The sequence below is a fragment of the Schistocerca cancellata genome, chromosome 7 (genome assembly GCF_023864275.1).
Source record: "Schistocerca cancellata isolate TAMUIC-IGC-003103 chromosome 7, iqSchCanc2.1, whole genome shotgun sequence".
In the NCBI taxonomy this organism is placed as follows: Eukaryota; Metazoa; Arthropoda; class Insecta; order Orthoptera; family Acrididae; genus Schistocerca; species Schistocerca cancellata.
The window spans coordinates 105,460,076-106,036,791 of record NC_064632.1 but is presented as its reverse complement, the minus strand read 5'-3'; the positions used below and the strand labels follow the sequence as shown (position 1 = coordinate 106,036,791).

General features: G+C 40.5%; 2 protein-coding genes across 9 annotated transcripts; one reads left to right on the top strand and one right to left on the bottom strand.

Annotated features, from left to right (window-relative positions):
• The first annotated feature begins 91,346 nt into the window (after window positions 1-91,346).
• Window positions 91,347-492,425, top strand: LOC126091976 (ral GTPase-activating protein subunit beta). 6 transcript variants are annotated; one of them, XM_049907336.1, is made up of 28 exons: window positions 91,347-91,647; window positions 112,538-112,759; window positions 119,790-119,991; window positions 120,637-120,663; window positions 136,424-136,588; window positions 158,562-158,795; window positions 163,418-163,678; window positions 183,746-183,913; window positions 196,551-196,655; window positions 221,308-221,457; window positions 230,270-230,529; window positions 252,622-252,767; window positions 257,880-257,964; window positions 288,391-288,532; window positions 291,922-292,032; window positions 306,650-306,787; window positions 311,651-311,791; window positions 336,970-337,196; window positions 353,128-353,235; window positions 388,145-388,340; window positions 424,552-424,765; window positions 432,638-432,881; window positions 441,169-441,339; window positions 441,936-442,071; window positions 454,837-455,016; window positions 464,907-465,122; window positions 472,618-472,864; window positions 491,732-492,425. In XM_049907336.1, exons 1-28 carry the CDS (start codon window positions 91,606-91,608, stop codon window positions 491,847-491,849), a joined length of 4,656 nt encoding a protein of 1,551 aa, XP_049763293.1. In that variant the 5' UTR covers window positions 91,347-91,605; the 3' UTR covers window positions 491,850-492,425. The 6 variants fall into 6 exon arrangements, with proteins under 6 accessions (XP_049763293.1, XP_049763292.1, XP_049763295.1 ...); XM_049907335.1 differs by having other exon boundaries at window positions 454,837-455,022; XM_049907338.1 differs by lacking the exon at window positions 306,650-306,787 and having other exon boundaries at window positions 454,837-455,022.
• A 30,901-nt stretch (window positions 492,426-523,326) lies between these two features.
• Window positions 523,327-575,604, bottom strand: LOC126092429 (innexin inx3-like). 3 transcript variants are annotated; one of them, XM_049908024.1, is made up of 7 exons: window positions 575,547-575,604; window positions 569,553-569,727; window positions 555,253-555,467; window positions 549,927-550,145; window positions 539,522-539,681; window positions 539,177-539,403; window positions 523,327-525,063 (listed from the first exon to the last, which is right to left on the bottom strand). In XM_049908024.1, exons 2-7 carry the CDS (start codon window positions 569,710-569,712, stop codon window positions 524,887-524,889), a joined length of 1,158 nt encoding a protein of 385 aa, XP_049763981.1. In that variant the 5' UTR covers window positions 569,713-569,727; window positions 575,547-575,604; the 3' UTR covers window positions 523,327-524,886. The 3 variants fall into 3 exon arrangements, with proteins under 3 accessions (XP_049763981.1, XP_049763982.1, XP_049763984.1); XM_049908025.1 differs by having other exon boundaries at window positions 575,459-575,593; XM_049908027.1 differs by having other exon boundaries at window positions 575,455-575,562.
• Window positions 575,605-576,716: the final 1,112 nt, after the last annotated feature.

Here is a 576,716-nt window from a genome sequence, read left to right as displayed (position 1 = left end):
ATAAGATTGCCTTCTAGTAGAGGCAATTGAAGGTTTTATTCCGGGGAAGGGCAGAAGAAGATACTAGATGCTGGATGACTTCCAGTAAACCACAAGGAGAGTACCAAAGAATTGAGAGGAAAGTAAAGAACAGAGAAGCATGGAGGGTTATAAAATCTAAACCTGCCACAAGACAGATAACCAAAGGATAATTCGAAAGATATGTGGTTATGGTATCTACTTTATGCAGTATTATTACTGTTTGATTCTGCTACAAAATTATATTTTTTTACTTATTGTCTGAAACAGAAGAAAAATTAATGGGCAGTGCAACTGTCAGATTGAAATGATAGAGAAGTTAATAAATATGAAGCAATGATTTAGATATAACTATGTATAAGTTACTGAACTATAACATTGCCTCCTTCTGAAATGACATATTTCTACATTGTAATGGGGCATGTGTTGCGATGAAGGTATGTGATATATTAAAATTGTGTGCTGTACTGAGATTAAATCTATATGTCTGCCTTTGGAGGGTGCATGGCCCATTGCAGCATCCATGCATGCCTTATTATTTCAGCAATGCTTAATATGCTTACAATTAAATTGCAGTGAAGTATGGGCACACATTCACATACTATTATCCGGATGATTTAATGACTCGTCTTATACTTTTGTGATAATTATGTTCCCGACTGGAAACAGTATACAGAGATGAGTATGTGTACCTACTCTACTGCACATAGGCACATTTATAAATTACATTAATATAATAATAGAACAGCAACTTCTTATCTCATTTTAATGTACAAATATGCACTGTGGATTATATAAAACAGTTTTAAGTATTTTTTATGAAACTGTGTTCTCATTTCTTCTTTTGAAGTAAAAGAATCAGACCAGGAGAGAGAATTTGGAACACAATCTGTACTGCAAGAGCATGTAACACCAGAAATGCATATCATCCTATTTCCATCTATTGTACTATAAATTTGTTTTTCTTATTTTTGTTACCTGAATATATGACATTTCTGTGTCTTTACATATTGTAATTGTTTTACTATTTGTATAAATATATTTATGCATTTATGTCGATGTATAATTGGTTTGTTTCGTAAATATTATTTGTATTTTTACGCTGGGTCTTGCCTAGGGAAAACTGCTATCGAACGATTACATCGATAGGTCGTGTGAAGAATCAAAGTGTGTAGGACCTTTGGTAGTGTTAACTCTGTCGCGTTGAGCGCGGAGAGAGAGAGAGGGAGTCTGGCTGGAGTAGCGAGTGGAGCAGGTGTGTTGTGTGAAGCTCCCGCGAGTTGCCGCGCTTTCGGGGTTTGCCAGCATGTAATTGCGCTCGACTTGTGATGATAGTTTCTGACATGGTGTCGCGGACGGGAAGCATTAGCTGGCACACATCAAGAGCCCGTTTCATCTGGTGACTGTGTCGAGAAGAAGGCGTGCCAACATCCAGCTTCTGCAACAGCGACGGCCGACAATGAGTGACTGTCGCCACCTCCTCGACTGACGGCTTCAAACCTTCAATCAACCAACAAGGAAGACAGGAAGCACGTAAAGTTTTAGAACTGTATGGCAGACCCCAGCTTTTCCAACTTTAAAATTGTTGCATCACAAAATTACAGCTACTTAGCATGAACCTTTGTTGCTCATTGTCCTAATCGCATTACCAAGCAGGGTCCCTTCCTTTTCCGGAATGAACCCGAGTGTCATTGAAATTCAAACACCAGCATTAAAGTAATATTATAGCATGTCACGGCTTTAATTTCAAAGTTCAGTTAAAGTATTCATAGCTGGCTACAATATTTAGATTACACAAGCATGAATTAAGAGTGCGAGTTTTGTTACCGTATTTTAGTTTACTTGTGACTGCAGTTCAGCTTGGTACGTACTAAAATTTACTATTGTTAATTGTTCAGAATCATTTAATTCAAGTTCAAAGTTAAATCTCTTACTTCTAAATTGCGTAGATTCAAGTAGCTTTTGAAATGATTGTTGAGGTAGTCTAAGACTAACCGTATTTTACTGAATTTCGATGTGCTTCAGAAAGAAAGCTCACTATTAACTTCAGTCACTAAATTAACTTTTGATTTTCCAGTTTTATTTGCTAAATTAAGTCAGAGTGTAGCGAAATTTATTACTTCTGACAAACTTTCAGTTTTCACACTACACTTGTCAACCTTCAGTTGCCACGCTTCTAGTGCTAATTATATGGGTAATAATCTTTCTTTTTCAGTTATTATAGTAATTGTCCTTAGGACTGGCGACCATAATTTCTCCCAAATCTCAAATATCTAATTACCGCTAGCTGATTGTTAACGTAACGGCCGCACATTTACTTTCTTTATTAACTTTACCCCTATTTCAAAATTAATTTCCACCAGTTTCATTAGCATTTTTCCTTTCATTTAGATGTAACCCTTTCCTCCCTCTTTACCGACAAATTAACCTCGGTGATGATTGCTTTTCCCAAATTTCCATTAGGTACACGCGCTTTAATTTTTCACTGTCATTAAGGTCGATAAGTGAGGGGGAGGTTACAAGCATATAGTACATACACAAGTTGTAGTTTCTGAACTGAACTGAACTGATTACAAACTTGTGAGTCACACTACAAATAGGCACAATTATTTTTGTTTCCATGCACTATAACAAATTGTAAATGTAACCTATTACTTCAGAATGTAATGAAACTGTTTACCATAATGCCTCTATTTACAGCTGAGAAAATATAGTAGTAATGATAAATGTTTTCTTTCAGGCTTGGAATATATAATGTGCAAATAAACAATTTTCGAAAAGCAAAAGAAAATTTCCTTGAAGCGTGTCTCAGTTCTCCAACCCCAAGAGCGTGGTTAGGTTATGGTTCTGCTTGTTTCATGGTAAGAGAATGTTACAAATATTGACACATTAATTGTACAAGGGTCACTACAAAATAAATGCACACTATTTTTGTAAAAATACAGTTTTCATTCTGCATATGTGAAAGTTTTACACTTTGTAGATACATCCTTCCTGCTTGTTTTCAGACTTAGTTCAACCTGTTCCCGTGAGTGGTGCCATCACAGCATGTCTTCAAGATGGCTGTTACACTTGACATTTGTCAGAAGCAATGTGCTGTCATAGAATTCCTGTGCTGTGAAAATGAGACAGTGGAAAACATCCACAAGAGGTTGAAAAAGGTGTATGGAGATGCTGCTGTCGATCGCACTACAGTTAGTCGGTGACAAGCAGGTTATGTGATGAAAGCGGGCATGGCAATATTGAGGATTGTCCCCACAGTGGCAGGCCTCATACTGCACACACTCCAAACAATGTGCAAAGAGTTAATGAACTGGTGACTGCTGACAGATGCATCACAGTGAACGAATGGTCACGCTTCATTGGAATAGGGGAAGGAAGTGTTTGCAGAATACTGAAAGTGTTGGCGCTACAAAAGGTTTGTGCCAGGTGGGTTCCCAGGATGTTGACAGTGGCTCACAAAGAAACAAGAAAAACAGTATGCAGTGAACTTTTGGAACAGTATGAGAGTGGTGGAGATGAATTTCTTGGAAGAATTGTGACAGGTGATGAAACATGGCTCCATCATTTTTCACCAGAGATGAAGAGGCAATCAATGGAGTGGCATCATGCAAATTCACCCAAGAAAAAAAAATTCAAAACCACACCCTCTGCTGGAAAAGTTATGGCTATGGTGTTTTTCAATTCTGAAGGACTCTTGCTTGTGGACATCATGCCAAGTGGAACCACCATAAATTCTGATGCATATGTGATGACACTGAAGAAACTTCAAGCTCGACTGAGTTGTGTTCGACCACATTGGCAAAAGCAGGGTGTTTTGCTTGTGCATGACAATGCACGGCTGCATGTCAGTCAAAAAACTTTGGAAGTGATCACAAAACTCAGATGGACAACACTGAAACACCTGCCTTACAGTCCTGACCTGGCTCCATGTGTCTATCATCTCTTTGCGAAACTGAAAGACTCTCTTTGTGGAACAAGGTTTGAAGATGATAACTCCCTTGTGCATGCTGCCAAACAGTCACTGCAACAGCTTGTTCCAGAATTTTACTGTGCGGGTATACAGGCGCTGGTTCCAAGATGGCATAAGGCAGTTGAGAGAAATGGAAATTATGTGAAGAAATGAAAATATTGTTCCGAAGGATGTATCTACACAGTGCAAAACTTTCAAACATGTAGAATAAAAGATGGATTTAAAAAATATATAGTGTGCATTTCTTTTGGAGTGACCCTCATATTCTATGCAAAATTTTTGCTGATAAACAGAATGAAGTAAAATTTGTGCACTCGGGCTTTGCAGCATGATTCCTCACATACTAATAATGCAAAATGTCTCATAGAATTCCATTCTGTGCATATTTCTGGCAGTAAATGGATGTTAAAGACTGGCAAACTGGTAACACTGTAATCACATGTACGGTAACTTCTTCAGTCAGCATGTAGGAGTAGTGCTGTGCAGTTGGAGCAGTGGATAGCATTTTTATGTTAGCATGCAGGAGGTTGAGGGTTTAATTCTGGGTCTGGGAATATTTGCTTTTATTTGCTAAATGTGGTCTGCATGGTACAGTATCTGGCATCTTAATCATCATACAGTGATTAACGTGGGTCTTCTACAAAATGAATTGTTTTGCACCATTGCATCTACTAGATTCCAACCCTATTTTCTGTGTAGCCTCCCCAAGGTCCCACTGATTAATACCTACCATTATTCTTCTCACATTCAGGTCCATTACATTTCAAAGCTCAGTTATCATTTGTATGTATTATCACCATGAAACCACTACTTAAGTCCTTCAACATTGAGTGTATATGCACATGCTGTTTAGTAAGTAACTCCATGCATTACTATTATTGTTATTATTATAATTGAGGGAAATGTGGAAACATAACGTCCATTACCATTAACGAAACAGTGTAATTCGAAAACAAACATTTCACAGTTAGCAGTGTCATGATGAATCATGCAGAACAAAAGCTATAAGAGAGGTGACACATGTTAGATGGAACAGCCAGCTGTGATTAATGATGTGTTTATACTGTTATGTGCTGTTCACCAAACAAGGACCAGTTGATAGTGGTGGGGTAAGGTGCTCCTGACAGACTCTATGTATATTTGTACACATATAATATTTTCTTCTTCTGTTATTCCAATGCAGTGTGGCAGACATATGACATATACAAACAACGAATATGTGGATATGCTTCTGGTCCTTAGTGCATCTGATAACCAGGCTGGTGTCACTGCTCATGAATATGCTGCTAGATATCCTGGATGATGTCATCCAGATAAAAATATGTTTTGTCATCTGGAGCTTCATTTTCTGGGCACAGGTCCTCTCCCTCCATCATCGCATGACAGAGGTCATCCACAGACTCACCGTACTCCAGCTACTGAGGAAGCTATTCTGGAGGTCATACACGAAGTACCCCAGTAAAGTACACATAGCGTAGCAAGGTTGCTGGGTGTCTCACAACGCACAGTCATTGACATGCTGCACAAGAATGGGCTGCACCCCTATCATTATTCTTTAATGCAACACCTGCATCCTGCAGACTTCCGTCTGCGGATGCAATTCTGTGAATAGTTACAACAACAGGAAGCCTATGACAACTTAATAAACACAGTAATACGGACAGGTGAAGCAGTGTTCACTTTTGAGGCTGTCTTCAATATGCGCAGTGCCAACCATTGGTGTGACATTAACCTGCACTTCACCTGCGACTGTGGATATCAAGTTTACTTTGGCATCAACATCTGGTCCAGAATATTACAAGACAGGAGTGTAGATCCCTACTTGTTGCCTGACCTGTTGACTACTGCAGGACAATACCGTGCATTCCTCTCAAACTATTTGCCTGACACACTGGAAGATGTTCCACTTTATGTTCACAGAGGTTATGGTTCCAACACATGGTGCACCCCCAGTCTTTGAAATTAATGTGTGACGGTATTTAGACAGATCATTTCCAGAAAAATGGCTTGGATGGTGAGGTCCAGTAGTATGGCCTTCGCAATCACCTGACTGAAATACCCTGGATTTCTTCCTGTGGGGATGCTTTAAGGCACATGTGTATTCTACTCTGTCAACACATGTGGAAAAACTGATAGTGCATTTTCATGCTGCTCTTGTATCTGTGTATGCAGTCATGTTGCAAAGAGTCTAGAGCTGTATAAACCAGCACATTGCACAATGCTTGGGCATGCAAAGGGCCCACGTTGACCATTTAAGTACAATGTATTCTTTTGTGAATGTCATGCAGTCATTAATATGGAAATTATTAATGTCAGTGATTGCTATTGTGTTACATCTGATGTTTGAGTGGACAAACTGCATGTAGTATAAATGAACAGTAGATGTTGAGTTATTTAACTGTGCAGTCACCTTTAGCATCTTGAAATTGATATTGTTTTTGTAGTTATTCTGTCCTATGACATGTCATTTGTTTCGCTGTATTTCTAACTTGTCTGACAACATTTTTGTTATGCACCTTTACAAAACACGCTATCCATTGCACCAGCTGTGCAGCACTACTACTACATCGTGACAGAGGTAGTTACCATATATGTGATTACTGTGTTGCCAGACAGCCAATCTTCAATGTCACTTTATTGTGGGAAAGACGTGCAGGACGAAATTTTGTGAGATACTTTTTTGTATTGCTAGTAGGTGAGGAATCGCATTGCAAAATCCAAGTGTGCCAAATTTTCTTCATGCTGTATAATAGGGAAATTGACACTTGCTTGGCACTATTGCATTTTCCTTTATTTCTCTTATGACACCTTGCCTTTATTTTAATGTTATTTCTGCTGCCCAGCAGCATTGTCAGAAATATTTAGAAATATTTCTGTTTCATTTGTTTTATAGGCTACTGGTATATAATTTCATCCAGAACTTTTTAATTAGATGCAAATAAAATCTCTAAGAATACACAGAATTGAAATTGAGACAAAACATGAACATGTGCTCAGGAGCTTGTGAAAAGAAGCAACTGAAGTTTGGTTGGCAGGGAAAAATTAAAAATATAATTATTTAGTATCTAGGTTTCTTTAAGCAGCTTTTTATGAGGTAAACTAAGAGTGCAAGCATACAAATAGCAGAATAAGATGTGTAGGCATTAGACGGAAGAAAATTATTCCAATCCTGACTCATAAGAGGTATGAGGTGCAGGAAAAAATACAGTAGTATTAATACACAGACTACTGATCATGAAATTCCAGAAGTACAATTTGTAGAGTTTAGCTCAAGAGATAATACTGAAGTGAAAACCAAATAAAAGCAGGAAATAATAGAGGAGAACAGAGATGATTATAGTTGTTGTCGTTGTGGTCTTCAGTCTGAAATTCTGCTGGATCCAGCACTCCACACTAGTCTGTTCTGTACCAGCCTCTCCATCTCTGAACAACTACTGCAACCTACATCCACTAGAACCTGCTGACTATGTTCAACCCATGGATGTCTAATTTATTTATTTATTTTTTTTTTAACTCCCCCCATGCTTCCCTTCAGTACCTAACTGAAAATTCTTTGATGTTTCAGAAAGTGTCTTAACAACCCATCCCTTCATTTAGCCAAGTTGTGTTATAAATTTCTTTTCTCTTCAATTCTATTCAGTACCCACTAATTAGTTATGCTATCTACCCACCTAATCTTCAGCATTCTTCTGTAGCACAACATTTTAAAAGCATCTATTCTCTTCTTAATTGAACAGCTTATTTTACACTTTTCCCTTCCATACAAGGCTGTACTGCAGGCAAATACCTTCACAAAAGACTTCCTAATACTTAAATTGCTATTTAATGTTAACAAATGTTCCTTTTTAAGAAATTCTTTCCTTGTTATAGCCAGTCTGCATTTTATATTCTCTTTACTTTGGCCACCAACAGTTATTTTGCTGTGCAAATAAGAACACTCATCTGTTCCTTTTAGTGTCCCACTTCCTAATCTAATTCACGTAGCATTACCTGAATTAATTCAACTAATTTCCATATTCCATTGCCTTTGTTTTACTTCTTTGTTGATGCTCATCTGATAATCTGTTTTCAAGACACAATACATTCTGTTCACCTGTCAGTATTGCTTCACATGTTTCTCCATTTCTCTGGAACCCAAACTGATCTTCCCTGAGGCTACCTTCTACCAGTTTTTCCATTCTTCTGTAAATAATTCCTGTCAGTATTTTGCATGCATGACAAATGAAACTGACAGTTTGGTAAAATTCACACTTGTCAGCACTTGCCTTCTTTGGAGTTGGGATGATTACATTCTTCTTGAAGACTGAGGGTATATGCTTTCTCATATATCTTGCACATCAGGTGAATAGTTTTGTCATGACTGACTCTCTGGGGATTATAATGATTCAGGCAGAATGTCATCTGTTCCAGAGGTCTGCTTTTGACTTTCAGTGCTCCATAAAATTCTTCTCGCTGTAACATATCCCCCCATCTCATCTTTATCTACTTCCTCTTCCATTTCTATAACATTATCTTCAAGTTCATTTTCCTTGCAGAGTCCCTCTACATTTTCCTTCCACTTTACAACTTTCCCTTCTTTGCTTAGTGCTGGCTTGTCCTCTAAGCTCTTGATATTCATAAAGTCACTTTGCTTTTCTCAGAAGGTCTCTTTAATCTTCTTATAAGTGGTATCTATATTACTCCTAGTTATACATGCTTCAACAGCCTTGCATTAGCCAATTTGTAGTTCCTGCCACGCACATTTTATACATCATCCTTTTCCATACCCATTGTGAAACAAGTTGGGTTGGAGTTGTTTTGGTGGAAGAGACCAAACAGCGAGGTCATCGGTCTGTGAAACAAGTATTTGGGCAGATTGAATTCACATGTTCTAAAAAGTTGTTCAAATTCTCACTGCCATGGGGCCAAACAACGAAAGTATTGTCTGCATATCTGAAAAAAAAACATGCAGGTTTCTAAGCTGATGACTCCAAGGCATGTTCCTCAAAGTCTTCCATAAACAAATTGACAAAAATAGGTGACAATGGGCTTCCCATCACAACTCCACCTGTCTACTTACGCTTCTGGTCATTGAATGAAAAGTAAGTGAAAGTCAACACATGTCAAAAATGGTTTATTATTTCAACACCAAGCCTAAATTCAGTCAACTGCTATGAATCAGACAGAGGAACATGAGTGTAGAGAGAGACCACATTAAAATTGCTAGAACATCAGACTCATTCAAATGCATTCCCTCTAAGTGATATAAGAAGTCTACCAGGTTCTTAATGTGATGCTCACATGGACCTACTAGCAGAGTAGCAAGTTGTTTTGCTGCACAATATGTTGGAGCACCAGTGTTACTCACAATGGACATGAGATGAACCCCTTCCTTGTGGACCTTTGGGAGACCATACAACCTACAGGGAACTGCACAATAAGAATTAAAACACTTGATAGTCTCCTGTGACAAGCAACTTTTCTTCACAAGGTTTTTAAATCTTTCTCTCAACACTATTTGTGGGATCAGCACTGATACTGCGATGTGCTGAATCACACAAAAAAAACTGCTCTTTTGAGCATAATCTTGCTTGTCCAAAGCAACTGTAGAGTTGCCCCCATCTGCAGGTGAAATAACAATATCCAGATCAACTCAAAGTGAATGTAAAGCAGCCCTTTCAGCTGTTGTTATATTACCCTTGGGTGGAAAATATTCACCCTTTGCCAAGTGAGGGTGTGTGTAAACCGAAGTTTTAAATTCCCTCACATCACTTACTTGCTGCAGTTCTGCCTTGAGAATGACAGGGTGTGCTACTGTAAAAATATCAACAGTTGCTGATGATGTCACCTATATGCATTCCCATAAATTATTTGAACATTGTATATGTTGGGAGAAACTTAGGTCTCACATATTATCTACATTTTTTACAGAAACAAGGCTGCTGCCATAAAACATAAAAGGAAGACAGTAGTTGAGAAGAGAGTGCAGCAGAGCTGTACCCTATCACCCATGTTATTCAATCTGCAAACATATCAAACATTAAAGATAACTATGGGGATGATTCTAGAACTATGGGGATATTTGTAAAGGGAATAAAATTCCAGGAGACAAAAAAAATTAAGGTTTGCTGTTAATATTATAGTTATGTAAGAGATGGAAATGGACACACAGAATCAGTTGAATGAAATTGATAATGTCATGAAAAGACATAGCCTACCTCTGAATGGCTTCAATATCTTCCTTTAATCTGACCTGTTTGGGATCTCACATATTAAGCTGCACTCAAGAATCAGTCCCACTAGTGTTCCACACACAATCTCCTTTACAGATGAATCATACTTCCCCAATAAACTGAAGTCGACCGTTCACCTTCCCAACTACCAACCTCACATGCTCATTCTATTTCATATCCCTTTGCAGTGTTATGACTAGATTTTTAATCGACATGACTGTGTCAAGCAGCACACTGCTCATGTTTTATTCCAATATTATAGGATTGTTTTCATACTAACTAGATAATTTGTCTAAGTAATCTTACATCCTCCTACAGTCATTCAATGATGGCACCTTTGTGTACAATACAGTGTCATCATCAAACAGCTGCTGATTGCTGCTCACCCTGTCCGTCAGATCATTTATACATGTAGAGAACAAGAGTGGTCATGTCACACTTCCCTGGTGCATTCCTGATGATACATCTGTCTCTGGTGATTCCTTGCTGTGCAGGACAACCCACTGGGTTCTAGTACTAAAGAAGTCTTTGAGCCACTTGTGTACCTGGGAAGCAGTACCTTTGATAACAGTCTGCAGTGGGGTACCATGTTGAACACTTTCCAGAAGTCTAGGAATATGGATCTGCCTGCTGTGCTTCATCCATGGTTCACAAGATATCATGTGAGAAAAGGGAAAAGTGAATTTCACATGACCAATGCTTCCTAAAACTGTAACAGAAACTGACAAAATGTCACACTTGATGAAAGGGGTCACAGAAGACATATGCCAAGCTCTTCTGGAACAGAATGTAACATCAACATGGCAACTTAAGGGGTCGGCAGAAAAAGTGCTAACTCTCACTTCAGTTATAATTGGAATGATCACTTTACCTGTTGTGTTTTTGAATACATCAAATGATAGTAACTCATAATTCCATACATATAGCTAGAAAGGACTGTCTATTATATAAATTGTTTTATCTTACTGCTTTTGCCTTTGAATTTAACTGAACATATAGATCTTGTAGGTGAGCACTCACTTCTGTTGACCCCCTTCACTTTATCAAGTGGTACCAGCACATCAAGCAATTTTATGGTAGTCATAAATGTTGGACTGAGTGCACAAGAGAGATCAGCCATGATTTTTGACCAGTACATCATGAGAATGTTGAAAAAGAGCTGTAGTGATCTTCAGTACCTGCCATCACTGAAATACACCATGAAATATGGAGTTGGCCAACTTGGATTCATGCCACAGCCATCAAAAAACATTCCAGCACCTGACCAATTGAAGTACAACCATCTCCTCTCCCATTAAAGAGCAGACATTTGGAGGGTGAATGGCAACATACCTGTATGTTTCAACTGCGGACATACTTTATGCTACTGTTGAGAAAAAAAAAGTGTTGAGTGAGTGTTATGCCTGAAGATACCAGCCATTACAGCAGTCCTATTCATGTGTCAATTGCAGAGAGTTATAATCAACAAATGGAACAAATCCTGTCACCTTACCCTGGATGAGATTACTCCCCAAATGCCGTAGCCATTCTCTGTCACTGTAAACAGGTCCCAGCCACTCATCTCACTGGCAAAGTCAGGAATACTAAGCAAGACAACCATCTAGGGAGGTGAGGCTGCCACAGATGGAAATCCTCCATGTATGACAGTCTTGTAAAGATGCCAGGAAATCTCATCAACATCTTCGTCATTTATGGCCAATCTGTCCAGGTGCATCACCCTGGAGTATCTCCATTACTTCCTCACATGTTTGAAGTTAATTGAATCTAGTCTTTTTGGTGATAATTGCAACAAAACACATTGGCTTACATCAAAAGAAAATAATTGTCCAAATCCTAACCAACAAGGCGCTATTGAACAAACTGACTGAAGCGGGAGGGGAGGCCTAACAGAATTGTGTGACTCAGTTGCAATGTAAACCTACCTGTTGGTACCTGCACTTTTGAATTCCAACTGCACATCCTCATCCTCTTAAACTGCCTAGTTTTTATTTCACAGCAACAATCCTAGTCTTATGCACTTTCACAAATCTAACCCTACTCTGGTGTTTGATGCATCTCAGTCCATAATTTACCAACAGCATGAAATATTATGATTTCTCACCTTACTATTACTCTCGAGCTATATGCTACTCAGTCTGTTTTCTTAGCTTACTGCACAATATTTACAGATTATTCAGCTGTCATTGTCACAAGGCACTTGTCTCCTTAAAACTAAACCTTTCCCTCATACGTACTCTACATTTCAAACTGATACTTCATTTCCAAAATTATTTCCTACATACTTAGACTTCATTAAATCTTTTTAGCTTAAACCATTTGAACATTATTCAGGTGTCAATATCTTTGACCATAACTCCCAGATCCTGTTTTAGCCAGAATAATGACTAGTTTCTATCTTATCTTAACTCTGTTCATTTCCCTATATTTCAAACTTTTTTTCTCACTGAGCTAACTGGAATACTTCAGTTTTCTCATGCTACCTTCCCACCATTCTACATCCACCTTTTATTTGCTTGGCATATTTTCTTGCCATTTCAAGAATTTCATGGAAATATCTCCTTTGCCTAAAAACCACTAGGAAGAAAAACAAAATTTGCTCACTGATGAGGAATAGATCAGAACAAGAAATGGAAAATTTTTTCTATACAGCACAGGTGCACTGTGAAGCTTCCCAAAGCACAGGAAATCCCCTACACTTATATCAATACGATACTTACTGAATGTACCTTTTTAGGTCCAGAAAATTCCTTACACCACCCACCCAGGTAATTCTACATGTTACAGTGCAGCTTCCAGGACCAGGAGGTGTTCTGGCCCTGGACCAAATCAACGTATCAGATTAACAACAATGGTCAGTGTGCTGCCTAGCATGGATGTGGTTCTTAAATTACTTCCAACAACCCACTAGGTGAATATTGGGCTGGTACCCAGGTCCCACCTCAGTTACATGATTTGTATTTTGAAACATTTCTTTCACTTTAACATGAATAACACTACACTCAGACAGCTAGGTACACATATTCCATCCATGGAGGGTTATGTGATGACAACAGGAAGGACATCCGGTCACCCCTTAAACTGACCATGCTAAATTCATTAACAACAATGCCGACACTGTGTTGAAGCAGGACAAAGGCACAAGAAAAAGAAGAACATTCCTTAGTTGAAAAACTCTTCTAGATTTTGGGTAGACCAGGTGATAAGGATTGGTATGTGGTGAACACTGCACAAATAATGGTCCATGATACATTAGTAGAACTCTTTGATTTCTTGTGACACTTTCTTTGACCTCTCTTTTGTCTTTACCAACACCAAGTCCCCTGGATTATTAGCAGTTGGCTTGGGCTTGAGCAGCTCCCTCTTGGCACAGCCAATGGACCAAACAGATCCACAGTGATTAATTGTCTGGTGCTTCCACTTGAATGCTTTGAATAAAGTGCTCAATTGGTATAGAAGCAGCTTATACTTTTTGACCTGATCACATGCATTGATCCACTTCTGCACCCACATTCACATGATCTTAAAAATCAGTCTCTCTTGTAATTATGCTATACACTTGGGACCAGAATAATGACCATAGCTTTTGTGAATCAGATTATTCAGAGCATCAACATGTTGACTCAGAAACCACTACTTCCAGTCTTCCTGATTTCTCTTTTTCCAATGAAAGAATACCACTTTGTGTATTTTATAATATACCTTCATTTTTGGGTGTTTTTGCAAGTCCAAACTGTGTTTTAAATGCTACAAATGATCATGCCTATTCTGTTCCCTCTAATTTCTTGACAGATTCATCAAATGTCTCTACCAACACAATACTTGTTCCAACTAGTAACAATGCTTTTCGCGGTGGGTGTGCCTAACAATACATCATCAACATAAACTGACAGTTCCTTCATTAGCTCCAGACTCTGTAGCAACACTGGGGCTCATCGACCAATTAGCCAGTACTCATATAGCTTGTCACCTGCTGAATGACAGATAATCTGAGAGGAAGTGGAGAAGATGCTGCAAGATGTCTTCATTGAACATTCAGACAGTTGTTGGTCCTCTCCTGTGATCCTTGTAAAGAACAACTGTACATGACAAAAAAATTAAGAAAAAGAAGTCTGCCACACATTGATGTATGCCAGGCTGCTTGAAAGAAGCATAGTTTTTTTCAACTTAAGACATGCACCAGGGCTACTGGCAAATCAAGGTCGATGAGGTGATGGAAAAAATGCCTTCATAGCTCATGACAGCCTCTATGAGTTCAAAGTTGTGCTGTTTGGACTATGCAGTGCTCCATCAACCTTCAAAGGTATGACGAATGACTTGCTTCAACACTTTAAAAGGCCAATGTGTCTTTGTTATCTGGATGACATCATCAATTTTTGACAATGTTTGAAAACCTTCTAAGCTGTCTAAAAACCATGTTGAAGTGTGTTCAGATACAGGCCTCAACCTGAATCTGAAAAAGTGTCTCTTCATCACACAAGGAAGGAAAAAAAAGCTTGTAGCACCTAATGAATAGCAAAGGAGTCTGCCACAATCCAGAGATAGTTAGATCAGTCAGAGATTTTCCAACTTCTTGGCACATTCATGGCGTGAGAAGTTTTCTCAGAATGTGCTCATACTACCAGTGATTCATAAAGGATTTCTGTACCAAATCCCATCTCTTGCAAGAACTACTGCAAGACAATGCTGAATTTTCAAGGAACAAGGTACGAGAAGATCTTTCCTTGTCCTTAAGAAGGCACTAATATGTTCTCCAGTCCTAGCATTGTATAATGAGAATGTGGAGATAGAACTTCACATTGAAATGATTATGGGATAGGTGCAATTCTAGCACCAATTCAAGAAAGTGCTGAAATGGTGATGACTTATGTTTCCAGAGTGCTCTCCAAGACTGCGATGAACTACTCTACAACGGAAAAGAGTGTCTTGTGGTTATTTGGACCAACAGCAAGTTCCAGACATCTTTATTTGGCAAACAATTCTTTGGTGTGACAGATCACCTTCCTCTGCACTATCTTACAAGCCTGAAGGGTTTGTTAGGTCTATATCTACATAAATTCTCCACAAGCCATCTCATGGTGTGTGTCAGATGGTACCCTGTACCACTAGTTGTCCTTTCCTTTTCTATTCCACCCGCAAATAGAGTGAGGGAGAAATGACTGTCTATGTACAATGTGTGTTGGCAGCAGTAGAATCATTCAGCAGTCAGCTTCAAATGCCAGTTCTCCAAATTTTCTCTGTAGCTTTTCTCAACAACAAAAAATTGCCTTCTCTCGAGGGATTCCCGTTTGAACTCCCGAAGCATCTCCATAACACTTATATGTTGTTAGAACCTACCAGGAACAAATCTAGCAGCCCGCTTCTGAATTGCCTCATTGTCTTTCTTCAAACCAACTTGGTACAGATCCCAAACACTCAAGCAGTACTCAAGAACAGGTTGCACCAGCATCCTATATATGGTCTCCCTTACAGGTGAACCATTCTTTCCTAAAGTTCTCTCAATAATTGAAAGTCGACCATTCACTTTCCCTCAGTTCTCGCAAGCTTGTTCCACCTCATATCACTTTGCAGTGTTATGGCCAGATATTTAAATGACTTGACTGTGTCAAGCAGGACACTAATAATACTGTATCTGAACATTACAGGTCTGATCTTCCTACTTACCCACAATAACTTACATTTTTCCATGGTTAGAGCTAGCTGTCATTTATTACACCAAATGGACATTTTGTCTATGCCATCTTGTGTCTTCCATTAGTCACTCAACTTTGACACTTTACCGTAGACCACGGCATCATCAGCACACAACTGCCGATTGCTGCCGACCCTGTTTGCCAAATCATTTATGTATATAGAGAACAACAGCAGTCTTATCACACTGCCCTGGGGCACTCCTGGTGATACCCTTGTCTCTGATGAACACTCATCATTGAGGACAACATACTGAGTTCTATTATTTAAAAAGTCTTTGAGACACTCAGATATCTATGAACTTATTCCATATGCTCGTACCTTTGTTAACAGCCTGCACTAGCACACTGTGTGAAATGCCTTCTGAAAATCTAGAAATATGCTATCTGCCTGTTGCCCTTCATCCATTGTTTGCAGTATATCAAGTGAGAAAACGGCAAGCTTAGTTTCACAAGGGCAATGATTTCTAAAACCATGCTGATTTGTGGACATAAGCTACTCAGTCTCAAGAAAGTTTATTATATTCGAACTGAAAATATGTCCAAGGATTTTGCAGCAAACAGAAGTTAGGGATATTGGTCTGTAGTTTTGTGGGTACGTTCATGTACCCTTCTTATGTACTGGAGTCACCTGCACTTTTTTTCCAGTTGCTTGGGACTTTGTGCTGTGCGAGAGATTCATGATAAATCCAAGCTAGGTAAAGGGCCAATGCCGTACAGTACTCTTTGTAAAATCTAACTGGGATTCCAACCGGACCTGGTCATTTGTTTGCTTTTATATCTTTCAGTTGTTTCTCTATGCAAGGTATGCTTATTACTATGTTGTCCATATAGGAGCTGTCTAATGGTCAAACGATGGTATGCTTGTACGATTCTCCTGTGTGAATTATTTCTTCAACGTGAAATTTAAAACTTAAGCATATGTTTTGCTATCTTCAACTGCTGCATCAGACTGGTCAGCAAAGGATGAATGGAAGCCTTGGACCCGCTTAGAGATTTTACGTAAGACCAGAATTTTCTTGGGTTCTCTGCCAGGTCTTTCACTAAGGTGTGATGGTGGTCGTTGTTGTACACTTCGTGCACAGATGTTTCCACAGATGCATGTATCTATATTAACCTTCACTTGTCATCATTTGTTGATTCCTTTTTGAAATGAGAGTGAAACAACCACTGCTTTCTCAGTAACTGCCTAATTTTGTTATTAAACCATGGTGAGTATTTTCTATCCTTTATCCACTTACTGGGCACATAACTCTCCAGATCATGACTTACAATCTGCTTATCTGCTCTATCTAGCAGAAACACTCTCCTAGCCTTCTTGACTGATTTATTAATTTTCATAATCATAATTGCTATAATGACATCATTATCACTAACCCTGTTTCTATAATGACATTGTCGATATGGTCAGGCCTATTTGTAGCTACAAGGTCTAAGCTATTTCCATTGCTTATGGAATGCCGAGCTAGCTGCTCAAGACAATTTTCAGAAAAAGTGTGCAATAGTATTTCACATAACTTTCTGGCTGTACCACCCCTCCCACAATGAACGCATAGACATCCCAGGCTAAAGTTGCCTCTAACTAGTATTTATGCGCTACTGACCGTACACCTATTTTGAATGACTATATAACTGCCACAGTGGAATCAGGTGGCTGGTAAAAACATCCAACGATGAACTAGGTTTCACCTACACCTGTTATAAGCAACCAGATGACTTCACTGTCACACTCAGCTTCGACCTCAATAGAGATAATATTTTTGTAAAATACAATGAACACTCCCACTCCTATGGCCACTAATCTGTCTTTCTGATATATGTTCCACAATTCCCTAAATGTCTCAGAGCTTTACACTTTAGGTTTTAGCCAGCTCTCAGTCCAAAGAATAATTTGAATGCAAGAATTTTCCTGGAGGGCAGTAAATTCAGGAACTTTATTACGAATACTTTGACAGCTTACTGATAAAATTTTGATGGTCAAAGTTTCTTTATTCTGAACACTGACTTCCCTTGCTGCGCATCGAATGGTAAGTTTTCATCAGAGCACCTAAAACTACTGCCTAGCCTAAAAAACCCTCATGTGCACTCCACAAGTACTCTGCTACCCACGTAGTTGCTTCCTTTGTGTAGTGCACACCTGATCTATCAAGGGGAGTCCTACAAATCTCCACATGATAATGCAGGCCTAAAAATCTGCTGCCAAGACCGTCACAGAGTCAACAAAGCCTTTGGTTGAAACCCTCCACTCAACTCCAAATGAAAGGACCCTGCTTAACTCTGTGAATGATGCTGTAAATTGTGAGTTGTGCTTGCAGCCTGTGCACAAGACCAGCAGTCTTCATCACCTCTGACAGCCGCCTATGCGAAATGAAGATTGTCTCAGAACCCATGTGACAGATGTTTTTGGTGCCAACATGACCCACAACATGCAGATGACTGCACCCTGCTCCCTCGATAGCCACAGGCAAGGCCACTTCCACATCTCATATGACCCCCCCCCCCCCCAGTAGACATACTGAGTGAACATTGGTTTCATTTCCAGCCCTGAACACTATCTGTCTAAGGGAGTCCGTAACATGCCAAAGTTTGGGGCTCCCAATAACTAGAAACCCCCCCATGTGCCTGGTTGGCCATTGGCCCTCCACCTTGAGTGATGCGAATGCATTACCACACGCCACTCACCCTGCTGTGAGGGCGGATCCACCACATTCGATGCACTGGGAGGTGCCTCAGAAGCAGAGCCCCTGTGCAAAACAAGTGACACCTGAGATGTTCCATATGATGCACCAGATTCTCTGCCACTGCTACACCCTGAGGCAGCAGCCTGAAGGTGACTGACCATAGCCAAAAGCACATTCAGCTGTTTGTGAACTGTGGCCAGCTCCTCCTGCATCTGCTCACAGCACGCACACATCCTAGCCATTCTAGCAAGACTAACTGAAGAGGTGAACAAGTAAAGCAGACAGTTTAGAAATGCAATTAGCTATCCTCCTGATGTGTCACCAGTGGATGCTGAAATGTTAATGAGCTACATAGCTGGCTGTTCAGTGAGCAACCATTGTGCTAGAGACTGAATGAATTTATACTTACAAAAATGTGATATTAAACCTCTTAAACAGGGAAACATGCACAAAATTTAATAAATATGCTACGAGGAAAACACACAAAATGTTGAACACTCAATTTGCTGCTCTGTAGTTATACTCATACAGCTACCCAGAGTTGGAGCCTGACTGGCATGATGGGCACTGAGACTTCAGAGATATGACATCACAGTGATATACAAAACTAAACACAAATACAAGGACATTGACTGCCTTTCAAGGAATCCTCAGGCAGAACACAGCAGTATGGGTAAAATTTGTCATTGTTGCATTAAATGGCATTGCTGCTGGACAGACACGAGATACAGCACTGCTGAAAACCATAGAAGCCTTGAAGACAGAGGAACTGACCAAACAACAATTCCAATTAATAAAGGGAACACTGTACAAGAGAAATGGTGCTTGCAATTCCAGTTCTTCTATGACCAGTTATCCTGAAGTTTTCCTACAGCACACCAACATCTGGTCACCTGGGATTCATGAAGCCTCTAGACAGGATCAGATATAGTTATCATAATATAGTCAAAGATATGGAAGTGGTATATGTAGGTGGATATAAGCGTTCAGCACATGTAAGGAGAGACACTATGGAGAGAGTAGGAGTTGCCATATATGTTAAAATCAGTCATAGTGTGAAAAATTTGGAAACTAAAAATATTTTGTATAGGGAAACACATAGAAGCATGTGCATGTGAGCTTAAACTAAATAAAGGCATTTTTATAATTGTAGCTGTGTATAGGTCCCCATTGGGAAATTTTCAAGTATTTTTGAAAAACTTCGATTCTTTGTTGTGCCACCTGTCAGACAAAGGAAAGCAAATTATTGTTTGTGGGGATTTCAATGTAGATTTTCTGAAAGAGTCAGATAGAAAGCTTGACCTTGAAGTATTACTTGGTTCTTTCAGTTTGAGATCAGTTATTGATTTTCCTACTCGGTTGGTACAGGAAAGCAGCACACTGATAGATAACGTTTTCATGGACCAAGATAAATTCAATCAAATAAAAACTTTTCCTGTTAAGAATGGTCTGTCTGATCAAGATGCACAGCTAGTTACAGTATATTATGTAGCTCCATACAGTAATGGAAAACAGTCCTAAAAAATAGTGCATTCCATTAATGATTTAACACTTCAAAATTTTAGGGAAAGCTTGCAACAGTTAAACTGGGATGAGGTGTACAGGGAACATGATGCTAATTTAAAATTTAACCTATTTCATGATACCTTTGGGAGTATATTTGAAAAGAGTGGCCCTAAGAAAACATTGAAATATAATTGTAAGAAACCATGTAAAAAGCTGTGGCTAAGGGATAAAAATATCTTGTAAACAGAAAAGGGAAATGAAACATTATAAAACATTATAAAAACTATTGAACTGTATTAAGAAAAGTTATTAAAAGGTCCAGAAGTATGTGCATTATGTCTGAGATTAGCACATCTGATAATAAAGTTAAAATAATTTGGAATATTGTGAAAAGGGAAACAGGGCATCTGAGAGGACAGGAAGACTGTATTTCTATCAAACACAATGAAAAGTTTGTTAACAAGAAGTCATAAGTGGAAAGCATTTTTAATAATCATTTTTTAAGTGTTGTAGAGAAAATAGGTTCCAGCTATTTATTAGAAAATGCAGGGCAGTATGTGGAAGAGGCAGTATATACACAATTTGATAAAATTGAAATTCAATCCACCTCTCCTACTGAAATTAGGAAAATAATAAATTCACTCAAAAGTGAAAGCTCACATGGAATTGATGGCATTTCCAACAGAGTACTAAAAGCTTGTTCCCAACAAATAAGTAGAATTCTCAGCCACATATGTAATAGCTCACTGAAACAGGGATTTTTTCCAGATAGACTGAAAGATGCTATAGTTAAAATATTGCATAAAAAAGGGGCTAGATCTGATGCTGACAACTACCACCCAATCTCACTTCTGACAGATTTCTCCAAACTTCTTGAAAAAGTAATGTATTCAAGAGTAGCATCACATATATGTAAATATGAAGTACTAACAAAATGTCAATTTGGTTTTCAGAAAGGCTTTTCAACAGAAAATGCTATTACGCTTTCACTGATCAAATATTAAATGCAATGAATAACCAAACATCATCCATTGGGATATTTTGTGATCTCTCAAAGGCTTTTGATTGCGTGAATCATGAAATTATTATAGATAAGCTTAAGTATTGTGGTATGAGTGGCACAGTGCACAAATGGTTTAATTCATATTTAACTGGAAGAATGCAGAAGGTTGAAATTAACAGTACAGATAGTCTACAAAAACCAGCAGAGTGCTCTAACTGGGGAGGTACCAAGAATGGTGTCCCACAGGGTTCAGTCTTGGGTCCCTTATTGTTCTTAATATACACTACTGGCCATTAAAATTGCTACACCACGAAGATGACGTGCTACAGATGCGAAATTTAACAGACAGGAAGAAGATGCTGTCATATGCAAATGACTAGCTTTTCAGAGCATTCACACGAAGTTGGCGCCAGTGGCGACACCTACAACATGCTGACATGAGGAAAGTTTCCAACCAATTTCTCATACACAAACAGCAGTTCACTGGCATTGCCTGGTGAAATGTTGTTGTGATGCCTCGTGTAAGGAGGAGAAATGCGTACCATCACGTTCCTGACTTTGATAAAGGTCGGATTGTAGACTATCGCGATTGCAGTTTATCGTATCGCGACATTGCTGCTCGCGTTGGTCAAGAGCCAATGACTGTTAGCAGAATATGGAATCGGTGGGTTCAAGAGGGTAATACGGAACGCCGTGCTGGATCCCAACGGCCTCGTATCAATAGCAGTCGAGATGACAAGCATCTTATCCCCATGGTTGTAACTGATCATGCAGCCATGTCTCGATACCTGAGTCAACAGATGGGGACATTTGCAAGACAACAACCATCTGCACGAACAGTTCGACAACGGTTGCAGCAGCATGGACTATCAGCTCGGAGACCATGGCTGCGGTTACCCTTGATGTTGCACCACAGACAGGAGCGCCTGCGATGGTGTACTCAATGACAAACCTGGGTGCACGAATGGCAAATCGTCATTTTTTTTTATGAATCCAGGTTCTGTTTACGGCATCAAGATTGTTGCATCTGTGTTTGGCGACATTGCAGTGATCGCACATTGGAAGCATGTATTCATCATCGCCATACTGGCGTATCACCCGGCGTGATGGTATGGGGTGCCATTGGTTACACGTCTCGGTCACCTCTTGTTCGCACTAACAGCACTTTGAACAGTGGACGTTACATTTCAGATGTGTTACGACCCGTGCGTCTACCCTTCATTCGATCCCTGCGAAACCCTACATTTCAGCTGGATAATGCACGACCGCATGTTGCATGTCCTGCACGGGCCTTTCTGGATAAAGAAAATGTTTGACTGATGCCCTGGCCAGCACATTCTCCAGATCTCTTACTAATTGAAAACGTCTGGTCAATGGTGGCCGAGCAACTGGCTCGACACAATACGCCAGTCTCTACTCTTGATGAACTGTAGTATCGTGTTGAAGCTGCATGGGCAGCTGTACCTGTACACGCCATCCAAGCTCTGTTTGACTCAATGCCCAGGCGTATCAAGGCCGTTATTACGGCCAGAGATGGTTTTTCTGGGTACTGATTTCTCAGGATCTATGCACCTAAATTGCGTGAAACTGTAATCACATGTCAGTTCTAGCATAATATATTTGTCCAAAGAATACCCGTTTATCATCTGCATTTCTTCTTGGTGTAGCAGTTTTAATGGCCAGTAGTGTATATTAACGACTTGCCACTCTATATTCATGAAGATGCAAAGTTAATTCTTTTTGCTGATAATACAAGTATAGTAAGCACACCCAAGAAGCAAGAATCGGCTGAGTAAATTGGAAATAATGTCTTTCAGAAAATTATCAAGTGGTTCTCTGCAAAAGGGCTCTCACTAAATTTTGAGAAAACACAGTTTATCCAATTCTGTACAGTAAATGGCATAACACCATTGATAAATATAGACTATGAACAGAAGTCTCTTGCTAAGCTAGAATACTCAAAATTTCTGGGTGTGTGCATTGATGAGAAATTGAATTGGAAGAAACACATTGATGATCTGCTGAAGCGATTAGGTTCAGCTACTTATGCTATTATGGTTATTGTAAATTTTGGTGATAAACATATCAGTAAATTAACCTACTATGCCTATTTTCATTCACTGCTTTCATCTGGTACCATATTTTGAGGCAATTCATCATTAAGAGAGAACATATTCATTGCACAAAAGCGTGTAATCAGAATAATAGTTGGAGCCCACCCAAGATAACCTTGCAGACATTTGTTTAAGGAACAGATTATTCACAGTACCTTCGCAATACATATATTCACTTATGCAATTTGTCATTAATAACCCTCATAAATTCAAAAATAACAGTGAAGTGCATACCTACAACACTAGAAGAAAGGATGATATTCACTATTCTGGATTAAATCTCACTTTGGCAGAGATAGAGGTGAATTACGCTGCCACAAAAATCTTTGGTCATTTGCCAAATAGTATTAAAAGTTTGACAGATAGCCACCCAACATTTAAAAGCAAATTAAAAGAATTTCTGAACGACAACTCCTTCTCCTCAGTAGATGAATTCTTAGATATGAAGTAGCAACTGTAAAAAAAAATATTTTGTGTAAAGAAAACTTATGTTAAAGTGACATGTTCCACATCATTATGAAATGTTGTATTCATGATCTATGGAACAAGGATTAATGTATGGATGTATGGCCAGCAGCTCTACTAATCCTTTACACACTGTGTGAGCCGCAGTAAGGAATCCCAATGGTGGAACACAAGCTGCATTTACCTCCAGGCATCTGGTACCAATCCCACCCACAGCAGCACCATTTCATTGAATTGGAGATGATTTGTTCCCAACGCCATCAGGATTTTATGGATAATAGTCTGCATTGACTACCTCACCCACTATTCTGTCACAAAAGCTGCGCCAAATGCCAGAGCTCCAGAAATAGCAAAGTTTCTTGAAGAAGACATCACTTTGAAGCATGTAGCACACAGTATGATGATTTCTGATTTTTTCCTGTTGAGACTAGTATCAGAGATAATGTCATATCGTGCAATCCCGATGAATGTGCTCACAGTAGGCTTTAATAAAGTGCTGACAGATATGCTGCTGATGTAAATTGACACTATACAGAGCGATTGGGATACAACACTGCCCCTAGTGACATTCGCATACAACACAGTGAAGCAAAACACTACAGGTTTCACACCATTCTTTCTGCTCCCCAATTGAGGCCAAAATGACAGTGGGTAAACTGTTTCTGTTTCAGCCAGGAACATTTAATTAATGCGTGTAGGATAAAATTCTAGATGCAACTCTGTTTCTTTCATTCTTTTTTTTTTTTTTTTTTTTTTACTGCCAAACAGAAAGGTTTTTGGTTCTCGTTGAATTTTTATATGATGACTGGTTTTTGAGACAAATATGGCCCACTGCTTATTGTTCCAAGAGAAGGATTTTGTAGCTGAAAGAAACTAGAAATTTTCCAAAGTTAAGTAACAAGGGATCTAATAATGTTGTCTAAAATTTATGATCACCAATATGAACAGAAAAATTTGGGATATTTTATGGTATTTTTACTCTCTAATTAAGAGTTAATGACAAATAACATTGTCTTGATCTTGTTATAATGCAATAACCATGCTCAGCTCAGTAAATGAGAACTCAGTTTAGAGATACTATTAGCAGGCTACCATTTCGACTTTAAGTATGGGTTGCTGCTGGATATTAGCAAAACAGTGCACATTTTATTCTATACACCCAGACAATACTTGACCCACATACTGACTGTAGAAATAGAAGACAGTAAAATCAAGCAAGTGTCACCACTAAATTCTTAGGTGTATGGACTGATAACTAATTGCAATGGGGAAAAATAGAGAAAAACTGCTAAAGAAATTAAACAGCCGTTTCTATGTTATCAGAATTCCTAGTCAATCCTGCAACATTAATACAGCAAAAACAGCATACCATAGTTTGGTACAATCTGTATTTAATGTGGCAACCCTTTCAGAGAGGAGGAGGGCAGTGTTAATATCAGAAAAAAAAATTCTTAATGGAAAAAATAAGTAAAGAAAATTAAAAATCATTAATTGTCTGGTTCCACATACTATAACCAAACCAACTTTTAAGGAATCAAACATATTGCCATTTTCTTTATTTATTTGCTCCACTATAAGATAGAACAAAAGTACATTTAGAAAAAGTGTCAAAAAAAGAATAACTCACAAAAAATATTTTCCACACTGTTGATGAGTGTAAGTGCATGAAGGCAAACCTACACTAGTCATTGACATTATTATCATTATAATAACAAGGAAGGGAGGAGGGTGGCAAGCATAATACCTTTCAGTTATGTGTTTTTAAGACTTTAAACGTTTGATTAGCTGATAAAACCTCTTCCCCAATTTGAATCTGTCCTTAAATTATATAATAAAAGGAAAAACATTTTTGTGTGTTTATTTTCTCTTATGTAACCTATATATTGTGTTTATCATGTATTCTGTATTTACATGACAATGTCTTATATCATGCACATTTTGTACATTGCGATAGGCATGGGACTAATGTGTGAATATGAACCGCACTTCCATGACATACTTAAAGCTGTTAAGGATTAGATTCCTCACTGTCTTTATGAATTTATGAATTTCAAACTTAGCTACTTATGGCTCTTATATGTCAATGTCAGCCCTGAGTATGAAAGATATACATTACTATTATTTCTAATATTACTGACATGCACTTTGGATCTGAAGTTAAAATTCTTTACCATATATTAAACAAATGTAGGTATACCTCCTAGGCAATGTCATTACCTTATGTACTTCAATGTGATTTCTGCAGCTTTGTCTTTGTGCTAGACCTAATTTACATCTAATTGCTTTCTTCTGCCACTTGAATATGGTACAGGAACCCAGTGAGTTACTCCAAAGTAGTACTGTACTCTGTATGAAATCATAATTATCATGATCATGTAAGTAAATCTTTCCTTCTTCTAGGCAGGTGACGTGGAAGAAGCAGAGAAAGCATTTACTGAGGCTAATATGCTAGATCCACAGTGTCCCAATATCTGGGCATACCTTTGCCTTGTCAATCTTCACTTAGACAGAGAAGAGGAGTACAGTCAGTGCTACAGGCAATTATTAAAGGTATTACATTGCACAGACAAAAATTACAACTAATATTTCTCATTTGTGCTAGCAAGTATAAACAAATGCAGAGCTACTAAAAAGAAGAAATATACATCTATACTCTGAAAACCTTTATGAAGAGCATGATAGGAGATACATCCCACTTTACAAGTTATCACCGTTTGCCCCATTCCATTCATGTATGGAATGTGGGAATAATGACTATTGAAATGCCCCCATTTGTGCTGTACTTAATTTAATCTTGCACTCATAATCCCTACAGGAGTAATATGTAAAGGGATGGGGAAGTCTAGTATATTCCTAGTCATCATTTAAAGCCAGTTATTGAAATTATGTAAATAGGCTTTGTAGGGATAATTTACATGATCTTCAAGAGACTGCCAGTTCAGTTTCTTCAGCATCTCTATAACACTCTCCCATGAGTCAAAGAAACTTGTGCCCATTCATGCTGTCCTTCTGTGCATATGTTCAGTAAACCCTATTAGTCCTATTTTGTATGGATTCCACTCACTTGAGCAGTATTCTAGGATGGACATTATTATTAAGTCATGTCTTGCAGCTCTCAATTATTGAAGAAAAGGTATTTTTTAATGTTTAACACCAAAGCTGTTGTTTATTTACTGGCTGACTAGCTTTGGTCTTTCTCCATTTTCATAATACATCTTCGTTATCCAGAATCATGTGACCCATGTGACGATGATATTTTATATACAATGGAGAATTTGTTCTTATTGGGTTACATTGTGTGTCAAAGCTGGCTTATTTATTGTGTGCATTTTCGTAATTTTGACAGATATTGATGCAAAGAATTTTTTTTTCTCTTCATATGAAATACATTTAAATTTGACTACTTTCTTACATATTGACATTAATTTTATATAGCTATGCAGAATTAAGATTTATATGTTATACTGACAAATGATATTTTCACAGAATCAAAATATTACTGATGATAAAGAAGAAACACGTCGTCATATGGATCCCATTTAAAAAAAGGACAACAATGTGATATGTAACATAGCAAAAGACAGAAAACTCAACACTATCTCAAGCTTAAAGTGGTGTAATACTTGCAGGAATCATGTAGTTTGATAAGCATATTAAATTAATATTGAAAAAATAGAAACTCAAAATTTTCATTCATTTTGCAACAGCCATGTAACTACTGCATTACATAGCCATCAACCACCATAAATAATTTTTCAGAAAATCATTCTCAGCAAACTAAGATCCAAATGTTATTTATGACTTATTATGCCATGAGTTGGTGCATCTTTAGCATGAAGTAATTTGTACAGTACAGTAGTGCCAACCTGAGGCAGTGGCAAGAAGCATACTCAGCAGCAGTTAGGACAGTCAGTATCATTGAGCAGTATGAGACAGATGGAATGGACTTCTAACAAAGGAGTCATCTCAGTTGGTTGTCAGATATCCCACCCAAGCAGTGTGAGTTTTGCTGGATAATACTGTTTCCTGTGGTTTGTAAGGGAAAGCTGTCCAGCCTGCACTCAATGTTGACATTACCATTGATATATGCTTGTGGGACTGCACGAAGACTGGATCTGCTCAATTGAATGATGCAGTCGGACACTGTGTCGAAACAGTAAGTGAACTCTCTTAAACAGAATTCATGGCAGAAGAACACACCTTCTATTAGTTTTCTGTTTTAGGCAGAGTACAATACACTGTGTTTATAAATGGTATGTAGCAGAGATATTTGACTAATGTAACTTGAATTAATATGTACTGTGTTATGTTGCTGTGATAAGAAGGTGTTATCAGCATGGCGGTTGTGTCCACACAACTGTTGTGCTCTGTAGGTGCTAAAACAAAGTGCATCCTTACTGTACATTGCATTACTCTTGCAGATGTATCAAGTTACACTGCGCTCAGATCTAATATAATGGGTGCACTTCAGGAGAATGTTACAAGCACTGCTGTATTTGAAAGGGCATGCTACTTTAATTGTAAATATTATCAAGTCTTTTAGAATAGTGTAAGATTAAAATTGTATGCTACCTGCTTGCTTAAATGGCACTATGGCTAGAGTTGGTATTCATGCTAATGATGACAGAAGTTATTAAGATTTTGGGGGACTATTTAAAGTGTTAAAGTGCGTTAAAATTGTGGCCATTTTGCTACAAGTATGTGTTAGATAAGTGCCGGCACTACAGTCAGTGGGTGTAGGTGGTCACTGATAGTATAACAAGACATTTCTTTGTGGATGAGCATATAGTGAGCATCTACATTGTGATTAACTTGGGTACCACCCTGCTGCGGCAAAGCCGAGACCTGAAGCATTTTGTATACTGACCAAGGGACCAGATTGTGATGTTATATAAGTGAGCCAGCTTGCTGTTTGGTGGACAGAATATAGAATATTTTGTTTGGCCAACCTATTTTTAATGTAAACAGATGAAATTAGATTGCACTAATGAACTTTGATCTGATAGATGTTTTTTAAATCATACATTGTTCTTTGTTATTTTTTTTATTTATTTATTTATTTATCTCTTGTTCCGGTGATCCATGTTGTGACAGTATCACAGGATATGGAACGTGTCAATTTTACAAGCTTTTGGCCAGAATTTATGGTAATACATAAAACAAAACAAAAACAGTAAACAGTAACTTAGGTCCCACTACAAAAAAAAAATACATTTTAGATATAGATAGAAATTATAAAACAAAAAACAGTGAACAGTAACTTAGGTTCCACTACAAAAATACGTTTTAGAGAGAGATAAAGATTACAAAATAATAAGTGTTACAAAGAAATAAATATTGCAAAATATATGTTTACAATAAAAATGTTCGGTATTACAAATACAAATTTGGGCATACATTTGCAATTTACAATACAAGAGATGTTAAACACTGTAGTTCAGGAACTCTTCTAATGTATAAAATGATCCTTGCAATAGGAACTGCCTTAAGGTTTTTTTAAACAGGAGATCATCATCTATCTAACACTTAATTCTTGAAGGGAGGGCATTAAAAATCTTACAGCCACTGAAATGGACTCCTTTCTGCACCATACTTAGATTTGGCTGTTCATAGTGGATATCATGTTTCCTTCTAGTATTGTGACTGCGATATGCACTATTCAGCTTAAAGATGGATTTTTCTTTCCTTATGAAGCACATCAATGAGAATATATATTGCGCAGTGGATGTAAGTATTTCAAGCTTCTTAAAAAGAAGCATGTTCAAACTGTCACTCTGAACTACTTGCATCCAAAGCCTGCTCCAAACCATCCAATGATACAGTCATTATTAAAGCTGCAACATAAAATCAGAGGTAAAGAGAAAACAGCAGGTCACATTAGCAAATGATTTATTTATTTATTTATTCTTTGCCCATGGACTCCAGTTGAAAATCCAGCTGAGAGTATTGGATGTGTCATACAATAGGCTATTAACATCAAACTTGATTTCATTATACATAAATGAATCAAATAATGAAACAGAAATAGTCGATAAGCATACAAAGGTATTACATGTTTCACATTATATATACACACAAATCCAAACAACATACAGAAATGATAATTTTTAAAGGTACATTTCAGTAATGATATAACATATTTAAACACCATCTTAGTATTCACTCAAACTGTATATACATTTCTCTGTGAGATATAATTTCAAATGATTTTTAAAACATTTTAGGCCTGTTTCTTTTTTAATGATTTTGGGGAGTTCATTAACAAACCTTTTGCCTTCTTCTTCAGGGGCAGTCATAGACAGTTTTAGATTTCTGTTTATCATGTAGTAATTTTCATTTCCTCCTGTACCGTGTTTGTGTACATCTTTATTTAGGAGGTGTTTATCGCTTGACCTTACCGCCATTATGCTTTGGTATATGTACAGTAAATATACTGTCATAATATTATAGGGACAAAAGCTTGCATACAGGTCTGTCTTGGTGGTATTTTTGCAATGCATCTCACTGCCCTTTTCTGAATTGTGAATATTCTTTTTAAGTAGCCAGCTTGTGCACTTCCCCATATATCAACTGAATAAGACAAATGTGGGAAGACAAGACCATAATACATTGATCTGAGGACTTTATCATCCACAGTCTTAGCTGTTTTATGCATGATGAAGATCTGTTTGTTTATCTTTTTACTCGTACACAGTGCTTCTATGTGCTCCCCCCATGCCAAATGTTTGTCTATTATAGTTCCTAGAAAATTCGTGCTGGTTACTTCTTTAATAGTCTTTCCATTTATATTAACATTTATTATATAATTTTCACTATGCTTGGTCTGAAATACTACATTCATTGTTTTAGACTGATTCATAAACAGGTTGTTTTGTGTTAAATATTTATTTGCATTTTCAATATTCGGGAGTGCTTCCTTCTCAAGCTCCTCCTTTGTGTCAGCTGTGCCAATGATTGTTGTGTCATCAGCATACATTATAAGTTTCTGATTTATATAGCTAGAGAAGTCATTTACGTAGAGTATAAATAGCATTGGCCCAAGCACAGACCCTTGTGGCACACTGTGTTTAACTGTTTGCAATTCTGATCTGTAGTTTGTTATATTTCCCCCACTAGTATGTCTGATTGCTGTGCATTGTTTCCTATTTGTAATGTATGATTTAAGTATGTCGTAGCATTTTCCTCTAATTCCACACTGATATAATTTCATCATTAATTTTGAGTGGTTCACACAATCAAATGCCTTAGATAGGTCCATAAAAATCCCACAAGTCTTTTGTTGCCTGTCAAGTAAATTAAGAATGTGCTCAATTATATCTGTTGATGCTGTTTTTGTTGACTTCCCTTCTCTGAAACCATGTTGTGATGAATGCAGTATATTGTACTTTGTTATAAAACTTACAATTCTATTCTTTATTATCATTTCATAGATTTTAGCAAATGTTGAGATCAATGATATTGGCCTGTAATTTCCTAATTCATCCCTGTTCCCTTTCTTAAATATTGGATTCACTTTACTTACTTTCAGTGAATCTGGAAATATACCTTCTCCTATCGCAGCATTCAGCATGTGTGTCAATCCATCCCTGCTCTCGCCTTGTCACATGACCAGACATCTAAAGTCTTCTCAATATTATTCTTACTCTACAACATTTTTTTTAAAAAATAAGATCTAATTACACCTCCCACCGCACCTAACCTCACACCCGTCCCACAATCAACATACGCATACGTACTCAACCCTATCTTGACACTCATATATCACCCCACAAACCATGCCCATCAATCAATTTACCATTCTCATCCCCACTTTTCGGATTACAAACGTAGCCTCTATCTAAACACCAATCTACTCATCATTCTCGAACTTTCAACAGTAAAATTAATTTTACACACACCCAGAAATACCAAACGCAATTAAAGAGTCAAACTTTTATACAGAGCATCAAGCACATACGACACTCACACCAATATTCAAAGCCTGGTCCATATTTACCACCTCCACCTTGAATTAAATATTATTACCATTGCCGCAACATTCTGCCAGCGCTCGATTTGTACCTATTTTTTCCGCTCTTAACTGTTGTCACTAGCGGTCGAATATCACTATCTATAGATTGCATAAATTTCCACATAAAAAATATGTCGCCCCGCTGTTTAGAGACTCCTATATCCGAAGACATAGCATCATTCAACACCTATCACTTGCTCTTATCTAATAACTCATCCATCAGATCTGGGGGCAGGGTCACCCCTTTCTTTCTTTCTTTCTTTCTTTCAGCAGCAGACAGCTATTTTTTTAACAGTGGTAGCTAAATTTCGCCATCAACTTAACATCACCATTCGCAAAACATACTTCAAATACATAAACACACTTACTCAATTACACAGCGGTCCCGCTGAGGACATGACCTTCAATATTACAGTTCTTAATCCAATAACCAGCGAAACAAGTACTAAATGCTCAAACTAATCCCATAGCGCCTTACAAATCGAGCGTCCGAGCGCCGGCGGCGGCATGTCAAAGAGACATAGCTGTCCATCCAAACAGCCATCCACTCAGCCCCCAGGACCAGAATGCTGAAGTGGGCTCTCTCTATACCTGCTCTCCAGCTATTGTCTAACGACATACACTGCACAAATGGATTCCTGAATAGTGCAGATCTCTATCTCCCCCTTGCATCTCTAACAGGACATGTAAACAGTGTCTCCCCCAGCCAGCGAACCCGATGTCATTCACCCTTCACTGACAATTTCCACTCACAAATCTTAAACACGCGCATATATAAAACCATATTCACTCCTGCCAAAATGAACTTAATAATAAAAAAGCATTCTCCCTTTCTAAGTATAGATGAGTATGCATTTATCTTCACCCATCTGATCTGTGCAATTTAAGTCGGAGAAAGACATATCTACACTCCTGGAAATGGAAAAAAGAACACATTGACACCGGTGTGTCAGACCCACCATACTTGCTCCGGACACTGCGAGAGGGCTGTACAAGCAATGATCACACGAACGGCACAGCGGACACACCAGGAACCGCGGTGTTGGCCGTCGAATGGCGCTAGCTGCGCAGCATTTGTGCACCGCCGCCGTCAGTGTCAGCCAGTTTGCCGTGGCATACGGAGCTCCATCGCAGTCTTTAACACTGGTAGCATGCCGCGACAGCGTGGACGTGAACCGTATGTGCAGTTGACGGACTTTGAGCAAGGGCGTATAGTGGGCATGCAGGAGGCCGGGTGGACATACCGCCGAATTGCTCAACACGTGGGGCGTGAGGTCTCCACAGTACATCGATGTTGTCGCCAGTGGTCGGTGGAAGGTGCACGTGCCCGTCGACCTGGGACCGGACCGCAGCGACACACGGATGCACGCCAAGACCGTAGGATCCTACGCAGTGCCGTAGGGGACCGCACCGCCACTTCCCAGCAAATTAGGGACACTGTTGCTCCTGGGGTATCGGCGAGGACCATTCGCAACCGTCTCCATGAAACTGGGCTACGGTCCCGCACACCGTTAGGCCGTCTTCCACTCACGCCCCAACATCGTGCAGCCCGCCTCCAGTGGTGTCGCGACAGGCGTGAATGGAGGGACGAATGGACACGTGTCGTCTTCAGCGATGAGAGTCGCTTCTGCCTTGGTGCCAATGATGGTCGTATGCGTGTTTGGCGCCGTGCAGGTGAGCGCCACAATCAGGACTGCATACGACCGAAGCACACAGGGCCAACACCCGGCATCATGGTGTGGGGAGCGATCTCCTACACTGGCCGTACACCACTGGTGTTCGTCGAGGGGACACTGAATAGTGCACGGTACATCCAAACCTTCATCGAACCTATCGTTCTACCATTCCTAGACCGGCAAGGGAACTTGCTGTTCCAACAGGACAATGCACGTCCGCATGTATCCCGTGCCACCCAACGTGCTCTAGAAGGTGTAAGTCAACTACCCTGGCCAGCAAGATCTCCAGATCTGTCCCCCATTGAGCATGTTTGGGACTGGATGAAGCGTCGTCTCACGCAGTCTGCACGTCCAGCACGAACGCTGGTCCAACTGAGGCACTAGGTGGAAATGGCATGGCAAGCCGTTCCACAGGACTACATCCAGCATCTCTACGATCGTCTCCATGGGAGAACAACAGCCTGCATTGCTGCGAAAGGTGGATATACACTGTACTAGTGCCGACATTGTGCATGCTCTGTTGCCTGTGTCTATGTGCCTGTGGTTCTGTCAGTGTGATCATGTGATGTATCTGACCCCAGGAATGTGTCAATAAAGTTTCCCCTTCCTGGGACAATGAATTCACGGTGTTCTTATTTCAATTTCCAGGAGTGTATTACCTTCTGCAGCCTGTCTATAAACAGAACGATCTCAGTTACAACAACAGGACCTTGTTTTGACCATTCGCCGAAAATGCGCGCAATGTTGTACGCCTCAACCTAGGTACAAGTACAACAGATCCTCAACACCCTTTCATCTTTATCCTCTACCATCAAACAGTGAAAAAGTCACGAAGGCACCAATGCGATCTACCCCCAGCACGGACAAACGGAATTCACAATACTCCCCCCGAATCACTCAGAGTGCGACCATCCAAGAATTCCTAACTGCTCGCCAAGTCCGACACCTCAAACTACAGATGCCTATATGAACAAGATCATATTAAATATACACACGCTGCAGAGAGCCCTTTAAGGTCTGATCACCCATACTCTAAGCGAATGAGAAGCTGCCTCTGGCCCTTGTTCAAACGGTGTTTTCTAACACGCTTTTGCACACTGCCGAGCATTTCGTCTTTCTGCCGCGACTTCGAAGTCAGTGTCTGATTCTAAACAGACATTAACACGGACTGATGCACAGCCTCTCACAGGAAACTATACCTTGCACCTTGTATATCATATTCCTACAGTCGATAGTATAACATTGAATGATTTTAAATAAAGGACAGCCCCAACACAAGGAAACTAGAAGGGCCTGCTGGCGTTGTAGCGACTTCCCTCGAAAGTGATTGACCACCTCTACATTTAAACTCATATGTCGCAGTGACCGAATAATTTATAACTCTGCATTCCATTTCTAGTGATTGGTCATTTTTGCACACAAGTTCAGGATCACCGTTTACGGTGCTAGCAACCCCGGAAGTTGTGGTCCATCAACCAAAATTTGTTCCCCAACTCAAGCAAGCATTGTCAGTCAATCATTATGTCGTACCCAATGCACAGATGCGATGGATAAGATACCACCGATCTACTGTAATATTATCCATCACAGCTGATAACTCGCGGCGGATCCACATTCGAACGTTAACCTTACTCTACCACCGGTCCTGGGAGCCTTCCGCGAGGCGTGCATGTACATAGAGATACAGAAAACAGAGCAAGCGCTCTCCGAATGTTGAGGTGACTGGATACGCCTTGGTTACATTTACACGCAATTTTAGAACACATAACGATAACTTATGTCGCGCTCGCATGGATGGATCTGATATAAAATCGAAAGAAATGCGAAAACTGATTACCGCATAGATATAAACTAACCTAATATACACCGAAATGCGGTGAAAATGAGAATGTACTTGCTTATCTTCTGGTTCGCAGGGGGTGATTTGTACATGGAGTCAAGTATGCGGCAACAAGAGGAATGCAGGAAAACAGTGACATCGAAGCGAGCGGAATAAGGAAGGCAGTCAATTTTTTCTCGTTGAGTTCGTATTATAGTGTATGTCTACTGAGGTAGCAGTGATACACGCGAGCCGAATACTGTATTTGATGCTTTTCAGGAGGACAGAGAATCATTCACGTCTAAACTTACTCACATCAGTGTTAAATGATAACAGATGTACGGGATGATCGATTGAGACAGAGCTGCAACTAGGTACGATTCAAACGTTGACTCATTTATTCTAGAGAAGGACAAGTTGCTGAAGGTAGATTTTTTTCCCAGTATTCTATTTGGATGCTTTAGTCATGTGATATAACCAGCGTTCTAGTCGTATGCGGCTACGTGTTCGGTATGTGGCTTAAAGCACTGTCTACTTGCGATCGTTAATGGTGAACCCGTCGGTCATCAGAGGACTTCCATCTCATGTGTGATGAAAGTTGACACATTCCTCTAAACGCGCTTTGATTTACGCGACCTCCACCCTGTCGCATGCTTGGTGTAAAATCGAGACTTCAGCGTCATAACTAAGGTAGCTGTGGGCATTTGTGAGGGGCTGTGATCAGTGTGTACACACTTACCCGACGGATGGGTGTTTACAGAGTTGGTGACGGGATGACTTGTAATTTTCACATGTTGGACGCTGCTGTTATGCGTATCTGTTTGCTTGTAGGATGTACCGGCTCCTAATAACTATCATTTTTATATAGACCTAATGGAGTAATACTATTATTTCTGACTCGTGATCTGGTGTGATCATTGGGCACTGGACGTGTCCGCAGGGCTATATTGGGCTCGTATCGTCGAAAGGAAAAGTTTTACGGTTGGGGTAGACATAGCTCAGCGTAGGGTGACCGGGGAGAAGGATGTATGTCTGACAGGACGGAAAAGTAAGCGATCTAAGGTTATTGCCCGTTTTTAAGTGCTGAGCATTCTAGTCTTAGGAGGGTGTATGTGTGTTTATGTTCTCTCTCTCTCTCTCTCTCTCTCTCTCTCTCTCTCTCTCTCTCTCCTACCGGAACCTTCGATGCACTGATCATGGACTCTAGAACAAAACTTTACACATGATAGATTGGATGATTTACTTAAAAATATATCGAACTACGTTGTGTATAAATATCGCTCCGTTCTTGTGCTTCTTAACTGTGTGCTATTAAATTAAGGCACTTTGAGATCTGCTACTATAGATCGATATGGTGTGCTAAGCTCCAACACTTGGTTACATTTCGAGAAATGTGGTGCACTTGGAGGGGTTAGGACTAGGAAAGCTCTATTCAGTCAAGAGAGGTGGAGTGTAGCTGTATTCATCTGCTCCGTTGAGGAATAATTGGGTAGCGATGTTGCGGGGTAGGTTGGTCAATGCCGAGGTGAGGACGGTCTTTTAATGTAAGAGGACTAGATAGCTCTGTGACCGCCATACGCAGAGAGATTGATCGAGTACTATGCGCGACATCTTAGAAATATGTATAGCGTTGTCTGGTATAATTTTATCGTCTTTATGTGTTCGAGAATTAAGTTGAATGGACGTGCTGAGCAGTCATCTATGAATGTTCGCAATGATACTTGCAAAGTAGAGGATGTATGGTTTAGCTATGATTCTGAAATTAAGAAAACAAGCTGTCACATGATTGGCCAGTGTTGGACTTAACTGTAAAATTTTTCGCGATATCAGCTGTGATGGATAATATTACAGTAGATTGGTGGTATCTTATCCATCGCATCTGTGCATTGGGTACGACATAATGATTGACTGACAATGCTTGCTTGAGTTGGGGAACAAATTTTGGTTGATGGACCACAACTTCCGGGGTTGCTAGCACCGTAAACGGTGATCCTGAACTTGTGTGCAAAAATGACCAATCACTAGAAATGGAATGCAGAGTTATAAATTATTCGGTCACTGCGACATATGAGTTTAAATGTAGAGGTGGTCAATCACTTTCGAGGGAAGTCGCTACAACGCCAGCAGGCCCTTCTAGTTTCCTTGTGTTGGGGCTGTCCTTTATTTAAAATCATTCAATGTTATACTATCGACTGTAGGAATATGATATACAAGGTGCAAGGTATAGTTTCCTGTGAGAGGCTGTGCATCAGTCCGTGTTAATGTCTGTTTAGAATCAGACACTGACTTCGAAGTCGCGGCAGAAAGACGAAATGCTCGGCAGTGTGCAAAAGCGTGTTAGAAAACACCGTTTGAACAAGGGCCAGAGGCAGCTTCTCATTCGCTTAGAGTATGGGTGATCAGACCTTAAAGGGCTCTCTGCAGCGTGTGTATATTTAATATGATCTTGTTCATATAGGCATCTGTAGTTTGAGGTGTCGGACTTGGCGAGCAGTTAGGAATTCTTGGATGGTCGCACTCTGAGTGATTCGGGGGGAGTATTGTGAATTCCGTTTGTCCGTGCTGGGGGTAGATCGCATTGGTGCCTTCGTGACTTTTTCACTGTTTGATGGTAGAGGATAAAGATGAAAGGGTGTTGAGGATCTGTTGTACTTGTACCTAGGTTGAGGCGTACAACATTGCGCGCATTTTCGGCGAATGGTCAAAACAAGGTCCTGTTGTTGTAACTGAGATCGTTCTGTTTATAGACAGGCTGCAGAAGGTAATAGATATGTCTTTCTCCGACTTAAATTGCACAGATCAGATGGGTGATGATAAATGCATACTCATCTATGCTTAGAAAGGGAGAATGCTTTTTTATTATTAAGTGCGTTTTGGCAGGAGTGAATATGGTTTTATATATGCGCGTGTTTAATATTTGTGAGTGGAAATTGTCAGTGAAGGGTGAATGACATCGGGTTCGCTGGCTGGGGGAGACACTGTTTACATGTCCTGTTAGAGATGCAAGGGGGAGATAGAGATCTGCACTATTCAGGAATCCATTTGTGCAGTGTGTGTCGTTAGACAATAGCTGGAGAGCAGGTATAGAGAGAGCACACTTCAGCATTCTGGTCCTGGGGGCTGAGTGGATGGCTGTTTAGATGGACAGCTATGTCGCTTTGACATGCCGCCGCCGGCGCTCGGACGCTCGATTTGTAAGGCGCTATGGGATTAGTTTGAGCATTTAGTACTTGTTTCGCTGGTTATTGGATTAAGAACTGTAATATTGAAGGTCATGTCCTCAGCGGGACCGCTGTGTAATTGAGTAAGTGTGTTTACGTATTTGAAGATATGTTTTGCGAATGGTGATGTTAAGTTGATGGCGAAATGTAGCTACCACTGTAAAAAAAATAGTTGTCTGCTGCTGAAAGAAAGAAAGAAAAAAAGAAAGGGGTGACCCTGCCCCCAGACCTGATGGATGAGTTATTAGATAAGAGCAAGTGATAGGTGTTGAATGATGCTATGTGTTCGGATATAGGAGTCTCTAAACGGCGGGGCGACATTTGCTTTATGTGGAAATTTATGCAATCTATAGATAGTGATATTCGACCGCTAGTGACAACAGTTAAGAGCGGAAAAAATAGGTACAAATCGAGCGCTGGCAGAATGTTGCGGCAATGGTAATAATATTTAATTCAAGGTAGAGGTGGTAAATATGGACCAGGCTTTGAATATTGGTGTGAGTGTCGTATGTGCTTGATGCTCTGTATAAAAGTTTGACTCTTTAATTGCGTTTGGTATTTCTTGGTGTGTGTAAAATTAATTTTACTGTTGAAAGTGCGAGAAAGATGAGTAGATCGGTGCTTAGATAGAGGCTACGTCTGTAATTCGAAAAGAGGGGGTGAGAATGGTAAATTGATTGATGGGCATGGTTTGTGGGGTGATATATGAGTGTCAAGATAGGGTTGAGTACATCTGCATATGTTGATTGTGGGACGGGTGTGAGGTTTTTTTTTAAAAAATGTTGTAAAGTAAGAATAATAATGAGAAGGCTTTAGATGGCTGGTCATGTGACAAGACGAGAGCAGGGATGTGTAGTTATGTTTAGTTGAAGGGCCGTGTAATGTCGTGTGAGGAGCAATGCGCAGTGTGCTACAGGGTCATTTTTTTTTCTTTATTAAAACAACCATATATGTACATAAGCACAAAAACAAAATATTGAAGTGCTGGAACTGATTCAACACGAATTGTGTCCTACAATAGACTGAAGAACACATTTCAATATAGTGCCATTTGTAAGCTTACAAAATAGAACATAAATAGTAGCCTCTTCAGTCCAGACAGAGACATAGATCCGTAACGCAAACATATATATATAATTAATTGTCTTAACTGAAATGACAGTTCTGTCATTTGATTCATAACCGTCCAAACTCAAAGTCATTTGGAGCACACAATCGGATAACAAGAGATGCACAGGTACATAAATTAATGAAAACGTCATAATGAAGTTAACTACACCATTGAGAAGTCGGGAGTAGTCCTAGGAACTGGTATAACCCCTTACTCGTTGTGTATTTTGTTCGCTACATAGTCTTGCATGTGATTTGTGCCATTTCCGGCATCGATAATTACCCTACGCCTTGTTTTTCAAAAATTATGTCCAACATGTTAGCAAACATCTTCCTGAAATTTGGGTAACGTTTCACCTTCCAGCGTGCCGTTCTCATGTAAGCCTCGAAACTAATGAGATTATCTTCACTATTGTGGATGATGATATATGTCACAAACTGTCCTAACATTCACGTCACGGTGTTGTTCTTGGTAGCGGGAAAATGTTTCGCGTCCGGCCAGAGCAGGATGTCGGTGCAGTGGCTGGCTGGGCTGCTGCGGGTAATCAGGCCCAGCCTCTGCTGCACCCATTTCCAGTTAATGAGATGACCGCCACAAGTGAAGCGATGGCGTAAGGTGTCGAACAGGCCACAGCGGACGCATTTATCACTGTCACTTAAACCGATTCTATGCAACCTTTCATTAGTGGGTATAACATCGTTTACCACTTTATACCATGTGGACGCCACTTCAGCAGTGTGGACGGTTAAACTTATGTTGTCCCAAACTGCCTTCCAATGAACACTCGGGTATTTAAGTTCAATAGGATTTCGGACTATTGGAGATGTCCATCTTTTTAATAACAGGTGCGTCGTCGGTAAATCCTGCGTGAAATAATGGCCATCAATATAGCTTACTTCAAGAAAAAACTGCTTGACATGTCGTAGTTTGTAATGTATTTTACCTACATCAATGGGTGGATGCGTATCGGTGGGTTGTAAGGTTCGGAATAGCCAACTGGTTACGCTGAGAGGTTCCTTGTCCAGCAAATGGGTGATTCGTTTAATATATAACGCAGTACACTTTCGGTTAATGTCAGGCATGTTTAGTCCGCCGGCCTGTCTGGAAGACGTCAGCGTGGTGTATTTCACTTTGAACAGATGCCCTTGCCAGATAAATCTATTAGAGAGTTTCATCACGTGTTTGGCCTGCATCTTGGGGACTGGAAATAGTTGGGCCATATAGTACGCTTTACTGAATATATAACTGCTGAGGAGTCGTATGCGTTGGAGAATGTTAACGGACCGCCAATTGTTTTCATAGATGGCACCTTGCATTTTATTGGTGACCTGCTTCCAATTTTTTGCATTCATTTTTAGCGGGCATTTGTCGATAATCATCCCCAGAGTGGTGTGGTTTTCGACACGCTTCGCCCAAGGTATAATAACTGCGTCGAATCCTCGAATGTTGACAAAGGTGCATTTACCGGCATTGATTTTAGCACCGGAAGCACGACAGTACTCGTCTACCGCGGTCTTGAGGGTTGATACGTCTCCGTCGTTGCGCAGTAACACTCCGACGTCGTCGGCGTAAGCACGAACCACGAAGGACGTCCCGGCGATCGAAAGGCCTGCAAGTTTGTCATGAATAGATCGTAAGAGCGGCTCGAGTGATAAAACAAATAACATCATGGAGAGAGGGCTCCCCTGCGGCACTCCTCTTTGGACCTCGATGGGTTGAGTAAGCTGTCCATTTACACTGATTCTGGTTGTAATGCCCGTGACGAAATGTTGCACGACATTTATAACCCGTTGCTCAAAACCACACCGCTGCAGTAGCTGTAGGAGGTACTCGTGGCGGACGCGATCAAAAGCCTTGCAAAAGTCGATAAACAGCAATGCGAGTTCCACGTTAGTGACTGACGCTATGGCTATTACATCTCTATATTCCGCAAGGGGCGTCATAATAGTGCGACCAGGGATGCATGATTGATGGTTGTGAATCACTTGCTTCATTAACGGAGACAATCTGCTGTTGAGTGCTCTGGCGAAGGTTTTGTAATCAAAATTGAGTAAAGTAATAGGTCGGAAGTTATCTAAGGTTTTTCGGTGTTTGCTTTTTGGTATCAATACAATCCGGCCTTCCTTCATTTCGGCCGGCACGTCACTCCCTCGCATCACTTCATTGAGAACATCTGTAAATGCGTGTCCGATTATGGGCCAGAAGCGCACATAAAATTCCAGTGGCAGACCATCAGGGCCAGGGGATTTATTTGATGGCGAGCCAGAAATCAGTTCAAGGACTTCGTCTGGAGCAAAATCGTGTACGACCGCCAAGTTGTCCGCAGGCGTGACTACGGTGGGCAGAGCACTCACGATATCGCCGCCGTCATCACCATATGTATCGCATTGCGAGTACAGATCCGTGAAGTACCGGTAAACTGCAGTAAGAATATCACTCTGTCGGGTCAAACGGAGTCCATCATCTGTGTCCAGCTCCCCGATAAAAGCTCGCTTGCGATGGGCACGATGTTTTATGAGGTGATACAGCGATGCAAGTTCGTCCTCTTGAAGCGATTTTGCTTTAGATCTGATCTTCAGTCCTTCAAGCTGCGTTCGCTTTATGCCTATAAGCTTCGCCTTTATTTGTTTGATGGTCGTCAGCTGTGTGTTGGTGGGCGTCGTAGTCGCATACAACTCTCGCAGAACTGTTTGATAAAAATCAATCGTGCGTTTGACATCTTGCGCCCGTTGCCAACTGTAGTTCCTTAAAGATAATCGCATTTTCCGTTTGACCACAGCATTCCACCAGGGTATCTTGCTCGGATATCTGCAGCATTGCTTGAGACAATCCGCCCATGTCGTGGAGATGACATCTTGTAGCAAGGCATCGGCGAGAATAGAAACATTTAGGCTCCACGGAATCCTATGCCATTTAGTATGCTGTTTGTCCAGATTTATTGTGACACAGAGGGCGCAGTGGTCGGAGAAGCTAGCCGGAATGACATCGACGTCCAGAACATGTTGGCAAATGTTCTCAGAGATGTACAAACGGTCTAGACGGCTACATGCGGTGGTGGTCAGGTACGTGTACTTTACCAGGGTAGGAAATTTTAGTTCCCACGCATCCTTCAGCTGCAGGTGACGCACCAGATCATGTAGTTCCCTACAGTAATTAAAGTTTGGCGATTGGTCTTTCCTGTGGATCACACAGTTGAAATCACCACTAATTATCAACTGGGTTGGGTTGCGGCGTAGCAAGTATATGATGTCTTGTTTAAAGAAGTTTGCTCTTTCTGATTTTAAGGTCGTTCCAGATGGAGCATAGATATTGACGAGGGTGACATCAAAAATTTGGCAAGCTATGCCTCTACCGGAGTCCAACATTTCGATATTGCTCACTGGGATTCCGTCTCGTGATAGAATGGCCGTACCTGTACCCCCGTCCGCCACGGTGTTTACGATTGTTGCAAATCCTGATACATGAAAACTTAAGATGGACACTTCCTGTAACAGGACTATATCAGCTTCGGACTCGTAGATAAACTGCCGTAGCATTGCTAATTTTAAATCTGTCCTAACTCTATTAATGTTCAGGGACAAAAACTTATAAACTTGACTCATGATCGTCCGAGACTTGTGGGTGATGGGAAGCGTAGGAAGCCCAGTCCATCTCACCGTCGGACTTCGAACCTACATCCGCAGGTTTTGTACCAGTTTTTGCGCTGACTTTACTTTTTGAGTTACTTCGAGCCACGGAGTCCTTTGTTTTAACTTTATTTTGCCGTCGCAAAGGCGTCCGAAGTGTCATTGAAGACGGCGGAGTCGGCGAGTCATGGCTGTAAGCAGTATGTGAAAGTCCTTGCTTCGGAACGGGTGACGGCAAGTCCGAAGACGCGGCGTCAGTAGGCTCACTGTGTTTGTTTGGAGCCGCACTGGCTGTTTGTATACAGCAGTCCGGGTCCTCGTGTTGTGTGGAAGCAGTTTCGAGGTGGCGGCTGTTTATGTTATGCTCTATACCGCGTGCTTCATCCGCCGTGTTAACGGGTTGCATTTGACTGACTGCCGCCACTTGTGTGTTGGCCACCTGCGGCGAGTCGGCAAGCGGCATCGGAACGGATTGCTGTAAACACTCGGCTGCACTCGTATTGACAGTTTCTGCGTCGGGCGGTTGAATGGGAATTTGGCGGGTCGTAACTGAGCCATCCGACACATGCGTGTCCTGTGTGGAGGCCCGTGGCTCCGCGTCATCGGTTTGATTTTTTACTGCCTGTTCGCCGGAACCACTACCGTCACTTATAGTACGTCGTCGTTTGTTACCGACAGATAATGCAACACCGGTGGCTAAGGGGTGACTGGCCACGGGTTTTTGAGGCAAGGGTGGGAAGGTGCCGTTGCCGAGATCGTTGTCCTCTGACACAGATGCACTCGGTTGGGAGTCAGTCACAGAAGGCGTCTGATTTTGAGTTAGGACATCAGCCAATGTTAATCTCTGTCGTTGTTGCAGATTGTTTCGAAGTACGACAACTCGCCGTGGGCAATCCTCTCGTAAATGGCCACTCGTGTTACAGATGAAACAAGTACCTACTTGCCCCTCGTAAATGACATGAGCCTTATAACCACAAACCATTATATAGGATGGGATATTGACTTTAACGGCCATGTCAACTGAGCGAATCCCACTATAACATTGGAGTTTGTGGCGGCTCGACCATTTTTCGTTTCTAATCTGTCGGATGTCACCGTATTTGGCGAGGACATCTCTAAGAAAACAATTCTCAACCTCAGGTGGCAAATTGAACACTCGCACTTGTTTATACTCAAAGTCAGCGTTAGTTATTGAAACTGTACTCACCGACTGATCACGATGTCGGAACTCTGCTTTCCCACCAGTATTCACCAAAATTTTCTCCAGTTGTATCTGGTCCATAAACTTCACAAAGAAACAGTATTCCGCCATGTCATAATATGCTGTGTGGACCTGATCGGATGTGATGCCAATAATATCTACTATCCAGTCATGGATTTCTAGAGAACTCGGTTGCACATTCCTGGAAGATTTCTCAAATGCAAAACACAGGGTATTTTTACGTGGTACACTGGGAGCCATAACTGCACTATATGCGCGGTCGGAACCGCTGTGAGTAAATTAAGAAGCTTGTGTACGACGGTAGTGAAGAAGCACTGAGAATATCACAGGTCACAATCCTAGAATTATTATAAACACGGCTTGCGGCGCTACGACTACGCGGAAGTACCGACACGTCCGATCGCTGTCGCGTCCCAAGCGGAACTGAGTCATAGGTGGTAAAGACATGTGCTGCTATGATATGTCTAGCGTATGGAGGCTGCACTTTGATAATTATGCTACGTTGATATAAAGTTGACCTTCACACGCGTTCGACGGTAGCGGCTCGTGGTTGTGAGGGATTGCGGTCCTGGACGGACGTATGTGTGTGCTTTGACCGTTGACGAGCGCGTTGACAGCGCCAACTCACGCTTGCGGAAGCTGAGCAGGGGCTGTGCGTGGTCTGAAATCAGACGAATGGGTGACTTCACGATCCTGTGGGCAGGGTGCGGAGTGGGCGGGTACCTGCTCTGCTATGCGGTATTAGGATAGTTTACCAGTACTGAGCCTATGTACACATCTGCGTGAGGTATAATTTAGTAGCAGTTTGCTGCAGTGTATAGTGAAACTATGATTAGGTACGTGTCTGTGGGCTGGGCAACATGGCCCAGGGCACATTTGGGTGATAGCGTGATGGATATACTGCATAGTTAAATAAGTTGTTCGAGAAAATAAATAGTGTGTTCTCAATGATTACACGTGCCTGCAGCCCAGATCCGTCACCGTCTCGGTTGCATGTGAGTAGTAAATGTTTTCCCGGCCGCGTTAATTGTGTGTGTCAACGAATTATGGGCTATTCTGACAATAGACGTGAAGGCAGGTCCAGACCTGAGACACCGGCGGTATACGTGAGAAGAACAAAGCAGCTTTGACATGTGTCGGAGGAGAGTGCCCTTTCTGGTCGGCTGTCAGGAGCGCTCGGAAGCTGAGCTTGAGTGAAGGCTCTGGAACGCCCTCCCCCAGCCGACAGCGCGCGCGCGCGGCCTGGGCCTACCTTGAAGCATAATCTAAGGCGCATAGGCGATATCAATTTCTCCGGTGTTACGCGCGAATGCGACTGTGTTGAGGTCATGTTTGGGGGGAGGCCGAGCAGAGACTTTTGGTCGGTTTGGCAGCTGTGGGTGTTTGGGCGCGTCTGTTTCACAATTTTGCGAGCATGTCTGTGCACTGGGCTGTGCTTTATTTGGAGAGTTTAAGAGTACAGAGCTCTTTTGCTGATATTGTGTACTGCATTATTTAAGAGCTGTTTGCTATTATGTTGTGAAATTAGGAGCTGCTTACGTGTTTGTGACCTATGTCAGATGACCACAGTCGGATCAGTGCCGGTGTTTTGTGACAAATATACTCCACTACTAAATAAAAGGGCTTGAAATAAATAGAGTGCTGTCCTTCCTTACTTCCCCAAACAGCACAGTGCAGTCTTAGCTGTTTTTGCGCAATAACGGCAATCTGGTCAGACTGTGAGTGAGTCGACAAAATAACTGGACACATTTATCTGTAGAGGAGTTACAGGTCTGGATTGGAATGAATATCTTGATGGGTGTGGTTGTGTTGCCAAGTGTAGTGCACTACTGGAGTTCAAAACATGCCTTAGGTCAGCCTTACATATCGAAACCTATGAGAAGCAAAAGTTTCAAAAAAATATGTCGCAAATAAATAAAGTACACTCATTCCTCCTTCCATCAGCCTATGCACTGAAATTATTTCCGAAAATTAGCAGTTGTTTGGTTATTTGGACATAAATGTTTTGCATTATTTATGAGTGGTTCGCATGTCTGTAGGCTGTGCTATGAGTTATTTTTAACTGTTTACAATTAGCAAGCGTGTGTCTAGAGCATTATAAATGAATTATGTAGGAGTGTTTTGCAGGTCTGTATGGTGTGGAACATGTACGTGTGATACATATACTCCATTCGTAAATAAAGTAAATTGGTTCCCCCATCCATGGACCTAGTGCAGGGTGAGTCCTTTTACCTGAAACGTGTACGAAGAGGTTGAGTGCTGGTGGCTTAGTTTAGCGGTGATGAGCTTGGTTTGTAACAATTTTCTTAGGTTGGTGGCGGAAGCGCCAGTGAGCTTTGTTTAATGGCAGATTTCAAACTTGGCGCTGGTTCCTAGGAGGAAGTGGCGGTCGGGTGGCTGAGGTTAGTACAAGTGCCCTTTCTTTCCAACAATTTTGTTAGGTTGGTAGAGAAAGCAGAGGTGACCTTTCTTTACTGCCAGAATTCAAACTCGGCGCTGGTTCCTACGGAGAGGTGGCTGTCTGGTCCTCGAAAAGTAGTTGAAATTAGGTAGTTGAACACCTTAGCATACGCATATGAAATTGTAAATTGAATTATTTAATATGATTAAAAACGAAACGGAATTAAGTACTTAGGTATTTACAGAAGACTATGTCCGTCGCTTGTATGGAGGGTATGTGACGTAAGCAAGAAGACGGTGCAGCGATTGTACAGATATTACGCGTGCGTGAGAGAGAGTCAATTAGCGAGCGTTCTAGTGCAGACCAAACATGCTGTTATATAGTCATGGAGGATTCTACTGTCGAGCAAACTTTGCCGCCAAAAGTGTAACACTGCCTTCTCGCTCGCTCGCACAAGAACAAGTGGTGGACACAGTGAGCGGTTGGCATCTACAGGTTTGAACGTGCCCAGGAAAACAACTTTGGCGCCAAAAGTGGGGTAGAGAACGGCTGACCCTTGTGTGATTCAGCTCCGAGGCAAACAATTTTGGCGGGAAACGTGCGGAGGCGACAAATACACGTGGTGAGTGGACAAGGTACCGCTGTGACGTCAAACTCAATAAGTTCCAGCCTGTCCAGCGAAAACATGTTTACGACGTGGGAGCGATCGCTGGGCTCGCCCCCTGCGTACCGGCAGTTCAGCGCGAGTGGCCGGCCGCCTCACGTGACAGGCATCGGCAGTGTCCCCGTCGTGCGCTGGCCATGGGGTGGCGAGGATTTTAACTAATTCAGTTGGAGCGCAGACGTCGTGGTGACTGCACTGCGATATCAAAGATGTGTGTGCTGACTGTTGGAGAACAAGTGATGACCGTACTGCTTGAAATAAAGTCTTCAGTCCCTTCCCCCCTGAAAAATCAAAGGACGCGACTTACGTTACTATAATGCAGTTTATTATTTGATGCAATTATGAGAGGCTACCAGTGAAAAAGATAAGTGATGGAGAAAGTTCGTACGTGTGATCAATTATGGTGTTGGGATTTGAACTTGTGATAGATTTTTGTTATGGATGTAAGGAAAATGGCTTTCTCGCCGAGAAAATCGGACATCTTGAATAAATAGTAAATGATAATAATAAATAGAAGTACAGTTTTCGAGACATTATCGTTCTGGAATTTGAATTTGACACAATTTTCTAGTGAAGGTAGGCCTATAATAATAAATGACAATGAATGATAATGAATGTTAATAAATGATAATGAATAATAATACACAAAAGTAAGGTTTTGCAGCCATTATCATGTTGGAATTTGAATTTGGAGGGAATTTTCTAGTGGAGGCAGGTCAATAATAATAAATAATAATAAATGAAAATAAATGATAATGAATGTTAATAAACGATAAGCAATAATAATAAAGACAAGTACAGTTTTTGCATGCATTATCCTGTTGGAATTCAAACTTCCCGCCATTTTTCCCTCTGGAGGCTTAGGTTAGTGGACGTAGTCCAATTGGTCTATTTTCCCACCAAAATGCAAAATTACCGCCATTTTTTCTGGTGGTTAGGTTAGTGTACATAGCACAATTGGCCTATTTTCCCGCCAAAAGCCGCCATCTTGGATGATGTCATGCACTGTTGCCAAGTCTATATGCCGCCATCTTGGATGACGATAGCCCCGCCATCTTGAATAAATTTGGCAACAATGCAGCGTGTCGTGACCTGAAGGTTGTCCCTCTACTCCTAAGGACTGAAGAAAAGTATACTGTCTTGCTTGTCTCTTGTCCTATCCTGGTTTTATGTATCATATAGTTGGTTTTATGTCAAGCAAAAGAGAAATATATTGCCTGATAGTCAATAAAGAGCTCAAATTTTCTGAGTTGTTCTCCCGATTACAAGTAATCCCATCAACTATTAATTGGGAGGTTTTTTTAAGAGGTGCAGGATGTCAAACCGGCCGACTCGGAGCAGGAGAGGTACCACAGGACATTTTAATTTCCATCGTCCTGAATATAATATGATGGCATCCATTACAAAATATATGCATTATAATTCCACAGACGAACTACAATGACGTGTGATAGAAGAATAATGTGTGAAGAGGCGTGGCTCTGCACTTTGGCACACATCTAATAACGAGCTTTACATTTCCTCGCGCTCTTGTGTTTTATGTATCAGACTCTTCAGAAAGATGTGCGCTACAAATTAACATATTTTTTAAAATTCTACTTTTTTAAATTTTTGACATCTTATTTCAAACGCTCGATAGAGGATGGCGTGGGGGGGGGGGGGCAGTCGCCACTATCTATTATTGCCCAGGTGCAGAAATATCGTTGATCCAGAGCTGATGTGCAGAGCAGTCTGAATTATTGTGGGGACATGTGTAGTCTCAACAGGACCCATGTTTACATTTAGTGATTTTGCTGTTTCCTCTTCGTTTACTGCTCTCTTGTCAAATGAAAACAAAGCGGATTTCTGAGGCCGGGAGCTATCGAGTGAATTAAAATAGATTCACATAATTACAGAAGGCTAAAATATAATATTTGTTTCAGATTTTATTTTATTTCCACCTTTCAGACAGTCAAGCATTAATCGCCTTGCAGAACAATGAAGTTATTTTTGTCGGTTTGCTACAGAAATTTGGCTTTTATTAATCTTTCCCTCTGAGGCAGTCAATGTATTTGAAACGAAGTGTTTAATTGCAAGCTATTGGCTAGTTTCAACTGTTCGCTGCATTTCAAGTTATTTTCTTCTTCTAGCACGTATGGCATTATGCCATAATAAAGAACCAAACATGAGACAATACAGTACTGGTACTCCAAGAAAATTTACATCCGGAAAACCACACTGAAAAGCTTAATATCAGGTCGAGGCCTACTTCATTGGGAACCTGGACATACGAATGTGCACTTTAAATACGCAACTTAAATGTGTACACTTGAATATGGTTCACGAAATTCCGAGGCTTTTGGAGTATCCACTTATATCTTGTTTCTTTTATGTCATAATGTAAGAACTTTTAATGTTTTACACATACAAACATACGGGCTTCCTGCATCAATGCAGCTGCACAATCACGGTGGCGTCTGTTATCTGGCACTCACTGACAAGTTCAAAATGGTTCAAATGGCTCTGAGCACTATGGGACCTAACTTCTGAGGTCATCAGTCCCCTTGAACTTAACTACTTAAACCTAACTAACCTAAGGACATCACACACACCCATGCCCGAGGCAGGATTCGAACCTGCGACCGTAGCGGTCGCGCGGTTCCAGACTGTAGCGCCTAGAACCGCTCGGCCACCTCGGCATCTGTGACAAGTACTAGAGCGAACCTGTTTCTAACATGTCGCGGGAAAATATTGCGAATGGTGGTTTGAAAAGCGTTACTTTAAAAGTAAATTTCCTTTTACACAAGTTGGACTATGTGCGAGAATGTACAATGAATTTCTTAAATCACAGAGCGTTTGTCTCTCATTTAAACATTAACTCCTTGGTGATGAGCCATTTAGAGGAATTTCGAGCCCAGATCAGACATCTATGTTGTTATTATGATCAAATTGATGTAGTACTACGGGATCCCACTCTCCTCTCTGGTAACTAATTTTTTTGTGGAAAATCTTGGAGGCCGGCCGGAGTGGCCGTGCGGTTCTGGGCGCTACAGTCTGGAACCGCGCGACCGCTACGGTCGCAGGTTCGAATCCTGCCTCGGGCATGGATGTGTGTGATGTCCTTAGGTTAGTTAGGTTTAATTAGTTCTAAGTTCTAGTCGACTGACGACCTCAGAAGTTAAGTCGCATAGTGCTCAGAGCCATTTGAAAACTTCGAGGACAAGTCACTGGACTTGGCTAAAAATTTTGCTGACACGTTTGTGTCATATATCCTAAAGTGTAATGTGGACAAAAAAGATCAACATTATATATGAAAGCTTAGCTTCTCTTGCAGTATGTGAAAGCTTTGCTTTTCTAGTAGCAACACTACGTATATTAATTTAAAACATTAACTTTTCCTGTTTGAGTATTTGCGCTACTTAACAGTGATTGGCTGAGTACATCATGTGTTGTGTGGTCTGAATATCCGCTGTCATAAGCTGGCGAGATCACGTGATGTGAGCTGTGACTGGCTTTACAAAAGCGCATCGCTGTCTCGATTTCAGTGGTTGGGAAAGTAATATGCGGTGTTTGGTGGAATTCGAATTTAATACGAAAATATGCAGCATACATGTAGCCTCCCATCAAAGTTGTTTCCAAAATGTTTTTTTCCCCCTGAGTTTCGTTTTCTAAAGTGTCGGGAAATTTTACGCCCATGTATAAAAACATAACAAGGCATTTATAAGTTTTACAATTCCGAGGGAAAATTGTCATGTAGCATGGAAAAAATGTGTATTCACCCGGGGAATCTGTATTTTTAACCTGAAAATCCGGGGAAAAATCCGAGAATTCTTTTCCTTGTCCGTGTATACACCCAGTTATTGCTACAACTTATTGAAAAACACAACAACAATTACAAAAAACTTAGTGAACAGATTACAGCCGTTGGTGTGCAATCTCATGATAACAATTGCTGTGCAATGTCATGATACCAAAGAACAGTTATTTTAGGAAATTAAGGTTTGTGCTAGGAATCGTAGTGAAGAAATTAGATCCGTTGCACAAGAAATACGTAATACACGTGCAGCCACAACAAAATTACTTACAGATGAAATCAGTGCAGTTGCTAAACAAAGTTCAGGAAACGCGACGACTTTAATGTCAGCAGAACTTTCACATACTCTGGATGTTAAAGTCGACAAGAAATTTGGACAACAGATCAGCCAAATTGACGAATGTTTTAATCACCACCTACAAAACAGTGAAACGCGTTACTGTAAATTCATACAGGAACAGAACAAAGTAAAGAAACAAGTCATGGAAACAATTACTACCCAGAGACAGGAAGACAAGCGTAAGTTGTTTACAAAAGCAAAAACATACGTAGACACTAACATTGCTACAGTATCAGACGAAATCAATACTAGAATGAAATCAATACTATCAAACAGTTTAATACTGAACTGCATGGTGAAATCTCCGATCTAAAAACAAAAACAGACACTAATATTCAGACTTTGGAAAATAAATACACAGTAGAATTTCAGACAGTGACCAGCAGATTTGAACAATTGGATTTAATACAGGATCCCAATGCCATTAAAGGAGACGTTAAGAAATTAACCAAAACACAAGTAAAATGCAAAAACAAATTGATGCCACTGGCTCTAAAAATGAAGATCGGGTAAAAGCAATGACTGAAAAATTTGATGAAATGGCCAGTCGTATTGACGTTATCGAAAATAACAATGATACCAAATCAGACGATACATCACCAGTTTTGTTCATTCAAACAACCGAATTCCAAAATATACAGCTGACAATCAGTGAGATAGGTACCTCCAATAATACATTGTTGTTGTTGTTGTGATCTTCAGTCCTCAGACTGGTTTGGTGCAGCTCTCCATGCTACTCTATCCTGTGCAAGCTTCTTCATCTCCCAGTACGTACTGCAGCCTACATCCTTCTGAATCTGCTTCGTGTAGTCATTTCTTTGTCTCCATCTACGATTTTTACCCTCCACGCTGCCCTCCAATACTAAATTGGTGATCCCTCGATGTCTCATAACATGTCCTACCAACCGATCCCTTCTTCTAGTCAAGCTGTGCCACAGGCTCCTCTTCTCCCCAATTCTATTCAATACCTCCTCATTAGTTATGTGATCTACCCATCTTATCTTCAGCATTCTTCTGTAGCACCACATTTCGAAAGCTTCTACTCTCTTCTTGTCTGAACTATTTATCGTCCAAATTTCACTTCCATACACGGCTACACTCCATACAAATACTTTCAGAAACGACTTCCTGACACTTAAATCTAAACTCGATGTTAACAAATTTCTCTTCTTCAGAAACGCTTTCCTTGCCATTGCCAGTCTACATTTTATATCCTCTCTACTTCCCCCATCATCAGTTATTTTGCTCCCCAAATAGCAAAACTCATTTACTACTTTAAGTGTCTCATTTCCTAATCTAATTCCATCAGCATCACCCGACTTAATTCGACTACATTCCATTATCCTCGTTTTGCTTTTGTTGATGTTCATCTTATACCCTCCTTTCAAGACACTGTCCATTCCGTTCAACTGCTCTTCCAAAGTCCTTTGCTGTCTCAGACAGAATTACAATGTCATCGGCAAACCTCAAAGTTTTTATTTCTTCGCCATGGATTTTAATACCTTCTCCGAACTTTTCTTTTGTTTCCTTTATTGCTTGCTCAATATACAGATTGAATAACATCGGGGATAGGCTACAAACCTGTCTCACTCCCTTCCCAACCACTGCTTCCCTTTCAAGCCCCTCAACTCTTATAACTGCCATCTGGTTTCCGTACAAATTGTAAATAGCCTTTCGCCCCCTGTATTTTACCCCTGCCACCTTTAGAATTTGAAAGAGAATATTCCATTCATCATTGTCAAAAGCCTTCGCTAAGTCTACAAATGCTAGAAATGTAGGTTTGCTTTTCCTTAATCTTTCTTCCAAGATAAGTCGTAGGGTCAGTATTGCCTCACGTGTTCCAACACTTCTACGGAATTCAAACTGATGTTCCCTGAGGTCAGCTTCTATCAGTTTTTCCATTCGTCTGTAAAGAATTCATGTTAGTATTTTGCAGCTGTGACTTATTAAACTGATAGTTCGGTAATTTTCACATCTGTCAACACCTGCTTTCTTTGGGATTGGAATTATTATATTTTTCTTGAAGTCTGAGGGTATTTCGCCCGTCTCATACGTCTTGGCTACCAGATGGTAGAGATTTGTCAGGACTGGCTCTCCCAAGGCTGTCAGTAATTCTAATGGTATGTTGTCTACTCCGGGGACATTGTTTCGACTTAGGTCTTTCAGTGCTCTGTCAAACTCTTCACGCAGTATCGTATCTCCCATTTCATCTTCATCTACATCCTCTTCCATTTCCATAACATTGTCTTCAAGTACATCGCCCTTGTATCGACCCTCTATATACTCCTTCCACCTTTCTGCTTTTCCTTCTTTGCTTAGAACTGGGTTCCCATCAAAGCTCTTGCTATTCATGCAAGTGGTTCTCCTTTCTCCAAAGGTCTCTTTAATTTTCATGTAGGCAGTATCTATCTTACCTCTAGTGAGATAAGCCTCTACATCCTTACATTTGTCCTCTAGCCGTCCCTGCTCAGCCATTTTGCACTGCCTGTCGATCTCATTTTTGAGACGTTTGTATTCCTTTTTGCATGCTTCATTTACTGCATTTTTATATTTTCTCCTTTCATCAATTAAATTCAATATCTCTTCTGTTACCCAAGGGTTTCTACTAGCCCTCGTCTTTTTACCTATTTGATCGTCTGCTGCCTTCACTATTTCATCCCTTAAAGCCACCCATTCTTCTTCTACTGTATTTCGTTCCCCCATTCGTGACAATTGTTCCCTTATGCTCTCCCTGAAACTCTGCACAACCTCTGGTTCTTTCAGTTTATCCAGGTCCCATCTCCTTAAATTCCCACCCTTTTGCAGTTTCTTCAGTTTTAATCTACAGTTCATAACTAATAGATTGTGGTCAGAGTCCACATCTGCCCCTGGAAATGTATTACAATTTAAAACCTGGTTCCTAAGTCTCTGCCTTTCCATTATATAATCTATCAGATACCTTTTATTATCTCCAGGGTTCTTCCATTGTCATCTTTACAGCAAGAAGTGACAGAAATGAAAAATGTTTCATACTCTAACATTTCACAGCATACGCCACATTCTGAACATTTGTCACACTCACACAGCCGGTATAATTTAGGTAATTTACAGGGAGTACGTGACTTAGATTCCCAGCAGACACAGACAAACAGATTCTCATACAATCCTGAACCTGCTCGGACATTCAGAGACGATAATTTTGATTACAAGCACTTTCTATCCGTTAGGAAATTTAAGGTATTTAAAAATGATAGAACACAGATTCACCCCTTGGATTTGATACAACATTTAGTTTTGCTTTTCCATCAACTTGGCCCATAACCCACAAACGTGAATTTATTTACAGTTAAAGGCGAACCGGCAACTCGTACGAGACCGATCGCGAGACAGTGTTACTCGGGTCGAAGACGACACAGCGCGGAATGAAGGATCAGTTAATAAGCTTACCGAATTATGAGAATTCAAATTTTTCCAGTGTCACGCAATTTTTAGAATACATGGTATAGCAAAACCAATATTTATTTGAGTCATACAGTGAGTGAGTACTAATCCAATTATGTATTTCAAAATTACCATGATCGTTTGAGTGTCACTTTTAACGGGACAGCTGAAAGAAAATATTTCTGCATTTAGAGACCTGCTACGGCTTTTGGAAATTCAGCAATCAGATTATTCCTTCACAAACAAAAATTTTTCACAGCATAACCAAGGCCAACACTCATACAATAATTATAATCAGCCACACTATTTTAATAGCGAAGGTGATAGATGCTCCAGGAATGACAACCACCAGAACTTTAATACCAGACAAAATTTTAATTATCAGTATCGTCAAAATTATCAGCAACAGCAAACACATTTTTCGACAATAGAGGCTTTTCCCACAACAACAACAAAACCAGGTGGTTAGCATACTTAACCAACAATGTAATGTGCAACGTCAACCAAGCTTTAATGTTTCGCCGCCTACACGTATAGCGTCGGCTCCGCCAAATAGTAACCCACAGCAACAAGGAAATCACTACGTACAGAAGACACGTTTCAACTCCTATCGCGTCGCGCCGTATAGTAATGACTATCATGACAGACGTAAAAATAATGAGCATTTTTTCAGCGCATATTTAATCACAGCAGGCTTTGTCAGCAGCAGAATCATTCACAACCACAGATTATCATGAATGAACAAGATAGTCGATATCATCCACAACCTAATACGTCAGGACGAAGTAACCCTCCCGCAAATATCAGCACGTCAGAAAGAATTTGACTAGATACAGTACAGGTTGCATCTTCCAGCAACCTAAGCAATACTTTTGATACACAGAATCTTGTTCACGAATATGTTATTACTTTTGACGACATCCGAGACACTTTTACATGAAAAACCAGTTGTACAAAAAACAATTTCCCACCCTGTTATTTAAGCAAATATTGGATCATCCACATTTTCAGCAGTAATCGATTCTGGATCACATATGTCAGTTACAAAAGAAAAAAACTTTCAATGAATGTAGAAAAAAGAACACATATCCTACGTTACCATTAGGCAAAACTAAAGTAAAAGGAGCAGTATCTGGTACAGGAGTAGATATAAAATTACGGGACACACTTATCATTTTGTATTGTAGGTCATACGTTCCACACATACTTTTGGATTGTTCCCTTATTGACAACAGACGTTATTTTAGGTACGAATTGTTTGGTACAACACGACGCAATTATTAACTTTCGAAGTTCCTATGTAATGTTAAAGGATGAAAAATTACAACTGGCATTAGAATTTAAGCACGCTTTATCAGCAGAAGAACAGTCAATTCATCGGACAGAGGTCATTTCTACATCGCGTAACACAGACGGTCATTCCACATTGTTCACAGATACGTATGTACACAACTACGATACACTAGACGAAGCCGACTATGACGTTACGCGTATGATTTCTGAGAAAGTAAAACAGAGCAGTGCAAATACAGATGACGAACGTACTCAACTACGCAATATTCTTTTACAGCAGGCTCCAGTTTTTGACAACATCCCTGATACTATGTCCGATTTTATGTATGAATTTTAAATTAAACGGCATGACACATTTAAAGCCAAACATTTTCCCATTCCATCTATCCACAGAGAACAAGTCAAGAAAGAATTGCAATTTATGTTTGACAAAGGTATTATTGGACCGGCAGTTGATCCGTATATAAACCCGCTCCGTATTGTTAAGGAAAAGGACGGCTCACTTCGCTTCGTACTTGATTCGCGTCATGTCAACGGCATTATTATTAATGAAACAGATCGCCCACAGACACTAGGCGAACTTATACAGAAATTTCATGGTACTGCTATTTATTCCAAATCAGATTTAAAATTGGGATTTTGGCAAATTCAGTTCCATCCGAACTGCACAAAGTACACAGCATTTCTGTTTTGGTGATTGTTACAAATTTTGCAAATGACCGTTCGGTCTAGCGAATTCTTCAGCAGCATTTATTCGCGGTTTGAATACTATACTTCCGTCAGAACTTAAAGACAGAATCACAACGTATGGAGACGACATCCTTATTGCAGAAACTGACTGGTCTGAACACAATTTGATTCTGCAACAACTGTTGCAAACTTTTCGTGCACAAGGACTCACAGTAAATCTTAGCTAATCACACTTTGACAAAACTTCCATAACATTTCTTGGACATGTAATTTCAGCAGAAGGCATTGCGCCTGACCCGGAAAAACTTCAAGCTTTACGTGACATTACTGTTCCAACGACGAAGAAACAACTACGCGGCTTTCTGAGATTAATTAACTTTTTCCGTAAATTTATTGATTACTCTGCTTTAGACACCCTTAGATTATGCCAGTTGACGGGTAGAAACGCTATTTGGTCCTGGCCAAGCACAGTCTGACTTCGTTAATCTGAAACATGCCTTGTTGAACGCACCACTTTTATCACACTCAGATCCTACCAGAAATTTTTCCATTGTCACCGACAGTGCTAACACCGCTCTAGGCGTGCACATTTTCCAGGAAATTGAAGAAGACAGTACTTCAGTAATTAAAAACATCGCCTTTGCAAGTCGCATTCTGTCACCTGCTGAACGCAATTATTCTGTTACAGAGCTTGAAACATTATGTGTTGTATGGGCATTTACCAGATTTAGGCATTTTCTTTATGGAAGACATACTACCGTTTATACAGATCATAGAGCTATACAGTTTTTACTTTCCGCTAAATTTACACATGACAGGTTAAGCACATGGAAGCTTTATTTACAGGAATTTAATTTTTTATTGTTCACATTCCCGGTACACAAAATATTGTAGCAGACGCACTATCCCGTTCTCTCAGCAACAATCAGCAAGACATCGCAACCGACTTCTGCCAAGCAAATTTTAGCCTCGAGCAAGGACAACATATGGAAAGAAATTAAACATCTTTTGGCAACATAGGAATATCGTTACCATTAGAAACAATTATACTGTACGCAACAACATTTTGTTTCGCCGCTCTTACCTTGACAGCAACAACTGGTTTTTATGCATTCCTGACGAGCTTGTTAACAAATTAATTTGGTACACTCACGTAAGTTACGCATATTATGGAGCCAGAAAATGCTTTCTTATACTGAGACCGAACTGTTATTTTGCCAACATCCGACGAGTTTTAGCGTCATGTAAAATCTGCCAGAAAGCTAAATCAGACACGACTTCTCATATTTCTCCGTTACAACCCATTGTACCCATTAAATTGAGTCACATGGCCACTGTGGACGTTTTTGGACCCATTCCCAAATCTAATAGAGGTTTTTGTTACATCTTTGTCACTGTTGAACTCACTTCGAAATTTGTTACCTGCACTCCGTTACGCAAAGCGATTGCTAAATCTATTTCGAATGCATTTGTAAAACATTTTCTATTTCATCAAGGACATGTATTGAAAGTAATTTTCGACAATGGACCACAATTTCGATCTCCGATATGGACATGTATGTTACGAACTAGATACATTTCTCTGATCTATATGTCCAGGTATCGCGCATCTTCGAACACTTCTGAACGATTGACGAAAGAAATTGGTAAACTATGTAGAATATACTGCCATAAGACATACTGATTGGGACACCCACATACTCTCATTCCAGGATGTAATTAACTCCATACCAAATGAATCTACTATGCTATCTCCGACTGTTATAATGAAAAATGTTGAACCACCCAACCAAATTAAAGAATTAGTATCTTTTCCTACATCTCGTCGACTACGCCACCGTGAAATTATTGACATTGCGCTCAACAACATCAAACGTGGCGCAGAGCGCCGCAGAAGACAGCAAAGACAGGTTTGTGCACGCCGTGAATTTCACATAGGACAGAAGATATTAGTACGCACACACCATTTATCCAACAGAGGAAAGAGTAGATGCAGTAAATTTGAGCTTCTATACTCTGGTCCATATAGAATTCGCAGCATTCCTCACCCCAATGTAGTACATGTCGAAACTCCGAGAACCAGAAAAACCAAGGCAGTCACTATATTTCCAAGATTAAACCCTTTATTGAATGAACATACTTTATGATTTATCACACTGTAATGCCATTTCCACATATTTATATGACAACTTATTGATGATGATCATATTTTTTCTTGGCAAGTGCCCGGCAAGATAATGTTAGCAGGTCGCTTTTCTTGTCGTTATGTATCAGACTGTGCACCTTTTCCATTTCTTTGATGTATATACGATGGTTTCCCTATCGAAAGTAGAATTTTCTCTGTATGCACTATGAAATCTTTAAGATATAACAAACACCAGTTGACTTTGACATTTTGCCTTATGATATCCCAATATCTTGACTATTCTACATTTTTTGCTACTACATTATGATACTGTGTGTACATTTCTGCACTTGAAAATTGTCTATGGTTTTGACCTAATACGTTTTCTGTCACGCTATGCTGTATGCTTAGTCATATCACTAGAAACGTGTTTCCATTTAATAGGTATATGATTTAAATGCAAGATATTAATCCATATTCATCATTTTCAGAAAGCAATACAGTGTACAAGAAATAAATTAAACAACCACAGTGGTTTACTATGAAACGGAAATTTCACCATCGGAATGAACGAAAGAAAATGCAATACCGTGTCATGAAGAGTAAATGGATCAGTATTAACAAAGATTACCAAAATTTGATATTTGCACCGCATGATAGCAACCTTGACTAATTACTTTTCTTTCTGAGTATGACGCAATTGCGGCAGACCATATGTTGATTGTAGTGATGAAGTATGCTAGAAGTAAGAAACTTCGTAATATATGAATTGGTGATGCTGATGAATGATGCTGATAAATAAAATAATGAATAATGAACTATTTTTGCAGACGATAAGAAGTGATGGTGTCTAGTTATATGAAGAAAATGGTAATGAATAATGAGGTTTTTTTCTTTTTCGCAGATGAGGATAATGATGAAGTTTATGTAGTTATTTAAATATTTGTTGTAGTTCTATTTGACAGTATGTCGTATATCACATAGTATAATGATTGAATGTTTTGTAAAGTACATGCATTTTAAGCAGATATATTAATTAGAAGTTTACCACTTTTCAGCATAATACACATTTCTTCTTTCAGCTCAATAATTCACTTTGTATTTCTTCCAGGAAAAGCTTTTCATGACATTAAAATGATTTCTGAATTATGTCGTTATGTTACATGCTACAAGCACGTAGTTATTAAACATGTTCTAGTATTTGAATTTTTTTTAACCAGTTGTCGCTAATCATTCATGAATGCGATCACATATACTCTGATGTGTATCTTGAAGTTTTCCCGGCGTATTGATTGGTCCATCATATTTCGGGCTTGCAGCCGGATCACGTTGACATCTTGGCACTATATTTCGGCTAACAAACATGCAGCCATCTTCAGGTGAGTACGAGACTCAAGATTACTGGTGCGCGTCGTTCTACACTCCTGGAAATTGAAATAAGAACACCGTGAATTCATTGTCCCAGGAAGGGGAAACTTTATTGACACATTCCTGGGGTCAGATACATCACATGATCACACTGACAGAACCACAGGCACATAGACACAGGCAACAGAGCATGCACAATGTCGGCACTAGTACAGTGTATATCCACCTTTCGCAGCAATGCAGGCTGCTATTCTCCCATGGAGACGATCGTAGAGATGCTGGATGTAGTCCTGTGGAACGGCTTGCCATGCCATTTCCACCTGGCGCCTCAGTTGGACCAGCGTTCGTGCTGGACGTGCAGACCGCGTGAGACGACGCTTCATCCAGTCCCAAACATGCTCAATGGGGGACAGATCCGGAGATCTTGCTGGCCAGGGTAGTTGACTTACACCTTCTAGAGCACGTTGGGTGGCACGGGATACATGCGGACGTGCATTGTCCTGTTGGAACAGCAAGTTCCCTTGCCGGTCTAGGAATGGTAGAACGATGGGTTCGATGACGGTTTGGATGTACCGTGCACTATTCAGTGTCCCCTCGACGATCACCAGTGGTGTACGGCCAGTGTAGGAGATCGCTCCCCACACCATGATGCCGGGTGTTGGCCCTGTGTGCCTCGGTCGTATGCAGTCCTGATTGTGGCGCTCACCTGCACGGCGCCAAACACGCATACGACCATCATTGGCACCAAGGCAGAAGCGACTCTCATCGCTGAAGACGACACGCCTCCATTCGTCCCTCCATTCACGCCTGTCACGACACCACTGGAGGCGGGCTGCACGATGTTGGGGCGTGAGCGGAAGACGGCCTAACGGTGTGCGGGACCGTAGCCCAGCTTCATGGAGACGGTTGCGAATGGTCCTCGCCGATACCCCAGGAGCAACAGTGTCCTTAATTTGCTGGGAAGTGGCGGTGCGGTCCCCTACGGCACTGCGTAGGATCCTACGGTCTTGGCGTGCATCCGTGCGTCGCTGCGGTCCGGTCCCAGGTCGACTGGCACGTGCACCTTCCGCCGACCACTGGCGACAACATCGATGTACTGTGGAGACCTCACGCCCCACGTGTTGAGCAATTCGGCGGTACGTCCACCCGGCCTCCCGCATGCCCACTATACGCCCTCGCTCAAAGTCCGTCAACTGCACATACGGTTCACGTCCACGCTGTCGCGGCATGCTACCAGTGTTAAAGACTGCGATGGAGCTCCGTATGCCACGGCAAACTGGCTGACACTGACGGTGGCGGTGCACAAATGCTGCGCAGCTAGCGCCATTCGACGGCCAACACCGCTGTGCCGTGCGTGTGATCATTGCTTGTACAGCCCTCTCGCAGTGTCCGGAGCAAGTATGGTGGGTCTGACACACCGGTGTCAATGTGTTCTTTTTTCCATTTCCAGGAGTGTATATATACCGAAAATTGGTGCGGCGGCGCCTGCGCGGTGGAGAAGGCTAATACCGCGCCCCCTATCTAATTTGGCGCGCTCTGCAGCAGAAGCGGGCCGCGCATGCGTAGTGGTGTACCTACATTTGCGCTATCTGTCGTAAAGCGCCTTCACGCAGCTGAGGCGCGGTAGTCGAAAGTATAAAATCAATTTTCGTCAGCCGTCGCACTAGATGCAGACCAATGTCTCAGTGAAGCGATTAAAGAAATTACAGGATCCCATGCTTTATCCATCTCTGCTTGTTTGATAACCTTGCTACAGCTGACGCATGACGAATGGCGTTAATAATCCTTATTTCCATCAATAAGTCAAAAGCAAATATTTTCATCCACAGCAATTGACTATTGATCCCAACTATAATATAATAAAATAATGGAATAGATGATAATAAAATGCGTGGCTTTTTAAAATGTATTGAATTAATGAGATTAATTTTTCGGCATGAATGACAAGCACAATAAGCTGAGCTATGCCTGGAAATAAGTTCGTATTAGTTCATATTATTTTGCAGGACGAAGTAGTTTCTTTCTCCGCTGTAGATTTGTGCTTACCATTCTTTATAATGCTACGTTTGGTCGCCGTGTTCACCTTTGAAGTCTTGACCGTGTTCCCATTAAGCTTATCGGATCTTCGTAATTTTCCAAAGTACACAGGTGGGCTTCAGTTCTTGTAATTATCGTACTATTTGAAATAACAACTCACACGACGTTTCTGTTAATAAAGCAATACTGTATTTTTCTAAACGGTGCACATAGGAAATATATACTCCTCACTTATTCATAGCGACCCCAAAATGGCGGTCTACAATTACTCGCTAAAAATGGCGTGCTTCTCACTCGTTCACTAGCTGAGCGCGAATCCTTCCTTCCTCCTACTGGTACCAGAAAAAATCCTCTGTTTTTTAACAACTGAAAGTCAAAAAATACATGACGGTAGGCATAGGCTCTATGATGGGCTACCGCTTCATCTTCTCTCTTTGCCTTTAAAGAAGACGAAAACATAAAGGAAATGCAAAAGGTTTATCACACAACGCAATGCATTGCTAGCACAAAAAAATTATTACTAGTCCCAACCATTACCAGTACACAACTAAATAATGCTACCAGTTCAAGATATATTGATAGTCCTAAAAATAATGCAAAATTTTCTGATGTATTGATTCCATTATGTCTATGTATTATTGGACCAAACACCTTGACTACTAGGTCCAATGTCTTAGATTTTAAATGTGTCTTGTTGTGACGCTACAACGCAGTCCTTGCTATGAATTTTTTCGCTTACTTAACACGTGAAACTGTTTGTATACTATGTATTGTCTAGTGTAAATATGTATTGTAAATACTATGTTTAAATTATGTAATATTTAACACTGGCAAATCAGGGCATATTTAGTCAACGTTGAAGTCACGGGAGATTGTTTTGTCGCGGGAGCGCGCCAGCGGGCAGTAGTAGCAGTGACGCCGTGCTCGGAGTAAGACGTACAGTCGAGTGCTGCTATTCCTAGCTGTATTACATCTAACGGCTAGTGTGTGGATCTAAGTACGACGGGAAAGCAATGGTCGGTATATCTGGAAGCATGGCCGGGCAAGTTATTATGGATTATTGGGCATAGTGCTGAAGAAACGAGGGCTTAAATGTGAAGCGCACTGTGGGCCCAAGTCGCAACAGTAAAAGCCCGCTGCCACATTGTGTCGCCGCCGTGGACTTCCGTCGATCCACTGACAATGAGGGAAGTAAGATCTACATAATTTTCGTAGGATAAAATTGTAGAAGGCTTGCCAGTGACTGTGCTTTTCTCTGAAGTTGAACAATTAATAACAAGCTTAATTCCTTCGGATTCGGATGCCTTATCCTGACACGGGTCGAAATTCATAATTCACGGTCATTGCTAACTTGTAATTTCGCAAATCCTGGGAAGCAAGGGGGTGTTATATTATGTCACTTTCATGATATCAAATATACTCACTAGCAGCTTGTTGCTACACACAATAACTCCTGTTCTGATTCGTGACTTCTATGTCATTTGTAATGCTGAATAATGTTTTGTAATACTACACAAATGCTTTGTAACTGGCCAATGTGTGCCAATAATTATTGAAATAGATGACTTCTGAATAATGTTTTGTAGTACTACATAAATGCTTTGTAACTGGCCAACAAATGCCAATAATTACTGCAACGAGATGACTTCTGAATAATGTTTTGTAATACTCCGTAAATGCTTTGTAACTGTCCAATGAGTGCCGATAATTATTCAAATTGGATGATACACTAGTGAAGTTCTGAATAATGACCAACATGAGATTTAATGTTTCGTCACCTTCTGACCTAATTACCACCAGTTACTGCGATATCCGTATGTCCTGTCCATCCTCATGGTCATGGAGCACTCTGTTTGGTTTTTGCACTAATGCTACATTGGTGTAAGATTATGGATTCTACAAGAATGTGTTGTTGATGTATCAAGCTGTCCACCACTCTGACCGACAGAGAAGTCATTATGGTCCTACTGTTTGGTGTACCTACTGTACTACCAAAAGGATAACATGCAGTCTTAATTCTACATTTCAGTGTCTTGGCTACATTAATAAATACTTCAGGGAAAAAATTTTGAGATTATCGCACTTGGTGTTGTGCTTCTGTGAAAAGCTATAGACTTTTGAGTAGCGATGTGTAACCCACTGTGCTTCAACCATGAAGCTATCCTTCCCATTCCTTTCCTAATTCTAGTAAAATTTGCGAAGACTGATATAATGCGTATGCACTCTATTTCATTTCTTAATGTGTTCTATACACAGTACATGTGCATTTTACGTCATTTTTAGTACATTCTCTAATTATATTATTTATCGATATATATATATATATATATATATATATATATATATATATTCTGTGACTGTAGACTTCGTAAGCTAAATAGGTTATAGAAAAATTTGTTGCTCATGGCAAGTCCAATTGACTCACCATCACTGCCAAATTCTTACCCCCCAGTGGAGGGCTATGTAAGAGGTCCATGACTAACGAATTTATTGATAGCGCACTTGAGCAGATGTAACTTCGATGGACTGCACACGCGCTGCCTGTGATATGTAAGCTACAATAGAATCGCAGACCAGAGAGCAGTGTCGTTAGCAATAGTAGTGGTAGCTCGCAGTCGGGTGGTTGGATCAGGTCACTCATAGAGAGCAGTTGTCGAGTTGTGTAGCTCCCAGAGAGCACTTGTGGGAGTTCAGACAGTGCAGTCCAGTAGTGGTATTTTGTAGCTGGAGAAGAGCAGTAGAAATATGGAATTACCAAGGCCGGTCGTGGAGAACGATGGCGGTGTCTGAGTGATTTGGTAAAAGCAAAATATTATTGTTCTTTATTGCCACGCACATATCTTAATTGCTACAACTGATTTTTGTACTACTGTTATATCAAAGTCCCATGTAAATGTTTTAAAAAGTCTTTCAATGATAATCTTTCTTATAAAGATAACTTTTCAGTCATTCATCTGAATTTAAAGTTTTTACTTATTTCTCCTATCTGTAGTCATGCCGATTATCGCAAAGAAAATCAGTTGTTTCTCATACATAACAAAAGCTAGTGGTCAACATTGCACTGGGCTGTGCCAGAGAAATTTGTTACAGGAGCAGATATATACGCGTTATTCCGTGACATCATTGAGGTAAGAATTTTCAGTTTATTCAGAATGATTTTTCAGGGCCATGACGCAGCACTGCTGACGTCTAGATTTACCAGTTTAGATTCACAGTCAGTTAATTATTGAAAGGTTACATTATGAGATTCCTTTTGAAAGGTTATATATGAGTCATTTTTATTGAGAGGTAAGTCATCTTTTTATTGCGAGGTTACAGAATTTATCTGTTGGGAGGTTACAAGGTAGACCTACCATTTGTGCTCTGTACTCCAGAATAAAATGTTGACCATCATCATGGAGTGTCATCAGAGTTTTACCACTTACAGGCAGAAAAAACTGACTTGCACACTTGATTGTAAGCACTGAATAATTTCTCTCTCTCAATGTTAATTATTTGTTGTGTTTGTTTGTGTAGTTTTTCATCATTTTCTTTTATTTATAATAGCCGCCTTGCATGTCCGATGCAAAGCCTGATACATTTTAGCAGCAGCAGATATCAAGCTAGCACACAGAATGCTCCCTGATGTAGCTCCTGACATGTTGGAGTGGAAATCAAGTCAATATGCAGCAATATATCCATCACCTGCACCACTAAGTCAGCACATAGACTAACTAAAGTGCCTGATATGTCAGAGTTGGATACAGAATTGTTTCCAGAGTTTGAGTTTCCTATATATCCAACATATACACCGATTGCCGAGCCACCAGCATTGTGTAGTGCATCTGAAACATCAGAGCAGAACTCAATTCAGCATGAGAAATAGTTTCCAGTAGAGGTGGCAAAAAATAACGTAACTGATAGAAATAACCGGTTACTGAAAACTAACGGTTACTGCGATAACCGTTCCTCTGATACAGGCAGTTATTTCAATAACTGTCTAATGTCAACAGTGCCTCGTACCATCTGTTGACTGAAGATCGTACTACGCTTTCCCGTCAACTCATCGGAGAACTGGCTAGGAACTAGGGAGAGGATAGACCATTTGGAAGGCGTTCTATAGGCCATGGGAATAACTGTGAGACTGCGCGCCATCTGTTGATAAGAACTGTGTACTATATCGTGCGCCTTCGTTACTTTTAGCACAAACAATTAAATAAGATTAATGTCCGAGCGGTGGAGCTGCAGTACAGGCAGTAACAAGTATGGTCGTTCCCTTAAGCCACCGCCTCATATGTCAATTTAGCTTGGACGGGTTGTATAAAGAGAGGTACCATAAGGAATTCGAGCGACTATGGAAATAACTGTCAGAGATAGGTATTTTCCTCTGGCAGTTATCGTTATTGGCTCACAGTTCTCGCTCTCTGGCAGTTATCGCACTACCATTACAAGTAATCTGGAAGTTGGTAACGGAATAACTGTGTGTCTGTGTTCCTGATACAGTGACTCCAGTCTTAGACCCCGGTGATATTACAGAGACGATAGTTACTGGAGCGAACAAATATTTACGTACTTTTTCGGAAATAGCCGCTGGCCGTCGCGAATGACAAATAACATGGCAGAACGTATAACATAATACAGTGGAATATAATAACTATTATCCTCATCATTTGTCAGGAGATTGTCAAAATATGTGAATATATCACAGTAACTGCTAATATTTACAGAATTGATACACTGTCAGAATAAAACACAGATACGCACTTTCAATAAATTTATCATACACAGAATACCCGATCTTGACTGTTGCAACCAAGTGCTGTCAAAACTGAAATATAGCAGAATTTTTACCTAAGTTGGTCTATCAGTCTCTGTTACGATATTCATCTACAGAGTAGAAGGAGCAGTCAATGGAAGCGTCTGATTCCACCCATCTGCTTCGACGTAAAGGTGTTGTGGTGTGTGAATGTCATTACGGCACGGTGTTTATGAGTTGGTTTTTGTGTGTGTCGATCTAGGTTGCAGTGCCGGAATTTGCTGGTGGTAATTATTATTATTTTTCTAGCTGTGATGTTTTATGTATTTATGAAGTATTGAATGTGATTTAATTTATGTAGGGATGATTGATTTGTGGACTTTTGCGATTGTGGTTTTATTTTTCGCAGTTGTAGGTGTTGGTTTTTTGGCATCAGTAGCTGTGGTGGACCTATATAGGTCACCGGAAATAACTGATTCCCATTTTCATAATTGTATGTGCTGATGTTTTAGTATCGTCATCTGAGGTTGACCTATGTAGGTCAAGGAAAATGTCCGATTCCAATTTTCGTACTTTTAGTTGTGGGTATTGGTGTTTTGGTATGGTCACCTATGGTTGACCTATATTGTTCAAGGGAAGTGTCCGATTCCTGCAGATTTTTGTTGGTGTAGCAGAATGCTGTATTTTTTTTCTTTTTGTTCTTCATTTTGTGTTTTGGGATCATGGTGTGTTTTTTTTACTAGCTTGCCCTCACTCTAAAACCCCCAACTTCCCGCAGTTGTCCCGTTGGTTTGATTGTATTTTTGGTGGGAAATGTTATTGTATTATTTATATGTATCTTCGTGTTTGTTGCCATGTGTATGTAGTAACGTCATGGACACACTTAAAATAGATATTTCCGGCATATTGATGACGGGTGGAATCAGACACTTCTGTATCAAATAGTCTTTCAAACACATTGTAAACCGCGCTTTATCTGAAACCAAGTTTTTAATGGTTGCTGACTTGCTGGCAGTTTATTGAAAATGCATGTTCCTGAATATTGGAGCCCTTTTGGACCAAGGTAAGTGATTTTAGGTCTTTATGTAGATTGCTGTTCCCATTTCTAGTACTGATATTATGTATTAAGCTATTGGTTGGAAATACTTGTAACAAATTTCATTAAGGAATAAATATACTAAGAAACAGTAGTTAGAATACAAAGTTCCTTGAACAGGTTCCTACATGATGTTCTTGAATTGATATCACAAACGATTTTTATTACACGCTTTTACATGCGAAAAACTTTTGCTACGTTTGATAAGTTACCACAGAATATGCTCCCTTATGAAATAATAGAATGAAAAAATGTGGTATGCCCTTCCCAACTGAATTTATTATCGAGTTGTAGTCCCAGAAATGTAATACTGTCAACCTTTTCGATCTGCATGTCTTCATATGTTATAAACATGCTGTAGCTGGAGAAATCGAGCAGTTTTCAAATCTGACATAAAACTTGGATTAGCGTAATCACACTTTCCCCAATAGAACTAGCTTTTACTGCACAAGAGTAAACGAATCTGTCACATTACGCATATTTTTTGTTGTATTACAAGGCTGCACACTTTATTCTATCATGTGAGCAGCACAAGAAATTAAGCTTCGAATTTAATCTACAGTACTCAGTTTACATATTACTTCATACTTAAAAACGCACGTTGTTAACATTTCACTTAAACAGTGCTTTGGCGAAGTTCCGCGTACTTTCTGTCGCAGCTGCGAAGATAATATTTCTAATAGCGACCGATAACCTACAAACATTTAATCTGAAACACTAATAATCGTTCTAACATCAACTAAAATGTACCCGGAGTTAATAAGCTGAGGTTATGACACGATTCATACGACATTCCTGCTATTTCACACTACTCGCAGTTATACTGATAACTAAACTGATGGATTCCAACTATGTCGTTATTTAACTGTCGGAGTTATCGGTATTCGCTAGCGAAAAATAACTTGGCAGTTATTAATAACCGTTAACGATAACGGTTATCAAAGAATAACTGGAACTGTGATAACGGTTACTCCAGAATAACCAATTGGCCCACCTCTAGTTTCCAGACTGAGTTTCCACTATCAGCACCATCTGAACCACTCATCAAGCCACTACCAATGTTTAATGTATCTACAAAAGTGGTGTTATTCAGTGCGACGTAGAAGCTGAATGCGAATGATAATAAATGTGTAGTTGCAGGCATCTCCTCAAATCATGAGTTAGACATAATGGTGATTTTTGAAAATCCACCATTTAGTGAGAGGAAATAAATGCTTTCAGATTATGAATGGTATCAATTATGTCAGAATTCAACACTAATAAATGCTATGTTCGACTCTCAAATGCTGTCAGTGTTACTATATCGTCATACAATATGTTTTGGTAACAATCCAAGAAAATTTACATCAAGAATACCACACAGTGCATCCACTTTCTACAATCAGAAATTTAATGTGTACTAGCTCAACCATCCTTAGTGTGCTGTATGGCCATGTCAAATGGTGCCTATATGTATACAGACTTTTTGGAAATGTCTGCCAAGCACTTACCAATCTTACACGTCAGAACACTTCAGAGCAAGTCTTTGCCACAAATTTTGATGCATGCTGTGGCTCAGTACGCAGCATGTAGAATGCATCTGTATCATCACCACCTGACTTTACTAGAGCATTATGTGCATATTTACATTTATTTATGTATCCTTTACGTTAAACCAAATTTTAAAAAAGTGAAAATAAATGAGAATTTCTCATCCTAAACTATGCTTTGTTCATCAAAAACCTCAAACATGCTGAATAAAATATATAGTTCATATCACTAAAATACAAATAACAACAATGTTTATGTGGTCTGAGGCTTTCCTGGCGAATGTGCTGTATCACAACAACACTTTGCGTTTTCAGTAATATAGCTATATTTCATAAGGATGAACTGGAAACATTTACCTATGGACAGCAGCACATAGAAGAACTGTAGCTCAAGTGTAAGTGCATAGTTGTACAAACACAGGATACATATCTAGTACAATAGTTTTACGTATGAGGGGGACACAGGTTTGCAGTCCAGTTATTCCTTTATCAAAGTGACTTACCACATGAAATGAAACTCTGCTCAACTGTTGCAGCATCAGAGAAATGCTTAAAAGTTCATACATGTCCTGTTGTAACCGTTACGTTAGGGTCAAAGTTAAAAGTTTGTTATTAGAAGAAGCGAAATGGGGGTGGAGTGAGGTAGCTCAAAAATTAAAGTATGTACAGGTGAATTGTGCATATTGTATGTGGGACTGAGGCAGGGAGGAAGGAAGGCTTATCTCCTCACAAGAATGAACTGTTAGGTATCACTCTGAGATTGCAACAGCTGGACTATTATTTGTTGTAACAAGCATAAGACTACACCAGGAGAGGGACTTAACACCTCTTTGGGTGCAAAATTTCATTGATATTGCTACAGTATTCACTGTTTCTACCCAAATATGGTGCGAAACTTCGATAGTTTGAATTATGGCCAAGAAAATGTTCCAGAAATAGAATGTGGCTAATAACAGGGCAGTGGAGACTCACATCCTCAATTGATAGCAAGATACTGTGGTGGTGGTGGTGCTGTTGCTGGAGACTCTTGACTGCATACTACATTAAGTAAGTAGATGGTGATAGCAGTTCAGTTTTTGTTCTTGAAATATGGTGTTAGTTAGTTGGTTGCGTGTTCCACTGATCAGTCGCACGGTATGGTAGCCATTATGATGTGGAATGTGTCAAGTGCACAAGCAATGCACATATGAAACAAGATTTTTTAATATATACAGGGTGGCTGCCGGTCCAACTCGTTATCCGAAAACCAGCAGGGGGGAATAATGCGTCGGCCAAATCGGGAGTAGCAGATAGGGAGAGGAGGTAGGGTGTGAGCATGCCTTCCCCAAATGCAGACTGAGCCATCGAAGAAATGAAATCTCAAACACATGACAGGTCGCACTCTTTGTGGGAGGGACAAGCTGTGTACTATCTTGATGTTGAGTTCCTCAGTGAGGGTCGGGTCCGTGCTGTCGGCGAGCAGTACAAGCACTCGATTATCTAACACCATAATCGACATATCGTTGATGCGGTCAGGTGGCTTCTGGCAGTACAAAACGGGGCGTCCACGTCTCTAGTACCTGAAATGTCGTCAAAACCTGTGAATGGGGGTGATGATGACATGACTGAGGAACTCGCGAATTATGGTGGTGGATCTTTGTATGGAGAAAACCCAACTGTAGGTTGAATGGACTAGTTAGCGGGTTTGTCAAAAGAACATGAGCTCAGGCAGTCCGACTGGGACGGCAGAGGGGTGTCGGAGTCTACGAAGGCAGGCTTGAGCCTGTGTAGAGAAACGGTTTGCGAGCGATCTTTTATCATAATGTCGAACGTTGTCTCGCCCCTCCGGAGTACTTCGAAGGGGCCGTGGTAAGGGGGTTGTAAGGGTTATCTGACAGAGTCGTCCCTGAGCATGACTTGTGAGCAAGAGCTGAGCGTCGTTGGCACATAAGTGTCAGGTGGGGAATGGCTAACAGGTGGGTGTAGCCGGGTGTTTCTAAAGTGTGCACGCATCCTTCTGATAAAGTCTGGGAAGGAGGGGGAATCCCCGGGATCTTGGGGAAGAATGAGTTCTCTAGGTAAAACCGGGTTTTCGCCGAAAACGAATTCGGAAATCGTCCCATATCAATCTGGTTTAACTTTAGAACGTAGGCCCAACAACACCCAAAGTAGTGCCTCAGACCAGAGACAGTTGTGGCACCTGAGTGCAGTTTTAAGGGTGCGGTGTCATCGTTCCACCAACCAATTGCTTTGCGGGTTGTAAGCTGTCTTATGGATATTTTTAATACTGCAAAGATTACAGAGAATCGTAAAAAGTGCAGATTCTAACTGTCGACCCTAGTCGGTTGTGATGGTGGATGGACGGTCGAAGCTAGTGATCCAAGAAGAAACGAATCCTTTGGCCACAGTTTCTGCTGTGATGTTGGGTAAGGGCACGGGTTCCACCCAATGAGACATTCGGTCTATTGTGGACAGGATATACCTGTGGCCCTCCAACCTAGGCAGGGGACCAATAAGGTCGATATGTAGATGAAGGAAACGTCCCTTAGGGATGTCAAACTTGCTGAATGGTGGAGAGGTGTGACGTCCTATATTGATTCATTGTCAGGAAATACAGCTACGTGCCCATGTTTGACAGTCCTGTTTCACAGCTTTCTAAACGAAACGCTCGGTGACGAGGTGAGTGGTGGCTCACGAGATTAAGCAAGGTGTCAAAAGCTTGTCGGCGCAGTGTGGGCGAGAGCAAAGGCCGCAGAATGCCCGTAGAAGAGTCGCACCACACTTCGTCCGAAATGCCAGGGAACTTAGCCTTGGTAAACACGAGCGAAGACTGCGGGTCCATGAGCAGATGCTGAGTGTTCTCGTCCGAAGCCTGTAGAGCGTCGAAGTCGGAGAAATCGACGATATTTGAAATGGCATTGATCCGTGAGAAGAAATCAGTGGGGATGTTCTCCATGCCTTTGATGTAGCATACGTCCGTAGTAAATTGAGAGACCAGGTCGAAGTGGTGAAAACGTCGGGGGGGAGGGGGGGGGGGAAAGGAGGATCCTCTGGCGGGTTGCAGAAGGCGTCATGTCAGTGCAGAAATGTTTGACGGTTTCATACACCACCAGAAGCTCTCTATCAAAAGCGGAATATTTGTTTTGTGCTGTAGACAGTTTTTTGGAGAAGAAATGAAGTGGTGAAACTGTGTCGCCTTTGCTCTGTTGTAATACTGCCCCGACCGCGATGTCGCTGGCGTCTGTAGTGATGAATAAATCTGCAAATGCATAAGGGTGGGCGAGTACGACTGCATGAGCTAAAGCTCTTTTAAGAGCCCTAAAGCCTCTAGCATGGGTTCAGTCTAACGGACTGGTTTAACGTTCGAAGTTTGTTTGCCAGAGAGCGAGCCCGTCAGCAGGGCCTGCACGGCGGCAGCAGAAGGTAGATGACGGCGGTAGTAATTTACAGTACGTAGGAAACGTCTGAGTTCTTTGTACGTAGCTGGGTTTGGCAATGACGTGATAACCTGCACACAGGATTTGGGAGGCTGTATTCCGTCTGCACAGAGAGTGCAACCCAGAAATGTCACAGAGGACTGACGCAATTGGAATTTTTCTTTGTTGACCTCAATACCATTGGATACCAAAGTCTGGACGACCAGGGATAAATGATCTTCGTGGTTTTCAGTCGATTTGCTGAAAATGAGTATGTCATCCAGGTATGCGAAGCAGAACTCTAATCGTCATAAGATTGAGTCAATGAAACATTGCCACATTTGTGGCGCAATCTTTAAACTGAATGGCATGAAGTTGTACTGGAACAAACCGAGTGGCGTGATGATCCTAGTCTTTGGAATGTCTTCTGGCGCTATGGGAAGCTGGTGATAAGCACGTTTGCAGTCAATCACACTGAAGATTGTGGCGTCCGATAACATGTGAGTGAAATCATTTATGTTTGGCACGGGGAAATTGTCCACGACAGTGCGAGGATTTAAACGTCTGTGATCACCACACATTCGAAAAGAACAGTCGTGTTTGGTGACGAGGTCAATTGGTGAAGACCAATTGCTGTCCAATGGCTGTAGGATGCCTGCCTCCAGAAGTTCGTTAATTTGCTGCCGGGTCGCGTGCAACTTAATGGGGTTGAGTTGTCTAACCTTGTCTCTAATAGGGGGCTGGCAGTGGTAATTGTCTTGTGTGTCGTTCCGTCAGTGATGGAAGAGATCGAGAACTGCACACGAGGCTGAGCAACGTGTTGACGTGGAGTTTTGGGATGAGTGGGGCACGATGAGGCGTAGGCGTTAGCGCAAGTGGGAAAAGGCAGCACGAAAGTCACATGCCTATTACGTGAGCGTGGTGTGTGCTTGTTTGTAGAGGTCAGTTGTGCGTGCAGCATGGAGCGGAGTGGGGTGTGCAGCGAGTGTCTGTTGTTAACTTTGCCTTGGATAACCGGCGCGGGCGAGAGAAGCGCTGGCGTCGCGCGAGGGACAGCGATGGCTGCCGAGTTGCTCAGCTGATGCGAGGGAGAGGGGGAATGATTATCAACAAGCGGGGTGGCTGCCTGCATCATAGTGGGCGTGGTTGTGCTGCCCGAGCGACTGTTGTTAGAGACACTGTTTGAAACACGAGACACTGCGTCTTGTGGGCGCTTGGGCGGTGCGAAGGTCACTGAACACGAATCATCACACGTAATGAATGTTTCTGAACTAACCTGATGAGTGTTTGAACTGATGCTTGGCGATGAAGTTAGAACCACTGAAGGAATTGCGGATTGCAGTTTCAACAGCGAGATGCGGGCCACAGCGAACGCATTGTAAATGTGAGCAATGCATTGTTTCAACTCGTCGTTCTCCCAGTGGAAGTGCACTGCTGAGTCGTATTCTGAAAGTAGGTTAGTGACGCAGGTCACAATCTTGTCCACGAGGGTGGAACACTCGCGAATTAAATCCCATGTTGCGGTGAAAACCGAACTTGGAGTATGGGTGCCAGAGAATGGTATCTGAGTGTTAGACGGATGATGTAACACTGAACACTGGACTACATTTGCGGAGAGCTTTTAATGGGACAAAAAATCCATACTGAAAATTGGTTCGTCGATGTCGGTGATGTAGAAGTGTACCTGGTAGGTGTAGCTGGTAGGAGAGACTTCGTCGGTGAAAAATCGGTAGGAGCCAATGATCGAGGTATGACAGACATGTCAGCGCCAGTGTCAATTAGGTAGACAAACTGCGATGAAATGTCTGTCACATATAAACGACCGCTCGGCCGACGGGACAACTGGACGGAGTGCAATGTTAGGGGACGCCTGTGAAGTTCCCTGCAGTACTCGGCGTCACATAGTTCCTGCAGTCGGCGTTTGGTTGTTGGCAAGGTAATTTGCACTTCTTGGCCTCAGCCCCAAATATCTTGTGGTACCAACAGTACGGATGAGCCGGATGTGGCGGTTGCGGTGACTATGATAGCGGGGCAGGCTTGTCCTCATTGCTCTGTTCTGGGACGTACCGAGGGCGGAAGAGTCATGAGTGCTTAGAAAGAGGAGAGAGAGCAAACGAATACTGCCTGGCGACGCAGAAGGCGTGGAAGTGGAACGGTACCTGCCCCTGCCTGGAGACGGCCGGTAAACAGGAGGTGCAGTGCCACAAAGCGACGGGGGATTAGCTGCGTGTTTCTGGCTCAGGAGTGCATACAGCTGATCTGCAAAGCGTAGGCGAGAACCGATAGACTCGAAAGAGTGTATCTGTAGGTCGCTAGGTAACTTGGCAGACCGTACCGCCCACAGAGTGATATGTGGCATCGTGTGTTCACTCACGAGTAACCTGAGGCAGCGCCAAAGTTGTGACGGAGTGCGGCTCCCCAGGTGCACCTCATACAGAATCTTGATTATCAATTCCTGTGGCGAACAGGCAGGTCGGTCCAATATAGTTTTCTTGGCGAACTCGTACTTCGGTGGCGGTGGAGGCGAAAGTAGGAGGTCACAAATTAAATCCGAGTGGTCGTGAAGGTGTGTGACCAAACATAGTAACTTGGAGTTGTCATCAGTCACTTGATGCAGCTCGAAGAGGTGCTCCACCAGTGCGAATCATTAAACTGGATTGTCCTCGTATAGGGGAGGTAGCTTGGGTTGGCGGCCTGGAGGTGCTGGGATCCGGCATCACCGGAGCGGAAATGTTACTAGAACACGCGTTCGGAACAGCGGCTGGCTGTAATGTCTCTGAAGACGCCCAGAAACACGACGCGGCAGGCACAGTCGGTACCGTGGGAGCGAACGGGCGAGTGGCGCGTAATGAGGGCCCGTAAACTGGACCGGAAATTGCAGGAATAGCACTGACATCGTCCAACTCGGAAATGACGCGGAAGGCCAGCGCGGCAGACGCAGACGAAACTGCGGAAGGAGCGATCGGTTGTATGGTGGGAATCGAGGCCCCCCGTGGGTGAGGGAGATAGTGGGGGGGGGGGGGTGGCGGCCTGGAGCTTAAAGTGGCAACAACGAGAGTTCTACGCACACACTGGCCATGCACCCTTCATGGTGGGACCATAAAACACTGGTGAACCCTGTTGGCGGTCGCACTGTCGTAGTACAACGTTGCTGGGTGAAGAGGCTATGTTGGGTGCACTTGTACTGGTCGCGAAACTGAGCCGCCGATCCGGTGGTTTGTTGTGGTGAACTGGATGCATAAAAGTGTCTGTTACTGATTTGTGAAGAATGCTTGGTAATAGTTCATTGCGTGTGCGTTTTGCACAAATGGCGGCGTTGCAGACTGCACTACTGTAACCGACGTCGTGGCGCATAGGGGATCAGAGCGCATGTGCGAATTTCGGTCCCTTTGAACTTCATATGAGTGATCGATCATTACACAATTTAGTAAACCGTCCACTTCACTTTTCACTTGTTGTTATGCATAATCCGGCGAAACAAAGCCTGAGTCCATTGTTTGAGATAACTGCGTAACACTCGGCCACTGTGGAGTTGCTAAAGTAGAAGTTATCCTCGTCGAAGATCATGATCTGTTAGCTGCGAAATAACCGATGGCGGAAGGTTGTGTTGGCCTGGTCATAAGAGCTGGGCCTCCAAATCTTCGTAAACAATGTTCGGTGATGTAGCCATGGCGTCGGACGTGAAACCTGTTGATTCTATACAACCGGCGCGGAAGACTTTTTTGTCTGGGGTCACCAATACAGGATTCTGGATACGGATCGTAATATGCGTAATAAACAGTTCCCAATATTTTACCATAAAGACTGATACACATGAACACTGCATGAAGTACAAAGGCGGACTGAATTAAACATGGCGGCTCGTCAGAGCAGTTAATATTCCAAAGGTTGTAATTTGTGTGGGCGATGTGACCTATCCACGCCACAACACTAAGAGCTCATCTACTTTATTTTTTTATTCCCCTGATATTTTGATGAAGTAAGTTGATACCGCCCTTAGCTTTACCCCTATTTACTGTACATGAAGTTTCTTTTGTTCTATTTATCTTGATTGTCATCTATCTGGACTTTGGCTTTAACCTAAAAAAACCTGTCTGCCTGGACCCATAAACCACAGGGATCACACCCTACAGTTTCTGCTAATAGAGAAGTTAGCTTATTTTCCCCTACCCTATTCAGGTGCAGGCTACGTGTAGTGTATCCCCACCTACCAATAGCATTTACTGGAACAACATTTATGTGAGATTTTGCCAGTGTATGGAGCATATTGTTCAGCTCAGTGTTAACATGCCTTACAATTTTGTTTACCCAGGGCTGATCATGGCGCCGAAAGACCTCCACAAAACCCACATTTGTGTGCTCAGTTTCTGCTCCTATTTTATCCAGGTCACTCCTAATACTGTATCTTGGATCCATAGCCAGACTGTTTCCTGCTCCCCCATCTATAATTACCTGATCTTCCTTCTCAAAGTCCCTGCATAACTGACCTAAGTTTTTTGTCACCTGGCTAAGGCTAGCACTTGGTTTCACGAAACTAGTGACCTGGTACCCTGCACCTAATTTCTACTGAAGCTGCTGGCCCACACCCCTCCCATGACTGCTGCCTGTAAGCAGAATTCTTCTTTTCTTATCCTGGTTTGATCCAAACCTGTCTTTTTTCATTAAGCTAATATTCTACTTCACTCTACTTTCAACAACATCCTGATGAGGCCCTTCCTCCACTTCAGATAGCAAGCCAAATTGATTTACTAATTGAATTTCTGAGTTTTTTCAAGTGTTTCCCTTTTCGCCCTTGGCTTGCTACCTTTTCCCAGTTCCCAGTCTCTTTTTCCCCTCTTAACCTACATAATTCCAAGTTCGCGTTTTCTAATTCAGCCTTAAGGGCACAAATTTTTGACTTCTGTTCAGCGATTTTTCTGTCCTTTCTACATAACCTACAAATGGGTATTGAGCACTACTGTCATAGGAAACATCATACCGTCCCTCATAAGAATTTCCCTCATTTTTGAGGGATATAATTCGACTTGCAAGTTAGTATAAGTGTCTTTCACTCTCAAGTGTTGTTGCTACAAGGCTGCTGATTATAAGAACGACGAGTTTATAGCAGCACTGAAGTGGCTGGGTATGTTACTGCCAATGAAACAGTCGTCATCCACTCTATACACTAAATTATTTTGGCGTCTTTTACAAGTGTAGTAGTGTAACTTTGTTTTTCCTTTCTTTTCTTCAGAGAGAGCGCACAAGTACCCCCCATCACCATCAGTAGGACGAATGCGCTCTCTTGATTTCTCAGTTTCCATGCAGACTGAATGTATGTGTGAGTTGCAGGTTATTTTCACCTTATGTGGATTTTTAATTTCTGCAGTTCTGGTTAAAATGCAAGTGTGCTTCTTGTACTTTTCATGTTTCCCATCATTTTAACTCAAGTCATACGGAATCTGGCTGAAGTACAGTCACATCAGCATATTAGCACTGGGAATCAGAACTTCTATACTCGATTTCATGTTAGGTTATTGAATTGGTAGTATGCGTGTATTCTCTCCCTGTATGGAGCTATCAACAATGGATGGTGGTACGGTACTAGATGAGTGGACTCAGACCTGCAAGGCCTGCAAGGCTCACCATAAACAGGGACAGTTGTCAACAACTGGTTGTGGTGCGATTCCAGGCTAATGGTGTGCTGAACTGTTAGGTGGTTGGAGCATGTTGAGTGCAATGAAATTGAAGGGAGGCCAGCGAGTGGGACTCAGCGCTCCAAGCTCTCCATGACTCACTGCAAATGCGACCAGCAGTCATCTGCTGGTAGCGAGGTGACTCCCTGCTAATAGTGTGCCACACTAAGAGGAGATAGCAGCATGCCAAGTGGAAGGAAACTTAAGACAGGGCCACTTCAAACTTAATTGTTTAAACTACACTCCAGGAAATTGAAATAAGAACACCGTGAATTCATTGTCCCAGGAAGGGGAAACTTTATTGACACATTCCTGGGGTCATATACATCACATGATCACACTGACAGAACCACAGGCACATAGACACAGGCAACAGAGCATGCACAATGTCGGCACTAGTACAGTGTATATCCACCTTTCGCAGCAATGCAGGCCGCTATTCTCCCATGGAGACGATCGTAGAGATGCTGGATGTAGTCCTGTGGAACGGCTTGCCATGCCATTTCCACCTGGCGCCTCAGTTGGACCAGCGTTCGTGCTGGACGTGCAGACCGCGTGAGACGACGCTTCATCCAGTCCCAAACATGCTCAATGGGGGACAGATCCGGAGATCTTGCTGGCCTGGGTAGTTGACTTACACCTTCTAGAGCACGTTGGGTGGCACAGGATACATGCGGACGTGCATTGTCCTGTTGGAACAGCAAGTTCCCTTGCCGGTCTAGGAATGGTAGAACGATGGATTCGATGACGGTTTGGATGTACCGTGCACTATTCAGTGTCCCCTCGACGATCACCAGTGGTGTACGGCCAGTGTAGGAGATCGCTTCCCACACCATGATGCCGGGTGTTGGCCCTGTGTGCCTCGGTCGTATGCAGTCCTGATTGTGGCGCTCACCTGCACGGCGCCAAACACGCATACGACCATCATTGGCACCAAGGCAGAAGCGACTCTCATCGCTGAAGACGACACGTCTCCATTCTTCCCTCCATTCACGCCTGTCGCGACACCACTGGAGGCGAGCTGCACGATGTTGGGGCGTGAGCGGAAGACGGCCTAACGGTGTGCGAGACCGTAGTTCAGCTTCATGGAGACGGTTGCGAATGGTCCTCGCCGATACCCCAGGAGCAACAGTGTCCCTAATTTGCTGGGAAGTGGCGGTGCGGTCCCCTGCGGCATTGCGTAGGATCCTACGGTCTTGGCGTGCATCCGTGCGTCGCTGCGGTCCGGTCCCAGGTCGACGGGCACGTGCACCTTCCGCCGACCACTGGCGACAACATCGATGTACTGTGGAGACCTCACGCCCCACGTGTTGAGCAATTCGGCGGTACGTCCACCCGGCCTCCCGTATGCCCACTATACGCCCTCGCTCAAAATCCGTCAACTGCACATACGGTTCACGTCCACGCTGTCGCGGCTTGCTACCAGTGTTAAAGACTGCGATGGAGCTCCGTATGCCACGGCAAACTGGCTGACACTGACGGCGGCGGTGCACAAATGCTGCGCAGCTAGCGCCATTCGACGGCCAACACCGCGGTTCCTGGTGTGTCCGCTGTGCCGTGCGTGTGATCATTGCTTGTACAGCCCTCTCGCAGTGTCCGGAGCAAGTATGGTGGGTCTGACACACCGGTGTCAATGTGTTCTTTTTTCCATTTCCAGGAGTGTATGATGTCACAGGCGTGGGGGAATTGTTTAAGCTTTAGACAGTTGCATTTTAACTTTGGACAAGTGGTGACTAACGTCAGGGGCGAATCTGGTGCCCATTTCGAATTCCATACCTGGAACAGGTGATCTGACAGCTGATACTGCCAGCCGCTATTTGTCTGAGGTGAGTGAACAAGACAGTCATCTTTTGTCTAACAGACAGACTTACACCTGCAGGGGGAATGAACATCGTTTGTCTCAGGGGGATCTGTTGTCATAGTGCCAGTATTATAGGTCCTTGATTCTGACTTCATAAAGCCAGTGCCAGTATTCCAAATCTTGGGTTCTGACATCATGGATCGCCATCTTGAATTCTGAGCTCATAGAGTATGTGCTATCTTAATTCAGTATAGCAATGTGTGCTCTTGGACTTCGGAATTTTATGCTAATTTATACCATCCAAAATTTGAATTTGCCATCAAATTTGAATTACCCCCTCCATTTTGTACATAGGGCAACTGGCCTTTGTCAGAAGGAAATCTGATAATGTTAGTGACGACATCATAAATGACCTACGTTCTGCCAGAACCCACACTGTGTACCTACTATTGTGCTTCTGATAATAAAGTTTTTATGTAGTACACAGTCAAAAGGTTTTCGAAAATCGAGAAATACTGGGCCACCTGACTGCTTTGATCTATGTCTTTCAGTAAGTCATGTGAAAAATGTGTGAGTTGAGTTTCACATCATCGATATTTTCGGAATTAATGCTGGTTCATATGGAGGTCCTTCTGTTCATGGTGCATCACTACATTTGAGGTCAGAATATGTTCGAAACCCTATAACAAAAGGACGTCAAGGATATTGGATGTAAGTTTTATGTATCACTTCTGATGCCCCACTTGGATACAGGTGTGAACTGTGTGATATGTCTGCGTAAGCAGAAGAAACTAACGATCAAAGTCCGAAACAATTTATGGGACTGTTCAATTAACGAAAACAAATTCTCCAAGTATAACACCAACACAAAACAGTGATCCCTCTTCGAATCACAACTACATAAAAGAATAAGATAGAAAACAACTGAAATAATTTCCTACTAGTCTCCACCAGAGACTTCTCCAATATACCAAGCCTAATCCAGAGATCAGCGAGAAGATCGAAGCCGGGCTGCCGGGGGGGGGGGGGGGGGGGGGCAGCTAGCCAAGTCTACTAGCGGTCGAACTGCCGATGTGCGTTTTTTTTTTCTTTATTGAATTTCAATTCCCCTCGAAGGGAGCGGGCTGGCAGCAGCTTAGTATGCCGCTCTTCAGCCTACAGACTTTGTTAGAAAGATGAAGAGAATAAACAATAAAAACAGGCGATAAAATAGGAGACTTAAAGAGTAACATGGCGAAAAGAAATCGTGGAACTTAAAACAATGAACAGAGGGATGATGATGCTAATAAAATACATACGAAGCAGACAGGTAAAATACACAGACAATTAAAAAAACACGGCGATAGTCTGGTTTCTGTTCGCAAAAGACATAAAATTCACACCTAGCGACAGCATGGTTTCTGTTCGCAACACGAGAAAGACGAACAACACTGAATAGTCACGGGAACACTGCACTAAAAAGTTGGCAAATGTGACATACCACAGCCGAGAGCAGGTGGGGGGAAACTGGACAGATGATGGGAAAATAAAAAAGGGGGGAAAGGAGAGTAAAAGCGAAGGTGGGGGGGGGGAGCCGGGAAAGGAGCTGATGGAGGATGAGGACCCATAAGAGGGGTAGGGGGCGCTGGGCAGACGCGACAGGGAGTGGGGTAGGCAGAGGAGGGGAATACAAAAGGACTCAGGGGGGGGGGGAGAAGGGAGGTAGGGAGAGGTTTAGTGGGGAGAAACCGATGTGCGGCCGAGCGCCGGCCTTTATAGCGCTTCGGCGGATCAATACCTCGGAACTATTTTTCATCACGTGGTTGAATTGTGAAAATAGTTCCGGGATCTGCAGCGACCTCTTCCTTATGTTTATGAGGGCCGGTAGTGGCCCCTGGTGGCCGCTGGTGTCTTTGCTGTGGAGTAGTTGTTGCGGTTGTTGCTGTGGCCGTTCATCAATATTGCCTGTCGGTTGTGTAGTGCTTCGGTGTGCCTGCGATGGCGGGCAACCCGCGGCTGCAGGCTGTCAGTTTGGTTGCTGATACTCTAGGCGCCGTGATGTCTGGTGGAGAAAGCCACAGCACTGTGCTATCTCCCAACAACTGCAAATGATTTTTATTTGAGAGATCTACCATAGATTACATCTAAAATAATGCCTAACTCGGTCGCACTTAAACCTAATACGGTTGTGTTGGACCCTGGAACTTAGTTTCGTTTTAAGGACTTCAGTTGTTTCTTAAAGCCACTGACACTCATGTTTATTTCACTTATTTTTAAGTGATACGACAATTAAATTGAGGCTGTGCTTTTCTTTGTAAAGAATCAGTTGTTAACAGTTAAATATTGCTGCTTTTGCTTTGATACTCTCAGTTTTCGTTCCTCTCTCGTCCGTGAGTGACTGGATGCTTTGGTGCCACTAGCAGCCTTTACAAATGACCAAAATTTCTTTGGTTTTGTAAAAATATTTCAAAAATATTCTGCCACAGTAGTCATTGAAGGCTTCATTCATTGCTCTCTTGACAGCCGACCATGTTCCTTTCAGCATCTATCCATCTGTATTGCTATTCTGTGTTTACGTCTATTATGCAGTAATCTGTATTTAGAAGATTTTTTTACAGTGAGTGTATATCAAGGAATATTCCTTCCACCATATACTGTTTTTCTGCCCTCTCCATTTGGTGCTTTGCTTTACTGTGTCCCTCCATTAAGAGTTTCACTTCTTCACACACATCCTAAGTTGCCTTTGCATTAGCAGTTTGACCAAGTGTTCTAACGAGAAACACCAGGAAATTTAACAGTATCATCATGTATTTTATTTTTCTTACTGGTTAATTCTGTAGATTATAAAGACAGGGTGATGCTACTGTCATCTGCATCCATAAAATTGTTGTTGATTTGCAAATGGAATCGGAAACCAAATATCTAGTGAAACTTCCTGGCAGATTAAAACTGTGTGCCCGACCGAGACTCGAACTCGGGACCTTTGCCTTTCGCGGGCAAGTGCTCTACCAACTGAGCTACAGAAGCACGACTCACGGCCGGTATTCACAGCTTTACTTCTGCCAGTACCTCGTCTCCTACCTTCCAAACTTTACAGAAGCTCTCCTGCGAACCTTGCAGAACTAGCACTCCTGAAAGAAAGGGTATTGCGGAGACATGGCTTAGCCACAGCCTGGGGGATGTTTCCAGAATCTCATTCTGGAAACATCCCCCAGGCTGTGGCTAAGCCATGTCTCCGCAATACCCTTTCTTTCAGGAGTGCTAGTTCTGCAAGGTTCGCAGGAGAGCTTCTGTAAAGTTTGGAAGGTAGGAGACGAGGTACTGGCAGAAGTAAAGCTGTGAGTAGCGGGCGTGAGTCGTGCTTCGGTAGCTCAGTTGGTAGAGCACTTGCCCGCGAAAGGCAAAGGTCCCGAGTTCGAGTCTCGGTCGGGCACACAGTTTTAATCTGCCAGGAAGTTTCATATCAGTGCACACTCCGCTGCAGAGTGAAAATCTTATTCTGCAAATATCTAGTGTCTGGTATTTCCTCATTAGCCACCAACCATTCCTTGTATGTCACAGATCCTTAAGGACTTTAAAGCATGCTGATTTAATAATTGTTACTTTTTCTTAATTAAAGCTTTCTCCTGTTCAGGATTGATCATTATTATTACACAGTTTGTAAGATAAATAAAATACACATAATGTTATATTCCTGATCTGTTCATTGCAAATCTTAAGGATCTAGCAAGTGTTTTATTCCTCATAATAGCATAACTAATGAGGTGGTATTGAACAGAATTGGGGAGAAGAGAAATTTGTGGCACAACTTTACTATAAGAAGGGATCAGTTGATAGGACATGTTCTGAGGCATCAAGGGACCACCAATTTAGCATTGGAGGGCAGCATGGAGGGTAAAAATCGTAGAGGGAGACCAAGAAATAAATACACTAAGCAGATTCAGAAGGATGTAGGTTGCAGTAGGTACTGGGAGATGAAGAAACTTGCAGAGGATAGAGTAGCATGGAGAGCTGCATCAAACCAGTCTCTGGACTGAAGACCACAACAACAACAACAGTAAGCTTTATATGTAACGTGGCTTTCAGCCTGCCTACAGGCAGTGTTCACACTGACAGATTGTCTGCACTGAGCTGGCAACATTCAGAATATGTAATACTTATGGCGTGAGCTGACATCTAATGCAAGCCAGTGGAGTTACGCTTCAGCATCTACAGTAAATGTGTTAGGTGTCTAATGTCTGTTTGCATCCAAAGGGTCATTGCAGAAGTATCTTTTTTTTAAGAATGGAGAATTTATTTCACACTTCAAAGTTGTTAAGAAAAAATTGCAAGTATTGTAGTGATACTAGCAAAGTTCTTTGCTCAGGTTTGACATTAAAATTGACATATACATCGTGCATCAGTTTTCATGTTTTTGTAGCAATGGGAATCCAAAGGGTCATATTATCTTACATACTTTCACCATTACAGCAGTTATAATGGTGAACTCAAAGTGGAAACACCTCAGGGAGAGTTACAGAAAAAAAATTTAAGAAAACACAGAAAAGTGAGATTAGGTGACGCAAGGAAAATACAATTCTACTTGTCTTTGGTTTCATCAGATACATTCTTTAAAAGATGTTGTAATTCCAAGATGTCTGTAATTTTACTTTTCAATCTCTGTATCACAAGATGAAGATAATCCTAAAAGGTCGTTACTAGCTCCAGTTGATGAACCATCGCCATTTACGAGTACTGCCTCACTAAAATGATGGAGAAAAATGTAGAAAAATATTGACAAATGGTTTTGGCATCTCAAGAAGGACAAATTAGCTTTGATAAATGACAGCAAGTTGCCATCCAAAATTATGACACTTGATGCAAAAAACACCTTTCTTCTTCAAAGGCAAATATTTTTAACACTTAAAATACAAGAGATTCTGCATAATGAATATGATGAAGTGAACTCTATGCAAAGTTTTCCTTCAAAAAATTGTGCAATAATTCATCTTACTTTATCATTGTACGACATTCCTTCTGCTATTTTACTCCTGCAACAATTTGTTGTCTTGAAATTTTTTTTCAGTGTTCTGGAGCAGACACTCAAATGTAGTATGGTTCATTCAGTATTATGAATAATCTTTCTCATGAAAGTTTTTAGGTTCTTCATGTGAGGAAATATATTCCAAAATGCTGGTCAATATTTACGGGATGAGTCCATAACCACCTATTTCTTCTGCACTTCAAAACTCGATGAGTCAATGTACTGTCAAAAATCACCAATAAAGCTAAAATTAACTAAACTCCATCCAAACAGGCGTTGAAAGGCCCAACAGTACTGACAGACCTTTGTGTTATCCCCAGCCAATAGGAGTGACTGAATACAGATATGGAGGGGCATATGGTCAGCGCTTTGCTTCCCTGGCCCTTGTCAGCTTTCAGGACCAGAGCCGCTACTTCTCAGCCAAGTAGCTGACATCACAAGGGCTGAGTGCACATCGCTTGCTGGTTGAGCTGGCCAAGCTCGACAGCCATTAACTTCGTTGATTTGATGGGAACTGGTGTTATCATTGTGGCAGGGCTGTTGGTTGCCGGTAAAACAATGAAATCGTTTTTCTGTAAGGTGGCTCTGACACGATGGCAGTGAACAACTTGTGGCTGCACATGTGTATCTATGACCATGTGGGTCATCTGTTGGAGAGTGGGAGTTCTTTAATCTGTGCCAGTCAGCCAGTCAATGACAAAACACAACAACATAAAAGCAACACAAAAAGGCAAGCATTTCTCGCACTTTAAACTGATTTGAACTGCACAAAGATACAATAATAGACCTGTGTCAATTGACAGTAATTCTTTTACCATGCCTACAGTGTTTGAGGCTATGTTGAACCCAACTATTATTCTTTCTGTTAAAATAGAAAAATCAAAATGGGAACTCCTTAGAGGCAGAGAGAAGAATTTAAATTTTTGGCAAAATGAGGTCAGGTGAGCCAAGAGAAGGTCCATTAAAACGAATCTACTTCATCTTGGGTTCATCATGTGAATTATCTAAAAGAAATATTGTTGCTAAAAGCTGTGTACAGTCCTTTGAAAAATAAGATAAGGTAATTATTACAACATGTGGTACTGGAGTGTCCCAGAAATACGAAAGCGAAAATGTCAAACACGAAAATTTTGTGTATTAATTACTATAGACTCTGTGGATCCATCGTGGATCTAATTTTTGCTGTAAGGTACCTGCAGGAAGAGCATTATGAATATGAAATAGATCTACTAATGACCTTTCTAGACATTGAAAAAGCGTATGATAGTGTGTGTGGAAGCAAAGTGTGGAAAGCCCTGGAGAACGGAGGAGTAGTAAAACAGATTATTTGGAGGATAATGGAAATGTACCATGGAAGTGTGACACACGTCAACGTGACATAGTGCTTCAATGCTGTTGCAGATAGAGCTCACAGCAGAATGGTTCTGCTGGCGTGCACTGCCCGCCTATATAGCTGACGAGTGACCTAAATTACGTAAAGCGCTGATAACGGGCTTAGACTCTGCAGGCACCAGCCGGAATGGCTTATCCCGTACGCGCGTTGTAGCCGTACTAGCTTTTGTTGGTGCGCCGGCATGCCGCTGAGCCAAGTCGGTGAGGGGGGGGGGGGGGGTTTGCGTCACCAACTCGTTAGGCGCGTAGCGGGCAGTGCGGCACAATGGTTTCGAATTTTTTCAAACTGTTGCATCCTTCAGCCCCCGGTTCGTGATGTACGCTCCCCGGTTGCTAATGTCAGGGATCACACTTTATTAATAATTATAGTACAAATTAATAGCTCCAGTTACAGTTACATTTTCAGCAAATACACCAAGACCTTTCATCCATACATAAATTTTTTCATCACTGCTAACTTTTCTACGGGAGTGTGTATACAATGTAAATTGCATGTTACTTGTAGTGGACTGACCCGACAGCCAATCCACTATGACTTGTAGCCGAATAGCACGCGTTAAGCTCACGCAGACTGGCGTGAGGTCTGGAACAATTAAAGGAGTTGAGTCTAATAAAGTCTAATAAAGTACGTAGTTGATGTAATACTTAACTTTAATCCATAATTGGTGTACATCAGTCTGATGGTTCATGCTTCATTAGATACATAGCAAAGGATAAATGGCGCCTTGCTAGGTCGTAGCAAATGACGTAGCTGAAGGCTATGCTAACTATCGTCTCGGCAAATGAGAGCGTATTTGTCAGTGTAGCATCGCTAGCAAAGTCGTCTGTACAACTGGGGCGAGTGCTATGAAGTCTCTCTAGACCTGCCGTGTGGCGGCGCTCGGTCTGCAATCACTGACAGTGGCGACACGCGGGTCCGACGTATACTAGTGGACCGCGGCCGATTTAAAGGCTACCACCTAGCAAGTGTGGTGTCTGGCGGTGACACCACATTACTATAAACATAGTTAGGTCTACTTTGAGTCTTTGGATCAATACCACAATGCCACGTCTTGTAAGCGATGACATCTCGATCGGTGAAATATTCCAGTCCAGGAAGGGAGGCGTTTTCACAACAAACGATGGCTAGCGTGAACCAACCACTATGGAGGCCCAAGGATGCAACAGTTTGAAAAAATTTGAAAACATAGTTCCGCACTGCCCGCTGAGCGCCTAGCGAGTTGGTGACGCAACCCGCCCGACTTGGCTTGGCGCCATGCCAGCGCACCAGCAGAAGCGCGCTGCTAGTATGGCTACAGCGCGTGTATGGGATAAGCTATTCCGGCTGGTGCTTGCAGAGTCTAAATCCGTTATCAGCGGCTTACATAATCAATGTCACTTGTCTGCTACATAAGCAGGCAGTGCATGACAGTGCAACCATTCCGCTGTGAGCTCTATCTGCAACAGCACAGAAGAATGTCTTGATGCAGCTAAGTGCACTACCTTCACGATTACTCTTTACTGTAGTGATGGATGGTGATATAATGAGCACAGTAACACAAGTAATTTGTGAAGGAAAGATGAAAGTTATGGTGTTGCAGATCTGATGATTTGGGGAATAAGGAGGAGGAAGTACAAGGGCAATTGGATGTGTGGGAACGAGCAGTACAAGAATATGGGATGAAATTTAGTATAAGTAAGAATGAGATGAAGGAGAGAGGAACAATTGGAATAACAGTTGGTGGGGAACGTTTGAGGAGAGTGGAGAGTTTCAAGTACCTAGGAAGCCTGATGCAGGAAGATGGAGAAAAACGACAGAGTAATAAACGAGAGTGGCAGAAAAGTAGAAGCATTTCAGAAGAGTGCCAGAAGCCTGATATGGAGCAAGGATGTACCCCAAATCTGTAAAAATGTTCTATACCGGTCATACTATGTCCTGATTGTAACATATACATCTGAAACCCGGGTTATGAAAGGAAGAGAGAAAAGCAAAGTACAAGCCAGTGAAATGAAATTCTTGAGGAGCAGTGTTGGAGTGACAAAGATAGACAGGTTAAGAAATGAGAAGATAAGAGATTTAACGAAGGTGAAACCGTTACAGGAGGAGATAGATAAATCAAGGCTGAGATGGTATGGATGTGTTAAGCAAATGGAGGAGAAGAGAATACCCAGGAGGATACATGAAATGAAACTGGAGGGAAAGAGACCAAGGGGGAGACCAAGATGGCTGAAAGGAGTGTAGGAATGTGTCCAGAACAAGGGAGAAGACTGGATCAAGGTGAAGATGGAGAGATGGTGGCAAGACAGAAGACGATGGACAGGCTTATGTTCCAAACAGACCCAGCCAGAGGCTGGAAACTGTAAGATGATGATGATGATGATGAATTACTTTATACGCAGAAATTTCTATAAATGTACATGATATCTTTCGTTTTTTTATATCCATTCAGAAAGCAAATAAACAGAATGTCATAATATTTTATTAGTCAGTGCACAGAAAAGTCTCGGCTAACAGTTATTTATTCTCCTACTGGTTTGTATCCCAAATTATCAGCTCACTTTATTGTAAGATATGGATAAAAGTTAACTGCTTGCCTTTTGCGAGTATGATGTAATGTGTGGGCTAATGAAAGACCATAGAAGATTACTATCATGTCATCTGTTATCGTCAAGGAAAAATTCGTATATATTTAGTGTTTTCTGAATATGGATGATAAAAATCACACTAGTGTTCGATACTAGGTCTGCATTAATCACTAGTAATTCGTTTCTCTGTCCTGCAGTCTTTGACACTACATTAAATCTTCCTGAACTCCATTGGCCTGCTCTCGCACATAGATGCCATTCAATAACTCACATCATAAGACAGAAATCAGTGTCATCACCATTTCAAAAACTCTTTTGTACTTTTTGGTATCTTTCACTCGCAGTAATGTATGGTCTGAAACTCAACGAATAGTAAGCTAGACGCTATCATACTTTTTCAATAGAAGATTTTTAAATCAAGAGTGGAAAAATACCTCCAAAGTAACATGAAGGACATGTATAATGTGGGAGAAAGCCATAATTACTAGTAAATAAGGGTACCATAAATGTGTAATCATAATACACTTTACATTCATATAAAATCTAACTCTACCATACACATAACGTGAAACTAGAAAAACGTGTGTACTCCTGTAATTAATATGCAGATATATAATGGAAGAATGACGTGTTTATCCGTGTATGTCCATGTAAGTATGTATCGAGATATACTACAATGTGAATTATGTAATGAAAATTGCCAATTTATAAATATGTAGAAAATTATATGTGTTACACTAAAAGTGCACGTACATGTCTAACCTTAATTGACAAAGCCAACTGCAAGGAAAAGTTGATGATAGGATAATAAATAGACGTCTAAATAGCATCATTTCATGGTGATTGTTATGAATTATGAAAAAATAAATGATTTGTTAAGAAGCTAAAATTCCACACTATCCCGTTGGGAAAGAAAATCAGATATTTAAACCGAATACTTTCTTTAAAATGGATGGAGAAACGCTACACATCGTTACACGTTTTTTAATAGGGAAGTAAAACTTGTGACGAGAAAACGAGTTCAGAAAACGATGTGGCGTAGTATTATGTACTATCAAGTGGCATAAAGGCGTTACAATCGGAAAATCGGTTTTACCCTTCTTCAAGCAGTCGGCCAATTGTCCAGTGTGAATAGAGGTGTGATTGTGATCACTGGTGCGCACATGTTGAGAAAGAGATATACACTTCCATGCTTCGCTCTGCTTGTGTGTGAGGCAAGCACAGACACACGGCGAAAAGGTCCAAGACGCATAGGTATAAGTGTACCTTCACAGTCTAATGTTGTGAGCTGAAAGTTGCAATTTCCTGGTTGACTACCTTTACTCTGTTTCTTCATCTACTGCTTTCAAGCAAATAAGTTGATCGTTCATTCATTACACCGTGCTGATCACCTGTCCAATCCTCGTAAAAACATATGTATAGAGTCCGTGTTCTTGTATATTTTTGAGCTATTTATTTTAATTGTATTACGATGAAAAATCCTATATCATTGTGAGACGTTCCCTGGATGAACAAATAACTAAATAAAAATAAATATTCTATTTGTGCTTATACTTGCTATGAACGAGCACATTTTTCGTCGTTCAAAATAATGTATTGAGCGCTTGTTGTAATTAAAAGTGGCGCCAGCTATCATGTCTTTCTGAAGATCTTTGCAGTGGAGTTATAGGTTTTTATTTTCAAGTGGATGGGTACAAGCTTTGGCTGTATGATTGTTTTGCAGACTTCGACTCCTGTCAAATTTAGAGTTTATGTCTTAAAACCTGGGTGATGTAGTGACACGCGGAATTACTGAAGCACGTATTGTGGACGATGGACGTCATTCAACACAGTTCATACCTCGTGCCTTTAACGATGTTTACTAAGTAAAAAGTTAACATCAACACAAGGAAATAAATATTTATTCAGTTTCAGCTACATACTTCAGCATAAACATTTCCATATGAATTTAGGTGTCTTCAATCGAGTTAACTATAATATCAAGGTACGTTAATATCGCTAAGTACTAAAAACAAGGCTGTCTTATGCTGGTGTCATGAATAAACATAATATTCAAGCCCAAACTTATATAAATTTTCCAGTTGGTTGTTTTGTTTATTTATATTTGACTGTTTACATCGTTTATGTACAGAAATCGTCCTGTGGGTAATACATTTCAGATCTGTTATTCATTCATTATGCATTCCTTCATTTACACTCCTCATGGTTCCAAGAATCCTATTGTTAACAATACTTGTCGTCCGATATTGTATGTTAAGTGATATCTGTATCTGATACAATTACTAATAAGACTTACTCATTTGCAGTAGCAGGCTTTTCTGTTTTTAATTGATTCGTCAAACACAAATCTGCCAACCATAACCAGATGTAGGGAGGGATTCTAGAAAACTTGGTTCTAGTAGGTTACTGAAAATAAATTGTTTTAACAGCTGTTTATTCGGTTTATGCTATTCATTTGGAACATATCATTTTGTAGATACTGAAAATTATGTATATTCTGTAGGCATGTTTGTTATTGTTGACTTATTTGCCATATGTCATTATCTGTTGTACACTGATGTGATGAAAGCCATGGTATACCTCCTAACATTGTGTCGGACCTCCTTTTGCCTGGCACAGTGCAGCAACTTAACATGGTATGGGCTCAACATGTCATTGGAACTCCTGCAGAAATACTGCGCCATGATGCCTCTGTAGCTGTCGAGAATTGTGAAAGTGTTGTCAGATCAGGATTTTGGGCATGATCTGACCTCCCGATTATGTCCCATAAGTGAACTGGGTGGTAAATCATTAACTCAAATTTTCTAGAATGTGCTTCGAACCATGATTATGGTGCAGCGACATGGCACATTGTCATCCATAAAGCTGCCATTGTTATTTGAGAACTATGATGTCCAAAAATGGCTGCAAATAATCACCAAGCACTGAACATAATAATTTCTAGTTAATGATTAATTAGGTGGACCAGAGGACCCATCAATTCCATGTAAACCGGCTTGTACTATTATGGAGGCCACCACCAGCTTGGAGAGTGTCTTGTTGACAATGGTTTCGTGCCTGCCCCCGGAAACTGAATGGTAGACGTGACAGATAGTCAATTCTCTGGGCCCATTTTCGATTCCCGGCTGGGTCGGGGAATTTTCTCCACCCAGGTACTAGGTGTTGTGCTGTACTTGTCATCATCCTCATCAACTGCAGGTCGCCAAAGTGGCGTCAGATTGAAAGACCAGCACCCGGTGATTGGTCTGCCTGATGGGGGACCCTAGCCATACGATTAAATAAATAAATAAATGGTTTCATGGTGTCTGTGTCACAGTCAGTTCTTACCAACTGAAACCAGGACTCAACTGACCAGGCTGTGGTTTTCCAGTCATCTAGGGTCCAACTGATATGGTCAAAAGTCCAGGAGAGGTGCTGCAGGCGATATCATGCTGTTAAAAGGTTTTCAGAAAATTACTGCAACCAGTCGCCTTTTATGTAGATGTATTTTATTTAACCATGACCGGTTTCGAGCTGCCTAGCAACTCATCATCAGATGGTATATACATTTAGTGCTTTTTTTGTACCCATTGTGTGGGTGGTTGAGTATCTGTGGAGATAAATCTTTCTGCAGGTATATATATCTCTTTTAGGACGTATTTTTGAAACCATTGTGTCTTGTTTTTCACAATTACACAAGTTAAAACTTTCACTAGATGTATATTACTTTTATGAGGCACTGTTGGAAACATATATCTTGTTTTTCATAAACATCGCTGAACACACTTAGCCACAGATACGAATACAGGAAAAATGGCTGGCTCTCCCAAGGCTGTCGGTAGCTCTAATGGAATGTTGTCTACACCCAGGGCCTTGTTTCAACTTAAGTCTTTCAGTACTTTTTCACATTCTTCATGCATTATCTCCCTTCTCATCTGCATCTACATCCTTTTTCATTTTCATAATATTGCTCTCAAGTTCATCTCCTTGTATAGACCCTCTATGTACTCCTTCCTACTTTTCTCTTTTCCCTTCTCTGCTTAGGACTGGTTTTCCATCTGAGCTCATGGTATTCATACAAGTAAGTTCTCTTTACTCCAAAGGTCTCTTTAATTTTCCTTTAGACAGCATCCATCTTACCCCTAGTGATAGCCTATATGCTTCTACATCCTTACATTTGTCCACCAGCCATTCCTGCTTAGCAATTTTGTACTTAACTATCGATCTCACTTTTTAGATGTTTGTATTCCCTTTCACCTGTCTCAATTATTGCATTTTTATATTTTCTCCTTTCATTGATTAAATTCAATATCTCTTGTGTTACCCAATGATTTCTACCTACTTGATCCTCTTCTACATTCATTATTGCATCTCCCAAATTTACCCATTCTTCTTATACTGTCTTCCTTTCCCCTATTCTAGTCAATAGTTCACTAATTCTCCCTCTGAAACCCTCTATAACCTCTGATTCTTTCAGTTTATCCACATCCAATCTTCTTAGAATCTTGCCTTTTTGCAGTTTCTTCTATTTTAATCTGCACTTCATAATCAATAAACTGTAGTCAGGGCCCACATTTGCCCCTGGAAATGTCTTACTATTTAAAACCTGGTTCCAAAATCTCTGTCTTATCATTATATAATCAATCTGAAACTTTCCAGTGTCTCCAGGTGTCTTGCACATATACAACCTTGTTTCATGATTCTTGAACCAAGTGTTAGTTATTATTAAACTACAATCTGTGCTTATTTCTACCTGGCGGCTTCCTCTTTCTTTCCTTTCCCCCAGTCCATATTCACCTAGGCCTACTACGTTTCCTTCTCTTCCTTTTCCTACTGTCGGATTCTGGTCCCCCATGACTATTAAATTTTTGCCTCCCTTAACCATATAAATAATTTCTTTTATCTCATCATGTATTTCCTCAATCTCCTCCTCATCTGCGGAGGTAGTTGGCAGATAAACTTGTACTACTGTGGTGGGTGTGGACTTCATGTCTATCTTGGGTGCAGTAATGTGTTCACTATGCTGTTCATAGTGGCTTATCTGAGTTCCTATTTTTTTTACTCCTGCATTACCTCTATTTGAGTTTGTATTTATAACCTGACCAGAAATCCTGCTTCTCATGCCGCCAAACTTCACTAATTCCCGCTATATCTAACTTTAACCTGTCCATTCTCCTTTTTAAATTTTCTAAACTACTTGCCCAATTAAGGAATCTGACATACCACGCTACAATCCATAGAATGCCAGTTTTGTTTCTCCTGATAACGACGTCCCCCAGAGTACACCCAACCCACAGATCCGAATGGGGACTATTTTACCTCTGGAATATTTTACCCAAGAGGATGCCATCATCATTTAGCCATACAGTAGAGCTGCAAGCCCTCAGGAAAAATTATGGCTGTAGTTCCCCTTGCTTTCAGCCATTTGCAGCACCAGCACAGCAAGGCTGTTTTGGTTAATGTTACAAGGCCAGATCAGTCAATCATCCAGATTGTTGCCCCTGCAACTACTGAAAGGGCTGCTGCCCTTCTTCAGCAATCACACATTTGTCTGGCCTCTCAACAGATACCTCTCCGTTGTGGTTGCACCTACAATACAGCTATCTGCATCGCAGAGGCACGCAAGACTCTCCCCACCCCCCAACAGCAAGGTTCATGGTTCATTGGGAGGTGGGACCAACAATATAAATACAAAATCTTGATTATGGTGGAATACTGATCTATTGAGTAGCTAGAGGCATAGGCTAGCCTCATAGGCAACAGTTTGGTTGTGAGTTGGCAAAACTGTATTGAAGATTTCACTTGATCTGCTTCCCTAAAAATACTCAGGCACCACTCTTGTAACACAGTACCACTCTGCCAAGGGGATAGCTTTCTTAAGTGTAGGTGTGGATCCAGGGTTTTACACACACACACACACACACACACACACACAAACACACACACACATACACACACACACACACACACACACACACACACACACACAAAATCAAAATGCATTACCAAAAAAAATTTAAATGTATATATATCATTGCTTTGTACACCACTTTAGAATATGTTAGAAAAAATTTCCATTTGGAGAGCTGCAGCTTTTCAAAAATAATGTCATAATCTGGACAATATAAAATCATAGTATGGACTCAGCATTAGTGTTGTTTCACATTGGACTGTATTGTGAAAATTCTTCTTCAACCTAAGACTTTGGAACTTTTGAATGTGGAAATGTTGTTTCTTTCTTGTGAAGTTTTTTCCACCTATGTTCATGAAGTTAGTTTTTCTGTTATTTTTGGTTTTAGTGAAAGGTTTTTCATTTTCAGTCATACCTTACTCAAGTTACTTGTTCTGTCTGTGGACTCACAATCCTTATTGGGTTTGTTGTTGGCAGCGAGTACAGTTGTCCTCTGAATGTGTGCCTTTTCCTTGCAATAATGGTCTTGCAAGTGGTCACGCTCTAGTCCATCCATCATGGAAGCAACTGAAAAGGGTCCTGTGTCAAACTTGGTTTGTAATATCTAGGATTCCTTGACATTTTTGAGACTTAATTTTCAGTCTGTTTTCTTTTTCAAAATTTGGTTGGGAAACGAGAAAATTTTACACCTAGGGAAACTGTGTAACATTCCCAGACCATTAGTCCTATCTCAAGGTTGCTACCTTTGTAATCATTCCCAGTATAAATACTATCCCCATGCACCCACATACCATCGTATCTTACTCCAGTCCCACCACTGGCAATTCCTACATCATCGCAGACTGTGTGATGTGTTCGCTGCGTGACTTCGTATGTAAGAACTTGATGATTACCTGGCTTTGACCTGTTACTTAATCATTGTACCCATACCACACACCCACATCTGTCAGTCACTTGTCACAATGGTTCTCATCAATGACGTAGCAACCCCAAATTCAACAGATTCTTAAATGTCGTGGCCTGACACTAAGTAAGGCAAGTTGCCGGTGTGTGTGTGTGTGTGTGTGTGTGTGTGTGTGTGTGTGTGTGTGTGTGTGTGGAACACAAGATTGATGCTAAGTAAATAGTCGAAAATGCTGTAGAGAAAAAATGCTATGACTGCAGGTAATGCGAGACTGAATTAATTCGAGTGAACAGAACAAAAATCTTGTTGTCTTTCCTAGTAAGTTGAGCTGATATAGAGTTCTCAAGCTTCCAATTGGTTGAAATCATCTGATGTTTCAAAGAGGAGAAGAAGATTTTCAGATAGTTTTACCATTGGTGTTTACAATAGATATGACCAACTGTCAGAGTCTAGTGGAGAGGAATCTCTAGTAGCTGTAGATGTAGGAAGTATGCAGCAGACCTCAGTAGTTACTGTGCCTAGAACAGTTGCAAAGTCGAAGAGGAAGAAGAAGGTTCTGCTGTTAGGTAGTTCTCATGGCAGAGGTGTAGGCCAGCAGTTGCAGGAAGTGCTGGGGAGTGAGTACCAGGTCACCAGCATTGTGAAGCCTAATGCAGGGTTGGCTCAGGTGACTGTTAACATGTGGGGATTATGTAGGGATTTTACTAAAGAGGATCAGGTAGTGATTGTGGGTGGGGCTGGTAATAGTATTGATAGGGATGGGGAGTATAACATAGATGGTGACCTGGAAAAGATAGCCACTCAGACTGGCAACACGAATGTGCATTTCGTGGAATTGTTTCAGCGTCACGATCGGCCTCATTTTAATACAGCCGTCAGGCGTAATAACATGAGACTTGGGGGTGCGCTGACGACAGAAGGCATGGGTCACATTTCAGTGGTGTCGGTGGAGTCTATCAGCAGGACGGGTTTCACTAGACATGGCCTACACCTCAACAGGTATGGGAAGGGGAGGTTGGCAAAGCTGATAGGTGACAGCATAGGTGGGGTTGGTGGGATCACTCATGGGAAAATTCCTGCAGTAGTGGGTGTTAAGAGCTGCACATTTTTTAGATTGAAGTCAGCTGATAGGTATTCCTGCTTAAGGGAAGTCTTTCTAACAAGGGAATCACTTTTGACAAAGCTTAGGTATCCGAGTAATGAGGGAATTAGTATATTTCATCAAAATATACAAGGTATTAGAGATAAAGTTAGTGAACTGCTTATAGATGTTGACTCTGAAATTATTGGTATATCTGAACACTTCTTAAATAAGGAGATAATTCAGAGGCTTCCTTTACCAGGATACAGGTTGGCTGGCAGCTTTTCGAGGAGCTCTTTGCGGTGTGGGGGAGTAGCCATGTATGTGAAAAACGGCATCCCATTTTGAGTCAATTGATGTTTCAAAGTACTGCAGTGAAAAGGTGTTTGAATGTTGTGCTGGTGTGGTTAAATTTAACGGAGCTAAACTTCTAACTGTTGTTATTTATAGATCCCCAGACTCCGATTTCACAACATTTTTGCTAAAGCTAGAAGAGGTTCTTGGTTCACTTTATAGGAAATACAAAAAGTTACCGTAGTTGTATGTGGTGACTTCAATATTAATTGTATAAGTGATTGTGCAAGGAAGCGGATGCTGGTAGACCTCTTTAATTCATATAATCTTATGCAAACCATATTCTTTCCAACGAGAGTGCAAGGGAACAGTAGAACAACCATAGACAACATTTTTGTTCATTTCTCATAACTAGAAGGGCATTCTGTTAGCAAAAAGGTGAATGGCCTTTCAAATCATGATGCACAAATTTTAACTTTAAAAGATTTTTGTGCTGCAACACGTGTTAAATATAGTCATCAGCTGTTTAGGAAAGCTGATCCAGTTGCTGTAGAGACCTTTGTAAACCTTATAAAGGAACAAGAGTGGCAAGATGTTTATAGCGCTGATACAGTAGACGATAAATATAATGCTTTTCTCAAGACTTTTCTCATGCTCTTTGAAAGTCGCTTTCCATTGGAACGTTTAAAACAGGGTACTAGCACAAACAGGCAGCCTGGGTGGCTGACTAGAGGGATAAGAATATCTTGTAGAACAAAGTGGCAATTATATCAAAACGTTAGAAACAGTCAAAATCTAAATGCAGCAGCCCATTACAAACAGTATTGTAAGGTGCTTAAAAATGTTATTAGGAAGGCAAAAAGTATGTGGTATGCAGATAGAATAGCTAAGTCTCAGGATAAAATTAAAACCATATGGTCAGTCGTAAAGGAAGTTGCTGGTCTGCAGAGACAGGTCGAGGATATAGAATCAACGCGTAGTGGGAATGTCCGTGTTACTAATAAGTCGCATACATGTACAGTATTTAATAATCACTTTCTGCATATAGCAGGTGAACTAAATAGAAACCTAGTCCCAGCAGGGAATCATATAGCGCTCTTAGAAAAAAGTGTTCCGAGACTGTTACCTGAAATGCTCCTCCATGATACTGACAAGAGGGAGATTGAGTTAATAATTAAATCACTAAAAACCAAGAACTCTCATGGATATGACGGGGTATGTAGCAGAATACTGAAGTATTGTTCTATGTATGTTAGCCCAGTTCTCAGCCATATCTGTAACTTTTCCTTTAGGAGTGGTCAGTTTCCTGACTGATTAAAGTACTCGGTAGTGAAGCCACTTTATAAAAAGGTAGACATTGATAATGTTGACAATTTTAGACCTATTTCTATGCCATCGATGTTTGCTAAAGTTATCGAGAAGGTTGTATATACAAGGTTACTGGAGCATTTAAATTCACATAATTTGCTGTCAAATGTCCAGTTTGGTTTTAGAAATGGTTTAACAACTGAAAATGCTATATTCTCTTTTCTCTGTGAGGTTTTGGATGGATTAAATAGAAGGTTCCGAATGCTAGGTGTTTTCTTTGATTTAACAAAGGCTTTTGACTGAGTTGACCACAAAATATTACTGCAGAAGTTGGACCATTATGGAGTAAGGGGAGTAGCTTACAATTGGTTCGCCTCTTACTTTAAGAACAGAAAGCAGAGGGTAATTCTCCGCAATATTGAGAGTGGTAGTGATGTTCAGTCCCAGTGGGCACTGTTAAGTGGGGCGTTCCCCAAGGGTCGGTGCTGGGGCCACTGCTGTTTCTTATTTATATAAATGATATGCCTTCTAGTATTACAGGTGATTCAAAAATATTTCTGTTTGCTGATGACACCAGCTTGATAGTGAAGGATCTTGTGTGTAATATTGAAACAGTAACAAATAATGTAGTTCATGAAATAAGTTCGTGGCTTGTGGAAAATAATTTGATGCTAAATCACAGTAAGACTCAGTTTTTACAGTTCTAACTCACAATTCAACAAGAACCGATATTTTGATCAGACAGAATGAGCATATTATAAACGAGACGGAACAGTTCAACTTCCTAGGCGTTCGGATAGATAGTAAGCTGTTGTGGAAAGCCCATGTCCAGGATCTTGTTCAGAAACTAAATGCTGCTTTATTTGCCATTAGAACATTATCTGAAATAAGTGCACTTCAACACGGAAAGTAGTCTACTTCGCATATTTTCATACGCTTATGTCATATGGTATTATTTTTTGGGGTGATTCTTCTGATTCAAAAAGGGTATTTTTGGCTCAAAAACAGGCTGTTCGAGCTATATGTGGTGTAAGTTCGAGAACCTCTTGTCGACCCCTATTCAAAAATCTGGGAATTCTGACATTGCCCTCACAGTATATATTTTCTTTAATGTCATTTGTTGTTAGCATGATTAGCGTATTCCCAAGAGTTAGCAGCTTTCACTCGGTTAATACTAGGCAGTAATCAAATCTGCATGTAGAATGCACTTCCTTGACTCTTGTGCAGAAAGGAGTGCAGTATTCTGCTGCATCCATTTTCAATAAGCTACCACAAGAACTCAAAAATCTTAGCAGTAGCCCAAACTCTTTTAAGTCTAAACTGAAGAGTTTCCTCATGGCTCACTCCTTCTATTCTGTCGAGGAGCTCCTGGAAGAGCTAAAAAATTAAGCAAATTCCAGTGTTACATTGTTGATTTTCTTCATTTAAACTTACGACTTGTCACCTGAATATGTTTTTTTATATTTCATTTTATCTGTTTCTAATATTGTGTTATAATTTCATGTATTGACTCGTTCCATGACCATGGAGACTTCTCCTTAATTTGGTCCCACGGAACAATAAATAAATAAATAAATAAATAAAAATAAAAGTGTCATTCCCATCATTGTCACCTCAGGGACTTCTTCTGCTGGCAGGAGTTGCACTTCAGTTAGTGAGGACAGTGGTACAACCTCCAGGGGACCTCATAGTTATCGCCTATATTGGAGGTCATACACATACCTCACCACAACTTGAGGAGAGGAACTTTTGTGAGTAGTATGTTGGATTCTTGGAGGTTGTGGTCAAGACATGGGGCAGCTCTGAGAGACATAGCTATCTGCAATCACAGTCTCTGGTGGTTGCTTGGGTCCCTCATGATATCATATTGAGCACTTAAGAGCATCCAACTTCCTCAGTTGGAGCTAATCGCACTGTCACAGGAGGTGCTTTTGTTTGACTACTACATAAAATGAACAATGCTACATATGATCTGTGATGAATCCTTAATTTCACATAGCTATATAACTTAATATGAGAGCCCAGACTAGCGAGCCCATAATTTGTGTTGCCTGAATATTGGGCTCACTGATTAAGGTGTATAAGATCAAAAAGGGTACCTCCCTTTGGGATTATGGTACTATCCTTTGGGTTTGACCCATGATATCATCAAGGTGGTGGACATTAATTTTAAACTGATGCAATATGGCAACCATGATGCCACACTTTACACACAAGAACAGACACAAGAAATATAAAAAAAAATTAATTGCAGAAATAACATGAAGCTAATCTGACAACCACAGGAATTATGGGGTTTCAGTTGGAGACAAACTAAATATATGACAATCCTAATAATGAAGTCATATCAAAACAAATACAAATTCCTCAACAGTGACAAAACACCAATAAAAGTACCTTAAGAAACTGGTATTTGAATTTTACTTGAGTTATATTGCTTAAAGAAAGTCCACGATAACACCTGGTACTGGAAATACAAGATGTCCCAGGAGCAATTGTCAGTATTCAGGCATATGACAAGAATGATCATTAGAAGCAAAAAGGTCTAGCAAAAATTGGCTGTAAAATGCATACCGTAACAGCTCTGAGCAGTTGTTCATCTTCACTGCTTGAAACACATCTCTTGTACTGAACAAGTGCTCATAGCTTGGAAGGTATGCATTTTAGAGCCCCTGTTTACTAGACAATTGTTTCTTGTTTTGATCCATACTACCTCGTCCCAAAATATAGAAAGCAAAGAGCTTGCAGTAGAAGAGATTTTGTCCACAGTATCAAAGAAGTGCTCATACCTCTTAAGACATGCATTATAGAGCCCATTTTACTAGACTTTCTTGCTTTGAGTGATCATTGCTGTTATATCCCTGAATATTGACCATTCCTCCTGGGACACCGTGTATAGCTCAAAAGAGATCCACTATGCCACATAACAGTACACAGCTTGACAAAGCCAGTATCAAACACTTCACCTGACCTATACAGCTAAAATGATGTCGGTGCATCCACACCATCGAAACTCACTCATATCTAATATTGAAAATGTAACCTCCTTAATATAGATAAAACAAACTCCACATATCTTCCAGTCACAGTCCAAATAATTACCTACAGTGAACAACACAACATAAGAATACACACTACAGTGATCAACCAAGTGGAGCTGACACCACCTAGGTTGTCCCCCTCCCCCCCTCCTGCCACCACCCAACACTCACACACACACACACACACACTCTCTCTCTCTCTCTCTCTCTCTCTCTCTCTCTCTCTCTCTCTCTCTCTCTCTCTCTCTCACGCACACACACACACACACACACACACACGAGAGAGAGAGAGAGAGAGAGAGAGAGAGAGAGAGAGAGAGAGAGAGAGAGAGAGAGAGAACGAAAACCATAAATGTCAGCCATTCTTCCCAACACAATTACGACGCTGTCATCTGTCTCACGCGTGACAGCTAAAATAATACATCATTAACACAATTTCTCGAATGGCCACCATAGAATTCTCGAACCAGAAACCACATGTGTCTTGTTGACAATGCCACATATACTGATCCCGGGTCTGAGATGCAGCAGCTCCACAAAAGTGACCGAACAACTGTAGGAATTTAATCATATTTAACATGTCATCTGCCATTGCTACATGCACTGTCCTACTCCTGAACTTCATTGTCATACCCATAGCTAACAAAAAACAAAACATAAAATTAAATCTCTGGCCATAAAGAGCACACTGCATTAGTAATTCCAAACCCAAAAACCGTGCGACCGCTACCGCCACAGGTTCGAATCCTGCCTCAGGCATGGAGGTGTGTGATGTCCTTAGGTTAGTTAGGTTTAAGTAGTTCTAAGTCTAGGGGACTGATGATCTCAGAAGTTAAGTCCCATAGTGCTCAGAGCCATTTGAACCAAACCCAAAAACAAATCTATTCCCGTAACTGCCAGCATTAAAATAACCGACTAACAAACTGCCACAATACTTCCAATATTATTCTTACAAATAGCACAAAAGCAGTCTAGTGGATCACTATCACTCACAAACAATCTAGAAACATAATCATCCAACACCAGAGAATGCCATTGCATACTCCAACACACCCCCTGGAAAGTATAAACCATTTCAAATATGCTGTGCCACTGTGTTGCCTCACAGCACAGTTACATTGGGAATCAAAGCAAATGGATGATACTGCAAACTTTAATTGACCCCCATGCATCATCACTACTGGCCACAGCTGTGTACAGGAGTCAATCTGTATGATACAAGAAAATAGGTCTGACTTTCCTCAGAGGTCACTGTCACCATTAGTTTGTCCATTTGTGCCTTGTTCGTATTGATCAACCTCTATCTTCAGAGTTTAGTGCAGAATAAAACTGAGTGCTGGTCAGATATGATATACCGTTCCTTTGGCAGAAAGAACAGATCTCAACTGATCTGAAATGTAGACTGTTGTTGGATACAGTGATGTGTAATGCCCATCAGTGGTGAAGATCATCACTATTGCACAGATTGTAAGTGCTCATGTCATTGACAACACCTGGGCAATGTATGGGAAATTACTGAGGGTGTCTATGATAAGTAACCATATAGCCTCTTTCAAAGACCCCCAAAGTCAATGTACTGAGCGAGTTGACACAGTGGTTATCACACTGGATGCTCATTCAGGAGGATGATGGTCAAAAACCATGTCCAGCCATCCAGATTTAGGTTTTCCGTGATTTTCTTAAATTGCTTCAGGCTACGGCTGGATGGTTCCTTTGAAAGCGTACAGCCGATTTCCTTCCCTATCCTTGATACAATCCAAGCTTGTGCTCCATCTGTAATGACCTTGATATTAATGGGACGTTGAACCCTGTCTTTCTTTCTTTCCTTCTTCCTTCAAAGTCGATGTATGCATGGTCCCATGGATAACTGTGTGAAAACCAGTGGAAGAAATTTTGCATTGGATGCGAGTGCTTTTATGCATGCTTGGTAGACTCAGACCAGAAGTTTGACTTCCACATCAATACTCAACCAAAATATGTAACACCTTGACAATGCATACATCCTAGATGTATGACAATGTTTCTCATGACATAGTCTGAGGATGAGAGGCTGCAACATAAGTTAGATCAGAACTCGACGCTTTGACTCTCCTGTGGCCAGTAAAACTATATCCTGATTAATGTTGAATTGGGTGTATTGAGACATAGTTCCATTTCAGTAGTGTAGGGAAGGCGTATACTGGAGAAGATATAGACTCATATCACAATATAGTAGTGATGAAGAGTAGGCTGAAGTTTGAAGACATTAGTCAGGAGGAATTAATATACAAAGAAGTGGGATATGGAAGTACTAAGGAATGACGAGATACCCTTGAAGTTCTCTAAGGCTATAAATGCAGCAGTAAGCGATAGTCCAATAGGCAGTACAGTTGAAGAGGAATGGACATCTCTAAAAAGGGCAGCCACAGAAGGTGGAGAGAAAAACGTAGGCACAAAGAAGGTAACTGTAAAGAAACCATGGCTAACAGAAGAAATACTTCAGCTGATTGATGAAAGAAGGAAGTACAAAAATGTTCAGGGAAATTTAGGAATACAGAAATGCAAGTCATTGAGGAACGAAATAAATAGGAAGTGCAGGGAAACCAAGGTGAAATGGCTGTGTGAAAAATGTGAAGAAATCGAAAAAGAAATGATTGTCAGAAGGACAGATTCAGCATACAGGAAAGTCAAAACAACCTTCGGTGACATTAAAAGCAAGAATGGTAACATTTAGAGTGCAACAGGAATTCCACTGTTAAATGCAGAGGAGAGAGCGGATAGATGGAAAGAATGCATTGAAAGCCTCTATGAGGGGGAACATTTGTCTGATGTGACAGAAGAAGAAACAGGAGTCAAGGAGAATTTAAAAGAGCTCTGGAGGACTTAAGATCAAATAAGGCAGAAGGGATCGATAACATGCCGTCAGAATTTATAAAATCGTTGGGGGAAGTGGCAATGAAACAACTTTTCACGTTAGTGTTTTGAATGTATGAGTCTGATGACATACCATCTGACTTTGGAAAAATATCATCCACAAAATTCTGAAGACTGTAAGGGCTGACAAGGGCAAGAATTATCGCACAGTCAGCTTAACAGCTCATGCATCCAAATTTCTGACAAGAATAATACACAGAAGAATGGAAAAGAAAATTGAGGATGCGCTAGATGATGATAAGTTTGGCGTTAGAAAAGGTAAAAGCACAAGAGAGGCAGTTCTGACGTTGCAGTTGACAATGGAAGCACAACTGAAGAAAAATCAAGACATGTTCGTAGGATTTGTTGACCTGGAAAAAGCATTTGAGAGTGTAAATTGGTGCAAGATGTTTGAAATTCTGGGAAAAATGGTGGAAAGCTATAGGGAGAGAGGGGTAATATACAATATGTGTAAGAGCAAAGAGGGATTAATAAGAGTGGCCGACCAAGAACAAAGTGCTCAGATTATAAAGGGTGTAAGACAGGAATGTAGTCTCTCACCCCTACTATTCAATATGTGTATCCAAAAACAACGATGGAAATAAGAAAGGCTTAGGAGTGGAATTAAAATTCAAAGTGAAAGGATATCAGTGATATGATTCACTGATGACATTGCTGTCCTGAGTGAAAGTGAAGAAGAATTACATGATCTGCTGAATTGAATGGACAATCCAATGATTATAGAATATGGATTGAGAGTAAATCAAAGAAAGTTTAAAGTAATGAGAAGTAGCAAAAATGAGGAGAGCAAGAAACTTAACATCAGGATTGATGGTCACGAAGTAGATGAAGGTAAGGAATGCTGCTATCTAGGCAGTAAAATAACCAGTGACGGATGGAGTAAGGAGGCCATCAAAAGCAGATTAGCAATGGCAAAAAGGACATTCTTGGCCAAGAGAAGTCTACTAGTATCAAACATAGGGCTTAACTTGAGGAAGAAATTTCTGAGGATGTACATCTGGAGTATAGCATTGTATGGTAGTGAAACATGGACTGTGGGAAAACCAGAACAGAAGAGAGTCGATGTGTTTGAGATGTGGTGCTACAGACAAATGTTGAAAATTAGGTGGTCTGATAAGGTAAGGAATGAGGAGTTTCCGTGCTGAATCGGAGAGGAAAGGAATATGTGGAAAACACTGATAAAGAGAAGGGACAGGATGATAGGACATCATGTTAAGACATGAGGGAATGACTTCCATGGTACTAGAGGGAGCTATAGAGGGCAAAAAATGTGGAGGAAGACAGAGATTGGAATACATTCAGCAAATAATTGAGGATGTAGGTTGCAAGTGCTACTCTGAGATGAAGAGTTTGGTGGCATAGGAGAGGAATTCGTGGTGGGCTGCATAAAACTAGTTAGAAGACTAATAATGACGCCAGAAACAAGGGGGGAGGGGGGCAGTTGCTCTGATCAGCCAGGATAAGCATGGCACGCTATCCAGTGGAATGTGAGATCCTGATGTGTGAGTCTAGCCACTTCCTGGACTGTGACAGTTAATTTTTCATTGCGTCCCTAATAATTTCATCGAGCTGGAAATAAAGTCTCTCTTGTTTACCTCACTCATAATTAGAAGCCATTGGTATATGCTTCGGGTCACTGACATGTTGAACAATGGAATGGTAGTGTGTCTTATAATTGCAGTTGTTCAGGAACAGTGTCCATCACTGTAATCATTTGCCAAGGGGCCAAAGAATTCAATCAGTGGCTTTTGGGCCATGTTAAGATGGAACTTTCTTCTGTGTAGGAAGACGTGGAATTTCTTGGTATCATAATAAAATAAGCAGTATCTCCTTCTCTATTTTACTGTAAACATCTGTGCTGCTTTTAATATTTTAGGCTTATAAGCAGTTGATTGTGCCGTGCCATCATGTGACTTACGTGACAGCATGGTGTCTCTCTATGTGAAGCATCTGTTGCCAGGTGTAAACTGTATGCATGATATAAATGTGACCTGACAGAGAGTAGACTTAAAACACGTTTTTAGCTTTAATAATACTTCTTTACTCATGGCATACCAGTGACATTAGATGCCCCTTTTGTGAAGATAGTTGAGATGGTGATATATTTCCGAAGAGTTCAGTATAGATTTGCTGAAATAATTTGCTGTATGCAACTGGAGCTTCTTCAAATCTTTGTGTGCAGGGAGATTGTCATTTGCTTTGATGTGGGCCCGAAACCATCTTTTTCACAACATGATCAAGATACTGATGTTGCATTTGAGAAAAAGTTACATTTATTTAATTTGTATTTGATCCCACTACTTCTAATTTTATCTGTTTTAAGTTGTTGAAGTGTTGCTTTTGTGTAGACTCAATGACTTTTATGTCATCTAGATAAATTTGCGACATACGTTCCTCCATGCATAAACTTCTACAAGTAGTTTTGAAATATTGTTGCAGATTTTGCAACTGCAAGGGGTAATATTTTATACTGATACAGCCTGAAATGTATATTGTTGACTGTAAAATTCTTTGATTTTACATCTAAGAATAAATGCAGGTAAGCATCTGCTAAATCATCATAGAATAGAACTGGCCCACCAATAACTTAGCAAGTAGCTCTTACGCTCATACAGTCATATAATCATCTACATTAAATTAAGTGTCGATAGGGGTTTTTTAAGCATCACAGCTCTGTAGTGTACCATTAGACTTCTTAGTTACAACCATCGATGTCACCCATCGACTAACTGCGGCTGTTATCACAACCCATGATGATGCCTGTAAACAACAGTGTTCCCCTTTAATTACTTCCTCCGTAGCAAAAGGCATATGTCTGTCCCAGAAAAAAAGAAGAATGGTATGAAGTGTTAACTGTGTTGTGCTTCAGAGTTTTGTGTGTGACCCATTTAGTTTTAAAGAAATCACAGTGCTCCTCACATAAAGCGTCCAAATCATTTAAACATAATACTATTAGAGTTTATTGTTAACTATACTATGATTAATGCTACTGCAACTACTATCTACTACTACTTGAATTTCTATCTACACCACATAGCATTCGAGGATGTGCACAATTTTTGCTTGAGTCAGTGTTGACGAGGAGTTTCTAATTACATTCCTAATTGCCTTTCTTGACCTTTTCTATGATGGGAACAATGGGATCTGTAGATAATTACATTGCCTTTTCATCGTTTGATTTCAGGGAATAACATTTTGTAGGATGTACTTTAGCCATACGAAAGTCAACACCAGATGCACATTGTGTGGGTGATGCTCTTTCAGATGACAGGGCTGTGTGATGAACCTTGCTTAAAATAGTGTCAGAATTTCTCAGAGCGTTAGCCTAAACTTCTTGCTGAGAAGCGACATGCACATTGCTGGAGACATTTCAGAGTTTGGATTACGTGTCATTACTTCCCTAACCGTTCTCCATAAATAGGGATATCTTACCCTACAGTACTTTTCTCTATATATTACACTACTATGTGTACTAAGTTTGGTTGAAATTTCACCATGCAATCCAGAGTTATTATAGCATATAACATGTCACCATAATCCCCTACATCCCCCCCCCCTTCCTCCACTATCACCACCGTGTCTAGGAGTGCTAATGATGTCCTGGTTCCACCGTATTTCTGTGTATTTCATATTTGTACACACCTTGGTTGAAAGGGTATTGAGTGTTCCAGAGTTACACTTTACATGTGATATCTTCTTATTCCCAACCCGACCTCGGGGTTAAAGGACCTTGAGTTTGTCACTAATTGCCCCAAAAATGTCAAAAATTATAGATTTGGCACTAACATAGTTCATTCCTGATTTTTTTTTTAACACTCTTTACACCCCACATACTCCTAACAGTGCTAGTAATGTGTTACCATGTTACTTCCATGAAATCCAGATAAGGGAACTTGCTATATGGTGCATCTTCACATCTCACCAACCTTTGGACTTAAACTCTATTAACCAAAGCCCCCCTTCCCTTTAGTAGATTTCCATTATTTAATCAATTTTGCAATATGTTTCTTGTAATTGCCTTTTCATCTTAATCTTTTCTTCCCCCACTCCCACCTTTTCGCTTATTCTTTTTTGTTTTCCTCTGTCTCCTTTCCTCCTTCATCTCTTCTTAATTGTACTATTCAATCCATGGCTCGTATAGCTTTTTGTTATTCCATCATTATATATCTCACTGTCCTAATGGAAGGAGTGAAAGTAAGAACTGAACTGTATAGTTGATTGGGTCCATAAAGATGACAGAAACGTTGCTAAGTATTCACAGGATGTCCTCCTTCAGAGATAACTAGTGCACAATTCACATACCAGTGCTGTAGCACAGTGCAATCTACATCAATATCTGCTTCTAAATACATACTCCTCACACACCGTATGGTGTTAGCAGAGGGTACACTGTACCACTGCTAATCATTTCCTTTCCTCTTTGACTTGAAAGTAGACTGAGGGAAGAAAGACTTTCTATATGCCTCCGTAATAGCCCTTATTTGCCTTCATGGTCCTTACGTTAAATGTACCTCGGTGGAGTAGACAGCTACAGTCAGCATCAGATGCTGATTCTCTAAGTTTTCTCAATAATCTGCAAAACAAACTTCATCTTCCCTCAATGGATTCCCGTGAGTTCACAAAGACTCTCCATAATACTCACATGTTGAGTGAGGCTGCTGGTAACAAATCTAGGAGCCCGCCTCAGAATTTCGTCATTGTCTTCCTTTGATCTGACATGTTAGGAATACCAAACACTCAAGCAGTACCCAAGAATGGGTCACACTATTCTTCCAATGTAGTCTCCTTTACAAGTGAACCGAAGTTGATCATTTGCCTTCCCTACTACTGTTCGTATGTGCTTAGTTCATTTCATTTGGCTTTGCAGCATTATGCTTAGATATTTAATCGACATGACTGTATTGAGCAATTCATCACTAGTGCTGTAATCGAACATTGTAGTAATGTTTTTCTTACTCATCTGCCATTAACTTGCAGTTCTCTACATTTAGAGCAAACTGCCATTTCACACACCAAGTAGAAATTTTGTCTACCAAGTTGTCTTGTACCCTCCAACAGTCATGTAATGACAAAACTTTCCCATAAAACTCTGTTCCACTCCCTCTCTTCACACCTCCTACTGCCCCCCCCCCCCCTCCCCATCCCCCTCAACTCTATAGTCTAATAGCTTCGGCCTGTCCCGTGACTTTTGGCATGTGTTGTTTCCAGTTCTCCAAGTCTCCAGGCCATCAGTCACAGTTACTCTTTGTCATGACTTTCTCTCTGACACACTGCCCACTCAGTTGTCCCTCTCTGGGTATTAGGTCATGTGGGTGTCACAGGGAATGAATCAGCTGACCGTTTAGCTAAAGAAATGATTGCTCATCCCACACTTGATTTGATGATCCCAGATTCTGATTTGCGGGTGAATATATGGTCTCCTGCTCACTTGGAGATGGAGCAACATATGGTGGAGTACTGCCCCTTCTAATAAACTCTGCACCATCAGAGAGTCTGCTGCTGCATGACAGTCCTCCTTCCATTCCTCCTGGAAGGAATCCTTCATCCTGTGTCACTTACGCATTGATCATACTAGACTAACCAAAGTTTTATTTTGTGTAATGAGCCATGCCAATACTATGATTGTGGAGCCTTGTAGATAGTTGCTCTTATCCTGGTGTGCTGCCCACTACTCCTGGCCTTCCACACTAAACATGGTCTTCTGAATTCTTTGCCTTTGATATTATTGGATGATTCATGAACAGCTGAATTGTTTCTCCATTTTCTCTGCAAATGTGGTTTATCTACTGAGATATAAAGTTTTAACCATCTTCGTGTTGGGGGGGCAGGGTGATTGGGTTTGGCTCATTTCCTGCTTCTTGCTGGGTCTGGGGGCTCCTTGATCTTACAGTCTTTGTCAGCTGCCTCTTCTGTCTCTCTTTTACTCTGTTTTAATTGCTTTTAAGTGAGATTTGCCTCTTGTTCTGTTGCATCTTTTTTTTCCATTTTAGGGGTAGCACTCTGTTGAATAGTGGGTACCCTGTAACACTGTAACAGATCTGTGGTGGGACTGCTCCCATCAGCTGTTGAGCACTGGATTAACCAAGCTGTTGCCTTATTTATCTCTCTCATCCTTTTTTTATGTATTGGTGGTAATAACATTTTTAGCCTTCTCACCTTTTCTGTTCTGAATCTCCTGACTAGAATGCATTCTTTGCTCTTTAACTGTCTTTCCCCTTAATCAGGTTGGAAGGGGTTGGATGCTTGTGGGGCTTCTGTCACCATGGATGAGCCTTTGGAGATCCCTTGTCTGCTCTGACCTACATATTGGCCCAATCTATGTACTTCTCCAAAAATGGTTTCTCAGCTCTGGCAACAGTATTGGCTTTAATGCCCCAATTTTACCACTCCTACGTACATTCGTCATCAGAATACATTCCTGGCAGATGTCGCTAACTCCAGATGAACAATTCCTGGATGAGGAATTGATAACCATGCTTTTCATCTCATAATCCCCAATGGCAGCTTGCTCTAAATGTAGAAATGTGTTAGTTAATGGTTGATGAGTAGGAAAAAAACCTTTAATGCTATAATACACCATTAGTAGTGTACTGTTTGGCATGGTCACATCAATTAAATATCCAGACGTAATGTTGCAAAGCTGTATGAAATGCAACAAGCACCTAATAATGGTAGTAGGAAAGGTGAATGATAGACTTTGGTTTATTGGGAGAATTTTAGTAAACTGTGGCTCTTCATTAAAGGAAACCTCATATAGAGCACTGGTCAAACTCATTCTTGAGTACTGTTTGAATGTTTGGGATCCCCACCAGGTCAAATTAAAAGTAGTCATCAAAGCAATTCAGTGGTGGGCTGCTAGATTTGTTACCTGTAGGTTCGATCTACATGCAAGTATTACAGAGGTGCTTTGTGAAGTTCGTTGGGAATCCCTGAAGGAAAGACAATGTTCTTTTTGCAGGACATTATTGGAGAAATTTAGAGGACCAGTATTTGAAGCTGACTGCAGAACAATTCTACTGTTACCAATGTACGTTTTGCATAAGGACTCTGAAGATGAGATGAGAGAAATTAAGGCTCGTATGGAGGCATATTGACAGTCACTTTTTCCCCCGCTCTGTTTGCGACTGGAACAGAAAATGAAATGATATGACTAATATTGGGACAAGGTACCCTCCACTAAGCACCATACAGTGGCTTGCAGAATATGTTTGTACATGTAGATGTACAGCCAACCAGTCAATACCACAATGATTCTGGATGAAGGCATTAGGATGAGTGGCGTAGAAGATAATTGGTGACGTCTACTTTTTCTCTCCAAGCCCCATAGTATTCCCTTACACTTATCTGTACCCATAGGTGGCGAATACTGTGACATTAATTTTACAGTGACACAGTAAATGGAAAAATTGTGTGACAAAAAGTTTGCCGTTGTTTGTTTTTCAGGACACAGAGGGTGGTGGAATGTATTCAGAGTGGGCTTCTCTGACATCTCTTGTTCAGCATGGAAATGAAGAAAGCCAAAGTGTTCTGGCCAAGTTTCCCATGTCTGCAGGCAAAGATGTTGCAGTTGCAGTTGTCAAACAGCTTGCATCAAATCTTGGCCTCACTCAAGCTGCAGAGCCAAGCCCACTTACAACTGACAAAGAGGTTATGTGGTGTATGGAGGTAAGTTTTCATGAGATACAAAACTTGTGTTGTAGCTATTGTTTGAAAGTGAGACATTTTAATTTGGAGCTTCAATTGATAATTTATCAGGTCATTCTGAAAGACACATTTCAAAATTCATCCAGCAAAATATGCCCTACACGTCTTCTCACATGCAAATAGGTGCACATCTGTAGAATGAACTGTATAGGATCTTGTGATCTGACTGGAAAAATGTGCAGTCCTACTGCCCCCTTAATGTTAGAGAGCAAAATGTGTAAAATTCTAGGGGCAAAAAGTTGAATGAAGTAGATCTGGTACACAGTTTTGTATCATATGTGAGATTAAACATTGTAACTCTCCTCAGGGAAAGAGAGGCCTCTTATTGAATGATAAGCTAGATTTAAAATCTGTCATTTCTGTGGACAATTTGAGTTTTCTGTGTATGGATAGATGCAGCATACAGTAGTGTACAGAGGAGTATTTGTTAGATGTGAACTGCTTCATGCATGTTTTGAAGAAATTGTACATAATGGTTTTGCTCCAAGGAGAAATTGAAAATTAGCCACAGATATTTTCATTGTAATATCAGTTGAACATAACAGGTTATGCTAACAGGTTGATCTGGATGCTAACTGTTTTGTCATTAATCCCATTTATTGACCTAACCTTCATTTTGTACCACATGATGTGTCAGTGCTGACATATTTTCAATTTGTTTCTATTTCGTTGATGTTTTTAACATAAAAGTAATGACTACATAGCTTTGCTTGTGCACTACTTGTGTAAATTATATCACCAAGAGTCATATATATACCAAAAGTCATAATTTCTAATTCTCCTCACTGGTTCAGGTCAATAAAACTTCATTCATTGTATTTCAGAAGTCACATCATGAAGGAGAGCCTTCAGAGATGTGGAAACAATCACTCTTTGCATTAACAGGCAGAAGCAGCCGCTGCAAGCTAATTGTGTACAATATGCTAACAACTAATTATGACTAGCCTGTCTGGCTAGCCGCATGGTCTAACGCGCTGCTTCCCGAGCAGGAAGGTGTGCCAGTCCCTGGCACTATTCTGCCTGGCGGATTAGTGTCAATGTCCAGTGTGCCGGCCAGCCTGTGGATGGTTTTTTAGGCGGTTTTCCATCTGCCTCGGTGAATGCAGACTGGTTTCCCTTATTCCACCTCACTTACACTATGTTGGCAATTGCTGTGCAAACACTGTCTCCATGTATGCATAATTACTCTACCACGCAAACATTTGGGGTTACACTTGTCTGGTATGAGACATTCCCGAGGGGGTCCACTGGGGGCCGAACTGCACAATAACCCTGGGTTTGGTGTGGGGCAGCAGTGGGGTGGGTGGACCTGCTGTGGCCTGTGTGGGCTGCTGTGGCCTGTTGTAGGGTTGTGAACCACTGAGCACTGAGGGCTACGGCAGGACAAAGCCTCACCATCGTTTCTAGGTCCCCAGTTTAATACACAATACACAGTTATGACTAATGCTGCTAAGGTCCTTGGACTGATAATAATGTAAATTACCTCTAAGTTACTTTGCATGAATTTGTATGGTGGTAGAAAGAAACAGCCTTTTGGGAAAAAAAAAAAACCTCTGCCGCTCCTCTTAAACGATCTATCTGATGTTTTTATCTAATACGTTAAACAAAGCATTTATATGACCTTACACAGAATCCTACCAACAGTCTATATACTTCCAAAGTTAAAACTCGTTATATGCAAACACTAGTATGGAGTGCAATTTACGTTTAGGAGTGCTGATATTCTGAAAACTTATAGAAGAAATGTGTACTAAGGTACTCTTCTAATATGCCCTTGAGTAACTGGGGATTTTCAATCCTCTGCTTGATGTCGTCTGGCAGCCTGTTGTAGCTTCCTGCACCACCCAAAATATAAAATTCCATTCTGAAGCATCAATAGTCATGTTTTATTGCCATGGAAATCATTTTTGCTTTTACTATTGTGATTGTGAATTCCACAGTTCACTCTAAATTCACTCTTGTTATTAATCACAAATGCAGTTAGGCAGCAGATGTATTGCCACCGAAGCACAAGACTCCATAGGTCTACATCACATCTACGTACTCCACAAGCCACCATTATGTGCATGGCAGAGGGTACATTGTACCAATATTAGTTGTTTCCTTTCCTGTTCCATTCGCAAATAGAACAAAGGAAAAGCAGCTGTTTATATACCTCAGTATGAACCCTAATTTCTCTTGTCTTATGTTTGTGGCCCTTATTTGAAATGTGCGTTGGCAGCAGTACAATTGTTCTGGAGACAGGTTCAAATGCTGGTTCTCTAAATTATCTCAATAGCATTCCTGAAAAAAAAGCGTTACCTCCCACCAGGGATTTGCATTTCAGTTCCTGAAGCATCTCTGCAATACGTGTGTATTGACTGAACCTACCACTAGCCAATCCAGCACCCCGCCTCTGAATTCCTTCAATGTCTTCCTGTAATCTGGCCTGGTGTGGATCCCAAACACTTGAGTGGTACTCAAGGATGGGTTACACTAATGTGTTCTATATGCAGTCTCCTTTACAAATGAACCACGCTGTTCTAAAACTCTCTCAATAAACTGAAGTCAACCATTCACCTTTCGCACTGCAATCCATAAATGATCATGCCATTTCCTATTGCTTTGCAACATTACAATGAGAAATTTAGCTTTCACCTGCATTAACTTACATTTTTCTACATTTAAAGGTAGCTTCCATTCGCCACACTAACTAGATATTTTGTCTAAGTCACCTTGTATCCTCCCACAGTCACTTGATGACGACACCTTCTGCACACCACATCAGCAAACAGCCATAAACTGCTGCTCACCCTGTCAGTCATATCCCTCATGTATATAAAAAGTAATAGCTGCTTTATCGCACTTTCCTGAGGCACACCTGATGAAAGCCCTGTCTCTGATAAACACTTGCCATCAAGGGAAATGTACTGGGCCGTATTACTTAAGAAGTCTATGAGCCACTTACATATCTGGGAACCAGTTCTGTATGCTTGTACCTTCATAAATAATCTGCTGTGGGGCGCTATGTCAAATTATTTTAGAAAATCTAGGAATATGGAATCTGCCTGTTGCCCTTCATCTGTAGTTCCCAGGATATCATTGAGAAAAGGACCAGCTGAATTTTGCCTGAGTGATACTTTTTAAAACCATGCTGATTTTTGGACTTAAGCCTTTCCATCTCAAGATACTTTATTATATAATGGGCATTCAAATTAAACCCAGTCACTAGTGTAAAGTAACGGGAACGATTTTATTAACTCAAAAGTGTAGTTATACACAGTACACATACTCAGAAATAGTTGCCAAAACTGTTGGCACATTTATCCCATTGCAGCACTAGTCGGTCGATTCCATCCTTGAAGAAGCTACTAGGCTGCTGTCGGATCCACGCCTGGGCTCAGTCACACACTTTGTCGTTTGCTGCGAATCGCTGTCCATGAATAGCTTGTTTTTGAGCACCAAACACATGAAAGTGACACAGTGAAAGGTTGGGACTGTATGGTGGATGTTCCAGTGTTTCCCACCGAAACTGCTGCAATGTTGTCTTCGCACTGCATTGGCTGTGGGCGGGCATTATCATGCAGGAGGATAACACCATTGGACAACATGCCTCAGCATTTTGACTTTTGTCTAAGGTTCTGTAAAGTGGCTTGATATTGCTGGGCATTGGTGGTGGTTTCCCATTCCGGGGACTCGACAAGCAGTGGGCCCTTGTGGACATCATGACCTTACCAGAACTGGTGTGCATGACCTTTGAGTTCTTGGGAGCTGGTAAAGTTGCATGTTTCCACTTCTTGCTCTGATGCTTGCTTCCTGGTTCAAAAACGCGACAGCATGTTTTGTCACGTGTAACAATACATGACAGAAAGCTGTATTCCTTGTCATGATATCATTGCAGATGACTCAAAGATAGCGCCATTTGAGTATTGCACTGTTTGGCAGTCAGTTGGTGGGGAACCACCCACTACTCACAGATTTTTTGAAAGTTCAAGTGTTGATGAATTGTGGTGTGGGCGGTGCCCACACTAATACCTAGCAACTGATGGATCTCGTCCACAGTGATTCTGCAGTTGTCCAAGACTAAAGAATTCACTTCTGCAACTATTTCCAGTGTGATGACACGATGAGCCCATCCAGGATGAGCATTATCTTCCAGTGACATGTGCACCCTTTAGTGAATCGTTTGCGTCATTCCACAACACTTGAACAGCTCAGACTGTACTCACTGTACAAAGCCTTCATCAGCCAATACCTTTCACAGCCTTCAACTTCCTGTGCTACCAAAAATTGAATCACTCCTCGTTGATCCAGCCTGCATGTCCTTTAGTGGACAATAACGTGTGTGACCATCTTCTCTTCAGTGTGAAACAACACTGGCACTATGCAACATCAAATGGTGCGCAAGCATCAGTCTCTCTACCAATAGATGGTGCCACCATACCCGCAGTTAGGTGTTACCACCTTACATGTAAGGCAAAGCTGGAGCCACTGATGAGGTTTCATTTGAATGAACCTCGTAATTGAATTGAGAGTATGTTCAAGAATTCTGCAACATACAATGTTAAGGATATTTGTTTGTAATTTAGTGGGTCAGTTCTTTTATGCTTCCTATGTACGAGAGTCCACAGAGAAGCTTCTGCAAGATGTTTTGTTATCAACTTCACATGTTGTTACTACTGTACACTTCTATAGGATAAATATTTCTGTGACCTTAGCTATATTTTCCCAGTATATTATGCCACAAGACAGAATTGTGTGAAAGAATGCAAAATATGCTAGCAATCTTGTATTTAGGTCAATACAGTGAAACAGACTTCTAACTGCAAAACAGGAGGAATCGAGCTTTTTGGTTAAGTCATTTTTGTTGGGAATTATATATGTGAGTATTTGATTAAACATTGTGGTTGTAAAAAGCTCTACAGTGTCTGTGGGACATCATTTGCATGGATCACAAACAGGACCAAGCACCAATCATTCCAAGACACCATGTTTAATGTCTCCCCATCCCCCCTCCACCCCACCCCCCCCAAATTTGTCGTATTCTGGTGGTATCATTTGTTAATTTGACTCTCTATCTTTTGTTGTTAAGATGTCCATGGAAGGGAAATGCCTTAAACACTGTACCATTTTATTTTGCCTTGTGGGGTTTTATGATCTACACAGTATGGTGCTTGAAACCTTTTTAGCAGTTCATAGAGACCCTATGTAAGGTTCATACATATTTTTCAAATGTATCTTTTTCCACTGCCATTCAGTTTCAGTAAGACAGAACAGCTTTGTGTATCATGTGAGAATGATGTGGATAAAGACTTTGGTATGAGTAAATCACATTATATTGGTCTCAATCATTTCTTCCTACATGTACTGTTGCCTTTGATGCAACACTCCAAGGTACAAGTGCCCCTGGTTTGAGTGGTTCGCCACTGACTTTTTACTCATGTTAAATTACAGTATATTTACTTGTATGGAGAATCAATTGCCAGTTATTGTGTTGATTCTCTATAGAGCTTTTCAGTTTACTGTTGATAGTACCCCTCTTTATGTAGATATAGTACACAGTTATCAAAAATTTTCCAATCTTTGGTTCACACTCCTGTTTATAAAGAAAAAGCTGATTGTATTTTATCGCCCTCTAGAGTTGATAACAATCTATCACAATTTCTTTAAACATATTAATCCTGTTGATGAGAAAAAAAAAATTATTACTATTACTTTTTTTTAAAAAATAAAAAATTCACATTGATGATCACAGACAGTATTACATTACAAAGTTGGTCCCCGAGATAATGTGATTGTCTGTGTGTTGTTATAGAAGTTTATTTCATTTCTTATGTTATAGCTACATTTAGCTTTTCAGATCTTGTTGCTCAGTCTTTTGGAATAAAATTTACCATACACGTTCTTGTTTTGAAAGTTACTTCCATAAAAGTTGCATTATAAAGATGTCCTTATATGAGCCTTGAAATCTGATAGTAAAATGTACACTTAAATATTTGTATTAAGCTGTCCACCTGGGTAAAACAGCCTGATCTCCAAAACATATGTGTGTTGTCGTAAGTATTTTGCCATATAATTTCTTCTGTACAAGAACACAGTTCACCATATACAACAAACTAGTGTTGTACAACAAACTAGTGTTCTCGCTATCCGCCAGGCCTCAATCTCCGCTAATTTCTAATTTCAATCTGCCGCCGCTCATACCTCACCTGTGTTTCAACATCATCTTTGCCTCTGTACTTCCGTCCTGGCTGACATCTCTGCCCAAACTCTTTGCCTTTACAAATGTCTGCTTGTGTCTGTGTATATGCGGATGGATATGTGTGTGTGTGCGCGAGTGTATACCTGTCCTTTTTTCCCCCTAAGGTAAGTCTTTCCGCTCCCGGGATTGGAATGACTCCTTACCCTCTCCCTTAAAACCCATATCCTTTTGTCTTTCCTTCTCCTTCCCTCTTTCCTGACGAGGCAACCGTTGGTTGCGAAAGCTAGAATTTTGTGTGTATGTTTGTGTTTGTTTGTGTGTCTATCGACCTGCCAGCGCTTTTGTTTGGTAAGTCTCATCATCTTTCTTTTTAAATATATTTTTCCCACATGGAATGTTTCCCTCTATTATATTCAAACTAGTGTGTAGTATATCTTTGGTTCTGGATCATTGTATTTATTGTGCACTACACAGTACAGGGCAGACAGTTAACTGTACCACAACTGGTGATTCAGTTTTGTGCCGTTGGCAAAATGAGCCAGGGAAAAATTGTTGTGTATATCCATACACCTTCTAACTCTTTCTGTCTCATCCATCTGATTTTGGCACAAAATATGGAGCGTATACAGTAAAATATTCTTAAAGTTGACATTGAATGTTGATTCTCTATGCTGACTTGGTATTTGCACTTTTGGAGTGGTATTGAATTGTTGTTAGAACAAGAGTAAATTATAGTTGATGTTTACTGAGTCTGCAACATATCTGAACTGACTGTTTTTATGTTTAACATTAGCACTGCATCTGTTTCAGGTCATTTGCTTTGGAATGAGTTTGCCACTTAGTGAACATGACACTATAAGGGATTGTGTAAGTGTGTACTGTGAGTGGCTGTCTGCCTTGCTTCCAGTTCCAAAAGTGTGTGTTCCAAAGCCTGTTTGTGAGGATCCCAATCTGTATGCTCGTAAAATGATAACACACTTTCATAATTTATTCATTCCACGAAAAGGGGAAGGTATGTGTAAGTTTTTTTTCTGCATGTTTTTCAGACCTGTGTAAAAAAAAAAATGTCGTACTGTTATTGCTGATGTAAGCAATTCTGTGATGCAAACTGTGATTTAATGCAGTTTCTTTCAAAACTTTTTTGTAGTACTGATGGTAATTTTAAATGTTTCTAAGTAGGTATTTTTCTGTAATGTGTGATGAGTCTACATGAATAATGAGCTATAGATGAATCATTCCAATGATTGTGTTAGAGAAAAAAAGATGAACTGAAATTTCATGGGTTGCTTTGAATTCACACATTTCTGGTGATAAGCAAGAAATAAGATAGTAAGTATGTATTTTTAGGATACTCAATGATAAATCTTCACATTTTTCACACAGATGCTCCCCCCCCCCCAAAGCATTCTCTCTCTCTCTCTCTCTCTCTCTCTCTCTCTCTCTCTCTCTGTGTGTGTGTGTGTGTGTGTGTGTGTGTGTGTGTGTGTGTGTGTCAGTCACTATCAGAAATTATTTTTTATTTATCTACACAGAACTATAATAATAACATATTATATGCAATAAGTTGGGATATGCAAAAAAAATATGCACTCCTATTCCAATAGACATTGGTTGTACTTCTCCAGGTGCTAATTTTCTAATTTGTTTATTTTTCAAGTCTGGCCATTTCCATATTTGGATATAAGTAAGTATAAGGATAGAATTGTTGCATATATTCTGTCATATTTTTTTCTGTAGTTAATATTTGTTGATATGAAATTAATCTTTGAGTCTTTTATACCTCCTACCCGCCTCAGCATATATCCACATAAAAATATTTTTACATGCTGACTAGAATAAACCAGAACTCCTAGTGGCGACATAAGATATAACATCCATCCATATATGATGATTTGTTTCTCTAGGTTCCCTCCTCCTTTCCTTAAAGTTGTGAGTTATTTATTTTGATAAACTAGATGCCATCCTCCATCTGATTGTACCTTTTACTAATATTTCCCTTTCTATGTAATTGCTATGCTAAACTTCCTGTAAAATCTGTTTTGCATATTCTACTTGCACTGTGGTCTGTGATATTTGAATTCTCCCCCTCCCCCCTAACCCTAATGTTCCTCCTAGTGTCAAGTGAAGTGTCTCAGAATGCAATAGCAGATTGTGAGAGTTCACTCAATATGCATGTTACTAATAAATTACACATCTGTTCTATAGTAGTCATCGAACTTCTGACTAGATGAAATCATCCTAAACCTTGATTTGATATCGACTACTAAATCAGTATTCTGATAACTTTAGGTTATAAAAGCACTTTATTATACAGTGACTATGCATCAGAGAAGAGATTAGTCATTAGCATGAGGCTTTATGTTAAGCTGACATCCAGTTCAGACCCTAACGTTCAACCAACTAAATAAAATGTTATCACAAAAAGATTCAACACATGTTGACTTTTTGCGATATATCATGTTCAGGTTGTTAATATTCCTTGGAGCTGTGTATGGTGCAGCAGTCTTTGCTGCCCTTGTGATGACCTCAGTTGTAGTGCTACAGTTGTCATTGTTACATGAATCCCATACGGAGTACCTCAGGCAAATAAATAGAACAACCAAGACACAATTTGAAACACTTGAACATGATGTCTGCTAGATTGAAAGGAGATGGTGAAGCAAAGGCAAAAAGAAAATATTTACTGACTTAGTAGACCTCAAGAAAGATAGATTGAAAACAAAAAGAGTATCATGACCACAAACAAATCCTTGGTTGCAGAGACTGAGACAGACACCCAAGGCTGCCAAAATCATATCAAACATAAAATTAATGTAGGTCCTTAATTGCATGGCTTTACAAAGGAGATGTCCAAGAATCATAATGTACAATACTGTCCTTTCTTTCCAAGACTGAGTGAATGGCTGCATTATTCAAGTAGAATTTGATGAACAAGATGAGCAAAGAAGAAGTGAACGAAGAAGTCAGATATTGCTTCAGGACAGGATGGTGCAATAACGAAGCTCTCCATCATGTGAATGATATCACTCCTCAGTTAAGAAACAATCTGCTCAACATAAAAAGATCATACATTGGTTTTTGAGTTATTTCATTCAAAGATTCTCTGGTACTTTCCATGTTTCAGTTGACAGATTTTTGGAACACTTTGCAGCACCTTGCAAAGAAAGAGTGATGGGATGTGCAGATTGTGGTGAGTGCAATTACCAGAAAAAAACTGTCCAAATTTAAATCAGCTACCAAAATGCATTCCATATGCAGCCAGAGAGGAAACATGTTCAAATCTGGGAAAAGAATGCCTGACTTACAAAATGCCTTTGTTGGGATAAATGAGTGAACCGGTTATGTCCAGTGAGGAATGTACAGAAACCGTAGAGCAGAAAGTAAACACAACTGACCAACAAAGATAGACTGAAGAGATGGGTAACGTTTGAAGGAAAACGAAATCACTCTACACATGGCTGATACTGGAGGAAGACCTTTGCATGGATAAAAATGTTAAGACAGCATCTAACTCGTACTGCAATACAAATGCAGCAGAAAGTCATGAATTTGACTCCAACGTGTACTCTGCAAAATAGCTTCATCAAATTGAATGTGAGTGAGCAAAACACAGCATTCAAGTTTTGAAGACAGCAACAAGAAAAATGTGTGATCAACACCCTCCACAAGGTGCTTTAATCGTTAATAGAAAGAGTATAACACATGAAAGAGCATGTGTTCACAGGTTATTACATAATACAGAAGGCAGCATAAGTTCTCCCTTGAACATGGACACAAAGAAAATGGTGAATCAGAACGAAGCCTTGACATAAATAATATTGGATAAAATGAATTTTATATGATGGCTTGAGGGTATGTTTTATAAGGTGTGAAGTGTAGTAAGTGTGAGATAGATCCTAGATTGTACAGATAATTTGAGGACTACATGATGTTAACCAAACTTTAATAAATGAAACTCTTGCTTGTTGCCTTCAAGTATTGTCAGATTGGTGCATCTCAATAGGAGGACAATTGTATTCTCAGTACCAGAGGCATTTGACATTTATTTATAAGGGGCGTTCAAAAATAAACAAGCTGGAGGCATAATTACAGAAACCAGTACCTGTATGTTAGAAGTATTGACCCTGGCTCTTGTGACACTTGACCCACTGTGACTCAAGGTGATGAATGGCTGTCTCATAAAATTCCCGAGGCTGTAATGTTAACCAGTTCCGCACGTAGAACTGGGTGTCATCGTCCGAGGTGAAGGTTATGCTGACGTTCTTCTTTGACCAAGATGATCCCCTTCTGATTCACTTCCAGCAGCATGTGACAACAGTAAATGCCCAGTGTTACTCACAAACCTTGACCACCCTTCACCAAGCGATCAAATGAAAAGGAACAGGTAATCTCACCAGTGGAGTCATTCTGCTCCACGACAATGCAAAGCCTTGTATGGCCAACACAGTCGCGGCACTACTGCAGATATTCAAAGGGTATGTTCTCGGCCACCCTCCATACAGTCTGGACCTATCTCCCTGTGATTACGACATGTTTGGTCCCCTTAAAAAGTCTCTGAGGATCAAACGATTCACCTCAGATGATGACGTCCAGCTGTATGTGCAGAACTGGTTAACATCACAACCCTGGAAATGTTATGAGACAGCCATTCACCGCCTTGTGTCACAGTGGGACAAGTGTCTCAATAGCCAGGGTCAATAATTCTAACATACAGGTACTGGTTTTTGTAATTATACCTCCACCTCATTTCTTTTTGAATGCCCCTTACATTAGGCAACCATGATGGAGAGGAAGTTGGTGAAGGTGGCACAAATAAATGCTGTATGAAGCAGAGTTGCCATGACATGGATAAGGATAGTGGTAGAAGAGCTAGACTTGGGTATAGTGTGCAGCCGCATAACATAAAAATAACTACTCTGTAAATAGTAATCACTTACAATGATACAGTGCAAACTACCATTATCTTCTGTGATTCCTTTTTGTTATAACTATTGTAAATATGTATCAGCAAGATCCAATTTTGAAATGTATTTTCCACCTGAAAATATTGACAGTAATTCTTCAGCTATTGGTACCGGGCATGTTTCTATTGTTGATTGAGAATTTATAGCTACCTTAAAGTGTCCACAGAGCCTTAAAGATCCGTTGGGTTATTTAATTACTAGCCAAAAACCTGGCAGTGCCTGGGTATTCAGTTTGCCAACTTTGTACAACAAACAAAATGTTCTATATACTCCCGCAGCAAAATCAGTATGAGATTATCCTGGACAGTTTCTGTATACCGGATGCAACTGCTTTGCATGTCTACAACACGATTTTGTATATGTCTCTTTGGCAACACCTCATCATAGCTCTGTAGATGGCTTTTGATTTCGCTTACAGGCATTTACATTTCACAGTTGAAAGCTGTCAAAAACACTGCTGGTGTCAAGGATTTCCTGAAGTTAACTCAATTGTAGGAATGTCTTAGTAGTAAAGGGTAAACGATGCAGCACTTTTTATGCATCTCAGTGTTGATGACATCATATCTCATGAACTGTGTGTTGTACAATCATATGTTTCTGTAGGTACATTCACCTGCAAACGTGGATGCTGTTTGATAAATATGTTGCAATTAGAGTTAGTACCAAAGAAGCAATAACTTCAAACAGCGTTCACAATGTGGCAGTTTTTCACTCAACTCGGTGTTTATGATGGCATATCTACAGAACTATTATAGTTATATTAAAAACAAAGATTCCATGAATTACCAAACAGGAAAGTGCTGGTAGATAGGCACAATAAAAAACACACACACAAAATTTCGAGCTTTCGCAACCCCCGGTTGCTTCGTCAGGAAAGAGGGAAGGAGAGGGAAAGATGAAAGGATGTGGGTTTTAAGGGAGAGGGCAAGGAGTCATTCCAATCCCGGGAGTGGAAAGACTTACCTTAGGGGGAAAAAAGGACAGGTATACACTCGCACACACACACGTTCATCCACACATATACAGACACAAGCAGACATATTTAAAGACAAAGAGTTTGGGCAGAGATGTCAGTCGAGGCGGAAGTGCAGAGGCAAAGATGTTGTTGAATGACAGATGAGGTATGAGTGGCGGCAACTTGAAATTAGCGGAGATAGAGGCCTGGTGGATAACGGGAAGAGAGGATATATTGAAGGGCAAGTTCCCATCTCTGGAGTTCGGATAGGTTGGTGTTAGTGGGAAGTATCCAGATAACCCGGACGGTGTAACACTGTGCCAAGATGTGCTGGCCGTGCACCAAGGCATGTTTAGCCACAGGGTGATCCTCATTACCAACAAACACTGTCTGCCTGTGTCCATTCATGCGAATGGACAGTTTGTTGCTGGTCATTCCCACATACAAAGCATCACAGTGTAGGTAGTAGGTCATATGGTAAATCACGTGGGTGCTTTCACACGTGGCTCTGCCTTTGATCGTGTACATCTTCCGGGTTACAGGACTGAAGTAGGTGGTGGTGGGAGGGTGCATGGGACAGGTTTTACACTGGGGGCGGTTACAAGGGTAGGAGCCAGAGGGTAGGGAAGGTGGTTTGGGGATTTCATAGGGATGAACCAAGAGGTTACGAAGGTTAGGTGGATGGCGGAAAGACACTCTTGGTGGAGTGGGGAGGATTTCATGAAGGATGGATCTCATTTCGGGGCAGGATTTGAGGAAGTCGTATCCCTGCTGGAGAGCCACATTCAGAGTGTGATCCAGTCCCGGGAAGTATCCTGTCACAAGTGGGGCACTTTTGGGGTTCTTGTGTGAGAGGTTCTGGGTTTGAGGGGATGAGGAAGTGGCTCTGGTTATTTGCTTCTGTACCAGGTCGGGAGGGTAGTTGCGGGATGCGAAAGCTGTTTTCAGGTTGTTGGTGTAATGGTTCAGGGATTCAGGACTGGAGCAGATTCGTTTGCCATGAAGGCCTAGGCTGTAGGGAAGGGACCTTTTGATATGGAATGGGTGGCAGCTGTCATAATGGAGGTACTGTTGCTTGTTGGTGGGTTTGATGTGGACGGATGTGTGAAGCTGGCCATTGGACAGATGGAGGTCAACGTCAAGGAAAGTGGCATGGCATTTGGAGTAGGACCAGGTGAATCTGATGGAACCAAAGGAGTTGAGGTTGGAGAGGAAATTCTGGAGTTCTTCTTCACTGTGAGTCCAGCTCATGAAGATGTCATCAATAAATCTGTACCAAACTTTGGGTTGGCAGGCTTGGGTAACCAAGAAGGCTTCCTCTAAGTGACCCATAAATAGGTTGGCAGACGAAGGGGCCATCCTGGTACCCATGGCTGTTCCCTTTCATCAATAAATCTGTACCAAACTTTGGGTTGGCAGGCTTGGGTAACCAAGAAGGCTTACTCTAAGCGACCCATAAATAGGTTGGCATACAAAGGGGCCATCCTGGTACCCATGGCTGTTCCCTTTCATCAATAAATCTGTACCAACCTCCACCTCAAAAAACTATCCAATCTCCTGGTTTCCCACCTCCAGAAAGGCAACTCACTCACCCTCCACAACCTTTCCAACAAACCTCAACCTCCTCTCATTGCACACAGACCCAGTCTCTCCCATCTACTCAATCTCCCACTTCCAGCTCCACTCCCCCCAACACTTCAAAATTCTAGCCAACACAATGTGGAACCACAACACCCCAATTCAGTAGTTAACCTTTCCTCCAAACCTCTCTCCCAATCTGAAACCTCTATCCTATCCAAAGGCCTCACCTTCAGCCCCACTCCCAGATTCAACCAAACTGCCCTTGTCAAAGATTTACTGTCCTATACTCATAGTCTCCGCTGGAAATATCACTTTGCCACGAAGAAAAATAATCCTGATCCCACTCCTAATGATCCAACTCCCCAAGACACTATCCAAATTGAACCCTGCCTGGAACAGTTCCATCCTCCGTCACAGCGGGACCCACCTCCTCTTCCTCAAAATCGCCCTCTCCAAACCTTCCAGGAATTCCTCACTTCCAGCCTTGCCTCTCAATCTTTCTTGAAAAACCTTGATCCTACTCCCAACATCACCACAGCCGAAGCCCATGCTATCCGTGATCTGAAAGCTGACCGATCCATCATCATTCTTCCGGCTGACAAGGGTTCCACGACCGTGGTACTTGATCGTCGGGAGTATGTGGCTGAGGGACTGCGTCAGCTTTCAGACAACACTACATACAAAGTTTGACAAGGTAATCCCATTCCTGATGTCCAGGCGGAGCTTCAAGGAATCCTCAGAACCTTAAGCCCCCTACAAAACCTTTCACCTGACTCCATCAATCTCCTGACCCCACAGACACCTCGCACTCCTACCTTCTACCTACTTCCTAAAATTCACAAACCCAAACATCCCGGCCGCCCCGTTGTAGCTGGTTACCAAGCCCCCACAGAACGTATCTCTGCCTATGTAGATCAACACCTTCAACCCATTACATGTAGTCTCCCATCCTTCATCAAAGACACCAACCACTTTCTCGAATGCCTGGAATCCTTACCCAGTCTGTTACTTCCGGAAACCATCCTTGTAACCATTGATGCCACTTCCCTATACACAAATATCCCGCACGTCCAGGGCCTCGCTGCAATGGAGCACTTCCTTTCACGCCGATCACCTGCCACCCTACCTAAAACCTCTTTCCTCATCACCTTAGCCAGCTTTATCCTGACTCACAACTTCTTCACTTTTGAAGGCCAGACATACCAACAATTAAAGGGAACAGCCATGGGTACCAGGATGGCCCCTTCGTATGCCAACCTATTTATGGGTCGCTTAGAGGAAGCCTTCTTGGTTACCCAAGCCTGCCAACCCAAAGTTTGGTACAGATTTATTGATGACATCTTCATGATCTGGACTCACAGTGAAGAAGAACTCCAGAATTTCCTCTCCAACCTCAACTCCTTTGGTTCCATCAGATTCACCTGGTCCTACTCCAAATCCCATGCCACTTTCCTTGACGTTGACCTCCATCTGTCCAATGGCCAGCTTCACACATCCGTCCACATCAAACCCACCAACAAGCAACAGTACCTCCATTATGACAGCTGCCACCCATTCCATATCAAAAGGGCCCTTCCCTACAGCCTAGGCCTTCGTGGCAAACGAATCTGCTCCAGTCCTGAATCCCTGAACCATTACACCAACTACCTGAAAACAGCTTTCGCATCCCGCAACTACCCTCCCGACCTGGTACAGAAGCAAATAACCAGAGCCACTTCCTCATCCCCTCAAACCCAGAACCTCTCACACAAGAACCCCAAAAGTGCCCCACTTGTGACAGGATACTTCCCGGGACTGGATCACACTCTGAATGTGGCTCTCCAGCAGGGATACGACTTCCTCAAATCCTGCCCTGAAATGAGACCCATCCTTCATGAAATCCTCCCCACTCCACCAAGAGTGTCTTTCCGCCGTCCACCTAACCTTCGTAACCTCTTGGTTCATCCCTATGAAATCCCCAAACCACCTTCCCTACCCTCTGGCTCCTTCCCTTGTAACCGCCCCCGGTGTAAAACCTGTCCCATGCACCCTCCCACCACCACCTACTTCAGTCCTGTAACCCGGAAGATGTACACGATCAAAGGCAGAGCCACATGTGAAAGCACCCACGTGATTTACCAACTGACCTACTACCTACACCGTGATGCTTTGTATGTGGGAATGACCAGCAACAAACTGCCCATTCGCATGAATGGACACAGGCAGACAGTGTTTGTTGGTAATGAGGATCACCCTGTGGCTAAACATGCCTTGGTGCACGGCCAGCACATCTTGGCACAGTGTTACACCGTCCGGGTTATCTGGATACTTCCCACTAACACCAACCTATCCGAACTCCGGAGATGGGAACTTGCCCTTCAATATATCCTCTCTTCCCGTTATCCACCAGGCCTCAATCTCCGCTAATTTCAAGTTGCCGCCACTCATACCTCACCTGTCATTCAACAACATCTTTGCCTCTGCACTTCCGCCTCGACTGACATCACTGCCCAAACTCTTTGTCTTTAAATATGTCTGCTTGTGTCTGTATATGTGTGGATGAACGTGTGTGTGTGTGCGAGTGTATACCTGTCCTTTTTTCCCCCTAAGGTAAGTCTTTCCACTCCCGGGATTGGAATGACTCCTTGCCCTCTCCCTTAAAACCCACATCCTTTCATCTTTCCCTCTCCTTCCCTCTTTCCTGACGAAGCAACCGGGGGTTGCGAAAGCTCGAAATTTTGCGTGTGTGTTTTTTATTGTGCCTATCTACCAGCACTTTCCCGTTTGGTAAGTCATGGAATCTTTGTTTTTAATATATTTTTCCCATGTGGAATGTTTCATTCTATTTTATTGAACTATTATAGTTAGATGGTTTTTTACCCCCACAATGATTATTGCCTGACTGCAAGGGATTTGTGTAACAAGTTTGGTTGAAATCAGTGCAGTGGTTTAGGAGTAGATGTGGAACATACATACATGCACACATACATACGTAGATTTTTATAATACATTTGGATTACAAATGAAGGAACGTAACACTACTGAAAGTGATAGTTACCATACTTGCCACTAAACACAATTGTGTTATTCTTGCTTAATTTCATACCTGAATGTGAACAGAATCATTTGGAGTATATGAAATTTTGGGGTCTGTTGTTGGTTTTAACGTGGGCCTCAACCATCTCTCTCACTTCCCATCTCTTAGGCAGCAGGGGGCTAGTGCTTGGGTGTGTATGCATGTATGAATGTCTATATGATGACAAAGAATTACATTAGAAAACAAGACACTAATGGTAGTAGGTGAGTTTTGGTATTTGGGCAGCAAAATAGCTGGTAATGGATAAAGTTGAGAGGATATAAAATGTAGACTGGCAATGGCAAGAAAACAATTTTTGAAGAAGATAAATTTGTTGACAATGAGTATAGATTTAAGTATCAGGAAGTATTTTGTGAAGATATTTGTCTGTAGTGTAGCTATGTATGGACGTGAAACGTGTGATAAACAGTTAAGACAAAAATAGAATAGAAACTTTTGAAATGTAATTCTACATGAGAATACTGAAGATCACATAACTAATGAAGAGACAAGAGATTTGTGACATGACTAGACCAACAGCAGAGTTTGGTTTATAGGACACAGTCTGAGACACCGAAAGCTCACCAGTTTAGTACTGGAAGGAGGGGGGAGGGGGAAGTGTAGAGGGAGGCCAGCAGATGAATACAGTAAGCAGATTCAGAAGGATGTTGGCTGCAGTAATTATTTGGAGATGAAGAGGCTTGCACAAGATACAGTAGCATGATGAAGGGCTACATCGAACCAGTCTTTGGACTGAAGGCCACAACAACACATATATTTGTATGATGTGTATGTAACCACAACAATACATATATGTGTGTTATGTGTGTGTATATGTATGTGTACACTAGCTTGAAAAAGGGTTCATCCAAGAGCTAGCAAAGTTCTCAGTTTTGTTTATGTGTCTTTCAACTCAATGTCTCTGCTATTTAGCGATGCGACTTGAACTTCTAAATTATTTGCATTCCACCAACACTTTCTGTCCTATTTATATTACACATATTCTCTGATTTTCCTAGCCATTCAGTATGTTTTCCTGTGCTTCAGATGAGTTCCTGGATGTTTGATTTATATACTGATGTTGTTGAAACAATGTTACTGTTCCTTTTATTTGAACACGAAATCTGGTTACATGTTTTGTGTAAATAAAGAGTTCAGATCACAACACACCGTCTGGCTGGTGATGGTTATGCGAAGAATCATCACTGTGAAGTACTGCTAATCCATTAAATAAGCCAGAGTCTTTGATGAGCCTGCAAAGCACTCTCAGCAGACAATGAGAATGGCAGTGTCAGAAGGAGCAAGGGACCACTTCATGGTACCTGCAAAGTTGCAGCAGAACCAAGGCAGCTGCTGCTGGCGCAGCTGCTGCGGTGGCAGTGGAGGAGTAGTGGAGGACCACCCCATGGTCTCTTTGGGGTGATGGTAACAAATATGTATTCCTGCAGTGGTTGCTGCTGCTGCTGAGGTGGTGGTGGTGGTTGAAGGGTGAAGAGGAGGTTGCGGATGATGCCTCTGGAGCTCTCACTGTAGGTTGTAGGGAGGTGGTTGGCCTGGTTGAAGGCCAGTGCCACAGTTGTTTTGATGGTGATCATTCTGCCAGTGGAATCTGTCAGTATCCACATTGTAAGGATGCCTGCCATGGGCACCTGTATGGTCATGGTGGGGGAGGGGGGAGGGCATCCATGTGCTATCCAAATGTCTGCTCCTGTATTTAGACTTCTCTGTGGAAGCTTTTGTGGTACAATGGATGCTGCTGGTGTTGTTCAAGGGGCAAATGGAGGACATTTCCACTGGACTGTATTTACTCAAAACATGGTTAGAGCATCTTTCCTAGAAGAAGACTGAATCACCACCTTTATCTTTTCTTTGAAGGAGCAGTCCATCTGCTGTGCCTCTCTCTCTGTTAGAGGACATGAAGGAGCAGTGAAGAGATGCTGAACAGCCATGTTGAGTGCAATACTCTACAAAGGGAGCAGATTCAAACTGGGGGCCATTATCTATCACCATGGCCCGTAGGAGGCTTTCAGACATGAAAATCTGTATGAGTGCCTTAATTGTCTCTTTGTGTTGTATTGGAGTACATACTGACAGTGTAAGGAAACTTTGTAAAAGTGTCTATGATGGTTGTCACATTGAGTTGAGAAAAGGACCTGTGAAGTCTACATGAATTTGGTCTCAAAGAACAGCAGGCTGAAGCCAGGATGAAAAAACTTTTGGAAGAGATACCTGCTGGGGTCACAGTCAGGACATGAGTGAGTGAATGCCTCAATGTTTTCGTTAATTACTGGCCCATAAACATAATGGTGGGCCAAGATCTTCATTTGTGTGATGCCCCAGTGGCTGTTGTGAAGCAGGACGAGGACCAGAGAGTAGACTGAGGGTGGTATCAGCACCCAGAGGCATTCTTTCTCCTTAGTGAGTCAGAGGACCCCGTCCTTTGCTGACAGCCGATATTACAAAGAAAAGTAGCATTGTAATGTTGGGTCCTATCTCAGAGGGAGGTGCTCCATCCAGCCTGACTTCACACACTTAGAAAAGTGGTGGATAATGGTGTCTTACCGTAGTTATGTTGCAATTGTGAGTGTTGTGACTAGAAAATTGTTTAAAGTGAAAAGAGCCTCTGAGTGAATGTGGAAGCACATGACCTCTTGTTGGTAAAATTCTGCATCAGTACTAACTGGTAGCGGGGAAAATGCTTCTGCATTTGTGTGCTGGCATATTGGTTAGTATGTGATGTATGACTAATGTGAAGGAAAACAAAGTAGCCAGGAACCCACCCCTGTCAGCATTATGCCCTGTTGTCAGGCAATGATGATAGAGAGCCAAATAAAGCAAGCAAAGCCTTGTGACTGCTAACTTGCTAAAATTTCAGATAATAGAGGTATGTGTGAAATTTGCACATTGCATAAATGATGGCAAGGTTCTCTTTCTCGACCTGGACGTAGTTGTGTTAGGCCTTATTCAATGTTTTGAAGGTGAAAGGTATTGGATGTTTTGATACATTGGCTTCCTGATGTGAAAAGACAGTGTTTTTACTGTGCTGTGAAAAATTTGTGGCAAGGATCAAAAGTTTTCAAGGAGTAAGGAACTAAACAAGGTGCCTTTTGTAGGGCACACTTAAGAGTGCGGAACACATTGTCGCATTTGGGCAATCGAACAAACTCAGCCCAATGCTTGTGGAGAGCATTAATAGGTTGTGCAATCTGCACCATGTTCACTATAAATTTCCTTTGCTCACAAAAGTGTTAGTTGTTTTAAGTTCCAATGTGGGTGCTGTAGTGTCCTTTATACAATTTTTACGGACAGTGTGTGTGCAATAAATATAAAAATAGTGAATAACATAAAATAGACAAGACTTAAAAGGCATTTGTGAAGAACTATATTAGTAATATTTATGAAGACCTGTAACGTAAATACTCTGGTGCGAAAAGGACTTTATCGCTGATGATTAATATCGTAGTGAAAAATATATTGAAATCAAATATTTGTACCTTTGTGTAATTATATATGCGATGGACAGAACAAATCCTTTTCTTCTGCTTCTTTTGTTCATTAGAGATTGTGGGTAGTGCTTAATGCTTTCAGATGTTCATATTGTTTTCTCTCCTAGACGATGTTAAGGTGTGTATGTAAAGTATTACTTAAATTATATGCATAAAAACTATCTCTTGTTACTATTTCAAGGTAATATAAGCACCTCATCGCAATGTTTCACTTGCAGAGAAAGATTAATTAGTATTTTTCAGCTGCTAAAGCCTTTATTGCTGATGGGCAACAATTGGCTGCCATTGTGCGGGAGATTCAAATATCAAGTTATTTTGCAGATGTCATTCATAGCAGTGGCTACTAAATCATTTTTAATCATTATTTACTTTGAGTTTGAGGATTTCAGTAATTTGCATTTACAAGGGTTCATCTAAAATAAAATCAAGCATTTAGAGCATTAATGGGTTGTGCAATCTGCACCATGTTCACTATAAATTTCTTTTGCTCATGAAAGTTTGTAGATGTTTTAAGTTCCATTGTGGGCGCACATCTTCAGTGGCCTGCATATGGTGCTTGGTCAGTAGCACCCCATTTCTGTTTATAATGAAACCCAAGAACTTGATTTTCTGTTGAAAAAAAAAAATGACGCTTTTTGAGATTACACTTTAGGCTGGTGTTCTGTAAGGCAAAAAAAGCGAATGTAAGTTCTCAAGCTACTCACAGTTGTTAGATTACATGATGATTATATTCCTGAGATATTACCACATGATGAAATCTCGTGGATCAGGTGTTCTAAGTTCTTTGGAAAACTGCAGGCTCAAGAGAAATGTCATAAGGAAGCCATCGATAGGTCAAGTTTTAATGGTATGCTCAAAACGAGACTGGAGTCTTGATGCAAAGGTAGTTGCAAGTAAGTCTCTGACAGATCTCTCTCTTAATCTCGACCGGTTGAAGGGGTGGCTGGATGCCCTTCCTGTCACAACCCCGTACAGCCCCCCCCCCTCCCCTCTGGTACAGAATAAATGTACCCCAATTGTGTGCATATAGTGTAATCCATGGAATAGTGCGAACGTGTTTCAAATGCCTGCAAGTTGTGTAACTGAGACGGAACATGGGGACCAGCCCAGTATTCACCTTGCAGGATATGGAAAACCGCCTAAAAACCACATCCAGGCTGGCCGGCCCACCGGCCCTTGTTGTTAGTGTGCCGGGCGGATTCAATCCGGGGCCGGCGTGCCTACTCGGGTCCAGGAACCAGCGCGTTAGCGCTCTCAGCTACCCTGGCAGGTCTAAGTCTCTGACAGGTTGAATTCAGAAAAATATTCTCCATATTTCAGTTCTGAAAAAAAAAGGTCTTTGAAATGTAGAATTGAATAGGTATCAAACCTCACTTAGGAATTAACAGCTTTACAGTCCCCACACAGTATGAGGGAGCTATTCAGTTTGTGAACGACAACTAAAGTGGATGCCTATGTACCAGACATGATAGGCATGATCACTTCATGTTACTGGAGATGATCTAGCTCTTTTTCTAACAGCCTTCACAGAATGTGGGGTAAAGGACATACCATTGCAAAAAGGGGAACCACATCAGGTTGGAAGTGTATTGCGGTCTATGAATTGGTGGCACAATCTAGCCCTGGAGAGAGTAACTCTGAAAACTGCATGACAGCAGTTTGTTTTATTTATTGAGTCATGGTGGTCTCTTGCAATCATTCTGTGGAGGAAGAATTTGCAGACACTGCTGTATTTATGACCTGAAAAATGCTGTTTGTCACACCTGGGACATTGTTGACGGGGGTGACACCTCAGACAATCTGGACAAGATGACTGCTGCCATTATTGGTAAACTGCCATGGAAAGAGAGCTAGCATCAGATGAGAATGACCTAGATTTCGAACAGTGTTGCTTGGGGGGGGGGGGGGGGGTGCTGTTTGTGTATGCCGCTGTGAATCTTGCTGGTGGCAGGATTATTTACAAGTGATGAAGTGTACTGGCTGCATTATTACTGAGCAAGCTGGTTGTTCATCTATCACTGCTGAGTCAAATTTGGAAACTGCAGGCTGTGTGTGCCAGTATTGTTGAATTTCATATGGAAATTTGAAACTTTGTGTATTGTGAAGACTTCTTCTAAAAAAGGATATGACTTTTTAAAGCCTGCATGCAAACCTCAGTATCTAGACACATTGAATAAAACAGTCCCAAATAAGAGACAGTGTAAGATCATTTACATGTCTCATTTGCTTATACAAAGTTACCATGCTGACGTAAACTTCTGAGTTCTGCAATCTATTCCTGTTTGGGACATTCCAGGAAATGACAGTCTATCTGAGTCATCTAATGCATGGAACTTACAAAGTAAACACATAACATCTTTATGTTACCATGACAAAAGGAGATACTTTTGAATGTCTGGAACACTGACCTTAAATGCTGTGATGTGGTTGTTCAGCCATCAGGACACATCCCAATCATCATTGGCATCTTTGGAAAATGGGAATGGAGGCATAGCTGGTGCCACCGATGCTAAACGTGCTGTTAACTGTTATTGTATCAGAGTGACGAGTTGCTGTAGGCGTTGTTCCCCTACTGCAGTTTCGTGGTGAGCAGCTGTTGATGTCATTCTTCATGGTGTCTTTTCTCCCGAGATTTGAGGAATTGTAAGAATCTGGAATCCATCGTATGATGCTATGAGTATGTAGACTATTGGTATGATACCATCGTTCTCTTTATTTGAACACTAAATCTGCTTACAAGTTTAGTACAAGTAAAGAATTCGGATCATAACACACATGGCTTATGGCTAGCAGTGGTTACTCAAATAATCAACACAGTGAAATACTGAACACAGTGAAATACTGCAAGTCTGTGGAATAAGCCAAAGTCCATCAAGCGCTATGAGAATTCCAGTTCGAATCAAACACTGGACAGGACAAAGTCTGCAGTATGTGTTGCCAACAGGGACAAAGCTGTATGCATCTGGTAATCATGCAGTTAGAATACTAGAGTGACATGCTGTTGCTGTGTGGGCTACTTTATCTCGCTATGGAGATCATGGGTTCATACCACATGATGTGACAGGATGATGGGAAGTGTCTCCATCCAGCTGCTGTGTGCTCACTATCAGCTGTGAACACATGGTGACACCATTTGTGAAAACAAGTAGATAGTCTTGCTCTCTGAGTTGATGTAGGCATCACTGGATATGGCAGGCACTACACTCTTTTTGTTACAGTGCAACAGCATTGTGGTGGTCCTTAAGTTTCTTTTTATCATTAGATTTTCTTGTTAATACAAAGTTTGCAGAGACTCATTGATCATTTATTAAGCCAGCATTCTGAGAAATCTATTTAAAATTGTTAGTTTGGTATTTTATTTAGTGTCATGCCTTTTGTTGCAGGCGCTGATACTATCAATCGTCAAGCTGTTCTGTGCCACCGAGTACTCCGCACTCTCCAACATCTAGCCCACCAGTCATCACGTCTTGACCGACATACTTGGGAAGCACTGTTACTTTTTCTCCTTGCAATAAATGATACACTATTGTCTCCTCCAACAATCAAAGGTAAAATTATTCCTCCCAAAATTTGTGTAGCACAGTTTTAAAAAAAATATGTTGTAATTTAATTGGTGAGTGATAAACGGATAATGTGACAGACCACTGAGGTATGCAAAATAACAGAAAATATGTGAGGAGTTAGAAAAATAATGAGAATTCCTATGCTGCAGGTGGAGGGGGAGTATTGACTGTTGTCCCAATAGGTACCTCTGCTACTAACTATTCAGCTGGCCAGCTGTCACCTGTGGGGAAGCATCAGTGGAGTGCTTGTATTCCTAAATATCGTTTCGCATGTTCGGTGATTTTACAGTTAGGGATATAATGTAACAATGAGTGTAGATCAAGTTATTTCGTGGTTAGGAAAAATCTTCTGCAGAAAATGGTCACCACAAATTTGTTCCCCAAGGTACCACAATTATTTAAGTACTAAAATGAGTAGATGAGGCATTTAAAAGAAGAAGAAGAAGAAGAAGAAGAAGAAGAAATGCAGCCTACATCATAGCCATCCAAAGATTGATACCTTGACCTTGATAACACTTTGGGGTGCACTGTTGTTGAGTCTTAGCCAGTCTCTAACCAAAAACCAAATGGCAATAGATTTGCACCCACCCAGTTCAGTGGATGTATCCTTGCAGCGACATTCTCCTGTTCTCTAGATAGAGAAAATGCCCTGAACGGGACTTATTTTCAGAACATAGGAGGCATGAAACAAAAATCACTAAGGCCACTACATGGCTTAACTTTGAACAAATTTATGAATTTATCCACCAGTGGGTGAAACATTTGGACAAGTGCATTAGGTCTGACAGTCATTATTTCAAAAGCGATTAATAATGTAATTTTTTGTGGAATATAAAATGTGTTACTGAATAATGTTTATCGCTACTGAGTCCTATCTTCTTGCTGTGTAGCAGTTTGATCTCCATCCAACTGTACCACCTAACGGGGTAGTCAGCTCAGTCATGGTCAGGTTCTGGAACATTGCTACACAAGTTAGTTATTGCAGTAGAGATTTAGGAACCAGGTTTTAAATTGTAAGACATTTCCTGGGGCAGATGTGGATTCTGACCACAATCTATTGGTTATGAACTGCAGATTGAAACTGAAGAAACTGCAAAAAGGTTGGAATTTAAGGAGATGGGACCTGGATAAACTGAAAGAACCAGAGGTTGTAGAGAGTTTCAGGGAGAGCATAAGGGAACAATTGACAGGAATGGGGGAAAGATATACAGTAGAAGAAGAATGGGTAGCTCTGAGGGATGAAGTGGTGAAGGCAGCAGACGATCAGGTAGGTAAAAAGACGAGGGCTAATAGAAATCCTTGGGTAACAGAAGAAATATTGAATTTAATTGATGAAAGGAGAAAATATAAAAATGCAGTAAATGAAGCAGGCAAAAAGGAACACAAACGTCTCAAAAATGAGATCAACAGGAAGTGCAAAATGGCTAAGCAGGGATGGCTAGAGGACAAATGTAAGGATGTAGAGGCTTGTCTCACTAGGGGTAAGATAGATACTGCCTACAGGAAAATTAAAGAGACCTTTGGAGAGAAGAGAACCACTTGTATGAATATCAAGAGATCAGATGGCAACCCAGTTCTAAGCAAAGAAGGGAAAGCAGGAAGGTGGAAGGAGTATATAGAGGGTTTATACAAGGGCGATGTACTTGAGGACAATATTATGGAAATGGAAGAGGATGTAGATGAAGACGAAATGGGAGATAAGATACTGCGTGAAGAGTTTGACAGAGCACTGAAAGACCTGAGTCAAAACAAGGCCCCGGGAGTAGACAACATTCCATTAGAACTACTGATGGCCTCGGGAGAGCCAGTCATGACAAAACTCTACCATCTGGTGAGCACGATGTATGAGACAGGCTAATACCCTCAGACTTCAAGAAGAATATAATAATTCCAATCCCAAAGGAAGCAGGTGTTGACAGATGTGAAAATTACCGAACTATCAGTTTAATAAGTCACAGCTGCAAAATACTAACGCGAATTCTTTACAGGCGAATGGAAAAACTGGTAGAAGCCGACCTCGGGGAAGATCAGTTTGGATTCCGTAGAAATGTTGGAACACGTGAGGCAATACTGACCTTACGACTTATCTTGGAAGAAAGATTAAGAAAAGGCAAACCTACGTTTCTAGCATTTGTAGACTTAGAGAAAGCTTTTGACAATGTTGACTGGAATACTCTCTTTCAAATTCTGAAGGTGGCAGGGGTAAAATACAGGGAGCAAAAGGCTATTTACAATTTGTACAGAAACCAGATGGCAGTTACAAGAGTTGAGGGGCATGAAAGGGAAGCAGTGGTTGGGAAAGGAGTGAGACAGGGTTGTAGCCTCTCCACGATGTTATTCAATCTGTATATTGAGCAAGCAGTAAAGGAAACAAAAGAAAAATTCGGAGTAGGTATTAAAATTCATGGAGAAGAAGTAAAAACCTTGAGGTTCGCCGATGACATTGTAATTCTGTCAGAGACAGCAAAGGACTTGGAAGAGCAGTTGAACGGAATGGACAGTGTCTTGAAAGGAGGGTATAAGATGAACATCAACAAAAGCAAAACGAGGATAATGGAATGTAGTCAAATTAAGTCGGGTGACGCTGAGAGAATTAGATTAGGAAATGAGACACTTAAAGTAGTAAAGGAGTTTTGCTATTTGGGGAGTAAAATAACCGATGATGGTCGAAGTAGAGAGGATATAAAATGTAGACTGGCAATGGCAAGGAAAGCGTTTCTCAAGAAGAGAAATTTGTTAACTTCGAATATAGATTTAGGTGTCAGGAAGTCGTTTCTGAAAGTATTTGTATGGAGTGTAGCCATGTATGGAAGTGAGACATGGACGATAACTAGTTTGGACAAGAAGAGAATAGAAGCTTTCGAAATGTGGTGCTACAGAAGAATGCTGAAGATAAGGTGGGTAGATCACGTAACTAATGAGGAGGTATTGAATAGAATTGGGGAGAAGAGAAGTTTGTGGCACAACTTGACTAGAAGAAGGGATTGGTTGGTAGGACATGTTCTGAGGCATTGAGGGATCACAAATTTAGCATTGGAGGGCAGCATGGAGGGTAAAAATCGTAGAGGGAGACCAAGAGATCAATACACTAAGCAGATTCAGAAGGATGTAGGTTGCAGTAGGTACTGGGAGATGAAGAAGCTTGCACAGGATAGAGTAGCATGGAGAGCTGCATCAAACCAGTCTCAGGACTGAAGACCACAACAACAACAACAATAGAACACTTACTTATTGCAACACCTGTGAACCATAATATCCAGTTTTGTGTTTGACACATATATTAATCTGTCCAGGCTGAGAACTAAATCCTCTAACAGAACTGTCACTTTCAGAAATAAGCACCCATCTGGAGGTTGTCAGTTACCAACTCACTGTGGCAAGGGCTGTGGTGGTTGTTATTCTTGTTGGCTGAGTGCTAGGACTGGCTGAGTCCAGACTGGCGGCTGCTCTCTTCAGGCTGCTGCTAAGCCCGAACTCCTGACTGCATACTAGATGCACCCGTGATGAACTCATGATGAATTCTTGGCTGCAGTGAATGATGAACTCTTGGTGCTACTGGTGAGGCATTGCTGATGACTTAAGCTGTAAAGCTGCATGGACATATGCTTGTTGGCTGTCCAAGTGGGATGGTGTCATTATCTTTCCCAATTTGTGCTCATGATGAGGCATGGTGAAATAGTGCAGCCATCGCTGTTGACTTCTGTGAACAGATGTATGCATGCTGTGATGCCGCCATGATGGAAGGGTGAACTGCCTGCTAGGGGGTAATGGTGTGGGGCATAACACCTCTATTTATCAATCTGGAGCGTGCGCAATACTTCACTGTTGAAATGAACTGCTAAGCCATTGGAAAGTATATATAATGTAGAGATGATATTGCTTTACAAGGCTCAAAACTTTCTTTCTTCTTCTTCAGAAAGTATTTTTAACTAGATGCTAAAAAGGAATAGAAGGTGGGACTGAGAATAGAGGGGAAAAAGATAGATGAATAGCAAAAAAAGGTGCAGAATTTGTGGAGGGAGGGGGGAGGGAGGGGACCAAAATATAAATGAAGTAAGTGTGGGTGCATTCAGTTAGATGGAAAAGGAAGGATGGGAGAATGAAAGAGAAAAGAAAAGTTGAAATCAATAAGTGAGAATAAATCAAAAATGGAATTAAATGAATCAACCCAGCTGGAAAGAGAAGCATATCAGCAAGTGAAAAGGATGTGGTGATAGGAGAGCAGGGGCAGCAAATGATAAAAGGGGCCTGAGGCAAGCAAATGTGATGTTGAGCAGTGCATGTGGTGTACATAGAGGAAGTCAAAGATGGTAGTAGGTGAGGACTAAGGTGATGGAAGGACAACAGAGGAAGAAATTAGAAATACAGGGCTAAAGATAGCAAGTCCAGGAACAGGCAGCATTAGTTGCAAGTTTCCCATTGGGATAAACTTGAACATTAATACAGACAAAAGCAAAGCTGGGAACTCTATCTAGTGTCAGTGTAAACACCTCTTCCAGAAAATGGACAGACTAACACAAGTGATAGGCTATTGTCATGCAGCAAACTTGTGTTCAAAAGTGAAAAGTGATAGAATACTGTCAATGTTTATTTTGCGTTGATATTATTTTCTAGGGTGAAGGTGTTGGTGATAGATTGATCTATAGCATAGCTGGAGGCCTAGGTTAGGTTTAAAGGTGATGATTGTTTATTGGCAAGGACAACAAATTTAAACACAAAATGTTGGTTAGGTGACAGATTGACCTCTAGTCTAACCCAAAGCATAGGTAAGATAGTTGATGATTTGATTGTGAGCTTGTGAGGCCAACAAATGTGATATAGTTAGCTAATAAAAGTTTTATGTATGTGTGACAAGAAGTCACTTACATTTTGCATCACTCTGATTCATTTCTTTTGCTTTAGATGCAGTACAGTAAAATTTCTTGTCAGTGCTTGATTTGTGATAGTATGCATTTGTTCACCATACTGGTACCTGTGACGAGAAGAAACCAGGACCACAGGTTTCCAGATGTGCTTCTGCCATAGTTGGAATGATATATAAAACAAATGTTGTATGCACATTTTTAAAATACGCAGAAAAGTGTTAAAATAATGTTTGAAGAAGTCTAAATTTGAGAAACATGTCCTGGAAAGTCACAGTACTGGAACCTCTTTTTTTACAATTTGAGCACTGTTTTTTGTATAAGTGTGTATCTTAGTAGCTGTTTTTATTGCAACTCTGCATTTGTTTCGTGTTTGATTCTGGTAGCTTCACAATGAAGTATACTGGATGCAGTTCTGTAATTGGTTCCACTGTTTTTTGTAGTTAAATATTATAATATGTTGACAATTGCCACTCCATGTATTGTAAATGATTAATGGAAAATCTCATATAGAGATGTGAAACAAATACTAACAAAGAGATAGAGGGGCTGGCCAGTACTTACCTCAGCTCAGTACAGCCGATAGATACACACAAAACAAAACTGAAAATTTTATGTTCCTAGCTTTCGGAACAAATGTTCCTTCATCAGGGTGGAGAGAGGGGAAAGAAAGGGAAGAAGGGAAAGGAGATTCAGTTACTCACAACCCAGGTTATGAAGCAACAGGGAAAGGAAAATAGGGAGGGTAGCAAGGATGGAGGCATGGTTGTCAGAGGGAAGCCAAAGATATTCTACTGTAAGTACTGTGCCAGCTTCAAACCAAAGAGGATGCATACAGAAGTAAAGAGGTATATAGTATAAAGATAAACACAACTATGCAGGATGAAAAGATGCGTGAATGGCTAAGAGGAAAGGGAAAGAGGAGAAGACTGAAGAGGAAATGGGAGTGAGGTTGTTTAACGTAGGTTCAGTCCAGGGGGATTGCGGGATGAAAGGATGTGTTGGAGTGCAAGTTCCCGTCTCCGCAGTTCAGAGGGACTGGTGTTGGGTGGGAGAAGCCAAATGGCACATACGGTGTAGCAGGTTCCTAGGTCCCTAGAATTATGCTGCAGGGCATGCTCCGCTACTGGGTATTGGGCATCTCCTAGGCGGACAGTTCGTCTGTGTCCGTTCATGCGCTCAGCCAGTTTAGTTGTTGTCATGCCGATGTAAAAGGCTGTGCAGTGCAGGCATGTCAGTTGATAAATGACGTGTGTAGTTTCACATGTGGCCCTGCCTTGAATTGTGTACGTTTTACCAGTAGCGGGGCTGGAGTAAGTGGTTGTGGGGGGATGCATGGGGCAGGTTTTGCAGCGGGGTCGGTTACAGGGGTAGGAACCGCTGGGTAGAGAAGGTAGTCTGGGAATATTGTAGGGTTTAACAAGGATGTTACGGAGGTTAGGGGGCCGACGAAAGGAAACTCTGGGTGGTGTGGGGAGAATTTTGTCAAGGGATGATCTCATTTCAGGGGTTGACTTGAGAAAATCATATCCCTGGCGGAGTAATTTGTTGATGTTTTCGAGGCCAGGATAATATTGGGTGACAAGGGGGATGCTTCTGTGTGGTCTGGGGGTAGGAACATTGTTGTTGGACGGGGAGGAATGTATTGCTCGAGAGATCTGTTTGTGGACAAGGTCTGCAGGATAGTTGCGGGAGAGGAAAGCACTGGTCAGGTTATTGGTGTAATTGTTGAGGGATTCGTCACTGGAGCAGATACGTTTGCCACGAATACCTAGGCTGTAGGGAAGGGAGCGTTTGATGTGGAATGGATGGCAGCTATCAAAGTGAAGGTACTGTTGTTTGTTTGTGGGTTTGATATGGACAGAGGTGTGGATGTGAGCTTCAACAAGATGAAGGTCAACATCCAGGAAGGTGGCTTGGGTTTTGGAGAAGGACCAGGTGAAATTCAGATTCGAAAAGGAGTTGAGGTTATGGAGGAAATTAAGGAGTGTTTCTTCACCATGAGTCCAGACCACAAAGATGTCATCTATAAACCTATACCAGGCCAGGGGAAGCAGCTGTTGGGTCTTCAGGAAAGCCTCCTCCATGCGGCCCATGAAGAGGTTGGCATAGGACGGAGCCATCCTGGTTCCCATGGCCGTTCCCCTGATTTGTTTGTAGGTCTGGCCTTCAAAAGTGAAGTAATTATGGGTGAGGATGAAGTTGGTAAGTGTGATGAGGAACGAGGTTTTTGGAAGATCTTCGGGTGGGCGTTGGGAGAGGTAGTGCTCAAGGGCAGAGAGACCATGGGTATGTGGGATGTTTGTGTAAAGGGATGTAGCATCTATGGTGACAAGAAAGGTTTCAGGTGGGAGAGGAGTGGGAATGGATTTGAGGCGTTCTAGGAAGTGGTTTGTGTCTTTGATGTAGGATGGGAGTCTGCGGGTGATAGGTTGGAGGTGCTGGTCTACCAGAGCTGAGATACGTTCGGTTGGGGCTTTGAAGCCTGCTACAATGGGACGGCCAGGATGGTTCTCTTTGTGGATTTTGGGTAATAGGTAGAAGGTAGGGGTACGTGGCTCAGGTGGAGTGAGTAATTCTATGGAAGCCGTTGTGAGGCCTTGTGAGGGACCTTGGATTCTTAGGATTTTTTGCAGCTCAGTCTGGATGGAGGGAATGGGATCCTGGGTAACAGCTTTGTAGGTTGAGGTGTCGGAGAGTTGACGCAGTCCTTCTGCCACATACTCCACACGGTCAAGTACGACAGTTGTGGAGCCTTTATCCGCCGGGAGGATGACAATAGAGCGGTCTATTTTCAGCTCCTTAATGGCACGGGATTCAGCTGGGGTGATGTTGGGGGTTGTCGGGATGTTCTTCAAGAAGTACTGGGAGGCAACACTGGATGTGAGGAATTCCTGAAATGTCTGCAAGGGATGGTTTTGGGGGAGGGGAGGAGGATCCCTTTGAGAAGGCAGTCGGAACTGTTCTAGACAGGGTTCAACACTGGGTCTAGTATTTGGGGGCTGTGTTTGGGTAGTGAAGTGGTATTTCCAGTTGAGGTTCCGGGTGAATGAGAGGAGATCTTTAACCAGGGCAGTGTGGTTGAATTTAGGCGTGGGGCTAAAGGTTAAGCGTTTTGACAGAACAGATGTCTCTGGAGGAGAGAGGGATCTGGATGAGAGGTTTAGGACTGAATTGGGACTGGCGATATGTGGCATTTGACTGTGGTTATAGTTGAGATTTGGTCTGTGTGGGGTATGTGCTGGGATGGGGAGATTGAATAGGGTAGGCTAGGTTTGTTGGCTATGAGGGGGGTTTGTTGAAGGTTCTGTTGTGGTTGGTGTTTGTGAGGGATAGGGAGAGGGACCCCACTTCTTAGGTGTTGCACTAGCACTGTGGATAGTTTTTTCAGGTGTTGTGTGGCATGGAACTCAAGTTTGCAGCTGGCTTCTAAGATGATGTTCTTGAGTGTGTTCTCCAAGCAAGGGTTTGAGAGGTGGAGGACTTTGAAGAGAGATAGGAGCTGTTGGGAGTGGTGGTTACATGAAGTAGTGTAGAGATTCAGGACAAGTTGGGTAAGGGCTAAGGATTGAAGGTCCTGGAAGTCCAGGAGAGACTGGTGGAAGGAGGAATTGCACCCGGAGATGGGAACTTTTAAGGTAAGCCCTTTAGGGGTAATTCCAAAGGTTAAGCAGGACCGGAGGAAAAGTATGTGGGATTGCAATTTGGCTACGGTGAATGCATGTTTCCGGAATGAATGTAAATAATGTGGTATAGGATTAGGGTACATAGTGGGTAACTGGTGGGTAGGGAAATTAAATAACTAAAATTGAAATAGTAATCATAAGAAGGAATAAAATGCGGAGGGAAGGACGAGAAAGAAAGAAATTGTGTTGGTAATCTTCAATACCAAAGGAAGACCACTAAATAAGAAAAATACGGAAAAAGTTGACCAGACCAAGCAAGTATGTCCAGATCAGGGGAAAAGAACACACGTTGCTCAAAAACAGAGATAGCGAGTGGCGAAAAAAGGATCGCGCGTGCTGCAAAAGATATCGCGCGTACCGCAAAAGCGATCGCGCGTACCGCAAAAGCGATCGCGCGTGCCGCAAAAAAGATCGCGCGTGCCGCAAAAAAGATCGCGCGTGCCGCAAAAAGATCGCGCGTGCCGCAAAAAGATCGCGCGTGCCGCAAAAAAGATCGCGCGTGCCGCAAAAATGTCCCAAAAAAAATTTTCTTGTGGCAGAGAAAGATAGCCAATGGCACAAAAATATCGCCAGCAACAAGAAATCGACGGAAATGGATGATACTGGTAGGTGTGGAAGAGATTGTTGGCAGTGATTGTTGGCTGGAAAACAGTGAATAACGAATGTTAAAACTATGGAATATTGAATAAATAAATCAATAAATAAAAAAGAGAAGAGGACTATAAACGGAACAAGATAATAGGAGGAAGATGAAACTAGCACAGTTGGTGACGAAAATATTTGTTTATGGATATATAAAACACTGAAGAAGAGAAAATGTTAAGATGACAGACGTAAGTGATAGCTAATAAAAGGGACAAAACAATGAAGGATGTGGACCATATAGGTGATCTAAATGATTAATGGAAAATCTCATATAGAGATGTGAAACAAATACTAACAAAGAGATAGAGGGGCTGGCCAGTACTTACCTCAGCTCAGTACAGCCGATAGATACACACAAAACAAAACCGAAAATTTTATGTTCCTAGCTTTCGGAACAAATGTTCCTTCATCAGGGAGGAGAGAGGGGAAAGAAAGGGAAGAAGGGAAAGGAGATTCAGTTACTCACAACCCAGGTTATGAAGCAACAGGGAAAGGAAAATAGGGAGGGTAGCAAGGATGGAGGCATGGTTGTCAGAGGGAAGCCAAAGATATTCTACTGTAAGTACTGTGCCAGCTTCAAATCAAAGAGGATGCATACAGAAGTAAAGAGGTATATAGTATAAAGATAAACACAACTATGCAGGATGAAAAGATGCGTGAATGGCTAAGAGGAAAGGGAAAGAGGAGAAGACTGAAGAGGAAATGGGAGTGAGCTTGTTTAACGTAGGTTCAGTCCAGGGGGATGGCGGGATGAAAGGATGTGTTGGAGTGCAAGTTCCCATCTCCGCAGTTCAGAGGGACTGGTGTTGGGTGGGAGAAGCCAAATGGCACATACGGTGTAGCAGGTTCCTAGGTCCCTAGAATTATGCTGCAGGGCATGCTCCGCTACTGGGTATTGGGCATCTCCTAGGCGGACAGTTCGTCTGTGTCCGTTCATGCGCTCAGCCAGTTTAGTTGTTGTCATGCCGATGTAAAAGGCTGTGCAGTGCAGGCATGTCAGTTGATAAATGACATGTGTAGTTTCACATGTGGCCCTGCCTTGAATTGTGTACGTTTTACCAGTAGCGGGGCTGGAGTAAGTGGTTGTGGGGGGATGCATGGGGCAGGTTTTGCAGTGGGGTCGGTTACAGGGGTAGGAACCGCTGGGTAGAGAAGGTAGTCTGGGAATATTGTAGGGTTTAACAAGGATGTTACGGAGGTTAGGGGGCCGACGAAAGGAAACTCTGGGTGGTGTGGGGAGAATTTTGTCAAGGGATGATCTCATTTCAGGGGTTGACTTGAGAAAATCATATCCCTGGCGGAGTAATTTGTTGATGTTTTCGAGGCCAGTAACTGAATCTCCTTTCCCTTCTTCCCTTTCTTTCCCCTCTCTCCTCCCTGATGAAGGAACATTTGTTCCGAAAGCTAGGAACATAAAATTTTCGGTTTTGTTTTGTGTGTATCTATCGGCTGTACTGAGCTGAGGTAAGTACTGGCCAGCCCCTCTATCACTCCGTGTATTGTGTATTTTTCCAACAAAATTTTTTTTTGAGTGTGCTATGATACATGATATTGTTTCAAATAATAAGTGCACCTCTTCTCTACTTTACAGTGTCATATTCTGTAAATATGTCTATACTTTGAAATCGATTCTGGGTTTATTCTCAAGTTTTAGGTGTCACTGGTGTATAGAGGGTAAGTAAGTAGGTTTGAGGATTTGTGAGAGGTAAGATAAGGAAAATCACGAAGAAAATAGCATTAAGGTATGTGTATATTAAAGCGAGAAGAGGAAGTGAAGAGAAGAAAGTATGATGGTGTGGCGCATCAAGTAAAATTTATAGGTGGATTGAGGATATCTTGGTGAGGTGTATGTGGCATGACATCTTTAATGAAGAGTCTTGATCAGATGTAGAAGCAAGTTCAGATGTTCCTTGGCTGAGTGTGTTGTGACCCTCACTGTTCATGTTTTATATTAATGACCTTGCAGAGAATATTAATAGTAACCCCAGACTTTTCACAGATGATGCGATTTTATAGGATGAAATATGGTCTGAAAGAAGCTATACAAGTATTCATTGAGATCTTGATAAGTCTTCAAAGTGATACAGAGATTGGCGTCGTACTTCAGATGTTCAGAAATGCCAAATTTTTCACTTCACAAAATGGAGGGAACCTAGTATCTTGTGATTACAATATGAATGAGTCACAGTTGGAATCAGTCAACTCATACAAATATTGAGGCATAACAATTTGTGGAGATATGAAATGGAACAATCACATAGGCACAGTCATAGATAAAGCAAATGGCAGACTTCAGTTCATTTGTAGAACACTAATGAAATGCAATTAGTCTGAAAAGGACAGTGCCTACAAGACACTCATGTGACACATCTTAGACTATTGCTCAAATGTATGGGACATGTACCAAATAGGACTAACAGAGGATGTGGAATATGTACAAAGAACGGCAGCACAAGTAGTCACAGGTTTGTTTGGCACATAGAGGAGTGGCACAGAGATGCTGAAGATAAACACATTATCCCTTGAAAACCTACTTAGTAAGTTTCAAGAACAACTTAAAGTGATGAATCTAGGAATATATTACAACACCCTGTGTATCACTTCTGTAGGGATCCGGGAACAAAATTACAGCTTGCACAGAGTTTTTAAACTATCATTCATTCCGCTTTTCATACTTGAGTGGAATGGGATTAAGCTCGAATAACTGGTAAAATGAGAAGTACCCTTGGTCATGGACTTCTGATTGGTTTGCAGCGTATAGATGTAGATGTAGATATGGGGTGGGACTGGGGACAAACATAGATAGCGGCAGAGAAATTGTATTGATTGAGGCTACGGTGATTGTGGGACAAATATATGATGTGGAGTGCCAGTTCCCTCTTGCACTTTTCAGTAAAGCTGGTGACTTTAGGGGAGGGTGGGGGCAGTGAAAGATAGTCGTGACCTTGGCATAGGATATGTGTCAGCTGTTAAGTGTCCAGGGCAGTACTCTTTAATTGGAGGCAGGGATGCAAGAGATTACCCATTCATTTTCAGGAGCATGGGAAGGAAAGGGCATGGGAAATTTGTTTGTTAGCCAGGATGAGAGTGTAATACGTTATCTATAAGGTCTGAGCAGAGAGTTAAATAAATTTGGAGAATGATTGCTCATCAGTGTGGATGCACTATGCACAGGTGGGAAAAGTGTATAAAGAGAGATGTTTTCTCCCTTGCCAGTTATTCTGTCTGAGATTGTGCTCCGATCTCAATGATCTTGTTCACAGGATTCTTTTATAGACTTGATTTGGTAGTTGATCCACTTTTTGATGAACCCATCAGGGGAATGCAGCTGGACATCCAAGAAAATGGCTCGCTAAGCAGAAGCTGACCAAGCAAATTGGATTGAAGGAATGGAGATTGAGGATGAAACGTGACGAATATCAATGTAAGATTCACTAATGACATTGCTGTCCTCAGTAAAAGCAAGAAAGATATTGCGGGACATACTGAACAAAATAAACAGTCTGCTGAGCTTAGAATATAGACAGAGAATAAACTGAAGATAGATGAAAGTACTGAAGAGTAGTGGAAATGAGATTAGTAATAAAATTAACATGAACAGTTGGGACCATGAAGTATACAGAATTAAGAAGTTGTTCTACCTTGGAAGAGAAGACCATATGATAAACAAAGCAAGGAGGATATAAAGATCAGACTAGCACAGGCAAACAAGGCATTCCTGGCTAGAAGACGTTTACTAGTATCAGACATTGGCATTAAATCGTGGAAGAAATTTCTGTGTGAATGTATGTCTGGAGCACAGCATTGTATGGAGGTGAATCAAGGATATTGGGGAAACCTGAAAAGATGAAAATTGACTTTTTTAAGACCTAGTGCTACTGTAAAAGTGTGCTGAAAATTAGGTGAACTGGTAAGAAATGAAGAGGTACTCCACAGAATTGGCAAGGGAGAAATATGTGGAAAATGTTGGAACGAATAAGTGCCAGGATGACAGGACCTGTAAAAGGGGATAGCTTTAAGCGAAGATGGAGACCGGAATGTATCCAAGAAGTAATTGAGACTACATGAAATATATTATCAGTTGTGAATTTGAACTACCATCACTTGTATAACAGAATGACGACAATGAAAATTTGTGCCGGACCGGTACTCAAAAATAGATTTCCTGCGTATCGCGAGCGGTTGCCTTATCATTTGATTATCCAAGCATGACTCATGGCCAGTCCCAAACTTCCATATGTTGTCAACCATGTGTCTGCAACCTGTATTCGTACACCTGTTGTGTATATTCCCATATATGGGAGACACTTTAGTTGAAAGTCAGTTGCCCAGTTTTGGCAGATAAATACAATATTGCAGTTCCTCTGTTATTCTGAATTATTATGTAATGTTCCTTCAGATGTGCATGCATGTCCAAAAGAACATTCAATCATATGTCTGAACAATAGAGGGATGAAATATCGTATTTATTTGCTGACACTGGGCAAGCTAATTTCAATTAAAATGTCTCCCCTGTACAGGAATATACACAATGCATGACAAGTACAGGCTGTAGACACATGGTTGGCAACATATGGAAGCTTGGGTCTGGCCTTTAGTTGTGCTCGGATAGCCAAGGTGACTACTTGCAATAAGCGGGAAATTCTGGTTCGAGTCCCAGTCCGGCACAAATTTTTATTGTCATTGTTCCATTATACAGCTAATAGTGGTCCATATTTACAGCTGTGAAAACATTTAATGTATTACATGACAGCTGTAGTTGCTGCAGTGCCTGTTTCTTCAAACACACATGCACGTAACTGCATCGTAATTCGCAATAACACAGGCACTGCAATATTGTGTAGTAATTGAGAACATTGGGTGCAAGTGCTTGTCTGAGGTTGGTACAGGAGATGAAGTTTTGTTGGGGCACATTGAACCATTCATATGACTAATGCCAAAAAAGTGAGCTCCCAAGACAGTGCCATGGATTTTTTGTATATATTTTGTTAAAATGAAAAAAAAATAAATGATAAGTGCAGAGAATGAGGCAAGAGGGTTGGAACCAGTGGGAGACATGTAAAGCATGTTATTGACAATGATAAACAAAGATCTTGGTAATAACGGGAAAGCAACTGTGAAGAAGTGGTGGAGAAAGTTTTTTGGTGTTTTTATTGGTCAGTGGGCTGGAGATACTGGTTGCCTGGGGCAGAAATCCTCTCAGTGAGAATACATTAACCATCGACAATGGGCCATCTAAGAGGGCAAGGAGATGTATGTTTATTTGATTTTAGGGATACACAGGAAGAGGTCACCTCAAGGAAGTTGACCAGTTTTGGCTGTATACAGATCTGGAGAACCAAGATTTGTTGAAGTGTCACCAGGTCTAATTTACTATAAACTCTGGACCCTGCCACATATCAGTCATGTTAGGCTTGCCTGAGTATGTTGGACAGACTGCTTGAGCAGACTATATTACATACAAATGGAATCCATAGATCATTCCATAAACACATCTGTTAGTTTGTTTGGGCTGTTGGGTAGTATTAACAGGAGAGTAGGCATCCTGACAATGCATCAGTGGTGAACCATTGAACTGATCACACTGAGTGTAACAGATGGAAATTACCTTCAAAACAAAATGTTTACAGGAAGTTTGTCCTCGTCTACAAGAAAAGAATGTATTACAGTGTGTCTCCTAGACACTCTTGAACTGTGTGATACACATGCATTATTTGGCTATGCTGTCCACAGGAAAAATGACTTCAAAGGAGAAATGGTGTAAAGAAAGTAACTTTGTTCACAACTCTTCCTAAACCATCATACTCCAAACTGTGTATTGCTACTACCTATGCATCATGTCATTTGGTTTGGTATACTTACGACCTGCTGTATGGTTGGACGACAAGGATCTTAGAGACTATGCCAACTGGTTCCTACAGCTATTTCTCCTATATGAGACTACAAAACACAATGTGTGCTATGGAAGAACAGCAGGAGTATTTTCAACACAACATCAGGGGCACCTCTTGTTGTTTATCTTTCACTGATATTGTTCATTGAAATTGATGAATGACTTCCACTTTAGTGATCTCTTCCAGTCCATCTCCACTTCTCTAAAAACTGGACCACAAAATGGATCTTTGGTAAAGCAAACTGGATTGTGCACAACCAAGTGGCTATAACTGAAGAACAAGAGCATTTGCTATTGGGTGGAACACATAACCAATATAATCCTCAAAATCATGGGGGTGTTATATTGAAATCATTTACATGCCTAAGAGCAAAGCCTATCTCTTGGTGGAATGAATAGTTTCCCATTTCAGAAGGGTCAGACAGCCATTGTTGTGAAAATTCAGGTACAGCTCATCTAGAGAGACCACTTGAAGCCTTTTGAGAAGCAAGAGCTAAATGTCACAGCTTAACCAGAGAGAACGAAAAGAGTCAAGAGCTGCTTATTGCCATTGACAGCTCCTCCTCATCCACTAAAATATGGGAATAAAAAAAAAAAAGATTTCAGGAAAGCACAAGGCGTTCTAACTAATGGATATATTTAGCAACAGACCACTCATGAAGACATTGCAAGAGAGAACGCAGATGACAGTAAAATATTTCCACAGGAAATACCTTTACAGAGCCAGAGTTTGTTCTGTTAGTGCCTATCATTAAGCCATGAAGAAGATGAAATACAAAATCGCCTAATAAATGGTGACATCTTTAATCATCCCAACTAGATATAGGAACTTCATGGTGCACAGGTTACTTCACAGGAATATCTCAGTGCTGAACATGGCATTACACAATATTTAAAGTCTTATGTGCTTCATCCAAGGAAATTCTCTTTGCCTTTAACTTAATTTTGTTTGAGGGTCAAGTCTCCAGTCTGCAGAGAGAACCTATATGATCATTCATTAAGAAACAGAAAATGATAATGTATATGCAAGTAATCATTGTAGTTAATCTTCCAATAGCTTCCTCAGAAATATAGTTCAGTGTATGGTTAACATTTACCTGAACTGGTAATTGGAACCAAGTAATCGTAGCAGTCCCTTCCAGTATGAATGCAAACTTAGACAATAAGTCACAACTGGAGTCAGTGGTATAGGACTCATATCAGTGCGAACAGTATTGCAGTAAGCTGTGGTGCATGCTGTCTAGTGTAGCGGTTACCATGGCTGGATGGTGTGCTGTGGGTTGCCGGGTCAAACCCGACCACCAGTAGTTATGAAGGTGGTTTGAAAAGTTCTCAGAATGGAATAGAAAAAAAGTACTTACATCAGTGAAACTTTTTTTTATTTTTCAATGTAGTCTCCTTGTAGATTAATGCACTTGGTCCACCGATGCTCCAGTCCCTTGATCCCATCTCGAAAATGAGTTTCCTCCAGGCCTGCAAAATCGTTGTCAAATCTGGCTATCAAGTCTTCGTTTGAAGTGAATCTTTGTCCACCAAGAAAGATTTTCAGTTTTGGTAAGAGATGGAAGTCTGACGGAGCCATACCAGGTGAATAAGGCAAGTGTGGCAACAACTTATACTTTAGTTCGTGTAATTTGGCATGGCGACAGCACGTGTGTGGGCGCACATTTTCTTGATGGGAGATGACTTTCTTCCTTGCTAAATCTGGCCTTTTTTGTGAATCTTTTGTTGCAATTTGTCCAGGAGGTTAGCATAGTATTATCCAGTAATGGTTTGCCCAATGGGGAGATAATCTACAAACAGAATCTCTTCCGCATCCCAGAACGCTGATGCCATAAACTTTCCCGCCGAAGGAATTGTCTTTGCTTTCTTTGGTGGCAGAGAATCAGCATGTTTCCACTGCTTTGACTGTTGTTTTGTCTATGGGGTATAGTAGTGCACCCAAGTTTCATCTGTAGCCATAAACCGACGCAAAAAAATCTTGTTTGTTTCTTCTAAAATGGGCCAAAAATTGTTACGATACGTCAATTCTCATGCTTCTTTGATCCAGCGTCAAGAACTGTGGCACTCATCTTACAGATAATTTTTTTCATTTCTAATTCTTCAGTTAAAATGTGATATACCCTTTCAGATGGCATCTGGCAGCTGTGAGTAATTTTGTGCACTTTCAATCAGCGATCCTCCATGACCATTTTGTGCACTTTTGCAATGATTTCTGGAGTAGTGACACACCTTGGCTGACTACTGTGTGCTTCACCACCTAAGCTCTCCCGACCAAATTTAAATTCATTTGTTCACTTGGCAACAGTTGAACATGAAGGAGCAAAGTCCCACAGTGTATTCTCAAAATCGGCATGAATGTCCATTGCTTTCATACCTTTCTTTATGAAGTACTGAATCACTGCTCGAATCTCGATTTTTTTTCCATCTTCACAAATCACCATGCAGGAACAACAACAGAGCTATGTCATCACCACAGCTCTCTTCCAAGAGTACTGACGTGGCACATGTTTACAGACAACAGTCCAATGAATATTATGTGAACAACTGTTGTGCTAGCACTGATTTTTCAAACCACCCTTGTATTTGTTGTTCAGTATTGATCATTTCTGGAAGGTTCTTAAAATATCTTATTTTTGTATATTCTGGAATATTCAAAGTTTGTATAAATATGAGAATTCTGGAGTATTCGAAGATTGTATAAATACCAGAATTCTGGAATATTCTGTGTTTGTCTAAATAGCACTCTACATCAGGAGGACAGTTTTGGCTGTATACTGGTGTTCATTTAAATGTCCTTTCAGTACTAAGTATTGTATTTCATTAACTACATTCCTTTGAGATTTGGACATGAGTTTGGTTACGATGTGGCAATATCTTAGAGGGGTTTATTTCGATACTCATTATGTGTATACTACTACTTTGAGACATGACATCATGCTGTAGTCGCAGGAATGAGACTTAAATTTCCTTACTGAATGGTATTTTACGCAAACAATCTGGAATTAGCTCACAGACAAATTACTTCAAGAGTACATTGTTCTTCATGGACAATATTATGAAAAGGAAGTTGCTACTCACCATATAGTGGAGATGCTGAATTGCAGATAGGCATAACAAAAAGAATGTTACAAATAAAGCTTTCGGCCCCTAAGGCCTTCATCAAAAATAGGCTGGTGCTGCTGCTCACAGTGTGGAAACGATTGCCTTAGACTGCAGTTGTGTGTGTGTGTGTGTGTGTGTGTGTGTGTGTGTGTGTGTGTGTGTGTGTTCTGGGCCAAAAGCTTTATTTGGAACAGTCTTTTTGTTTTGGCTATCTGTGACTCAGTATCTCCACTGTATGTTGAATAGCAACTTTCCTTTTCGCAATATTGTTACATTCCATCTTGGATTTTCCATTGTTTGTTCTTCAGGGATGCATTGTAAAATTCATCTTGTTTGCTACAATTCTAAACGGTGTATCACCCTCTGACAAAACTCCTGTGCATCCCTCCCTGTCTGTGAATGGCTTTTCAATTTATCACTTGTCTTATTTTTTTACATCATCATCTTGTCAACTACAGTTGATATAAAAAAAAATAACTACAGGAATAGGCAAAGAAAACAGCCTTTAAAATTTCATCTGAAAGCAAATTCATGTGTGTCTATTTTAACCACCATGTTAGATTTAATCTGTCACAGTTATAGCTAAGAGACGTTCTGAATTTTAAGTAATCAACAAGTTTTTGGCTTTATATTCAAAGAGAAATTAACATGGTGCCTCATCCGAAGGGACTGAAGGAGACATCCTTTGATATTCAGAAAATTTTTAGATTTGAGAACAGAAACAGTTGGGGACAGACAGGTCATGCTAACTGCAATTTTACAGGAGCTTCATTGCCGCATGATGTGGCAAATTGGTAAGGCACTTGGCTCATACTCAGTATAGCAGAGATTCAAATTCTAATCTTGCCTTCAAGATTTAGGTTTTCCTTTGTTTCTGATAGTTACTTAAGGAAAACTTTTTGAAAAGATTGCAGCTCATTTCAGTACAGAAGGTGGATCCACTATGGGGTGAGAGAAGAAAGGGTGGTCTGGAGAATTATGTGCCTAGTAAGTAGATTAAAGACAGAAAATACCCACCATGGTTTAATAATGATCTTCGTACACTGCTTATGAAGCAGAGGCTGTTGCACTCTCAATTCGAGAGAGAAAGCACAAATGACAACACGCAAAGGTTAGTAGAGATTCGCGCATTTGTGGAAAGATATATGTGTGAAGCATACAACTACTACCACTGCTGTTCCTTAGTAAAAGATCTGGCAGAGAACCCGAGCAAATTCTAGTCCTATGTAAAATTGCAAAGTGGGTCTAAGGCTTCTACCCAGTCATGTGTCGACCAGTTTGGTGTGGCAGTTGAAGATAGCAAAACCAAAGCCAAAGTTTTAAATTTCACATTCAAGAAATAGTTGATGCAGGATAGTCATACAAACATACTGTCATTTGACCATTGAACAGACTCCCTTATGGACAACATAGTAATGAGCACCCTAGGGATAGAGAACAACTGAAGGAGTTGAAAACAAATAAGTCACCAGGTTCAGATGGAATCCCAGTTCGGTTTTTCAAAGATTCTTCTACGGAATTTGCCCCCCCCCCCCCCTCCCAATTTGCCCCCCCCCCCTCCATGTATGTAGTTTGCACATTTATTGTGAATCTGTCGCCTAGAGCAAAGCCCCAAGCAACTGGAAAAAAAGTGCAGGTGACTCCTGTGTATAAGTAAGGCAATAGAACGGGCCTGTAAAATTGCAGACCAATACCCCTAACATCAGTTTGCTAAATTGTCGTTGATCATATTTTCAGTTTGAATGTAATAAATTTTCTTGAGACTAAGAAGCTTATGTCCACAGATCAGCATGGTTTTGGAAAGCATCGCTCATGCAAAACTCAGCTTGCCCTTTTCTCACATGATATATTGTGAACTAAGGGTGAAGGGCAACAGGCAGATTCCACATTTATAGATTTCTGAAAAGCGTTTGCCACATTGCAGGCTGTTAAAAGAAGATACGAGCGTATGGAATAGATTCACAGACATGGGAGTGCCTTGAAGACTTCTTAAGTTACAGAACCGTCTGTGTTGACCTCGACAGTGAGTGTTCATCAGAGACGAGGGTATTGTCTGGAGTGCCCAAGGGAATTGTGATAGGACCGCTATTATTCTCCGATACAGCATTAGTAGTGTCCTGCTGGATACACTCACATCATTTAAATATCTGGGCATGGCATTGCAAAGCGATATGAAATGGAACAAGCATGTGAGGATTGTGGTAGGAAAGGTGAATGGTTGACTTCAGTTTATTAGGAGAATTTTAGGATAGTGTGGTTCATCTGTAAAGAAGACTGCATGTAGGACCCTAGCACAATGTATTTTTGAATACTGCTTGAGTGTTTGGTATCCATACCACATCAGATTAATGGAAGACATCGAAGCAATTCAGAGGGGGACTGCTAGATTTGTTATTGGTAGGCTCAAACAACATGCAACTGTTACAGAGATGCTTCTGGAATTGAAATGGGAATTCCTGGAGGAATGGTGACATTCTTTTTGAGGAACACTATTGAGAAGATTTAGAGAACTAGCATGTAAAGCTGACTGCAGAACAGTTCTCTTGCCTCCAACATACATGATGTATAAGTACAATGAAGATAAGATACGAGAAATTAGGGCTTATATGGAGGAATATAGATAATCATTTTTCCTCAAACTATTTGTGAGGGGAACAGGAAAGGAGTATCCTCTGCTATGCTCTGTAAGGTGGATTGCATAGTGTCAATGTAGATGTAGATTAAGGTGAAAGGAATGTTATAGGTTGCTAAGCAGGCATTGGAGGTAGTTTGGTCTCATGGAATTTGGTACTCACTGCAAGACTTTTGTGTAGAGAAATAAAAAGCTGGCAGAAATGTCATTTTACATAGATGAAAATTGTTTTGATGTTATGTATAACTGCTCATTCACCCATCACGAAACTAACATTATCAAGAGGGGTTGTAGAGCAAGGAGATGAGGTAGGGTTGAGAAGAGAAATTCATAGCTGCTTATTAAATGGTGGTTGTGTGCGACTGTAAAGGGGCAGGGGATGGAGGTATGAGCTGGGTGACACAAGGATTGATATGGGTTTTAGCTCAAACTAATATAGATTTTGTGTCATTTCTGGTCAGTGTAGTAGATGACAAAGAATTGTTTCTGCTTTTAAGAGCTAGTGAAAGAGTGTGCATCGTTGATTAGTGTCATGTTTGTATAAGATTGCAACACCTAAATAATCTGTTATACCCATTTGTGTGTGTGTGTGTGTGTTGTGAGTTCCTGTGCATGCTGTGGGGAATGCAATTGTGAATTTAGCAGATGGTAAGGTTTGGCTAATTGTGGTCTGACACTATGAATGATTGATGAAGGGGTTGATATTGTTCTCTGGCCTGCAGTTGTATTGGCAGGTAGTGGTATTCTGATTGACAGGCTCAGTCAGGCCCTTTCGTAGTGTTCAGAATGATGCTTTATTGTAGAAGTGTAAGAGATTCAGTGTGGGACATTGGGTATTGTAATACCTGAGATAACATAAAAAGTTTTTTCGTGGCAGGAGCAGAGTTGGTTTATGGATACCTGTGCCATAGTTAATTAAAGGGTGTACGTGTTTAAGGGCGATTGTTAATTATGAATTGTTCTGTTATTCTTGCCACAATATCCATATTCTATAACTGTAGTCTTTCTTGTCAAATTATAGTTATCAAAGTATAAATAATTGTTATAATTAATTATTGCTTATATAGTAATTACTTATTATGTCATTAATATCCTGTGAAAGAGTATTTATATTACAATTGTGTCTTCTTTGCAGACGATGTTGGTGACCAGCTTTGTGAACGTGTTTTGTCTGTATTATTTGAAGTTTGGTTACTGGCCTGTGTACGATGTTTCCCATCCCCACCATTGTGGAAAACATTGCGTGAGACGTGCATGAATTGGCGGCATCGTGTGGCTCTTGTTGAGCAATGGAACCGTGTTAACATTTTGTTAACTGCTCGTCTGTTGGAGTTCATGTATGGTCCATCCTTTCCAGAAATTAAGATACGTAAGTATGAAGGAAATTGGAGTGCTGAAATAATAAATGTAAAATATATTACAGATTGTTACATGTTTTCAACTTTGGAAAAAAAATTACATGGGGTTAACATTCAGATGTCAAAACTCATTAAATGAGGCTGTCAGTGCAAACTGTTGATTGCCATAAACATTGCTCATTGTATTGCAAAGTACAAACACACTTCACAGACCCTCTTGAAGCTGCATTCTACTGTCTCTTGTGTGCTTCCATTCTTCACAGAGGTACTACTGCCACAATGTACAGCTGACGTAGTGGAAGAAATGACTTTGTGACCTAGTAGATAGGAAGTCTGCTAGCAAAAGACAGTGATCTGAATTTGTGTCATAGTGTAGCTTGCTCTGATATGAAACTCTTTGGTAAAGTACCCGGAGAAACCAAATATTTTGACAGGCAGCAAAAATGGACTTAAATACAGACCTAAATTAGCTGTTCCCAACAAATTGCCCTGTGCAATAAACTGAGTGATGTAGTCCAGTGGTTGAGGCCCTGAACTCCCTTGTATTCAGAAACAGCAGGATTTGAATGTCTGCTTGCCCATTGTTTTTAGGTTTTCTGAACTTTCCTAACTCACTTCAGGTGATTTCCTTCATCGATATTCACAACTGAGTCCCTCCCTGGTTCATTCTGAGCAAAGTACTCTGTCTTTAATGAACTCATGTTCCATGACATTAAATTCTAACATCATTTTCTTTTTGTGTACCATAGATTTGTTACTGAAGAGAAATAAGTAATCAGTTACATAGATAAGGATTATGTTAAAGGAACTTAACAAGAAAACCAAAAACTTAATTTAGAAGCAATTTTTAATTGACATTCAATATACATAATGTGGGAAACACAGAAATTGAACCATCATTATAAACACAAAAACAACTTATTGATAATTTTTCTGAGTGTGGTGTATCTTCAAGCAAGGCTCCATACACAACCTTGTGAAAACGGTTACAAAATTGCTGACATGACAGGTATACATATGTGGAGGAGACTTGAGAACACATAAAATCTGACTCCCGATGTTTCAGAGCAACAGAAAAAGATTTGACATGAAAATAGTGACTTCCAATGTACAGAGAAACTAGAAATTGTAGCTAGCATGATAATAGTGTGCCACATGGAATTGTAAGGAAGGAGCCAAACACACAAGTGTGCAGCTGCAGGTTTAATGTACCTCTCACCTTTGGCAGTGTCATTTGTAAATCAATCAACACTGTTGTTTGGATTCCGTAATAGATTAGATGCTATACCTCCCACTTTGGATAATGCCAAGGGAAAATTACATCAATAAAACTCTTAGTAATGATTTCTTTGTTCAAGCCAATCTTTGGCTTGGGTTTGCATATAATGGACTAACACAGTCCAACTTAGTATTGAAATGAACTGTACCAGCACTACGTAGCAATGATAAATATGAGCTTGTCTGTTCTAGTTTTGTAGAAGTTTTATGTTGTCCAGAATTCAATAAGAGTGAATGGTGTACACGTCCCCTCATGGGATCCAGTCCATCATGAGGGAATTAGGTTGGCCACTGAGGCATTTTGAATGAGCTTGATTCCAAGCCTCTTCACTGAAGCTGGTGACACACCACTTCAAATCAAATGATGAGCATACAAATGTAGTCTGTATGTCGGGTGCCTGCATACTATAATTTTGTTTGTCCTCTCATTGAGCAACATTTAAATAGTAGTCAGTGAGCAAGAGGGCATTTGGGATCCAAGTAAAGAACAAACTTTTGAAAATGGATGTGCCAAATATTAAGATTTTAGTCTAAGTGTGGAGTAAATCTCACCTTGGCTTCTTCAGAGTTTAAATTTCACTAATTGTAGAAAATAGTGTTCTGAATGTTATTTTGAGATACTTGTTTGGCTACATTTTAACTGAACATCAGAAATTCAAGCTTGTGTATACAGGTCAATCAAAACAGGAATAATTTCTGAGGTGCTCAGTAGTTTCTGTAATTGTGTCTTCAGGATTTACATACTGCAGGATTTACAGGATTTACTACAGGATTTACATACATGCTGAGGTGTGCAAAACTCCTGAAAACATTGGAGCAGATGAGGTGAGACCAAGGTACAATATTTCTCATCTGATCTGATATGTTTAGTGCTCTTCAGACACATCAACAAATGATACATAATATTCTGGTCACTTTTCTCTCATTACGACACCATGGGAAGGCGGTGATATTCTGCTAAACATTGATCACACTGGAATGAAGAGAAATGAATGATGTAGCAGCCAAGGCAACCAATAAGGGGGCCTGAGTTGAACAATATGGCATTCTGTTACAGGCTGTAAACTCACTGTCGAGTCAGAAGGCCATACATTAGTAGTAGGAACAATAGCTGGTGGCGAAGGACAACAAATTATTCATGGCTCTTTTCATTGTGGTTACAGCCATGGGATGAGGTTTCACTCATGCGTCTTTTGTGGGACATAGCACTTCAGGCATGGCTTTTTGCCCAGTGATAAGATCCACCCAATTGTAGTGCCTGTGGTCTACATATTTCAGTAGACCATTTTCTGACAAAGTGTAGTTTATATTCTGACTACAGGGCAGTGACAACATTAAGTGGGGTCTAACCTCTGTTGTAGCAGATGATGAGACAAGTGTGGTATGTGTTTTAAGATTTTGTCCAGCCTCCAGTCTAAACTCTCAGGGTGGAGGTTTTAAGGTGTTACAGCATGGCTGACTTATCCTTTTTTAGTCCAGTGATCAACCAGTTACAAATTTTGCTATACTATTTTTAATTATAATTTCTCTAATAATCCAAAGTTTTGAAACTTTTATGGTATTGGATTATAGGGATTAAGGATCTTTCAATTGTTGTTCAAATTTTGTAGTTGTTTCTCTCTCAACTGCACTTGTCTCATAGCAGTAATTTGCAACTGCAAAAGACCCAGCTATTGTGTGCCAAATCAAACATATTGTCACCTCTTTGAAACAGACATAACCAGTTTTTTTTTCCACCCATGTCCTAGCCAAGCTTGTGGTCCATCTCTAATGTCAATGTGATGTTTACCCCAGTCTTCCTTCATTGTGCATGTAAAGTTCAGGTGAAGTGGTAAGATTGATAACAAATGTAATAAACGTAAAAAAAGATGGAAAGAAAGAAATTCTCAGCTCCAGTTTCAATGAGCTTAATGCAGTTAGTGTGATGAGATTGCTCTCCACTTCCCTATTCTAGTAAAAACTTGCTCTAAATGTTCAGAAATGTAAGATTTTGCACTTCATAAAAACGAAAAAATGTGGTATACTATGACTGTAATATTAATGAGTCATGGTTGGAATCAGCCAACTGATACAAATACTCATGTGTAACACACTATATGGCTATGAAATGTAATGATCACATAGGATCAGTTGTGGATAAAGCTGATGGTGACTTCGGTTTATTGGTAGAATACTTGGGAAGTGCAATCAGTCTACAAGAGAGTTTGCTTACATGCCACTCTTGTGACCCATCCTAGAATATTGCTCAAATGCATGGGACCCATACCAGATAGGACTAAGAGGGGACATTGCACATATACAAAAAAGGGTGGCATGAATGGTCACAGGGTTTTTTAATCCATTTTAAAGTGTCACAGAGATGCTGAAGGAACTGGAATGACAGACTCTTGGAGACAGATGTAAACTATCCCAAGAAAGTCTATTAATAAAGTTTCAAGAACCAGCTTGAAATGATTATTCTGAGGATATACTACAACCACCTACATATCACCCACTCAGGGATCGAAAGGATAAGATTAGAATAATTGTTGCGTGCACAGAGGCATTCATTCTTCCTACACTCTATATGTAAATGAAACAGGAAGAAACCTTAATAATTGGTGCAATGGGACATTGCTTCTGCCGTGCACCTCACGGTGGTTTACAGGGTATAGATGTAGGTGGAAACATTGTTGTGTAGTAAGAGCCTCTTACTATTTTCCGCTTTTACAAGCAGTTGGATGATGTTACTCTGCACTCCAACACAGTTCATGAATAGAAGACAATGTTCATAGCATTCTTCACTTTTTCACTTCTGCCATTTCACTGTTCTGGGGCCTCTGGTGTAATGGTGGATCTACATTTTATGTACAGTCACATAACATCACCAAAACTTGAAGTGACGGAAACATGCCAGTTTCATATCACACCTGTTTGAAAATTTAAACAGAACCGTTTCAAAATCACACTAAGTACAGTTGTGCCCTAGCAAAATTTCCCAAAATTTCATCATAATTTACCAGACTTATCATTCCACCTTTACAAACAGAATCCACCAAGTAATTTTATCAAACCCAAATGAGCACAGAAAAGGAAGTTGTTAGTGTAAGAATACAATTACATTTGGGTCTTCAAAGAACGAACCCACTTTCATTGCATCCAAATATGTCAAGTGTTTAACTGGTGTGCTGAAGGTAAATATTTTCGCTTTATTTATGGTCTGTAAAAACAGGTAGATTAAGTGCTGCACAGAATCATAAATTAAGTTAAATTACACCAGCAAAGGAGATATTATGTAACTCTATTAACCAAATAGGATATAATTTAGAGATTGCCACCATTAATAATATTTAAATGTTATTGTTCTGTTTAACAGCGGAGGAGGATGCTCAGTTGATACCAGCAAATGCCAGTAGAGACTGCATAGCACAGAGCTGGTTTCGATTTCTACACTGCCTTGGAAACCCAGTGAACCTTTGTCGTCCCTCAGTTGTAAGTCAGACCCAGAAGTTCCTGCAGTTTGCAATTATTAGTGAAACTGTCGTCGATCCTAGCCAGCATCCATGTCTTTCAGCACTGCCACTAATCTTTCTAAAAGCAATAAAAGGGATTGCAGGACTAGTTGACGCTTTTTTGGGTAAGTACACATGACAGCTGGTTTGTAATGATAACTGCATGAAAATTGCTGTGTGTGTGTGTGTGTGTGGATTTTTTTTTTTTTTTTAATGGCAGTGTTAGTATGTCAGAACTGTTACATAAAGAGCATGCAGTTTCATTAATGGGATCATTTACAAGAAGTGTTACAGTGGTTAAAACTATATGACTAATTCTCCATCTATACTATATGGTATGTTAATTATACTGCTACTACTAGTACTACTAGGTGTATTTGTAATTTTCTAGTTTATCAAATGTTTTGTAATTGGTAATTCATTCATGATACTCTTTTGGCTTAGTAAGCTCCTTATGGGAAAGAACTATCTGCGGTTACTTGTGTACGGACCCATTTAGGTGCATTTGGGATAACCTTTGTTGTTTGGATGAGAATATTCTAGTTTTGGGCTTGCTAGAAATATGTTGCAACTGGGTATAAAAAATTTGTCAAGTTTGATGGCCATTGTATCATCCATTGTCGAACTCAAAGAATTGACCACCAAAAGTGTTATGTGCCTTTTAGGTATGCCCACTCAGAGTAATAGAACAGTTTTTTTTTCTTTACCATAGCAGTAAATAATTAGGATGACATCTAGCTAGCTCCATAAATAGCATAGGTAAGAGCTATCTATTTTCCAGTAGCTTGTAGTTGTAAAACCAGATATTCAAGAAGTGAAAGGGTAGAGTGATGTGTCAGTGATTAGGCTTTGAAAAGACCAATCATATCTGGAACATGGAGAGATCACACGTAGTGCTTCACTGCTTTCATCACTGCAAAAACTTAGTTACTGATTCTTCAATTATCTTTGGTTGTGATGCCCTTTGACTCGCAACCATTTCATAGTTTTGTGGCAGGTGGTTTAAATTTGGCCAGTGACTCACTGTGAAGGTGGCTGTAAGTTTATCAACTGAAATACTGGGAGGAGAAATAATACTATCATGGGTGCAAGCCTGAAAGATGCTTGAATAACCTATTAAGTATCTGTTACTTGTGTCAACTACTTGCTATTATTAACATCCAATCAGTAAAGACGGTGTGAATGGGTGGACACATGAAAAACCAACAAAGAAATCTGTGTGTGAGTTAAGGTTGCAAACTCACTGCCACAATGAATTTATTATTCATAACTGTTCTCAACAGTCCTAGAAGGTGTCTCAGATCCTTCACGTGGGAAACTGAACTATATATATATATTTTAAATTAACCTGAACCATCTTAATTTTTCTGATTACATTGTGCTGTTTACCTCTAAAGCAATTATAGTACAACAATAAATGTATGAAACTTAAAAGAGTAAGTTTGAAAGTAGGCCTGAAAATCAATCACAGTATGACTAAAATAATGTATAATCAATGTTTTAAGAAGGCAAAGTAAAGACTAACTATGAGATCTTAGAACTAGTTCATCATGTTAGGTATTTAGGTTGTTTGGAGGTAACAACTGGATGAACAGCAATAACAGAAGAATAAAAATGGGGTGGATTGCTTCAGGTAAACTAAATAGGGCTTTCAAAATTAAGCTGGTGATTAATCAGAAAAAAATAAAGTTTACAAACATTGCCTAGTACAAGTTTTGACTTATGTCTTTTAATGCAAAAACCAATCAAAAGCTGAGGATTGCTCCAAAAATAATGAAGATATACATAGAGAGAATTACTAGAGGGATAGAAAACTGACAGAGTCACCAGGAAGCCCACTGGAATGGAGAACATAATCATAACAGTTATGAAAACGAAGTAGAGGTGGACTGGTGAAAAGATGGTAGATGAGATCAGAACATTACTTGCTCCACTCCAGAAAATAAGCAGATGCCCATACAATGACCGAACAAAAGGTGGATAGGCATAATTAGCAACTTATTGGCATATAACAATTGCCTGGCTTCCAGGGAAAAATCTGAAAGCAGTGCTCATCAAGTAGTGAATCAAATGTTGTTGTTGTTGTTGTTGTTGTTATTGTTGGTGGTGGTGGTGATTAGGATGGTGGTTGTGATGAAAATGAACTAAGAGCATTTACCCTTTGAGAAATTGTCACCCTTTTAGACCAAAAACTGACATGATTGCAGAATATGTCATTATAATATAGCTGCACAACACTTTTGTCTTTAATCAGACTGTTATTTTCTTGTGCAGAGATATCGTTAAAATGAATACTACTAGATTGATATAGGAACAGATTATGTAACCAAAGTACAAGATGAATGAAAAGGGGGAAAATAAAATGGATGATTCAGTCTGGTATTTAATATCCAAGATTCTAGTGGACTTGAAGATTAGATTCATTTATCTTAAATTAAGACCATTTATACTTACCACAATGTGCTACTTTGCATATAAGAATTTTGGCCCCGTGAAACTGCTGTTCAACTGAAAGACATCTTCAGGAGAATTTGGCATAGCCACTCAAATAAAGAAACATGAAAGATGACTAAGTCCCTGGGTTATTCAGTGACTTATTGTGTATGCAATAGTAAGTGTGTCAAGCATACCTAGAAGAAAGTAAATTAGTGAAATTAGCCATTGAGTATAATCCATATGCGAAACAAAGAACCCATTTTAAATCCCATCACACACAGTCTTCTTCATTTCAGCACTCATAAAGTTTTCCCAGAAAGCCAATACCATATCATAGCTGCAGGAAAATCAGGCTAGCATAAATACCTTTTCTTGCAAGAATACATGTGAAAACATATATCAGTATGTACCATCTCTCCCAAACACCTAACACAGGCTACAGATAAATAACATCAAAAATTATCATACCTTCAAACACTAGTTTCGAGTGCTGAGTTTCATGATTCTGCTTAGCTGATAAGGATTACAAAGTGTGCATCAGGTAAATGTGCAGTGTACGCCTCTCCACAGAGTGATAAGTTAATTCTCTTTCTTTGACTCGGTAATAAACAAGTCAACTGCCTGTCATGTGCATCAAATTAGACACACCAAAAATTGGAAAATCCACGATGGAATGTAACAATATTATGAAAAGGAAAGTTGCTAATCACCATATAGGGGAGATGCTGAGTTACAGATAGGCACAACAAAAAGACTATCACAAATAAGCTTTCAGGCAGCAAGACCTTCAACAAAAATACACAACACAAAACACACACACACACACACACACACACACACACACACACACACACACACACACACGACTGCTGTCTCTGGCAACTGAAGCCACACTGCAAGCAGCAGCACCAGTACATCATGGGAGTGGTGACTGGGTGGAGGTAAGGAGAAGGCTGGGGCGGGGAGGGGGAGGGATAGTATGGTAGGGGTGGGGGACAGTGAAGTGCTGCTGGGGAGTGCGCAGGGACGAGGTGGACAGAGGGTAGGGCAGCTGTGTGCAGTCAGGAGATTAGACAGACGGCAGAGGAGAGGTGGGGATGGTGGGTAGCGGAAAAGGAGAGAAGTAAGAAGACTGGGTATGATGGTGGAATGAGGGATATGTGGTGCTGGAATGGGGACAGGGAAGGGGCTGGATGGGTGAGGATAATGACTAATGAAGGTTGAGGCCAAGAGGGTTACGGGAATGTAGGTTATATTGCAGGGAAAGTTCTCACCTGCTCAATTCAGAAAAGCTGTTGTTGGTGGGCAGGATCCATGTGGAGCAGTCATTGAAATGAAAGGTGTTGTGTTGGGCAGCACGCTCAACAATAAGGTGGTCCAATTGTTTGCTGTCCACAGTTTGTCAATGGCCATTCAACTGGACAGACAGATTGTGGGTTGTCATGCCCACATAGGATGCAGCACATTGGTTGCAGCTTAACTTGTAGATCACATGACTGGTTTTGCAGGTAGCCCTGCCTGTGATGGGATAGGTGATGTGTGTGACCAGACTGAAGTAGGTGGTGGTGGGAGGATGTATGGGACAGGTGTTGCAGCTAGATCTATTACAGGGATATGAGCCATGAGGTAAGGGTTGGAAGCAGAGATTGTGTAGGGATGGACGAGTATATTGTGTACTGGGGAGGACATTTCTCATTTCAGGGCATGAGATGAGGTAGTTGAAAGCCTGGCAGAGAATGTAATTTAGTTGCTTCAGTCTGGGGTGGTACTGAGCTAAGAGGGGAATGCTCCTCAGTGGCCATACTGTGAGACTTTGAGAGTTTGTGGATGACTGCAAAGATAAGGCACAGATTATTTGTTTTTGTACAAGGTTGGGAAGATAAATACTGTCCGTGAAGGCTTCAGTGAGACCCTCAATATATTTCGAGTGAGACTGCTTGTCACTGCAGGTGTGATGACCACGGGTGGCTAGGCTGTATGGAAGGGAATTCTTGGTATGGAGCGGGTGGCAGCTGCCGAAGTGGAGGTATTGCTGGTGGTTAGTGTGTTTGATATGGACGTAGATACTGATGTTGCCATCTTTGAGTGTGGCAGTCAACATCTAGAAAGGTGGCTTGTTGGGTTGAGTAGGACCAGGTGAAATAAATGGGGGAGAAGCTGTTGAGGTTTTGGAGGCATGTGGATAGGGTGTCCTCACCCTTGATCCAGATCGCAAAGAGGTCATCAGTGAATCTGAACCAGGTGAGGGGTTTAGGATTCTGGGTGTTTAGGAATGATTTTTCTAGATGACTTATGAGTAGGTTAGCATAGGATGATGCCATGCAGGTGCCCATAGCCATACCCCAAATTTGTTTGTAGGTAATGCCTTCAAAGGAGAAGTTATTGTGGGTGGGGATATAGTTGCTTATGGTGACTAGGAAGGAGGTTATTGGTTTGGAATCTGTAGGGCGTTGGAAAAGGCAGTGTTCTATTGTGGTAAGGCCATGGGCATTAGGGATGTTGGTGTAAAGGGAGGTGGGATCAGTAGTGATGAGCAGGGCACTGTTTGGTAAAGTGACAGGGACTGTAGCAAGCCTGTGGATGAAATGGTTGGTGTCTTTTATATAGGGGGTAGGTTCTGGGTAATAGGTTGAAGGTGATTGTCTGTGATAGCAGAGATTCTCTCAGTGGGGGCACAGTATCCCGCCACAATGGGGCATCCTGGGTAGTTGGGTTTATGGACTTTAGGAAGCACTTGGAAGGTAGGAGTGCTGGGAGTGTTAGGGGTGAGCAGCGAGATGGATTCCAGGGAGAGGTTCTGGGATGGGCCTAAGGATTTGAGGAGTGACTGGAGATCTTGCTGGATTTCTGAAATGGGGTAATTGTGGCAAGATTTGTTGGTGGATGTATCTGTCAGCTGGCAGAGTCATTCTGCCAGGTAATGCTTGTGGTTCAGAACAATAGTGGTGGAACCTTTGTCCACAGGTAGTATTATGAGGTTGGGATTATTTTTTAGATGGTGGACTGCAGTTCTTTCTGTGGATGTAAGGGTAGTTTGCATGTTGAGGGATTTGGGGATTAATGATGAGGCAAGGTTTGAGGTTAAGAAATTCTGGAAAGTTAACAGGGGGTGATTGGGGGGCAGTGGGGGTGGACCACAGTTGGATGGCAGAGTGAACTGAGTCAGGCAGGGTTCAACATTGGTCTTTGGTTGAGTCTGAAGGTTAGTGTTGGTGACAAAAAAGCGTTTCCACTGTAGGGACCGGGAGAAGGTGAGAAGACATTTAACAAGTCCTGTATGATTGAATTTGGGAATGGGGCAAAAGTTGAGGTCTTTAGCAAGGACTGATATTTCTGTGGGGCTAACGCTTGTGGAGGAAAGGTTCATGACTTTGTTTTGGTTTTGGATTCTGTGTGGTGGTGGGAGTGAGTTTTGGAGGTAGGGTAAATGTAGTAGGTCTGCGAGACAGGGTTTCTCAGCTGTGAGGGGATGTAGAGGAGGTTTGGAGGTTGTTGTAGAAATGGTGGAAGTGGTACTCCAAGGCGGGAGCTGGGTGGAGAGTTTTTTGCGGTTCTAGTTCCTGAATGGCAAGGGTTTAAGTGTGTGTTATGGGCTCCAGGAATTTGGGCTTACATAACAGGAGAATTTTGTGGATGGAGAGAAGGTACTGCAAGGAGGTTTGAGCTTTGTTGATATGGTTTTGCAGGACAGTATTGGTGAGGGGTAAGGATTGGCGGAATATGAAGAGATGGACGTCATTGTGGAAGGAGGGGTGGCAGCTGGAGATGGGTAATTTGATGTTAAGGCCATTTTGGAGGATTCCGTGAGCCAAGCAACAATGCAGCTGTATATGGGACTGGGTTCTGGCAAGGGTTTAGGAAGCTTCTCTGTATTGATGCAGATGGAAGGAGTAAGGATCCATGCTTATGGAAAAAATGCATAATATTATGTAAATAACATAGAATTACGTCTGAAAAAATCATAAAAATACACCCAAATACGTGAGAAAGATCACGAGGAGGATGAAATTGATGCAAAAGGGGGAAACAAGATGAAATCTGAGGGAGTCAATGATAGGGGAATACAAAAACTCACTAAAATTGGTGTGAAGTCACAACAAAATCAAAGAAAAGATATAAACAATAAGAAAAATATATTACTGTGGGTAGCAGGCCTGATGGTGGATAAGTGTGAAAAAGGGGGATGGCAAATGTGACTGGATGAGGTGAAATTAGTGGGTGCACACTGGGGTAGAACAGAGAAAGAGTGGGAGTGGGGAATGGTTTGTAGGATCTGGGGTACGGCTATGGGTACCCGCATGGCATCATCCTATGCCAACCTATTCATGGGCCAACTAGTTGGGAATCATTCCTATACACCCAGTATCCTCATCCTCTCACCTGCTTCAGATTTATTGATGACATTTTTGTGATCTAGATCAAGGATGAGGACACCTTATCTGCATTTGACCAGAACATCATCATCTTCTCCTCCATTTACTTCACCTGGTCCTACTCAACCAAACAAGCCACCTTCCTAGACGTTGACCTCCACCTCAAAGATGGCTACATCATTATCTATGCCCATATCAAACCTACTGACCACCAGCAATACCTCCACTTCACCATCTGCCACCTGTTCCATACCAAGAATTCCCTTCCATACAGCCTAGCCACATCTACAGTGACAAGTTAAATATACCAAGAGTCTCAATGAGGCCTTTACAGACTGTAATTATTGTCCCAACCTTGTAGAAAACAAATGTTTTATGCCTTATCTTTCCAGTCACCCACAACCTCCCCAATGTCTCACCATCCAGTCACAGATGAGCATTCCCCTCGTAACTCAGTACCATCCAGGACTGGAGCAACTGAATTATATTCTGTGCTGGGGTTTAAACTACCTCTCATCATGCCCTGAAATGACAAATGTCCTCCCCACAATCCTTCCCACCCGTCCCACAGGGTTATTTTGCTGTCCACCGAACCTACACAATATACTTGTCCATCCCTACACAACCTTTGCTCCCAACCCCTTAACTCATGGCTAATATCCCTGTAATAAACCTAGATGCAACACCTGTCCCATACATCCTCCCACAATCACCTACTCCAATTTGGTCACAAACATAATCTATCCCATGAAAGACAGGGCTATCTGTGAAACCAATCATGTGATCTACAAGCTAAGCTGCAACCACTGTGCTGCATTCTGTGTGGGCATGACAACCAACAATCTGTCTGTCTGCTTGAATGGTCGCCGACAAACTGTGGCCAAGAAACAAGTGGACCACCCTATTTCTGCGCACACTGCCCAGCACGACACTCTTCATTTCAGTGACTGTTTCACAGCATGTTCCATATGGATCCTGCCCACCAACACCAGCTTTTCTCACTTGCACACATGGGAACTTTTCCTGCAATATATCCTACATTCCTGTAACCTTCCTGGCCTCGACCTTCGTTAATCATTGTCCTCACCCATCCAGCCTCTTCCCTGTCCACATTCCAGCACTATGCATCCCTCATTCCACCATTGCTCCCAGTCTTCTTACTTCTCTCCTTTTCCACTACACCTCCTTCCCTTCCCCCTCCTCACCTCTCCCCTCCCGCCCATAACTTCCCGACTGCACATAGCTGCCCTACCCTCTCTCCACCTCATCCCTGCACGTTCCCTTGTCCTTCCCCCACCTCTACTCTATAATCCCTCCCCCTCCCCACCCAGCCTCCTTCTTACCCCCACCCAGTCGCCACTCCCATGATGCACTGGTGCTGCTGCTTGCAGTGTGGCTTCAGTTGCTAGAGACTGCAGTCGTGTGTGTGTGTGTGTGTGTGTGTGTGTGTGTGTGTGTGTGTGTGTCTGTGTGTTGGTTGTCTATTTTTGATGAAGGCCTTGCTGGCTGGAAGCTTATTTGTGACACTCTTTTTGTTGTGCCTATCTACGACTCAGCATCTCCGCTATGTGGTGAGTAGCAACTTTCCTTTTCATAAAGTTAGAGACACCAGTTACATAAGTTAATGTCCTTGGCTAGATATCCAGAGCTGAATTTCGCCAGTCTTTTAATATCTTTCTGGATTATGTAATACAATAGCTTTGACAGTTGAACAACTGGACTCATATTCAGATGATTAAGCTACTTCTTTACTGTTTATATCAATACTGTTGTTCCTCAATACCATCTGTTTAATGTTTATTATGTGTTGTGTGCAAAAAACCAGATAAAATAACAAAATCACAACATACTATACAGCATGTTTCAAAAAGATTAATCCAATTTCACAAGACTTTATCTTCTTCATGAGTGAATATGTTGTTGTTGTTGTTGTTGTTGTTGTTGTTGTGGTCTTCAGTCCTGAGACTGATTTGATGCAGCTCTCCATGCTACTCTATTCTGTTCAAGCTTCATCATCTCCCAGTACTTATTGCAACCTACATCCTTTTGAATCTGCTTAGTGTATTCATCTCTTGGTCTCCCTCTATGATTTTTAGCCTCCACACTGCCCTCTGATGCTAAATTTGTGATCCCTTGATGCCTCAGAACATGTCCTACCAACCGGTCCCTTCTTCTTGTCAAGTTGTGCCACAAACTCGTCTTCTCCCCAATTCTATTCAATACCTCCTCATTAGTTATGTAATCTACCCATCTAATCTTCAGCACTCTTCTGTAGCACCACATTTCGAAAGCTTCTATTCTCTTCTTGTCCAAACTGTTTAACGTCAATGTTTCACTTCCATACAGGTCTCTTTAATTTTCCTGTAGGCACTATCTATCTTACCCCTAGTGAGATAAGCCTCTACATCCTTACATTTGTCCTCTAGCTTAGCCATTTTGCACTTCCTGTTGATCTCATTTTTGGACGTTTGTATTCATTTTTGCCTGCTTCATTTACTGCATTTTTATATTTTCTCCTTTCATCAATTAAATTAAATATCTCTTTTGTTAGCCAAGGATTTTTACTAGCCCTTGTCTTTTTACCTACTTGATCGTCTGCTGCCTTCACTACTTCATCCCTCAGAGCTACCCATTCTTCTTCTACTGTATTTCTTTCCCCCATTCGTGACAATTGTTCCCTTATGCTCTCCCTGAAACTATGTACAACCTCTGGTTTAGTCAATTTATCCAGGTCTCATCTCCTTAAATTCTCACCTTTTTGCAGTTTCTTCAGTTTTAATCTACAGTTCATAACCAATAGATTGTGCTGAGAGTCCACATCTGCCCCTGGAAGTGTCTTACAATTTAAAACCTGGTTCCTCAATCTCTGTCTTACCATTATATAATCTATCTGATACCTTCTAGTATTTCCAGGAAAATTCTACCAGACAGCTTCCTCTTTCATTTATTACCCTCAATTCATATTCACCTACTATGTTTCCTTCTCTCCCTTTTCCCACTCTCGAATTCCAGTTACCCATGACTATTAAATTTTCGTCTCCTTTCACTACCTGAATAATTCCTTTTATCTCATCATACATTTCATCAATTTCTTCATCATCTGCAGAGCTAGATGGCATATAAACTTGTACTACTGTAGTACGCGTGGGCTTCGTGTCTATCTCAGCCACAATAATGCGTTCACTATGCTGTTCGTAGTAGCTTACCCACCCTCCTATTTTTTTATTCATTATTAAACCTACTGCTGCATTACCCCTATTTGATTTTGTATTTATAATCCTGTATTCACTTGACCAAAAGTCTTGTTCCTCCTGCCACTGAACTTCATTAATTCCCACTATATCTAACTTTAACCTATCCATTTTTTAAATTTTCTAACCTACCTGCCCGATTAAGGGATCTGACATTCCATGCTCCGATCCGTAGAACGCCAGTTTTCTTTCTCCTGATAACGATGTCCTCTTGAGTAGTCCCTGCCCGCAGATCCGAATGGGGATGAATATAGAAACACAGAATGAATCTTGTGAGTAACTTATGCATCAAAACTAGAAGTATACCTTGGTACTAGTTCAAGAGTGCCCGTATGATTGATAGTTTGTAAGGGGGATCTAGACCAAGGGTGTTGAAAATTTTTTAATGTTTTGGAAGATGACTGGCGAATTTTAAGCAGTGGCGAAAACATTTCAGTTCTGACTCTATTAAAATCCTAAATAATACCGACTTTAACATGATTTTTGTGAAAGAAAAACACCTAACTGCACTATATTTTTTCCTTTTCGTGAGCGGAAGGGGGTAGAGAACAATCCCTCTTGCCCAGATATGGATGTCTGTGTACTAGTTGTAATATCCCATCTAGGTGTTCTTGGTAGGGCTCTCCAAGGTGCAGCTCACTTCCTCATGTGCTCTCGCATTCATTAGCCGTTACCCGCTGAGTTGAGACAGCAGCAACACAGCATGTCTGTGACAATCTCCTGTAGGTCAAAGAAACCTGAACCTACATGATGGTTCCATTTCATGTCCCCACCAAGTGTTACACCCAGGTATTTGTATCAGTAGATTGAGTCCAACTGTGACTCATTGTGTTATAGTTACGGGATACAAGGCTTTTTTTCATTTTGTGAATTGTACAGTTTTACACATTCCTGAATGTTTAAAATAGGTTGCCAGTCTTTGCACCAATTTTATGCCATATTAAGCTCTGAATATTTTTGCAGCTTCTTTCAGACTGCTCTTCATTATAGATAACTGCATCATCTGTGAAAGTCATATGTTACTATCAATATTTTCTGCAATAACATACAACATGAACAGCAAGGGATGCAAAACATCTCCCTGTGGAACACCCAGAGTTACTTCTACATCTGCCGATGACTTTCCACGTAAGATAATTTGCTGTGTCCTCCCTACCATAAAATCCTTACATATTTCTCTTGATACCCCTTATGATCGTACTTCTGATAATAAGCATAGGTGCTGTACTGAGTCAAATGATTTTTGGGAATTGAGAAATACTGCACTTACCTGACTGGTTTGATCCTCAGCTTTCAGTATGACATGTGAGAAAAAGTGCTAGTTGGATTTCACATGATCAATATTTTTGGAAACCTTGTTGGTTGACATCGAGGTTGTCATTTTGTTTTAGACATCCCATTATGTTTAAGTTCAGAGTATGTTCTAAGATTTTACAACACATGAAGTCAGAGACGTTGGACAGTAGTTTTAGGGATCAGTGATACTACCATTTTTTGGGAATGATTGTGATCTGTGTTTTTATCCTACTAATGGGCATGGTGTTTTGTTTGAGGGATGTACAAGTATAGATTATAGTCAACAGGGGGGCTAACTCAGCTGCAAATTGAGTATAGAATCTGATAAGGAGTCCTTTGGGCCCTGGGACTTTTTTCAGTATTACAGATTTTAGCTGTTTCTCAGCAACACTGCCATTAGTATTTTTTCACTCATCTTTTCAGTAGTATGAGAGTTAAAAATTGGGGTTTTCCTTTGTGAAGGCACATTTGAAAATAGAATTAAGCATTTCTGCTTTTGCTTTGCTGCTCTCAGTTTCAGATCCTCTGTCATCCGTGAGTGACTGGACACTAACTTTGATGCTACTATCACCCTTTACATATGACCAGAAATTCTATGGGTTTTGTGAAACATCTATATACAGCATTTTGGTGTGGTAGTCATTGAATTCTTCACACATTGTCCTCTTGACGGCCAAATGTGTTTCCTTCAGCATCTCTCTATCTATAGTCCTATCCTTTTTTCACTCATTGTGTAGGTGTTTCTTTATAAGTTTTTTTACAGTGACTGTATGCCATGGAAGGTCCCTCTCATCATGAAACCGAGTCAGTATAGTTGCTTTTAGTTGCAAGTAATTGTTGGACAGCACTTCTTCCAAAAGTCTTGGACTGTCTTTTGTGGTATGTACAATAACTTATCTGATTTAAAGTTAAGGAGCAAAACGAAAATATTTGTTAAATTGCAGGGTCTGGAGAGCTATGATAATAAATTTCAACTACTCGTTAGGAGAGCATGCCCTGATATTCATTAGTTTTTACAGTTCATTTAAAGGTACAGTTGGCGGACTAACTTCTAACAACAAATCAGAACATCAAGTGATGAAATGTAGTGCAATGCCAATATTTTGGAGGACCTCGAAATCACACGTTGACTGTCTTGGATTGAATGTTACATAGTTTATTTAAATATATAGAAAGGAGTGCCAGATACCTTCTCTCATTATCATCAGAACTGTACTGATGCTCCATCTCTAATGAGCCTACTTTGCTGGAATTTGAAGTTCAGGCAAAGTCAGCTGAGGGAAGGCAAAATAAAGAGAATGGGTAAAAGTACTGTGGAAATGTTTTTGAGCTGAATACCAGAAATAAGATAATTGTTTGTTGACAGAAAATTTAGCACCATTATGCAACTTGTTTCTAGCATTTGTAGACTTAGAGAAAGCTTCTGACAATGTTGATTGGAATACTCTCTTTCAAATTCTGAAGGTGGCAGGGGTAAAATACAGGGAGCGAAAGGCAATTTACAATTTGTACAGAAAACAGATGGCAGTTATAAGAGTCGAGGGCTATGAAAGGGAAGCAGTGGTTGGGAAGGGATTGAGACAGGGTTGTAGCCGATCCCCGATGTTATTCAATCTGTATATGTAGCAAGTAATAAAGGAAACAAAAGAAAAATTCGGAGTAGGTATTAAAATCCATGGAGAAGAAATAAAAACTTCGAAGTTCGCCGATGACATTGTAATTCTGTCAGACACAGCAAAGAACTTGGAAGAGCAGCTGAACGGAATGGACAGTGTCTTGAAAGGAGGGTATAAGATGAACATCAACAAAAGCAAAACGACGATAATGGAATGTAGTCAAATTAAGTCGGGTGATGCTGAGGGAATTAGATTAGGAAATGAGACAGTTAAAGTAGTAAAGGAGTTTTGCTATTTGGGGAGCAAAATAACTGATGATGGTCGCAGTAGAGAGGGTATAAAATGTAGACTGGCAATGGCAAGGAAAGCGTTTCTGAAGAAGAGAAATTTGTTAACATCGAGTATATATTTAAATGTCAGGAAGTCGTTTCTGAAAGTATCTGTATGGAGTGTAGCCATGTATGGAAGTGAAATGTGGACGATAAATAGTTTAGACAAGAAGAGAATAGAAGCTTTTGAAATGTGGTGCTACAGGAGAATGCTGAGGATTAGATGGGTAGATCACATAAGTAATGAGGAAGTATTGAATAGGATTGGAGAGAAGAGAAATTTGTGGCACAACTTGACTAGAAGAAGGGATCGGTTGGTAGGACATGTTCTGAGACATCGAGGGGTCACCAATTTAGTATTGGAGGGAAGCATGGAGGGTAAAAATCGTAGAGGGAGACCAAGAGACGAATACACTAAGCAGATTCAGAAGGATGTAGGCTGTAGTAGGTACTGGGAGATGAAGAAGCTTGCACAGGATAGAGTAGCTCGGAGAGCTGCATCAAACCAGTCTCAGGACTGAAGACCTCAACAACAACAACAACAATGCAACTTGTATTTTATTTTATTTTTTGGACATATATTAAGTGTTTGCCAATAACGAAACTTATAATTCTACACTTTCTAGCAGTATTTGTATCTTTTATGTATTTGTATTGCTTTTTCCTTGTACCCTTGATTTAATGCTCCTTGTACTTTTGGTTGTTGGTTTCAGTGTTGTTTCCATATTCCTATCAATACATTCCTGCACCATCCTGTGAAGTGGAACAGTTTTTTATGTACCAAAATTGTAGTCAATGAATTTATAATACTTATTTCCACAAGTCTGTAAATAACAGAATTTATTAATATTTTTTGTCTGTGTTGTTTTAAACAAGGCAAGTATTTGTTTTCACTTGTATTTTCTATCAGTTTATAAATAGTACATGAGACAGACAGTTCTGTACATTATATCTTAGCAAAACAGGCTATTTTGGTTTCATAAAATCCAAAAATAGAATAATAATATAGGTGTTTCTCATTGTTAATTGTTAATAAAATATAGGTAAAAGGTCAAATAAGGAGCTAGTTTATTACAACAGTGCATCTCTTCTTAATACCAGTCTGAAATATCCCATTTGATTTTGCATTTCACTTCTCTGAGTGGGCGATACATGAACTTTCTTCTGGTTATTGATAGGTTTTGAAATTGTGAGGCTGCAGGAAAAAAAAACTACATTTCAGAAAACATGATACTGACAGAAACACAACACGAAATAGATACAAATTGACAGGCTGTGAAAAAAAAAGGTCTATATAAGTTTCAGGATACAGATACAAATTACTATTCCAAGAGGACCGTGGACTTCCACAATTACTACAATTGCTCATAATAAGAATCATAAGTATCCAAACACTTCTGATATAACAGGCTGTTGCTTGAGCAACATTTCTTGAAATGTTTAATGTGTTTGCTGTATACAGTGTTTTAATCTTTCGACTATTTGCATTTGAATCTGCATAGGCCCATCCAGATTTAGGTTTTCTGTGATATCCCAAAATCACTCCAAACAAATGCCACGATGGAAAGGGCATGACTGACTTACTTCCCCATCCATGAAACTATCCAAGGTTGTACTCTGTCTCTAATGACCTCAGTTTGACGGGACATTAAATCCTAATCTTTCTTTCTTTCTTCCTTCCTTTCAACTGTCAATAAAAATATTTTTGTATGCCTTTACATACTTATGGATTCCCCAATGGCTCACTTCCTGATCCGTGTCCTTGAAGAGCATTTCTCTTAAAAATTCATCAGTAAAATATTAACATATATTTGCTTTTGTAAATATGTGACATATATTTTGGTTTTTATGACATATTCTAAATCTTCAGGGATCTTCTGTCTATGGATTGAAAGAAGGACCGGACCTCTTCACCATATCCAGTACCCTGTTTCATTCTTATGGTAGTGTGACGGTGATCCTTCTGTTGGAAATAAAATTCCTCATTATCGTACTGTACATGAATGGTAGGGTAGACAAGTGTCACAGATATGCTTAAGCACTTGTACCTTAAAAAATTAATAGTCTGATTAGGACCAGATGTAAAATTGTACTAAATTGACTTCATTTCAACGAAAGCCTGTGACGTAGCTGCATACAACTATGTGCAATTATTTCAGTTCATTGTTCCATTTAACTTAAACTGTGTTTAATTTAACAAAACAGTTTTCTCCCTGAAATCCTCATCCTCATGTGCTATGTGCTTGAAACAACTGTTAGACTTGCATTTTGTGATTAGGATGATTCTCATGTAATATAGTTACCTGATATTGCAAGAATTTCATGTCAAACTTCTGATATCCACTTTCTTATTTGCACATAGTTTGGTGACTGCAAAGATCTCTCAGAACTAGCATTTTGTGTATCATATGCTGTACCACAAATTTCAAGTTTTCTGCAAATGTGTTGTATTGTTAGTCATTTTCATGACTCCATTCCGTGTTGTGTTGTTGACTGTTACTAGAAGACCCTTGCATGGAGCTAATTCTCATGGCTAGACATGGAGTGCATAATACCTGGACAACAGACCTCTTTGTTGAAAGGTGGTGAAACTGTGTGGCCAGGTAGACTACTGAAACTGAAGGTTTAAAGTAATGGTCTTCTTTGTCTGTTGTTTCATTATCCTCTAAACCTAATCATGGAATTACTTTTTTAGTTACTTTTTGATATTTATTGTGTTACTATTTTGTTTTTACACAAATAAAAAAAGAAGTGTATTTTTAAAATTTGATATTACAAATACATTTTGTACTTTTGGATTTGACAGAGGTCGCTATTGTTATTTCATCTAGTGCCACAAGATATGGTTTGTACTTAAATGTTTCAAAGTTGAAGATTCAAGAGGAAATAATTTTTACATATATCGTTGTTTTATTACACAGTAATTGACTACTCTCTCTGGATTCGAGTTGTATATCTCACCATTTCCAGAATTTGTCTCTTTCTTGTCTTCCTTTCGTTCTTTTTAGTGTGTATACACACTTCACAGTTCATTCAATAATCCAAACGGAAGAGCAATACTTAACAGTAAGAAAGCTGGAAGTTACATGAGACACCACCTTCATAGATAAGATACACTTTATTACAATTCTCTCTTTGAATTGTAGTCTGGTGCATACTTCCACCTCAAAGATTCATGCTGATATTCTGTTGTATAGTTCTTCAGTTTGTCATTTCCGGATATTAGCACTGTGCGTGACTTTAATGTTTATCATTGATACTCTCATTCAGAGTCAGCACGCTCCACAAATACACATATTATTATATTTCTTTATACTGGGAGTCAAGTTTTGCGTTGTCTCGACACTTTACATTATGGGTCTACTATATACAACAGAATTGGCCACCAACAGTTTCTTAGAGATATTCATGTTGTTAATAATACTGATCTTATTGCCCATTCTGAAGCTGCCCCAGTGTTGCATACACAACTGATGATTTCTCACCATTGAGAGCTGTTCTCATTTGTCTTTTGGAAAAACCACAATGCATTCATATCTACTTATATGTGTTGCAATTGTATTTTTTGTTTACTAGTTCATAGTGTGCCACATATCAAAGTTTGGATGCTGCTACCATATTATGCAGTCTTGATTTTGTGAATGAAAAACATAATCTTAGTTTCAGTGTTTGTTATATATGTGGGTCTTATGAAATAATGGTTTGACATCAGGGAAGTCATCATACGAAAGTACATAATGTATTCTGTAATAATACTATGAAGTGAAGTGATATGTGTATTATATTACGTGCACAGTTCTGCGTATTTGGTTTATAATCCTTTTAATAATGTGGAGTAGCCTGTTTTCTTTTCATGACATTTTGTCACTGCACATGCACTTCATCACTTGAAATTATGTAAACGTTTATGCTGATGTGGCTAATAGATCCCTGAATACTGACAGTTGTGAAATAAAGTAACATAACAAGGTAGCACATGACATATAGGATATTGTGCAGTATTCAAATTCGCACTGATGTGAGAAGTACTAATCGTATAGTAAGTTAATAGCCCCCTCCCTCTTCCCTCTTCCCTCCCCCTCCCTCTGTTGATTCTACTTTTGATTCTTTTTTTCTCTCTCGATTGAAGAATTACTTTATTTGTAGTAAAGCCATAGAGAAACATAATACAAGAATTTCAAAAGAAAAGAGGAAATGTTTGAAAATATCTTAGTGTGCATATATTTTAATTGTTTGTCTGTCTGTTACATGAATGGGAGCTGCTACTTCTTTGAGAGTATCAGTGATTACCAAAGAAGTCTTGTGCTCAACGTTGACCTGAAAATTCTCATATATGCTCCATGTGACGTTTGCCAGAATTCAGAATTTTTGGTTTAGATTATAATTTATTTTAATATCCATATAGTCGGCCAGTAAATGTGTGAGTAGCTTTTAACAGTTAATTTGTTTTATGTATGGCCACAGAAAATTCTTTGATTTTTACTGTTTGGTGACTGGAGTAAACTATGTCCTCCTCTTTCCACAAAAGGAAATCATAGGAGGTATAACTATAGTAGGAAAGTTCTGGGAGAACATAAATAGTCCAGGAGTAAAGGAGACTAGTCACTGAAAAGCAGAAGCGTCCAGTCGGCAACAGACATATGTAAAAACGACAGAAAACTTGTTAGCTTTCAGAGTAAGTCCTTTCTTAAGCTAAAGCACACACACAGCCCAGCCCCTCCCCACATCCCCCCACACACACACCATTGTGTGTGCACATGCCTGTGCTCCTACATACTTGTGCTGACTGAATGCACATTGCCAGGAATGCATTTCGGCAGGTGGACTAGCCTGGGGTGGGGGTTGTGTTGGGTGAGATGGGGTCGCTAGAAAGAGAGAGAGCGAAGAGAGTTGAGGTTGGGTTGCTAGTGTGTTGGAGGGATGCATCTGGTTTGTTTATTGGGAATGGGAGAGGAAGGAATGGCAGGAGTGTGGGCTAGGCATGTTATTCACTGATGTGAGAGACAGTGGGGAGCAGAGCATCTTGAAGGCAATATGGGGAGGTGAATTGGGAGGGGTTGATAGGAAGAGGTAAGTTAGCTAAAGAAGAGTGAGGCCAGTACAGTTTCAGGAGTGTAGGCTGCATTGCAAGGATAACTCCCATCTGTGTATTTCGAAAAAGCTGATGGTGGAGGACAGGATTGAGACGGCCCATGTTGTGAATCAGCCATTGAAATCTCAGCTGCATGCTGTGCCACTTGGTGGTCTATTTTGTTTTTGGCTACAGTTTGGCAGTGGCTATTCATTCAGGTTGACAGCTGGTTGTCTGTCATACCATCTTAAAAGGTTTTGCAGTGGTTGCAGCAGAATTGGTTTATGAAATGGCTCCTTTCACAGGCAGCACAGCCTCTGAATGGCAGAACTGGATTACGAAAGGCCTGAGTGGGTGGGTTTGGCAGGTTTTACTTCCGGGTCTTCCACAACTACATGCAGCTGAGCACAGTGCTCTCGATTTCAATGGCTGCTGACCGACCCAGTCCAGTTGGATGCTTCTCTCAACCACCAGCCTTTTTTAACTGTGCAGATGGGAGTCATACTTGTGACACATCCTTTGCTCCTGGAACCACTCCAGCCAGGTGTCTACCAACAGATTGACCCTCCACCCTCCACCAACAGCATCCCCTTTCTTTGTCCTATCGCTCCCTTCACTCCTTCACTTCAACTTGTGCTAACCCCCCCACCCCTCTTCCAGCTCTGAAACACATGCATCACATGGCTAGCCTGTGCTTTTACCATCGCTCCCTCCCGCATTCCTAACCAGCAAACCAGCTGCCTCCCTCCAAACCACTAGCTACACATCCCCCAACCACTCTTCCTGCCTCCTGCCTCTCTCTCCATCTAACCACCCCACCTGATGCAACACTAACTTGCCATAGTCCACCTGCTGAATTGCACTCCTGGCATCGCATGTCCAGCCAGCACTATCTAGGGGCACAGGTGTGAGTGTGTGTGTGTGTGTGTGTGTGTGTGTGTGTGTGTGTGTGTGTGTGTGTGTGTGGAAGTGTGTGTGTGAGTGAGAGAGAGAGAGAGAGAGAGAGAGAGAGAGATTGTACTCTATTTCCAGAATGGATTTACTCCAAAACCAAGCAATTTTGCTTTTTTTGTGTATGCTCTCCACGAATAAATGCTTCTGCCTTCTGGAAAATTTTGGGAGGTATACAAGTAATGGAATGAGTACAACCAACCCCTCACCATGGTGTACAGTGGTTATGCATGTAAAAAAGAAGCTCAATATTGTGTCTTAGACTCCTTATTATTCACACACACACACACACACACACACACACACACACACTTACTCTGTAGCCCATTGCAACGTCCTGGCTACATTTCATGCACTTGTTGCTGAGGTGTTGGAATAAATCTTTACTGATTCTCATGGCTCTTATGTCAGCTAATCATAGTTTTGTCATTAGTGATAAAGACACTAGCTGATTTGAGATTTTAAGACACTATGAAGTTCCTGCTTTTCTTAGGCAACACTAACCTTAAAACATGTATGTATTATAGTTATAATAGATAATGTGCTTTTTCATGTGCAATGCTGGATTCAACTAGTGTGTTCCGCAGTATTCTTAGTAACCATAGCAAACTCTTATAGCTTAAACAAAATCTCTAGATTTCCATAAATTCTTTGTTGTACTTGTGTTTTACTCATTGTGTGTGTTCATCCTCTGTATTCTTTAATTCACTATTTCTATGATACTTTTATGTGCACACTTTAATGCAATTCTTTTCATCAGCCTTTTCCTTTTAGTAGTAAGATGTTCTCCACCTGCATGTTTGGTGTAGGCATTGCATAATGAGTGTACGGCATGCAAGTGAGAGTGGGAGCACTGAATTCTCTTTCAGGCATAGCGCAGCCTTTCCTCTGGGAAGAAGGTAGCTGTGGAACTGGCTCTCGTGACAAGAAGGAGGGTGCCTCTTCCCACCCTCCTTCTGCTACTCACTCTCCCACCCCTCCACCCCAGCGGAGACTGGCCAAGAGCTTTAGCGTTGCACCTTCTGCTGTTACAAAGGGTAACTATGGTTGTACTCGGTTGTACTCTTAGTCTGCTGTCTGGGTGAATGTAAGACTGTGGCTGCACATTTCTGTAGAGCGCATTAGTGTTTTATGCCAGTATATGCACTGTTGTAGCAATTTTTTAGCTTTGTTACTGATGAAATAAATTTTATTCAGTTCCAACGTTAAATCTGCATTCAAAACTTTTTGGCAGATGAATTGTATACTGGACTGGGAGTTAAATCTGGGACCTTTGCCTTTTGCAGCCATGTGCTCTACTGACTGAGGTAAAGATACAAGGTTTGAGTCCCAGTTTGGCACACAACTTTAAGCTACCAGGAAGTTTCAAATCAGTGCCCATTCAGCTGCTGAGTGGAAATTCTTTCTGGAAAAAAAGTCTACATTTGCTTTTGTGTGTTCTGTTGCTAGTGTCATGTGTAAAGGGTAAATGATACATCAGTTATACATAAATGTCTTTATTGTCCTCTTAGGACACAGTTTCATCATCAACATAATCTTATTTTCTGTTAATAATTAATTTAAATATTACAAAAACATTATTTTTCAAGCTCAGTGCACTATGTCTTTCTTTACCATACTCTATTAATTTGAAATGGATTTTCTCCTGCTGAGCATTATCTTCATGTTTTTGAGGAGAGTCCAAATTTGAGGAACTGAGCAGACGAGATAATAGTTGACCAATTTTAGTTATGGTGCCTTCAAACATTAGAATGAATGTATTGTTCTGATGAATGAAAATATTTTCCCTTACCAAATGAGGTCACTTCTCCTTGAGTTTCTTCAGCAATTTATCCAGTGAAGATGTACAGCTATTTTCTCCTTTACCATATAAATGCAATGCAGTAAAATGATAGCTTTATGATGTTAAAATGCTAATAATAATTCTGTTGTAACGTCAAGTTGAACACATATATTTCAGAACGACACAACACGTATAAGTCACAGAGCAAGTTGACAAGCAATACATGTGAAAATGGTAACATTCGAATGAGCACTGAGTCCAAGTCTAGCGGCCGCTGCCTGGCTGGCCGCTTAGGTGGCGCAGCTGCTGCATAGCTGGCAGACAGCGCCGCATGTAGAGGACGCGCGTAATTGCGCGGTGGCACTTTGAATGATCAGCTAGTCACAACACTTTTCCTCCATTTGAAATTGTTGCACTGGTCTTGATGGAGGTGGCCTGGAGATTGCTAACGTCCATAGCCATTGTTTAACTGGCCGTAAAGTCTCGAGGAGGAGGCTTCCCGTATGGACGGAAGTGTCCCCGATGATAACGGGTCGAGATGACGGGAGACGTAGGGGTCGAATCTTCTGGGGCCCCATGCACCAATCTGCCCATTGCAGCAAGTCCAGTTGATATAACAGGAGACATGGGCGATGTGATGGCATCCGTAGAAGGAGGCAAGTAGATTGGCTCCAACAGATGATGGTCATCCGGTTCCTGCATGGGCACGTCTCTTGGTGGCGTCCGTTCTTGTGCTGGCACCGATATGATGGTGATAGGGCTGCGTTGTGAGTATTGAGAGATGCCAAGATCCCGAGCGTCCGGTAGAGCCGCAGGTGGTGTAGCGGCATTCAGAACAGGCGTTGCTGGCACACGAGGCCGAAGATGGTTCGAATGACGCACTACAACACTCGTGTCCATCTGGATTTCATACAGGAGTCGGCCACAGTGTCATAAGATGCGGCTCGGACTCCATTTTGGCCGTCTGCCATATCCCTGTACCCAGACGAGGTCGGCGGCGGTGAACTGGCCAAGTGAAAGCACCCGCGGCCGTGAGGTGGAAGGCCGCAGAAGATGAAGTAGCATGCGGGGCTGTCGGCCATGTAAGAACTCAGCCGGGCTGTGGTCGCCCATGGAGGTGAAATGGTAAGATGCCAGAAACTGGAGGAGTGCATCATCGGCAGCAAAAGAAGTCAGAAGTTTCCGCATCTGAACTTTAAATGAGCAGACCAGTCGTTCAGCCTCACCGTTTGACTGTGGATGGAATGGCGGGGCGTGACATGCATAATGCCATGACGAGCACAAAAATCCGCAAATTCGGAAGAGGCATATTGCGGACCATTATCAGTAATGAGAGTGGAGGGAAAGCCTTCCAAAGAAAAAATGCGGGCGAGAGCACTTGTGGTTGCCGCGGTGGTAGGTGACGTGCAACAGACAATGAAAGGAAGGTTAGAGTAGGCGTCAATTACGAGGAGCCAATAAGTACCTAAAAAGGGTCCTGCGAAGTCAGCATGAATGCGCTCCCAGGTCGTCTCAGGCGAAGGCCACGGTGACAAAGAGGACTTCGGGGTGGCGGCCTGTGACGCACAAGGGCCGCAGGCAGCGACCATGTGTGCTATTTCAGAGTCTATGACAGGCCAGTGCAAATGACGGCGCACCAGAGATTTTGCGCGAGACACACCCCAGTGCCCTTGGTGAAGGAGGCGCAAGATCAAAGCACACAAAGACGCAAGTACCACAACACGCGGTGAAGCATTGTCAGTGGAAAGGAGGATAACACCATCCCTAGCCGTGAGGCGGTAGCGCAAAGCGTAGTAGTTCCACAACGGATCAGAAGTCTTAGCGGACGGGCGATCTGGCCAACCCTTCTGAATACAGCGTAAAACCCGGGAGAGGGTAGGGTCAGAACCCGTAGCAGCCGCCAGCTGGTCCCCGGTGATGGGGAATCCATCCACAACCCGCTGCTCGGCAACATCCAGGTGGAAACACAAAAGTTAATCCCTGTTGAATGCCAGATCAGGACCCATGGGAAGGCGAGACAGAGCATCACCATTCGCATGTTGAGCCGTCGGCCAGAAATGAATCTCATAATTGAAACGAGACAAGTAAAGAGCCCAACACTGGAGACAGTGTGCAGCCTTGTCGGGAAATGACTTTGATGGATGAAACAACGAAACAAGTGGTTTGTGATCCATAACAAGATGAAATTTGGATCCATAGAGAAAAACACCAAACTTATGAAGAGCATAAATAATGGCCAAAGCTTCTTTTGCAATTTGAGAATACTTTTGTTGGACATCGTGAGCGTTTTGGAGGCATAAGCAATGGGTTGTTCCTAACCGTCAGAAAAACGGTGCACAAGGACTGCACCGACCCTGTATTGAGAGGCATCTGTGGTAAGAACAAGATGTTGGCCAGGTCGATAAGTAGCCAGGCACGGGGCCTGTTTCAGCATAGTCTTCAATTTCTGGAAAGCCACATCACATGACGCGGACCAGTGAAAAGGCACGTTTTTATGCAACAGGCAATGCAACGGCTGAGCCACTGAAGCTGCAGATGGTAAAAACTTGTGATAGTATGCTATTTTCCCCAAGAAGGCCTACAGTTCCTTAACAGATGTAGGTCGAGGAAGGGCATCGATCGCAGCGACAGTTTGCTGAAGCAGACGAATACCATCCTGAGAGAGTTGAAACCCCAAATACGTGATAGATGCCTGGAAAAATTGTGATTTCTGAAGATTACACTAAGACCGGCAGTCTGTAAGACATGAAAAAGCGTGCGGAGATTTTGTAGATGTTCTTCAGTGGTGGAGCCAGTGACAACAATGTCATCCATGTAATTGATACACCCAGGGACAGGGAGCAATAATTGTTCTGAGAATCGCTGAAAGAGAGCAGGGGCACTAGCAACCCTGAATGGCAATTGTTGGTATTGATAGAGGCCAAAAGGTGTGTTAAGGACCAGAAACTGCCGGGAAGCAGTGTCGAGAGGAAGTTGATGATAAGCTTCTGACAGGTCAATTTTAGAAAAATACTGGCCTCCAGCAAGTTTAATGAACAGTTCTTCAGGTCGGGGCATAGGGTAAGTGTCGATGAGGCATTGAGCATTTACAGTGGCTTTGAAATCGCCACAGAGATGAATATCACCATTTGGCTTAGCAACGACAACGACAGGAGAGGACCACTCACTGGAAGTGACAGGAAGCAAGACCCCTGAAGTAGTGAGACGATCCAGCTCCCATTTTACCCGATCACGAAGGGCCACAGGAATGGGCCGAGCCCGAAAAAACTTAGGCCGAGCAGTGGGTTTGAGCGTGATATGAGCTTCAAAGTCATTTGCATGGCCTAACACAGGAGAAAAAAAGGGTCGAAAATGTCGTCAACAAGGAATCCAATTGAGCGTAAGGAATAGCATCAGAGACGATATTGACAGAGTCGTCTATGGAGAACCCAAAAATGCGAAAGGCATCGAAACCAAAAAGATTCTCTGCGTTACTCTGGTTGACCAGAAGTATGGGAACAGTGCGAACGACGAATTTGTAAGATACCTCAGCATTAAATTGTCCCAAGAGAGAAATATTCTGTTTATTGTACGTCTGTAATTGCCGAGTGACAGGTGACAGGAGTGGAGAACCCAACTGAAGATACGTCTGAGAATTAATTATAGTGGCAGCGGAACCGGTATCCACCTGCATGCGAACATCTCGACCAAGGATTTGGACAGTGAGGAATAACTTCCCTGAAAGGGAAGAAGTGCAATTGACAGACAACACAGAATCAGAATCAGCATCATGTTCATGAACATCATGTATGCGGTCGGACTTGCAAACGGAAGACACATGACCTTTCTTTTTGCAATTGTGACATACAGCCCAAAGTTGAGGACAACCCTCACGTGAATGTTTCGTAAAACACCGTGGACATGAAGGAAGTTGCCGGGGGTTTTGCTGCAGTTTCTTAGAGGGTAGTTTACGGTTAGGCCGAGGCTGTGCGTGGGAGCGCACTGCGGCCAATTCGGCTGGCGGGGACGCGCCGCACGCGTCGTCCACAGCGCACAGTGGTTGTATTTCCCCGACATCTCCTCACGCCTCTATTTGCGCCTCAGCGGTGCGCGACATTTCAAAAGACTGCGTGATGGAGAGGACTTCATCTAGAGTCAGATTTGCCAACTGAAGGGCACATTGTCGAACTTCTTTGTCGGGCGCCGACCGGATAATAGCATCCCGTACCATGGAATCGGCATAGGATTCTTTGTGAGCGTCAGTAAAAAATTGACACTTTCGACTGAGGCCGTGGAGTTCAGCAGCCCAAGCGCGATAGGATTGATGCGGTTGTTTTTGACAACGATAAAAGGCAACACGAGAGGCTACCAAATGCGTTTGCTTTTGAAAATAGACGGACAGAAGTGAGCACATTTCAGCAAAGGACAAAGACGCAGGATCTTTCAAAGGAGCCAATTGCGACAACAACCGATACATTTGAGGTGAAATCCAGGAAAGGAACAGAGACTTACATGTTTGTTCGTCCGTGACATGAAATGCCAAGAAACGCCCCACATTTGACGCCGCGACAAAATCGCGAATCGCCGATGTGAGAAGTGTTTGCTGTTCAATGAGGCCTTGCAATAGTTGCTTGACAGTAGCCATGGAAACCTGTGGGTCAACGGTGAAAAGGAAGAATCCCATCCTCGTCGCCAATTGTTATAAAGTCAAGTTGAACACATATATTTCAGAACGACACAACACATATAAGTCACAGAGCAAGTTGACAAGCAATACATGTGAACACGGTAACATTCGAATGAGCACTGAGTCCAAGTCTAGCGGCTGCTGCCTGGCTGGCCGCTTAGGTGGCGCAGCTGCTGCATAGCTGGCAGACAGCGCCGCATGTAGAGGACGCATTTAATTGCACGGCGGCACTTTGAATGATCGGCGAGTCACAACAAATTCTATTATTATTAACCTCTTCAGTTCCACTTGCAGAAAAAGATGTGTATCCATCTAATATTTCTAGACCAACAAGATTAAGAAAATGTAATTGTTTTCAAAAATTATTGGATAAATTTTCCAAAAAACAATGGGCTGTACACAGCATGGTGGCATTCAAGGTAAGCAAATTATAAAAATGGTGTTGGGTAAAACATCAATTTTATATTTTATAAACTTGTAATGGAAAGGAAACCAGTACAAAGAAATCATTTAATTACATCATGATACATGGTAAACTAGTTACACTTTGATTCAGAGGATGTTCTGTGGTACGCAAACGTTGTGGCTTGCATCGTATGATAATAAGCTTTGAAACAGTCTCTTTCTTTCACAAACACAAGTGAACATGTTATTCTGTACAGTAGACTCTTGCTGTTATGCTTTCACTCCCAGGCATTCTGCAAAGATGAGTCTTATCATCACTAACAATCTCTGGCATTTGTAATACTCATGCCTTCCTTTTGGTTGGCATGGATGTGACACCAGGAATTTCTTTTTGTTGGAGGGCAGGATACTGCATCTGTCTACGTTGTACTCAACTCTGTCATTATGTGACCCCTTCTCAGCATGGAACAGCCACCCAGGCCTTAATCTTGAACTTCAGGCAGTCCATTATTTCTTTGCTCTGAATTTTCAGAGCAGTGCAGTCCAATCTGTAATCAATGTGGCAACAAATGCAAAACAGCAAATAAATAAATAATATTGAGCAGACTGTCCATTTCCTAGTTTTTGCAGTTTGCCTGTATGCCGCAATGATATGTCAAATAAATTGACACCTCCCATATTAGCATTGTAGCTTTCAGTGGTGTGTGGTATGTTGATGCTGCTATATTTTCTGTCTTTCTTAGACCACCCACTGCTTGCATTGTATTACATGCATTTTGGCTTCCACAGATGAAGGAATGATTACTACTTTGTTGACATACCATTTGACAACAAATTTGTTTTCTTCCAAAACAGCTTCTTCAAAAGCTGGAGCAGGTGGCAAGGGCTCAAAGACATCTGTGTGGTGCCAAGGAGGATTACATCATTGTTGTGGCAGAAGTCACGTTTGAGTCCTCATCAGATGACAAAAGTACACATGTTGTATCTGTACACATGAAATTACATCATGTTCTAATAGGCTCTAATCAGTGTTGAATGGCTTCTCCAGCTCATGACATATCTCATCTTCTGACCCTAAGGAAAACTTTTTTCTCCTTAAATTTCAGTCAAGTCATTATTCTTTTATTATCACTATTACTATCATTATTTATTATTATTATCGTTATTGCAGTAACTACTTCACTAATTATGCACCAAAGCTTACAGGAAATTAGTGACAAATGAAGAAAGGTTTTTACAAGATACAAACCCACTGTGTTGTACACATGTACAACAGACATATGAAACTTGTCCAAGATAATAGCAGTAGCTACTACCTTAGTGCTACAAGGGGCTAATATTCTGCTAACATCAGTTGAAAATAAATTAGTATCAGTTCAAGATATTTATGATGTGAAGAAGTGAATAAAAATGCACACTTACAGAACCTTGACATTGTTTTTCTATTGTTCTATTGTGTGTGTTAAGGAAACAGTTGTCAACTTCAGTAACTGATGACACAGACCACTGAAACTTGCTGTACTCATGAAAGGTGAGAAAACCGTTGGCACATGTATCTTTAGCATTACATGGATTCTATATGCATACAAAAGTTTTACCTTGTTCTGTGTATCATTTACGAGGTTAAGGCCACCTGGGAATATACTGTTCAGTGACATAGGAGGAGTCGCACATCTTTATTCTGAAAATAATATCCCTATAACTTGAATATTCCCAAGAAATGATTCCATAACTCATTAGTGAATGGAAATTTACAGATTAAACTAATTTCTTCATATCTATAGTATCTATAGGTGTAATCATACATAGTGCAAATGTAGCTGAGCCAAGCCAATTCTTTAATTTTATGGTATGTTTTCCATTAATTCTATGGTGTATGTTTCCCAGTTATAGAGATCATCTGTAGTCCCAAAAATTGAAACAGAATGAGGTGATGCATTGGTTAGCACACTAGACTCTTGGGAGGACAACATTTCAAATCCAACCTGTCCATCCAGATTTAGGTTTTTCATGATTTCCCTAAATCACTCCTGGCAAATGCCAGGATGGTTCAATTGAAAGAGCACGGACAATTTCCTCTTCCATCTTTGAAACGTTCTGAGCTAGACCTCTGTCTCTAATGACCTTGATGTTGATGGGACATTAAACCCTACTTTCCCTTTTTTCTTCCAAAAACTGAACACTATCTACTACTTGTAGTTTGAATACATTATTTTTATTTCTTGAGTAAATACTGAATGTTATGTGCCAGATCATGTCAAATTTTACTTATAATCAATTTATTATGAGCTATCTGTTGATGTTGCTCTCTTTTCATTAAGAGCAGTGTCATTGATTTTTATTCCTACACTTAAGATATCTGCAAAAGGCCAAAATGCCAAAGTACTTCAAATCCACGGTGTGTATTTGCTGTGTAACACATATTTGATGGCTTTCTATCAGGCATATAAAATATAAAATTTAAACCTTCTTTATTTAATTTTTCACAACATTTTTAACTTTTGCGTGAGAGTACAATGGTACACACAATGAAACCCCTTAGCTAAAACTTAAATCTTCCCAGTTGTAATAATTTCTGCTTTATATTTTCTAATTTGTGATTTATAAAAGTGAATATTAGATTAATAGCTTGAATAACTAATGAATTGGTACTGAATTGAACTGGGAAAAAAAGAAATTTATGGCACAACATGACAACAAGAAGGAAACAGGTGATAGGACACATCTGAGGGAGTCAATACAATTTATGAATACTAATGTTGTACATATGTCACCTTGTCTCCTGTGGCTTCTACCTTTTGCTGTTGGCCATCATTTGTATTCATAGAGAGATTTCCCAGGCTGTTAATAGCCCATTTATTAAATTCTCCATTCTCTGAAAGTTCTACATTCCTGCCAGCTTAGCATTCCAATACCTATGGAGAACATTATATAGAAATTTTATAAGGATACAAATTAAGTGTCCATACAGAACTATGTTGCTGACGCCATTAATACTTTAATCCAGTAGTTGAATTTCAAATGAAATGTGTTACTGATGTTACGACTATTAATGTTAATCTGCACACTGTAATTCAAATGACGAGACTTGTGTTGTTTAATAAATCAAAGTGGAATTTAATCATTCACCAGACATCATTTCCTTTTCTTCACGAAGTTCATTTTCACATTTTTCTTTCAGCTCCTTACAGTATATTGCACACCTTTGACAACTATTGCTTCACATTATGTAAGTTGAAGGTGGAGGGGGAAGAAAGGAAGGTGAAAGGGAAGGGAAACCGTCATTGATATCAGCTGCATTGGAACTGTATGTGGAATCAGCAGTTGCAAGTGAAAATTTGTGGCGGTCTCAAATTCGAACCTTCGATCTCCTTATTACTAGGCAGTAGCATTAACCACTACACCATCCAGACATCATGTTTATCACAGTTGTGCCGACTATCTTGGTTACATCTTCCAGCCGATTCACACTCACACCTAGTGCTTGTCCATGTCCTCCATGCTCGCTACTTTGAGATTCCCACAGGAGGTCGAACATAATTGTGCGTATTCGCTGGAGGTGACAGATTTGCCCATCGAGGCAAATCACTTATAAGAATGTGTTGTGCCTGTTCCTTTGGCCATGTCCCAAAGAACAGACACCATGTGGAATCTCCAGCTGTGATACATATAATGTAAATTGAAGGTGGTGGAGGGGGGTGGGAGGAGAAGGGAAAGGAAAGAGAAGGGAAGGAAAGGAACTATTGACGCCAGTTGCACCGGGACTTTATGTGGAATCAGCACCGGCGAATGAAAATATATGCTGGACCAAGATTTGAACCTGGGATCTCCTGCTTAATAGGCAGTTGTATTAACGACTGCGCCGTTCGGACAGTGTTCATCACAATTGCACTGACTATCTTGGCACACCTGTCAGCCAGTCAACAATCCAACCTAGTGCCACCTATCCATGCCACCTGTTCTTTGCTTTCCTTTCCTTCCCCCCACCTCCCACCTAATGTGTATCACAGCTGTGGATTCCACATGGTGTCTATTCATTTTAACATGTTCAACATTTGAACATGTTCAAAGGAACAAACACCACGTATTCACGTAAGTAATTTGCCTAGATGAGCAATGAACCCACCATCTTCAGTGCAGATGCACAATTATGTTCAACCTTATGCAGGATTCTCAAAGCAGCAAGCATGGTGGACATGGATGGGGGCTATGGATTGGTGATGCTAGGTGAGAATGTGAATCAGCCTGGAGGTGTGCCAAGTAGTCTGCGCAACAGAGATAAACACTGTTTACAGGTGGTGCAGCGGTTAACACCACTGCCTGGTAAGCAGGGGATCCTGGGTTTGAATCCCGATCCGGCACACATTTTCACATGTTGTTGCAGATTACACATAAAGTCCCATCGCAGCTGACATCGGTAGTCCCTTCTCAGTATCATAGCTGCGGATTCCGTGTGGTGTCTGTTCTTTCAGACATGTCTGAAGGAACAGACACTGCCCATTCATATATATTATTTCAAAGTCATTTTGTAGGGTCAACCATAGGCAATTGGATTATTTAATAATGGAAACACTAAGATTTTAATTTCAAACAACTTTTTGATTTCAAAACTGACATATCCTGAGGATGAATTTAGATTCACAAAACTACCTCATAAATAAATTAGATGAGAACACAGTATTTGTTTCCATTGTTAGATGTGAAATTGTTTTGCAAGTAACTGATGGAAGATTCCATTACCAAGACTATCGAAATATTTAGACATGTTTTCTTATTTAAAGAATGTAAGATAAATCATTGGGAATTCTAGCTACAGAGGGAATGAATTTTATAATGTTGATTATCTTGTTCACGTTCATAGACTCTTGGTGTAATTTTATCTCTTGGAAACTTCCTTTATTTTGTGCAAACTGTTCCTTTTTATGAGTAACTGTTCACACTCTTAAGTAAAATGTCTCATTAAAAGATAATGTCTCATGTTCAGGGTGCTCTAATAATCACAGCTGCAGGAAAGTGTAACTTTTACTATCACTGTTAACATTTACATAGTAGATAAAGTTGCATTTAATGATACATATTTATAATTATAGTATCACGTTTAAAATAGTGTGCTGAAACGAAGTGGATACAAACAAAACTATTATTACAAAATAATTATCTTTGCAGAGGGAGTTGCATCAAACCAGTCTTCAGATTGAATACCACAAGGACAACAACATTTTGTCATACTAATTTATTTTATATGTGCGATTTAATTTTTGGCCTGTTGTAATGTTTGCTGAATGGTAGTTTTAAATTAGCTTGTTGCTGTTTATGCTTGGTTAGAAATGGATGTAGCTCTTACAGATATACTGATTAATGGATTACAGTATGATCATGAACAGCCTCATGTAATTAGTTTGTTGTACCAATTCTTAAAGTATAACATTGGACATAGGACAGTCTATAGCATGGTGAATCTTTAAATGTCAATAATTTGGTAGATGATAGCCATATGTCTGTGGCAATTATTCAGCGAGGTGGTCCAGCGGTAAGACACTTGGTTTGTATTCAAGAGGGCAGTGGTTCAAGTCCCAGTCCTGGCAACCTGATTAAGTGTTTGTATACTTTGCCTAAATTGCTTAAGGCAAGTGCTGGGATGGTCCCTCTGAAATAGACACACCTGATTTCTTCCTATCCCCACTCTACTCCGAGCTTGTGCTCTGTCTTGAATAGTCTCATAGTCAACAGGGTGCATATTTTATGAAACATTTCTCCTTTATTAAATGACAGTTTCGTACTGCCTTGTACCCTTCACAGAAATTAATCAGTATGGCTTTTATCCATGCAACCTCGAGTATATTTGTATTTCGCAAGATTGCTGTTCCTAAAATCTATTTGAATGCCACAATTTTAAGGTGAATCACAGATATTTTGATTAAAGAGTTTGACTGCCTCACATTTTTTACCTGTTGTCTTCACAGAGAAGTGGTTTAGCTTCCTATTATCAGTGTCTTTTCATTATATTTTTAACTTCTTTTATTCTTGTTGAAATTACTTGATTATTCTTGTTGAAATTACTTGACTACTTTCCATATTTTTTATTTGTGATCTTGCACCTCCACCTTTTTAACCATTCTTGACCTCTCTCCAGGTCACAATTCCATAACATTTTGTTTATTCAAACAGTTTTTTTTTCCTGCTACATAACTGATTTATGTCTGAGCTCCTACCAATTAAAAGTTCTTTGCGTTCCTTTTCCATTATTAGCTTGATTCCCCATGTTTGTACTGCACACCTAGGTAACATAAAAATACTACTTGCAAGATCAAAGTAATCATTTATTCTATCAAGAACAATATGATTGATGCTCATAGTTTCATTTAAAAGGAAGTTTTGATTTTGAAAGTTTGTGTATCTGGTAGATTACATCCATTTCTGTCAAGCAAATTTTAAAAAAAAGTAGTGCATTGTAGGGACTAACATTTGTTGCTATCTTGTTTCCAATACTGCTGACGTTGATGTGCTTAACTTATCCTAACATGAATAGTGAGTATGTTTGTAGGACTAGTGTTATTTAGTAATGTGATGCTTATGAGAAGTGGAGGTAGACTTTGTGACTCTATACTTCACAGTTTTTGTGTAAAATGTTGCAAGAAAAGATGCCTGCTTCAAATTTACTGTAAAGTACTATTTAGAGTGGAGACAAATTGTTTTAGTGTCATTGTCTTATAATTTTATTGTTGACCTTCAACTCATTCTGTATGTTGGTTTATGTTTAACTAGCATCCATTAATGCCAGTTTCTATTAACTTTATGTCAATGTTGCTACTGTTGTCAGGAATGCCAAAAGCCTCTCTCATTGGTCTGACAAGCAGTCGCGCTTCAACAGTTCAGACACCATCCACCCCAAATTCTGGTCCATCATCTGCCTCTAGCTTGCCATGTAAGTGTACTTACCAGGACTGACTGTCTTCAGATTCATATGTTACTTCACATTGGCTTCCAACCAAGTTACTTTCTGCAGTGATTGTCTTAATTCGGAGTTATGTTTCAGAACTTAGGAGAGAATTTTTTCAGCTGGAGTTTAATGTATGTTATTTGCACAGAGCTACAGTCACAGTAAGCCACAAAACAGTAATTATTGAGGAGATGACAAAGGCAAGCCATGTTATGTGAGAGTCACTGCCAGTTAGAAATACATTCAAGTGAAGCAATAGTAAATTATTACAAGCACAGTCCAAAGTTCAAAAGAGCAGCCACTTCGAGATATCACAAAACGATAACACAGGCCAATGATGGAAAAACTTTTTTGCTGAAAATACCTTATTCTTATGTTTTTTAGGGTGGGAAATCCAAATATGATACTTAAAAAACTGTATCACCCACCATTTCTTCACATTTTTCAGTTAAATTTATTAAATTAAGTGATGTTTTAAAGAATTTAACAGCTTATATGTATTTAAAATGATTTAAAAAGGAGGTGTATTGAATGTAGATGACATTGGTAGCACTGCTGAAAAACATTTGCTGCCAAAAAAAGATCAATTCTATTTTTGTGTTAACAGATGGTGTTTTGTTTACAGGCCACCTAACCTCACTTTTCCATTTCCTGTACATGTGCTCAGTACAATGTCTAATCGTGGTTGTAAAAACCCTGCTGACAATTTTTGTTATATTTGTGGTGAATTTGTGATTACAAAACACCAAAGAAACATTACAGACTTTGGTAAAAACGTTTATCTATCATACTTTGGATCCAGACTTGGTGATCAAGATAAATCTTGGGCGTTGCATTAGGTATGTTATGTGCCTGTTGAAGATCTGAGAAAATGATCCAAAAAGGAGAAAACAGCCTTTAGATTTGCTGTTCCTATGATATGGAGGGAACCAAAAAATCGTTCCGATGATTGCTGCTCTTCCAGTGTTGATATTACTGGTCATAATTCGAAAAACAAGAAGGTAATAAGCTACCCTAACCTTCTGTCCGCCATCCGACCAGTAGGATATGGTGTAGATCAGTAGGGCATGGTGTAGATTTGCCAGTTCCTGAACCACCAGATGATTTAAATTCTATTCCAACAGAAGTATTTTCTGATGCACAATGTGATTTAGATGAACCAGATGATGATGAATTCCATTGTAATACAGAAAGTCTAGAGCCCAAATTGTTTACTCAGACCGAGCTTAACGATTTGGCTAGGGATCTGGGCTTAACGAAAGAAAAACCTGAATTGATTGGCTCTAGGTTAAAAGACAAGAACTTATTGGCAGTTGGACCCAGCATATACATGTATAGAAAGAGAGAGCAGCAATTTTCCAAGTTTTTTTCAACAAGAAGGTGATTTAGTGTACTTCTCAGATGTTCCCGATCTGATGAATGAGTTTGGTATTGAATACAAAAAGGAAGACTGAAGGCTGTTTATTGATTCATCCAAAACTAGTTTAAAGGCTGTTTTATTACACAGTGGTAACATGTATGCATTTATACCTGTTGGACATTCTGTACATATGAAAGCAAGCTATGAAAACCTAGAAATAGTGCTAAATAAAATAGGCTATTCTGCTCATGGTTGGATGATATGTGGTGATCTAAAAGTAACAAGCATGCTCATTGATCAGCAAGGTGACTTTACCAAATTTTCACGTTTCTTGTGTGAATGGGACAGTAGGGCTAGGGATCAACACTGGTGCCGAAAGAATTGGCCTTTGAGAGTATTTAAAACTTGGTGAGAACATTCTATGCAAAAACCTTGTAGATCCAAAATACGTACTCCTACCACCTCTCCATATAAAGTTAGGCCTAATGAAACAGTTTGTAAAGGCTTTGCCTAAAGATGGGCCATGTTTTAAGTACCTCTGCCAAAAGTTTCCATTCCTTTCAGAAGCTAAACTAAAAGAAGGCATCTTTGTCAGATGTGACAGAGAAAAAATCATGGCTATCATTCAAGCAAGTCATTACAAAGTTCTTAGGACATGAGAAAGACCCAGAATATGCTTCTATTATAGCTACAATGTTAAAGAAGTTTAAAACTTTAGGATGTTTAATGAGTCTGGAAGTTCACTTTTTGAACAGCCACCTTGATTACTTCCCGGGCAATATGGGAGATGTTAGTGAGAAGCAAGGAGAACGTTTTCACCAGGACATTAAAGTGATGGAAAAACACTGCGAAGGGTGCTTGAACACCAACATGATGGGGAACTACTGTCGGTCACTTCACCGAGAAGTTCAGCAAGCGACTCATCATAGAAAAAGCCACACAAGAAGCTTCAAAGAAAAAAGAGAAAGAAAGTACAAATCAATTCCAGCTGACAACTGAAACCTCTATGAACCCATATAATTGTTTTAAGTAGCTTACTGTAAATACAAACCATGCTTATGTTGTAACAAAGCATTTCATTAATTTCCTCATTTACTGTATAGCATAGGATTTTTATACTATATAATAAAAAGCATATTGCTCGAAAAGTATGGTTGATACAAAAAACTAAGGCTAGATTTGGATTCAGCTCATAAAAATCTATAAAGATCAGCTATAAAAGTAAAAAACAAAAAGTTTTTCAAAAAACAATTTTCATTGGCCTTTGTAATTGGGAACAGCATTAAGAGTGACCAAACTAGCTGGTTATAACCATTTATTGTCCAGAATTTACTTGAGATGTCTGGTCATGAGTACAGCCCATGGGACAAGCTTTCTATAATGTGTCATCTGCTGGAAGTTTATCTACAGAAATAGTGACATTCAGAGACCCAGTATGGGTGAAAAGTGCACTGTCTGGAGGCAACCTGCTTTTACACACTTCAGCAGAATGTCTATTTTCAAATAAGTATTAGACCAGGGTGCAGTATCATTCATTAATGCGTGTGGTGTATGCTATTGAAATCAACTGTTTTGTAATCATCAAAATGAGTAGTAGTATGCTATGATGACCTAGTCAGTAGCACCAGGGCTGCAGGCCTGAAGTTTCTCTCTTGATTGAGGGGAAATTTAAATGTTTTTGGGCAGCACCATGGAGAGTAGTATAGGATTCTCTGGAATTAGTGCTGGATATTGGCATGGCCCCATTTGGGGCTGTAGTTGGCTGATTAGTTAACTGGGTGCTAGTTGGAGAGGCATCATTTGAAGTCTCACCTGGTACTGGGACAGCAGTTTGTGGGCATAGGTTTACAGTGGGTCTATGGTTGAAATGCATACCTGTGACCAACTGAACTAAGCTTAGTTTTTTCCTGAGCTGGTACTGTGGACGCATGTGTTAGCAACCCACAAGGTAATTCTGTGTAATAGTTTATTTTCCTTAGAAACTATTGAAGTTCCTTTTGGTTGGTGGGTTAAGGCAGAAAAATAAGTAAAATCGACAGCTATAAAATTCTTTGACAATTGAGCCAAAAAATAAAGCAGTGAACAGTGTGATTTTTAAATATAGATTGAAGTAGTTTCTTGTTAAAAACTCTTTCTATATCAAAAAGGGATTTATGAATAGAAAAAAGGGAGAGTTACAGATCAGTTTGAAGAAATTTTGGGCTTGCGCCTGGTGGTTGTTAACTGTACTCCACAAAATTCGGACTGGGCACCTGCCAGTCATCCTCCTGTGAGCTGACGAATACTGACAAAAATGTCCTCTATTCCACAATATGTGTAGTGCAGCCTGAGTATCTGTGCATCGGGCAAGATCATGGTGACAAATGGACCACACTACCCAGCAGCACCACCGTCATGGGTGACACTATGGAACTCAGCTTTCCTTAGCATTACCGTTTGCTGCAGCCATTGGCGTGCTATGTTATCTTCGATTAGAGTAAGTTGTGGAGATGATAGGGTTCCACACCAGGAGAGTAGAAAGTTATGTATGTAGCTTTCTCTGTGGACTTTTATAGTTAGTAGCACTAGGATGGATAGGATGTATGTGGGTGCTGGAGGGCTGGCTGCAGTCAACCATCTTCCGTCTATTCCCTTGACCTGTAGAGGTGACGGAGAATCTGGCGCATCACATGGGACACCTGAGGATCCACGGGATCCGCTGCCAAAGCACCTTGCAGTGAATCTGGTGAGAGAGATCCATCCTCACTGGAGATGCATCATTTGAGTTGGAGAGTCAGTGTCTAGGCTGGCCATCTGGCCTTGCCCATTCACCCTGTAGGTGGACAGGTGGCTTCTCCTACAGCACCTTTCGAGCAGGAACATAGGAACAGGGGATTGCTAGTTATCAGGTGTACCTTAGGTGTGTGATGGAGCCCCTTAGGAAAACAGGGTCCAGGACTGGAAAGAAATCCTATGGGCACTCGATATGTCTGCTGCTGGGGGTGGGGCTCATTCAAAATGTAGAGGAAGCCCTGCTGAGGCTGTTGACTGTGCATGGTGCATCTGTGATTCTTGGGTGCAGATTTCTGGACCTGCGATACAGTGTGGAGAATTGTGGGGCTCTCCTTGATACATAAGGGGTGTATTAGACAAAGAAAGTAGATACTCAAGTAGCAGGTTACTTGTTGAGTGCACATAGGGGTCTTTTAGGCTAGGTGGTATTTGAGGACCTCTGATGAATGCTTGCTATTTGATAAGTGAAGACTGAAATTAGACAGTGTACAAAGTAGACACTTCGACAGTCAAAATTTTAACAATAAATTGTCACAGTATTCATAAAAAGTTCTTGAATTTACTGCCCTCCAGGAAAATTTTTGTGCTGAAATTATTCTCGGAACAAGTATAATGCTCTCAAATATGTAGTGAATCATGGAAATTATATCAAAAAGACTGAGTAGACACCATAGGAGAGGAAGGGTTCATTACTGTGGATAAAAATATTTTGTCTATCAAAGTTGAAACTGAATCTGACTGGGAAGTTATCTGAATGCAAGTAAAAGATCTGTGTGAATTCAAGGTAATTATCGAATGTCTTTACTGGCCCCCCGATTCTGCTGTTACAGTTTGAGATTCATTCAAAGGAGGTTTATGCTATGTAGTGTTGACATATCCAGATCATGTAATATTAGTTGGAGGTGACTTTAACCTACAATTTATAGGCTGGAACATTCATGGATTCATTTCCGTTGGAAAGGGCAGGTAGTCTTGTGAAGTAGTTTTGAACACATTTTCCAAAAACTATCTTAAGCAGCTAGTTCAACAGCCCTGTGCTCAATGGAAGTATCTTATACCTCGAAGCTACAAAAAGACTGATCTTATGGACGAGGTCATTACAGAGAAAATGTTTAATGAGCATGATGCCATCGTAGTGATAGTGGGAACTAAAGTTAATAAATCCACCAAGAAGGCTAGGAGAGTATTTGTGCTAGAAAGATCACATAAGCAGTTGCTTGCATCCCTTAGAAAATGAATGGATATGATTTAGTTATAATATGATGGACATAGAGCAGTTATAGCCGAAGTTTAAATGGATTGAGGATAGAAAAGATCCACTGGGGTTTAACACCAAAATTTGGAAATTTTTGGGAATGCGGAGGCTGTTGTACTCTTTGTTCAGAAAAGAACATGCAAATGATGATGGTAAGTATAGATTCATCATCCTGTAAAAGTATTGATGTGTAAAGCATACAACAACTTCCATCATCATATAGTAGGAAAAGATCTTGCCGAGAACCTCAGAAAATTCTGGTCCTATTTAAAATTTTAAGGGGGTTTAGGCTTCTGCACAGTTACTTGTTGTTTTGTCTGGTGTGTCAATAGAAGACCATAAAATGAAAGCTGAAGTTTTAAATTATGCATTTAAGAAATCATCCATGCAGGATGACTGTTCAAGCAATCAGTCGTTTGACCTGCACCCAGGCCACCATACGGAGGATATAGTAATAGGCATCTCTGGCACTGAGAAGCAACTGAAAGAGTTGAAAACAAATACGGCATCAGGTCTGGATGGAATCCCAGTTCAGTTTTAGAGAGAGTACTCTGCAACAATGGCCCCTTACTTGTCTTGCATTTGTTGTGCATCCCTTGTCCATTGCAGAGTCCTGAGCTACTGGAAAAAAGTACATATGACTCCTGTATATAAATATGGTTAAAGAATGGATCCACAAAATTACAGAGCAATATCCTTATCATTGGTATGCTGCAGAATTCTTAAACATATCCTAAGTTCGAATATAATAAATTTCCTTGAGACAGAAAAAGCTTCTGTCCACAGATCAGCATAGACTTAAAAAGCATGCTTGTGTGAAACTCAGCTTGCCCTTTTCTCACATGACATCCTGTGAACCCTGGGCGAAGGGCCATGATATCCTGCAAACCCTGGGTGAAGGGCAACAGGGAGATTCATATTCCTAGGTTTCTGGAAAGTGTTTGACATGGCACCCCACTGCAGACTGTTAATGAAGGTATAAGCATACAGAATAGGTTTGTAGATATGTGACTGACTTGAAGACTTCGTAAGTGATAGAACCTAGTATGTTGTCCTTGATGGCAAGTATTCATCAGAGACAAAGGTACTGTCAGAAGTGTGCCCTAGGGAACTGTAATAGGATTGCTCATGTTCTCTGTGTACATAAATGATGTGACAGAGTGAGCAGCAATCTGTTGCTGTTTTGTGATGACATTGTGTTGTCCGGGAAGGTGTCACGGTTGGGTGACTGTAGGATACAGGTTGCCTTAGACGATGGGATGAATGGCAGTGCGCTCTAAATGTAGAAAAATGTAAGTTAATGAATATAAGTAAGAAAAACAATCCCATAACATTCAAATACAGCATTAGTACTATGCTGCATTACATGGTCATGTAAGTTAAACTTTTAGGCGTAATGTTGCAAAGCTGTATGAAATGGAATGAGCCTGTGAGGATTGTGGTAGGAAAACTGACTGGTTGACTTCCGTTTATCAGGAGAATTTTAGGAAAGTGTAGCTCATCAGTGAAGAAGACCACATGCAGGACACTAGTGTGACCCATTCTTGAATACTGCTCATATGTTTTGGATCCCCACCAGGGAAGATTAAAGGACGGCATCAAAGTAGTTCTGATGTGGGCTGCTAGATTTGTTACCCGTAGGTTCGATCAACATGTGCATATTACATAGATGCTTCATGAACTCAAATGGGAATCCATGTGGGGAAGGTGATGCTCTTTTCACCAAACACGGTTGAGTAAATTTAGAGAACTGACATTTGAAGCTGACTGCAGAGCACTTCTAATGCCACCATGGTACAGTTCACATATGGACTACAAAGACAGGAGAAGAAAAATTAGGACTCATATGGATGCATGTAGACAGTTGTTTTTCCCTCATTTTCTTTGCGAGTGGAATAGGAAAGAAAATGACTAGTAGTGGTACAAGGTACCCTCTGCCATGCATCACATGATGGCGTGCGGAGCATGCATGTAGATTTAAATGTAGATCCAACTGGTAGCTGCTGTAATGGTTAATCAGATTTTTCTGCTTTGCATTTTGTCACAGATTCTTTGATAATGGAGTCCCAAAATGGTGTTGCTGTAGCCAAAATTAAGGTTTCATCATACTACATTAAAAGTCTAATGGAGATACAGTGTTTAGTAATAACAGACTTGCTTGGTGCAGCGTTCTTCCAGGGTGCATGTGGTCTGGCCTATTTAAGCCATAGCACACTTGCAAGCTGTTTTGTAAATTCCAGTTTTCTGCAGTAATTGTCTTTCATTGATCCCAGCAGGTTGGCAATCTTAGATGATAGCCCGTAGACCACTTTCACATGAAAATTGTGGAGGATTCTTGCTATTTTAAATGAAATGTTGCCAAAAAATGGTAGAAAAGCTAGACATTTTGTTGGCATGCTCTTCTGTTTATTCCCTTCCTTGTTATTGGTTTTAACTAATAATGACCTGTTAATCTGCTGGGTATACTATTCATTTTACCTGAACACTGGATTTAGGTGTGTGAGCTCTGTAGGTGAACTATCTGCATCTGACTCTCTGTGGGCTCGGGTTTTAAACACACTATAGATTGCAACTGGTGATGACAGCTCAACTCAACGGTTGCAAATACAAATCAGTATGAGTGGTCTTGTGATAAATTTAATGCATCAGAGAGCCATCATTCTACCATCTAACCTGTTAGCTTTGATGTAATATCTCTTTACAAAGATCTCTCTCAGAGATTCTTGGGCACTCATTGGTAGTGTGCTTCAGGTGGGACATCACCGCTTTGCTTTGGAACTCTCTTTCATCAACCTGTTTTACTTTCAGCCATGAATATTTTGAGCAGACTGATGGCATCGCCATTTGTAACTCTGCTCTTGAATCAGTGGCCCTTAAACCAATTGCATTATAGAAGTATGTGGACAATACTTTCGTAGTGTTGCCTCAAGGAGAAGATATATTAATGGAGTTTATACATCACTTCATCTCCATTCATGAGAACATCTGGTTCACAATGAAATAAGAGTAAGATAATCATTTCCCTTACCTGAATGTTCTGGTTCGAAGGTCTCTGCAGCATTCAGTTTATCACAAACCCACTCAGACTGATTTGTATTTACAATTGTCAAGTTGTCATCACTGGTCGTAAACTGTGAGTGTGCTTAAAACCTTGTACACAAAGCTCACATACTCTAGAAGGTAGATAGTTTGCCTCAAGGGCTTGCTCCCTAATGACAGTGTTCAGGGAAAAGGGGTATTCTACGTGGCATTTTAACAAGGCACTATCAGTTAAAACCAAGAACTGAGTAAGGAGGAGAGCGTGCCATTTGTTGGCAACAACATAGCATGAGTCCTTTGCAATTTTCAGGTAAAATTGGTGTTCTGCCTACGATTTAAGACTGTGGACCTGCTGGGATCAGTGAAGGACAATTTCTTATTGCAGAAGGCTGACCAAACCACACACACTTATGGAAGAATGCTCCACTGAATATCAACACTGCAGTTGCCTTTTGTAGCCAAAGAAGCCCACTATTGCCAAAAACTGTATCCCCACCAGACATTCAGTGGTGCATGATAAGACTGTAACTTTGGCCACACAAATTATTTCTGGGATTCCATTATTAAAGAATCTGTGGAAATGTGCCTGGTGAATAATCTGGTGAGCTGTGACAGTGACTGCCAGCTGGATAATGTGTACATCCTTATCATCTCCACGATTCGCTCTAATCGAAGACAGAGTATGATGATGGCTGCAGCTAGTGACAATGCTTGAGGACAGCTGAGTTCCATAGTTACACCATCGAGGGCACTACCAGTGGATAATGTGGTCTGTCTGTCACCATGGTCTTGACATATGCGTGGAACACTCACAGCACTCTATATGTTGTGGAACTGATTACGTCTTTTTCAGTCTTTCGTGGCTAATGTGAGAGTGACTGGCAGTTGATGACAACCAACTCTCAACTTGCTGATAAAATCATAAAATTCACTGTTACAGACTTGTAAATGGCTAACTTGTAGTCACATAAATATTTTTCTTTAGAAAGTTTGTTCAAATTTAGTTCAGCTGTCATATTTGACACCTTAGTGTGTACTGTAAACATGATTTATAGAAAATATTAATGTGGTCCTGGAGGAATCCACATATGTGTGAGCAGCACTGAACACGTTTTGTAGCTTTTTGACAAGAGTAGGGAGATTCTGGATGAGATTAATGATATGTTGTACAAGATGTTTGAAGGAGGGCTGAAATGTAACAGGAATGATGGAAACTCAAAATGTAATCATTTATAATGATACAGGTTCTGATAGCAAGGAAGCCTCATTTAAAGGCAGCTGTGGAGATATAAGTACAGGGGACAAAAATTTAGTCACGCCTAGGAGACATCAGGCTAAAACTGTGTAACACCACTTCTAGTCTTGACAATGGCCTCAGTTTGGCAAGAAACAAAGCCAAGTGTGTTTCAGGTACGTCATATCCAGCTGAAGCCACACATTGATGATTGCATCCTGTAGAGTTATCAAATTGTGCGGCTGTTAATTACTATGTTTCACCCAATGTTCCCAATAATTCCATAATTTTTTTGTGGAATTAAGATCAGTTGATTTCAGAAACCAACTGAGGTGTGGTAGTTAAAAGTGGTAATCAAAACAGCGATGTAAGCATTCAACAAAGAAACACTCCCCAAAACATCACAGAACTCTGCAGCCTTAACTGCACTTCCCACACACAATGAATTCATCATTGGGCCACCAGTGTACTCACTGCATTGCATCATTTGAAACACCTGAGAATTGATTGACGTGGACCTACATTCAATGATAGCATCAGTTCCAAAGAGTTTGAAAGTGATTGTCATTACAAGGTGTGACATTTGCCTCCATTCTCTTTTGATTAAGATTTTTTTATGACCACTGTTGTTATGCTGTGTTATTGGCTGTGAATGATTGATGTATTGGACAGTCAACTTTGATACACCAACTTTATTCATCGGGTAGTCATGGGTATGATCAAATAGAATAGCTCCTTTCTACCATTCTGTCACATCTCCATATCTACCCACCTTACTGGACTGATTCCATACGATCAACTAACATGCACACATCACTTAATTGCCATGACTTACATCAGCAGTAAAGGGTCAAGTAATAATGTGGCACCAGCACTGCATCCCCTACAGCACTCCAAAGTGATCTGTATGCTCTTTTAAGGGTGTAACTAATATTTAGCCTGGTAACATTACTAGCCAGTGTTTAATTTGGTGAGTAGTTATTGTGGGTGGGTAACAGAGTGGATGTCAATGAGTATTTTTTGTTAATTATAGACAAGAATGTACAAGGGTGGTTTCAAATGTTTTCGGAATCACCACAAGAGGTCAGCACTAGTGCAACGACTTGTTCATGTGATATTTATTGGACTGTTGCCAGTAAACATGTGCCACATCAGTGCTCTTGGAAGAGAGCTATGGCAGTGTTGTGGCTCTGTTGTTGTTCCCGCGTAGTGATTTGCGAAGATGGAAAAAATCGAGATTTGAGCAGTGACTAAGTACTTCGTAAAGCAAGGTATGAAAGCAGAGGAAATTCAGGCCCGATTCCCAGAATACACTGAGGGTCTCTGCTCCTTCATATTCAACTGTTGCCAAGTGGACGTATGAATTTAAATTTGGTCAGAAGAGCTTAGATGATGATCCACATAGTGGTCAGCCAAGATGTGTCACTAGTCCAGAAATCATTGCAATATTGCACAAAATGGTCATGGAGGATCACCGATTGAAAGTGCGTGAATGTGCTCATGCTTGCCAGATGTTATCTGAAAGAGTTGTATCACGTTTTAACTGAAGAATTAGACATGAAAAATTTTCTGCAAGATTGGTGTGCGACAAGTCAATGCGCACCTGCACAAGTGCTGGTGCCGTGGCAGAATTATATGAACTAAGGTATGAATTGTTGTCATGCCCACCGTATTCATCTGATATGGCTCAGTCAGACTTCCATCTCTTCCCAAAACCGAAAATTTTTCTTGGTAATGAAGATTCACTTCAAATGAAGAATTGATAGCCAGAGTTGACAACTATTTTGCAGGCCTGGAATAAAATCATTTTCGAGATGGGATAAAGGCCTTGGAACATCGTTTGACCAAGTGCATTAATCTCCAAGGAGACTACATTGAAAAATAAAAAAGTTTTAGTGATGTAAGTACTTTTTTCTATTCCGTTCCGAGAACTTTTCAAATCACCCTCGTACCTATAATCTCTATTAGGGCAAGGATGTTGGAGGCAGAAACTCATGCTAATTTTGTGAAAGAGCTGGGATTGAATGAAAGGAAGCATAATTTCTTACAAAATAAAAACAAAAACTATTGAAAAACTGTGTTTATTGACCACCATACATACTACACCATGTTATAGTAGGTATCTATGACCTACAACACGCTTAACTGAGGGAATATTGTTGATATGAGATTTGTACATATTATTTAGCAGTCAGAAAGGTAACATTCCGTTACATGCTAATGCTTTGTGTGTTCACATTGAGTAGTTTTTGACATTCATGTGTGACATAAGAAAAAAGCATTGAAAATTGGAGGTATAACACTATTGGAAGCTTTTATAACCTAGTTAGTTGCATGGAGAACAGCACTACACAGTGCAATAATTTTCAGATTTCACTCTTGGCGCACTTACTTCCAGACAATATCCATCATAGGTTCTGAATTTCTTCAAATTGATAACTCTTAAATCTACTTTCAGTCAGGGGTGGGATGTGAGATAGTTTATGATGATCATTATTAATTAATTAATTAATTTTTTTTCAGTGTTACGAAAAGGATAAATTGCTATTCACCGTGTAGACAAGATAGCAGGGTAGAGTTGTAGGAGGGTGTAGTGCTGCTTGTGGGAGCAGGCAGGGACATGTTAAAGTCAAGGTAGGGGTGCTAGGTGCAATCAGCAGGTTTGGAGGAAAGAAGGGCAGCAGAAAAGAGAAGTAGAGGAGGGGAGGGGGGAAGAGAGAGAGACATTTCATTTCAGAATTTCCTGTGCAAAGCATTTCCCTATTCAGTTATTGAAAAATGTGCTATCATAGTTTTCACGAGACTACTTAGAGATATGAAAATTACACTAGTTTACTGAGAGAATTTGATTTATTTAGAACTGAGCACAGTAAATCAAATATGGTCATGTGCGGACACAGCCAGTATTTAAAAATAAGCAACATTACAAGTTCAAATGAATAGTAAAAGACACAGATCAGTTTTTTATGTATTTAATTGCCTCTTGGGTTACAGTGAGAAAGTTATATCACCAATCAGAGTAAGACAAATTGTTCGTGTATTGGCCCTACATTGACATTCTGTTGAAGATGTTTTTCCCCATTGGTAAAACAAGTCCATATTGGCACCTCTTTTTACATATGAAGAACTGAGAACAAGGCAGTACTATTTCTGTACATCTACTGAGGAGAGCAAGGTCCCATCGTATTTGGGGTGGGTAAATGTTGTTGACGGGGAGAGGGTGTTTTTTTTTTTTTTTTTTTTTCTCTTTTTTTGTAAGTCATCAATCTTCTGACTGGTTTTATGCAGCCTGCTATGAATTCCTCTCTTGTGCCGACCAACCTTTTCATCTCAGAGTAGCAGTTGCAACCTACGTCCTGATTATTTACTGGATGTACTTCAGTCTCTGTCTTCCTCTACAGATTTTACCCTCTACAGTTCCCTGTAGTACCATGGAAGTTGTTCCCAGAAGTATTAACAAATGTCCTATCATCCTGTCTCTTCTTTTTGTCAGTGTTTTCCTTATATTCCTTTCATTGCCAATTCTGTGGATAGCCTCATCATTCCTTACCATGCCAGTACACCTAACCTCCAGTGTTCTTCTGTAGCGCAACATCTCAAATATTTTGGTTCTGTTTTCCCACGGCCCATGTGTCACTACTGTATAATGCTATGCTCCAACCTTACATTCTCCAAAATTTCTTCCTCAGATTAAAGTCTATGTTTGATGCTAGTTGACTACTCCTGGCCAGGAATGCCCTTTTCACCAATGCTAGTCTGCTTCTTATGTCCTCCTTGCTACGTCCATTATTTTGCTGCCTAGTAGCAGAATTCCTGAACTTCATCTACTTTGTGAGCCCCAGTTCTTATGTTCTCATTTCTGCTACTTCTCATTCCTTTTGTCTTTCTTTGATTTACTCTCAATCCTTATTCTATACTCATTAGACTGTTTACTCCATTCAGTAGATCCTGTAATTCTTCTTTACTTTCAATGAGTATAGCAATATCATCAGCGAATCTTATCATTGATGTCTTTTCACCTTGAATTTAATCCTACTCTTGAACCTTTCTTCTATTTCCATCATTACTTCTTCAATGTTTAGATTGAACAGTTGGGGAGAGAACCTACATGCCTGTCTTACATCCTTTTTAATCCAAGCACTTCATTCTTGGTCTTTCAGTCTTATTGTTCCGTATTGGTTTGTGCACATATTGTTTATTACCTGCCTTTCTCTACTCCTATTTTTCTCTGAATTTCAGACATCACGCATCTATTGTCATTGCTGAACATTTTTTCTGGGTCAGGACATCCTATGAACATGTCTTTATTTTTCTTTGGTCTTGCTTCCATTATCAAATGCAACATCAGCACTGCCTCTCTGTTGCTTTTACCTTTCTTAAAGCCAAACTGATCGTTATCTGACAGATCCTCAATGTTCTTTTCCATTATCTTGTGTATTATTCTTGTCAGCAACTTGGAAGCATGACCTGTTACGCTGATTGTGTGACTGTTCATGCACTTATCAATTTTTGCTGTCTTCAAAATTGTGTGGATGATGTCTTTCCAAAAGCATGGTGGTATATCGGCAGTCTCATACATTTGACATGCCAATGTGAATAGTTGTTTCAGTGCCACTTCCCCCAACTATTTTAGAAATTCTGAAGTAATGTTAACTATCCCTTCTGCCTTTTTTGATCTTAAGTCATCCAAAGGTCTTTCTAATTCAGCTTCTAATACTGAATCCCCAATCTCTTGTAAATCGACTCCTATTTCTTCTTCTATCATGTCATCAGACATGTCTTCCCCCTCATAGGGGCTTTCAGCATACCTCTCTCATCTGCATTTAACCGTGGAATTCCCATTGCACTCTTAATTTTACCACTTTTGCTTTTAATTTCACCAAAGGTTGTTTTAGCTTTTCTGTCTGCTGAGTCACTCCTTCTGACAGTAACATTCTTTTCTTGCCCCCCACTCCCACGATTTCCTTACATTTTTCATGCAGCCATTTCACCGTAGCTTCCCTGCACTTCCATTTTATTTTGTTCCTAAGTGACTTCTGTTTCTGTATTCCTGAATTTCCCTGCACATTTTTGTACTTGCGTTTTTTCGCAGTTTCCTTTCTTGTACCTGTGTACAGTGATTGCTCTTTTTAGAGATGTCCATTCCTCTTCAACTGAACTGTCTACTGAGCTATCCATTATCACAGTATTTATAACCTCAGAGGACTTCAAGCATATTTCCTCATTCCTTAACACTCCCCTCTGCCACTTCTTTGTGCACTGATTCTTCCTGACTATTCTCTTAAATTTCAGCCTCCTCTTCATTATTACTAAAGTGTGATCAGAGTCTATATCTGCTACTAGTTATGCCCTACAATCCAGTATCTTATTTTGGAATCTCTGTCTGATCTTAATGTTATCTAAGTGTAGGGAACAAATAGTTAGGTGTAGACCTTATTATTCCAGATTTTATCCACATGGTGTGGTTTAGTTCTGCATTGACATTTTTTACGTGGGCTCAGTCAATCCACTTTGGTGCATTAGATTCCACAGCCAGAGTAGAGCTCAAGAACCCCCTTGTGGGGATTTTTGCACAAGGTTGTTCTTTATTCATAGTTTTGCTGCAGTGTCCAGTAGAAGTTGCTTGTAGCTTAAAAGTTCTGTTCAGGGTCATACCAACCTATGTTGGGAGTTCCATTACAGGGAAGAATGATGTTCACAAAATGTACTGTAAGGTTGTTGTTGGCCAATCTGTTCTGGAAGTGGGAACTAATAGCCTCTGTGCGGTTCTAGGCACTTCAGTCCAGAACCGCGTAACCGCTACGGCCGCAGGTTTGAATCCTGCCTCAGGCCTGGATATGTGTGCTGTCCTTAGGTTAGTTAGGTTTAAGTAGTTCTAAGTTCTAGGGGACTGATGACCACAGATGTTAAGTCCCATAGTGCTCAGAGCCATTTGAACCATTAATGGCCTCTGTTGTGGTTGAACTAGATTGTAGCCTCTATTCTTGTGAAAATTCCTCAAATACCATCTCCAGCAATTTATACACTGTGCTGAGTAGTTTAATCAGGTAGTACCTGTGTGAATATTATTCGGTATGGTCGGCTTAAGTGTGGTAACTATTTGTGTTCTCTTGAGGACATTCAGAATGTTTATAATTTCATTAATTCACCCAGAGCTGATGATTTTGGTGGCATTGGATGTAACTGTCACCAGTCCAGAGTTGTAGACACAGCAGCCTTTCTTATGCACGATGATTGCTAGTAAGCCGTGGGGGTACTGACCAAAAAATACGCATCCCCAGTGCTGTCCCTGGCGGGAGACGTCGTAGAGCAGAACATAATGGCAGGTGAGAACTTGGATGGAGAGATGGAGCAGCATCTGCAACTGGCACCTGTAGAGCAGCTCAGCAGGGCTACGAGAACCAGTAGGACTCATCCGGTAGGCCATCAGGAGAAACTGTAATGCCTCCTCAGTGGGAAAGTCCTGCAGATATTTTTTCATCTGTGTTAATGGTGCAAACCGTGTGCATGGCCTCCTTGTTCAATAGAGGCTGAATGGGAGGGGAACGAACATGGCGAATACCTGAATGCACTCAGAAATGCCTGGGACAGGAACTGAGGTCCATTGTCAAAAATGAGGGTAACATGGAGACCTTCCACAAAATAAAAAAATTCTGTGACTTTTGTGGTGGTCGAGAGGCACCGGACCATGTATGGAAAATACAATGATAAGTAAGTGACAGTCAGCCAAAAAAACATTCAGAAATGTATTTGTAAAATCAACATGGATATGTTCCCAGGGCTGGATTGCTGGGACCACGGGAAGAATGAAACTTCAGGAGTTGCCTGTTAACTAGCACACTGGGAACATGCAGAAACCAAATGCTCCAGCTTCTGGTCAGTGCTGGGCCAGTACACTTGTCTTCGAGCCAAGTCTTTATCATGGGATACACCCCAATGACCCTCAAGTAACAGCTGTAAGACCTCCTGCCATAGACTCCCCAGAATAACCGCCCTGGGAGCTACGTTATTTGTGGAGAGGAGGAGGACCCAGCGTAAGAAGACCAAGAGATGATGGCACCAGACAAAGTAGTTATGAAGCAGATCAGAAGTGCAGCCCAGAGGATGAGATGACCGAACCTGCTGGACGACGCAGACAACCTGCTTGAGAAGTGTGTCAGACACTGTGTCCTTGGCATTCGGGTACTAGTGATCGGAAGCTGCATGTGATGCTATTTCAGATAGTGTTGAAAAATGGTGGAGGGGGGAGGGGAGTGGGGGCACTTTCCACGCCAAACATCAACTGTTGATACAGGCCAAAAGATGTATTAAGACCCATGATACATGTGGACTTGTCATCCAGAGGTAACCAGTGACATGCTTCAGAAAGAAGAAGTTTTGAGGAGAATTGACACCCTGCTAAGTGTGTGAACAGCTTGTCTGGATATGGAAATGGGTATGTGTCACTACGGACTGTGAATTCACGGTGGTCTTAAAACTGCTGCAAAGTCACAATGCAGTTTACCAGAGGATTTCATGATGATAGCGACGACAAGGGGTGTGGCCTATTCATGGGAGGAAATGATGCAAACCATCCAACACTGCCTTGACTTTGGAGTGTAGGGCTACAGGACTCTGCCAATCTAGGATGAGCTGCCTACTTAACGTTATGTGGGCCTGAAAGTCTGTGGTGCATTCCAGGCCTTTGCAAAGATATCCTGAAATTCTGAGCACAGAGATTCCAATGATTGATAGGGGATTTTGGCAGATACCAACTGAATGGAGTCCGTGACTGAAAAGCCAAAGGCCTGAAAAGTATCAAACCCGAAAAGATTTGCTGAACCAGCATTGTGGATTACAATAAATCATTAATCAATAGGTAACATCAGCTGTGAATTGGGCAAGCAAAGGGTTTGGCTGTTTACCTTATCCTCGCAGGCACCTGTTTACCAGTGACAGCAGCGGTAGAGTTGAAGTCTGAATATGTTTGGGCATTAAGCAAGGAAACTGCTGTGCCACTGTCTACCTGCACATGCAGCCGTCATGAGAGAACCAAAACCTCAATAAAAAGCTTGTTGGAACCCTGATTGGTAACTGACCCTGACAATGATGCTTCCTCGATTCCATAGCCATTTTCTCTTATGCTGCATTCTGTGCAGTTGATCTCTAGACTACCTGGCCTTTTTGGCACTTAGGACAGATAGCTCAGCATTGGGGACACACTGATCTGTGATTTTAGGAGTAACAAGATGCACATTATGGCAACAGAGATGGCAGCTGGAACATTGATCATGTGCTGTGCGGGAGCCACTGGATTGGCCAGCTTGCAGTGCCATGATATTGTCCTCCCTGGACACAGCGTAAGCTGCTGGGCAACCCTGTACCACGGCAATGCTGAACCATGTTCCCTGCTGCTGACTAGTGGCATGTGATGTAATACAACTGGGCAGTGGTCAAAACCTCTTCAAAGGAGGGGTTTTGTAATTGGAGGGCATGTTGAGGGATTTCCTTGTCGAGGGTGGAGTGGATGTTATCGAGGTTGGAGTGGATGATAACTTTGCGAACCATGATCTCTGTATATGACTCTTTTGACTTGCCTGTGACAAAATGACACTTGCTACTAAGGCCATGGAGGGATGTGGCTCAGGAATGATAAGACTGTTGGGGCCACTTCTTGTAGTGGTAGAATTCAACTTGAGCAACCATGATGTGCACGCGGCAGTGATAATGGGAAGACAGTAAAGTGCATAAATTGTCAAACGACAATGAAGACTGTTCCTGCAATGTGACCAACTGCCACAACACCTGATACAAGGTGCGATAAATCCGTGACAGAAACAGTACACAACTTACCTACACATCCATAACTTGGAGGGTGTGGAAATGTTGCCATAGGCAGTGTTTGTACATTTCCAACTCTTCTGCTCCCTCATCAGATGGCAGGAATAGAGTAGCAAGCTTAGCTGGAGATGAAGGCACAGAGAGCAATGCTGACACAGCCTGTTACATGATAGTAAGGAGTTCCATCTGTTGTTGCACCACAGTTTGAAGCAGAGACTCCATGTCACAAAAAGGCACAAAAAGCAATTGCACAAGGGAACGCATGAAAAAAAAAGGACCTACTCTTTGCTAGTGTGTTCTGACAGCAAGAACAACGAGATAATAACAGACACATCACCTTATTACATCTAGAATACTTGTACACGAGGACCCTTGCCACGAAGTGGCTTAACTACTAGTCCAATAAACTGGTTGAATGTCAACATATGACTGAAAGCGAGGTTGGCCGGGCCGGCCCTATAAGCCATTTGCTGGCCGGAAGAGTGCATTACAGAGAGGCTGCATGTGCATCCAAGAGTGGAGGCCTCCATCAGTGCTAGTGCCTACTGAGTTGTGTGGCACATTGTACAGCTGCTTTCCTGAATCGTGAGTGCAGAATCTACATGGACGACCACACCTCTCAAGTACTGTGTTTCCAATGTCCATTCGTACGTAGGTTGTTATGCCAGATGTTGAGTAGTACATGGCTCTTGTATACATCTGTCTATTTGTCTATCTATCTAACCTCTCATCTTACACTGAATTTCATTTTCAGTGTGTGTTTCTTACACTTGGGTGACATTAATCACATTATCTTTTAAAGTTTTATGTAGGTGCTGACAATTTTGTTTTGCTTATGCCTTCAACATTTAATTGACAGATTGAGATCATAGAGCCAATATATTTTGCCTTATGGTCTTTTGGACAATCTTTTCATGTATTTTTGGGAGTCATTGTGATTTGCAGTAACCAGGAGGTTCAAGGATTATCTTGTAGCTGGTATTATGCTAGTTGATATAATTCATAACAAGTGCTGTCGAAGGTGCATCATGAGGTGGTGAACAGTGTCTTGATATGTGCATAAACATCCATTAAATTAAGCATGAAAACTATGTCATTAACTAAAATAAACGATTTTATTTTCATGGCTGGGGTTCACAGTCGTATAATACTTTTTGAGAGAGATATTTGTGTCGTTTGGCAGTAAAAAATAAATTCATTACAAAATACGCTATCACTATTCTGAGTGTTTAGCCATTTTAGAGCAGAATACAGTGAACATTTTGTGCTTAAGCACATGTCAAAATTTTAAAAATTTCAGACATGTCATTCACACATCACCCACCCTATAAGTACCATGGTGATGTACATCCTTGTCTGATATTTTAAAAAAATTATCATGCTGAAGCCCAAAATAATCACTGTATTCCACCCGTAAATGGCAAAACAGCTGAAATTGCAATCGCAGATTTTATAAATAAATAATTTTTAAAAAGAAAGGTGATAGTAATCTCCTTAACAAAAGAAAATGAAGGAATCTGTTATGAGACTGGTATAGTCATTTATTGATGATTAAAGTGTGATCTCAGTAAAAGGGAATAATAATTAGAGATTTTTGTCTCTCACACTGTTGATAAAAAATTTGTTACGAGCTTAAAGGGGAATGTCAATATCTAATCAAAGACCAAAGAAAGGTAGGTACATGGGCTACAGGTTGTTGAGCAATAAGTAAATCTGAGACTCTCTTGTAATATTTTTTTACTGTTACTATATTATTTGACATAAACAGTGAAATTAACATGATTACCAAAGTTACACAGCGGTTTGTTGTAGCATTGATTAAGTTCTTCCATTTCCTTGTGGTGAGAAATGGGACACTTCTTATCAAGCTGCTGTTTTAGCTTTTATTTCTTTATCTTTTGAAGTTCATGCTGTACATAGATGTTTATCCAGTAGGTTTAAGGTAAAGCTGCATGTTAAATAGTTACATTTATTGTCCAGATTGCGACTCAGCACAAAAAAGTCTCATCAATATACTGAATTTCACTGGCTGAACTAGTATATGACATGTTGACACAAAGATTTAACCTGTCTTTCTCTATTTCTTCTGTTTTAAGAATACAGATAAATTTTCTACTTATGAAAAAGTAGACACTTTGATATTAGGTGAACAGGAATCATCTTACTTGTGTCACACCATAGTTAATTTTGCACTGTGGTCTTCATCTTAATGTCTTCTAACACACTCAAACAATGGGTGCTAAGGCAATCTGATTTCTCCATGAATTGCCCATCTTGCATCCACAGTAACAAGAGAGAGGGAGTAGATTTATATTTATGGTTGGGAACACTAGGAAATAATTAACTATAAAACGAAATCATACACTGATGGCAACTAGTCTGTGTTTGGTAATTATTTGTGTTAACGTTCCTTGCATTGGTGTTTAATTTGTAGTGATTTCTTCTTCATTTATTCTGTGTAGCTCCATCTGTCATGTTTGTACTATTTCATTTTGGATTATTCATTTCTAATTCCACAAACATACTCCCTTGCTGCTAATTTAATTCCAATCATACTCTTTGGTGTACTATTTAAATGGAACAGCAGTCTTCTTTTTGCACCTCAGGCTCATTGTCATCATCTTACACTTTCATCATTTTAATTGGAATGTTACGTCACTGATGCCTTATGATGATTTACCATTGCTGCTTGGCTTATAGTCATGCGTGCAAATTTCTGGAGGCATATGTTCAACTCTAAGAATATTTATTAATTTCATTGGTAAAATATTCTTCAGTTCTGTTAAATGTGCTTTGCTCATCGTTCACTATTTCTCTTTTAAGATTAAATGATGGTGATTAACACTCATAACATCATAGATTTTCTTTTATCGCCTTTTACATCTTTGTTGCCTTCTTGCTATTAATTTTCCACATACGAGGTGCATTCAAGTTGTAAGACCTCCGATTTTTTTTCTAATTAACTACTCACCCGAAATCGATGAAACTGGCGTTACTTCTCGACGTAATCGCCCTGCAGACGTACACATTTTTCACAACGCTGATGCCATGATTCCATGGCAGTGCCGAAGGCTTCTTTAGGAGTCTGTTTTGACCACTGGAAAATCGCTGAGGCAATAGCAGCACGGCTGGTGAATGTGCGGCCACGGAGAGTGTCTTTCATTGTTGGAAAAAGCCAAAAGTCACTAGGAGCCAGATCAGGTGAGTAGGGAGCATGAGGAATCACTTCAAAGTTGTTATCATGAAGAAACTATTGCGTAACGTTAGCTCGATGTGCAGGTGCGTTGTCTTGGTGAAACAGCACACGCGCAGCCCTTCCCGGACGTTTTTGTTGCAGTGCAGGAAGGAATTTGTTCTTCAAAACATTTTCGTAGGATGCACCTGTTACCGTAGTGACCTTTGGAACGCAATGGGTAAGGATTACGCCCTCGCTGTCCCAGAACATGGACACCATCATTTTTTCAGCACTGGCGGTTACCCGAAATTTTTTTGGTGCCGGTGAATCTGTGTACTTCCATTGAGCTGACTGGCGCTTTGTTTCTGGATTGTAAAATGGCATCCACGTCTCATCCATTGTCACAACCGACGAAAAGAAAGACCCATTCATGCTGTCGTTGCGCGTCAACATTGCTTGGCAACATGCCACAACGGGCAGCCATGTGATCGTCCGTCAGCATTCGTGGCACCCACCTGGATGACACTTTTCGCATTTTCAGGTCGTCATGCAGGATTGTGTGCACAGAACCCATAGAAATGCCAACTCTGGAGGCGATCTGTACAACAGTCATTCGGCAATCCCCCAAAACAATTCTCTCCACTTTCTCGATCATGTCGTCAGACCGGCTTGTGCGAGCCCGAGGTTGTTTCGGTTTGTTGTCACACGATGTTCTGCCTTCATTAAACTGTCGCACCCACAAACGCACTCTCGACACATCCATAACTCCATTACCACATGTCTCCTTCAACTGTCGATGAACTTCAATTGGTTTCACACCACGCAAATTCAGAAAACGAATGATTGCACACTGTTCAAGTAAGGAAAACGTCGCCATTTTAAGTATTTAAAACAGTTCTCATTCTCGCCGCTGGCGGTAAAATTCCATCTGCCATATGGTGCTGCCATCTCTGGGACGTATTGACAATGAACGCGGTCTCATTTTAAAACAATGCGCGTGTTTCTATCTCTTTCCAGTCCGGAGAAAAAAAATCGGAGGCCTTAGAACTTGAATGCACCTCGTATTTACCTTATTTTGATTATTTCCATTTTTAAAATTTATTTATTTATTTTTGTAATGGTGAGCATCTCAAGAAATAATTTCGGTTTTATTGATAGAGCAAGTAATAATTTAAAAATATATATATTTTTAAACTTTTTTAATGAGTCGTCATAAATCTTTTGTCATAAGTGCTTAACCACACTTCAAAGCAAGGAGCCTAACTGAAAAATGGGGAAAAGAGCAAAGGATGATTTTTACCCATTTGCTTTGACCCACGATATCATATTTTGAGTAAACAGGATAGTTTACACAAGTTACTAAGACAACCACAGATAACATTTAATAACAAGTCAGTTACATTCTTCAAAATGGTGACCACAAGACAGACCATTATGGTTACAAACAAACCTAAAAAATACATGAAATATTTCAGTTACCTAATAAAATGAAATTAATGGGACAGCAGTAGGAATCAGGGAGTCTTGAGCAACAATCGCAGAATTGGATTCGAATTTTTCACTTGACCTATACATCTCATATGAAGATAGTTATATCAGACAGCCTCACTCACCACGCACACCTGGAAAATAAAAAAAATGAGAAAAAGCACACACACAAAATCCTCTGTAATAAATTGAACAAAAAATGTAGAAAACACAAATTAAAATTGAATATTTTGCTGGACCTGTGTAGCTCAAACGGAAACAGGGATACCAGACACACCTCCACAAAACAACATCATAATCAAAAAATAATACACACATATTCTTCCAGGATAAAGCAAATGAAAATAAAAGAAAAACACACAAATGGAATCGCAGCATACACTGGAACTATATAACTTGAATGATGACAGTGATACAAGACAACCACGAAAAAAGAACTAGATAGTTGAGAAACTGCACACACGATAGCCTATAGAGTAAACTGAACAAAAAATTGCACAATTGGAATGGAATTTTTCGCTTGACCTATGTAACTCAAACAAAGACAGCAATACCGGACACACCAATACAAAATGAGGACATAACTGAAAAATAACACAGGAAAATTCCCTAAGAATAAACCTAGAAAATCCAAATATTTTTAAAAACCTTTTTTCACTAATGACCATTTGAACTATGCCCTTAGTTTTGTGTATAACCTCACCTTCAACAAGCTTGCCACATTACTAAAAGAGGCAAGTAATAAAAGGAAACAACAGGATAATTGTAATTACTAATTGTTCCAATTGCAACAATTTAACTTGTGCTGTTAAGTTCATGCCTAATCTCACCCATGGAAATCATGTTAAATACAGAAAGAAACAGCCAAATATTTGTGAGAAAAAAATAATAGTACTATCTTTACGTTTCTCTATCAACAATTTAAGCTGCACTCTCAGGTTTCACCCAGACCACACCCTTGTACATCACAACATATTTGGAATAAGTAGCATAATTTACAAACTCTATAGATTACGGTGGTAATTAGGAAAGCCACAGATAACATTCAGTAACAGAACACTTACATCATTCGTACTGTAAACTCATGACGTCTTACAGGACTGCAGGGTTCAAAGCAGATGGGTGGAATCTTATCGTGCACTTCTCACGAAAAATGAATAAATTGACAATGTAGTTTTATTAATTCGAAACTTGTTTGAATGGACCATAAAATCATTATCAGTTTTCAAGATTATAAATGTTCAGCAAAATCTTCTGTGTAAATAGATGAGAAACCAAAGGTCACTGCTGTTATAGAATTGTTGAGTAAGCCTCTCATGTGTCATCGGTTGATTCTTGTAGACAACAGACAGACAGTTATGTACATCATTGGTTTAATTAATTAGAACATAATTGTGGTATAATTATTTGTCATTACATCAGAACCTTAGATTTTTCAGTGATGTATACTAAATATAGATTTCTCTGCAACACTTTTTTAAAATTATTTTACAGCAGTTTTAAGTCTTGGTTCTGATACAAGGAACCCTCTTGCTCCTGGTCGTCCAAAGTGTAACAGCATCTTGCACCTCTTTGGGGAATGGTTGTTCGAAGCAGCTAACATAGGATGTGAGGGTGCGTTCCAGAACAGGTCAGCTGCCACAAGTAAGTTTTTAAGTGCCAAACTATGAATAATTTAAATTACAGTTACTTTAAGAGTAAAGGAGACCACTCACCAAAAAGCCAAAGCATTGAGTCATTGAGAGGTGCGTACACAAGAAACAGAGTGAGCTTGATAGCTATTGAAGTAAATCCACTTTCAATCTCAAGCAGTACAAACCACACACACACACACACACACACACACACACACACAGAATCAAATACTTGTGCCCCTACAGAGTGCTGGCTGGACACACAATGCTAAAGGATTAATTCCGAAAAGTAGCAAGTTTTCTGTCTTTTCTGTGTGTGTGCCTTCCTATGGCTCAGACTCCACACTTCTGCTCTTTGGTGAGTGGTCCCCTTTACTTCTAAAGTATTTACATTCTAACAGATATTCCCTGTTATACACTACTGGCCATCAAAATTGCTACACCAAGAAGAAATGCAGATGATAAACGGGTATTCATTGGACAAATATATTATACTAGAACTGACATGTGATTACATTTTCACACAATTTGGGTGCATAGATCCTGAGAAATCAGTACCCAGAACAACCACCTCTGGCCGTAATAACGGCCTTGATACGCCTGGGCATTGAGTCGAACAGAGCTTGGGTGGCGTGTACAGGTACAGCTGCCCTTGAAGCTTCAACACGATACCACAGCTCATCAAGAGTAGTGACTGCTGTATTGTGACGAGCCAGTTGCTCAGCCACCATTGACCAGACGTTTTCAATTGGTGAGAGATTTGGAGAATGTGCTGTCCAGGGCAGCAGTTTAACATTTTCTGTATCCAGAAAGGCCCGTACAGGACCTGCAACATGCATTATCCTGCTGAAATGTAGGGTTTCACAGGGATCAAATGAACGGTAGAGCCACGGGTCGTAACACATCTGAAGTGTAATATCCACTGTTCAAAGTTCCGTCAATGCGAACAAGAGGTGACCAAGATGTGTAACCAGTGGCATCCCATACCATCATGCCAGGTGATACGCCAGTATGGCGATAATGAATACATGCATCCAGTATGCGTTCACCACGATGTCGCCAAACACGGTTGCGACCATCGTGACGCTGTAAACAGAACCTGGATTCATCCGAAAAAATGACGTTTTGCTATTCGTACACCCAGGTTCATCGTTGAGTACACCATCGCAGGCGCTCCTGTCTGTGATGCAGCATCAAGGGTAACTGCAGCTATGGTCTCCGAACTGATAGTCCACGCTGCTGTAAACGTCGTTGAACTGTTCGTGCAGATGGTAGTTGTCTTGCAAACATCCCCATCTGTTGACTCAGGGATCGAGACGTGGCTGCACGATCTGTTACAGCCATGTGGATAAGATGCCTGTCATCTCGACTGCTAGCGATACGAGGCCTTTGGGATCCAGCACGGCATTCCGTATTACCTTCCTGAACCCACCGATTCCATATTCTGCTAACAGTTATTGGATCTCGAGCAACGCGAGCAGCAATGTCGCGATGGCTACAATCTGACCTTTATCAAAGTCGGAAACGTGATTGTACGCATTTCTCCTCCTTACATGAGGCATCACAACGACGTCTCACCAGGCAATGCCGGTCAACTGGTGTTTGTGTATGAGAAATCTGTTGGAAACTTTCCTCATGTCAGCACGTTGTAAGTGTCGCCACCATCTCCAACCTTGTGTGAATGCTCTGAAAAGCTAATCATTTGCACATCGCAGCATCTTCTTCCTGTCAGTTAAATTTCGCGTCTGTAGCATGTCATCTTCTTGGTGTTGCAATTTTAATGGCCAGTAGTGTAATAATTTAAATTACTTTCTTGAATTTCTTACAAACATTTTAAATTATGGAGAACTGTTGTAAATAGCTTGTAATGGAAAACTTGGTGCTAAGTGATAATATAATTCTGTTGAACTGTGGAATATTCCAACATGAGAAATATATCTTTTGCCAGTCCAAAATGAACTCATGTAGTCACTATATGATGATGACACAGGAAAATACCACAAAATACCATTCAGTCAGTCATAATTAAGTTGAAAAAGATCACGATTGCAGACTTGATTGTTGAGATCAAGCCATATTTCACAGCCACACCAACTAGGTGAACAGACACTGACCACTAGTCGCTGGATACCAGAACAAACACTAGTGGATTTCTTGATGTTGTGTGTCATATATAGATATAACCTATAATTAACCCACTTCACAAACTACCCAGAATCCTTACAAAGCACTGCTTACTCTGTTATCTGTGCTACTGCCATAAAATTTAATTAACAAGATGTATTGTTATTTGTAGCAAATGTCTAATCGAGTACCTCCAAATTTCTGTAATTAATAACTACATGATGTTCAGAAAATCCATTTGGTAGTAAACAGGTTTATGAAACTTTACAAATAATGTAAGAAAACTTTCATAGTTACTTTAATGAACACTGTATTTTTCTTTAGTGGTAATAATCACAGAAAATAAATAAAAAGTGCCTGATTGTCATCAACAGTGATTTCTTACATAATTGTTTCTTTGTGTTTTGTGTGGGTTTCAAAAACCCTGAAACCACAGTGGATTTGGTCTTTCTGGTAATCCATGGCTGTACAGCTGATGGAGAAATTCACTCGATTGGACGGAGAAGTAAACTGCAGATCATTCAAAGCCCTTCGTGGCTTTCTGTAAAGCATCATTAGCTTTGTGGCCAATAGGCTCTCCAATTAGCTTTCATTTACAGTACGGTGTAAAGCTGTGGATCTGCTGCTGTTGCTCCAGGAGACAGACAAACTTAGCCTCCATGCTACCGAGCCTTTTACCTCGTCGCCAATGTTATAGCCGTGAGCGACCGGTAGGGGTGCATGGCAGAGAATGGAGACATGAAGCTACCAGGTGGGGGAGCCGCTGGAGGTTCCTCTAACTACAAACAGACAGGACAGACAAACAAGTAGGGGGCGACACACACTATGACTGACCACTACACAATATGAGGCAAGCAAGCAAGAACTGAGATGATAAACTCGGTGAGACAACAACAATGCAGGAACACTCCAAAACAATGGCAGTAGGTATATCAACATGCGGAACTGGAACGCAGGATGGCTGAGATGCACACGTGAACTGTGGCAAGCACCAGACTGCCAGGGTAGCGCCATGCGGCCATCTAAATGCCTGACTGGGGGAAACGCTATCGGCCGTGGATTTCACATGGTATGGAAAGTGGTGTACTTGCACGGCATAGCTCGTGCCACAGGTGCACACCAGAGCACTGACACCTCAAGTGGGTATCCAGGTGTATACCCTCGGCACACATTCAACTTCCGCTCCTTCCGACTCCAGACCCCTCCACCCCAAAACCTGTGCGTAGGGGTGGAAACACCCCGGACAGTGCTTTGGTGGGAACAGAGGGAGACACTGTCTCGTCGACCGCCACCAGTGGCTTGGGAGAGCCAGCCATGGGATCCACCAAAACTTCACTGGAGGGGCAGGGCATCGCATGGTGTTTTCAATCCTTGTGGATGCGGGAAGGAGTGCCGGCATGCCTGCAGGGAGCCGGTGCCCGTTGGCAGTGGGGCTGACTCGAGGGCATCGGGCAAACCAGAGGGAGGCGGGGGGGTTGGAGAATGTGAGGTGCCATGAAGGGGTACGAGGCTGGAGTTGGTTATGGTGGCACCGTTGGAGCCCCTTCTGTGTGTGTACCAGAGGTGGTTATGGTGGCATCTCTGGAGCCCCTCCATAGGTTGTGACTACTGTGGTGGGAGTCCAAGCAGCCTTGCCCCCATACGAATAAGCCCACACGACTGTGCCCGGGGTGTAGTGCTGAGAAGGTCGGAAGTGGGGTTCAGATGGTGTGAGCAGATGGAGCAGGGTGCATGGTTGCTGCCCATGGAGGAGTTCGGCAGGACTATGACCATCAACCGTCTTGGTGTGATTAGGGTTCAGGAATAAGATGAGGGCCAACATGGTGGCAGAGGATTTCACCACTTTTGTCAGCTGTTGTTTAAACATCCTGACCAGTTGCTCTGTAGTGCCATTGGAGCACAGATGGAACAGAGGGGTGCAGATGTGTTTGGTACCATGGGCCTCACAGAGCGTGTGAAGGAGGCTGCTGTGAATTGTGCGCCATTATCGGAGACCAAGGTACAAGGCAGGCCTTTGATGGGGAGAACATGAGCCAAGGCTATAAGTGTGGCATGGTGGACGCCATGTGCACCACATACAGGTATCTGGACTATGCATCCACAATGAGTAACCACATTGATCCCAAGAATGGGTCCACAAAATCGAGATGGATGCGGTCCCAGGGCCGACAAGGCATGGGCCAGGGGGCAAATGATTGCGGCAGGCTGGCCTGGTGACGTGCGCACACTGTGCACCCAAGGCAGGCCTTTGATGGGGAGAACATGAGCCAAGGCTATAAGTGTGGCATGGTGGACGCCATGTGCACCACATACAGGTATCTGGACTATGCATCCACAATGAGTAACCACATTGATCCCAAGAATGGGTCCACAAAATCGAGATGGATGCGGTCCCAGGGCCGACAAGGCATGGGCCAGGGGGCAAATGATTGCGGCAGGCTGGCCTGGTGACGTGCACACACTGTGCACCCAAGGCAGGCCTTTGATGGGGAGAACATGAGCCAAGGCTATAAGTGTGGCATGGTGGACGCCATGTGCACCACATACAGGTATCTGGACTATGCATCCACAATGAGTAACCACATTGATCCCAAGAATGGGTCCACAAAATCGAGATGGATGCGGTCCCAGGGCCGACAAGGCATGGGCCAGGGGGCAAATGATTGCGGCAGGCAGGCCTGGTGACGTGCACACACTGTGCACCCACGGATCAAGAGTTCGATCTTGCCACCGATGCCAGGCCTGTACACATGCCGGCAAGACAACGCCTTCATACTGGACATCCCCCGGTGTCTGCAATGTAGCAAGCATAGATTGCAGTGGCACAAATAGGGTGGGATGATCACAACTGAGTGCTTGTGGGAGAGGTGCCGCCAGGGGCTGAATTCAGTTTTCAACCAGAGAGTCAGATAGGTGGGCCAACCATGGGTCACATAGCGGAGAACATAGTGCAGAGCGGGTGTGCTACGTGTTCCAGAGGTGACCAGTGCAGCCGTGACGGGAAATCCATCCAGTGTATCTTGGTGGGCCATATCAGTGTGAAAGCAAAGGACTTTCTGCTGGTTGAACTTGGGATCAGGGCATGGGGGGATACGTGACAAGGCATCGGCATTGGAGTGTTGAGAGGTGGGCTTATATTGGATAATGTAAGTATAATTGCGTAAGAACAGTGCCCAGCACTGGAGACATTGAGCAGTTCACTCAGGGAGGTGTGTGTGTGTGTGTGTGTGTGTGTGTGTGTGTGTGTGTGTGTGTGTGTGTGTGTGCCGAAGAGGGCAACCAAAGGCTTGTGATCAATGAGGAGAGTGAATATCGTCCCAGACAGGTAAATGTGAAACTTTTGAATGGCGAACACAATCACTAGAGCCTCTTTCTCATTCTGAGCATAATTACTCTGTGCTGGGGATAGTGTCTTGGATGCATATGCAATGGGCTGTTCTGAGCCATCCACATTCCTGTGAGCCAGGACTGCCCCAATACTATAGCCGAAGCATTGGGCACCACAACCAAGGGGCCAATGGAGAGAGGGGTTCAGACAAGGGGTGGACTTGAGCATAGTTTTCAAGCGGAGAAAAGCATGATCACAGGCAGGAGTCCAGTTAATGGCACCCCTTTGCAACACAAGTGATTGAGGGGCTGTGCAACATCAGCAGCCGGGTAAAAACTTTAAGTAGCTGTTAATCTTGCCCAAAAAAGCCTGAAGGTCAGATAAATCCTTGGGGCGGGGAAGGGCATTGATGGCCGCAAAGTTGTGATCTGATGGACAAATGCTGAGCCAGTGCCCCAGGTATCCGACTTCTGGTTGAAAGAAACTACACTTTTCCAGCCAAGAACGTAAGTATGTATCCTGCAGAGCATGAAAACAGGTATCAAGGTTATGCATATGCTTGTGGCGTGTATGGCCAGTGAGCAAGATGTCATCGAGATAATTGACACAAGCCGGGATGGGCCATGTGAGCTTTTCCAGGTACCTATTGAAAATTCCCGTCACCAAGGAAATACCAAATGGAAGGCCCTTGTATTTATATAATCTGAAAGGCGTGTTGATGACCACAATGTTCTGGGATTCCTCATCAAGGGTAATTGGTGGTAAGCCTCCGTCAGCTTGATCTTAGAGAGACCTTGGAGAAGTACTCGCCATGAGCAAGTCCGAGAAGGTCTTCCTGCCAGGGAATGGGTAAGTTACAACCAGGGATTGTGCATTGATTGTAACTCCGAAATCCCCACATAGGCAATCCACTACCACCAAGGGAGTCACCCAGGCACTCGCCTACATGGGCTCAATGATGCCAGCAGCCTGCAGTTGACTGAGTTCTTGCTTGACTGCTGGATGCAAGGCCACTGGATTGGGTCAAGTCTGAAAAAACTGCAGCTGAGCATCTGGCCAGAGAGCAATGTGCGCCTGGAAGTCCGAAGCACACCCTTAGTCAGACAGAAACAGAGAGGCATAGCCCGGCCACATATTGTCAAGGTCCTGGAATGGGACGACAGTGGAAATGACCTTATCTTCATCAGAAGTCAAAATGCCAAACAGAATGAAAGCATCGAGTCCAAAAATGTTTGAAGCCAAAGGATGGTCAACCACCAGTAGAGTCAGGAGCCGGGGAACATGTTTATAGGTGGCCGCTATCGAGAACTGCCCACAGAGTGGGATAGAACCATCACTGTAAGCAACCAATCACTGAGAGGTGGAAGACAGCTCCGGGAAACCCAGGCGTGCATGCATCACCAGATTGATCAAGGTGATGGTGGCCCCGTGTCAACCTGGAAATGAACGTCCATGTTAAAAATGTGGAGTGTGAGGAACAACTTCCACGTCAGTGGGACGACCAGTGGGATGACTGACTGCAGCATGTGCACGGTATCCTGATGCCCTGTGGGTGGGGAGTGAGAGTGGGATGGGTGGCTGCAACAGACAAAACGGAGATGATCATCTTTCTGACAGAACATGCACATCTTCCAGCGATGGGGACAGTCTGTGCGAGAGTGGGTGGAAAAGCATCATGGCCGAGATGGAAGCGATCCATGCGACCACCAAATGAGGTGCAACTGGTGTCCCTGAAGCCATAGAGACATCGCACAAGGAGGAGTCTCGTCGATGTTGGTCTTTGTGAGCTGTACCATGCCGATGGTGTGAGGGAGGCACCCGCGAGGAGGACTCTACTGCTGCCACCTGTGGCCTCGACATGAGACGCTCGTTTGCCACTTCTGAGATTTCAAGGGAGTGGGCTATGTGCAGATTCTCTTCCAGTGAGGGGTTGTTGAGTTTCAACACAGGTTGAATGACCACATCGCGAATTAAGGAGTCCATATATGATGCCTTGCAATGCTGATCCATATATGATGCCTTGCAATGCTGATTGGTGCAAATGAAGTTGCATTTGCGGCTGAGACCCTGCAAATCTGTGACCCAAGAATAGTACAACTGACCAGGCTGTTTATGGTACTGGTGGAACTGAAGCTGAGACGCCACGACATGGTAGCGCTGGGAATAGTAGTTAGTCAACAGCACACATATCTCATTAAAGGAGAGAACCACAGGGTCGGGCAACAGTGCCAACTTCCTGAGCAGAAAGAATGTGTATGGTGATGCACAGCACAAGAATAACGACCGCTGCAGGGAGTCATTTGTAACCTGAAACACTGAAATTTTGTTTCAGATGATACAAGTATGTTTCCCAGTCTTTCTTAGCATCGTCAAAGGGCGGAAACGACAGTGGACATGTGGAAGCATCAGAAACTGGGACACCCAGGAGCTGGTGCGGGAGGGCATCCTGTGCTCAGACTTTGTCTGACAGCAACTGCAAGGATTGCTGTTAGAGTTCTAACTGGGACTTCTAACTGGCACTGCTGCTGCTGCTGCTGCATGAGATACTGCTGTTGCTCCAAGAGACAGATGAACTTAGCCTCCATGCTGCCGAATGTTCTACCTTGTCACCAATGTTAAGGGCGTGAATGACCAGTGAGTAGTGCACAGCAGAGAATGAAGAGGCGAAGTGACCAGGCAGGGAAGCCATTGGAGGTATTGCTAGCTAAAAACAGACAGGACAGACAAACAAGTTGGGGATGACAGACACTAAGACTGACCCGGACAAAACAAGAGGCAAGCAAGCAAGAACTGAGGTGACAAACATGATGAGACAACAACAATGCAGGAATACTGCAAACAACACTGCAAACAACAAACAGTAGGTATATCAACACACAGAACTGGAACGCAGCAGGGCCGAGATGCACATGCGAACTACAGTGAGTACCAGACTGCTGGGATAGCATCGTGTGGCCACCTGAATACCTGACCTCAGGAAACACGATTGGCTGCGAACTTCACATGGTACGGAGAGTGGTGCACTCAAACCGTGAGGCTCGTGGTGCAGGCGAGCGCCGGAGCACAGTATCCAGGTCCATACCCGCTGGCGTGCATTCCACTTGCGCACCTTCCGACACCAGAGTATATTTACTTATTTTACTTTACTCTCACATTATTGATACAGTATCGAAACAAATATTTTGATTTTGCATTGAACATGTTATTATGCCATCATTATTTCACTGACGTGTATGAAAGAAAAAATAAATTAAATGGCATTTATTACCGATTTGGACTCATATTACAATTTTGGTGTTCAGTTTTATGTTGTTAGTGTATGAAACACTACAAAACGACCAATAACTTATTCAGAAAAAAATTATTGCAGGGATTGATGGGAACTCTTCTAAACGACCAAGTTCAGTCCTTGTTGATAATCGGAAAGGGAGCTTCTCCCAGCCAGCATCATTGGCAGATGAGTCTGAGCCACCCTTACCACCTGGTGGAGGAAAGTATGAAGCTGGTCGAGCTGAGGCGCTGGGAGCACTATGCCGCATCTTCTGTGCTAAGAAGACTGGTGAAGAGATATTGCCAGTATACTTAGCACGCTTTTACCTTTCCTTGCAACAAGGCTTGAGAGTCCCTGAGGTAAGTATTTTTGTGAGAACTTTTTACATTACTGCTGGTCCTCAATTTTATTGATAATCTAAGCAACTCTTTGGCCAGTACTCAGAGACTTATGGTTACCTGCAAGCTTACATTAGCAAAACAAAAGGCCAGAATCACTTAGAAGTTGGGAGGGGCTGTGTGATTCAGATGCATTAAAATGAGTGCTAAGCTGTTGAAAAAGGTTACACCGATTCCGAAGCTATTGAGGAAAATGAAGAAAGGAAGTATGGTAAAAGAATAAGCAAATGGAAGAAGAAGGAGCTCCTGCCTTCCTGGCAGTGTTCTATGCTTTTCTTTTTGATTTAGACATAATCACATTAAAAACGATGACTGTGGTAAAACTTTATAGATGTCTGAAGCCACTTACAAAACATTGATATGTATTGCACACATATACGTGCTACTGAAATCTATACAAGAAGTGTATTTACTACTACAAAACTTGCCATAGCACATACTAAAAATTATTTTTTAAGAAAAGTGTGCAGAATGGCATTTGGTAAGTGGTGGTGTTAACAGATTACATAAGATGACAGAGAGAATGACAGAATTGTGTCGATAGTCATCTTGGTCTTACCTGTGGGAAAATAAATGACAGCGTAATGAAACAACAACACCACCACCACCACCACCACCACCACCACCACCAAGCCTCACTGCAAAGTTTTTTGTGTGTGCCCTAGACTCAACAATAGGATGAGAAAAAATTAAAATCTGTAACATTTTCCGATTTCTATTTGCAATTTATGTAAAGTAAAAATCAAGATATGTGGGGTTCATATCTAAGTGTCAAAAGTTGTATTTGGTGAACAATGCATTACCATACATTAACATGGCATCAATGTATAAAAACATATATAGTTGCAATGCAGTAGATTCAAGGTTTTTTTTTTTCATTTGTATTTGACAGTGCTTGCATTTATAATGGATTTTTTATATATGTATAATTAATTGTTCATTACAAAGCAATGTAAAAATGATACAAAACAAAAAATTATAGAAATGTTCCAATGCAAAAGACTTGTTTAAAAATGAATCCTTATCTTCTGTTCTATAAGTTATGAAAGCAATAAAAATGTGTTTAAAACAGAGTAAATACATAAAAAGAAAAACGGGAATGAACTAGTCATTTATGTTGAAATGGAAACGTGGGTATTGTTGCTTACATGCAGTAAGCTGACTTTAGTGCTGCACTCACATGCTGTGTTCAAGATGGAGGTGATGGTGACAGTGTGGTTATGAGAATTCATAGGGTACACATTTGCCTTAAATATATTTATTCTATACAAAAGAGTCAATGAACAGTTGACAAATGAGGAGTTTGCAATGTCTGTTAAATGACAGGTTTCTGAATATTTGATACGACAAGCAAGAACCCTTTTAATGGAGAAGGGTATTTTATCGATGGCTGAGCAGAAAGAAGGAAAGACATTGCCACATGATACACTGCAAAAACTAAAGAGTTGCTTCTAAATTCCATTTATATTAAAGAAACATACCAAGATCTAAGGAAAATAATAACGTGTGATATAAATAACTGAGCCTGTATGCTTCGTCTGTGTGAAAAATGCCGCACCAGTTCATTGCTTCAAACCCACTTAGACCTGAACCAAATGATTTTGATTATGTGTATTATGAGACTATTAAACCACAATTCACGATTTTAAAAAAAATGAAATAGAAGACTATGATCCTGATGAGATGTTTCAGTACAGTCAGTGGGTATCAACTGATAGAATGACTTTAAGTGTTCAAATCACTTCTCTATCCGAATTCTGTGACACACTAATTAAGAAAATTGGAAAACTTACTCCACTCTCTTTTATTTCTCAATCACAATCTGATTATCTGAAAATGAAGAAGGAAACACTTGATGAAGGATCAGTGTTGGGTACCATTGGAAAAATGGCAGCTGCACTCTACATATTGTCCATATATTTTACAAAAAGGACAAACAGTTGTTTCTGATAATCTAGAACATGACGCTGCCTTGGTGTACCAGACTCGGAAGACTGTATTGAACTTTTTTAAAGTGTGAATTTCCAGAAATTCATATTGAATATTTCACTGATTGTTATGCTGCACAATATAAAAATTGTAAGAATTTCGGAAATATCTGCTACCATGAACATGATTTCAACATATAGTTCAGCTGGTCTGTTTTTGCTACCAACCATGGCAAATCTCCCTATGATGGTATTGGTGGCACTGTTAAAAGACTTGTCACAAAAACAAGTTTGCAAAGAGTTTATAAAGATCAAATACTTACAGCTTCACAGGTATTTGAATCCTGTCACGAGAACTTGGAAGGCATTTCATTTCTCTTTGTTTCAAAAGATGAAATGGTACAAGTCAGACATTATCTTTCTCAGCACTTCACAAGTGCAAAAACAATTCCTGGGACATGATCTATGCATCACATTGTACCAATATCACCAACCAAGATTGGAGCAAAAAACTGAGCTGTGATATGGATTTTAATATTGTGCTTGATTTATCAGATGCACTTCCGCCATTAGTGCCAGAATGCACTGTGCAGCCCAACTGCTATGTTGCACGTGCATATGACTCTTCTTGGTATTTGGTAATTGCTGAGAAGATAAATTGTGTAGAAGGAGATGTTACAATAAAGTTCATGCATCCTCGTGGACCATCCTCGTCCTTCTATTGGGCTGATAATGATGTTTGTGAGGTTTCTTTCTCTCACATTCTGTGTGAAGTTGCTATTGGTACAGCAACAGGTCGTACTTATTCTCTGAGCAAAGAGCCCTCAAAGTTGGTAGAAGAAAAGTGGTTCTCATACAAAAAAAAAAATTATCTAAGCATCAAAGTGTCTCATCACATGTGTAGTTCCGAATCAACTTGAATGCAGATTGCAGCACCAGCATTTTGTGCAGTGTTGAAAATATTGGATTTTGCTTAAATATTATAAACAAAATGCTATGTATTTTTACATTGAGTTAATTTGGTTATAGCAGAGGTAAGAGTGTGTTGATATGTCATGTAATATGCAAGTTGCCCTATATTTTATAATGTGTAATTTTGTTTCATATATTGCAATTTTTTTGTTCAGTTTGGATATTGTTATGCGTACTTATGTTGTTAATGTCTCTTGGATAGTAACTGTATTTCTCTCCAGTGTGTGTGTATGTATATATATAATTTTTTCCCAAGTGCCATTCGTTTCACAAAACTGATTTTTTGTGTGATGAAACTTTATTATTTGTAGATAACTTTCTAATTTTTTTCTGTGTTTTCCAAAGGGGGGGCGGGGGCACGTGTTCAAATTTTTTTTTCTAATTTAACAGTAAAATTAAATAAAATCAATTTACAAAAATTTAATTGGACAATTCGAACATGTTTTCAGAAACTAGATGTCCAAAAGGATATTTGGGGAAAAAACTGTCAGCATACCAGTTTTCAAATTTTAGAGTTTGCTTTGAAGTAATGCATTGCAACAAACTTTCAGTGGTTGCTACCAACAGAATGTATATAAAGCAATAAAAATTGGCAAAAGTTGATGATATTAGATACAAAAGTAGTACACAAAATCTCGGTTCACAACTAGATACCGGGTGTCATGGCCTGGATGACTTGACGTGGAATGACCCATTAGTCTCATGGTACAGGTAACTGTTTTGCACACAGTGTCATCGTCATTGTCAATATTGTAATGAAAGTCATATTGTATGACCAAGTGTATCACCCAATGAATTTCTTTGCGTGCTCAGATACTTCAGAGATGTGGTACAGTTGTAAAAAGAAGGAACATAAGAGTTTAACATTCTGTCAACAGCACAGTCATTAGATACAGTTGGTGCACTTGTAAGCAGTTTCAAACACCAAACAATTTACACTTTGTCTTCTCCAAAGATGTTGTAATTTGGGGAAAAAGCACAACATTGTCATGTTAATTTATTCATTCACACATCATGTTCCGTAAATCCCATTGAAGAGTGACAACTTTTAGGAATCTGGAAGAAGTCACGGTTTACATTAACATGAAACAAAGACAATATAGAAACATAATCTGTATCCCATGTTAACAATAAATTATTGCCATACTGCAGTGCTATTTGCACTCATACCATATAAATTTTATCAGATAAATTAATGAGAAAACTTCCACTTAGAGAAGAGCTGCTGTTTATCTGCAATTAGTAACTTAACACTTACTTGATTACAATGGTAATTTTCAAAGAAAAAAATACATATATAAATACATCCTATTTATAGTGCATTATTAGTTGTCATTCTCCTTTATGACAAACAAAGCTGCTTGCTATGTAATCACATGTGTTCCATCTACAAGGAAATTTCAATTGCAGTAAAAATTGTACATTGCTCTGTGGGCAGCAGAATGGTAAGTTTCTCCAAGCAAGCATGTATCACATGCTACACCACTGTGACTAGTGTTTGTTGTAGACAGCATTGATAACGAAAGTGTACTGTCTCGTGGTTTTGTAAAATATGCATATCTAACACTTTAATTCTTAATAACAATAACAATGGGATAAATTGCTACTCACTATATAGATGAGATGTTGAGTCACACACAGGCACAATGAGAAGGCTCTTATACATTTAAACTTTTGACCAAAAGGCTTTCTTCTGAAATAAAAAATGCACAAGTGCATGCACTTGCCCCCCCCCCCCCCCCCCACACACACACACAAAAGCTTGAATCTGTAACAGTTTTCTTGTTGCGCCTGTCTGTGGCTCAACATCTCTTCTATATGGTGAGTAGCAGTCTACCCTTTTCCTGTTATTGTTATTATTGCATCCTGAACTTCCCATTGTTTGATTTTAACTTGTAATTTTACATTAACCATAATATACATTTTTGGACAAAGAAAAACGATGGACATGTACCAGAAGTAGAAATGTTGACCACAGATTAATTGGGGGGGGGGGGGGGGGGGGGAATATTTTCCAGGAGTGTGCAGTAAGACTATTATGTCAAGCAGATAACTGAACATTTTGCAGAAGCTTTTTCAGAGACCTTGGCATTCTTACATTCATGCAATAATACATTTATTCCCTAATGTGTTCTTGTGGTTAATAATAAAAGTTAGTTTATAATGACATTAATAGATGCAATATTAGAAGTAAAAATAATATCCATTCAGGCTATATGTGTCTTTCTTAGGATTCAAATGCTAAGTAGTTGTTATCGCAGATATTTGCATCAGTGCAGATGTCTAGCTGTATGAGTGAATTTAATTCTTCCTTTCAACACTACTATCTTCCAAGTTTATCGCTACAAATGTAACTTTTTAGTGACCGAGATGACAGAACTCCTTGTATGTTTGTGTGCCATTACATCACAGCTGTCAAAACATTTTTTATGCCAGCTGCTAGAGGTGCTGTTTTATTTTTGTTAGGAATATAGTTATTCTTAGACTTGTCACATATTGTTTTCCAGAGGTATATTCCTGAGTTAGTTCATCACTTGGTTACACATGGAATTAGAATTATTCTTGAATCTGAGAGAATATTCTACACTTTTGTAACACTTCTCCAAAGCTGCTGACTCTCAGTAAGTTATGATTTTCTGTACTGTGCAATAAAACTGGTTTGTCTCCTGTATGAGTGTTGATATTTTGTATGGTACTCAGCCTAAGTCTCAACATGCGTAACTTGGATGGTCAGATGGAGTCGGACAGCAGATAAAGCAGCCAGCTGACAGTTGGTGACCCCCTCCCTCCGTGTTGTAGTCTAAACTGAAATACATGAAGAATTCAAGCTTTCTACCATGAATGAGATGCAACAGAACCAGTGATACCCAGGCTTCCCATGTGATAACCACCTTTCTGGCCACACAACCCTGTGATGTGGTTTGTGCAAATGAAAGCCAGTTTTCATTGTGCAGGAATCAAAGCAGATTCTATGAAATTTGCTATAATGGTGAGTCAACTGGACCATCGATATGCCGCAGAGATTGAAGATGTGATAGCCAAACCGCTTACAACTAACTCCTATGAGAAATTGAAGACAGAATTGATTTGTAAAGCAGTGCCAGTTGATAAAATATCCCCAGAAACCCTAGCCTCCACTTTTGTATCAACTTGGATTTCTCCATTTGGTTGACCTCTGTGCATCACAATGGACTGTGGTTGCCAGTTTGAATCAGATCTCTTTGCTCAGCTCAACAAATTCTGTCGTACTGTTCACCACAAGACCATATGCTACCATCCGGCGAGTAACAGTAAGAACACTGGCTCCATTTTCTGAAGGCAGCACTTAAGTGTCATGAAACAAATTGGATCACAGCACTACCAATGGTTTTACTTGGTCTAAGAAGGGTGTACAAGTTACACATAGATTTCTCATTTGCAGAACTAGTTTGGAGTGGGGAACTGTGGCTTCCAGGAGAGTTTGTAGATGTTGAGTCTTTTCAGCTTCTGACCACAAATATTGTGTGTTGTTGTTGTTATTTTTTATTTCATGGATCTGCCCTTACAAAACATCATAACATGGCACACGTTCCAGCTATGTACATCCTTTCCAATGGCCTCAAACCCTCATTTCAACCACCGTACCTAGGTCCAGACAAAGTCCAATGATGTAATGCACAAATCCTCCAAAAATAAATGAAAAATATACCTATTAAAAAAGCAGATAAAAATTCACTTGATGCTTTACTGAGGGAGAATCTTCACTCATTCCAAATTAACAGTGTAATTCAGAGAAATAGTATCAACAGCAATTGAGAGATTTATACCAAATAAAGTAACAAATGAAGGAGCTGATTCCCCTTGGTGCACAAAATGGATCAGAACACTGTTCCAGAAACAATGAAAGAAAGCATGCCAAATTTAAACTAATGGAAAATCTCCAAAATTGGTGATCTTTTACAGAAGCTTGAAATTTAGCGTGGCCTTCAATGTGAGATTCTTATAATGGCTTTCACAAAGAAACTTTGTCTCGAAACCTGGCAGAAAATCCAAAGATATTATGGTCGTAAATAAAGTATGCTACTGGCAAGACATTGTCATTGCCTTTTCAGCACGATGGAAATGGAAATACTATTGATGACAGTATTTCTAAAGCAGAGTTTCTAAACACAGCCTTCCAAAATTCCTTCACCAAAGAAGACAAAGTAAATATTCCAGAATTCAAATCGAGAACAGCTGCCACCATGAGTAACTTAGAAGTACATATCCTCAGAGTAGTGAACTTAAATCACTTCATAAAAGCAAGTCTTCTGATCCACTCAGTATACCAATTAGGTTTCTTTCAGAGTATGCTGATGCAATAGCTGCATACTCAACAATCATATACAACCGCTTGCTAGTCAAAAGATCCATGTCCAAAGACTGGAAAGTTGCACGGATCACACCAATATTCAAGGAAGGTAGCTAGTGTAATCCACTAAATTACAAGCCCAGATCATTAATATCAATATGCAGCAGGATTTGGAACATATATTGTGTTCGAACATCATGAATTACCTCAAAGAGAACGGTCTATTAACACACAGTCAACACGAATTTAGAAAACATCTTTCTTGTGAAGCACAACTAGCTATTTACTCACACGAAGCATTGAGTTCTATTGACAAGGGATTTCAAATTTATTTCATATTTCAAAGGTTTCCAGAAGGCTTTTGACACTGTTCCACACAAGCGGCTTGTAGTGAGATCGCATGCTTATGGAATATTGTTTCAATTATGTGACTGTATTTGTGATTTCCTGTCAGAGAGGCTACAGTTCATAGTAATTGACAGTAAGTCATTGAGTAAAACAGAAGTGATTTCCGGTGTTCCACATTGTAGTTTTGTAAGCCCTCTGCTGGTCCTTCTCTATATAAATGAATTACGAGACAATGTGAGCAACCATCTTAGGTTGTTTGCAGATGCTGCTGCTGTTTATTGTCTAGTAAAGTCATCATAAGATCAAAACAAACTGCAAAATGATTTATAAAAGATATCTGTATGATGTAAAAATTCACAGTTGTCCCTAAATTTTGAAAAGTGTGAGGTCATCCACATGAGTGCTGAAAGGAAACCATTAAACTTCGCTTACATGATAAATCAGTCAAACCTAAAAGCTGTAAATTCAACAAAATACCTGTGAATTACAGTTATGAGCACCTTAATTTGGAAACAACATGTAGAAACTGTTGTGGGGAAGGCAAACCAAAGAATGTGTTTTATTGGCAGAACACTTAGAAAATGTAACGTAACATATCTACTAAAGAGATTGTCTCCACTACACTTATCTGTCCTCTTTTGGGATACTGTTGTATGGTCTGGGAACCTTACCAGATAGGATTAATGGAGTACATCAAGAAAGTTCAATGAAGAGCAGTAAATATTGTATTATCCCAAAACAGGGGACGTAGTGTCACGGACATGACACAGGTTTTGGTGTGGACATCATTAAGAGAAAGGCATTGTTTGCTGCTGTGGAATCTTCTCACAAAATTTCAATCACCAACTTTCTCCTTTGAATGTGAAAATATTTTGTTGACACCGACCTACCTAGGTAATAAAATATGAGGAAATTGGATCTTGCGTGGAAAGATATAGATGTTCATTTTTTCCCGATGCTATTCGAAATTGGAATAATAGAGAATCATTGTGAATGTGGTTCAATGAATGTTCTGCCAAGCACTTGAGTGTGATTTGCAGAGTATGCGTGTAGATGTAGATGTGGATGAAATACAGCGGACCTTCAGCAATTGGATCCAGCAGTACAGCCCAGAACCTTGGAAGCAGCTTATACGCTGGAAAAGCCTCACAACACGCATTGTGTTTGTTAAATAGCACACTCTGTTTGGTAGCCTAAATAGTCATTAAAAATTTTACAAGTGCCCCTGTTCATGAGATATTGATAGCTAAGTTACCTGACAAGTGTAATGGTGTAGTTTCTCAGTGAAATGTTATATATTTTATTTAAACATCTTGCTTATGCTATTCATGGCTCCATTTGAAGATCAGTACTGAGAATACTCAGTAATTTTTTTTCTCTCATACAGATTTTGTTACAAAACTTCTTTTGTTTGTTTACTAATGCCTAGGTTGCACTGTGTAATGAAAAACTCAATTTCACACCTCCACAAATTGAAATAATGTGCTACAATTACCTAATTCCTACAGGAGCGGTACGTAGGGGGTTCTAGTATATTCCTGGAGTAATACTTAAAGGAGGTTCTTGAAATTTTGCAAGTAGGCTTATGTGGGATAGTTTGTGTGTATCTTCAGATAGTGCCAGTTCAGTTGATTCAGCATCTCTGAGACATGCTCCCCATAAGTGCCTGCCCTTCTCTGTATGCATTCAGTATACCCTCCCTAGTTAGTCCTGTTTGGTACGGGTCCCATGACTTGAGCAGTATTCTAGGATAGGTAATGTAGGTGATTTGTAAGCAGTCTCCTTTGTAGTCTGATTGCATTTCCTTACTAGTAAACTGAAGTCTGGCACTTGCTTTACTTGTGACTGAACCTTTGTGATAATTCTGTTTCATATCCTTACAAAGTGTTACACCTAGGTATATGTACGAGTTGACTGATTTCAAATGTTACTCACTGATATTGTACTAATAGAATACTCCATTCTTTTTTATTTTTTTAAAGTGCACAATTTTACACGTTTGAACGCTTAAAGCAAATTTACAATCTTTGCACCACTTTGAAATCTTATTAAGATCTCACTGAATATTTGTACATCTTTTTTCAGACAGTTTTTCAAGTGCATCATCTGTGAAAACTCTGAGGTTACAATTAATATTGACTGCAAGGTCACCAGTATGTAACATAACCAGTAAGGATCCCAACACAATTCCCTGGGGCGTACCAAAATTTACTTCTACATATGTTGATAACTCCAAGATAACATACAGCATCATCCCTACCAAAAAAGCCTCAGTCCAGTCACAAACTTCACAAGATACACCATACAGTAGTACTTTAGAAAATAAGCATATTAGTGGTACAGAGTCAAATGCTTTTTGCAAATCATGAAATACTGCATCTGCCTGGCTCCCATGATTCATGACTTTCATGACATGTGAGGAAAGTGTGAATTGGGTTTCACGTGATCAATGTTTCCATCATCTGTGGTATTTGGCATGGAGGAGGTCATTCTGTTTGAGATACATCATTACGTTTGCACTCACAATATGTTCTAAGGCTCAACAATAAATGGAGTTTTGTGGATTGCTTTTGCTACCCTTCTTGTAGACCTGAGCTTTCTTCCAACTACTTGTCACTATTTTTTGTTCGAGGGATCTGCAGTAGATTATAGTTGAAAGAGGGGCTAACTCAACCAAAAGTTCAGTGTAGAATCCATTAGAAATTCAGTTGGGCCCAAGAGCTTTGTTCAACTTAAGCCGTTTCAGTTGTTTCTCAACACTAATGACAATAATGTCTATATAAATCATCTTTGCAGTGCAGCAATAATTAAACTGGAGCTATACCCCAGGATTTTGATTTGTAAAGAAACAGTTGTAAACCAAGTTGTGTTTCCACTTTTTGCTTTGCTACTCACAGTTTCAGTCCCAGTTTTATCCGTGAGTGTCTGAACATTAACTTTGGTAGTGCTGAAAGGCTTTACATATGACCAGAAGTTCTCTGGGTTTTGTGACAGATCCTTTGATAATATTCTGCAATGGTAGTTGCTGAAGGTGTCATGCATTTCCCTCTTCAGAGGCAAACACATTTCATTCAGCATCTCTCTGTCTATAGCCATATGCTTTGTTTCACACCTAGGTAAAAGTAGGTCAGATGATGGGGGAGGACAGACGCCTCTCTTCCAAGAAATTCATCAGCAGACATTGTGCATGCGATGTTCATTGTTGTTGTAAGCGCTGTTGAGATCAGATTATTCTCAAGTTTTTATTCTTCAGGTGTGGAAAATAGAGGAGAAATGTAAGAAAATAGCATTTTGAGGCCAAGATAAGTCAAGGAAATTTTTCACAATTCCTTTTTAATAGTATGTACTAGTAGATACACACCTAGTAGCTTATAACTTGTATTTAGATTGTGTAGTAGAAACATTATAGGTTATGTCGGTCGAGTAATGGCTTCTTTCGATAACATTTTTGGTGAAAATGGGGGTGCGGCATCTGTCCCTACGAAAACGGACAGATGGCGCACCAATACTGTGGGACATATGCCGCAATGCTTGCTATGCTAACAGGAGTCCATACGTTTTTACTTTACAGAAAAATGCCAAGAAAACACATTAGGACAACAGACAGGGGAAAATGGACTGCAGAAGATCTATTAGAGGCAGTGAAACTAGTGAAAGAGGAAGGTTATGCTAAAAGGGAAGCAGCTCAAATGAAAAATATACCAGAACGAACATTAAGGAGAAGACTTGCTACACACAATTTCAAGACAGCAGGGTGTGGACCATCATCATACTTGGGTGAAGATGCAGAAAGGAAATTAGCTGCCCATATAAAGAAATTGCAATCATGTGGCTTTGCTCCCAAACCGTCAGACATCAGGCAAATAGCTTTCAATTTAGCTGATCAGATTGGACTGAAAAACAAATCAACAAGGAAAAGAAACTTGCAGAGAAAGATTGGTTTCTCTCATTTTTAGAATATAATGAGGGCTTAAGCATCAGAAAAGTGCAAGGGCTTTTTGTAGCCAGAGCGATTGGAATGAACAGAGATGAAGTCAATTCTTACTTTGATCTGTTAACACAAACGTTGACCGAAAATGGGCTTTTGGATAAACCAGGTAGTATCTACAACTTAGACAAAACTGGTGTACAATTAAACAATGAGCATGGAAATGTTGTCGCAGCAAAAGGAAGCAGAGATGTCCATGCCATTACTTCTGCTGAAAGAGGAGAGACAATAACAGTTATTGCATGCTGTAATGGCAAGGAAAATTTTTTACCACCTTATTGCATTTACAAAGGAGTGAATAAAAAACAAAATGCTGAAGACAACATGCCTCCAGGATCAGTTGTCGTTATGAGGAGAGAATCCACTAATGTCAACAGTGATATTTTCATGGATTGGTTCATAAACCATTTCCTTCTTAGAAAGTTGCCTGGCCCTGCTCTGCTTCTGTTAGATGGTCATGCCTCTCATATGAATTGTGTCACCCTTTTGGATATAGCTATTGAAAATGAAGTGTCGATAATTTGTTTGCCTAGCCTCGCGAGACACTTTTTACAGCCACTAGACCGATCATTTTTCAAGCCGCTGAAATCCTACTTTAAAGAGGCTTATTATTCATGGATTGTAGGTAGTGCAAGCAAAGACAGAAGAATTACAAGGCAGCAATTTGCAGAGTTGCTCTTCAAAGCGTGGACTCATGCTTCCACTGTCCAGATTGGTGTACCCGGATTTACAGCTACTGGAATTATCCCGCTTGACAAAGGAGTAATTCCAAACCATGCCTTCATTCAGACATTAATAATACCAATCTGCCAACTGCTGCAGATGTCTCAAATGATCTGACTCCAGATGAACCATCAATGATCAAGGTCTGAAACAAATGTGTTAAGAGAACTTTGGCTACTCATCGACCAACTGATCAAGGCAGCTGCTGTTTAAATGACAAGTTAGTGACACCTTATGGAGAGACTCCATCAAAGTTGCTGGAAAAGATTTCACTTGTTCCTATACTGCCTCAGAGAAATCAATCCAAAAGAAAACAATCAGCAACAAATATAACATCCGGCAATTTTATAGCAACGAAAAGAAAGGAAATCATTGATAGAAACAAGAAAGGAAAAGCTCTTGCCCACAAAAATGTAGCAGCTAAAAGAAATCAAATCCCCAAAACCAGAGGGGAAAAAACCGTCAAAGAGGCATCTGTTTGAAGACTCAGTTTCAGAAGAAGAAGAAGAAGATGATGATGATGATATTTCCCCACATGATAGTTCCTCCAATGAATTAAATTTCGAAGAAAATGAATGTGTAGAGTGCCTTGAACTTTATCAAGAAACAATGTCTACCTCTTACTGGATTCAATGTGTAGGATGTTCTAGGTGGCTTCATGAATCATGCACTCTCCATGAGAACATGTGTCGTTTGTGTGGATATCTTAAAAATAAACTTAAAAAACAAAAATCAAAGTAATTTCATTTTCAAAGTATTTTGCCATTGGCCATCTGTCCCTCCCTTCTAATTAATTGAAATTTACAAGCCTTTGTGCATCATAAGAATGTTACTCTGTTATAAAGTTTTTTGTAATGCGATGTTATCTATTATAAAATACAATGTTCAAACCATCAATCTTGCCTAATTTTATTGTGATTTAAGTGTTTATATATTGATAAAAATTAATTTGAAAACATGTGCAGCATCTGTCCTGCCTTTACCTTATACAAGAGCCTATTTCCTTAGAAGTTTCTGTGCAGTTACTGAATATCATGGGAAGTCCCTCCCATCATGAGCTTTTCTAATAGTTACTTACTCTCAAGTGCATTATGAACTATTCTTCAAATCTGAGCCAGAATACTACTACATCCTCTTATCAGAGGTATTTTTTTTTAGTTTCTTATTGAGTCAGGGCTCTACTGGCTTTTTGTCTAGTTTACTGAACATATAAATCTTTTTACTTGTTGTACTTGCCCTTCATATTTTGGTAATCATTATTTTTGCAACTGCCTCTTGGTCACTGATACCTGTTTCGATGTAGACATCCTCAAAGAGGTCAGATTCATGTATTGCCATTAGATTCATCATATTTCTCTCTTGATGGGGCATCTGAACAACCTGTTCTAGGTAGCTCTCAGAGAACGCATTTGGTTATGTTTTTGTGTGACATCTTGTCACACCCATGACTTACAAAATGGTAATTTTCCCAATGGATTGTTGGAATATTAAAGTCTCTTCCAATGATGACAGTATGATTGGGGAATTTATGTACTACCTGTACTGAACTTAGGTTTTTCCAAAATTTTCAATTACAGCTGGGGGTGATTCTGTTGGTCAATAGCTGGAGCTGAAGTTCATGCACACTCTTGATACGGAGTCTTCTGTAGGCAGTCTTACAAACAGTTTCAATTTTTGTCTTGGTGTATTTGAGTTTCTTACCTACTGTGACAAATACACCGTCTCCATTTACCATTAGCCTGTCCTTTTGATGTATGCTTAAATGTTCCCAAAAATCTCACCACTATAAATTTTGAATTTTAACCAGGTTTCTGTACCTGTCGTAATGTCAGTTCCACAGTTTTTTAGTGGTGCTTCAAGCTCTGCAAATGTTTAGGATCTCAAGACTGTCACCTGTGGGCTGTGGGGAGCATTTCTTCAGATCTTATACTGATCACATGGGCCCTTTAATGTCTCCTATAGTTATCATTATCTTGACTTGGTGAAGTCACCTAGGCTGGAAAATATATACCACCCAATGTCCATGCCACACACAACCAATTACCTTTGTAGCAACCTCTGATGTGTCGTGCCTGACTCATTTAGGGGGACCCTACAGTTCTCAACACTTGGTGCACATCCAAGAAGTCACAGCCTAGCTTGTCACAGAACCTTTAAAGTCGCTGGGTCAGTTCTTCCACTTGACTGAGAACCAGGGGGTCATGTTATGTTGTGGGGACAACGCTGCAAATTGTGAGCTTTGTTGAGATTACATAAAGCTGGTCTTCTTCAACCTCTCTGACAGTTGGTGAATTGATCCAAGTATGACCTCAGAGCCTAGCCAACAGGCATCATTTGTTCCAGTGTGTGCCACAATCTTCAATTGGTTGCACCGTGGTTTTCTCAAAAGCTGCAGCAATGGCCACTTACACATATTGAATGAGGACCCAGGCATGCATGCTGAGTGCACCTACTGTTATTTCCCATGGCTTGCTGCAATTTCCCTAAGTGGTACCATCAATCACTTAATGTTTGAACTTCCAGTGCACCTAGCCCAGGGCTTCATAACATACGTGCTCGTGGAGCAAGCTGTGAGTAGCAAGGCGCGAGCACGGAGCAGCGCGAGCATGCTATCCCCACTACCGGACCAGAGCGGAGAGTGGGGAAAGTCACGTGGGGCACACAACAGCTGCCACCAGTCAATGTAAATCCGCAACCACCTACAGGGATATCACTCACGAATTATTACTGTGACAAATGAAACAAATAAAGGAGAATGTACATGTGCCACATAATTTTATTAGCTTAGTGTATGCCTCTACACTCGTATTAATTTGTGAACTGTTACACAATAAAAGGTGTCACTGAAGTGTGGGATTCTCTGTTATCTTGTACTTTTTGCCCTTTACAATTGCGTCTATGTTCGGAGTAATTGTCCTTGTGCATCGTAGGCGCAGCGTGCAGTTTAAATTTCGATCAGACAATGCGTTTCTCAGGCGCGTCTTGTTACATTTCATTGCAGATAACAGTTATTCACAAACATACATGGAACCGAACATTGATATTATTGTAGCCCCCAGTTTGTGCAAATGAGGAAATCTATCTTGAGGGAAGTGTCTGTAAAATTCCAAAATGTTTTTCTTGTTCTGAAATTTGTCTCTGTATTCTCTGTCACACTGCAGGTCAATAATTTCTAGTTGCAGCTCAGGACGAATCTCTTCAATATTCACTGAATATGGAGAGGAGAACAGATCAGAATCACTGTCTAGTGCTGTCAGATCTTGAAAGCGTTGATCAAATTCTTCCTTAAGGGCAACTAAACTAAGTGAATAACGTTCACAGTCTTTGTGAACATCTTGCATGGATGATAATTTAGGAAAATGAGCTAGATTTCATGCTTCCAGCTGACTCACCCAAAGTGTCAATTTCATTTTAAAAGCTCGTATTCGATTTATGAAATGAGTAATTAGCAGATCTTTACCTTGTAGTGAAATGCTCAAAGCATTCAGATGGGTAGTTAAATCTGCTAAGAATGCGAGATCACATTTCCATGAAGGCTCTTTCAATTCAGGAACACACATGTTATTTATTTCCTTGAACATATTTATCTCATCTAATAGGCAAAAATTCAATTTAATAATTCGCCACGACTAAGCCAGCGGACCCCGCTGTGATAAGGCAGGCTGCCATACTTGCTTTCTACATCCTCAAGAAAGCTTTTAAATTGTCTGTGTTGTAGCCCATGCTTCCTTATATAATTGGTTGTACGAACAACAACACTCATCACATTTTTTAGAGTGATGCTCTTTGCACATAAGTTTTCCTGGTGGATCACACAGTGAACGCCCCTTATTTCATTCGGCATGGTCAGTTTTTGCATTTTCTCCTTCAACAGCGCAACAAAACCTAATTTTTTTCCTTGTCATCACTGGTGCACCGTCTGTAGACACTGAAACTAAAGAATTCCACAACAATCCTATATTTTCAACACTTTCTTCAACACTACTTAAAGTATCACCTCCGGTTGTAGTGTTCTTCATGGCTACTACATCGAGGAGCTCCTTCCTCACCTGAAGATCTCTATTAACACCTCTAATAAATATGGAAAGCTGCGCTGTTCCAGTGATATCAACACTTTCATCCAGAGCTAGAGAATACACCATAAAATCTTTATAGATATTTGCAAGCTGGCTCTGGACGTCGTCTGCCATGTCCTTTATGCGACGCATAATGGTCATGTCAGATAATGGCACAATCCAAAACTGTTCAACTTGAGATGGACACAAATGTTACGCTGCAACTACCAAACATCTTTTATTAAATCGCCATCAGTGAAGGAGTGCAGGGATTTTGCTAAAAACAAAGCAATTTTGTAGCTCAGTCTGAGAGCTGCCTCAGTTAATTTTTCTTCGTCATCCAGATCTTCTTTGGATAGCTTCCTTTTAAGTTTAATAACTTCCTGTGCACAATCTGGTCCATCACATTTTCCACTTACGTAGTCTTTCATGTGGTACGACATATAATGTCACTGCAAATTAAATTTCCTTAAAGAATTCAGCGTATTGTGACATACTAAACATTTTGCAACACCATCTTTTTCTGTAAACAGATACAATTCCTCCCAATGGGGGTTGAACTGCGAAAGCATGGTTGGGGTTACACAACGGCGACTTGACATGATTCTTAACCAGTGAAGTGACTGTTAGAGCTGATCATAGTACTTTTAACATTACACAATCGGCGCGAATTCAATAGGCACGCTGTGGTCCTATTCATACGTGCGCGCGCATTTCCCCTCCCTCCCTACTCCGTGACCTTGCACCTGCTTGCGAGCACGTGCCTGAGCAGACGCGAGTACTCGCGCTCAAAACCGGCCCTACTACGGACATGCCAGTCACAGTCAAGTGGACGAGTCATGTTAGATCCCATACTTCCCGTAGTGGAGACGGGTTCCACAGAGGAGGATAGTAATTGAGGTAGCTTTGGTATCTCTGGTACATGACTCTTGGGAGTTCTCCCAACGCACCCATTCACAGCAACTTCCAATAGTTTGACACTAGTCAGGACAATTTACAGCTGCTTGAAATGAGTCACCCCATGTTCAAGAACAGCATTCACAATGGGGCAGCATTGCAACTGGTGCAATGTCTTACAGAACATAAACAAATAACTTTCAAATAAAACTGCTGATTTTCTCTTAATTTCTGGATCTGCTAAGCTAAAAGCATTGCTAATTCCTTGTAAGAAATGAAGCAGTTAGTACAAAAAATGAGATTTCTGTTAAAGCAAGATAAAAATCTTGAATAAAAGTTAAAATTTCCTGAAACTTTCTTTGTGGTTGTAGTTATTAGCAGACTCGAAAATAGCATTAATTTCTGATCCATGCATATAATAAATATAAAGGGTAATTAATTGTAACATGACATTAGTTATAATACATACTATAGTAACTAAATCACAAACACCAATTTGCTATGAAATAACTTACAAAGAGTCTCTACCTTTTCACATAAATATACCGTGAAATTAGGGAACAATTGTTTTTAAACTTCAACACTGTTGCCGAAAGTTTCTGAAAAGCACAGATTTATGACATGGTATGAGATTTTCTGTGGCACTTGCAGATGTTCGAAAATACACAGTACAAATGAGTATTAATACAATCTGTGAGAGATTATATGAAAATGAAGTGAACAGTAAGATATTAAAATTTAGAATTTCTAATAGGCACACGATATGGACAAGAGTGGTCTCACACAAAAAAAATTCATAAATCTGCTTATTATGTAAAGAAATGTGCGAATTTCATAGATTTTTTTACTTAGCCGAGCATGTGATTTCTGCAGTGACATGCTAAAGGTGAACACTATAGTATCAGTTTATCACACTCAAAATGAAATGGCAGTGGGCATGACATGTAGTGAGGCATATTCATTGTAGATGAACCACTACTGAATTCCAAGAGATACGGGAAGTTCGACACTAGGCTTGCAACCTAAAGGTATGCAGGTAGTTGTATTAGCTATTTGAAGAAGCAATTTTTCTGATGCCCATAAAATGTGAAGTAGTCTGGGGGACTTCTTTATCCACCAGTGTGTCATATACCTCTTGTTGTTGTAAACTGCTGCTTCGCAAAATGGCTGTCCAAGACTTTCCTGAAAAATCTTTAAGCTGGTTCTCATCCCATCTGAGAATTGAAAACAGAGGGTATTTATTCAACAAAAAGGTGAAAGAGTATGTTCTAATTCAATGGAGATACAAGTAGGCTTGCCCCAGGAGTCCATATTAGAACCTAAACAACATGTTGTGTAATATATCCTCAAAAACATTTTTGTATGCAGATGACTCAACAACAGTAAGTTACTGTAAAAACAAGCAAAAAAAGCACAGAATATAAAACAAACTCTTCAGGAACTTAAAATTTGGTTAAATGATAATGCTATGAAATTGAATCTTACAAAATCACAAATTTCACATTTCAGGAATGCAAACTGCTAGTATATATCACAATTATATTATGATCACTGCAGATTCTGTTCAGTTTCTTGGAATTACTATGAACAAGAACTTGTCATTGACTGATCACATGGATTGCTTAGTAAAGTGATTAAACCATATCTTTATGCAATGAAAACTTAATTTAGCATCAGTTGTTAGATATGGCATAATTTTTTGTGGTGTTGAAAAAGCAATCTCCACGGTGTGTACAAGTGGACATAACTTACAATAACAAAAATTGGAGTATTAGTCCAACTTAAGCTTCATGTGGATGGGTGTCATAGCTGAGCTTGAATTCTTGTACGTTTATTTGTCTACTGCTCAGTGCTTCCATTATGTGGCAAACTTGTTTTTACTCTTTCCATAGTTTATATTTCACTTATAAAAATATTATAGTCATTTAATCCACAAACTGAATAGCAAGATTGGAAAGCATGTACAGGAGGAAGTCAGTATAAATACAGCCAAAATGAAGACACTAATCCTTAATTAGGACTAATGCAAATGACATACATAGGTACTACACTTACAGATAATGAAAAAAAACTTTGGAAAAAAATGGTACATGTTGACTTATATTCACAAACTGACATGTAAGGTTGAAACTTTTTAACCCTTTCATGACCAAATTACTTAAAATTTCACAAATTACTGTAAACATTGGTTTCCTGATGTTGGAATGGATACTGAATCAGGCCATGTTTGTAAATTTCGATTGTTGTTTATAGTTTTATAATTATTTTGAGTTGCACTTATATGTCCCACTGGATTCCCTAAATTTGATCCTCCTTAGTCCAGCGGGACATGTACATCCCATTAAAATAGTAGTTTTACTAGGAATTAGGATCTGTAAAAAGAAAAAAAAAAAAAAATAAGAACCAGTATTATGGCAAACATTTTTATGAAATTTATCAAAACATGGCAGAATGGATGATGGTACTTTGCAGTAGCTACATATGAAATTAGTCCTTATCTCTTGTTTTCATGTACTGCAGTGTCTCCATTGCCTCCTTGTGTTCCTATCTGGAAAATATTTTCAAGCTGTGTGTAAATGTACATCATCATGTATACAAAAGTGTGTGTATCTGCTGTAAAATGGCAAGATGTCAATCCAGTTACAGTTTTATCAACCGCTCACCACCTGAAATATGCAATGTTCTTTGCAAGAAAAAGTAGAGACTGAATAATCTCAGCTATATCCTACCTGCATCCACAGCAAAGTACACAGCTGTAATGGGAGCTGTAGACCCATTTGAGCAGTGGAGAGAAAGATATGCAATTGGCAGTAGGTCAGTCAAATTGAGGCATCATCTTTTTTATTTTCTTGTAAACGCTGCAATAGTAAACAGTTTCATCATGTGGAACCATGTTAATGTCACCAACTTTCTTTTCATCTTGCTCCTATAAGGCAGCTTTCAATTGGGAGAAATATAAAGAGAAGGACAAGGCAGTATTAAACCCAAAAAACAAACCAGGTGTTTGTGGAGTTTTTGGTTTCATAACAAATCAAGGGAAATAAAATAAATCATTTTAATTGAATCAACTGTGGGTTCTTGGTAAATTAACTTAACAAACACTGTTTTTTGCCATGTTTCACAAATTTGTGGCCTGGGATTGCTCCCAGGTGGAACCTACTGATTGAAGTCTAATTCTGAGCTGTATCACAATTAGAATCAACCAACACTAGTATGTGATCTACGAGGCTCAAGTTATATGGGCACCTACAATGAATGAACAACAATAGGCTTACCAAGAAGTCTTCTCATTGGTTAAAAGCTACAAGACTGGAAGCCTGTGGCTTAATGAAGTACTAAAGGACTTGGATTCGGATGGGATCTCAGATCTTGAGATAGAAGATCATTCCAAATTTTGTGCTATAGTAGAGTCTTGGACCCCACCACCTAGAGTCCCTAAATGTTGGAAGCCCCTTTCACAGGAGAGGTAGGAGAAATTATCAATAGGGCTCAAGAGATATTGGGAACGGAAGAGAGCATCGAAGAACAACTAGTCATAAGTGTTCGTTAGTGTGCTTAAATCAGTAATAATAATAATAATAATAATAATAGAATAAAATTACAGCTCTGAATAAAATATGTAAGTGTTGGTATTTAGACACAAATATGAACAAAAGGCACAAATGGAAATTCTCTACATACACTGGCCCTAAGGAAAAAACCATTAAACAAATATAAAAGTATTTTATCGGTAAATATTGGCACAAATCTGTATATTTCTAGCAAACAATGTAAAAATGACAACGAATACCTTTACTGAGCTTATCTATTGCAGACAGGAAAAAAAAATTACATAAATTCACCAAAACACAAGGCACACAGTGACAACTGCAACAATTAAGTGACATATCACACATTAGGTGCCAAACGCTGAGCCTTTTGGCTCCAAACAGTTGATATGTGTGAAGTCAGGTAAATAAATTTGTACAATGGCACACATGCCCCAATGGTCACAAAAGTGTTACAGTAATGAAACATACAAGTAGACTGCAAAACTAAAATCAATCTCCAACTATACAAAGATTTCAAAACTCCACAGAGACAGGCTTCACCGTATAAGTATATGCTAACTTGAATGTCGTAATTGCAGTCTTTGGTGCTTGAGAATAATGTAGAGAAACTTGTTAACAACATCAAATGTTAGAAATATTAAAACTTTCCCCCTGCTTTTGATTACTACCAAAATAACTGAAATTCAAACACACAATTAAAAAAGGAAAAATCGAAAGTGACTCCACAACACTTGTATCCAGTTATTTCATGTAAATTACTGCACATATGAAACCATAGCAGGGCAGAATCGTATAATGAATAATAGGGAAAACTAACAATAAGAAATTGCTGGCGATCAAACTTAGGAATGATACAGGTGATCCATTTACTCTCGTACACACACAGTTTCAGAGAAAGAAAAACTGGAAACATGCAGAGAGAAAATATGTGAAATGAAGATGTACAAAAAATACAGCTATCAATGTAAAACAGAAGGAAAAAATATTTGGAGTAAAACAGAAGTTAACTGTATGAAGTTCACAAATGTTTAATGTTTAAAATGTGCGTTGTAATAGTTGTAAATATCTTTTCCAGTTAATTGTACATATAATTGTGGTTACAAGTGCACATGTATTTCAGAGCATTGATGATGATTTGTCAATAAGTGAGAAATGCATTTGGTAAATGTACTGTACACAAGTGTCTGCACATTGGATTTACACACCATATACAGTGTTAATTACATTTCAACTACCTTGCAGCTGATATTTTTCTTTCTAGAATCGTGAGTGTGGTGAATCCCTTGCCAGCATCCTCCTTAACTCGTCAGACCTTTTTCGACTGGATTTGGACGGTGTGCAGGTGTTGCTTCCATATGTCACTGATGCATTGGAAGTTGTTCTCCCAGATAAGGATCTCAAACTTAAGTGAGTGACCAAGCTATCCACATTTTTGAAAATACAAATTCCATTCTCTGAAATTAATTTTTAGAACACTATGTAAATGTGGGCTGGATATCACTGTTTTCTATTAAAAGAAGCTGCAGATTTACTCATAAAATACACAGTAAATAAATCATTGCATTCCTTTTCATGGCATAGAGCAGATATTGTGTGGCAAACAGGCAATTGAAAGAAAATGTGTTGGAAATTATGACATAGATATTAGAATAATACCTAACAGTCTTCTTTTAGTTTCCTGTCTGCTGCTAAACACCCCCTCTTTGTGGTGAGTAACGACATATACATTTCATATTGTTGTTATTCTCTCCCAGATTTTCTGTTGTTTGATTTATTATCTCTGGTGTTTGTATATTGTATTAAATAAACAAGTTTGGGTATCAGTTAACTTATGAGAATGTCTTCAACAACCGAACCACCGATGTTTCGACATATCGTTTTGAAGGCACAGTTGCAACACTGATCCTCTGTTGTTTGATGAGGGGAAGAGCAGGATTCTGGATAGCACTTAAGCAAAAACCTCCATCTCTGTTTACAAGTATACTTACTAATTTAATTTCATCTATTTCCTTAATAAAACAATGGAAATAGCTGGAAGTGCATGCCAGTATCTCCATGTTGTTACATTCCATAGTGTAACTGGTGCCAAGGCAATGTTTAGCAATAGCAGATTTACTCAGCTGTTGTATGCGTGTGGGACGCTTACGTTCAGTACACTGGTCCTTCAATGTCCTGACGGTCTGACCAGTATATGACATGACACAGCTGAAAGGAACACGATAGCCACCTTCAAACCAAGATCATCCTTTATGGTTCCTAAAAGGGCTATAATCTTAAATGGTGCTTGAAGAACATGTTTCACATTATATTTCCACAGAATATGACCAGAAAAAGTTTGTTTTGTTGGAAATGCTTCCTACAAAAGGCAAAAAGGCTGTTGACTTGTGTGCAATCTTGTTATTTTCATTAACTGTGCCTTGAAAATGACAGGGTGTGCACCTTCGAAATATTGGCAGTTGTCGAGGATGTCACCCAGCTGCACTCCTCTAAGTTATTTGAACATTTTATATGCCAAGAAGAACACAAGTTTATCTTTACAGAGAGGGACTGTATCATTGCTGGAGTAGTTTGGGTAAACTTCATGGTAGTAGAGTGAGGTTGCAATGTGCATTATTGTTCTTGTAATGGTGCAGAGACCATAATGTTGTTCCAATGTTTGGCAAAATTGTTCATCATATTAAGTCTCCTGCCATTAATCATATCAAAAATTAGCTGTTTTAGCTCTTGTTTAGGAAAGGATCTATTACACTCACCAATAGTTGGATTTTATTTTTCCAAGGAATTATTTTGACTTAATTTAATGATTACTTTGAAAGTTTCATCATTTTTTGGCATTGGCCAGATGGTGCCTCCTAATTGTAATCCGGCTAGAAATTACATTCTGTAATGGCCTGGCATTCAGCAAAATTTTGAACATTTCCATGGCTCAGTGTTCTGTTAAATTTGAACTTTGCACTGATGTGCAAGCATTTACCAGTTATTGATTTTATAAGTTCTGTCAAACAGGTTGTTTCTAAACTACCACCTGATGCTGCTGAGGTGGTTAGCAGAGAAGCATGTCGTGTACTGACTGGGGCAAGATCGCCTAAGAGTAATGTAACAGAAACTGTATGGGTGCTTTTCGTGCACTGAGAGTGGATCCTGATATTGTTAACTTACTTGTGACCAAGGGAACTATTACAGTTGTGTTGGACAAACAGGATTACAGTTAAAAGGTTCAGCTTGTACTATATGATTCAGCATATATCAGAATGAGTGCCGACCCGACAAAAAATGTTGAGAAAAAACTAATATCCTCCTGAAGAAAAGTTCCTTGTTGGAGGACACTATCAAGAGTCTTAATTCGGGTTGTGCTGTACCCTCTAGATCATATGGCCTTCCAAAGGTCTACAAGGAAGGGGTTTCTTGTAGGTCTATTGGTGTTTCAACATACCATGTAGCTAAAAACCTTGCTACTCTATTGAGTCTACTGTTAGATCAGCATGTGCATCACATTAAGAACTCAGTGAATTTCTCACATCAATCAGAGCTCTCTCTCTCTCTCTCTCTCTCTCTCTCTCTCACTCACTCACTCCACTCGTGTTCCTCTGTCTATTCCATTACCATTAACTGACGTTATGTTTGACATTGAATTGATAAACCTGTTTTGACATGAGTTGACTTCCACTTTTTATACAGTGACCAGAACTGTGAACAGACTGATGAGATTATGGTACTGTTTATGGAAGATTTTGAGGAACTTTTTGGAAAAAACGACATTCTGTTTGCGGAGGCAGTGATTGACTTATTGTAAGGTATTACTTCTTTATTTTGGACACTTTTGCTTTTTTATGATGCAATTATAACCGGTTTCAGCATTCAAAGGCTGCTATGGGCAGCATTTGATGAACAAATGTTCATCCATTCTCAATTATTCTGTTGAGTTGCATCCAAAAATCAGTGGATTTCTTATGATGATCAGAAGGATAATTGACAATGCATAAACACTTGTGCATCAAATGCTGCCCATAGCATCTGAACATGGCATTTGAAGGCCAAAGTTGATTATAATTGTATCATGAAAAAGTGATAGTGTCAAAAATAAAAAATAGTACTTTATGATACCTTTGTTGTTTGGCATCATGGGAGTAAGAATTTAAATGGCTTTTAGTGTGTGTAAATTTAATTCACCCAAATGGGGGTGGAAAAGGGCAGCTGCCTTCCCTTCTTTGATGTGCTGGCCATTAGGAACGTTGATGGCATGCTGGGACATGCCATTTATAGGGAGCCAATTCATACCAGTTTGTATCTACAGACTGACAGTTGTCACCATCTGGCTTAGCGTGAAGGAGTACTTTGTGCCTTGGTTCACCATGCCTAGGTCATTGCAGAGCCCAATCGTATGTCAGTTGAGTTAGCCCGTCTGGAAGTCCCCTTTTGTCACATTTATTATAGTGAAAGACAGACTGATTGGTTGATTTTGGGGGGGGGGGGGGGGGGGGGAGGAGAGAACCAAACAGCGAGGTCATTGGTCCCATCAAATTTGGGAACAATGGGGAAGGAAGTTGGCCATGTCCTTTCAAATGAACCATCCCAGCATTTGCGTGAAGCAATTTAGGGAAATCATGGAAAATTGAAATCAGAGTGGCCAGATGCAGGTTTGAACTGTCATTTTCCTGAATGTGAGTCCACTGTGCTAATCACCGCACCACCTCGCTGGGTGTGAAAGACAGATCAGATACACAGTGCTGTTGGGAGTTATGATGGTAATTAGGTGGCATCAAAGTCTACTGCCTTTTTGCCTTGTGCAGTAATCATTTCCATCAAAATTTGTCATGTTCTGCAGAAACGTGATGTGAAACATGGTTTTCAACCACCATGTAAGAGTAGTGCCCTTTAGGATCCATGAAGGATGATCTCGGTTTGTGTAAAGCAGGTGTATTGTATTCCTTGCAGTTGTGATATGTCATATATTGGTCAGACTATCAGCACTGTGGAGGTCCTGTATATTAAACATAGGCATCACACATGCTTATGACAGCTGAGCAGGCCGGCCGGGTTGGCTGATTGGTTCTAGGCGCTTCAGTCTGGAACCGCGCGACCGCTACAGTCACAGGTTTGAATCCTGCCTCGGGCATGGATTTGTGAGATGTCCTTAGGTTAGTTAGGTTTAAATAGTTCTAAGGTCTAGGGGACTGATGACCTCAGATGTTAAGTCCCATAGAGCTTAGAGCCAATTTTTGACTGCTGAGCACATCTTCTTCTGCCGAATATCGCCTTAGCACCAGTTGTTCTACAGAATATAACAACATGAAGATTGAGGCATGCACTTCTGGCTGTTGGATAGTGTTACTTAGGAAGTAGTGAACATTAAATTATCAAATGAGATTTTAAATAGCAATAGAGGTTTTTGCTTAAATTCTGTGTGGAACTCTGCTCTCTCCCTGGGACAGGGATAGAGTTCATGCTACTTCACCCATTAGTTATTACTTTTCACTATCGGTAACTTCTGATTTTGATCATCTTTGCTTGTATGGTAGCACTAGTGTGTGTCGGGGAGGGGGGCAGAGGCACATGAGTCTGTGCTCATGTGTGTTCTCTTTCCGCATATGCTCTGCTAGGCATTGTGGTCAAATGAAGATGTTAAACTGAAGCAGATGTAACATCCAAAAATCAATGTAGTTATTGGAGATGGAGTTTTAGCTCTGAAATGCATTAAGTATAAGCAGTAAAATAAAATAATTTGATTGTAGATGGCATATTACTTGTAAAAATATCCCTAACCTAGAAGCTATCATCACAAACAGCCTGTGATGAAATATCTCGTAATAATTTGAAAAAATTCTGATGATTGTATTTTGTACAAATTTTCTAAGGACTGTCTCTACGCTAATGAGCATGCAGGAGGGTCATGACTTTCTCTACCCAACTATGTCCAAGGAGCACCTGCTGATAGTTCCCAATATTATGCCAGTCCATCCACAGCACACTTTTTAAGGGAGTGGCACAGACACAATGCTCAACACACCTGGGAGTGTTTATGTTCCACCAAATATGTTAACAACATATTAGTGACAGAAATTAGTAACTAATATAACTAATGCAAGAAATTTGCTTTAACACACTCTTTGTATATCATCGCAAGCCGAACTCGCTGCCAGACCGGAATCTGAGTCTTAGTCATTATATATGGCAGGTACCGGCAGGGCATTCTTGTGGGAAAGGCTACGTCTTCCACAAGTGCTGCTTGCTCTTCAGGTTACTGATAGAGTGTAGTAATACTCAGTAGCATCCAGTTTAAAGGAAACATTGACCATTAGTTGTTTCCTAAAGACATAAATAATTACTTTGCTGACAGGTTTAATTTTGGTCCATTCATCTGTATTTCCTTTTATGCTTTCAAAAATGTAGTCTTATGCGTATAGTTCCAAATGAATTTTGATGTTGTTTTGAGGTAACTGAAAATTTCTGATGAAAGAAGTGTCTATTTAAAATATGTGGCTGAGTTGTAAATTTAATTTATTTCTCTTCTGTGTATAGGTCACTGTCAGTATCCAAAACTGAGTTGCGTCGTGCATCTATCCATCTTTTATTGTCAATGCTGGCTCTTCCTCTTCACTTTCAGGTAATCCTGACATTAAATAATGTTGATTTTCATATGTGCTAGAATCACGAGTCTTTTTGATAAATCCAGTAATAGTACTGTTCACGTGATATGTTACTTTAAAATGAAACTAGAGCTGTTATGTTCAGTGTAGGCCTGCCACAAAATAATTTTCTATTTTGTACAATATTACTAATATTGTCTTGTGTGCAAATTGTGTGAAATGTTGTCTTTCTGCATATGAAATCAATCTTCATCTCAAAAGATGTTAACAAAGAATTGAATGTCAACATGAATAAAAAATGTCCAGTTATGCTCCTATGTGTGCTGTCTTTGCCAGATTCCAGTGTTTCATGAGAAACATAGCGTTAATGTGTTTTCTACTATGCAAAAACATTATTGGTCTGCTGAAAGTAAAGTATAATTTATAAAAAGCTTTTCTAAGTAGTGAAATCCATCATTAAACTATAACCATTACTACAAAAACCTGTAGAAGTAGCTTGCAACAAATGATGACATTTATGTGCCTTACTCATCTTCGAAAGTATTCCAGTTTAAATGATGTCCACATTGGAAACCAACACAACAAATAGTCTGTCTATCTCCTTCTCAGAGCTTGTTGTGGGTACAGCAGACTCTCAACTGGTCAGCCTAATGTGATGGAAGGTTAAGCTAGATAACAATAAATCTGGATAGGCTGTAGCTCTATAAATTCTCTCTTCTGGCCCCAGCCTTACCATTCAAAACACATTTTTTTATACCAAAACCCAATTTCATTAACATTTTCTGACTTATACATAACACATGCTAGTTAGAAGTGTTTGTTAATAGGTACAACACCCTTCAAAAACTACTAAAGGAAACAAAATTATCTCATTTTAAAGTATGAATGTATGATTACATACACGTGGAAAGCCAGGCCTAACAAAAAAGATAAAACTTATGGATCTGAGGTTTTAAGAACGGCTTTGATAAATGATTGTTTCCCTCCTTTAGCCCTCTTTTGCGTCGCCATATTTCCTCTCTTGTGCAAACAGGTGATATCAGTTGGTGTTGTCCCCTCCTGCTCACTAATATACTGAAGTGCTTCCTCAGTTGTCTTGAAGCCTTCTGAATGTTGGATGAGATTTCTCTTGTCATCTAAGTTTGCCTTCTCCTCTTGTGTTACTTCCCCCCCCCCCCCCCCCTGCATAAAAATTTGCACAATATCATTGTTAGTTAGTTCATTGACTTCATCATTTGTCATCCATTCTGTGATGTGCTCTGCATTGACATCCTCACAATCTGGTGCAGGTTTGAGTGATGAAACAATATCATCTTCTCCATCTTTGACTCGGTTTCACACATGGCTACAAAGTTTAAATGTCCACTGTCATGGTCTAAAAGAATTTTCCAAGACCAACTCGCAATCTCTTCCCGCACTTAAGCCAACCACCTTTTGACATCTAGCAAACCACCCTCTTCATAAAGTTTAAAAATGGTCATCATTGTCAGTCACTGATATCAGCAAACTGAGAAGACGGTTGTGATACTTCCTCTTTAGCATTTCAAGGATCCCCTGGTCCATTGGCTGACACAGAGTAGTTACATGTGGCGGTCAAAATAATGCTTTGATATTCCCATCTGTGAGTTTTGTCAGTGGCAGTATAATTTATAAAAAGCTTTTCTAAGTAGTGAAATCCATCATTAAACTATAACTATTACTACAAAAACCTGTAGAAGTAGCTTGCACATTATCAAGAAGTATCAGAGCTTTCCTCAGTAAATTGTTATGTTTCAAATATTTCTCTACAGCTGGTATAATTCATTTTGGGAACAGCTTTTAAAGATTTCTGAGTTCATCCATGCTTTCTTTTGATGTGTGTGATGTCGGGACAGGAATTCCTTATTTTTCAGGTTTTTGAAAGCTCTAGGTTTCTGTGATTTCCGTATTAATATAACCCTAACCTTGTGGTTGCCAGTTGCATTACTACATGTCAGTACAGTAAGTCATTCCTTTTTTTCCTTGTATCCAGATGCCACAGCTTTCTTTTTTGAAGCAAACATTTTCATAAGGGAGAATCTTGTAATTTAAACCACACTCATCACAGTTGTACAACTGTTTGTCAGAAATTCCCTTCTTGTCAAATAACTTCAAAAGATAGTCATTAAACAGTGGCACAACCTCCATGTCAGTACATAAAATCTCTTCACTTATGGTAATCTAGCGAATGCTGAATCGTTTTTTCCACTGAACCAGTCATCCATTTCTATTAGTAAATTCTGAACCTTCTCCTTCTATTTGCCATTGAAATTGCAGTATTGTGATACTGGCCGGTGATGGACAAACCGTTTCCTCTTAAATGTTCATGCAACAAAATAAGGCTTCCTCAACTTCTCTGTATATTGTCTTCCTTAGTTTTATTCTGCTTCCACTAGCTTGCTTGATTTTTCTTCCTGTTTCTAACAGTACTTCATTCCCCTAACTCCAAAGCAATAGTTTTCGCTGGTACCCCAAAGTCCAATTGCATTGCAGCACTTAGTTTCTGATACATAGTAACTGCAATGTGTTTTTCATTTCAGACTCTTTAATTAAAACATAAAGTATCACACAAAATAACAATTTCACAACACAGGGACTTTGATATGATGTGCTACTGAAGAAACAAAGAACACAGGGTTGGGCAAGAGCTGCTCTCTGCATGTGTTTGTCATCGTTTGTGAGTGCTGGAAGATTGCATATTTGTTGAAGAGTGATTCTGATAATTTATTCAAGATTAACAATACAGTATGTACCCATATAATTGTGACGCCAGATGTACGAGGAGCATAAAAAGTACACAAAATATTTTGAAAGGCCACACAGCATTGTAGTTGTTGCCTGCTTGCTAAAGCTTTGTAATACTACAGTACATACAATAAATTAACCTTCATTTTGTCAAGGAGAAATGTCATTTTGATATTAATTTAAGTAGGCTGAATTAAGCAGGCCAAATAGTACAGAGGACACACAAAAAGGTGTGCAGTATTCAGGAACATACATTTTCAATAACTTGCCAGCAGCCATAACAACTTATGAAATTCAGTTTAAGAGAAACCTAAAGGATTTATTGATGGCCAACTCCTTGTACTCCATTGATGATTTTCTCAGTAGAACCAACTGTGTGTGTGTGTGTGTGTGTGTGTGTGTGTGTGTGTGTGTGTGCACGCGCACGCGCGCGCAAGTGCAAGTACAATCTACCTTCTGCAGCATTTCAGTGCAGTAATGTGTTCATTGTAAATAAGTATTGTAGTAGTTATGTTACATATTTGTTGTTGTTGTTGTTGTTGTTGTTGTCTTCAGTACAGAGACTGGTTTGATGCAGCTCTCCATGCTACTCTATCCTGTGCAAGCTTCTTCATCTCTCCGTACCTACTGCAACCTACATCCTTCTGAATCTGTTTAGTGAATTCATCTCTTGGTCTCCCTCTATGATTTTTACCCTCCGCGCTGCCATCCAACACTAAATTGGTAATTTCTTGATGCCTCAGAATATGTCCTACCAACCGATCAATTCTTCTAGTCAAGTTGTGCCACAAATTTCCCTTCTCTCCCATTCTACTCAATACCTCCTCGTTAGTTATGTGATCTACCCATCTAATCCTCAGCATTCTCCTGTAGCACCACATTTCGAAAGCTTCTATTCTCTTCTTGTCCAAACTGTTTAACGTTGATGTTTCACTTCCATACATGGCTACACTCCATACAAATACTCTGAGAAATGCTTCCTGACATTTAAATCTATACTCTATGTTAACAAATTTCTCTTCTTCAGAAACACTTTCCTTGCCATTGCCAGTCTACATTTTGTATCCTCTCTACTTCGACCATCATCAGTTATTTTGCTCCCCAAATAGCAAAAGTCCTTTACTACTTTAAGTGTCCCATTTCCTAATCTAATTCCCTCAGCATCACCCGACTTAATTCGACTACATTCAATTGTCGCCGTTTTGCTTTTGTTGTCCTTTCAAGACACTGTCCATTCCATTCAGCTGCTCTTCCAGGTCCTTTGCTGTCTCTGACAGAATTACAATGTCATCGGCGAATCTCAGAGTTTTTATTTCTTCTCCATGGATTTTAATTCCTACTCTGAATTTTTCTTTTGTTTCCTTTACTGCTTGCTCAATATACAGATTGAATAACATGGGGGACAGATTACAACCCTGTCTCACTCCCTTCCCAACCACTGCTTCCCTTTCATGCCCCTCAACTCTTATAACTGCCATCTGCTTTCTGTACAAATTGTAAATAGCCTTTTGCTTCCTGTATTTTACCCCAGCCACCTTCAGAATTTGAAAGAGGGTATTCCAGTCAACATTGTCAAAACTTTCTGTAAATCTACAAATGCTAGAAACATAGGTTTGCCTTCCTTAATCTATTTTCTAAGATAAGTCATAGGATCAGTAGTGCCTCATGTGTTCCAACATTTCTACGGAATCCATACTGATCTTCCCCGAGGTCGGCTTCTACCAGTTTTTCCACTCGTCTGTAAAGAATTCGTGTTAGTATTTTACAGCCATGGCTTATTAAACTGACAGTTCAGTAATTTTCACATCTGTCAACGCCTGCTTTCTTTGGGATTGGAATTATTATATTCTTCTTGAAGTCTGAGGGTATTTCGCCTGTCTCATACATCTTGCTCACCAGATGGTAGAGTTTTGTCAGGGCTGGCTCTCCCAAGGCTATTAGTAGTTCTAATGGAATGTTGTCTACTGCTGGGGCCTTGTTTCGACGTAGGTCTTTCAGTGCTCTGTCAAACTCTTCACGCAGTATCATATCTCCCATTTCATCTTCAGCTACATCCTCTTTCATTTCCACAATATTGTCCTCAAGTACATCGCCCTTGTATAGACCCTCTATATACTCCTTCCATGTTTCTGCTATCTCTTCTTTACTCAGAACTCGGTTTCCATCTGAGCTCTTGATAGTCATGCAAGTGGTTCTCTTTTCTCCAAAGGTCTCTTTAATTTTCCTGCAGGCAGTATCTATCTTACCCCTAGTGATATACGCCCCTACGCCTCTACGTCCTTACATTTGTCCTCTAGCCATTCCTGCTTAGCCATTTTGCACTTCCTGTCGATCTCATTTTTGAGACGTTTGTATTCTTTTTTGTCTGCTTCATTTACTGCATTTTTATATTTTATCTTTTCATCAATTAAATTCAGTATCTCTTCTGTTACCCAAGGATTTCTATTAGCCCTTGTCTTTTTACCTACTTGATCCTCTGCTGTTACATGTTTACTACATGTTTATTACCTTATAAATAAAAAAAAAGTTTTTTTATTTTAAATTAAAATTATAAAGTCTTATGATACTGAACAGGCAGGTATGGTAAATTGTATTAGTTCCTCCTTAACTTCAATGTACAAGGAAGAAAAGGTAGTAAACCACCAAACAGGACAACACTGACAGCTTAACGGATATCACTACAATGGATGATTGTGTTTGCAGAGGTCCTCTTAAGCTCTCTTCCAAATGTAATTAGTATTTCATCTCACCACTGTGAATATAGAAGGAAAAATATTAATTCATTAATTTCACTCCAATTTCTTACCGGAACTCAAACGGGTCTCTTTGTCATTGGTATAGTACATATAATAAATTAACCCTTATTTTATCATGGAGAAATATTATTGTGGTTTGGAAGCAGCCATGGTGATGGTAACTATTGATAGAAATCCAATCAACAGCTGCAGTGCCAGGTTACATGTGCAGGACAGGTTCTCCAGATTTTTGGTTTTCTTTGACATCCATAAATCATCTAAAAATGCTGGAGTTGTTCCTGTGAAATGCTACAGCTGACTTCTTTCCTCTCTTGTGCAGACCAAGTGTGAGCTCAATCACTAAGGACTTTTATGATGACAGACCATAAAAAATTCTTTCATTTGTTTCCATTACCAGTACTTTTGTTGGATCCTTCAGTCTGTTATCAGAAACGAGAAATGCCCATATTATGCAGAAAAATTTCAACACTACAAAAATAAAGTAAAAACACGTATTTACCTATTTTATAGTTAGCCATCTGAGCCACAATTAGCTCAAAACAGTTATGGCAGTATTTCTCAATTTTAATTCTTTCCGTATAAAGCAAATGTTAACCATGCATTATGTCTAGCGCTGTGTTCATCTGAACATTTGGTACCAGATGTTCATTTTGAATCTCAAAAGTCCAATGGACCACTACAGCTGTCCTGAAGTTGCCTCGATGTGCATCATCCAAATGCATACCCATAACCTGTAGATTGTTCTTGATGCCCATTTATCACAATTTTCTTATTTTCAATTCTGAATCATAGATATTAAAGATATTTTTCATGCGTTTGGAATCATTCATTCTTTTTATGTCACCATAAACTGTACTCTGTAATTTTTTTCTATTTTAGAATATTTTTCTTGTTTCATTAGTTTTATGTAGATTTTGTTTTTATAATTTAGACCCAGTGTGATATGTAAGACATTTCACTCCTTTCTTTTTAATTCTTCTAGTAAACATCTCCCAGAGAGAATAAGAAATTCGGATTCAGGTACACACACAGATTTTATGACTGAGTTGGTAATGATGAGTTTTGGTATTATGGGAAAACACTTTTTATCATAAATGTTTCATGCAGTTTGAAAAGCCATTTCCATTTTCTGGCATTTGCTTTCAGGGATTGTTTATATAGCTCATTGGACGTAATCCATGTGCCCAGCTGTTTAAAGCATTATTTACTGTGACATCTGTTTTCTTGAAAGATATTTAAAAGCCAATTTGTTATACTGCATGCTTCACAACATTAATCTGTTCTCTTGTTGTTTCAAAATCTTGTGTCAGTATGCCTATATCATCTGCAAAAGATTAACAGTCTATTTCTATGCCATTCTTCTCAATCCCAATCCTTAAAGGTTTAAACAGATTCTAAAGTTTTAATTAAATACACCATTCTTGTATTTTTCCTGGCACACAGTTCAACAAGAGTGCTGCGAAATTTTATTTTGTGTTAGAGTTGCTCATATGATCCCTAATAGTTCTGCATCAAGTCCCATTTCTGCTACTGTGCCTTTTTAAAACCTGTAAAGATAGATCAAAAAGACTTGCTGTCAGCATATAATACCTTATTAATGTTTTTGTGTTCAATATTTGCTCTACTGTTGATCAAACTTTTAGGAATCCTGTTTGAAATTTGCCCAGAACATGCTTGACTTGTTCTAGTTATTTTAAGATAGGTAGTGTCAATATTTTTTTGTGCTAGGTAAAGTAATGAGATGCCAAAGTAGTTATTCACTTCTGTAGTTCTGTTTTATTATTATTATTATTATTATTCTCCTGCATTATCTGTATGTGATATGGTTTTGCTAGCCTTGTAGCTACTCATTCCTAATACTGCAGGCAGAGTTAATACCAAATATTACTCTGGTACCACGCGCCGTGGAAGTTGAATCCGCGCCGGACGTCATGGACGTCGAAGACCCATAGAGGTCTCTGCACTGCAAGCTGTGGCGGCGCACGCCTCCTGGCCTGCTTTTAGTGTGAGGGTGCCACAGCAGAACACGTGGTTCCAACAGCCAATAGCGGCGCCCCCGATAGCATACTTAGCGCCTGCCTCTCGCTCAGCCAGCCAGTCTAATCACACGTAGTTGACACGTTGCCTCATGTTAGACAGTTTACTTCCTTGTTCTGTGTATGAATGGACATGTTTGTTTCCTTGTGACTCTGTTATTCGATCTTGTTGTATTCATTCTGTCCTTCGTTGGTCGTGTCCGTCCTCTCCCATTGTGTTGTTGTTCGCGGGCCTCTCCACGGGCCCGCCGCGCTTTCCGTCATTGCTACCCCGCAACCGCCCCGGTCGCATATACAACAATTACTACACAAAATCATATAAAAATAGATACATGAATAAAACTGACTTCTAAGACAATAACTATGGCCAATATGATGACACATTGAATTCATTGAACGTCAAAGTCAGTAATTATTTCCATACATTGGCAGCAAACTTCGTATTTTATAATAAATGACCAAATACTGTCACCTTAGATCTACTCTTGCCTAGATGTGTTTGCTTCACTGTTGAATGCAAGTTTCAAAAACTCAACCCTTGGGGATTAACAGAAATAATTGTGTGTATGAGGAACGATGATTCTTCATATCATAAAATTTTTTCTTTCCAAATATTCAAATATTGGCATAACTTGATAGTAGCATCCTTGGACTATCTTTGTAATCAGGCCATGACTGTGTATGTCCAGATGAACATAAGTATGCATAGGGATGGCCACCCAAAAAAGCAACAAACCCTGAGAAATTGGCTCAATTTATAATGTTGATTCATTTTTCAAATATATGACCATCAATTCATTTCCTTTCCTCCCCCCCCCCCCCCTCCCCCCCTCCCTCTCGACCTTCAGTTTACATAGTTATTTTTCAAAGTTGAGAATGTTAACTACCTTTGTTTGGTTATTGTGAATGTTTTCAGTAGAAGGAGGCAGATATAAACTTACAAATCAAGTTTTGTCAGAAATGACCCTTTTTGTACAAGCTGTAACACCAACAAACCTTGTATCATGTGTTTCATGAAATTCTCCTTGGGAAACTAAAATTTACTTACATTAGTGGCATTCTCCTAGCTTGGATGTAGACTTACCCTCAAAACAGCAGAGGATCACATTGAGAATTTACCCCTCAGGAATAAAACTTACCTTAGAATGTAGGACCATAAAACATGGAGTCTTACAAGGGTGGTCTCTGGGCATGCCATGGTCTCTTTGTATGCTCCTATTGTTAATGAATAAATAAAGTCTCAATAATCTTGAAGAATTGTTTAAAAGCTGTAATGTTTGCTGGTGAAACAAGCATACTGATTGAGGGCTCCAAATATGGTCATCCTAGAAGCACCAAAGTCAGTATCCAAATACATACATATATGTTCACAGCAAGTAAACTAACTCTTAAATAAAGTAACTCTCATACTATGTATTTTCAACATGTGAAAGTGGTTGTATCAGCCTCAGAAATATTAATTTGTGGCCACATACTGAATGAAAACTACAAAGTTTCACTTTTAAACAGTGTGTTGTGTGCCTAGTTCAGACTACTACTAAACAAATATAGACTTTATTAATAATGACATTTTCTTACAGGCCAACAATTGCTTGTTGGTATCAGCATAATTTATTAAATACTGTAAAACACGGGAACTGAAGAATTTAGTATTCACATACAGAATTTGTGCAGACCACAATATGTTTGTTATTCTTTATGACACATTTAGCCTATCCATCATTAGACCCAAATTAAGGAAGAGGAAACACATAAGGAGGAGGTTGTTGTGTGCTAACATAGAAACTATTTATCACTGAAAATCATAACATGATTAATACAGACCAAAATAAAACCTGAAGCATAGATATTTGTATAATGTCCACCAACTGCACTGTACATGCCAGGCTGAGCCTCATATCAGCTTTCTAAGGTACTAACAACAGACTTGCAGTTAAATATGTGTGTGTGAACCAGTTGAACATGAAACATAAAAGCTTTAATCATGTGGTAAAACAACAGAATAGTATGTTACATGATTTAAAGGGAAGAGCAAGAGCTCTCCATTTATACAACATAGATACCAAGTGTGATTTTGTAGTGAAACATAACTTCATTCTCCTTCTTCAATTTTAACCATAAAATCCAAAAATATGAAATAGAACATGTATCTTCAGACATCCAAAGGGAAAGTCAAATAAGTCATTGGCAAAACACATTTCCTCTATTAACTTTGTATTAAAGATTCATATGCAAATTGAAGTGTTTAAAATATGGATAAACTATGTCTACAAGTTGAATGGTAGTAAATAGTATAATTCTTATGCATTGAATGTGAAATACAAACAACTTTCTTGTGACTATGGAAATATGAAATCCATAGACTTTAATGATGGAAAATCCAGGATGGATAAAACCTACACAATTTCAATGCATTTGTTAAAAAGTGACTTGCCTCATACGAAGTCTTCAGGTGGCCAATGCGCAATGTACAGGTGCAATGAATACAGCTTTTGATACAACAGATTATGTTCAGCCTCATTTTAATAAACCATTAAAAGCCCTATTCTGTATAATGCAGTTCCTTCATTCTGTGTGAATTAATTTCCAGTTCCTTTGGCAGTGGGAGACTAAAGAGTATTTTCAATAGGACTCAGTGCATGCCCTCTGCAGTCTTGTTACCTTCATATGAATGGTCCTGGAATCTCATATTGAAATCTCTGCTCACCTAACCAATATATTAATTACTACTATGTCCACAACTAATTATATGGATATCTGGTTCTGAAAACTTACTTGGTCTGCTTCCTTTAGAATGTTGCAGAAGTTTGTCCAGTATTCTGTTAGTATGAAACTTCACTTTCATTTTTGTATGAATTAAACTATTAGCAGTATGTTGACAGTCTGGATCATTATATGTCTGAGAAATATATTTTTGTGTAGGCAGAAGTTATTGAGCTGTCATTTTCTTGCTTCAGTTAAAAACAATTTATTGTATAATTTTTTTAACACCACCCTCATTATTACAGTTAGCTTCAGCAATGTGTACTATCATACTTATTGTTCTATAGCACTTTCATTGAAAGGTAATTTAAGAAGCCTATTGTTTGAGGAGCTTAAACATGACCAATTATGCTCTCAGGCGACGGGGCAGATTGTTAGTAATCTTGTCAGTGCACGAAGGTGTAAAACAGATGTCAGTAGTAAGTGCATTATTGCACATTTTAATAGCTACAACCAAAAATTTACTGCATGTTTCTTTCTAAAAATCTGACTGCATATTTAATTTTAGAATGGATCCTGTTAAAGTTTTTCAGCAACTGTGTTTGATGTCATTAATGCCTCCTTCATATAAAATAGCTACTTTTAAAGCTGTTTGAGTAGCTTAGATGTGAGCATATAAAGAGTTATCACATTGTCCTTGCTGACAGCTGCCTTGAATCAATCATTTGAGGTGCCCCCATGACCCTTCTCTGGCATATGTGGAAAGTACACATGCCTTGTCTATGAGCCGTAGTGTTTACCACCTGTGTAGAACATTTGTGCTCTCCATGTTTATATCTGCTACTATTGAAAATCTGTAGACCCACTGATGAATGCATCAATCCAGTACATGCATTAGTGAAACCCAGCAACCAAGATAGTTTTTCCAAATGAGGTGCATGCCCAACATGTGCATTATTGTTATTGATAATTTACAAACACTTTTAAATATATTTTATTCATGGTAAACAATTTCAATCTTTGAAGGTCATCATCAGATCATTAAGTGTCATCTTTAGTGCTCTGTGGGGACAAAGAGCAGAGTCAAACATACGACAAAAGGCACATTTGTTGACTGATCGACGTATGTACCTTTTGGCATACATTTGGCCCACTTTCTGTCTCCGCAGATTGCTAAAGGAGGCAATTAATGGTTTTAAATATATGTTTAAACTCCATCAATCAATATTTTAGCTATATTCTTTCATTTTGACAGATACAAATTTTCTTGCAGTTTTCTAAATGATGTAGTTGATGGCAGATAGATCAACTTCATTGTCTTAATCAAAGTTATTTCATTTTCATAATGACTTCTGAAATTTATTCTTTCTTCTAAAATGTTTCTTTTCAATATACCTTCTTTTTTTTAATGTAGGTTCATCCTTGTTCTGTCACCACATCCAAGTTTCCAATTTTAAATGTGCTGGTTTGAAATAGGCTCTGTGCTGATATTGATAATTTGCAAATACGTATTTAGTGTTTAAAAAGTTGGATTTTAGTCTCTTCCAACAATTAAGTTGAATTTCAAATGCATCCAAAGAAATCAAGTATAAATGAAATTTTAGACCTAACTGGATAGTCATGCTTGTTGAAGTGCTGCTTCCAGGCTGGATAGGTGCTCCGGCCCTGGATGTAATCTGCCTAGTAGATTAACAATGAGAATCAGTGTGCCATCTAGCCTGTGTGTGATTTTTTTAGGTAGTTTCCTGCGTCCCACTATCTGAATACGCCCACTATGTGAAGACCCTGCTGATACCCAAAACCCACCTAACTTATACAATCCACAAACATTTACATAACTTTTGCTCACTTTCATGTGAATAACATGACACACAGACTGTTGGGGGTACCCATATTCTATCCTTGGTGGTGGGGGGTGGGGGGTTTAAGAGCATCGGGCATATGGCAATCCCTTACATTAACCGTACCAAATATGTTAATAACCATGCTGACTCTGCACCGATGCAGGAGAAAGACAAAAAAAAAGAAGAAGTATAAATGGAATATTACAAATACTCAGAAATCTTTCTCCTGCAGAGTCTCGTCTCTTTATGTTTTCTTTACTGTGATGACATAGTGGGCTACTCTTTTGGCTGCTATTCAGAAAGTGTAGACACTAGCTGCAGTGAAGTCTTCTTGGAGATCAATGAGTTTACTTTTAGTTCACCATAATTTATTATAATACTGTAATAAATAGAAGCTGCACAATGTAGTATGCTGCTTATGAACTATCCATTATAGCTACCAGCTTATGAATTTCCCTGCTGTTATACAGTTTTGCATTTCCTTTATCCTTTTGTAATTATTATATTATATTTTTCCAGTAGCAGTGCTTTGTTGCATTCTACAACTCAGTACTCATCGGTCCACACTCTCGAAAGTTATCTGAAACCAGACAAACACATAACAGTAACACCAATCGGTATTACTAAATGTCTAACCCAGTTCACAGTTCTAGTTGCAGGTTGCCTGTCTAATGACTTCCAGGGGCAACATAAATTTTATTTTTTTAATATTTCATGTAATAACTGACCAAATTAAAAAGAAATTAAATCCTGTCATAATTTACTCATTAGTACATATAATCTTAAATTAAAGGTTTAACACAATAAGACATGTACTACCTTTAGATACTGTGTACGACTTGGGGCAGCCTAACTCATGATGCATAAATTTCCCAGACTATATTCAAACAATATTTGATGATGAGAGCGCTTAGCAACTCCCAGCAATATTTATACATAATTTCAAACATTTACAAAACCTTTTCTCTCTGGTACCTCTACAAAATGCTGAAAAGAAATAAGTTTATCACATATTACATTTTCACTGTTCATGCATTAAAACTTCACCATGAGTCATGTGGTTTCAGGTTACTGGTTCTTTATTGCTCACTCTGTTCGCAGTATATTTTGTGTACAGAATCCACAGATATGCCACTGAATGTACTTGCAAAATTATACCATTCTACAAGATATGGAGTCATAAATGTTGAGATGCATGAGAAACTAGCTTTTGCTGCATGAAAAAAATAGCTTTTGCTTAAAACAGAATGGAAATTATCCAGATTATACTCAATCAGTGTTTGATGATGAGAGCATTTAGTGGCTTCCAGCAAACTTTAAACATGATTTCAAACTTTTTCTAAACTTTTTCTTGCTTACATGCCTTGTGTTAAATATTTAACCCATTAACTCATTTGTAAAGTAATAAGACTTTTAAAGCTGTTATATATATGGTAGACCAATTCCTTAAAGAATCAAAGTTGTGGGGAAGGGGGAGGTGGGAGGGGAGTTTACTGGTTTGGAAGACAGACATTAGCAACACGTTGCTGTCTATATTTTTAAAAAGCTTATCCATCTCAGTAGTAGACATTACTCTTTGACGAAGGAAAAAATCTATCACTTACAAACAGTAGGTGTAAAATACCTTAGGGATTAGCTAAAATCAAGCAACGCCTGTAACAGACTTGCCTTATGATGATGATGATGATGATGATGATGATGATTTCGGCATGTTTTGCACTGAAAATTCTGCTGTTGATGTGAACACAAAGGTGCTCACTTATTTTGCACACTATTGTTCCCAGTTCTCTTTATGAATTATCTTTTGGAGCACTGTAGCTAAAATAAAAAGCAGTAAGAATAATGCATAACTGGGTTCCTGAATGCTGGTGCCAAGGTCTTCAATGCTCACTTATTAAACATTGGGAATGCTTACAAATTTAAAAAAAAAAGTAAAAGCTATTTCTTATTAGCTGGTAGTATTCTCTTGAGCTGAACTGTTGTATCATCAGCATAAATGAAATATTCTGTATCACATTTGTTCCAACAGGTTAGTCATTGCTGTAGGCATCGTACAGCAGCAAGACTAGCTCACTGTCTTGTGTCAGACCATTCTTTTGAATCCTCCATTGTCTGTTCTTGTTGTTCCAGGCAATAAAGAGTAACACTTCTTGTAGTAGACATCGAATGAACAGCATTGACCAATAATCCTTGGTGATGATATAAATCTTCCATATGCCACCGTTAGAACAATACTAGTAGATCAACAAATGCCATGCCTATAATTTACCCTCTCTTGCAAACGTTCTCAAGAGAAAATGGATTATAGATTTAGCATTCATTGATCTAACAGCAGCATATGACACAGACTTAACAAACTTGTAGGTATGATTTACACCACCACACACTACAGATTAAACAATTCTTCATAAGAGAAACATAATTGAAAGTAATAAATATCAATGAAAGTGATACAAGTGTAATGGAATGTAGTGGAAGTAAGTCAGTTGATTCTGTGGGAATGAGATTCTTAATTGAAACAGCAAAATTAGTAGATGATTTTTGCCATTTTGTTGTAGTTTATGCAGATTAATGCAGCTAAATGACAAGTAACAACTAATTAAGGGATAAAATAAATGTTTGCTTTATTTGCACAACACATATTAATACATTTGGCTACACAAATATATTACATTGCCCATCAACAAACATGGAACATGTATATTCCACAGAGTCTAATGCAGTCTGTACATTATATCTTTTGCGCCACTATGCACGCTGGAAAATGTTTGTTCACATATCCCCAACACTCCCCCTTGAACAAATATTTTTCAGATACTCAACATTATACATCCCAGGTTAAACCATAATGTTTCACCAGCTTCTGAAATTTGTCCTTACTGAGAGGCTTGGTTAGGAGATCAGATAACATTTCTCCTATACATAGATAACTGAGGATTATATTTCCCTGTTCCGCGTAATGTCTTATAAAGTGATGCCTTATGTCAGAGTCTTACACTGGTGACATTATTTTTTGCAAGTATAATAGCTCCCATATTACCACAGTTGGCTTTAATGTTGGAGGAGATTCTATTTTACTCATCAGTGTACGGATCCAAAGATCTTCTTGGATAGTGGAGGACAAGGCCATATATTCAGCTCCTACAGTTCTCAAAGCAACAGTTCTTTGTCTCCTCCATGATGCATGATATCAATCCTCCCATTAGTCTAAAACAACTTCCAGTGATGGACTGTCTGCTTTCCAGCTCATTTCCTCGGACTGCATCACTGTATCCTTCCAAATTTACATTTCCAGTTTTAGGATATTTTAACTTATATCAGCAGTTCCGTTTAAATATCTGAATATTCTCTTGACCGCCATCCAGTGCTTTTCTCTCGGATCACTGCAAAACTTGCTTATTGCATTTGTGGCAAATGCAATGTCTGGTCTGGAAGTCTGTGCTAAGCACAGTAGACTTCCTACAGCTGCCAAATAGGGTACACTTTCCTTACGTTTGTTGTCATCATCAGTTATTAGGTTTTGCATTATTTTCCATAGGAGTAGAAATAGGTTTACCATTTTCCACATTGAACTTATGTAAGATTTTCCTTGTGTACAGAGATTGATCAATCCATAATTCTTCTCTGTTGGCACTTCTTAGAATCTTCATGCCTAAGTATTGATTAATTTCCCCTAAATCATGCATATTAAATTGTGACTGTAACTGTTTTTTTAAAAAGGTCCATCTGGCTTTCACTATTGGTTAAAATAAAAAAATTCATCCACCCATATGGCCATGATTGCAATTTCTTCATTGCTTCTTTTATGATATATACTTGGATCTGTCTTTTACTGTAACATGCCTAGATTTATCAAAGTTTTATGCAAACATTTATACCAGCAATGCTTTAATCCATATATGCCTCTCTTCAAATGCCAATTTCTCCTTTTCCCTCAATAAGGTCGCTTAACTTCATCAAGTGGATTCACATATATTTCCTCTTCCAACCTTCCATTCAGGTAGGCTGTTTTCATGTCCACTGGTTGAATTAATAAGTTTTCCTTTACTGCAAGAGCTAAAAGGTATCTTAATGATGAATACTTCACCACTGGTGAGAAAGTTTCATTGTAATCTATTCCTTCTTTCTGGGAATATTTTTAACTACCAATCTGGCTTTGAATTTTGATATTGCACTCTCAGGATTTTTAATATTAAACACCCATCTTGTTCTTAGTGGCTTTTTATTTTCAGGCATGTCAACCCTTTCATATGTATCATTATCCACAAAAGATTGCAGCTTCTTTTCAATAGCCTTTTTCCAATCTTGAGCATTTGAACTTGCTAAAGTGTCATCAACTGTGAATGGTTCGTTGTTGATTGTTTGGGCAGCATACATTTCATACTCTGGATATTCCTTTGGTTTTGCTACACGTGAAGACTGCCTTAAACTGACTTCCTCTGTTGAATCTTCTTCAATTTGATTCTCGGCTAGCACATTAGCTTCCTCTTTATTCTCGCATTCCTCTGTTTCAGCCCTATTGCACATTATGCTTGGTTACATCACTGTATCATTTTGACTAATTTCCTTTATTTTAGGTCTATAATCCTCTAAAAGTACTACATCTTTACTACTTATTATGTTCTTATTCACAGGATTATAGAATCTGTAGCTTTTTGTATCCTCACAGTAGCCAACAAAAATGTATTGTTGAGATTTTGCATCCAATTTTCCTCTTAATGGTTTTGGAATATGAACAATGGCTTCACACCAAAGACTTTTAAGTGCTTTAGATCCGGTTTCTTCCCAGGCCATGCTTCATAAGGTGTCTTGTGTCTCACAGCTTTGGTAGGGGATCTGTTAATTAATGCACTGCTGTTGGCACAGCCTCTGCCCAAAAACACTTAGGTAGCTCAACATCGCTTAATCTACTTCTTGCCTTTACTACAATGGTTCTGTTGGTTCGTTCTGCAACTCCATTCTGAGGAGGACTGTAGCGAATGGTAGTCTGATGCCTAATACCCATTCCATTCAACTGTTCCTTAAACTGTCTGTTTACATACTCTGATCCATTGTTTGATCTAATAATTTTAATTTTCTTCCCAGTCTGTCTTTTGACCATTTTGCATTAAAGAACAAATACATCATTCACTTTATCCTTTCTACTTATAAAATAAACATAAATGTATGTAGAAAAATCATCTGTAAATGTCAGGAAATAGAAGCTACCTCCTAAGGATTCATTCTCCATAGATCCACAGAGATCTGAGTGTAGATCTGCTATGACTTGGTTTAAATGGCAATCTAGCCTGCTTCCCTTGCAAATGCACCTCACACTGGACATTATTCATTCCATAATTTTCCATTCCAGTTGCCATATTCTCCAGTAAAGTCAAATTTTTCCTATTCAAATATCCAAGTCCCCTATGCCACAAGAAACTTTTGCAGCATAAACAAAGTGATTTCCTGTTTCAGCAGTATTTTGAACTGTATTCACTTTGTAAATACCTCTTACATTACTTGCAATAGCTACAATATCACCACAAGAATCTATCACTTTGGCTCCCTCTATATCGAAGATAACAGTATTACCCTTCTTTACTATTTCACTTACTGACAACAAATTAGTTGCAATGTTCTTTACATAATGTACATCATGAGCAGTAACAATTTCCCTTTCCACATTCACAAGCAAATTAAGATCCACTTTTCCTGCGAGTTCACACCTTAACTTACATCCATCAACTGTGGAAATTCCAATGCCAGTCCTTGACTGAACATCATACAAACCTGGCGGAGCTTTGGTAATGTGCACAGATGCTCTTGAATCTAGGAACCATTCTGCATCATCATCAATTGCTTCATTAAAAGAGTAAAAAACAGAAAATGCCTTACCTTTCAGGGTAGCCTTTCTCTCAGGACTACTAGAATTAATGTGCTAACTTTTCGTTATACTGTGAAGCAATATGTCCAGTTTTCTGGCATCTGGAACATCTTATTGGCTTCTTCTTCTTGTACTCAGAGTATAAAGCCAACGCTGTTTCTTTTTCTGAAGCATTAGAATCTGGTTCAGTCTTCACATCCCGTACAATCTTTACGTTAACACTGTCTGCTGTAATGGGTATTCCCGAACTTTCAAAACCCATAATCACTGGCGAATATTTCTCTGGTAGTCCAGCTAAAAATAAAGTTCCAATCCATTCATCTGCAATTTCAAAACCAATATTTCTCAGTTGATTGGAGATTGAAATTATTTTATTCACATATTCATCCATGCTTTCACACTTATTCAATCTTGTGGTTATCAGCTCACGAAGTAATCCTACTTTTCTGGTTAAACCACCATCTTGAAATGCGTTTTTCAGTTTGTCCCATACCTTCTTTGCAGACATAGCCTTTTCTATGTGAATATAATTCACTGGATCAATCAAAAGGATTAGTTTTGATTTCGCCCTGCGATCCTTAGTAGCAAAACTTGATTCCGAAGGTTCCAATTTACCATTTATGACGTCCCATAAGTCATCCAAGTGCAAATACGCCTCAACAGCAAATTTCTAGGTTGCATTATTTTCACACCCTACAAGCCACTCTATTTGCGCTATCAGTGTTGTGCTCATTTTGCAGTTATTTTTCTTCTTAGTATAGCGTACACAATCCAGCTTCATACAAATTTCCGCGCACTTTTTGCACAAATACAGGTCACCTTAAAGCTTATTATTTCACTTTAATCCAGTAGTTGGGCCCAGAACCTGTAGTAGTTTATGCAAATTAATGCAGCTAAATGACAAATAACATCTATTTAAGGGACAAAATAAACTTTTGCTTTATTCGCACAACACATATTAATACATTTGGCTATGCAAATGTATTACATTGCCCATCAACAAACACGAAAAATGTATATTCCACAGAGTCTAATGCATTCTGCACATCATATCTTGTGCACCACTATGCATGCTGGAAAATATTTGTTCTCATATCCCCAACACATTTGGGCAGCAAAATAAATGATAAGTGATGACAGCAGAAGTAGAGAGGGTATAAAATGCGTAGTTGTAAATCAAGAAAAGCTTTTCTGGTAAAGAGAAATCTGTTAACATCTAATACACATTTCAGTGTTAGGAAGTCTTTTCTGAAAGCATTTTGTATTTAGGGTAACTCGTATGGAAATGAAACATGGACAGTAAGCACTACAGACAAGAATAGAGTGTAATACTTTGAAATGCTGTGCTACAGAAGATGGCTGAAAACTAGATGGGTAGATTAGATTACTAATGAGGAGGTACTGAATCAAATTGTGGAAAAAAGAAAATTATGCCACAGTGTGATTAAAAGAAGGGATTGTAGATAGGTATCAAGGAATTGTCACTAAGTGAAGGAGGGAAGGATGGGTGGTAGAAAAGGGAGGGGGGGGGGGGGGCTAAAAGTGTTAAGAGAGAGGCCAAGGCCTCGATGGACCAGGGAGGGAAGCTGAATCATATCAGCCTTCTGGACTGAGGACCACAACATTGTTAGGTGTTCTAGTACTGCATTTTGAAGCAGGCATCTCTTTACATACTGTAAATGTTAGTATTAGAAATGCAAATTGTTGGATCCCTAAAAGAATTAGATCTTGATGCCAGAAAAAGAGAAATTGCACAAAATGTGTAAGAAAAGAATTGCTCTAACACATGAACAAACATAAAACATATTACAAAAATCGGCCAGGTACAAGTAGAACTTGCACTCAGGATTTCATAAAAACTTAATTATGTGTATAGATAGTTCATCCATCCCAGGAATTGAGAATCTCTACAATTTTTGTCTGTTACTGACACTGAACTGCAAGACTTTCGGAAATGTTTTAATTTTAATTTTGAAGCCTGATAACAAATTACAAAAAAAATTTTATTCATGTGATATCATTACAGATTTACAATTTTCTGATTTTTTTCCTTTAGTTGTACTATGAAACGTGGGATCTTGCCAAATTTTGTGATTCTAGATCAATGGAAAGTACATTGTCCCATTTGATGAGTGAGTTTTCCAGTATCAGTATATGTGAAATAAATGGCTGTATCTTTTGATTGCATTGGCTTAGAAGCTTCAGTTTGCTACACCACCAAGGGACTTGGACATAAATTTCTACTTGATATGACTACCCTTTCCAGAGAAAACTAGTTTTTAGCAGTCAGTCAGTCAGTCAGTCAGCCAGACAGACAGACAGGCAGATGAACAACAAAGTGATCTTAGATGGGTTCCATTTCTACCAACTGAGGTACAAAACCCTTAGATATATAATGTGTGTGTGTGTGTGTGTGTGTGTGTGTGTGTGTGTGGGTGTGTGTGTTTGTGTGTGTGTTTTAAGAAAAGTAATTAAACAAGTGCAAAAAAAATTATTGATAACTATATTCAAACTGCAGTATATGAAGTAAAAGCTATGTGGTACCTAATCAGGAAGGTAGTGGGTTAATATACCGTTCTAAATTAAAATTGCACCAGAAAGGTCAGCAAATACGAGTTTTTTGTGATTGTGAGTCTATGGTATAAAAAAAGAAAACATTACTCAATTTGTAAGTTATTGGAAGACTACAGAATGTGAAATTTAAAATGCAGAACTGTCACTTCTGGTAACAACAGTGGCTCTGAACCTGGATGAGCACTGAGTTAGGCTAAGGTTGGATGACAGAGACTGGTATATTAATTTATGTGCTGCAACTCTTCTCAAGGTTGCTCAGGACAGCATGGGCAACATGTGGTCTTGGCTTACATGTTTGAAAAATAATTTCACAGAGAACTCAAAGACAAGACACAACCAACAGCCTTATGATGTCATAAATGTAAGAGCTACTATCCAAATTACTGGCTGTGTGAAGCAGATGTAACAGTGTGAGACAAGACACAACCAACAGCCTTATGATGTCATAAATGTAAGAGCTACTGTCCAAATTACTGGCTATGTGAAGCAGATATAACCGTGTTGTGAACCCAATCGCTGCCAGTAGTATCATGTGAGGTGCTGAGCCTGTTAGATGATGACAAATGCACTGTTGCAATGTACATTGTTCTTGGAACATCCAGATGTCGATACATCCTTTGTGATACTGTACACAGAACTGGAACTCTTCTAAAAAGCCAACAGGGTGCCACTCCTGTGTCCAGTGTTATTGTTGAGCAGACCATTGTTGGTCTTGCTATCTCTGCTGCCCCCTTAAGGAAAGCTGCAACAGTGGTTGCTATGCTGACTGTCAATGATGCTATGATATTGTTGCAGTTTTCCTGTGGAAACTTGTCATACTGCAAAAGTTCCTGTCTCGAGGATCATGAACTGGCTGTATGATCCTGCATGGCTATATATGCAATAGGCCTGACCTCTCATGTGCTGGTCCTATGTGACTGTTGAAATCCTGCATGGGATTGAGTATGGGTCTCCTGATAAACTGCTTCCATATTCATGTGACAGTTGTGGGACCCTGACCTTCATGAGCAGAAATATCGTACAATAGTCTCTATCACTATCAAATTGCAGAATGTGCTGTTAGACATTTCTCCTTCTTACTTGAGGCTAACATAATATACTTGTAAACAACCAACATCCAGATGTGATTTCTGAATGAAAAACATGCTGTTAAATTTTTCCTTACATACAGAATGTATGTGAGGTCACTCCTACCTACTCCATGTGGTTGCACTGAAATGCTTATCATTTGTACATCTAAGCATGTCATGCACTTCATGCTAATTTGAGGTTTGTTTCATTCTGCATTCATTGTGTTGCAATTTTAATAGCCAGCAGCATGAAAAAAAAAAGAAAAAGAAAAAAAACTGAAAATCCTTAGTTCAACAAAGAAAAAAAACTGAAAATCCTTAGTTCAACAAAAACAACAAAACATATTCACTAATTACTTTACTACAGTAGCTGAAGATTTGAAACTAAAACACTACATCAGAGTAATCCAATCAGCTAGAAGGAAGGCCCCATCTAATAAAACTCAGTTCCTTTATAGCAACATAGTAGTAAAAGCCACTAAGAAACTAAAAACACACACAGCATTGGCATTGATGCTTTATCTGACCTGATCATAGAATCTCTTAAAACATCTTCTAATAATTTCCGGGTATGCAGCCGGATCCCAAGACGAAATACGCCGGGAAAATTTCAGAAGTCACTCTTAAAACATGTACGTAAAGCTCATTCAAATCAGAAGTTTTTCCAGATGTGCTGAAAATATCCAAAATAGTACCCATTCATAAAGATGAAGAGAGATATATTTTAGTAATTACTGTCTAATTACTTTGATTTCCATTTTATCAAAGATATTATATTGATTAATTGGATAGCTAAAAAATCTACTCACCAAGTGCTGACAGAACACACATAAAAGACTGTTGTGATTGGCAAGCTTTTGGAGCCAGTGGCTGGAGAGGTCTAGGAAAAGGGGTAGATTTTGGGAAAGTCACCCAGAACTGCAGCTCAGGTGAGACGTACACTACGGGATGAGAAGGAATGACTGATTGTTGAGGACTACATCTGAACGAGATTGGAAATCCTGAGAGCTTAATGGTGGAAGACAGGGTAATATGCAAGACAGAGATTACTATTGAAACATCGTGCACTAGTTAATAAGTGTGAGAAGCTAAGTGCATTGCACGAAACAAAGGTGGGAGGGGGCGGTGAAAAATAGATGGCAAAGACAATAAAAGATGTAGAGAACTAAAACGGAGTGAAGCAAAGAGCAGTTACAGTGAAAAAAAGCTGAGACAGAAGAAATTAACATAAATTTAGGCCAGATGATTGGTGGAACCAAGGACATGTTGTAGTGTTAGTTCCCATCTGCAGAGTTCTGAGAAACTGGTGTCTTGGGGAGGAATCCAGATAGCGTGTGTGGTGAAACAGGCACCGAGGTCATGAATGTCATGTTGTAGAGCATGCTCTGCAATAGGATATTGCGAGTTGCCAGTATATACCCTCCGCCTATTCCCATTCATCCTAATTGATAATTTGGTGGTGGTCAAGCTGATGTAGACGGCTGAACGGTGTTAACATAATAGCTGGCGTATGACATGTCATTTCACGGGCGGCTCTCCCTTTGATGGTATATGTTTTTCCAGTTACAGGGCTATTATAAGTGGTTGTAGGAGGGTGCATAGGGAAAGTCTTGCAGCGGGGATGGTCACAGGGGTAGGAGCCATAGGGTAGGGAGATGGATGCAGATAGTGCATAGGGTCTGACAAGAATTTTTGACTTTCACAAAATTTACCCCATTTCCTAGACCTCTCCAGTCCTTTTCCTTCACCCTTCTTCTTTCCCCTTCAACCCTTCTGCCTGAAGAAGGAGCCACTGGCTCTGAAAGCTTGCAAACGACAACAGTCTTTTACGTGTGTGTTCCGCTGCCACTTGGTGAATAGATTTTTTATCCATACAATTAAATAATTTTATCAATAATTAATTGTTTTGGTTGTTATATTACATTTTTATGTTGTTTTTTATGTAACAGGATGACAACATTCGTTATACTAACTGATTCACAGTATGGCTTCAGGAGCCTGAAATTGACACACTTCTGTACATACATATGTATACAGTGGTTCTGATGGATGGTAAAAGACAAGTATTAGAAATATTTTTATGTAATTATTTAACCTGATCAAATTAGGAGCTTCATTCTCAGCTCAGCTCTGCGGTGCGACTGGATGCTGATATGGATGGACATGTGGTGAGCACACCAATCTCCCGACTGTTGTCAGTCTTCATGACCAGAGCCACTACTTCTCAGGCTAGTAGCTCCTCAATTGGCCTCACAAGGGCTTAGTGCAGCATCTTCTTGCCATCAGTGCTTGGCAGGCCCAGATGGTCAAGCATCTAAGTGCTAGCCAAACCTGGCAGCACTTAACTTCTGTGATCTGATGGAAGCTGGTGTTACCACAGTGACTGGTGAGGCCGTTGGGAAAAAAAGTATTTATAAGTGTACAAAATCGATATTTTCAGATATAGTGATATGGGGAAGGGAAATTTAAGTAGACTGCATTAGCTAAGAACATTGGTAGATAAGGTAGATCTGGTTAGAAAGAAGGATTTTTTGGGGTAATGAGTACATGCAGGGACAAAGGTAGACATTCTCATTGCATCAGTAGCTATGTTGTTAACTCTCTTTTGAAACTCAAGATGTTACTCACCTCTCTAATATAAGAGGAAGTTTATTCCAGAGTCAGATTTCTGCTACTGAAAAGGACTCCAGGAAAGTGGCTGAGTTATGGATTGGGATAGAATGTATTTTGCTCTGATGGTAACAGGTGTTTCTGCTATGTTGAAAACAAGAGTGTTGAGATCAAGGAGAGATATGAGGGACAGTGTAAGTTGATAGGTCAGTAAAGGAGACAGTGAGACTGGAAACTCTGCGCTTGTCTGCATGTAGCAACGACAGTTGTGCATTATGGTGGTGAAACATGATCAAAAATTGAACGTCACAGATATATAGAACACAGGCATTCATAACTAGTTCGAAGCTTTCCAGAGAAACATCGTGCAGGATAATACCACTGTAATCAATAATTGGAAGTATAAAGATATGTACAGTTTTCTTTTTCAGGTCAAAAGAGAAAAGATTTTTCTGTTGTTGTATGGCATAGAAAGATACACATGCCATCTTGCAAATTGCAGCTGTGTTCAGTCCAATGTAGATTTTCATCTATTCATCATCCAACATAATTTTTGATGTTTGTGTAATTTTCACTATTACTGAAGTAGGTTTTTTTTTTTTTGCTGGTTTCAGATGTATTGTTAGTTTTTCTCTATCACATGCAGTTTTTTCACAAAACAAGTAAACTCATTTTTCGTTTGAACCTAAGCTCCACTGAGAGAAATGTTATTGTAGTTGATAAATCTTATTTCCACATGATGCAGTAGTTGCAGTATTATGAAAAGGAAAGTTGCTACACACCATATAGTGGAGACGCTGATTCACAGATAGGCACAACAAAAAGACTATCACAAATAAAGCTTTCTGCCGGTAAGACACTCATCAAAAATAGATGACACACGCGCGCGCGCACACACACACACACACACACACACACACACACACACACACACACACACAGACTTTTTTTGTTGTGCCTATCTGTGACTCAGCATTCTGGATTTTCCATTGTTTGATTGATGCAGTAGTTGGTCACACATATTACAGCCATCTGGCTGTTAGGCAGTAAGCTATAGTTCACTGTTGACATGGTGTAATGTTGTGAGGATATATTTGTGTTGTTAAATGTAGTTTTTCAGCTTCTTTGAAATGAGTTCTCGTAAGTGTTTGAATAACCCAAACAGACTGTTATGTTTGTTGTAACTACTTCATTGCTAAGCAAAGACAGGACCTTAAGAGTTTTGTGGAAAAATTCTACCACACGTTCTTTGGTATAAGGCTTGGCAATCAAGACAAAAGCTGTTCAGTGCACAAGATAAGCCATACATGTACCGTACATGTGTTGAGGGTTTGAGTGAGGAAAAATAGGGAGAGGAAATCAACACCTTTTGCAATTATCAAGGTTTGGAGGGAGTTGCAAGATCATATTTGTGGTTAACAATTATGAGAAGGACAGATTGCTACCCATAGTAAAGATGACATGTTGAGTTACAGACAGGCACAGCTTTAGATAGAATTTTTTATGGCTACTATTGTTTATCGTCACAAGGTAATCAAGGAGTCTCTGTTCCATTCACATTTAAATTGTATATGAAGTACCAAACAATGGAAAATCCAGTATGGAATGTGACAATGTTATATGAAGTACCGGTTCAGTTTCCAGGAGGGACTATATCTGTTGTTGGTTAATATATGGTATGTCTGAGTTTAGCATTTCTCACAGCTTGATTGATGCTCTTCTGCTTCTGCTTGTAAGCAACATGATTTTCAGATGTAGCTCGTAGTTTTTATATCTGATGTGCATTTCACAAGGGTTTGTACAGAGATCACAAGTTTTTCTTTTCTGTGTCAATGATTTAATGTTGAATATCGTGTCCCACAAAACCACATTAGTTGTTGTTGACTTGGCAATTATAATAAAAACCGAAAAAGTGAGGTCCTTCAAGAAAAAATAAACACTGTCACTAACTCAGTGTCAGGTCCCATTTAAACCACTAATTATAAATAACAAGAAAACAGTAAAACTAAATTTTCACACTGCGCAAAATATAAACAGCCAACATTCTCAGGTTCAAGTGACATGAATGTCACACATAATAACTCAAAACTGAGGAAAGATTAATATCCTCTAAGAATTAAAAAAATTAAATATACCATCATTGCTCTATATCTACAACTTGGAAACTTTACTGTTCAACAAGAAACATGAAATTAGTAAATAAATAAATAATAAATAGAATTCATAAAGTCACAGTCACTGCACAGGACAGGACTGTCTTCATGTGTAGTTTTCCAAAGCCATCTTCTAGAGCAGATGTGACATCCATAGCCTCTCAAGTTTATTATTCCACTTATTAGGGTTCATTTTTTCTTTCAAGCCTCCCTCCCTTCCCAATTGCAATTGTTATTTTGCTGATTTGAAGGGTGAATAATACGATGTTTATGGAAATCCGTTGTACTTTGAACTCAAGTTTTAAGACACATTGTGTCCAAAGACATTCTGGTACTGTCTCTTGTATGTTCATGATTCTTTGCAGAAATGATTCAGAAGTTGTGTTATTTGTCTAAGAACTACAGTTCTCTAAGAACTACAGGAATTAATGATACACAATGGTTAGGAAGTACTCTGTTCAACAGAGTTTGAGGGTAAAGAGTGATTTTGATTGTCAAGATGAGGTGGAAGAAGGTTAAGGTAATTGTGTCACAGAGAAAGATGGTGAGAGACTGATGAAGATGGAGAAAGGGATGACAAAACAAGGAAACTTTTAATTGTGAAAAGATAATAAGACCATGTATCTGACATCATCACACTTACTTTCCTGGAATTACAGGTAAAGTTAAAAATGCTCAAACTGCAATCGAATGTTGGGATAATGGATCAATTGATGAATCTGTACGTGGACACTACCAATGATCATTCCTCTGGAGAGAGGGCCATCAACACCAGGAATCTACAGATGGAATCACCATGGAGGAACTTTGTGGGACTGAAGGTGATGGCGTTGAACAAGTCATCCTCATGATAAATGTCAAATGATTTAAGATCCAGATACCTTTCCATCGTTTTGACAAGTGAACTACCAGAATTCAACTGTCTTACTCTGATTTCTGGAAAATTGTCAGTACAGCTATTGCACAGAGAACAATGTATAAGGTGCATTCAAATGAAACCTGGTCATTAGTGTAAAGTAATGGTAACAATTTTATTAACTCAAAAATGTAGTTATACACAATACACATACTCAAAAATAGTCTGGCACATTTATCCCATTGCAACAATAGTTGGTCGATTCCATCCTTGAAGAAGCTAGTAGGCTGCTGTTGGATCCACGCCTGGACTCAGTCACACTCTTCGTCATCCATTGCGAATAGCTGTCCACGAATAGCTTGTTTTAGAGCACCAGACACGTGAAAGTCACACGGTGAAAGGTCAGGACTGTACGGTGGATGTTCCATCGTTTCCCACCAAAACTGCTACAATGTCATCTTCAACGCATTGGCTGTGTGTGGGCGAGAATTATCATGCAGGAGGATAACGCCATTGGACAATGTTTTGTCTTGATGGCTTGTTCTGTAAAGTGGATTGATAACACTGGGCATTGATGGTGGGTCCCTGTTCCAGAAACTCAACAAGTAGTGGACCCTTGTGGTCAAAAATGGACATTGTGACCTTCCCAGAACTAGTGTGCTGGCCTTTGATTTCGTTGGAGGTGGTGAAGTTGCATGTTTCCACTGCTTGCTCTGACAGTTGCTTTCCATTTCAGAATGGTGACACCATGGTTCTTCACCTGTGACAACATGTGACAGAAATCTGTATTCCTCCTCATGATAACGTTGCAGATGACTCAAAGACAGCGCCATTCTAGTATTGCCCTGTTTGGCAGTCAGTTGGTGGGGAACCCACTATGCACAGATTTTTCGAATGGTCAAGTGTTGATGCATTATGGTGTGGGCGGTGCCCGCTAATACCCTTTAACTGATGGATCTTGTCCTTGTTGATTCTGCGGTAGTCCAAGAGTAAAATATTCCCTTCTGCAACCATTTCTGGTGCGATGACACGATGAGCCTGTCCAGGAAGAGCATCGTCTTCCAGTGACTCGAGCTACTCAAGGAATCGTTTGCACCATTCTACAATGCTTGAACATTTCAGACTGTACTCACCGTACACAGCCATCATCCGTTAATACATTTCACGGCCTACAACTCCCTCTGCTACCAAAAATCGAATCACTCCTCGTTGTTCCTGCTTACTCGCCTGCACATTCGGTAGTGGACGATAACTTGTGTGACCACCTTCTCTTCGACGTGAAACCACACTGCCACTATGCAACATCAAACACTGTGCACGTGTCAGTCTCTCTGCCAATAGATCGTGCCACCATACCCGCAGTTACGTGGTGCCACCTTACGTGTATGGTAAAGATAGAAGCACTGACCAGGTTTCATTTGAATGAACCTCATAGCTGTGGATGAAATGTTTTCATGGTAGATGTGTTTTTCAGCAGTACATACTGTCAAAACCAAATGTGTACATAATAAAACAATTTTCTCTGGCTGATGGCAAGACAAGTTTCGCAGTCAACATGGATATTTGTGTTGGAGAATAGCAAGCATGTCTTTTATGTGCCAATGACAAGCCAGGTGAAGTGATGAAGAGAATGGCTAAACAGGTATTTGGATCTAGTCACTATATTACTGCCAATAATTTTTTGCTGTTTTGATGTCATCAGTTATCTGAAAACAACTGGCTGCCATGCATTGTCAATGTCAGAAAAAAATAAGATGCAATTGTCATCAGATCTTGTTGATTTTACAGAGAAGAAACAGTATAGTAGTATGTTCAGCTTCAGTCGTGGGATGCTTTCAGTTTCCTACATACTACATGACAACAAATTTATGATTCATGTAACTTTGCTTCATAGTAATGACACCATTGATTATGATCATGTATCTGGATGGGAAAGAAGCCAGAGATATAGTCATTTTCCACAAATCAACAAAAGATTGTGTTAATACTGCAGATAAAATGTGTGGCACCTACAGTGTGAGCCACAGCATCAAATGTTGGCCAATGATAATCTTTTCCACAGTATTGGAAGTGTGTGGTCTCAATACTCAGGATATTTACCTCTGAAAACAACTGGAAAAACTTTATAGAAGAATGTTTTTTGTAGAAATATACTGAAGAAGTAGGAAAATGATTGAAACCCCTCCAGCGTGCAAAGCTGCTGAAAAGATTTCTTGCTTTAAAAGAACAAGCAAAATCACCATATCCCCAAATAAGTGGGACACACAGATGGATATTACACCATGTGTCCCATGCAGGTGAGGTCTGCCAACTGTGTGTGTGTGTGTGTGTGTGTGTGTGTGTGTGTGTGTCAGTGCATTTCTTTTGCTAATTCTGTGTGATTGAGAGGGATGCTAGCAGCATATAGCTGCATGTCCAGAAAACTGAAAGTGTTTGTTGGTGGCCTAAAAATTTTAGTTTTTTCTGTTTTGTTCCTTTCATGGTTAATTGATGATTTTCATAGAATCCAGTTTTATTTGCTCTTATCTCTGTAAGTCCCTGTGGAGGTTAGTGATTATGTTTAAGGCGCTAAAATAGAGAAACAAGTGATAGGTGAGTTCCCAGTCTGCACCTGTCGGGGGCACTGTAAATGAACTCACGAGTCTTAGAACTGCCCCAACTGAGATTTTATTACTTACATTAACTATCATGGAAGGAAGTAGTGTACTGTAAACAGTTTAGAAAAACTTCCAAAAATATGCTTTCCAATTCTATCATTAATGTTGGAATTATTGATGTTATCAAAAAAAAAAAAAAAAATTGTAGAAAATTATAAAATTCTCTCTCACACTACATATTCTTTTGAGCTTATCAATTTTCTTTTTGTGTTTAACTGTAACATCACACTAAAATGTCAGTGATGTATTTTGTGGAGGTAACTTGTCATCTCTTAGTTGTAAACAATTTTAATTTCATGGTGCTGTCTCTCACTGAACATAGATAATGATTTCCTTAATGAAGCAGATGCTGTAGGACAACTAGAAACAAACACTTACAATAAAATTTCTCTGCTTTGTATAACTCATAGTGAATTATATGTTACATGACTGTTTTGTACACTTCTGTTAATGACTGACAACTGTGATGCCCATTGTTTTTTCACTTTCTGATTTTTTTAAAAGTAGATTGGGGTTTAATCAATATTTATTTTGCTTTGTTTTGTTTTTTATTTTCAGAATCTACTAATCAAGGAACTGAGTAACACAAATCCCGAGAGAGGGCATGTAACTTTTGCACAGCTGAAGCCACGACTTATGAATCTGCTCATCAATGCTCTTCAGGTTGAATCAGATTCTCAGAATGCACAGATGCTTTTAGGTATGCTTTAACAAAAGTGTAAGTTAATGTAGCTGCCAATGATTTGCCAACTCTTTGAATGGCTTTTCCTTTTTCTGATGCCCATTGGTCAGTGAAAATTAATTTTAAGGAAAAGAAGCAAAAATAAAGGAAGCATCATTAAATAAAAATAAAGAAATTGTTGTAAAAAGAGAGAGGGGTGCTTGGTAAAGGAAACTAGAACATTTATTTGACTAATTATAAATGATAGTCACATATTATAATGTTTAAGGGATAAGTGTTGCAACTGACTAATCAAACCATTGCTACAATTCAGCATCATCATAATTGCTGGTATTCAGGTATCACACATGGGCCCATCATTAAATAAAAATAAAGAAATTGCTGTAAAAAGAGAGAGGGGTGCATGGTAAAGGAAACTTGAACATTTATTTGACTAATTGTAAATGATAGTTACATATTATAATGTTTAAGGGATAAGTGTTGCAACTGACTAATCAAACCATTGCTACAATTTAGCATCATCATAATTGCTGGTATTCAGGTATCACACATAGGCCCACATTTGAATTTATCAGCATACGAGGTATGTTCAAAAATTCTGGAACTTTGTCCACAAACTTTTTCCGCACTTATCATTTACTTATTGTACATGATCTCCTTCGAAATACTTTCCTCCACAATTGATACACCACTCCCAATGTCATGTCCACTTCCAGAAGCAGTCTTGGTAGGCTTCTTGCTGGGTCGCATGAATTTTCTTTTATCTATTGTTGCAAATCTTTGCCCTTTCAACGTGTTTTTCAACTTTGGAAATCAAAAAAACGGTGCATAGGAGCCAGGTCTGGAGAGTACAGAGGCAGCATAGTGATTTTGTGTTTTGTACAATAGTAACACACCAACAGATGAACGTGCAGGTGCATTATCATGATGCAAGAGCCATGAATTGTCTCGCCACATTTCAGGCCGTTTCCTTCTCACATTTTCTCGCAGGCGTCACAACATGTTCCGAATGTACCGTCAATTAACAGTTTGTCTTTGTGGCCTGAATTCATGATGAACTAATCCTTCAAAGTTAAAGAAAACTATCACCATGGCTTTGACATTTGACCTGACCTGACGAGCTGTTTTGGTCTTGGAGAACCTTTCCCGAGCCACAATGAAGACTGAACCTTGGTCTCGGTATCATAACTGTAGACCCATGTCTCATCACCAGTTATGATTCTCTTAAGGAATATCTCATTCTCATTTGCGCAATCCAAAAGCTCTTCACAGATTGTGAGGTTGAAGGTCTTGAGCCATGGGACAAACTTGGTGGCAACATGATGCATACCAAGATGCTGTGTGAAGATTCCAGAACTTTTTGAACAGACCTAGTATGTGAACATAATTTCTAGTTGATTACTTACTTCCAAGAGATAAAATTGCTTTTACTGCCGATAGAAAAATTTTATGTAAGAGATGCTAATCCTTCGCTCTTCAGGAAGGAAATATAGATCAGTTTATGAAAGTGGGAACTGTTTAAGCTGAGACAGACCCATTTGTTGTGATGACTAAGAGCAGACAAAGATGAAGGAGAAGGTGTTAGGGAGAGTGGGAGATTGAAGATAGCACATTGATAAGCACTGTGCCAATTTCCATTCAGGGATGATGGAAGGGACAGAATGAGATGAAAATGTGGATTAAAGAGGAAATGAATGCCTCCAAATTTCTCCTTACAAAAATATCTCAGGAATCTCAACCCTTACTAAAGCTGACTCCTGGGCTATTGGTGACCTGAAGACAGATCTCTGTGTTGCCATCCTATTAGCAAAGACAGCACCACTGTAGTACTTTACCTTAGGAAATATGTGGTAGAGGGACATCATCACTTTCGCTCAAAATAATTCATTCTCTCGCTAAGTGATGCAGTTCTGTTCTGATCCACCAAAGGTACTAGATTTGTTAGATTTTGCTTCTATGCATTGGTGTCCTGAAGTAAAGAGTAGCAAGTAGCTTATATAACACACAGAATTAGTTAATGACAGTTAGATTACACTATTATACATATCTTCAGCCTGAGTCCCATCACAGTTTTCTCTGCTTCAAATGAAGTCTACTAAATGATACTTTTCCTTTAAATTCAAATGTACTCAGGTGGTTCCCTTTCTTGCTCTTTCAAGACCAACTTAAGCATCAATTGCATACACTCAAATATGTAAAAGTTTCATGGCAACCCATATTTTCTTGAACTGTGTTTCCTGACGTACAGACATCATTCTTTTTTCAATAAATGGAAAGTGGTTAGAATTTTCCATCACAGAATCTGGGCCCAGGATTTTACAGTAAGAATTCCTAAACGATGACAATTTACTGCAGACTGACAGTTGTGTATTATTAAATGATATCACCTTTGTACCATCACTTGCTCTGTGCTATCTAAATAACCCTTGATTTTCTCATATGATTTACTTAACAGTGATGTCTTAACTGACATTGTAAATATTCAGATTTTAATTGTCTCTTTTAAATTCCTGTTGGGCAATTTATTGTACAGTTGTGTTGTCTTATAGAAAATGTTACTTTGTGGGTTTTGTTTGTTTACCTTTGGTAAATGTAAGTGTAGTCTGGCTCTTGTTCCATGATCATGAATGTTGCTGTTTGTGAAATAATTGCTTATGTTCTTCATGATGTGCTTAACAGATTGGTGGATGTACTCATAGGGTGCAGTTGGAATCCCCAACCATTTAAATAGATCTTTGCAGGGTGGCTAGTTACTATTTTGCTTTATTTGAAACCTGTTTTAATCTACCCTTTGGACCCTGTTTATCAGATATGGTTAGAAACGGTCATTGGAATTTATTCATAATAATTCCAGTTTTTTTCATGGAAATTTTATACTCCACAGTATCAAAGGCTTTTCATAGCTCTAAAAATATAGCTGTGTCCCACTCGTCTTTGATTAGTAAACTATGAAAATTCTACTGTGGTTTATTCTGTGCTCCTCTATTCTTGAAACTGAATTGTTCTTCACTGAGGATGTTATATTTATTCAAAGAATTCATTAGCCTGTCTTTCATAATGGATTCTTTTATTCTTGAGAATCTGAACAGTAGAGAAAAGAACCTGTAATTTTCTATATCTTTTGTATCACCTTTCTGTAGTAGAAGCACAACGATTGCTTGTTTCAGATACTCCAGAAAGTTACCTGAGCTGAAAGAGTCATTTGCCATGTCAGTTAAAGGGGCTGTATACTGATTATGCATTCTTTAAGTACACAGTTAGGCACTTCTTCTATGACGATTGACTTCTTGATTTTTAATTTTTGCTCTGTTTTCCTGACTTCGTAAGCTGAGGTTGGTAACATAATCACTGTATTTGACACAAAAACTAAGTTTGGCAGCAAATACATTTCTGTATTGTTTCTGAAGGTGGGCTAATGCTCAGTGTGCAAGACTCAGCTTCTGCAGAAGAGGTAGAACAAGTGACCCAGCCTGATGTGGGACCAGGAAGTGACACAACATCAAATCTTCTTTCATCAGGTATGATACAGCAAAATATTATCCTCATTGTCGTTTCAAATAGCCCTTTTCTTTTAGTAATGTACTAGGCATAACACTTTCAAAAGCTTCTCTCTGTTAACTGTCAAGGAATTACATGTTCCCGCATCATGAAAAAAATATTCAGTGATGGAAATGATGTTTTACTAATTTGGCAGATATATTTTGTGAGAGAATCTTACACACAGTTCCATTTCCAATGTTGATATAAGAGTAATTCAGTTCTTGAATAAACCTCTTGCAGCTTTGGTGTATAAGGACTAATTCCAAAATTCATTTAGGAATTGGCAGAGAGCTACTGCCAGATTGAAACTTTGAGTAAGACAATGAGGTACTTTTAGGTGGCTCATCAGGTAGTTTTTTACTCATGAGAGCCAGTGGTATGTGGTGCTTCTGATTATACTCGACATAAAAGTATAGTAGGCATAAGAGCTGAATCCTATTTAATTTTGTGTATATTGTATGAATTTCTCAATCTATATTTTGTTTCCCAACAAGGTATTCCTAATAAAATAAAGTCTGCATTTATTGATTAGTCATAGAGTGTATTGTATATGTCATTCAGAATAAGCAGAAATATGCTGTGGCCCAAAACTTATCTCATGCCTGACAGATAACATCTAGTGTAACTAGGGTTTAGAAATTTGTCTTTTCGGCTTTTATAAATAAGGTATGTAGTTTTTTTACTCCTACCTCTTATGGTAAGTCATGATAAAAGACACAGATCTGACACGTGCGAGGATAACGAAGAGACCAACAATGATGCAAAAGGCTGGATTTCTGACTTTGAGGAATATTGTGGAAGCATCTGAGGAATAAACCTTTGATAATTACCATCCTGCTCTCTATTACCTTGTAAGTTTAACCCAGTAGGCAGACATTGTCATCTCAGATGCCTGTAGTGCAAATACAACATTCAGTATCAACATTTCTTGTTTCTGTCAACACTTCAATAATCACTAAATTCTGCATATTATATTTTATTTTTCATTTCATAGGAATTCCGAGTATTAAACTGCAAACTATTGTGGAAAACTATTGTGATAATGTGTCAAATTATAACTGCATGGTGATAGACAGCACACCATAAACATTTCTAATTTAAATTAGTTTTGCTATTGGAACACTACAAACTCATCTCGCAGCACTGAGTAAACTGCATTGTCTTAAATAGTTGTAACCCTAGTATTGTCTTCTTCTCATTAATTTGTATATGACATTAATTTGTAAAAGTAAAACTACTGTTTGTTGCTTTGCTGTATATACTTATGGTCCTTCTCCCCTGCAGATAACAGCAGATATTGGTGGCAGGTTCGCCATAATTTGTTCAGGCTTTAATTTGATGTATTCTGCTTAAATTTATTTTGTTGATTTCATTCTTAATATAGAGTATTTATCATTATGAGTGAGCTTGACTTTTGAATGATAAACTTATATTTTGTTTTTAAATAGTGCATCCTCATTGCTGTTGACAGTGAACATCAAGTGAAAGCCTTCTGAAAGTAGTATTGTAATTATTTCTGAGAGATAGTGAATAAAAACAAAGTTTATCACTGTGCTTCACTTCATGCTGCATAAATAGGAGTGTTAATGTAATGTACTGCATGTTGCTGAGTGATACAGCTCAAAGTGGCCTACCGTTTGGCAGAAAATTTTCTGTACTTAATGTTTGTGAAAATCAAAAGCTCTGTACTTAAATCTAGATACCTACCACTTGCAAACGATGTTGTTTCAGTTAAACTATCTGAGTGTGCCTCATGACTAAGTCAGAACTCGCCAAGTGGCAGTTTAAAGTTTTGACTAGATGTTTGTCATGCTTAGATGACTCACTTAGAAGGACAGTGGCCACAATATTTTCTCCTCACAGATATTGAACACGCTTACTTGAATATTTTATCTCATTTTTCACTACTTCATTTACTAAACAGAACTGAATAAGTGTCTACTCTCTTGTAAACTATCAGTTAATGTTTTCGCCCTGTGACCTGCTTCCATTTTACCAAAGCTGAAGCTCGATGTCTCTTTCTTGTACCTAGTTACATCCATAAAAGCTTTACACCCAGTCCAGGCACATTAATGTGATCACAGCATATGTTTGATGTCAACATGCAAAAACAACTCATAGAGGGCAGGTGACAACTCTAGTAGTGGAAGGCGTATAAAGTGTGTTAGGGTGATGCGGAAAACAGAGCAGTTGTTGTCTTATTATGGAAATGGAGCGACTTACCTGATGTCGAAAAGGGCATGATCGGACAAAAGCCAGAAGCATTTCCAAAATGGATAAATTTGTGAAGAGTTTGCATGCTGCCACAGTTAAAGTATATCATGAATTGCAAAGTGGCACTATCCTAAACCATTATCGAGGCAACTGTGGTGCACCACGGATCGTAGATAGCAGGGGTGGACAATGGCTGCAGAGATGCGAATGGGCAAATAGATGTGCAACTGTTGAGCATCTGTCAACCCAGATGAATCAAGGGGCTACCAACAGCGTCTCCTTAATGATGATTCAGTGAATGTTTCAGCATATGGACCTCCACAGCACACTCCTCGCTCATGTACATATGCTGACTGCTATTCATCAGCGACGAAGGCTGGACTTTGTGCACCAGTACTGCAGCTGGACATCCACTGAGTGGTGACAGGTGGCACTTCCGGATGGATAATGTTTTATGATCCATCGGACAGGTAGCCTGTGTGTAGGGCCCTGCAATCATTGGAAGGGTCCAGGCCAGAGGAACGGACATTGTGATCTGGATATTGTTTTTGGGCATTCCCTCAGTGATCTTGTTATTCTGGAAGGCACATTTGATCGACACAAGTATGTCTCTATCCTAGGGGACCATGTCTGCTTCTACATGCAGTTTTTTTTTCTCAGCATGATGGCATCTATGTTCAAGATCAGTGCAACATATTGCACAGCTCGCAGTGTACACGAGTGGTTTGAAGAGTGCCAGGATGAATTTAGCATACTCCCCTGGCCACCAGATCCCCCAGATTTAAACCCAATTGAGAATATATGAACCATCTCCATCAGGCTGTTCACGCCATGGATCCTCAGTCGTGAAACTTAGTCCAGGTGGCAATGGTAGTGGAGTCGGCATGGCTCCACCTCCTTATTGGTACTTCCAGAAACCTCATTGACTCTCTTTCTGCATGTCCGCATTGCAAAAGGTAGTTATTCACACTTTTGAAGAGTGGTCAAATTAATATGATGGGGCAGTGTATATATTAGTACTCTTATTGCATCTCTCCTACTATGCATATGCGCAATTGGTATCGTGATTCTTTTTCTACATTTACTGTCCATCTCCCAGAACACAGAAGAGCAAATTATAGATTTCACAAATAATATGACATGGGCTAACACAGCTGAGTATTTTGCATGGGCTGGTAGTTGGAAAAAGTTAGGAATGATAATCTTTCCACAAATTAATACATTGACACACTATAATGACAAATTTTGATTGTGCAAGAAATGCTATTGAGACAATGGCTTTTACTATGAAAGGAAATGCAGCGACTGTAGTAATCTGCCAGTTATTCCACCTACCACCTGCAGCGGATGTAAATTGGGCCGCTATGGCCAGTGTAGTGCACACTGACATTCAAACGACATGCCCCCAACTACATTAGGCAAACACCAGGGGCAGCCCGCTCACCGTCTACTGCCAACAGGTCTGCCATACATGCACAACACTACATCAGTGATGCCTGGCATGGATAGCAGCTTTGTAAGGGCATACATGGGCCTCCGGGCCCTCAGTTGTTAAAAATGTTTGAGACTTGTAAACTCCTTTCATTTTATGCTTGTTGATGTCACTCCATGACCCAATAAACTGTATCACTTTAACTGCTGTGTGTTTCATTGTGTTCATAGTTAGACAAACAACCAGTCACTATATTATTAAAAAATTCATGACACAACTAGTGACCAGTTCCTTCAGTTCTTTATCCAGTAAGGTACAACCCAAGTACGGTGTCCCCTCATCCACTACGGGAAAAAATCACATAAAGGCCATTGGAAATTACAATAACTGGTTGTGTTACATAAAGCAGGGTAAATGAATGTTTGTAAAAGGGGATTCAAATTGTGTCAAAATGGAAGTATAAACTGACCTTAGTATTGAAATGGTTAGGGTTTTTTGGTAGAGAACAGGGACTATGGAAAAAACGAAACTGATTCCCTTTCAGCAATTGTAGTAGAGTTTTATGAATGCTTTGTAACCAACTGTAAATCAAGCAGCAAATGTGGCGAAAATAATGTGATCAACAAGGTTTCATTGGACGGTTCAGCTCATTACAGCACATTCCTTCAAGACCTCCTATGTAAATGATTAAAAAAAATGCTTAAGTTTGAAGCAGAATTCAGCTTTCTTGACTGGAACCCTTGAGTGCCCTCACAGGTCATGATATTTTCATAACAAATTCCATTGCAGCAAGATCAGTTGAATGGTTCAAAATAAAGTATTATTCTTATCTGTCATTGTGTTGCTCTTCACCAAGCTATAACTGTCATATGTATTTCCCAAGGTCCTCTGAAATATTGTGTAGAATGTTTAATATCTTGTACTGCCTCTCCAATGAAAATACAGCCCATAAAATTTGTTGCAAAACTCCGTTTATTCAGTGATAGTCTAAACTGTACCCAGTGTAATACTCTGCACAACCTTCAGTAGTGTCGTGCAATAATTGTATGCAGTGTGAATCCATGAAGATGTTACAAATTTACAGGGATGATGGAGAAGGGTGAATGTGTCAATTTGAGGTAAGGGATCCTGATCCAGAAATGACCTAATTGAAAGTTATGATCAGAAATCATTGTAATACCTCTGAGAGTGGAATATATGTACTGGTACTGTTGTTGTTGTTGCTATGATTGTTGGGTAGGCAACTTTCAGAGCTGGTAATAAGAACAAAACCAACAAAAAAGTCTTGAGAACAAGGGCTCTAGAATACATACCTTAAGATTTAGGAGCACTTGTTCATCTTTGCTATTTTGAAATGTTTCTTTTATGGAACAGGTGCCCATAGCTCTTGAAGTATACGTTTTATAGAGTCCATATTTTCTGAACATTTTTCTTGTTTTGGTCCATAATATCTTGTCCGCAAATATGGAAACCAAGTAGCTTGCAGGGGAAGAGATGAACTTCACATTACCAAAGATGAACAAGTGCTCATAGCTCTCAAGCTATTTATTTTAGAGCCCGTGTTTACTAGAAATTTTTTCTTGCTTTGGTACACCCTACCACCTCTCATAGTTGCCTATCCTACAGTCTTAGCATCAACACTACCGGTAGGTGTATTCCATTGACAAAGTTATCAGAACAATTTTCGCTTATAACTTTTGACTCAGTTGTTTCCAGACCAGGGTCCTTTACCTCAAATTTATACATTAACTCTCCACCATCATCACATGAATGACCCTGTATATAGAGCATTTGACAAATGCACCTTTATATTCAGGCCTCCACATTGCAAGTGTCATTTGCGTAAGAAATGTCCAAGGTTACAACTATCAGAATCAATTTTTCTACTACAGTATGACGCCCTTACACAATGTTTATCAAGAAACAATATTATCCTTAAAATTAGATTAGATGTTAACAATTCTTGTAAATAAATTATATATTTTTCTTGAGGTGACTAATTAATGTTGTGTACCAGTAATGTATCAGTGTATGCTGGAAAACATCATGAAGAGTCATCATGTGGAAGTTTGGGAAGATTACCCCACAGTCTGAGGATTTCTGGCTTAAGGCATCCTACTTACACTTTAGTCCAGTAAGTCTGTAAAACCTTCTGTGGAGGTTGGTGACAATGTGGCCAGTCGTTTTTATGATCAATCCAAGCCCACATAAATGGTGGCTCACAATAAGACATTAGATTTCAAAACACTACCAAGTGTTATATGAAAATCAGCATGGTGAAATAATTGACAAGAATGGTGTCTGTATGCTCAGAATTATTGTTTGTTTTAATGAATTTGATTTTGAAATATTTAAAAACAATTAAGTCACAGTAATTAATCATCTGAAATTGATTCCATTTAAATATGTTCACATATTGTAGTGCAGAGTAGGAGCAGTATCTCCAACAATATGTAACCCCTAAAGAAAACTGTATTGAAGGATACAAAATTTATTTGTAGCTTACAAATGAATAGAGTGTTATGTTAGGTTACTTTTCCTCATCCATAATTTATATTAATCTTTGTGATGCTGTGAGAAAATTCTATCGTAAGTAAAAACCTCCTTTAGTTACAAAATGTTGTGTTGCTGATACACAGTGCATTTGAACCCTGTTGGTTGATCTTCAGGTGCTTCTTACAGACCCTGCATTCATTTACATCAGCTCCTTGACAGATTATACTTATGTTACAAAAACATTCTAAATTGTATGAGTATCTGCATATCCATTCCCATGCTGCTTTATTCATATAGGCACTTAAAATTTTTCACATGGGCCTTGTTACCAGTTCATAGCTGAGACAAACAGAAAAGTATTTCATACACAGCAATAAGCACAAAAATGGAACTGCAGATGTTCTCAAGATTTAGGAATCACTGTTCAGTGCTAGTACAATAGTGTGTTGTGTTACTGTACACAGGATATCAGAAGTGTGATGCTCTTTTTGCATCAGTAAAAAAGCATTTTGTGATTGAATGCAACATTCTTTATCACTAAGTAGTTTTGGACCATTGTATGCTTTAATTAGTGGTTAGTGGTCTCAGACTACGTCTGTTCAGGCATTACACTAGACCCAACCTTGGAAACACCATTCTTCCTCTAAGTTGTACGCAATTAGCGACATGTATTGTCTCAAGTATTCATGTGTTTTGAACATTATGGCATCATGTTGAATAGTTTATTGGTAGCCATAAAGAACAAACATGCTTGTGTAAACTGTTAATTTGTGTATATATATATTTTTGCTCACAAGATTGCTACGTACTGGCAGCAGAGCTGTACGAAACTACAAGGCAGTCTCCATCACATATCATAGTTTGTACTAAGGTTATCATAAAGTTAATTCCCCTTGATCTATAAACAGCAATGAAACATAATTACCTAGTAACATGTATACCACTACAAATTGAGATACTTATATCATGAGATCATTACTCAGAATTTATCTTAGAAATCTGCCAGTATGTTATGTTTACCTGCATTCCAGCAGTGTGAAGCCATTGACTGAAAACAAATTTCTTTATGTTTAAGAAAACATAAAAATCTGTGTGAGCAGGACAACTATTGTAAGGATGGTCCAACACCACTCAGTGCATCACTTTTTATAAAAGTTTTCCTGTGAGCTACATGTGGTGCACAGCATTGTTGTAGAGCAGCACTTACTCTCCCACGCTCCTTGTACTGATTTTTTTTGTAATGTTCAGTGCAGTATCTGCATGTTTGTGACATCCACACATAAACCATACAGAAAGCGTTTCAGTCCACACCTTGATTTGTGCAGTCTAAAGCTTCACCACATACCTAACTTGACAGGTTTTGACAGGCCCTTAATTTTCAATCACTGTAACACTGACAGTATATGTGATTGCAAAGTCTTAACTGTAGCATACAATAGCAATATCCTGTATCTCTTGTACACATGCCATTGTCATCAACAGTACATGACCTAGCATCTCTTGCCACTGTGAGAACCTTATTTTTTGGATAACTCTTGTAGAATTGAATTGTGATGTGTTTTCTGTCAATAGAAGTTGCATAATCAAGCAATGGGAAATCCAGGGTGGAATTTAACAATATTATGAAAAGGATAGTTGCTACTCACCATATAGCAGAGATGCTGAGTCACAGATAGGCCCAACAAAAAAATTGTTAGGAAGTCAGCTTCTGGCCAACAATGCCTTTGTCTGAAATGAAAAACATACACACCCACGAAACTTCCTGGCAGATTGAAACTGTGTGCCGGACTGAGATCGAACTCAAGACCTTTACCTTTCGCGGGCAAGTGCTCTACCAACTGAGCAACCCAAGCACGACTCACGACCCGTCCTCAGAGCTTCAATTCTGCCTGTACCTTGTCTCCTACCTTCCAAACTTCACATTAGCTCTTATGCGAACCTTGCAGAAATAGCACTCTTGGAAGAAAGGATGTTGTGGAGACATGGCTTAGCCACAGCCTAGGGGATGTTTCCAGCATGAGATTTTCACTCTGCAGCAGAGTGTGCGCTCATATGAAACTTCCTGACAGAGTAAAACTGTTGGTAGAGGACTTGCCCGCGAAAGGCAAAGGTTTCGAGTTCGAGTCTCGGTCCGGCACACAGTTTTAATCTGTCAGGAGGTTTCATATCAGCGCACACTCCGCTGCAGAGTTTAAAATCTCATTCTGGATACACACCCACACTCACACAAATGCAAATCACACACACATGATCACAGTCTCTGGCTGCTGAGGCCAGACTGCAAGCAGCAGCGAATGAAGGGATAAGCAACTGGGTGGTTGGGGTAAGGAGGAGACTGTGGCGTGTAGGGGGAGGGATAGCAGGGTAGGGGCGGGGGACGGTAGGTTGCTGCTTGTGGGAGCATACAGCTGCCCCTTCTCCTCCCTGCCACGATATTCTCCTTACTCCTATCACCAGACTGCTTTTCCTGTCATGTGCTGCTGCTCACTGTGTGTGTGTGTGTGTGTGTGTGTGTGTGTGTAGAAATTGCATGTTATTCAGCTGAACAAAGTACAGTGCTGTCTAAAGTAGTGAAACCATTACAAAAGGTTGGTTGATCAGTGATCAGTAATCAGTAAGAATACACTATGTGAAAAAATGTATGAGTATAGACCAGGTGCAGCTCATGATTTCCATGCTGGAGAAGGCTGCAGTATTTACGGTTTGGAACTATGGTGCTAGGGCTCCAGAAAAACTTCACAGAGTGTTTATCCTTTTTTATTCAGAATCAACTACTAAATAACATCAAAAGCTAAAGTCTATAGGTAATGTATTTAACCTCCAACTTGACATTTCTCAACAGTTTATTGCAACAAACTATACTAAAAATGACATAGTTTGGAGATATATGTGTTAGGAACTGCATGCCCAATGTAGTGTTTTTTGTCTTTTCATCTCCAAACTGTAGATGTCTCATGTTTCAATCCATGGCATTTATGAGTTCATGGAATGAAACAGAGATGTACCATGATGTCACAGATCTTGTGCTGTGATTGGCTGACATAAGTAAATGGAGAGTTCCCCATGTTGTTTTAAGTATTTGTTAAGTAAACATGCCATAATTGTAGATTTTCATATTATACATGTATATTATGAAAAACGCTGTGTAAGTTAAACACCACATTAAAGATCTCTCCAAGCTGCCTCATTTTTAGTACGGTTTGTTGTGCTAAAGTGTTGAGAAATGTGACTTCAGTGGCCAAATCTGCTACAGTAGATTCCACCATTGAAATTGTGTGTTTACTCTTGTCTGATTTCATTGTTTTTGTTCTTGATATATGTTTAGATCTGGTGTGAGTGCACCACTTTAAGCTCTTGTTCCAAATTTTTGCCTAAAAATGCATAATGAATTCGTATTCTGCTGTTTTCAGACTTACGGTATGCTACCCTTATTCACAAGAAAATAAAAACTCACAATAACTTATGCACAATAGTCTCACAAAAAAACTTGCCAATAACACACTTTATCCCACAAAAGCCATCAACACACAAGGAAATTCTTAGTAGCTAAATGTAATGGGACATGTTTCGTGCACTTACTTCCTATAATCACTTGTAACTCTCACTAGGTGGTGTCACTTTTATTACTCTATTCTAGTTCACTCTAGCAGATGGAATTAACAATGAAAGAAACAAAAAACAGCTGCAAGTCCTTTCAGATAGGATAAATACAGGTTCTGTACAGTTTTCAAGGGAGTCTCCTACAATTCATCCTGCAAAATAGTGGCAACTTCAGGTAATGATGATGGAGGTGGACCATGGTAATGCACCATTCTCTCAAAAATAGACCACAAAAAAGACTCAATAATATTGAGATCTGATGACTGCAGTGGCTAGGGGAGCTGTGACAAGTCATTCTCGTGCCCACAAAGCCCGTACTGTACAGTTGTGTGAATGGTGAGGGGGGGGGGGGGGGGGGGGGGCAGTTGTCTTGCGATACAGCATTGCCATTGTGGAACAAACATTTACCATATTGTACCATGGGATGGTCCTGATTATCCAACATGGTCACATAATTCTTGACAGTAATGGCCCCACAATATCGTTGCCCAGATCATCACCAAAACACTGCTATGCTCCCCTCTTGGGACTTTATCTCAGCCGGAAGTTGGAAACAGTTCAAAGCAAGACTCACCTGCCCAAATGGCATTCTTACATTGCTTTGTAGTCCATGTTTTATGGGGCTTTGGTACCACATTTTCCTGTTACGGGCTTTTTCATTGTTGATGAGTGGTTTTGAAATTCCAGCTCACCCTGCAGTTCCCTGTGTATGGAACTCCCTTTGTGTTGTTTTTGGTAATGATAGAGCTTGCAAGTGTGACAGTCAGTTTTGCATTGATTTTTGGAGCTGTCATCTTATTTTTTGTCACAATCCTCTTCTATCACATTCACTCAACATACACTTTTGTCTGCATTGTGACTTAGCAGATGATGTTTTTGTGTTTTCCCTATATGTTGTATAAATCTGTGGTATAGTGACCCTTGAAACACCAAACACTTTGGCTACTGTGATTATGCGTGCACTCACCATACAAGCTCCAACAGTTCGTCCATGTGTGAATTTACTTAGCTCTGACATAATGCACTCACAACACAGAACACTGCACTATGACTATGACTGAAGTTAGTAATGAGTTGAGGACGTTGCACAGGCACCATTTGTGGTCAAATACAACAGCACAACCAGAATACTTAGCTAGCATTTGTATTTATGTTCAAGCAATTTATTGCAGTGTTTCTGTACTTTTGTCCAATCCTTGTAAATTATACTGTTCTCAGAACTGACTCTGTTATATTGTTGGTGTGCTGAGAAGTTCCTACTTCTTAAGTGAAGAGCAGTGACATGAGAATTGGTTTCCTGGTGGCAGTACATTTTATGTTGTTATGATTCACTATCTATCCCACAATACTACTTTCAGAAGTCGGCTTTGTCATCAGAGGAAGTGGTAATAGTAGTTTGTTGCGTATATTACTGTAACATTTTATGTTTCCTGCTTTTTGCACTTATTCTACTTACTTGATTGTAACACTACAAAGAATACATCAATGCTTACATACCTAAGAACAGTTTCAAAATTGAAGTTACTGGCTGATTTATAAAATTAAGAAGTGAAAGTTTTATTACTGAATTTTGACATTTTGCTTAACATTTTGGCGTTGTTATTTTCATCTTACATACATACAGCAATGATGATAATGAGAGGGCAGTTTTTGTCTTATGACGTGGCTGATTACACATAATGCAGTGCAATCCATAATATTGAATATGCGGGTGTAGATCATATGTAGTGGGCAAGTGTGGCATAACATAAAATCCCCACAAGTCTTCAGTGGTGATGAAATGTTGTTCTTTGGTCTGTTATTTTATATGACATACAGAGTCATTAACTGCTTTATTGTCTTGCAATTGTGGAGAGAAGTATGTGTTGTTGTATGTTTCCAATCCACAAGAACATATTGTCAGATTGACTGTTGCCATATTTGGTAATCAGGTGATCGACAGTACTGTATTTAAAATACTATAGCTCACCTTTCCGCTGTGCTACTGCTAGTTCATCTGGAGCTTAATGCATCTCAGTGATTTTCATTGCTGTGGAGGAGGGGGAGTTGTTCATGAGAGTCTACAGACAGTCTATATCCATTTTTATTTAAAAAGAGAGGCATTTTGATTCATAGTGTAAACACAATAATTATCCATAAAACGTTTGCTTCAAGACCACACCTAATAGAAACATTAACAATACCTCTTGCATAGCAGGCTGTTATTACGTGTGTAAAATGCCAAATGTCACACAGACTGCTTCGAGACACTTATGCTCTGCCTGCTGACCTACCACCATACCGCTTATCTGTACCATTTCTTCTTCTCCATTCAAAACTACCTCTTCCTTGATGTGGTAGCACATCTAGAAACCCTTACTTGGATGAAATCATCATTACCGTCATTACCTCAGTCAGTATGAGAAGAAATACAACCTATGTGTGTTGCAACAATGCGCAATTTAGTATCTCTGGGCTCAACAATAAGTGTTACATTGGTTTGCTTTTGAGCACATGCTATTACAAAATTCGTGGAGTCTTTAGGTGTACTCAGTCACACACTCCCTTGATGTTTTCAGAAGAAATCCAAATAGTATAAAAAATTTTATAGTTGCGTGTCAGAAGAATATTAACTGTAATTTCCAAGTAGGGAATGTCATCCAAGGTTGAAGAATTCAGGAAAGTTGAAGTTTTATTTGAATCACATGACATCATTTTCTTACTATAATTTGATTGTAATAAACTGATAGTGGTATCTCAGTCCATTGTGCTTAATGAACTTCACAATAGCCAAGCATCAAAGAATACTAATGTGCTCTGATACAGTTAAGTGCAACTGTTTCAACACGTCACTTCCAAGTAGAAACTGAAGAACAGCTTACTGCACTGTGACTTAAGAGAAATAGCTATCTCATACACCAGGAGTGAAGCGAGATGAACCACTTAACAGCCTGCTGGCGTGAATGCATTCCAGCGCCTAGCACTCACTCAGTTATCATCTTTTTGATCTCCTTATATATATTAACAGTTTGTCATTCCCTGTTTTGACTACAGTCCTATAACATGAGCAGTTCTCAAACCCTCCACAAGTATTGCTATTTGCAAAATCAAGGCACCACCCATTAGAGACCTCACAACTTATTTCTTGTGATGCACTAATACATCATTTCATTTTCTCATCATATATGAACTTTCTATCCCTTTTGACTGACTAATCGCACTGATCCCACTGCAGTGAACTACACCTCTATATATCAATCGCTTATTTACTTTAGATGGTCACATTCTCAAGTTCACTTTTTGGGAAAATAGTCATAGTCCAGTAGTTACTCAGTATATATAAATTCAGAGCTTTTATATACGAGGGTTATTCAGAAAGTAGAGAACGTTGCCATCTGACACCACTAGGAGCACGCTGATTGCGTATATTTTGGTATGTGCATGCTCGGCAGCTCAGTCGATATCTATCCGTGACAGTGGGAATATCTCTGCGCGTCTGGTTTTTTTGATAGACAAAACTGAAATGTGCGCTGCAATCGAAAATCCCGCCAGTTTTGAAGTGCAGCCTGTGATACGGTTTTTGTCAGCAGAAAACCTAAAACCGTAGAAATTTATTGTGAACTGTTGGAAGTGCACGGGAACAACGTAATGAGTGAGTGTTCCATCTGGAAATGATGCATTCAGTTTAAAAATGGCTGAACCATCATTCATGATGAAGAGAGGAATGGACGCCCGAGCACTGTGACTGACGGTCTTGTCGCTAAAGTTGATGAAATGATTCGTGAAAACGTTCACTTCACAATAACGGAGCTTTTGCTTTCTTTTCCACAAGTTTCACGGACTTTGTTGTTTGAAATTGTCACTCAAAAGCTAGGCTACCACAAATTTTGTGCACAATTGGTGCCCAAAATGCTTACAGAGCACCATAAAGAACAGCGATTGGGGGCAACGTTGACATTTCTGGAGGCCCACCAAAAACATAGTGATTCATTACTGGATCGAGCTGTAACCAGTGACGAGAGTTGGGTGAAACACGTCAATTGCGAGACAAAATTACAGTCCATGGAGTGGGGGCACACAAAGTCCCCCCAAATACAAAGAAAATGTTTGCAAACCTTGTCGCCAAGGAAGTTGATGGCGACAGTGTTTTGAGATAGGCAAAATGTGCTTCTTATTGATTTTCTCGAATGTGGAGCAACAATAAAGTCTGCCCAGTACTGTCAAACTTTGCACAACCTTAGAAGAGCACTTCAAAACAAATGCCGAGGAAAGCTGATGTCCAAAATTTTGCTTTTGCACAAGAATGCCCAACCTCACATGGCAAACTGTACTAAAGAACTCCTTAATTCATTAAAATGGGAAATTTTCCCTCATCCATCCTACGGCCTTGATCTTGCATCAAGTGACTTCCACTTGTTTCTCAAGATGAAGTACTGGCTTGCAACGCAGCGCTTTGATGACTATGCGGAACTCCGGGCGGGTGTGACTCACTGGCTGAAGTCTCAGGTGGCAGGATTTTCCAACGAAGGTTTTTCAAAGCTTGTCCACTGCTGTGATAAGTGCCTCAATGTGTTTGGTGACTGTGTGGAAAAGTAGTATGTCAGTTGCTCTCTCAGATGTATATAATAAAATGTATTTCTTGTACTTAGTTTTTTTATTTTTATTTTATTTTATTTTTTTATAATGCCGAAACGCTCCATACTTTCTGAATAGCCCTTGTATTTCAATTGTTTTAGAAATGTTTTTATATAATCAGCCAGTCACCTTCTGTCTTTTCACCATAAAATAAATGTAAGTTGTGTTTGTTTTGTGTTTGTTTTTGTTTGTTTTTTTCATATTGTGTCTGTATTGCAACCCATTCTTTGGATCCTTAGCTTCTGACACAGTTAGTTCATTCAGTCTGCCGAGTGATTTCCGTAGCCTTGGGGAAGAATCATTGGAGTTCCACCATGCTGAAGGAGCAGCTCCATTTGGTAACTTGTATCTTGACTACCCAGTTGGACTTGTGAAAAGTAATCATTTGCTATAAACTTTTATAACTAAATGATAGCAGATATATAAGGATTTTAGATCATTTCTTGATTAAATTTCAAATTAATTTTATAAATTTGGGTTAAATGTATTCAGAAATCATATTTTGTTGCATAACAAAGTAAAAATAAATTAAGCATTATTTTCGCCATGTGAAATTTGTAAATGCTCATCAACAACAAAACTCTTGTAACAGGTCATAAAAGAGGAAATAAAAGCAGCTCTTTTTAGAAGGAAAAGGGGGGACATCTGTCACCTTTGAGATGAAGTGTTAACTGTTGGACAACGTACATCTAACTGAGATGCCCTCTGAGCAACCAAATTTCAGTCTGTCTTTAAGATAGAAGAGTTTTTTAACCCTTTGTAGAGCATAACAATTTTTTTGTTTAACATAGCAGACTCCTGTATTTATAGAGTTCTACTTATGCATGGAAACAAAAAATATGCCTATTTACAACAGTGAACAAAATTTCAATAACTGGTGTGCCATCAGACAGTTGAGTTACTGTCTAAGTGCCACAACTATACAAAGAATCTGCAGGTATATTATGCATTGTAGAATCTTTGTGATTATCACCAGTAATGTCATTTGAGTCAAATTCCTGTGAACTGCCGCTGTTAACATTATGAACTGTAGTAGGAGAGCACTGGCCCCTGGTCCTAGGCCAAGGATGAATTTGTTTAACTTTGGAATCTGAACCATGCCCTTACTCAGAAACTTGTGAATCAAACTCTGAACAAGGGTTTTCCAGAATTTATAGGATCCCTGCCTCGTTCACTCATTATCTAATTATTTCACTGCAAAAAAAAAAAAGTAATGCTATTGTAACCTGTTATTGAAAAATATCATAAAAAAGAATAAACACTTTTTCTACTGCATCCTGTTGTGACAGATATTTCATAAATAAGTTCAGCATGAAAGCAAATCATTCATTCCATGACATCAGTCCCAAACAAATATCCAACTATGCAATTTAGCACAGAAGATGAACATGTTACTTGAAAATAACAACCCAGCAGAAAAGTTGATGGCTGTATTTTTACACACTGTGATATTCTTTGAATATTTCATTTACCAAAACACATGTACAAAAATGACAACAACACATTGCTGCATTGTTGGTCACACAAGTCTACAGCCCTGGATTTCTGCAGAATGGCACTAAAATGGGCAAAATTTATGTAACACCACCAATATGATGGTTACAAACTAAAAAAAATACTCAATGCACCAAATATCATGAGGAACACTTAGTGATAGATTTTTTTTTAACCACAATAAAAGTGTGTCTCTGTCACCAGCTAAGGAGTGGGAGAAATATGTTGTAGCTACTCTTTCAGCTAGAAAATTTTCCTGCTGAGGGCCTACAGATATAGCGACTAAATATAACAGTTACTTAGTGAGATTGTGCACTTATGTAATGTGGTCAGAAAATCAACCACAAACATATAAAGGAATTAGTCACAGATTCATATATGAATTTTAGTCTCCACAATTGAGGTCATTAAAGAGTGACCTCAGCTTATGTGCGTGTACCTTATGTGACACTTCATCTCATATGTGAATGGTGTACTACTAGAAAAGAATTTGATTATTTTCTGAAAAATAAGACATCATGCAAGAATTAATTGATTGGAGCTTGAATAAAATAATGTGAATGGGTGCAATGAAGCATAAGGCTTCATATGCAATCTAGGTGAATATTACCAATGTCCAGAATTAACTAATAATGAGCCATTGTTGGAAAGTGCAAGTTTTGACATCTGGAATACTGTTTGTTTGTTTCTGTTTGTCTGTGAGTGAGGTTATCCTTCTCAAAACTGCATCATAGTGTAGATTCACAGTAAAGTTGCAGGTTTCCAAGTGATACTGATGATTATGCAAGCCTTGATAAAATTAGAAATAATTTCTATTAGACTGTCTTTCTTTCTTTCTTTCTTTCTTTCTTTCTTTCCTTCCTTCCTTCTCTTCTGAAACTGTCTGTTTTTGACAAGTTCCATCAGTTTATGAACACATCATTGCTATTTATGCATAATTTTATAGAAGGATGGGCACATCTACTAAAAGGAATGCAACAGAACAATTTCTTGTGCAAATACATCAGGAGGAACTAATATTTACAATTAATCATGTTGTTACACTGAAAATTTCCCCCTAACCTGTGTTTACTTCTATCCCCTGAGAAATAAGTAGGCTTGCAACTGGAAGTTTGTTCCAATTAGCAGCACATTCTTAAACTTCCAGCTGGCTGTTCCTTCATTTTTATGAGTTTGTGCATAGCAGAAACTGTTGTTGGCTCATTTTCTGTTTTCTTAAGTAGTTTTCATTTCACTGAATAGTACAAAACTAGACAATGCGAGAAATTTTAGAATCGTTGTACAAAGCTACTCTGGCCAAATGCTAGGAACACTTATAAGGGCAGAAGATCTATTGATTTTGTCATCAACCTTTTTTTTAAAGTTTCATGTAATATATTTAATATTACTGTAGTTACAATGTAACTGTTCTTTTATTTTGCTTACATGAGAAGTGACTCTTTAGATTTATATTTAACAGTGCACATTAATTTAAATTTTTGAGCAATTAATTATGCCTCTAATAGATATTAATTACTATTGCTTTCCAATAACTGCTTGCTTTTCAAACATCCCAGACTCCAGCAGGATAGAAAATAAAAGTAGTGCAGCCACTTACAATTTAAAAAAAGCAAAAGTCCTTGCAGATACCATCGTAAGCTACTGTAAAAATATGTTACTGGGCAAACAGTTTCAGTTTACTGACCACTGTCTGATACTTGCTTAACAAATACCATTAGATGCCTGGTTTAAATTGTATCTATGCTGCTTGTATCTAATGGTATTCGTACCAGATTCCAACTGAAACTGGTTGCCCAAGAAAGAGAGAGAGAGAGAGAGAGAGAGTGTGTGAGAGAGAGAGAGAGAGAGAGAGAGAGAGAGTGAAAAGCATTTTACTTTTTGATGATCTTGTAATTACCTGATAGTGAGTTACTTCTTTGTAGGTAGCTTCAGTAAGGCTACAGTTGGTGCTTTCCCCATTCTTGTTTTATCCAAGTTTGTTCTTTGTCTGTAATCACTTGAACAGAAGAAGGGTGTTAAACTCTAACCTTCTTTCCTTCCTTGTCATTACTTCCTGTCTCATACACTCTCTTCTGTTTCTCCTCCCCTCAGCAGTGTTTATCTTTTCATGTTAGCATGATAAATTCTGTTCATTGTTAAGGATTACTACCATGCTGTAAGGCGTGCGTTGCTGCATGGTAACTGGTCTCCATATCATTACCTCATTAGGTGAGTGATTTTGATTCACCCTGACCCCTGCCTTCTTCTTTTGGTTACCAACCTCTCTTTATTTTACAGACATTTGTCATTTAGTCCTTTTCTGCATTACTCATTATCCACAATTGGAAAAGAACATAATGAGTGTCCCAATGAACTAATGTTGTACTAAATAATCTAGTTCAGTTTTGATTACCTTTGAAGTTTCAATTTCTGAATATATGTGTTATCTGTTTTTTAGTTTCAAATTCATTTAAGTTCTTTTTTCAAAGGCTCCTCAAAACACTGTACACATCTGCATTTTTGTAAACCACTTAGGAAAAATATTCTATAAGTATGATTAGGTCTCTTTACGAAATGTTAATAGTTTTGCTAACAGTTTGTTTCCGTGCATATGCTTTTTCTATTTCTTTCTTTTTATTCCTTCTTATTCCGTGGCGAACAAGAACTAATTGTAATAGCCCGAGTCAGCATACTTTTGCCTGGTATATCATTGTGCACTGCTGGTCAGTGACAGGCCAATTTTCTTTCAGAATTGTAGTTGCAAGACAACTACTTCCTCTTCTTCCATTTAAATTCTTCTTCACAATACCAACACAACACTGGCATACTGCTACACATAAAGGAGAAAGTTTAAATCACAAAAATTTGTAACACAGAAATGCTCCCTTTCCAGCACCATGCTGATGGTGACTGGATACAATATGAATGAAACCAGATGCCTCCCTTTCAGTGACAAATGGTTCAAATGGTTCTGAGCACTATGGGACTTAACATCTGTGGTCATCAGTCCCCTAGAACTTAGAACTACTTAAACCTAACTAACCTAAGGACATCACACACATCCATGCCCAAGGCAGGATTCGAACCTGCGACCGTAGCGGTCACACGGTTCCAGACTGAAGCGCCTAGAACCGCATGGCCACACCTGTTGGCCCTTTCAGTGACAAAAGTAAGCTGAATGAATTATTATTTTTTTGGGTTACAGACGAGAACCACTATTGGCCTGTTTGTAGGTAATAATGTAATGAATTGTCATGCAGCCTGTCTTTTACAGAGTCCCTCATATCTATTACCATAGACTGTTTCATGAGAGATATTTTTCTAAATAAAAAAAAAAAACTTGTTCTCCAGGTTTGCAGAAACCTTTTGTAATCATTCCCATCAATGAACATCTCTGCTGCCAAAACAATTTTCTCTCAAGAGAGTGTATTACAATGGTGATTTTTTAAATTTTTATTGTTTTATTTCAAATGCATTTTCCGTATATTTGGTGCTATGTTTGAACTTAGAATTATATGTTATGTGTTCTCTCTAATAAGTAGTACTAAGCAGGTTCTAATAGTACAGTTGACAGTAAACTTTTTAAATCTTGTGTTATGCAGCCAGAATTTTTTGCATTACTGAAATGAGAGAATGGATACTTACAATTTCCTTTTTTGTGGCATTACTCGTATCATGTTAGTAAGTGAAACAAGAGACTGCTCTGTAAATTTTGTATTTAACACTAACAAGTGATTATTTTTTATTTAAATTTTTGCTGTTTTTAGACTCAGCTCATGCTCTTTTTGTAAGAGCAACTTATCTGGTATGCCACCGCCTGATATCCTCGTGGAAAACTGATTTAAATGTGTCTTTGGCTGCACTGGAGTTATTGGTTGGACTTGCACGGACACACATTCGTGAGACAGGTATGTTTTAAAACTGAAATATTCATAACTTGATACCTCAAATCCAACTGAAAACTTGAGTCTACCAGTTAGGAAACATGCTGGTAGACTGAAGCTATTCGTCAGGCCCTGAGATGTGCTAGATTGGTTGAGTTTTATTTTGTGATTTGTTAAAATAAGCATTCATGACAAGAAGCTGCATTTTCTAGTTGGAAGCCATTAGGTTTATTCAGTACCTCCTCTGTGGCTAATTTGAAATTTTTCTGTGGCAATTTATGGTTTATGTCACTTTTTACTTCTGTGAATCAGTTATAAGCTATATTGTGGATTGCTAGACCCTCTTTCTGCAGATAGCGGTGGTTCAGCTTCAGGTTCCTGTCTCACATATAAGTTAAACCATCAGCATGCTATATAGTGAAAGTTCTTATTTTCACATTCTGTTAGTTGGAGGATTTAAAAAAAGAAATAAAATAAAAACTATATAATTTAATAGTTATGAATGCAGTGCCATCTTGATAGTGGCACTTTGACACCAAAACACGTCTACAGCTTTTTGTTGCTTTGTTGGTTTACTTTGTTTTACATATTCATAGTGTCAGATTTCATAGTGTATTTTAAATGTGTAGGAGTTTTTATGTTCTGTATCTACTGTATACTTCTCTAAACAGATGTGCAGATATAAAACGATGAATATCTGTTATTACACAATTTTTTTAGAAAAAGCAATCAGAAAATGTAAACCATCAACTTTAACTAGTAATTTGTGAACAGATGGATAATTATAAATGGAGAGCTTCAACTTATGAGCATGTCAAGAACATAAATATTGTTGTAACTAATTCTGCAGCCTATATGCTACTGTCTGAGCTCATAGATTTTGAGAAAGCTCATTCGGTTTTTCATAAATTAAATAAATTCTAGAGTTTCATACACCTGTAAGTATGGTATGTATGTTGTGCAAAATTCATCGAAGAATATCTCTAACTTATGAAGAAAAGTGTACCTATAGCAACAAATGCAGCCATTAGTAAGTGAAAAAAGATGAAATTTTGCACGTAAAAAAAATTTATTTTGCTATGTTTTCGAACTTCCACTGCAATGAGTGTGAATCCTGAATCCTTCCTGATGATGATGACAAAGTTTTATGAACTTATTTGTAAAAGTATAGACAGTGCAAATTAAAGTGTCATGTGATGCCTCTCCTGCTCCAAGTCGACCCGTTTGACGTCCGACCCCCCTTTAAGGGCATTTGAACTGAAAGGAAAAATAAACAGAAGTGCAAAAATTGCATGGATTGCTCAAAGTATACATTAGTCACTTCATTCACCACTGTGCTGTATTAAATTCTGTTGTGTTCCTTGCAGCAGTTGTTTCAAATGACAGTTACCAATCTCAAAACTAAATTCTGTCTTGCAGTTTCAGGTGTCCCTACCACAGGTTGTTAAATCATGGCAAATTTCTCTTTACAGAAAAATGTGATATCAAACTTTCCTCTTTCTGGAACCAATTTTTCTGTTTTTTGTTGTATTGAGAGACTCATTAATAAAACACATACAGTGCAAGAAGCTGCGCAATAATGTATTACCACAACAAAATACTGGCATGGTTGAAGTCATAATTTAAAGTCAGGTTGACACAGTTCATTGAGTTGTCTTTTATGTGGGGTGATACCTTCACATGGTACCCTCGCAGCAAAGTAGCTTGCAACACCTCCACTGTATATAAAATAACAACACATACTTACAGAACAGTTAATTTCCACACATCCCAGCAACTTCATATGTCATGGATTTCTGAATTTGTCAACTGCTGCCTTCTTTTCATGTGTGCAATGAACCAATGTGGCCTATTTGTACCATCAACATTCATCTTGACAGAGGATAACACTTTAGAAATAATTCTCTGTGTGGAATTCCTGTGACAAGAATGATGATATGGACATTCGTGTACACCAGTTGTAGGTCTTCAGATTATATGGAACTGTATTATATCTACATGCTGCTAATGCTAGTTTATAGGGCTGTCAGTATAAGTAAGACAGAGATTGGTACAGGATATGGTCATTATACGTGACCACACATTTAACAAGCCCAGAAATCAAATTCAAATGTGGTAAACTGTTACATGAAGTGATTCATACTTCATTAGTATAGACCCTAGATGAGTCAAGAACTGAAGTGTATCAGCAGTCATATGCAAAATATGTCTCTTTAACAACTATAGTACCCACAAAGAAAACTGACATCAGTACTGGCTTAACCACTACAGAGTTATATGTGAGTGCCGCCACCTCAGAACTGTGTCACAACACCAAAAATTTGTTCTTAGAACTGATGAGCATCCTGAGATAAAAATAAAAAAGGCCATGAGAATTCTACCTTCTGCTCACCGTTCACCAAAAATTAGGAGGCAGTAAATAGAGTTGACCAAGAATTTTGTCTTTCACAGATTACCAAAAGAGAGAGAAAAAGGGGGAAAGGTGGGGGGATGGGGTTGGTCTCTTGCTTGGCTTGCACCACACAATATACTCCACCTTTAACTTGTTGCATGAGTGTCAAACTGACATATATTGAGATAAGTAACTGTGGGATAGAAAACTAACTGAAATCACTCAACAGAGGAAAGGCTACTGGACCTGATGGGATACAAATATGATTCTACATACGATATGTGAAAGAATATGCTCCTCATCTAACAACAATGTACCTTAGATCTCTGGAGGAGTGAAACTTTCCTGATGATTGGGAAAAAGCACAGACCATTCCCGTTTTCAAGAAGGGGCCTCTATCTCTGATGTCAGTCGGTTGTAGAATTTTGAACTATGATTTATGCTTGCTTATTATGACATTTCCGGTGACCAAAAATTCGTCTGTGGGAATCAATATAAGTCACAAAAACAACTATCATGTGAAACCCAGCTTTAACCCAGCTCACTCTGTTCATCCATGAGACCAAGAAAGCTACAGTAGATACAATCACCCAGATAAAAGCAGTGTTCCTCACCTACCAGAAGGTGTTCAATACAGTTCTGTACTGTCACCTAATGGACAAAATACACTCCTGGAAATGGAAAAAAGAACACATTGACACCGGTGTGTCAGACCCACCATACTTGCTCCGGACACTGCGAGAGGGCTGTACAAGCAATGATCACACGCACGGCACAGCGGACACACCAGGAACCGCGGTGTTGGCCGTCGAATGGCGCTAGCTGCGCAGCATTTGTGCACCGCCGCCGTCAGTGTCAGCCAGTTTGCCGTGGCATACGGAGCTCCATCGCAGTCTTTAACACTGGTAGCATGCCGCGACAGCGTGGACGTGAACCGTATGTGCAGTTGACGGACTTTGAGCGAGGGCGTATAGTGGGCATGCGGGAGGCCGGGTGGACGTACCACCGAATTGTTCAACACGTGGGGCGTGAGTTCTCCACAGTACATCGATGTTGTCGCCAGTGGTCGGCGGAAGGTGCACGTGCTCGTCGACCTGGGACCGGACCGCAGCGACGCACGGATGTCACGCCAAGACCGTAGGATCCTACGCAGTGCCTTAGGGGACCACACCGCCACTTCCCAGCAAATTATGGACACTGTTGCTCCTGGGGTATCGGCGAGGACCATTCGCAACCGTCTCCATGAAGCTGGGCTACGGTCCCACACACCGTTAGGCCGTCTTCCGCTCACGCCCCAACATCGTGCAGCCCGCCTCCAGTGGTGTCGCAACAGGCGTGAATGGAGGGACGAATGGAGACGTGTCGTCTTCAGCGATGAGAGTCGCTTCTGCCTTGGTGCCAATGATGGTCGTATGCGTGTTTGGCGCCGTGCAGGTGAGCGCCACAATCAGGACTGCATACGACCGAGGCACACAGGGCCAACACCCGGCATCATGGTGTGGGGAGCGATCTCCTACACTGGCCGTACACCACTGGTGATCGTCGAGGGGACACTGAATAGTGCACGGTACATCCAAACCGTCATCGAACCCATCGTTCTACCATTCCTAGACCGGCAAGGGAACTTGCTGTTCCAACAGGACAATGCACGTCCGCATGTATCCCGTGCCACCCAACGTGCTCTAGAAGGTGTAAGTCAACTAACCTGGCCAGCAAGATCTCCGGATCTGTCCCCCATTGAGCATGTTTGGGACTGGATGAAGCGTCGCCTCACGCGGTCTGCACGTCCAGCACGAACGCTGGTCCAACTGAGGCGCCAGATGGAAATGGCATGGCAAGCCGTTCCACAGGACTACATCCAGCATCTCTACGATTGTCTCCATGGGAGAATAGCAGCCTGCATTGCTGCGAAAGGTGGATATACACTGTACTAGTGCCGACATTGTGCATGCTCTGTTGCCTGTGTCTATGTGCCTGTGGTTCTGTCAGTGTGATCATGTGATGTATCTGACCCCAGGAATGTGTCAATAAAGTTTCCCCTTCCTGGGACAATGAATTCATGGTGTTCTTATTTCAATTTCCAGGAGTGTACAAGCGTACGGAATATCAGACCAGCTGTTGCAGTGAAGAGTTTCTAGCAAACAGAACACTGCATGCCATTTTCAATGGAGAATAGTCTTCAGACATAAATATAACTTCTGGCGTACCCCTAGAGAATGTTATAGGATCATTACTTTGCACAGTATATATACACGATAACATCTAGAAGATAACATCAGAAGTTCCATGAGGCTTTTCGTGGATTATGCTTTTGTATAGAGAGAAGTCTCAACATTAGAAGAATGGAACAAAAGTCTGGAAAATCTGTGAGGATCAATGTTTGATCCAGGGAGTGGCAGTTGATACTCAACGTAAACAAATGTTAACATATTGCATTTACGTAGAAAGACCCATTATTGTGTGATTAAAAGACTGTAAAACAATCACTGGAAGTAGTTACTTTCATAAAATGTCTAAGAGTATGCGTATGGAGCACATTAAAGTGGATCAACCACATAACATTAATTGCGGGTAATGAGATGTCCGACTGAGATTATTGGGAACAATCGTCAGGAAATGTAGTCTATCAACAAAGGAGGTAGCTTATAAATCCCTCATTCAACCAATATTTGAATATTGCATGGCAATCTGGGATCCATATCAGACAGGATTGATAGAGGCAATAGTCAAGATCTACTGAAGAGCAGCACACTTCATTACAGGTTCATTTACTAAGCATGACATTGAAAGAGAGGTGTTCTGCATCTCATAGTGATTTGCTGTAAAATCACAAAAAGATTCAACATATATTGCTTCCTCCTATGCACATGGTGTGATCAAAAAGTAACAGGAATTTTTTAATTTTGCAGTCTTTCATATGTATATGACATCTGTCCATCCTCGAAGGATGATGGTGTAGCAAGCTTGGTTCTGGGTCCGCAATGTCTGCTGTGGCTGAAATGTCCCACTCATGTATGGCAGTCCCTACCTTAGTTTGGGCATGTGAAATGTGAGGGCTTTGAGTGGAAGCCATTTTCTCTTTTAGTCTTTTCCTCTTCCTGATTTGTTCTTGTATACGTTCCTCTTCTGCAAGCTTGACACCATTTTGTACAGTCACCACTTGACAAGATCATCAACAGTATTTTCGCAGCAACTTGGATTAATACTGGCCTTTGTCAGGGCTCTCTTGCAGACATCCTTGAAGTGAAAGAATGGTCTTTTGACTGGCCTCACACCCTCCTGAAGTTCTCCGTACAACAGTTTTTTTGGTACTCAGTAAGCCATCTTAGACTTCGGTGGCTTAAGAGTGCATGAATGCTTGTTGTGCTTGTGAGCTGTATGATTTTGTATGATCTCCAGGAGATTTGAAGCATCCTCCAGAGACAGTGGAGGTGAAAGCTGTTCAGTCAAGATTTGTGCTTAGCAAGAGTTGTCTGTGTCTCACTACTATAGAAAAGGGTGCTGATAACAAAAGCACTTTATACGTGTAAGTTAGTTTTTATTGTGTACAGTCCATTGTTTTGTACTCTCTTTTTCAATCTAGCCATGATCGATGATGTTTGTGCGATTGTGTTTGTAATCTCAGTGTCCACAGACAAGTTGCTATGTATTGTAGATCCCATGTAGGTGACATCAACAACAACCTGGAGAGAATTGCTGTCAACACTGATAGATGAAAGGTTGAGTTTTCCTACACCGTGATCATAGTCTTTTCGATGCCGATGATAAGACAAAATTTTTCACATGCATGTGATAATTTGTTAATTAGATACTGCAGCTCATCTTCTGTATTTCCTACCAAAGTCGCATAGTCTGCATATAACAACACATGAGTAATAACTGTATGTACTTAAGTCTTGGCCGTGAGGCAGGCAGTGTTGAAAAGGTTTCCATCGTATCTAGTATGTAAATACGAGGGGGTACCCAAGAAGAAGAAGAAGAAGAAGAAGAAGGAAAAGAAAAAGAAGGAATAATATTGCAGTGGATGGAGCTTGTGAAGTACGCATTTCTGCCACTAGGCATGTATTGTGCAACTCGTTGCCATTTCAGTGCCACCTTTGTTATTGACCTGGCTTGTTCTGTTCATCTGCAGAGATTGTTTTTGCTAGCGCTGGTTGTTGTTGTTTTTTTTTATGGCAAGTTTAAGTGAACAGTGTGTGCAGCTGTGAAATTTTGTATTCTACTCAGTAAAAATGTTGCTGAAATTGTTTTAATGTTGAAGACAGCTTACCAAGATGAGACTATGGGAAAAACTCAGTGTACAAGTGGTTTGCTTGATTTAAAAATGGTGACGTGTAGATTGATGACAAACCTCATTCTGGATGTCCATTAACTGCCCAAATCAATGAAAATATTCATTCAGAGTTTGTTCCCTCAGGACAGACCATCAACCAAACCTTTTCTTTGGAAGTTTTAAGAAGATGACATAACAGTGTTTGTCAAGAAAGACCCAATTTGTGGCATACAGAAGACGGGTTCTGCCATCACGAAAACACACCTGCACACACAGACATCTCTGTTAAGGCAATTTTTGGCTAAAGTGGCATGATTCTGCTGTTCCACACACCTTACTCACCTGACATGACACTGTGACTTTTTCTTATTTCCACACGTGAAAAGTGGCATTAAAGTACACTGATTTGACGACATTGAAGACATCAAGAAGAAAATGAGAGAGGAGGAGCTGTCAGCCATTTCTAAACATGACTACAAAAAAATTTTCTATCAGTGGAAACACTGGTGGGACAAATGTATTTGTTGTAATGGAGAGTACTTTAAGGAGATAAGGTTGTTTTGCAAACTGTTTGATACATATTATACAGCTTTTGTTTTGGTACCCCCTCGTACACTCCCTCCCCACAGTCTCAAAGACAAATCTCAGCAGAAGGGAAAAGAAGACTCCAAATAGAGTAGGTGCCAACATACACACCTGCTTCACACCACTATTAATGGGGAATGTTCCAATGATGTAACGCTGAAGCAGATTGTAGCTTGTGCTTTCTCGTGGAAAGAGACTGTTATTTGTAGTAGTTTAGGTGGACATCCAACTGTCTGCGGGACCTTGAAGAGCACATTTTCAGCTCAGTAAATCAAATACTTTAACAAGTTCAATAAAAGCAATAGAAAGTTGCCTCTGCTGCTCGAAGCAGTTCTCTTGTAGCTGTCATAGAGAGAAGATCATATCCGTGGTTGATCAGCCAGGTCTGAAGCTGCGTTGAGATTCCGAGTAGATTCTGGAAGCTAGGATTTGTAATTGCATTAGGATGATTGTTGCATATGCCTTCCCAGCTAAACTTAGCATTGAAATGTCTTGGTAATTGTTGCAGTCATTTCTGTCTATTTCCTGTTTACACATAGTAACAATCTTCAAACTCCGCATATTCAGAGGAATGCAACCTTCTTCCTAGCTGGTTGTGAGAAGTAACTGTAGGCATTTGAGAAGGACAGCCAGACTTCATAATCTCTGCAGGGATCCCATCTTTACCTGGAGCCTTTGCATTAGCAAGAGAGCCTATTGCTTTACTGAGTTCTTCCATAGTAGGCATTGCATCTAGCTCTTCCATAACTGGCATTTGTTTGATGGTGTCTTGTGGTTTCCTCCTAACTTCATTCTCAGCTGCATACAATGCAAGACAGTATTCAAACCAGCATTCAATTTGCTTGCCTTATTAGTAATGACTTTGCCTCTCGTGTAATTCAGAGGAGCTGTTTTCTAACAGTTGTACCAATTGCTTTCACCCTTAGGGGCTCATCATTCATTTCTGAGTATGGGCTTCGTGACCCAAGGGACTGGTAAGTGCTGTCAGTCCTCTATCACCATAAGTTCTGATCATGCTTCAGCAACCACCATGCACTGCGGCAGTGGAAAGTTGTGTGTCTTAGGGAACGGGTATCTTGGCTTGACTGCCTGGAGTGTGAGGTTGGAATAAACCTCTATAAAAAGTAAACCTCAATCTCAGTGTGTGCTGGGTACTGATGAGATACATGGCTGTTAAGGTGGAATGGTCGTCAGCAGGCAACCTATGGGGAACCTGCCACACTTCAGTTGTTTGAGGCTTACTCAGGCATGTTAGGCTCCATCTGAGTGGACCCTTATTTCCCCAGCTGTTCGTGGGACCAAGATGGAGCCCTTGAAATCACCTTCTTCTCCTACCAGCAGGAAGGGTGTACTGCCTGGGAGTACCCACACCCAATCCTCCTAACGAATCAGAGAGGCTAGCCCTCCTGATAATCAGAATCAGCTGAACTATAGTAACAGGGCTCAAAGAGTCATAAATCAAAATGTGTTTTTGGTGATTATGAGGAAGGAGGGGGTGTTTGAAAAAGTGTCCCCCTTCCATATCCATAAAGCCTTGGAAGGACTTGCTGGTAGCCAGAAGTCTGTAAAGCAGCTGAGGAATGACTCCCTACTGGTTGAGACTAACAGGGCAAAGCATGTGGAACTACTTAGGAATTCTGGAAAATTCAGTAATATAATGTAACTGTAGAATTGCATAACTCCCTTAATTCCAGCAAGGGTGTGGTCGCATGCTGTGACATTATGAACATTGACATTGCCAAACTTAAACAGGAATGGGCATCATGGGGGATAGTGGACAAAGGACAAATGATGCATAGCAATAATGGAGAAACTGGGAGACATTCAATTGTCCAATGCTGCCTGAAAACAGCATGCCAGATTTTGTGCTACTTAGGGTTAGGCCGTATGTACCTAACCCTATGCAGTGCTACAAATTCCAGCATTTTGGTCACCCATTGATGAGTTGTGGGGATGAAGCAACCTGTGGGAAATGAGGAAAGCCAGCCCATAAAGCTGGGACTGACTGCCCAGTTCAAGCAGATGGTGTTAATTGCTCTGGGAGCCACTCAGTCTGGAGCCGAGACTGCCTGTTTTTGCACAGGAATGAAAAATTCAGGAACTAAAAGTCACCAAGTGGATCCCCTATGCAGAAGCCAAAAAGGAGTATAAGGTGATGAACCTCCGGTCTTTACCACTTATTATGCTTCTATGGCACAGAAACCTGTTCCTAAGGTCAACACTTTGATGCAGATGACATCTAGTGTACAGTTATCCACCACCAGCACCTGATCTTGCATATGAGCATCTCAAGGCAAAGCAGGTAACAATAAAGCGGTCCAAGTAGCTGCCACATAAAAGACCAGCAACAGTTCCGCAGTGAATGTCAAGAAGGCACATGACAAGCAGAGTGCCTCTCAATGCCCCCTACCCCCCTCATCCTCAAAGGAACAGGGCACAGGGAAAGGATCAAAAGTTGTCCCAAAAGCTGTCAGACATCATTATTTCATGTCTGATTGATGAGGAGGACATCGAGGAGTTAGATGCCTCGGATCCAGGCAGCCCCTCCCCTCCCCTCCCCCTCTCTCTACATGTGTTTCACCTTTTGCGGTGTGAAGATAGGGGTAAATTATAACCACACCAGTGAAATGGCTCCCATACTACAGTGGAACTTCCAAGGGTTGAGGACATATGTGGAGGAAGTTTGCCTATTATCTCAGGGTAGACCACTGTGACTGTGTCTCTAGATGGACTAATTTCAATCAATTGTACACCCCTGAGCTATGAGGCTATGTGCTTCACAGAAAGGGCGACCTGAGTGTAAGAGAGCTAGAGGAGGTGTATGTATTTTCATTACTAACGACTACCACTCCTCGCTGTCTCCATTTACCCACGTGATGTGCTCTACAAAGAGGCCCTATCTGACCTTATTACACAGCTCCCGTGCCCCTCCATCCTCTGTGGTGCTTTGGGGCTTTGCAACTACCTGCCCCAGGGGTAGGACAATTGAGAGGCTTCTAGTGTCATCATGTACAGCACTGCAAACTGGGTCGTTCTCTGCCATCAGTCTCTCACTTTGCTCTCCCAGCTCTTGTTCACACTGCTCAGTGGGAAGTGGTCAATGATTTGCATGGAAATGATCACTTCATGATCTGGATTCACCTGCCAGATGGAGTGGAGCCTGAAAGGAAACTGCCACGATGTGTATTCAGTAGAGCAGACTGGACACTTTATATAGCCAGCTGGCCTAGTTTGAACATCATGCCAATGCTGAGGTGTGGGTGGGTCATATTACCAAAATGATTCAACACACAGCTGAAGCATCCTCCATTCCACAGTCCACGGGACATCTGAAGAGGCAATGTGTCCCTTGGCGGAGTGACAAATGCTACTCTGCAGTGAGGACTACGTGTGTAACTCAGTGTAGTTTCAACTGTCAGTCAACTGAAAAGAATCTTACAGTCTTTCAGATGGCAAGGGAAAAGTGCCACTGGATCATTTGGGAGAACAAGAAGTAGTCATGGAAACAGTTCCTGAGCACCATTAACCATTCTGTTAAGAGTTCAGTTGTATTGGAGACAGTCAGAAGAATTTCTGGGAGATGAGGGAGGTGCCCCATGGCTGCTTTAACGGGTAACAGCATTCTCCAGACCTCCGGTCCAGATTGTGCAATCACCAGTCAGGATCCAGGTTTCCAGCGCCATAGAGCAGTTGCACAGGAGCAGTTTGGACTTTTGGTCCACCTCTGATGGAGATTACAACTGCCCATTTTCCTTGTGGGAGCTGGATTCTGTATTGTTGGCATTCGTGACACATCCTCCAGTCACAACAGAATCCACTACAGTATGCTGCGGCACCTCACAAGGCATAATAAAGGTATCCTCCTTGTACTTTTTAATGCCATTTGAACATCAGGTCACTTTCCTGACTCGTGGTGTGTGGTAATTTTAATTCCTCTATTAAAACCTGGGAAAGACTATAGATGCCCAAGTGGTTATTGTAATGTTGCTCTCACTAGCTGCATGGGAGAGACCTTGGAGTGGATGTTCAGCTGCTGCCTTGTCTGGATCTTAGACTCCAGGCAACTGCTTAGTCACTTTCAGTGTGGTTTCAGGTGGTATTGTTCCACCTTTGGTAACCTGATTCTCCTGGAAGTGGCTATACAACATGTTTTCATGCACCGGTTCACGTTGTAGGTATATTTTTTGACATCGAGAAGACCTACTTGGAGGTATCTTATCCTTGAGCAGCTTCATGATGATTTTTTTTTAAGTACTCCTGTTTGTGTTCAGTCCTTTCTCTCCCCATAGTATTTTTACTACTCAGTCGGTGATGTCGTGTCTGAGCACTTTGAACAGGAGAATGGTTTCCCTCAAGGTAGTGTTATAAGTGTGACTGTCTTTGCCATAGCTACACTATGTGATCAAAAATATCCGGACACCTGGCTGAAAATGACTTACAAGTTCGTGGTACCTTGCATCGATAATGCTGGAATTCAGTATGGTGTTGGCCCACCCATAGCCTTGATTGACAGCTTCCACTCTCGCAGGCATACATTCAATAAGGTGCTGGAAGGTTTCTTGCAGAATGGCAGTCCATTCCTCATGGAGTGCTGCACTGAGGAGAAGTATCGATGTAGGTTGGTGAAGCCTGGCATGAAGTCGGCATTCCAAAACATCCCAGAAGTGTTCTATAGGATTCAGGCCAGGACTCTGTGCAGACCAGTCCATTACTGGGATGTTATAGTCATGTAGCCGCTCCGCCAGAGTTCATGCATTATGAACAGGTGCTCGATCATGTTGAAAGATGCAGTCACCATCCCAGAATTGCTCTTCAGCAGTGGGAAGCAAGAAGATGCTTAAAACATCAATGTAGGCTTGTGCTGTGGTAGTGCCATGCAAAACAACTAGGGGTGCAAGCCCCCTCCATGAAAAACACGACCACACCGTAACACCACTGCCTCCGAATTCTACTGTTGGCACTACACATATTAGGTGGCAGCAAAATGCACCTAATATGAAAGACGTATGTTTTCTGGGGGTGTCCAGATACTTTTGATCACATAGTGTATTAACAGTATTACGTATGCATGGTTGCCACGTCTTAGAACCTGAAAAAATGGTCCCTTAAGGCTCTAAGTATTTTAAAATGCCTTAGCCAGAGTATATAGGGAGCAGACAGAACTTGTCTGCTCCTGTTTTATGGCATATTTGTGTGATCTCACTTAGATTATGGGTGCATGGTGTATGGGTCTGCGAGACATTCTTATGTAAAGATGTTGGACAGGCACCATGGGGGGAATTGGTTTGCCATTGGGGCATTCCGAACAAGCCCCATACCAAACCTCTGTGCAGAGGCTGGTGAACTGCCACTTCACATCAGGCTATGGCTACTTATGGTGCACCAGGGATATAAGACTCTGTTCACACCATACACACTTGTATCCATACCGTTGCTCAGCCTCCAATGGAAAAGCTTTTTCATAACTAGCAACGGGCAACGAGTTGCTATGGGATTCATGCACAGGATTGCCTTTTAGAGATGAGTGTACTTGGTCTTAATATTTTACATCGCCGTTGGAACAGACTTCCACCTTGGCTCGTCTGTAGGCCCAGACTTATTTTAGACTTGACCAATTTTAAAAAAGATAGTATGTCAGATTTTACATTTCAGTCTCTGTTTTTTTTTTAACATTTTAGATATTCATCACAGTTTCACAGTAGTGTACACTGATGGCTTCAAACAAGGATATTCCCTTGGTTGCTCAGTCGTGTTCCCCGACCATGTCACCAGGATTTGCTTTTGTGATAAGTATACCATTTTCTCAGTGGGGCTCTGTGTGAAGGCACTGGAGCAGATATGACATATTCAGGGCAAACGGTTTCTCATCTGCTCTGATTCCCTTATTGCCTTACAGTCATTACAGGGTCTGTACCCAGTTGGGAAGTTGGCCCAGCTGATATATGACCAACTATAGTTGCTCCAGTGGCAGGGATGGCAGGTGTCATTCTGCTGGGTGCCAAGGCATATAGGGATATGGAGAAATGAACAGGACGATTGGGCTACCCAGGAGGCCTGCAGTGGACAGGATGTGACACAGTGTCCTATTCCCTTGCAGGCTGTTGTTTCTGCACTATATAGGAAATTCATGTAGGTGTGGGGTGAAGAATGGCTGGTGGCGACAGATAATAGTTTGCGGTTGGTTAAGTCAGCTACATTCCTCTTGCTGGTTACTCGGGTGGGACAAAGTGACACTCACACATCTTTGAATTGGGCACTGCCTTCTTACACATGGCTTCTTACTATGGTGAGAGGATCCCCGGTTTTGTGATGCTTGTGATGCGGAAATCTCGATACATCTCATTTTAACAGAGTGCATTTTATACCGTGATGAAAGGGCTGCGGTAAATATGTAAATATCGGTGTGGATCTGCTCACTATTTTAACTTATGAGACGGGTGTAACTAAAGTTTTAAAGTTTTGTAATGTGTTAGGACTCTGGCCTAATTTTTAGGCTGGAGATTTGAGTGTGCTGCAGAGTGGCTGGCTCCTCTTTTTGTATTCTTGCAGTCAGTCAGCCATGTCCATCTGCTATATTGTTTTAATTCCCTGTACCATTTTCTTCCTGTTTGTTAATGTTTTAATATTGGAATGATACTTAATTTTGTGCATCCATGTGGGGTACATACATAGTTTCCCACATTGTGTCCCTTTCAGTTTCCCTGCTGTTTTAAACTTGTATTTGGATTCCTTTTCTGACACTCTTCTCAAACTGTTTTCGCACAGATGCTGAAGACCTTGCTGTTGTGCACCTATCCTAAAATATCCATCACCACCACCACCACCACCACCACCACCACCACCACCACCAATTGCTTTCTCAATTCTATCATATGTTGCCTTAGTGTACCCAGAATTGGTTGCTTTCTGTATACCTGCACGTAAATTCAGACATTAGTTATTTGCACATCTCGTGGATGTTTGCTTTGCACCATTCTTTGCATCTAGCAAGTCTTCCTGAGATCTTCCATTTGGATTTCTTTTCTAAGGAAGCAAGGCTTTCCATTTAGCCTCAATACTGGCTCCATCTCTTCCAAAGTTTGCTCATACCAGTCCTTGTTTCTATCTTCTTTTATTCCATAGGCCAATACTGCTGAGTTGTAGATGACACCAGACAGCTGTAGCCATTTGTTATCAATATTCCTTTCTGCTTCTCTGTTTCCTAGTAAAGCACTTTCAAAATTGCTGACAAATTCTGGTTTCCATTGTGAGTCATAAACATGACATGGGTTTTTCTGTGATGACCTCTTTGTTTGGTGTGGTGATATTTTGTAGGGGTGAGCTTCATTGTGCATGCCTCCAGAGCATGGTCAATGTGTCAGTCAGCACCATAATAGCTTCTTGTCAGTAGGACATTTTTGAGGTCTGAATGCCTAGCTATGACAAAATCAAGTTGATGTCACTGATGAGAGCAGGGAGGTCTCTGGGACACCTTGTGTCAATCCTTAAGTTGAAATTATGTGTTTGTAATGCACAGTCTATAAAAGGAGCAGACTTCCAGCAGTCTTCTGCCACTTTCATCCATTTTTCCTACTCCGTGATGACCCAGGAAAGTCAGTCACGTGTTGCTATCTGATACAGCTCAAGTATTGAAGTCACTTAGAATATGTAGTGACTCAGGTCCAGATACTTTGGATATTCTGTCAGTGAGTAAATCATAAAACAGACCCTTCTCTTCCATGCTGGAAGATAAAGTGGGAATATACACATTTCGGATTACAGTGCCACTTGAAGAGCACATTGTAAAATAAGAATCCACTCTGTTCCACCAGATGATGACACTATACAGTTCAAGAAGGTGTTTTTAACTGCAAATTATATGCCGGGAAATTTTGGCTTGTCTTCAGACCACCCCTGTCAGAGGAATATGTAGTTTCCCTCTCTGGTAGAGCCTGTGTCTGGAAGCCGTGTCTCCTGCAGTCACACAATGCCCAAATTCAAGCGATGAAGCTCTCTGTCAATTATAGCAGTCTTACAAATGAAATCAACCAATTAGGTATTGCCAATGTACTTTGGACACATGGCCTAACAGTCCAGGTGGCAGTAGGAAATGATTTATTTATTTGATTTATTTATTTTGTTTTTAGGTGTACTGTATCAACTTACTTGCTGAAGATTACTTCTAAGTTCCACACACCCTCTGAATCAGGTAGGTAGTGGTAGGGCGGCACCTTATCAGCTTCAGCTGCCCAGCTTGAGGCAGGTGGTAACTGTCCAATGAGATGCAATGGTCTCTCCCACTGTCGAAAGTGGCCCCTGGTGCTCGAGTCTTAAAGCCAATCAGACGGAGCTTATAACTGGTAACTGCCTCTTCTTGTCTTGTGCTGATGTCCTTGGACTTTCCTGAGGCATCCTCTCCAGAATGCTACATGCCTGAGCAATAAATACAAAGATACATAAGTCACTTAATCATCAATGTCTCCCTCTCAGCCTAAATGATAGTGCCCAATGGAAAGGCAAGCCAGTACATTTGGTATCAATTCGGTTGCAGAAGCTGCTGGGAGGGGATGTAGTATGCCTTCCAGCCACCCTTGGAGCCTCACTCCTGATTTTCTTTCAGGGTTTTCTCCCTTAGTCTTCATCCCTCTTGAGACTAACCACAAAGAAATGGTGCAAAAGTTAATTAGAGGAAAGAATGGTAACTGAGGGAAGAGTAGGGAACAGGACATGTAGGGTATAAGATGGGTTATTGTGATTCCTCTGTTGGGACCTGCCCAGCTAGGTTAGACCTGTCAGTAGCTACACTACTACAATCTAACTCTCAGTTTCCTCAGAGCACACAAGCCCTCCCACCTACACGGACAGTGCTATGATAAGACAGTGCTTCTTGATAGGGGGCTTCATACATCTAGTTCTTAATTGTTTTATCTTGTTGGCACATAAGTTCCTGGTGTATTTTTGCATCTTCAGCTTTTTAATATTTAGTTTAGTGTTGACAATTGAAAATGTTACACATGTTGTGGAGTGTCCCATGCCAAGCAGTTTTTATGGATGAAAAATTTTTATGGGTGTTGTGGGCATGAAGCATCTAGCAGAAAAGTTTGTTCCAAAATCGTTGAATTGCAGCCAAAAATGATGTCACATATTCATTGCTCAAGAATTGCTAACACAATTTATAGGAAATGAAATGTCAGAAAAAAACGAAAAAGGTTAGGTAAAATCTCACAACAAGAAGCGATAGAGCAATTAGATGAAAAGAAGCAGAAATTACAAGCATTGGCCAAACGACTTAGAAGATACAAAAAATGTGAAAATAAAAGGAAACAAAACCAAACATTCAACACAAACCAAAAGAAATTTTACCAGACAATAGATAACACACACATTAAAATAAACAATCCACCAAACATAACAGACATGGAACACTTCTGGAGCAACATATGGTCAAACCCGGTACAACATAACAGGCATGCACGGTGGATACAAGCAGAAACAGATACATACAAGATGATACCACAAATGCCTGAAGTGATAATTTTGCAACATGAAGTCACCCAAGCAATTAATTCTACTCACAATTGGAAAGCCCCTGGAAAAGATAAAATAGCAAATTTCTGGCTAAAGAAGTTCACCTCAACACATTCACATCTAACTAAATTATTTAACAGTTACATTGCAGACCCATACACATTCCCTGATACACTTACACATGGAATAACTTATCTGAAACCTAAAGATCAAGCAGACACAGCAAACCCAACTAAATATTGCCCCATAACATGCCTACCAACAATATACAAAATATTAACTTCAGTCATTACACAGAAATTAATGACACATACAACACAGAACAAAATTATAAATGAAGAACAAAAAGGCTGCTGCAAAGGAGCACGAGGATGTAAAGAGCAACTGATAATTGATACAGAGGTGACATATCAAGCTAAAACTAAACAAAGGTCCCTACACCACGCATACATTGATTACCAAAAAGCCTTTGATAGTGTACCCCACTCATGGTTACTACAAATATTGGAAATATACAAAGTAGATCCTAAATTGATACAGTTCCTAAACATAGTAATGAAAAATTGGAAAACCACACTTAATATCCAAACAAATTCAAATAATATCACATCACAGCCAATACAGATTAAGCGTGGAATATACCAAGGAGACTCATTAAGTCCTTTCTGTTTCTGCCTTGCTCTGAACCCACTATTCAACATGCTAAATAATACAAATTATGGATACAATATTACTGGAACATACCCGCACAAAATCACACATTTGCTATACATGGATGATCTAAAACTACTGGCAGCAACAAATCAACAACTCAACCTATTACTAAAGATAACAGAAGTATTCAGCAATGATGTAAATGTGGCTTTTGGAACAGACAAATGTAAGAAAAATAGCATAGTCAAGGGAAAACACACTAAACAGGAAGATTGCATATTGGATATAGAAGCGATGGAAAAAACAGATGCCTATAAATATCTAGGATACAGACAAAAAATAGGAATAGATAATACAAATATTAAAGAAGAACTAAAAGAAAAATATAGACAAAGACTAACAAAAATACTGAAAACAGAATTAACAGCAAGAAACAAGACAAAAGCTATAAATACTTATGCTATACCAATATTGACCTACTCATTTGGAGTAGTGAAATGGAGTAACACAGACCTAGAAGCACTAAATACACTTACACGATCACAATGCCACAAATATAGAATACATCACACACATTCAGCTACAGAAAGATTCACATTAAGCAGAAAGGAAGGAGGAAGGGGATTTATCGGCATAAAAAACCTACATTATGGACAGGTAGACAATTTAAGAAAATTCTTTCTAGAACGAGCAGAAACTAGCAAAATACACAAAGCAATCACTCATATAAATACATCGGCTACACCACTGCAATTTCATAACCACTTCTACAACCATTTAGATCACATAACATCAACAGATACGAAGAAAGTAAATTGTAAAAAGAAAACACTACATGGAAAGCACCCGTATCATCTAACACAGCCACACATCGATCAAGACGCATCCAACACATGGCTAAGAAAAGGCAATATATACAGTGAGACAGAAGGATTCATGATTGCAATACAGGATCAAACAATAAACACCAGATATTACAGTAAGCATATTATTAAAGATCCCAATACCACAACAGATAAATGCAGACTTTGCAAACAACAAATAGAAACAGTAGATCACATCACAAGCGGGTGTACAATACTAGCAAATACAGAATACCCCAGAAGACACAACAATGTAGCAAAAATAATACATCAACAGCTTGCCTTACAACATAAACTCATAAAACAACACGTTCCCACATACAAGTACACACCAAAAAATGTACTGGAGAATGATGAATACAAATTATACTGGAACAGAACCATTATAACAGATAAAACAACACCACATAACAAACCTGACATCATACTCACCAATAAAAAGAAGAAATTAACACATTTAATCGAAATATCCATACCCAATACAACAAATATACAAAAGAAAACATGAGAAAAAATTGAAAAATACATCCAACTGGCTGAGGAAGTCAAGGACATGTGGCATCAAGATAAAGTTGACATTATACCAATTATACTATCAACTACAGGAGTCATACCACACAATATCCACCAGTACATCAATGCAATACAGCTACATCCAAACTTACATATACAACAACAGAAATCCGTAATTATTGATACATGTTCAATTACCCGAAAGTTCCTAAATGCAATATAACATATACTGTGCAGTTAAAAGGAAGTCACACTTGGTCAAGGTCCACGTCACTTTCCATTTTTGACCAGACATAACGTCTGAGAAAAGAAAGAAAGAAAGAATAATAGTAATTATGTCACCTCAGCCATCGTATTTGCCAGACGTGGCCCCCTGAGATTTCTTTCTGTTCCCAGTGTTGAAGAGAACCATGAAAGGATGTTGTTTCGCCACCATTGATAAGATTAAAAAAAAGTTGAAGGACCTGAACACCATAGCAAAAAATGGAATCCACAATTTCTTCCAAGATTGGAATAAGCACTGGCACAAGTGTGTTATATCTGAGGGGAATTACTTTGAAGGGAAAGTTGATGTTGATTAATAAATAAGTGTGTTCAGGAAAAACAAAAATTTCCATTACTTTTTGATTACATCTCGTATATCGCTCAAAAAAACCATGAAGATGAGATTAGAGAGATTGAAGCTCACACTGAGGCTTAGCAACCATTCTTCCCACAAACCATTCACATCTGGAAGACAAAAAGGGGGAAGTGACAGTGGTCCACAAAGTACCCTCTAACATACACTGCTTGCGGAGTATAGATGTAGTAAATATAGATAAACTGCATTGCCAACAACTACAGGTAAGATACAAGGCATTCTGCTGTGCTAATTTTAATACAATTTGAATTCTCTTCTGAAATAGTGTTATCAAAGACGCTGACAAACAAGTGTGAAATATATGCAAAGAGAGAGGGATTACAAAAACATTACAAAAAATCAACACCATCTGTTAGAAAAACCCTTCAACATATATATCCAGTTGGTGAAATGTCAGACAGATGTGTAGGCCAGGTGATTAGATGTGCCTGTAATTCTACAGTTGTGTCTGTTATTCGTAGAAGGCTTTCAGATTCCTTGCAACAAGTGACTGGTATTGCTTTACAGAAATATGGCATGTGGAACTGGTTGAAAAAGGGATAGTACATTTGGCTTTAAAATTTCACAGATTGTTTTGGTTGCTGTTCACACTGGAGTGAAGATCACATGTATCCAATGGCACCCCAAACCATCACACACTTTGTATTTGTCCACTATGCCCTTCTATAATACTGGCTAGCAGGATGCTGTGTGATGTGTGTGTGTGGTAGGCCTTGAATATAATGATGTACCTCTCTTCTGTTATTGTTAGTGTTCTTTAATAATGAACAGCATATCTATATTAAGTCATAATTTCTGTTACTTTTATTGTATTCTAAATGTGTGAGGTGTTTTGCAATCATGCACTGATTTCTTTCTGATTTTCTTTCTGTGTAATTACTTAGAAATGTGTATGGTAGAAGAAATTAGAAACTCATATGTTGTGTTAGCATTTATTTGAATTCAAATACTTTTTGAAATGAGACAGTATAAACTCTATTGCATGATTTAATGTTCGTGGTTTTCAGTAGCGTCATTGTCAACATAAATACTACTGTAGTTTTTCTGTTGTCAGTAATTTTTACTTCTGTCAGTGTGTAGATTATTGTAAACCTATGAATGTGAATTGAAAAGTTTCTAGTCTAATTAACACAGATGGTCTGCAATTAACTCATTCATGAAACTTACCTGAACCCTCTTTATTTTGCTGGTGACATTGTACAGTACAGTACGTCTCTAAGCACATGGTGGAAGTACAATTAATCGAAAAACTTAATACAGAAAATTTAAAAGTAAGGTTGAAATCAAATGTAATAAGACTAAATTAAAATATAATCAAAACACCAAAAATAAAATAGGCTATATTAACCATGAACTCATACAACTAGTTGAATTTTGATATTTAGGGTATCTCAGGGTAATGACTGCGTTGACAGCAAAAGAAACAAATAGAAGAGAAAAATATCTAGAAGCACATTTGCTCAACTAAATAATGGTACTTTCAAAACAAAGATTTCAATGTGTCAGTAAAGGAGACTTTATAGTCAGTACATGTTATCAGTTTTGATTTACGGCAATGAGACATGGACTTTTAATGCAAAAACAGTGAAAAAGTGAGGGTTTCTCAATGAACAATAACAGTGATAACAATGTATGGACAAGACACTTTCAAGGGTTATACAGAATTTAGATAACAAATTCTAGTGTCAATTACGAACTAATACAATGAAACACTCTCTCTCTCTCTCTCTCTCTCTCTCTCTCTCTCTCTCTCTCTCTCTCTCACGCTCACACTCTGATACCACTCCAATCACACCACATTACTTCACATGTAATTTCAGTCATGCAGTTATTATTGTTCTTCACAAACCCCGTTGTAACAACTATCTGGATTCTTAGCTGCCTGAAACACTCAAAACAGAGGAAACAATGAAAATTCCTGGATGGCATTTTAATTAAAATAATGGAAAGGCAACCAGTCACCTGTAGCTGACTGATTGGTGGTACATAGAAAAAAGCAGCCAAAAAAACAGTATTCACACTAGCTTTTGCGCTCTTGCTCTTTCTCTAGGAAAAGTACACATATTGACACACACAACCTCCCAAATGTACACAACCACGGCTGCAGCAGGTCTGCCTGTTGAATATTGATTGATTATTGAGAGAAGTTACCTGGGTAGATGGCAGTGGAGAGAGGGTATGGAAAGATGGGTGAGGCAAGGGCGTGGTAGTCGGATAGTGGGAAGCAAGCCTTTTGACTGGTCACTCAGCAGCTGCACAACAAGATGAAGGGAGTTCTTAGAGTAGAACATATGAAAGGTAAAAAGGTGATGGGAGGGGAGAAAGGAAAGCAGTGGAAGGTAGAGAGAGGGAGAGTGTGCCCACATTGGTTGGAGGTTGGAGGGGGAAGGACGGAAGAGGGAAGGGTGGTAGGAGAAGACAGTACATGATCTGGGTGATGGAGGAGTGGTGCGGACAGGAGAGAGAATGTAAGAGAGAAGGTGAGGCAGTGTGAAATAGGTTAGCAGAGGTTTAGGGCAGAAGGTTTGTGAAACTACAAAATATGCTAGAGAGACAATTCCCACCTGTATAGATCAGAGAAACTGGAAGGGACTATCCAAATGACTTGCATAGTGAAGCAGCTATTGAGTTCATTTTTGTAGTGATACGCAACATGATCAGGAAGTGAACAGCCAAAATTGTGTTTTACCACAGTTTTTCCACATAGGATGCTGCACAGTAATTGGGGCAGAGTTGATATATAAAATGACTAATTTGAAATGTGACCCTGCCTTTTGTAGAGTAGGAAATGCATGTGACTGTACTGCAGCAGGAGGAGGTGATAGGTAGATGTATGGGACAAGTCTTGCACCTTACACCTTCCCCACATCCATCTCTCTAGGCATCTTCTCTTTATAATCAGTAATCAACAATCTGTCTCAATGCAACTGCAGGTGTGTGCATTTGGATGTCTTTGTGGTTGTGTGTGTGAATTTCTGTACTGGTGCTAGAGAAAGAACAGGAGCCCAAAAGCTAGTGTGAATACTGTTTTCTGTTGCCTGTTTCTTTGTGCCACACAGCAGTCAGCTATAGCTGAGCCGTTGCGTTTCCTTTACTTTATGTGTGACTAATGCTATGAGACAGATTTGCTGGCTAGTACTTCCAGGAAGCAAGAATTTTTAATACTGATGAGAGATAGGCATAAATGTACAGAAATTTATCCTAGCTTTCAGAACTATTAATTCCTCTCTAAGGGCTGCTTCCTCAGAACTCAAGATTAGGGAGATCCGCTTGTTGGCGAATGAAATCAGCAGTGGTTCCGTCTTACCTTCTCATCCCATTTGGTAAGTCTTCCATTACTCTCAGTTCTGGATGACTTTTCTGTAACTCTTCCCATTTCCTACATCTCGGCAGTCATTTTCCATCATCTCTCTTCCTTTCCTTCCATCCCTTGTGCCAGAAGAAGGAGCCACTGGCTCAGAAAGCTTGTACATTTCTGTAACTTTTATGTGTTTTTTTTTCCTGCTGCTGCTTGGTGAGTAGCTTTTTTTATATTATTATTATTATTATTATTATTACAGGCTTAATCAATACAAAGATTAATTAATAACAACATGTTGTTGTATTCCTGTTATCCTCTGCCAAGCCTCTTTATCCAGCACATCTTCCTTGTCGATGCTGCAGTGTTCCATTACTCCATTTATATTGTCTGTCGAAGAACATCATTGTCTTCTGCACTTACGTGTGCTGGATGGTTTCCATTCAAAACCACCTTGGCCTCTGATGATCTGGCATCCATACCATTTTAATGATTTTCTTTCAATTCTATCTATCACTGTATCATTTGCCTTCTTTCTTGCTCTTACTTCACCATTAGTTTTCCCTTTCGATTCTTGATATTCTGGCACTCCTATGCAAATAATCCATTTCCATAATTATTAGTCTTCTTTTGAGATCTGCATTTAAGATCCATAGTTATGATCCATAGCATAGCACTGATTCAACCATTATCTTACCTAATCTTTTCTTATTGCTGTTGAAAATATTCTTATCCCTTATGTGCTTTTTTATCTATCCAGTAATATTATATTATCACCACTTTCTGTTTTACTTCACAAGTGAAGAGATTTATCTGAAAGCGTGTTATTTTGTAGTCAAGTTAGAAACTTTTCAATCCATCCTTATATATGTCTAGCAAAATTTAAAAATCTGCAAGTTAGTGAGGTTTTCATAGAATGTGTTTTCAGTTAGTATTTTTAGTTGTGTTTAGTAAATTATTATTTTATTTGTTGCATGCAGCTAGAAAACTCACAGGTAAGAGTAGAAACATATGAAGAATTCAGCATAAATGTATTAAATTGATAAGTGTTGTGTAGTTACCACTTTTTTCCATTCTTCTTGCACTCTTTCGCTTTGACTAACACTAGAGTGGTGTGAAAGTAAGAAGGTGACAGAGCGAAGGTGAATCTTTACCCACCAGTACTTTCATACCACAAACCTCAGTGCTCATTTTCAGCACATTGACCTTGCATTCTTCAGGTTTACATATTTTTTGTCACTGTAACAACTGCAAACATTCTCGTGAGGCGAACACAGTTAAGAGAAGTGTCACATGTGAGTAGGAACAGTGCTTTTGAAGAGTAATGAATACGTAACTAAGTGAGCTATTGACATCAATGAATGTGGTAATATCAAGTCAGAGAATAAATGTAATTGTCAATGCTGAAATACAGTGCCTCTGGTGACTGTTGCATAAACACCTTGACTGTTGCAGTAAAAAGAGACACAGCAATATTGACAATATTTTTGAATGAACAAGCCTATCTTTTGATCTTTGAGCTTGGACGCTCGAAGTTCATGTGCTCATACCTTGTCTGCAATGTGATACACTTGGCCTACAGTTAATCACCAGTATGAACTTATGTATTAGCAATTTCATTCTGCTTGCACTTTGTAGTACAAGCAGTTAGCTGCAATCTGGTGCTAATGAATGGCATTGCACACAACCGTATCTTTAATTCATCAAATATGACACGCCATAATGTTCTCTGTTGTATATCTGGTTATGATTATAATCCAAGTCAAAATAATTGTTCTGTTGCAAGACCTTCATCTGTATTCATGCACCCATTGACTCCTGAAGCAGTAATAGTACTGGATGGTATTCCAGTTTACATTTTAGGATGTCAAAGACTCATGTAAATGTATATGGCACTGTTGAGCATCATTAGCTTTTATTTCCTAAGAATTGTGAATACTCTAAACAATAGCTGCTACATTGGAGAAGCTGTAACCTCATACCATGTAAAAATGTAGATACATGCAGAAAATTATGAAAACTTATCAAGCATGATATGTCCATGCCTGTATCAGAATATGAGATACAATGGCTTTTACCTATCTGTGGTCAGGTATTTGGTCACTCACTGAAAATATATGGAATATGAATACATAGTCTATCAGTGGCAGATAATAATACTCTTTTTCCAGTGACTTTGGACTGAAATGCAAGTAGCCCAGCAAAACATTTGTAGAAACCCATGCACCCTCTTTTTGCTTTGATGGTACCATTGCTAGAGCTGTGGCTCATGATGATTTTCCCCAAGTAATGTTATCATTATTTGGAAAATTGGCTGCACTATATGTTGTATTTTTGCAAAATTCTGCTTTACATAATATGTACTACAAAGAGTTGAACATAGCTAAATTATAGTTTTATGATAGCACTGCTTATTAAAATACATATCTATGCAGACAATTAGTGGTAGTTACCATTGTCTTATTCATTGTTGGCAGATGCGTTAGAATGCAAACGTGCTGTTAAATGGCTTTGTGACTACATTATGCACCAGTGTGGTCGGCCACCACCTGCTCACTCAAAGGACTTACATTCTGCAATTGTGGCAGCGTTCCAATGTGCAGGAGTTTGGCTTGTTGCCCACCCATATCTTCTACAGGATAAAGAGAGCCTTACAAATGTCCTTGAAGTGGTCGAATTAGGAATTTCAGGAACGAAATCTCAGGTATGTGATCTCTGTCAGTGCTAAACAGCCTGTTTTATGTAATTTATGTTAAAAAATTTAAAAATTAATTATATTAATAAATTATTCAGCATAATATGAACAGTTTGGTGAAATTTTGTTAAAAAAATGCTGTGTGACCCCGCAATGAAGAGAGTGATAAAGATGCTGCAGAAGTTGCATCACCAGAGAAGCATAGCACTTATAGACAATAATATTAACAGAAAACAGTATGAAACTTCATACTTTCAGTTTTACCCTTCCCAAAAGGCATTATGAGAAGAAGAGGGATATAAAAAAGGAGGGCATTAGACAAATAGGTCATTTCCTAAGCAACCGAACATGTGCACTTACTTTTTTTTTTTTTAGAGCAGGCGCAAAACTGTTGCTGTTGTCTGACTGGGGTGATGTATTAAGTGCAATAAGTGAGATAAAACAGTAAGGGATGAAAATACGGGAGGAGCAATGGCTAGGAAAGAGGACAGCAAGAGAAAGGAATAGAACACTAGAGAGACCTCACCTTTCCGTGCACAGATGTAGAAGAGTGTTCCACACAGCTAAGTAAATGGTGGGTGGCAGTAGGCTACATCTTCCTCTTTTCAGTCAATTCAGATGATCAGTAGGTATGACTTGTTACCCAAATTAGAGTCTGATACATAATCTAAAGGAATATAAGGTTTGACAGACCAGTGTTAGAAGTCTCAATGATATGTCAGCAGTAGAAAAACAGAACAGGGCACAAAAAGAAAGAGTCCTGTGGCTAAGTCACTTGCCCTACCCCTTCCCCGCCCCCTGCTGGAATATGAATACAGACTCTTTACAGTATTATAGAACACTTTTAGAAACATTAGTAGATGATTCCGCTATTTTTGCAATCCTAGCATAACATGTATCTCCACAATAAGAAATACTGTAGCTTTAGCAATCACTGATTAACTTATATTTCTTTGGTTGTCATGGAAAATTGAATTGCTTCCTTCAGTGCAACTGCTTTTTTGCACTTTCCAGACTCAAGGCAGATGGTAAATTTTGCAGAACTGGGCTATAACAGAGTCTCCAGTATTTTTTCTGTCAATTACACATATGCTATTATGGGTACAGATCCATTGCATGGAGACTACTCAGTTTTACACAGCAGATTGTTTGAATGATCCCCAAAAATGCAGTCATATTGTAGGTTTACTTGTTCCAGTGCAGCACAATCTTTGTGTAAAATTGTCAGTCATCTGATGAGTAAGACATATTTTCTGGAACATTAATACACACATATAGAGTGACCGTTATTGAACTATATGAAATAAAATCATCAAAACTTCTGAACAGTTTGTATTAGGACATTCAAACTGCATGGTTGGCTGTGGGGCATGTTGGGAATTAGTACAAGCAAGCACAACACGTTTGTGCATGTTCTCTGGAGTTGTTGGAATATTGCGATAAATAATGTCTTCAATGCATGTTGTTATTGTCGTTGTGGTCTTCAGTCCAGAGATTGGTTTGATGCAGCTCTCCATGCTACTCTATCCTGTGCAAGCTTCATCATCTCCCAGTACCTACTGCAACCTACATCCTTCTGAATCTGTTTAGTGTATTCATCTCTTGGTCTCCTTCTACGATTTTTACCCTCCACACTTCAATGCATACCCAAAGAAAAAAGTCCAGAGGATTTAAATCAGGAGACCTAGCAGGCCAAGTAACCGTTCCTCCTCAACCGATCCATCTGGCAGGATACCTTCTGTTCAGAACCCGATGTGCATGCAAAGCATTATGTGCTGTACATCCACGGTGTTGATACCACGTAAGCATTCTAGTTCTTAGTGGCACTTCATCCAGAAGAGGAGGAAGAATTCGTCTGCCGTTTAGACTACCGTTGATGAAATAAGGGCCAGTAATTGTAGTACCAAGCATCCCACACCAGAGGTTAACTCTCCATTGACACTGATGTTCCACCTGTCTAAGCCATAATGAGTTGTTGCTGGACCAATAATGCATGTTCCTTGTATTTACCTGTCCTTTGTTTGAGAGGGAACATTCATAGCTAAATAGAACATTGGAGAAGTAGTTTGGGTTGGCAAGGATTTTCTGATGTGCCCACTGACAGAACTGTACACGATCCTGGAAATCATTCCCATGCAATTCTTGATGTTGGTGTACGTGGTAAGGATGGAACCAGTTACGTGTAAAAATATGATGTACATTGTTTTTAGGAATGCCAGTCTTGTGTTCAAGCTGTCATATGCTCACATGTGGATTCAAAGCAACAGAAGCAAGAACAGTAACTTCGGTAGCTTTGTCTGTCTGTGCGAGTGCTACAATGATTGTATTGTCGTAGGTTGAAACTTCCCGTTTCCTGAAGCGTTACAACAAGATGAGAAAACATCAGTCGGGAAGGTGGGTTCTTGTCAGGATATCGCTCTCTGTACAGTACTGCAGTTCTGCTGCCTGCGTAGCATTTCACCTACCTTCATCTACAATAAAAGAAATGTTATGTCAACTCAGTTTGTAGGAAGGACAGTCTTTACTGTGTGCCTACTCTACACAACAGTATTTAAAAGGACTGAACTACTGTACTAAATGTACCCGTACATAAGAAAACTGTATTGCAGTTACTGTTCTGCTAACTTACACTCCCCATAGATGAGTAGCATTCCTACCTTCTCTTCATTGGTGTACATTCTACTCACACAACTCTTCAACTGACAATGGTTGACAGAATGACAGGTGTGCATTCTACTTATGTTTACATTTGTCCTCTGTCAATGTCAGCATGTGGATGTGTTCCATTACCCCGAGTACCTGCACTATGTGCTGGGAGCGCCAACGTCAATGTTGTGTTATGTAATTAATAATGTTGTGCTTCAGTGAATGGTACACTGTGATACATTTTTGAATAGGTCTGTAGGAGAGGAAATGAATTACTGAATAAAAAATACCAGGTGCTATTTAAAATAGTCATACCACTGTTCATAACTTTGTAAAAAACAAAGCTACAACGAAGACAATCATGCTGATTGATGTCCCCCTAATGGCTAAAGAAATATTTGCTTGAAATATTTTGTAATTTACATCTGGACAAACAGTTTGGTCAAGATAAATGGAACACCCTGTCTATAGTTTTCCCTTAAGATGAGTAGCCATATATATTATCTGCATTTATTGTAAATTAACTTGATTGTTTGCTGACAACTATAGTTAACATCAAAACGGTTTAGGAAACTAGTAATTTTTACCACAGGTTTCTGTGTTGTCTTAATAGAAATCTCATTTTGTGTCTCTGCTTCAATTTGTATAGTGAATTAACAACTTTCTAGCTCTACAGATTAAAAGAGAATCAGCAGGTTTAATTTGAAGTCCTTTGTTCACTGCTTTGTAATACGTTGCACCAGCCAAAATGCAGCCTCCCTGTGAATGCTGTTCTCAATCAGGAGTGAGTTGGTTGACTTTCGTAAGCAGCTGGAAATCGCCCTGTCTACTATCAAACGATTGACAGCTGATACAAATTGGTGTGTTGGAAGAGCTCCCAAAAGCTGTACACCTGTGATGCATGTACCAGAGATACCTTTGTCAGAGTGTATACGACCCGGGACTACTGAGAGATCCAGGAAAAACCCGGGAATTTTTTCATACGGGAAAAACCTGGAAATTTTTTAGAATTCCGGGAATTTTTCATTGTTCTAGTTTTCAGTTGATTTTTTGTAACATTGACTGGTAAGAACCAATACTCTAACAAAGGATATTGCTGTATCTCACTACTGCAGAATAATACTGCAGCAATAAAACATGGAAAAACAAAAAAACTAAGTTGTCAAAGAAATGCGCTGTATACAGCAACAAAACAAAGTGTTCACACAACCATCTGCCAACAGCAAAATGTGTCAATGGCTTGGTGTATAAGCAATAGCGGGAAGCAGCCTAAGTTGTCAGATTCATGCATGTGCAACAGGCTTGGATATAGGGATCGGTGGGCAAACTGGGATATCTGCCCCGGGTGGCAATTTCTGTTAGGGGAGGGGAGGGGGGGAGGAAAGACCCTGTTTCACAAAGTGTCTAGCATCCAGTGTGCGTTGGTCTATTGATTATTCATATGATTTTGAAACGCATCCTTGTTGAATAACAGGTAAGAAAGATTATGTATTATCTTCTCAGTGTAACCAAGAAAATGAAATTTTGGCAGAAAATTTTTTGTCAGAATGCTGCACTGGTAAGGGCCAGTTGTACAGTCCCCATGTAGCAGCCGCTAAAGTTCTATTCTGGGAGTAGCATGGAAAACATGTTGTACGAACACCTAATAATGCCTAACCAGAGAATAAACGCGGGATAACTAAACTGGTGATAGTGGCATGGTTAGTCAAGTTAACCAGAGGATAAGTTTTAACCCTAGCAGGAATAGTTTACAGAATTAGTGATGACAAGATTGTTTGTTAGAACAAAGAACATCGCCCGCTCTGCCTGTGAGTGGACATGTGGCCGCTCCTTCAGCAAGGTCCAAGCAGGCACACGGGGGGAGGGGTTTATTAGTTATTGGGAGCTCCAATGTTAGGTGGGTGATGGAGCCCCTTAGGGAAATAGCGGAAAGGTCGGGGAAGAAGGCCAGTGTTCACTTTGTCTGCTTGTCGGGAGGTCATCTCATCCGAGATGAGGAGGAGGCCCTGCCGGCGGCGATAGAGAGCACTGGGTGCACCCGACTGCAAATTGTTGCTCATGTCAGCACCAATGACTCCTGCCGTCTGGGTTCAGAGGTCATCCTCAGTTCGTACAGGCGGTTGGCGGAATTGGTGAAGACGGAAAGCCTCGCTCGCGGGGTGGAATCTGAGCTAACTATTTGTAGTATCGTTCCCAGAACCGATCGCGGTCCTCTGGTTTGGAGCTGAGTAGAAGGCTTAAACCAGAGGCTCAGACGATTCTGCGGGGATCTGGGGTGCAAATTTCTCGACCTCCACTATCAGGTGGAGAAATGTAGGGTCCCCCTGAATAGGTCAGGCGTGCACTACACGCCGGAAGCGGCTACAAAGGTAGCGGAGTACGTGTGGAGTGCACATGTGGGTTTTTTAGGTTAGAGAATTCCCTCCCTAGGCCTGACAAGATGCCTCCTGAGATGCGGCAAGGTAGGAGTAGGCAAAATGCAACAGGGAATAACAATGTTAATGTGCTAATAGTAAACTGCAGGAGCGTTTCTAGAAAGGTCCCAGAACTGCTCTCATTAATAAACAGTCACAATGCCCATATAGTACTAGGGACAGAAAGTTGGCTGAAACCAGACGTAACCAGTAATGAAATCCTAAACTCAGATTGGAATGTATACCGCAGAGACAGGCTCGACAGTGAAGGGGGAGGCGTGTTTATAGCGATAAGAAGTGCAATAGTATTGAAGGAAATTGACGGAGATTCGAAATGTGAAATAATTTGGGTGAAGGTCACGGTTAAAGCAGGCTCAGACATGGTAATTGGATGTCTCTATAGCCCCCTGGCTCAGCAGCTGTTGTGGCTGAGCACCTGAAGGATAATTTGGAAAATATTTTGAGTAAATTTCCCCACCATGTTATAGTTCTGGGTGGAGATTTTAATTTGCCTGATATAGACTGGGAGACTCAAACGTTCATAATGGGTGGCAGGGACAAAGAATCCAGTGAAATTTTTTTAAGTGCTTTATCTGAAAACTACCTTGAGCAGTCAAGCAGAGAACCAACTCGTGGTGATAACATATTAGACCTTCTGGTGACAAACAGACCCGAACTATTTGAAACGGTTAACGCAGAACAGAGAATCAGCAATCATAAAGCGGTTACTGCATCGATGATTTCAGCCGTAAATAGAAATATTAAAAAAGGTAGGAAGATTTTTCTGTTTAGCAAAAGTGACAAAAAGCAGATTACAGTACCTGACGGCTCAACAAAAAAGTTTTGTCTCAAGTACAGATAGTGTTGAGGATCAGTGGACAAAGTTCAAAACCATCGTACAATATGCGTTAGATGAGTATGTGCCAAGCAAGATCGTAAGAGATGGAAAAGAGCCACCGTGGTACAACAACCGAGTTAGAAAACTGCTGTGGAAGCAAAGAGAACTTCACAGCAAACATACACATAACCAAAGCCTTGCACACAAACAAAAATTACACGAAGCGAAATGTAGTGTGAGTAGGGCTATGCAAGAGGCGTTCAATGAATTCGAAAGTAAAGTTCTATGTACTGACTTGGCAGAAAATCCTAAGAAATTTTGGTCTTATGTCAAAGCGGTAGGTCGAGCAAAACAAAATGTCCAGACACTCTGTGACCAAAATGGTACTGAAACAGAGGATGACAGACTAAAGGCCGAAATACTAAATGTCTTTTTCCAAAGCTGTTTCACAGAGGAAGACTGCACTGTAGTTCCTTCTCTAGATTGTCGCACAGATGACAAAATGGTAGATATCGAAATAGACGACAGAGGGATAGAAAAACAATTAAAATCGCTCAAAAGAGGAAGGGCCGCTGGACCTGATGGGATACCAGTTTGATTTTACACAGAGTACGCGAAGGTACTTGCCCCCCTTCTTGCAGTGGTGTACCATAGGTCTCTAGAAGAGCGTAGCGTTCCAAAGGATTGGAAAAGGGCACAGGTCATCCCCGTTTTCAAGAAGGGACGTCAAACAGATGTGCAGAACTATAGACCTATATCTCTAACGTTGATCAGTTGTAGAATTTTGGAACACGTATTATGTTTGAGTATAATGACTTTTCTGGAAACTAGAAATCTACTCTGTAGGAATCAGCATGGGTTTCGAAAAAGACAGTCGTGTGAAACCCAGCTCGCACTATTCGTCCACGAGACTCAGAGGGCCAAAGTCATGGGTTCACAGGTAGATGCCGTGTTTCTTGACTTCCGCAAGGCGTTCGATACAGTTCCCCACAGTCATTTAATGAACAAAGTAAGAGCATATGGACTATCAGACCAATTGTGTGATTGGATTGAAGAGTTCCTAGATAACAGAACGCAGCATGTCATTCTCAATGGAGAGAAGTCTCCTGAAGTAAGAGTGATTTCAGGTGTGCAGCAGGGGAGTGTCATAGGACCGTTGCTATTCACAATATACATAAATGACCTGGTGGATGACATCGGAAGTTCACTGAGGCTTTTAGCAGATGATGCTGTGGTGTATCGATGTAACAATGGAAAATTGTACTGAAATGCAGGAGGATCTGCAGCGAACTGACGCATGGTGCAGGGAATGGCAATTGGATCTCAATGTATACAAGTGTAATGTGCTGCGAATACATAGAAAGGTAGATCCCTTATCATTTAGCTACAATATAGCAAGTCAACAATTGGAAGCAGTTAATTCCATAAATTATCTGTGAGTACGCATTAGGAGTGATTTAAAATGGAATGATCATATAAAGTTGATCGTTGGTAAAGCAGATGCCAGACTGAGATTCATTGGAAGAATCCTAAGGAAATGCAATCCAAAAACAAAGGAAGTAGGTTACAGTACGCTTGTTTGCCCACTGCTTGAATACTGCTCAGCAGTGTGGGATCTGTACCAGATAGGGTTGATAGAAGAGATAGAGAAGATTCAACGGAGAGCAGTGCGCTTCGCTACAGAATCATTTAGTAATCGCGAAAGCGTTACGGAGATGATAGATAAACTCCAGTGGAAGACTCTGCAGGAGAGACGCTCAGTAGCTCGGTACGGGCTTTTGTTAAAGATTCGAGAACATACCTTCACCAAAGAGTCAAGCCGTATATTGCTCCCTCCTACGTATATCTTGCAAAGAGACCATGAGGATAAAATCAGAGAGATTAGAGCCCACACAGAAGCATACCGACAATCCGTCTTTCCACGAACAATACGAGACTGGAATAGAAGGGAGAACTGATAGAGGTACTCAAGGTACCCTCCGCCACACATCGTCAGGTGGCTTGCAGAGTATGGATGTAGATGTAGATGTAGATGTAGATGTAGAAGAAACAGGGAAATCACACAAATTATGGAAGAATATGAAAATTCCAAATTTGTATAAAAAATTTGTACTACTACTTTTCGATCTCACGCTTCAGAAGCTAGAGTGTACGAATGAAATGTGAAACTATTTCCTAAAATGAAACTTTTTTCTTGTAGTAGGCCTAATAGGCATTTGATATTGGTACTTCGTGATTATATTCTGTCTTATTATAAAAATGACCATAGTGCAGAGAGTGGCAACTTCCTCTAAATGTTCAGAAATGTAAAATTTTGCACTTCATAGAATGAAAAAAAAATAGTATCCTATGACTATAATATCAGTGAGTCATTGTTGGAGTTGGCTAACTCATACAAATACCTGGGTATAACACTTTGTAGGGATACTAAATGGAATTATCTCATAGGTTCAGTCATGGTTAAAGCAGATGGTAGACTTCGGTTTATTGGTAGAATATGGGGGAAGTGCAGTCAGTCAGTGTACAAAAGAGCTTGTTTACAAATCACTCGTGCAACCTATCATAGAATATTGCCCAACTGTGTGGGACCTGTACCAGATAGGACAGGGATATTGAACATATACAGAGAAGGACAGCATGAATGGTTACAGGTTTTTTTAACCCATGGGAGAGTATCGTAGAGATACTGAAGGAACTGAAATGTCAGATGGTTGAAGACAGACATAACTGTCCCAAGGAAGTCTATTAACATAGTTTCAAGAAGCGGCTTTAAATGATTACTCCAGGGATATACTAAAACTCCCTATGTCTATTTCTCACACAGCGATCATGTGGATCAGATTAGAATAATTACTGCACACACAGAAGCATTCAAATAATCATTCTTCCCATGCTCCATATGTGAATGGAACAGGAAGAAACCCTAATAACTGGTACAATGGGACGTACCCCTTGTCATGCACCCCGCGATAATTTGCGGAGTATAGATGTAGATGCAGGTGTAGATAAGGCATCCACTGTGGCTCTTTTTGCTGCTTAGTTGTTAACATACAGTAAAGTCACTGCTGAAGTTTACATACAACTATTTAGACACTGGCAACATGCATCAAAACTGTTCCTGATCAGAGTGCAAGAATGTCCTGTTGGCTTTGGGATGATAAAGGTCAAGATTTTTATCTAGGACTGGAGTAGGTCATCATCTTCACTAAGTAACAGGCTCAAATCAGTTTTAGAAGTGACAAAATATAAGAATATTTTAAAATGCATTTTTAACTTTGTTTTAAATGAACAGAATGTTTCTACTATTTTATGTACTAAAACTATGTCCTTATCAGAAACCTCTAATCTTTAGAATCATGTAAAGGGATTAGACAGGGGTGGCTTCTGTCACTAGTTCTATGTAACACCTATGGAGAAAAATTTGTTATAAGAAAAAGTCATCATATCTGGACTGGTGGGATCCGGATTGGAAGACAAAGAATCAGTAATTTAATATTCAGTGGTGACACCATGTTGTGCACAGTATCACAAGTGGAATTGAAAGAATTACTGAACAGATTTAAGAGAGAAAAGGGAAAACTTGGGTTGTCAGTGAATAAGGAAACAACCAAGATCATCATAATTGAGAGAGATGAATCACTTCCAGCTCCTGATGTACTGTCAGAATAAGAAGAAGTTGATCACTTTGGCTCCCTGCGCTCAGTGGTTCAGGAAGATGGTGGCTCTTCACAAGAAGTATGGTATAGAACTGCTCTGGGTAGGGATGCTGCATTGAAGCTGACAATGATTTGGAAAGACTGAGCTCTAACCAGACTTACTAAATTGAGAGTGCTGAAATCTTTGGTGTTTCCAGTTTTCCTTTGTGGTGCTGAATGTGTTCAAAAACTGAAGGGAACCATAAGAGAATTAATGCTTTTGAGATGTGAACATACATGCAGTTGCTGAGAATATCATGGATGGACAAATAAACCAACAAATCAGTCCTTCAAGAACCCAGAGTGGAAAAGAGGTTATCTAGTATTTGTTTCCGGAAAATCCTTTAGTTCTTTGGTCACAGTGTTCGACAACACAAAGATAACTTGGAAACATTCAAGACAAAGTTGAAGGGAATGGACTGCAGGGAAGACCACTGAGTTGATGGATGGACCAAATAAAGGAAAAGACAAAGCAAACATGAGGTCAGCTAATGCGAGATGCAGAAGACAGGGAAAAATGGAGACATCCTTTTAAGAGGATTCTGTAATGGGTCGCCAAGAGTGTTGATAATGGGATCAATGAGGCAGATAGCTCGGGTTCCACCATTATTTTTCCAATTGTGATTTTGAAATTCCATGGTTTAAATAGGGTATATGAAGTGAATCTTTAAGCCATCTATAGGGCGCTTGGCCAGATTAGAAGTCACTCTGGTGTTTAATTTATCATCTGGTAAATCTCTCTCTGTGATATGCACTCGCCCACTCAATCAGGAACTGAACTTAACAAAGACAGTGATTAAAAATATCCGTGACACCATTCTGAACATCAAGATCCAAGAATAGGAAGGGCAGTTCTGTTGACTACCAGGGTATGCGGGAATTAGGGTCAGTGGTATTGTAAATTTAGCAAATTTGCCCACGTGGATAGTTCTGTGCATATTGTTATCTTTATGATGAACCCCCCCCCCCCCCCCCCCCCCCCCATGAACCATGGACCTTGCCGTTGGTGGGGAGGCTTGCGTGCCTCAGCGATACAGATAGCTGTACCGTTGGTACAACCACAACGGAGGGGTATCTGTTGAGAGGCCAGACAAACGTGTGGTTCCTGAAGAGGGGCAGCAGCCTTTTCAGTAGTTGCAAGGGCAACAGTCTGGATGATTGACTGATCTGGCCTTGTAACAATAACCAAAACGGCCTTGCTGTGCTGGTACTGCGAACGGCTGAAAGCAAGGGGAAACTACGGCCATAATTTTTCCCGAGGGCATGCAGCTTTACTGTATGATTAAATGATGATGGCGTCCTCTTGGGTAAAATATTCCGGAGGTAAAATAGTCCCCCATTCGGATCTCCGGGCGGGGACTACTCAAGAGGGTGTCATTATCAGGCGAAAGAAAACTGGCGTTTTACGGATCGGAGCGTGGAATGTCAGATCTCTTAATTGGGCAGGTAGGTTAGAAAATTTGAAAAGGGAAATGGATAGGTTAAAGTTAGATATAGTGGGAATTAGTGAAGTTCGGTGGCAGGAGGAACAAGACTTCTGGTCAGGTGACTACAGGGTTATAAACACAAAGTCAAATAGGGGTAATGCAGGAGTAGGTTTAATAATGCATAGGAAAATAGGAATGCGGGTAAGCTACTATAAACAGCATAGTGAACGCATTATTGTGGCCAAGATAGATACGAAGCCCACACCTACTACAGTAGTAAAAGTTTATATGCCAACTAGCTCTGCAGATGACGAAAAAATTGAAGAAATGTATGATGAAATAAAAGAAATTATTCAGATAGTGAAGGGAGACGAAAATTTGATAGTCATGGGTGACTGGAATTCGAGTGTAGGAAAAGGGAGAGAAGGAAACGTAGTAGGTGAATATGGATTGGGGCTAAGAAATGAAAGAGGGAGCTGCCTGGTAGAATTTTGCACAGAGCACAACTTAATCATAGCTAACACTTGGTTTAAGAATCATAAAAGAAGGTTGTATACATGGAAGAACCCTGGAGATACTAAAAGGTATCAGATAGATTATATAATGGTAAGACAGAGATTTAGGAACCAGGTTTTAAATTGTAAGACATTTCCAGGGGCAGATGTGGACTCTGACCACAATCTATTGGTTATGACCTGTAGATTAAAACTGAAGAAACTGCAAAAAGGTGGGAATTTAAGGAGATGGGACCTGGATAAACTGAAAGAACCAGAGGTTGTACAGAGTTTCAGGGAGAGCATAAGGGAACAATTGACAGGAATGGGGGAAAGAAATAAGTAGAAGAAGAGTGGGTAGCTTTGAGGGATGAAGTAGTGAAGGCAGCAGAGGATCAAGTAGGTGAAAAGACGAGGGCTAGTAGAAATCCTTGGGTAACAGAAGAAATATTGAATTTAATTGATGAAAGGAGAAAATATAAAAATGCAGTAAATGAAGCAGGCAAAAAGAAATACAAACGTCTCAAAAATGAGATCGACAGGAAGTGCAAAATGGCTAAGCAGGGATGGATAGAGGACAAATGTAAGGATGTAGAGGCTTATCTCACTAGGGGTAAGATAGATACTGCCTACAGGAAAATTAAAGAGACCTTTGGAGATAAGAGAACCACTTGTATGAACATCAAGAGCTCAGATGGAAACCCAGTTCTAAGCAAAGAAGGGAAAGCAGAAAGGTGGAAGGAGTATATAGAGGGTCTATACAAGGGCGATGTTCTTGAGGACAATATTATGGAAATGGAAGAGGATGTAGATGAAGATGAAATGGGAGATACGGTACTGCGTGAAGAGTTTGACAGAGCACTGAAAGACCTGAGTCGAAACAAGGCCCCCGGAGTAGACAACATTACATTGGAACTACTGACGGCCTTGGGAGAGCCAGTCCTGACAAAACTCTACCATCTGGTGAGCAAGATGTATGAAACAGGCGAAATACCCTCAGACTTCAAGAAGAATATAATAATTCCAATCCCAAAGAAAGCAGGTGTTGACAGATGTGAGAATTACCGAACAATCAGCTTAATAAGCCACAGCTGCAAAATACTAACACGAATTCTTTACAGACGAATGGAAAAACTAGTAGAAGCCGACCTCGGGGAAGATCAGTTTGGATTCCGTAGAAATACTGGAACACGTGAGGCAATACTGACCTTACGACTTATCTTAGAAGAAAGATTAAGGAAAGGCAAACCTACGTTTCTAGCATTTGTAGACTTAGAGAAAGCTTTTGACAATGTTGACTGGAATACTCTCTTTCAAATTCTAAAGGTGTCAGGGGTAAAATACAGGGAGCGAAAGGCTATTTACAATTTGTACAGAAAGCAGATGGCAGTTATAAGAGTCGAGGGACATGAAAGGGAAGCAGTGGTTGGGAAGGGAGTAAGACAGGGTTGTAGCCTCTCCCCGATGTTATTCAATCTGTATATTGAGCAAGCAGTAAAGGAAACAAAAGAAAAATTCGGAGTAGGTATTAAAATCCATGGAGAAGAAATAAAAACTTTGAGGTTCGCCGATGACATTGTAATTCTGTCAGAGACAGCAAAGGACTTGGAAGAGCAGTTGAACGGAATGGATGGTGTCTTGAAGGGAGGATATAAGATGAACATCAACAAAACCAAAACGAGAATAATGGAATGTAGTCGAATTAAGTCGGGTGATGTTGAGGGTATTAGATTAGGAAATGAGACACTTAAAGTAGTAAAGGAGTTTTACTATTTGGGGAGCAAAATAACTGATGATGGTCGAAGTAGAGAGGATATAAAATGTAGACTGGCAATGGCAAGGAAAGCGTTTCTGAAGAAGAGAAATTTGCTAACATCGAGTATAGATTTAAGTGTCAGGAAGTCATTTCTGAAAGTATTTGTATGGAGTGTAGCCATGTATGGAAGTGAAACATGGACGATAAATAGTTTGGACAAGAAGAGAATAGAAGCTTTCGAAATGTGGTGCTACAGAAGAATACTGAAGATTAGATGGGTAGATCGCATAACTAATGAGGAGGTACTGAATAGGATTGGGGAGAAGAGGAGTTGTGGCACAACTTGACCAGAAGAAGGGATCGTTTGGTAGGACATGTTCTGAGGCATCAAGGGATCACCAATTTAGTATTGGAGGGCAGTGTGGAGGGTAAAAATCGTAGGGGGAGACCAATAGATGAATACACTAAGCAGATTCAGAAGGATGTAGGTTGCAGTAGGTACTGGGAGATGAAGAAGCTTGCACAGGATAGAGTAGCATGGAAAGCTGCATCAAACCAGTCTCAGGACTGAAGACCACAACAACAACATGATGAACAGAAAAAATATGAGTCAGTGAGTAAAAGAATGATCTTGAGTAAAGAATAATTCATACAGCTGATAGTAAAATTCAGTTCTTTAAGTTCTGACAGCTGTAGCAAGTCACTTCACTAAAATATTAGAACTAGAGTTACAAGCAACTAGCAGAGAGACAGCCTGTTATGCAATCATGGTACAAGTCATTCCAAATAAAATGAGCAAAGAAAATGATTCTCATTAGATTGAGAGTGGACCAGCACCCTATGATACATGGCAGCATTGTTAAAGAAAAGGAACACCGGTATGTGAAGCTGGCAATAAAACACCATCTGTACCTCACACTTTTATGTGGTGTGTTCTGTTTGATGATAATACCTTTGATTCTGTGCCCATATAAATGGTTATTCTGTAAAAATTGTCGGCTTTTCATATTAACATGAGCTGAAAGACTTTATTTTAATTCCAGGGATTTACAGAAGGAAAGTAACATGGCAGTAATGTACTCTACAGTAAGACAGTGCCTATTTTTACTGTATACACTGCTGAGCCTTGTGTTTCATGATAGTATAGCCACTGTTGGCAATGTATAACTGTAAATTATAAATGCTTTCAGAAATAAAACCAAATAAATCAATACAGAGTCTGATATTTTGAGCAAGAGCACATCATACAAATCATATTTACTTCCTTTTGATCATGCTAAAGAATGTAACAATAGTAGTGTTTGTGAGATATGACATAATGGAAGTAAACCTTTATGAGGAATTATGTTTTGCAGCAGTTGATTAGTGGTTTTACATGTGAGATCTGTGAAAACAAAGGAGCAGTGTTCAATGCTGAACTAACCAGAACAATTAATGAAAAACCACTCTAGTTGCTGCTGAGAACTTTATTGAGTCCATTACGCGTTCCGGTCTTTATATTAGGTCATTTTAAGTGGTTCTAAAAACTACCATAAATATGATAGATATATAAACATTGTATATAATAGGAGATGAGAAAACACAGCTTGCATATGTATAATGAAATTGCAAATAGAGTATAAAACTGATGTTATGCTGTAGAGAAGCAACATTCAAATGATAAAAGTGAAGGCCAGCTGGATTTGAATGTCATGTGCCCAATGATATAATGAGAAACATGGGTATGTCAAGATTTTATGACTGTATAACTTGTTACGTTATAAGTATTCTTTGAGTTTAAGAAGATTTATGTCTTGACACATTTGAAAATTCCAAATTGCATGTTTTACAAGTAAAAGGCGAAAAAAGGATTAAAAATAGTTGCAGTGGTCTGGGCATCCAAATGTAGAATTATGTCCTCCAGTGTACAAAAGTTGAACCACAGACAATTGCAGAAATCATTATCTTAGCTTGGACGCATTGTGAACTGCCTACAGAGCATGTTTAAAAACTTCTAGGTACAGCTATGAATTATTAGATTAACTTCAAAGGAATTTATCAATGCTGTGGTAGCAGATTTCCAGCTAACTATTGCTTTTAAGTTTGCAGAATCAGCACATGAATTAACTAGTAATCAGAATTTTATATTAACCATATTTTGCACTGTGTGTGTGTGTGTGTGTGTGTGTGTGTGTGTGTGTGTACGCGTGCCCGCGTGCGTGCACATGTGTGCATGCCACTCAAATAATTACGAAAATAAAAAGGGCTTGTAAAGTTAGTTTCCTGCTGTGTAAACATGTGATAAAATGTGTCTTTGCAGTAATGATTCATATGTTGTGGAGTAAAGGTCAGGGAAAAAAGATAAAAGATTATGTAATATAGAATATTTGCACTGTATTTAGGGGAAAAACTGTTATAGTTTTTAGAAAAGATACAGTGGAAAACTGAAAAACAGTTCTGTGTCAAACATGGCTTATAGTATTCCTCTCTGTTCCTTCAGAGCACAAGTAGACTACACACTCACATGTTTTACCGTTTTGTTTTCACATCCTCTAATTTTGTTCATTTTTCTTCCCTTAAAATGTTAAAATATTGGTTTCTCACTCTGAATGCTTTATTAGGTGCTGTAGCTCTTTAGCTCTTTTAAATGTCGGTTCATCTAAAGTGATATCATTATTTATGTTTCTCTAGGGTAAACCAGGTGAACCAGTCAAAATGAAAGATGAAAAGGAGCTAAAACCTGCTTCCATGAGAGTGAGAGATGCAGCTGAAGCTCTACTTACCATAATTCTTGAACAGGTACAGTTAACAATGTTGGGATATGTATAATAGAGTGGTTAGTACATATTATTACTAGTGGTTGCTATTTTCAGTAGTTTCTAAAATAGTTTGCAGTCCTGTTCCTCTTTTTCTTCAGCATTTTTCTTGTGTTGGCGAAGTCCACTGATGATGAACAATCCCTCATCCATTATTTGGCAATTATTTGACTTTAATTTTGCAGATGATTGCCTTTCCCTTTACTACAGTTGTCAGTCACTATATGAGAAAAAAAGTCTTTGAAACTACTTTTCTTTGAATCATGGAAACATTGTTTTGTGTGTCTAGATATTTAACTATTATTACACTCTGTTTCTAAGATAGATACAATGAATCAGTTTAGTGTTTGCCCAGATGGATTTGGGAAACTGCATTCAAGTTTTGAAATTTCCTGGCATATTGGGAAAACTTTGTGCTAGGCTAAGACTTGAACCCAGGAACTTATATTTCATAGACAATGCTTTTGAAGCTGTGAAAATTGATTATGAGTTGTGCCTAGATAGCTAAGTTTTAACCTGTCTGAAAATTCTGTAAATTTTTTAATCTATCTTTCAGTACTATATAAATTAATAGCAGGCATCTGCAGCTGATTTGTGGAAGCCACTATGATACCTTAACTTATAGTAATTTAAGAACTTGATTAAAAGATTGCGAAGTTGTAAGAACCATAAACTGTACAGACTATTGAAATGAAAAAGATGTCCAAAAGCCAAATAGAGATTGTGTGTGCAGGATGGGGGAAGGATAGGTCTTTACATGGACATCTGGGATAGTTGTGTTACTAAATAAGAACCACAGAGATCTGGTAGAAAGACTCGTTAACGTTTATAACATCTTAAAGGGATGTGGGTGGCACATCTATGGAATCCGTCATGCATTTGTATTGCCAAAGTTCAAGATTGAACAAAGGAGAGCAAAAGAGGGACATATTAGCAATTGGAAGCCAGCAGCCAAAAGAGGGAAATACCTCTGCCTCAGCCCTCAGGTACCCGCATCTGAGACTGCACATGATTCTTTCCTGTACTTCTGTTGGTTGAGGATTGTGACCAACACTCCGTCAAGACAGCATACCTCACCATGAAACATGCTTATCCCAGCAGTACATCCCAGGATGTTAGATAAGCTGTGAATGGTCTTCACAGAAACAAACTCAAAGTGTAAAAATAAATCCCTGAATAAAAAACTTAAGTAATTCATCCCTACTCCCCCCAAAATATAGCCCCTGTGCAGTCCTTCCTTCTTCCACAGGAGTAAATCATAAACTCTAAAAAATAATGAATTACTGATGGCCCCTTTGGATAAGCAGTGCTGTCAGAGTGCCTTACACACTAAGGGGGTGGTTGTTGTTACACGAGGATCAGTTGTGATGCGAGATGCAGTTTTACAATTTTCTTATTCATTCAGTGCCTTTACAGGGACATCAAATTTTGCAGAGGGGTTTTACTTGATGATCTAGTCTTGCATAGGTGTTCTGGTTGACCAACAGTGACAGCAAAGAGTTGAGGTGAGCTACAGTCTAGGAGCAAGTCGATCATGGTGGAGGAGGGAAGTGGGCATGTGCAGTGACAAGGCGGATGCATAGCTGCTGATAGTAGATGGCACTTGCCTAACAGCTCTCACCTCCTGAGCCAGACAACACAGAGACCATAACACTCTGTTTGGTGTGCATTGGTGAAGATCAAGGGGAGTGGGGTGGGGTGGGGTAGTGTGGGGTGGGATGAGGGTGGGGAAGGGGTGGTTAAACAGTAAAATGGGGTTTGATTTAGAAAAGGATCCCCTACAAACTTGCCAAGTAATTAAATTTTGACAAGTACTCCAAAAGTAAGAAGGTGAAGCTTATAACTAGTACAATTTTATCTGATAGTAGGACACTTTTACAATGAAATGATGTAATATGCCTGAAGGCTCTATTTCATTTCCTGATTACTACCTGTGCACTGTTTGGTATCAATGTGGACCATTGTTTTGTGGTGTATGCTATAATGGTCTTCCATTCACCTAAGAATCTTCACAATTCTAGATGTAATAACTAATGGAGGCTGAGAGAAAGAAACAATTGTAAACATGCTGAATGCTGATACCAAATTTTAAAGAAGTTTGCGGAGTAGGCACAGCAAATGTTATCTTTTTTGTTTTCTTAAATTTTAGTTACCAATTGAAATAATCAACAGCTACTCTTGGTGTCTTCTAGGATACACATTCCATTCTAGTCATTTATGGCAAATACCAAATTACTCAAAGTACAAGAGCAGTAAGCTGGAAATTACATCTTATGTCCTGTGCACAGTATTTCTAGAATAGGTGTCAGAAGCTCCACAAGGAGGACATCACTTTAATTCGCTTGCACAGGTGCACCAGGTGTGGGGCGGTGGATGGATTAAGAGTATAAAACTTCACCATTTACAAGAGCCTGAAAACAATTTTTCACAAACAGTTACTTCCATGAAATTTAGGCAATCGAGGACAGTGTACAGATTTCATGAATTCACTTCCTACTTTTACCGAAAATGCAGTTGGTAGGTTGCTTGCTCTGACGTCATCTGAAGCAGAGTGAATGCCTGCGTTTGCCTGACACGGACTGATTGATATCTCAATCCAACATGTCATCTTTACTGCCTCTCTGGCCATATTTAAATGCGGGCGCAGCAGACTGACAAACAGAACATCTGCTATCAACCACTCAAGGTAGAAGTGGCAGCACCTAAATGGCCCCTTCCTGGATATGTAATAATTAGTGTAACAATTTACCATCTTCAAACAATGGAAACTCCAGGTAGGAATATCAGCAATGTAGGACAAGAAGGAACGCTACTTACTGTAATGAAGACACGTCAAGTTGCATACAGGCATGATTAAAAGACAGTTACAGAAAGCTTTTGGCCACAGTCTTCATCAGTAAAAGAGAGAGACACTCCATTTACACACACAAGTAAGCACACCTTACATGCACACGCCCACCAACTCCAGCATTTTAGATTGAGATGCTCGAGTTGGCAGTTGTGCATGCATGAGGTGTACTTGGTTTTGTGTGTGTGTGTGTGTGTGTGTGTGTGTGTGTGTGTGTGTGTGTGCGCGCGCGCGTTAGCTCGACTGCATTTAAACATTGCCAGATAGAATTTTTAGAATGGAACAGTCAGTAGAACATGATCTCTGAACTACCTTTTTGACAGTCCTTGTATCGATTGTTATTTACACTAAATTCTTGAAACTTGGTACGGCTGTATTATTTAACTAGTGTAATAAAGTGCTGTAATCAGAACTTTCTGTGACAATTACAAACGATACTTAATCTATTATAAATAGGGACATTTTCATTCCAAATTTAGTTTTTAGTAAATTATGTGAAAACTAATAGAGGTAGCTTGATGGAGTCACATTAGTTAAAGTTTTTATATCAAACTGAGTCTGCATACTAATGTTCGTCTTTCTGAGTCCAATATTTAGCAACTTAAATTTTTCATAAAAACTCCAATCATGACCAAAATATTGAACTGATCAAGTTGAGAGTTGTAAATTTTGACTGTGACGTACATTTGCACAGTCTGAATAACTTTTAGCTTTCTAGCTGCAACTTATTTTTTTCTTAAAACAATATACACAAAACTTATTCATCTGAATATTCTGAGATTTCACGAAGTTGTAGTAGTGAATTCGGTTAAATCCTAGCACACCCACTTGCCTCTGTATCTCTTTAAATGATACAGCACATGTGTCACTACACAGGATATACAGTTTTAATGTCTTTAGAGGATGCACTCACAGACTCGGCATCATTGGGAACATGTGTGTTATCTGCCCCTAACTGTAGCCTAGGTTTACATAAGTAAAACTTACAACTAAATGTAGGAATGTAAGGGACGTTCCATGTCTTATTTCCTTCAGTTGTAGTTGCCTGGTGGATGAGTCTTAGATAGAACTTCCTTAAGTGGCCTATGGAGTTGCTTACAGTAGCTTTTATGGTTGCAGCCTTTATAGTAGTAGCATTTACAATATAGGAGCCATACAGTCTACCCCAAGCAGAACCAGAGCTAGAGGAGCGGAGAGGGAACTGGGTAGCACTACAGTCAACATATACCTTTGATGTTTCCAGTTATTGATATGCACAATACCATGATCCATACTGATCTGCCCTTCTCATGAGCAGCGAATTTATCAGCTCATCATAGCTGATGGTCGTCATGAGGTTGAGTGGCAGCAACCAGTTGCCATGAGAGTGTATCTCCAGGAGTAGCTCCAGTAAACATAACAGAAATGTGTTTATTCATACATTAAAATCATATTTCAGGAATGATGACAGCTTAGAAGTTAATGTGATGATGTCACAGGTTGCTATTAAACAGTAAGCTGCTACTGGTCAGAGTAACACGATAAGTTTGAGGAACAAAAGTGTGATCATTACAGATCAGAGTAACAATTAACGGTACATATTATGTAAATTGAATGTGGAGATAGGAGAAAAGAAAGGAAAGGAAAGGGAAGGAACTATTGATGTCAGCTGGATCAGGGCTTTATGTGGAATTAGTGGTGACAAGTGAAAAAGTGTGCTGGACTGGGATTCAAACACGAGATCTGCAGTTATGTTAACCATTGCACCACCCAGACACAGTGTTTATTGCAGTTGTGTGAACTGCTTCGGCATACCTCTTGGCTGACCCACATTCCACCTGGGGTGACCTATCCGCAGTTCCCACCCATGTCCTCCATGCTCGCTACTTTGAGATTTTCGCAGGAGGTCAAACGTATTGTGCATCCAGCACACATTTTCACTCATTGTCACTGATTCCACATAAAGCCCTGATGCAATCAGCATCAGTAGTTCCTTCCCTTTCCTTTCTCCTTCCTCCACCTTTGATTTACATAACGACTGTCACAAATTATCACGCCAGTAACTGAGGGTTAAGGGTATAATGGAGCCACGTTATTTCCACACGAAAAGTGGTGTAATAGTATGTGTTTTTTAAGTAATTAGTTAATTTGCTCTTTGCCTAGAATCCTTACTTCAAAGAGTAAATCTTCTCCTTACTTTTAGTTTTTGGAATGAGTGTTAAAGGTAAAGAAACTTACGACAAATCATAGCAGAGCTCCTGGTATATGTCTGCAGGTTTATGAGGTTATTGATGAAGATCCTGACAGTGATAATGCTACTCAGAGAATGAGTATTGTGTACATGAAAGTGGTCATGATTCAGGAACAGAACAACAAGTGTCAGAAAATGATGAATGTGAGTCACAGGAAAAAGTAATTCAAGAGGACATATTTCTTGTAGGAAAAGGTGGAATAGCTAAATGGAGGAAAATTAAATATCTTAGCAATGTTAGTACAGGAGCTTGTAATATTATTACACATTTTTCTTGATGCAAAAATGATGCTTGAATAACAAAGACAGACACAGATATTCCAAAGTTATTTTTGGATGAAAATATGATACCCATTATTGCAATGTACATCAATGAAGTTCATGGTAACTTTTCCATGGAAAAGAATGGTAAAGAAACAGATGTTATAGAGATCAGAGCTTTCATTGGTTTGTAATATCTGTGTGAATCTCTGAGACATTCTAGAAAGAGTTTATGAAAGATCTGGGACAAGTCAAAGGGCAAAGGACCTGAATCATGTTACTTATGCATGAGTGGAAACCTATCCAGGTTGCACATGAGATGTCTGATGTTTGATAATATCCTTGGTAGAGGTGTTCACAGAGAGAATGATAAGTTGATTGCTATCAGAGAGACACTGGAGCTATTTATGAACAACTGCCAAAAATATTTATCATCTAGTGTATACCTTACTGTATCTGTGTATTAAATGTATTATATATTAAAAACAAAGATTCCATGACTTACCAAATGGGAAAGCGCTGGTAGATGGACACAATAAAAAAACACAAACACACACACAAAATTTCAAGCTTTTGCAACCAACGGTTGCTTCGTCAGGAAAGAGGGAAGGAGAGGGAAAGACGAAAGGGTGTGGGTTTTAAGGGAGAGGGTAAGGAGTCATTCCAATCCCGGGAGCAGAAAGACTTACCTTAAGGGGAAAAAAAGGACAGGTATACACTCACACACACACATATCCATCCACACATGTCAGACACAAGCAGACATATTTAAAGGCCTTTAAATATGTCTGCTTGTGTCTGATGTGTGTGGATGGATATGTGTGTGTGTGCGCGAGGGTATACCTGTATAGCTTATCCACTCGTCGAACACGTAAAACCATCTCCTCGTCGCAGAGGTACTTGATGTGCATCTTCAGGTTTTGGCGGGGCAAAGACTGTTCCATTAAGTTTCGGGTGTGCAGCCGCAAGAAATCTCCTTCTTCTTCTAATATTTCGGCTGTATAACGTTCAGCCATCTTCAGAGTCAGCCGCAAGACTGCCGCTCCAGTGCTCGCTTCATTCCTTTATACTCGTGTACCGCGCGACTGCGCATGCGGCCACAGATGCAAATGCGCCAGAGACGTTGGTCGGCGGCAGAGATGTGCATAATGCGCGAGTTGTATCTATGACTCCACAGTTGATCTTTGTTGGCATATCGATATATCATTGTGAGCTGCACTGTGACCACGTCTTTGTGAGTTTATTACAGCAAGTGCCGGATTCCATGATTTATCAAGATTGAAACCACTATCTCTATTAATTAAATTCGTTGTCAAGCGAATTTCAATCGCCTCCTTCACTATCGAGTCCCAAAAGGATGATGTAGTTGCCAAAATTTCGACGTTGTCATACAACATACTGTGACCATTATCAATACAGTGCTCTGCCACTGCCGACTTATTAGGTTGTAAAAGTCGTGTGTACCTCCGGTGTTCTGTACATCTTTCTTGGACAGTATGAGTTGTTTGTCCGATGTAAGAAAGGCCACATTCACATGGAATTTTGTAAACTCCAGATTTTCGGAGCAGCAAATCATCTTTCACGGAGCCCACGAGTGCAGCTGTCTTGGGTGGAGTACGAAAAATCACTTTTACTTTGTGTCTGCCAAGGATGCGTCCTATTTTTGATGAGAGGCTACCCACATATGGCAGGAAGGCCATCGATTTAAAGGTTTCTTCATCTTCATCTGCTTTCTTTGTGGCCTCTTTCGGTTTCATTTTTAGTGCCCTCTGTATTTGTTGTGGAGAGTACCCATTGTCTTCAAACACTCTTTGTAAGTGGGAAAGTTCGTCTTGCAGACTGCTTTCGTCAGAAATAAGATGAGCTCTGTGGGTCAAAGTTCGGAGAACACTCATTGTCTGGGCACACCCGAAACTTAATGGAACAGTCTTTGCACTGCCAAAACCTGAAGATGCACAAGGCTTCCAATATCTGCATGAGGTTGTCTTGTGGCTAAGCATCATCTTTACCCACCATCCATCTGGAATTCTGCTGGTTTCCTGCCAGTGACCTGGTTACTATTGTCTACCAACTTTTAGGAGGAAGTGTGCTTTAATAGAATTTATCTGAACCAACCAATGTGGTGATCAAAGTCTAAGATGAGCGTGTAGTGTGCACAATAACATGACACAGGATAAAAAGAAAGGTACAAATGAGATAAAAGGAGGGAGTGGTGTTGGAAACTGCCTAGGTGTGGGCTGTTAATACATTTAATACATGTAATATGAGCAGTGCAAGCATTAATAAGAAAGCAAAACTACTCTCAGTGCATGTGGACATTGTGTCAGTAAAATGTGTGCGCTGCCAATAGATATGCGTATAGTCTATTCCCATTGATGTGGAGCCATTAAAAGTCTTAAGGAGTGTTGTGTTTTCGCGTGAATCAATGGAGCTCATCATAACAAAGAAGTAAAGCTTGTCTGTGCCACGACTGTGCTTGTTGCCAAGTGCAAGTGTGTTAGTTGGCCGTGCATGGTTTAGCGCAGTGTTGGTACAAACTCCATCTCGTGTGGTGGCACTCTGTGAGACCGTTCCGTTCAGTGGCTACTTTGTCTTAACCACCACTGTATATTGAGAATCATCCAGTTTAATTATAAGAGACCAACTTTCTGTTTACATGTCAAGTGGAAAGAACAAATGACTTACACCCAGCATGTGGCGTATGGGTGCATCCTACATTTGAGAAATGTTAACACCATTTGTATGCAGATTATTATTAATGCCCTAGTTCAACTCATGGAAGTAGCTGATTCCAGACTACTGGTACCAGGAACCCTACAAGTATACATAAATGACGCTAACACAGTGCATTGTCTGGAAAAATTAATTCTGGATTATTTCGATTTTCCTATAACAGGTGGTTCTTAAACAAGAACTAATATTGTGACAAATGGCGTTCTATTGATAGTGTGGGTAATTTACACTGCTGTGGATGAACATTTCTCAAATCCCTCACAAGGATAACTTCAGTATTTTTCCGTTCCATATATTTTCGCATCTACGCATGTCCACAAAATGTTAGAAGCTCTAAACATTCTTCCTGAAACAGTGTTTCTGCCTGTGCACATCATTTCATTTACAAGTGGATATGCACTCATGGCCTAATTTTGTTCATACATTTTTATGATACTTGGTGTCACTCGAGTGCTGCTCATTAAGTTTCTGCAAATAGTTGTTGCCAAGAAAGACAACAGTGACAGAGTAGTGGTAGAATGAATAAAGCAAACATAATGAGACTTCAGCAGTCCCATTAAGGCAGTTAGGAATACAGAGAAAATGGAAGCTCTAGGTAAGAGTGACAGTGAATGCGTAAATGAGGCTGTCCCATAAGTATGGAGAAATCGTAGTAAGAGCCTGTGACATGAGATGCATAGAACAGATGGAGAGCATTAAATTATGACAGTAGTGCTGAAATTCTTTGGTCATCGCAGGACAAAAAGAAATGTATTCACTGTCGTAAAGTTTTCCATCAGTAATTCTTAATGAAAGTGGACATAAATGATAGAAATCACACATCAGCTGGGTACAATGTGGCTGACAAAATCAGTGTGGTACATGAAAAGCCATAATTACTGTAATATTATGTGATTCTTCAATTTCTGCCAGTGTATTTCTTGCTCAAACAGTCCACGGGTGTACTGCCAGTCCATAGTGTCCAACGGGCACAATATTTCGGCGATCAGACATGTTGCCATCGTCAGGTGCGCTGACAAACTGAGCTCTTGAGGGCGGGTGGCCATCTTAAATCCCCTCCCCCTGTGAGGTGTTATCTCCACAGCCGGGTGATGGCAATCGCTGAGACGCTGGCATTATTGTAATAGCCTCAACCGCACTGGTCACCTGTTCGTTTTCTTTGCTGAGTGTCTTTTTAATTAGACTTGGTGCTGGTTCCCATGCCTTGCTGAAGGTTATAGCTTCAATCTCAATTAATGAGTCCATCCCTGGTACAAATTTCGATAGCCTCTCTAATGACGCTGTCCCAGTATTTAGATGTCTGTGCCAAGACCCTGGTATGTTGGTAGTCCATTTCATGATTTTTGGACAAACAGTGCTCTGCGACCGTCGATTTGTTGGGGTACCTAAGTCAAGTCTGCCTCTGATGTTCTCAGCAATGATCTTCGATGGTGTGCACTGTCTGTCCAATATAAGTCTTCCCACACTGACACGGGATCTGGTATATGCCGACCTTCTGCAAACCGAGATCATCTTTGACACTTCCCAATAATGCTCGTGTTTTATTGGGTGGGCAAAAGACAGTTCCTACTCGGTATTTCCTCAATATTCATCCTGTTTTCCCCTAATAGTGTGCCAGTATACAGTATATAGGCAGTGGCTCTCTCTTCGTCTCTGACTTCTTCTGTCTCCACACACTGTACTGTAGAGGTGGGTCAGAGAGCACATCTAATCCACCATTCTGAGTACCCATTTTTCCGAAATACAGTTTTGAAGTGTTCTAGCTCATTTGCATGCGGATAGCTACCACGACCCTTCGCAGAGGAATGGGGTGCTAAAAATACTAGTGCACAGAGTGTGCACCATCTCTGACGTAGAAAGTCTGCTCCATGAGCTGGAACACCTCGAAACTGTATTCCGAAAAAAATGGGTACTCGGAATGGCAGATTAAATGCGCTCTCTGTCCCACCTCTACAGTACAGTGTGTGGAGATGGAAGAACTCACAGACGAAGAGAGAGCCACTGCCTATATACCGTATACTGGCACACTATTGGGGAAAATAGGACCAAAATTGAGGAAACACCAAGTAGAAACTGTCTTTTGCCCACCCAATAAAACACAAGCATTATTGGGAAGTGTCAAAGATGATCTCGGTTTGCGGAAGGCCGGCATATACCAGATCCCGTGTCAGTGTGGGAAGACTTATATTGGACAACAGTGTGCACTATCGAAGATCGTTGCCGAGAACATCAGAGGCACATTTGACTCGGGTACCCCAACAAATTGGCGCCGCAGAGCACTGTTTGTCCGAAAATCATGAAATGGACTACCAACATACCAGGTTCTTGGCACAGACATGTAAATACTGGGATAGCATCATTAGAGAGGGTATCGAATTTGTATGAGGGACAGACTCATCAACCTAGATTGCAGCTATAACCTCAGCAAGGCATGGGAGTCAGCACTGAGTCTAATTAAAAAGACACTCAGCAAAGAAAACGAACAGGTGACTAGTGCTGCTGAGGCTATTACACCGACGCCACCACAGACGCCGGCGCCAGCGTCTCAGCGACTGCCAATGCACAGCCACGGGTGTAGACCGCGGAGATAACGTCTCGCAGTGGGAGGGGATTTCAGATGGCCACCCACCCTCAGGAGCTCAGTTCGTCAGTGCACCTGATGGTGGCGACATGTCTGATCGCCGAAATATTGTGCCCGTTGGACACTATGGACCGGCAGTACAGCCCTGGACTGATCGAGTACTGTAATAATGCTTCTCCCTTGGTGTAATGTCTGTCTAGCACTTCTCTCTGAAATTCTGCTGGTATTAGAACTCCCTTTCTCAATGATTGCAATGTCAATACTTCTTAATTGGAGCAGATGGGGTAGGGGTTGGATTCTGAAATTTCCCATTGTAATAGGTGTCTACTTGTGTCTGTACAAATGAAACTAATTGCAGACAAAGTAATCCAGAAAACTAACGAAGAGAAATGTTGGTTTTCAAGCAGTGGTAACTATTATTTTTGTTCATCTTACCCTTTATATTCTGAAGGTCTAGCTTTAGTGTAGTAGTAATGCTAGTGAAAGGGGGCTCTGTGTAAGCTGACGTCCGCAGCTCGTGGTCGTGTGGTAGCGTTCTCGCTTCCCGCGCCCAGGTTCCCGGGTTCGATTCCCGGCGGGGTCAGAGATTTTCTCCGCCTCATGATGACTGGGTGTTGTGTGATGTCCTTAGGTTAGTTAGGTTTAAGTAGTTCTAAGTTCTAGGGGACTGATGACCATAGATGTTAAGTCCCGTAGTGCTCAGAGCCATTTGAACCATTTTGTAAGCTGAGAAATTTTTCAATATCCTGTGTGGTTTAGCATGGCACAGTGCATAGCATACAATAGTTAAAAGCGTGTTGACTTTGGTGTCTTCACTCATGTCTTTATGCCTGAATAAGGGTTGTATACCGGTAAGTTTGCTAAGTTTCCATGCTGGAAGGTGAAGTCAAAAGTGTGAGTCGTGTTGTTGAAAATGTGAAAATCTGGGTGGTATTATAGTGCCAGGAAATTCTGTTTTGGGAAAGTCTCATAGAAAGCAAGGTCCTGTCTGTGAAGGCACTTAGAAATTGGTCCAGATCAACAGTGGGCAGCAGGATGGTGGTGGATCACTTGGCATGAGCAAAAATTTCAGGGTGAGAGGGGTGAGCAGATCTGGTTGTAGTTCTGGGTGCAGCCATCCTTGTTTACTGCATCTAAGGGACAAACTGTGTTCACTGGACTCCAAGGGGAAGTCAAGAGCTGCCAACATGACTTCACTGACATGTACCATGGAACCCCTAAAAGGTTATACACTCCTGGAAATTGAAATAAGAACACCGTGAATTCATTGTCCCAGGAAGGGGAAACTTTATTGACACATTCCTGGGGTCAGATACATCACATGATCACACTGACAGAACCACAGTCACATAGACACAGGCAACAGAGCATGCACAATGTCGGCACTAGTACAGTGTATATCCACCTTTCGCAGCAATGCAGGCTGCTATTCTCCCATGGAGACGATCGTAGAGATGCTGGATGCAGTCCTGTGGAACGGCTTGCGATGCCATTTCCACCTGGCGCCTCAGTTGGACCAGCGTTCATGCTGGACGTGCAGACCGCGTGAGACGACGCTTCATCCGGTCCCAAACATGCTCAATGGGGGACAGATCCGGAGATCTTGCTGGCCAGGGTAGTTGACTTACACCTTCTAGAGCACGTTGGGTGGCACGGGATACATGCGGACGTGCATTGTCCTGTTGGAACAGCAAGTTCCCTTGCCGGTCTAGGAATGGTAGAATGATGGGTTCGATGATGGTTTGGATGTACCGTGCACTATTCAGTGTCCCCTCGACGATCACCAGTGGTATACGGCCAGTGTAGGAGATCGCTCCCCACACCATGATGCCGGGTGTTGGCCCTGTGTGCCTCGGTCGTATGCAGTCCTGATTGTGGCGCTCACCTGCACGGCGCCAAACACGCATACGACCATCATTGGCACCAAGGCAGAAGCGACTCTCATCGCTGAAGACAACACGTCTCCATTCGTCCCTCCATTCACGCCTGTCGCGACACCACTGGAGGCGGGCTGCACGATATTGGGGCGTGAGCGGAAGACGGCCTAACGGTGTGCGGGACCGTAGCCCAGCTTCATGGAGACGGTTGCGAATGGTCCTCGCCGATACCCCAGGAGCAACAGTGTCCCTAATTTGCTGGGAAGTGGCGGTGCGGTCCCCTACGGCACTGCGTAGGATCCTACGGTCTTGGCGTGCATCCGTGCGTCGCTGCGGTCCGGTCCCAGGTCGACGGGCACGTGCACCTTCCGCCGACCACTGGCGACAACATCGATGTACTGTGGAGACCTCACGTCCCACGTATTGAGCAATTCGGCGGTACGTCCACCAGGCCTCCCGCATGCCCACTATACGCCCTCGCTCAAAGTCCGTCAACTGCACATACGGTTTACGTCCACGCTGTTGCGGCATGCTACCAGTGTTAAAGACTGCGATGGAGCTCCGTATGCCACGGCAAACTGGCTGACACTGACGGCGGCGGTGCACAAATGCTGCGCAGCTAGCGCCATTCGACGGCCAACACCGCGGTTCCTGGTGTGTCCACTGTGCCGTGCATGTGATCATTGCTTGTACAGCCCTCTCGCAGTGTCCAGAGCAAGTATGGTGGGTCTGACACACCGGTGTCAATGTGTTCTTTTTTCCATTTCCAGGAGTGTATCCTTAACCTGAGAAACTAGGGTTGAAGGAGCAGCTTGGAAGCACTTGCAACAAACTTTAACTGAGAAAACAGTAAACACAAAATACCTTGGGGACAGGCAACAAGGCATTGTTACTAAGTGAAAACATCATTACCAAGAATCACACCATTTCGTAGTATTATGTGCCATTAAGATTCATGCTCGTTGAACTAAAAATCTGGGGCCACAAAAACTCAGAATTGACAAATACAAACTGGTACCAGAATAATGTCATGCACATGGCAAGTGTTCCCTAGAAATATAAAAGAACATGGAATTAGTGGGCAGGGAAAGTTAACAGGAAGGCGGTATTCATGGAAGTGCTTTTCCATCACCTAGCATTACTTAGGAGGCGTTTATCCATAATTCATGAAGGTTAGTATGACTTGTGTACCCTATACTGCTGCTCAGTAGAATCTCCTAGTCAATTAAAATTTGTAAACTAAGGCACATGATGTGTAGGAGCAGTACTCTGTAAGAAGCCAGCAGATTACTTGGTAGTGACATGCACTTCAGATTGTGCCTTATCAACTGCCACAACGGCTGGAATTTGTGCAGGCACAGCTTCTGGCAAGCCAGTCCTGGCAAGGATGTCAACTTCTGTGCTCCTGTACAATATAGCAAAATTAAGTGGTGTGCTCCCAACCCTGTGTATTTGACATGAATAACTGTATAAGCCTCATGAATGTGTGATAAGAAAGGCTTGCTAAAGCAATTACAAAATCATAGGCAATATCAAGAGTTTCTCTGCCACCTCTTATGTAGCACAGGGTAGTGTGTGTTTATGTCTGGGTATAATACAGCAGATATAATAGTGTAATAAAAGAGCCCTAATAAGTGTGTGAGAACCCAAAGTTCTAGCAAAAGGGTTGACTGAATATACGTCAAAATATATTGATGTGAAGGGAACAAGATGATCTCTAATGAGCCTGATTGAACGAATGAAGTATAGTGGTTGTCAGTCTATTCTGTTATGGACAGCTTTATACTAATTTAACACACTGCCTTTTGTATGTCAGTGTTAAGATGGTATACCACACCAAGTGACTCCCTCACCCATGGTTTTGTCAGAACTTTCTCTTTACATACGAACGGTTTGTGTGCAGTTAATCATCATATACAGAGCACACACCAGATAAGCGTTCCATTAGCATACATCCCCTGATACAGAAACATTGAGGGCTGCCAACAGACCTGACTTCAGAAGTATCACTGTGGTTTTTTTTTCAGAGTGGTTTTCATAAGTTCATGTGAGCTCTAATGTATGGTATATGATGGGGACAGTATGTATGTTTAAAGAGCCAGTGATGTCTGTGGGTTTTTTTCTGTCCCATAGAGATAAAAGTTTCCATTTGTGTTATCCTGTTATCTGCATTCCATTGCATGTAAAACCTATCCAAGCCTGTGCAGAATGGCAAAAGAACAGACATGATAGGTGAAGTGTTCTTCTAAGCGTCATTACCTTACTGTGGATTGTCTTACATAGGCGTAGATAATTCATACCTCAAACAAGTGAGACTTCTCCTAATGTCTGCTTGTGTCTGTGTATGTGCGGATGGATATGTGTGTGTGTGCGCGCGAGTGTATACCTGTCCTTTTTTCCCCCTAAGGTAAGTCTTTCTGCTCCCGGGATTGGAATGACTCCTTACCCTCTCCCTTAAAACCCACATCCTTTCGTCTTTCCCTCTCCTTCCCTCTTTCCTTACGAAGCAACCGTTGGTTGCGAAAGCTTGAATTTTGTGTGTATGTTTGTGTTTGTTTGTGTGTCTATCGACATGCCAGCACTTTCATTTGGTAAGTCACATCATCTTTGTTTTTAGATATTATTTATTATCTTTGACTTTTTTTTTTCTCAGACTTAAGTCTGGTTAAAAATGGAACGTGACGCGGACCTCGGTCAAGCGTGACTTCCTTGTAACTGTATGGTATATGTTATATTGCATTTAGGAACTTTCGGGTAATTGAACATGTATCAATAATTACAGATTTTTGTAGTTGTATATATATGTTTGGATGTATTTATTATTATTATTATTATTATTATTATTATTATTATTTGAAATACCCTTCCCAGCTGTCCACTTCCAGTTCCTGAACCCTCAATATTATGTATAGATTAGCACTAGGAGTGTTAGTAGTACTTACAGTATGGACAAGAGATACAAAGAGTGCTGATCAAATAAGGTTGTAGAGTGAGAATGTTGAAAAGAGGTAAAAATATGATTATTTAATCCGTGCTTATAAAAGTTAATGAGTAACTGACATCACACTTCAAACAGCTGAGGCAGTACAGACAAGAAACACTGAGGACACTGATGTGTAATGTGAGTTGATTAATGTTGATGATGAATCACAGGGGCCTTTGTGTGAGTGCACCTGAAATCCCGACCCTAGATGCTGAACATTTACATAGCAGTAGGGGTTGCAGCACCATTCACAGTGACAGTTAATTCTTCTGTTTGTGCCTAAGTAAACAATCAGTATGAATATGTGTGGGGGAAATTGGAGAGAATTTATTGCAAATTTTGTGGATGGAAGGATTTTCCTCTCCTTTCTATGAACTACCAGTAAGTTTGTCAGGTAGCACCCACTTGCGTCGCCATCTCCACATAGCAACTAGAGTGATAGCCGCACACAGAGGAGGAGTGAGTGGGGTCTATGCAATGCATTAATTCAGAATGGCAGCTGTGCCAGTGATAAGCGACAGCATGTGGCAGTGTGGCAGTGCACCTTGTGTGCACGTCAGCTCGATGATTCCTCCCATGTGTATTCTCCAGTGTGAAAAGGGGATCTTCACCTCCAGGAAATAGAGCTCTGGCTGCTGGAAAAGCAGCTAAATCTAGTATCAGATTTTCATTCCCTGTAATAACACATTTATCAAATCGTCTGAGCACACTAGATATTTACACACAAGGGTTTTGCAGCAAGGGGTTGAAGAGCCATGCTGCAGGGGATTTCATAGTCTGGCATTTACCAGAATTAATTATAGAGAACTGAAGTTACTCTCACTAGCTGGTGGGCAGCATCTGCCATCGTATCAAAGTAAAAATATTATCAAAATGAGACGTCGAAGGAGTAGTGTTGTGGGATATAGATAGTGTATTTGTGTCCTTGGGTGGGACATGATGGTCGAAGTGGTCATAAGGGTAGAGAAATTGTATTGTATTAGACAATAGCAGTGGTTCAAACATAAAAGCATTGTAAATAACACTGTAATATGTTGTCATTCCATTCATCTAGCCCCTACTCAGCAATACATGTTTGTGAGTATGGCAGGCACACCAGTTTAAAAAAATGCAGCAGTGTAAGAACTTACACATCTCCAGTATAGCGGAGCTGAACATGCTGTAAGATTACTAGTCGTGAATATGGTGCAAGAAAAATGAAACAACTTGTATTCAGAATGATAATGAACTATGTACAATTCTACTAGGTACATTTACATACAAGGTGGGAAGTGTTTGCAAAGCATATACCTACATGTGTTCTCTTAATAACAGCACTGGTATGGTAGTAACATTTTTTGGCATTTAGTGCCAAGGCAAACCACACTTCCTGCAGTAAAGTGACATGATAACTTGCTGCAGGATGTCATCCACTGTATTGACTTCAGTCTGTCATGTGGTATGACAAGTTCCTGAATCATGGTGGCTGCGTACTGTTTTCTCTAGTACAGGTAATGTTTATGTGATCCAGTGTATGCAGAAGGGAAAACTTCACCCAGAACCTAACATGGAAATTAGGACACTGCCGTAATTGTATTTATTTTTAACTGTTAGGTTCCTGGCTGCTAATAGATAACATTAGAACCAAGCAAATGTGAATAATTGAACAATAAATGCCCCATCTCATCATACACTTGATTGTGCAGACAGTGCACTGCATCGGGTGTAAGACAGCAGAATCCATCACAAATGAAATGTAACACCTGAAAAATTTATTTAGTTTCCTTGGAATTACCTCTATATCAAAGTGCACGATGTAGTATAAATACTCTGCGACACAGAAACTCTCGACATTGTAATAGAAATGTCCTTGAGCATCTGTTATTTGTTAAACTCCATGGTAACAATTAATTAGCAGCTCATTAAAAGACATCATCTCTATTCTCACCACCTCTGTAAATATAGTCAAATAACATAGCAATGGCCAACAAGAACAAAAACATAAATACAGGCAGTCAATATGCTGCAGGCGAACAGTGCAGCATGACAGAGCAAAACAAGACACTTGATGGTGTGGCATTTGCCCATTCCTGAGGAAAGAAAGGTGAGAAGCAAGAATCGGCAGCACAGCAATGGCAGCACAGCGCAGCAAGGTTACTAAACATATTCAGTAACGCTTCATATGAATGTAGAAGGCCAGTCACCAAATCACATAAATCACCTACAATGGAAGCAATTAAAGGAGATTGTGGAAGTTACATATCCTAATGTGGGCTATCTGATAATGCAACACCAGGGAAGATAACTTAATGATAGAAGGTGCCATAGCAAGTAAACAAAAGGAAAGGACTGTTGTATCTAGCGGGAATATTCCCAGGATGCCACACACCTCTTGACAGTTGAAAGTTCATGGAGAAATAGTTGACAGAGGGGACAAAAGAATGCAACTAATTCCACAACCACAGTTGTGCTTCGACATTCTTGGAATGCAAAGTATACCCCGTCCACGGAAGCAGTACGAAGTTCTTTCTTTTGCGCATTTGCGTGGCAAATTGCATGTTCCTTGGTAGCTCTGTGGCGATGGTTGGCTGGGATGGTGTAACTTACCTGTGGTAGGGTTTCAGTCTATTGAAATAACAATTACATAGCAGTCTTACGGATGAATTTCTGCATTGACAGGTAATGGGGGACATGAGTCATGTAGGGTCCCTCGTAAGTTGGGGAGAAGTTCTTTAACTTTTTTTTTTAAATTTCCGGTTTCCACAACAAAACCCAATCACACTATTGATGTGAGGTTAATTCTCCCAGAACTTTTCTACTATATCAATATATTCCATGTTTATGTATGTGTGTGCGTGCATCTTCAGTGTGACATTTATACACTATGAAAATTCAGCGAGCATATTAACATACAGTGCCACGTTTAGTCTGAGTGTGACAGTACTGTAGATATATAGATATATAGTCAAATGTTAATTAAAAAATAAATGGTGGTAACAGTTTGCTTGCAGGTGAGGTGCTGAGTCATTGATAGAGATGTAAACAAGACTGAGAATGTTGCTAGCTTTCATAGGAACCATCCTTCAGAGCTATAGCTCTTGCACATGCCCTCACACACACACACACACACACACACACACACACACACACTCACTCACTCACTCACTCACTGCACAATTACAGCTAACTACACTGACTGGGGTGAACTGTTGTGTTGGGGGAATGGATGGGGAGAGAGGAGGGACATTGAGTGGTATGGAGGGTTGGAGAAGGGTTGATGGTGGCTGGAACGAAGAGATCACAGGTGCACGAAATAGGTATGTTACACCAATGAGTTCAGTGTGGAGTAGCAGGGATACTTGCAAATGATGTGGAGGAGTAGATTGTGAAGGGAAGACAAGTCAGAGGAAAGAGAGAGAGTATAGAGAGGAGGATGTGGGCATAGAATGAGTGAAGTTGGGTTGGGGACGGGGACAGATGTGGAGGTGAGTGTGGTGTAGAGGCTACCGGTGATTGAGATCAAGAAGATTGTGTGATTGAAGCATGCGTTGAGGACAATTCCTGTCTATGTCATTCAGAGAAGCTGGTGTTGGGGATGAGGATACATATGGCATGGGATGTGAGGCAGCTATTGACCTTGAGCTTGTTGTACTCAGAAGCATGTTGTGCCACTGGCTAATCAACTGTGCTCATGCCTAGTCACATTGTGGTCATTCATTGACAAATCATGTGAATTCAAGAATTCAGTTAAGTAATTGACAGCTTCCTGTTGATTCATTATGGTATCAATCGACTGGTACATTGACACATCACCTGATATTTTGTTTTGAATGCTGAATTTGATGGCATTGACAACATTGTTTATGGCTGCTAATGTATGCACTGAGCCACTGATGAGGTTTGTAATCCTGTGTGATACTTTGGAAAACTGTATGAATCATTTTGTCTGTGTTCCTGTGATTTCACAAAAGTTGGTTGGAAATGTGAACATTGTCTGAGTTCATTGATTGCCATTTTCCCATTCCCAATATCCAACAATTGTTTTTTGAAATGACCAGGACCTCATTGTAAACATTTTGTGTTAACTGAATGTCCAGATTTTGATCCATAGCATGCAAACAATGTAGGATGTCTTCATTAGTGTAGTCTTTGTATTATTCCCAAAGATCTTTTGGACTGGGTGGAAAGCATGTTTTCAGTATCATTGCAAGTAACGTGTGTTTGCTTTGGGTAATCAGTATTTGATGCATCAATGAGTGAAGTGTCCCAGTGTACCTCAATTCAAGCAGATTTAATTCTTGGCCAAGCTTCAGACAAGTGGCACATACCTGGCAGTTTACAGTGTTCAGTTCTTGGAAGGACATCAATTTACCTACATAGGTCAACAGTAGTTACATGTAAAAGTATTTTACATTGTGTGAGTGAATGCTGTACAGATGCCCTAGCATGCCGATTGAATGTAAACTGAGATGTTCTGCAACTGCTGTACTTTGTTTGCGACACTGAAACTTGTTCACTGATGCATTCCATGTGTAGTATGTTAGCAATTCAGAGGAAAGCAGAGCCATAGCAGATATGAGAAAAATTCAGTTGACATTGTTGAAGGTGGTAACAATGATATTGTGCATACATTTTCTCTTGTGGAGTACATGAACTGTCCACTTTCAAGGTGTATTGCCAAATAAACAACTGTTGGATGTCATTCTTTGATTGGAAATGATATAATGAGCCATGATGCTTCATTGCTACCACTGTAGCATCCCTGTTGATATTGGTGGATTTCATTGATAGATGCTGCTGAATTTCCCATTCAAATTATATTAGATGTACTTTGATTCCAATTGATCTATAGTGAGGAAGTCCTCCAGGATGTAGAACATGTCAAAAAAACAATAATACATGACAAATATGTACAACTAAAATAAATAAGCTGATGTACCTTCCACAGGTCCCAAGTGCAATGATCCTCTCTCTCTCTCTCTCTCTCTCTCTCTCTCTCTCTCTCTCTCTCTTTATGAACACTATATTTTCGGATCATTTTACAACATTCATTTACTAAGATCGCATTAATGCACTGAATTTAAAATTAAAAAAATGTTTTCTATTTATAAGGTAATAAACATATAATAGAACTACTACAATACTTATTTACAATGAACACATTACTGCACTGAAATGGTGCAGAATCTCTGCTTGTGTCTGTATATGTATGGATGGATATGTGTGTGTGTGTGTGTGTGTGTGTGTGTGTGTGTGTGTGTGTGTGTGTGTGTGTGTGCGCGCGCACCCAAGGTAAGTCTTTCCGCTCCCGGGATTGGAATGACTCCTTACCCTCTCCCTTAAAACCCATATCCTTTCGTCTTTGTCTATATATATATAACAATAGAGTAGAGGGAGTTGGCCATGAATAAATCTTTGAGGCTTTTCTTAAACTGAATTTCATTGGTTGTTAAGCTTTCTATGGCTGCTGGCAAGTTATTGAAAATGTGTGTTCCTGAATAATGCACACCTTTTTGTACAAGAGTAAGTGACTTTAAACCCTTGTGAAGATTATGCTTATTTCTAGACTTGAGTCCATTAACTGAGCTGTTGGTTTGAAAAAGTGATATATTTTTAATGACAATTTTCTTGAAGGAATAAATATAGTGGTAAGCAGTAGTTAGTATCCTTAGTTCCCTCTACAGGCATCTGCAAGATGTTCTTGAGTTCACACCATATATAACACTTATTGAACATTTTTATGCCCAGAAAACTTTAGCTTGGCTGATGAATTACCCCAAAAAATAATGCCATATGACATTAGGGAGCGAAAATAAGCATAGTATGCCAGCTTTTTCATTTTTATAACCCGTATGTCTGACAGAATTCGCATTGCTAATAGAGATTTGTTTAGACACTTCAGCATTTTTGCGGTGTGCTCCTCCCAGTTGAATTTATTATCAAGCTGAAATCCCAAGAATTTAACAATGTCCACTTCTTGTATCTGCTTGTCACAATACATTAGGCATATACTCATGGGACACCCCTTACAAGTTCTGAATTGCATGTAGTGTGTTTTTTCAAAGTTTAGTGACAAAGAATTGGCTAGGAACCAGTGATTAATGTCCACAAATATTTTATTAGTTGATCTTTCTAAGACTACACTTGATTTGCTATTTATTGCAATGTTTGTATCATCGGAAAACAAAACAAACTTGGCATCTGGTAATGTTACTGATGAAAGGGCATTGATATACACGAGAAAAAGTAAGGGTCCTAAGATGGAACCTTGTGGGACCCCATATGTAATTAGTTCCCTGTAGGATGATGCCTGATAACTTAACACATGTCTCTTTCCTAATAACACCGCTTCTTTCCTGCCATAGATATAAGATTTGAACCATTTTGCAGCATTTCCTGTTACACCATAATATTCTAATTTACTTAAAAGGATATTGTGATTTACACAGTCAAATGCCTTTGACAGATCACAAAATATACAATTTGCCTGCAGTTTTTTTGTCTAATGAATTAAGTACATTTTCACTGTAAATATAGATAGCCTTCTCAATATCAGAACCCTTTAGAAATCCGAACTGTGACTTTGACAGTATGTTATTTGAGATAAGATTGTTATAAAGCCAATTATACATTACTTTTTAAAAAATTTTTGAGAGTGCTAGCAAAAGTGAAATTCGATGGAAATTTGATGCTATTTCTTCTTCTTCTTCTTCTTCTTTATCGTCGCCTTGTCCCACGTCACGTAGGGTCGGCGTTGCTCTTCTGGATGCTTCTCCTCCATAGTACTCTATCCATTGCCTCTTCCTCCTTCCATCCTTTCTCCCTTAGGTCCCCGGATATCTTATCCTTCCACCTCATCTTTGGTCTTCCTCTCCTTCTCGCTCCTTCAATCTTTATATCTTCAAGTCTGTTTTCGATATACTCTTCCCTTTTTCTCTGTAAGTGTCCGTACCATCTTAGTCTGCTCTCTTGTATCTTTTTCCCCATGGGTCCCACTTTCACTGTTTCTTTATCTCCCTTCTTAAACAGTGGCTTAACTTCGGCATATTTCAATCATTCAGGAAATATTACACTGATAAATGACTGGTTACACAGATAGCTCAATATGTTACTTTACTCAGAATCACATTCTTTAATTAATTTTGTTGATATTTCGTCATACCGACTAGATGTTTTTCATTTTAAAGATTTTATCATGGACGTTACTTCTGTTGGAGTGGTGAGGGTCAAATTCATATTATGGAAGTTACTTGAAATATCTGGTCTGAGGTATCCCGTGGCAGCATCTACAGAACCTGACAACCCCATCTTTTCAGTAACAGTTATAAAATGTTTCTTAAAATGTTCTGCAACACAATACACATCTGTCACCAATGTATCTTTTACTCTTAATGCTATTTGCCCCTCTTCATGTCTGGTTCTATCGGTCTCCTTCTTTACTATATCCCATATTGTCTTTATTTTGTTATCTGATATAACTATCTTTCCTTGTAATATATTTGCTTTGATGTCTGTATTACAGTCTTTAATATTTTGCAATATTTCTTGTAATGTGCTATAGCATCAACGTCAGAACTGTTTCGGATTGACAGATACATTTTTCTTTTTGTTTTACAAGATACCTCTATTCCTTCAATAATCCATGGCTTCTTTGTACACTTTGCTCTAACCTGGTTAGTTTTGGGGGAAAACAGTGTTCAAATAAGGCAAGCACTTTATTAGCAAAGGTGTTATTGTTGTGGGTTGGCAGGAGAGCCAACACCGGGTATGAGAGGAAGCCGAAAGGCACGCGTTTTAGCTCACGCAGGCTGGCTTGAGGTCTGGAACAGGACAAGGAAATTAGACTTTAGAAAAACGGACATAGCTGGTGGAATATTTAACTTTAATCCATTAATGATGAGCGTCGCTCTTGACTGTACATGACTCAGTATCAATAGTAACTGGTAATGGCACCTTGCTAGGTCGTAGCAAATGACGTAGCTGAAGGCTATGCTAACTATCATCTCGGCAAATGAGAGCGTATTTTGTCAGTGAACCATCACTAGCGAAGTCGGTTGTCCAACTGGGGCGAGTGCTAGGAAGTCTCTCTAGACCTGCCGTGTGGCGGCGCTCGGTCTGCAATCACTGATAGTGGCGACACGCGGGTCCGACGTATACTAACGGACCGCGGCTGATTTAAAGGCTACCACCTAGCAAGTGTGGTGTCTGGCGGTGACACCACAGTTATATTTTTCATTCATGCCATGAGCACTATAAACATGACTCCAATGAAAGCTTCTGAGGAGTATCCTAAAATAATCAATTTTTGCCTTATTTATTACCCTCTTGAGTTCAGATTTAACAAATTTTATATCCTGTTCAGTATTAACATTTAACACAAGGAACTGCCTGTCATGGTCTGAGAGGCCATAGACTATTGATTTTGTAATATAAATTTGTTCATTGGACTTTTCTATAAAGACATTATCAATGGCTGTTTGTGAGCAATTGCTTACCCTAGTTGGAAACTTTACTGTGGGAATTAAGTTGAATGATAGTGTTACTAACTCAAATAAGTTCTTATTGGGATAGTCTTTAAGGAAATCTACATTGAAGTCACCAACAACCACTATTTCTCTGTTTTTGGTTGTTAAATGGGCCAGTACAGCTTCAAGGTGGTTTATGAACAGATTAAAGTTACCTGCAGCTGCTTGATATACACTTAATATTATGAAGGATTTTTTATGAAATTCTACTTCTGTTGCACATGCTTCCAGATGCTGTTCTAGGCAAAATTTAGGAATGTCTATGCTTTTAAATTCATGACAGTTCTTGATGAATGTGGCAGCTTCTCCTTTCTCCAAATCTGCTGTACAAAAGTGAAATGCTACCCAAAATCATGTAACAGTTAAAAGTTCTATACCAGTGTCACATGATGTTCAGACAGGCAGATTGTGTCAGCTGGGTTTGAGGATTCTAATTCATCTATACAGATAATTAATTCATTAATTTTCTCTGTTCTCGAATATTTTGATGCAATAAACATAGCTGACCTTTCACAATGACTGAGTTAAAATTGGGTAGAGTTGAAATTTCTACTGATTCTTGAAAATTCTTAACCAACAGCTGATGCTGATGTAATAACTTAGAATTATGTTTTTTTTCTCAAACTCAAGGTTTGTTTTCCTTCTGTCCTCCATACCCTAAAAAAGGATATTTTCTAAACCCTGTAACCACTGGTATTTTATCACTCATGACAGTACCTCCCCCCTTTAACTTTCCTGCTATTTTCCCAGCCAGTTTACCCTTCCCTTTCCTGTTGAGGTGAAGGCCATGCCTATTATAATCCCACCTATTGAGAGAATCAACAGGAATCGCACCAATATGAACCCTGCACCCGACATAAGCAGCCATTCCAACTCCAAATTACCTCTCCTGACAGAAGAGTTCAAATGAGGTCAGTCATGGTACCCAAGAACATATACAAACTCAACATTAGTATGCTTCGATGCTGATGCAATCTTTGCCAGGTCACACTCTATACTGTACCCAGGATCTCTGTCAATACTATTACCTGGCCCACCCACTATAACCACAGTGTCTTCCTTAGTGAAATCTTTGCAAAGTGATCCTAAATCATCTGTCACCTGCTCCGACCAGCACTAGGTTTTAAAAAAAATTGATGACTTGGTATTCTAATCCTATTTCATCCTGTAAAACTTGGCCAACACCTCTTCCATGGGAACTACCTAACAACAACACTTTCTTTCTCTGTACTGATTTCCTGACATTCTTACTTTTCAATTTGCTGCTGAAAATTTGTTGTGCCTTGGCTACACCTGCAGCTGCTTGAGACTCGCCAGCTTCTAACTGAAGCAACAGGTCAAATCTATTTTCCACATTTACCACAAAGCTGTCAGACAAAGTTCTAGGCCTTTTCCTCCTGTTGCCTGTTGCCTCTTCCCACCTCTCTTTATTCTTGTCCCTCCTTAACCTGTCAAGATCTCCCCTGGCCTTGTCTAGCTCAGCCTGAAGGGCGGCAATTTCCCCTCCTGTTCTAGTATCTACTATCTCTACTAGATATCCTACAAAACCACTGATGAGTCTCATTTACTTTCCCTACTCCCACACCACTACAGTCACCCACGTGGAAAAAAATACACACTTGTCACGCCAAAGCCCTGACCTAACAATGCTACGGCAAGTCAAGAACTTTTCACTCATGATAAACATAATACTTTATTAAGAATAAGTCAGTTAAATTACAGACAAACATGAAAATATGATTCCACAAGTTTGGCCTATACGCAACTGTATGTAAGGAAAAACAACAGTACCAAGTTTCTGAAAACAATAACAGAACTGCCATATCACTTCCATTTTTGATGTATTTGCAAATGTGCTTTATCTGTTTCACCAAATTGCAGTACTTGACAGTGGTATGTGCTTTGTACATTTTTGAGAGTAACAGTGTATATAGTACAGCCCAACAACTATCAACTTTAAGGTCATTGTTTCATACTTTCAAAGTGATGGATTTACCACCATCTTCAATTAACTGACTTTTCTTTGAGTAATCAATCTCTTGATTGATTTGATGCAACCCACCATGAATTCCTCTCCTGTGCCAACGTCTTCATCTCAGAGTAGCACTTTTTCCTATGTCGTCAATTATTTTCTGGATGTACTCCACCTGTGTTCTCAATTATATACTGGATGTATTTCAATCTCTGTTTTCCTCTACACTTTTTGCGCTCTACAGCTCCCTGTAGTATCGTGGAAGTTATATCCCAATGCTTTAACAAATGTCTTATCTACTTAGCCAAGTAGATTTCTCTTAGCTAAGAATGCTCCTTTTGCCATTACTAGTCTGCTTTTGATGTCCTCCTTACTCCATCCTTCATGTTTTACTTTGCTGCCTAGGTAGCAGAATTCCTTAACTTCATCTACCTGGTGACCACCAATCCTGATGTTAAGTTCTCGTTGTTCTCATTTTGTTTACTCTCAATCCATATTCTATACTCATTGTATTGTCAGTTCCATCAGCAGATCATGTAACTCTTCTTCTCTTTCACTCAGGACAGCAGTGTCATCAGCGAGTAGTATCATTGATATCCTTTCACCTTGACTTTTAGTTCCACTCTCGAACCTTTCTTTTATTTATTTTGATCATTGCTTCTTTGATGTGTAGTTGAACAGTAGGGGTGAAAGACTACATCCTTGTCTTACACTCTTTTTAATCCAAGCACTTTGTCGTTGGCCTTTCACTCTTATTATTCCCTCTCGACTCTTGTACATGTTGTATATTACCCATCTCTCCCTATAGCTTAGCCTAGTTTTCCTCAGAATTTTGACATTGTCAAATGCTTTTTCCAGAGTGACTCCTGTTTCTCCTTCTGTCACATCAGGCTCAAGTCTTCTCCTTCATACAGGCCTTCAGTGTACTCGTTCTACCTATCTGCTCTCTCCTCTGCATTTTTTAATGGAATTTCATTGTGCTCTTAATGTCACCACCCATGCTTTTAATTTCACCATAGGTTGTTTTGACTTTCACTTTTTTTCATAAAGCCATTTTGCCTTAGCTTCCGTACACTTCCTATCTTCCTCGTTCCTAAGTGACTTGTGTTTCTGTATTCCTTAATTTCCCTGAACATTTTAGTATTTACTTCTTTCATTGATCACTGAAGTATTTCTTCTTTTACTCACAGTTTCTTTGCAGTTATCTTCTTTGTACCTATGTTTTCTTTTTCAGCTTCTATGATTGCCTATTTTTAGAGATGTCCATTCCTCTTCAACTGAACTGCCTATTGAACTATTGCTTGTCACAGTGTCTATAGCCTTTGAGAATTTGAAGCATGTCTCTTCATTCCTTAGCACTTCTGTATACCACTTCTTTGCAGATTTATTTTTCCTGACTAGTCTCTCAGAACTTCAGCCTACTCTTCATCACTTCTAAATTGTGGTCTGAGTTTATATCTGTTCCTGGGTATGTTGTACAATCCAGTATCTGATTTCAGAATCTTCCTGAGCATGACATAATCTATCAGAAACCTTCACATATCGCCTGACCTTATCCAAATATATCTCCTTATTTTGTGATTCTTGAACAGAGTATTCTCTGTTATTTGCTGAAATTTATTGCAGAACTCAATTAGTCTTTCTCCTCTCTTATTCCTAATACCACACCCATATTCTCTCATAACCCTTACTTTTACTCCTTCCCCTGCAGATACATTTCAGTCCACCATGACTATTAAATTTTCATCTACCTTTGTGTATTGAATTACCCTTTCATCATCCATGTATACTTCCTCTATTTCGTCATCTTCAGCTTGCGACGTCGGCATTTATACCTGCACTATGATCGATTCTGGTAAGAATAATGCTATCACTGAACTGTTCACTGTAACTCACTCTCTGCCCTACCTTCCCATTCATAACAAATCCTATTTGCATTAGTACCATTTACTGTTGCTGTTGATATTAGCCTATCGTCATCTGACCAGAAATTCTTGTCTTCTTTCCATTTCACTCCACTGTCCTGCACTATGTCTAGATTGAACCTTTACATTTCCCTTTTCAGATTTTATAGCTTCTCTACTATGTTCAAAATTCTGACATTGCACGCCCCAGCTTGTAGAACTTTATCCTTTCATTGTTTATTCAATCTTTTTCTCATAGTCGCCTCCCCCTTCTCTGTCCCTTCCCAGAGACCTGAATGGGCTTTATTCGAGAATCTTTTGCCATTGGTGAGATCATCATAACATTTTTTTCAGTTACAGGCCACATGTTCTTTGGGTACACATTATGTGTGTTTAATTCAGTGGTTTCCATTGCCTTCTGCATCTTCACGCCATTAATCATTGCTGGTTATTCCACCTTTAGGGACAGTTTCCCATCTCAGTGGCAAGAAAGCAGCCTGAACTTCTGTCTGGTCCTCCCCCCTCTTTGACAAGGCTGTTAATAGAATTAGGGTGTACTGGAAGTCTTTGGCTGCCACATCAACTATAGAGTTGGTTGCCACTGATAGTCACAGCAAATAAGTCTTGTGGATGTTGTATCATGCATTCCTCATCAGTTGGGCATGTTGAATTGTTGTTGAGTGAGCCACATGGAGTAAGCTATATGGAGCATCAATCATGTTTTTGGTGATGGCTTCAAATTAGTCTGGATCAGTGTTGACATCTGGTATTCCTGCTGAGATAACTCGATCAGTTTGATGTAGTGTTCAATCAGCCAAATCAAAATGTGTGCATGTGGCAATTCTGTATTTTGCCATTCAGTGGAATGCATCCATGTCTCTCCAAAGACTTGATGCTTGACAATGAAATCCTGTAAAAATTTCAATTTTTGTTTGAATACATATGCAATCACATCATGACAACCCAAATATGTGTGTATTCATGCATGCCCTGTGGACTCCCTCTATATGCTGCTTCTAGTATGACATTTTTCCCTATTCACATTATCACCATTAACTGTGCTTCATTTAAATGTATGCACTCTTGTGAATGCAACTTGGTTTCCTTTAATCAAATGTCAGTGTAATTCAGTTTCAATTTTTGCTGTACATATTGGCAGTATATTGATGGGAGAATTGCCAACATTTCAGCATTTTGACAAATCATCATCAATATAAATAGTGATTTGTGGCCCTGACTTCCTTATTTGTTCCCTTATTTGTCTGTAGATTTCTGAATTTGATATTGAAATGATATCCATCAGGCATTGCAATCCATAGTATGAGCAGTGAGTTTCAGAGACACGTTGAATACCGCTATTTCTGTAATGAAGAACTGTATCACACAAGTTAAATTCTTCACAGACAATAACGATTATCACTTCATTAATTGTTGGTGCATTGTACAGTATTTCTTTTTTGTTGACAGGTGTTTTGTCTGTTGTGACTACAACTTTTTAGTTATTAGCCGGCATTTGTCTAGGTCAGTTCTAAACAATCAAAATAATTCATTGTGTTGATTGAATCAAGTTTGTAAGTAGTGGCAATTTCTCGTTCAATGCACATATTGAATTGACAGCATTGATCAAATTATTTATCAGAGTTTTCCTACGAAATAAATTTGAAAAAAAAATTTATCTCTATTTGGAGAAGGCAATAATCATCGTGCATGATGGCAAATTTATCTTCGCACTTGGAATGTTATCATATAATTCTTGTGCGTTATATTTGTTGCTCTGTTGCTCGGAATGATGTCTTTTGGAAACTTGAACTGTACTTGCATATGTTTGACAAGAAACGTATTGATTGGGTTGTGTCACCTTATACCAGTGTTGATAATGGTTCAGGTAGTGAATGTAATTCTGGCTGATTCACTTTTACACCAGCACAGCACATTCCCAGTGTTTCATTCGTAAATTCGAGGGCATGCAATACATGCATAATTTATCTAGTTTTCCAATTACCACATTTGGATGAAGAGTAATCATAATTAGCATTGTAATGGAATACACAAAAGTGTAAATTTGTGTTCAATGTCACCTGGCTATAGGAGCACATGCTCAAATGGTATACAGTCTAGCTTCTCGCTGCTCAACTGTTTCAAACAGGCTTGAGCCTTGTGTACTTGGGAGCTTTCCAGTCTTTCTTCCCATTCCTCATCTGTTACAGATGAATGGGCTTGAGCAGTGCATACTCAGACAATTTCCACTCTTGCTTCCCATTGCTCCTCTATTACTGAAGCTCATGGTGCCTTTTTCAATCGTGCTTGAGGTGTAGATTGATCAGTTGCATGTCTTTTACATAGAATAATTGATTTGACAACAAAAGTGTTAGTTTGTGACAACTGTTACAAATTCACTTGGAAGGAGCAAAGAAAATGCATGTGATTATTTAGTGTCAAACAGCATTTGTAATTCCACAACTCACACCACCTTCCACGAGGTGTGATTGGAAAGTTTTAAGAATGGATCCACTACTGCTTACTGGTTTGGCAGGCAGGTACACGGAGGGTGGGGAATGAGTCATTGCCTTGTCCTTGAACGCGCTCTGACAGGAAACTGCATTTCATTTATTCAGTTCATTGTGGCAGCTGGCTGAGTGTGAGTCTGTTAGGGCTTGTTGCCGGATTTTGTCTGCGTGAAAATGGATGTAAAAATGGAGCAACGAGTTTGTGTGAAATTCTATTTTAAAACTGGGAAATCAGCTTCTGAGACTTACAAACTATTAAAAACAGCTTTTGGAGATAATTGCAGGAGCCAGTCAAGTGTTTTTGTTTGGTTCAACAGATTTAAAAATGGCCGCGTATCATTTGAAGATGAACCATGTTCTGGCCGTCCTTCCACCTCAAAAATGAATGAAAATGTTGTGAAAGTTCGTGACTTAGTGCACTCTGATCACAGACTTACAATTAGGGAGATGGCTGATGAACTTAATTTAATTTTCTATGCAGTTCAGTCAATTTTAACTGGAGATCTAAACATGCGTTGAGTGTCTGCAAAATTCATTCCAAAAGTGTTGTCAAGTGACCAGAGACAATACCAACTTGAAGTGTTCCAAGAACTGATTAATCGGACTAAAAATGACCCAGATTTGTTAAATAGGGTAATTACAGGTGACAAATTGTGGGTATATGGATATGATCCTGAAACCAAAGTGCAGTCTTCTCAGTGAAAGACTCTAGGTTCACCACAACCGAAAAAAGCATGGCAAGGTCGGTCAAAGGTGAAGACAATGTTGGTGATTTTTTTTTCATTCTGCCAGTATTGTGCGTCATGAATTTACCCCTGGAAGACAGACAATTAACCAGGAATACTGCAAATGTGTCCTTGAGCGTTTGTGCGAAAAGGTGCAGAAGAAATGGCCTGCATTGTGGAAAGACAGGAGTTGGGTGCTACACCGTGACAATGCTCTGCCTCATTGTGCCTTCTCCATCATTGAAGTTTTGACCAAATTCAAAATTCTCGTGCATCCACAACCGCCATATTCTCCTGATTTGGCCCCTGTGGACTTCTACCTGTTTCCTAAACTGAAATTTTCGCTGAAAGGGAAGCAATTTGATTCAATTGAAGACATCCAGGCAAATATGGAGAGCATCCTTTACAAACTTCAGGAAAATAATTTCCAGGAATGTTTCCAAAAGTGGGAACACTGTTGGAGTCAGTGAATTCAGTCAGAGGGGGTATTGTTTTGAGGGAGATGCATCACAGTAGCGTGTAAGTACCACCATTGTACAGTTAGAAGCCCATTCTTAAAACTTTCCTATCACACCTCGTACACTGAGCGAGGTGGCACAGTGATTAGCAAACGGAAGTTGCATTCCAGAGGGTGACAGTTTAAATACATATCCAGCTGTACAGATTCAGGTTTTATATGATTTCCCGAAACTGGTCCATGCAAAAGCCAGGATGCTTCCTTTAGAAGGGTATGGCCTATGTCCTTCACCATCCTTGAAACATTCCATCTCTAAGAAACTTGATGTTGATGACATGTTAGTTCCTAATCTTCCTACCTTTTACCAACCGTTATATCACATATGAACTGGAATGTGTACTTCTCTAATTGACACAATTCAGTTATGCCATGTGTGTGTACACATACACCTAAAACATATGAATTGCCACTAATTGTATGAAATATGCAAATTTGCTGAAACAACTCATGTGTCACCTATTGTAAAATGGATTTTGTATACATCTGTAGGGTAACATTTCAGTGTTGCTGCAGCTACTGAGGTGCCTATTGCTTTCACAGCCATTTGCATTGCAGTTGAAAGCCGGCAACAGCACATTCAGGGATCTTCATTTGCCAACTCTGCTATATTTCAGAAACATTTGTTAGCATGTTCATGATAACTTACCAAAAGTACAAACAAAGGAACAGTCTTTTTTATTTGAGAGTAAGTCAATAAGTATGTGGAATAAATTTTTATAATTTATTACTACAAGGATACACAGTTTTTATAGCTTTTTATATTTTTCAACATAGTCAACCTGCTTTTTAATGCATTTGATCCACCGTTCCACAAGCTTTCCAATACCCTCTGAAAAAAGGTTTGTGTTTGCACAGTGGGCCACATATGCTCCGCTTCCTTTACCTGTTGACTGGAACTGAATCGACGGGGTCTCTTCTACCAACTTTAAGTGGAGCAGACAGATGGAAACTTGACAGAGTAATATTGGGTTGTTTGCAGGATGATACAACACCTCAAAACACTGTCTCTGAAGAGTTGGAATAGTGTGGCCAATGCTATGTGGACACACATTGCCATACAATGAAAGAACACCTTTCGACAATCAACCTCTGTGTTTATTGCAAATTGGAGGCTGCAACTTGTTTAGCAGCATGTCACTGTGATGTTCACTGTTTGCTGTTGATCTCTTTTCCAGGCAATGTTCCAGGATTGACCCTCGTGAGTCCCAAAAAACAATGAGCATCACTTTTCCTGCAAAAGTTAGACTCCTTAATTTCTTTTTGAATGGAGATTCGGGGTGCTTCCTTTCCATGCTCTGGCATTTACTCTCTGCTTCAAAGTGATGAATCTGAGTTTTATCTTCGTCTTTCCCTCTCCTTCCCTCTTTCCTGATGAGGCAACCGTTGGTTGTGAAAGCTTGAATTTTGTGTGTATGTTTGTGTTTGTTTGTGTGTCTATCGACCTGCCAGTGCTTTTGTTTAGTAAGTCTCATCATCTTTCTTTTTAGATATATTTTTCCCATGTGGAATGTTTCCCTCTATTATATTATATTCACATATTACGATCTTAAAAGCCAAACAAATTTCATTCAGTACTTCTCTGTCTATAGCTGTATGATGTGATTAATACCTGTTGAGCTGTATTTCCTGTATCTTTACAATTCCTTACTGAGACTGTATGCCATAGAGAGCTCTGCCCATCTTGAATTGTTCTGCTGTGTACATAACTATTCAGTTCAAAGTGTAACACACCTCTTTCAATAAAGTGTGTACAATGTCTCATCCACTACACATATATTCATCATTTATAGACAAAATTGAAAAGATGTGCACATGGTGTTAAACTACTAAAATTATTATACTTAGTGATTCCTTTGCTGTTGCCTTCATTGTCTCTTGTGAGGGATGTGACAGTGTTTGCAGGTCTCTCTTGTATGAAGAAATTGTACTATTTCCAGATTGTAAAGTTCAATGCTGTTCACTAACTACCAAATAAAACCAGTAAACTCATTTAATCTTCCATATTCTTAATAACTCAGATGACTGGTCACAATGATAATACAGCTTCCACATTAATATTATTTCATCTGCTTGCATGAGACAGTAAAGTTCTAAGAGGCTTTTAAATTTGCACAAAGCGTGTCTGACTTCTCACAAAAAGTTCCACAAGACTCTCTTTCATGACTGCTTTCTAAAACAACTAGAATGTGACTGCCTCTTACAATACTTCCCACCAATTGCAAGCAATAAGAATAGAGATAATATACATGTAGTGCAAAGCTTTCAGTCACTTATACTGATACTCAGCAGAATGGTCAGACAGTCTGACATAAATTCACATGTAAATATTACAAAAGTTTGTGTAAACATAATTTCAAAAGTTTTTGTAAACATATATGCAAACTACTTATAAAAATTGGCATATTTATGTTTTTTTTTTAATTTAAATACACAAATGTTAAATTTGTGCTCAATGAAATGGTTTTTCACATGTTATAAAGATTGATTTTTTACAAAGTTTATATTTTATTTACAGATGAAGTGATCAATACCCACTAGTGTTGGAGATTTCATATTATGTGTTAGGTTTGATTATATCAGTCAACTGTTATCTGAGCTTGAGCCATGATTCTTTCACATGATCCTGCCAGAGCTAAGTGTTTGGATTTTGTCTGTAGGAAATAATACAGCTGTACCTTCTATATAATTCAGTCATAAAACTAGTAAATCATCGGCAGGGGGGGGGGGGGGGGGCGGCATAATTGATCTCCAGCTTACACACTCGGACACTCATCTGTTCTATTCTATACTCATCAGTCTTTAGATGAACTTCTTTTCAATTTTGATTATTTCAGATGTTAAATCAAATATGGCACTGCCTTTGTGGGAAAGATGTAGATAATTGAGAATAATGCTATTCCTCCCAAATGAAAAATCTTATTTTAGTTGATCAGCCACATACCTATCCTGTAGTATTCTTAAATTTTGTCTAATTCTAGAGGTTCAAATTTCACAACATGGAATGTATGTAGATGAACTGAAATAAATACCATATTTAGCAATTTATGTGCAGTAATATTAATTACAGTCATCTCCATGACAGAAATTTAAGCAAGTGAGTTATCAGATTATACTGTGTTCCTCAAGTTTACTACAATGATTATCCTTTCACATTTTTATTTATTTGTTTACATTATTATTTCTGTTATTACTGAAAAAATATGCAAATAGGCGAATAAATATTGACACTAGGTCTAATGGGATGTTTCAGGTGGGGTACTTCCCATCGCCATGCGGACCTGAATCTCTCTCTTCTCTTTTGGATGAGGTTTCACTTGTGAAACATTGTAACTCTTGGCCAGGTGGAGAGCTGTCACAGGAGGCTGCTATTGAGCATTTCCGTTATTTTGTTATTGAAAATTCAACAGTGCTGGCACTTTTAGAAGAACCACTAGGAAATGATCAAGGTGAGTTCCAATAAATAGCTCATGGAATTCAGTCATGATTATTAACCATAAGTTATTAAGCTCAAGTATGCTTCCCTCTTGCAAGCACTAATACAAATTGACTCATCCTAAACATTAGACATTTAAAAAGATGTATGTTACAGCCTTTTCGTAAGTAGTTTAAGCTTAAATCAAACAGTGGAAACTCCATGTTAGAGTATCAACAATGTAGGAATGGATATATTGCCACATACCATAAAGATGACATGTTAAATTGCAGACATACACAATTAAAAGACACTTATGCATAAGCTTTCAGCCACAGCCTTTGTTAGAAAAAGACAGAGACGCATACACCGTTCCTTCACACAAGCAAACACAACTCATGCACACAGGATAGTCGGCTCCAGCAGCTCAGACCAGGATATTTGTATCTACACAATCATAAAAAAGTATCCAGATTTAAAATTAACTTTATTATGTTTTAATAAGACATGTCGCTAAGCTTTTACCTTACTGATAAATGCTCTAAATTAGGCATCTTTTAACTACTCGATAGTTTAGAACACCTCATGGGGTTTGTCATTAATAATGCAGGCTCATTCAAAAGAAACTGCCACACTTGGTGAACACTAGGCGAAGAAAATGAACTTTGGTAACACTTATTTAAGCATTATATTTTATGTTTCTTTTTTTAATTCTGAAAGACTTTCTTTTAGGTTTTCAGAATTTCTTATCAGTTTTTTGTGAATTTTGTTGTGACTCTTACTATGACCTGAGACTCTGCCGAATTGAAATCAATGAAAAAGTTAAAATAATGTAATAGAAATAAAAAAGGACAACTGAATAAAAAGTGTTTCTGCAGAATAAAATTTAAATATGTGTTATCCAGTAATACACTGAGGAAAGGAATCTCATTAGCTAAAACAGCCAGCTAAAGACAGCCAAATGCAATTGATGTTAGTTTTATTTTGTGCATATGATTGAAATGATGCATGAGACAGGCGAAATACCCTCAAACTCCAAGAAGAATATAATAATTTCAGTCCCAAAAACAGCAGGTGTTGACATGTGAAAATTACCGAACCATCAGTTTAATAAGTCACGGCTACAAAATATTAACAGGAATTCTTTACAGGCAAATGGAAAAGCTGGTAGAAGCTGACCGCGGGGAAGATCAGTTTGGATTCCGTAGAAATGTTGGAACACATGAGGCAATACAAACTTTACGACTTATCTTAGAAGATAGATTAAGGAAAGGCAAACCTACGCTTTTAGCATTTGTAGACTTAGAGAATGCTTTTGACAATGTTGACTGGAATACTGTCTTTCTAATTCTGAGGGTGGCAGGGGTAAAATACAGGGAGCGAAAGGCTATCCACAATTTGTATATAAACCAGATGGCAGTTATAAGAGTCAAGGGGCATGATAGGGAAGCAGTGGTTGGGAAGGGAGTGAGACAGGGTTGTAGCCTATCCCCGATGTTATTCAATCTGTATATTGAGCAAGCAGTAAAGGAAATAAAAGAAAAATTCGGAGTAGGAATTAAAATCCATGGAGAAGAAATAAAAACTTTGATGTTTGCCTATGACATTGTAATTCTGTCAGAGACAACAAAGGACCTGAAAGAGCAGTTGAACAGAATGGACAGTGTCTTGAAAGGAGGATATAAGATGAACATCAACAAAAGCAAAACAAGGGTAATGGAATGTAGTCGAATTAAATCAGGTGATGTTGAGGGAATTAGATTAGGAAATGAGACACTTAAAATAGTAGATGAGTTTTGCTATTTTGGGAGCAAAATATCTCATGGTGGTCAAAGTAGAGGATATAAAATGTAGTCTGGCAATGGCAAGGGAAGGATTTCTGAAGAAAAGAAATTTGTTAACATCGAGTATAGATTTAAGCATCAGGAAGTTGTTTCGGAAAGTGAAACATAAAAGATAAAAAGTTTAGACAAGAAGAGAATAGAAGCTTTCGAAATGTGGTGCTACAGAAGAATGCTGAAGATTAGATGGGTAGATCACATATCTAATGAGGAGGTACTGAATAGAATTAGGGAGAAGAGAAATTTTTGGCACAACTTGACTAGAAGAAAGGATCGGTTGGTAGGTCATGTTCTGAGGCATCAGGGGATCACCAATTTAGTATTGGAGGGTAGTGTGCAGCTTAAAAATCTTAGAGGAAGACCAGGAGATGAATACACTAAGCAGATTCAGAAGGATGTAGGTTGCAGTAGGTACTGGGAGATGAAGAAGCTTGCACAGGATAGAGTAGCATGGAGAGCTTGTAACGATTCATGTTGAATGTTACTTAACTTAAGTCTCTTCTGCCTGGTCCATTGATGAAAGAATGCGAAATTTTCATGCTTCACAAAATTTATTCACATTAATTGGCATTCGAATTGCACACTCGTCATGTAAACAAAACATGGACAGACTACACTGATATCTTTGACTTCCGAAAGTAACTTCAGAACTGTTTCACTCACAGCATCGCTTTATATAGAATTTTAACAATAACTTCCAAAATAAAGCATTATTAATTTTGTACATTTTTGATGTTACAATTGAAATTTACAAAATGTAAATAAACTGATGTTACAGCCGAATAAGGTATAAAATACGATATTCAATGACAATCTTTTATAGTAATATGTTTAATTTTCCATAAGAAAATCATTCTGAACTTTAATTACAATAATGTCTCTCGTATTATTTTAGTTACGTAATTAATTACAGTTTGGATTTAGTTACTAATATTCAGTTGTAGTACAGAGTTCATGCTTTGTCCGATTACATACATAAAATGCACAAATAAGGTCTCAAATTCCGGAAGTAGGAAGACTGTGAGATGTAAACAATTGGAGAGTTAATTAGAAATGTAATTACAAAGAATATTAATTACAGAGGAAGCCATAAAAATAAATAACAAATGAAAATACATTACTTGGTAATAACTTTTAAGCTGTTTCTCAAGATAGTGTGATCTTCTGTAACTGGATTTTTAGATTACCATTTTGTTAATTAGAACCATTGATTTTTCATGCTAACATCTCTGCAGTCTCTAGTTATTTTGCTAAGGACTTATTACTTCAGTTTCTTGATTAGTTATTTAATTTAGTATATGTACATAGTTTTATCAATGACAACAGTCCACCAATAATTACGACAACACACGTTCTTCTAGAACATTCCACATGCCTTCACAATGAATATCAATTTTTTTTATCAAATAGGACAGAATGATGTATATATAAAGACATACATACAAGGCCTTAGGAAACACTGAATTGTCCGATAACTATCCGGATGCATATAAAAAAGGTGGTGTCAGACATTTCATATGAATTTTGGGGAAGGCTGTATCGTTATAAGCTGCATCAAACCAGTTTCTGGACTGAAGACCACAACAACAACATACTTGAAATTCAATTTGCTGAAGACAAATATCTTGTATTTTTGTTGTTGTTAATCTATTTACTTTTAAATGTTGTTAATCTATTTACTTTTAAATGTTGGACAAAGACCATGTTTGCGTCTGTGAGAGACTGTGTGGAAAAACAGGAGTGTCCGGATAAGATTCTGACTGAGCTTGTATCTTATGCATTTTTTAAGTTTTAAACATTTTAATCTCTTTTGCAAGTATGCTGTTAATCAGACTGTTGAGCACACTAATTCAGCAAATAATTATAATGCACACCAGCTTCATCACTCTCTTCCATGACATGTATGTGTAGTAGGAAAGTTCTTGTAGAAGAATCGTTCCATTCAAAGAGGTCCATGAAAAAATAGTTGGTTGCTCAACCATCTTAGAAAAATTTGATGTTTTTTGGGTTAATTCCCTAATGTTTGGGGACCGCAAAACTTTTTTAAAAATGTATTTTATTGTTTGTTGTTGTTGTGGTCTTCAGTCCTGAGACTGGTTTGATGAAACAGTGGCCATTTTTGTTTTCTGCCGCAAGGGATTTTTGGCATTCACAAGCTTCTGTGATTTTTTAAATTATTCACTAATGGGTTGCCCCAGACCTTTCATATAAGAAGCATTTAGTTCATCAGACACTCAACTATAAATTAAAACCATGAACACTTAGCTGCTTGTATTCCTTAATATACTTTTAATGGCTCAAAGTTATTGGTCACAAATTAAAAAAAAAAATAACCTTCAGTATTTGAACAGTATTTTTCCAAAGGAGTAGTAGTTTCTCAGCCATAGTATTTTTTGTACTGCTACACTACAAAGTATAGTTACTTTTAATAGAGTATCAGTGATAAGAAGTGTACTGTTAAAACAAATACACTATTTTAAAAATGGATTTTTGAAGTTTTTTTATGCTTTGGCCTACAATATCTTTGCTAGAGGACCAGATAAAAATCTGAAAAGTACACACTTAATAGATCTTTATGATATTAAACTTAAGTATAAATTTCAACTTTGAGATTCAGTGAGACGTTAAAAAAAATTTACAAATAGGAGTCAGAAATCAGTTTCTTAATATCTACAATATTTGGAGTAATGGAATAAAGTAATCAGTTATATAATTTAAACACCCAAAAAACATAAAATTAACATAATGAATGGTTATTTGTTGAAACAATTCTCTGCATAAAATTTCAGCAAGCTAGCAGATAGCATCTGCAAGTTTCTACAGCTTCACAGGCGAGCCTGTACAAGTCTGCATGTTGTCTTCCACCTTCTACCAACATGTTCATTCACATTCAGTAAAGAATGAGCTCTTGAAGTGTGCAGTTTAACAATGGAGTCTTGCAGTTGGCTCAACTTGCAAGTGCTATGAAATTAAATAAATTCTTAAAGAAATTTTATCATGTTTTTGGCCAGTCTTGCTTGGACCCTTGTAAGAAACATAATAAGCCTATAACAAAAGGTCTGAGAGAAATAATGTTCAGTCGTTATTCTAAAAATAAAAGCTCTTTTATTAGTATAATCCCAGGAAAGGCATTATGTCCAATGTGTTATTCTAAGACATTTGTTATCAACAAAGAAAGGGATAGTTATAAATAATTAATTATGTGACTCATCAGAACCTATTAAAAAAGTAGATTTAGCTTTGAAATCATTGGTGTATCCCCTGTTAGTAAAATTACAAAATTAATAGAAGGAAAAAGACCATTTGCATTGAATGCAAAAATTGAGAAAGTGACAACTACTGTCAAAAAGAATTTGGAAGTTTCATTTCAAAAGAAAAGTTACACTAAACAGATGAAAGTACTAAAAATTATCTGACTGAAAATGATGATTGATAGAAAAGCTAAAAAATTATGACACGTTTCAAACAAAGAGGCTAAAGTTAAGATTATTAGTTTATTACCAAATTCTTGGAATCAAGCAAAAGTTTGTGACGAATTTAATGTATCAGAACATTTGATTAAATTAACAAGGATGTTAGTAAAAGAGCAGGGAATTTTACCTGCATTACAAAAGAAAACTGCATCTAATTTCATAGATGTAAACATAATTGAAAAGATTATTAGGTTTTACGCAGGTGACAATAACAGCCATTTGATGCCTGCCAAAAAAGATTGTGTTTCTGTGATAGAAATTGGTTCTAACATTCACTGAATTCAAAAAAGAAAATCCTGACATTAAAATTGGAAGGTCGAAATTTTGTGAGTTGAGATCAAACTGGTGTATTGCTGCAGGGCACCTATAATGTTTGCGTTCATTTATATCACCAAAATTTAAAGTTGTCAGAAGATTCAAAGCACCTGATCTTTTCATTGTTTTATGTTTGTCACACAACTTGTTCATCTGTAAGTTCACATCACCATTTCCTGATAGTGAATGTTATCAGTGTGTAAAATTTTTACCACTGGCACTTCAAAATAGGACATAGTAGCTTGTGTTTATGGTAAACAATGATGGATTGTCAAAGTTGATAATATTGATTGTCAAAATCAAGCTATGGATATTACATTTTACCATCCACTTGGACCAAGGACCTCATTTAAAAAAGTTGAAAAGGATCAAGTCTGGATGCTGGTTAAAAATGTACTGAAGAAGCTATCTCCCCTGGAATTTACAACTGCGACTGGGAAAACTTTTAAGATAATGCCAAAACTGAGTAAAGAAACTTTTCTGTTGTTCAATGAACAATGTAGTAAAAACAAATAAGATGAGAATAAGATAATATAATTAGTTAGCTTATTTTTTAAAAAATGACCGTATATGTTTAAATTATGTAGCCCATACACTTCATCCATCAGTCCAGATAATGCAGATATTAAGAAACGTATTTTTGACTCATATTAGCAATTTTTACATAACTTCCCACTGAATCTCAAAGTTGAAATTTATACTGAAGTTTGGTACCGTAAAGGTCTTTAAGTGTGTAATTTTAAGATTTTTAGCTGGTCCCCTGATAAAATATTGCAGATAATTTTTATTTATTTATTTATTTTTTTAAATAGAGTATTTGTTTTCCGTAAGTGTAAGCTTCTTACCACTGATACTCTATTAAAAGTAACTATATTGTCTACTGTAGCAGCAAAAAATATTAAGGCTGAGAAATTTCTTCTTCTTTGGCAAAATACTGTTCAAATATTAATTTGTTTTTTAAATTTGTGACCAATAACTTTGAGCCATTAAAAGTATATTAAGGAATACATTCAGCTACGTGATCATGATTTTAATTTATGGTCTAGTGTGTGCTGAACTAAATTATTCTTATTAGAAAGGTCTGGGGCAATTCATTACTGAATAATTTAAAAACCTGCAGAAGCTTGTAAATGTGTAAGAATGCTTGCAGCCTGAAACAAAAATGGCCACTGTTTCTAAATGATAATCAATAAAAAAAATTTTTAAACTATTTTTGAGTCCATCGAACATGAGGGAATTCACTCGGCTAATTTCTTTTGGGATGATCAAGCAACCAGTGCTGGGCCACTTGGTATGGATTGACCCAGAATGTAAATCATTTAGGAGTATAGAGGCCACCCACCAAACAGCAGAAGCATTGAGTCATGCACAGGCACACACAATTTGTACCATTTGGACAATTTGTTTGTGTGTGTGTTTTTGTACTCTAGCTCTACAAAGAATTTATTCCAAAAGGTAACAACTTTTCTTTTTATTTCTCTTTTATGTGTGCATGTTGATGACTTAGCACTTCTGCTGTTATGAAATGTACATGTACTTTTCTTGATGTTGATGATCAGCTATTTGTTACTAGCTATGCGCCCATTGCTTCACTCATGTTGACTATATGGTCTGCACAGATTTTTTGTTTTCCTTTAATTGAATTTTTATATTGTCCACAAATTGCAACATCTGCTAAACTTTGCATGATAATTGGGGTCATAGAATGTGATCTTTTCCGAATTTACATAATTCTGACATCTAGAGTTGGAGATCTTTGTTAATCCTGCCATTTAAGTTCTTGTGGTGATATTTCCATAGAAACTTTGATGCCCTAACATGTATTTATTTAGAAGTCAAATACAAATTTTCATAGATTTAGCATTAAAATATGAAATATAAATAAATAATATAATAAAATACATAATATAACAGAATATTTTCATAAAAGTATTCATCCCCTATTTCACCTCCTTTGCGGTTGAATTTTCAAAAACACTGAAACACGTATTTTTTTATTTCTGACCAAGAAATCAAATATCAACTTTCGTAGATGGAGCTTTAAAAATGTTTTATTGGGTGTTTCAGTAATGATTTATTTTACAAAAAAGATGTCACCCACTGTTATTGGCCTTAGTGGGTGAATTTCCAAAAATGCTGAAGAACATACTTTAATTACTATCAAAGAATTCAAATACAAATTTTTGTAGCTCTAGCTCCAAAATTGCCATAATAGCAACATGTTTTCAAAAAACCTTTCATCCCCAACTTCACCTTCTCAGGGGTGGAATTTCGAACAATCTGTTACTAAATGATGCCTACAGTATAAGATCATCACGCTCTCCAAATTTCAAAGTTTCTATCCTTGATGGCTTGGGCTGGTCAGTGATAAGTCAGGGAATCAGTCAAGCCCTATTTCGCCCCTTTTAGGGTTTGAATTTCCAAAAAGACTGAAACACATTATGTTTTATTTCTGACCAAGAAGCCAAATACAAATTTTGATGGATTTAGTTTTGAAAATGCTTTCATAATGAAGCATTTCCATAAAACTTTCATCCCCTATTGTACCCCCTTAGGGGTTGAATTTCGAAAAACACTGAAACATGATTTTTTTTTTAATTTCTATCTGAGTAGTCAAATACAAGTTGTCATAGCTGTAGCATCAAAATTTCATTAATAGTGGCATATCTTCATGAACACTGTTCGTCCCATATTTCACATTATTAGGGGTGGAATTTCAAAAAATCACTTCTGAAACAGTGTGTGCAGTAAAAGATTGATACCCTCTGCAAATTTCAAGTTTCTGTTCGTAGTGGTTTGGGCTGGCCTATATATATATATATATATATATATATATAAAAAAAGAAAGATGATGAGACTTACCAAACAAAAGCGCTGGCAGGTCGATAGACACACAAACAAACACACGTGGAATGTTTCCCTCTATATATATATATATATATATATATATATATATATATATATATATATATATATTCCCACGTGGACTGTTTCCCTCTATTATATATATATATATATATATATATATATATATATATTCCCACGTGGACTGTTTCCCTCTATTATATATATATATATATATATAAAATAGAGGGAAACATTCCACGTGGGAAAAATATATCTAAAAACAAAGATGATGTGACTTACCAAACAAAAGCGCTGGCAGGACTTACTTTAGGGGGGAAAAAAGGACAGGTATACACTCGCGCGCGCACACACACACACACATATCCATCCGCACATACACAGACATAAGCAGACCTGTTATATATATAAAAAAAAACAAAGATGATGTGACTTACCAAACGAAAGTGCTGGCAGGTCGATAGACACACAAACACAACTGTGTTTCCCTCTATTTTATATAAACAAAGATGATGTGACTTATCAAATGAAAGTGCTGGCAGGTCAACAGACACACAAACGAACACAAACATACACACAAAATTCAAGCTTTCACAACAAACTGTTGCCTCATCAGGAAAGAGGGAAAGAGAGGGAAAGACGAAAGGATGTGGGTTTTAAGGGAGAGGGTAAGGAGTCATTCCAGTCCCGGGAGCGGAAAGACTTACCTTAGGGGGAAAAAGGGACGGGTATACACTCGCGCGCACACACACACATATCCATCCACACATATACAGACACAAGCAGACATATTTAAAGACAAAGAGTTTGGGCAGAGATCTCAGTCGAGGCAGAAGTGCAGAGGCAAAGATGTTGAATGACAGGTGAGGTATGAGTGGCGGCAACTTGAAATTAGTGGAGATTGAGGCCTGGTGGATAACGGGAAGAGAGGATATATTGAAGAGCAAGTTCCCATCTCCGGAGTTCGGATAGGTTGGTGTTGGTGGCAAGTATCCAGATAACCCGGACGGTGTAACACTGCGCCAAGATGTGCTGGCCGTAGAGGGTTTCCGGACACATGTCCATATAACATATTTTCTTTCTTTGTGTGTGAGGAATGTTTCCTTTTTGTAACACCATATATATATATATATATATATATATATATATATATATATATATATATATATATATAAAAGGAAACATTCCTCACACACAAAGAAAGAAAATATGTTATGTGGACATGTGTCCGGAAACGCTTACTTTCCATGTTAGAGCTCATTTTATTACTTCTCTTCAAATCACATTAATCATGGAATGGAAACACACAGCAACAGAACGTACCAGCGTGACTTCAAACACTTTGTTACAGGAAATGTTCAAAATGTCCTCCATTACGAGGATATATGCATCCACCCTCCATCGCATGGAATCCCTGATGCAGCCCTGGAGAATGGCGTATTGTATCACAGCCATCCACAATACGAGCACAAAGAGTCTCTACATTTAGTACCGGGGTTGGGTAGACAAGAGCTTTCAAATGCCCCCATAAATGAAATTCAAGAGGGTTGAGGTCAGGAGAGCGTGGAGGCCATGGAATTGGTCCGCCTCTACCAATCCATCGGTCACCGAATCTGTTGTTGAGAAGCGTACGAACACTTCAACTGAAATGTGCAGGAGCTCCATCGTGTATGAACCACATGTTGTGTCGTACTTGTAAAGGAACATGTTCTAGCAGCACAGGTAGAGTATTCCGTATGAAATCATGATAACGTGCTCCATTGAGCGTAGGTGGAAGAACTTGGGGCCCAATCAAAACATCGCCAACAATGCCTGCCCAAACGTTCACAGAAAATCTGTGTTGATGACGTGATTGGACAATTGCGTGCGGGTTCTCGTCAGCCCACACATGTTGATTGTGAAAATTTACAATTTGATCATGTTGGAATGAAGCCTCATCCATAAAGAGAACATTTGCACTGAAATGAGCATTGACACATTGTTGGATGAACCATTCGCGGAAGTGTACCCGTGGAGGCCAATCAGCTGCTGATAGTGCCTGCACACGCTGTACATGGTGCGGAAACAACTGGTTCTCCCGTAGCACTCTCCATACAGTGACGTGGTCAGCGTTACCTTGTACAGCAGCAACTTCTCTGATGCTGACATTAAGGTTATCGTCAACTGCACGAAGAATTGCCTCGTCCATTACAGGTGTCCTCATCGTTCTAGGTCTTCCCCAGTCGCGAGTCATAGGCTGGAATGTTCCATGCTCCCTAAGACGCCGATCAATTGCTTCGAACATCTTCCTGTCGGGACACCTTCATTCTGGAAATCTGTCTCGATACAAACGTACCGTGCCATGGCTATTGCCCCATGCTAATCCATACATCAAATGGGCATCTGGCAACTCCGCTTTTGTAAACATTGCACTGACTGCAAAACCACATTCGTGATGAACACTAGCCTGTTGATGCTTCGTACTGATGTGCTTGATGCTAGTACTGTAGAGCAATGAGTCGCATGTCAACACAAGCACCGAAGTCAGCATTACATTCCTTCAATTGTACCAACTGGCGGTGAATCGAGGAAGTACAGTACATACTGACGAAACTAAAATGAGCTCTAACATGGAAATTAAGCGTTTCCGGACACATGTCCACATAACATCTTTTCTTTATTTGTGTGTGAGGAATGTTTCCTGAAAGTTTGGCTGCATCTCTTAACAAAAACATAGCATAATTTTCATTTTTATAGGTGTAGTTTGAAACTTGCTTTGGTAATAAGGTGCAGTACCTATCTTATTTCTTATGTTTGGTTGTTAGTGGGCGGACATGTGGTCATGGATAATGCCAACCAACTGGGAACATTATAGCTATATTGGTTGGTCTGTTGTTGTATTTGGAAACACACACATGACTACAGGCTCTGGCAACTGAAGCCACACTGGGAGCAGCAGCACCACAGCATGATGGAAGTGGTGACTGGGTGGGGGTAAGGAGGAAACTGGATTGGACGGGGGGTGGGGGGGCTAGTAGGGCAGGGATGGCGTTACCATCAGATTACCATCTCCAGCTGCCACACCTTTTTCCACAGTGAATTCCATCTGTTCAGATGTCATCAGTTCTTAGCCCTCACCAACATAGTCGTGCAAAACTATATCAACCAAACTCAAACCTCCTTGCAGTATCTTCTCTCCATCCACAAAATTCTCTTTTTATACAATCCCAAATTCCTGGAATCAATAACACACATTGAAACTCTATACCTCCAGGAACTAGAGCACCATGAACAACGCCATCTCAAAATACTCTCCACCCTGCTCCCCCCTTGGGGTACCACTGTCCACCACCTCTATAACAAACTCCAAATCTCCCCCAGATCCCCTCACAGCTGATAAACACCGTGTCACAAACCTACTACATTTACCCCACATCCAAAATTCAAGCCCAACACCACACAGAATCCAGAACCTAAGCAAACCTGAAAACAGTCATGAACCTTTCCTCCACAACCCTTAGCCCCACAGAAATATCAGTCCTTTACAAAGACGTCACCTTTTGCCCCACTCCCAAATTAAATCATGCAGCACTTGTTAAAAATCTTCTCTCTTTCCCCCAATCCGTGTAGGGAAAACAGTTTTTTGTCACCTACCCTACCAATCAGACTCAAACAAAGACCAATGCTGAACCCTGCCTAACTGTTCACTCCTCCATCCAACCCTGGTACACCCCCCACTGCTCCCAAATCACCACTTGTTAACTTTCCAGAATTTCTTAACCTCAAACCTTTCCTCACCATCATTCACCAAATCCCTCAACATGCAAACTAACCTTACATCTGTAGCAAGAATTGCAGTCCACCATCTGAAAACTAACCCCGACCTTATAATCCTACCTGTGGACAAAGGCTCCACCAATATTGTTTTTAACTGCAAGGATTACCTGGCAGAAGAACTCTGCCAGATGTCAGATACATCCACCAACAAACCTTGTCACAATGACCCCATGCCAGAAATCCAGCAGGATCTCCAGTCACTCCTCCAATCCTTAGGCCCATCCCAGAACCTCTCCCTGGAATCCATCTCGCTGCTCACCCCTACCACTCCCAGCACTCCTACCTTCTACATGCTTCTTAAAGTCCATAAACCCAACCACCCAGGAGGCCCCATTGTGGGCAGTTACTGTGCCCATACTGAGAGAATCTCTGCTCTCATAGATCAACACGTTCAAGCTATTACATGGCTCCTGCCCTTCTATATAAAAGATACCAACCATTTCCTCCACTGACTCCACAGTTCCTGTCCCTTTACCACACAGTGGCTCGCCTCTTCACTATTGTTGCCACCTCCCTTTGCACTAAGATTCCTAATGCCAATGGCCTTACTGCTATTGAACACTACCACTGTCAACACCCGACAGATTCCAAATGAACAGCCTCCTTCCTCCTTTCCATGACCAACTATATCCTCACCCACAATTACTTCTCCTTTGAAGGCATTTCCTACAAACCAATCTGGGGTGCAGCTATTTGCACCTGCATGACACCATCCTATGCCAACCTATTCATGGACCATCTTGAAGAATTCTTCCTAAACACCCAGAATCCTAAACCCCTCAGCTGCTTCAGATTCAAAAATGGTTCAAATGGCTCTGAGCACTATGGGACTTAACATCTATGGTCATCAGTCCCCTAGAACTTAGAACTACTTAAACCTAACTAACCTAAGGACAGCACACAACACCCAGTCATCACGAGGCAGAGAAAATCCCTGACCCCGCCGGGAATCGAACCCGGGAACCTGGGCGTGGGAAGCGAGAACACTACCGCACGACCACAAGCTGTGCACTCTTCAGATTCATTGATAGCATCTTTGAAATCTGGATCAAGAGTGGGAACAGCCTATCCACATTCCTCCGGAACCTCAACAGCTTTATCCCCCATTTGTTACACCTGGTGCTACTCAACCCAACAAGCCACCTTCCTAGAAGGTGATCCACCTCAAAGATGGCTGCATCAGTACCTCTTGTCGCATCTCAAGTGTGGATTTACTTGAGACTGAGCGACATGGTCCGTAACCACAGATTAGCTTGTTAACTTAGCTGACAAGTTATGGTGTCTGGTGTGAAGGTAGAAAAAGGCTGGGAGATAATTGAAGTACTCTCCAGATATGTTTTCTAACTGAAGTTTATTCGAAAGATACAGAATGAATTCCTAACTGCTCTGGCTGAGATGTTTCCAATGAGTGGCCAAGTCTGATACAGAGACTGTGTAAGACATCTGCCATTCCATCTACTCTTCGAAGTGACCCACACGACTAACTCAAAGTTCCACAGCTTCTTCCCCAGACACTCAGATTTATTCAGTTGCAGTTTCAAATCATGCCCTCGCAGCCTGTCAAAAATTTCATGGAGCTTCTCATTGTGCTCCTCCAGGTTTCTTCCACAGCACACTATGATCTCTAGGTAGACAAAACATTTTACACTTTGCAAGCCTACCAAGACTGTATTCATCAGTCGCTGGAAACGTCCTGGTGCTCCTTTCAGTCCCATTGGCATTATCATGTAATTGTAATACTGATAATTTGAGCTGAACACCGTTTTTTCTCTGTCCTTCTCATCCGTCAATTTTGATGGGATCCACGTGCAAGATCAAGCATTGAGAAGTACTTTGCTTGCCCAAATTGGTCCAGAATGTTGGAGATATTCGGTAGTGGGATTGCATCTCCTACAGTAATATCAAATGTCTGTCGTCCACTACGATTCTCCACTTTTGCTTCCCGCTGGCGACTATCTTTTTTTTTGTAATTAAAAGCAGTGGTGTGTTCCATGCACACTTACTCTCGACAATTATGTCATCCTTCAGCATTTGTTCAATTTGCTCCTATAAAACTTTTTTTTGAGCTTCAGGGATTTGATATGGCCTCGCATTCACTATTTTCCCCGCGTGTTCTGACACTATCGATTTGACGCCACTTCAGTGACTTGCGCGTCGATGGAGATGAAATGATGATTAGGACAACACAACACCCAGTCCCTGAGTGGAGAAAATCTCTGACTCAGCCAGGAATCGAACCCGGGCCCTTAGGATTGACATTCTCTTGTGCTTACTACTCAGCTACCGGGGTCAGACAATTTGTCCCCTGATAGATGGGGCACGTCTCCATACTCAGTGGATGCTTCCACTAATGCACTTCTTTCCTCAGCATTTAAATACTCTAATCTCAGCTGTTTCGTTAAGGTCCTCACACAACTTTCAGTTTTGCTCGTGATTTCCTTGCTGCTTTTTACCTTGTGTATTTTTACTAATGGTTCCAGTTCCTCTGTCAGTAATCTGACATTCTGCAGCTGAACTCTGTTTTCTGACATATTCAATGTGCTCACTATGCATGTACCCTTTTTAACTGTCACTAGCGATTCTGGTACATGCACTCCTTGTGCAATTTCTTGTCTTGGGATAGCCATTTCCCTTTCACTCGGTCCTGACATCTTGCCTTCCACTCTCAATGACATTACTTTTCCCCATTGGATTCTTGATGTGGAGCGAACTCGTAACCTTTTGGTTCTTCCTCTACTATTAAGGGTATGTCTCAGCCCTGTGTTCTTACAACCTTCCTCACATAGTCTAACTTGACTTTATGCTCTATTAATCCTTTGTAGGGAATGTCTAGACCTCTGCCATACACATGAAATTTCTGTCCAACTTTTCCTGCACTTTCCACACTTAAGTGTATTTGTACCATACTTACTGTACTCATAGCTTCACTTGTAAAGCCTTTTAACCGAAGCCTTTCTGCTTCATGTATTCAAATTGCACTCTACACTGGAATACTTGTTCTCTTGAGTAAGCACAACTGTGCCCCTGTATCTATTAATAACTTTCAATACCATTTTTAATTTTATACAATATAACACTAAAACATCATTCTCTGTTGCACAGTCGATTACCCTAACTGTGGGCTTACCTACTGCGACAATGTCCAACTGTGGGGCCTTGCCACCCCTTAGTTTCCCTTTACCACTTTGCCTGTTTTACTTGATACTGGCAGCCTGTTTTACTCGATACTGGCACCTTGCCTTTTCTCCAGGCTTGCCAGGGCCCACAAACTAACTCAGAGCCCCACAGCTGCTGATCATCAGCTCTGGATGCTAACTCTGCCACAAGCCCTGGCTCTCCCTGCAGCAACTCATGTCAGACCTCCGTCTCGTCTCCTGACTGCCCTTGACTGCTTACTGCCTACTTTCTCTACCCTAGACTGCCTCTCTCGGAGCGTCTAGCTGCCGAGTTTTATATCCTTTTCCCCTTCGATCCTGCTGGCTATAACCATGACGTAATGTTTAGAGCTACTTGCCTCCTTATTGGCTGTCATTCTGCCCTATACTTCAGTCGTTCTTCAGAGGCAGGAGGGAGGGGTAGAGATGCCTCTCTTAATATGGTCACACACTACATCCTAAGCCCTGTATTGGCTTCTCATGACATAGTGCTGTCACCACCAGAAGGCCCTCTCTCTTTCTCCCTCTTGTCCCACGCTCTCTCTAACCAGAAGTGCTGTTTGCTTATGAACTTTAATTCCAAGCCTTATCACAAACTGCGTTGTCAAAAGTACAAAGAGCCCTCTTTGTGTCTATACGACTTACAGCTTTTAGCTCATTATCAAGCACAGTTGCCCATCTGCCTGGCATCAGCCACCCAACCAGCTTCCAGGTCTGTGGCTCCTCTCACTTTGCCTAAATACATTACTATTGTCTCTTTTACGGTTTCCCCTTTTTGTCATAAAAATGCCTTAACAACTCCCTATTTATCATGAATAATGCAATTCAGACTTGGTTTTACTCATGGATATAAAACTCTGCCCAAATCAAACCTACTGACCACCAGCAATGCCTCGAACTTGACAGCTGCCACCCGTTCCACAGCAAGAACTCCCTTCCGTACAGCCTAGCCACCTATGGTCATCACATCTGCAGTGACAAGTGCTCCCTCTTGAAATGTACCGAGGATCTCATTGAAGCCTTCACAGACCGTAATTATCCTCCCAACCTTGTACGAAAACGAATCTCCCATGCCTAATCTTTCCAGTCTCCCACCATCCCGCAAAGTCCCAGTGTCTGGTCACAGAGGAGCATTCCCCTCATAACTCAGTACCACCCAGGACTGTAGCAACTGAATTACGTTCTGTGCCAGGGTTTCAATTATCTTTTATCATGCCCTGAAATGAGAAATGTCCTGCCCACTACCCTTCCCGCAGCTCCCACAGTATTACTACACCGTCCACTGAACCTACACAATATACTCGTCCATCCCTACACAACCCCTGCTCCCACGCCCCGTACCTCATGGTTCATATCCCTGTAATACACCTAGATGCTAGACCTGTCCTATACATCCTCCCACCACCACCACCACCACCACCACCACCACCACCACCTACTCCAGCTTCTCATTGTGCTCCTCCAGGTTTCTTCCACAGCACACTATGATCTCTAGGTAGACAAAACATTTTACACTTTGCAAGCCTACCAAGACTGTATTCATCAGTCGCTGGAAACGTCCTGGTGCTCCTTTCAGTCCCATTGGCATTATCATGTAATTGTAATACTGATAATTTGAGCTGAACACCGTTTTTTCTCTGTCCTTCTCATCCGTCAATTTTGATGGGATCCACGTGCAAGATCAAGCATTGAGAAGTACTTTGCTTGCCCAAATTGGTCCAGAATGTTGGAGATATTCGGTAGTGGGATTGCATCTCCTACAGTAATATCAAATGTCTGTCGTCCACTACGATTCTCCACTTTTGCTTCCCGCTGGCGACTATCTTTTTTTTGTAATTAAAAGCAGTGGTGCGTTCCATGCACACTTACTCTCGACAATTATGTCATCCTTCAGCATTTGTTCAATTTGCTCCTATAAAACTTTTTTTTGAGCTTCAGGGATTTGATATGGCCTCGCATTCACTATTTTCCCCGCGTGTTCTGACACTATCGATTTGACGCCACTTCAGTGACTTGCGCGTCGATGGAGATGAAATGATGATTAGGACAACACAACACCCAGTCCCTGAGTGGAGAAAATCTCTGACTCAGCCAGGAATCGAACCCGGGCCCTTAGGATTGACATTCTCTTGTGCTTACTACTCAGCTACCGGGGTCAGACAATTTGTCCCCTGATAGATGGGGCACGTCTCCATACTCAGTGGATGCTTCCACTAATGCACTTCTTTCCTCAGCATTTAAATACTCTAATCTCAGCTGTTTCGTTAAGGTCCTCACACAACTTTCAGTTTTGCTCGTGATTTCCTTGCTGCTTTTTACCTTGTGTATTTTTACTAATGGTTCCAGTTCCTCTGTCAGTAATCTGACATTCTGCAGCTGAACTCTGTTTTCTGACATATTCAATGTGCTCACTATGCATGTACCCTTTTTAACTGTCACTAGCGATTCTGGTACATGCACTCCTTGTGCAATTTCTTGTCTTGGGATAGCCATTTCCCTTTCACTCGGTCCTGACATCTTGCCTTCCACTCTCAATGACATTACTTTTCCCCATTGGATTCTTGATGTGGAGCGAACTCGTAACCTTTTGGTTCTTCCTCTACTATTAAGGGTATGTCTCAGCCCTGTGTTCTTACAACCTTCCTCACATAGTCTAACTTGACTTTATGCTCTATTAATCCTTTGTAGGGAATGTCTAGACCTCTGCCATACACATGAAATTTCTGTCCAACTTTTCCTGCACTTTCCACACTTAAGTGTATTTGTACCATACTTACTGTACTCATAGCTTCACTTGTAAAGCCTTTTAACCGAAGCCTTTCTGCTTCATGTATTCAAATTGCACTCTACACTGGAATACTTGTTCTCTTGAGTAAGCACAACTGTGCTCCTGTATCTATTAATAACTTTCAATACCATTTTTAATTTTATACAATATAACACTAAAACATCATTCTCTGTTGCACAGTCGATTACCCTAACTGTGGGCTTACCTACTGCGACAATGCCCAACTGTGGGGCCTTGCCACCCCTTAGTTTCCCTTTACCACTTTGCCTGTTTTACTTGATACTGGCAGCCTGTTTTACTCGATACTGGCACCTTGCCTTTTCTCCAGGCTTGCCAGGGCCCACAAACTAATTCAGAGCCCCACAGCTGCTGATCATCAGCTCTGGATGCTAACTCTGCCACAAGCCCTGGCTCTCCCTGCAGCAACTCATGTCAGACCTCCGTCTCGTCTCCTGACTGCCCTTGAATGCTTACTGCCTACTTTCTCCACCCTAGACTGCCTCTCTCGGAGCGTCTAGCTGCCGAGTTTTATATCCTTTTCCCCTTCGATCCTGCTGGCTATAACCATGACGTAATGTTTAGAAATACTTGCCTCCTTATTGGCTGTCATTCTGCCCTATACTTCAGTCGTTCTTCAGAGGCTGGAGGGAGGGGTAGAGATGCCTCTCTTAATATGGTCACACACTACATCCTAAGCCCTGTATTGGCTTCTCATGACATAGTGCTGTCACCACCAGAAGGCCCTCTCTCTTTCTCCCTCTCGTCCCACGCTCTCTCTAACCAGAAGTGCTGTTTGCTTATGAACTTTAATTCCAAGCCTTATCACAAACTGCGTTGTCAAAAGTACAAGAGCCCTCTTTGTGTCTATACGACTTACAGCTTTTAGCTCATTATCAAGCACAGTTGCCCATCTGCCTGGCATCAGCCACCCAACCAGCTTCCAGGTCTGTGGCTCCTCTCACTTTGCCTAAATACATTACTATTGTCTCTTTTACTGTTTCCCCTTTTTGTCATAAAAATGCCTTAACAACTCCCTATTTATCATGAATAATGCAATTCAGACTTGGTTTTACTCATGGATATAAAACTCTGCCCAAATCAAACCTACTGACCACCAGCAATGCCTCGACCTTGACAGCTGCCACCCGTTCCACAGCAAGAACTCCCTTCCGTACAGCCTAGCCACCTATGGTCATCACATCTGCAGTGACAAGTGCTCCCTCTTGAAATGTACCAAGGATCTCATTGAAGCCTTCACAGACCGTAATTATCCTCCAAACCTTGTACGAAAACGAATCTCCCATGCCTAATCTTTCCAGTCTCCCACCATCCCGCAAAGTCCCAGTGTCTGGTCACAGAGGAGCATTCCCCTCATAACTCAGTACCACCCAGGACTGTAGCAACTGAATTACGTTCTGTGCCAGGGTTTCAATTATCTTTTATCATGCCCTGAAATGAGAAATGTCCTGCCCACTACCCTTCCCGCAGCTCCCACAGTATTACTACACTGTCCACTGAACCTACACAATATACTCGTCCATCCCTACACAACCCCTGTTCCCACTCCCCGTACCTCATGGTTCATATCCCTGTAATACACCTAGATGCAAGACCTGTCCTATACATCCTCCCACCACCACCACCACCACCACCACCACCACCACCACCACCTACTCCAGTCCAGTCACAAACATCACCTATCCCATCAATGGCAGTTTTACCTATGAAACCAGTCATGTGGTCTACAAGCTAAGCTGCAACCACTGTGCTACATTCTTATGTGGACATGACAACCAACAAGCTGTCTTTCTGCATGACTGGCCACCAACAAACTGTGGCCAAGAAACAAGTGGACCACGCTGTTGCTGAGTACACTGCCCAACACGACATCCTTCATTTCAATTACTGATCCACAGCTTGTGCCATATGGATCCTTCCCATCAACACCAGCTTTTCTGAACTGCGCAGATGGGAACTTTCTCTGCAATATATCCTACATTCCCGTAACCCTCGTGGTGTCAACCTTCGTTAGTCATTGTGCTCACCCATTCACCCCTTTCCCTGTTCCCATTCCAGCTCTACACAGCCCTCATTCCACCATTTCACTCAATCTTTTTACTTCTCTCCTTTTCCACTACCCCCTCCCCCTCCCCCATGCTCCCCATCTATCCCCTGGCCACCGTCTAACCTCCCAACTGCACATAGCTACCCTGCCCTCTCTCCAAATCATCCCTGCATGCTGCCCAGCAGCACTTCACTGTCCCATGCCCCTACCCTACTATCCCTCCCCCTCTCTGCCCCAGCCTCCACCTTACCCCTACCTAGTCACCACTCCCATCATGCGCTGAAGCCGCTGCTCACAGTGTGGCTTCAGTTGTCAGAGACTACAGTCGTGTGTGTGTGTGTGTGTGTGTGTGTGTGTGTGTGTGTGTGTGTCTGTGTCTGTCTATCTATCATCTATCTTTGGCGAAGGCTGTACTGACCAAAAGCTTGTTTGTGACAGTCCTTTTCTTGTGCCTATCTGCAACTCAGCATCTCCGCTCTGTGGTAAGTAGCAGCTTTCCTTTTCATAGTATTGTTGTTGTATCTGAACATACTAAACTAGCTACTCTACATATAGTATTTGTGTCTTTGTGATTTAAAGTTTGGATGAGAAGTAAATATGTTTTAATGGAAATTCGAATTAAGTATCGAATGAGATGTCACACTTATAGGATGCTGGCCTCTATTCAGAAGAATGGCAGTTTAAATTCGTAGCTGCCCATCCAGATTTAGATTCCCTATTATGTCTGTAAGTTGTGTAAGGTGAATACTGGGTTGGTTCCATTCGAGTCACAGTCCATTTTGTTCTCCAGTCTGAACATATGCTCCATCTGTAAGGACCTCATTGTGATGACATGTGAAATTTTAAACTTCTTTCAAGTGAAGTGTGTCTCTTATGATCTTTTAATTGATGGGATGTTATACTTAAACTTTCTTCCTTCCTTTCAACAAAATGTAAAACCAACCTTATGAATGCCTTTTCATTTCATAAATGTAACTAGAAGAGCTTGAGTATGAAAATCTTTGTCCATATTGTAATGTTGTCTGCTGAATACCAACACAGCAAACAAGAAAGAGTATCCCCTCGTGTCACTCTTAATTATTCTGTACTGTAAACTGTGTTAGAGCTAGAATAAAACCAAAATTCTTCTCCCAGCTGCTGATGTGACCTTCTGTTGATAGCACTCTGCTTTGTGACACCACTGAACATTGTCATCAGTAAGATAAAGAGCTAACTTACTGTACATAAGTATGAAACAATGGTTTGGAGAGTATGCCCATCTCGTGGTATGCAATTTCTGTTCAATGTTATTTGTTGGTGAGATCATCATAGTTGTAATTTCTGCTCAGTATTGTATGTTGAAAATGCCACTATAAAACATTTGGTATGAATACGGGATCAGAAATAGTCTTCTCTGGAAATGCCCAATATCTGACCATTATATTATAGGAGCCTGGCCCCAGACTCCTCCAGGTATTAGGAGAGAGCCAGGTAGGATATGGTGGTGATACCTAGCTACGCTTGAGAGCCCCAAGAAAACATTATCGACCGTAAGATATATACTAGGCAGCAATACAGCATTGCCTTCCAAAGCATCATTCCACAACCAGGCTGGCGCAGCAGCGCCTCATCAGCAGCAGACGGCCAGCATGCATTTGACTCACAGTACTGTCAGCGCAGCAAAGTGTCGAATGTCAGTTGCTACATCACAGGGCGGCCATCGACTCGCAGTATCCGGCAGCCTCCAGCTCTGCGTATCACTCACCAAAGCACTCTTGTTGATGTTGAAGATTTGCACTCAGAAGCTTGCCCCAGGTCCACCTCAAGTATTGTCTGCCTCAAAGGGATTGGCTTTCATCCCCCCCCCCCCCCCCCCCCCATTTACAAAACAGGAGCCAGCAGCACTGGTGTCAGCCTGAGGAATGGGATGAGGTGAGGTGTAGCAGCGTTCTCCCTCTTGAAGACAGATGACAGTGACCAGGTCTTGCAGGTCAAGCCTCCAGCAGGCCTGCAGGGTGATGGCAGCCTCTGCACCCCATCATTGTTGCCTCGAAAGTTGGCAGTGCAGCTGGCAGCAGCAGCATCCTTCCAGCTAGACTTGTGGTTATGTAGATGATTGAAGGCAGCTAGGTGTTCTGAGTATCAAACTCCATAGTCTCCCCTGTCACTGTGTAGCTGTAACTGACAAGAATTGGGACTACACACTGAAGAGTCGGCAGTCAGCTCTCAAAAATCAGACATTTTTTAGTACGCATGGGGTATTTATGTTGGCATTTCCCATGGGCTCTGGTGTAGTAGGGATGGCTATGACATCGTGTGTCCTGGTTTTACCTCGCTGTCAGCTCTCCTAGTGACTTCAGACTTTTGCAGCATCTCTTGTCAGAGGCCGTTTCCTGCTGGTCAACACCTGAATACTTAATGTTGTGCTATACCTAGCTTTCCTTATGAAACTGTGCTTTGTCACTAGCACAAAAGTCTCTCGGATTTCAGGTCATTATGTTTCACTTGTAGACTTGGGCATTTGGTTGTTCCCCTGTGTTGTGATAGCTTCCGTGTTTGCTGCAACTCGCTCAGCATTTCACTCTAGCTGCCAGTCGACTGGTCATTGACAAAGGTAGTTTGGCTTCTGCGAGCTGCCAACGTAGGACTTCAATAAATTTTTAGTGTCTGCCAGGGATACTATCCTGGGACATAACATCTCCCTCCTCCTTCAGAAAATTTGTCTCAAATTTTTCAATTTGCAGTACCTGTAATGAACTCATCGTAGATATTTTATACCAGTAGTTACACATTATACAACTTTAGGCAGTTTTCCAGTACCATACAGCTGATTTACATGCTTTTCAATGTTTGATATTCCGAAGTGATAGGATAGGCCTTTGTAGAAGCCATTCCTTACACACTAACACAATTATTCATATACTTTTATATTCATCTATTAGTTTATACAAAATTCCCTTACTGTGTCTGAGCTCAATTTACAAATCAACAGGTGCCTGGTTCCCAGGTAAACTGAATGGTGCCCTGACTTTTGTTTAAAACAGAATTAGATTACACAAATCACAATCAGAACCACTACAGCACTGGTAGCTGTCATATGCTTATAGTCCTGGAACAATTGTTTGGCTGTAATTTGTGTTGCTACTGGTTCATCTGATGAGTGTAAAAAGTCTGGATGCAGGGTATTATTTAGGAAGGTTGAGTTTTGAGTAGGCAGCACCTCTTGTGGCTTTTCAAATGAGTACAACATAGGTTGTTCTCACTTAAGTGTGGTCCTACCAGTGGCTGCAGCTGGTAGACGAAATGTTGCATGTGCTAAGTCACAAGGCATACCATTTATTATTATTCTGTTATCCCTTAATTTCACTCTATTCATACATGCTGGTTTTCTGTGTTCATACCTGTCTACTATGACTACTTCTGGTAAAGAAACTGAGTAGACTCGTTGGGTGTCTGCTCTCTGGAAATGTGGATGCAGCATTAACACTTCAATTTGACATTCACATTCACTTGCTTTGGTTTTTTCCAGGAATAACTGGACCCTGCATTACCGTACGCCAGTCTGTATCATTCTACTTGTGCAGATTGCAACACTTTGCCTCTGGCATCTTTGTAGATCTTCCAAAGACATTAGAGCATAGCCATCTCTTTGCTTTGAAATTATAAATATATTTTTTGTCTGTGCCTGTACTCATGTCAGTATGCAGCCTTAGAGAAAGATACTTTTACCACTATCTTCCCCTGCCTCCAGAGGGTGAGATTACTGAGAAAAAACTATACCCCCATATACAAAAACAACATTGTATTGATTCCTCAGTAATGAAAAATAAAAAAACACCTCCAGAAGGTGAGATTACTGAGACAAAACTATGCCCTTATATACAAAAACAACATTGTATCAATTCCTCACTAATGAAAAGTAAAAAACACTTACAATAGACTATAACCAGAGCAAAATAAAACTGGATGACTTCATAAAAATCTACACAAGTAAAACAATGTACAGCATAGGCAAATAACAATCTTAAATCTTAACTGTCAACATTCCCTAAGGATGTAAGGCATTTTAGAACTGCTCTGGTCATCAGTCATCTGTTTATTCTTTGTTCCTTGAGGTTTTGCATTCTTTATTGCAGATGCTGCTCGTATCCATGGTAATGCATTGACAGCTCCCTTAAAAGGCTTAATATGTCCCACTTGAATAATCACTCTTCATTGGCACCTATATTTTAACATTGACAAGTGACGTCATTTTCACTGCTTTGTGTGCTCTGTGGTGTAGGTTCAGGAATTTCTTTGTTGTAGCTTTTAGTGTATATGGGTTCATAACTAATACCCACTGGCCAGTCCTGTATTGCTGTAACTTCCCTACATGTTGTCCTATCTATTGTTGTTCTAAGGCTTTCATATTTGCATGTTTTTCTTGTTGCCAAATGCCTTGCAGTTTCTTAGCAAACTTTTTTATCAATTCGATGTTGGATCCAAGCTTTAGTGTAATCACTTCAAAAGGTGAAAGCATTTTCTCCCATATATTAGCTTATAAGGAGAAAGACTGGTAGTCATATGGACTTTGGAATTGTATCTGGCAGTTACAAAATTTAAATATAGGTCCCACTTTCCATGGTTACTGCTAATGTAATAGCTCAACATCTGCAAAAGTGTGCAATGAACTCTCTTGGTTCTTCCATTGGCTTGAGGGTGGAAGGGTGTGGTTCACAGCTTGGGAATTCAGAGCAATCAACACAATTCCTTCATAAGATCTGACATGAAATTGGTATCTTGATCTGTAATTAGCATGTCCAAAATGCCAAATGTAAACAGCCAATTATTTACTAATGCTTGAGGAACTGTACTCGTATTTTGGTCAAGTGTTGCAGCCATTTCTATATAACATGAGAAATGATTACTTATAGTTAGTGTGTATTTATTTCCTCTGTGTGTTTTATTAAATGGACCTAAAGTGTCCATCCCAAGCATTTCAAACGGTTTAGATGCATTCAGTAAACATTGAAATGGAATTGGTCAGTAGCTAAGTTCAGCTTGTTGCATACAAGGTATGCAGTTCCTGACATGTTTACTTGACATCTTGTTATCTAGGTCCCCACCAAAATTTTTCTCTTCACCCACCATGGCCTGACAACATGTGGTCCCCCCCCCCCCCCGCCCCCCTCCCCTGCGGTCCCGGGGGTTAGAAGAATAGGCCCGAGGTACTCCTGCCTAAACTACACCTTTCGGCCTTTATGTGATGGTCCCCTGTAGGGTTTGACCTCCATTTTTCAAAATTTTCCCAAAGAGCGAGTCAATTTGGGAAGAGTACTTTACATGGTGCATTGTGTCCATCATACATTGAGATCTTTAACCCTATTTCTCATCAAGGCATTGCAATCCCGGTCATCCTCCATCTCTTGGGCGAGGACACCTTCATGGGTGCATTTTCCTCCATGCACTATGCAGTGTCGTTTTATGCGCCGACAGTGACCATGGAATTCTTTGCACCTCATATCCAGCACGGTAGCCAGTCAGTTATGGTGGGGCTGCCATGTACCCTGTTGGTTGGCTGACTACACAGGGATCACTCTGCTGATGCCTGCACCGTTAACTCCCCACATATGCCACAGAGTAGATGCCCGTCACCCTGGGACATTGGGTCTCCTGCCAATGGCCATCCTGCTAGGTGGCCTTAGCTGCGGCTGGGTGTTGCCCATGGGGAAGACCCCTGGTCGGAGTTGGTGGCATCAGGGCGGATGATGCGTGATGAAGCGTACCACCTCATCACTTGCTGGTGATCAAATGTCAGCAGTCTCTAAGTGTTCCAAGTCTCAGTACAATGGAAGGCTACAGGGGATATTACAAGAACCGTAATGAATATAATAGAGTGTCAGATGGAGTTTGCATTTATGTCCTGAACTCGGTATGTAGTGCCCTTCAAACTCCTCTTGAAGCTTTAGCTGTCAGGATACAGACGACACAGGAAATAACTGTCTGCAATGTATATCTCCCTCCACATGGTGTGGTACCCCTGAATGTATTGGCAGCACTAATTGATCAACTCCATAAACCTTTCCTACTTTTGAGAGATTTTAATGCTCATAACCCCTTTTGTGGCAGCACCATGCTAACTGGCCATGGCAGAATGTCAAAAATTAACTGTCCCAACTTGACCTCTGCCTCTTAAATACTGGGCCGTCACACATTTTAGTGTGACTATGGCCGTTACTTGGCCATTGATTTATCAATTTGCAGCCCAGAACTTCTCCCATCTATCCACTGGAGAGCACATGGCGACCTGTATGGTAGTGACCACTCCCCCATCTTCCTGTCACTCCCTTGGCGTCATGCTCACAGACGCCTACCCAGATAGGCTTTAAACAAGGCAACTGGGTAGCCTTTACCTCTGCTGTCACTGTTGAATCTCCCCCATGTGGTGCCATCGATGTTGTGATTGAGCAGGTCACTACAACGATAATTTCTGCGCAGAAAAATGTGATCCTCCATTCTGTAGGGTGCCCCTGGCCAAAGACAGTCCCTTGGTGGTTGCCGGAAGTCGCTGAGGCAATTAAAGAGCATCGGTAAGCTCTACAACAACATAAGTGGCACCCTTCACTAGAGCACCTAATAGCATTTAAGCAGCTCTGTGCCTGCGTTCGCTTTCTTATAAAATGACGGAAACAGGAGTATTGGGAGAGGTATGTGTCGAATATTGGGTGCGCGATACGTCACCTTCCCAAGTCTGGATGAAGATCAGACATCTTTTTGGGTACCAGACCCCAACAGGTGCCATGGTGTTAACATCAATGGCGTGCTCTCTACTGATGCAAACGCGATTGCCGAGCACTTTTCTGAGCACTATGCTCGAACCTCTGCTTTGGAGAACTAGCCCCCAGCCTTTCGCACCCTCAAATGCTGGATAGAAAGGAAAGTCCTCTCATTCACTACATGCCACAGTGAACCCTATAATGCCCCATTTACAGAGTGAGAGTTCCTCAGCGCCCTTGCACATTGCCCTGACACAGCTCCTGGGCCAGATCGAATCCACAGTCAGATGATTGAACATCTCTCGTCTGACTACAAGCGATACCTCCTTGTCATCTTCAACCGGATCTGGTACGATGGTGTCTTTCCATCACAATGGCAGGAGAGCACCATCATTCTGGTGCTCAAACCTGTTAAAAATCTACTTGATGTGGATAGCTACCGCACCATCAGCCTCACCAATGTTCTCTGTAAGCTGCTGGAACGTATGGTGTGTCGGCAGTTGTGTTGGGTCCTGGAGTCACGTGGCCTACTGGCTCCATGTCAGGGTGGCTTCCACCTTGGTCACTCTACCACTGATAATCTTGTGTCCCTCGAGTCTGCCATCCGAACAGACTTCTCCCTACGCCAACACTTGGTTGCCATCTTTTTTGACTTACATAAAACATATGACACGACCTAGTGACATCATATCCTTGCCACATTGTATGAGTGGGGTCTCCATGGCCTACTCCCAATTTTTATCCAAAACTTCCTGTCGCTCCATACTTTCCATGTCCAAGTCTGTGCTTCCCATAGTTCTCCCCATGTTCAGGAGAATGGCGTTCCTCAGGGCTCCATGTGGAGTGTACCTCTATTTTTAGTGGCCATTAATGGCCTAGCAGTAGCTGTAGGGCTGTCGGTCTCCCCTTCTCTGTATGCGGATGACTTCTGCATTTTGTATTGCTCCTCCAGTAATGGTGTTGCTGAGCGGCACCTACAGGGAACCATTCACAAGGTTCAGTTATGGGCTCAAGGCCGCGGCTTCCAGTTTTCATCCGTGAAGTCGTGTGTCTTGCACTTCTGTCGGCATCATAACATTCATCCAGAACCTGAACTTTATCTTAATGATGATCAATTCACTGTAGTGGAGGTCTATTGATTCTTAAGACTGGTTTTCGACAGCTGATTGGCTTGGTGACCTCACCTTTGTCAGCTTAAGCGGGAGTGCTGGCACCACCTGAATGCTCGCCGCTGTCTTAGAAACACCAACTGGGGTGCAGATTGCTCTATGCTGCTGCAGTCCTACAGAGCCCTTGTTCAATCCTGCCTTGACTATGGGAGTCTCGTTTACATTTCGGCGGCACCCTCAGCGTTGCGTTTACTTGTTTACTTGACCCAGTGCACCACTGTGGCGATCGCTTAGCGACGAGAGCTTTCAGAACAAGTCCGGTGACCAGCGTCCTGGTGGAGGCCGGAATCCCTCCATTGTGGATCCGATGTGCACAACTGCTCGCCAGTTATGTTGCACACATTTGTAGTTCTCTTTTTCCCACCTGCAGCAGTTCAACTCCTGCATCGGCAGCCCAGGACAGGGCTCACGATTGCAGTTTGCGTGTGATCCCTTCTCTCCGAACTGGAGGCCTTCCCTTTACCACCTCTACTTGAGGTCCATTGACGTACACCCCCATGGTGTACACCTCGGCTGAAGCTTCGTCTGGACCTTTTGCATGGCCCTAAGGACTCCATTAACCCCGCTGCTCTCCGTTATCACTTCCTCTCAATTCTTGATAGTGTTCCGGGCCTCTGAAGTTGTTTACACTGACAGCTCGATGGCTGATGGTAATGTTGGCTTTGCCTATGTCCACAGAGGCCATATTGAATAGAATTCCTTGCCCGCTGACTGCAGTGTATTCACTGCAGAGTTTGTGGCTGTATCTCGTGCACTTCAGTACATCTGTTCCTGTTCTGGTGAGTCGTTTCTTCTCTGTTCTGACTCCCTGAGCAGCTTACAAGCTATCGACCAGTGCTACCCTTGCCATTCTTTGGTAGCGAACATCCAGGAGTTCATCTATGCCCTGGAATGGTCCAGTGGTTCAGTGGTGTTTGAGTGGACCCCAGGGCACATCGGAATCCCAGGTAACGAACTTGCTGACAGGCTGGCCAAACAGGCTACGCGGAAACCACTCCTGGAGATAGGCAACTCTGAAACTAACCTGCATTCTCTCTAACGCCACAAGGTTTTTTTTGCCTTGGGAGATGGAGAGGCATAACAGTATGCACAACAAACTGCATGTCATTAAGGAGACTGTGAATGTGTGGAAGTCTTCCCTGCAGGTTTCTCGCAGGGAATCAGTTGTCCTTTATTGGCTCCACATTGGCCATACCTGGCTCACACATGGTTACCTCTTCCGTCACGAGGACCCACCTCAGTGTCTCTGTAGCTCCCAAATGACAGTCGTCCACTTCTTGTAGAACTGCCTGCTTTTAGCCACTCTGCGGCGGACTTTTAACTTTTCCAACACCCTACCTTCTGTATTGGGCGACAGTGCGTCAACAGCAGCTTTAGTTTTACGTTTTATTCATGAGCGTGGGTTTTATCATTTGTTCTGAGTTTTAGCGCATGATCTTTTTCCCTCTGTGTCCTTCACCCTAAGGCTAAAAGTTTTTAATGTGTTGCAGAGTGGCTGGCTCACACATGGTTACCTCTTCCGTCATGAGGACCCACCTCAGTGTCGCTGTAGCTCCCAAATGACAGTCGTCCACCTCTTGTGGAACTGCCTGCTTTTAGCCAATCTGTGGCAGACTTTTAACTTTTCCAACATCCTACCTTCTGTATTGGGCGACAGTGCGTCAACAGCAGCTTTAGTTTTACGTTTTATTCATGAGCGTGGGTTTTATCACTTGTTCTGAGTTTTAGCGCATGATCTTTTTCCCTCTGTGTCCTTCACCCTAAGGCTAAAAGTTTTTAACGTGTTGCAGAATGGCTGGCTTCTCCTTTCTTATTCTCATGGTCAGCCAGCCATGGTAATCTGCTTTCTTGTTTTTAATCTCTTCTCCCTGTTTCTTGTGTATCTCTGTCGTTTTCTTGTCCTGTTTTGTCCATTGTAGTGTTTGTTGTCCTTCTGTCATTCCTCTGGTTCTTTCTTTCTCCTGTTATTATGCCGTATGTCTTCTTTGTTTTCTTCTTTTCCTTGGGTAATTGTTCTACTGGGAACAAGGGACCGATGACCTCGCAGTCAAGGGACTGATGACCTCACAGTTTGGTCCCCCCCCCCTCCCCCTCCCCCTAAACCAAACAACCAACAACATGTGGTCATGTGCTTGTGCTAAGACTTTGTTCTGGTGAAAAGCTGCAGATACTACCACTTACAACACGCACTTTGTTGCTCTCCACAGCAACCGTTGTTCATCACAAATTGAGGTTGTGACTTGAATTGCTGGTAATCAGCATCAGTAGCTTGAGTATTCTGCCATTCTGCTATGCTCCTGCCCAGTGTTTGTAGAACTGGAATTTTTCTACTCCAACTGTTGGCATTAGTATACCTTTTCCCTAGTTTGTTTATTATTTCATAATCAAATTCACTCAAACATAGTAGCCACGTTGTTAGTCTGCTGCAAGGGTGCGTCAATCCTAATAACCATTTGAGAGCAGCATGATCCATCACAACCTTAAACTTTTCACCATATAAATAACAACGGAAATACATAATACCTTTAATAACTTCTAGTATCTCCCCCTCAGCAGTGGAATAATTTTGGACTACTTTGTTCAAGTGTCAGTATGCATACACTACAGGACACTCTTTACCATCCATATTCTACCCTAGGACAACCCCCCAGAGCTGTATTACTTGCATCACAAAACAGAATAAATTCTTTTTAAAATCAGGGAATATCAAAACTGGGTCTGATCTCAGTGCTCATACAAATACCAAATGCTGTCTGATGTTCAGTAGACACTTAAAATTTTGCTCCTTTCCATAATAAACCGTTCAAAGGTCCAACAATTTCAGCAAAGTCCTTATGAATTTATGGAAATAATTACTGAGACCAGTGAAACACTGCATCAATTTGTCTTCAGTGGCAAAGAATTCTGAACTGTTGAGACCAGATCTGGCTCTGTCTTCACACCTTAATTGCTAATTATATGCCCAAGATGGTTTACTTCTGATGATGCAAAATAACATTTATAGATGCCTAGCATTAGTTGTGCTGTTCTTAAGTCTTTTGAATACCTGCTCCAGCTGCTAAATATGCTTATCCGTATCCTTTGAAAACAACGTTGTGTCATCCAAATAGGTTAAATATTGTCCTGCTTTCAGTCCTCTAAGTACACTATCCCATACTCTCTGAAAGGTGGCAGGTGCGTTCTTGAGTCTGAATGGCATTCCATGACAGTGGAAATTACCCCTCGGTATGGAAATAGCAGTATTTGGTCAATCCTCTGCCACTACTTCTACTTGGTGATATCCACTCTTTAAATCCTTTGTGGAAAAAATAGTCATACTGATCCAAGTTGTTGATAGTCTCTGTTATGTTTGGTATTGGATATGCATTGGTGACCGTCTGTGCATTGAGGTATTGGTAGTCACAGCAAAATCTGTAATTTTAATGCCATCTGTTGACTATCTCATGACCAAAATTATGGGTGCTCCCCCAAGGATAGTTACTTTACTCAATAATACCATCAGCTAGCTCCTGGTTGATAAATTCTCCCATTATCAGTTGCATACACTTCAGGACTTGAAATGAGTTCTTGTACACTGAAGCATTATTCCCTTTTGGTATTCTGTCTTCAATGAGCGGTATTGCTGGTAACAGACCACTCGCATTAAAGAAATTCTTGAACTGCAGTAACAAAGCCTCCAAGACTTCCCTATCACTTCCCTGTAAATTTTTCACTTTCTCGCATAGATCCATTGACAGTTTGTTTGCAGCAGAGGTTCTCACTTGACCTATCCATGTAATCTTCCTCCTAAACATCCAGAATTGTCAAGACTGACTGGAATCATAAAATCTCCATCCAATTCACTGATGTGTACTACATTTCTATGTACCAAAACAGTACGACTTATCCAGTTCTTCATTAGTTTCCAATGCCTCTACAACATATAATAAATCCTTGGGTAGGTCCATGTTTATGCTCACCCATATCAACTTCTCTGTCCTTGTGGTACCATACTGTACGAATTGATCTTTAATGCCTTTATCTGCAGTTTATTGTGTGCCAATTTTCCGATCAGTGAAAGTTTCGACAGTGTAACCCTTGTAGCTGTTGCTCCTAGCATAGCGGAAACAGTGTCCCACCAACTTCAACTGTACACTGCAAAAGGTCAATTTTTCCATGATGTTTAACAAAAAATTCGATTCCCGTGATTGCACAATATCCCTCACCAATATGCATCAATACTTCTATGTGCTCTCGAAAACAGTTACCTCGCATGTTAAAACTGAACAGCGTTGTCTCCAGTGACTTCACATCATCACCACCTGCTCCGCATAACCTATACGGTGAAGACTGTGATCTCTTTCTGTCCAAGAGATGCAGACTGACTACTCACACGTGAGTCCCTGTGTCCACCAGAAGTTTATGTTCTGTATCATTTACTTTGCATAGCAACCATCTCTGCATACATTTCTGCAGTCTCCTGTTCTTCTGGGAATACCATCCGACAGATGAGGACCCCCTGTAACACTGTGAACACTCTGTCTTTGTGTAACAATGTTGATCTCTTTTAATTGTATAGCAATCGTAATGGCAGCAGGTGTCTGAAATATCAGCAGAAATACCTCTTAGAAATACATCCAGAGTCCTGTTCTCCGCCTCATGCAAAATCACTCTATCGGCCTTTGCTTTCTGCGTTAGTTCATATGTTTGCGAGTTCAGTTTCCAAATCCTGTCAGAGAAGGAGTGCTCTGATTTGCCATATTTCTATCATAATCCATTGAAGTTTTCTCTAAAGAACCTCGTGCTGTTCTGCTTCTGATAAAACTGTACTAGACTCTTAGCCAATTCATCAAATGTTTGCGCCTTACTGAGTGTCTCGTTGTATATAACATGCATTTTCGTGTCACCCACTAACCTTTATCTAGCCACATTCTAGGACGTTTCTCCTGACTTTTTTCCCAGTTTGACAGGAGCCTTTACATCACTAATTAAAATAGATACAGTCACAGTTGCTTTCTCCGAAAATAGCATTATGAGGTTAGCTACTGCAGAATTGATGGAATGGATGGGTACCATCAACACAGAGTTATTTTCTCCTGAATCAGAGAGTCCTTGGCCCCCAGTTGTCTTCCCATTGTTCTATTCTTGTACGCAATGCTTCATTGTCTTGCCCCTGTTGGGTTGTCATTTGTAACAGTGCCCCCTCAAAGCTTCCGCTATTTCATTCAGAGTCACTGCTTATGTTTGTGGCATTTGTGTAAACTCTATCTGACTATATGTCAGAAAGGAAAGACACTGCATACACAGCAGGCAAAGAAAAGGGGGAAAAAAACTATACTTAATCTTTACACCGTATCATAGCCCAATGAGATTCTGTGCACTGGTGTACTTCATGACTAACTGTTGTACATCTACTACAGGAAGCTGACACAGCTTGAACAGATGGCAAGTCATGTCCAGATAAATTGCAATAAAGACACCTCAATGGCTGCAAGTAAACTTTTCTGGTGTTCCTATGGAAGTGAAACAAGTCTGTAGGTTTCTGCAGTCTGACAAACAACACTTTTAATGTATTGTGAAGGTTCCTGTGGCTTAACGTGACCATAAGAAAATACAGAACGAGAAAGCAAACAAATATCACTCACTCACCACACAGCATTGTTACAAACGTCAATTCATAGCTGGTGACCTCATGTTGGATCTGCATAGACAGTCAACTGCTGTTGTCCTAGATGTGTAGGTGTGGCAACCGATTACTGACACCAAGTATAGGAGTCTGATCATGAACTCCTTCAGTCATCAGGAGTAAGCCGGGTGGCATGCAGTCCTGAGGACCTAGTTACATTCAAGAGCACCAAGAAAACGTCTTCGTCAATGACTCATTCATTAGGCAGAAATACAGAATTGTCTTCCAAAGTGCCACACTGCAGCCTTGCCAGTGGAGCAGCACCTTGTCAGCAGTGGACGACTGGCGCACACTCAGCTCGCAGTATCGTCATTGCAGCAAAGCATCAGGTGTCAGCTGCTAAGTCGCAGGGCAGCTGTTGACCTGCAGAATCCAGCAGCCTCCAGCTCTGTGTATTGATCTCCAAAGTGCTCTCGTTAGGGTCAAAGATTTGCACTCAGGAGTCTCACCCCAAGTCCACCTGAAGTTTTTGCTGGCTCACAGGAGTCAGCTCTTAGCCCATGTTAAGGGAACAGGAGCCAGCAGCTTCAGTGTCAGCCTCAGGAGCAAGATGAGCAGCAGAAATGCTCACCCTGTCAAAGGTGGCTGATGGTCGGTGACCATGTCGTGCAGGTCAAGCCTCCAGCATGCTTGCAGGGTGATGACAGTCTCTGCACCCCATCAGTGTTTCCTCGGAAGTTGGCAGGTCAGCTGGCACCAGCAGCGGCATCCTTCCAGCCAGACTCGTGGTTCCATAGATGATTGAAGATAGCTAGGCATGCCATGGGTTGACCTCCATAGCCCCCCCCCCCCCCCCCCCCCTTTTACTGAATAGCTGCAACTGACACAAGGGCAGTTGGTAGGCGGCACTCGCGGATCACATATTTGTGAAGGTGTGTGGGATATTTATGTTTGCTTATCCTGTGTGCTCTACAGCTCTGGGGATGGCTATAACCATCATGGTCCTGGTTTCCCATTGCTGTCAGCTCTCCTAGTGACTTCGGACATTAGTAACTTCACATTTCAGAGGCTCGTTTTTTACTGGTTCAACACCTGAATACTTAGTGCTGTGTTGTACTTACCTTCCTTCTGAAGCTCTGCTTTCTCACTAGTATGACAGTATCTCCTGGGTTCCAAGATGTCATTACATCTCTAAAAAATTTTCTTTCAAAAATTCTGTCTTGATCACATCACGTATGCTTCAAAAACATAGGTGACCGGTTTTGGTCATATCACATGGCAACCGTGGCAACCTTCAAAGATGGTAGGTGGAGCACTCTTCTCATCTGCCATCTTCAAAGGTTGCTATGGGTCTGATGATGGTCATGTGATATGACTGAAACCGGTCACCTATGTTCTTGAAGCATACGTGATGTGATCAAGACTGAATTTTTGAAAGAAAATTTTTTAAAAAGTTTTGATCACTGTTCCAAAAACGTTTATTACAATTGTTCATTATACTTCGCTTGCAGACTAGGGCACTTGGTGAAATGAAATGAAATGTCATGCGACAAGGGCCTCCCATCGGATAGACCGTTCGCCTGGTGCAATTCTTTCGATTTGATGCCACTTCGGCGACTTGCGCGTCAATGGGGATGAAATGATGATGATGATAAGGACAACACAACACCCAGTCCCTGAGCGGAGAAAATCTCCGACCCAGCCGGGACTCGAACCCGGGCCCTTTGGATTGACAGTCTGTCGTGCTGACCACTCAGCTACCGGGGGCGGACGTTCATTGCCCAGTGTTGCAATATCTTCCATGTTGGCCACAACTCGCTCAGCATTTCCCCCCCGCTGTCAGTCTGCTGGTCATTGACACATGCGGTTGGCTTCAGGAGCTACCACGATAGAACCTGGATGAAATTTTAGTGTCCACAGAGATACTATGCCAGGGCATAACAATCTGCAGTCCTATACTCAAAACATGGGGCCTGAAATCATGTCATTTGAATTTCATTTGAATTTCTCCTTCCAGCTTGACTAGGTGCATATTCTGAAGATGAGACTGAGCCTTCCTGCACTCAGCTGGCCAGTCCTTTTCCAGGCTTCACATATGGAAACGGTTTGTTACCTCCCCCCACCGTCCTCCCTCGGTTTCCGTTGCTTTCCTACTGCATATTTCTACCAACTCCCTTTTGTATTATTACTGTTCTGTTCTGTCATCATGTACATATTTATTTTTTTACACTCACATTCTCTCTCTCTCTCTCTCTCTCTCTCTCTCTCTCTCTCCCTCCCTCCCCCCCTTCTCCTCCCCCTCCTCCCCCCACCCTCCCTCAAACTCTCTTCATACATTTTGTGATTTCTTTCTGATTTATATGTTTATTTTTTTCATTTGTTTCATCACTGCACCTAAAATGTGCTCGCTTCATTTCAGATCCACAGCCTACGGTAACAGTATTAATCCGTGGGCCATTTGGCAGGCATGCATGGACAATGCAGCTTCGTCATCTTCCACGTCACAAATCAGGCACAAAATATCATACTCCCAACCCAGGTCGGCCAGTTCCAATGGCCGATGTTGGTGTTCGACATGAAGTTCGCCAGCGTTACTTCCCGGACAGTGTTGATAGGATACCACAGTGCAAAATGTAAGTGGATAATGAGGTCACAGTGTCGTGCTGGAAGTGCTATTCAGTTCAGTTGTCTGAGGCCAATTTTCTTGTGGAGTAACAAGTGGGGAAAGTAATACCTTTCGTGCATCGATGTGCACAATATCTCAATATGTGACTTGTTGTAATAGTGAAAATATTGTAGAGCCATTTGTCAGTCTGTATAATTTACTGTAAATGAATACTTCATTCAAAATCACTGCCAGGTGTGAAGTTCTTGCAAAACATGTTGGACTGTCTCTGTCGTATAGCCCCTTTCTCATTGTGTCCTTGAAGGGGATGACATTCTATAAAGAATTTTGACTGCTGTTAATGGAAGCATACAGAGGTGTGGGGTCATACCCTCACTCCCCACCCCCTCTGTGATTCCTGCAAAGAAATTTGTGATTTCCTTGGAGCACAGAGGGTATGGTGTCATAATTTTTAAATATTTACCTTAATCAAAGCTGTGATAAAATTTCAGGAATTGTTAAAATCGATATATTGTAAAACATAATTTTTTATAAACTTAAACATCAGTTCTTTGAAAGCCAAACTGTCACTTGTATACCAAGGAATTATGCACAACCATGTTTCTACTGATTGTGATGTTAAAGTGAGGAGTGCAGTTTTCAAAGACTTGAAGTTAAGTCCAAAACTTTAGTTTGGACAAACAAAATGTAAGATGCTCTTCAGGGACCTAGTGATGCTTACACTTATGTTAATACATATACTCCATTACAATAGTGAATTTAGAATGAACTATGCAATGCAGAACACTACACTACAGTTAAAAATAATTTTTGTATAGACTGTGTACCCCTATCAAAGGTCCCAAATAACGTTTTACATTACGTTGTGAAAGCTCATAACTGGTTATTGACAGACATCATGTGATATATCCTACTTACAAAACCTCCATCAGGACTCAAAGCCTCATTGAATAAAGTTCATTGATTTGCTGTAGAACTGGTATCATGGGAAAATACCCAATAATGCATACTAAGTAACTTTTTATTAATGTGACTTTTCCCACATTTATTAGCAACATTCCCAGTATGATGATCAGTTCCAGTCAAAAAATAATTTTACTGATTATACGTATGGCATTGACAGAACAATTATATTATACAGTCCCAGTCAAATTCTGACACAACAGTCGCAAGGCAGTATTAGCCTCAGTTTGTGTAATCAGTAAGCGCACCACGTACATGACACAAAAAAAATTAATGCTCCCTACAACACACTGCATAATCAGAGTTCCCAATTATTCGCACACTAGTTTGAAGTAAAATTCATAACAATTAACATTGTTCAAAAGTTGAAGTTAGCAAGCTCATAGAGTCACACTTCCATATTGAAGGCATGTATACTGATGACAGTTTTACACAGATATGGTAATTTGATTCATTATTGCAGAGATTGACCAGGATGTTGCTGGTATACTAGGTGGGCGCACATACTGCATAATACTGACTAGCTGGGAATACCTGCACTTTAGCATAGAAGTTGCCGCTAACATTTCCAAGCCTCAGCCGAAACTTTTAGGGTGTTGGTTGGTCTTATAAAGACTGTCTTAAGAACATATTGTGATTCCGGAAACTACATTTTCATTTGAGAAACAGCTAAGTTAGATTTTGCTGATTTGGATGAGCTGTATGTTATGATAGTAATTTGGTTTGCAAAAATATTTGGTGTGGTTCATGGTGTGGGTTCCTGGTACCATTCCTAGTTCATGAACCACTGGCAATGTATTAGTGGCCAAGTAAGTGGTCCTGACAGTCGGGATACCGGTTACTCTGGAATAAGGCTGGGCATCTCGGACATATTCCGAGTCGTGGCCATCTTTGTGCTCAGACAGCAAAGACTACCAAATCCACCGGTTAGTCCCTCAACCGTTAGGGGTAAAACTCAATGGGACCTGGGGCAAGTAAGGCTAGCAACCTGCTTCCCTGGTACTATAAATATGATGCTGGCAACAATCAGAGCAAAATGCCTCGGACCTTTGGAGGTGACGGAGTCCCACCTCTAATTGACAAACTAGGGACTCCTAAGATACAACTCGGCAAAAGAATGGTAACGAGATGAGGAGCTATTAATATGAATGGGGGCTACTCTGGGAAGAAGGTAGAGCTGGCAGAGGCTGCAAGTAAGATGGGGTTGGACATTGTAGCTGTTAGTGACATTCGGGTAAGAGGTGAGAAAGAAGAGGAAGTCGGAGAATACAAGGTCTACCTGTCAGGAGTCAAAGCAGGAATAGCACAATGGGATGTAGGGCTTTTCATCAGGAAAGAAATGGAACCCAGCGTAGTTGCAATAAGGTATGTAAACGAATGACTGATGTGGATAGATTTGACAGTGTCTAGCAAGAAAATTAGGATTGTCTCAGTATATTCGCATTGTGAAGGGACAGATCAAGATAAGATGGATAGTTTTTATGACAGACTCAGTGATGTAGTTGTTAGAGTAAAGGAGAAGAACAGTGTTCTGCTCATGGGTGATTTTAATGGCAGGATTGGAAATCGAACAGAAGGGTATGAAAAGGTTATGGGTAAATTTGGAGAGGATATGGAGGCCAACAGGAATGGGAAACAACTCTTGGATTTCTGTGCCAGTATGGGCTTAGTAATCACAAACTCGTTTTTTAAACATAAGAACATTCGCTGGTATACTTGGGAATGCAGGGGAACCAAATCTGTCATTGATTATGTAATAACAGATCAGGATTTCAGGAAGGCTGTGAGGGACACATGGGTATTCAGGGGATTCTTTGATGACACTGATCACTATTTAATCTGCAGTGAAATTGGTATTGTGAGGCCGAAAGAGCAGGAGGTCAGGTCCATGTGTAGGAGGATAAGAGTGGAGAAACTTCAGGATAAGGAAATCAGACACAAGTACATAACAGTGATCTCAGAAAGGTACCAGTTAGTTGAATGTAGTCAATTGCAGTCACTGGAAAAGGAATGGACAAGGTACAGGGACACAGTTCTAGAAGTGGCCAAAGAATGTCTTGGAACAGTAGTGTGTAAAGGTAGGATGAAGCAAACAGCTTGGTGGAATGACACAGTCAAGGCAGCCTGCAAAAGGAAAAAGAAGGCATACCAAAAATGGCTACATACTAGAACTCAGGTAGACAGAGAAAGTTATGTTGAAGAAAGAAAAAAAGCCAAACAGATAATTACAGCATCCAAGAAGAAATCTTGGGAAGACTTTGGAAACAGGTTGGAGACCTTGGGTCAAGCTGCTTGAAAACCATTCTGGAGTGCAATTAGCAGTCTTTGAAAGGGAGGTAAGAAGGAAATGACAAGTATTTTGGACAGGTCAGGAAAACTACTGGTGAATCCTGTTGATGCCTTGGGCAGATGTAGGGAATATTTTGAAGAGTTGCTCAATGGAGGTGAAAATACGATCAGTAATGTTTCAGATTTCGATGTACAATGGGACAGGAATGATGATGGAAATAGGATCACATTTGAGGCAGTGGAGAAAATGGTCAATAGATTGCAGTGCAATAAAGTGGCCGGGGTGGATGAATTTAAGTCGGAACTCATCAAATACAGTGGAATGTCAGGTCTTAAATGGCTACACAGGATAATTGAAATGGCCTGGGAGTCGGGACAGGTTCCATCAGACTGGACGAAAGCAGTAATCACACCAATCTTTAAACATGAAAACAGAAAATATTGTAACAACTACAGAGGTATCTCTTTGATCAGCGTTGTGGGTAAAATCTTCTCAGGTATTGTTGAAAGGAAAGTGCGAGTATTAGTTGAGGACCAATTGGATGAAAATCAGTGTGGGTTGAGGCCTCTTAGAGATTGTCAGGACCAGATCTTTAGCTTACGGCAAATAATGGAGAAGTGGGAGTGGAATAGGGAATTGTATCTATGTTTTATAGATCTAGAAAAGGCAAAAGGCATATGACCGGGTTCCTAGGAGGAAGTTATTGTCTGTTCTATGTGATTATGGAATAGGAGGCAAACTTTTGCAAGCAATCAAAGGTCTTTACATAGATAGTCAGGCAGCAGTTAGAGTTGACGGTAAATTGAGTCCATGGTTCAGAGTAGTTTCAGGGGTAAGACAAGGCTGCAACCTGTCTCCACTGTTGTATTATTTATGGATCATATGTTGAAAACAATAGACTGGCTGGGTGAGAATAAGATAGGTGAGCACAAAATAAGCAGTCTCGCATATGCGGATGACTTAGTTGTGAGGGCAGATTCTATTGAAAGTTTGCAAAGTAATATTTAAGAGCTAGATCAGAAATGTAAGGACTATGATATGAAGATTAGCATCTCTAAAACAAAAGTAATGTCAGTGGGAAAGAGATATAAACGGATTGAGTGCCAAATAGGAGGAACAAAGTTAGAACAGGTGGACGGTTTCAAGTACTTAGGATGCATATTCTCACAGGATGGCAACATAGTGAAAGAACTGGAAGCGACGTGTAGCAAAGCTAATGCAGTGTGCGCTCAGCTACAATCTACTCTCTTCTGCAAGAAGGAAGTCAGAACCAAGACTAAGTTATCTGTGTGTCGTTCTATCTTTCGACCAACTTTGTTGTATGGGAGCGAAAGCTGGGTGGATTCAGGTTACCTTATCAATAAGGTTGAGGTTACGGATATGAAAGTAGCTAGGATGATTGCAGGTACTAGTAGATGGGAACAATGGCAAGAGGGTGTGCACAGTGAGGAAATCAAAGAAAAACTGGGAATGAACTCTATAGATGTAGCAGTCAGGGCGAACAGGCTTAGATGGTGGGGTCATGTTACACGCATGGGAGAAGCAAGGTTACCCAAGAGACTCGTGGGTCCAGCAGTAGAGGGTAGGAGGAGTCGGGGTAGACCAAGGAGAAGGTACCTGGATTCGGTTAAGAATGATTTTGAAGTAATAGGCTTAACATCAGGAGAGGCACCAATGTTAGCACTGAATAGGGGATCATGGAGGAATTTTATAAGGGGGACTATGCTCCAGACTGAACGCAGAAAGGCATAATCAGTCTTAAATGATGATGATGATGAAAATATTTGGTGTTTTAGAAAAAGAACAAAAAATGTAGCCATTTCATATATCTGCATTGGGAATAACCCAGTTATGAGTACAGGCACCATCTTTATATTTAAAATTATTACTGCAAATTTATGCAAATTTTTAATTACTGTCCTCATTACTTAAAGAATTGTGTCATTCAGTTCACAATAATGAGGGGAGCAAAAGTACAGTAACAAAATCTGGAATGTAACAGGCATAATGGTGCAAATGGTGAAAGAAATTTTTGGGTTACCCAAACTTTGATAATGATTATTTTGTAAATTAATTAGTTTCACAGAAATCAGAATACATCTCTATAAACTCTGGATATTGTTATCTCTGAAAAGTTGTGTCAGCATACCCAGCTTAACTGATTAGCTCAAAGTTCTGTCTCTCATAGTATAGTAAAGTTTTCAGTTGTTAATAACTATTTGTAATTAACATGGCTTTCTGCAAAACTAATTACATTAATGGAATCAGTACACTGGAAAGAAAAGTCTGAATAATAAATCTAAGTGAGGCAAAGTCTGATTAATGTTTTGATAGAACCAGGTATATAATACACATGTTCGACGCATATAACTAAATGTAAAGTGGAAAAAAATAAAAAAGTTGAAGTGCAGTCAGACAGTAAATCAATAATCCTCACAAAATTCAATAACAAGGTAAAAGCATCCCTCATTAGCTGCTCTTACAATTTGCTTGAATGTATGGGCTGAGGGATGAAACTCTGTGGATGGCTTTAATATTTATACAGATGAGCCAAAGCTTAGAAGAATGCAGTGACCATTCTGTATATGAAATTTATCCATATATATTTCAGGTCACACAAGTTATATCATTATTAGTTTTGGCTACTTTGCAAGTCATTGTCAAATGATTTGAATAATTATGTAGCAGTTCATCAAAGTACAAAGTTGTGCTTTCATTAGTCACAATTTAATGTATTCAGATCATCTTAGAATGACTTGCTAAGAAGTCAGAACCAATAATGATATAATTGGTGTGACCTGAGGCTGAAATATGTAATTATAAAATCTTCAAATATTTGTATTCAACATATGTCAACCTTTCTAGTATATAAACAGCTGATAGTGATCTGTGTGAAGTTATGCTTTGTTTGGAGTATTAGATGAAAATGGCAAGTGAGTAGCAGAACAGGAAGAGCTGTGTCTTTCCTCAAAGTAGCTACTTTTCTTATAACGTATGTAAATGTGTGTAAAGTAATTTAGAAGGAATTCCTGTCATTATTAGTATGGGCAGGGTTAGCACTAGTCATGATTTGTTGTTGGTAATTTTGCAGAAGTAGCAAGCAGTAACTGCCTGTTTAATGAATTAGTTATTCATCAAATTCTGCTCATAAGCCAGAGTTCATGATGAATTTTGGTGGCCATTAAAGTTTGCAAAGAAAACTTACATTACTACATGGGCTTCATGTTTGGTGGAATATTCAAGTCCGACTCCCCCGCACCCCTCATGGGGACTGAGCTGCTATCTGTTTCCATGCCAGCATTATGTTCCTTACTAAACTTCATCTCATTCTAAAAGAAAACTGGCTAATTTTCTGTTTGAACTCCCATTTCATTTGTGTATGGCTCTAGTATTTGTTGAATGATATTTTCACTCTGCAGCGGAATATGCACTGATATGAAACTTCCTGGCAGATTAAAACTGTGTGCCAGACCGAGACTCGAACTCAGGACCTTTGCCTTTCGCGGGCAAGTGCTCTACCAACTGAGCTACCCAAGCACGGCTCACGCCCTGTCCTCACAGCTTTACTTCTGCCAGTACCTCGTCTCCTACCTTCCAAGCTTTACAGCTCTCCTGCGAACCTTGCAGAACTAGCCCTCCTGAAAGAAAGGATATTGTGGAGACATGGCTTAGCCACAGCCTGGGGGATGTTTCCAGAATGAGATTTTCACTCTGCAGCAGAGTCTGCACTGATATGAAATTTCCTGGCAGATTAAAACTGTGTGCCGGACTGAGACTCGAACTCGGGACCTTTGCCTTTCGCGGGCAAGTGCTCTACCAACTGAGCTACCCAAGCACGACTCACTCCCCATCCTCACAGCTTTACTTCTGCCAGTACCTCGCCTCCTACCTTCACTCCGCTGCAGAGTGAAAATCTCATTCTGGAAACATCCCCCAGGCTGTGGCTAAGCCATGTCTCCACAATATCCTTTCTTTCAGGAGTGCTAGTTCTGCAAGGTTCGCAGGAGAGCTTCTGTAAAGTTTGGAAGGTAGGAGACAAGGTACTGGCAGAAGTAAAGCTGTGAGGACAGGGCGTGAGTCGTGCTTGGGTAGCTCAGTTGGTAGAGCACTTGCCGGCGAAAGGCAAAGGTCCCGAGTTCGTGTCTCGGTCCGGCACACAGTTTTAATCTGCCAGGAAGTTTCTAGTATTTGTTGTCGTATACTCTAACTATGATTATGTCTTTACTTTTATTTACTCCCTCATAGTCTTTTGCTTGAAATTGTTTCGAAACCTGCAGTGTTGTGACACATTAGAAATAATTGAAATAGGGAAGTACATTAACACAAAGTTATCATAAGATGAGACTGTTGTATTAAAAGTGATATGTCCATAAGAAGGAGTCACATAACAAAACAGTTGCAAAATTCTTTTATTTTAGTAGGACGTCAAAAGATGTTGTATGTGCTACAGTCTGTTTATATTATGTCCTGAAATTCAGAATGAGTGAATGGGGAAGTTAAAAAATAAGCCTACAGATGTTTGACTAGGTGTTATTGACAAATAATGGTCTAAAATTAAGTAACACAGCCAATATGGTAATGTATTAGTAATTGAATACTAATTTTGTCTTTTTTCACATATTACAGTGACAGGTCTATACCAACATTAGATTCTTTGTCTGCTGAGGAGCCAGGGCTGCAACAGCTACAACACTTGATTGAGAGACAATCTACACTTGAACAGAGTTCAGCAGAACAGAAGCAGAAACAGGAAGCGGAACAGGGCTTCTGTCAGCAGCAAGAGTGTGTGCCTCCAACTCCGTGTCAAGAGTACCAGACAGCCAGGCTGTTTCTGTCTCACTTCGGCTTCCTCTCTCTTGATTCCGCAAACGTAAGATTTTGAATATCTACTGCTTCGTATTTGTTAGATAAAATGATTTCTCTATAACTTTTATTTAATGTCTGTGGTCCAGTATACTTTATAATAACAGTGTAACAGTGTAACATTGTAAGTTATATTGAGGTAAAATACTTCCTCTTCTACTTTTTTGACAGTGGTTCCAAAGCTAAACAAACTGCTATATGTCTTGCACTAAGAAGCAAACCACTCCATCATTGAATCAAGAACCTTCAAGGCATTCATTGTAACAAAAGTGAGCCCATCACAGTGTAGAGGAAATTTTATCATGCCTCTATTTATTCCTGTCTTTGTATTCTTTTTGTCACATTGAAAATTGTGCTAATGAGTAAAACAGTTAATAAAGCAATGGGCTTGCATTTGGGGAAAATAGTTCTTAAAATATCGATTCTACCTCCAGGAGTTAAGATCTTTCTTAGTTTCCCTCGGTAATTTAAAATGGACAAATTGAAGGAACACAGATAATAACTCATAATATAGTTGAGACGTTGACTCATAGATAGGCACACAACAAAAGAGGGAAATATTGCTGAGCTTTTGGGCAATACCCCTCTTTAGAGATAAGTTCAGAAAACACCTCTTTGGATATAAGTTCAGAAAACTCTCTCTCTCTCTCTCTCTCTCTCTCTCTCTCTCTCTCTCTCTCTCTCTCTCTCTCTGCCCTGGCTAGCTACATTGTACTGACACTGTAGCTTATCTGGGGTGAGGCGTTGCATCAGATGCTGACTGTCATTGGATAAAGGAAGTGGAGGGGGCAGGAGTTTTGGAGGAAAGGGTAGTTAATAGCTGGGGGTGAGAGGCAGTATTTGCACAGAATAGGAATGTGGCATGGAGAGTTACACGTGGCACTCAGTGACATGGGGAAATGTACCTGGAAGGGAGATAGAACAGGAGAAACAGGGGGACTGTGGAGATGAGGATGCGACTGTAGAATGGATGAAGGGGCAGGGGAGCGGGAAGCGGTTCATGTGTCATGGGAATAGGAGTGTGTTGGTGCACGTGGCGCAGGGGCCATCAGTGACTGAGGCCAGGAAGATTGTGGGATCAAAGGAAGTTTATGGACAGTTCCCATCTACATAGCTCAGAGAAGGTGGTACTGAAGGGGACAGTTACACAAGCTGTGAATCAGCCATTGAAGTTATGAAAACTGGTCTCAACCACAGTTTGGCGGTATCTGGTTGGCTGTGGAATAGTTACAGTAAAGATGGTATATGATATTACTGCTTTCACAGATGTTTCTGCCTCGTATAGTAATAGAATATGTCGGTGATGGGACTGGAATAAGACCTGTTTGATGGGTGTGAAGGACAGGTGTTGCACCTGGATCTTCTGATGTGGAAAGAGATCAGGATTGGGTTGGGCATAATGAGGAGTCATAGTAGTTCATAGATACGGTGTAAGGTGTCGTACCATACTGGGAGTGATGGAATGGATTATGGGTAGGACGTTCCTCACTTCCATGGTGATAAGTACTCAAAGCCCTCACAAAGGATATAGTTATGTTGTTCCAGCCTAGGTTGTGATACTGGATAATAGGGGGAGGGGGATGCTCCTTTGCAGCTGATTCTTGGGGATGGTGTGAAAATTAGGGGCATGTGAATCTTAGTTTTTTTCTGAAGAAGGTAAGCTCGATTCTAGGGGGCATGTTTGATTGTAGCAGTGCTGAAGAGTTAAATGTGTACTTCCTGACAGATCTGAAAACTGTGGGTCTCCATTCACAGTGTTATTTCTGAAGTCAAATTCCATACTAGAATAAACCCATATTCACCAGACCAGATTATCAATATTTTTATAGACCAAATTGAAGTAGACAATATGACTGTTAGTGATGGTCTGAATGGTCTCTCTGATGATTACACAGGGTTATTACAAATGATTGAAGCGATTTCACAGCTCTACAATAACTTTATTATTTGAGATATTTTCACAATGCCTTGCACACACATACAAAAACTCAAAAAGTTTTTTTAGGCATTCACAAGTGTTCGATATGTGCCCCTTTAGTGATTCGGCAGACATCAAGCCGATAATCAAGTTCGTCCCACACTCGGCGCAGCATGTCCCCATTAATGAGTTCGAAAGCATCATTGATGCGAGCTCGCAGTTCTGGCACGTTTCTTGGTAGAGGAGGTTTAAACACTGAATCTTTCACATAACCCCACAGAAAGAAATCACATGGGGTTAAGTCGGGAGAGCGTGGAGGCCATGACATGAATTGCTGATCATGATCTCCACCACGACCGATCCATCGGTTTTCCAATCTCCTGTTTAATAAATGCCGAAAATCATGATGGAAGTGCGGTGGAGCACCATCCTGTTGGAAGATGAAGTCGGCGCTGTCGGTCTCCAGTTGTGGCCTGAGCCAATTTTCCGCGGGCTACGCGAGAAATTTGCCCGCACGCGTTCAACCATTTCTTAGCTCACTGCATGCCGACCCATTGATTTCCCCTTACAGAGACATCCAGGAGCTTTAAACTGCGCATACCATCGCCGAATGGAGTTAGCAGTTGGTGGATCTTTGTTGAACTTCGTCCTGAAGTGTCATTGCACTGTTATGACTGACTGATGTGAGTGCATTTCAAGCACGACATACGCTTTCTCGGCTCCTGTCGCCATTTTGTCTCACTGCGCTCTCGAGCGCTCTGGCGGCAGAAACCTGAAGTGCGGCTTCAGCCGAACAAAACTTTATGAGTTTTTCTACATATCTGTAGTGTGTCGTGACCATATGTCAATGAATGGAGCTACAGTGAATTTATGAAATCGCTTCAATCATTTGTAATAGCCCTGTATGTGGAGATTTACTCATTGGATAGTAGTTTGATCAAGAAACAAAAAAATGATTAAGACCTTTAAATTCTATCCCCAAGATATAGATTGAAGCTGTTCCTGTTGTGAAAAAGATGTCATCTCCAAATACTTGTCTTGAATGTGAGGCAGCAGAAAATATTCATTTTACCTTGTATATCTATGTGTTTCTTTCTTTTGTTTCTAATTTTGCTTTTCCATTGCTCTCTGCAAAAACTGTAATTAATTTAATTCCAGCACCCTTGGCAGTCTATGAAAATTTTGAAACAAGACTCGTGTGTGTGTGTGTGTGTGTGTGTGTGTGTGTGTGTGTGTGTGTATCTAACTGTTTATCTAAAAACAAAGATGATGTGACTTACCAACGAAAGTGCTGGCAGGTTGATAGACACACAAACAAACACAAACACACACACAAAATTCAAGCTTTCACAACCAACGGTTGCTTCATCAGGAAAGAGGGAAGGAGAGGGAAAGACGAAAGGATGTGGGTTTTAAGGGAAAGGGTAAGGAGTCATTCCAATCCCGGGAGCGGAAAAACTTACCTTAGGAGGAAAAAAGGACAGGTATACACTCGCACACACACATATCCATCCGCACATACACAGACACAAGCAGACATTTGTAAAGGCAAAGAGTTTGGGCAGATATGTCAGTCGAGGCGGACGTACAGAGGCAAAGATGTTGTTGAAAGACAGGTGAGGTATGAGCGACGGCAACTTGAAATTAGCGGAGGATGAGGCCTGGCGGATAACGAGAAGAGAGGATATACTGAAGGGCAAGTTCCCATCTTCGGAGTTCTGACAGGTTGGTGTTAGTGGGAAGTATCCAGATAACCCGGACGGTGTAACACTGTGCCAAGATAGGCTGGCCGTGCACCAAGGCATGTTTAGCCGCAGGGTGATCCTCATTACCAACAAACACTGTCTGCCTGTGTCCATTCATGCGAATGGACAGTTTGTTGCTTGTCATTCCCACATGGAAAGCTTCACAGTGTAGGCAGGCCAGTTGGTAAATCACGTGGGTGCTTTCACACGTTGCTCTGCCTTTGATCGTGTACACCTTCCGGGTTACAGGACTGGAGTAGGTGGTGGTGGGAGGGTGCATGGGACAGGTTTTACACCGGGGGCGGTTACAAGGGTAGGAGCCAGAGGGTAGGGAAGGTGGTTTGGGGATTTCATAGGGATGAACTAAGAGGTTACGAACCACAACACCCTAATTCAGTAGTTAACCTTTCCTCCAAACCTCTCTCCCAATCCGAAACCTCTGTCCTATCCAAAGGCCTCTCCTTCAGCCCCACTCCCAGATTCCACCAAACAGCCCTCGTCAAAGATTTACTGTCCTACACTCATACTCTCTGCTGGAAATATCACTTTGCCACAAAGAAAAATGATCCTAATTCTACTCCTAATGATCCAACTCCCCAAAACACTATCCAAATTGAACCCTGCCTGGAACAGTTCCGTCCTCCGTCACAGCGGGACCCACCTCCTCTTCCTCAGAATCACCCTCTCCAAACCTTCCAGGAATTCCTGACTTCCAGCCTTGCCTCTCAATCCTTCTTAAAAACCTTAATCCTACTCCCAACATCACCATTGCTGAAGCCCAAGCTATCTGTGATCTGAAGGCTGACCGATCCATCGTCATTCTTCCGGCGGACAAGGGTTCCACGACCGTGGTACTTGATCGTCGGGAGTATGTGGCTGAGGGACTGCGTCAGCTTTCAGACAACACCACATACAAAGTTTGCCAAGGAAATCCCATTTCTGATGTCCAGGCGGAGCTTCAAGGAATCCTCAGAACCTTAGGCCCCCTATAAAACCTTTCACCTGACTCCATCAACCTCCTGACCCCACCGACACCCCACACCCCTACCTTCTACCTTCTTCCTAAAATTCACAAACCCAATCACCCCGGCCGCCCCATTGTAGCTGGTTACCAAGCCCCCACAGAACGTATCTCTGCCTACGTAGATCAACACCTTCAACCCATTACATGCAGTCTCCCATCCTTCATCAAAGACACCAACCACTTTCTCGAACGCCTGGAATCCTTACCCTATCTGTTACCCCCGGAAACCATCCTTGTAACCATTGACGCCACTTCCTTATACACAAATATTCCGCACGTCCAGGGCCTCGCTGCGATGGAGCACTTCCTTTCACGCTGATCACCTGCCACCCTACCTAAAACCTCTTTCGTCATTACCTAGCCAGCTTCATCCTGACCCACAACTTCTTCACTTTTGAAGGCCAGACATACCAGCAATTAAAGGGAACAGCCATGGGTACCAGGATGGCCCCCTTGTACGCCAACCTATTCATGGGTCGCTTAGAGGAAGCCTTCTTGGTTACCCTGGCCTGCCAACCCAAAGTTTGGTACAGATTTATTGATGACATCTTCATGATCTGGACTCACAGTGAAGAACAACTCCAGAATTTCCTCTCCAATCTCAACTCCTTTGGTTCCATCAGATTCACCTGGTCCTACTCCAGATCTCGTGCCACTTTCCTTGACGTTGCCCTCCATGTCCAATAGCCAGCTTCACACGTCCGTCCACATCAAACCCACCAACAAGCAACAGTATCTCCATTATGACAGCTGCCACCCATTCCACATCAAACGGTCCCTTCCCTACAGCCTAGGTCTTCGTGGCAAACGAATCTGCTCCAGTCCGGAATCCCTGAACCATTACACCAACAACCTGAAAACAGCTTTCGCATCCCGCAACTACCCTCCTAACCTGGTACAGAAGCAAATAACCAGAGTCACTTCCTCATCCCCTCAAACCCAGAACCTCCCTCAGAAGAACCACAAAAGTGCCCCACTTGTGACAGGATACTTTCCGGAACTGGATCAGACTCTGAATGTGGCTCTCCAGCAGGGATACAACTTCCTCAAATCCTGCCCTGAAATGAGATCCATCCTTCACGAAATCCTCCCCACTCCACCAAGAGTGTCTTTCCGCCGTCCACCTAACCTTCGTAACCTCTTAGTTCATCCCTATGAAATCCGCAAACCACCTTCCCTACCCTCTGGCTCCTACCCTTGTAACCGCCCCCGGTGTAAAACCTGTCCCATGCACCCTCCCACCACCACCTACTCCAGTCCTGTAACCCGGAAGGTGTACACGATCAAAGGCAGAGCCACGTGTGAAAGCACCCCACGTGATTTACCAACTGGCCTGCCTACACTGTGAAGCTTTCCATGTGGGAATGACAAGCAACAAACTGTCCATTCGCATGAATGGACACAGGCAGACAGTGTTTGTTGGTAATGAGGATCACCCTGTGGCTAAACATGCCTTGGTGCACGGCCAGCATATCTTGGCACAGTGTTACACCGTCCGGGTTATCTGGATACTTCCCACTAACACCAACCTGTCAGAACTCCAAAGATGGGAACTTGCCCTTCAGTATATCCTCTCTTCTCGTTATCCGCCAGGCCTCATCCTCCGCTAATTTCAAGTTGCCGTCGCTCATACCTCACCTGTCTTTCAACAACATCTTTGCCTCTGTACGTCCGCCTCGACTGACATATCTGCCCAAACTCTTTGCCTTTACAAATGTCTGCTTGTGTCTGTGTATGTGCGGATGGGTATGTGTGTGTGTGCGAGTGTATACCTGCCCTTTTTTCCTCCTAAGGTAAGTTTTTCCGCTCCCGGGATTGGAATGACTCCTTACCCTCTCCCTTAAAACCCACATCCTTTCGTCTTTCCCTCTCCTTCCCTCTCTCCTGATGAAGCAACCGTTGGTTGTGAAAGCTTGAATTTTATGTGTATGTTTGTGTGTCTATCGACCTGCCAGCACTTCCGTTTGGTAAGTCACATCATCTTTGTTTTTAGATTTATTTTTCCCACATGGAATGTTTCCCTCTATTATATTCATATCTAACTGTTTACCTATCTGTCTCTATCTGCCCCCCCCTCTCCTCCTTTTCTATGAAGTATAAGGAGTTGCCTTGCAAAAATATATTGTAAAGGTTCTTGTTCTACCTTATTTCCACCCCTAAAGCTGTAAACTAACAACTTCAATACAATGAATGTACACTATGTGATCAAAAGTGTCTAGACACCCAAAAAAAACATATGTTTTTCAAATTAGGTGCATTGTGCTGCCACCTAGTGCCAGGTACTCCACATCAGCAACCTCAGCAGTCATTAGACATTGTGAAAGAACAGAGTCTCCGCAGAACTCACGGACTTCAAACGTGGTCAGATGATTGGGTGTCACTTGTGTCATACATCTGTACATCAGATTTCCACACTCCTAACATCTCTAGGCCCACTGTTTCTGATGTGATAGTGAAGTGGAAATGTGAAGGGACATGTACAGCACAAAAGTGTACAGGCCAACTTGGTCTGTTGACTGACAGAGACTGCCAACAGTTGAAGAGAGTTATAATGTGTAATAGGCAGACATCTATCCAGACCATCACACTGGAATTCCAAACTGCATCAGGATCCACTGCAAGTACTACGACACTTAGGCGGAAGGTGAGAAAACTGGGATTTCATGGTCGAGTAACTGCTCATAAGCTGCACATCATGCTGGTAAATGCCAAGCAACACCTCATTTGGTGTAAGGAGTGTAAACGTTGGACGATTGGACAGTGGAAAAACGTTGTGTGGAGTGACAAATCATGGTACACAATGTGGCAATCCGATGGCAGGGTATGGGTATGGGTATGGCGAATGCCCAGTGAACGTCATCTGTCAAGGTGTAGTGCCAACAGTAAAATTCGGAGGCAGTGGTGTTATGGTGTGGTCATGTTTTTCATGGAGGGGACTTGCACTCCTTGTTGTTTTTCATGGTACTATCACAGCACAGTCCTACATTGATGTTTGAAGCACCTTCTTGCTTCCCACTGCTATTACCAATGGAGAGCTACACGAACTTGTAAGTCATTTTCAGCCAGTTGTCCGGATACTTTTGATCACATAGTGTATGTGAATCTGTGTATTTATTCATTGACTTTGATACTACACCATGTCATCACTTATTTCTTAAATATATTTATTAAATGAGAAAATAAGGTATCAACAAATAGAGGAAGAAATGAGTTGCAGGCAGGCACAATGAAAATGTTGTTATTCCATCCTGGACTTTCCATTATGTGAAAATAAAAGATCACTCATTTCCTTCTGATGTTCACTTAAGAAAGCTGGCTTTTGAAGTTTTTTCAATTTTATCATGGATGCTTTTAAAGTATGACACCACATTATGTGAAACAGTTATTTGGTTCTTGTCAGATATTTATAAATTGCTAAAAGAAACTTCTTCTCGTGTTCTGCGTGTGAACATCATAATTTGTACATGATTCTGTATTCCGACTCTGCAGAAGAAATTAATTTTTTTGACTCAATATTGAGATTGTACATTGTGGCTCATTAATATTGATTATTTTTAGCTCATTCTCACATGGACCATGATGTAATATATACATTGTGTGTTTTTAGGGTAATGTAGAATCACCAACCACCCCAATAACTGCCTTGAATCCCAGCATCCCTGGTTTCTGTCAGGATTTAGAAGCTCTGGATTCAATGAGTTCACGCACATGTGACACTGTTCATGTCTTCTATGTGAGAGCGGGGCAGAAGACACCCGAAGAAATACTGGCAAATGTTGTAAGTGCATCTGGTTATTTTAATTAACTTGTAGCAAAGTGTTGCAAAAAATATCACATCATCATTAAGTTTTACTTCTTTGTAATTTGTTTTTGTGTGCAAATTCCTGTTTAGAGAGAACTGTTGCATAACAGTTATAAGAGTTTGCAACTTTGTGTCTCAGTATTTCTTTCTTCCTTCCTCCCCCCACTCCCAGCTCCATCCCAGTTCCCTAATTGCCCAAAATTGTGTGCAATTGTATCTGAAACTCTAAAATTTGCCTCAGAAAAAGTAGAGATGTTTGAAATAAATTGAAAGGTTTCACATTTCTGGATGTTACCAACATACAATTTACATAATTTCCTTGCACTTTGGGCTCAGCATGTGTCAGAGCATTTGGATTTGCATGACCGGTACTAGTGTTTCAGAATCCAACATACATAGCATCAACGTAAGGACATATTTTGCTCATGAAACTAACCTTTTATATTGGTGCCTGTGTTTGAAGACAGCCACCCCATCTCTTCCCATGCCTTTCTCTAACTCTAGAGCTGGTTGTTTGTGATAACATTTAATGTTATTTTTTAAGAAAATGCATAACAAAAATTTTGTTGTAGTTGTCACCAGACACAGTTCATCCACACTTCCTGGAGTTTTTGTTGTCTCTTGGGTGGCCAGTGAATGTATACAGGCATCCAGGTTGGACAGGTCACTTAACCACCAGTTGGAAGATCTGCCAGCCACAATCAACAGGTATAAAAATTTAGCGAGTTTTGTCTTCCATAGTTGATACAGTGTTATTCAACCTCAATTGCTATTATATTTTCTGGTTTATTTGTCTTTTAAGAAAAAAAGGTAAAGTTTGTGTAGGTTCCGTCCAATAAGTTAGGCATAATAACACACCTTTCAACATTTTGCACATTACTTCCAATGACTGGGTGGAATAATTCTTGATTAATGCTTGAAGAGAAATGTGTGTATGTGTTCCATTCTTCCTGAGTTTGCATGGCAGTGTCAAGAGTACGAATACTTATATTTACATAGCATTTCTATACAGATTATACAAACTTTCAGGGTTGTTAGAGAATAGCTAGTGTACTAGGCAGCTATAAGAAACCCTGGTACAGAAACTACTTGAGTTGGATGAGACAAAGCCAAACATGTTGTGGGATAACTCTGCCATCAAAACATGAGAACTAGTAATTGTCATCTGTACAGTGTAATAAATTAACTTATTATGTAATACATTTATGTTTATGTACATTGTTTGTTATGTACATATTTGCAGGCATTTTATGGAAGACAAACACAACCAACACATGGGTATACATCAAGGGGCTGTGGCTGCACAAAACGATTAATGATAGGCAGATAGTTCAATCTTTTTGCATGCATGTGATGAACCACAGCTCACTTTGCACTTCTTGCTCAGGAATACTTCCTTAAGATGTCCTTGAAAGAATGCCCATACAAACAAACACACACACACACACTCACACACACAGTGCCAGCTGAATACAGTGTGCAGTTTTGCTGCTTAACTGGGTTATAGAGGTTGTGTAGGGTGGTGTGGACAAGGAGAGGAGAAAAGAGGCGACAAGTGGGAGTAAGGATTGGCTGGCTGGCAGCTTGGAGAAAGGTGTCAGGTTCACAGGATAAGAATGTGACATGTGCATTGACACTGGTGACTTTGTGTAGCATTTGATGTTGATGGCATGAAGGAGTGGATTGGGAGGAGGTGACATAAGATAGGACAGCAAGACTGTGGGGGAGAGTTTGTGGGTGATAGATGAGTGAAGGTGGGGGATCCAGGGCAGAATGGAGGTGGGTACGGTGCAGAGGGTATGTTCACTGCATTCTATGCCCTAATGTTTATGGGCCATCTAGTGGAAACATTTGTAGCTACCTAAACTTTAAATTCCTTATTTTGTTCATGTTAACTGATGGGTAAAATATTCTGGAGGTAAAATAGTCCCCCATTTGGATCTCTGGGTGGGGACTACTCAGGAGGACGTTGTTATCAGGAGTAAGAAAACTGGTGTTCTACGGATTGGAGCGTGGAATGTCAGATCCCTTAATCAGACAGGTAGGTTAGAAAATTTAAAAAGAAAAATGGATAGGTTAAAGTTAGATGTAGTGGGAATTAGTGAAGTTCGGTGGCACGAAGAACAAGACTTCTGGTTAGGTGAATACAGGGTTATAAATACAAAATCAAATAGGGGTAATGCAGGAGTAGGTTTAATAATGAATAGGAAAATAGTAATGCAGGTAAGCTACTACAAACAGCATAGTGAACACATTATTATGGCCAAGATAGATACGAAGCCCACGCCTACTACAGTAGTACAAGTTTATATGCCAACTAGTTCTGCAGATGACGAAGAGATTGATAAAATGTGTGATGAGATAAAAGAAATTATTCAGATAGTGAAGGGAGACAAAAATTTAATAGTCATGGGTGACTGGAACTTGATAGTAGGAAAAGGAAGACAAGGAAATGTAGGAGGTGAATGTGGATTGGGGGGAAGAAATGAAAGAGGAAGCCGCCTGGTAGAATTTTGCACAGAGCATAACTTAATCATAGCTAACACTTGGTTCAAGAATCATAAAAGAAGGTTGTATACATGGAAGAAGCCTGGAGATACTAGAAGGTTTTAGATAGATTATATAATGGTAAGACAGAGATTCATGAACCACTTTTTAAATTGTAAGACATTTCCAGTGGCAGATGTGGACTGTGACCACAATCTATTGGTTATGAACTGTAGATTAAAACTGAAGGAACTGCCAAAAGGTGGGAGGTGGGACCTAGGTAAACTGAAAGAACCAGAGGTTGTAGAGAGCTTCAGGGAGAGCATTAGGGAACAACTGATAAGAATGGGGGAAAGAAATACAGTAGAAGAAGAATGGGTAGCTTTGAGAGATGAAATAGTGAAGGTAGCAGATGATCAAGTAAGTGAAAAGTCGAGGGCTGATGGAAATCCTTGGGTAACAGAAGAGATATTGAATTTAATTGATGAAAGGAGAAAATACAAAAATGCAGTAAATGAAGCAGGCAAAAAGGAATACGAATGTCGCAAAAATGAGATCGACAGAAAGTGCAAAATGGCTAAGCAGGGATGGCTAGAGGACAAATGTAAGGATGTAGAAGTGCATATCACTAGGGGTAAGATAGATACTGCCTACAGGAAAATTAACGAGATATTTGGAGAAAAGAGAACCACTTGTACGAATATCAAGAGGTCAGATGGAAACCCAGGTCTAAGCAAAGAAGGGAAAGCAGAAAGGTGGAAGGAGTATATGGGCAATGTACTTGAAGACAATATTATGGAAATGGAAGAGAATGTAAATGAAGATGAAATGGGAGATACAATACTGCGTGAAGAGTTTGACAGAGCACTGAAAGACCTGAGTTGAAACAATGCCCCGCGAGTAGACAATTTTCCATTAGAACTACTGACAACCTTGGGAGAGCCAGTCCTAACAAAACTCTATCGTCTGGTGAGCAAGATGTATGAGATGTATGAGACAGACGAAACTTCAAGAAGAATATAATAATTCCAATCCCAAAGAAAGCAGGTGTTGACAGATGTGAAAATTACCGAACTATCAGTTTAATAAGTCGCGGCTGCAAAATACTAACACGAATTCTTTACAGACGAATGGAAAAACTAGTAGAAGCCGACCTCTGGGAAGATCAGTTTGGATTCCGTAGAAATGTTGTAACATGTGAGGCAATACTGACCCTATGACTTACCTTAGAAGCTAGATTAAGGAAAGGCAAACCTATGTTTCTAGCATTTGTAGACTTAGAGAAAGCTTTTGACAATGTTGACAGGAATACTCTTTTTCAAATACTGAAGGTTGCAGGGGCAAAATACAGGGAGCGAAAGGCTATTTACAATTTGTACAAAAACCAGATAACCAGATGGCAGTTACAAGAGTCGAGGGGCATGAAAGGGAAGCAGTGATTGGGAAGGGAGTGAGACAGGGTTGTAGCCTATCCCCGATGTTATTCAATCTGTATATTGAGAAAGCAGTAAAGGAAACAAAAGAAAAATTCGGAGTAGGAATTAAAATCCATGGAGAAGAAATTAAAACTCTGAGGTTCGCCGATGACATTGTAATTCTGTCAGAGACAGCAAAGGACCTGGAAGAGCAGCTGAATGGAATGGACAATGTATTGAAGCGAGGATATAAGATGAAAGCAAAACGAGGATAATGGAATGTAGTCGAATTAAGTCGGGTGATACTGAGGGAATTAGATTAAGAAATGAGACACTTAAAGTAGTAAAGGAGTTTTGCTATTTGGGGAGCAAAATAACTCATGATGGGCGAAGCAGAGAGGATATAAAATGTAGAGTGGCAATGGCAAGGAAAGCATTTATGAAGAAGAGAAATTTGTTAACATCGAGTATAGATTTAAGTGTCAGGAAGTTGTTTCTTAAAGTATTTGTATGGAGTGTAGCCATGTATGGAAGTGAAATGTGGATGATAAATAGTTTAGACAAGAAGAGAATAAAAGCTTTCGAAATATGGTGCTACAGAAGAATGCTGAAGATTAGATTGGTAGATCACGTAACTAATGAGGAGGTATTGAATAGAATTGGAGAGAAGAGAAATTTGTGGCACAACCAGACTAGAAGAAGGGATCGGTTGGTAGGGCATATTCTGAGGCATCAAGGGATCACCAATTTGGTAGTGGAGGGCATTGTGGAGGGTAAAAATCATAGGGGGTGACCAAGAGATGAATACACTAAGCAGATTCAGAAGGATGTAGGTTGCAGTAGGTACTGGGAGATGAAGAAGCTTGCACAGGATAGAGTAGCATGGAGAGCTGCATCAAACCAGTCTCAGGACTGAAGACCACAACAACAAGAACTGATGACATCTTCATGATTTGGACTTGACCAAGACATTCTATTCTCATTCCTCTGCAACCTCAGTACCTCTTCCATTCACTTCGCCATATTCCCCTCAGCACTATGTATCACCTTACTGGACATTAACCTCTGTTATGGCTCCATTCTTACCTCTTTCCATACCAAATTCACTAGCCATCAACAGCACAACAGTACCTGGATTTTTATAGCTGTCATCCCTTCTATACCACACAGTCTTGCCATTTGTGGATAGTACATATGCAGTGACATAATTCCCTTGCCCAGTGTGATGAAGGGCTCTCTAAGGCCTTCAAGACAAGCACTATCCCACAGATTTAGTCCACAGATAGAGTTCCTGCGCCTTAACCTCATGCACAGCCCCCGCCCCAAAGAACCATCTGGAAAAGATAACCTCCACCGTACCACACACATATCATCCAAAGTCATCCTGGTATAGTGCCACCACTATTTTTCGGCACTACCAAGTAAAATAGTGATGTTGGCGTGGGTGTTGCAAAAGGCCATGGGAGCAGACAAGTTCAGTGTTGACCAAGACACCATTATGTTAGAAGCAGCAATGCCACCACCCAATTTCTACATTGCAGGCTAGGGACCAGAACACAATAACATAAGCTAGGGCTGTAACTCATAGTGTAGAAGTGTGTAAGGTGTTAACCTTGTGTAGCAGTTTAGGAGGTAAAACTGGGATTTGTCAAGAAATGTTATGTTAGTGTTACATTTATGTGCCCTGCTCGTAATGTGATTTTATTTTTCTCGTCATTGCTGTTTTGTTGTATTTGTTGAATAGAGTTTCCACACAGTCTGAGAATTGTAGAAAATGTGTGCTAGTTTGTGCTATTTGGTGAAGGCAATATATTTTGTTTTAAATAAGGAATATATGCTTAAGAGTCATGGGTAGCTGATTAGGTGGAGAAATTAAGTTGCACTGTTAGGGTATATTTCATTTAAGTGTCCTTGTCGTCGATCTTTTTTGTTCTCACCATTTGTTGTTGTTTGTGTAATTGGTAAAGGGTTAATTATATCATTGTCAATTCCATAGTGGGCTACTCTGGTGGAAAAATGCAAAATTTAATAGCTGAGACAGCTAACTTAACAGTTAACGGCTGAGAAAAAGAACAGATGTTTCTGCAGAAGGGTTACTCAAGAATGGAGAAATGGCAGAAAGAATTTAAGTAGTGGTTCCTTAAACAAGCCTCAGGCGGTAAGGAATATCAGACTTTTGGAGAGGCTTGAGAGAAGGTAGAAGGGTAAAACCTGCATGGAAGCAGAGATTAAAGGAAGAGAAGTTAATAGTGTGCACTTAATTGATGTACAGAGTACTAACATTGTAATGTAGAATTGATATCTTGTGAAAACATGGAGTCTGAATCATCTGTAGTGCTAGACAATGTATGTGTGTGCTGTACTGAGGTAAATAAGCGTGTAGATAGCAACATGAGTGATTTAGGTACAGTAGTATCTACTGCATTGGGTGATAACAGGTACTGTTCAGAGGCCATTAAGTATGGGCTGGATGTACAGAGAAGAGCCTGTGATGATGATTTTTACATAATGCAGAGTGGAACTGCATATGATAATTTTGTTGTACACTCCTGGAAATGGAAAAAAGAACACATTGACACCGGTGTGTCAGACCCACCATACTTGCTCCGGACACTGCGAGAGGGCTGTACAAGCAATGATCACACGCATGGCACAGCGGACACACCAGGAACCACGGTGTTGGCCGTCGAATGGCGCTAGCTGCGCAGCATTTGTGCACCGCCGCCGTCAGTGTCAGCCAGTTTGCCGTGGCATACGGAGCTCCATCGCAGTCTTTAACACTGGTAGCATGCCGCGACAGCATGGACGTGTACCGTATGTGCAGTTGACGGACTTTGAGTGAGGGCGTATAGTGGGCATGCGGGAGGCCGGGTGGACGTACCGCCGAATCGCTCAACATGTGGGGCGTGAGGTCTCCACAGTACATCGATGTTGTCACCAGTGGTCGGCGGAAGGTGCACGTGCCCGTCGACCTGGGACCGGACCGCAGCGATGCACGGATGCACGCCAAGACCGTAGGATCCTACGCAGTGCCGTAGGGGACCGCACCGCCACTTCCCAGCAAATTAGGGACACTCTTGCTCCTGGGGTATCGGCGAGGACCATTCACAACCGTCTCCATGAAGCTGGGCTACGGTCCCGCACACCGTTAGGCCGTCTTCCGCTCACGCCCCAACATCGTGCAGCCCGCCTCCAGTGGTGTCCCGACAGGCGTGAATGGAGGGACGAATGGAGACGTGTCGTCTTCAGTGATGAGAGTCGCTTCTGCCTTGGTGCCAATGATGGTCGTATGCATGTTTGGCGCCGTGCAGGTGAGCGCCACAATCAGGACTGCATACGACCGAGGCACACAGGGCCAACACCCAGCATCATGGTGTGGGGAGCGATCTCCTACACTGGCCGTACACCACTGGTGATCGTCGAGGGGACACTGAATAGTGCACGGTACATCCAAACCGTCATCGAACCCATTGTTCTACCATTCCTAGACCGGCAAGGGAACTTGCTGTTCCAACAGGATAATGCAAGTCCGCATGTATCCTGTGCCACCCAACGTGCTCTAGAAGGTGTAAGTCAACTACCCTGGCCAGCAAGATCTCCGGATCTGTACCCCATTGAGCATGTTTGGGACTGGATGAAGTGTCGTCTCACGTGGTCTGCACGTCCAGCACGAACGCTGGTCCAACTGAGGCGCCAGGTGGAAATGGCATGGCAAGCCGTTCCACAGGACTACATCCAGCATCTCTACGATCGTCTCCATGGGAGAATAGCAGCCTGCATTGCTGCGAAAGGTGGATATACACTGTACTAGTGCCGACATTGTGCATGCTCTGTTGCCTGTGTCTATGTGACTGTGGTTCTGTCAGTGTGATCATGTGACGTATCTGACACCAGGAATGTGTCAATAAAGTTTCCCCTTCCTGGGACAATGAATTCACGGTGTTCTTATTTCAATTTCCAGGAGTGTAGTTTTGGAACTGCAGATGACAATTTTGTTGTAGATCTGTGATGGATACAAAGGATGCTATTGATAAGGTTGACTATATTGCAGATGTGGATAATGAAGTAGTAAACACACATTTATTTCCGAAGGATGCAGATTCGCTGCTACCAGTGATGGTGCCACCTCCTCAAAACATGGGCTGGGGAGGAGAAAAAAAGAGGAAATGAGATGAAACATGTTTGTAAGGATTATGATTGGGCTGACTAGGCTGAATATTTTTAGGAATGTGTGCCTGAGGTTTGCAAGGTTATGGTAGTTGCGGGCTCTAGGTCACAGCCTTACGGAGCAGCAGAAAGTGCAGGTAGCTGGTGCAGACAGAAAATTATTTACAACATAGCCATGGTTCAGTTTGCATTATGGGTGTAATGTATGGGAGGCATACTGCACAATCCAAGGCCTAGATGTTCTTTTCAGTCAACATGAGAAAACTGACTTTTTGGCAATGTACGGCGAATCTCATGGAGACAGTGTTCCAGTTGGTGGAAGTAGTTGCCAGTGAAATATTATTGCAAGGTTCATCTCTTATGATGGACAAATCAGTTAAACTGTGGACAAAATTGCTGCTTCTGAATGTGCATGATATAATGCCACAAAGCACCAAGAAGTTGCTACGGGTGAGTGAGTATACAAGAGAGCATTGTGTTATGAGGAGAATTCTATTTTGGATTAGCCACCAACATATTGTGTGTTAGTACCTTATGTAGTTTATGCAAAAGCATAATTTTAGGGGTTTGATCTGTAAGAAATGGAAGGGGAACTGTTGTTGCAGAGACAGGGTTCCAGATGATGTACCAAAACAGTGTGAGGAAACTATTGGATACGCAAAAATAGTTGCCAGGCATGAGAGATCAGTGGAGCGAGGCCATTTACTATTAAAGATGATTTGTTAAGTTTTTATCTTTAGTTTGTTCTGCATTTGTTAGGAATGGCAGTAGAGGTTTTATTATTTCATGTGAAAATTTGTTGTAAGCAATGGTAGGAATATATTTTTCAGTGATAAGGATGCTTAATGGATGATGTTGCAAATGGTTTGGATGTTCTGAGAGATTGGATGTTGTGCTGTAGTGCAGCAATGGGGATGTAGGAGAATAATGACATAGTGTTTTTAAACAACTTTGGTATGATGATTAATAAGGGATTTAAATGATTTAGGACACATTGAGATTTTCCAGTGGTGATGTGGATTAGTAGCAGTCAGTGTTAACAATTGTATATTGTGGGGAATATTGTTATTTTGTTCATCAGTGGACTGGACTACATGTCGAGCATAAGATACAGGTAAGTAAGACCAATTGCTGTGAAAATAAGTTATACTAAAAAATATTGCCATTAGGGGAAAGAATTCCCCAGTGTTGTTTATGATTTGTTATGTGAATAATAAACAATGTGTTTAAAAACAAAGATGATGTGACTTACCAAAAGAAAGCGCTGGCAGGTCGATAGACACACAAACAAACACAAACATACACACAAAATTCTAGCTTTTGCAACCAACGGCTGCTTCGTCAGGAAAGAGGGAAGGAGAGGGAAAGACGAAAGGATGTGGGTTTTAAGGGAGAGGGTATGGAGTCATTCCAATCCCGGGAGCGGAAAGACTTACCTTAGGGGGAAAAAAGGACGGGTATACACTCGCGCGCACACACACACATATCCATCCACACATATACAGACACAAGCAGACATATTCAAAGGCCTTTGAAATTAGTCTCTAGTAGATACTCAAGCAGGTGCTTACCTCTGCTGTTAATTTTGCTGCTTCCCCATGCCAGGTTGAGGGCATTTGTTATCACAACCAACCAACACTTGCTCATTTGCTGTGAGCAGCTGTCTACTAGTCTCCTCACTTCCTGGAAAGAAGTTGTACTGTCGCCATAAAAAAGGTAAGTTGAGGTCAATACAGTTTTCCTCGCGCTTCCTTTTTCATGCTGTTGCATCCTGACGGTCATGAAGTCCCTGCACGTTCCTCTAAGGCTTGAAATGCTCCTTTATATAGGTAAGCTTGCTGGATCAAGGCAACTTCAACCTCCTGTCTCCCCAGAAGATGACTGAGGGCACCAAGTTACTCCTATATTATCTTGCAGGCTTATCTGCTGCACCTGCAGACTCCAGCTTGCTGCATTGCTTGCTTCTGATGTCTTTGATTATCCTGATGGTAGCCTGCAAGAATCCTAAATACAGTTTCAGGTCCTTTTCTCACATTACCATCATGGATTTTTTTCCAACTTCTACCACAAGTCGCAAGTGTTTGGGCATCCAGTACAACCTTGATAACCCTCTAGTCCTCCTCTGAGACCTTCTGGTTCTGTGCACATAGTTTCTTCAACAGACCCTTTGAAGGAGAATCCTTAAGAAGTTTTGGTACCCAAATTGATATATTTGAAGAGCTCAGTCACTGTCTTGACTAGCAGCTTCACTTCCTCCCATGCTCTTGGGCACCATTTCCTTAAGCCAATCCACTGTTCCCATCCCCTTGCAAAGATGAGAGCTCATTTGTCTAGATAGAACCTCCTCAATATGGGGTCTGGACTTGCATCCTCTCCAGTCTTCTTAGTCATCTGAACCATCTCCACCTGCCATGACGCTATATTGATCAGTTAATATCTCTGTTTGATAACAGTCATTCATCAGAGCTCCAGTACTACAGATCTGTCTCCATATTTCTTGCTGTGGCTTTTCCTGAATCCATTTATCCTGAGAAGTGAAAGTACTTGACTTCTCCCTTATTCTGCCTAATTACCCCTTTCCCCCCTCACTCTGGGACAGTCTTTTTTTTTTATAGGTCTTATGTTCAAGATTTTTCAGTTCTCTCCATGTATGTTTAGGAAGCCATTCTATACCTTCCGTTTTTTTGGCCCCCCTCCTTGGATCTTACACTGATATGCCAGGTCTCCTAAGCTGTCATCATCTGGATTTGATGGAGAGAGACCAAATCTAAAAACTTTTGTGTGCACCACACATGCAATCAACTGCCTGAGTAGCAGCCTCATATGTTGTGCACACCCACCCTATGCAGGGGGACCCTACAGTTCTCAACCCTATAGTGCAAGTTCAGGAAGTCACAGCCTAGCATGTCACATAATCTTCATAGTCTCCATCTAGTTCAAGCCTTCCCCTCTGCTCAGAAACAGGGGTCCATGGTCTGTTCTGGGGACAATGCAGCAGATTTCAACATCATTTAAACTCCATGAGCAATGCTGGTATTCTCAGCCATGTGTGTCAGTCTTCAAGTTACAAGACAGTCTCTGTTGCAGGTATTTATTTTAAAATGATGCATTTCACTCTAGTGACACATCTTCAGAATTTCTTTGACAGACACACTAGTCAAAAAGTAAACATTGAATGGAATGTAACTGCAATCATCAAATATAAAACTGGAAGTCAAATCATGGAGAAAACTGATGTGTGGATAGGTTTGTGTGGAACAGACATATCACATTCTAGGAAACAGTAACTGTGCTGTGCAGCATGATGCAAGCCATGTATTTCTGCAATTGTCAGAAAATTCTCAAAAATACATCCTTTTTTATGTAAATGTGTGATGAAATTAGGGAATGTTTGGTTTTACATTAGGATACTGTGGCTAAATAATACTAGGAAGCACAAATTGAGTCTGCAGCACAGATTGCCCTTTAATTTGAAAATTGGGTTACTGTTACTGAACCAGGCTAAAAATTGAGTGAAGAAACATATTCTGTTCCAGTCACTGGAATGATCCAAGTATGGCCTCAGAGCCCAGACAACAGATGTCGTGTGCCCCAACATTCTCCAGATCTACAGTTTGCACCCTGTTCTCCCAGTGACTGCTGGGATAGCCTGTTTAACATGTTGAATGGCGTTCCCAAGCATACACACTGAGTGCACTTGGTGTTCCTTCTCGTCTTCTGCTTCCATTTCCTGAAGTGGCACCATAATTTGCCATAGGTTTGAACTCCCAGTGAGTAATAGACTCCTACCCTTTTGTGTTCCCTCCCCTTGACACGAGACTTCAGCACATTTCCCAACACATGAAGTGACCCTCACTGGCTCACTTTCAGTTTGTTGTTGTTTGCGGAGGTGTGTAACATGCAGAGTTCTTCCTGGTCCACAGGATACTTAGCCTACCATTGACACACCACTAACAGTCACGTGGATGAGTATTAATAGATATTTTATCTCCTGCAAGAGAGATAGTATCCACATGAGAGGATAATACTTGAGGAACCTTTGGTATCTGTGATACACAACTCTTGGTAGCCCTCTCAGTATACCCTCTCAAAATGCCCTCTCAAGCTGTCAATTGCTTGACAGTAGTCAGAGTGATTTCCAACTGCCCAGGGTATAGCAGCTGTTAACTCATCATTTGCACAAGAACAGCATAGGCAGTGCAGCTACATTGTCCCTGATACAGTATTTTATAGAACAGTAAACAAATAAACTGAGCTTGCTGATTCTCCTTTAATTTACAAGAGTGGTAGCCTTTTAGGACTGAAGCAATAAAGAGCCAAAACGAGATGTCTATTATAACAGAAATTGGGTGCAAAATGTACTGTTTCTTTGAAACATTTTTTAGGTTATGGTCACTAACAAATTTGACAATAACATTAATTTACTATAAATGAAGACAATGTACACTTGAGTTGAAAGAGAAAACCAATGTCTCAAGATATGTTTACTGTGACTGTAAATCACTGACACCAATTTATTACAAGACAGGTGTGTATAACACTTGTTACTTAGGATAATTGTTGACAATATGTCTGAAAGTGTCAGAAAATTCTCAAAAATATACCTTTTTGTACATAATTATACGATGAAATTAGGGGACAATTTCTTTTGAGTGAGGGTATTGTGCCAGACGTCTCTAAAAACCACAAATTAAGTTTGCAATTGACAATGTAGTATGAGTTTTTTGCTGCACTCACAGATATTAAAAAGATAATCAGAATATGTCATGATACATATAAATATTGACACAGTCGATGAAAGACTGTGGAAATGACACAAGCAGTTGAATATTAAAATCTAGAATTTCAAGTTAGATGTATCTGGCAAGTGCGGTCTCACACACAGGAAATTTCAGAAGTCGTCATATGTGTAAGTAAATGAGTTAATTGCAATGATTTTTTTATGTAGCTCAATATGTGGCACCTTCTACACTGGTAGCGCATTCTACAATGGCATGACAAATATGAACACTGCAGTGTTATTTTATCCCAGTCAAAATTGTGAGAATTGTAGAGTGCCAACAAAGCATGCCTTCCATTTGTGGCAATTGTAAAGAGGAACTTAATATGTAGTGATTTATTCCATGACCTTGCCACTCTGCCTCAGCAGATCCCATGCAACACAAAAAGACTGAACTCCAACAATATTTTTGTTTTGCAACAGGTTAAATTTAGCTAATATTTTATCCAATGATAGTACTGTGATATATATTTGCATTTTATTATAATGTTGCTAAAGTATTTATAAATGTGTCTGAGATAATAGTTCTTGTTTTACTGAGATTTAATTTTAAATTCTGGGTTTTATTTTGAAGAGATAGTGTGGTGTTATGAGAGGTTATCTTATTTTATCTTTTATTTCCAGATGAGGTCCATCATTCAAAGCATGGGGGTTGCCTGTATGATGGCCAGACAAATGTACTTTACTGGGCAGATGCCAGCTCTGAGGTGGCATTTGTTGTGCCAACAAGACACAGTGATGCAGGAAGTAGTGTCCCATCATTTGACTCAAGTGGTAGCTTTTCAGGAGATCCTGCACTTTCAGGTCATGGTTGGTAAATTAACAGCAAACTTGTCAATGTGCACAGTGTTTAGAATAAAAGTAAAATTAAAGCCTAAAAAAGACCATATTCCGCATATAAGTAGACATTTCCTGTCTTTTAATGAATATTCATTCATCAGCTTTTGGTTCAATCACCAATATTAATTGTGCAACTGAAATTTGGCCTCTATATCGTACCTCTGTAGAAGATTGCACTCTGTATTATGGAGGACTTACAAAATTCTTCTCCTGCTCGGAAAGGTGATGTTCGTAGACAATTATTTAAGGTTTTCTGGACATGAATCTCTAGCAGCCCAAAATCATGATGTGTTGGTCATTGCTTGGTGTACTAATAACTCTACTTACTGCTTTTGCACTCTCTCTTCTCTGATGCACAAAAACCTCTGAATCACACAGACTACCATAACCAAGTACCATCCCTCTATATTGCTATTAAATTTTTCTTTAATGATGTCATTTTCATAAGTACATAAATATTAACATATCACTTCAAGCTACACTCAACCATGCATAGTTGTAACGTATTATGTACTGTCACAAACACCATATTTTGTAGCAGTGATTCTGTGATAAAGGTGTAAGTTAGCTATTGTTTTTGTTTAGTATTTAAATAGGTGTACCAAACTCTTTCTTTTATAACAACAAAAACAATCAATTGTTGATAAATTATTTATCCAATTAAATAAAACTCTTTCTTTTGTTACATGCTTTTGTATGTAGATACAAAAGGGAGTCAGTCACTTATCCACGAGTATAAGAAAGCTTCAGTGCCTAATTACTGTGCTCGAGCGACAAAATGCTGTACTGAATTATTTTTTGTGGGTTTCTGTCTTTTTCTGGGTAGAATTTGAATAAATTGAAGAGATGGATAACATTGGCATCAGTTTCTTAGATTGTCTTTATTGTCTTTTTGACCATAATTGTTCAGCCACCTTAGAAACGATCCTTGATCTTTCTTAGATTGTGTTTATTGTCTTTTTGACCATAATTGTTCAGCCACCTTAGAAACAATCCTTGATCTTTTCCTTATTTTTTTTAATGGACATTTATATGTTGTCATTCTTGTTCGCCACCTATTCAGTGATCACTTGTACAATAATTATTCCTTAACTTATTGATAAATAAGTGCATGTAGATAGTAAACTGGGAATGATTAAGTTACATGGTGCTATGTACTTAAGGTAAGACATCTAACAATGCTGAGTGAGAGTTTGGGGGACACAGGGTGTCCTAACTGGGCAAGCTTCCCTGATCACCATTTAATGCATTAGTGGAAAATTGTGTGTTGAGAATCTTAATTCAACAGTCTGAATTCTAAAAACTTTAAAAATAAAAAAAGAAGGAAACAAGATACTATGGTGCACTACCTGTTGAGAACATGGATGGCGTTTGGTCTTAAACATTCAGTGGTGTGCAACCACTACGATATCTGCACCTTAGTTGTATTTTGCTTAGGAATGTCGGACTCTCTTTTATGGGATGTATTTTCTGGCATCTTATGAAATTATTGTATGTACAATCAAACAATGGAAAATCCAGGATGGAATGTAACAGTGTTATGAAAGGATAGTTGCTACACACCGTATAGCAGAGATGCTGGGTCGCAGATAGACACAACGAAAAGTCTGTCAGCAAGTCAGCTCCCAGCCAAAGCCTTCGACAAAAATAGACAACATACACGCAGACACTTGTGCAAATGCAACTCGCACACACATGACCTTAGTCTGTGGCTTCTGAGGCCAGACTGCGAGCAGCAGCATGTGAGAGGAGAGGCAGCCAGGTAGTGGGGTTAAGGAGGAGGGTGGGGTTGGCAGGGGGAGGGATAGCAGGGTAGGGGTAGGGGACAGTAAAGTGCTCCTTGTGGGAGCATGCAAGGACAAGATGGAGAGAGGGTAGGGCAGTTAGGTGTAGTTGGCAGGTTAGCTGGAGGGTGGGGCAGGGGAAGGGTGTATCAGAAAAGGAGAAATGTAAAAATAGATTGAGGGTGCATTGGTGAAGGGGTTGGTCTACATAATTAGATATTCTCTCAGTAGGGGCACAGTAACCAGCCACAATGGGGTGCCCTAGGTGGTTGGGTTAATGGACTACAGGAAGCATGTTGAAAGTGGGAGTTCCGGGAGTGGCACAGGTGAGGAGGCAGGTGGACACTGGGGAGAGGTTCTGACATACACGATTGAATTTGAGAGTGGGGCAAAAGGTGAGGCCTTTAGAAAAGATGATACTCCTGTGTGGCTAAGGCTTTTGGAGGAAAGATTCATAACTGTATTTCTGATCTGTTTAGGGAGAGAGCTTTGAGGTTGGGATAAATGTCTGCCTATGAGACAGGGCTTGTCAGCTGTGAGGGGACATGGGAGAGATTTGGAGGTTGTTGTAAAGATAGTGGTAGTCCAAGACGGGAGTAGGAAGTGAACAGGATGGAAAGTTTTTTGAGCTGTCATTGTACATGTTGCACATTTCCTGGAGGGCAAGAGTTTCAGAGTGTGATATGGGATCAAGGTAGTCGAGATTGCATAACAGTAGAATTTTGCGGATGGAGAGAAGGTATTCCAAGGAGGTTTGGGCCTGATTGATATGGTTTTGCAGGACTATGTTTGTGAGGGCCAAGGATTGGTGGAATCTGAACAGATGAATGTCATTGTGGAAGGAAGGGAGGCAGCTGGAGAGGGGTAATTTGATGGTAAGGCCATTTGGGGAGATTGCATGGGGCAAGCAACAACGCAGGAACAGTATGTGGGACTTGGTTCTGGCTAGGGATAAGGAAACTTTTCTTTACTGACACAGATGGAAGGAGCAAAGATCCATGAGTGGTCGATAAAAATGCTTAAAAATAGGTGAATTGCATAGAATACATCCCACTCAGGCACGTGGGAAAAAACACATGAAGGATGAAATGGATGAGGTAAAGGGAAACAAGATGAAATCTGAGGGAGTAGGCTGATAGATGAAGGCAAAAACAAACTGAAATTGAGATCAAAGATTAAATAAATAAAAAGATTTTAATATGGGTTGCAGGTCTGTGGGAAAGTAAGTGTGAAGATAAGAGACAGCAAATGTGACTAGATTAGGTGAAGTTAGTAGCTGTGAACTGGATTAGAGAGGAGAAGCAGTGGGGCATGGCGAGAGGTCCGTACTATGAGATACCAGTTCATGTGGTACAGGAAAGATATGGGAAACAACACATGAAAATACATGAGAGTGATGCAGGAAGCGTGATCAATTTGAAGGTATGGGATAGTGATATCGGCGGGAGTAATGTGGGAATGAGATGATGCACCAACAAAAATCAGCACGGTCTTGTAGCTGTCTGTTGCACGAGACCGAGACGGTTGATACACTGTGGCTCATAAGTAGAGCATGCAGTGTAGTTTGTAGGGCAACTTGAGAAACACAGGAAAGAAGAGAAAAAAGGGCAGACATTCAGTATAGTAAAATGCATTACAAAATAGTAATGAAGGAAAACAAGACTCGAAGAAAAGTCATCAGGCAAAATCAAACAATAGAAAGACCAGGATGGAATGTAGCAGTATAGCTGCTCATCTACTCCTATCCTGCTATCCCTTGCCCCAGCCTCCTCCTTACCCCCACCACCTGGTTGTCTCTCCCATCGTGCTCTGCTGCTCGAAGTCTGGCCTCAGCAGCCAGAGGCTGTGGTCATGTGTGTATAAGTTTGTGTGTGTGTGTGTGTGTGTATGTGTGTGGAGGAGGGTTGTCTGTTTTTGATGGAGTCTTTGTTGGCCAAAAATTGTAATGCCTATCTGCGATCCAGCATCTCCGCTGTGTGGTGAGTAGCAACCATCCTTTTCGTAATATTAATTATAGTTGTAAGTGTTTTGTCTACCAAAACTCCCAGCAGTTTTGGCCCCAATGAACAGTCAGAAACTACAAATAGCCCCACAACTATATGAGCCAGGAAGTACAGCACTATGGAACAACACTCTTTTAAACTGATACCAAGAGAGATGGTACAATTGTAAGACACTGTGAAACACCATGCTAAACCTGCAGGACAGGACATGTAGTTCAATTTGTGGAAAGGAGCCAAAATAAGGGGCTGTCAGTTACGGGTGCTCACACGGGACCAAGGGACTAATGTTCGGAAAGATGATAGTTCAATTCTTCATTTAGCCATCCAGATTTAGGTCTTTTATGGGTTCTTTGATCACTTTAGGGAAATTCCAGTACAATTCAATTGAAAAGGACAGTGTGTCCCTCATCCTTCTCCAAACTGGATGTATGATCTGCCTCTAACAACCTTATTGTTGATGCGATGTTAAACCCCAATTTTTCTCTCTTCCTTTTAAATAGCAGGAAAATTAATTTTGTGAGATATATCCTGTAAATCGAAGTGTGCTTGCAATTGAAGAGTCCAGGGGAAAAACCTGATAAGTCACAATTCTTTATTTTTCAAGAGACAAAATTTAAAGTTTCAAGGCTCATAAAATTTTAGATTTTCAAGTTGTATTCTTAATATATCTTTCAGAGAAAGATTGCTGCTGAAATTAAACACATCTGAATAGGATTTACAATAATATGATGCATTTTTATTACAAAGGCAGGTTGTACAGAGGAAAAATATGACAAGTCCATAAAATGTTGCAGGTAACTAAAAGATTTCAAATTCATGTTACAAAAAATTATCTCATATAATCATTTAATAATCTTCTATAAAAGGTCCTGTGCTTTTTTGATGGTGGAGTAATGCAAAAGACGATCAAAACACACTTGCAGTTCACTACGGCAATATCTTTTCGAGTCTTGTAAATTTATGTATTTCTCAGCAGATATTTTAAGATCACCTGCAAAAAATCAGGATCCCTTAATTTAAATAGCTAAATGCCTAATACTGAAAAAACACTTATTTCAATAAATAAAAAAAACTTTCAAATCATATTGCTGTAAAAGAATTACTATACCTTCATATTTAGCAGAGGGTAGGCTGAACTTGCCTTCTTTCCACAAAGAAGTAATGAAGCTTGCTCATATTCTCCATTGTAGCTTCCTCTATACCAAACCAGTGCTGCATGGTGTCGTGTGACTTCCAATTCTCTTATTGGCCTGAACCAGAAAGGGAGTTTCTTCTGTATATTGTATTATCCAGATACTCTGTCCAGCATTTGATTATCTCTGGTTGCCCCTTAACATCATTGATGACAGAAGTCCTTTGGAATTTGACATTCCTGTGTTTGGTCTTTCATACCAATATTTTTATCACATTTAAGGTACAAATGACCTCTTATGGGGAATGTCATCATTAAGAGTCCAATCGTTTTTCTGTATGGACCAGATGGTGAAGGAATCTGAACACAGTGGCATTCTTGTTTTGCCCTCCACAGGACGCACAAAGATCTCCAGATGTCTAACTTCTGGATTTTGAAAATTGTGCGCAAAATGATGAAGGAACGAAGAAACTTCGTCTGCTCCTTTTCGGCCTGTGCTCTCTGGGTACATGTAAAAATAGCTGTCCCCTGTTGCCACAACATGAACATTGAATATAAATACAGAAAGCTGTCATTTATAATAAAATTCATTTGTCTTTATATTTGGACAAGAAAAGTTTTTGCTATGTCCATCGTAATTGCAACCTTTGATGGCTATTTTTGACATTCCTTCTTTGCCCTTTTTTTCCTGTCATAGAACACTTCTTGTTTTCTGAGATGCAATTCATGGGCTATTTCGTTGGATCGAAGTTCGGAATGAAGCCTTACTTTATTTTCAACAGATGATGTTAAAGTCAGTTCCTTCTCCAAATTTTTCTTCTTGGCTAGATACTCATTGCAGGAGCCACAAGTATCAGATCGTGGCTATCCAAAACTTATATTGAAATCGGAATTGAATATAGTGCGGTAGGTTTCATACGACACATTCTGATCCTGAAACTTCTCCTTGAACATATGGAACATTTTTTTAATATTCAAAGACTCTGGTAGGTAAATTTTTTCTGACTTCATCAAACTGTAGTGGCTGTTGCAACCTTTAAATGATTTAATGTGCCCTCTTATTATTGCACGTGTTTCATCTTTCAAAGCCTGTGGGCGGGATCTGTGTTTCCCTCAGCCATCTCGTAGAGGTTGGTCTCCAGATTTAAGTTTCTTCAGTAAATGATCTACCGTGCCCTTCTTTATTCCATGTAACGACATAAATGCTTGCTTGCACACATGTACTTCTTGGACACTTCCATTAATGGTAACACAAACAGTGAATTTATATGATGCATCACGAAACTTTGCTTCCTGCTCTTCTCTTCTAGGATGCCTGCACTGTACAGAGACCACTGTGATTAAACCACTTTCATCCTGATTTTGAAAGTGATTCATGTTATTAATAATATTCCTTTTATTTTCATCACTGATAATATCAAAACAATTGTTTTTGCACTTACATGGTTCTCCTGTTTCATGTGACGGCAATCTCAAACATTTGGAGGCATCTCTAACGTGACCATACTTCTTCCCTTTCTCTGTCAGTTTCTTTGATGACATTCTATAGTTTTCGTCGCAAGTAGATAGTCAGTGTCTTCTTTATTCATTTTACACTGACAGAATACAATGCTAGATCTAACTTCCTTCACAAACTCCACAAAGCTAACAACAATAGTCAACTTATACACAACAGTGACTGTGGCAACAATGATAAAACAACGATAACATTAGTGAAAACAGACCTGCGTGGGCTGGGAATCATTAAGTCATAAAATTTTATCATTGCATTCTCTGGACTTGTCAGGATATTTCCCTGTTTTGCGTGGACTTATAATGTTTTTCTCCTGCACATTCTTACAAGATATCAGAATCTCTCTTGACTCATCAGAATTTTGACCAGTTCTGTAAAACCAGCTAAAACTACACTGGCTGGTCTACTAAATCATGAAAAAAAAAACAGAAATTTTCAAATTTTGGACTAATCAGGTTTTTCCCTGGACTATTCAATTGTTAATGTAAAAGAAGAATGCCTCAAGGAGGATCACCCCCTTCATACAGAGTGATCTTTGGCATCTTGAAGTCAGTTAAAGGATTTGTTAATGTACTCTTCCTGTTAAAATGATTACAGCGTGCACGCCACAGTCTTTTTTGAAGTTAAAAGGTACAGCCATTTACTGTACTAAAATTGATCTATATAATACACTCAACTCATGCAAGTGCATTGTGAATTACAACAAGCTAATGTAAACACTGTGTAAAAGTGTGTTGAGTTCATGGTAAAACAAAGGAATAAAAAATGTAAAGATCATTAAAAAATAAATGAATAACTTATTAGAAAGAAATAACCACATTTGTCACCATTTGAAATACCCTGGTGATATCAAAGTACATAGAAGCAGGTTTTGTTTGCATAAAGTATTGACAATTACATCATAAAATGGTAATTCTGGTATGGAAACTCCAATGTCACCATCTGATTATAAGTCTACATAATCGTATTCATTATTTTAAATTTGTACATATTAAGTTCATAAATTTAGGTGATTTTTTAAAATATAACTGACATATAATGCAATCAGATGGTAATGCAGAATGGAATAGATTTTGTATGAATACTTAGGTGTGGGGTGTAATGAAAATATTGCCTGGGTTTTTAATGTGAAATAATAACCAGACAGTTATTTCCAGTTGATGTATTTATTCATTCCAATAGCATTAAATAATAACTAACGTTTTGCTATTTCACTGATTAATTTTAAACATTGTGTACTGACAAATATGATCTGGAACCAAACTAACACCAACAATAATTATCTTAACACTGATAATGTAACTGGGGAAGGGGGGCGGGGGAGGAGGAGGAGGAGGAGGAGGAGGAGGAGACAGCTGCAACTCTGTATACAAATTATAATTGCAATATTATACAGTGTCATCAAAATCATCATTTAAATTCAATTTATAGTTAAAAGTCACAGTTCTATGAAAGTCCAGGAACAGATTAGGCTTTACCAAAAATAAAGATACGTTTTACATAAAAAAAGTTTTGGAGAAAGTTAGTTTTCTATACAAATTTTGAGAAATATGGTTTTTTAACAATTGGTTCCAAATAACATAAATATTTTAATTAATTACAACATTATTTCTGCTGCTATTATTTTCACAAGAACTTGTGCAGGAGTTGTACATTTTGGTTTGGATGGTTCTTTATTAAATTGTGAAATAGTGCTATTGAACAAAATTAACATAATGTCATTTTAAATATTAATTTCATGACATTAGCTTTGCTGTAACATTTAAATAATCATAGTTCTAAATTTTTTGTCATTTGTGGACTCGTACAACATTAAATGATGAATGACAAAATGTAAACTGTGGTTGTGAAACATTTCCATTTTCATGATCTGGCATTGACTACGTCACTGGTTGGGTGTAAAAAGTACATAGCGCTTGCTGAAAGATCAACTTGCCGTAGAATCAGTCCAACACATGAAAGCTCACGTATTGGTATGGTACATGGATGGATTTGGGCCTCACGCAGGTGGACTAAAACTACAAATATACAGAAGACCATGGACATACTTAGACAACAGGCATGTTTTTAAAGTTTGTACTTTGTTATGAGACTTTATCTTACACAGGAAAGATGACCTAGATGGTGTGAGGTCAAGATGTTGAGTAGGTGTTTCTTGAGAGATCTGGTTCAGAAATCCCATGAACTCCCTCATCTGCATTTACATATATACCCCACATGTCACCTTGCTGTGTCAGATAGAGAGGTGCTTCTGGTAACACTGTAATTTCCCCCTCTTTCCTCTACAATTTATGAATGGCACGTGGATATAACAATTATTGTCAAGCCTAGGCACAAACTATAATTTATTTGGCTGTTTTTTCCTGGTCATTTCTCAAGATGTATGTGGCTAGATGTATGTGGCTAATTGTGGAATGTATACAATCGGTAAACTTCTCTGTGAAGCACAACACACCTCTCGTAATGTCTGCCACTAGTACTTAATAGCATTTAAATAACATTGTCGTTGTTACTTAATGAGGCTATGACAACATTCACTTCTCTGCATTAGATCTTCGCTCTTTCTTCTGTTAATTGTACCTGATAAGGGTCCCAGACAGACAAACAAAGTAAAGAATGGGGGGTATAAGACATTTGTAAGCCACTTATATTGTGAATGATTTACATTGCCTCAAGATTCTCCCAATGAATCTCAGTCTCCTTCTGTTTTCTTGCAACAACATTCACAAGAGCATTTCAATATGCAGTTACTGGTTTCAACCAGCCAGGGTCCATAATAAGACTTTCTATAGATGAAGAAGATTTTCATAGATATGTCTGATAGTGGTGCCAAGGCTGATAGCAACTAAAGCAAGACTTTTAAATACAGCTGAAGAATTCATCCAGTACTGTCCTCAATCCATTTCAGTGATAGTTAGGTTTCCTCTGTATTACTGCTTGGCATTAGTGCTAACTTCTCTCAAAGTATGATTGTCAATCACTGTATCAAAATATCTGTCAATTTTTTACCTTTCAATGCTTTGTCTTGAAAAGCCTAGTCATCCTAATAATTTTAATGGTATCCTTGTTGGCACTCTCCCCCCTCCAATAAGTGGCCTATATCAACAAAGTCTTTTACTACCCATTGTTGATTTTTCAATGATTACTCATTTAGGAATGGTTGTACTAATTCTGCCTAACATGTCACCAGAAACTTCAACAGTTTTCAGGTTTCCAGATGTGTCATTTATGCAAAAAATATAGGGATTACCAATATATGAATACATGCGCATAGTTGTGCAACACCGCTGAATGTCCCAACAAAAAACCTATTTTCTCCCAACATTACATGATGCTTTCATAACTAAAACTTTGTCATGATGTCATTATCTTTTAAGAAATGATAATATTATATAAAGTACACTTTTATCTGTTTTCAACAGGTTGGTATGAGCGTAGCATCTCAGAAAGCAATCCTCGAAGTCAGCGATCGCTTGATAAACCACGGACTCTCTCACTTGATCTAGACAAACAGCCTTCTCCAGGAGAAGGAAGTCGGAGGAGGACAGGTGCCACTCGAAATTTGCCTACACATTCTAACACAAAAGTGCTAGTAGTGTGGATTGAAAGCTTTGAAGATCATCTAAACTTTCCATTGAGTAGGTAACATACAATAACAAGGATAATAGTCATAATAAATGATAATGCTTTGCCCATAATACATTTGCACTCTTTGACATCCAACGGTTTTCTGCATTAATGTTAATAAATAAAATCATATGGTGAATATAATGGTATATGTATGAAAAATAGCACATTAAATATACATTTTAGATGTCTTGAAGTAAATATTTACTACTGTTGTTAATAAATTGCTACTAGATGTGTACAAAATATAGTTGTATAAATAATGACCATCAGAAATCTCTAAGCCTGTGTATACTATATCCCTTAAATACTAATTGTTTTTACTTGTCCATAAAAAGATTCCAATAGAGTTACTTTATACCTTTTGGCAACATTTTAAAGAAATGTCTTCAAGCAGCAGTTGGGTTGTGATCCATTGCTCTTTTATTACTTAGTAGTCTAAGATAATCATCTCTGTTTCGTGTACTCCATTTTCGATTTCATGATTGAAGAACATACACAGATTACATATTAAATTACACTTAATAAAGTACCCAATGCAGGATTGACTTTTAATTAATGTTAGCAGTGATTCTATCCACTTTGTTCTTGAGCCAGACTAGCGTATCCATGTGGACTACATTCACCCCATTCATTATTTTGATTTTACATTTCAGATGTGAGTTGATTCACTCACAGTAAATTTGCTTTAGGATAGAAATCATTGTTGTTATGAGTTTCATCACAGCTAACCTTTTCTTCATTTGTGGCTGATTTACTCTTTCCGTGTAACATGTGCACCTATCAAAATACCTAGAAATTTATGTTTATCAATTGTTCAACTCAAAAACAGTAATTTGGCATATACGAGGCATGTCTAGAAAGTAAGTACGGTTTTGGAGAAAAAGTCATAAACATGTCTTTGAAATTATTTATTTATTCAAGAAAGAACATATCTAAAACTATTTTTCTAACTTACCACCATTATTCAGACATTTGTCATAATGGGAAATCAGCTTTTCTATGCACTCTTCATATAAAGATGTCACCAGTAAAGACAGCCACAGCTTAACATCGGATTCTGCCTTATTATCACTGTCAAAATGCCTTCCTCTAAAATCATGCTTCAAGTTCAAGAAGTGGCAGTCAGAAGGTGCGACACTAGGGCTATACATCAGGTGATTGGACTGCTCCCAATTGAATTGTTGAATAAGGTTGTGAGTGATACCAGCAGAATACGGACATTTGTTGTCATGAAGCAACACTATGCCCCAATCTTGCACTTTTTGGGTACCACATGTTCGTAAACTTGAATTGTGATTTTGGAGTAAGGCACTTTGACAGTGATGATGACGTAAAAAATGGTATTCAGGAGTGACTATCTTCACTGGCAGCATCTTTCTGTGAAGAAGGCATAGGAATGTTGCTTTCTCTGTATGACAAATGTCTGAACAATGGTGACAACTATGTGGGAGAACAGTTTAAGACATGCCCTTTCATGTATGAATAAATTTTTTGCAAGAATAATTTTAAAAATGATCAGTAAATGTCCACAGGTCAGTTGAACTGTGTATTAAATACCTTCAGCCTTAATCACTAGGTGCTGTTCTGTAATGTATACTAAGATGTGTGGTCTCTGGGACAATTATGTTTAAATTGAGATTTAAGGCATAAATCATTCGAACAGTTTAAATTGTATTACATTTACTTTTATAATTATTTAAATGTTGTTTAAATACTTACTGTTGATGTTATTGCACTAAGTAAAGCCTGCAGTATTTTAATTTTTATTGTACATAATCATGTACATTTGTGTGATTTTTTTCTAAATAGCACACGTAAATATGGAAATGTTGTGAGTAGCCGATCATTCAAAGTGTCGCCGCACAATTACGCATGTCCTCTACATGCGGCGCTGTCTGCCAGCCATGCAGCAGCCATGCCACCTAAGCGGCCAGCCAGGCACCGGCCGCTAGACTTGGACTCAGTGTTCATTCGAATGTTACCTTGTTCACATGTCTTGCTTTGTCAACTTGCTTAGTGACTTATATGTGTTGTGTCGTTTTGAAATATATGTGTTCAGCTCGATGTTATAACAATTGGCAACGAGGTAGTGGATTTTCCCTTTTCATTGTTGACCCACAGCTTTCCATGGCTACTGTCGAGCAACTATTGCGAGGTCTCATTGAACAGCAAACACTTCTAACATTGGCAATTCGCGATTTCGTCGTGGCATCAAATGCGGGGCGTTTCTCGTCGTTGTCTATACCTCCTTTTCCTCCTTATGATGAGACGGCAGAAGACTGGTCTGATTACGAAAAACATCTTCGACAGTACTTCTTGGCATTTCATGTCATGGACGAACAAACATGTAAGTCTCTGTTCGTTTCATAGATTTCACCTCAGATGTATCGGTTGTTGTCCCAATTGGCTCCTTTGAAAGATCCTGCGTCTTTGTCCTATGCTGAAATGTGCTCACTTCTGTCTGTCTATTTTCAAAAGCAAACGTGTGTGGTAGCCTCTCGTGTTGCCTTTTATCGTTGTCAAAAACAACCGCATCAATCCTATCGCACTTGGGCTGCTGAACTTCACGGCTTCAGTTGAAAGTGTCAATTTGTCACTGACGTTCACAAAGAATCCTATGCTGATTCCATGGTACAGGATGCTATTATCCGGTTGGCGCCCGACAAAGAAGTTCGGCAACGTGCCCTTCAGTTGGCAAATCTGACTCTACATGAAGTCCTACCCATCGCGCAGTCATTTGAAATTTCTTGTGCCGCTGGGGCACAAATAGAGATGTGGGATGACGTCGGGGAAATACAACCTCTGTGCGCTGTTGACGACGCGTACGGTGCGTCCCCACCGGCCGACGTGGCCGCAGTGCGCTCCCACGCGCAACCTCGGCCTAACCATAAACAACCCTCTAAGAAACTGCAGCAAAACGCCCGGCAACTTCTTTCATGTCCACGGTGTTTTATGAAACATTCATGGGAGGACTGTCCCCAACGTTGGACCATGTGTCACAATTGCAGAAAGAAGGGTCATGTGTCTGCCGTTTGCAAATCTGACGGCATACACGATGTTCGTGACCATGACGCTGATTCTGCTTCTGTGTTGTCTGTCAACTGCACTTCTTCCCTTTCAGGGAAGTTATTCCTCACTGTCCAAATCCTTGGTCGGGATGTTCGCATGCAGATGGATACCGGTTCTGCTGCCACTATAATTAATTCTCAGACATATCTTCAGTTGGGTTCTCCACTCCTATCACCTATCACTCGGCAGTTACAGACTTACAATAAACAGAAGATTTCTCTCTTGGGACAATTTAATGCTGAGGTATCTTACAAATCTGTCATTCGCACTGTTCTCATATTTCTGGTCGACCAGAGTAACACAGAGAATCTTTCTGGTTTCGATGCCTTTCACGTTTTTTGGGTTCTCCATAGACGACTGTGTCAGTATCGTCTCTGATGCTATTCCTTATGCTCAATTGGAATCTTTGTCGACGACATTTTCATCCCTTTTTTCTTCTGGGTTAGGCCGCGCAAACGACTTTGAAGCTCATATCACGCTCAAACCCACTGCTCGGCCTAAGTTTTTTCGGGCTCGGCCCATTCCTGTGGCCCTTCGTGATCGGGTAAAATGGGAGCTGGATCATCTCACTACTTCAGGGGTCTTGCGTCCTGTCACTACCAGTGAGTGGTCCTCTCCTGTCGTTGTCGTTGCTAAGCCCAATGGTGATATTCGTCTCTGTGGTGATTTTAAAGCCACTGTAAATGCGCAATGCCTCATCAACACTTTTCCTATGCCCCGACCTGAAGAATTGTTCACTAAACTTGCGGGAGGCCAGTATTTTTCTAAAATTGACCTGTCGGAAGCTTATCATCAACTTCCTCTCGATGCTGCTTCCCGGCAGTTTCTGGTCCTTAAGACGCCTTTCGGCCTCTATCAATACCAACGATTGCCATTCAGGGTTGCCAGTGCCCCTGCTCTCTTTCAGCGATTCTTGGAACAGTTATTGCTCCCTGTCCCTGGGTGTATAAATTATATAGACGACATCTTCAAAATCTCCGCACACTTTTTCATGTCTTACAGACTGCCGGTCTGAAGTGTAATCTTCAGAAATCACAATTTTTTCAGGCATCTATCACGTACTTGGGGTTTCAACTCTCTCGGGATGGTATTCGTCCGCTTCAGCAAACTGTCGCTGCGATCGATGCCCTTCCTCGCCCTACATCTGTTAAGGAACTGCAGGCCTTCTTGGGGAAAATAGCATACTATCACAAGTTTTTACTGTCTGCGGCTTCGGTGGCTCAGCTGTTGCATCGCCTGTTGCATAAAAACGTGCCTTTTCACTGGTCCGCGTCATGCGAAGCGGCTTTCCAGAAATTGAAGACTATGCTGAAACAGGCCCCGTGCCTGGCTACTTATCGACCTGGCCAACATCTTGTTCTTGCCACAGCCGCCTCTCAATACGGGGACGGTGCAGTCCTTTTTCTGACGGTTCGGAACAACCCATTGCTTATGCCTCCAAAACGCTCACGGATGCCCAACAAAAGTAATCTCAAATTGAAAAAGAAGCTTTGGCCATTATTTATGCTCTTCATAAGTTTGGTGTTTTTTCTCTATGGATCCAAATTTCATCTTGTTACGGATCACAAACCACTTGTTTCCTTGTTTCATCCATCAGTGTCACTTCGCGACAAGGCTGCACACCGCCTCCAGCGTTGGGCTCTTTACTTGTCTCGTTTCAATTATGAGATTCATTCGGCTCAACATGCGAATGCTGATGCACTGTCTCACCTTCCCATGGGTCCTTATCTGGCATTTGATAGGGACGAACTTTTGTGTTTCCATCTGGATGTTGCCGAGCCATGGGTTGTGGACGGATTCCCCATCACCGGGGACCAGCTGGCGGCTGCTATGGGTTCTGATCCTGTATTCAGAAGGGTTGGCCAGATCGTCCGTCCACTAAGACTTCTGTTTCGTTGCGGAACTACTACGTTTTGTGCTACCGCCTCACGGCTAGGGATGGTGTTATCCTCCTTTCCACCGACAATCCTTCGCCGCGTGTTGTGGTACCTGTGTCTTTGCGTGCTTCAGTCTTGCACCTCCTTCACCAAGGGCACTGAGGTGTGTCTCGCACAAAATATCTGGCGCACTGTCATGTGTACTGGCCCGGCATCGACTCTGAAATAGCACACATGGTCACTGCCTGCGGCCCTTGTGTGTCACAGGCCGCCGCCCCAAAGTCATCTTTGTCACCGTGGCCTTCGCCTGAGATGCCCTGGGAGCGCATTCATGCTGACTTCGCGGGACCTTTTTTAGGTACTTATTGGCTCCTCGTAATTGACGCCTACTCTAACTTTCCTTTCATTGTCCGTTGCACGTCGCCTACCACCGTGGCAACCACAAGTGCTCTTCCCCGCATTTTTTTCTTTGGAAGGCCTTCCCTCTACTCTTGTTACTGATAATGGTCCGCAATTTGCCTCTTCTGAATTTGCGAATTTTTGTGCTCATCACGGTGTTATGCATGTCACGCCCCTCTGTTCCATCCACAATCAAACGGTGAGGTTGAAGGACTGGTCCGCACATTTAAGACTCAGATGCGGAAACTTCTGACTTCTTCTGCTGCCGATGATGTGCTTCTCCAGTTTCTGGCTTCTTACCATTTCACCCACATGGGCGGCCGCAGCCCGGCTGAGCTCTTACATGGCCGACAGCCCCGCACACTACTTCGTCTTCTGTGCCCTTCCACCTCACGGCCACGGGTGCCTTCGCTTGGCCGGTTCACCGCCGATGACCTCGTCTGGGTACGGGGATATGGCAGGCAGCCGAAATGGAGTCCAGGCCGCATATTACGACACCTTGGCCGACGCCTGTATGAAATCCAGATGGACACGGGAGTTGCAGTGCGTCATTCGGACTAGCTTCGGCCTCGTGTGCCAGCAACGCCTGTTCTGAATGCCGCTACAACATTTTTGGCTCTACCTGATGCTCGGGATCTTGGCATCTCTCATTACTCACAATGCAGCCCTCTCACCGTCATCTCAGTGCCAGTACAAGAACGGACGACACCAGGAGATGTGCCCATGCAGGAACAGGATGACCATCATCTGTCGGAGCCAGTCTACTCACCTCCTTCTCCTACGGATGCCGACACATCGCCCATGTCTCCTGTTATATCAAATGGACTTGCTGCAACGGGCAGATTGGTACACGGGGCCCCAGCAGATTCGACCCCTACGTCTCCTGTCATCTCGACCCGTTATCATCGGGGACACTTCCATCCATACGGGAAGCCTCCTCCTCGAGACTTGACGGCCAGTCAAACAACGCCTATGGACATTAGCAGTCTCCAGGCCACCTCCATCAAGACCAGTGCAAAAATTTCAAAGGGAGGAAATGTGTTGTGACTAGCCGATCATTCAAAGTGCCACCGCGCAATTACGCACGTCCTCTACATGCGGCACTGTCTGCCAGCCATGCAGCAGCTGCGCCTACTAAGTGGCCAGCCAGGCAGCAGCCGCTAGACTTGGACTCCGTGTTCATTCGAATGTTACCTTGTTCACATGTCTTGCTTTATCAACTTGCTCAGTGATAAGTGTTGTGTCGTTTTGAAATATATGTGTTCAACTTGACATTATAACAGGAAAGTTTCACACAAAATTAAATTCAAAGGTTCAAACTTTCACATAATATTGCACTTGATAGGTACAAAAAGAAAGTCTGCAAAATTGGCATTCTGTGCTCTCATCTACATTGTTCTTTTCCATCACTCAGAACATATTTGATTTTAACTGACACTTTAAGTATTTTATTGGGGAGATAGAAAGGTACCCATCACCATTGACCTGAAGTTCTTCCTCTAAAAGATCCTCTTGTATGCTAGCAGAACTGTGATCACTGGCTATTGCAAAATCGTTGTCATTTTGTGTATTTCTTGATCTGTATTATGTACATCTTCCTCCAGCCACCAACAATTTCATCGAACTTAAGATCATAAGAACTGATACTTTCCTGTGAACATGCTTTGGTCTTCACTCAAGAAAACATGTTTCTAGTTCACGAGACACGGTCTATGAAACCCCAACATTTGTCAGTAACATGTGTCAACAACAAAAAAAGAAGGTGATAATATGACTGACAATAAAATATTGTAGGTCCGTTGATTTAAGGAGGATAGGGGGTTGTGAAAGAATTCTGCCAAAATTGACCCTGGAGAGTGAGTGCAAAAATCGCATGTGGTGTGAGAGATCATACCTCACTAGTTAAGGGTTACAGGTTTTGTTAATTAATATGAATGTTCTTTTTTATTTTGAATTTTGAAATAATTTTCAGGATGTCATGTTTTGTGCCTCTCCTGAGCAAAAATGAAGTACTCATTTTAGTTGAGTTGATTGTTGATGTTGTATCATAGATTCTTCTCTGCTTGACTTAGTAAAATCATTATGTAAATGCATCTTGTACTGTTTTTGGCACATAAAAATCAGTTATTTATTCACTAACACAAAGTTGTCCTTACAGGTGAACTACTTTCAACAACATATACTGGCCTGGAATCATCACGTCCTCAGGAAAGGGAGACATTCATAATCTTCCTGCAATCACTAGCAAGCGGATTACTCCGAGTGCACTTACAAGGGCCTATAGGCCGAACCTCCTTAGCTACACCTCTTGTGGATGGTATGGTAGTGAGCAGACGAGTATTGGGTACTCTGGTCCGACAAACCGCACTAAACATGTGTCGACGCAGGAGACTTGACAATGACAGGTCAGAGCTGATACATATGTAACTTCATATTTTATGCCACAGAATAAAGCTGTAAAGAATATTAATAATTTTCATTTCATTTTCTCATTGTACTAACTGCAACAGAGGAATCATACTATTCCAGAATTTAATTAGTAGTTTGTTCTAATTAATGTAGTGGTCATAGACAACATATCATTTTTCTCAAGTTCATTTCTGTAATCCATCTACATAATACTAATTGCATACTAATATAATTGTGCCTATAGATTTATTGTAAGTTATTTCCTCTTGAGCTTTCCTGCTTTTCTTTGTCCATCACTTTTTAAACTAATTGTGATAACAAACCAAAAAATATACACACAAGTCTGCTTTGTAAAGAAAATTGACATTCAGACTGGAACATGTAAGATGAAAGTGTATGCCATTATCAGATTTATATTACTAAAATCAGTTATTCAGGATGAAAGTCACTGCAAGTTAGTGATTGTTAAGGACCTATTGAATGAGATGAACAGTCTACTGAACACAGAATATGGATAGAGGGCAAGCTAAAGAAATACATAAGTATTAAGAAGCAGTGGAGAAGGAATTAGTGAAAAACTTAGCATCAAAATTTGGGCCAAGCTGTACACAAAGTGAAGAAATTCTGCTACCTTGAAAGCAAAAAACAAAAAAAAGAGGATATAAGAAGCTGACTTTCACAGACAAAGGAAGCATTCCTCATTAAAAGTTGTCTACCGATATCAATCATAGGTCTTAACTCAAGAAAGAAATTTTTCAGAATGTTATTCTGGAGTACTGTACCATATGGAAGTGAATCATGCCCTGTATGGCATCAAACCTATCATAAGCACTCCGCCACACACCGTCAGGTGGCTTGCGGAGTATGGATGTAGATGTAGATGTAGATGTAGATGGAATCCAGAAAAGGAGAATTGAAATACTTGTGATGTGGTGCATGCTTAATCTTAAGTGGCCTGATGAGATAAGAAATGATGTTCTGTACAGAACTGGTAGGGAAAGGATCTGTGGAGAATACTAACTAGAAGAAGGGATAGGATGATACTCATGGGTCATGTTTTAAAACAGAAGAAGAAAAATTAATTTGGTAGTAGAGGCAGTTGTCGAGGACAGAAATGTAGGGGAACTCAGAGCATACATACTATAAAGATTTGAGGTTCTGGGGTGTAGATTCCACTGTGAGATGAAGAAGTTGGTAATGGAGAGAAAATCGTGGCAGGCAGCATTAAACCTATCATAAGACAGATTAGCATCCCTTACATCCCCCCCCCCCCCCCCAAAAGAAAAGAGGGGGGAGGGAGAGAGAGAGAGAGAGAGAGAGAGAGAGAGAGAGAGAGAGAGAGAGAGAGAGAGTTGAGTGGATATCAGTGATGCTGCGTCACAAAACAGCACAACACTGTTGATTTACGGAATGAAGCTGTGATAACAGTAATGTTACCTCTTTGAAGCTATCTTCCATTATCAAGAGGAAAGTATCATTATATACAATGAAATCAGGACATGTGCATTAATTCAGTTTTTGAAATCAAACTTCATTATTTGGAAACATTCTGGATCACTGCCATATGAGGTGCATTCAAGTTCTAAGGCCTCCGATTTTTTTTCTAATTAACTACTCACCCAAAATCGATGAAACTGGCGTTACTTCTCGATGTAATTGCCCTGCAGACGTACACATTTTTCACAACGCTGATGCCATGATTCCATGGCAGTGGCGAAGGCTTCTTTAGGAGTCTGTTTTGACCACTGTAAAATCGCTGAGGCAATAGCAGCACGGCTGGTGAATGTGCAGCCACGGAGAGTGTCTTTCATTGTTAGAAAAAGCCAAAAGTCACTAGGAGCCAGGTCAGGTGAGTAGGGAGCATGAGGAATCACTTCAAAGTTATCACGAAGAAACTGTTGCGTAACGTTAGCTCGATGTGCGGGTGCGTTGTCTTGGTGAAACAGCACACACGCAGCCCTTCCCGGATGTTTTTGTTGCAGTGCAGGAAGGAATTTGTTCTTCTCAACATTTTCGTAGGATGCACCTGTTACCGTAGTGCCATTTGGAACGCAATGGGTAAGGATTACGCCCACGCTGTCCCAGAACATGGACACCATCATTTTTTCAGCACTGGCGGTTACCCGAAATTTTTTTGGTAGCGGAGAATCTGTGTACTTCCATTGAGCTGACTGGCGCTTTGTTTCTGGATTGAAAAATGGCATCCACGTCTCATCCATTGTCACAACCGACGAAAACAAAGTCCCATTCATGATGTCATTGCGCGTCAACATTGCTTGGCAACATGCCACACGGGCAGTCATGTGGTCGTCCGTCAGCATTCGTGGCACCTACCTGGATGACACTTTTTGCATTTTCATGTCGTCATGCTGGATTGTGTGCACAGAACCCACAGAAATGCCAACTCTGGAGGTGATCTGTTCAACAGTCATTCGGCGATCCCCCAAAACAATTCTCTCCACTTTCTCGATCATGGCGTCAGACCGGCTTGTGCGAGCCCGAGGTTGTTTCGGTTTGTTGTCACACGATGTTCTGCCTTAATTAAACTGTCGCACCCACAAACGCACTTTCGACACATCCATAACTCCATCACCACATGTCTCCTTCAACTGTCGAAGAACTTCAATTGGTTTCACACCATGCAAATTCAGAAAACGAATGATTGCACGCTATTCAAGTAAGGAAAACGTCGCCATTTTAAGTATTTAAAACAGTTCTCATTCTCGCCACTGGCGGTAAAATTCCATCTGCCGTACGCTGCTGCCATCTCTGGGACGTATTGACAATGAACGCGGCCTCATTTTAAAACAATGCACATGTTTCTATCTCTTTCCAGTCCGGAGAAAAAAAATCGGAGGCCTTAGAACTTGAATGCACCTCGTACAAGGGCAAGATTCAATATAAAACAAGGAACCTCTTTCTAGGTTTGTCAGAGACTCCTGCTTTACTTTCTTCCACAAAGAGTGAACATTAAATGTGGTACCACTGTTATTATCTGAATACATCGTTGTAGTTCTGCTTCAACAACAACACAGGTTTTATTGAGCTCAAATTAAGTACAAATAAATCACAGAATGTAACAGATCATGCCTCTCCTTGAACTCAGCAGCAACAAAACTTTGCTAGGTGTACACCTTTTGGCCATTACATCACTCTGAATAATTTAAATCTTAGTGCTGGAGAAGTAAGTTTGTCCAGCTGGGAAGCACTCAAATATGAATTGCTCTACTGGTGCATGCGCACTCCGACAGTTTGGTCATGGAAGCCACATATGGAGTTGAATGGAGAATGAAGACAGCACTGCATTGTGGAACTAGACATGTCTGTGTGCAAGCCAAATGTCAGTCTGCCACTATAGTGTACCCTTATTGACCTGGCACCAGTGCATGTAATGCACCGTGTTGTGCCTAGTGACTTCAACAGATGTATTTAAATCAGTTGAGGTACCACTACATTTGGCAGAATAGCAAGAGAGCCTTCCCCTTCGAATTGGCCCATAGGGCCAGAACTGCTGTGACTGATGATGGGATTGAAGGGATAAGTGTGACCTGCTGTGAAGGCTGGGCTGTCGCTCCTGATGCTGCTGCTGGTAGAGCAGCTGCTACCTGATGAGGCACCAGATGCAGGAGGTGGTGGTGGGTCTGGTTTTTGGCTTACTGCTGAGTCTTGATTGGGCCGTGGGTCTGACATCAGACCCAGTGCAGATTGGAGACCAAACCCTACTGTATATTGTCCAGGCCAAGATCTGTAGAGGTTATGAACAATGGCCAGAGAACTGGGAATGCCAGGGGCCCACCACTTGGGATGTTGACTTGGAATAGGACACTACTTCTGCTTCTGTTGATCCTGGGAATGTGTTGCTCCACTAGTGTGGCAGATCCAGAGGCATGGCTTGCCCCAGATGGTGCAAACATAAGTGGCTCTGATGCTGGTGAAGGATACCAAAACCAGCAAGGGGCATTGCTGGGCAGTGATTGAGCCTTTTATCCAGCCAGACATATGCCCCACTTAATATTATTGTCTTCTTATATTTATTTTATTCATAATACACTTATGCAGGAGATTTAAATTCCATATCATATTACATTTTAATATCTGATGTCTCTATTCTGAAACATCTGAGAAACTGTTTAACATGTTATTCTTCCCAAACAAGTCATTGAAGACAATAATTGAGCCTCTTACAAAACTGATTGATTTTGACAAAGAGAAAAATAGAACTTTGTGTGGAATGTGTGAGGAAATCAAATAAGACCAGAGCATTATGATAAAATGAAAGTTTATCCATCTGAAACACTTTTAATTCATAGTGTTTCAGCAGCATTAAGTAAGCAGTAGAAAAACAGATAATTGAAGGTTCTGCTTTCTGGACTGAGATCTTTTTCCCTTTACCTTGTTACTTAAAATTTTTGATGGTTTAAATTAATGACCTGGAGGAATGGAAAAACTGCAATGTGTAAAGCTGTTGAAGACAAATAGCAAACACAACGATGCTCTGCAGTTTTTCCATGAGTTATTAACGGTTTAAAAATTCCCTCAGTTTTAAGACAATAATATGAATTATTGCTGTGTGACAGTACGTCTGTCCCAGTCACCATGCAATGCAATTTTCAAGTTTCCTATTTCTAGAACATAAAAACTGGGTTGTTTTTGAGGAACAAAGAATCCTTAAACACATCAACTTTGGAATGTTTCCACTATCAGTCTTCACAAAATTCCTTTATATCATTGCTTAAAAATTGTAAATGCATTTACCATAACCAAATAACTAAGCTGTTTGCAGAAAAAAATATGGAAATGCACTAGTAACTTTGGGTAACCCTCCTATAACACATGTATAACTTCATCGTACTCCTAACCTGTGACAGCACCAGAACTTCAGCCAGTAAGAGAGCATTTTCTGTCATATGGCCAATTCTTGACATTTAATGATTTTTTAAGCTTTAGTTACATAAATATAACTGATGTTTCTTAAGAATATTTACCAAAAATGCTATTTGAAAGATATAATCATTCAGAATAACATCATTCTGAACCATATTTTGAACATAGGAAAATAGCCTGTAATGTTGCACGCCTTAGTGTATTGAACATGTAAATGTTTTGTGACAAGTTATGTATTACCTTTTAAATGAAAATATGTTTAAGATTTTTCTATTTATTCCACATAGATGAAGACCATTTCACTAGGGATATGTGGAACGTACATTAGCATATTTGTTTTTCTTTTTCTTTTTTATTGTGTATTCTTGTTTTTCTGACATGTTCTATATCCTGGATGATCTTCTCACTATGGAGCTATTGGAATGAAAAGTACATCTAACCTAATCTAAAAAGAGGATCAGTGTAGAACCAATAGGAATGGATGTTAAGGTTTTTTCCATCTGTGTGTTAAACATTCTGCCATGCTATTAGACACAGGTGTGGTAATATACTTAATTCCATTCTGGATGTGAGACCTCTGAAAACCCTTGCAAGTAAACTGCAGAGTTCATTGTGCTCCTTCAATAGAAAAAGTAGTTGTGAGGGCCTTAGTGATATTTTGTGTTGTGGCCTGTTGAGTTTTCATTATGTATGGGAAATGAGAATATGCATCTATCAAAATCAACTGCACAGCCCATGGAATTGGCCTGCAAAATCCATATGCACCCGATCTCACAGCTGTGACAGTGATGGCTGCTGCAGTTGACAAGCCCTGTATTTTTGAGCCACTTGCAGAATATCCTCATCACATGAGGCCAGTACACATTTCTTCATTCTGAAAATTTCCCCAGTTACTGCTGCAAGAAGTGCAGTAAACAAGTGGACAGAATTGCCAGAATTGCTACTCGATACTGGCAGTCATCTTGATTCAACAATAACACACCTCTGGCAACATGAAGGATATGGTGGGGGTAGGGAGAGGGGGGGGGGGGGGGGGGAGAGACAATGAAGTTTCACAGAAGGCTGCTGAAGGAAGTGCATGTAGTCAGCCAGTTTGTTCAAACTGGCAAACCTGTCTCAAGAATGGATCCTTTTGTATGGGTGCTGCAACGTCTCTGGAAGCTTTAGGAACTGTTCTACCAATTGTTTTAATTATGAGGATTATCCGAAAACTGAGGTTACAAGGCATGTAGCTTTAGCATGGAATGTCCGTGGGGAAGTTGGTACCACTGCCATGTAATGGGAGACCATCTGAAGGAATGAGCATTCCCAACAATCAGTATCTTGTTGATTAATGTTGTGGTGACTGTTAGAAATGAGCATTCTCATTCCAGCTCCTGCCAAGTGCAAAGTATGTGCTTTAATTTGCAACCTAAGTGTTAAGGGGATGAATGCCACTGCAATTCATTGCAAGATTATTTCAGTTTGTGAAGGGGATGTAATGTCAAGCAGCTTGTAATGAAATGGGTATGGAATTTCAATTCTGGAAGGATGAAAATTCACTATGAAAGCAGAAGTGGAAGGCCATCTGTTTTGACTGACAATGTGGTGCAGAAAATTGAAGAACATATTCTCTCTGATCATCATTCGACAATTGACAACCTGCATGCATTTTACGAACTGTTGTTCATGAAATCGTAACTGATCAACTAAATTATCGCAAGTTGTGTGCACAGTTGGTGCCCAAGGTGCTTACCGAAGCACACAAAATTAACAGAGTCAGTGCTGCTCATAAATTTCGTGACCATTTTGAGACTGAAGATGTGGCTTTTCTCAGCTCTATAGTGAAAGGAGACAAAACTAGGGCTTATCACCATATTCCAGAGAACAAGTGACAATCAATGCAGTGGTGTCGTACTCATTCTCCTTCCGCCAAAAAATTCAAAAATCAGCAAACAGTGAGGAAAAGCACGGTGTCAGTGTTTTGGGACAGAAAAGGGGGTTCTGCTCATTGATTTTTAGGAAATACGTGAAACAATAAATGCTGCAAGAAGTTATGAGACCATGAAAAAACTTCCCAGAGCCATACAAAATAAACGTCATGGAATTCAGAGTCTGTCTCCTTCATGACAATACATGTCCACATACTGCTCGTGCAACACAAGAGTTGTTGGCTTTGTTTGGTGGGATGTTCTAAGCCACCCCTCTCGCAGCCCCAATCTCTCACCTAGTAATTATCATCTGATCACTAAATTGAGGGAACACCTTCATGGAAAACACTTTTCTGACAACGACAAGGTGAAAATTGAAGTGAAGAACTGACTTAAAAAGATGGCGGGAGATGTCTGTGACACAGGAACCAAAAAACTCATCCCATAGATACCAAAATGTCTTGAGGTAAATGGTGATTATGTGGAAAAATAATGCAAGACCTATACTACAATTCACGTACATTTTATTAGAGTAAATTAATTTTTTGTACTCAAAAAATTTCTTGTAACCTTACTTTCCAGATTAGCCTTGTGTTTCGCTATGCATTTTCAAGTTTTCATGAGGCAATAGCTGATCCATTAAATTTTGGGTCTGCAGCTGCATGAACTTTATTTCTTCTGATATTTTGGCCATATACCTTTCAGCCATTTTCAAGTGAGCCAACAGACTGAACCTACAGCACTCATTTTGCCCTTTTAAATGGGTGAAGTGCACTATGGCATATGTGAGCAGTCTCTAGGATGACCTTGTACAATTAAATGGAGTTTCCGAAGCAAAAGTATATTCTCCACAATAGTTAATAAGGCACTATGAATAAAACATTATGTGGACATAAGGAATGAAGAAGAAGACAGAAAAAATTTGAATCCATGGCTTTCCTGCCATATGTGGTGCAAATTGATATAAAAAAAAAAGTTTTGTGAGCACAAAGTTAAAGATAGTAGCACTTTTACATTTTGTCAAAGAAGGCATGCTGGTCTGCAGGGTAGGAGTTTACAAGATCCCCTTCGAGTGCAGCCTTTCATACATCAGGCAGATGACGTGTACAGTTCATGAAAGATGCATGGAACACCCTAAATACACTTAGCTCATGCAATCCAATAAATAAAATGTGGCAGAGCACTGCATTGACACCAGTCACTTTATGTGGTGTGAAATTTCGAAATTTTAATGTACACTTCATCGTTTTGGGACTCAGTTTTGAAGGAAGCAGCTGAAATTCATTTGACAAAGAATTATATCTACAAGAATAGTGGTTTCAGCATGGTAAAATCATGAGATTGAGTGCTTGCTTTTATAAACTCACTAAGATGATGGTACATACAGCTCATAATCATACATCAGTAACCCAGCATGGGTTAGCCATAGACTTAATTTATGCATATTCTTTGCCACCAATCACTATCTCTGGCCCAATTTTTATCTGTGGACACCTATGTAGTAATGAAGTGCACTTGTTTAAAAAGGATGGAGTGAGTACTGTAGCTTCAGTTCGTCAGCTTACTTGGAAGATGGCCAAAAGGTGTACCACCAAAATATTAGAAGAAATAAAGTTTATGTGGCTGCTGTGACAAAATGTAATGAAACAGTCTCTTGTTTATCAAATTATTCATTCAGACCTGTGGGAACCTTGAAAGCACATCACATTTGTGTGCAAAACTAATGTACGATAACAAATGGGACATTAGTAAAAAAAAAAAAAGAAGAAGAAGAAGAGAGCCTGGTGTTGTAACCTCAGAGATGTCTGTTCAGACAACTTTGATTTAGGGCTAACTATGAACAACAGTGGCATATGGTATGTGACTAGATGAAATTTGTTGTCATACAGGAAAATGTGGAAAGTCTGGGTACCAAATGCAATTGCCAGTGTCTCCAGTGCACTTGGACACAAACTATCGATTCCCTTGAAGTATCTCTGATCAGTAAAAACAATTTATTTTTTTTCTGAAGTCGGTAAGCCTTAACACAGTCAGGAAGTCAGTTGCGCGTGAATTCCTTCAGCAGCTGCAGGACATGACATTATTACAATACAAATGATCAATTTCCTCATTGATCCATTACTGGTCATAACAACAGACATTTTTAACCATTCTCTGACCCCCAGCATCTTCCTAATGGTCTGGCAAAAGGGTCTCATTAAACTTCTGCGTGAAAAGGAATCTGCCAAAGAACTTTCTGACTACAAGTTCATTTGCATTCTGTTAGTGTAATCTAAGGCTCTAGAATTCATAGGTCACAATCATCTTACCAATTACGTAACATCAGATAAGCTTCTGGATGAATACCAATCTGATTTCCAGAAAAATAGCACCACAAAGACTGCTCTTGTAAAAGTGACTAGCAAACAAAACAAGCTGTGGACAAACAAGAGGTGACTATTATGTGCTTTTTGGATTTCAGCAAAGCTTTCAACAATTTCAGCTTTAATATTCAACTTCCTAAACCCAAAAGTCAAAACTTTTCTACAATCACTGTACAATGATTCTACTTATACCATTCATCCTGCCAACAGTGTGTAATGATTGGAACAAAGCGACCACAATGGAAGAACATTGTGTCAGGTGCCCCATAAGGATCAGTATAGGGTCCATTACTTTTCTCATTATATGTTAATGATGTGGTGACTATTATCTCCCAGAAAATATCATTTATAGTTTATGTCCTGATGACCTTCAGTTATAACTACATGCAAGCCCAATGTATCTATGCACAGCCATCCAGGTCGTAAGTGCTGACTTACTTGCTTTATCAGAATTGGCACAAAATATAAATTTGAAACTTAACCCATCTGAAAAGCGAGCTATCCTAGTTATCACAAAATATTTTTTACTCCTCAATTCAGAGAATCACTTCCACTCTGGATCCTAAACAGCACAGTAATCACCTTTCTGTCTTCTGCAGAGAATATGGGGGTACTTCTGGACCATCACTTAGACTGGACTGAACACACAACTGCAGTTTGTAAGAAGGTGACAGCATCACTTCATTCACTACAGAAGTATAAAAAAGGATTTCATCTTAAGCTTAAAAAGAAACTCATAGAGGCACTAATACTCCCTATCCGTGATTATCGTGAACCTATTCTCCAAGGTCTTTTGTATGAGAGCTCACATTGGCTGGAACTGGCAGGATTTTATTTATTTATTTCTTGTTCCGTAGATCCAGTTAACGAGTCAATCACAAGGATATGGAACGTGTCAAATTGTACAGGTTTCAATTTAAACTTACAATAAATACAAGGGCAATTCAATGCCAAATTGTACATATTTTAAGTAAGACATACTATAAATACAGTAATAGATACAATGTCAGCTAGATAACATAACAACCATTTAACAGAAAAAGGAGTTTCAAATAAAGGTTAAAGATAAGAGCACAAAGTTAAATCAGATATTAGGCCTACAAGAGTAAATACAGGTACAGCCAATTTGTTGTTACAAAAAGTGTGCTAATGCTCAAATGCACAATAAAATCAATTGAACTACTTCTAGACACAATAAGTTTAGTGGTGGTATACATTTTCTTTCAGATATTCATCCACAGTATAAAAAGATTTCTCTGTCAGGTAATCTTTGAGAACTTGTTTAAATTTTGGCAGTTCTGTATGAACACATTTGATATGTAGTGGTAGAGCATTGAACAGCTTAATGCTGGAGTAGTAAACTCCTTTTTGTACCAGAGTGAGACGTTTCATGTCGAAATGTAGATTGTTTTTGTTTCTGGTGTTATAGCCATGGAATTTACTGTTGTCTTGGTAGCTAGAATAATTTTTGCACACAAAGGTCAGCAAGGAAAAAATATACAGTGAGGCAGTTGTTAGGATACTTATCTTCCGAAACAAGTGCCTGCAAGAGTGTCTTTGATGGACCCCACACATTATTCCGATTGCATTTTTTTTTGTTTTTTTTTTTGTTAAATGGTGAAAACTTTTTTTGCAAGTGGTTGGTTCCCCCAGAATATGATAGCATATGACATCAATGAGTGGAAGTAGCCAAAGTAGGCAACCTTAATGGTGTCAACTTCAGCCACTGAAGAAATTACCCGTAACGCAAATGTTGCCGAGCTAAGTTTTTTACATAGATGAAGAATGTGAACTGACCAATTACATTTACTTCCTATGTAAGCACCCAGGAATTTTGTATCTTCAACTTTCTGTATTGGTTGATCTCTACATTTTATGTTAATTTCATTGAGATTACTTTGTGATGTATGGAACCTCATATAATGAGTTTTATCTGCATTGAGTGAGACACCATTTGAGGAGAACCAATTTAAAATGTCATTAAAAACAGTATTTGTAGTTTGTTCAAGATCATGCGTGTGTGCAATACATTTGTGATGTACACTGTTCTGACCGCATCACCCGTACCTAGTAACAATTATCATTGCTACGTGCTGCAAAGCATAGAGATTATCATTTTGTGTGTTTGCTGTATCATCTTCTCAATCATTGTACTCCTTCCTGTTTAGCTTCAACCTTAAACTGCTGGCTGAACAGTACAGCAGAAATACTCATTCTCAGCAAAGTGAAATCCTCTCCGTACCACTATACAACACTGCATGTTCCATAAATCAGTTTCTGTATAAGGAACCTGACTTCAGAACAATATTTGTCTAAAAATTAGAGAAATTAAAACTGTTTCAAACTTCAAAGACAGGTAACGGCCCAGCCTCTATCACAATTGCTACCACTTCTTGCAGCTCACTCTCTTCGACCCTCCCTATCCCTCCACTTTTCCCTATCAGTTCCACTTCTAATACCAAACAAGTCTTCAAAAGTGCTGGACTAATCAGTATCATTCTTAATGCCTCCATTATTTTATTATTATTGTTAGTATTACTTTTATTATTATTAAAATTATTGCAGATTTTTGCTTTTTATGTACAATGCAAAAAAAGATAATCAGTGGGCTTAATTTAAAGTTACTTGTTCACTCCATTGTAATACATTGCACCAGCCAAACTGCAGCTCCACTGTGAATGCTGTTCTTGAACATGTCTGTTGGTTGACATTCATAAGCAACTGGGAATCACCCAGAGTACTGTCAAATGATTGGCAACTGCTGTGAAGCAGTGTGTTCGAAGAGCTTCTGAGAGTCAGGTACTTGTGATACCTGTACCAGAGAAACCTCAAGTACTATCCTCTCCTGTGGATCCTGTCTGTGCTACAGAAAGTACAGGATCTGTCATTGATTGTCCACTTGACTCCAAGTAGCATGTCAATGCTAGATCTAGGCAACCTATGCGGGATGGACAGGGAACAGAGAGGACTCAGGGTGTTGTACTGATCCCCTTAAACAATAAGTTAGGGGTGCTGTCAGGAGGAGGCAAATATGAAATGGTAGGAGTGTATTAATCATTGGCAGTTCAAACATACAGCAAATGATGTTACCCCTTAGGAAAATGGCAGCGAGGGACAGGAAAGAACATCAGGTTCACTCAGTGTGTAGGCCTGGGGGCCTTATTCTACATCTTGAAAAGGGCGTTCCAGCAGCCATTGATGGAACAGGGTGCAACCATCCACAGGGCACACATTGGAACAAATGATGCCTATCATCTGGACTCTGAGGTATGCTTGGGTCATTCCAGCGACTAGCAGAGAAGGTTGAGAAGACCAGCCCTGTGCTTGGAGTTTCAGTTAAGCTCACAATTTGCAACATTGTCACCAGAACTGATCATGACCATTTGATTTTGAGTTGAGTGGAAGGACTGAACCAAAGACTTCAAAGGTTCTGTGGCAAGCTAGGCTTTGACTTCCAGGACTTGCGCCATAGAGTTGAGAACTGCAGGGTCCCCTAAATGGGTCTGGTGTGCACTACACATCAGAGGCTGTTACTCAGGTAGCTGAAACCCAGAAGTATGAAGTATCACTGTAAGATCAAAAGAAATGCCTTCGAAAGGTGAGAGTATTAAATTCCTCATGGTAAACTGCTGAAGCATTCACAGCACAGTGCCAAACTTTGAAGTGCTCATGAAAAACAGTGAAGCTCACATCATACTAGGTACAGAAAGCTGGTTGAAATCTGAAACTGATAGCAGTGAGATTTTTGGGGAAAATTTAAGTGTATATCAAAAGGATAGGCAAATGGTAAACAGAGATGGTGTATTTGTCGCAGTAGACAAGAAACTCAAATCCACCAAGGTAGAAATTGTAGCTGCATGTGAGATTGTTTGGACAGGACTTAGATCGGGCATAATATGATAATTGGATCCTTCTGTTGCCCACCAGACTCATCTCCTGATGCAACCAAAAACTTTAGAGAAAATCTCAATGCAGTCAGTTCACTTGGATGTAAGTTCCCCAATCATAATGTAATCATCAGCAGAAACTTTAATCATCCAGCGATTAATTGGGAAAATTACAGTTTTATTAGTGGTGGGAATGCTAAGACTCTTGTGAAACATTACTAAATGTCTTCTCTGAAAACTACCTAGAATGGATAGTTAAGAAGCCCAGTCATGACAGAAATATAATGGATCTAATGACAACAAATAAACCTGACCTCTTTGAGGATGTCCACATCAGAACTGGTATCAGTGACAATGACTTGCTTGTGGCAACAATGATTACCAAAGTACAAAGAACAACTAAAATAAGCAGAAAGATATATATGCTCAGTAAAGTGGATCAGTCTGCAGCTAGTGGTCTCGCAGTAGCGTTCTCACTTCCTGAGCACCCGGGTTCGATTCCTGGCGGGGTCAGGGATTTTTCCTGCCTCGAGATGACTGGGTATTGTTGTGTCGTCTTCATCATTATCATTCATCCCCATTACGGTCGGAGGAAGGCAATGGCAAACCACCTCCACAAGGACCTTGCCTAGTAAGGCGGCGTGGGTCTCCCGCGTCGCTCCCCTACACTCAGTAAAGGAGTATGGGACTCATCATCATCATCAAAGTGGATCAAAAAATCAGTAGTGTCATATCTCAATGAGGAACTTGAAACTTTCAGCACAGGGCAGGAGCATGTAGAGGAACTCCGGCTCAAGTTTAAAAGAATAGTTGACCATGTATGGATAGATGTGTACCCTGTAGAATAGTTCATAATGATAGGGAACCTCCATGATATTCAGTCACGTAAAGAAACTTCTAAAAGAAAGATTACTGCATAACAGATGTAAATCAAAGCATAGGGCTATAGATATAGAGACGCTGTCAAGAGAGCAATGAATGATGCCTTCAATGACTACCGTAGCAGAACATTGTCAAATGACGTGTCATAAAATCCAAAGAAATTCTGGTCATATGTAAAAGCTGTTAGTGGCACCAAAGTTACTTTCCAGTCCCTAGAAAATGAAACAGGAACTGAAACTGATGGTAGCAAAGAAAAAGCTGAAATGCTTAACTTTGTATTCAAATGTTCTGTTACACAGGAAAGCCCAGGAGAATTGTCCCAATTTAATCTTCATACCTCAGAAAAGATGAATGAAATAAGTATAAGTGTCTGTGGTGTTGATCAACAGCTGAAATCATTAAAATTGAACAAAGCTCCATGGCCCAATGGAATCCCTATCAGATTCTATACTGAATTTGTGGTTAAGTTAGCCCCTCTTGTCACTGTAATCTGTCGTAGATCCCTCGAATAAAAACAATGCCCAGTTCTTGGAAAAAGCCACAGGCCACACCCGTCTACAAGAAGGATAGTAGAAGTGATCCACAAAACTACCGTCCAATATCCCCAACATTGATTCATTGTAGAATCTTAGAACATATTCTGAGCTCAAACAGCACACATTTCGAAAACATTGATCATGTGAAACCCAACTCACGCTTTTCACAAATGACATGAATACTTTGGATCAAGGTAATCAAGTAGAATCTGTATTTCATGATTTCTGAAAAGCATTTGACTCAGTACCTAACCTATGCTTATTGTCAAAAGTATGATTACATGGGGCATCAAGCGAAGTTTGTGACTGGATTGAGGACTTTTTGGTAGGAGGATGCACCATATTATCTTGGATGGAGAGTCATCATCATATGTAGAAAGTAACTTTGGGTGTGCTCCTGGGAAGTGTGTTGAGACCCTTTCTGATTATGTTGTATATTGATCATCTTGTAGACAATATTAACAGTAAAATCAGGCTGTTTGCAGATGATGCAGTTATCTATAATGAAGTACTATCTGAAAAATGCTGCATAAATGTTCAGTCGGATCTTGATAAGATTTCAAAGTGGTGCAAAGATTGGCAACTTGCTTTAAATGTTCAGAAATGTAAAATTTTGCATTTCACAAAATGAAAAAATGTAGTATCCTGTGATTATAATATCAGTGAGTCAATGGTGGAATTGACCAACTCATTCCTGGATGCAACACTTTGTAGGGATATGAAATGGAATTATCAGGTTAAGTCGTGGTAGACTTTGGTTTATTGTTAGAATGCTGGGGAAGTGCAGTCAATCTAAAAAGGAGATTGCTTATGAATCACTCATGTGATTGGTCCAAGAATATTGCTCAAATGTGTGGGACCTGTACCATATAAGACTGGTAGGGGATATTGAACGTATACAGAGAGGGGCAGCACGAATGATCACAAGTTCGTTTAATCCATGGGAGAGTGTCACAGAGACACTGAAGGAACTGGACAGGAATGCTCTCAAATATAGACATAAACTATTCCAAGAAAGTCTATTACTAAAGTTTCAAGAGCTGGCTTTAAATGATTACTCTAGGAATAGAGTACAACCACCTACATATCACTCACATAGAGATTGTGATGATAAGATTAGAATAATTACTGCACACTCAGAAGCTATCAATCACTAATTCTTCCTACTCTCCATATGTGACTGGAACAGGAAGAAATCTTAATAACTGGTATAGTGGGCCATACCTTCTGCCATGCTCCTCACAGTCGTTTGCAGAGTATATAAGTAAATGCAGTGGCAGATTATTGTTGAGTTTGTTACTTAATAAATATCTTTCTTAATTCCTACCTTATTTTATCATCATAATTAGTGTTACCTTTATTATTATTGCTGTTGTTGTTGATAGTAAATATTTTTTATTAATAATGCAAATTATTATCATGGTGATCGTTATGTAATATTTTTTGTAACTAGGGTGAGATGTAAGAGGAGCCTTAACGTCCTACTCCGATCAGGCTAAATAAGCAATAAATAAATAATACATAACATTGCCCAGAAAAACCTACAGATCTTTTATGTTGTTTTGTGCTGGAACTTGAGAATTGCTTGTCACAACCTTACCAGATAAGGATATATTATATATATTTATGTTTTGACAAGTTACACTGTAACCAGTTTTTAAAAGGTCTGAAAATACTTGCTGGAGATTTGATATAATATGCTCCCCCTGAGTTCTTATAATTGACACATTGTGGGTAGTTGGCAGTAGTTTGTTCTTGAAATTTCAGATAGAATGCTGATGCGTTAGCAATGCCAAAATGTAAGGTGCTGCACTGACAGAGGCCATAAGGCATATTTAATACTAGAACGGCATTAGAAGCCTCATTCAAAGGAAGTTTAAAATAAATTTCTGAAAGATCAATTTTAGAGGAATACAGTTGTTGTTGTGGTCTTCAGTCCTGAGACTGGTTTGATGCAGCTCTCCATGCTACTCTTTCCTGTACAATCTTCTTCATCTCCCAGTACTTACTGCAACCTACATCCTTCTGAATCTGCTTAGTGGATTCATCTCTTGGTCTCCCTCTACGATTTTTACCCTCCACGCTGCCCTCCAGTGCTAAATTTGTGATCCCTTGATGCCTCAGAACATGTCCTACCAACCGATCCCTCCTTCTTGTCAGGTTGTGCCACAAACTCCTCTTCTCCCCAATTCTATTCAATATGTCCTCATTAGTTATGTGATCTACCCATCTAATCTTCAGCATTCTTCTGTAGCACCACACTTCGAAAGCTTCTATTCTCTTCTTATCTAAACTATTTATCGTCCATGTTTCACTTCCATACATCGCTACACTCCATACAAATACTTTCAGAGAGGAATACAGACCCCTGCCAATTTTGAAAATAATTCATCAGGACATGCAAGGGGGTACAATCAACTGATGTACCCATATTTTTGAAGCCCCCACAGAGGCATAACACATCTATTGGTTTGTGGCCAATGACTAAAGATGATACTTATCTGCTATAAGAAATTGTAGATAGCACTTGTAACTGTTCTAAGTGATCCAGTTATGGAAACTACAGGAAGGAATATCAGCAATGTAGGAAAAGACAGATTGCTACTTACTGTAAAGAAGACACGTCAAGTTGCAGACAGGCACAGTTAAAAAACACTTACATAAAGCTTTTGGTCTTCATCAGTAAAACCACCCAACCACACCCCCACACCCCCACCAAAAAAAAAAAAAAAAAAAAAAAAAACCTTCACACACACGTGACCACAAACTCCAGCCTCTCGCCTGGTTGTATTTCAACTTCATGTTGCAGGTGAGAAAAATTACTGTACTGGTGACTCTTCCTATCCGATATGGGGAAAATAATTTGAAGCATTTCATAGATCAGAAAAGAAACAAGGGAGCATAATGCAGACACACAGAATCCACCTGTATGCATGGGATGATTTTACCAATTCCTTGGATCGAGCGTTGCATAAAAAAACCCAAATTCTGTAAACACTTTGAGGCCATAAATATTTTCCTCTGAGTGGTCTGCCATTATGGAGATAGGAAGTTCTCTGTTTATGGGCTTATACACAAATCTAGAACTATCTTCATTTCCACACATAGTTCTAGAATCTTGTGCCAAAATTGGCTCCTTTGTCTGAACCATCAGTCCTGCCCTTAACAGCCATTAACTCACTGTTAAGTGAACATTTTGCTACAGGAATGCACACAGTGTCTACTCATTTAAAGTTCCTCCAGAACCATAAGGCAACATCAAATAGTTATGCACATTGATCACAGACGTGCAGGGCCTAAGGTAAATTTGTGTGTTCTTGTGGAAAATCATGTGCAGAAACATTACTATATGATGTGATGGTCAGATTAGCACTGAACAATGAAGTGTACGTTCAAGCACTAAGACAGTAGGACCCACCTGTAGCTGAAGTTTTGCATGTTGCCAGGGCTTTTGAGATTCCACATATTGTATATCAGTACTATCATCGCGACTTGTTAATGTGGCATAACCTAGTTTGTCTGATCGTGAAATTCCAAAAATGATGCACAATCCAGGTGGAAGTTGAACAGCCCCCACTTGACTTATCGAGAATCAAACCCTGCACCCGCACTCGGTCTTGGCAAAAAATTTTTGGACTGCCCAGATGATGTAATTGTTTTATTTATTGTTAGATATAGTTTCCAAAATAATAATGACTCCATCAACAACGTTTTTGCCAGAATCACAAAACAGATGTTTATCATGGCCGGCCATGCCTTCACCAGCCGAATGCTCCAGTACAAATAAACTGCATCAAAGAGTCAAGATTAGCATCATGCCACCATATGCTGTTGGAATTCCCATTTTATTCCTTTTTGATACTGGGCCTCCATCTCAACCATTAATCAGCCTACATATTTCTAATTTGTGTCTTCACCCTTAAAGTCAACAACATTTCTTAAATCTGCTGCTGCTGATTACCCATGTGACCTCACACTGGGAAATTTATCACTCTGCACTGCACTGAGCAACCTCTTAGATGTATGTATAATTCTATTGATTGATCCATTGATATATCCAGCAGGATTACATGATATATTAGTCTGTAAGTGGAGGAAATTAAGATATAGTACTGGCGTGATTAATCTGTACCTGTGACTCAACTGTACATTTGAAGGTGAAGGGAAACTTGTTAATGACCACGTGGAAATACAAACAGTAGTATATTACTGATTTTGTAGACTATGAATATTTGTGCAACAGTTGTTTACAAAATTTGCAGAAACCATACAGAAGTAACACTACAGTAACAGTAATTTCAAATACCAAAATACTACTAACAGTGGAATGTCAGTGTTTGGATGATTAAATGATTACACTTAAAGTAACTGATTCACCTAAAGTTTCTCTTTTGTTTTCAGTTATCAACCACCACATGTGCGTCGACGTCTGAAAGTACAAGAAATGGTGCAGAAATATCGTTGTGAAATGACACAGCCAGAATTACTGACATACCTTTTCACAAGTCCTCCAAGTTGAATTGAAAATAACTTGCAGCATCTCTGTGATAGCATTTATTGCCATAATAAAGAATAGAAATTGGAAAAGCATCAACTATGATGTGACGAGTGACTGATGCATTACCATTCCAGCTATTAATTTAAGTTACAGTGTACATATTATGTATGTATGTATGCCAAATACAATGTTTGTGTGTTATGTGAGGTAGCATGATACAAAAGTAGTAAGGACACGTAAGCAATTTTTTAGTAACTCCTTATTTAATTCCAGTAACAATTATGCAGTATTAGAGCTGTGCTATTGTAAAACAATGGCAGAATCTAGACGTCTGTGGAATGTTCTGTATATACATTTTACATAAGATTTTTGTACAATAATATTACGAACTGAAATTATGCTAGTGCTAATATAACACACAATATCAGAACCAAATTTTGAGGATTATATACTCTGTGTATATATAAAACAGTACGTAAATTGTTCATTCTTTGTTTTATGTATCTAAATTTAAAAATTTCCAAACATTATTTTCTGACGTGATCTCACAATTTGTACCATTCCATGTCTTTCATAGTTATTTATATAATTTATTAAACATTTGTAAGTGAATAAAGTTATTAAAAAACTGATAATCATAATTGGTTAACAATTTTGTGCCAGTGTAAAAGTGAGTCCAGAAGAGTGCACATTAACATAGAAATTTTAGTTGTGTGGGTGTCTGGTAGAACATTGGTTTGAACTTCAATTTGATAATCCTCATTTACATTTTCATTGCTTACTACCCACTTCCCATTCCTAAATAATAACTATTTGTCATATATAATAATAGACTTATATTCCACAGGAATGGGAATCAGATCCGTAGCCATCCAAGACATATATAATAATGAACTTATATTCAACAGGAATAAGATTCAGATCCTTAGCCATCTCAATTGAGATCCATGTGTTTTCCCCAATTTGTTCTCAGTGACCTGGAGCATTTCCTTCACTTACATCGTAACTGATCCCTTTCCCCATAGAGTAAGAACCCCATCTCTTAACAAACACTGACTTCTACTCCTGTGCCTCTTGCTGTTTTCCTTCTCACTTCTTTTCTTGATTCCTCTTAAATCTGAGTAAAGCTCAGTTCACTACAGATATGAATAGAATCTCACTTCACTGAATGTTTCTTGTGAACTATGGGGAATGTCAATATTATGTCATAATCTCCATCATTCATGAGTGAATACAAAGTAATAATTGACCATCTGCATTACAAAAAAACTGAGATTTATCATTAATTTAAGGAAGTAGCCATGGAAGTATTTGTATCTATTCGAGAAGAAAGCAAAACTCATAATAGATGTTCTTGACAAAGTTAGAGTTCTACATGTCGAAATAATTGAAAGAAGAGGAAATACACTGTGTAAAACTTTCAAAACATCAACATTAACTTTCTCAAGAGAGTGTCGGAGGAATTTTCATGCAGAATTCATTCTTCAAAATTTGTGAAAAAAAGAGAGAAACTCCAGCTTTTGTTGTTATGTACTTCATTGTGCTTAGAGCTATTCTAGCAGGATAATGTACATTTTTAACGTTTATATGGACTCATGGATTTGATGCAAACATGAAAAGATATCTCAATTTTAAAACGCAAAGATGTGTTTAATAGTCCGTTGTACAAGCACAATTTTTCAGATTTCAGAGTGCCTCCTGTTCCTGGCACAAGTTTTGATATAAAAATTTCACATTACATGCACAATTTGAAAATTAACCCTAGGAAATCAAACCACTGGTTCACCTGCAACTTCTGTAATTCTTCAGTTCCCATTACAGTACCATTTATACATTTTTAAAAGTATCATCTCCTCTCGAATTGTTGCCATAATACTAATTCAATATAGAATCAGACTTTCTTTCTATTTTTGAGTGAAATACCCTTGCAATGCAGAATGATCCATTCCAAACCAGAACTTTCTTCTCAGCCTGTACAGATAAATTTCCTTTACTACTTTGCAGTCTTAAATACCAGTTGCTGGATGCCTATATAAGTGCACTCCAGGATTTTCTATCTAGACCTTCGCTTCTGTCGTCTCCATCTCTCTTTACTGTAGAATTTCTACTGATGAAGTTTATATACTGTTGTGAGTTGATTACAAACTCTAATCTACTTTCTCAGCTGAGCCAAAAACATGTCATCAGGGAGAAAACTATAGCTAGTAAATGGCTACATTTTCTACACTTCTTTTTTTAAGCCAATTCTAAAAATCAGTAAACTACAGAAAAATTTTGTATCCACCCACCACATACAAGATGCACATTTTTAAACATTTCTGAAATGTGACTTTAAGGTTGGGTAGTAAGCAGGATGTTATGACATGTGAATACTTTTGGCGAAACTGTTGAGGTAGACATGTGTATTGTAATAAGTAGCTTAAGTGTAAATATTTGGCAAAAAATGATGTTTATAGAAGCCAAAGCAGAAAAAAAATCTTGGATCGTTTTCATGCTAACGCTCACAGAATGCTTTTGAGAATAGAGTGCAAAATCCTTTATCTGTAAACAATATCTAGTTTTCATCAACATTTGAATAGTTCTTCACCCTATCTTTCAGTTGAAGTCCTGTAGAGCATACAACACTTGCTAAAATTGAGAGTATGGTTTCTCTTGGAAATGTCTCTGAAATGGCACTCTTCGCCTTACACATGTTCTGAAGCTCAATAATTATAAATTTTGCTCAATTTGTGAGTGTTAAATTTAACTGGAAAGTAGTATCTTGTGGTAATTACTGCATAATAAAGTTGCTAAATACAGCAACATGAATTCAAAAATTGCGTGAAAGTGTCCTTTTCATGTTTATACTATACTATCCCTGCAACTCATTTGCTTTGTAATTGTCCACTCTCCTTGAATTTCTTTGACTTAAGAATATTTTGAAATGTAGACAAATTTATTACTGCTGGGAAAGCGTTTAAACATAACTGAATCTGTCTCTTTTGGTATGTAGGAATAAGATACTTCTCTCAGGACATCTGCACATCATACCAGGTGATCAAAAAGTCAGTATAAATGTGAAAACTTAATAAACCATGGAATAATGTAGATAGAGAGGTAAAAATTGACACACATGCTTGGAATGACATGGGGTTTTATTAGAACCAAAAAAAAGTTCACAAAATGTCCGACAGATGGCAGTGGACAGGAGCTGTAATGAGAGAGAGAGAATCAATGCGCCAGCAGTTGCAGCATGTTGACGTTACCTGAAAAGGCACTTTTAGTGAAGCTGTATTATCAGAATGGGGAACGTGCTAGTTCAGCGTTATGAGCCTGTCGCCATAGGAAGGGGATTCGAACGGGTAAAGGTCCATTGACAAATGCAGCTATGGTGAGAATGATTTCAAAGTTTGAAGCCATGGGTTGTTTAGACGATAGACCCCGTAGTGGCCGACCAGGCACAAGGTGTAATGCTGCTGAGACAGTTAAGGAAGAAATGGAGACTAGTGGGTTCGTCTATGCACAGGGAAGTAAGCGCTCGTGCAGTCACATGTCGCACCGGCATTCCATACACTACTGTTTTGTTGGCACTTAGACGTACCCTCCAACGCTATCCGTACAAAATCCATCGGCATCTTTTTTTTTTTAGGGCGCAAAACTGCTATGGCCATTAGCGCGCGGTCCGTGACTTAGGAAACAGTAAAAAACCGAAAATGGAAACCAGCAGCAATGGGAACGAAAATCAAAAAATTGGAGAAACTAAAAGCAGAAGGAAGGCTTAAAAATCCTCTACAGAAAGGGGTTGATTGTCCCCAAAAAAAGCTTCAAATGACTGATGTCATTTCACTGGCACTAATAAATTCGAGAACGCGATCGGATGAGTGCGTGTCATCTGCTAAAATCGACGATATATCAGGCGACAGCTGTAGACAGGAGCGTAACGGATTAAAATAGGGGCACTCAATTAAAAGGTGTCTTACCGTCCACAGCTGAGAGCAGTGGGGACAGAGTGGGGGAGGATCGCCGCTTAAAAGATGTCGATGGAAAGACAGTGCCCTATCCGGAGTCTAGTTAATATTACCTCCTCCCGACACGCATTCGAGAGGAAGAGGTCCAAGCATAAGGAAGAGCTTTCACGTCCCGCAATTTATTATGGGGAAGTGTCGACCAATGTGTGTGCCAGTAAAGAACAACACGACGACATAAAACGCTCCGTAGATCGGCGACGGGAATCGATTGAATAGCTGGCCAGAGAAGAGAGACTGCAGCCTTGGCCACAATATCGGCCGCCTCATTTCCACAGATACCAACGTGTCCCGGGAGCCAGAGGAACGCCACCGAGACGCCCCCCAGGTGGAGCAAGCGCAGACAGTCCTGAATCTGATGGACCAGAGGGTGCACAGGGTAAAGAGCTTGGAGACTGAGGAGAGAGCTGAGAGAATCTGAGCAGATAACGTACTGTATCCGCTGATGGCGGCGGATGTAGTGGACAGCCTGGAGAACAGCGTAAAGCTCCGCAGTATAGACCAAACACTGGTCGGGAAGCAGAAAGTGATTTGGGGTGTCGCCAACAACACCTAACGATGTTTTCGAGCCATTGGTGTAAATAAATGTGGCTTCCGTCATTTGTGCACATAGAGCAGCAAATGCCCGACGATAAACAAGTGAAGGGGTACCATCCTTGGGAAATTGAAATCGACAAAGGTCACGGAGCAGGCAGATCCGGGGACGGAGCCAAGGCGGTGCTGTACCCCAAGTTGTCAAGAAGGTTTTAGGAAAGCGGAAGGAAAGAGAATGGAGCAGTTGACGGAAGCGGACTCCCGGTGGTAGTAGGGAGGAGGGGCGGCCTGCATACCCTACATCAAAGGAGGCGTCGAAAAAAATGTCATGGGCTGGATTAGCAGGCATGGAAGACTGATGGCTAGCATAATGACTCAGAAGGACTGCTCGCCGATTGGACAGCGGAGGTTCAGCAGTCTCAGCATAAAGGCTTTCCACAGGGCTGGTGTAAAAAGCTCCAGACACTAAACGTAATCCACGGTGGTGGATAGAGTCGAGACGTCAAAGAATAGACGGCCGAGCAGCGGAGTAGACTATGCTTCCATAGTCCAATTTCGAGCGCACTAAGGCGCGATAGAGGCGGAGAAGGACCACTCGGTCCGCTCCCCAGGAGGTACCATTCAGGACACGGAGGGTGTTGAGGGATCGCAGACAGCGAGCTGAAAGATAGGAAACGTGGGAGGACCAGCACAGTTTCCTGTCAAGAATTTAGCGACGTCCGAAAACAGAAGGTTGACAGGTCCTAGATGTAAGGAGGGTGGAAGAAACTCCTTACGTCACCAAAAATTAACACAAACGGTCTTACTGGGAGAAAAACCGAAGCCGGTTTCGACGCTCCAAGAGTGGAGGTGATCGAGACATCCTTGAGGACGTCGTTCAAGAAGGCTGGTCCGTTGAGAGCTGTAGTAGATCGCAAAATCGTCCACAAAGAGGGGGCCCGAGACATCAGGAAGGAGACAATCCATAATTAGATTTATGGCAATGGCAAACAGTACAACACTCAGCACGGAGCCCTGGGGTACCCCGTTTTCTTGGGAGAAAGTACGGGAGAGAGTAGTGTTCACCCGCACCCTAAATATGCGCTCTGCCATAAATTCACGTAGAAAAAGGGGCAGCCGACCTCAAAAGCCCCAAGAGAACAGTGTGCGGAGGATGCCTGTCCTCCAACAGGTATTGTATGCTCTCTCCAGATCAAAAAATATTGCTACTGTTTGGCATTTCCGGAGTGGATGTAAGTGGAGAGAGCAACAAGATGGTCAACTGCAGAATGATGCTTTCGGAATCCGCATTGGGCAGGTGTTAAAAGACTGCGGGATTCCAGCCACCAAGCTAAACGGTAATTCACAATACACTCCAAAACCTTACAGACCCTACTCGTGAGAGAAATGGGGCGATAGCTAGAGGGGAGATGTTTGTCCTTTCCAGGTTTCGGAACAGGAATGACGATAGCTTCCCGCCATAGTCTGGGGAAAGCACTGTCAGTCCAAATTCGATTATAAAGGGGAAGGAGGTAACGCAGACTATGTGTTGATAAATGCAGCAACATTTGGACGTGGATACCATCTGGTCCTGGGGCGGAGGAGCAAGAAGATGAGAGTGCATGTTGGAGTTCCCACATGGAGAAAACAGTATTGTAGCTTTCCGAATTTTAAGAGTGGAAAGCAAGATGTTCCACTTCAGCTGCACGTTTCTTCGGGAGAAACGCTGGCGGCTAATTTGAAGAGCTCGAAATCTCAGCAAAGGGCTGACCCAATGAGTTAGAAATTGCGACGAGGTCCACTAATGTATCATGCGCGACAGTGAGCCCAGAGACCGGGGAGAAACTAGGCGCACCTGATTACCGTCGAAGCCGACTCCAAACTTCCAAGGAGGGAGTGAAGGTGTTAAATGAGCTAATATAGAATTCCCAGCTTGCCTTCTTGCTATCGCGGATGACACGACAGCATCGCGCACGGAACTGCTTATAGTGGATACAGTTGGCCAAAGTAGGATGGTGGCGGAAAACGCGAAGAGCACGTCGCCGCTCACGTATTGCGTCACGGCATGCCTCGTTTCACCAAGGAACTGGGGGGCGCCGGGGCAATTCGGAGGTGCGTGGTATTGAACGTTCCGCAGCTGTAAGAATAACGTCTGTAATATGAGTGACCTCATCGTCGATGGTAGGAAAGTGACGGTCATCGAATGTCGCTAGAGACGAAAAAAGTGTCCAATCGGCTTGGGCAAACTTCCAACGTCGTGGGCGCATATATGGCAGTTGAGGCTGCAGTCTAAGGACACATGGAAAGTGGTCACTCGAGTGTGTATCGTCAAGGGCGAACCATTCGAAGTGCCGAGCTAGCGGAACCGTACCAACCGCAAGGTCCAAATGAGATAAATTTGTCGTGGAGGCAGACAAAAATGTAGGGACCCCAGTGTTGAGGCAAACTAGATCCGCTTGGTGGAAGACGTCTAGCAATAGTGAGCCACGTGGACAAGGATGTGGAGATCCCCAAAGCGGGTGGTGGGCATTGAAGTCCCCAACCAGCAAATAGGGGGGTGGAGGCTGACTAAGAAGATGAAGGAGACCAGCTCGGGCCATTGGTGTGGACGATGGAATGTATACAGTAAAAGAGAGAATGTGTATCCAGAAAGGGAAAGATGGACGTCGACAGCTTGGAAGGAAGTGTTTAAGTGGATTGGGTGATAATGGAGAGTATCATGGAGAAGAATCATGAGTCCTCCATTGGCTGGAGTGCCTTCAACAGAGGGGAGATCATATTGAACGGACTGAAAATGTGGGAGAACAAAGCGGTCATGGGGACGCAGCTTTGTTTCCTGAAGGCAGAAGATGACCGGCGAGTAGGATCGTAAGAGGATAGACAATTCATCCCGATTGGCTCGAATGCCGCGGATATTCCAGTGGACAATAGACATAGGGTGAACAGAAAATGGAGGAATGTGACCAAGGTTGCCGTCAACTCAACGACTGCTCAGAGCTTGTGACCGACAGCATGGAATGGCATTCAGCTGAAGGCAGAAGATCCTGATCCATAGGTCGTTCAGGAGCAGCTGCTGCCACCAGCGATCGGCTGGTTGATCGGCCGCCAGCATTGCGCCTCGGCGACACAGAAGACGGCCGAGGGCGATATTCGCCAGGTGGTGCTGTAGATGGGACACGCCTTGGTGGAGAAGGAGATGAACTGGGTTTCTTTGTAGCCTTCTTGGAAATATGATGTTTAGATGAAGGAGGAACCGATGGTTGTGAAGTTGGGGTACGTAAAAAATCTTGACGAGTATGCTCTTTTTTTCGAAGTCTTGGTGTCTGACTTTTGGGCTCGAGATTTAGCAGAACCCGATGAAGGGTGAGCCATAGAGTGGGCAGGCGAAAGTGGTGAGGTTGAACGGGCGATCTCTGCGCTGGCCAATCTGACGATCGTGGCACTGAAGGTGAGGTCGCAAGTCTGCGTGGCCGCCTCCTTTGTTGGCCGAGGAGAAGCAAGGACAGTGCTGTATTTTCCTGTCTGAGGCACGGTGGGTTGTCGACTGGCGAATAATTTGCGAGCAGCAAAGGTCGACACCTTTTCCTTCACTCTGATTTCCTGGATTAGCTTTTCGTCCTTAAAAACAGGGCAATCTCAAGAGGAAGCAGCGTGGTCACCCATACAGTTGATGCAGCGAGGGGATGGAGGTGGACAAGCACCGTCATGGGCATCCTTGCCAGACGTAACACATTTGGCCGGATTGGAACAGGACTGGCTGGTGTGATTGAACCGCTGACACCGATAGCTACACGTAGGGTTTGGGACGTAAGGGCGAACGGAAATTATCTCATAGCCTGCTTTGATTTTCGATGGGAGTTGAACTTTGTCAAATGTCAAGAAGACAGTGCGGGTTGGAATGATGTTCATGTCAACCCTTTTCATAACTCTATGAACTGCCGTTACGCCCTGGTCAGACAGGTAGTGCTGAATTTCTTCATCAGACAATCCATCGAGGGAGCATGTATATACGACTCCACGCGAGGAATTTAAAGTGCGGTGCACTTTAACCCGGATAGGGAAGGTGTGGAGCAGTGAAGTACACAGCAATTTTTGTGCCTGGAGGGCACTGACTGTTTCTAACAACAAGGTGCCATTTCGTAATCTGGAACAAGACTTGACAGGACCTGCAATTGCGTCGACACCTTTCTGAATAATGAAAGGGTTGACCGTGGAGAAGTCGTGACCTTCGTCAGACCAAGAGACAACAAGGAACTGTGGCAATGATGGAAGAACTGTCTGTGGCTGAAACTCAGTGAACTTACGCTTGTGAGCAGACATAGTGGAAGGTGAGGAAACCATTGCGGAAGAATCCCCCATGATTACCGGCGTCTCCGATGGCGCGCTCCTCCCTTGTGGGGGCCCTCTCTGAGGGCACTCCCACCTTAGGTGATTGTTCACACCTCCCGACAAACGGACGGAGGGACCAATCGGCACTTTCGGAAGGTATCAGCTCGGGTAATCACCCCTCCCTGGGCCTGGCCGTTACCAGGGGGTACGTACGTGTCCTACCTGTCTACCCGGGGCAGGGAATTACGCGTTACCCCATCACCGGCTACGCACAAAAATGCGTGGGTCGACCTTCAGACACGCACAGGGAGGAAGAAAGAGAAAGGGAAAGGAAAGAAGAGAGGTCTCAAACGCCGCAGCGGAAAAAAGGGTAAAGAGAAGAGCTAAGGAAAAGAGAAGGACAAAGAAAGGAAGAAGACATACAAGCAAAGAAGGCGAAGAATGCGTTACATTTACGAGCGTCCGTCTCCGGACGTAGGCGCAAACCATACTCCCAGATGGGGAGAAAGGGAAGGAAAGAGCCAGTGGTGTGGGGAGGAGGGACGAAGATGGGGGATGGGGAAGGATGCGGAAAGGGAAGGTATGCAGCCCGGAAAGGAAGGAAGGCCACATTAGCTCGGGGTCCCGTGCTCGCTACGCACGTATCCACAAAAGAGTTGTGGACCCCCTGGGGGGATCGGCATCATGAACTGTTACCTGGCAATTTAGTGAAGTGGAGGACATTTGCTGTGTCGGCATTTCAAAAGATGGCGGAAATTGACGATTGGTTGAGTAACGTGTTGTGAACCGATGAAGCTCATTTCACGCTCCGAGAGTCTGTCAATGCCCACAACTGCAGAATTTGGGCTACCAAAAATCCTAGAACTGTTGTGGAAACTCCATTGCATGACGAGAAAGTCACGGTATGGGTTGGATTTACCACATCTACCGTTATCGGGCCTTTTTTCTTCGCAGAAATGCGAGATTCTGGTTTTGTAACTGCTACCATGACGGGTGAGATGTACGCCGATATGTTACAGAATTGCATCATCCCCACTCTGGCTGATAAACATCTGTTGGAACGTACGATGTTTATGCAGGATGGCGCTCGACCCGATATTGCTAGACACGTGAAAGATCTCTTGCGCGTGTCGTTTGGTGATGATCGTGTGCTCAGCTGCAACTTTCAGCATGCTTGGCCTCCCAGGTCCCCAGACCTCAGTCTGTGCAATTATTGGCTTTGGGGTTACCTGAAGTCGCACATCTCTAGAGGTGCTGAAAGACAACATCCGACGCCAATGCCTCACCATAACTCCGGACATGCTTTACAATGCTGTTCACAACATTATTCCTTGACTACAGCTATTGTTGAGGAATGATGGTGGACATACTGAGCATTTCCTGTAAAGAACATCATCTTTGCTTTGTCTTACTTTGTTATGCTAATTATTGCTATTCTAATCAGATGAAGTGCCATCTGTCGGACATTTTTTGAACTTTTGTATTTTTTTGGTTCTAATAAAACCCCATCTCATTCCAAGCATGTGTGTCAATTTGTACCTCTCTCTCTACATTATTTCGTGATTTATTCAGTTTTCAAATTTATACTGACTTTTTGATCACCAGGTACTTAAAATTTCTTGGGTGTTGTCTCTTTGTAAGGCACATCTATACAGTTCATAACTGAATTGATAGTTTTTGTATTTCACATCATGGAATTCCCCCCTCTCCATCCCCCTCCCACTACACACACAGACCATGATGAGCGGGAGAAGGAGTGGTGTGAGGGGGGGGGGGGGGCAGCTTCTATGCCTCTACGATACAGAATGCCATATCACATGTGCAACCACATAGGAGTGATATCTCTGGAGAGGGACTACAACTTTTTATTTGTCGGAGGGTACTAGTCTGGACAATTGATTAATCTAGCCTTGTAACATTAGCTAACATGATCATGCTGTGTTGGTATTGTGAACAGCTGAAAACAAGGGGAAACTACAGCCATTACTTTTCCCAAGCACTTGTAGCTCTGCTGTGTGACCTAATGATGATGGCATCCTCCTGGGTAAAATAGCTCCAAATTCAGATTCTCCATGCAGGGACAACCAAGTGGGAGGTTCTCATCAGGAGAAACACAACTGGCATCCTACAGGTCAAATTGTGAAATCTTAGGTCCCTTATTTGAGTTGCTGGTTATATTAGTTGAAAGAAAGGATGGATAGGTTGAAGTTAGATATAGTGGGAATTAGTGAAATGTGGTGGCAGGAAGAACAGGACTCTGGATCAGGTCATTACATGGTTATCAATAGTACATCAGATAGGGGTAATGTAGTGGTAAGTCTAATCTGTACTAATAATAAATTGGTCAAACCATCACACCTGTCTCTGAAATGCTAATCTCCAAAACTTCTAGACGAATTTTCATGAAATTTTCACAGGTAATGTGAGCATTGTTTGGGCCACTGTGCAGACGTTAGTTCATCAAAATTAGCTGGCAGAAAGGGGTGGGGGAAATATCGTGATTAGAAGTTTTACTAAAACTTTCTTGCCTGTCTGTCTGTCTGTCTGTCTGAACACACAAATCTCCAAAACTATGAAAAGGATAGATTACTACTCACTGTATATGGTGAATAGCTAGCGGAACCATACATCATATTTTATGGATTGTAAGATGCACCTTACTTTTTAAGCAGTTTAAAAAAAAAACATTTTTACCATTTTTATTATTATATTGCAAAGCCAAACTACAAAAAAAAACTTAGTTAATAAAACCAAACTGACCTTTAAACTCCCTGAAAATCATCATCTGAACTTTTCTTCTTCTTCTTCTTCTTCTTCTTCTTCCCCTTCGTTGTCATTGTCCATTTTGTATATGAGATGGTCTTCACTGCTATTGAGACCATTAGTTGTGTCACACTTTTTGAAAGATTTAACAATAATGTCTTCTCTCACACTGGACAACAACTTTTCATTCACTAACACACATTTTTTATTGTAGATCATTTTAAAATTCTCTTTGGTATGAATTCATGTTGGTTTTCCTCCATCATCCATTTGTTATTTGTTCCATTCCTCTCTCATATACACTTTAAATGGTTTATTTATTGAGACATCAAAAAGTCGCAATTGTGAATTACGCCCTCCCAGAATAACAACAAGCCCTTTAGTTCCCTGTCTCAATTTCTCTTTCACAGAATTTTTCAAATGACTACTAAGCTGATCTAGCACAAGAAGAGAATTCTTCAACAAAGCACCTTCCCTTCTCTCCCACACTTTATTAATCCATAATTTCATACCACCATTGTCCATCCAGCCCTTGTTGCGTATATGAACGCCACCAACTGATGGTATTTCAAAAGGTTTTGGATTATTTTGTGCTTGAAAATGATCATTGGATTAAGTTTAATACTGCCAGTACAGCATGAAAGGACAGCAGTGTAGTGCATTTTTTCATGTCCACTTCTTTTTATAGTTAGAATTGTAGCACCTTTCATGGCAACAATTCTGTTACTCAGCACATCAAATGTCGGAGGAGTTTGATTCATATTTGCTATTTGGCTTAGTTCCACACTGGTTGTCTTTTGACATTGAATAATAAAGCAATGGAAAGGTAATATTTTCTCTTTATACTCTTGTAGTATTTTCTGAGATATTTTGGTTTTGATTCACATGCTAAGTCCACGACACTTCATAAACCTGTAGCACCAACCAACTCCACTCTTAACGTCTGTAAAGTTCCACTGTAGCACTAGCTTATGAGTGTGTCTTTGAATCACTTTTGTGTTAATACCAATGTCAATTTGGTGTTGTCCTTTAATCCATTTCAATATGTGATCATCTACTTTTGGCCATTTTGCATTCAGTCCTTTACTTGGACATTTAGTCTTCCTCACTTTTTTCAGTTCTTCATTACTAACCCACCAGTCATGAATGATTTCTTCTGTTGGTGAAGGGCTAAAGTGTCACTCAGCTGCTCTGTGTGCTGGGACAGCTTAAGAAGAGGGGAGATCGGGGAACATGTAATGAGCTATGCTTACCCAAACAGGCAGACATGTGAGGGCAGCTTACTTGATCACCATCGTTGATCATAACAACACTACTGATATGCAAGTGCAGCCACAGGTAACACCTGGTAATGAGAAAGCAAATAGGAGTGAAAGCACTATGGCAGCCAAGATGGACATGAAGCCAACATCTTCTACAGTAGTTCAAGTTTGTATGTCTACTAGCTCCACAGATCATGAAGAAATAGTAAGAATGTATGATAAGATAAAATAAATCATTCAAATTATTATAAGAGATGAAAATTTAATTGTGAAGGGGGACTGTAATTCAAAAGTGGGAAATGGAAGAGAAGGAAAAGTAGTAACAGAACATGGTCCAAGGGGAGAGATGAAAGGAGATATCTGTCTGGTAGAATTTTGTACAAAGCACAATTTAATAACTGCTAATGCTTGGTTTAAAAATAAATGAACTGCAGAAAGTTGGGAAACTAAGGAGATGGGAGTTTAAGGAAGCTTTAGACAACGATTGACTGAAATAGGGCAAATGAATACAACATAAGCTGAATGAGTAGCTTTGAGAGATTAAATAGTGAAGGCAGCAAATGATAAAAAAGGCAAGTCACAGTAGAAATCCTTGGACAATTCATGATATATTGAATCTAATTGAGGAAGAAAGAAAATATAAAAATAATGCTAGTGAATCAGGGAAGCAGACATCTAAAATATGAGATTGACATGAGGTTCAAACTGGTAAGCACAAAAGGTTCGATGAGAAATGAAAGGCTTGGCAAAGCACTTGGACAATCAGTTTAACAGAACAGATAGTGCCTTGAAAAGAATCTATAGTAAGAATATCAACAAAAGTAAAAGAAGGGTAATGTGGTGTAGATAAATTAAATCAGGTGATGCTGACTTAGATTAGGAAATGACACACTAGAACTCATTGGTGTGATTTGCAGTTTCAGCTACAAAATAAGTGAAGATGGCTGAAGTAGAGAGGATATAAAATGCTGAGGAGCTTGTCAAAATTAATGTAAATTTAAGTTCGAACAGTCCACGGGTATACTGCCAGTTCATAGTGTCCAACAGTAATCAGACATGTCGCCATCGTCAAGTGCACTGACGAACTGAGCTCCTGAGGGTGGGCGGCCGATTTAAATCCCCTCCCCCAGTGGACCGCTCACTTTGCCGTCCGCATCCACGTGCCAGCGGTCGCGAAGACGTGGGCGTCTGAATCTGTCATAGCATTGATGTGCTTGCTATGTCCGCCCTGGTCGTCAGTTCGTACTTCTTGCTGAGAGTTTTCTTAATTACATTCAATGGCGGGTCACAAGCCTTGCTGAGATTGTAGCCGCAATCTCGGTTGATAAGATCTTCCCTGGTGCGAATTTCGATAGCCTCCCTTATAACGCTGTCCCAATATTTAGAGGTCTGAGCCAGCATCTTGGTACGCTCATAATCCATCTCGTGTCTCTCGGACAAACAGTGCTCTGCTACCAGTGACTTATTTGGATATTTCAGTCGAGTGTGCCTTTGATGTTCTCGGCAACGATCTTTGATGGTGCGTACTGTTTGTCCGATATAAGTCTTCCCACACTCACAGGGTATTTGGTATATGCTGGCCTTCCTCAAACTCTCCATCCCACCACCACAGCACAACCTGTGGAGACGGATGAAGTCACAGAAGAAGAGGCAGCCACTGCCTTTATTCCGTACAATGGCGCACTATCGGGGAAAATCGGCCGTATATTAAAGAAACACCGAGTTAAAACAATCTTTTGCCCACCCAATAAAACACAGGCATTACTGAGAAGCGTGAAGGATGACCTCAGTTTGAGGAAGGCCGGCATATACCAAATACCCTGTGAGCGTGGGAAGACTTATATCGGACAAACAGTACGCTCCATCGAAGATCGTTGCCGAGAACATCAAAGGCACACTCGACTGAAATATCCAAATAAGTCAGCAGTAGCCAAGCACTGTTTGTCTGAGAAACATGTGATGGATTATGAGTGTACCAAGATGCTGGCTCAGACCTCTAAATATTGGGACAGCGTTATAAGGGAGGCTATCGAAATTCGCACCAGGGAAGATCTTATCAACCGAGATTGCGGCTACAATTTCAGCAAGGCTTGTGACCCGGCATTGAATGTAATTAAGAAGACTCTCAGCAAGAAGTATGAACTGACAACCAGGGCGGACGTAGCAAGCACATCGCTGCTATGACAGATTCCGATGCTCACATCTTTGCAACTGCCGGCGGGTGGGCGCGGACGACGAAGAGAGCGGCCCACGGGGGGAGGGGATTTAAATCGGCCGCCCGCCCTCAGGAGCTCAGTTCATTGGTGCACCTGAAGATGGCGACATGTCTGATCGCCGAAATATTGTGCCCGCTGGACACTATGAACCGGCAATATACCCGTGGAGTGTTCGGGCAACAAATACGCTGGGAGAAACTGAAGAATCACATTGTAAATTTAAGTGTTTTGAAGTCTTTTCTGAAGCTATTTGTATGGAGCTGTAGCCATGTGAAGAATTGAAATGTGGTAAATAGTCTTCACAGGTTTGCCGCTGGATCATATTGTGCAAATTCCACACTATTTCCTCAGAACAACTGTCCGACATCTTCAGGTGGTTCAACCTTGCTGGCTAGGTACCTAGCCACCAGCAAGGTTGAACCACCTGAAGATGTCGGACAGTTGTTCTGAGGAAATAGTGTGGAATTTGCACAATGTGATCCAGTGGCAAACCCGTGAAGACTATTTACGACGCATCTGCCAGGAAAGGTTTGCATTTAAGGGAAGTAGAGAACAGAAGCTTTTGAAACATGGTGCCCCAGAAGAATGTTGAAAATTAGATAGGGAGGTAGAGTAACTAGTGAAGGGGCACTGAATCAAAATGGGGAAAAGACTTGAATACATTAAGCAGGATCAGATGGATGTAGGTTGCTACCATTATACAGAGGTGAAGAGGCTTGTGCTAGTACTAGCATGGAGAGCTGCAGCAAGTCAGTCTTTGGTTTTAAGATCATGATTAAAAACATGGAACTACATGGGTGTCTTGAGACAGTGAAACTTGTGTGTAAGAATACTTCTTGGTTAAGCTGGAACCATACTAGGTGATTGATGTATACTCATGTGATCAAAAGTATCCAGACACCCTCAAAAACATACATTTTTCATTTTAGTTGCATTATGCTGCCACCTACTGTCACATACTCCATATTAGCAATGTCAGTAGTCATTAGACATTGTGAGAGAGCAGAATGGGATGCCCCACGGAACTCGCAGACTTCAAACGTGGTCAGGTGATTGGGTGTCATACGTTGGTACATGAGATTTCCACAGTCCTAAACATCCCTAGGTCCACTGTTTCTGATGTGATAGTGAAGTGGAAATGTGAAGAGACATGTACAGCGCAAAAGCGTACAAGTCGACCTCATCTGTTGACTGACAGAGACTGCCGACAGTTGAAGAGGGTTGTAATGTGTAATAGGCAGACATCTATCCAGACCATCATGCAGGAAATCCAAACTGCATCAAGATCCACTGCAAGTACTACGACAGTTGGGTGGAAGGCGAGAAAACTGGGATTTCATGGTCGAGTAACTGCTCATAAGCCACGCATCATACTGGTAAATGCCAAATGATGCCTCGCTTGGTGTAAGGAGTGTAAACATTGGACAACTGAACAATGGAAAAACGTTGTGTGGAGTGATGAATCATGGTACACAATGTGGTGATCTGATGGCAGGGTGTGGGTATGGCGAATGCCCAGTGAACGTCATCTGCAGGCGTGTGTAGTGCCAACAGTAAAATTCAGAGGTGGTGGTGTTATGGTGTGGTCTTGTTTTTCATGGAAGGAGCTTGCACCCCTTGTTGTTTTCATGGCACTGTCACAGTACAGGCCTACATTGATGTTTTAAGCACCTTCTTACTTCCCACTGTTGAAGAGGAATTTGGAGATGGCGATAGCATCTTTCAACATAATCGAGCACCTGTTCATAATGCACAGTCTGTGGGGGAGTGGTTACGTGACAACTTCCCTGTAATGGATTATCCTGCACAGAGCCCTGACCTGAATCCTACAGAACACCTTTGGGATGTTTTTGAACGCTGACTTTGTGCCAGGCCTCACCGAACGGCATCAGTACCTCTCCTCGGTGCAGTACTCCATGAAGAATGGACTGCCATTCCCCAAGAAACCTTCCAGCACCTTATTAAATGTATGCCTGTGAGAGTGGAAGCTGTCATCGAGTCTAAAGGTGGGCCAACACCATAATGAATTCCAGCATTACCGATGGAGGGTGCCACGAACTTGTAAGTCATTTTCAGCCAGGTGTGTGGATACTTTTGATCACATAGTGTACAATGATGATTGCTCTTGAGTGAAATCTTATTACACTGATGGCCCATTCATTACCAATAAATTCAAAACTTGTGAATTTTAAATGACAATGTCCATCTGATGTAAAATTATTGCGCAGTGATCAACACTGAATAAAATTATTTATTGTTATTCATGGGATGTGTCATCAAGTGTGTTCATTATTTTGATTACACTGTTGAAAGTAAGTACAATTTTATTGAACAAGTAATTTAAAACAGAAAGCTGAATATTGTGAGTGTCCATGAGACATTATGAACAGTAATAAGGTGGTACTAACAATATTTTGATTATGTTCAACTAGTGGGTTCAGCATCTTCTGTGGTGCTAAACTGTGTTTCAGCATTACTGTATAACAATGAAATTCAGAGAGGAAAAGTATTACCAAAAATGGAAAAATTGCTCAACAGCTTTTAGCAACAGAATACACTGAAAAATATTTCAGGATGAGGAGACTGTGAATTCTGTTTCAAGTTGGTTGTGAATGGTAGGTCACAAGAGTAACATATTGTCTGAGAATATAGTGAATATAGAGTGTGAATGTAAATGGTGGCTCCCCTTCAACCTTCCACTGGATGGAAGTGAGAGGAGGCTGAAGAGGAAAACACAGTGGTAGTGAGGCCCAAGGCTTGGTTCTGTTAAGCTGCAAATGAGTTTATAGAGACATGACAGGTATAGTGTGTAATTGACCAAGATCATAATTACATCTTAGTTTAGTATTAGTTCCATGAGTGACAGGTGGGTCACACCTAATGTTAATAACAGAGAGTGTGGTAATATCTATGTGGAGCACCTTCATACATGCCACTGCTAGCAGTGTGTATAATAAAAGCACTAAAAAGTAGCCACGAGAATTACTATGTCAGTGTTTCTGGCAGAATTTTAACATCATTTGCTGGCTTATAAGGATTGCCCTTAAGCTGTCTTTGTAACCTATATTGTAATCTATAGGAACTTTATGGTTAAGTTTCTATGACTTGCTCATATTGTTAATTAATACTTTGGGTCATTCCATATACTTAAAAGTGTACATCCCAAGTTGTCAGCCACAATGTGGATCCCCACAAACTAATAATTTTTATTGCATTTTCATCTCATTAAGATTTTACATTCAGTATCCCCTGTTTCTAACCAACCTATATATGCTGCTGTTATATTAATGCTGAACTGATGGACCAAAGTCCAAGGGCTTTACAGAGCCTGTACCAAGATGCAACATAGCCTAGCATTCCTTGAATAACCAATCAGGAGGTGTGGTAGGGAATCCATGTGACTATTTCCTGCATCTATCTGCGTAGACTTTTAAATTACAGGCTCCTGTTGACTCTTCCTGTTCTGGTGCAGATGACCTGAAGCCATGTGCCCCTGGCTCCCCTGAAATCTTACTGTTCCTTTCTAAAATCTTAATTTCTGGCTACACATCCATGCTGCCCATTTCAGTGGCATATGGTGCAGGTATATCCATCTTGCAGGGCCTTTTGTACACCCTAAACTGCAATAAACACACATTTTTTCAATCACTCTTGACAACCATCTCTTCTACTCCACCCACTCGCTGCACATACCATCCTCTACACAACATTGACCAGGGAATGGTGGCAGTCTTCATCCTGGAGGTTGGCTGTAAATCATCTACAGTTGCCCTGTTACTTGACATTTGTGGCATAATAGTTTTTGAACATTCTTATTTTTTCAAACAATATTAAATCCAGGATGGAACATAACAATATTATGAGAAAGAAAGTTGCTACTCACAATATAGTGGAGATGCTGAGTCACAGATAGGCCCAACAAAAAGACTTTCACAATTAAACCTTTCGGCCATTGGCCTCCGCTATATGGTGAGTAGCAACTTTCCTTCTCATATTATTTTTTCTATACTCTAGCTCACAAAGTTCCCAGGGAATACACAATGGAAGCGTACCAGTGTTTTATACTTGGTCCAGATGTCCAATTTTCTATGTGATGATCAAACTGGTGAAAAAGCCATTTATATCTGTTGTTGAGAACCTTAGATGTTGGCTGACAGTTAAGTCTGAGGTTTCTGAATCCATTCCTCATTGTGGTATACCTTAAAATCTGTGCCAGTGACTGACAAACCTCATTTCAAATTAGATGATTGGTATGTTGGGCGCTCAACTGTGCTGTCATCAATGTCCATACAGAATCTCAATTTTTTCACAGTCCAATCTAGCCTCTGTCACAAATGATGATGATGATGATGATGATGATGATGATGATGATGGACAAAAACACCCAGCCCCCAGGCAGAGAAGATCCCCAGCCTGGTCAGGAATCGAACCCAGGACCCTATGATCCAGAAGTAGTAATGCTAGCCACTAGACCACAAGCTGTGGACCATTTAGAATTAGTGATACTACTCTCATCTCCTCCAGGCTGGGTTCAGCATTGAATGCTGCTACTTTCACCTGTCAAATCTGGTATTAACAGACATCATAAAGCCTTCAATTCTACTTTTTCTATTTGCCATATTAGTGACACAGTGTCCTGATTGGCTACCATGGCTTGATCCGGACTACTTTCGGAAGTCTGTCGAACATCTTTCTCTGTATTCTTTTCTGTTGCATTACCTCTGTGTGCTAACACCACTTGATGAAAGTAATAAGGTGGTCATAATATATGAAGCACTTGTTGGATGTTATCTTCTACGTCATACATTGTGTCTAACACTGTCAGTTTCTGTTATAGTAAAATTCACAGTGTGACCCAGTGCAAACAATTCTCTCTGTGTATGTGACTGTCACCTTCTCCTGGCATTATGCTCTGTGCTTTTGTTGCTGTTTGGGTGTGTGAATCTGTTGCTTAAAGGTTTCTTAGTTTTCTCCTGAAATTTTTGCCATTTTGTTGTACGCTGACCAGTGTGTCTGGAAAACAGATGAATGTCTAATGTGCATGTGATTTAGTGATGCTTTTTTTATCCATGGACATTGATAACATGCCCACTAGAACTGGCCCTTCTTGTGGCGTCAGTTTATTTTGGCTTCCTTGAACAATGGTGCACACCATATCATTGGAGAAATGTATAGGTCATTCCACTCTAGAAGAAAGATTGTAACACCAACACTGGGAACTATTCTTGCAGAATTATGTGCATGTATACAATGACTTTTATTGAGACTGCACAACTCCTATTAAGACATCAAAATGATTTCTGAAAGCAGAGGTCATGTGAACCAAGCTTGCTGTCTTCATTCTTGAGATCCAAAAGTATGTATTATAATTTAGCTCAGACTGCTGTGTTTCCTGGTATCCATAAAGTCTTCACTATTACCTGTTAAGCAACGTAATATTCATTAACATGAAAGACTTGGGACTTATCTCTATGTTCTGTATACATTAAATTCACAAGTGAACCTCCCTAATGTTGTGATTTATGAGAGATGTTAAGATTGTTATTTCTCTCTCTCTCTCTCTCTCTCTCTCTCACACACACACACACACACACACACACACACACACACACACACACAGAGTATAAGGATGTGACACACAGGCAGTCCAGTTGATGAGTTTGTGTGGCACATGATGACAGTGATGATGGAGAAGATGGAGAAGTGGACTGGGAGGGAATGTTGAGTAAGTAGCAGCTGTATAGTGAGTCTGCGGTGGGACCCCAAGGGAAATATAGAACCCGCAACAAACTCTTGACATCACACTAGTTGCCTTGCCCAACATACATTACAAACACACTGCTACCTAAGGGGCCAGGTGAGAAATCAGTAGTCAGTGAAAGTGTACCCAATAAAATCCTAAACTTTGTCATATGTTATTGATAGAGTAGTCTATTTAAATGTGATGCATTAATGTATTAAAGTAATCTCAGAGAGTAACTTGCTCCCCACTGGAGACATTTGCTGCAACTCTTAAGATCTGTTGTCTTATGTGCTGTGACGTACATCACAGGCTCCATGGATCTCACTGGTTCCGGTTTGCGGAGATTGAGGTCAAGAGGATTACTGGAGCGAAGAATGTGTTGCAATGATAACTCCCATCTATGTAGTCCACAAAATCTGGTGCTGGGGGGAGGATTCAGATGACACAGCTTGTATAGCAGCCACTGAAATCAAGCATGTTGTGCTTAGCTGTGTGTTCCGCCATTAGGGGCCTACTCTTATCTTGGCAACGGTTTGATGGTGGTCATTCATTCTGGTGGACAACTGGTCAGTAGCCATGCTCACAATAAAATGCTGTGTATTAATTGCAGCACAAGTGATATGACGTAACTGCTTTCACAGGTGGCCCTGCTTCTAATGGGATAAGATAAGCCTGTGACAGGACTAGAGTAGGAGGCACTGTGTGGGTGAATCAGGCAGGACTTGGACCTGGGTCTTCCAAATGGATATGACTACTTTGACAAAGGGTTGGGGATGAAGTAGCATGTACAAGTTGGGTGGAGAATGGAATACCACTTTGGGAGAGATGGGAAGGATTGTACATAGGTTATCCCTCATTTCCATGCGCCAAACTCAAAACACTGTAGTCGACGTATCCACCAGAAGTTTCAGTCCTATCCAAAGGCCTTATCTTCAATGCCTGCACTCAGGTTAAACCTTGTAGGACTCATTGATGACCTACAATCCTCCCAATTCCTACAGCTGGAACACTTTGCTGCCAATCCCTACAACCAAAGCCAACCTAATTATAATATTGAACCTCACCTCTCCAAGTTCACACCATCATACACCTAACTATCTCTGGTTACTTTCCAGGAATCCCTTATATCTAACTTGAGCTCACCATCCTTCCCTAAGTCCCTTCTAAAGAACACAAACCTCACAACAGAAGAAAGATGTGCCATCTACAACCTCAAGACAAACCATGATTTGACCATCATCCCTGCAGACAAAGGTTGCACCACTGTCATCCAAGGACTACCTGACAAAAGGCTTCTGCCAAATGTCCGACTCCCATCTACAAACTCTGCCATTATGACCCTATCCCAGAAGTTCAATATAACTACCAATCCCTACTTAAGCCCTTAGACCCATTCCAGAATTTTTCCCCTGAATTCATCTCACTCCTCACTCCAACAACCACCCACACTCTTACATGCTTCCCAAAATTCATAAACATAACACTCTTACACTGCATTGAAACTGGTTATTGTGCTCTTTCTGGAAGAATCTCCGCTATTGTGGAACAACGTCTCCAACCAATTGCCCATAACTTAGCCCCTCATATTTCACCACACAGACCACTTCCTTCACTGACTCAGCCTCCACAGCACATCACAAATTGGATCCCTCCTCCTGCTCATCGTCATCATCAATGCCCCCTCCCTGCATACCAAAATATCTCATGCCAATAGTCTTGTTGGTATTGAACATTATCTGTTGCAATGTCCATTTGACTCAGTACCCAGTACCTCATTCTTTATAAGCTTAACTACTTACATCCTCATTCAGAACTACTACTGCTTTGATGGGAAGATGTGTAAACAAAACCATGGTGTTGCCATGGCACTATTGTGCCAATCTGTTTGTGTGTCAGCTAAATAAAACATCCCTAACCTCCCAAAAGCAAAAACCACTTGTCTAGTTCAGGTTCATTCATGATACTGGACCCATAGCCAAGATACCCTATCCTTATTCCTCCACAGCCTCAACATCATCTCTCCCATTTGCTTCACCTGATCTTGTTCAGCCCAACTTGACACCTTCCTCGACATTGACTACCTTTCTAATGGCCTCATCCAAATGTTCTGTCCATATCAAGACCACTAATCAGAAACAGTACTGGCATTTTGACACTTGCCACCCCTTCCAATCCAAATTATTACTTCCATATAGCCTGGCTTCCTATGGGGAGCAAGTCTGCAGTGGTGAGAATTCCCTTCTGCAGTATGCTGGAGGTCTCTCAGAGGCATTACTCCCCAAACCTTGTCCACAAACAGATTTCGTGCACCATATCTTCACACAGCCCTAATCCTCCCACCATCCCCAAGAACCAACTGGAAAGGAGAACTCCCCTTGAAACAAAGCAAGGTGGTACTCTACCACCTGCTATTATTGCAATCCTTCTAATTTAATTTTTTCCCTCATTTTTCCATTTGAACCTAGTTATCCATTTCATATACATGTAGCATGTACACAAACATGGGAACATTTTATTCAGGCTATAATCCATGAAAATTCATTATTCATATAATTCTTAGTATGCTGATTAGAGTAATGTGTAGGACTGGTCCAACATTGGGTTGGGACCGAACTTGCTTGGTTTGTGTGAAGGGAGGGCCTATAGAATAAGATAGCTCTGATGTTTTGGCATCTTAGGGACTAATATCCATGAGATTACTATTACCGGTTACATCCAGTGACATGTGTATTTTGGGTTCCCCTTGCAGCTCGATGGGATCTCTCCAAAACTAATTATTATTGTTTGAGTTTGTTTCTTGGAATCAAGTTAAATGCAGTTAGTGTGTGGTTTTTATTTTATTATTTTCATTCATCTTATTAATTGTATAAATTTGTTTTAAGATCCATGTTATTTATTGTTACTGGAGGTTCCCCTTGTGATTAAGTAGAGTTCCTCTAGATTATATTTACTGTTGTGTGGGATTGTTCCTTTGAACTGTTAATTTTGTTTTGAAGGCATTAATGTACTTGCCTAAGTGCATATGATATATTTTTTTTTAATTTAATGTTTTAGATGTTTGTTTTAAAGATTGTTAAGAAGTGTGAAAATAAATCTAAAGGGTGTCATAGGTCTGGAATTTCCAGGGTATTACTTTGGTTGTAGGGTTTTGCCCGGAAACTGAATGTTGAAACCGGTAAACTTCTGTCATTCGCATTTATTATTTTGCCTTGGGCTTATAGTAAATGATAGTACTTGATTGTGAGTGGGATCTGGAGTACACCCCTAAGTTCAGGCTGTCAGATGTTCTTTTATTGTAATAAAGATGTCATGAGTTGTGCACAGCTCTCAACCCAGCAACAACGCTTCTCCTTAGCTATTTCCACCATAAATTAAGTTTTTTGGGAGGAAATTTGTAAGTCAGTTTACCAGTTGTCTACAATTGAAGTGCTACTACTCACAGAGGTCCAGTGTGGGCTGTAATTATTATATGGCAGCAAAAATTGGTATATGTTCTAACGCATTACTGCGGAACTGACTTACGCTGGAAAAAAATTAGTTCCAATTTTGCCCACAAGGTGTAAATCTGGCTCTGTGAATGCAAGCAAGACAACAGAAATGTTTCCATATATAATGGATTAGGAATAGGATTTGGGCAAAAAAAGGTCAAACAAGTGAGAAAAGCACAAGACAGAGATTTAGGAACCAGGTTTTAAATTGAAAGACACTTCCAGGTCAGATGTGGACTCAAACCACAATTTATTGGTTATGAACTGTAGACTAAAACTGAAGAAACTGCAAAAAGGTAGGAATTTAAGGAGATGGGACCTAGAAAAACTGAAAGAACGAGAGGTTGTACAGAGTTTCAGGGAGAGCATATGGGAAAAAGAAATAAAGTAGAAGAAGACTGGGTAACTTTCAGAGACGCAATAGTGAAGGCAGTAGAGGATCAAGTAGGTAAAAAGACAAGGGCTAGTAGAAATCCTTGGCTAACAGAAGAGATATTTAATTGATGAAAGGAAAAAATATAAAAATGAAGCAGGCAGAAAGGAATACAAATGTCTCAAAAATGAGATCGACAGGATGTGCACAATGGCTAAGCAGGGATGGCCAGAGGACAAATGTAAGAATGTAGAGTCATGTATCATGAGGGGTAAGACAGATACTGCCTTCAGGAAAATTAAAGAGACCTTTGGAGAAAAAAGAATCACTTATATGAATATCAAGAACTCAGATGGAAACCCAGTTCTAAGCAAAGAAGGGAAAGCAGAAATGTGGAAGGAGTATATAGAGGGTCTATACAAGGGTGATGTACTTGAGGACAATATTGTGGAAATGGAAGAGCGTGTAGATGAAAATAAAATTGGAGATATGACACTGCATGAAGAATTTGACAGAGCACTGAAAGATCCAAGTCGAAACAAGGCCCCGGGAGTAGACAACATTCCATTAGAACTATTGATGGCCTTGGGAGAGCCAGTCCTGACAAAACTCTACCATCTGGTGAGCAAGATGTACGAGACAGGCAAATACCCTCAGACTTCAAGAAGAATATAATAATTCCAATCCCTAAGAAAGCAAGTGGTGACAGGTGCAAAAATTACCGAACTATCAGTTAATAAGTCATGGCTGCAAAATACAGACAAATTCTTTACAGACAAATGGAGAAACTTGTAGAAGCCAACCTCAGGGAAGATCAGTTTCGATTCCGTAGAAATTTTGGAGCACTTGAGGCAATACTGACACAAATTATCTTAGAAGATACATTAAGAAAAGGCAAACCTACATTTCTAGCATCTGTAGACTTAGAGAAAGCTTTTGACAATGTTGACTGGAATACCCTCTTTTAAATTCTGAAGGCAGCAGGGGTTGAATACAGGGAGCGAAAGGCAATTTACAATCTGTAAAGAAAGCAGATGGCAGTTACAAGAGTCAGTGGTTCAGAAGGGAGTGAAACAGGGTTGTAGCCTATCTCCAATGTTGTTCAGTCTGTATATTGAGAAAGCAGTAAAGGAAACAAAAGAAAAAATTGTGGTAGGTATTAAAATCCATGGAGAAGAAATCAAAACCTTGAGGTTTGCCAAGCACATTGTAATTCTGTCAGAGACAGCAAAGGACCTTGAAGAGCAGTTGAATGGGATGGACAGTGTCTTGAAGGGAGGATACAAGATGAACATCAAGGAAAGCAAGACTAGGATAATGGAATGTAGTCTAACTAAATCAGGTGATGCTGAAGGAATTAGATTAGGAAATGAGACATTTAAATTAGTAGAACAGTTTTGCTATTTGGGGAGCAAAATAACTGATAATGACTGAAGAGGATATAAAATGTAGACTGCCAATGGCAAGGAAAGCATTTCTGAAGAAGAGAAATTTGTTAACATCGGGTATAGATTTAAGTGTAAGGAAGTCTTTTCTGAAAGTATTTGCATGGAGCGTAACCATGTATGGAAGTGAAACATGGATGATAAACAGAAGCTTTCGAAATGTGGTGCTACAGAAGAATGCTGAAGATTACATGGACAGATCGCATAGCTAATGAGGAGGTACTGCATAGAAATGGGGAGTTGTGGCACAACTTTACTAGAAGAAGGGATCGGTTGGTAGGACACATTCTGAAGTATCAATTTAGTATTGGAGGGGAAACACAGAGAGTAAAAAAATCATAGAGAGTAAAAATCATAGTGTTTATTCATACACTAAACAGATTCAGAAGGAATTAGGATGCAGTAGTGACTTGGAGATGATGAAGCTTGCACAGGATAGAGTAGTACACTAGTTGTCCAAAATGACCATCAGAGACACGAGATACTGTGCAGCACTAGATTGTCAGCTGGTGGCCAAAATAAGAACAAATTTCTTCCAGCATAGGTCTTAATTGGTTCTGAATTGGCATATCTACTAAGTTTTGCTGCCATACAATAATTACAGTCCACCCTGGACCTCTGTGAGTAACTGCACTTTAATTATAATCACAAGTTATTTGTTCACTTGCATTGGTCTTGTCATTTGCTAATATAGTTGAGACATCTGCAAAGGCTTAGGGACAGGAATGTGCCCACTTCGATTGCATCAGCATCGAAGCATACTAGTACTGAGTTTGTATATGTTCTCGGGTACCATGACTGACCTCATTTGAACTCTTCTGTCAGGATAGTTAATTTGGAGTTGGAATGGCTGCTTATGTTGGGTGTAGGGTCACCTATTGGTGTGGTTCCTGTTGATTCTCTCAATACGTGGGATTATACTAGGCATGGCCTTCACCTCAACAGGAAAGGGAAGGGTAAACTGGTTGGGAAAATAGCCAAAGTTACAGAGGGGGGAGGGTGGGGGGGGGTTGTACTATCATGAGTGATAAAATACCAGTGGTTATAGGGTTCAGAAAAGATCCTTTTTAGGGTATGGAGGACAGAAGGAAACCAAGTTTTAAGAGATGTTAGGATTGAGATAAACCTTGAGTTTGGGAAATAAACCAAAAAACATAATTCTAAGTTATTACATCAGCATAAACAGCGGTTGGTTAAGAATTTTCAAGAATCAGTAGAAATTTCAACTCTACCCAACTCAGTCATTGTGAAATGTCAGCCATCTTTATTGCATCAAAATATTCGAGAACAGAGAAAATTAATGAATTAATTATCTGCATAGATGAATTAGAATCCTCAAACCCAGCTGACAATCTGCCTCTCTGAACATCATGTGACCACTGGTATAGAACTTTTAACTGTTACAGGATTTTGGGTAGCATTTCACTTTTGTAGAGCAGATATGGAGAAAGGAGGAGCTGCCACATTCATCAAGAACTGTCATAAATTTAAAAGCATAGACATTCATAAATTTTGCCTAGAACAGCATATGGAAGCATGTGCAACAGAAGTAGAATTTCATTAAAAAAATCCATCATAATATTAAGTGTATATCAAGCAGCTGCAGGTAACTAATCTGTTCATAAACCACCTTGAAGCTGTACTGGCCAATTTAACAACCAAAAACAGAGAAATAGTGGTTGTTGGTGACTTCAATGTAGATTTCCTTAAAGACTATCCCAATAAGAACTTATTTGAGTTAGTAACACTATCATTCAACTTAATTCCCACAGTAAAATTTCCAACTAGGGTAACCAATTGCTCACAAACAGCCATTGATAATATCTTCATAGTAGAGTCCAATGAACAAATTTATATTACAAAACCAATAGTCAATGGCCCCTCAGACCATGACAGGCAGTTCCTTGTGTTAACATTTAACACTGAACAGGATATAAAATCTGTTAAATCTGAACTCAAGAGGGTAATAAATAAGGCAAAAATTGATTATTTTAGGATACTCCTCAGAAACATTCATTGGAGTCATGTTTATAGTGCTCATGGCATGAATGAAAAATATAACACTTTTGCTAATAAAGTGCTTGCCTTATCTGAACACTGATTTCCCCCAAAACTAACCAGGTTAGAGCAAAGTGTACAAAGAAGCCATGGATTACTCAAGGAATAAAAGTATCTTGTAAAAAAACTGTCAACCCGAAACAGTTCTCACATTGATGCTACAGTACATTACAAGAAATATTGCAAAATATTAAAGACTGTAATACAGACATCAAAGCAAATATATTACAAGGGGAAGATAGTTATATCAGATAACAAAATAAAGACAATATGGAATATAGTGCAGAAGGAGACCAATAGAACCAGACATGAAGAGGGGCAAATAGCATTAAGAGTAAAAGATACATTGGTGACGTGTATAGTGTTGCAGAACTTTTTAACAAACATTTTATAACTGTTACTGAAAAGATGGGATTGTCAGGTTCTGTAGATGCTGCCATGGAATACCTCAGACCAGACATATCAAGTAACTTCCATAATACAAATTGACCCTCACCACTTCAGCAGAAGTAACATCCATCATAAAATCTTTAAAATGAAAAACATCTAGTTGGTATGGCGAAATATCAACAAAGGTAATTAAAGAATAGGATTCTGAGTTAAGTAACATATTAACCTATTTGTGTAACCAGTCATTTATCAGTGGAATATTACCTGAATCGTTGAAATATGCTTAAGTTAAGCCACTGTGTAACAAGGTAGATAAAGAAATAGCATCAAATTGCTGTCCAGTTTCACTTTTGCTAGCATTCTCAAAAATTTTAGAAAAAGTAATGTACAATCGGCTTTATAACCATCTTATCTAAAATAACATACTGTCATGTTGCAGTTTGGATTTCTAAAGGGTTCCGATATTGAGAAGGCTATCTACACTTTCAGTGAAAATGTGCTTAATTCATTAGTCAAAATATTGCAGGCAACTGGTATATTTTGTGATCTGTCAAAGGCATTTGACTGTGTAAATCACAATATCCTTTTAAGTAAATTAGAATATTATAGTGTAACAGGAAATGCTGCAAAATTGTTCAAATATTTTTATCTCTGGCAGGAAACAAAGGGTGTTATTGGGAAAGAGACATGTATTAAGGCATTGGTCATCATCCAACTGGGAACTAATTACATGTGGGGTCCCACAAGGTTCCATTTCAGGGCCCTTACCTTTCCCTGAGTATATCAATGACCTTTCATCAGTAACATTACCAGATGCCAAGTTCGATTTGTTTGCTGATGATACAAACATTGCAATAAATAGCAAATCAAGTGTAGTCTTAGACAGATCAACTAATAAAATATTTGTGGACCTTAATCACTGGTTCCTAGACAATTCTTTGTCACTAAATGTTGGTAACACACTCCATGCAGTTCAGAACTTGTGAGGGGTGTCCCTCGAGTATATGCCGGATAGAAAAAGTGGACAGTTTTGAATTCTTGGGGTTACAGCTTGATAAATTCAACTAGGAGCAGCACACCACAGAACTGCTGAAGCATCTTAACAAATCTCTATTTGCAATGTGAATTCTGTCAGACATAGGGGATATAAAAATGAAAAAGCTGGCATACTATGCTTACTTTCATTCCATAATGTCATATGGGATTATTTTTTTGGGGCAATTCATCAAGCCACACTAAAGTTTTCTGGGCACAAAAACGTGCAGTGAGAGTTATATGTGGTGTGAACTCAAGAACATCCTGCAGAAGCCTGTTTAGGGAACTAGGGATACTAAATATTGCTTCCCAATATATTTATTCCTTAATGAAATTTGTCATTGAAAATATCACTTTTTCAAACCAACAGCTCAATTCATGGAATCAATACTAGAAATAAGAATAATCTTCACAAGGATTTAAAGTCACTTAGTCTTGTACAAAAAGGTGTGCATTATTCAGGAACACACATTTTCAATAACTTGCCAGCAGCCATAAAAAGATTAACAACCAATGAAACTCAACTTAAGAAAAGCCTAAGGGATTTACTGGTGTCCAACTCTTACTCCATTGATGAATCTCTCAGTAGAATTAACTGATTATATATTTACAATATAACTTCTGCACAATTTTGGTGCAGTAATGTGTTCAATGTAAATTAGTATTATAGTTCTATTACATGTTTATGACCTTATAAATAAAAAACTATTTTAAATTCAGTGCATTAGTGTTTGTAAAATGATTCTTTCATATAGTGTTCGTTAAAAACATGACTATCATTCCACTTGAGACCTTTTGAATGGTACATTAGCTTATTTGTTTGAGTTGTAAATATTTGTCATGTATTATTGTTTTTCTGACAGGTTCTACATCCTGAAGGACCTCCTCACAACGGATCGATTGTAATGAAAGTAAATCTATTCTAATTGGAAAGGGAATTACTTTCTGAGCCACCCACAAAATTCCTTCAACCTAAATACACAACTATAACATGAAACAGCCAGAACCAGCCTTTCGATTGCCCTTTTGTCAACTTTGAAACAGCATTTGATTATATCACCAAACACACTTTCTTTCCTCTAAGAGCAAGGACTGATCTGTCTCCACTTTAATCTGGGCCAAGTCATCCAAGACCAGGAGAAAGAAGTGAAAATCAATAACTACTAGAAACAATATACGTAGAACAATAGAAAGATTGTTAGTGCGCACTTCTGTAAGTCTGTTACAGTCAGCATCCTATACAGACCCAACTAAGTCCAACCTGAATTTTACGAGTGGCAACAGTGTTTAAATGTAACTAGACGAGTGATGCTGGGAATTTTATTCAATAAATGCTTAACAAAGACTCCACAGACTTAATTTTAACTTGCTGGATTCAAAGGCTTTCATAAGGCAGTTCTTTCAAATTGTTAAAAATACAGAGCAGTTACATTTATATTACTAACCGACTAACCCAGTTCATAGTTCATGGTTCCTAGTTCCGGTTGCAGGTTGCTTGTCTAATGATTTCTAGGGGCTACAAAAATTTGATCTTCAATGTTTTGTGTATTTATAGACCAAATTTAAAAATACTATCATAATTACATATTAAAAAGCTTTTATCTTATGTCAAAGGTTTAATGCAATGAGACAGGTATGAAAAATGTGTATATGTTTCAGGCAGCATAGTTTACTACACACAAATTACACTGACTATATTCATCGAGTATGAGACAAAATAATTAGCAACATCCAATTAACTTTGAAATTATGTTTAAACATTTTATAAACTTTTCCTGCTTACATGCTTAACATCAGATATTTCACACATTAATTCATTTGTAAAGTAATCTCACGTTTGATGCTCTCTTATACTTTTGAGTTCACTTCTTTATTACCAATGTCAAAGACAGGACTAGCAGGATACTTGCACTTTAAATGAAATTACTTTCATTACTTCATGTATTCTTTTCATAAGCAGAATTCTGGATGAACACATCTGTTTTCTAGTAAAGTCCAACAAAAATATTCTAGAAACCAAGATTTTGTATTTCAGAATTTTCACATTTTTCCGGTAAAAGTATACAATTTTGATGGAGAAACATTAGGCCTGCAAACTGGTAAGATTACATTTTTAATACTTTCTTACATAAAATCTTTCTACACAACATTTTCACCACTGCCATCATCAAAGTCACATTTTTAATAATTATGGTTTAAAAATACATTTTGTAAAAGAATTCTGATATTACATGTACCAATACATACAGCAAATAAGTAACAGATATTAAAAAGGAAAAAATATAGCATGTGGGCACTCACTCACCCACCCACCCACTCACTAACTAATAGACTTAGTTTTGATTTATAAATAAATAAGTTAAAAAATGAGTTACATTTGTGTTTCATTTAAAAGGAAATGTATTTCTGAAGGGGTAAATGATTTATGATTTTTTCATTATTTGTTTCACAAATGCCAGTTGGCACTGCGAACTGAAAAGATCATGATAGAGAGGTGCAATGTACCAATTGCAGTGTATGTTCAGCCACTGATTTCGTTCTGCAATAAGCAAAGCCCATCACGGATGTTATTTGCAGATAATTTAACAGTGGCTCGAGATCATTCTGAGCAAGCACAAACTATCTATGATTTGGCCATGGTCTCCAAACTGTGAATCTTCTGTCAGAAACAGGCCCCACAGAATTGATGATGGTGTAAAATTACTATGGCGCGTAGATTCAGGAGCCAATTTTATTTTTAAACCATTGCATTCTTTTTAAATGTGTATAAGATGCAGTAAGAAGAATGCCCACCACCATCAACAATGACCATTGCTCCACACTAAATCAGTTCTCACAAATTCTATCATTTTATTCAAAGACTAGAGCAAAATAATGCATCACGCTGCTTCACTTTGTTAATATGTGCCAGAATTCATTTCATACCCTTTATTAAGATGATTTTTGTTGTGGGTTTTACAAACATGAATCACTGAGATACTGGTAATACAACACTTTGAAATCCTTACAAAAATATTTTAATGATTATGTGTACAATCTGTAATAAATTACAAAAACATTTACAAATACATCATAAAAAGTACCAAAATAAATGGCAAGATCCTTATAAATACATTGTAAATGGCACAAATTATCACAGCATGTGAATACCACATAAATATTCAAAAATGAATCTTAAAAGTATGTGCTACTTATGCACAATAAGATCATTTTAATACTCTTTCAGTCACTTTTGGCTGCTCCAGGTACTGATACAGTTCATTCATCACCACACAAACAACTGAAGCACGAACACTGAAAATTCATAATACTCAATTTGCACTAAACTGTTTTAAAATTGATGTGTCACAATTACAAATGCAGCGATTTCTATCTCTTGTCCACCTCACTCCCTTCTCTCAAATCAGTCATGATATCACAGGTTCCACAGCCCAGTAACTCAGGCTGCAGTTTTTGGTAAATGAGGATACAGAGGCGACATTTCGATTAATGGAGGTGTTTGATTTCCGTGTGAACGTTTGTCACTTAAGTTTGCAGATAACTGATTTAGCAGTTCAGTAAATGATGCAGCTCTAATACTTTGGCCCAAAAAATGTAATACTAAAAAGTCTCCAGCCTGAAAAAAAGTAGTTACATTTCAGTAGCACTAAGTAGAAACTTTCTGCCAATCTAATTATAGTAACAATAAACAAAACTGAAAATACTTGATAGTGCAGTAATAGAACTAACACCTGACACCCCAGTTTTGCATTTATTAGTAACCAAGTTACAAAAATTTGTCAGAATTTTTTAAAAGAAGAAAAACAGCTGTAGATATTTTATATCTTCAAAATCATTTATGCAATCTGTTCCACATTTATATGTAGCAAAAAACTACACTGTAAATTTGTAGTTGGCTGTGTTTACAAGAAATGGGTCTCAGTTCCTCTCCATTTGAATGTTCTGCATTACTTTAAACACATGTATCTTCTTTAAACATTGTACATTTCTTATTTTCCTTTTGTTAGGACCTCCTAATGACCAGATGCCACTTCAGTTCTCAAGTGTATGGTTTTCACCAAAATTTGTTCAAGCTCTGATTTATTAACTTCTCAGTTCCTGCTCTGGAATCATTCAGTTTTTTTTTAAAAACTTCCAAAAAATTCCTAAAGCTTCTTTTTGATTTCCTTTTACCTCTTGAATGCAAGTATCTGCTGGTATTCTAAGGTATTACTGAGATAAATTTAGCATTTACACACAAACTAATCAAAAGTTGTCTTCAAATAAGAGAACTTTTCTACATTCTGCCATATTTAATCTTATTTTCCAGAATTCTGTAGTTGTCCTGTAACAACTTTTTTAATGATATAGAGGAGAATTACTTTTCTTAATTTCAAATTTATTTCCCTCTTGATTCACTCACTGCTATGATAATGAAACATTCTTACGAAGGTCTTATTTCTTCCTGCAGTAAATTTGACAATTGTGTCCATGTCCTAAATGCAGGACAATATAAATCAAATCTGTGGCAGCTGCTTTTTATTAAACCTCCACATTTCTAAAGTTAACTTCCCTTACTGCCTCATTATGCATGTAGGACTTTGCCCTTTCAAATGGATCAGTGTTACTGGCCACCTTTCATACACTGTTGGGTAATGACAATTTCTAGCTTTCTGAGATTCTTCATGGGTTATTCCTGAAAGCTGTTAATTATAAACCAGGTCACACAGAATTTCTTCATCTTTCTTTTTAAGTATTGAAATGGAAGTTTTTTTTAGTCCACGTATAGTAAGTTACTTAACTACGTACCAAACGCTATTTAATTTTGGTTTCCTAATAACTGCTGGTAGCACTCGTTTTATTTGTTTCATTTCTTGGCCCTTTTATTTCATGAACACTTCTTTGGAACTAATTAAGATTTTATATATTCACGATTCATATCTTACTGTACACCAGAGCTGATAATATTAGTTTCAGACCTTGCAGAGTGGTTACATTTGTTTTTGGCATTAAGTATTGTTTTTCTGTTTGTCTCTTTGGTGCATAATCTGCTCATTCTTTTCAGTTATCTTGAGTAAAATTTATTGTCTCTTGTCATACTGATTAGACATTTTGTAATTGGATAAATAAAACCTCTACTCACCAAGTGGCAGCAGGAGAACACATCTATAAAGGTATTCAAGTTTGCAAGCTTCTGGAGCCAGTGGCTCCTTCTGGCAGAAGGACTGGAGGGGAAGGAAGAGGGGTGAAGGCAAAAAGCTGGTGAGGTTTTGGAAAAAGGGTGGAGTTCAGAAAAAGTACCCAGAACCCAGGATCAGGGAAGACTTACCAAATGGCCAGATGGGATGAGAAGGGGACTGTACCAGAAAAGATTTGAAAAATGCAAGAGCTTAAAGGTTGAGGATAGGGTAACATGCAAGGAAGAGACTACTGCCAAAACATTGTAACTACCGTATTTACTCTAATCTAAGCCGCACTCGAATCTAAGCCGCACCTGAAAAATGAGACTCGAAATCAAGGAAAAAAAAATTTCCCGAATCTAAGCCGCACCTGAAATTTGAGACTCGAAATTCAAGGGAGAGAAAAGTTTTAGGCCGCATCTCCAAATCGAAACAAAGTTGGTCCATTGTAATGTGAGAGACAATTTAGGTCGAATGAATGACGATACAGCTACAGTAGTTTGGTTTGAGTCGTAAGCTTAGCAGTTAAGCTTTACCAGGTAGCCATTGCTATGCGTCAGGCCCGTATTTATACAGGTACCCTTCCTTTTTCACGTGCTTCGTCTGTTTTGAATCCATTGCTTATTTTTCTTTGATCTGATAAGTGCTGTTCTCTTTGTTATATGTGTTAACGTCACTCTAAGCTGAAAATGCGTTGTTGTACTGTGTCGTGCATTGTTTGTCGCATTATGATAATGTGTGTTTACGACCTGTCGCTGATCGCGGCATGGCTTGCTTTTGTGCCCGCTACCGCCGCTTACGATAAAAAAAGAGAGGAATTGTCTCATTAGCGAAACACTGGCAAGAGACTGCTATTTGTTGTTACTTACACTGCTGCTTTCTTTGATAATGATCAACAAGAACCAAATAATAGACTGCGTGTGACAGATGTTCTGAACGAGAGTTTAGCTAAAATTTTTCGCCGTTTGAAAATCTTTGCAGACGCCTCTTTTGTACATTACATACTGCACAGAAATTAGAATCGTCTTAGATTTAAAAATCTAGTCAATTGCCGTGCTTCATTTCTGACTGTATCACTATTAGGCATAAGAATAATACGAATATAAACATGACATGATATGTATATTCTTCCGCGTTTGCTGTTGTCTCACACTAGTTTCGAACTTTATTAGGCAGACAGGATTTAAATGAGATAGCAGCAAACACGAAAGAATACATGGCAAAATATTTATATTCGTATTATTCTTATGGTGAAGAGAATACTGCATGTGATTCTCAATTCATAAAAGTTCCTATTAGCAACCATCTCTTCTCACAGGTAGGAAAAAATTCAGAACGTAGAGTTGGCCATACTGACAAACATCCCAAACAGTCTTGCCAGTCGGATTTTCATAGTACATTGAAAGGCTGCTACATTCGAAGATGAACAATACGGAATTTGTATTTACTTCTTTGGGTAATGTATGAAAATGCAGTGGACGTAACTCGGGGCAGAGAAACGAGCTCGTCTTCCACCTTTTTTTAATTTATTTACTGATTCAGAGGTTTTGGCGCCAGTATTTATCTTTGTGCCTGCAAAGCGTGCCTGTGTAGCGCTACATATATTCGACGGCAGAAGTTAGTTGTGGCAGCACCTACCACCATTTTTCAGAACTTGCGCTTATTTTGCCCTCGATTCTAAGCCGCAGGCGGTTTTTTGGATTACAAAAACCGGAAAAAAAGTGCGGCTTAGATTCGAGTAAATACAGTAGTTAATAAGAGCAGAAAGCTAAGTACATTGTATGTAATGGAAGTGGGGGGAGGGGGGGGGAGATATCAAGTCAAAGTGAAAGATATAGAAAACTGAAAGGGAGTGAATAAAGAGATAGTTAACATGAAGAAATGCTGAGACTGAAGAAATTAAGACTGAGGCCAGGTTGGTAGCAAGAACCAAGAACATGTAGCAGCAGTTCAAACTTTTAGAGTTCTGAGAAAATGGTGTCTTGGGGAAGAATCCAGATGGTACATGTGGTGCAACAGGCACTGAGGACATGAAGGATATTGTGTGTTGCCAGTATACACAAACTGCATGTGCCCATTCATCCCAACTGGTAAACTGGTAGTAGTCATGTCGACATAAAAGGCCGAATAATGTTTACATAACAGGTGGTATATGACGTGCTGTTTCGAAGGTGGCTCTCCATTTGACAGTGTATGTTTTGCCAGTTACAGAGCTGGTATAGGTGGTGACAAGAAGTTGCATAGGTCAAGTCTTACAGTGGGGACAGTCACAGGGATAGAAGCCAAAGGTAGGGAGATGGGTGCACAAGGAGAATAGGATCCGACAAGGATATTGCAGAGAGAGGGAGGTTGACAAAAAGCTATTCTAGTTGTGGTGGGCAAAATGTCTGACAACGGACCTCATTTCAGGGCATGATTGTAGGAACTCTTAGCCTTGTCAAAGTAGCTGATAGTGGTGATCTCAGTGCCTGTTTCCCACATTTGCCATCTGGAATTTTCCCCCAGATACCAATTTCTCAGAACTGCACAAATGGGAACTGGTATCGCAACATGTCCTTGGTTCTCACCATCCCCATGGCCTTTATCTACACTAATTTCTTTGGTTTCAGCATTTCTTCACAGTGAATGTTGCTTTCTTCACTCAATTTTAGTTATATATTTTATGTCTGCTTGTGTCTGTATGTGTGGATGGATATGTGTGTGTGTGTGTGTGTGTGTGTGTGTGTGTGTGTGTGTGTGTGTGTGTGTGTATACCCGTCCTTTTTTCCCCCTAAGGTAAGTTTTTCCACTCCCGGGATTGGAATGACTCCTTACCCTCTCCCTTAAAACCCACATCCTTTCGTCTTTACCTCTCCTTCCCTCTTTCCTGATGAGGCAACAGTTTGTTGCGAAAGCTTGAATTTTGTGTGTATGTTTGTGTGTCTGTCGACCTGCCAGCACTTTCATTTGGTAAGTCACATCATCTTTGTTTTTAGGTGTGTGTGTCTATATATATATATATTCCAAACTCTGCTCTTTTTTCCTACTCTTCAACAATACTTTTCCTTCATGCCCCTTCATTCCCCTTCTGCCAGAAGGGGCCACTGGCTCCAAAAGCTTGCAAACTTAAATATCTTCATATAAATATTCTGCTGCCACCACTAGGTGAGTAGATTTTTTCCTAACAATTTACATCAGTTTTTCAAAAGCTAACTATCATTGCAAAAAAAAAAAAAAAAAAAAAAAAAAAAAAAAAAAAAAAAAAAAAAAAAAGAGGAGGCTCTGAGCACTATGGGACTCAACATCTTAGGTCATAAGTCCCCTAGAACTTAGAACTACTTAAACCTAACTAACCTAAGGACATCACACACACCCATGCCCGAGGCAGGATTTGAACCTGCGACCGTAGCAGTCCCGCGGACTGCAGCGCCAGAACCGCTAGACCACCGCGGCCGGCGGTGATCAGACAGTTTGATGATATTATTATTATTATTATTATTATTATTATTATTATTAGACGTTAAGTCTGGTTAAAAATGGAAAGTGATGCGGACCTTGATCAAGCGTCACTTCCTTTTAACTGTACGGTATATGTTATATTGCTTTTAGGAACTTTCGGGTAATTGAACATGTATCAATAATTACGGATTTCTGTAATTGTATATATAAGTTTGGATGTAGCTGTATTGCATTGATGTACTGGTGGATATTGTGTGGTATGACTCCTGTAGTTGATAGTATAATTGGTATAATGTCGACTTTATCCTGATGCCACATGTCTTTTACTTCCTCAGCCAGTTGGATGTATTTTTCAATTTTTTCTCCCGTTTTCTTTTGTATATTTGTTGTATTGGGTATGGACATTTCGATTAGTTGTGTTACTTTCTTCTTTTTATTGGTGAGTATGATGTCAGGTTTGTTATGTGGTGTTGTTTTATCTGTTATAATGGTTCTGTTCCAGTATAATTTGTATTCATCATTCTCCAGTACATTTTGTGGTGTGTACTTGTATGTGGGAACGTGTTGTTTTATTAGTTTATGTTTTATGGCAAGTTGTTGATGTATTATTTTTGCTACATTGTCATGTCTTCTGGGGTATTCTGTATTTGCTAGTATTGTACATCCACTTCTGATGTGATCTACTGTTTCTATTTGTTGTTTGCAAAGTCTGCATTTATCTGTTGTGGTATTGGGATCTTTAATAATATGCTTGCTGTAATATCTGGTGTTTATTGTTTGATCCTGTATTGCAATCATGAATCCTTCCGTCTCACTGTATATATTGCCTTTTCTTAGCCATGTGTTGGATGCGTCTTGATCTATGTGTGGCTGTGTTAGATGATACGGGTACTTGCCATGTAGTGTTTTCTTTTTCCAATTTACTTTCTTCGTATCTGTTGATGTTATGTGATCGAAAGGGTTGTAGAAGTGGTTATGAAATTGTAGTGGTGTAGCCGATGTATTTATATGAGTGATTGCTTTGTGTATTTTGCTAGTTTCTGCTCGTTCTATAAAGAATTTTCTTAAATTGTCTACCTGTCCATAATGTAGGTTTTTTATGTCGATAAATCCCCTTCCTCCTTCCTTTCTGCTTAATGTGAATCTTTCTGTTGCTGAATGTATGTGATGTATTCTATATTTGTGCCATTGTGATCGTGTAAGTGTATTGAGTGCTTCTAGGTCTGTGTTACTCCATTTCACTACTCCAAATGAGTAGGTCAATATTGGTATAGCATAAGTATTTATAGCTTTTGTCTTGTTTCTTGCTGTCAATTCTGTTTTCAGTATTTTTGTTAGTCTTTGTCTATATTTTTCTTTTAGTTCTTCTTTAATATTTGTATTATCTATTCCTATTTTTTGTCTGTGTCCTAGATATTTATAGGCATCTGTTTTTTCCATCGCTTCTATGCAGTCGCTGTGGTTATCCAATATGTAATCTTCTTGTTTAGTGTGTTTTCCCTTGACTATGCTATTTTTTCTTAAATTTGTCTGTTACAAAAGCCATATTTATATCGTTGCTGAATACTTCTGTTATCTTTAGTAATTGGTTGAGTTGTTGATTTGTTGCTGCCAGTAGTTTTAGATCATCCATGTATAGCAAATGTGTGATTTTGTGTGGGTATGTTCCAGTAATATTGTATCCATAATTTGTATTATTTAGCATGTTGGATAGTGGGTTCAGAGCAAGGCAGAACCAGAAAGGACTTAAAGAGTCTCCTTCGTATATTCCACGCTTAATCTGTATTGGCTGTGACGTGATATTATTTGTATTTGTTTGGATATTAAGTGTGGTTTTCCAATTTTTCATTACTGTGTTTACGAACTGTATCAATTTAGGATCTACTTTGTATATTTCCAATATTTGTAGTAACCATGAGTGGGGTACACTATCAAAAGCTTTTTGGTAATCAATGTATGCGTAGTGTAGCGACCTTTGTTTAGTTTTAGCTTGATATGTCACCTCTGCATCTATTATCAGTTGCTCTTTACATCCTCGTGCTCCTTTGCAACAGCCTTTTTGTTCTTCATTTATAATTTTATTCTGTGTTGTATGTGTCATTAATTTCTGTGTGATGACTGAAGTTAATATTTTGTATATTGTTGGTAGGTATGTTATGGGGCGATATTTTGCTGGGTTTGCTGTGTCTGGTTGATCTTTAGGTTTCAGATAAGTTATTCCACGTGTAAGTGTATCAGGGAATGTGTATGGGTCTGCAATGTAACTGTTAAATAATTTAGTTAGATGTGAATGTGTTGAGGTGAATGTCTTTAGCCAGAAATTTGTTATTTTATCTTTTCCAGGGGTTTTCCAACTGTGAGTAGAATTAATTGCTTGGGTGACTTCATGTTGCAAAATTATCACTTCAGGCATTTGTGGTGTCATCTTGTATGTATCTGTTTCTGCTTGTATCCACCGTGCATGCCTGTTATGTTGTACCGGGTTTGACCATATGTTGCTCCAGAAGTGTTCCATGTCTGTTATGTTTGGTGGATTGTCTATTTTAATGTGTGTGTTACCTATTGTCTGGTAAAATTTATTTTGGTTTGTGTTGAATGTTTAGTTTTGTTTCCTTCTATTTTCATATTTTTTGTATATTCTAAGTCGTTTGGCCAATGCTTGTAATTTTTGATTCTTTTCATCTAATTGCTCTATCACTTCTTGTTGTGAAATTTTACCTAACCTTTTTCGTTACATTTCATTTCTTATAAATTGTGTTAGCTGTCCGATGTCTTTTCTCAGCTTTGCTATTCTGATCTGTAGCCTGTGTTACCATGCTGGTTTTGTGGGTTTCTTCTGTGGGTTGGTTGGTTCTGATCTCTGCTTAGTGTGTATATTTAGTGTAGTGAGTGCTCCTATATAAACCAGTAGTTGTAACTCTTCCATAGTTGTGTTTTCATTTATTTTGTTGTGTATGATTGTGCTGATAGTTTTTATTGTTGTTTCGACTTGTGGGTTATTTGGCGGTCTATGCAAGAATGGTCTAATGTCTGTATTTGTGTCTTTGTATTCTATATATTTAAGCTGAAATTTTTCTTCTATATCTAACATGTGTGTTACTTCGAGTTCTATTTGTGCTTGTTCTGGTGGCTGTCTTAAGATTTCGTTTTCCTCTGATTGTTTAATTGATGCGTGTTGTTCTTCGTTTGTTTGCTCTGGGATGTTTGAGTCCATTACTGTATTTTCTTCCTCTTCTGATTGCACATTACTTTGTTCCAGTACTTCTTGTACTTGTTGTTTGACGTTTTCTAATTCTGACTGGGGTATCCTGTTATTTTTGATTATTACACGGATCTGATCAGCTAGTCGTTGTTCTGTTAAAAATTTTAATTCTGGGTATCTGATAATAAATGTTGTGTATACTTGTGATCTGTATCCTGTTGTGTTGGTTCCTAGATTTGTTGCTTGGTAATAACAGAACATGAGGTGTCGATTAACTTCATCTGACCATCTCATCCTCTGTCTTTGTTTTCCTTCTAGGGTGGTTGCAGGAAGCATATCCTGCAAAACACCTCTATTTGGATTTAAATCATTTTCGAGTTGGCTAGCAGTGTCGTTACCATTGTGGGCGGGCATAGGGTTCAAACGTTGTCCCCGACCAAGACGGCGCTTGTCCGAGGCTCTTTTAGTTCTGTCCTGAACCAACTAATCACACTAAAAGGGGGGTTAGCCCTATTAGTGGTTTGTTCTTTTCGTCGCCTTTTACAACTGGCAGAACATACCGGAGGCCTATTCTTTTCCCGGGCACTTATTATAATAATAATAATAATAATAATAATAATAATAATAATAATAATAACCCCCGTGGAGGCCCGGGAAAAGAATAGGCCTCCGGTATGTTCTGCCAGTCGTAAAAGGCGACGAAAAGAACAAACCACTAATAGGGCTAACCCCCCTTTTAGTGTGATTACTTGGTTCAGGACAGAACTAAAGAAGCCTCGGACAAGTGCCATCATGGTCGGGGACGACGCTTGAACCCTATGCCCGCCCACAATGGTAACGACACTGCTAGCCAACTGGAAAAGGATTTAAATCCGAATAGAGGTGTTTTGCAGGATATGCTTCCTGTAACCACCCTAGAAGGAAAACAAAGACAGAGGATGAGATGGTCAGGTGAAGTTAACCGACACCTTATGTTCTGTTATTACCAAGCAACAAATTTAGGAACCAACACAACTGGATACAGAACACAAGTATACACAACATTTATTACCAGATACCCAGAATTAAAATTTTTAACAGAACAACGACTAGCTGATCAGATCCATGTAATAATCAAAAATAACAGGATACCCCACTCAGAATTAGAAAACATCAAACAACAAGTACAACAAATACTGGAACAAAATAATGTGCAATCAGAAGAAGAAGAAAATACAGTAATGGACTCAAACATCCCAGAGCAAACAAACAAAGAACAACACGCATCAATTAAACAATCAGAGGAAAACGAAATCTTAAGACAGCCACCAGAACAAGCACAAATAGAACACGAAGAGACACGTGTTAGATATAGAAGAGAAATTTCAGCTGACATATAGAATACAAAGACACAATTACAGACATTAGACCATTCTTGCATAGATCGCCAAATAACCCAGAAGTCGAAACAACAATAAAAACTATCAACACAATCATACACAACAAAATAAATGAAAACACAACTATGGAAGAGTTACAACTACTGGTTTATATAGGAGCACTCACTACACTAAATATACGCACTAGGCAGAGATCAGAACAAACCAACACACAGAAGAAACCCACAAAACCAGCATGGCAACACAGGCTACAGATCAGAATAGAAAAACTGAGAAAAGACATCGGACAGCTAACACAATTTATAGGAAATGAAATGTCAGAAAAAACGAAAAAGGCTAGGTAAAATCTCACAACAAGAAGTGATAGAGCAATTAGATGAAAAAAACCAGAAATTACAAGCATTGGCCAAACGACTTAGAAGATACAAAAAATTTGAAAATAGAAGGAAACAAAACCAAACATTCAACACAAACCAAAAGAGATTTTACCAAACAATGGATAACACACACATTAAAATAGACAATCCACCAAACATAACAGACATGGAACACTTCTGGAGCAACATATGGTCAAACCCGGTACAACATAACAGGCATGCACGGTGGATACAAGCAGAAACAGACACATACAAGATGATACCACAAATGCCTGAAGTGATAATTTTGCAACATGAAGTCACCCAAGCAATTAATTCTACACACAATTGGAAAGCCCCTGGAAATGATACAATAGCAAATTTCTGGCTAAAGAAGTTCACCTCAACACATTCACATCTAACTAAATTATTTAACAGTTACATTGCAGACCCATACACATTCCCTGATACACTTGCACATGGAATAACCTATCTGAAACCTAAAGATCAAGCAGACACAGCAAACCCAGCTAAATATCGCCCCATAACATGCCTACCAACAATATACAAAATATTAACTTCAGTCATCACACAGAAATTTATGACACATACAACACAGAACAAAATTATAAATGAAGCACAAAAAGGCTGCTGCAAAGGAGCACGAGGATGTAAAGAGCAACTGATAATAGATACAGAGGTGACATATCAAGCTAAAACTAAACAAAGGTCCCTACACTACGCATACATTGATTACCAAAAAGCTTTTGATAGTGTACCCCACTCATGGTTACTACAGATATTGGAAATATACAAAGTAGATCCTAAATTGATACAGTTCGTAAACACAGTAATGAAAAATTGGAAAACCACACTTAATATCCAAACAAATACAAATAATATCACGTCACAGCCAATACAGATTAAGCGTGGAATATACGAAGGAGACTCTTTAAGTCCTTTCTGGTTCTGCCTTGCTCTGAACCCACTATCCAACATGCTAAATAATACAAATTATGGATACAATATTACTGGAACATACCCACACAAAATCACACATTTGCTATACATGGATGATCTAAAACTACTGGCAGCAACAAATCAACAACTCAACCAATTACTAAAGATAACAGAAGTATTCAGCAACGATAAAATATGGCTTTTGGAACAGACAAATTTAAGAAAAAATAGCATAGTCAAGGGAAAACACACTAAACAAGAAGATTACATATTGGATAACCACAGCGACTGCATAGAAGCGATGGAAAAAACAGATGCCTATAAATATCTAGGACACAGACAAAAAATAGGAATAGATAATACAAATATTAAAGAAGAACTAAAAGAAAAATATAGACAAAGACTAACAAAAATACTGAAAACAGAATTGACAGCAAGAAACAAGACAAAAGCTATAAATACTTATGCTATACCAATATTGACCTACTCATTTGGAGTAGTGAAATGGAGTAACACAGACCTAGAAGCACTCAATACACTTACACGATCACAATGGCACAAATATAGAATACATCACATACATTCAGCAACAGAAAGATTCACATTAAGCAGAAAGGAAGGAGGAAGGGGATTTATCGACATAAAAAACCTACATTATGGACAGGTAGACAATTTAAGAAAATTCTTTATAGAACGAGCAGAAACTAGCAAAATACACAAAGCAATCACTCATATAAATACATCGGCTACACCACTACAATTTCATAACCACTTCTACAACCCTTTCGATCACATAACATCAACAGATACGAAGAAAGTAAATTGGAAAAAGAAAACACTACACGGCAAGCACCCGTATCATCTAACACAGCCACACATAGATCAAGACGCATCCAACACATGGCTAAGAAAAGGCAATATATACAGTGAGACGGAAGGATTCATGATTGCAATACAGGATCAAACAAACACCAGATATTACAGCAAGCATATTATTAAAGATCCCAATACCACAACAGATAAATGCAGACTTTGCAAACAACAAATAGAAACAGTAGATCACATCAGAAGTGGATGTACAATACTAGCAAATACAGAATACCCCAGAAGACATGACAATGTAGCAAAAATAATACATCAACAACTTGCCATAAAACATAAACTAATAAAACAACACGTTCCCACATACAAGTACACACCACAAAATGTACTGGAGAATGATGAATACAAATTATACTGGAACAGAACCATTATAACAGATAAAACAACACCACATAACAAACCTGACATCATACTCACCAATAAAAAGAAGAAAGTAACACAACTAATTGAAATATCCATACCCAACACAATATACAGAAGAAAACAGGAGAAAAATTGAAAAATACATCCAACTGGCTGAGGAAGTCAAGGACATGTGGCATCAGGATAAAGTCGACATTATACCAAATATACTATCAACTACAGGAGTCATACCTCACAATATCCACCAGTACATCAATACAATACAGCTACATCCAAACATATATATACAACTACAAAAATCTGTAATTATTGATACATGTTCAATGACCCGAAAGTTCCTAAATGCAATATAACATATACCGTACAGTTAAAAGGAAGTCACGCTTGATCAAGGTCCGCATCACTGTCCATTTTTGATCAGACATAACGTCTGAGAATAGAAAGAAATAATAGTAATAATAATAATAATAATAATAATAATAATAATAATAATAATAATAATACACTCCTGGAAATGGAAAAAAGAACACATTGACACCGGTGTGTCAGACCCACCATACTTGCTCCGGACACTGCGAGAGGGCTGTACAAGCAATGATCACATGCACGGCACAGCAGACACACCAGGAACCGTGGTGTTGGCCGTCGAATGGCGCTAGCTGCGCAGCATTTGTGCACTGCCGCCGTCAGTGTCAGCCAGTTTGCCGTGGCATACGGAGCTCCATCGCAGTCTTTAACACTGGTAGCATGCCGCGACAGCGTGGACATGAACCGTATGTGCAGTTGACGGACTTTCAGCGAGGGCGTATAGTCGGCATGCGGAAGGCCGGGTGGACGTACCGCCGAATTGCTCAACACGTGGGGCGTGAGGTCTCCACAGTACATCGATGTTGTCGCCAGTGGTCGGCGGAAGGTGCACGTGCCCGTCGACCTGGGACCGGACCGCAGCGACGCACGGATGCACGCCAAGACCGTAGGATCCTACGCAGTGCCGTAGGGGACCGCACCGCCACTTCCCAGCAAATTAGGGACACTGTTGCTCCTGGGGTATCGGCGAGGACCATTCGCAACCGTCTCCATGAAGCTGGGCTACGGTCCCGCACACCGTTAAGCCGTCTTCCGCTCACGCCCCAACATCGTGCAGCCCGCCTCCAGTGGTGTCGCGACAGGCGTGAATGGAGGGACGAATGGAGACGTGTCGTCTTCAGCGATGAGAGTCGCTTCTGCCTTGGTGCCAATGATGGTCGTATGCGTGTTTGGCGCCGTGCAGGTGAGCGCCACAATCAGGACTGCATACGACCGAGGCACACACGGCCAACACCCGGCATCATGGTGTGGGGAGCGATCTCTTACACTGGCCATACACCACTGGTGATCGTCGAGGGGACACTGAATAGTGCACGGTACATCCAAACCGTCATCGAACCCATCGTTCTACCATTCCTAGACCGGCAAGGGAACTTGCTGTTCCAACAGGACAATGCACGTCCGCATGTATCCCGTGCCACCCAACGTGCTCTAGAAGGTGTAAGTCAACTACCCTGGCCAGCAAGATCTCCAGATCTGTCCCCCATTGAGCATGTTTGGGACTGGATGAAGCGTCGTCTCACGCGGTCTGCACGTCCAGCACGAACGCTGGTCCAACTGAGGCGCCAGGTGGAAATGGCATGGCAAGCCGTTCCACAGGACTACATCCAGCATCTCTACGATCGTCTCCAAGGGAGAATAGCAGCCTGCATTGCTGCGAAAGGTGGATATACACTGTACTAGTGCCGACATTGTGCATGCTCTGTTGCCTGTGTCTATGTGCCTGTGGTTCTGTCAGTGTGATCATGTGATGTATCTGACCCCAGGAATGTGTCAATAAAGTTTCCCCTTCCTGGGACAATGAATTCACGGTGTTCTTATTTCAATTTCCAGGAGTGTAATAATAATAATAATAATAATATTTTATCACACAGAAATACACCATTATCTTCAATATACTTACAGAGAGTTTTGTGGCTATTGATTTCGTAGCTGTTCTTGAAATTTTGAAACCTCGTTTAAAAACAATTTCTCTGGCTTTTGGAAACAGCATAATTGCTAATGTGTACAATAGGCCCAAGCTCGATATAACTGCCAATATTATTAACCAAAACCACAGGAAGATGTATATCTTCTCATTGAGAATATTGAGTGCAAGTACACACATAACATCAAGTACCTGTATCCCCCCTGCAAAGTAAATTGAAATTATATTAACACTATAAGGATATATTTATGCACATTTAGCAACATAAAATTTCTTTCATGCAAGAAAAAATTGCGTACAGGACAAAGAAATTATTCATACCTGAAGGACCATATTTATGAAATGTGCATTTTGTAACTTTTGGGAATACATCAGCCATTGGATCAGTTCGAAATTCTTGGTCCGGAAGTTGCAGAACTTTGGTTCCATACTCAAGAAATGTCCCACCCAGGAACTTGTTGATTAGAAATATGTTTCCAAACTGAAAAAAGGTTACTGAATTTAATTTATTTCTGAAGAACATTGCCCTTTTCTTTGTACATTGTTTATTTACAGTATTTTTTTTTTAAGTTGTAGCTTCATATCACACAGTGTACAGTGATTTCATTCTGTAACAAATTATGTTAATACGTCTAGCATAGCTACTGGTGTGACAAGTCCATACAGAACATTTTCTCATAAAATGTAAGTGTAAATTTTTCTGTATTGCACTTCGATGTATGCAGACATCCTCAAATCCTTTTGATGTTCCCAAGATACCCCTCTGCATTATCAATAGTATTAGATAATGGATGTGTAATTTCTCATCATTAGAAAACTGCATTTAACATCATCTGAAATTCTTTAAGTGTAGTCTCTTCATAAAAATGTTCAGTGTTTTGTGGGAATAATTAAGAACAATTATAATTAAACTTGCAAAAGGAAGCAAAGCATTTATATTCAAATGCACATATTATCTAGGGGAAAACAATGTAGAAGCAATTAACTCCAAGTGCAAACCACTGGACTGATTTCAACCAAACAGTACACATATCACTTGCTGTCTAAGGAATTGCTGTGAGGGTGAAAGTGAAAGATAAGTGTTGCCCATGATACATGTATATCCAGATTTCATTCATCCTGTATCTGCTAATGTGAGTGCATTTAGCAACTTTCAACAAACTTTACACATAATGTCAATGTTTTATGAAATGTTTCTCACTGACAACCCCCAAAAAATGATGAAAGGAAAAACATTTATTACTTAGTACATTTTCACTGTTCATGCTGTAAAACTGCCACATGAAGCATGATGTTTTAATTTATTACTGTTTTCTTGACATTTTGCAGACAGTATTCACATATACCACTAGATGTACCAGCAAAATTTTATCACTGTATGGCACACAGTTCAGGAGAGACGGTATCAAACACTAAGTTGCATGAAAATTAGACTGCAGGGTGAAATTTGCTAGAGATACGAGGCTTACCCAGAAACTAAGGTTATAAGGCATGCAGCTTTAACATGTAATGTCTGTGGGAGAAGTTGGTACCACTGCTATGTCACAGGAAACCAATGGAAGGAAGAAGCATTCCCAACAATCATTAGCTCGTAGATTAGTGTTGTGGTGACTGTTAGAAATAAGCATTCTCATTCCGGCTCCTGGCAAGTGCAAAGTGCATGCTGTAATTTGCTACCTACATGCTAAGGGCATGAACACTGCTGCGATTCATCATGAAATTGTTTCAGTGTGTGGAGAGGATGTAATGTCAAGAGAGCATGTGATGAAATGGGTGCAGAATTTCAATTTTCAAAGGATGAAAATTCATTATGAAGACAGAATCGGAAGGCCATTTGTTGTGACTGATGATGTGGTGCAGAAAATTGAAGCTCATCATCTCTGATTGCCATTCAACAATTTACCAAAACACACAAAATGAACAGGGTTAGTGCTGCTCATGAATTTCTTGATCGAGGCTGAAGACAAGGCTTTTCTCATTTCTATAGTGATAGAAGATGAAACTTGGGCTTGTCACCATACTCCAAAGGGCAAACAACAGTCAGTGCAGTGGTGTCATACTCATTCTCCTTCAGCCAAAAAATTCACAACTCAACAAACAGCAACGAAAATCAAGGTGTCAGTGTTTTGGGACAGAAAACGGGGTTCTGCTCATTTAATTTTTGGAAACAGGTGAAATAATAAATTCTGTAAGATATTGGGAGACCATGAAGAAACTTCACAGAGCCATACAAAGCAAACATCGTGGGTTTCTAACAACAGGAGTCTGTCTCTTGATTGATTGATTGATTGATCTGGACATGTATGTGCCAAGTAAGTGGATTAAGGATGAAAAGGAACCTTGTGCTTAACAATCAAGTTCAGATAATGCTGAGAAAACGTTGTTGCACTCTCAGTTCAGAAGAGAGCGCACACACTTTTTGACAAGCAAAAATTAGTAGAAATGTATGTGTCTATAAGAAGATCTATATGTAAAGTATATAAAAACTTCCATTGGCATACATTAGTAAAAGATCTTGCTGAGAACTCGAGAAAATTCTAGCCTTGTATATTCACTAAGTGGGTTGAAGGCTTCTATCCAGTCACTCATCAACCATTCTGGGGTAGTAATAAAAGACAGTAAAAGAAAATCTGAAGTTTTAAATTTCATGTTTAAGAAATCATTCATGTAGGAGGAACGTACAAACATACAAGGGAAGCATCTGAAAGAGCTGAAAGCAAATAAATCACCAGGTCCAGATGGAATCCCAATTTGGTTTTACACAGAGCGCTCTGCACCATTGACCCAGCATTGACCCCCTTACATAGCCTGCATTTATTCTAAATCTCTCACTCAGCATAAAGTCCCAAGGGGAGGGAAAAAAGTGCAAGTGACTCCTGTATGTAAGAAAGGTAAATATATGATAATTATAACCAATATCCTTAACATTGGACATTGGTTCGTTGCAGAATTCTCTACCACAGTCTGAGTTCGGATACAATAAGTTTGCTCAAGACAGGAAAGCTTCTGTACACAAATCAGCATGGGTTTAGAGTACATCAGCCATCTGAAAATTCAACTCTCCCTGTTCTCACATGATATACTACAATCCATGGATGGAGGGCAACAGGCAGATTCCATATTCCTAGACTTTTGGAAAGCATTTGAAATTATGTCCCACTACAGACTGTTGACAAGTGTCCAAGCATATGATTTAGGTTCTCTTATGTGTGATGGGTGGAAAATATCTTCAATAATAGAACCCCTTGTGTCATTCTTTGTGAGTATTCTTTGGAGACAAGGATATCGTCACAAGTGCCCCAGGGAAGCGTGATAGGACCACTTATATTCTCTAGATACATAAATGACCTGAGACAGGGTGAGCAGCAATTAACAGCCGTTTGCTGATGTCACTGGTGTATGGGAAGGTTTTTTTTGGTTTTGGTTTTATGACGCAAAACTGCTATGGTCATTAGCGTCTGGTCCGGGACTTAAGAAACACTAAAAAACCGAAAATGGAAACCAGCAGCAATGGGAACCAAATTCATAAAATTGGAGAAACTAAAAACAGAAAGAAGGCTTAAAAATCCTCTACAGAAGGGGTTGGTTGCCCCCAAAAAAAGTTTCAAATGACTGACGTCATTTCACTGGCACTAATAAACTTGAGAACATTATCGGCTGAGCGTGTGTCATCTGCTAAAATCGACGATATATCAGGCGACAGCTGTAGACAGGAGCGTAACGGATTAAAATAGGGGCACTCAATTAAAAGGTGTCTTACCGTCCACAGCTGAGAGCAGTGGGGACAGAGTGGGGGAGGATCGCCGCTTAAAAGATGTCTATGGCTAAAAAGACAATGCCCTATCCGGAGTCTAGTTAAAATACCTCCTCCCGACGACGCGTTCGGGAGGAAGAGGTCCAAGCACAAGGAAGAGCTTTCACGTACCGCAATTTATTATGGGGAAGTGTCGACCAATGTGCGTGCCATAAAAGAACAAACCGACGACATAAAATGCTCCATAGATCGGCGAAGGGAATCGATTGAATAGCTGGCCGAAGAAGAGAGACTGCAGCCTTGGCTGCTATATCAGCCGCCTCATTTCCACAGATACCAACGTGTCCCGGGAGCCAGAGGAACACCACCAAGACGCCCCCCAGGTGGAGCAAGCGCAGACAGTCCTGAATCCGGTGGACCAGAGGGTGCACAGGGTAAAGAGCTTGGAGACTGAGGAGAGAGCTGAGAGAATCTGAGCAGACAACGTACTGTATCCGCTGATGGCGGCGGATGTAGTGGACAGCCTGGAGAACAGCGTAAACCTCCGCAGTATAAACTGAACACTGGTCGGGAAGCCGAAAGTGATTTGGGGTGTCGCCAACAATATAGGCACTCCCTACACCTAACGATGTTTTCGAGCCATCGGTGTAAATAAATGTGGCTTCCTTCAATTGTGCACATAGAGCAGCAAATGCCCGACGATAAACAAGTGAAGGGGGTACCATACTTGGGAAATCGAAATCGACAAAGGTCATGGAGCAGGCAGATCCGAGGACGGAGCCAAGGCAGTGCTGTACCCCAAGTTGTCAAGAAGCTTTTAGGAAAGCGGAAGGAAAGAGAATGGAGCAGTTGACGGAAGCGGACTCCCAGTGGTAGTAGGGAGGAGAGGCGATCTGCGTACCCTACATCAAAGGAGGCGTCGAAAAAAAAATGTCATGGGCTGGATTAGCAAGCATGGAAGACTGATGGCTAGCATAACGACTCAGAAGGACTACTCGCCGATTGGACAGCGGAGGTTCAGCAGTCTCAGCATAAAGGCTTTCCACAGGGCTGGTGTAAAAAGCTCCAGACACTAAACGTAATCCAGTGGTGGATAGAGTCGAGACGCCGAAGAATAGCCGGCCGAGCAGAGGAGTAGACTATGCTTCCATAGTCAGATTTCGAACGCACTAAGGCCCGATAAAGGCAGAGAAGGACCGCTCGGTCTGCTCCCTAGGAGGTACCATTCAGGACACGGAGGGTGTTGAGGGATCGCAGACATCGAGCCGAAAGATAGGAAACGTGGGAGGACCAGCACAGTTTCCTGTCAAACATAAGACCCAAGAATTTAGCGACATCCGAAAACGGAAGGTTGACAGGTCCTAGATGTAAGGAGGGTGGAAGAAACTCCTTACAGCGCCAAAAATTAACACAAACGGTCTTACTGGGAGAAAAACCGAAGCCGGTTTCGACGCTCCAAGAGTGGAGGCTATCGAGACATCCTTGAAGACGTTGTTCAATAAGGCTGGTCCGTTGAGAGCTGTAGTAGATCGCAAAATCGTCCACAAAGAGGGAGCCCGAGACATCAGGAAGGAGACAATCTATAATTGGATTTATGGCAATGGTGAACAGTACAACACTCAGCACGGAGCCCTGGGGTACCCCGTTTTCTTGGGAGAAAGTACGGGAGACAGTAGTGTTCACCCGCACCCTAAATATGCGCTCTGCCATAAATTTATGAAGAAAAAGGGGCAGCCGACCTCGAAAGCCCCAGGAGAACAGTGTGCGGAGGATGCCTGTCCTCCAACAGGTATCGTATGCTCTCTCCAGATCAAAAAATATTGCTACTGTTTGGCGTTTCCGGAGTGGATTAAGTGGAGAGAGCAACAAGATGGTCAACTGCAGAACGATGCTTTCGGAATCCGCATTGGGCAGGTGTTAAAAGACTGAGGGATTCCAGCCACCAAGCTAAACGGTAATTCACCATACGCTCCAAAACCTTACAGACCCTACTCGTTAGAGAAATGGGGTGATAGCTAGAGGGGAGATATTTGTCCTTTCCAGGTTTCGGAACAGGAATGACGATAGCTTCCCGCCATTGTCTGGGAAAAGCACTGTCTGTCCAAATTCGATTATAAAGGCGAAGGAGGTAACGCAGACTATGTGTTGATAAATGCAGCAACATTTGGATGTGGATACCATCCGGTCCTGGGGCGGAGGAGCGAGAAGAAGAGAGTGCATGTTGGAGTTCCCGCATGGAGAAAGCAGTATTGTAGCTTTCGCGATTTTGAGAGGAGAAAGCAAGATGTTGCACTTCCGCTGCACGTTTTTTTGGGAGAAACGCTGACGGGTAATTTGAAGAGCTCGAAATCTCAGCAAAGTGCTGACCCAATGAGTTAGAAATTGCGACGAGGTCCACTAATGTATCATGCGCGACAGTGAGCCCAGAGACCAGGGAGAAACTAGGCGCGCCTGAGAACCGTCGAAGCCGACTCCAAACTTCTGAGGAGGGAGTGAAGGTGTTAAATGAGCTAATATAGAATTCCCAGCTTGCCTTCTTGCTATCGCGGATGACATGACGACATCGCGCACGGAACTGCTTATAGCAGATACAGTTGGCCAAATTAGGATGGTGGCGGAAAATGTGAAGAGCACACCGCCGCTCATGTAATGCGTCACGGCATGCCTCGTTCCACCAAGGAACTGGGGGGGGCGCTGGGGCAATTCGGAGGTGCGTGGTATTGAACGTTCCGCAGCTGTAAGAATAACATCTGTAATATGAGTGACCTCATCGATGATGGTAGGAAAGTGACGGTCATCGAAAGTCGCTAGAGATGAAAAAAGTGTCCAATCGGCTTGGGCAAACTTCCAATGCCGCGGGCGCATATATGGCAGTTGAGGCTGCAGTCTAAGGACACATGGAAAGTGGTCACTCGAGTGTGTATCGTCAAGGGCGAACCATTTGAAGCGCCGAGCTAGTGGAACAGTACCAACCGCAAGGTCCAAATGAGATAAATTTGTCATGGAGGCAGACAAAAATTTAGGGACCCCAGTGTTGAGGCAAACTAGATCCGCTTGGTGGAAGACGTCTAGCAATAGTGAGCCACGTGGACAAGGATGTGGAGATCCCCAAAGTGGGTGGTGGGCATTAAAGTCCCCAACCAGCAAATAGGGGGGTGGAAGCTTACCAAGAAGAAGAAGATCAGCTCGTGCCATTGGTGTGAACGATGGAATGTATACAGTACAAAGAGAGAACGTGTATCCAGAAAGGGAAAGACGGATGGCGACAGCTTGGAAGGAAGTGTTTAAGTGGATTGGGTGATAATGGAGAGTATCATGGAGAAGAATCACGAATCCTCCATGGGCTGGAGTGCCTTCAACAGAGGGGAGATCATATCGGACGGACTGAAAATGAGGGAGAACAAAGTGGTCATGAGGATGCAGCTTTGTTTCCTGAAGACAGAAGATGACCGGCGAGTAGGATCGTAAGAGGATAGACAATTCATCCTGATTGTCTTGAATGCCGCGGATATTCCAGTGGACAATAGACATACGGTGAATAGAAAATGGAGGAATGTGACAAAGGTTGCCGTCAACTCAACGACTGCTCAGAGCTTGCGACCAACAGCATGGAATGGCATTCAGACGAAGGCAGAAGATCCTGATCCATAGGTTGTTCAGGAGCAGCTCCTGCCACCAACGATCGGCCGGTTGATTGGCCGCCAGCATTGCGCCTCGGCGACACAGAATATGGCCAAGGGCAATTTTCGCCAGGTGGTGCTGTAGATGGGACACGCCCTGCGGGGGAGGAGATGAACTAGGTTTCTTTGTAGCCTTCTTGGAAATATGATGTTTTGATGAAGGAGGAACCAATGGTTGTGAAGTTGGGGTACGTAAAAAATCTTCACGAGTATGCTCTTTTTTCGAAGTCTTGGTGTCTGACTTTTGGGCTCGAGATTTAGCAGAACCCGATGAAGGGTGAGCCATAGAGTGGGCAGGCGAAAGTGGTGAGGTTGAACGGGCGATCTTTGCGCTGGCCGATCTGACGATTGTAGCACTAAAGGTGAGGTCGCAAGTCTGCGTGGCCACCTCCTTTGTTGGCTGAGGAGAAGCAAAGCAAGGACAGTGCTGTATTTTCCTGTCTGAGGCACGGTGGGTTGTCGACTGGCGAATAATTTGTGAGCAGCAAAGGTCGACACCTTTTCCTTCACTCTGATTTCCTGGATTAGCTTTTCGTCCTTAAAAACAGGGCAATCTCTAGAGGAAGCAGCGTGGTCACCCATACAGTTGATGCAGCGAGGGGATGGAGCTGGACAATCACCGTCATGGGCATCCTTGCCACACATAACACATTTGGCCGGATTGGAACAGGACTGGCTGGTGTGATTGAACCGCTGACACCGATAGCAACGCGTAGGGTTTGGGACGTAAGGGCGAACAGAAATTATCTCATAGCCTGCTTTGATTTTCGATGGGAGTTGAACTTTGTCAAATGTCAAGAAGACAGTGCGGGTTGGAATGATGTTTGTGTCAACCCTTTTCATAACTATGAACTGCCGTTACGCCCTGGTCAGACAGGTAGTGCTGAATTTCTTCATCAGACAATCCATCGAGGGAGCGTGTATATATGACTCCACACGAGGAATTTAAAGTGCGGTGCGCTTCAACCCGGACAGGGAAGGTGTGGAGCAGTGAAGTACGCAGCAATTTTTGTGCCTGGAGAGCACTGACTGTTTCTAACAACAAGGTGCCGTTCCGTAATCTGGAACAAGACTTTACAGGACCTGCAATTGCGTCGACACCATTCTGAATAATGAAAGGGTTGACCGTGGAGAAGTCGTGACCTTCGTCAGACCGAGAAACAACAAGGAACTGTGGCAACGATGGAAGAACTGTCTGTGGCTGAGACTCAGTGAACTTACGCTTGTGAGGAAACCATTGCGGAAGAATCCCCCATGATTACCGGCATCTCCGATGGCGCGCTCCTCCCTTGTGGGGGCCCCCCCTCTGAGGGCACTCCCGCCTTAGGTGATTGTTCACACCTCCCGACAAACAGACGGAGGGACCAATCGGCATGTTCGGAAGGTATCAGCTCGAGTAGTCACCCCTCCCTGGGCCTGGCCGTTACCAGGGGGTACGTACGTGTCCTACCTGTCTACCCGGGGTGGGGAATTACGCGTTACCCCGTCACCGGCTACGCACAAAAATGCGTGGGTCGGCCTACAGACACGCACAGGGAGGAAGGGAGGAAGAAAGAGAAAGGGAAAGGAAAGAAGAGAGTCTCAAACGCCGCAGCGGAGAAAAGGGTAAAGAGAAGAGGTAAGGAAAAGAGAAGGACAAAGGAAGGAAGAAGACATACAAGCAAAGAAGGCGAAGAATGCGTTACATTTACGAGCGTCCGTCTCCGGACGTAGGCACAAACCATACTCCCAGATGGGGAGAAAGGGAAGGAAAGAGCCAGTGGTGAGGGGAGGAGGGGCGAAGATGGGGGATGGGGAAGGATGCGGAAAGGGAAGGTATGCAAGCCGGAAAGGAAGGAAGGCCACATTAGCTCGGGGTCCCATGCTCGCTACGCACGTATCCACAAAAGAGTTGTGGACCCCCTGGGGGGGTATGGGAAGATGTCATCATTGAGTGACTCCAGGAGTATACAAGATGACAGGCAAAATTTCTAGTTGGTGTGATGTAAGGCAGCTATAGAGAAGAGCAAGTTAATGAGGATGAGCACAAAAAATAGCACTGCAAGATCTGAATACAGAATTAGTGATTGCACCTCAACACAGTCACTTTGATTAAATATCTAGGTGTAACATTGTAAAGCGCTATGAAATGGAATGAGCACGTAATGTTTGTAATAGGGACAGTGATTGTTCTACTGCTTAATTGGGAAAATTTTGGTAAAGTATAGCTCATCCATCAGGTAGACAGCATATAGAATGCTAATGCAAGGCGTTCTTGAGTACTGTGAGTTTTGGATTAAAGGAAGATGACGGAGAAACTCAGAGGTGTACTGCTAGATTTGTTACCAATCATTCGATCAGCACCTAAGTATGATGAAGATGCTTCATGAAAAAATGGCAATCCCTGGATGGAAGACAATGCTCTTTCCACAAGACAGTATCGCACAAATATAGGCAACTTATCTGAGGCTGACTGCAAAAAAAATTCTACTTCTGTCAATGTACATTTTATAAAAGGACCATGAAGGTAAGATCCGAGACATTAGGGTTTGTTCAGAGGCTTTTAAACATCTGATTTTTCGTTGCTCAATTTGCCAGTGTAACAGGAAAGAAAGTGACTACTAGTGGTACAAGGTAGCCTCTGCCATGGACCTTACAGTTGTTTGCAAAGTATGTATCTCATTTTGACTTTTATGCTTTCTGGATACAAATTGAATTTAATTGCCAACACCCTAATTAAGTAAAAGGACCACTTTGAAATATCTTCCCTTCAGCAGTTTTACAAATGCACAAAATATTTAAATTTCTGTCGTCTGTCATACAAATATAGCCACCTAGATGAATGGTATAATAATTAAACGTGTGATTTTAAACTCTTTGGTGATACCGATAAGCTTACCAGGTTCAGGCAGCGAAGAAACTAAACTCAACACTTCTCAGCATTTCCAAAACAAGTTATGGTTATTATGATTACTACTTAGGCACACTACAAAGAGTTTACTGGCAAGTTTATTACAATAATCTGATGTACTGAAAATTCCAAATTCTTACTTATTGTGTAAACACTGAATCTGAATAACAGATGGAGTTAGCTAACTCCCATACACACATGCTACTGAACCAAAATGTTATAACCACTTGTTCAACAGCAAGTTTGACCACATTCAGAATGCAGCACAGCAGCACAGATCTCAAGTCCTTGGTAGATTTCAGAAGTATGTGTGCATTCTTAGAAATTTTCCAGTATATGTAAGACACTTTCTCCATTCTAGTAATTTTTGTTCTACGTAAAGTCAGATTAGTGTTTACTCACTGTATTTATTACGTTGAGAGCGACACAAAAGGTATAACATGCACCGTACATTGCGTGCATTCTCCACGATGATGTGAAGTATAGAGTAACACGCTCCATTTTTTTCCTTGTCTCCTCATTGTCATCCATCTTAGGACCTCTCAGCCCTTCACTAATATTGCAAATAAGGCCTCCTTCCCACTTCTTCCACAGCCAGTGAGGTGCATAAAACATCAGACCCTGCAAAAACAATCTTTTTCAACTACTGAAATTTACAAAAAGTTAAAACATTTACTTTTGGCAGAAAGTTAAAAAATTGGGATTTAAGCTAACAGTACACAATATGGTCAAAGTCTGAAAAGCTTTTAAGGGTGTTGACATGTTGCTTGTGCTTAGAAATAACTGTTAAGAAAAAAAGAAATTGACGTGTTGTGCCATTTTTGAGTTAATCAGCATTGAGGTTAGCCTATCAGGCCATTGTGCATACAAATTCAAGCAGCCCACCAAACACTGTCAGTTTTCTTAGCATCGACAATTGCTCACAAGACTGCTCAGCCTTTGCCTCGGGTTCAATACTTTCTACCATCCCATGTCCAATTTTGTATCACTTATTTGTGTGAGTAATTTGGTTTTCCTAAAACCATTTGGCAACACTGCCCCTGGCACACCACTTAATGTGTGCACACAACAGCCTAATTGGGTAACTATAATGCTAATTAGCTTTGACACATCAGATCTTTTTCATAACAAATATTTCTCAGCACAACTTACCCCGAAACACCCTTGCAAAAATTTCAGGCTGTTTCTGACCACTATGTATATTACATTCAACCACCTGAACCATGAATATTAGTAGAGGAAAGAGGAACAGTTTAACTTGCTCAACATTAAATCTAATATCTTACTTCTGCAAATCTCCAGAATAGCATTTCTTGAAAAATATCAATATGATACATTTAAACAAATATTAATGAAACTTCTCAAACTGCAGAGAACATTCTACACCAAGACCTAAGACTGATAGTGAAGACTTTTTTGAAATTTGCTGTTAAAGAGAATCCTTTCATGCAGCTAGGTAATTCTGTCCAGTAGTGAAAGATGGCAAGGTATGTGCTAGGTTGTATATGGATAACAAGACTTTAGACTGAAGCTCCGAACTGCCACCACTATCTCAGCTACCTCTGACATCATTCAGTATCACAAATGCCACATTTCCTTCAGATGTGCTAGCCTTGTTACTTCTGTCTGCACCAGAAATAGAACTACAAGTAGAATGATATAAGGACAGGTATCCGGACCAATTGGAATGCTGTTGCTTGCCAAATGACTGCACCTACACATTTTGAAAAGAATGGATCACATTAGTTCTTTCTCTGAAATGCTATTCTGGAGATTTGTGTTAGTAAGATATTAGATCCAGTATCAAGTGACTTAGACTCCCTTTCCTACCTTCATTCATGATTCATGCAGTTTAAAGAAACAGTAGTCAACATTGTTAGCTATACTTTCAATTTTTAACTTTAATGCCCTCATGTCCACAAACACAACACTCATTTAAAAATGGGTGCCATTGTAGAGGCTCTTCATGACATGAAGCCCTAGGGGCGAGAGACGGCTCGGGCGGGGGTAGGGAGGGAGGGGGCGAGAGACGGCTCGGGCGGGGGTAGGGAGGGAGGGGGCGAGAGACGGCTCGGGTTGGGGGGAGGGAGGGGGCGAGAGACGGCTCGGGTTGGGGGGAGGGAGGGGGCGAGAGACGGCTCAGGTTGGGGGGAGGGAGGGGGCGAGAGACGGCTCGGGTTGGGGGGAGGGAGGGGGCGAGAGACGGCTCGGGTTGGGGGGAGGGAGGGGGCGAGAGACGGCTCGGGTTGGGGGGAGGGAGGGGGCGAGAGACGGCTCGGGTTGGGGGGAGGGAGGGGGCGAGAGACGGCTCGGGTTGGGGGGAGGGAGGGGGCGAGAGACGGCTCGGGTTGGGGGGAGGGAGGGGGCGAGAGACGGCTCGGGTTGGGGGGAGGGAGGGGGCGAGAGACGGCTCGGGTTGGGGGGAGGGAGGGGGTGAGAGACGGCTCGGGTGGGGGGAGGGAGGGGGCGAGAGACGGCTCGGGTGGGGGGAGGGAGGGGGCGTGAGACAGTTGGTGAATTATCTGTAACTGTCTTCATAGCAATTGCTCGTGACACATGCACTGACTGCAACTTTGTTATCATACTAACACTTGAATGTAAGTAGCTCTCATGTGGCAGTCGATTGTTACCCTTCAGCCTCCTGGCTACCCCACCTTGAAGCTTGCAGATGCTTGCTTATACATCACTTAGTCATCCAACACAGTTCATTAAAACTTAGAATGCTGTCTTTTTAGTGAAATATATAAATGGAAGTTCTCTAATGCTATAGATACAGCAATAAGGAATAGCGCAGTAGGCAGTACAGTTGAAGAGGAATGGACATCTCCATCACAGAAGTTGGGAAGGTGGTGGGTGGTGGTTAGTGTTTAACGTCCCGTCGACAACGAGGTCATTAGAGACGGAGCGCAAGCTTGGGTTAGTGAAGGAAATCGGCCGTGCCCTTTCAATGGAACCATCCCAGCATTTGCCTGAAACGATTTAGGGAAATCACAGAAAACCTAAATCAGGGTGGCTGGAGACGTGATTGAACCATTGTCCTCCCAAATAGAAGTTGGGAAGGAAAACATAGGTACAAAGAAGGTAGCTGCGAAGAAACCATGGGTAACAGAAGAAATACTTCAGTTGATTGATGAAAGGAGGAAGTACAAACATGTTCCGGGAAAATCGGGAATACAGAAATACAAGTGGCTGAGGAATGAAATAAATAGGAAGTGCAGGGAAGCTAAGACGAAATGGCTGCAGGAAAAATGTGAAGACATCGAAAAAGATATGATTGTCTGAAGGACAGACTCAGAATACAGGAAACTCAAAACAACCTTTGGTGACATTAAAAGCAACGGTGGTAACATTAAGAGTGCAACGGGAATTCCACTGTTAAATGCAGAGGAGAGAGCAGATAGGTGGAAAGAATACATTGAAAGCCTCTATGAGGGTGAAGATTTGTCTGATGTGATAGAAGAAGAAACAGGAGTCGATTTAGAAGAGATAGGGGATCCAGTATTAGAATCGGAATTTAAAAGAGCTTTGGAGGACTTACGGTCAAATAAGGCAGAAGGGACAGATAACATTCCATCAGAATTTCTAAAATCATTGGGGGAAGTGGCAACAAAACGACTATCACGTTGGTGTGTAGAATGTATGAGTCTGGCGATATACCATCTGACTTTTGGAAAAGCATCATCCACACAATTCCAAAGATGGCAAGTGCTGACAAGTGCGAGAATTATCCCACAATCAGCTTAACAGCTCATGCATCGAAGCTGCTTACAAGAATAATATACAGAAGAATGGAAAAGAAAATTGAGAATGCGCTAGGTGACTATCAGTTTGGCTTTAGGAAAAGTAAAGGGACGAGAGAGGCAATTCTGACGTTACGGCTAATAATGGAAGCAAGGCTAAAGAAAAATCAAGACACTTTCATAGGATTTGTCGACCTGGAAAAAGCGTTCGACAATATAAAATGGTGCAAGCTGTTCGAGATTCTGAAAAAAGTAGGGGTAAGCTATAGGGAGAGACTGGTCATATACAATACGTACAACAACCAAGAGGGAATAATAAGAGTGGACGATAAAGAACGAAGTGCTCATATAAAGAAGGGTGTAAGACAAGGCTGTAGCCTTTCGCCCCTACTCTTCAATCTGTACATCGAGGAAGCAATAATGAAAATAAAAGAAAGGTTCAGGAGCGGAATTAAAATACAAGGTGAAAGGATATCAATGATACGATTCGCTGATGACATTGCTATCCTGAGTGAAAGTGAAGAAGAATTAAATGATCTGCTGAACGGAATGAACAGTCTAATGGGTACACAGTATGGGTTGACAGTAAATTGGAGAAAGATGAAGGTAATGAGAAGTAGTAGAAATGAGAACAGCGAGAAATTTAACATCAGGATTGATGGTCACGAAGTCAATGAAGTTAAGGAATTCTGCTACCTAGGCAGTAAAATAACCAATGACTGACGGAGCAAGGAGGACATCAAAAGCAGACTCGCTATGGCAAAAAAGGCATTTCTGGCCAAGAGAAGTCTACTAATATCAAATACCGGCCTTAATTTGAGGAACAAATTTCTGAGGATGTACGTCTGGAGTACAGCATTGTATGGTAGTGAAACATGGACTGTGGGAAAACCGGAACAGAAGAGAATCGAAGCATTTGAGATGTGGTGCTATAGACAAATGTTGAAAATTAGGTGGACTGATAAGGTAAGGTATGAGGAGGTTCTATGCAGAATCGGAGAGGAAAGAAATATGTGGAAAACATTGATAAGGAGAAGGGACAGGATGATAGGACATCAGCTAAGACATGAGGGAATGACTTCCATGGTACTAGAGGGAGCTGTGGAGGGCAAAAACTGTAGAGGAAGACAGAGATTGGAATACGTCAAGCAAATAATTGAGGACGTAGGTTGCAAGTGCTACTCTGAGATGAAGAGGTTAGCACAGGAAAGGAATTCACGGTGGGCCGCATCAAACCAGTCAGACTGATGACCCCCCCCCCCAAAAAAAAAGATTTTATTATTTACTGGCATGTTACTAAATTCTGCAAAGCATTAATTGTTACTGCTCAACAGCTATTAGTATGTGTAATTAAGTTTGGATGTATTCATTCTGCAGTGTCATTTCTTGTCAACTAAGACTCAAAAAAATTGAAACTGCTTCTCAAAAATATTGGGCTGAGGGGCTGGGGTGGTACACATGTCCCATCCCACCCTGTAGTAACACCTAAGTATGAGAAGACAAGAAAGACACTGTCTATTCCAAGTAACATTATTCCTGATGAAGGTCCCATCTTTCAGTATGAAAAACAAAATAATATCCCCAATTTACATTTCAGGTACTGATCAAGGCAGTACATTACAGAAAGTCAGTTGTATACAAAGGAGTAATAGCAATCTTGTCCTACACACCAACTCTGAACGAAGAGAAGAAGGGTGGAGTGGGAGGGGAGGGGGGCATGACTGACTCGGGCACATCACTTACCACCTATTGCACACTGTGCGGTGTCATGCGAAATATCGACTGACTTCTGTGATAATGACATAACAAGGACAGTGGATGGTCATGATCTAAGAAATACAAAAGATGAAACTGAAGACAACAAGTAAATTTCAACAGATATGTCAGAATGATTCTGGGCAGGTAATATTTCACTGTTCATAATGGATTTTAAGAAGTTTAAGACAATATAATGTACGATTAAGTATGAGGTATTGCCATTCTCTTACCTGGAATACCAGTACAAATGGGACCCACTGGTAGTAGTTATGGTGCACAACACTCTCTTCATATGCCAAATATGGTCCTACATTATGTGCAGCTACATCCACACCAGGTCTTCCACCTTTTAATCTTGGCACAGTAAATGTTGATGTAATCCAGCAGTATGTTGTAACAGCCTTTTTTATCTTTTCATTATCAACAATACAAGTTATTGGATCACCTGTAGTGCAAACAAAGTTAATATTATTAATCTTTTACTTGAAATGACACCATCCTCCTCACTCACTCACTCACTCTCTCTCAGCTGTCTGTATAGAATGAAAGTTTAAAAACCTGGTTCATATGAACATTACTATTGATTAAAATTACCACCACATGTCCAAATATTCTGATAAATCATAAGAGTGGCTTACATGGTAGTCTTATGTTGTTTCTGAAAATCCGAGATTCTCAATTCCCTGCCTAATGTCTGTGTAAGACATTTGCACCAAAATGTACAACAATTTTGAACTCCAGAGAGGGATGCAGGGCCTTTTTTTTTATCTCACGTATTTTACAGTGTCATTCCTCTTACAGTATGCCTTTGCTTTTAATTCCAGTAAAAGTTTTTTATGCAGGTCTACTGCTATGGATCAGCACAAGAGAAAGAATGATTGTTGTAATCTGAAGTTGACAAAACAGAGTCTTTTTTACTGTTGTGCTATTTTCTGGAAGAATTCAATGCATTTAGTGGCCAATGCTTTGAATCTAATGGTGTTTCACAGCTACTGTCACCAGGAAATTAAAAATAATTTGACTTACTGAGTATTCAATACATACCTAACAATGCTCCAAATTGGCTTTGCTTTGTTCTTGAAATGTTTTATGTTTAGTGCATAAATCTGTTCACATGTCTGAAAACTTTTGCAGTATTCAGCCTTTATTAGAGTTAGTCCTCTGAATTAAATGACTGTACTTTTATCCCAGATGTCAACCATACTTAACTATCACCAATTGTTCCCGTCACTTTGTAGAGGACAAGTGGATTCATACCATCATTAGAATATTTTTTTTTTAGGAAAGACATTTCTCATCTACTGTGTTCCTTGAGCAAATTTCTTCCAAATGTTCAGTAGACTCCCTCTGAATAAGGTTAGAGTTGGCATTTATGATTCTGTGATACTGTACTCTTCTCTTCTCTTCTTGGGTTAAACCTGACTGACATGGATATCTACAACTGCCATTTGACAATTATGTCAGACTTCCTACATATTATGAAGCTCACATCAATTTCATCATAGACCGTTAGATTTAAAAATTACTCACCAATTGCTGTTGCACTATTTTTGTTGCGTATTTTACTGTGGGGAAACAGACTATGTACTCTAAACAGTACTATCTCAGATGAAATTAGTACTGAAATCACTGTATACAATGACTTCCCAGTCATTTCTGTGTCTTATTCTGATTTTAATTGCATGACTAAGTTTAGAATTGCTATCCCACATGCTACCAATTCTTTTACTGAAACACAGCACTGTAAGAGTTGTTTAACACACTACTTATTTAGGGCTACAGCCCGGGGCTTTATTCCTGTATATAGCCAACAGCCCCCTATTTCTTCCTTCTAGCATGCCTGCAGTACACCACTAACTAATCTCTGAAATAATAAACTTCACAGATTGAAGGAGTATGTGATGTTATTTCAGTGATTACAACATAGAGTTAAAATTATGAGCAACTGGACAGTCTGTTTACCTGTATAATGTTGCATCCAGTCTGATGAGGATGCATGCACCGATTCAGTTGGAAAGGGTGTCAAAGCTGTTGCACCCTTTCCTGGAGGCAAGATGGGCCACAACACACTTAACTGGTACTCTCATTCCAGATACTGTCACTGGTATGAAGTCTACATCCATACTGGTCTCATACATGTTCTATTGGGGACAGATCTGAGGATAATTGTTGAATATTTTTACTGCCCACCCAATTCTAGTTGGAGGTGACTAACCTACCAAGTATAGACTGGTAGGTCTATGGATTCATTGCAGGGGGGGAACACACAGACAGTCATCGGAAATACTATTGAACACATTTTCTGAAAACGTGTCTTGAGCAGCTAGCTCGGCAGCCCACACATGAAATACCTTTAACCTTGTAGCTACAAATAGGCTGGATCTTATCGATAATGTCAATTTAGCAATGGGAATTAGTGATCATGATGTCATTACATCAACTATGACTACAAAATTTAATAAATAAGTCAAGAAGCTAAGAGAGAGTTTCTGCTAGATAGAGCAGATAAGCAGTTAATAGCATCTCACTTAGCGAGTGAACTGATGTCATTTAGTTCCAGTAAGATGAACACAGAGAGATTATGGGCAAAGTTCAAACAGATTATAAATCATGGTCTGGAAAGTTATGTGCCTAGTAAGTACTTTAATAATGAAGCTCAGAAAATGATGAGGAAGCAGAGACTGTTGCACTCTCGGTCAAAAGAGAATGCGCAAATGACGACAAGCACAGGTTAGTAGAAATTCGTGCATATGTGAAAATATCTGTTCACAAAGCATAGTTCTAACACCGTGACACCTTAGCAAAAGATCTGGCTGAGAACCCAAGAATATTCTGGTCCTAAGTAAAATCACTAAGCGAGTTTAAGGCTTCCATCGAGACCCTTGTTGAAGAGTCTGGTGTGGCAGCTAGAGATTTTGCAAAGAGTACTCTACAGCATTGGCACCTTACCTAGCCTGTATTTATTGTGAATCTCTAGTCCAGCACAAAGTCCCATATAAAAGGAAGTGCAAGTGACTCCTGTTTCTTGTACAAAAGAAGGGTAAAAGAACGGATCCACTAAAATTGCAGACTAATGTCCGTAACTTAAGTTTGCTGCAGAATTCTTGAACATATTCTCTTGAACATATTCTCAGAATTCTTGAACATTTTCTTGATGCTGAGAAGCTTATGTTCACAAATTATGGTTTTAGAAAGCACTGCTCATGCAACACTCAGCTTGCACTTTTCCACATGATATACTGCGAACTAAGGGTGAAAATCAATAGATTCTCTATTTCTAGATTTCCAGAAAGCAATTGACGTGGTTTCCCATTGGAGGCTGTTAACAAAGGTACAAACATATGGAATAAGCTGCTACGATTCTTGAGTAATTGAACCCAGTATGTTGTCCTCAATGTCTAGCGTTCATCAGAGACAAGGGTACCGTCAGCAACGCACCAGGGAAGTACGATAGGATCGCTGTTCTCTATATACTTAAATGATTTGGCAGATGGGGTAGGCAGCATTCTGCAGTTGTTTTCTGACGCTGGTCTTTTTTTTTGTTTGGGGTTTAAGGGCGCTCAACTACTGAGGTCATTAGCGCCCAGTCACAATTGTTAGAGCACATAGAATCTAGTAAAACTCAAGGGGGGGGGGGGGGGGGGGGAGAAGACACCAGAAAGTTCGTACAAAGATGCAGATAAAATAAGTGAAAGAGTTAGATGTCTTTGACAAGCCAGTCAAAGTAATGAAACGAAGAACACGAGCAGCTGCTCGAGCGTCATCAGCTAAAATATCCTGTAAAGTAGATGGCAGAGACAGGACAACACGAGATTGACTAAAACGGGGACACGACAATAAAACATGGCACACCGTTAATGCATGACCACAGGGGCACTGCGGGGCTGGGTCACCGGAGAGCAGGTAGCGGTGGCTAAACCGGCAATGCACAATCCGCAACCTGGTCAGAAAGACCTCTTCTCGCCGAGATGGTCGGGAGGAGGTTGTCCAAGCAGTTGGCAACGGTTTTACTGCCCGGAGCTTGTTTCCTTTAAGTGAGGACCAAGTATCCCACCACGACGACACAAGCCTCTTACAAACAACCCCACTAACGTCAGATGACGGGACACAATGGGAGGCTGGCCGAGGCAGGAGGACTGCAGCCTTGGCTGCAGCATCAGCAGCCTCATTCCCAGGCACTCCTACATGGCTGGGAACCCACAGAAAGCTGACAGGAGAGCCACCATCAGGAAAAGAATGGAGGGACTGCTGGATCCGTTGCACCAAGGGATGGACTGGATATGGAGCTCCAAGGCTCTGAAGAGCACTGAGTGAATCAGAGCAGAGTACATACGATGAATGGCGGTGGCGGCGGGCATACTGAACGGCCTGATGGAGAGCAAAAAGCTCGGCCGTAAAGCTGGAACACTGGTCGAGGAGCCGGTATTTAAAGATGATGGCCCCAATGACAAAGGCACAGCCGACACCATCGTCAGTTTTGGAGCCATCAGTGTAAATATGGGTGTGACGGGCAAGTCGCGCACGAAGTCCGACAAACCGTGAGCAATACACTGCAGCCGGAGTACCCTCCTTTGGGAGCGAGCTGAGGTCGAGATAAATATGAACCGGAGCCTGGAGCCAAGGTGGTGTCGGGCTCTCACCCTCTCTGAAGGTGGTACGGAGGGCAAAATCAAATTGTCGAAGCAGGCGACGAAAGTGGACTCCAGGGGGCAGCAGGGCAGACACATACAACCCATACTGACAGTCGAGAATCAGCGAAGAAGGACTAATAAGAGGGGTGGTCGGGCATTGACAACAGCCGGCAGGCATACCGACAAAGCAGTACATTGCACCGGTAGGTAAATGGTAATTTGGCAGCTTCAGCATAAAGACTCTCGACGGGACTAGTGTAGAAGGCTCCGGTTGCAAGACATAACCCCCTATGGTGAATGGAGTTGAGACGGCATAAGAGGGATGGCTGAGCAGACGAGGCCCCCATAATCCAGCTTTGATCAGACTATGGACCAATACAAACAAAGCAGGACAGTGCGATCTGCTCCCCAAGATGAACCACTAAGAACTCTGAGGACCTTAAGGGAATGTGTACAACGGCAGCCAAATAAGAGACGTGCGGAGACCAACAAAGTTTCCTGTCCAGTGTGAGCCCTAGAAACTTAGTTGTTTCCATGAATGGGAGAACAACGGGACCGAGATGTAAGGATGGCGGAAGGAACGCTTTATATCACCAAAAGTTGATGCAAACCGTCTTCTCTTCAGAGACCCGGAAGCCATTTGCCACGCTCCACGATTATAGGCTGTCTAGACAACGCTGAAGGCAGCGCTCCAGGAGGCATGTTCTCTGGGCACTGCAGTAGATCGCAAAGTCATCGACAAAAAGAGAGCCTGAGACATTAGGTGGAATGCAATCCATAATTGGATTGATCGCTATGGCAAAAAGTGCTACGCTCAAGACGGAACCCTGAGGCACTCCGTTCTCCTGGAGGAAGACGTCGGACAAGACGGAACCCACACGTAACCTAAACATTCGATCTGTTAAAAAGGAATCAATAAAAAGGGGCAGGCGACCGTGTAGACCCCACCTGTGCATAGTGCGGAGGATACCTCCTCTCCAACAGGTATCATAAGCCTTCTCCAAATCGAAGAACACGGCTACCGTTTGGCGCTTTCACAAAAAGTTGTTCATGATGAATGTTGACAAGGTCACAAGATGGTCAACAGCAGAGCGGCGGCGACGAAAGCCGCATTGAACATTGGTAAGTAGCCGTCGAGATTCAAGAATCCAAACTAACCGAGCATTAATTTTTACAAAGGTACAGATGGTGTTTAGAAAGGATAGATTGCATGCAACCAGTGGTGGAGTGTTCGTCGCTGTTAGTAGTAGTTTATCCTGTAGTGAAGTAGAAGTGGATAGTTCCTGTGAATTATTATGGGTCGAGGTTACACTCAACAACCGAGCTAGGTTAATAATTGGCTCCTTTTACCGACCTCCCGACTCAGCAGCATTAGTGGCAGAACGACTGAGAGAAAATTTGGAATACATTTCACATAAATTTTCTCAGCATGTTATAGTCTTAGGTGGAGATTTCAATTTACCAGATCTAGACTGGGACACTCAGATGTTTAAGATGGGTGGTAGGGACAGAGCATCGAGTGACATTATACTGAGTGCACTATCCAAAAATTACCTCGAGCAATTAAACAGAGAACCGACTCGTGGAGATAACATCTTGGACCTACTGATAACAAACAGAGCCGAACTTTTCGACTCCGTAAGTGCAGAACAGGGAATCAGTGATCATAAGGCCGTTGCAGCATCCCTGAATATGGAAGTTAATAGGAATATAAAAAAAAGGGAGGAAGGTTTATCTGTTTAGCAAGAGTAATAGAAGGCAGATTTCAGACTACCTAACAGATCAAAATGAAAATTTCTGTTCCGACACTGACAATCTTGAGTGTTTATGGAAAAGTTCAAGGCAATCGTAAAATGCGTTTTAGACAGGTACGTGCCGAATAAAACTGTGAGGGATGGGAAAAACCCACCGTGGTTCAACAACAAAGTTAGGAAACTACTGCGAAAGCAAAGAGAGCTTCACTGCAAGTTTAAACGCAGCCAAAACCTCTCAGACAAACAGAAGCTAAACAATGTCAAAGTTAGTGTAAGGAGGGCTATGCGTGAAGCGTTCGAAAGTAAAATTCTATGTACCGACTTGACAGAAAATCCTAGGAAGTTCTGGTCTTACGTTAAATCAGTAAGTGGCTCGAAACAGCATATCCAGACACTCCAGGATGATGATGGCATTGAAACAGAGGATGACACGCGTAAAGCTGAAATACTAAACACCTTTTTCCAAAGCTGTTTCACAGAGGAAGACCGCACTGCAGTTCCTTCTCTAAATCCTCGCACAAACGAAAAAATGGCTGACATCGAATAAGTGTCCAAGGAGTAGAAAAGCAACTGGAATCACTCAACAGAGGAAAGTCCACTGGACCTGACGGGATACCAATTCGATTCTACACAGAGTACGCGAAAGAACTTGCCCCCCTTCTAACAGCCGTGTACCGCAAGTCTCTAGAGGAATGGAAGGTTCCAAATGATTGGAAAAGAGCAGAGGTAGTCCCAGTCTTCAAGAAGGGTCGTCGAGCAGATGCGCAAAACTATAGACCTATATCTCTGACGTCGATCTGTTTTAGAATTTTAGACCATGTTTTTTGCTCAAGTGTCATGTCGTTTTTGGAAACCCAGAATCTACTATGTAGGAATCAACATGGAAACCGGAAACAGCAATCGTGTGAGACCCAACTCGCTTTATTTGTTCACGAGACCCAGAAAATATTAGATACAGGCTCCCAGGTAGATGCTATTTACCTTGACTTCCGGAAGGCGTTCGATACAGTTCCGCACTGTCACCTGATAAACAAAGTAAGAGCCCACGGAATATCAGACCAGCTGTGTGGCTGGATTGAAGAGTTTTTAGCAAACAGAACACAGCATGTTGTTATCAATGGAGAGATGTCTACAGACGTTAAAGTAACCTCTGGCGTGCCACAGGGGAGTGTTATGGGACCATTGCTTTTCACAATATATATAAATGACCTAGTAGATAGTGTCGGAAGTTCCATGCGGCTTTTCGCAGATGATGCTGTAACATACAGAGAAATTGCAGCATTAGAAAATTGTAGCGAAATGCAGGAAGATCTGCAGCGGATAGGCACTTGGTGCAGGGAGTGGCAACGGACCCTTAACATAAACAAATGTAATGTATTGCGAATACATAGAAAGAAGGATCCTTTATTGTATGATTGTATGATTATATGATAGCGGAACAAACACTGGTAGCAGTTACTTCTGTAAAATATCTGGGAGTATGCGTGCGGAACGATTTGAAGTGGAATGATCATATAAAATTAATTGTTGGTAAGGTGGGTACCAGGTTGAGATTCATTGGGAGAGTCCTTAGAAAATGTAGTCCATCAACAAAGGAGGTGGCTTACAAAACACTCGTTCGACCTATGCTTGAGTATTGCGCATCAGTGTGGGATCCATACCAGATCGGGTTGACTGAGGAGATAGAGAAGATCCAAAGAAGAGCGGTGCGTTTCGTCACAGGGTTATTTGGTAACCGTGATAGCGTTACGGAGATGTTTAACAAACTCAAGTGGCAGACTCTGCAAGAGAGGCGCTCTGCATCGCGGTGTAGCTTGATCGCCAGGTTTCGAGAGGGTGCGTTTCTGGATGAGGTATCAAATATATTGCTTCCCCCTACTTACACCTCCCGAGGAGATCACAAATGTAAAATTAGAGAGATTAGAGCACGCACTGAGGCTTTCAGACAGTTGTTCTTCCCGCGAACCGTACGCGACTGGAACAGGAAAGGGAGGTAATGACAGTGGCACGTAGAGTGCCCTCCGCCACACACCGTTGGGTGGCTTGCGGAGTATGAATGTAGATGTAGATGAACCATGCGCTCCATCACCTTACAGACACAGCTTGTAAGAGAAATGGGGCGGTAACTAGAAGGAAGGTGTCTATCCTTCCCGGGTTTGGGTATAGGAACAACGACAGCGTCACGCCAACGCATGGGGACTTGACCTTCGGTCCAGACACGATTGTAGGTACGAAGAAGGAAGCTTTTGCCTGCCGGAGAAAGGTGTGCCAGCATCTGAACGTGAATGGCATCTGGTACCGGGACAGTGCAAGTCCACGTTCGAGTTCCCGCATAGTAAAGGGGGCATTATAATTTTCCAGATTCAGCGAGTGGAAGGAAGGTCGCCGAGCCTCTTCTGCCTCTTTCCTGGGAAGGAAGGCAGGGTGGTAATGGGCGGAGCTTGAAACCTCCGCGAAAAAGTGGCCGAAGGCGTTGGAGACATCCACAGGATCAACAAGGACCTCATTACCTGAAGTCAGGCCAGGTACCGAGGAGTGGGCCTTAATGCCCGACAGCTAGCGCAGGCCACCCCAGATGACAGAAGAGGGAGTAAAACTGTTAAAGGAGCTAGTGAAAGAGGCCCAACAAGCTTTTTTGCTGTCTTTGATGACTATACGGCATTGCGCTCAGAGTCATTTGTATCCAATACAAATCGCCAACGTAGGATGGTGGCGAAAGGTGCGTAAAGCACGTTATCGAGCGCGGATAGCGTCTCTACAAGCCTCATTCCACCAGGTGACAGAAACGCGACGTGACTAAGAGGTAGTACGAGGAATGGAACGTTCGGCAGCATTGATGATAACAGCCGTGAGGTATTCGACCTGACTGTCACAACTGAGAAAATCGTGGTCCGGAAAGCTCACCAGGGAGGAGTGAAGTCCCCAGTCAGCTTTCGATATATTCCAGCTTGAAGGATGTGGGGATGGGGTGTGGTGCAGGAGACGAACGACACAGGGGAAGTGGTCGCTCGAATAGGTGTCAGAAAGGACATACCACTCGAACCGACGGGCAAGAGTGGTAGAACAGATCGAAAGGTCCAAGTGGGAGTAGGTATGAGTAGAGTCCGAGAGGAAAGTCGGGGTGCCAGTATTGAGGCAGACAAGATTGAGATGGTTGAAGACACCCGCCAAGAGGGAGCCTCTGTGACAGGATGCAGGAGAGCCCCAAAGGGGATGATGGGCATTGAAGTCGCCAAACAATAAAAACGGCGGAGGAACCTGAACAATCAGGTGCATCATGTCAGCCCGACTAACTGCGGATGACGATGGAGTGTAGACGGTACAAACAGAAAAAGTAAAGGCAGAAAGAGTAATACGGACAGCTATTGCTTGGAGTGGGGTGGGGTGGCCAATGGAATGGGATGGTAATAGACATCGTCCCGAACGAGCAACATGACCCCACCATGAGCTGGAATACCGTCCGCAGGGGTGAGGTCAAACCGCTCCGAGGTATAGTGGGTAAAAGCAATACAGTCAGTTGAGCGCAACTTTGTTTCCTGGAGACCAAGGACGAGCGGACAGTGCAGGCGGAGGAGCAGTTTTAATTCCTCCCGATTAGATCTAATACCTCTGATGTTCCAATGTAACAAAGCCATCGCTAGTCAGAAAAAAGGGGGAATGAAACGGGTGAAGAGCTGGTCACCTCGACGGCCGCGGAGGGCCAGGTTTCGAGGGAACAATGCTACAACCGGCGGGAGGCGGATCCTGTTCCATTGAGTCGCCAGCTGTGGCCGCTTTCCCAGGTTGCGTAGGAGGGGCATCATCATTCGCCGACGAGAGGCCAGCTGAGCGCCTGGCAGCAGAGCGTCCCGGCGAAACTAAGGACAGCCGGGAGCAGCAACTCGTGGATGGAGTGTCAGACGAAATGCGCCGGGGTGGAGAGGGGGATGAAGACTTCTTCTTGCAGGCCTTCGTGGAAGTCCGATGAGGCACGGGGGTGGTGGGCTGGACCCGAAGAAGGTCCTCACGTGCGGGGTCCATTTTGGAATGCCGGACCTCGGAAGCCGGGGTCCGGATAGTTTCCCCGATGGACGCCTGAGAAGAGGATCGCTTCTCAGGCGGCGGAGGGGGAGGAGGAGGAAGGGTGGCCCCTGGGGCAGAGGGGGCAGGGGCCGTGAGGGAGGATGATTTGGAAGGGAGGGATTTGGGAGGCGGAGGCATAGACCTCGGATGGGGTGAGGAGGTGGAGGGGGGACAGGATAGGGGTGAGGATACTGTGGAAGGAGTGGACATGACTGAGGCAAACGAAGTTGTCAAAGTCACGGGATGGAGGCGTCATACTTCTTCCTGGCCTCAGAATAAGAGAGACGATCCAAAGTTTTTAATTCTTGAATCTTCTTCTCCATCTGATACGCGGGGCAGTCTAAAGATCTAGGCGAGTGGATGCCAGGACAATTGACGCACCGAGGTGGTGGGGTGCATGTATGTTCCTCACAAAGAGGACGTCCACAATCGCCACAAAGGGGCTCAGCCTCACACCGTGACGACATGTGCCCAAAGTGCAAACACCGAAAGCAGCGCATAGGAGGCAGGATGTAAGGTCGCACGTCGCACCGGTAGCACATCACCTTTACCTTCTCCGGGAGAACGTCCCCCTCGAAGGCGAGGATAAAGGCCCCGGTGTCGATGTGACGGTCTTTGGGGCCGCGCTGGACTCGCCGGACGAAATGCACGCCTCAGCGCTCCAGGTTGGCCCGGAGCTCCTCATCAGATTGCAGCAGGAGGTCCCAATGAAAAATAACTCCCTGCATCCTATTCAGTGCCAGATGCGGGACAATGGACACTGGGATGTCCCCTAGTCGGTCACACGCCTGGTGCGCCGCCGACTGCGTGGCGGAGGTGGTCTTTATAAGAACGGACCCCGAACGCATTTTACTGAGAGCCTCGATTTCCCCGAAGATGTCCTCGATGTGCTGGACAAAGAACATGGGCTTGGAGGTGGCGAACGTGCCCCCATCAGTCCGAGAACAGACTAAATAGTGGGGGAAGTACTTTGCCCCGAGCCGGCGGGCCTGTCCTTCCTCCCAGGGAGTGGCCAAGGGGGAAAGGGCAGGAGTACCAGAACCAGAGACAGTACCTTTCTTTTTAAAAGACTCTGCCGCAGATCAGCCTGATACATGTTGACGTTTCATCTGCGAAACATCCGCCCCAATACCACCCACTCCGACCAGGGGCTCTCCACACGGGCGCCACCCAGCCTCAGCAAGGGCCACCTGGCAGGATGACCGTTGCCGGGAGTCCTGATGCCCCAAGGAGACGGGCATCTACTCCTTGGCCGACGTGGGGATGGTGCAGCTCAGGTATCGGCAGTACGATCCCTGTGTTGTCAGGGGGCTACAACCTAGAGGGTACATGACGACCCCACCACAACAGGCTGGCTACCGTGCTGGATTTCGGGTGCCATGGAAAGTCTATCATGATCGTAGGTGCAGATGGGGACGCACTATGGGCGTAACTTGTGCAACCCATCAGGCGTTTAGGCCCAATTTGAGGAATAGTGGGTGTGGTTACAACGCCGTTACAATGCTGAGTGCCAAGGTCTTAGTGCACTGAGGACCAGTGATACACCATGTAAGGCGTCCTTCCCCAAAAGGCTCGTACTTCTGTAGAATTTTGAAAAATGGAGGTCAAACCCCCAAGGGGGACCATCACATGGAAGGCCGAAACGGTTGAAACTCCTTTTAGTCGCCTCTTACGACAGGCAGGAATACCTCGGGCCTATTCTTACCCCGGACCCGCAGGGGGGACGCTGGTCTTGTGTATGGTAAGATGTCGAAGTTGAGTGACTGTAGGAAGATATAAGATGACACACAAAATTTCTAATTGATGTGATGAAAGGCAGCTAGTTCTAAATATGGGAAAATTTAAGTTACTGCAGACAAGTAGGAAAAACAAACCTGTAATGTTCAGGTACAGCATTAGTTGTGTACTGCTTGACACAGTCAAGTCACTTTAATATCTAAGCATTAAGCTGAAAAGCATTATGAAATGGAATAATGCTTGTGATAGGTGTGGTAGGGAAGGCGAATGGTTGACTTCGGTTTATTGGGAGAATTTTCAGAAAGTATAGTCCATGTGTAAAGGAGACCACACATAGGACACTGGAGTGTTCAATTCTTTAATACTACTCAAATGTTTGGGATCTGTACCAGGTCAGGTTGAAGGAGGACATTGAAGCAATTTAAAGGCAGGGTGTTAGATTTGTTGCTGGTAGGTTCAAGCAACACGTAAATGTTAGAGATGCTTCAGGAACTCAAATGGGAATCTGGAGGGAAGGTGACATTCTTTTTGAGGAACACTATTCAAAAAATTTACAGAACTGACATTTTAAAATGACTGACTGACTGACAGTTCCACTGCTCACAACATATATCATGTGTAAGGACCAAGAGGGAATTAAGGCTCATACGAAGACATCATGCAAACAGTCCATATCAGAGACATCCCTTATTGAGACAAGCAGTTTCATTGAAAAATGGCACCTTGATACTGTCACGAGAGGTAGTACAAGAGGATGCAGGCTGTCCACAACATCTTGTTGTGTCATCAGTTCCCTGAATTACTACCCGCCTTTACCGGAAGTCGTACTCAATGGCTCCCAACACCAGGGTGCTAGGAGAAATGCTACTGCAACCCTCCTACATTAGAAGAATGGGACCTCCCCCCAGGTCACTACTGAAAATCATCTGGGGTAGTTCACAAATGTAACTCATCACTGGATATAATGCAATATCATTCATCAGCAACCAATGCTTCCTGGATGACACCACTCCAAATGCAACCATTTGTGGTGGTGTGTTAATGGCAGCCTACACATGGGATGGTAATTCTACTAGGCAGTGTGTGACTGATCCTAGTTTAGTATCAATGGGGGCAGGAATGATACTCTAATGGAGTGAGTCCATTCCTCATTTTTAGATGGCATGCACTGAACACAAGTCCCCTTCATTTACACATTCAAATCAGACAATGTCTTTTTGGTGCTTCACTTTTTTTGTCATGCAATGTGTACAAACTGTGTTTCAAAAAGATACACCTTATTTCACAAAACTGTGTTTTCTGCAATGAGGAGGATAAAAACATGTAAATTTTAACTTTCATATCAAAAGGAGCAATAACAGTGAAAGCAGTAACTCCAGATATGCTCACAATAATATGAGTTTGACTTCTTGGGATGTTGTTATGCATCTTCTGAAGGTCATGTTGAGCATCTGATAAAGGTAAATGAAAGTTCATGAATAAACTTAATTGCATAAAGTAGGGACTCCAAGGTTGTATGCAAATTCATATTAAAAATATACTCTTGTAAAATCAGATGATTAATTTGAAAATAAAAACCTAATTCTAAGTGTAATTTATTCAAAGTTTCAATGTTTCAGTCTGGTGAACACTGAATCATCTTGAAACATAGTTTAGATGTTTAGCTCAAATATTATACAATACTGAATAAGAATGTACAGTAATCTGGGATACATATATGTACCTCTATTTTTAAAATTAGTCTGGGCTTCTTTAATAACTAAAGTGGTGACTGTCTCCACAGCAAGGATACTGTTCAGTAAGTAATTCCAAAGATTCAATTTTTTGGGGCATCTTTCATACATGAATCTTACCTGTTGTTTAAGTAAGGTTAATGGCAACTATTCAGACCCAGCCGTTGTTCAAACTGTCTGATGCATATAGTTTAATCACAGAAAAATCCAATGTGCTAACTATATTATTAACTACTTGAATGAGCCCAATTTCATGAAACCAAATTTACAGCACTTACAGAAATCTGTTCAATATTTTGCATCAATTCTCATGTCTCACTGAGTGCATAAAGCTAAAAAGGGCTTTGCTATGCAGCTTTTTTTTTTTTTTTTTTTTTTTTTAAAACAGTTACATTTAGTGATATTTATGAGAATCTCAGTGACAGATTTTCCATCCTAACTTACTTCGTTGTAATGAATGTGCGATTTATTTTACAGTATCTGAAAGGCTGCATGTTTTATAAGATATTGTTCCGTCTATTAACAACCATCAAAAAGTAATTAAACAATCTAACTTTGAAGGTGAAAGTGCAGAGATAAGAAGTATTACCAAAGTTACAATCGTGATACATACCAAGGAAACTTGTTGCTGTGCACAATATACTTGCGAGAAACAAAAAAGCACTCGTGAATCGATAATGAAGTCTGAAGTCAAAGGTATCTATTACTTCCTTGTCCCAGACTCTGACTTTGACAAATTTTGCAACTGATGATGCAATTTTCAAGAGAGACATGATGGTCTGTTCAGCCTGTGAACATAATAGAAACGAATTATTTAAATATCACATTACATGAAATTTTTGAAGTTTAACTGTTTAGAATATAACACTGGCAAAATACATTGTTAGCTGAATATTGGTGATCTTTAAAGGCCAGTTTTCAGTACAGGCTGAAGGTTTTATCTTTGTACACTCATCCACCCAGAAGAACACCCAAGATATAAGAGTTATTGGCTCATCCGAAAATGTATGATTTAGGATACATTCCTTTTATAAAAAGAACTATGCTCTGATTCTCACCATTCTGTTTGGCTTTTTCATAGTTTTCCTAAATCACTGTACGTTAATGCACCATTGTTACTCCCTTATTGCTGCCAATATAAGCATGGGTGGGGAACTGGATAAATGCTTCTAAACTGTGTATGTATTTAATCCCAAACTGCAATAACATTTTTTTTTATTTTGTGATTGATGCTGCTGTCTTTTAGAATAAAAAACAGTGATCAATATTAAGATGCCAGAATGATCCTTTCCTGCAAATGCACAGCTCACACCATTCCTCTTGATGACAAGGGTAGTGATAATGAGCAGATCCCAATTCAAGTGGCCTAATTTCAGCTAACAAGTCATAGTAAGACATTCCTCTTCCCTTACAATATAACCATGTCACCAGTATCATACATACATACATACATAGAATGCAAAATCTGTCATTTCAAATGTGTTGCTTATGGGCCAATACTCGCATGTTAAATCCCTTTTACATGAGTCACAGGTACTTTTTACATAGAGAGATACATATCTTAAGACTGGATGTTGGTGTGTGGTGTCATCATGCATTACTCAACTACATTGTAGGAATAGCAACAGAAATATAATATACATCAAACTTGGCAAATTACTGAAATGCATGTCTGACCTTACTTCTCATTGCCCCATTTATTGATGTTTCTTCCTATTCCATTTTCATATGGAGTGTGGGGAGAATGATTGCTTCAGTAGCTGTGTGTGCTGTAGTCAGTCTAATCTAGTGTTCATGATTCCTGCGTGAATGGTATCTAGGAATAGATTCTTACCTTTGCAATGGTTCTCTAAAATTTCTAAATAGGCTTTCACAAGATAATTGGCATGTATCTCCAGATGGGTGCCATTTCCATTTTTTTTCAGTATCTCCAAGAGTCTATTGAACACATGGTCACTCATGCTGCCCCTGTTTGTAAACATTATATCCCCTGTTAGTGCCCTTTGGCATAGCTACCACTTACTTTGAACAAGTGTTCTATAAGCAACTTCTTTCATAGACTGATTGCATTTTATCAGTATCTTACAAATGAACCAAAGTCTGTCACTTGCTTCATTTAAAACTGAGCCTATGTGATCGTTCCATTTCATACTCCTACAAACTGTTAGACCTATGAATTTGTACAGTTGACAGATTTCTACAGTGACAAATTTGTAGTATGGTCATGTGATATCTTTTTCTTCTTGTGAAAGTGCACAGTTTCACATTTCTGAACATTTAAATCAAATTGCCTATCTTTGTACAGTTTTGAGACCTTATCAAGATCTGACAAGATCTGTGCACTTTCCCTGGCAGTATACAATTACATAACTGCATCATCTGCAAACAATTTGAGGTTATTATAAACATTGTCTGCCTGGTTATTAATGTACAGCATGAATAGCAAGTGTTGCTACAAGCTTCCTTGATGCAAGCATGGTCTTACATCTATGCCTTTTGAGTCTCCATCCAAGATAACACACTACTCCTTGCTACAAAGAAATCCTGCTCAGTATCATCTAAAATATTGTTGTCTACCCCATATGACTATGGTTTAGTTACTGCAGCTATATACTGAAAATATTGCATTTTATTCTTAACCCTTAACTACTATCGACCGTCTCTCAGACCACTACTAAATTTTGTGTCAAGATATTTCTCACACCCCTGCAAAGCCAAATGTACTCTTCCAAGTACCTTCCTATTGGCTGTCAAGCTACACGTGCCAGCATTCTTGCTGCTCTTTGTTTCGTAATTATTAGCCTTGAGAGGTCTCACAGATGTACCATACTGTTTGCGTGCCACATTTTTATTGCATGCTACTGTTTCTTCATGGCGGGGAAAGCTGGGCCTTCTGTGCAACGTGTGTTATGTGAGACAGATGTCTTCACTTGCAAGATGAGCCTCAGACACCGAAAGAAGAATTTGAAAATCGAAAAACGTGCACCTTTTGCCCTCTTTGTCTGAAGAGGAAAACAAGGTATCAATGTCAACAGCATGGTGTTCCGATTTGTTTGGAGAGTTCCAGGAAGGTCTGCGTGAAGTGTTTGCAGGTGGAAATTGACTAAAGTATGATTCAGTGGCACCTGAGAACAAGTATTTAGTTTTTACTTGTAGTTTTAGAAGTAAAATAGTGGCAAAGTTTCTCCATTCATAGACTTATGGACTGAAATATTCACTCTACATTGCAAAGTGAGTCGTAAACTGAAAGCTGACTTCGCACACAATTTATCGTAAGTCATGTCTGATTTTTCCACCTAGTTATATTGCCAATTTGTAATATAATCCCTCTGATGAAAATCTATGTGTGAGTAGGGAGCTAACTATTTGCTGTTATTTTCGTAACTCATAAAATAAAAATATACTCCAGATTTCGCTTTGTTTTAATTGTCAGTGTTTAAAATACTGCATTGTTTAAAAAAATCAAATTTCTACAAAAGCCACCTCTAAGAAGTGTAATGAATGACTGGAAGTCATTAAACTATATATATTCAGCAAAATTCTGGTTTAATATATGAAATAGAAAAATTCGGTCTGTGAGACCCCTCCATAGTAATTATGTTCCTGTGAATGACCATAGTAGTTAAGGGTTAAGACATAAATATGAACCCTTCAAATATTTATGCTAAGGAGAGCATTAATATGTTTATAATAGTCTGGTTAGAGCAAGCTAGCCAGAAAAATATTGTTATGAAGTTAGCAAATAAAAGATGACTGGAACTGTATGAATAAAATGGATCTCAAAGTGTTGGGTACAGAAACTGCTGCATTGTCAGGACAAATCCATAAACCTAATGATTTAGACATCTCAAAGCCTAAGTAATGTTTTCACCTTTCTGACAACATAGGAAGCAAAATCACTCTTAACAGAGGTGAACAGAGAGAGAGAAGCAAACCCATCTTATTTTAAAATAGGACTTACGATGACAATTCATTTAAATATATAATACTTATTAAATACTCCACTGACGCTTAGAGGACCATAAGACATTAAAAACAGCGATACAGTTATTGGTGTCCCACATTTATTGAGACATTAATACTGTACATTTCAATTTTTCACGAATACATAAACATAGGAAGGACGTACGATAACACAAAACAATAGTGTGATTTCTACTTAAGTGAACGGTTTTGGGAAAAAAATGCACCAGAAAAGATGATGCACCCTAGACAGTCATGAAATGAGTTGATCAGAAAATAGCATCATTTAAAGTAGAGTAAAGCGGTAAAAGGGGTGGGGTGTGGTCGACATGAAGTAGACACATGAATCATTATGTTATAAGAACGTAAATGGAAGTGACCTCAGTATTGTGTATTACGGAAACACATACTTTAAGTCTTAACATCGCGTTAAAATCTGGCCAAAGCGCGTCATTTTTAGTAGTTTGTTTTGCTAAACTATCGGGAAACGTGACATCGACGCACTGACACGGAACCGTTACGTTTACATTTTCGTACTGCGTTGTTGCAATGCTTTGTAAAGAGGGTGGATGGGTGGCGGGATAAGTTGTAACCTATTCACCAGCAATATGTTAAACTTACAGACCTGTCCATATATACCTAACGACACCTACGAGCATCTGCCTCTGCCAGGCACTTAAATGTGATTTGCAGAGTATCCACGTAGATTTAGATGAGCATGCTTATTCTACAACGAACTGTCCTATAGAAACTGTAAATACAACGGTGTAAGCAATCACAAAAATTAATTATTTCTGTTACATTTATAATATAATGCTGCCAGATTAAGATGCAATACTGCGTCACATTTCAAGTTACCCTCTGCTGCTTTTGCTGTAGGTTTTTGTTTCATGACGGACGACGCTACAGGTTAGCCAACGTTTACGCCGAAGTCTTCGAACTTTCGAAGAACCTGCTTTTAGCATTTATAAAGTACGTCAGTGTTGCCTTACAAATTGAATGAATCGTTGTAAACAGAACGTGTTTACGAATTTAGCTGGCTGACTATTGGCAACTACAAAAAGTCACATTACCCACACCACAAGATGCTTTATTTTTTAGCATCAACTAGGGTAACTTCTAATCCACGCAACATAAGGAAACTGAACAAGCATCAAATGAAACAGTAAGGAAATCACCGGTCCTATTGCTTGCAGCAATATAGTGCCAAGGCTGCAATTTTAAAACATGTTAGTTCGAGGACGGACGCTATGCATAACTGTGCATTCGAGGCAGGAAAGCTAAAAGATCTATCAAGAACCATCTTAGAGTACCTGTTGATTCCTAGAACGCAAACCACGAGTTTAGCAGAAATCATGGAAATAGGCCTTCTGCACCAACGATTCTTCAGATAATGCATTATCTGCCTACGACAGAAACAATGGTAGGACCAGATTGACCGTTTTCTCCTGCCAATACCTAAATCGTCCGGAAGAACGCTAAACCGCGATATAGCATGTAAATAGTACATTTATTGTGCGGGGAATGGGGCAACGCCAAACATCACAGCAATCTTTTGCTTTCCCCTTTCCACATTGCCTTTCTGCATCAAAACCACTACCGCGGACGCGCAGTTTCGTGGGCAACGTGACCTGACTTGACGTATAAAACTGGCAATACGGATAGGATCGCCACTACAACGAAGATTTCAAGTCTGCAATTGATCACTGTGATTCAAGAATTACACGGTAAACACCACGTGGACGTCAGGAGTCCACAGCTTACCGCTGCTAAGCTTTTAGTTACCTACGCCCCCTTTCGAGATAGTAGATGTAAACAAAGACTTCACTTCCGTGATTTCCCCGTTCACTCTGATGGTATTAATTCGTAATTAATATCAAGCAACTGTAAATAATTGTTGAGAGAAGGGTAGCACACAACTAATCTGGATTTTACGCTTAACTACGAAATTAATTTATTGCTGTACCGTTACATATTGTTCTAGGTAAGCTCCTGATAGTGTACCTGTACCTGAAAGAAGAAGTAGCCTACTCAAGAACAGAACTCCCCTTCGGTAATTCATTAGATTTCGACACTGCTTTGGGAATTGCAAACAGTTGCGAATAAGTATTTGCGTTGAATTACTGACTCATCAGCGGGCTTTTGTTCTGCTTCAGCCACACAGGGAGGCGACACACAAACAGGAGTGTCTCAGATTACAGACAGAGTGGCTGGAATGTTTGAAATTAATCGAATTTAAATGCAATGCAAAAAATACATTATAGCGCCACAATTTGAGCAGCCCATGCAGCGCAAAAAAGGTAACATGTCCCATAAAATTCAGAGTAAATTGCTCGTTGCTGCTCCCATATTGCAATCACCTGGGCGTCTTCACGTATAAAATAATGCTCTTGCTACAGCCTACAATAGCTCGAAAGCCGGCTGATGAAACGACTGAGGCCAAAACATCACCACGTGACAGATCGCACATTCGTCAGAAAGCATCCTCTATTTACACAAGTTTTCGTTACATTTTATCATAAATGCGAAAGTAGAGTCTTGTCAGTATTGGCCTACTACAACACAACAGCTTTTCTTCGTCGGTCACTTAGAGCACAAGATAATCCAAAACTGCAGAGATCGCGGGTGGGCCGGCGCGATGTACCTGCAGGAGAGTCCAGGAGCGGTGCAGCACGTGTCCTTCGCTGTCGGCGTACCGAGCACTACTGGCCGCTCACTGGCTTTCCAGCGCTTCTCGGTGGCTCCCCACCAGCGTTGCCCAACCACAGGGAAGGGAGCGTTCTAGCGGAAACCGCTGCACCGCCACGGAAGACAGTTGCATCGCTCTACCGCCAGTCGCTGCGATCAGAAATGAGCAAAAACAGCGCAGTTGTGTAGGAAGGGGAGTACGGCCTGCGCCGGGTACCGTCTCCGTGGGATGACAAAACTTGCTCTATGACACGAGATATAAACATAATTTGTTTTCGTCGTGTCTCTCCGGACACTTGAGGGGACACAGTCGCGAGGGAACTCCCGTAGGGAATCAATGCTAAAACGAGCGAACGTCAGGTACACTTTCTGAAGTAACTGATGGAGATAAAGATCTGAAACTTTTACAGTGTACAGCTGAAACATCATTCTCAAATCACATAAAAAATGGTTAATGTATTTTATGTATTTCATGAGTTATCTTTTTTTGTTCCATAAGACAAAAAATTAAAACTTTTCTAAACATCTTGGAGCTTGTAAATCTGTTCTTTTTATCACTACTGGTCTATTTTTTATCTAATTAATCATCGTTGTTTTAACAAGAGATACTGTAAGTCTGATGTCTGTAGCAGTCATAGTTTTTGAGAAAAATGTACCAGATGGTCAAAAAATGTAGTTTTGAGAAAAATGGTATTAAAGTTTTACGTGCAAGAAAGTAATGTACAATGTCATACAGACACACTTTTAAAACATTACAGGCCTATACTGTGGCTCAGCTTCTTGATCTTTACCTTCTTTTCTTTGATCTTCTGGCTATCCTGGCCTCCTTGGTAGCATTTCCTGCAGAAATATCAGCATAATGGATATGGTCCATATCAATCTTTTTCAGTCCCCTTTCAGTATTGATACCATCCTTTGTTCCTAAGAGTCTTAATACATCAGTCTTCTTTGACACACCAGCATTGAAGCACATCACTGCATCATGAACACCAAATTTTAGTGTTTCTTTTCTAATGAAAACAGTTTATGGTAGCCTTGTCCAAATGACAGAATTCAAACTTTCATTTGGGTTTTGAGTTTTTCCATGGAGACACTTTTTCAAGAGCTCTTGTTGGCTAAGGTCTCT

What these genes read in the sequence shown, in the direction of transcription:
- LOC126092429 (XM_049908024.1), bottom strand. Translation starts at nt 569,712, where the DNA reads ATGTCTCTCTTGAAAATTGCATCATCAGTTGCAAAATTTGTCAAAGTC. An exon ending in CACAGCAACAAGTTTCCTTG is followed by an intron (nt 555,468 to 569,552) that starts GTATGTATCACG and finishes TTTGCACTACAG; the next exon opens with GTGATCCAATAACTTGTATT. An exon ending in CATTTGTACTGGTATTCCAG is followed by an intron (nt 550,146 to 555,252) that starts GTAAGAGAATGG and finishes TTGTTTTTGCAG; the next exon opens with GGTCTGATGTTTTATGCACC.
- LOC126091976 (XM_049907335.1), top strand. Translation starts at nt 91,606, where the DNA reads ATGAATTTAGGTGTCTTCAATCGAGTTAACTATAATATCAAG. An exon ending in GTCTCCTCCAACAATCAAAG is followed by an intron (nt 136,589 to 158,561) that starts GTAAAATTATTC and finishes TCTTCTTTGCAG; the next exon opens with ACGATGTTGGTGACCAGCTT. An exon ending in CTCTTCCTCTTCACTTTCAG is followed by an intron (nt 257,965 to 288,390) that starts GTAATCCTGACA and finishes TTTTATTTTCAG; the next exon opens with AATCTACTAATCAAGGAACT.